The sequence below is a fragment of the Drosophila gunungcola genome, unplaced genomic scaffold (genome assembly GCF_025200985.1).
Source record: "Drosophila gunungcola strain Sukarami unplaced genomic scaffold, Dgunungcola_SK_2 000001F, whole genome shotgun sequence".
NCBI lineage: Eukaryota > Metazoa > Arthropoda > Insecta > Diptera > Drosophilidae > Drosophila > Drosophila gunungcola.
This window is the reverse complement of record NW_026453197.1, coordinates 13,205,023-13,761,232: the sequence shown is the minus strand read 5'-3', so window position 1 is coordinate 13,761,232 and position 556,210 is coordinate 13,205,023. Positions and strand designations below refer to the sequence as shown.

General features: G+C 40.5%; 67 protein-coding genes, 2 long non-coding RNA genes and 1 other non-coding gene across 116 annotated transcripts; 38 read left to right on the top strand and 32 right to left on the bottom strand.

Moving 5' to 3' along the window:
- Nucleotides 1-16,839: 16,839 nt before the first annotated feature.
- On the bottom strand, nt 16,840-19,272 carry LOC128261399 (zinc finger CCCH domain-containing protein 13). The gene has a single exon (XM_052995077.1). The coding sequence runs from the start codon at nt 19,175-19,177 to the stop codon at nt 16,889-16,891; it is 2,289 nt and encodes a 762-aa protein (XP_052851037.1). The 5' UTR covers nt 19,178-19,272; the 3' UTR covers nt 16,840-16,888.
- A 42,000-nt stretch (nt 19,273-61,272) lies between these two features.
- On the bottom strand, nt 61,273-63,164 carry LOC128261426 (uncharacterized). Of its 2 annotated transcripts, none has more exons than XM_052995120.1 (4): nt 62,857-63,164; nt 62,161-62,589; nt 61,564-61,851; nt 61,273-61,465 (listed from the first exon to the last, which is right to left on the bottom strand). In XM_052995120.1, the coding sequence occupies exons 1-4, from the start codon at nt 62,936-62,938 to the stop codon at nt 61,314-61,316; spliced, it is 951 nt and encodes a 316-aa protein (XP_052851080.1). In that variant the 5' UTR covers nt 62,939-63,164; the 3' UTR covers nt 61,273-61,313. The 2 variants fall into 2 exon arrangements, with proteins under 2 accessions (XP_052851080.1, XP_052851079.1); XM_052995119.1 differs by having other exon boundaries at nt 62,161-62,615; nt 62,857-63,163.
- Nucleotides 63,165-63,485: 321 nt separating this feature from the next.
- Nucleotides 63,486-64,846, top strand: LOC128261435 (uncharacterized). Its single transcript, XM_052995133.1, has 4 exons — nt 63,486-63,725; nt 63,782-64,236; nt 64,299-64,586; nt 64,648-64,846. Exons 1-4 carry the CDS (start codon nt 63,613-63,615, stop codon nt 64,785-64,787), a joined length of 996 nt encoding a protein of 331 aa, XP_052851093.1. The 5' UTR covers nt 63,486-63,612; the 3' UTR covers nt 64,788-64,846.
- A 42,937-nt stretch (nt 64,847-107,783) lies between these two features.
- On the bottom strand, nt 107,784-120,979 carry LOC128261262 (tyrosine-protein kinase Dnt). The gene is made up of 4 exons (XM_052994857.1): nt 120,298-120,979; nt 109,057-110,224; nt 108,475-108,771; nt 107,784-108,396 (listed from the first exon to the last, which is right to left on the bottom strand). Exons 1-4 carry the CDS (start codon nt 120,467-120,469, stop codon nt 108,285-108,287), a joined length of 1,749 nt encoding a protein of 582 aa, XP_052850817.1. The 5' UTR covers nt 120,470-120,979; the 3' UTR covers nt 107,784-108,284.
- Nucleotides 120,980-121,935: 956 nt separating this feature from the next.
- Nucleotides 121,936-124,071, top strand: LOC128261263 (uncharacterized). The gene is made up of 2 exons (XM_052994859.1): nt 121,936-122,269; nt 123,077-124,071. The coding sequence occupies exons 1-2, from the start codon at nt 121,973-121,975 to the stop codon at nt 123,449-123,451; spliced, it is 672 nt and encodes a 223-aa protein (XP_052850819.1). The 5' UTR covers nt 121,936-121,972; the 3' UTR covers nt 123,452-124,071.
- A 503-nt stretch (nt 124,072-124,574) lies between these two features.
- On the top strand, nt 124,575-128,115 carry LOC128261264 (uncharacterized). 4 transcript variants are annotated; one of them, XM_052994861.1, is made up of 7 exons: nt 124,575-124,768; nt 125,236-125,484; nt 126,245-126,334; nt 126,398-126,569; nt 126,632-126,696; nt 126,750-126,809; nt 127,100-128,115. In XM_052994861.1, the coding sequence occupies exons 4-7, from the start codon at nt 126,479-126,481 to the stop codon at nt 127,481-127,483; spliced, it is 600 nt and encodes a 199-aa protein (XP_052850821.1). In that variant the 5' UTR covers nt 124,575-124,768; nt 125,236-125,484; nt 126,245-126,334; nt 126,398-126,478; the 3' UTR covers nt 127,484-128,115. The 4 variants fall into 4 exon arrangements, with proteins under 4 accessions (XP_052850821.1, XP_052850822.1, XP_052850823.1 ...); XM_052994862.1 differs by having other exon boundaries at nt 126,245-126,359; nt 126,439-126,569; XM_052994863.1 differs by lacking the exon at nt 126,245-126,334 and having other exon boundaries at nt 124,577-124,768.
- A 5,790-nt stretch (nt 128,116-133,905) lies between these two features.
- On the top strand, nt 133,906-135,618 carry LOC128261400 (parkin coregulated gene protein homolog). 2 transcript variants are annotated; one of them, XM_052995078.1, is made up of 4 exons: nt 133,906-134,188; nt 134,346-134,437; nt 134,500-134,879; nt 135,197-135,618. In XM_052995078.1, the coding sequence occupies exons 1-4, from the start codon at nt 134,102-134,104 to the stop codon at nt 135,451-135,453; spliced, it is 816 nt and encodes a 271-aa protein (XP_052851038.1). In that variant the 5' UTR covers nt 133,906-134,101; the 3' UTR covers nt 135,454-135,618. The 2 variants fall into 2 exon arrangements, with proteins under 2 accessions (XP_052851038.1, XP_052851039.1); XM_052995079.1 differs by having other exon boundaries at nt 133,909-134,188; nt 134,367-134,437.
- A 9,867-nt stretch (nt 135,619-145,485) lies between these two features.
- On the top strand, nt 145,486-148,565 carry LOC128261765 (uncharacterized). Its single transcript, XM_052995620.1, has 4 exons — nt 145,486-145,695; nt 146,746-147,045; nt 147,165-147,302; nt 147,990-148,565. The coding sequence occupies exons 1-4, from the start codon at nt 145,611-145,613 to the stop codon at nt 148,472-148,474; spliced, it is 1,008 nt and encodes a 335-aa protein (XP_052851580.1). The 5' UTR covers nt 145,486-145,610; the 3' UTR covers nt 148,475-148,565.
- Nucleotides 148,566-148,972: 407 nt separating this feature from the next.
- On the bottom strand, nt 148,973-152,068 carry LOC128261764 (fibroin heavy chain). Of its 2 annotated transcripts, XM_052995618.1 has the most exons (5): nt 151,936-152,055; nt 151,331-151,343; nt 151,220-151,246; nt 149,336-150,821; nt 148,973-149,246 (listed from the first exon to the last, which is right to left on the bottom strand). In XM_052995618.1, the coding sequence occupies exons 1-5, from the start codon at nt 151,982-151,984 to the stop codon at nt 149,094-149,096; spliced, it is 1,728 nt and encodes a 575-aa protein (XP_052851578.1). In that variant the 5' UTR covers nt 151,985-152,055; the 3' UTR covers nt 148,973-149,093. The 2 variants fall into 2 exon arrangements, with proteins under 2 accessions (XP_052851578.1, XP_052851579.1); XM_052995619.1 differs by lacking the exon at nt 151,220-151,246 and having other exon boundaries at nt 151,936-152,068.
- An 888-nt stretch (nt 152,069-152,956) lies between these two features.
- Nucleotides 152,957-156,589, bottom strand: LOC128261964 (keratin, type II cytoskeletal 1). 6 transcript variants are annotated; one of them, XM_052995945.1, is made up of 7 exons: nt 156,071-156,085; nt 155,568-155,636; nt 154,942-155,050; nt 154,392-154,671; nt 154,221-154,295; nt 153,933-154,131; nt 152,957-153,541 (listed from the first exon to the last, which is right to left on the bottom strand). In XM_052995945.1, the coding sequence occupies exons 3-7, from the start codon at nt 155,000-155,002 to the stop codon at nt 153,323-153,325; spliced, it is 834 nt and encodes a 277-aa protein (XP_052851905.1). In that variant the 5' UTR covers nt 155,003-155,050; nt 155,568-155,636; nt 156,071-156,085; the 3' UTR covers nt 152,957-153,322. The 6 variants fall into 6 exon arrangements, with proteins under 6 accessions (XP_052851905.1, XP_052851903.1, XP_052851904.1 ...); XM_052995943.1 differs by lacking the exons at nt 155,568-155,636; nt 156,071-156,085 and adding an exon at nt 156,429-156,589; XM_052995944.1 differs by lacking the exons at nt 155,568-155,636; nt 156,071-156,085 and adding an exon at nt 156,452-156,575.
- Nucleotides 156,590-157,225: 636 nt separating this feature from the next.
- Nucleotides 157,226-166,127, bottom strand: LOC128261760 (peroxisomal acyl-coenzyme A oxidase 3). Of its 5 annotated transcripts, none has more exons than XM_052995610.1 (6): nt 165,960-166,127; nt 160,451-160,605; nt 159,289-160,212; nt 158,734-158,859; nt 158,333-158,678; nt 157,226-158,078 (listed from the first exon to the last, which is right to left on the bottom strand). In XM_052995610.1, the coding sequence occupies exons 2-6, from the start codon at nt 160,583-160,585 to the stop codon at nt 157,528-157,530; spliced, it is 2,082 nt and encodes a 693-aa protein (XP_052851570.1). In that variant the 5' UTR covers nt 160,586-160,605; nt 165,960-166,127; the 3' UTR covers nt 157,226-157,527. The 5 variants fall into 5 exon arrangements, with proteins under 5 accessions (XP_052851570.1, XP_052851571.1, XP_052851572.1 ...); XM_052995611.1 differs by having other exon boundaries at nt 165,964-166,127; XM_052995612.1 differs by having other exon boundaries at nt 165,972-166,127.
- Nucleotides 161,304-163,172, top strand: LOC128261762 (uncharacterized). The gene is made up of 3 exons (XM_052995616.1): nt 161,304-162,220; nt 162,344-162,539; nt 162,599-163,172. Exons 1-3 carry the CDS (start codon nt 161,434-161,436, stop codon nt 163,089-163,091), a joined length of 1,476 nt encoding a protein of 491 aa, XP_052851576.1. The 5' UTR covers nt 161,304-161,433; the 3' UTR covers nt 163,092-163,172.
- Nucleotides 166,128-167,320: 1,193 nt separating the features above from the next.
- Nucleotides 167,321-193,765, bottom strand: LOC128263144 (paxillin). 9 transcript variants are annotated; one of them, XM_052997873.1, is made up of 9 exons: nt 190,644-190,958; nt 187,295-187,502; nt 177,748-177,920; nt 177,488-177,683; nt 176,848-176,989; nt 176,686-176,777; nt 176,468-176,613; nt 170,971-171,678; nt 167,321-167,902 (listed from the first exon to the last, which is right to left on the bottom strand). In XM_052997873.1, the coding sequence occupies exons 2-9, from the start codon at nt 187,377-187,379 to the stop codon at nt 167,636-167,638; spliced, it is 1,809 nt and encodes a 602-aa protein (XP_052853833.1). In that variant the 5' UTR covers nt 187,380-187,502; nt 190,644-190,958; the 3' UTR covers nt 167,321-167,635. The 9 variants fall into 9 exon arrangements, with proteins under 9 accessions (XP_052853833.1, XP_052853835.1, XP_052853832.1 ...); XM_052997875.1 differs by having other exon boundaries at nt 187,295-187,410; XM_052997872.1 differs by lacking the exons at nt 187,295-187,502; nt 190,644-190,958 and adding exons at nt 178,900-179,086; nt 181,771-181,864.
- On the top strand, nt 184,285-185,098 carry LOC128263149 (C-type lectin 37Da). The gene is made up of 2 exons (XM_052997888.1): nt 184,285-184,430; nt 184,501-185,098. Exons 1-2 carry the CDS (start codon nt 184,340-184,342, stop codon nt 184,968-184,970), a joined length of 561 nt encoding a protein of 186 aa, XP_052853848.1. The 5' UTR covers nt 184,285-184,339; the 3' UTR covers nt 184,971-185,098.
- LOC128263148 (C-type lectin 37Da) lies at nt 185,217-186,032 on the top strand. The gene is made up of 2 exons (XM_052997887.1): nt 185,217-185,369; nt 185,422-186,032. Exons 1-2 carry the CDS (start codon nt 185,279-185,281, stop codon nt 185,889-185,891), a joined length of 561 nt encoding a protein of 186 aa, XP_052853847.1. The 5' UTR covers nt 185,217-185,278; the 3' UTR covers nt 185,892-186,032.
- On the top strand, nt 186,180-187,122 carry LOC128263150 (C-type lectin 37Db). The gene is made up of 3 exons (XM_052997889.1): nt 186,180-186,291; nt 186,564-186,663; nt 186,716-187,122. Exons 2-3 carry the CDS (start codon nt 186,588-186,590, stop codon nt 187,087-187,089), a joined length of 450 nt encoding a protein of 149 aa, XP_052853849.1. The 5' UTR covers nt 186,180-186,291; nt 186,564-186,587; the 3' UTR covers nt 187,090-187,122.
- Nucleotides 191,527-196,809, top strand: LOC128263146 (alkaline phosphatase). 2 transcript variants are annotated; one of them, XM_052997882.1, is made up of 2 exons: nt 191,527-191,668; nt 194,553-196,809. In XM_052997882.1, the coding sequence occupies exon 2, from the start codon at nt 194,592-194,594 to the stop codon at nt 196,395-196,397; it is 1,806 nt and encodes a 601-aa protein (XP_052853842.1). In that variant the 5' UTR covers nt 191,527-191,668; nt 194,553-194,591; the 3' UTR covers nt 196,398-196,809. The 2 variants fall into 2 exon arrangements, with proteins under 2 accessions (XP_052853842.1, XP_052853843.1); XM_052997883.1 differs by lacking the exon at nt 191,527-191,668 and adding an exon at nt 194,102-194,155.
- On the top strand, nt 191,528-197,587 carry LOC128263147 (uncharacterized). Of its 3 annotated transcripts, none has more exons than XM_052997885.1 (2): nt 191,528-191,668; nt 196,844-197,587. In XM_052997885.1, the coding sequence occupies exon 2, from the start codon at nt 196,850-196,852 to the stop codon at nt 197,570-197,572; it is 723 nt and encodes a 240-aa protein (XP_052853845.1). In that variant the 5' UTR covers nt 191,528-191,668; nt 196,844-196,849; the 3' UTR covers nt 197,573-197,587. The 3 variants fall into 3 exon arrangements, with proteins under 3 accessions (XP_052853845.1, XP_052853844.1, XP_052853846.1); XM_052997884.1 differs by lacking the exon at nt 191,528-191,668 and adding an exon at nt 193,885-194,088; XM_052997886.1 differs by lacking the exon at nt 191,528-191,668 and adding an exon at nt 194,134-194,155.
- Nucleotides 197,588-198,226: 639 nt separating this feature from the next.
- On the top strand, nt 198,227-200,088 carry LOC128262384 (RNA-splicing ligase RtcB homolog). The gene is made up of 2 exons (XM_052996590.1): nt 198,227-199,622; nt 199,779-200,088. The coding sequence occupies exons 1-2, from the start codon at nt 198,330-198,332 to the stop codon at nt 200,004-200,006; spliced, it is 1,521 nt and encodes a 506-aa protein (XP_052852550.1). The 5' UTR covers nt 198,227-198,329; the 3' UTR covers nt 200,007-200,088.
- Nucleotides 200,089-200,684: 596 nt separating this feature from the next.
- LOC128261242 (ras-related protein Rab-9B) lies at nt 200,685-204,562 on the top strand. The gene is made up of 3 exons (XM_052994834.1): nt 200,685-201,185; nt 203,066-203,260; nt 203,713-204,562. Exons 1-3 carry the CDS (start codon nt 200,994-200,996, stop codon nt 204,085-204,087), a joined length of 762 nt encoding a protein of 253 aa, XP_052850794.1. The 5' UTR covers nt 200,685-200,993; the 3' UTR covers nt 204,088-204,562.
- A 174-nt stretch (nt 204,563-204,736) lies between these two features.
- LOC128261240 (alpha-tocopherol transfer protein-like) lies at nt 204,737-213,171 on the bottom strand. 5 transcript variants are annotated; one of them, XM_052994832.1, is made up of 6 exons: nt 213,058-213,171; nt 211,846-211,950; nt 207,431-207,610; nt 206,300-206,394; nt 206,080-206,233; nt 204,737-205,508 (listed from the first exon to the last, which is right to left on the bottom strand). In XM_052994832.1, exons 3-6 carry the CDS (start codon nt 207,597-207,599, stop codon nt 205,021-205,023), a joined length of 906 nt encoding a protein of 301 aa, XP_052850792.1. In that variant the 5' UTR covers nt 207,600-207,610; nt 211,846-211,950; nt 213,058-213,171; the 3' UTR covers nt 204,737-205,020. The 5 variants fall into 5 exon arrangements, with proteins under 5 accessions (XP_052850792.1, XP_052850791.1, XP_052850789.1 ...); XM_052994831.1 differs by lacking the exons at nt 211,846-211,950; nt 213,058-213,171 and adding exons at nt 207,795-207,939; nt 208,677-208,780; XM_052994829.1 differs by lacking the exons at nt 211,846-211,950; nt 213,058-213,171 and adding exons at nt 207,795-207,939; nt 208,622-208,774.
- LOC128261243 (uncharacterized) lies at nt 211,010-211,527 on the top strand. Its single transcript, XR_008268245.1, has 3 exons — nt 211,010-211,099; nt 211,160-211,328; nt 211,389-211,527. It is a non-coding gene; the product is annotated as an uncharacterized LOC128261243 (long non-coding RNA).
- A 405-nt stretch (nt 213,172-213,576) lies between the features above and the next one.
- On the bottom strand, nt 213,577-215,540 carry LOC128261241 (heparin sulfate O-sulfotransferase). The gene is made up of 5 exons (XM_052994833.1): nt 215,261-215,540; nt 214,885-215,203; nt 214,689-214,827; nt 214,410-214,630; nt 213,577-214,319 (listed from the first exon to the last, which is right to left on the bottom strand). The coding sequence occupies exons 1-5, from the start codon at nt 215,385-215,387 to the stop codon at nt 214,166-214,168; spliced, it is 960 nt and encodes a 319-aa protein (XP_052850793.1). The 5' UTR covers nt 215,388-215,540; the 3' UTR covers nt 213,577-214,165.
- Nucleotides 215,541-215,981: 441 nt separating this feature from the next.
- Nucleotides 215,982-218,246, top strand: LOC128262257 (ran GTPase-activating protein). Its single transcript, XM_052996419.1, has 5 exons — nt 215,982-216,232; nt 216,294-216,975; nt 217,040-217,535; nt 217,600-217,776; nt 217,837-218,246. The coding sequence occupies exons 1-5, from the start codon at nt 216,127-216,129 to the stop codon at nt 218,164-218,166; spliced, it is 1,791 nt and encodes a 596-aa protein (XP_052852379.1). The 5' UTR covers nt 215,982-216,126; the 3' UTR covers nt 218,167-218,246.
- Nucleotides 218,247-218,526: 280 nt separating this feature from the next.
- LOC128261440 (DNA topoisomerase 2) lies at nt 218,527-224,754 on the bottom strand. Its single transcript, XM_052995140.1, is given in 6 exon segments — nt 218,527-219,248; nt 219,395-222,291; nt 222,294-222,404; nt 222,465-222,888; nt 222,947-223,534; nt 224,510-224,754. Coding segments are annotated over 5 exon segments (4,353 nt in total). The 5' UTR covers nt 223,511-223,534; nt 224,510-224,754; the 3' UTR covers nt 218,527-218,891.
- Nucleotides 224,755-226,408: 1,654 nt separating this feature from the next.
- LOC128262477 (alpha-tocopherol transfer protein) lies at nt 226,409-229,984 on the top strand. 2 transcript variants are annotated; one of them, XM_052996755.1, is made up of 6 exons: nt 226,409-226,568; nt 228,243-228,402; nt 228,469-228,563; nt 228,900-229,244; nt 229,318-229,496; nt 229,560-229,984. In XM_052996755.1, exons 2-6 carry the CDS (start codon nt 228,267-228,269, stop codon nt 229,675-229,677), a joined length of 873 nt encoding a protein of 290 aa, XP_052852715.1. In that variant the 5' UTR covers nt 226,409-226,568; nt 228,243-228,266; the 3' UTR covers nt 229,678-229,984. The 2 variants fall into 2 exon arrangements, with proteins under 2 accessions (XP_052852715.1, XP_052852714.1); XM_052996754.1 differs by lacking the exon at nt 226,409-226,568 and adding an exon at nt 227,861-228,010.
- Nucleotides 229,985-237,534: 7,550 nt separating this feature from the next.
- On the top strand, nt 237,535-241,302 carry LOC128262486 (transcription factor Maf). Its single transcript, XM_052996766.1, has one exon. It carries the CDS (start codon nt 238,062-238,064, stop codon nt 239,661-239,663), a length of 1,602 nt encoding a protein of 533 aa, XP_052852726.1. The 5' UTR covers nt 237,535-238,061; the 3' UTR covers nt 239,664-241,302.
- Nucleotides 241,303-258,932: 17,630 nt separating this feature from the next.
- LOC128262514 (acyl-coenzyme A diphosphatase NUDT19) lies at nt 258,933-260,841 on the bottom strand. Its single transcript, XM_052996819.1, has 6 exons — nt 260,635-260,841; nt 260,330-260,574; nt 260,002-260,259; nt 259,689-259,770; nt 259,426-259,633; nt 258,933-259,365 (listed from the first exon to the last, which is right to left on the bottom strand). The coding sequence occupies exons 1-6, from the start codon at nt 260,722-260,724 to the stop codon at nt 259,163-259,165; spliced, it is 1,086 nt and encodes a 361-aa protein (XP_052852779.1). The 5' UTR covers nt 260,725-260,841; the 3' UTR covers nt 258,933-259,162.
- A 123-nt stretch (nt 260,842-260,964) lies between these two features.
- Nucleotides 260,965-262,644, top strand: LOC128261541 (uncharacterized). Its single transcript, XM_052995282.1, has one exon. The coding sequence runs from the start codon at nt 261,136-261,138 to the stop codon at nt 262,495-262,497; it is 1,362 nt and encodes a 453-aa protein (XP_052851242.1). The 5' UTR covers nt 260,965-261,135; the 3' UTR covers nt 262,498-262,644.
- Nucleotides 262,645-264,433: 1,789 nt separating this feature from the next.
- On the top strand, nt 264,434-265,597 carry LOC128261545 (uncharacterized). Its single transcript, XM_052995287.1, has 2 exons — nt 264,434-265,293; nt 265,354-265,597. Exons 1-2 carry the CDS (start codon nt 264,440-264,442, stop codon nt 265,454-265,456), a joined length of 957 nt encoding a protein of 318 aa, XP_052851247.1. The 5' UTR covers nt 264,434-264,439; the 3' UTR covers nt 265,457-265,597.
- A 101-nt stretch (nt 265,598-265,698) lies between these two features.
- Nucleotides 265,699-267,686, bottom strand: LOC128261544 (acyl-coenzyme A diphosphatase NUDT19). The gene is made up of 5 exons (XM_052995286.1): nt 267,548-267,686; nt 266,955-267,141; nt 266,683-266,897; nt 266,277-266,619; nt 265,699-266,157 (listed from the first exon to the last, which is right to left on the bottom strand). Exons 2-5 carry the CDS (start codon nt 267,048-267,050, stop codon nt 265,753-265,755), a joined length of 1,059 nt encoding a protein of 352 aa, XP_052851246.1. The 5' UTR covers nt 267,051-267,141; nt 267,548-267,686; the 3' UTR covers nt 265,699-265,752.
- LOC128261543 (acyl-coenzyme A diphosphatase NUDT19) lies at nt 267,312-268,555 on the top strand. The gene is made up of 2 exons (XM_052995285.1): nt 267,312-267,502; nt 267,560-268,555. The coding sequence occupies exons 1-2, from the start codon at nt 267,416-267,418 to the stop codon at nt 268,553-268,555; spliced, it is 1,083 nt and encodes a 360-aa protein (XP_052851245.1). The 5' UTR covers nt 267,312-267,415.
- Nucleotides 268,401-269,898, bottom strand: LOC128261542 (cytoplasmic tRNA 2-thiolation protein 2). Of its 2 annotated transcripts, XM_052995284.1 has the most exons (2): nt 268,617-269,898; nt 268,401-268,540 (listed from the first exon to the last, which is right to left on the bottom strand). In XM_052995284.1, the coding sequence occupies exons 1-2, from the start codon at nt 269,818-269,820 to the stop codon at nt 268,530-268,532; spliced, it is 1,215 nt and encodes a 404-aa protein (XP_052851244.1). In that variant the 5' UTR covers nt 269,821-269,898; the 3' UTR covers nt 268,401-268,529. The 2 variants fall into 2 exon arrangements, with proteins under 2 accessions (XP_052851244.1, XP_052851243.1); XM_052995283.1 differs by lacking the exon at nt 268,401-268,540 and having other exon boundaries at nt 268,571-269,898.
- Nucleotides 269,899-270,361: 463 nt separating this feature from the next.
- LOC128261482 (zinc finger protein swm) lies at nt 270,362-275,145 on the top strand. Of its 2 annotated transcripts, none has more exons than XM_052995205.1 (6): nt 270,362-270,484; nt 270,802-271,078; nt 271,145-271,610; nt 271,670-273,979; nt 274,094-274,222; nt 274,289-275,145. In XM_052995205.1, the coding sequence occupies exons 2-6, from the start codon at nt 271,020-271,022 to the stop codon at nt 274,511-274,513; spliced, it is 3,189 nt and encodes a 1,062-aa protein (XP_052851165.1). In that variant the 5' UTR covers nt 270,362-270,484; nt 270,802-271,019; the 3' UTR covers nt 274,514-275,145. The 2 variants fall into 2 exon arrangements, with proteins under 2 accessions (XP_052851165.1, XP_052851164.1); XM_052995204.1 differs by having other exon boundaries at nt 271,667-273,979.
- A 219-nt stretch (nt 275,146-275,364) lies between these two features.
- On the top strand, nt 275,365-279,641 carry LOC128261188 (DNA topoisomerase 3-alpha). The gene is made up of 5 exons (XM_052994739.1): nt 275,365-275,558; nt 275,620-276,253; nt 276,314-276,775; nt 276,845-279,154; nt 279,213-279,641. The coding sequence occupies exons 1-5, from the start codon at nt 275,403-275,405 to the stop codon at nt 279,383-279,385; spliced, it is 3,735 nt and encodes a 1,244-aa protein (XP_052850699.1). The 5' UTR covers nt 275,365-275,402; the 3' UTR covers nt 279,386-279,641.
- A 45-nt stretch (nt 279,642-279,686) lies between these two features.
- On the bottom strand, nt 279,687-285,884 carry LOC128261187 (rho guanine nucleotide exchange factor 18). 2 transcript variants are annotated; one of them, XM_052994737.1, is made up of 3 exons: nt 285,496-285,884; nt 284,640-285,406; nt 279,687-283,766 (listed from the first exon to the last, which is right to left on the bottom strand). In XM_052994737.1, the coding sequence occupies exons 2-3, from the start codon at nt 285,340-285,342 to the stop codon at nt 280,513-280,515; spliced, it is 3,957 nt and encodes a 1,318-aa protein (XP_052850697.1). In that variant the 5' UTR covers nt 285,343-285,406; nt 285,496-285,884; the 3' UTR covers nt 279,687-280,512. The 2 variants fall into 2 exon arrangements, with proteins under 2 accessions (XP_052850697.1, XP_052850698.1); XM_052994738.1 differs by having other exon boundaries at nt 284,640-285,402.
- A 265-nt stretch (nt 285,885-286,149) lies between these two features.
- Nucleotides 286,150-295,990, bottom strand: LOC128261770 (protein lev-9). 4 transcript variants are annotated; one of them, XM_052995624.1, is made up of 17 exons: nt 295,692-295,990; nt 294,981-295,280; nt 294,105-294,284; nt 293,847-294,038; nt 293,608-293,784; nt 292,776-292,958; nt 291,419-292,215; nt 291,156-291,363; nt 289,600-290,612; nt 289,177-289,284; nt 288,797-289,116; nt 288,597-288,742; nt 288,331-288,445; nt 288,023-288,141; nt 287,806-287,965; nt 286,349-287,322; nt 286,150-286,282 (listed from the first exon to the last, which is right to left on the bottom strand). In XM_052995624.1, exons 1-16 carry the CDS (start codon nt 295,741-295,743, stop codon nt 286,368-286,370), a joined length of 5,025 nt encoding a protein of 1,674 aa, XP_052851584.1. In that variant the 5' UTR covers nt 295,744-295,990; the 3' UTR covers nt 286,150-286,282; nt 286,349-286,367. The 4 variants fall into 4 exon arrangements, with proteins under 4 accessions (XP_052851584.1, XP_052851583.1, XP_052851585.1 ...); XM_052995623.1 differs by having other exon boundaries at nt 286,150-287,322; XM_052995625.1 differs by lacking the exons at nt 292,776-292,958; nt 293,608-293,784; nt 293,847-294,038; ... (1 more) ...; nt 294,981-295,280; nt 295,692-295,990 and adding an exon at nt 292,333-292,416 and having other exon boundaries at nt 286,150-287,322.
- Nucleotides 295,991-296,836: 846 nt separating this feature from the next.
- On the top strand, nt 296,837-305,380 carry LOC128261306 (uncharacterized). Of its 2 annotated transcripts, none has more exons than XM_052994928.1 (10): nt 296,837-297,247; nt 298,688-298,808; nt 298,871-299,070; nt 299,642-300,908; nt 301,441-301,546; nt 301,612-302,444; nt 303,052-303,787; nt 304,186-304,376; nt 304,436-304,911; nt 304,973-305,380. In XM_052994928.1, the coding sequence occupies exons 2-10, from the start codon at nt 298,738-298,740 to the stop codon at nt 305,191-305,193; spliced, it is 4,101 nt and encodes a 1,366-aa protein (XP_052850888.1). In that variant the 5' UTR covers nt 296,837-297,247; nt 298,688-298,737; the 3' UTR covers nt 305,194-305,380. The 2 variants fall into 2 exon arrangements, with proteins under 2 accessions (XP_052850888.1, XP_052850889.1); XM_052994929.1 differs by lacking the exon at nt 296,837-297,247 and adding an exon at nt 297,260-298,322.
- A 2-nt stretch (nt 305,381-305,382) lies between these two features.
- Nucleotides 305,383-306,317, bottom strand: LOC128261307 (dolichol-phosphate mannosyltransferase subunit 1). Its single transcript, XM_052994930.1, has 3 exons — nt 306,145-306,317; nt 305,876-306,086; nt 305,383-305,817 (listed from the first exon to the last, which is right to left on the bottom strand). Exons 1-3 carry the CDS (start codon nt 306,246-306,248, stop codon nt 305,407-305,409), a joined length of 726 nt encoding a protein of 241 aa, XP_052850890.1. The 5' UTR covers nt 306,249-306,317; the 3' UTR covers nt 305,383-305,406.
- Nucleotides 306,318-306,659: 342 nt separating this feature from the next.
- Nucleotides 306,660-314,195, top strand: LOC128261736 (centrosomal protein of 104 kDa). 2 transcript variants are annotated; one of them, XM_052995571.1, is made up of 8 exons: nt 306,660-306,851; nt 308,925-309,092; nt 309,589-310,678; nt 311,406-311,520; nt 311,764-312,779; nt 313,401-313,546; nt 313,605-313,706; nt 313,766-314,195. In XM_052995571.1, the coding sequence occupies exons 1-8, from the start codon at nt 306,812-306,814 to the stop codon at nt 313,906-313,908; spliced, it is 2,820 nt and encodes a 939-aa protein (XP_052851531.1). In that variant the 5' UTR covers nt 306,660-306,811; the 3' UTR covers nt 313,909-314,195. The 2 variants fall into 2 exon arrangements, with proteins under 2 accessions (XP_052851531.1, XP_052851530.1); XM_052995570.1 differs by having other exon boundaries at nt 311,382-311,520.
- On the bottom strand, nt 306,870-308,446 carry LOC128261737 (uncharacterized). Its single transcript, XM_052995572.1, has 3 exons — nt 308,117-308,446; nt 307,803-307,995; nt 306,870-307,735 (listed from the first exon to the last, which is right to left on the bottom strand). Exons 1-3 carry the CDS (start codon nt 308,279-308,281, stop codon nt 307,407-307,409), a joined length of 687 nt encoding a protein of 228 aa, XP_052851532.1. The 5' UTR covers nt 308,282-308,446; the 3' UTR covers nt 306,870-307,406.
- A 575-nt stretch (nt 314,196-314,770) lies between the features above and the next one.
- LOC128263379 (ethanolaminephosphotransferase 1) lies at nt 314,771-318,794 on the top strand. Its single transcript, XM_052998405.1, has 5 exons — nt 314,771-315,182; nt 315,519-315,587; nt 315,671-316,293; nt 316,355-316,535; nt 317,555-318,794. The coding sequence occupies exons 1-5, from the start codon at nt 315,105-315,107 to the stop codon at nt 317,888-317,890; spliced, it is 1,287 nt and encodes a 428-aa protein (XP_052854365.1). The 5' UTR covers nt 314,771-315,104; the 3' UTR covers nt 317,891-318,794.
- LOC128263393 (uncharacterized) lies at nt 316,626-317,491 on the top strand. The gene has a single exon (XM_052998425.1). It carries the CDS (start codon nt 316,965-316,967, stop codon nt 317,403-317,405), a length of 441 nt encoding a protein of 146 aa, XP_052854385.1. The 5' UTR covers nt 316,626-316,964; the 3' UTR covers nt 317,406-317,491.
- A 1,719-nt stretch (nt 318,795-320,513) lies between the features above and the next one.
- LOC128263380 (uncharacterized) lies at nt 320,514-321,885 on the top strand. The gene has a single exon (XM_052998407.1). The coding sequence runs from the start codon at nt 320,596-320,598 to the stop codon at nt 321,757-321,759; it is 1,164 nt and encodes a 387-aa protein (XP_052854367.1). The 5' UTR covers nt 320,514-320,595; the 3' UTR covers nt 321,760-321,885.
- Nucleotides 321,886-323,329: 1,444 nt separating this feature from the next.
- LOC128263391 (uncharacterized) lies at nt 323,330-324,133 on the top strand. The gene is made up of 3 exons (XM_052998423.1): nt 323,330-323,694; nt 323,750-323,927; nt 323,994-324,133. The coding sequence occupies exons 1-3, from the start codon at nt 323,394-323,396 to the stop codon at nt 324,046-324,048; spliced, it is 534 nt and encodes a 177-aa protein (XP_052854383.1). The 5' UTR covers nt 323,330-323,393; the 3' UTR covers nt 324,049-324,133.
- A 369-nt stretch (nt 324,134-324,502) lies between these two features.
- On the top strand, nt 324,503-327,745 carry LOC128263375 (protein ref(2)P). Its single transcript, XM_052998402.1, has 3 exons — nt 324,503-325,026; nt 325,759-327,300; nt 327,358-327,745. The coding sequence occupies exons 1-3, from the start codon at nt 324,846-324,848 to the stop codon at nt 327,501-327,503; spliced, it is 1,869 nt and encodes a 622-aa protein (XP_052854362.1). The 5' UTR covers nt 324,503-324,845; the 3' UTR covers nt 327,504-327,745.
- Nucleotides 327,737-329,885, bottom strand: LOC128263386 (uncharacterized). Its single transcript, XM_052998414.1, has 3 exons — nt 329,255-329,885; nt 328,436-328,658; nt 327,737-328,374 (listed from the first exon to the last, which is right to left on the bottom strand). Exons 1-3 carry the CDS (start codon nt 329,426-329,428, stop codon nt 328,043-328,045), a joined length of 729 nt encoding a protein of 242 aa, XP_052854374.1. The 5' UTR covers nt 329,429-329,885; the 3' UTR covers nt 327,737-328,042.
- Nucleotides 329,886-332,796: 2,911 nt separating this feature from the next.
- On the top strand, nt 332,797-340,791 carry LOC128263373 (alpha-2-macroglobulin). Its single transcript, XM_052998400.1, is given in 8 exon segments — nt 332,797-333,046; nt 334,844-335,578; nt 335,640-336,066; nt 336,137-336,474; nt 337,288-337,841; nt 338,282-340,287; nt 340,289-340,423; nt 340,487-340,791. Coding segments are annotated over 8 exon segments (4,518 nt in total). The 5' UTR covers nt 332,797-332,963; the 3' UTR covers nt 340,727-340,791.
- A 2,349-nt stretch (nt 340,792-343,140) lies between these two features.
- LOC128263389 (uncharacterized) lies at nt 343,141-344,252 on the top strand. Its single transcript, XM_052998421.1, has one exon. It carries the CDS (start codon nt 343,387-343,389, stop codon nt 344,053-344,055), a length of 669 nt encoding a protein of 222 aa, XP_052854381.1. The 5' UTR covers nt 343,141-343,386; the 3' UTR covers nt 344,056-344,252.
- Nucleotides 344,253-345,012: 760 nt separating this feature from the next.
- LOC128263383 (transmembrane reductase CYB561D2) lies at nt 345,013-347,114 on the top strand. The gene is made up of 3 exons (XM_052998411.1): nt 345,013-345,618; nt 345,687-345,879; nt 346,419-347,114. The coding sequence occupies exons 1-3, from the start codon at nt 345,313-345,315 to the stop codon at nt 346,727-346,729; spliced, it is 810 nt and encodes a 269-aa protein (XP_052854371.1). The 5' UTR covers nt 345,013-345,312; the 3' UTR covers nt 346,730-347,114.
- A 326-nt stretch (nt 347,115-347,440) lies between these two features.
- Nucleotides 347,441-357,205, bottom strand: LOC128263388 (protein spitz). Of its 5 annotated transcripts, none has more exons than XM_052998416.1 (3): nt 357,067-357,205; nt 351,371-351,561; nt 347,441-348,782 (listed from the first exon to the last, which is right to left on the bottom strand). In XM_052998416.1, exon 3 carries the CDS (start codon nt 348,540-348,542, stop codon nt 347,832-347,834), a length of 711 nt encoding a protein of 236 aa, XP_052854376.1. In that variant the 5' UTR covers nt 348,543-348,782; nt 351,371-351,561; nt 357,067-357,205; the 3' UTR covers nt 347,441-347,831. The 5 variants fall into 5 exon arrangements, with proteins under 5 accessions (XP_052854376.1, XP_052854375.1, XP_052854377.1 ...); XM_052998415.1 differs by lacking the exon at nt 357,067-357,205 and adding an exon at nt 352,260-352,366; XM_052998417.1 differs by lacking the exon at nt 357,067-357,205 and adding an exon at nt 352,264-352,282.
- Nucleotides 357,206-357,649: 444 nt separating this feature from the next.
- Nucleotides 357,650-359,081, top strand: LOC128263382 (uncharacterized). The gene is made up of 2 exons (XM_052998409.1): nt 357,650-357,939; nt 357,995-359,081. The coding sequence occupies exons 1-2, from the start codon at nt 357,763-357,765 to the stop codon at nt 358,967-358,969; spliced, it is 1,152 nt and encodes a 383-aa protein (XP_052854369.1). The 5' UTR covers nt 357,650-357,762; the 3' UTR covers nt 358,970-359,081.
- A 150-nt stretch (nt 359,082-359,231) lies between these two features.
- On the bottom strand, nt 359,232-360,775 carry LOC128263390 (phosphomevalonate kinase). The gene is made up of 2 exons (XM_052998422.1): nt 360,466-360,775; nt 359,232-359,941 (listed from the first exon to the last, which is right to left on the bottom strand). The coding sequence occupies exons 1-2, from the start codon at nt 360,537-360,539 to the stop codon at nt 359,446-359,448; spliced, it is 570 nt and encodes a 189-aa protein (XP_052854382.1). The 5' UTR covers nt 360,540-360,775; the 3' UTR covers nt 359,232-359,445.
- A 286-nt stretch (nt 360,776-361,061) lies between these two features.
- Nucleotides 361,062-363,360, bottom strand: LOC128263378 (E3 ubiquitin-protein ligase Hakai). Its single transcript, XM_052998404.1, has 3 exons — nt 362,882-363,360; nt 361,863-362,362; nt 361,062-361,796 (listed from the first exon to the last, which is right to left on the bottom strand). The coding sequence occupies exons 1-3, from the start codon at nt 363,237-363,239 to the stop codon at nt 361,281-361,283; spliced, it is 1,374 nt and encodes a 457-aa protein (XP_052854364.1). The 5' UTR covers nt 363,240-363,360; the 3' UTR covers nt 361,062-361,280.
- A 447-nt stretch (nt 363,361-363,807) lies between these two features.
- LOC128263385 (proliferating cell nuclear antigen 2) lies at nt 363,808-375,812 on the bottom strand. Of its 2 annotated transcripts, XM_052998413.1 has the most exons (3): nt 375,287-375,812; nt 364,709-364,856; nt 363,808-364,636 (listed from the first exon to the last, which is right to left on the bottom strand). In XM_052998413.1, the coding sequence occupies exons 2-3, from the start codon at nt 364,814-364,816 to the stop codon at nt 363,977-363,979; spliced, it is 768 nt and encodes a 255-aa protein (XP_052854373.1). In that variant the 5' UTR covers nt 364,817-364,856; nt 375,287-375,812; the 3' UTR covers nt 363,808-363,976. The 2 variants fall into 2 exon arrangements, with proteins under 2 accessions (XP_052854373.1, XP_052854372.1); XM_052998412.1 differs by lacking the exon at nt 375,287-375,812 and having other exon boundaries at nt 363,809-364,636; nt 364,709-364,893.
- On the top strand, nt 365,169-367,216 carry LOC128263507 (zinc finger protein weckle; the record flags this gene model as incomplete). The annotated part of the gene is made up of 3 exons (XM_052998586.1): nt 365,169-365,516; nt 365,584-366,857; nt 366,914-367,216. Coding segments are annotated over 3 exons (1,848 nt in total), but the record flags the coding sequence as incomplete, so codon positions are not given.
- Nucleotides 368,145-491,031, top strand: LOC128263372 (tyrosine-protein phosphatase Lar). The gene is given in 21 exon segments (XM_052998399.1): nt 368,145-368,437; nt 383,937-384,011; nt 394,909-395,189; nt 427,255-427,296; nt 428,281-428,412; nt 428,508-428,669; nt 455,922-456,101; nt 467,256-467,492; nt 467,551-467,697; nt 468,281-468,565; nt 472,436-472,536; nt 473,654-473,846; nt 475,027-475,177; nt 475,261-475,397; nt 477,640-477,936; nt 484,096-484,235; nt 484,781-485,128; nt 485,130-488,123; nt 488,523-488,633; nt 488,697-489,002; nt 489,074-491,031. Coding segments are annotated over 19 exon segments (6,129 nt in total). The 5' UTR covers nt 368,145-368,437; nt 383,937-384,011; nt 394,909-395,092; the 3' UTR covers nt 489,143-491,031.
- Nucleotides 383,745-389,022, bottom strand: LOC128263394 (uncharacterized). Its single transcript, XR_008268438.1, has 3 exons — nt 388,249-389,022; nt 387,146-387,238; nt 383,745-383,838 (listed from the first exon to the last, which is right to left on the bottom strand). It is a non-coding gene; the product is annotated as an uncharacterized LOC128263394 (long non-coding RNA).
- On the bottom strand, nt 465,375-466,704 carry LOC128263351 (protein screw). Its single transcript, XM_052998378.1, has one exon. The coding sequence runs from the start codon at nt 466,702-466,704 to the stop codon at nt 465,529-465,531; it is 1,176 nt and encodes a 391-aa protein (XP_052854338.1). The 3' UTR covers nt 465,375-465,528.
- Nucleotides 491,032-491,406: 375 nt separating the features above from the next.
- Nucleotides 491,407-494,975, bottom strand: LOC128263374 (uncharacterized). Its single transcript, XM_052998401.1, has 7 exons — nt 494,808-494,975; nt 494,545-494,666; nt 493,777-493,989; nt 493,238-493,721; nt 492,359-493,180; nt 491,876-492,285; nt 491,407-491,817 (listed from the first exon to the last, which is right to left on the bottom strand). The coding sequence occupies exons 1-7, from the start codon at nt 494,908-494,910 to the stop codon at nt 491,488-491,490; spliced, it is 2,484 nt and encodes an 827-aa protein (XP_052854361.1). The 5' UTR covers nt 494,911-494,975; the 3' UTR covers nt 491,407-491,487.
- Nucleotides 494,976-495,043: 68 nt separating this feature from the next.
- On the top strand, nt 495,044-496,195 carry LOC128263392 (uncharacterized). Its single transcript, XM_052998424.1, has 3 exons — nt 495,044-495,214; nt 495,283-495,590; nt 495,650-496,195. Exons 1-3 carry the CDS (start codon nt 495,142-495,144, stop codon nt 495,737-495,739), a joined length of 471 nt encoding a protein of 156 aa, XP_052854384.1. The 5' UTR covers nt 495,044-495,141; the 3' UTR covers nt 495,740-496,195.
- Nucleotides 496,196-497,428: 1,233 nt separating this feature from the next.
- LOC128263371 (uncharacterized) lies at nt 497,429-514,267 on the bottom strand. Its single transcript, XM_052998398.1, is given in 10 exon segments — nt 497,429-498,278; nt 499,588-504,949; nt 504,951-505,589; nt 506,126-508,626; nt 509,102-510,190; nt 510,732-511,005; nt 511,066-511,395; nt 511,454-511,599; nt 513,233-513,545; nt 513,547-514,267. Coding segments are annotated over 10 exon segments (11,436 nt in total). The 5' UTR covers nt 513,901-514,267; the 3' UTR covers nt 497,429-497,850.
- A 387-nt stretch (nt 514,268-514,654) lies between these two features.
- LOC128263381 (GTP-binding protein 10 homolog) lies at nt 514,655-516,040 on the bottom strand. Its single transcript, XM_052998408.1, has 3 exons — nt 515,956-516,040; nt 515,367-515,889; nt 514,655-515,308 (listed from the first exon to the last, which is right to left on the bottom strand). The coding sequence occupies exons 1-3, from the start codon at nt 515,995-515,997 to the stop codon at nt 514,722-514,724; spliced, it is 1,152 nt and encodes a 383-aa protein (XP_052854368.1). The 5' UTR covers nt 515,998-516,040; the 3' UTR covers nt 514,655-514,721.
- Nucleotides 515,953-518,523, top strand: LOC128263377 (tRNA-dihydrouridine(47) synthase [NAD(P)(+)]-like). Its single transcript, XM_052998403.1, has 5 exons — nt 515,953-516,067; nt 516,141-516,437; nt 516,496-516,643; nt 516,699-516,999; nt 517,066-518,523. The coding sequence occupies exons 2-5, from the start codon at nt 516,406-516,408 to the stop codon at nt 518,418-518,420; spliced, it is 1,836 nt and encodes a 611-aa protein (XP_052854363.1). The 5' UTR covers nt 515,953-516,067; nt 516,141-516,405; the 3' UTR covers nt 518,421-518,523.
- A 251-nt stretch (nt 518,524-518,774) lies between these two features.
- On the bottom strand, nt 518,775-518,970 carry LOC128263576 (U2 spliceosomal RNA). The gene has a single exon (XR_008268444.1). It is a non-coding gene; the product is annotated as a U2 spliceosomal RNA (small nuclear RNA).
- A 146-nt stretch (nt 518,971-519,116) lies between these two features.
- LOC128262473 (fructose-1,6-bisphosphatase 1) lies at nt 519,117-521,924 on the bottom strand. 2 transcript variants are annotated; one of them, XM_052996750.1, is made up of 4 exons: nt 521,836-521,917; nt 521,166-521,224; nt 520,189-520,532; nt 519,117-519,830 (listed from the first exon to the last, which is right to left on the bottom strand). In XM_052996750.1, the coding sequence occupies exons 2-4, from the start codon at nt 521,185-521,187 to the stop codon at nt 519,165-519,167; spliced, it is 1,032 nt and encodes a 343-aa protein (XP_052852710.1). In that variant the 5' UTR covers nt 521,188-521,224; nt 521,836-521,917; the 3' UTR covers nt 519,117-519,164. The 2 variants fall into 2 exon arrangements, with proteins under 2 accessions (XP_052852710.1, XP_052852711.1); XM_052996751.1 differs by lacking the exon at nt 521,166-521,224 and having other exon boundaries at nt 521,836-521,924.
- A 1,683-nt stretch (nt 521,925-523,607) lies between these two features.
- On the bottom strand, nt 523,608-527,504 carry LOC128261354 (brain-specific homeobox protein). Its single transcript, XM_052995016.1, has 4 exons — nt 526,913-527,504; nt 525,947-526,215; nt 525,133-525,435; nt 523,608-524,395 (listed from the first exon to the last, which is right to left on the bottom strand). The coding sequence occupies exons 1-4, from the start codon at nt 527,380-527,382 to the stop codon at nt 524,121-524,123; spliced, it is 1,317 nt and encodes a 438-aa protein (XP_052850976.1). The 5' UTR covers nt 527,383-527,504; the 3' UTR covers nt 523,608-524,120.
- A 5,894-nt stretch (nt 527,505-533,398) lies between these two features.
- Nucleotides 533,399-551,285, bottom strand: LOC128261182 (GTPase-activating protein CdGAPr). Of its 2 annotated transcripts, XM_052994730.1 has the most exons (8): nt 551,115-551,285; nt 550,667-550,736; nt 541,176-541,587; nt 539,834-541,107; nt 537,658-539,310; nt 537,286-537,595; nt 535,240-537,197; nt 533,399-535,182 (listed from the first exon to the last, which is right to left on the bottom strand). In XM_052994730.1, exons 3-8 carry the CDS (start codon nt 541,545-541,547, stop codon nt 535,104-535,106), a joined length of 5,646 nt encoding a protein of 1,881 aa, XP_052850690.1. In that variant the 5' UTR covers nt 541,548-541,587; nt 550,667-550,736; nt 551,115-551,285; the 3' UTR covers nt 533,399-535,103. The 2 variants fall into 2 exon arrangements, with proteins under 2 accessions (XP_052850690.1, XP_052850689.1); XM_052994729.1 differs by lacking the exon at nt 550,667-550,736.
- Nucleotides 551,286-551,642: 357 nt separating this feature from the next.
- On the top strand, nt 551,643-552,321 carry LOC128261931 (RNA-binding motif protein, X-linked 2). Its single transcript, XM_052995881.1, has 2 exons — nt 551,643-551,936; nt 551,991-552,321. The coding sequence occupies exons 1-2, from the start codon at nt 551,712-551,714 to the stop codon at nt 552,231-552,233; spliced, it is 468 nt and encodes a 155-aa protein (XP_052851841.1). The 5' UTR covers nt 551,643-551,711; the 3' UTR covers nt 552,234-552,321.
- A 93-nt stretch (nt 552,322-552,414) lies between these two features.
- LOC128261930 (uncharacterized) lies at nt 552,415-555,649 on the bottom strand. Its single transcript, XM_052995880.1, is given in 5 exon segments — nt 552,415-552,787; nt 552,844-553,022; nt 554,197-554,666; nt 555,356-555,499; nt 555,501-555,649. Coding segments are annotated over 5 exon segments (1,092 nt in total). The 5' UTR covers nt 555,552-555,649; the 3' UTR covers nt 552,415-552,539.
- Nucleotides 555,650-556,210: the final 561 nt, after the last annotated feature.

Sequence of the window (556,210 nt, the reverse complement as noted above, 5' to 3'; positions counted from 1 at the left end):
ACCATTAAATGTATAAACCCTCCTTGTTAAAGAGTAAGATATACACAACTCTTAAATATTTAACAACTTGATGAACTTGCCAACAAAATTTCAGAGTCGACTTCTCACAGCGTAAGACCTTCAAGAGCCAACGAAGCGTGGCTTAGATGCGGATGAATTCCAGACAAATTCCAAGCGATTACCATGGAATCATGCACTGAGCTTGTGCCGCCTGGAGTGGAGGACAGGAGGTGCTCCGCCCAGTGTCGTGCCTGCGATTCCTAGAGAAAAAAAAGAGCGCCACACACGCCCTCTGAAATGCTATACGGCATAATTGCGACACTCGGAGGTGGGACCAGACCGATCCGATCCGACCAGACAACGATAGTGACAATTAACAGTGGCTAACTCTACTGCGGCATTCCGGGAATCTCTGGCCCGCCCGGTTATCCCCTGGTATATCTGTCAGCTGCTGTCGATGGTAATTTGAAACGTGAAACCGCAAAATCCAATTCCCAGACAAGAGTTCTTTGTTTCTCGGGGTTTTTTTTATTGCTGTCTTTTCGCCTTTTGCATTTTTTTTTATTTGCTCGTCTGGGAATCGCCGTCAAGTCCTCGTTCCCTGTTCCCCGTTCCTCCATTTGGAAATCCACGATATGCGAGGGCGGTTGGGAGAGTTTAGGTTGCTTTCCACACTTCATTGATTTGCCGAGTTGCTTACAAGTGCATTTAGACAATCAATTAATCGACTGCAGTGTCCCATGGTGCCATTGAGGAGCTAAGCCGAGAGAGTGTCCAACTTGATTTATGATATCGAGTGACAGTCGACCGAGGTCCGCACATATTTCGAATGCCTCGATCCCGCAGTAATGTCATTAAGTTGGTATTGGGAAGTCCTACAAGTGAGGGATCAGTGTTGCAGGGGACATGTTTGGGAAACTCAAGCTCACCAGTGCGCAAACTTTATTTGGCTGTAATACGAATTTAACAGCCGATTATAGCGATATAATTGAAGACGTGAGCATTTGTGGGGCTTTAAGGGACTGTGGGATATAAGCCGGTAAATTAAGCCAAGTGGCCCCAAAAGCTGATATGGTGTTTGTTTAAATAAAATTAGAGGCAAATTGAAGCCAAACTATTCCATTTTTTTTTTCCAAGTTTCTTATTTGATATTTAAATCGATATAATATTAAGCCGAATGTTAATGATAATAAATCATGCAATATTTATTATCTGGCTACATGTGCCTTTAATGAACTTCTTTTGAAGTCATCATTACCAGCATAGCCAAACCAATCTCATTCGTAAATCACTTTAATGGCGTGCATAAAATCTCCCTGCCTCTCACTCATTTCCATCTCGAAACCAGATACCTCCGACACCGCAACACCCCTAATACATTAAATGCAACATTTATTACTTCATCTGGCAAAGAGCTCATGCAACAGCAACAATTGCAAATTACACCTGAGCTGATACACCAGGCAAAATAATCTAAATCGAATAAATTTTACCCATTAAATATATCCGTTTAATTTTATTTGATTTAAATTATTTTGTCTGGAGCGTCAGCTTTGCAATTGTTGTTACTTATTTAATTGACAAAAAAAACCGTTTGTTTAAAATCAGTATCTAAAATAAGCAAATTAAAATAATGAATTAAAAAGTTTTAATATATCACAAATTAGTAAGTTTAATTTATACTAATTTGATGAACATTACCAAATTATAATTGTATAAAAGGAACAAGCAAAAGAATTGCAAATAAAAGACTTTTGTAGGCGATCAAAAACTAAAAAAAAAATAATAATAAATATAAAAATATTTAAATAAAAAGACATCTGGTAAAATCATAACATAAAGATTCTTTGGCCAGTTTTGATCTTTAAAAAAATGCAATTTAAAGCCAAGCGGTACGTTCTTTATCAAGTGCTCTGCATACCCGTCGACCCATCTCGTACCGCCTATAAAAACTTTTCAGTTTACGTTGTTTGTGTCAATGCAACTGGTGGCTCAGGTGTGTGGGTGTGTGTGTGTATGTGTGGATGCTGGGGCGCCACCTGGCGGACGCCTGGCCAAGCGCAACACCATAAAAGTTCGCAACGGTAAATTTCATAGCGTCAGCGGTTCAACCAATGTAGAAAAAAGGCGAGGGGAAGTCCCCATCTCGAAGTCGCGTTGCCATTGAAACCACAGAAGCCATTTTTGCATTTGGTAGCACATTCCATGGGGCCCATTGTATGGCCATTGTTGCTTTTTTGTTGCCTTTGCTGGGGCATATTTACCTTTTAGCTTGTTTCGGGTATGCGATTCGGCACGGGCCACTATACCATTTCCTCTTTTTATTTCGTACAACTTTTTTCGGGTGCGGGAGGTGCCTTGAACAAATTTGCAGCGAGCTAGAAACTTTTGCACAATTCACTTAACTTTCTGGGCAGCAGCCGCAAGTTCGCAGAACGAATCCTGGCTCGTTTCCCGTTCCATTTGTCCTCCAAAGATGACTTTAGCGGCAGCGGCAGCAGCAGCAGCAGCTCCACAATAGATCATTTTTGCTGGATGCCTGGAGTTGGGGGGGTCGAATCTGCATAAAGTTCCCACAAGTTGGATCGGGACAGCGACGAGGTGGAAGCGTGCAAATATTTTCAACTCGAATGCATTTAGTTGTGAAACTTACTTCAATTATTTTATTTGTCAGTTGAGCTCTAACCTATTAACATTCCGCTGGCAAATTGAATGTTGAACTCGGAATTTGAATCCATTCAAAGGCCAATAAATCGCAATCGAAGTTTTGGATTACGAGTAAGAGAAATGGAAAGTTTATATTTTAGTTGTGAAAGTTAACTTATGCAAGAATGCTTTAAATTTATGATATGTAAAAACTTTGTGTAACGGAATTTTAGTATAACTAGACCTAAATATATCGAAACTATTTAAGAAATTGTTTAAAATTTCACATGTTTGGATTTTTTTACATAAAAAAATCTTAGAAAACTAAGTTGCCTTATTTTTGTATATATATTACGAAAAACTTAACATAAGTCTAGATAATGAAAATGAATGAAAAATAATGTACCATTTTTCAAAACTAATCAAATCGGAGACAGGAAATATATAAATGTCAATCTCAAGAGCTTAAACTGGAGCAGCTGCAGCTGAAGAAGTTCTCAAATAACAGATGTGGAAGACTTCTGCGACAAATCATAAGCTTCATTAGGCTTTTGCAATTAAGCATTATACAATGCGGCTTCTGCTCATGTCCGATTCTGTTTTTTTTTTTTTGAGGTCTGAACTTCATTAGAAAGACAAACCGAAAAAAGACGAAATTATTATTAATGTCTTTTCCACTTGTGCCCCCGCCAAGAGTGCATCACATTATTTCAATTAAACTCATCAGTGCCGGCGGTCTCTCTCGACTGCAATTAACAAAGCGATGTCTGCACTTGACTCCGGTCTAGAAAATCGGAGTGGGAGTTGGGCACGGACTCCAGAGTGGAGGTTGCACTCCGTGCGGGTGTGGGTCACATAAATATAATGTGTGGAATAATGCTGGCGGCACTTTGCTAAGTGCACACAAAAACTTTAGACTTCAAATTTTCAGATTATTTTTACCGAAATACAACATTTTAAAGAAGTTTTTGTTATTTTAAAAACAATTGTATAAAATTTGCATGTCGAATTTAGCATGCATTCTATTTTCAATTAATTTAACTTTCAATTTTTAAATAAATCTCTATAAATTATCTACAATTATTACCGATTTTTATTGATATTGAAATTTTGCTTAAGAACTAAAAGAAAAATACTATATTTTAATATACTATAAATGTTATAGCTTAAGCTTAAAGTGTTTTAATTTTTTTCGGTGCACTTGAAAAGATTGAGCCGCAGGGAAGCAAAAGAAAGTTCCATCAATTTTCAAGTTGCTTATCAGGGAAACGCTAAAAATAATTTCCCCACAATTTGCAGGGGGAGTCTCATAAAGCAGAGGCTCAGGCGACATTTTATGGCAGAGAAAAGTTCAACCCGTAAAAATTTATTTGGTGGAACGCGAATAGCTTCCTAGCCTTCCTTTTAAGGAACCTCTTAAGCTCGTTGCATGTTGCATGTTGCATGTTGCTGGCGGGACAGGATGTGGAAGACATATGCATGGGGCGAGGATATAGCCGGATAGCGGAAAACGCTGGCAAAGCTGAGCCGGAACTCAACGGTTCCGGCCGCATAAGATTACCCAGTAAAATATTGTAAATTTTGCATGAGAGTCCAGCTGAGTGCCAAACCCGAAAAGAGAGGGTAAAGTTTTAGCGAGACGGTGAAGATTAGATAGAGGAAAGTGTGAGGGCCATAAATGATTTAATGATAAATATAAAATATTTTTGTGTCAAAAATTAAACAACATTGTTGAAATTCAACAAATAATAATAATACATAAAAAGGGTTATATCAAAATTTATAAAAACCTTTCATGGCCTAAACCAATTTAAAAAATTTGTATAATAGGTAAGTATTGGCAAGCTTTTAAAAATCGAAACCTTTTCTTTATATTTATCTATTTATTTTATTTAATTTTTTACTAATCACTTTAAATATTAATATGAAAACTAACATTTTATATTTATTTGTGTTGAGATAGACAGAAATGTATATTTATAATTGACTTTTAAGACAAAATCGTAATGCCAAAATAATATTCAGATAATTGTGAAATGTGCATTTCCTGGCCGAGGCCATTCAATTTAATTTCCTCCAGCTCCACTTCATTGTCAGCCACTCGGTTATCTCTATTAATGGATCTTGACTGTGGCACTCCTCTTGGCAACTGAGTGTGTTTGTGGCAGTGGCAACAATTCTGGGGCGACAATACAGTCAACAATTACGAATATGAATTTTTGAAAGCGACAGCAGCAGCGCGGCTTTCATCTCTCCACGGGCATTTGGCAGTGAAGAAAAAAGGATGGCGTGTTGGATGGTTGGATGTGTGTGGCTGGTCAGCACAGCTGCTACTTCTGGCCATCTCTGTCTGTTCTTCTCCTGCTCCATTTTTCGACGCCATTGCCATTGCCACTGCCACTGCGACTTCCGTTTCCGTACAGTTTCCGGACTCTCTTTTTTCCTGTGCCCGGGCAACAGCTGCGTTGACTTTGAAGTGCTGGAAAACGAGAGCTAACGGGGAAAACGGCAGCGCCTGGGGGAAAACTGCAACCCCTTGACCAATGTCAATTGAGTGAAATTTACATACATACGAAAAAAAAAAACACTGTAAATTCCTTGCCATTTGTGCGTGTGGCGCTGGGAAATTTATGGCAAGTTTACGGCCTACATTCCCGCGCCTTGCCGCATAAAATGTGGCACATTCCCAGACGATGGGGATAGTAAAGGATACAAAGAGATGTACCCGTATATATGTGAGTACAAAGGGAGAGGCAGAAGGTCGTTCAACTGGTTTTTGGCTGCCGGCGGCAACCTACTTCCGGTTTGTCGGACGCCATTTTGTTGCTGACGCGAGTTTAAACAATAAATTGTATAATTAAATTGGCGCAAAAAACAGGAATAATAGTCGCGGATGGAATGCACTGCATGGGAGGGTCAGCAAAGTTGAAAGTTAATTGAAACGTTGTGTAAATAAATATTTAATCTTTATTATGCAATAAATTTAAATACATTTATTGCACTTCACCCACATGTGGCATCGCAAGCGAGCGAACGAACAGCGTTCTGAGTTTTATTTATATTTACATTAAATAATTAATAATTACATCAACTTTTATGTAATTGCTTATTACGGCCAGCCATTGTTTTAATGTAAATAATGAGCAAATAATGAGCGGAGCACAAGTGCCAAAAGCTCTAGAGATGTGGCCGATTAAGTGATTGTTTCGAGAACTTTTCATGCAAATTGTCTGCCGCTGGCAAGCTATGAATTTTAATGTACTGTTCATTATTTTACAAAATTTAAAGGCGGAAGAACTACAAAATATGTATAATAAACGCATGAATTATTTTGTTATTTATTTTATTTTCTAAAATCATATGTTGCAATTAAGCAATTAAAGTTTGATTAAAACGTTTTGATAATTTTCAAGTTGTTTGCTTGGATAAATGCATCGAGGAATCGAGAAAAGATTGAAGTTTAATTTAAATAGTTATCTGTCTGTAAAATTATAATCAAAATTTTTATCATTTTGGGTTGAATTGAATTTAAATAAATTGTGTAATTGTGCATTAAACGCAAATATTTTGCTAAAGTGGGATGTTCTTTTGAATGGGAGATGACAACCTAACATTCAACCAACTGAACTAATCACATGCGATTTCTGTTTCGCCAATTCTTTTCCACATGCTGCAGTTCTGCAATTTGGTGAGACTGGGTTTCTTTGACTAACTGGAGGCGAGTGGCGCCTCTTGAGTGTTTAATATGCTACGTCTGGCGCTTTTGAGCGTTGTTCGCTGTCGAAAATGTCGGGACGTCACCATCACTATCCCCATCATCATCACCATCTTCGTCGTTTCTTTGAGCTGCCTTTTGAGTGTCGGGGCGCGTGTCAAAGCGCAAACAAAGCTCCAAGCGTCCAAGTCGCACCCATCTTCCAGAGTTTTCCAGAATCCTCCATTTCCCTTCCTGATGAATGCAAATGCATTTTTGCAAGGGAAAAAATAAAAGGCAAGTTGAGTAGTCGACTGACAGACACCCCATTCTCTGCGAAAAACCTTGGAGTTACCAATTCTTGCAAGTTCATAAATAATTCATGAAATAAATTATATCCTATAACATATTTTAAAATTAATTTGGACTGCATTTCAATAAGATTTTGTAACACCCTTCTTTTACCGAAAGACTGTTTGATTTGACCACAAAAGTAACTAAAATATATTTAGGCAAGGGAAGTTTCAGCTTAGTCCAAAGACCAAGTGACCAACCACAAATAAATATAGTTTAGAAAAATTAGCCCGCTGGGTATCAAAAGCCTGATCGAATTATCTGGCCAAAAGAGGCATACTTATCAGCAATGCAGCTATCCAGAACTGGTAATCCTTTGATGCCTCTGCCGGCTGAGGCACTTGACATAATTCCAAAGTGTTTGCCGCTTTAATGCGTTATGTTAATTAGTTTGCGGGTTGTTTGGCATCGCCTGCTGTTGCACTCGAGTGCCATTCACACACATATACACACTCGTCTCCGCACAGACAACACCCGTTAATGGGTCAATAGTTTCTGATAACCAACAGTCAACGCCAAATGCCAGCCTACAGTCCTTTTGCATAATTCATGCCCCCCCCCCCCCCCCCCCAAAAAAAGCAACCGGCGCACCAACGCCACAACAAAAAGTTTTTGTTTCGGGCCAAAAGTCATTTCAGTGGAAATTTGATTTCCCGCGCGGCACAACCAGCTCTCGATGGCAGTTGGCACCAACAATGAAACACCCGACAAAGGATGCAGGCTCAGGCCCAACTACGAGCACATAAAAACGTATTAAGCATATTATCTAGGCAGGCACAGACGCCTGCCAGACTTTGGATTTGCTGGTTCTTGACATCGCCCGGAATGGAAGCCCAAAAACGGTGGGCGGATGCAGGAGGATGGCTCCTCGTCTAATGAAACTTCAGATTTTTGGCTTTGTGTTCGTTATGGAAATGAGCCAGTCAAACCAGCCAGGAGCAGGCTCTACGCAGGTGCACTAGGAAAAAATTAGCTAATATTAATCTAGCAACTAATGATTAATAATGATTAATGATTAATTTGTAACACCCAAAAACATAGTTATTAACGTTGATTAAATTTCTCCAATTTGTAATTTTAACTAACCTAACTCAAAGAACTCGTATATTTTTTGCAGTGCACCTGCTAAGACACAGACATGGCCATATGCTAGCACCACACACATGTGGGCGTTTGTAGGTATCAGCGTTTGTGCCTGGGTGTGCGCTCGAAACAATGTTGTCAACAACAGCCGACGCAGAGCAAGGGCTAAAACGAAAGGGCAACAGTGCGTATGAGTGTCATCATCAGCATTGATTTGGGGAAGCCTTTGAACAGGTACGAGAGTGGAACGATCAAAGCTTGTTATTTAAATCGGCTTAAAGCCTTATACAGGTGTTTATGGGATACGTTCGAAAAATTACGCATATTAATTTGCTTTAAAAGACATCTTTGAAAATCTAAACGAAATTTGTTTTAGTTTTGTTAAAATTTATAAGAGTTTTATAATTATCATTGATATAAGAAACCTATAAAGACCCTTCTGCAAAAGCTATAATAATCTTTAACCAATTGCGGATTATAATTAACAGACTTTGATACATTACAAAGGCAGATATTAATTACTCAATGAAATAAATATTTCAAATGGAATATCGAATTATTTAACCGAGCCATAAATCAAGGTTTTTCCCATGGCCAAGCCATTAATCTATTTCGGCGTTTGCAAATTGCTGACTGTATTGCGAACTGCGCGAGCTGCGGAACATTAATTGATTTCGAACACAATACTCATGGTTGAAGTGGATTTCGAAATCGATACGATTCGTTACAATTACCGAAGGATGGAGCTCGTGGTTCGCTGAGAGGTGCGAAACAAACCCAAAGTAAACCCAATTAGCGACAGATTAAATCGGATTAATTTTCATTTAACGCATGAATCAAAAACAGGCTGACAGTCACTGCCAAAAGCACGATTGTCCCTGCTCCCAATGCCTCTCACCCAACTCCAAAAACCCCTCTATCCCTCACTGCCATTATGGTCCTGCCCTTTTGGCGTGCTCCCCTGGCTCGCTTTTTGTTCACGCATTTCATTTTTTCTCCTGTTTTTCGCACCCTGTACTCGAAACTGGTAAGGGTATATTGTATTGCGTATAATATTCTAATGAAGTTTCCCTTTAAGAAGAAATAATTGGTAATAAATTATGTTTAATGCCTTAACTATGATAAAATCACTTCTTTTTCATCAAGAAAATGCTGTTCAGAAACTCAAAATATGTATTTAAATCTTGTTAGGTATTCATTAGTTCTAAGACTCAAACTTTTGGTTTTTTTTCCGCTGCATTGCTTTGTTTTCCACCGATTTGACCCCCGCAAACACCAACGATGAGTGGGAAAAACCTGTTGGCTTGCGTATGGTTGGGTTGCTCTGGGGTTTTTTGGCTGGCTGGGGGTTTGTTTCAAGAGGCACAATCGAGTGCGGCTTTAAACACGCCGAAAAACACACAAACACATGAAATATGCATGGAAAATTGAATTTCCTTCGGTCTGATATTTTTTGGGGGATGGATGGCACAGCAAAGGCAAACATCGAATGGTGCGAACAATTTGATTTATGCGCATTTGCCGCAATTTGTTGTGTAAATAGAAAAGAAGTCAGCATTTTAATTAATTTTCTGGCCAGGATCCTCTACTTCTCCCCGCCAGCTCCTCTTGTTGTTCCTCTTGCTGTTTCCTCCATTTCTTGCCATCGTCATTTCCTTTTTGTGACTGCCCCAATTAGATGGCAAAAAATTGCTGCAATTTTCCACATTTGAGGCGATGCCTGGTCCAGGCACTTTTTCCAACTCAGCTCCTGTCAGCTCCACTTGAGTTCGGGCCCAGTTTAGTAGTAGTTTTCCTCCTCGCAGTTTCTCCCACTCTATTGACCAGACTAATTGCTAACAAAGTGTCAACAGTTTGTGGGAAAAGCCATGGAAAAAGTGGAGGGTTGAGGCGCCGTCTTAATTGCAAACGTTTATGATTTAGTTAAATAACAATTAGATGCAGTTGCTCATGTTGGATGCCAGGCAATTGAATGTAGAGACTGTCAGAAAAGAAAAGAGAAAGGCCACAAAAAGAGCTTGAAGATGAATATGCCAAGTAGAAGCGGAAGATACTTCCATATCACAAAGACATTTGACAAGAAATTAAGTCAAAGACCCAAAATATATAAAAAATGCATCATTTTGAATACCTACATTTTTAAGAATAAATAATAATTATGGGTTATTTTGTTGTAAAAATTAAATAAATTTATTTAAAGATTTTCTTTGAATGATGATTTTGCTGCTAGCATTAAACAGACTGAAAAAGATTTCGCAGCAATTCTGCTTCCCTGCTTTAGAAGGCTTCTAGCCACTCCACCGCAACACCTAACACAGCCATTAGAGACTTCTGATTTCCAATCATTGCCATATCTCCTGCCTGAAAACCTATCCACCTGCTGCCTAATCCGTTGCCTCATGTTTATGCATATGAAACTACTCGGAAAATGCATATCCCAGATGCCCAGACGAGAGTGGAGGCCTCAGACAGCTTCAATTTGCCACAAAAACACATTGGCAACATTTTAATGAATGTTGCAGACTCCGCTGCCGTAGACAAACAATGGGAAAAGGGCTTCGAGCCGGCTTTCAAAATGCTCGACAAACATTGGCCCGAGCGATAAAAGTAAGTAAAAAGGATGTGGAAAAGGTGCCCGAGCCCGCCATCGCCATCGCCGCTCGTTGGATGCAATTTGTGCAAATATTGTGGCAAGCTGGCGGCAGGAAAAGAGGCGGAAACAGATCCAACTGCAGCACTCTGAGTCGAGACTACACGGCGAAACAGCAGGGATATGAAATCTTAAGTCGCTAAGGACTTTTATTTATGCTAACAATTTTTAAACTTTTTATTGTATTAAAAAATTGTAAGCTTCTTAAGATTAATTCATTCAACCCATGTGTCAAAAAAGTTGTACTTGTTCTTGAAGTGATTTTCTAGCGTGCTTATATTTTTTAATTCAACTTATTATAAATTAATATTTTAGAACTATTAAGAAATTTATTTAAATAAATTAACTACTTTAAATCGATTTACAAACTTGTAAGATTATAAGTGCATAAACGTTTTTTAATCTCTTATGTTTTGAGATTTAAATTTTAATACTTAACCTATATGTATATTGATTTAAAAAAGCTGCTAGAAAAACAGACAGGTATTGTTATTTCAAAAATGTTTAACCCGTTTAGGAAATTGTATTTTTTATTTAAGATCACGTTTTAAAGCTTAGTGCATGCCTAGGCGTAGGAATTTTTGCATGCGGCGCATGGCTGCATTTTTTGGGCTTACCAGGGAGTGGGAACACGATGAGTTGTGGTGAACTGGGGGAGAAGGACGAGACTGCACTGCATGTAGGCGAGAGTTGCTGACTCCGAGTGCCTGGGAGCCTGAGGAGGAGCATGAGGTTCAGGCCGAGTCGACGGCATGATAAACGTGCTGCCAATAAATTACACTGCGTCAAGGCAAGGGCTCCTGCTTCCTGGATTCTGGATCCTGGATCCTGGATCCCAGCTCCTGCTTTCTGGCTCCTGGCGGAGAGGAGCACCGGAGCCGAAGTTGCTGCACATTTTGGCTGCCTTACCATTTAAAATTTACTACAATTTTCTTTTGGCTTTCACGTGCGCACCCCGCTCATACGGTAAACAATTTGAATGCTTTGGCAGGCAGGACACGTAGACGAGGAGCAGCCAGGATGCTTCAGCAGGCGAACCACTGACTGGGGATGTCTCTTTTCCCCCAGAAACTATCTCGGCTATGGCGATTGCAGAGTGACACGAACGAACTGGGGATCGCTTTGATTAGCTGGCTTTACTCACGACTACCCCAATAAAGTTATCAAAAATATTATCAAATATTATCAAAATAGTTTCTACTCTATCAAAAGGGACATATTTAATTATTTATGCATTACATTTTCAGTTAAAACTTAACATTTTTATTTGTTTCTGTCACATGAACTTTTCTACTTTTTCTCTAGTTAATTTGAATAAATGTAATATAACGTGGTAACGTGGTTAATTTAGTTACGAATTAACTAGCTATACTCATATTATAAATCAAAGGCACTTAAATGTAAACATCTGAGTTCAGAAAGAATGAAAACTTAAGGAAAATCTAAGCCATTTAAATTTCTTGATATTATTTCATAATTTTTAACAAAATCATTTAAACTCCAAACAAGTAAGGCATTTGTTACATTTTCATCAACAACACTAAAAGAACCATTCGAAGGAGCAGATAAAGAAATATTGAGCTTCGACCCTTTCCAAAGCAGTGATTGATTGCAGAACAAGACTAATCAAGGACGAATGAATATTTTAAAAATCCCTTTCACGCTCCCTTTTTAATATTGATAGCTCAACAGTTTCCCACGTTGTCTGGCTCTAATCGGAGCGTGCTGGGTTCCTGGGCCCCGGTGCCCTCATCTCTACCCACAGAAGCTTAAGCTGGTCCCTTAGTTGGGGGGAAGCCTCTTCCCTTCCTGACGATCCCCTCAAGTGCAGCAACAGGACAATCGTAGCGTAAAAAGTTTGCTCTTTGTTCCCGTAACCCTAACTATGCTTACTCAATCCGCTGCCCCACCATCGTTTGCAGCCATTTGCAATGCAAACACTGTTGGGAAAAAAGGAGAAGCAGGACCTCTTTTCTCCTACACATAGATGCTGGGCACGCATCTAACGTTGTGTAATATGCTCTGCGATTTATGTTTGCACTAAGCCGAAGTACACGGGGAATGGGGGCAGCCATTCGCATACTGAGCAAGACCCAAAACCCAGAACTGAAAGAACATAAATTGAAATGTTCTTAGCAGAAAAAATATTGAAATCATATTTGGGGCAAGTGCAGGGCCACGGAACAGACACACTTGACTTTAGACTGCAAACTCCGTGTCGGGTGGAATTCAGCTTCAAGTGGTCCAACCTCCCCTCACACAAACATCACACAACTCACAAATGACAAACATCGTGAGGACTTCAGTAAAAAAAATGAGGCATGTGAAAATGCGACTACGAAATACCGTTTAGGTAAGTAATTATTTTCCCTTTAAAAAATAATAGTTTTAGACACAATGAATAATTATTTATTTAATGAAATTATAATTACAATAAATAAGGCAGTCAAAAATCTAGTCACTACAAGCTTATAACGCTTTTAATCATAAGGTAAGATTAGATTATTGTAAGACTGTAGATTACAAAATGTAGAAAAGAACATAAATATAGTAAAAAGATAGATTTTAAATTGACTAAAGGGCATAACCTTGACTAAAGGGTATACAAAAATTGAAAATCACATAGGGAATAACCTTTTTTTTTACTAGCAGAAGGATTAACAAGATATGCGCATATACCCTTAAGCAACTTCTAATGGATGTGAAAAGAAAATATGAAATGAAATTCGAAAAAATTCGAACAGAAGATTCCTTTTTTTTTCGTTTACACTACCAAGTAAAAATGGGAAAGCCGGAACTTAGATAAAGCTATGACTTCCAGAACAATGGAGTTTAATAGAAGAATCAAGACACGCCTTTGAGTACAAAAGTACAAGAAGTCAATTCAATTGTCTGTCAGCCGCATATAAAATCGTTTTATGTATATTTTGGCTACTTTTATTTCTACACTCTACGCTCCATTTTATGGCTTAATACAATTTTTATGTTTTGGCCAATTTTGAAGAGTCAACTGCGGCATCTAAGGAGCAGCACTGGCATGATGGGACACGCTGGCAATAAAAAGCCAAAACACTTGCCGAAAATTGGGCACCTTGTTGTGTGGGGGGGTTTGGTGGTAGGGAGTGTCAACTGTGTCTTTCAATCTTCCCTCTTTCCTGGACCCCTCACCTGTTTGTGCGAGGATATAAAATGGTTTTATGTGCGGGTCTGGGCCCAATTTAATGCTAATCGCCATCGTCATACGTTGCAAGCGCTCGTAAAAGGCACTTCAACTTCATTCTTATTATTAGCGCTATTTAAGAGAGTAAACTGTGGGAAAAGTTTTTGAGGAAATCTCGAGGGAAAGCCCATTTCAATAAAATAAAATTAGCTGTAAGCAATTTTCAGTTTTATTGTTGATTTAAAATTATTTCGTTTATGATCATTGGTAACAAAGGTTAAAAAGCAAAACAATAACGTTTTATTTTATATAAAAATGTCCATATGCTAACAAATGCTATGAAGTAGTTTTTCATAATTGTTATTATTATTATTATAATTATGATAAAATGAAAATAAATTAAATTTCAGTGTTTTATAATTACACTATTTCTTGAGAGTAATTATGTACTGAATTAATGAATTAATTAATGAATATAATTATGATAAAAAGGAAATAAATTAAATTTCAGTGTTTTATAATTACACTATTTCTTGAGAGTTATTATGTACTGAATTAATGCTCTATGAGATTTTCACAACAGTTTTGAAATGTTATACCATTATGTACACACTTAATAAATATTGAACCATTGCTCTAGCTTTGCAATTGCGTTTTGATAAGACCAAACTACCTACAGCAATTATTTGGTAAGCTTAAATCAAAACCCCGGAATTATTAGCACACAAATAAACAAGGTTTGAATTTCATAATTGCATTAACATTAATGTGTAGATTGCCGCAAACAATACAGGCCATAGATCCAAGTATCTTTACTAACTGAAATTTGCTCCTGGGCCCGAACAATAGGAAATTGGTTAAGTTAGGTGGGTGGAAAAGCCAGGACTTAAGGCGGAGGGCAAGTAAGCATGGGAATTAGTGTTCATTAATTAAGCAAACATAAATATATACGAAAATGTGCAGTAGTTTAATCAGACTAGAGGCTTGAACGTATGCGTAATCCTGTTTATTGGTTATCTTCTACCATTTCGCAATGCGTTTTATCATTCAAACTGCACTAACAAATTTCCTATTGTCAGCATAAATTAGGATTTAAGCATATAACTACTGATTGTGTGGAGTAGTTTCGTGGGCCTAACTAGGCTTTTGTTTGGGCCATCTTCATTTTCATGAAAGCGACTCTCATCCAAGAAGGTAAATGCATATTTATTTGCTCATTATTGAGGATGGCTTATTGGATTCGAGAATTAATACCACACTTATGTAGATTCTAAGCTTTTTGACTGGGCAGCTACACATGTCTTAAAATATAGAAGGTGGACTTTTATTGTGCATTATAAAATCAAAATTTCTGTTGTTCAAATAATTTGTGTGTGTTTAAGACTGATTGTAACGGAAAATATATTGGTTTATGTTGATATCTTGTATATATTATAAATTTAATTACGCAAGTTTGGTTTCCATAAAAAATTAATTTTCAGCAGCTAAAACAACTGAAATATATGAACTTAGTAAAGTTTTACCTTACGATTAAGTGCTACTAGCAATCTCTTAACATGTGTGTGCCATGGGGGAATCTTTGCCAATCTTAAAGCTGATATTTATTCACCGACGACAGCCAAGGAGGTTGTACTAATTGCTCTTCTAGGAGCCACTCCCTAAACTTATCAATATGCATGACGAACATTTTGACAAGATTTTTAGAGCTCGTCATTTGCATGTTACATACTTAATTGTTTTCCCATTACCGGCAGCCTACTGACTGCCAGAGCTTCATTAGCACCAAAGCACATGAGGAGCACCCCCTCCCTTCCACTCTTGACTTTACCACCGCTGGAAGTCAGAACGATTAATGTCAACTTGCTTAATAGCATTCCTTTTGCCATGCCTCAACACGAAAAGCGGCTCACCGAACTTAAAGCCTTCTCCCCCACTTTTCGCCGCCTCCATGAGATGGAAAATTAACCGCCCCCCCACCCCCTCACATCCCTTTTTGGGCCAAACTGCAGGCTCAACATGTCATGTCACTTTTGCGGATGGGCGGGAAGCTGCGGTTGTTCGCGTGATGAATTACACGCTCGCCGAAGGACACGATGATGAAGTGCCTGTCATTCGAAGGCTGAAAGAATGCCCAACTGTTCGTCCGTCCGTCCGTCCGACCTTCCTTCCTTCCGTCCATCTGTCCGTCCGGCAGTCTGTCAGTCCCCCAGTCTGTCAGCTTGTCAGTTCGTCAAGCCACGCTTGGCAGCTGCTCGTATTGTTGTAAGTCATTTGCATAGAGCGTCTTCCGCATAATTTATCGACACTTGAGCAAAACTTTAATTACTCCCCATGCCTGAGGAGCAAAACATTTTTTGCCTAGTAATGTGGCAGGGGGTAAAAATTTTTGAGGGGAGAAGATTTCCACCATGTGAATTTTCGCATATGGGGGGGGGGAATTCTCCAAAAGCCTGTGTTCTTTGTCTGCGAAATTCAATGCGTGTTTCCAGCATATCCTTTGGCCATACATAGCACACATATTGCAACGGATTTGGTAAGGGGATTCGGGTGGTTTATGAAAGCTGACTGTGGACTTTTCCCCCCCAACTTTCCCTGCTACTGACTCCCGCCTAATGGCCTTTAATTGAGCGCTGGGAAAATGTTCAAGTGTTTGCGGCTGTTGAAAAATTTTTGGGAAATTCGATATTGAAAATAAAGTGGCTGTAATGCCCGGCTTGGCCAGATTCAGCCAAGCCTCGGGTATTGCTTAAGGTTTTTGTGTTTTTGTGTTTGAGTTTGCCGCTCAGGATTTGTGTGCAGAGTGGCAGAATGTGTTTTGTGTCATAAGTGTTTTGTACTTGCAGAATTATGGCTGAGTGGGCTAATGTTGCGGCTTGGGAAGTTAGTCATTTGAAATTGTTCAATCATTTCATTCTCGATGAGATCATAAATAGATAACTTGGCAGGGTTCGTTTTGATTGTAATTTTTCAAATATGAATGGAAAAAAATGTTTATGATGTATTGCGATTTGCAATAAAAGATAAAATATGTGAATTTCTCCTTTTTTTCTTATTCATAAAACCTTTTTTTGGGCATTAATTTTATAAACTCATCATTCTAAGTTAAGAAACCTAATTAAAAGTTAATTTATTGGGATAAAATTAATTAAGGTTTTTAAATTAATTTATATTATTAAGAGATTAACACCGATACTGATTCAAAGTGAATGATTTAATGAATTATAAAAAATACATACATGACTTATTGTCGGTCCAAAAAAAAAACCTAAAACACGGTGAAAGAAATACACTCCGATTTAATTTAAGGCAATATGCAATCGCACATCCGCTGGCAGACGCGCCTGCGCAGATTTTCGAGGCAGTGCAGCGGTCCGGCGTAATTCTGTTGATCCTTGGCGCCGGAGAGCAGCTTCTGCAGCTCCTGTACGGCTGCAAGGCAGTCGCAGTGCTTGGCGAGACGGGGATTGCGGCACAGGAAGTTGTCGCAGCAGATGGGATCGCATTTGTGGGGGGGTGCTCGGTACTCCTCCTCGCAACATCGATTCCGGATATATTCCCGGTGGCACATTTGGCGATAGTAGGCACGCTGCTGGCGCCTCTGCTCCTGCCGCCTCATATCCCGCATGAAGGGAGCCTCCGGTTCATCGCGGCGATCCTGGAAGTGGCAGATCCTACACTCGCAACTCGGCCGCGGACACGGTTTGCAGGACTTCCTGCGCTTGCCCGCATCCTCTTTGTTGCACTTATACCTTTTCCTGCGTTTGGGCGGTACGATTAACTGGTCTTTCGGTACCTCAGGCTCCAACGTTTCCAAGTATCCTGCTGGAACATCGGTTTCACCTGTGGCACTTTCATCGCTGGGATTTTGGGGCTCGTTCGCCCACGGCAAATTTGGTATCATACTTGGCCTTCCTTTCTCGGACTCCGTTGGCGGTTTTGGTTGTTGGTTTTTCTTTTTATCCAATTTATCCTCTTTTCCTTTGTCTTTATCTATTTCTTCATATAGTTTCTCGTCTATATCCTTCTCTTCACCTATGTCTTTGTCGTTTTCATGATGTTTGTCTTCCTCTTCCTTTGTCCCTCTGTCTTTGTCTTTGTCTTTCTCTTTCTCTTTTTCATTTTCTTTCTCTTTCTCTTTCTCTTTTTCATTTTTCTTCTCTTTCTCTTTGCCTTTGTATTCCTCTTTGTATTTGTCTTTCTCTTTGTCTTTCTCTATGTATTTGTCTGTGTCTTTTTCTTTCTCTTTGTCTTTGTCTCTATCTGTATCTTTATATATATCCATGTCTTTATCCTTATTCTTTTCTTTATCTTTGTCTTCGCCTTCATCTGTATCCTTATCTTTATTTTTGTCTTCATCTGTAACCTTATCTTTATTTTTGTGTTTAGTTTTATCCTTATCTTTGAGTGTGTCTTTTTTGTTATCTCTATTTTTTTCGTTTTCCTTGCCTACGTCTCCATTATTATTATTGCGATCTTCTTTATCATTTTCCTCACCAGTGATTTCATCTCCATTTCCATTTTCATTTCCGGTTCCGGTTTTATCTTCGCCATTCGGTTTACCATCATCACCGGAAGGTGGTCCTGGCTTAAAACCATCACCATTGCCTCCATGTCCATCAGCACCTCCCTGATTGTCATTTTCCTTTGGTTTCTTGGGCTTGCAACAATCCTCGTAGATCTTGCAAAGTGGATCTGGCGAAGATTGTGGCTCAAAGCACTTTAAAAACCTCTTGTACAACTCATCGTAATCCTTGGGCTCGGGGCTCTTCTGCTCCTTTTGTCTTTGGAGCCATTCCCTGAATTCTTTGTTTAAGGGACGTGGATCCAGTTTGTATTTGGCCCATTCATACTGAGTCCAAACATTTCTAGCTTCGCCACAGTCCATGGGACAAAACCAGTGGCGTGGACGCTCATTATGTGGTTTCTTGTTGGGCTTAGGATCCGTTTTGAGGGCTTGATTCCTGGAGATCACTTCCTCCATTCGGCGGTTTATCGCAAAGGAAACATGTGGATCTGTAGGACCATTACAATAAAATGTCTCTAAAGCTTTTCGCGGATCCAGCTGCAGTTGAACATGGGGCATCTGTTGCAGCTGCGATTGCAAGGCCTGGCGATTGAGAACGAAGGGCTTGCAAATCTGAGGGCTTGGGATAATACTTGAAAGTGGCGATTGTATATTTCTGGGACGGTGCCGCCGGGAGACGCCACCGCTGACCTTGGCCAGACAGGACGAAATCAGCCGGTTGAACACCACCGATTCGGGCTGGTGGGTGGGCGAGCCGATGCCATAGAAGCCCAACGTGTCCTTGTGTGGAATCTGCTGCCAAGCGAGCAGCACGTTGTCCTTGACCATGTCGAAGGCTCGCCCACGGCCATCAGCCTCGACGGAGCTGGCCAACCAGCCGTTGGCCCTGTCCTTGGTGGGGTCGAAATGTGAATCCATCGTTCGGATCGAGGGATATGCGTCCACCTTTTGGAAGCGACCGCGCCTGGTGCCTTCGCAGGGTATGGAAATGGAGTTTTGGATGCATGGCGGTAGATGATGCTCCTGACCAGCGGAGCGTCGCCGCCGTAACGTTCTCCTGCTCATTTCCGAATAGATCGGAAAGGACCACTCTTAATTTTCTTTCACTTTTCAATTTTGTTCTGTTTTACATCTGTGTGGCAAACGGCCAGAGTTCTGTGGAAATGAGAGCTAAAGCTAAGACTAACCGATGACCCCATCTGGCCGTGGATTATTGGATGCAAATTTAAGCAACTTAATCCAAATATTGTGTAGGGAACTGGGAGTTGTGGTGATTTCCTAGACAATGTAAAAATATATTATTTATTTAAATAATTTAAAAAAAATGTACTAATGGAACTGTAAGATCGGCCATTTTATTTTATTTACTTTATAACAATGTCAGTCGACATAAAAAATTGTATACAAAATTTAAAGAATATAAATATATAAAGACCTAATAGGCATAAACAGCATTTTTCATTTCGTTAGAGTGTTTTATCAAATTGTGTACACATCTTCAAATTAAGTCAAACAGCAGTTAAATTTGTGTTTCTGAATTTCTGAATTTTGTTTTATGGAACTTGGCATATGTTAGTAACTAAATAAAGCTTCTGAAATATGGCAAAAATCAAGGAATTGAAACCTAATCGGTGTCAGTTTTAAAAAACGTTCATCAACATTCAGAGGATGTAATGCTCTAGCCTTTCGTCCATCCAAATGAACTTCAATTAAAGTTAGCACACATTAGTTTGCTGTCCCAGATTCAGGCCACAATGCTCCCCCAATCGAGCCATGTGTAGCCATACAATTTCCTGCCCATTGCCACATAAATTCGCACACGAAAGAGCCTGACAAGGCTGTGCTATTTATGGAGCAGTTCCTGTTCGGCCAAAAAAGGGAAAAATACTAGAGGAACAAAAAGCCAAACTCAGCTGCTTTTAGTGCTGGTGGTTGGATGTGAGCGAAGTACATACACAGAGGGGCATAAATCCAAAATTGTCTTTTGTCGCATAAATATTTTACTTGGGCCTTTAGAGCGTCCTGGCGAACGGAGAAGCAGCAGCAGCAGCAGCCAGGACATAGACAATAGGACAAGCTGGCTGGAATAGGACATGAAACGACATTATTTCTTATTATTAGAACAGCGCAAATAAATGAGACTCGGAAGGCAGAAGGATGTCCCCCCGATGGCACTTTGTTTGCCCTGCCAGCACCGCAATTCCCACATGTCTGTCTTCATAAATGCTTTATCTCCGGCCAGCACACACACGGAGGCTCAGTGTGTGGGCTTTTGTAATTATGTGCATATAATAAAGTTGACCTAAATAAAAAAATAAGCGCCGACTTTAGCGCGTTAAATAAAAGCCAATGCCTGAATATACACACACAGCTCACAGTGGATAATAAAATGGGGATATTGCCATAAGTACAATAGTCATATTGTGTTGATGTTGTTCCTGGCCAGGCAGTTCATTAAATGATAAGCCATCGACATTTTGGACAAACAATTGGGGGATCAGGCGATGCAATTTCAGACCAGTCGAGAAACAATCACTGGTAATTGGGGCATTTCCAAGGGGGCGCGTGCTGAAGAGCAACATGTAAATAATCATAATTGATGAAGGAGTTGAGTGAGTTGAGGAATTTACGTTCAATCTATGCCCGCGTATATCTGCAAAGAGACATGTTCCCTTTGCAAATTTATTGCTCAATATTTTAGACCACCGCATTGTCGTGCGGCAAAAATAAATTCATAAATTCAGCATTAAATGGCAGAGCTCGCATATGTTCACTGTGCGCTCGCGAATTGGATTCTTTTTGTGCTGAATCTGCTTCGGCGTTATCCATTAAATGCGATGAATCAACTGTTGGCCACCATAAACAATCTTTGACTCAGTTGCCGCCTTTCCTTGGCCTGCCGCTGCTCATAAAACGTCAGACGTCGGATGGCAAGCGGAAATTTATGCTCGCCATTTTGCCGAGGACATGTTTGTATTCTGTGTGCCAGGCGTATGCGTGTGCGTATATTTGACTTCCTGTTGATGTGCAAGATGGTCGACAAAAGAGTGCCGGCCACAAAAGTGCCGGGAAGGTTCTCAAGCCGCTTAATATTAAATTTGTTCCCAAAAAAATATGCTGAAAACTGAATTTAAATCAATTTAACGTAACACATAAAAATAAACAAAATCCTTTCCTCATTTTAGAAATATTTCGAAGAAAACCAGTTCAAAGCAATGTGATTTCCAATAATAACAGAAAAAAAATCGAAAAATCTAGGAATTTTAAGCAACATTTCCTTACATTTGATCAATTTTTCAATTTCATCATTCCTATAGGATTTTTCCTTAGTTCTAAAACGCGCCAATGCACTTTTTTGGTGACAAGCTATTTGCATTTTAGTACAATATCTGGTGTTCTTTTCGAGTGCAGTCAAAGGGATTTCCATTTGTCGATGCACATTTCACAAAAATGTGGCCAATAAAAATGGCAACTGCTGGTGGGGAACATCAAAGTCAGGGATGACAAAAAACAAAGCCTGAATCAGATGAAGAAAATATTACGAAAAAATCGTAAGACAGAAGAAGACAAGATAATTGATTGTTTGATTCAATCGCAAAGTCAAATACTTTTTTTTCGAAGCTGGTACAAAATGGTTTTTGGATGATTGCGTAAGCGACAAAGGGAACGCATCGAGCATTGTAAATTGGTTACAAATTCTGATTAGAAGCGCCAGCAAAACAGACAGAGGTAAAACAAGGCCAAAAAGGAATAAATACTGGAAAGAAGACAAATTGGGCGTCACTTGCCCGGTGGGTGTGGCAGTTGTACAAATTGAATTGTATTCGGTTCGAGGGCATTGATAAGACAAAGCAATCAGTCAGCCAGTCAGTCAGTCAGGAAGTTTGAAAACTGGCCAACAGTAAAGGCAAAATTTGAAGTGAGTGTGTAAAACAAATGTTGGCAGCCATCGAAGGATGATATAATTGGTAAAGTGATCGATTTGATGTGTGAAATGAATTATTTGGTATGGCCAAAAATGAGATTGAAGATCATTTGCAGATTAAATTGACTTACTACTACTTAATATATCTGAAATGTTTTACGAAGAATGTTTAGATATAAATGTATTAATATTATTGATTAGCTTTTAAATCAAGCAAACCCAGCTTTTAACATTTGATCTAAATAATAAATAATAGTTGCTTAACGCACTTGCAAGTGCAACTTAACTCATTTTTCAGCTCGTTTGAGCAGCACAATTCATTCACACAATTGGGTCCATCCCCAAACATTTCTTCTGGACGCCCCGAAAGCAATTCGAACTGAAACCACATTTGCATTACATTTCATCATTTTGCCAATTTTGAGTTCTCAATCAATTTGCCGCAAAAAGTATTCGTTCATTCGCAATTTTGCATTTGCCAATTACAGTATAGCTGATTGGATTGTTGCCAATCTTTTTCCGATTGTTTTTCCTCATTTTTTCCGCATCACATGCATGTGCGATGAGTATGTAAAGTGTCTGTTCAGTCCTTCGACGGCATTCCAGGGCAACTCAATTAAATCGAGCTGCAATCATATTCACCTGCATCCGTTTCCGCTTCATGCTCCACATTGTTGCAGTTCCCCACGGCTGCCGGGGAATGTATCTTTAAAATTCGAATTCATATTACAGATTACAAATTCGCAGCATGTTTGTCATTCCACCGTTGCTGCCAATTTTCGGTTGTTTTATTTATTTTTTCTGGATATCCCCCGCCCGTGGTGATTTCGTTTTTTTCTTTTTTTTCCAGCCCGGCCATTTTTAATTGCGTGGCATTGTTGCTGGCTTTGTTGGCTGTTCTTTATATACATATAGATTTCGTTCCGCCGACAGACCGATGTTTGTGTACGGAGGGGAGCGCTGTCCTTTATTTGATTTCAGTTTCATTTCGAAAATTTGTAATGCGCCTCGTGTAGCGACGGGTCCTGTTCCGTGCCTGTTCCGCTGTCTGCCCGCCGAAGGATAATGAAACTATGCGCTTGTCGCCATTCCGTTTGTTCTGCCCGCCCACCCAGCCTCCCACTGCGAAATCGCTCCAAAGTACGTCCTCGACTTGAACAACGCAGCATGGACAAGTGATTGGCACCAGGCGGATGCTCCTTAAATCCGGGTCCCACTGTACGTGGTTTTCGCTTTCGGCCACGCTGTCATCATCATCAGGATCTGACAGAGCAGCTGGTTTGGGTTTTAGTCGGCTGCCAGTCCCATTCTCAGTTCCAGTCCCAGTTCCAGTCCCATCACTGCTGTGCTCCGTCTGTGGCATTTCAATTTCAATTTTAATGCCAGCCACAAAAAGGCGCAAATAAAACGTACGAAATCATTATTTCTCACTATTTGCTCAAGGTGCACCACTGCCAGCAGGGAACTTTTCGGGGATTCGAAGGTTGAGCATGTATCAAGGGATTATCAAAAAATCGAGAGAAATTCGGTTCACCGAGTTCCACATTACAGGAACATAAACTTGTAAGTGGTTTTTGGAGCAGAGCATGTCTGTTTGTTAAAAGTTTAGCTTATAAAATATATAACCACATGAACGTAGACACAAAATGGGTTTTTAAATATTTAAAACATTTCGGTTAACCTAAGCCTGAAAAAATCTATGTTTTTTCTGTGCAAAAGCTAAAAAAAATAACACATTTGAAGTAATCGTCAAAAGTTCGAATGTCATACATCGTTGAATTCGTCTAAAAATGTCCAATAAAATGGCATTCACAGTTAAAAATATTTGATTTTTTCAAATATTTAGATGCACCAAATTAAACGGTATGCGAAAATTTATCATAAAACTGATTGTTAAAAATCGACCACATTTATTATTTTCTTCAAAGTTTAAAATAATATACTCGGATCGAAACGGTCTTAAATAATCTAAACAATAATGATCAAATCTTTCAACCATTTATTTGTAAACAATAATTTATTATTGTTTGATGACAACGATATTTTTGAATTTCCAGCAATTAAAAATAAATTATTACTATATTAATTTCCAAAATTTAAAAATTAATAGTTTTATTAGTCAATGTTTTCCATTGCTATTGATTGCCCAAAATCAATTTAATATTTATGAAGCTAGAATGTTTGGATACGCGTCATGGATTAATGCCGAGCCTCATTTATAAAAATGTCACAACAAATTGTCTTTCTAAAGATGGGGGAAAATTGGTGAGAACATCCATAGGGGGCGGTACATTGGCCGGAAAATGGAATTCAATGGAGCATAGGGCAGTGATCGAGCGATTCGAGTGATCTCAAGCTGTGACTCCGTTGAAAACTTGAAAGGGGGAATATTATTTGTTTATTTAATGAGGCGAGGTATAAGGAATTTTTCAACTGTGATTTACAGAGGCGCAATAGTTTATCAAACTTTTTGAATATATGACGTATTTTATATATATATAAAATGATTTCATTTTGGGAAAACGTTAAATGCCATTTAAAAACATTGCGCATACGAGGCGTTGAACTCAAAACATTTTCGACATTTTCCCAACTGACAATTCGATTAAGTTTTGGCATAATTGTTCCTGTGAGTGGAACAATTATCAGAATATTAAATCGGTTTTTATCGTTGGCCAACTATCAGCGTATTAAAATGTCAATTAAGTTGAACATTTCTTCCTGTTCCTGTTCTACCCACCAAACCCGTCGCTCAGTTTCCTGTTTGCCTTCAGGTGCACTTGAATTAATGCGCAACATTTTGTGGGTGATTTATTTGTTTGGTTTCGATTTTTATTTGATTTTCTGAATCGACGTGTTTGTTATTTGCTAAAGAACTTTCAGTTGTTCTTGTTTAGTGGCAAAAAATAAATACAAATTTAATGACATTTGCACCATGACACAAAATTTTATCTCGCCGAAATATCAAATAATATTTGCTACATTGAAACTGATTCAAATTTTGTCATGCGACGTGTGATTAAATCTCCGTGATGTGAATAAAAAATAAATATCATTTTGCGAAAATCAACAGCCATTGTGACTGACCGCAAAATCAATTTCAATTGTCAACAAAGTCAAAACAGGATGAAAACCATACAAAAAGCAACCGAAAAAAGGAGGAAAACAAGAAACCAAGCCGAGCAGGAAAAATCATAATATAACTTTTAGCAACATGCCAGCACAACAATAAGAAAGGAACTTTGCCGTCGGCAGTCGAACAACGCCAGGAGTAGAAAAAAATAAATTCCAGAAAAACTTTGCCACTCTTTTTGCGACTTAAGAATCAGCTAGCTGAGCACTGGCCAAGGACTCGCAGGCGATTGGGATTGGAATTGGGGTTGGGATTGTGATTGGGGCAGGATGGCCAGGACAGGTTGGCCAGGAATTGCTGGCTGGGATTGGGGCAGTGCGTGCCCTAAAGTTTTTGCGGTTTTTTGTCCAGACAGCAATGCAGACGGAAATGGAGATGGAGATGCAGACGTAGACAAAGTCGTGCCGGGCAACTAATGAAGCCGTTCTCGGGCAAACTTTAAAGCCAGCTTAGGGCCACCTGAATCTTGGGGAATCTCCAATTTCCACACTTTAATACCATGATATTTGCTTAGGTTTTTTTTTTGTAGCAGGAAGGATATACATTACCTTCAAACGATTTACAAATGATTTAATATCTAAAGCTAATGGTTATAAACTGTTGATTAACCTCATATGAAAGTTAAAACTCATATTTAGAATAAGCAATCAAATCACACAAGAATATCTGTATTTGCTTTTTGAATTTTCTGCTGTAATTGCTTTAACTAATTTAATTTTATCCCGTGATTTAATTAAAATTGAAATGAATGTCAAATATTTCTGAAATTTAATTAATTTGTATGCAAACAAATGTGACACACTTTTTGCTACTTTAAATGAGCGTATATTGAAATGATTATTATTATTAAATATAATACATTGAGAGGAGAAATCATTCATTAATTCAATCATAGGAAATATGGTTTAAAAAATATATTTTCCTTAAATATTCAGGAATTATTTTTCTGCTGCTTTTGTTCAAATATTCTGCGCTTTGCTACACAAACTTTTAAGTCTATAAAATCAAGTGCATTTATTTTGCATACTCTGCTGGCTAGGCTTTCAAAAGTTATACACTTAAAATAAAATACAAAACTGCTTGTGTGTGTGAATCAGACGAAAATTGTGACCCAAACATCCGGTGCAAAATATTTATTTGAGCAACAGGAAGAAAGTTGAAAAACACGGCACGGCGGAGACTGGAGACTGGAGCAGGCGGTTTTCTACAGCGGAAATTGATTTCGCTTTGAGCGCAGAATAAGGAGCAGTACTGGCACCTACCCAAAAAGGGCCAAAGGACACAACGCACATTTCCTGCGACAAATTTGCCAGGCGAAAAGGTTGCGGACAAAGTGGAAGTGGAGAGGACACAAGGGGGCTGCTTTTAAACGAACTTTGACTTCTTGTTTGGTACTCAATTTATGGGTCTATCGAGTTTGCTACTATTCCGTTGCCTCCCCTCCCTTCGTGTGCCTGCAGAAAGTTAACTAAAAGCTCACATAAACAAGGCTTTGCCTTCAATTTTTAATAGCCGCACATAGTATTTACTTCTCGATCAATAAATCGATATGTCATAAGCATTTGCGGACAAAATGAACCTGCTAAGTGAATACAAAAAAATTGGACAGACCAAAATTCACGTACTATTTTGCAATCGTCGGACGGCATTTTATTCGATATTAAAATTTATGCGCAGGTCAAGTCCACACATTCTCATGAAACCCATGTCCTGCTGCCAGGACATGCCGTTGCTGCTGCTGCTGTTTTTGCTGTCCAAATATTTATATTCATTGTGTCAGAGTGTTAAAGCGATAAAATGCAGTGTAAATACAAAGCAGCTAACCCAATTCACCCGCACTCCCGCTCCCGCTCACTCCCCGCATCCTTTGAGGTCCGTCTGGTCCTTTTGTATGATTAGTTTCGGGGGCGCTGCCACGCCTACGGGTTTTGGGTCTCGGGCTGTTGACCACAGCAACCATTCGAATTATTCATGCATTTAATTTTTGTGTAATTTGCAGCAGAATTTCGGGTAACTAGCAGAGCAAAGCCAACGAAACCGAAATGTTTCGTCCTTACAAGGATTTCATCCTGGATATGGCCCAATCTGTGTTTTTTGGGCGGTGGCCCCGGCTCGGATTTGTGGGCGGTGTGGATGATTTGGGTGGAATTGGCCAGTGAAAGTGTTTGTGGGTCTGACCAAAGGCTGCAAATGCTTTGCCTTCTGCGGCAAATGTTCGAGATGGAAGTGTGCTTTTCCACGCATACAGCATCTGTGGAAATCCAAACCAATATTAATAGAAATACCATTAGATGTGGTTACAGTGGCATTCAGGTATTCAAATGTTGTTCTTGTCTATAGTGTGAAATATGTTTGGTTTTATAAAGCCATTTGTTGCATTCATTTACTACGGTCACTAACATTTCTTTTACTACTAAATTAACTTAATGTTTTTTTTTTTTTGGCAGATGGTAATTTTAGTTATATAAGCATGACTGTATTTATCTATTCCAATAAACAGAAAACACACAAAAATACAGGCCCCTTATCCGTTGCTTTTGTATACAAAAATTTAATTGTTTATTTAAAAACTTACATATTCATTTATTCATGCAAACTGTGTTTTTTCTTCACAGTATTTGTATGTATAGATTTAACTGTTTTGTAATATTTGCGTTTTTGACGTGGTGAATTTTACAATTTTTTTTAATCCAATGCACAGCTATTAAATTAAATGAATAATTTACAACTAATTGTCAGTTGGCTTTTTAAAGCGTTTTTTTTCAACTAGCACAAGCTTTTGCGCCCAACCGTCAAAATCACCATAAGAAAGCTTAATTTGTTTTGTGTTTCGTGACATTGCTTAAATACCTCCCTCGCCCAGTTCAAATAAACCAACCCACGACTAATCAGCGGGACAACTACAGCAAATAGCTTAATTTGTAAGCCTTTCGATGGAATGACAGCTACGTGCAGGTGAACTAATTAAACCAACCACGACCACGATTAAAGTAGCAAAAGTCGCACAACCGGGAAGAGGGCGTCGGGGAAGAGTGAACGTAAACCAAATCCGAATCAGGGTGAGAATCAGAAACCAGATCCTAAACCAACCAGGCTGCCAAAGCTCTTCTCACATTAATTATTTTTGCATCACAAATATTGCGTTTTCAATAGAGACGACCAGAGTTTGCAGCAGTTATGATAATTTACCATGGCCAGAATTACCACCTCAGCAAGACCGCTACACTTAGAAAAATAGCAAATACTATTATCATTATTATAAAATGGCATTAAAATTTAGAAAATGTTGTCCATGTTTTGGATTAAAGTTCAACATCTAAATGTTCGATATTTAGATTTCGAAGAGTGCTTGCTTGTTGGTTTTAATATCCATTAGAAAAAAAAGAATTCGCCACTGCTGCTAGGTATTTTAAACTATAAAACTATTTGTAAATTTCAGAAAATTTCCTCTGTGCATCAGGTTGAGGTGAGCAGTGAGCAGAAAGCTTGTGACTGGGTAACTAAGAGCAGTAAGTACCTGCTGCCGGTACTACAAGTAATTTCCTTAATGATGTTGCACCGCTGTGGCATTATCTTGTTTGTAGCCCTGGTCGCCCATTCTCGGATGATAATTTATGCAAAATATATGTGAGTGGAGACCGAAATATCCCCTCGCCCTCCACAGATCCCCTTGCCACGTTGGCTACCTCATGTGCATGATATGCATAAAGTTTCGCCCGTTCCATCTTCGTCTGAGAGTTGCATGCCAACTTTTGCCAGCCCGCCCAGCTCACCTGAGTTGATGTTTTGGCCCGGCCAGATAGGGGGCTCTAACCCGGCTTGTTTCTAGTGTCTGTGTGGTCCAATTTACACGATTTCACTTTGGCAACTCCCCAGCAGCAGAAGCAGCAGAAGCAGCAGAAGCAGCAGCACCGGCATCGTTGATTCCAATGCCTCAAACGGGAAACCCCCCATATTTATGGTTAGCTAGTTGGTACGTTCTCCGCACTGTGAATTAACTAATGACCAAGTTTGCAGCATGGACAGGTAACCGAGAAGCTATCTTTGGTCTGGTATTCTTCACCTGACCATCCGCTTCCCATCACGAGTAATTAATTTGCTAAATACACAGCTGATGTTTGAAAAATTAGCACATAAGCCGGGGGTATATTTATCCAATCGACAATGATCTTCTTCAACTATGTTGTTTCTTCAATGTGAAAGTCGGGAGGCCTTGCTTAACAACATTTCATTTAAAAACTTAAAAATGAATACGTGTGTACATGCCAATTTTAAAACAGATACAGGTAATAACATTTATTTATTTAATAAGAACCTATTATATTATTTTATCTTTATTAATTTTAAAACAGACAGGAAATATATGTTTTTTTTAAAGGCTTGAAAAGTTAAATATTTTGCTTTGTTCATTAAATTAATTTTTCAGGTTCTCAAACATTATACTTTCAATATATTATTTTGTAAATTTCAAATCTTCCGGATAAGTACTTGTTTGTATGAAGATTTTTAGATGGTTAATAATCAATCAGGCCTGTATTCAGAAAATTATAAATTGCTTGATTGTAAATGCTGTTGAATTTTAACAGAAATGGTCAATTATTAAAATAAAATTAAGTTTTTACAAATTGTTACATTACATTTTTTGGCTTCCCTTGGTTTAATTGTCCTTAGTGCCAGGCGCATTACCCAAACTCCTGGCTCTCGAGCACTCAGTCCTCTCACGCATCCATTATCGCTGAGCACTTTACAAGTGTTTAACGTCTAATTAAGTGGCTGCCGTGGTAGTGGATGTTGTAGTTGTAGTCGCAGTTGCAGTTGCAGTAGAAGTGCAAGTAGTTGTAGCTGGCGCCGAAGTTTGTTTGCCATGGCACTTTGGCCGAGCAGCTCGAGCAGCGCGTTTTTAATTAAGTTTTTGACACTTGCATTTGGCGCCTCAGCATCGGGAATAGGGGCGGGGGGCGTGTCATCGTCCTGTCTTTAATGGAATCCAAGCTTGGCATCTGGAGTGCTTTTATTCCTAATGCAGTTTGAAGCGATTGAAGGCGAGAGTTGAAGAACTGTTCAGATTAGCTGAATGATACGCGATTAGAGGATGTTTTAATAAGAGCCTTGGCTGAATTTATTGATAGGATTCTAAGTGGCAGGAACTAATCGTGGGGAATGATAATTTGAGTAGGAAAATACTCTTAACCAAATTTAAATTGCTTTTTAATAAAACAACATAAAAGACAAAGAGAGTTTAACGTAAAAAGCTTTTAAAAGCATAGACAAAAATGTCTGTGGTTCTGAGCTGTCTCTACTAAATTAAATTGTTTTTCCTTTTATGCAGAATTCGATTTAAGTTTTTTATTTTTTCTCCCACAAAAGGACTTACCTTTTCCTCTTTGATCAACACCTTTGACTTTGCCGCCAAACTCTTCAGATTCGACTGCACTCCACCTCGCAGCTCTTAACCCACATCGACCCCGTAAAGGATGCACAAAGTCACGACGAACTTTTCTGAATTTCATCCTTTGTGCTTGCTTCTCGGCCTTTGACAATTTTCGCTTTTGGTGTTTTTACAAGTTGCATAAAATAAATTAAAAACTGCTTTTGGCTGGATTTGCATGTTTGCCATTCGCTCGCAAATGAGCGAAAGTCAGCCAAAAACTCTCCACCGAGCTCCTTGGGAATTGCCTTTGATGTACAGTTGGCAGGATAACCTCGAGGGAGGAGTTGGCACCTTCTTGGCATATTTCATAAATATAAACACGGACGACAGGTGATGGGATGGCTGTGTGCCTCTGACATCAGAGGCGTCAAACTGACGTAAGAGGGGGTTTTGAAGGTACTTCTGCCAGTGTCAACAAAGGGTTAAAATATGCGGCCGTAGCCTTGTCCGGGGCTTGCCTGTCATTGCATTTAATTTCCGGCAGCCGGATGATGGTAATGGCAACGCCATCGACACATCCCCAACAGAAACCGAAACGCAGGCGCCCAAAATTGAAATTCCTTGGGCTTGAAAACTGGGTCACAATTGTCGAAAAACGAGCCGAGAAAGACCAAGAAAGTTCCATCCTCGCCTTGGTATTTATGTGACATTTTTATAGCGAACATTTGCTCCTCCGTAGGACCCCGACTTCCAAAAACTCGCCCTATACAATATCAATGGGCGAGTGGGGATAGGAATTCTCCAGCCATCGATTCCCCATTCTCCGCTTTCCTCTCGGGGGGCCTTGGCATCTCCCTGACATTTTTATGTTTTATTGTTTGAGTTTGTCTTTCATTCTTTCGTTTCGTTTCGTTTCGGTTCGTTTCGGGTCTCAGCGACTCTAGAAATATTTGAATATTAAAGTGATTTAGTGGCCAGCTGAGAAATGGTGAAAAATCATTGGAAAGGTGAAAATACAAGCTCTCTTCTAGCTCCCCAAAAGAATAACACGCTCCGTCTCGCACCATGTAATCCATAAAACGTTTTAATTAATGACAACAATATGTGGCGTTGCAGCGGCAACATTTAAAGATCCGACCCCTGACATTGGACGGAGTAAGGAATCGACATTCGTCTGCGATTTAGGTGTCTCCGCTTCGCATTTTCCTTACTCCACTCCAAAATTATTCGAACGGAACATGAAACGGGCGTTCACTGTTTGTCGGTGTGGCTTTTGTCGTTCGCGACGCAGTCGTTTATAATGTCAATGAGTTATGTTCGACATTGCGTGGGTGTTGAAATGGTAAACCGAATTGAGCATAAACTGGAAGACTGCTTCATGGCCACGACACTTCCGCGATTGAGTCAATTAAGTTGTAAAAGAAAATTAAAGCACATGTTTGCTGTGCTTTGTGTGGAAATTTAAAGAAGGAGTAGTCTACCAATGAAGTTATTTGTAAAAGCTATATACTTACTTGGACTTGTCTCAATAACAACTTTAAAATTCCATTCAAATAAAAGGCTTACAGCTTTAAAATGTTTACAAACTAAAAGAATACAAAATTCATCAAAGTTGGAAACTTCAGCCATGGTTTAATTCAAACAAAACTGAAATCTGACTCTGTGCTGTATTTTGTTTATCGGCTTACTCAAAAGCAAACATTTTTGTTGTTTATTTCAATTTTGAGCCATTTGCCCAGCATCCAAATGAAAGGCGTGACAAATTGACATATCGATTTGCATGTTTCGCATACCTAACCATCCCTGACCCAAGGATTCGCCCAGCTAGCTACTCCACCACTGTGTTGAGATGACAGGCCGAATGAGAAGGGTTGCGAATCCAATGCCACAATCCATGGAGTTCCTTTCAGTTGCAAGGCGATCAATTTCAATCAATCAACTTCTACTGGGCTGCCCTCACATCAAAGTCTGAGCGAACGGTGGGTGGAGAGTGGCCACTTAGGCATCGCAATCCCTCAATTCATATTCCGCACTGTATACGCCAAAGTGTGCCATATCTGGGCAAAGTTTACACAAATAATTTGTGTTTATTTTGACGGCTACAGGGCGACGCTTCTGGCCCAACGAGCCCATCCTTTTGGCCCAAAGTCCTTCCTCGGCTCCTATTTCACAAGCTGTGAAAGCAGCTGTGCCGTTTCTCACGCGGCACTTAAATGAGGACTTCCCGAATCGGGAGCTCGGGGACTCGAGGACCAAGGACTCCTGATTATGCAAAGGAACGTGGCGCGCATCAGGCAATAGAGTGCTCGGAGAGCTGCTCTTGTAATGCGGCCACGCGGCGTATGCGTAATGGCAGAGTTAAAGCCTTAAATCAGAGTGCCGGGGGAATCGAAGATTTTGCTCACTGCCCACGAACTTTGAGCACCACTCGAATGGCCAGCCAATTAGCAGGATTCGGGCATGGCCGAGTGGCAAACATAATTTTGCCTCTAACCGCAGGCGAAACCGGCCAAATCGAATGGAATGGAATGGAATGGATGTCGGATGTCAGATGTCCCGGCAACGTATCCAATGGTCGTCTTGCGGCTAGCAACCACCCACTGACCAGCCACAGAAACCATATCGAGCACTCTGCCCCCAAGGATCTCTCTCCGCTCATCGATATCAAGTTATTAACGGCTAATGAAAAGATAGCGAGTACAGTCGCGGATGGGGCAAAAAAAGTTATCAGCGGCTCAAGTGGCAACTTAATTTGCTAAACAATTTCCGCTTGCAGGAGTCGCCCTCGATAAATAGGTCGCCCGTTGAAGTACCCTATCAATATGAAGACTTGTGAACTAGAAAGTCTGAACAGGGCTTTGGCTTTGATTGCACAAATAAGACTTACAAGCTGCAAAAACCATAATAAGAAGCAGATAAACAAACGGTTCCGAATTGAAATAAAAATCTCTAACCTACATGGATACAAGGGTTTCGAAATTATATTTTTAAAAAGAAATATTGATAAACATTTATGAATGAATTACTACTGAGAGGAATTTATAATTCCTTAAAAATAAATAATAGTTATAAGTTTTAAGCTATTTTTATTTTAAATATTTGATAACAAAACCCCATATAAAAATTCGATTTTATGATGGCCAAAAGAAGATTCGCCATCGTAGAGTATCTGCCAGTGAGTGCCAGTGACATAAGTTGCCTAGCAGCCGCTGAAGTCAGCTTCCGGCCACCCAACTTCCATCCAGCCATTACCATACCTCCTCCGACCCCCGGGAAAAATCCCCAGTAGTAGTTCTTTCTCCTCGCTGTCATCAGCGCCGACTTTCGGCGCTTTTCTGCTCGTTTTGTCACGGGATTTAAATGCAAATTTCTGTCGACATCGACGCACTAAATGCGACTTGCAAATTAATGAAATGAACCTTTAACTTGAGTTTAACTTGGCGCCATTTTAGCCGTCGAGATAAGGCGCCACCAGCAGCAGCAGCTTTAGCAAAAACACCAAAAACAACAACAACAACAATAGTAACATGGCCAGGCTAAGAAGGCTAACAGCAATTGGGGCATAAACAGCAGCAACAGCAACAATTTTGAACTGTGAAAATGGCGCCCAAGTTTAAACAAAGTTGATTATGCATGCATTAGGTTTCCCCAACAAAAGTACAGAAAATTTGGCAACGCTCATTTCGTAGCCACGCCCCCAGCCACGCCCACGCCCGCAAGAACACCCACCGCCTCCCCGTCCCCAAAGCACCGCAGAATTTTGACTTTTGCATTTTGTTGCGCAATTTCGGGGCGAAAGTTCAAGTTGTCTGTTCTGAGGGGGTGTGCTGCTGGCTTGTTTCTGCGGCACAGAGCTTTGGATGATGGTGTGGTTGGTCCCCGTAGTTTATAGGGCGAAGGAATGTGGGGGGCACTCTGGTAAGTTTCCGGTCTAATATTCGTTAGCCCCTGATATATAAGGAGGCGAAAATGTTTTATGGTCATGAAGTGCGAAAGTGGAAAATATGAAAAACATTTTGAATGGCATAAGTTATGGCCAATGGCCATTGGTTATGGCCATTTGCTTAAAATGTTTAGTATTCAGCAAGTTGTAGTGCGACCAAGATGGACAGACCGAGCTCAAGGAATAACTTATTGCGGGCAAGCGCTTTCGAACGGATTTATGAAAGTGGATTGCATAAAACACATCTAATTGGAAAGGAAAGCCAAAAAAGGGAATACTAATGTATTTTTTCGATTGGGTGTGAGGTCTCTTTAGCATAATAAAAGGAAATGGAATGTAATACTAATACCCAAGTAATGGTTTTGGGATGGGATAAGGAAATATATTAAAGTAAAAGACAATAAGGTAGATAAGAAATCTTATTTTTTCGATTTTTTTGTTGACAAGGCTAAAAAAATAATTCTTAATAATTGTATTTAACATTTTAATCAAATACATCTTATACACTTATAAATATTTATATATTTTATTTAACACATTTTTAAAATGTAAGGCTTAAATAATTTGTCTTTAAAATTCAAATGCGTTAATCATAGCCAAGATCAAATGTATTAGATTGTACGGCTCAATCCGCCTGACCTAATAAAACAGAATTTAAAGCGATTGTTGAAAAGCCCCTCAATCTCCTCACTAAGCCGGCAGAGTTAATTGTGTCCTTCTTGCGGCGGCAACTCAACTTAATCGAGGGCATAGCTTATGGCAAGTGTTCCGCCAACTAAGCTTTGCTCCTGGCCATCTCTGGCTCTATTAGCAGCCTCAATTTAGAATGCTGCCAGCGGGAAATAATTGCTTTGGCACACGCGCGGCCTCCCACGCCCACAAAACCCCGCCCCGTCCCCCTCCTCCTCTCCCTTCACCCCACCAGACCACAGCCACCCACTCGACCTCGCCCACATTGTGACCCGAAAAAGTTGCTCCACTGCCAAATATATAAATGGCGAAGCATTTAAAATTTGCGCAACTTTTGCGCTCCGATGCTTTAACTTTTGACACCTACGATGGGCAAATAGCCCGACCTCGAAAAGCGGAATCCCAGACCGGAACTGATGGCCGCCCCCGGGCCGAGAGGTCGTCCTTTCCCCCAAACCCCTCAGCCCCCCTAGCACACCCCCCAGGAAGCAATGAATTCATTCATTTGTTTACTCGTTCAAGTGGCAACTTCATTTTGTAAACACTTTCGTTTACATACAACTTTTGGCCCTACAAAAAAAAAAAAAAAAAACTCAGCGAAATAAAACCTGCAACCGACGAAAGGGATGGCTATGGCATAGCAAAAAAGGGGTTTTGCTGGGTGGAGGTTGTGTAAGGGGGTTGGGGTTGTGTAAGGCAGCCCACAAGTTACATATCCCTTAACACACAAAGTCGACCGTCGACCACTGCCACGATGAAGAGGGCTGCAGGGGGCTCTAGGACCCACAACTCACAACCAGGGCGTCGACTTCGACAATGCACAGTGTCCTGCGAGATAACACCAAAAAACCTGCTGATAAGTTATCCTGCTTTTTATTGTAAAAGCACCTAGTAAATTATACACCTTACATTTATTTAATTCAAATAAGTTCGATTGAGACTTAGAGTTCTGGAAAAATAATTTAATAATTAATTTTTAAGATAATTTTCATGTTCAACTTACAATCAATAGTAAACCATGTCAAGCAAGTACTTCAAAGTTATCACTCTTAATATTAAATCATTTGGGTGTGTCAAAAAAATTTGTATTCATTTGATTGAATGGGAAATTCGTTAACCAAGTCAAGTGTTCTTAAGACGTGTTGAAAAAAATGTATTGGGTAAAATAGGAGCCATGCTAATGCAAAAATTAACAACAAAGCAAAATAAGACTTGTCGCTCAAGTAGCAAATATTTAAAGCCATTAATGTCAAATAATTCGATTTTACTCAATTTCAAAAGCGAAGTGAATTTATAAAAATACAACTTGCTGGCTTGCCTTTTAATGTTTTAGCCTCATGTGAATTTAAATATAAAAGCACTCAAGAAATATTAAAATGTTTTGAATCAAAAAGTACAAACGAAATTCAGAGCTCAGAAATTTAAGCGAAATTAGGTCAAGTCGCAGCGCAGTTCTCTACTAAAATAATCTCATAACATGTACTTTATTTCGATAATATTCTGCCACAGTGCCCCACCGAAATTCGTTGCCTTCTGCGGTTCTCCATCTACTTTGCTATTCAGCCCCAAAAACTCAACCTCAACCCCTTGGGTTCCTTGTAGGTGCGTGGCGTTTCACAGCTTCGCTCGGCAGCTTTTGGAGAAAGTTTTGTGTTTTACTTTTAGTTTGTGGCTTTCCTGGTTTTATCTTCAACTTAATAAAATGCCGTCAACAGTTTTAAATGCAAATGTGGCAGCTGCAACGCGTGCGCACGCATTTTGGCATGCCAGGCTCTATCTCTATTTCTATCTCTACTTTCCCACTTAGTGCAAATGATTATGCGCTTTGCTCGCCACGAGTCTTTAAGGAGCACAGAAGTCGCAGTCCTGCGACTTGGCTCGCCGGGAATGTGTCCCCAAGGCGACTTTAAGAAATTTTATCAATTTCCCTTTGCAAGTTTGGCTGTGCAGCTCGCAAAGTTTCAGAAGTGTGTCTCAAAGTTGGGGGACAGAAATAGTTTGGGGCCGACTACGCGTCTCGTACCCCTAATACATGTTTTTAGTTAAGCATTAGTTGTTGCTCCTGTCATTGTTTGCTAGTTTCGGTTGCCGGAAGGTCAAGCCCAGGCTTTTAGCTGGCTCCTTGGCGGAATGTTCCCGGAATGCCCTTTTATTCTCCGGCTGCAAGGGAATTAGAGAAATGTTCACAGTTTGTGCCAGTTAATGAGCTGGAAATGTAAACTTTCAAATGTTTTAACTGTTGCGCTGCGAATGTTTTCAAACTTTCAGGGCATCTCGGATTAGGTTGAATGGTGAGCAGCAGAAACTTTAATGAGATTGCCGGATAAATCCCAGTTGTGTGGAAAATTTCTGTACTCAATTGTACAGCAAAATAACAGTGCAGATTAAAATGTAAGCTCAGAAAAGTTTATACTATAAACTGTATGAGTTTGAAATATGAATTCGGCAGATTTGTTCAGAGCAAAGGCAGACTTAGCAGAAATATATGAACAATGGACATGGAAAGAAATTTGAATTAAATTTAAGCAACTTAAAACAAAGAAGTTGTATTAAATATAAGAATAATTTAAGAACTCTACAGAACTAACATTAAAGTAACAAACTAATATACTACTACAAATCTATATATGTAATAACAAAACAATAAACATTAAAGTTAAAAAAATGCTAAATCAATGATGATTGTTACTCATCAACCCACATTTCAATAAAATAAAAGATTTCATTCCCACTCCATCTCCAATAGGGAAATACAAAGGGCAATCATGCTGGCTTCATTTGGCTAAACAATCCAATTATATTTCGAGAGCCAGAAAAACAATAACAGAAATTTCTTAAAAGTGTCAAAGCAATCAACAAAAAAATGCTGAAAAAGTTTATGGAAACTTTTATGACACGTACACACACCAAAACGAAGGACGCAGCCAGGGTCACAATGGGGCGAAGCCCACTCGGAACAAGCACTTCTAATTAGTGGGGGGAGTGGCAACAAGAAGCGCACAAATTTATGGTAATAATTTAACAAACAAGAACACAAGCCTAGCTCACTGCAGGGCGAGCAAAAAAAAAGAAGAGAAAGGCAAGAGACAGGACGGAGAAATTATTTAAATATAAACAATAACAAGGAAAAACAGTACGAAATACGTTCGCATATAAAGTAATTAAAAAGTTTCCTCAACATTTATGGCATTCGTATATTTATTTAAATCTCTTTCGGGGGCGTCAAAAAGGGAACAACAAACAGAACTTCTGAACTCAGCTCGAGAGTGAAATTCAATTATGAGAAAAGATTTTTATGTTTTTTCCCCTCTTGTTTACTTTTTTCTTCCTGAAAGGGTGGGTTAATTTCGGTAGATAAGGTTAATCAAGAACGCCCGGTTTTAAGCTTAATTGGCAGCCATCAAAGGGGAGATAATCCTGGACTATAAATATAAGTAACGTAAAAGAGAACAAAAGTCATATATGAAGAGCTGCGGAATAGCGAATTAGGTCACCTGCCTTTGTGCATAATTATAGGGACCACGTGGCGTATGCTTAATCTGGCTAAAAGTGCACTTAAAAATCATTCACGTTCGCATTTGCATCTGCATTAGCCCTTCTCCCGCACATTTACTCCTCTTTTCCCACTTTGTTGCCAACTAACGAATCTATATAACAAAAGAGGAACACAGCAAAAATAATAGCAGAAAACCCAACAAAGGCATACGGAAAAACTACGACTTAAACTAAAATATAGCACATAAAAAGCGGAACTGTGTTAGTCGTGCAAAAATCTCTTAGCTGGGCAGGGAAACATGGAACGAAAAATAGAAATGCTAAAAACAATGAGTCAAATTTGTTCTGAAAACGAGCTTAAAACGAGCTAAAAGCAGCATTTCCGCTTGGCTTGACTTCCACGGCTCCACGGCTTCACTGCTGCTCTGCGATGACGAGGATGGTGATGATGATGATGATGATGCCCGGTCTGGAGCTCGGACTGCTCTGCTTTGCTCTGGTCTGGTCTGGTCTGGTCTGGTCTGGTCTGGTCCATTGTGGGCCGACAATTGCCAACTGCAAGTAACTCAAACAATGGGGGCGCCAAAGAATGGCAAAAGCACGGCAGAAGCCAGCTGCTTGTTGCATTTAAAAGCCCCGCCAAATGGGGTTTACTTTATGGATAATAAGTTAATTCGCTTGTAAATAACTTGGTCAAAGAGTTTGGCCAGCTTGCAAGCTGAAAGCGTACACAAGTAGGCTGTGGATGAGCGAAAGTGCTTTCAGGTAAGGTGCATTGTTTTGGGTGATACTTTGGATTAGCGTTTAGAGGGAGAAAACGTTTGATGTTAGAGACAGCCCTAAAAATTTTATGATGAGTTACCTTTCATTTACGTTTTGGAGTAACCTTAAATTAATTAAGAACAAATAGAAATCACTATAGTTTTAAAATCACTTAAAGTTGAGTCTAAAATAAATAATAATAAAACATTATTGTATTTTTTTAAATGACTTTTTATATGTTTTCGAAACTGCAGTGGTATTAAGGGTTAGTACAAAAACATAATTCCAATTCTTAACATTAACAATTTACCAAAATTAGCCACTCAAATGGCATCACAGCCACATCAAACCCATTTTTCACCAAATCAGAACGAAACGAGAGAACCGATTTGCATTTCAAATGAAACTGGTCATAGAACCATTTTGCAGTGGGAATTGCATTCAAGGCGGGTGGTGTGAAATTGCACCGCAACCAAGACTCTTACTCTCATTTAGCCCGTAAAAGCCTTGCCTTTGATATCCGAACCCTTTTTTCTTTTCCCTCGCTCTGCGTCTGCATAACTAATGATTGCAGCTGGTCCACCGGCACCATTCGCCTTCTAATTTGTATCCCAAAAGCATAATTCCAAATTTAAATTGCAGCAGCGTTAATGCAATTGCCCGAGTGCTTAGTTAAAAGCAAAACCAGCAGCATCATCAGCCCCAAATTCCATTCTACGAATTTTCAATTCAAAATTTCGCATAATTTTACCAAATGTTTATTTATGAAATTTTGTCGCGACAAACAAAATGATTGCTGAAGCCCCAGCCGGCAATGTTATCGCACCATTTTTGGCTATTAACGCCTAGAATTTGAGTGTCGGAGGTGTTCTAGCTGAAAGCAAATGCAAATGAACCAACTGTTTAAATATCAGATGGTAATTTCTGCCCAACTCTCCCAGCCAAGTTTGCTGTTGGCTAATTGAATTTCAACGAAATGTATTTTCGAAAATTTTGCCGAACACTTTTTGTGTCGAACTAAGAGAGGTTGAATCGTTTTAAAGTCAAAATACTTCTTGCTAATTAATTGAGTTATTTTCACAGCCCATTTTAATGCTGCAAACTCTGCATAAAAATTAATGCGTTTATATATATGCATGCGTTAAACGAAAAACGTTATATATTTGATCAAAAAATGTCAATTAAATGACACTTTAATATTAAATTCATAAACGGCAACATATCGTATGAGTGCGGGTGCGTGTGCGTGTGCCTTTGCATGTGTTTGTGGCATACATTGCCACATAAATTATTTAACATAAAATGGGGACGAGATGAAAGTTTTGCAATTTGCATGCCACGCCTTCCCACATACACACACCACCATCCGCCGCCCACAGTTCTATAGATGCGCATAAATATAATGAAATTAAATTAAATGCATACGTTGCGCATACGCCACGTTAACTGTTGCTTCTCGTAGCAACGGAGAGTTGGTAGTAAACGTGTTAACGACCTCCCTGGCAATAAGTTCCTGCCTGCTTGCCTTTTTGCCTTTGCCTTTGCTTTTGCCTTTTCGCATTTTTGGTTGCGTTGCAATTTCATAAAAATTAAATAGAAACACATTTCTGCGGCAAAAGGGAGTTGAGGATGTTGAACGGAAACGGGCGAAGCTGGGCGTAAGTCTGTAGCATGGGCGTGGCTGCAGCGTAGCTGCTCGCTGCCTGCCCGAAATTATGTACTTAATAACAGCTTCAACAACTTTGCTTTATGCGATGGCATTTATGAAAATGCAAAACCCCTTTTCAGCTGCTCTTTGTGCCGGAGCACTTGAAAAGTGCCAGTTTTCCATTGCACCCACGTGAGCCGTAGTCGGAGCTATACTCGGAGTCGGAGTCGTAGCCGTAGCTCCTCCATTTTTTACGGGGGGCTAGAGCGGAATAAGTTTAATGCATTGTGCCGCGTCGTTGAACGTGGGGGACCTGGTGGCATAGTACTGCATCACGTGGGGAGCTATACCTGCTCGTTATTGAAATTTAAGTGGCTCACTTGGCAGAAAGTTCAGGTCAGAAATTTAATCAATTCAAATACGCTTCTTGTTTTAAATTGAAAAATTGTATATTGGCAATTGTATAGCCTCAAACTTCATCCCGGTAGAATTAAATCATGATATTCCATAGTTTTAGTCAAAAAACTGCAATTTAAGCTCATGTTTTCGAGGTCGCCAATTTTATCATTTTTTATTAAAAGGTACCATCATCATTTTTATCGAAAATTTACCCCAAACAAAATTTTTGAGCTGTGAATGCCAGTTTGTTGGAAATTTTATGACGAGTTCAACGAGGCATGACATTCTAACATTAAACCATTATTTTTCATAGTTTTGATCCAAAAACTGCAATTTAAGCTCATATTTTTGAGGTCCCCGATTTTAGCATTTTTTATAAGGGGTACCATCATAATTTTTATCAAAAATTTACCCAAAACAAAATTTTTGAGCTGTGAATGCCAGTTTGTTGGAAATTTTATGACGAGTTCAACGAGGTATGACATTCTAAAATTAATCCATTATTTTCCATAGTTTTGATCCAAAAACTTAAATTTAAGCTCATATTTTTGAGGTCCCCGATTTTAGCATTTTTTATAAGGGGTACCATCATCATTTTTTTCGAAATTTGATCCAACCCAAAATTTTTGAGCTGTGAATGCCAATTTGTTGGAAATTTTATGACGAGTTCAACGAGGTATGACATTCTAAAATTAAACCTTTATTTTCCATAGTTTTGATCAAAAAACTGCAATTTTAACTCATATTTTCGAGGTCGCCGATTTTAGCATTTTTTATAAGGGGTACCATCATCATTTTTTTCGAAATTTGATCCAACCCAAAATTTTTGAACTGTGAATGCCAGTTTGTTGGAAATTTTATGACGAATTCAACGAGGTATGGCATTCTAACATTGAACCATTATATTCCATAGTTTCGATCAAAAAACTGCAATTTAAACTCATTTTTTAGAGGACGCCAATTTTAGCATTTTTTATAAATTTTTTTCGAAATTTGATCCAACCCAAAATTTTTGAGCTGTGAATGCCAAATTGTTGGAAATTTTATGACGAGTTCAACGAGGTATGACATTCTAAAATTAATCCATTATTTTCCATAGTTTTGATCCAAAAACTTAAATTTAAGCTCATATTTTTGAGGTCCCCGATTTTAGCATTTTTTATAAGGGGTACCATCATCATTTTTTTCGAAATTTGATCCAACCCAAAATTTTTGAACTGTGAATGCCAGTTTGTTGGAAATTTTATGACGAATTCAACGAGGTATGGCATTCTAACATTGAACCATTATATTCCATAGTTTTGATTAAAAAACTGCAATTTTAACTCATATTTTCGAGGTCGCCGATTTAAGCATTTTTTATAAGGGGTACCATCATCATTTTTATCGAAAATTTACCCAAAACAAAATTTTTGAGCTGTGAATGCCAGTTTGTTGGAAATTTTATGACGAGTTCAACGAGGTATGACATTCTAAAATTAATCCATTATTTTCCATAGTTTTGATCCAAAAACTTAAATTTAAGCTCATATTTTTGAGGTCCCCGATTTTAGCATTTTTTATAAGGGGTACCATCATCATTTTTTTCAAAATTTGATCCAACCCAAATTTTTGAGCTGTGAATGCCAATTTGTTGGAAATTTTATGACGAGTTCAACGAGGTATGACATTCTAAAATTAAACCTTTATTTTCCATAGTTTTGATCAAAAAACTGCAATTTTAACTCATATTTTCGAGGTCGCCGATTTTAGCATTTTTTATAAGGGGTACCATCATCATTTTTTTCGAAATTTGATCCAACCCAAAATTTTTGAACTGTGAATGCCAGTTTGTTGGAAATTTTATGACGAATTCAACGAGGTATGGCATTCTAACATTGAACCATTATATTCCATAGTTTCGATCAAAAAACTGCAATTTAAACTCATTTTTTAGAGGACGCCAATTTTAGCATTTTTTATAAATTTTTTTCGAAATTTGATCCAACCCAAAATTTTTGAGCTGTGAATGCCAAATTGTTGGAAATTTTATGACGAGTTCAACGAGGTATGACATTCTAAAATGAAACCTTTATTTTCCATAGTTTTGATCAAAAAACTGCAATTTTAACTCATATTTTCGAGGTCGCCGATTTTAGCATTTTTTATAAGGGGTACCATCATCATTTTTATCGAAATTTGATCCAACCCAAAATTTTTGAACTGTGAATGCCAGTTTGTTGGAAATTTTATGACGAATTCAACGAGGTATGGCATTCTAACATTGAACCATTATATTCCATAGTTTCGGTCAAAAAACTGCAATTTAAACTCATTTTTTAGAGGACGCCAATTTTAGCATTTTTTATAAGGGGTACCATCATCATTTTAATCGAAAATTTACCCAAAACAAAATTTTTGAGCTGTGAATGCCAGTTTGTTGGAAATTTTATGACGAGTTCAGCGAGGTATGACATTCTAACATTAAACCTTTATATTCCATAGTTTTGATCAATTTTAACTCATATTTTCGAGGTCGCCGATTTTAGCATTTTTTATAAGGGGTACCATCATCATTTTTATCGAAAATTTACCCAAAACAAAATTTTGAGCTGTGAATGCCAATTTGTTGGAAATTTTATGACGAGTTCAACGAGGTATGACATTCTAAAATTAAACCTTTATTTTCCATAGTTTTGATCAAAAAACTGCAATTTTAACTCATATTTTCGAGGTCGCCGATTTTAGCATTTTTTATAAGGGGTACCATCATCATTTTTTTCGAAATTTGATCCAACCCAAAATTTTTGAACTGTGAATGCCACTTTGTTGGAAATTTTATGACGAATTCAACGAGGTATGGCATTCTAACATTGAACCATTATATTCCATAGTTTTGATTAAAAAACTGCAATTTTAACTCATATATTCGAGGTCGCCGATTTAAGCATTTTTTATCGAAAATTTACCCAAAACAAAATTTTTGAGCTGTGAATGCCAGTTTGTTGGAAATTTTATGACGAGTTCAGCGAGGTATGACATTCTAACATTAAACCTTTATATTCCATAGTTTTGATCAATTTTAACTCATATTTTCGAGGTCGCCGATTTAAGCATTTTTTATAAGGGGTACCATCATCATTTTTATCGAAAATTTACCCAAAACAAAATTTTTGAGCTGTGAATGCCAATTTGTTGGAAATTTTATGACGAGTTCAACGAGGTAAGACATTCTAACATTAAACCTTTATTTTCCATAGTTTTGATCAATTTTAACTTATATTTTCGTGGTCGCCGATTTTAGCATTTTTTATAAGGGGTACCATCATCATTTTTATCGAAAATTTACCCAAAACAAAATTTTTGAGCTGTGAATGCCAATTTGTTGGAAATTTTATGACGAGTTCAACGAGGTATGACATTCTAACATTAAACCTTTATTTTCCATAGTTTTGATCAATTTTAACTCATATTTTCGAGGTCGCCGATTTTAGCATTTTTTATAAGGGGTACCATCATCATTTTTTTCGAAATTTGATCCAACCCAAAAGTTTTGAACTGTGAATGCCAGTTTGTTGGAAATTTTATGACGAATTCAACGAGGTATGGCATTCCAACATTGAACCATTATATTCTATAGTTTCGATCAAAAAACTGCAATTTAAACTCATTTTTTAGAGGACGCCGATTAAAGCATTTTTTATATGGGGGAACCATCATCATTTTTATCGAAAATTTACCCAAAACAAAATTTTAGCATTTTTTATAAGGGGTACCATCATCATTTTTTTCGAAATTTGATCCAACCCAAAAGTTTTGAACTGTGAATGCCAGTTTGTTGGAAATTTTATGACGAGTTCAACGAGGTATGACATTCTAACATTAAACCTTTATTTTCCATAGTTTTGATCAAAAAACTGCAATTTTAACTCATATTTTTGAGGTTTCCAATTTTAGCATTTTTAAAATAATGTTTTTATTAAAGCTGTGGATTTGATATTTATGTAAACCTTAGATCCTTTGTCGAACCAAATGTAAGTCTTAAATAATTATAAATTAATTATTACAGCTTACAAGTTACAAGTTTTTGAGTAACACATACCCCTTAAAGTAAACTGAAGATAATAGAATTTGAGCAATAAAATGAATTAACAAATCATTAGTTCAGTGCTTTTGGCAGACACTCCTTTATTAATGCGCTGACTACAACAGGGAATAGTTGTTCGGAATTTCTCCGGCTCTTGTATAATTAATATAAAATTACATTCTCAGCCAACATTCCGGCATGCATGTATAGTATGTATGGCCTCTAATGAGTTCAAAAGCCAAATGCTGTGAGTCGAGCCCAAAGGATTGCTGTGCAGCCTGCCTGCAAAGAATCCCCACATATGAAGACATTCATTTGCATTAATTGATGTCAAATTGTTTCGCCTGAATGCCAAGAACTCGATTGCGCAGACCCAAACTCCCATTCAGTGGAAAATGCGATTCTCCCCAGGCATTTAAGCCAAACGGCAGACCATGGTCAATTGTTCGGGACAAAAGGCGAATCGGGGGCATTTCCTCCCCCCCTCCCCCTCTTCCAAATTCGCTCACGTCCCGAAGCTCAATGGGCCGCAAACTCATTGGAAATTATTTGTACGTCAAATGGCCAGCCATTCGATTCCTCATCTGCTGGATCTGGATGCTAATGCCAGATGTTTGCCACATTAACTCGATTGGCCGGAGTCCAAGGCCCAATTGTCGGACGCATAATTACCAGGCGATGAACGTGAGTCCTGGGCCATGGAAACTAAACTAAAGACGAGACAATTTGCTCGAGGTTTACCCCTGAATGTCTTCATTTCCACAGTCCTTCCACAACCCTTCTTTTTGTGGCTCTCGATAGACGGAGGGCATGGGAGTGGGACAATCCAACGATTTCCTGCGGACTTCCGGCAGACAAATCCAGAGTTTGGTTCGTTGGCTGGGTTTTTCATGCTTGTTTCTGCCCAAAGTTTTTCGCATAGAACCCCATCCATCCATCTATCCATCTATCTATCCATCTAGTGTCTGGGTGGAATTTTCTTGTTTACGAGCAAATAGTTGTTGTTATTTTAAGTTTTATTTTGTTGTTCCATGGGGCTCTCGAGCAGCCATAAACTTTGAGGCACTCTCCTCGCACCAAAAGCGGAAATTAAGTTTTCAGTTGCTTCGTCTTGAACCCGCTTGTCGACTCGACTTCTTAGCCAGGGCGATAAGTGCGATTTTTGACGATTTCGTATCGTTCTGATGAAGGACCCGAACCGGGGCAAAGCAAAGCAACTTCTTCTCCTGGCCATTTCATGTGGCATTTATTGTGCAAACAACGCGGCAAAGAGGAAAAAGTTGTGGCCTGCTTGAGACATCAACTTGGTCATTCTCCATGCAGCTCCGATTGAGCTGCCCCATCAAGTCCAAGTCCGAGTCCTGCTCGTGCTTTTCTTTCTGCCAGAACATCTTTGTGTAACTTTAATGATTCGAGCGCACTGCGACTGAACTTGAAACTAACTTTGAAGTCCGCCACTACTCAGTGGCAACAGTAAACACAATTTGTAGTAGAGTTGTAGCGGCAAACTGCTCACTTGCCGACTTTTGAGCTGCCAACGGGCCAACAGGCCAACAGGCCTTTCACTGGCCAGTGGCTTGGCTCTTAATTAATCACAGCAAATCAAAGCACAAAGGTGTGCGTGTACTCGGCTGGAGTTGAATCTGATGAGCAGAAAGATAAAAATGCAGAATGCATGGCTTGCAAACCAGCACTGAGTGTTTTGCGATTCCCAGCTTAAAGGGCTTACAAAATTTTCAAGAAAAAAGTAGAAAAATTTAAGGTATTCGCACCCCCTGGAATTATTATATTAGATTTTATTATTTTTAACTTATATTTGGCATTGTTTTGTAAGGCGAATTTAAATATAAAACCTCACAAATATAAAACTTGTATTAAATAAAAGTAAATCAATTTAGTAGAATTAATTAATAGTACCAAAACAGGTAGATTAACTAAAGGTTTCATAGATGATCTGAGTTTGTCTGTAAAAATTTACTTTAAGAACCAAATAAAAACTGAAGAATCGTCCTGTTTTTATTTTGTCTCTTTAAGCTTGTCTCAACATCCGTAACTCATCGTCCAAGGACCTTTAATATACGATGAGAGCACTTCCTTCGTTTTGATTGTTGGCCATTTACATTTGCTTAATGTGGCTCGAATGCTGAATGGCGGCGCTAATGGAGTTACCAATGAGAATGCCAAATGAAGACCTTATCGCTTTGTGCGGAGGGTCGATGGTCGCGGGGCCAGCATCTGTCCATTAAAACGATGCCGGCGATGGGCCATTAATTACGCCATGCTCCGGTGGCCAGGGGAATCGGAGCCACCAGATCCGCCAGATCCTGGTTTTCCAGCACCCCCAGTTTGGTGGACCAGTTTCGGACGCAACCGGGGGGCACTACAAATTGGCCTCCCGGCTGTGGCGGCATTCCCATGTCTGCAATTGCATTAAATGCGCAAATATTTTTCCGTTTTCCAGCTGCCGATTTTTATTCAATTTAACAATTTTATTTGATTTGGCCGCCACCGCCTTTTTTGCATTTGTTTCAGCTGATACGGTTTTTTTTTTTGGTGCCACCATCGCGTCAGCAGTTTGTGTGATTTTCGGTGGAGATTGGGTATAGGGTTTTGGGTTTTTGGGAGAGACCGGTGGAACCGGCAAACGTTGTCAATGGCTACACGCGTGAACAAGAATTCGGTAGCTGATTTGTTGATAGACGGAATCTCCCCACTGTCACTGACGTTGCCGTCAGCTAGTCCACCCACAAGCACCCAACCACCCACCGCCCATTGTCAGCGCCATTTACACGCTTCAGTGGGCTCGGGAAAAGCAAGCCTAGAAAAGGAAAACTTTCACACAAAGCGGAAAATTCTATCTGCCAACGGGTCTGAGCATGCAAAAAGCAATGCGAACAGGAAACTAAATGCAGGACTACCGCCATGGACATGTGAATATTGGGGACAAGAACAGACGAGAAGCCTACCAAATTGGTTACGAAGTTATTATACCCATTTCTCAAACGAAGAATATTTATATCATCAAAAAATTACATTTTGTAGGAGCAATTTCTCCATTGAATTTTTTTATTAAAAAATACATATACATATTAAAAAAAATAAATATAAATTTAATTGAAATTTTCCTAATCCAGCTGTGAATTTGAAAAACTCACGATAAAAACCATATACTTTTCGAATTGAGGGAACCAAACAAAAAAATTGAACGCGGGCCGTGTAGATGGCAGGCAAATTGTCGTTCGTTACGTATTTTATGATATTTTTCCTTTGGCTCGCAGACAGATAGACTGACATACAGACCGCCGAATAGAAGAAGTGATTTTATTTTGCTGACTGTCGTCGTAACTGAAATTGCCTACTGCTAACTGCGGATGCTACTGTCGACGGCAGAAGTAAAATGCGGATGCCGCAAGCCCAGTGGGAAATTTGATGAAGCTAAGAAAAAAGTTCTGGAAGAAGAAAGTCACAGAGTTTTTCAAAACTTATATGTATTAACTCATTAGCTTTTCCGTTTTTCAACGATTTTAACTATCCCCTATAGAGAAAAATAAATTAAGACTATTTTTTATTTGGCTGTCGATCTCCATTAGGCCCCTTTATTTGTAAGGCTCAATGTTTTCCTTGTTCCTTTGTTTCTATTCACTGTTATTGACAAAACCACAAAGAAAACTAAAGGCAAATAATAATATAAGATTGGCATAAAACCTAGCAACAACTCAGAGATAAAAAAGGGGCAGGAAATATAATTTATGTTTTTGTCAATTTCTTAAGCTGGTCTGCATATCTGCCAAGATGCCAGGTCCGGAAACCCGGCGAGCCCAAGGATAAAAAAGGGAATCGAGGGGTCCAGGTCCATATATATAACTATGTCGCTTTTTGCATCAGCGCAAATTCAATTTGTTTTGGGCATATCAAAATGTTTTTCGTAGGGCTTTGTCGGGTTTTTGGTTATGTTTTTTTTTCGACGCTGGGCTTATTCGGTTGTGGGCTCGGGGTTTTTTCCTGGCATTGGTGTCCGTGTCCTAAACGGTCGAATTCAAATTGAATTTATTCGCAGCGAATTTTCATCGCACGCAAAGCAAAATGTGCACCATCCGTAGCCGAAAATGCTACGAAAATAATTCGGTTTGATTTTATTTGCATTGCTTTGATGGTTTTAAGCGGTGCACCGAAAGTTTTTGCATCTGTCCATTTGAATTAAATCATCAGTTGGTATTGCGACAGGATTGTTACGTTTGTGCAGGATTTATAATGCGCCTAATGTTGGGAAAATTTCAAATTTTCAGCACGAGCAGTTACATTTGATTGTACCTATATTTTGCGACTATTGAAATAATTAGATTAAAGCCGCTGCAAGTTTTAAAAATTTGTAAATAACGACCATAAACTGTTTCAATAATGTTTTCTTAACAAAAAGAAAGAAACGTGTTTAATTTGTTCTTGGCTTAGTTCTTTAAGAGTTTCATTTATCAAAAACTGCATATCTTTGGAGAAGTTGTTTCTAATTAAACAAGCACGCACTTAAATATTTTTTTAGTCGACATCTCGTAAACACTTCATCCATCAGTCAGGCACACATATCATATTTCAGAATAGAAAACCCCATGCAGTTGGGAACCCCTTCGCTGGGTGAACAGGCTTTGGCTCATGTCTTTATGGGCCATGAAAACAGACAGGAACATCTGCTGCTTCGCTCTAGGAGGAGAGCTGTAAAAACCTATTAGGAGTCTAAAAATTATTTACGATTTGCCGCCGCGTAATTTACGAGTCTGTCGAACCGGACCAGAAATGAACTCGCAACCGCTTCACGAACGTTTTATGGTGCGGCATTCAAAGTTAAACTACGCTCTCAAAAAAGACGCGGCTAATTGAAATATATTTTTATACGTTTATGTGCCGCAAGCACGTTGGCCGCTCAAGGATCAGCGGCAAGGACACTGAGGATTGGGTTGGGGGGTTCGGGTAATGTGTCACCAGAGGGTGACTAACGTTGAAAGTCCTCGCACTTGGGCTTGTTATTTTTTGTTACCTCACCATATGGCAGTTGAGTTTTACGATACTACGGCAACCCATTTGGCCACCCCCTTCGCTTCGCAAAAAAGTTGTCCTCTAATTTATGCGTCTCGTCCTTGCCCAATTTGTGAGGAAAGGAGGAAAAGCAACATCTCAAGTTTCTGCAAGTTTTTACTGCCCTGAAAGGGCTTCATTAACAGGATGCGCGTCAAAAAAGGACCTGTTTGGGGAAAAAAGATGGACGAGCTGGCAAGGAAAAACTAGCGTTTCCTCTAGCTCCCCTGCATATGAGCAACGACCCAATTTTATGATTAGTTGGACTGTCTTGCGGAGAAGTCTCGACCGTCATTTATTTCGAAAACCTTTTTGCATATTTCGCCATTTTGTAGCCGTCTGAATTTTACATTTCGAGTGTCCCTAGCCGGGACGAAGGCCATTAATCAAATCTACGACCATTTTTATGATGCATTTTTAATTCAATTTAGCTGGACTCAAAATCAGGGATGGGTGCGGACTCCGAAGGATCCCCGCTAATGGCTTCACAATGCGGCGCTGGAGGCGTGGCACTTAATCGAATTTACCATGTTGTTGACGCGAGCGAAAGTCCGCCGCGCTTTTACTTACTTTCTGTCAATATTTGATTTGGCCTTTCTCACATTTACAGAGGCGCCAGCGGCAACAGCAATTAAAGTTTGGACCGAGAAGGGCAGGGAGACTGCCTTTTGACGGCTCCCGTGATGGATTTTCAATGGAGCAGTAGGACAAACAGTTCCTCCTCTGCAGTTGTTGCCCCAGGTAAACTCAATTTTCACTCCAATTTCTCACAATTTGTGTGCGAAAAGAAAACAGTCATTTAATTTTAATTCCAATCGCTTTATAATACCATGGGGATATATGAGAAAAAACCCAACACAAAGTGTCCCCAGCAGCTCATTTGGCTGGGTTACACATGAGCCCGCCCCACGGAGCCCAGACAAAGCTGATTTTTCAGCCAAAACTCAATTTATTTTGGTAATAAGACAGCATAATGAGGGTCATTTGACATAAATGATGGTGCCCCAAGAAAAGGCACCAGGGGTCTGGTGGGAATATGTTTGAGAGTCCTTTAAGTTTCCTGTATTTGTCAGCTTAGATTGACAAATTTTTCATGTAACCACCCAAATCAATTTTCCCAGTATGGAAAGGTCACTGATATTAATGGAAAAGTGGTCGTTTATTTATTTATTTTGGTTTCTGCGATTGTATATGGGTCTTAAATAGGATTTGCATCGTTTTTAAAGAATTAAATTAAATAAATTAAATTATAGAACGGGAAAGATTTTCATCCACCTCCTGATGATTATTGATTTTTAAATACGACTCAGTCCACTTTAAGTTCGTAAAGTTAATGTTTGCCCTCCAAATATAATCAGCTACTTGAACAGATGTGCAGTCAAGCAAACGACCTCCCCAATCAGTCCATTTCGACTGAGAGGCCCTTTCTTCTTCTTTTGCTGCTGTAAAATATTACGCATACGCCACGCCCGCATGCCACGCCCAATCGTAGACAACGTCTATCATACCATTCGCCAATTTTCGTTCAAATAAAATCAGCGAAAAGGACGAAAAGAGGAGCCATTTTGTGGGTGGCTCGAAAGGAGGGTACAAAGAAAAACGGGCGAGAATTTCAACATCAATGGAAAATGCGCAATAAAAAGCGTCTATAAAAATCGGCTATGCCCACACAATATTGCAATACGGATGCCCGTAGACTACGTGGACCGTCATCGGGATCTGATACTCACTGTGGCCACGGATGATTTCATGGGGGAGAACAAAAAAACCGGAGCCGTAAATGGCGCACTTCGTTTAATTTTTAATTCCGTACGGCATTATCCTTGATTTATTTTATGGACGCCATCGTCAACGGTGTATATTCAACAATTATGATCCCGGGCAGTGGGTGCATTGGGCAAAAAATCACAGCAGCTGAGGCAAAAACTGAAGAGAAACAGGAACAAAAAGCACGTGTGTAATGAAAAGCCAACGCTTAAATCCGTGCTCCAGGCCATAGGGATCGTTAGCCATTTTAATTTTTTCCCCTTTTTTTGCCTTTCGTATTTGCTTATAGCGCATTTGTGGCCATGTCTGATTAACTGTAAATTCAATTTTTCCAACCGAATCTCTCCTTAATGGAAACGATTCGATTGGCAATTCACTATTACACTCCCTGGCACTGAGCTTTAATTTATTTTTTTATTTTAAAAAATTAACCAATTGATATTATGAGAAATATTAAAAGCAGACCAGCAGAAGTCGAAACTGGTAATATCATAAGTAAATTTGCGCAGCAAATTAACGCCAAATATTTATACATTGAACTCTGAATTTACCAAACTGCCACTGGCTATGGCCACTGATTGGCTCGGTTTTCTTGCTGAGCTGTAATATCATTAAGCGGAAAAAATAATACGGGTAAAGCGTTGGTTAAATTAATTGAAAGTAAGCACTTTTTTTTTTAATTTTAAAAGCAGCAGGCTCTTTAAGCTTTTCCCCTAACTTTGCCATCGTGAGAACCGCCGACTTAAGAGTTTCTAGCATCGTTAGCAGAAAACTTGTATAATTTCTTGGCGAAAAACTTTCACTGGCGCCGGCAATTTACCGTCAATTTACAAAATTCGATAAATTGGATGGCGTCACCTCAGTAGGGCAGCATCCTCAAATTCAACTCACTCCTGTTCAAATTGCCCCTTATCGATCCCAATTGCCGCAGGAAAGGGCCGCCAAGGTGAGCCCATGAAATTTCTGACTCGATAAGCGGCATGAAAAGCGAAGTGCCAAAGGATGGGGGAAAATTAAAATTTCCTCGCGTCGCCCCAGGATGCTTTGAAGTTCTGGCGAGGAATAGATAAGGCAGACAAAGGCTGCTGCTGCTGCCAACAATCCATTCGCGCCGATTACACAGCAACCGCAATTTCACAGCCCGGCAAAAAGGGGGAAAGCCAGAGAATGTCTTTTGTATGCGCAGTTGCATTTTAAAATTGTTCAATCATAATTAATGCAAGTTTGCAATTAAAAGCATTGCATTCAAATTATGTTGATGATGATGGCCGCCTGGCATGGTGCACGTGGTCGGGGGCGGCACATAACCGGACGCAGTCCATGCAAACGAGCCAGCTGTGAACAGAAGAGACATTCAGGGACCAGTGGCGTCGTAAAAAAGGACCCACGAGTGGGGAATCCTTGTATGCAGCAAATAAACCTATTATTTTAAGAAAAAAGCAACAAACTGAATAAAAAAAAATTAAAAAAGAAATATCCAATCTCTTCACATCCTTTTTTTAATCCCCAACTCTTACATCAAAAGTATTTTTATTATTTTATAAAGAATACTCCTTGGGCAATGTGTATGTCTATACGAATATAAATTAATTATGACAGGCAATTAAAGCTCTGACAAAGTAATTCCAATTAAAAGGGAATAAATAAAATTGAAAATTTGTTTCCCAAGTTGCAGAATTCTCCAGGACTCACCGCCCCTGGACTGTTGCATTATTGGCCGTGCGGTCGGATGCTGCGCCTTTTGTTCGCCTCTCTATATTGCATAGTATAGCAACTACGACGAGCCACTAGAGCAACAACAGGAACCACTACAACAACTGTATTGCATTTGCAGGAGCAATATGAGCCGACAGCATTTCCTTTTTATGATGGCCGCATTTTAATTGAAACTGTTTTTGCAAATTTATGAAGCGCATAACTTTAAATGGCACTAAAGTTAATTTCAATGCGGCTGCCTCAGACAAAAGGTCCGGCTACATATACATACATATACACTTGCATCTACACATATATACGTGCAAGGGCGGTGGCTGGGTAAAGTGGGCATGGCTGTGGCTTTCTCCCTTGCACACACAGATCCAAAATGAACAGTACGGGAAGTGTACTTACTGGCCGACAAAAGCTTAATGTTATGCATCAGAGCGCAGGAGACACGAAACCATGAGAAGTTCGTAGAAGGGCTCAATTCTGAGGTTGTGGCTTCGAAACGGTGTCAATATGCAATCAGAGTTCAGTGACCCAATCAGGGGCATTTGAGTAGTTAAAATAAATTGCCTGTAAGTGTCAGTGATCAGTGGTTCCAAAATGAATTAAAGGACTTAACAACTGCTGCATAATGGTAAACAGCGATGCGACAGGCACAATAATGAACAATATATAATGAGTGCCGACTATTATTGCGGCAAAAATTAATGAATTTAAATGCAATTTTTATCGATGTAAAATTCATAATTACGCTGCCATTGTCAATGCACTTATTGCCTTACTTCACAGCATGTCCGACAACACGACAACAACTACAAATTTATCAACAAATTATTTATGAAGTGTTTACAAAGTGCGGGGTGGTGGTGGCTGTTTGACTGGATGGCTGCATGGATGGATAAATGGATGGGCTGGTCCACTTCCTGTTGCCCAAACCACCTTCCACTCAATTAGCAATCCCATTTAAGCTCACTGACCCAGAAGAGCGAAATGCAACTGACAGTTGATAAGCAATATACACATAACATATATATATATATATATATAGCCATAGCTATCCCCATCGACTCCGCTTATCGCGCACAGCCACAGCAAATTGGCCTAAATGATAGCGCTTGTTGGCGGGAAACAGAAATCAATTCGAAATATTGAAAATTTCAAATGCCGCTTCATCAGCCGCAGAGGCACTTAGTCCGATCCACACAAATTTATAGCATCCGCCTACTGTGCCAAGCCCCCCGTCTAATTACCGTAATGAGTTTTGCGATTTGTGTATTTGCGGAATTTTCTTTTTTGTTCGCCAAACTGGGGGAACTGCAGAACTTATGTTCATGGTTCCAAATTTGAAATTTATGAGCCAACGCCAGCAAACTTTTTGCCCACCATCTACCATCTGCCAAAGAAGAGTGGATTCAGCTTCAGCCTCACAACTTTTACTTAATGGGAAAGTGAATATTAAATTGGCGACTGATGAGTAGACCTACGGTATCAGGGTTTGCTTCGCTTTAAAGTTTTTATTAGTTCAAAAAAATGTATACATAATACTAATTTAAAACGTCAGTATACAAAATTCGATTGCCCTTGAAAAAAAAATATTTAAATACTTATAAATTGAAATAACAGGCAATAAGGATATAGAGGGTAAACAACAGCTCATCAGAGCTCTCAAATCGAATCCTATTTTAATTAATCTCCTCTTAAGTTTGATTTACAGAGTGACTTGGAAACTTCAGACATTTCAACAGAGCCCTGCTCATGGGCAATTACAAGGGAAAGCCACAGCCAGTGGCAGAGCTACTTAATGGCCACCGGCCCTTCGTCGTCCAAACTATTTTCCAATTATGCACAGCTTCCGCCGCTGGACACACACCTTTGTCAAGGCCTCAATTTCACCGCCCTTTGGCTTATCGCAGTGCCCACATCAAAGTCGTGGGGTCTGTGGTCTGTCTAAAGTGTCAGCAGGATATCATCTCCAGCAGCGGTGGCTCCTCAAGTGCCATGGAATTGGAATTGGGATTGGGCGTGTGGATGGGTGGTTGGTCGTTGCGACATGGAAGGGGCTTATAATGCGTGTCGATAATATTGACAGGGTGTAACTTTGATTGCCACGCCCACTCGCCCAATCAAGAGTACCTGTGGAAGCTGTCGTGTGACTAATTGCCGTTTAACGACCAATCTGTCCAAGAAGTTTTGATCTGTAGCTGGACATTTGGGCAATTTGCAAGCACATAATAATTGCCATTTTTGATGAGATGCTATATAAGACCTAAAAAGTATCCTTGCTGTAAACTTTGAGATTGTAAAAGTATAACTTAAAAGTAATTGCCAATTTAGTTTGGCGGGGCTTTACCCTAAAACTGAGTGGAAATGTTATGGAAAAATCCTGGCATTTAAGCTTGCATGTTAGGTTAACATTGTTAAAACCAACTTGAGAACAACGCGCCTTAAAGCAACCTTCGTTGCTGGCCCGCCCTGCTCCAAGTGGGATTAGGACTTGTTGTCTGCGAACCCCCAGTGCATTTTGCTGGAAATAAAATGCACAGACACCAAATTAATTTCCTGTGGCTAGCACCAGTGGGGAAAGGCCACAATGGTCGGACAACACTGCGTATGTGTAATGCGTCTCTTGTTGCTCGCTCACCTAGGCCATGGTGAACAATATACAGCAGTGGCGTAATTAAATTCACCCATTGTTGGATCTTGGAGATAGAGCACTGGCCGTAGTCCGGACTGAGCCGAACTAAGCCGATTGGGTGGTGGCTGTCTTAGGCGACTGCAACATGGCGTATACGCAACGAGTGACTAAAATAATAGCATTAGCCGCCGCAGTAGCTGATTTTTATGCAACATTTTAATTAACTGCAAAGTCGTTGCCAAGATAAGGCCACTGCAATATTAAGGTCTTGCCTTCACGAGGGTTTCCATTAGCCACGAAAGTGGTTCAACCCGCCTTTATGCCAGCAATTGACAAACTTATTAAAAGTTTAACTTTATTCCACTGTTGGCAATACATCAATACATCATCCGAAACATGGTTCATTTGCTTGGGCGAAAGGAAAACTGCGAAAAGTCACAGCACATTAACTTGAACTATGACAAACTTTTGACTTTGACAAAGATGCCAGCAACCGAAAATCCACCCGGCATCGCATCATCTTTCTTGGGGAAGAGCCCGAAAAGAGCAGAGCTGTTCCGCAGGCGAGACTTTGCCAGCCAAAGTTTTTCAAAGCTATTTTTGACTGCGGTCAACTAAACACACACAAAGTATACGGACCCAAAAGGGCCAGGGGTGGGCAAACCCCAAACAAAACTGTCGCCAAAGACGAACTTCATCTTGATGCGGTCGGATTCAATTAGATGTTGCCAGACCGAAACCGAAAAGGAAACCTTAACCGAGACCAAGCCTCGATTCACATTTTGAAGTTATTCTTGGGCGGCAGGAAGATTGCGACTGAAGAAAAACCCACGAATACCCTTGTATGTTTATCGTGACAGTTGAGTTAATAAAAAAAAGTTTCAGATTAAGGTCGCCTTGAGAAATGTTACTTAAACAATATTTTTGTTATATATTAAATATTAGTTATTGCAATTAGATTTTTAAGTAATTGTCACTATAATAAACTTAAAGATCATACCATTGAACTAAGCATACCTTTGCATAAACAAATAAAGTGTATATTTATAATTTTTCATAAATATTTTAAATTTTTAACGTGCTTAAAATTACAATTAACAAATAACAGGATATTTAAAAAAGTAAATTGTTATATTTTCTAACCTTTCTGTTGATCTGTTAAATTGTTTTAGTAAAAATGTTAAATTTATGTCAGAGATCTTTTTTAAAATTTTAAAAATCAATAGCAATTAACAGTATATGTTTAAAAGTAAATTTAAAATATATTTTCAAACTTTCTTTAGTAGAAACCAAAAGTTCTTAAACATATCTTTCTTTTATGAAAGATAGACTTTTTGTTATTATTTATTTACCCAAGTTAGAGTATATGGCAGCACGTAGTTCATAAAAGTCAAGTCCACGTAGTTTGATTAGAAGGCGTTTCTAGCTCTGTGAACCGGGACGGCTGACTTAGACATCGGTCAGTTTAGTGTAGGAAGAAGGAAAAAACGCCCAAATTACATCCTGGGCTGTGTGGCGACGGCTACTGTGCATTTTACATTTTGCATTTTGCATTTTGCCCATTTGCATTTGCGTGGCCGGTGCGGTGCCATGAAAACTGGCCGGAGGCGACGTCATCGTCATCGACATCGACATCGCCTTCGTGGCGCATTATTAAAGATGTATGGCTTGAAATATTCAATCAAGTTGGCGGAGGGCGGAAGGGGTTGTGGCGGGGGCGGATATAGAGCCACAAAATTGGCAGCGCCATCGTCGGTGTGTTGATTTATGCAACATTGACGTTGACGCTGCAAAGTCACATTTGGTTGTTGGTCGAGAGCTGTTTTGGGCCGGGCTTTAACTCTCCTAGTCGGGTTGGGCTTGGTCCGGTCTGCTTTGGTCTGGGTTTGGGCCACATAAGCAAATATTTTGTGGCTACCATGCTTGCTGCTATATTGTGTATGGCGCATACACACATGTGTCTATACGTCCTGCAGGCATTCAATTATATTGCATGTTGTATGTTGTTTGTGGGCTGGCTCACAGGAGCCCAAGTCGAATGGCTATTTTCAGTCTCGCGCCACAAGGAGAAGGACTGGACCTGGACCCAAAGACTTTCCCAATGTCACCATGTGCCTATGTGTGTGCCAGTTAATTTGTTATTCAAATTTGTGTGTTATATATTGTTATTACAATGAAAATTGTTGCTGCCCCTGTTGAACTGGTCAGGAGTTTAGTTTACTTGTTCTGGCCTACGGGCACTGTAAAGGTTGCACCGACTTGGCGTCCAGGGTCAATAGTTTCGGTTGGCATTGCGGTGGCCCCTCTTTTATGATCATCGATTTGATGGTTTCCGAGCTGAATTATTTATTATCTTAAACTAGCCTTTCTTTTATTAAAGTGAGTCTTTTGATCTGGTAGTACTTGGGTCTTAAATATAAATGTTTTATGTCTTATGAATGGACTTCGAAATAAACAAATATTAGAAGTAAGCTTTATCGCTAGAAGTCAAATGTTTAGAATATGGTTTTATATGGTTTTTTACAAATATTAAACACGAAAAAGTAAAGCAAAACATTTTATTACTATGAGTTTGTCTTTTAATTTTATTTATATTTGTTGATATTGCTTACATTACTATTAGCAAGATTATTATGTTTACCTTTTTTTATTTACATTAATAATTTCTCATTAGCAAACAAATAGTATATTTAAAAATAATTTACGCATAAATTTACCCAGAGTCTAATAACATATAGTACAATTTATTTTTGACTTTGTTTGCAGATTACTAAGTAACATTCATATGTTTTTTAATGATTTGTTTGAAAATCATTATTCCATCGCATTAATCTTTGAATATTCTCCAAAAATGCTTATCTTAATTTATTTGTCATGCATTAAAGCAACAATTAAACCCATTAATTAGCTCCTCGGTCAAGTGGAGCCCCGGCTCCCCATTGTCCCATTCATTCACCTTGACACCTGGGTAAAAAACCCGACCCGAGGGGAAACCCTAGAAAAGTTTAAGGGCCAACAACTATCAAGGATTAAGGCTTTACCGTCTGGTCAAGCGTCTGGCGGGTTTCTCCTGCTTCGGACCTGATTCATAGGGTTTGGTATTGGGTCTGTTGGTTGTCTAGTCCGGTAGACCCCGGGGGGAATAGGAATATGCGACGGCTAAGCGGATTAATTCACTGACGTGCTGCTCAATGGGGAAACGGGTAAGGCAAATTGAAAAATAGAAAAAAAGAAAGAAATAGAAACGAGCAACGTGCAACGAAATCCAATCATAATTATAGAGTCCAACGCCTCGAGTCGATGAAATTTACACAACAAAAGGTGTCCGCGACATTTTCAGCTGTCAGCATTAATTAAAATGTTTCCATACATCAACTGCGGCCGAGTTCTTACACTTTTTCGGTACCCCAATCGAAAGACCAGCCAGAGCGGAAATGTCTTTGGAGAACGGGTATCCGAAACACGACTAGAAGCATAAAGATGTCAAAGACCCACGGAGTTGGGGCCCAAAAAATATCTTCCAGATCGCATGTTTCTGGAAAACTTACAATTTATTTCTGGCCGCAGGGCATTTATCAATCCGATAATTTGTGGTGTTGAGTTTTTGCCTCTTAAATTGAGCTTGTTAATATTTGCAACTCACAACATTATTTTAAAAGCTATTAAAAGTACTCTTATGTTTTTGTTGCTTGTGTTTAATTTAAATGCTCCTAAAAAAAAACCTGTGCTATAAATATTTGTCATACATTTTAACATATTTGATTTAAACACGTGCTGACTGCATTCGGGCATTAAAGTTGCATTTCTGCCAAAGTGTTAAACTGTAGCTCTTCTTGTGCATTTGTTCACAGAGTGGAGGTCGTTGTGTCAAGAGTTGGACAGGTTAAACGACGAGTCGAGACTCCTGTCAATAAATAATTGAAAATCAGAGCCGTCGGCAGAATCGTTGACCAGTGTTTTTTTTTGTCAACGTTCCTTTTCGGTGGTAATTAAAAAAGTTTTTGCCAACTGAAAAATAGAAAGAAATTGCCAATTGACCAGGGCGTTCTATTTTTTTTTTTTTTTTTGGACCGGCTAATTGTCATGCAGCGAACAGAGAACGAGGAACATTTTCCCGGGCTGACGTAATTAAAAAGCCGTCAAGCGAAGTTGGCGCAGTTAGCGCTAAATGTCCAATTGATGCACAGACTCTGGTGCTTAAGCACTTCTCTCTCATCCCGCCAGCAGCTCTCTAATTAAATAAGCCAGTGTCACATTTGTCTTGAGTGTCCGACAATTTGGTGACTTATGATGACTGCAGAGCCAGGACGGATCCACTTTTGGACCCTGCACGCGGACCAAAGCATTGAGCAAGATTTATGAGGTAAAAGCAATTAGAAAGTGGCATTAACAACCGAATGCAGAGCGTAGACCAATTAATAACTGCTACAAGCTGCAGAAGCAGCAATAACAAAATAAAAATAACAAAAAAAAATATAAAAATGTTAGCTTAACTAAAAACAGAATACTTAATTTAAATTTAAATTTTTTGAATATTTTTATTGGTGTAAATTGTTTGTAAGCTTTCATTTAAATACTTTGAATTTTTTCACAGGACTAGCAGAAGGTTACATCTCTAACTTCTTCCAATTTTACTGCGGGATCGGATGATTCGACCTCCTTCAGAACACCAGTCAATATCTCCACTTCGTTTTTAATGGAATCCAACAGTTTTACCAAGTCACCGCGAGCAGAAGACGAAGGTATATCTTTGGAAAATAAACTAAATTAGTATAAATCATTGATAAAAAAAAACTCAAAAATACTTATTAATTTTTTAAGTAAATCAAATAATTTTGGTACCCACCTCGACGACGACAAAGAATGCGGTGAAGGTTGGTAATCGCATCTATTGTACGTTCCTTGTCCATATAAGAGTTGTTTATTGCATCCTTGGTGCTCGCTAGGATCTTCTCCCACCTGAGACACTGAACCCTGGACTCGTTGTAGGATCGTTCAAGCCTGGCTAGATCATTTTTGAGACCTAAAACAGTCAAAGCCGCTTCATTGGTAATCTGTACCATACGCTGCCGCATACTCTCAATCTCAAGCAGTTTTTGATGCTCCAGCTTGTTGATCTCCACTTGAGCCAGCACTATATTGAAAATAGTTCAGAGGAACATGATTACATATTGTAAAATTATAATTTATTTATATTATAAAATAATTGGACAACTTTATTATGGATAACTATTTCTGATAAGCGCTAGTTCATGTTTAAATAATAGAAAACTTTTTGCGTATAGAACTTATATTAATAACCTAAAAGACCTGGCTTTTTAATAATAATAATAATAATACCCCTTGTTTTTTTTTAGTTAAGGAACAACATCCTAATTGTTGTTAATTACGAAACCAGTTGATTTCTGATCATTAAGTCTTTAATACTAGAAATATAGCTTACTAAGTGCATCACAGCGGTCTATGCAGTCCTTGGGGGACACGAATATGCTGGATACCTTCACCACCTCGTCGAGCACCTTCTCGTAGGGCTGGAACTCTTGGACGGTGGCCTTGAGAGCCTCACGAAAGGCCTTCAGCTCGCCGATCTCCTCCTTGAAGCTCTCAATGCCCTCGCCGAGTTCCTTGTGGTAGAGGGTCTCTCCTTGGGCGGTCTTCTCGGCCGCTCGCTTCTTTTCCGCGCAGTCCTTGATGAAGCTGTTCACCTCGATGAAGCGCCGCCTCAGCCGCTCCTGGATCTTGTACATGTTCCGCACCCTGGTAGAGTTCACCTTCGACTGCCGCTTGGCGCTGGTTAGCATCTCTTCCTGCAACTTGAGCATAGCCTCATGTTCACGAAGATTGTTCACGAAAATCAACTCGATGGAGTCGCCTGCGGAGTCCGAGTTGGGCGGTATACTAAATAAAAAAGATTTTGGAACTATTTAACTCATGCAAGTAAAACTGCCATTCAAGCCATAATTATATAAAATGTTTAAGATAATTAATCCAATTACTTAAATCAGTCCTCAATTGTTTTATAAAATCTTTAGTTATTTTTAAATTATCTTTTGACGATGACCATTTTATTCGCTATGTTTGACCAAGACAATCCTAAGCTTGGACACTTTTCTTTCAGTGCACGAACAAAGTTACTCACACAAAGAATTTGTTCTGCTGCTTCGAACTGATATAGTCGCCCACCGCATCCTCGGGCCGCAGGTCCAGATTTCCCAGGACATCGAGCTTCTTGGTGGGCTTCACACGTGGCATCTTGGATCCCTTGACCGGAAACAAAAGCTTGGAGTGTAAGTTTGGCTTAGTTTTTTTTTTCTTTTTGTTTTTTTTTTTGCTTTGGTTACCGCGGAACTGCGGAGTGTGCTTTTTGTAGCTGTGTGTGCTTTGTTTACTTTTCGTATTGGGTTATTGTTTTGTAATAACAATTAACAAGACCTACTTGGAACATGATTTTTATTTGGGTGACATAAAAGAAACAATGGTTGCCAGGAGGTTTTCTGGTAACCTTGGCAATGGTTTTATAAGTAGGGGAAAACCAAAAGAAATATGTTTATTTGTTGCGAGGGTAACTGTTAACTGCATTAAATATATCGATAATTTTTGTAAGTTATTAAATTAAAAATCAGTTTTTAACTTAAATTTAAGTCTCAATTAGAAAGTTATGTGTTCATTAGTTAAGCAATAGTTGAAGCCTTTTTCATTTTTATTTGTTATTTTCTTTTTGGAAGCGGTCTTGCATTCCTAGAATAAAATTTAAAAACTTTAAATCATTTACTTTGCTGCCTGCTCTCAGACATCCAGTTTAACTCTGAATCAATTCGACACAACATTGCCTAACATATACTCATAAATATTTACCCAGAAATATTTTAAAAAGATTTATTTAAAAAAAACAAAGATGCCGCGACGCAAGCCAACCATAAAGACCGATGTGATCGGCGACTTGGACCTCAACCCAGAGGTGGCCATCGATGACTATCGCGTTTCCCGCCAGCAGGATCAGTTTTTCGTGTAAGCGAAGTGAAGGTCATAAAATCAGTCAAATTGATTAAATCGGTATGCAACAGAAAACCACCCAATTGGGATTCGGCTGGGGACACCATCGAAATGCTGTACATAGCCAATCTGCGGGAGTACGATGCCATGAAGGATGTCCAGAGAACGCTGCTGAAGGATGCTAAACGCCAGACGGCGTTGAATGTGCAGCGCATCCGTAAGATGTACAAAATCCAGGAGCGCCTGCGCAAACGCTTCGTCGAAGTGAATGGTTTTATCAAGGACTGTGCGGACAAGAAGCGCAGTGCCGACAAGTCCATTCGCGAGGAGTCCGTGCTCCACGAGGAGGTCATCAGGGAGATAGAAGGCTTCAAGACCGCCATTGCCGAGCTGGGCACTTTTCGCACCGCCCTCAAGGCCACAGTGGCCCAGTTTCAGCCCTACGAGAGGGTTCTGGAGGAGGTGGTCAGGGTGTCCGATATCTTTGTCTCGCCCAAGGACTGCATTGACCGCTGCGATGCTTTGAGTGGGTTTCCCATATATTTTCTTTTGATTTTTATAGGCCTACTAATGACCTCCTATTTGCAGTGCTCGCCCAGGTGGAGATTAATCAACTCGAGAGTCAGAAGCTCAACGAGATCGAGGAGATGCGCCAACGTATGGTTCAGGTCACCAGCGAGGCGGCTCTAACTGTTCTGGGTCTCAAAAACGATCTGGCCCGGTTGGACCGATCGTATGTCAGTTCGCGAGCCACTTGCCTCAAGTGGGAGAAGATATTGAGCACCTGCAAGGACACCACCTCGAACTACAATCTCGACAAGGAGCGTATGTTCGATGGTATCCAGGTCCTGTACCGCCTACTTTGCAAGCGCCGCGGTGAGACCTGAAAGTCCTTTCATTCCATTCATACTCGATCCTTAGACCCTCTTTTCCACAGACATTGTGCCCAGCTTTCACAGCTATGAGATCGATCACATCCTGAGCTTCGTCATGCGCGAAATCAGTCTGCTATCGTCGGTACTCCAGGAACTGGAGGCCACCAAAGGCGATAAAGTCGGGGCAGGACGATTGTGCTAACTGAAATTGAGATAATTTTTTTTAGGAATGTATGAATAAAATGTTTTAGATGCCTTTAATCATGAACTAAGGTTTTGTAATCATAAATTTTAATTAACTACAAGGATCTAAAATATAAAAAATACTAAGAGCATTTAAAACACCTTAAGCTTGAAAGCGACTTAAAAAGGTTTTAAAAACTCAAACCTCAAAACGGAATAATAAAAGAATAAAATGTACGACTTGATTTATGGGTTCCAAGTCGTATGGATTTTTATCAGGAGCCCAGGAGTACCCACAATCGCTTTGGGTGGCTTCATGGCCAACAACTTTAATGGGCTCAAGCACCTTCTGCTTTATGGCTGCCATAACAATTGTCTAACCCTAAAACCTTGCCAGCCACCCAACCAAAAAAAAAAAATAAGAAAACCCACAACATTCGGATGAGCTTTGTTGTTGCCTAAGCCCAAAAGAAAATCAAATGAAATTCGATAAAAAGGTAATGCATTTGAAGGCAGAGATACTGGGCTGGGGCTGGGAAACTTTCAAGTGGCACTCGAACTTCAAATCAGGGGAGGGAACAAACCGATGGGCAGGAAAATAAAGTTGGCAAATCGAATCTGCGACATCTTTCCATTCAATTGCCAATTGGATTCTATGGCCCAGGGATAATCTAACTTAAGCACAGATAATTCTTTTATGCGAACATTTTGATTTCTGTCCTCGCATTTACAACAACGTTGGTCGAATGGAACTAGCAACTAATTTTGTACCAAAGAACCGTTGCCACGCCCCCGCCTCTGCCCCCATGTACGCCCACACCGGATACGAAGCGAAGGCGTGGCACTTGTCTCTTATTCAATTTGCTTTATTTGATTTGCGATTTTTGCTGATATCAGCTGGAAAAGAAACTCCCGAGAGGACAGTCGCAGCTAGACCTAGGCTAAAAATCAAATCAAATGGAAAGCAAAATAAAATGCAGGGACATTTATTTCGAGCCAAAACAAAAAATAAAAAAAATGTAGCAGAAGAAATCAAACTAGTTGGGTAAAATAAACATTTGGTTTATTTAAATGGACCGTATGGTCGTCCCACAAGTTGCCTTAGCCCCCGGCGGCTTTTTATATTTGGGACTCGGCTTTTGAGGACCTCCAGCCTCATCGATAGCAATTACATTAAATTGTTCAGCGGAACGTCTGCCTCTTAGGCAAATCGTGTAAGCACTTAAGATTTTTCGCCTGCCATTTAAATAATTGAAAAATGCATGGCACTCTCCTTTTGGCTTGAGTTATTGTAGTGCTTTGGCATTAAAATGAATGTTTTAGGGAAATCAGCAGCCATCTCCGAATTTATTCATCCGAGCTCCCATTTCATTGTGTCCTGTCCGTATGAACAATAAAGCCTAATGGCATTCTCAGCTAATCCCTTAATTGCATTACAATTAACTGTCTGCGAATTAAATAATATTGCCAGCAATGCGGTGTAGGTGAATCGGGGCAACGTAAATTGCGTGGGTGGTTTGAAACGTGTTGGTGTTTAAGTAGAGCTTTTTAATTGATTCAAACAGTTTCTGACCCTAAATCCTTTGAACTTTCAAAATAATTTGGTGGGTCAGAATGCCAGAACATTATGTTAGCTAGAATTTTCGTATAAAATGTGTGAACGTCTTTTTATGTGTAAAATTCTGCAAACATTATTTGTTCAATTAAGACAAAAATAGGTTGTAATATTTTAAGAACATTATCCCATTATCTCTATATCCATTTGATTTATTTATTAACTATTTAAGCAGTTTAAATATTATATAATTTATAAAAACTTTTAACTTGGTCAATAAAACTTAATAAAAATTAGTTTTCTTAAATTTTTCTCTAATATATAGGACAAAGAAAAACAAACATGTCGATTAATAATATTTTGGATATGCAAATAAAATAACATATAGAATTGATTAAAATGAATAAATTTGTATACAAACTTATTGAATATTTTTATAATTATTTAAGTATTGCCAAACAAATTTTTTATATTACCTACATATATATTGCAAGAACATTTAGGTTAATAATATTCTGTAAACACTGAGGACATCCATCAGTCAGCAGTTCTATTCTATCTATTCAAACTTAGAACTACCTTTCCACCTCCGCAATTATCCTCTTCGAAAGTTCTGCAGCATCTTGGCGCTTTTGCTGCCATTTGCTTTTTTCCCGCTTACTAGACGAAACACTTAATTTAACTTTACAAGTTCTTAATGTGACGGCCAGACAGAAAAGTTGGGACACAAGAAGGCGAGAAGGGCCGTCCAATTGTATGGGACACTGGCGACAAATAGCAATTAGAGAAACAATGCCTGGCCAAACGACTGCAAAGCCAAAGGGAAGCAGACAAAATAGGCGCAATTAAAGGACACTTTTGCGAAGGACATCTTAAAGTCGGTTTAAAGTTGGCATATCCGGGCGGTAAGTGCAATAAATGTCAAGCGATTACCCGGACAACAAAGGCAGGCTCGGCAATCAGAAGAGCAGCCAGCAACCAGAAGCCAGCAGCTTGATTAATACTATAACACATGATTTATTATGCCTGTCAATCGACGGAGGTGAAGTCCCATTATGAAAGCTCGCTTCAGAGATTGAAATTGGAATCGTTCCCGGAGTTGGATTTACTGGTGGAGCCGTCTCGAGCAACGGGGCCTGTGATAAGATGGCAAATCGGCTTATGCCCTGGCACAACAACAATCGGCATCATCAATTCACTTGGCGACATTAATATCCCCTCGGCAAAGGGACGGATCCCAAAGCTGTCGTCTGACATTTGTGACACCTGCATTGATTTGTCTTCCTTTTTTGTACCCAGTTGCCATGCAATCCAAGGGTATGATGATTAAGGAAGTGTAAGTGTAACAGGCAAAACTTTATTTATACTATCCAATTATATATGCATTTTATATTTCCTAATGCAAGGAAATAAAACGTTTATCAGTAACTCTATAACCGAATAAGTAAAATTGTAATTTGTCATAACTTGTTTGGATTGGTTATCTGAGCAATCTTTTTTGACAATTTGTCACAATATTATTTTTTTCTTTTCATTCTAAGTATGGCAAGATTTAATGTCTTTTAATAATAATGTTCGATTTGGTAAACTAAATCATAGTTAAAATTCAATTCTGTCAAAAGCAAAAATATTTTAAATTTATCTTAGGATGTATTTACTTGCAACAAATTTAATTAACACAAGATTCAATTTAATTTTTTGTAATAAGGATGTAACTAAAAATTTAACTATTTTTTTAAACAAATCTTTTTGAAGTTCATCTTTTTTAGAGGGTGTATTTGATTCGAATTTCTCCCCCCGCATGCCATATTCTGTCATTGGACATTGTGGGCGGAGATGAATACCACCTGCCGCCCCCAACTCGCTTGACTGAGTACCTTTCATGTCATACAAATGCCTTTTTTATGCGCTAATGTTGCTGCGGCTTCTGGTAACTTAAAGTTACCGGAACACCACCCACCCACCACCCCCTCAATGGGAGCCATTAGGAGCGGGTTCTAATGGCCCGACGACAAGGAGCTGCAATTAGAGCACACTCAAGCTGGGAAGTCAACTACCCGAACGAGATGAGGCCGAAGGACTTTTCCTACCTCGCATAGTTGATAATTTATTCATTTGCCGGCTGGAACGACAACATTTATGGACCTTTGTGTTTGCCGAAAGTTAACCACACACACATGCCGAGACGAGGCTACGGCTACATAGCAACCCTTGATGGCTTCATTAGAGTCCCGCCGGCTGAGATGGCGAAACAACCAACCCCGCGTGGGTAACAAATCGAATGGTATTGAAGATTTTTAATTTCACTTGATTGGGCGTCAAAATCAACGGCTTAAATAGTTGTGCAAAAATATGTGTTAAACATCTGCGGCATTGTTCCTTAAGTCCCTAGTCGAACCCCATTGTTATCAGACCCTCGCTTAAGCCTCAACAATTTTCCAGCCCATTGTTCGATTTTAAAGACTCTCCGGCACAACTGCTGGGAAAATTGAAAACGGATGCCGAATTGGAATTGTAAATTTTACACTTATCCAAGCGGCATTTGTTCGCTTTTTATTGAGCCGAATTGTGTGTGCTCCGCATATGTCCATGTGTGATTCTGATTGTGTGCCCTCTGCTCCTTGATTACAATTTGCATAAAAATATCGTTCAGATTGAGGGCCACGAGAATTATGTTGCACATTTATGGGCCCCGCCAAATCAAGCCTTTAAGGAAGCGAACTCTTGTCTTTTATCGTTTTCCTTTTGTTATCCTGACGGAAGAGTTGGGGTCCACAAGGTAGTTTCCTCGAAAGGGTTTAGGATGGATGACAGCAGAAATTTATTACGCCTAATGATTGTCAGATGTGGGTTAGGCTGTTCCCACCAACGGTTTTGGGGTGGAAAAGTCTCAACTGCGAATCAAATTTGGGGGTAAGCCAGTGAAATCGTTTTATTTACATCGAATGAAATGTTGCATATCTTACTTTATACAAAATACGTTGACACCTTATTGATTCTGGTTTTTAAATAAAGCTTTAAGTGATTATATTTCCAAAAATTAGAAAGTATAATGATTTAACTCGACATCCATATTGAACTTATAGTTTATTACTTGTAGTGCTTGGATGCAAAATAAAGAAATATTAATCATAATAATACAAAAAAGAATAATAATTCTGTGTCCCAACAGTCCTGATACATAAAAGATAAACTTTAGTAATATTAATTTGGTCAAATAATTTTAAATGGCTTTATTAGTAAAGATAATATTATTATAAGTAGGCATCGTAAATAATGTAAATTATTGACAATACTTGTACCCAAAGAACATTTCGAAAGAGTACAACTCTTAAATTATTTATAAACAAACACTTAAGTTCCCTCAGCCAAATTATTAAAGGTTTATTTCTTACCCCGCCAAAAAATACCTGTTCATCCTGCTTCCATTACTTTGAGTCTAGGCCACAATCTTCCTAGACAGGCGCCACAGCAAAACCCAGAGCTCCTCGGCTGCCCACCCCCTCAAACAATCCTGCCACCATCTTTCGTGGCGTGTAAATATTTATAAATATTGACAGCTTAAAGTGAAGTTTATAAGTGACACGAGGCAGACAGAGCACCCCTCCGCAAGCAGGAAAAAGGAAGCTTTTTAGGTAACATCAACAACAACACTTGTGGTCAAACTTGAAAGCCTCTTTGATGGTTTTGCTCCTCCGGTTTCGATTCCTGGGGTTTGGGTAATGAAGTTCGCCACTCGAGGCTGTCAGAAGTGCGTGCGATAGGGATGGATGGGCGGATAGATAGAGGGTCGGTGACTTGGTGAAAATATTGACAAAGCAATTTGCCTGTCAGACAATTAAGTGCTTAATTGTATGAATGTGTGGCCAGTGGAGGGGGCTAGATATATATGTATATAAATATATATAGTATGTAACGAGGGGTGGCAGCGTCTGAAGACCGGAAGTTGCTTAGGTTTAAATCTGGCACACCCCCACCATCCTCTGGATGATAAACCAATCCAAAGTGACGTGGGATTTATGAGACAGATTCTGTTCTATCTCCAGACAAGTGAAGCAATAATCACAGAGCCATAAATCTCGAGTGCCCTCAGTGGCAAAACGAGTGCCAGCAGAGGCGGTAATTTTTAATATAATTCAGCCAGATATGGCCGGAATGTCGAGCGAACGACCGACCGACAGACCCTTCCTGACACTTTGTCACAAAGCGAAACAACGTCGAGTGCTATGCAAAAATACTTGGTATATATCAAGTGTATTATGGCAGGCGGGGGCAGGATCAGGATCAGGATTCGGATTTGAGCCACTGGAAGTGTCCGGGCTCAAGGACCCAGATTTGCATACACCCCGAGTTGGAGATGGAGAAATTTGTACTGGCAGATAAGCAAAGTGTGGCAGTGAAAGTGGGCAGTGCACAGTACACAGTACAGAGTGCACTCAGTTTAACTGGCCCTAAGTGGACTGCATCGCGTGGCCAGATAGCTGCATTAGAAGCCATCAGAACGCCATTCAACTGGGGCCACAGAAAAGTGTAATCAAGTCGAAAGTCTTACAAAAAAGTAAGCAAACTGGGTCAGGCAAATAAAAAGTGAGCCGAGCTGAGCTGAGGCATCCTCGCATGTGATTCAAGCATTCACGGAGCTCTTTCATTCAAATTTCCTTCTCGCTTTACAAATTGTCGCCATTTACCGATGTTGAGCACCCAAAGGTCCTTCGCAGAAAGTCAACCTGGATAAATATGCTCTCACATTTACATCTGCTCGATTCAACTACCTGGTGATTTATGTTCTGCAATTGACATGAGATTCTTCGGTTGTCAGTTCGTCAGCAAGCTCCCTCTTTAAGTCAGGTATCTTTAAGGTAACTCACGCGAACCCTCTAACCCAAAGAGCTCAGACCGCAGAAACCACAAGCATTGCATAGAGCAGGTCATTCCAAAAACTTAATTACCGCCTGGTCAGCAGCTACTTATTGGGGGAGTTGAATATAGTAAGTGGCGGAACTGGGGATTCGTAGACATGATTGGCCCCTTCACACCTCATAAAGAGCCACTCACACTGGCACTGGCAAAGTGACCACAATAATAAACGCAATTTTAGCAGAAATCCAATTATGTGCCGAGGCATATGAGCCGAGACGTCTCCTCACGAAAGTTTTCCATTGGGCGAAACTAGAAATTAACAAAACTTTTGCATAATGAAGTGGCAATGCCCTCATAAATTAATGAAAATCGTAAGTATCTAAGGTATAAAAATACGAAACAGCAATTCATATTCATGGCTGCTGTATTATATATTTAAAGTAAAAGCTTTTAATATTGTAAATTCAAACTCTTAAATTATTGAATTTCAATTGCAGAAAAGGCATACCTGTTTTTGAAATATACTGCTATGCCAGTTTTCAAAAATTGATTTCTACAAAACCATAGGAACATTATCATAAGTGAATTTTAATTTAATTATTTATATCTAAAGTATACATATTTTAAAAGGAGATTCTTCTCGTATTACCATCAGTTTTTCTAATTTACTGGATTTTAAATTATAATTATTTAATTTTATGGTTTTTTTTGCATCACAGTAGTCACAGTAGTAGTTGCTTAAGGAAATCCAGGAACTCCTTCGTAGAGTGTCCTATCTACGACCGGTCAACAACTTTCCCCAGTCCCCGAAGCAACAGCGTCATTGATGTAGACTCCGATGGCAATGACGATGAGTATTATAACCACGATAGTGAGTGGATAGTTTGGCCATTCTCCTCGACTGTCTGGCATTTATTGCGTTCTCCGATAAAAATTGCAATTATTTAGCCAAAACGTTCGGAGTGTAAGCAGGAGTGTAAGTAAGTCGAAGACTTTCGAAGGAGGCTGACTTGGCAGAGTGGACAACATGACAAAGTCGTCTGTAATTTATTTCCACTTGGCCTGTGTTTACTTAGCCCCGGCCAAAGAGATGAACTGGAGAGGAGGGGCTCAGCAGAGCAAACAGGCAGGCAGCAGGAGCAGCAATTTCGGGATTGTCATTGATGTGGCCGGAGGACATGGATGGATGATCGGACACGGTTTGAGATGTGACATCCATGTGGGCGTCCCCTGGAACTGCGCCTAATGAAGTGCATGCAAATCTCTTGATGTGAGCACCGGCGCCTTATAATGAGTCCAAGCTTGTGGCTGAAAGGTGTGGCATCTGGGCCCAAGTTTCAATGCAGCCCAGCTCACTTCGGTTGCTTGGAAAGTGCAGTGCTGAGTGTTCAACTTTGCCACTTCAAAAGTAACCAACAGGCAGTTTTACTCTTCCTCTCCTATTTCCAACCATTCTTTTTGCACAAACACTGAGGAAAAGTATTAAGATCATTTAACAAACCAATTTTTAAATGCAGATTTGTAGAGACTAAAGCCACAAGACTTTAAGATATACGACTTCTGAATGGGATGTCTATAAGAAAAGTTATGAAATTATCACTGCAGCCTTTTGCCCACATAAAAATTACAAAAAGTCGACCCGAAATTACAAACCAAGTTTTAAACGCAGATTTTTAGAGCACTAAGCCACAATACTTTAAAGATATGCTATTTTGAAATCGGATATTTGCAAGAAAAGTTATGCAATTAAAACTGTAGGTTTTTACAATGATGTTTTTCGGAAATAAATTAAGGAGTTATGTCAAAAACTTAAAAAACCAATAGTTTCAAAACAAAATTTAAATGCAAATTTTTTGAGGCTTAAGCCACAAGACTATGAAGATATAACAACTTTGAAATCGGATGCGTGAAAGAAAAGTTATGGAATTAAAACTGCAGGTTTTTGGTCACTTTTCTGCAAAGACGATTTTTTCGGAGATTTAGAAAGGGGTTACATTATAAAAATGACAAAAAATCGACCCAAAATTACAAACCAATTTTTAAACGAAGAGTTTTAGAGACTGAAGCACCAATACTTTAAAGATATGCCATTTAGAAATCGGATGTTTGCAAAAAAAGATATGGAATTAAAACTGCAGGTTTTTGGTACCTTTTTTACAGTGATGTTTTTCGGAATTTAGTTAAGGAGTAATGTCGTTAAGATATCAACCCAAACTTTCAAAACAAAATTTAAATGCAAATTTTTAGAGGCTAAAGCCAGAAGACTTTAAAGATATACTACTTTAAAATCGGATGCGTGAAAGAAAAGTTATGGATTTAAAACTGCAGGTTTTTGGTCACTTTTCTGCAAAGACGATTTTTTCGGAGATTTAGAAAGGGGTTACATCATAAAAATGACAAAAAATCGACCCAAAATTACAAACCAATTTTTAAACGAAGAGTTTTAGAGACTGAAGCACCAATACTTTAAAGATAAGCCATTTTGAAATCGGATGTTTGCAAAAAAAGATATGGAATTAAAACTGCAGTTTTTTGGTACCAGTTTTACAATGACTTTTTTCTGAAATTAATTAAGAAGATATGTCAAAAAATAAAAAAAGACAATATTTTAATACAAAATTTTAATGCAAATTTTTAGAGGCTTAAGCCACAAAACTTTTAAGATATACCACTTTTAAATCGGATACCGGAATGAAAAGTTATGGATTTAGAACTGCAGGTTTTTTGTCACTTTTCTGCAAAGACGATTTTTTCGAAGAATTACTAAGGGGTTACATCATAAAAATGACAAAAATTCGACCCGAAATTACAAACCAATTTTTTAAACGCAGAGTTTTAGAGACTGAAGCCCCAATACTTTAAAGATATGCCACTAAGAAATCGGATGCTTAAAAGAAAAGTTATGGAATTAAAACTGCAGATTTTTGGTACCAGTTTACAATCACTTTTTTCGGAAATTAATTAAGAAAATATGTCAAATATAAAAAAAAGACAATATTTTAATACAAAATTTAAATGCAAATTTTAAGAGGCTAAAGCCAAAAGACTTTAAAGATATACTACTTTAAAATCGGGTGCGTGAAAGAAAAGTTATGGATTTAAAACTGCAGGTTTTTGGTCATTTTTCTGCAAAGACGATTTTTTCGGAAATTTAGAAAGGGGTTACATCATAAAAATGACAAAAAATCGACCCGAAATTTCAAACCAAGTCTTAAACGCAGATTTTTAGAGCACTAAGCCACAAGACTTTAAAGACATACCACTTAGAAATCGGATGCTTAAAAGAAAAGTTCTTGAATTAACACTGTAGGTTTGTGGTCACTTTTCTGGAATTACATTTTTCGAAACATGATTAAGGAGTTATATCGTAAAAATAACATATTCAAAATATAAAAAATCGGATATCTATAAGAAAAGTTATAAAATTATAGCTGCACTTAAGCCAAGACTTTAAAGATATACCACTTCAAAATCGGATGCCTGAAAGCAAAGTTATGGAATTATCAATGCAGCTTTTTGGCCACTTTTCTGGAATTCTATTTTGCGGAAATTGATTGAGAAGTTTTATCGTAAAAACAAGTCAAAATTAAAAAAAAAAATTTTAATGTAGATTTTTAGTGACCTAAGCCACCACACCACAGTATTCTTAACTGTCTTAAACTAATTTTGTTGAAGTGTATTTGGCTTTGCCAATGTGCTGGCGTTTGCCGTTTTGATGTTGATAAATGATGTTGCATTTTCATTTACGAAATTTGTTGCCAAAGAAAAGTCACTGATTGACTAACACGATGAGGAGCCGTAGATCTGGGGAGCTGAAGGCAGACAAGTGGCTGCTTGTCAGCAAAGCGTTTAGTGGCAAGATACACACTGCCGGGGCAGAGCCAGCTCGAGATCTTCGGTGGCTGGCGAATCAATTATGCCACAGACACCAGTTGCAGTTGCAGTTCTTCCAGCCCAGAAAGCCACTTCTGCGGCAGAGACAAAGGCAAGCAAATCGGGTGGCAGGGTTCTTCTGGTGGCAGCTGCTAATGCAAAAAGTTTTCCAACTCCTGATGCCTGAATGCAGTTTGGATGGGGATTGGTTGGTGTGGCGCCGTCTTTGGCTAAGTAAACACAGGTGAGCTGGGCGAATCTCCTTGAAAAGTCTGTTTATGGTAGTTGGTCATGACTGAATCCATCTAAAGTGGGTGGAGTAGGAGTGCCGCACCTGATCTCGCATAGTTTGCCTACTTTTAAAGCAAATAATTGACTTTAGAATCGATAAGATTAAACTTTGGGAATGGTAACGCATAATTGAATTGATTATGCAAGATGAAATACCTTATTAATTTTAAAAGTTGGCACAATTTTGTTTCTACTACTATGTCAAATTTTATTTATCCAATAAAAAATGTATATAAATGTTTAGTTAAAAGCTATCGATTGCATTCTAAGCCAAATCAATTAATTTCCAGCTCAAGTTTTCAATTCACAGAGTGTATATTGTCTGATAGCAAATATTGGGTTGAAGACTCCTTAATTAAGGAGACAAAACACGGGTTAGCTAACAAGTACCATCCAGAGTATTGAGTATCCTTTATTCGAAGTCTCCTGAACGGCGATGTTTGTTTGTCGTTGTCTTCCAACGACAAGTGCCTGATATCCAAGCCAAAGGTGTTTGCTAAGAGTAGCCTAATGAAGTGACAGAAAAGGGACCGAACCGAACTCATTGAAATTGAAAAACTCATTAAAAGCCGGCAAATAGGTAAGCGGGTGGTGGGGGGAGGGGGAGGGTTAAGGGCAAAGGGCAAATCCTGGCCCAGGACTAAATAAATGTTAAAACGCAGCGAAGAAGTGTTAAAATATTCACCAACTTTGTAACTCTTTTTAACGAGCAATGCGTTGGCGGAGAGTGGGCGTGGCAACTAAAATAAACACATTTAAAGCGAAACTTTATGCACAGCCAAACTCATTTGCATGTTAAATATTTCACCCACCCGAAAGTGGGCGGAAGTTGGGCGGATGGAAGGCCCAGTAGTAACCGGAAAATTGTCTCGGAACTTCACACTTTAAAATGGTGGCGACGAAGCAATTGGAAAAAATGCCCGGAAAACGTGAATGCTTTACGAAAATTTTAATTAAAATTCGCCAAGACGAAAGCGAGTGCGTAACCTAGCTGGCGAACGGGGGGCGTGGCGGCCAACGCCCCTTCCTAAAAGTGGGCGTTTGTGGAAATTTCAATTAAATGCGCACATGCCAAAAAAGGGCAACTAAACCAAGACCAAAACAAATTGGAAGGTCGTGTTTAGGGGCCAATGTTTTAGATACTCTTTCGAACCAAACGATTGTTTGGTATTTTGAGAAAAGAGCCATACCATTACAAATAAAGCCCTTACAATTATAAATAAGTCTCTGATAATATCATGTAATCAATCATCTGAGCACCTGTCGTCATTCTTATAGAATTTTTTTCCGTGTAAGGGTTTATTTATGGTAATAAATATTTAATCAAAATGGTTTACTTAAATTTGCATCACCCCTTTCCTAGGGCATCATCATTTGAACTGGAATGGCGGAACTTCGGTTCCAGTAAGCGATATAGATAAACACTTGAGCATGGCAAAAAGGATTTGGGGATTCGACTTGGGTGTCTAAGCTGCTTTCGCGCGAGGGCGTGGCATGAAATGGAAATCAGGCAGCGCTTTAAGCCATCGCCACACTTGGCTAGGGTGTACTTGGGCGGGTTAAAAGGGGGTCTTGAGGGGCTAGATAGGGGCCCCAGCCAAGAGCTGGCTGCAATGCAAGTCTGCTGTCTACTTTACGTGTGCCCAGGACAACTGACGGTGTCGCGTTGAGGGCGTCGTCAACAGATATGTTCATTTGGCCGATTTTGTTCCACATGCAACTTGTATTTTAAGAATTTGATTAAATTTAATTCTGATTAAGTTTTTATTTATTCAAATTAAGTGGTAACCAGGAAAACCATGGTTAAAAAACTTTTAAGCTTATCTCAATATGTGTTTTATTAAGCGAACTTTTTAAATTTTCCCGACTGTGCAAAATTATGGGCAACAAGATAAAACGTAACACAAGTATAGGTAATTTATATCGTAGACATACAATTACGCTCATTTAATCTGAAACCAATAAATAACTAGTATTTATATACAAATGTTTAAATTATAAAACAAAAATATTATTTTAGTAGTTTTTGATTATGTGGGTATTGAAAATAAAACAGTTTTTTAACACGTTATTTTAATTGTGTTTAAAAAAAAAACTTGGGGCTCTAATATGTCATTTGCTCTAAAACTTAAGGCGCTTTTTATTTTATTTACTGAATACGTAGTTTTAATAATTCCAGATTTTGTCAATTTCTTGCTTGTAGCATTTTTTAAGATTCCCCCTGGCATCACTGCTCGTCAGGGCCTTGACTTTTGAATCCTGACTCTGACTGGCACTGCGAATGGAACTGCGGCAGCTGGCAGTCAAGCAGTCGAGGCGGCCACTTGACAATGCTCGAGTGTTCCGCTGGCGTGTTTAAGATTAAAGCGTTGCGTCTTGCAACAAAAGTTGCAGTGACAATGGGCGACTACGACTGCGACGACGGTTACAAGTGGGCCCCAGGCACCAGGTCCCAGGCCCCATGCCCAGGCCCCAAGTCCGGATACGGGTCCGGGCCCGGAAAAGGAATCCGCCACCCCCACGCCGTCCCTGGAAGGAAACTGCTTGAAAAAGAATGGCAGGCGGAATTGCAATGTCAGTGTCTCCAGCGAGCGGGCAAAAAGAGCTGCACAATGTTGCCACGATGCCCCTGATGAGGGGGTGTTTAGTGGGTGGTTCGTTGGGTAAGTGCGTGGCCTTGTCCTTGCTCATCCAGCTGGCGATGAGGGGAAAGGCCCCTCGGCCGTCCCCAGCCGGGAAATGTCAGACATAAGTCATTTAAGATAGTGGCTAAGGATTTGATCGCACTACTGGTGCTGATTTCATACAATTCAGAATCAATTTGTGAATTTATATTTAACAATTTGTTTTAAATTTATTTATATCTTACGATTATCTTATTTAGTCTTAAATAAAACTAATATACAATGTAATTTTTTATAAGCCCGCTTTTTTTCAGGTTTTCCAGGACTAGATCCTGATTGGTATTTCTATTTTAAAACATCAAAAACATTTAGTTGATTTTATTGGCACTGATGTACATTTTTTAATTATAAATTCATATTCATATAAAATTTTACACTTAGTTTTATAAACCCTAATCTAACTTATATAAAACTTAATTATTGTTTTGTAAGATGGTTAGCGAAGTTAATGTAAACATCAAATCAACAACCAGAGATTTTATGCTTCATAAAATTCCTTAATTCGTTATTTAGTGTCATGTTTTGTTTTTATACCCTTGCAGAGGGTATTATAATTTCAGTCAGAAGTTTGCAACGCAGTGAAGGAGACGTTTCCGACCCTATAAAGTATATATATTCTTGATCAGCATCACTAGTAGAGTCGTTCTAGCCATGTCCGTCTGTCCGTCTGTCCGTCTGTCCGTCCGTTTATATGCAAACTAGTCTCTCAGTTTTAAAGCTATCTGCATGAAACTTTCCCAAAAGTTGTCTTTCTATTGCAGGTAGTATATAAGTCGGAACGAGCCGGATCGGACGACTATAGCATATAGCTCCCATAGGAACAATCGGAAAAATAAATGAAAAAAAATTATAACTTTGCTGTTTTTTAATTTTTTGTTTAGTTCTTCGACATATAGTAATGGTAAAATATTTCCGATTTACGGTTTAAATTTCATCAAAATCGGACGACTATAGCATATAGCTCCCATAGGAACAATCGGAAAAATAAATGAAAAAAAATTATAACTTTGCTGTTTTTTAATTTTTTGTTTAGTTCTTCAAGATATAGTAATGGTTTAATATTTCAGAATTACGGTTTTAATTTCATCAAAATCGGACGACTATAGCATATAGCTCCCATAGGAACAATCGGAAAAATAAATGAAAAAAAATTATAACTTTTCTGTTTTTTAATTTTTTGTTTAGTTCTTCGACATATAGCAATGTTTAATTATTTCAGAATTATGGTATAAATTTTATCAAAATCGGACGTCTATAGCATATAGCTCCCATAGAAATAATAAAAATATATAAAATAACTATCTAATAATTGAGCTGCAAATCATCATAGTTTCAATGTTTTTTTTTAGCACATACTCAAGTAAATCATAATTTAAATGTTTTCAAAAGTATTTAATTAATGCAATAGCTGCAAGGGTATATGAACTTCGGCTTGCCGAAGTTTGCTTTCCTTCTTGTTGTTTCTCAAACATCTCATGTGCATATCGTCACTTCCCAATCACATCTATAATTTGGGGGCCACATCTTTGGCACGTTTCGATTCATTAGATTCGTGACATTTGTCGTTTGATTTCACCCGAGCAATAACTTGGTCGACCGACCCCCCTTCCTCCAAATTCCCCTCTCTGGGATCCACTGAATACACACTCATTCAAGCATTCATTCACCATTCACACGCATGCCTTACCCCGGCCATCTCCACCCATCGTTTTTGGATTGCAGTGAAAACGCATTGTGGTCGAAATTGTTAACAAAATGTCAAACGGAAACGACGATGCCGCCGATGACAACAGCGGTAACCAACACATAAGCAACAGCAGCAACAGCAACACCAGCAACAGCAGCAACATCAAGCTGCAATATCAACGGCGCTGCCCAATAAAACTTCAATAGCCAGCGAAGCCAACGAGTGATTTTTACGCAGTCCGGAGAGTGGGGGAAAATCTGGGGAAAATCAGGGGGAAAACTCCCGGGAAAGGGGTTAATGTGGGCGCTGGGGTGGGGGCGGCTACAAGCCGACTGATTGTGCGGTTGTTGTTACAATTGCCGGCGTTCTTGTTGCTGTTGCTGTTGTTGCAGCTCGCACGTGATGAGTGCAATAATGTAGGCGGGGGTGGGGGCGTGGTCGGGACCTGTGGGCATGGCCGGAGGTTGGAAAAAAGGAAGGGGGAAGTGGATGGGGGAGGGGGCAAAGTCGTCGGTGATTTGGCAATCAAAGTGATTAGCGAGGAAGTGATTGGGCTGGGGCGCAACGATGATGGCAACCAGTTCGGTTGAGTTACCGGGAATAATACGTTCTGTGGAATTTTAAGTAAAAGTGATTGGATATAAAAAATAAATTGAATACAAAGGACCCCAAACGAAGTTCCTCGAAGTTACAAGGCAAGGTTAAACTTGAAAGCAACATTCCTTTTAAGATTCGCTATTTCGCAGTTCAAAACATAATTATATTTTGTATACAAAAAAAGTAATTACTAAAAATTTTTAAAAAGCAGGTATTCATAAATATTTCATATGTTGAAAATTTTTAATATAAATAATGCAAACAGTAAAAACATTAACATATATTTTAGATATATATTATATTTTAATTATTAAGTTTAATTGTAATATTTGTTTTTATCTTATTTGCTTTTTGTTCATTATGTGACTTGAAGACTGAAGATTATGGAATTCGTTTTTTAATATATTTTTTTTTCAATTCCCAGTAATGTTCGTAACTCTAACCAATTAAAGGTAGTCACAGTGCCTCTTTCCTGTGATCCGCTGCTCATATCTAATCCACTCGAAACTACCAACTGATTCAGCTGTGCGACACCTTTACACCGTCTGCATTCGTGGCTTAATTCAGGGCAATAGTGTACGAGTACGAGTTATTTGTTGGCATTGCCGTTGTGTTGCTGTTGCAGTGCTCTTAATTTCGGGTTTCAGTGAACAGGGCACGTATCTGCCGCTGCGATGTAATTATGGAGCGCACATGTGTTTGCCTGATTAGGCGATAGGTGGGCGTGGCCGCGATTTGTATGCAGCCCCTAAAGTTTCAGCTGGAAGAGGGGACTTGTATTTTTTGGTGTTGTTTGGCTGCGTGACCGGGATTTGAAGCGACATTTGACTTACAATTAAATGCGAATATATACAACTGATTATCGAATTTGTCGCGAATTTGTGGGTCCAGTGTTGGTGTTCCCCCACCCCAGAAGGTGGGAAAACTGCAATTGTTGTGGTCAGGTGCTAAAAGTGCTGTTAACTTCACGTCTGAGGTATGCAGTTGAATGGTACAATTGAAATTAATGAGGGGCTACAATACCGAAGGAAGGGTAAACAATAGGTGCTGAAATTTAAGTTGCATTTAACTTAATTAATTGAATTAGTATGTGGAATAAATTAAGCGAGTTTACGGTTTCCAACAATAGTTCAAATTAGAACAATTAGATTACACCACCATTTGATAAAAACAAGAGAGCACAAAGAATAAAAATCTACAAAATCTAATCAGGTTGGCTAAAATGGTAACCTTTCGAAGTAAATGGTTATTTTTTATTAAATATTTTTTAAAGCCAGAAGAAACTGATAAAGGAAAAAAATCTAAATTGTAAAACTATGTAAATAACCGTGTTTAATTGCGGTGCATCCACATAATATCAGTTCCTTAAGCCATATTTAAACTGACCAACTGATTAAATGCTTTAAATGAGGTGCTTATGAGGGTATATTATTTTAAATATTTATCTATAAAATGTATCTGTAACTGTATATGTACTTGGCAAAAGCAATTTTTTCAATCTGATGTTTAAAGGGATAATCTGGATTATTATTCCAAGCTTACTGACTTGGCCGACATCCTTCTCCTTCGATCCGCGATGCGTGAAGTCCCCAGTGTCAAACTCATTTACAACTACAGACTACCTGACTCAACATCCAACTTAAGCCCCCTGCTCTCCACATTCCCCTTAGCCCATCAAGAACACAATTTGTGTATGCTGCTCAACTAACGAGATGGGAGGTATGCTTTTCAGCCCTTCCCCCTGCGAAATGCAAACCAATTTGCGGCAAGTGACTCGGTTGCCATCGTGACACATGCCGCGGACATGAGCTCTGCCTCCCCACGAACACTTAAAAAAGTGTTGTTAGGCCATAATTGGCAGAAAATAAAGCAAAAGGGGATATTGCTATTTTATTTTGTCAAGTCAACTTCCACACTTTAAAAAATATAGTGCTAACCATGGGATATACAAAATTAAATAAAATAAAATACGGTTTTCTCTAGTTTTATGTATATTACTTCTTAAAGTCCCCAAATAATAGAAGATAATAAATAGAGTATGATTAATAAATTAATAAGCATACAAAAATAACAGTTTTCGTAAAAAGCTGGTATCTTGAAGGCCAACCTTCATTGTAATCTTATGTATATTTAAATTTTAAACTTTGTACTGTGCATTTAATGGTGCACTAGACTTTTAAATCAGTTTTCTACTAACTAAGTAAGATAATTCAAAATTTTCCTAAACGCTTTTTTTATAGAATTTTCAAGGCATTATTATACAACATTTTTTTCCTGCACATCTTATCATTTATGTTGTATATTTTGTGTTTTGTAAGCTTTTCTTCAAGGGCTTATCCCTTTTAACCGATTAAAATTTGTTGAGTGTACTTTTCGCGACTCCCGACTCTCGGCCTCCGACTCGAATGATGTATTGCTTCCGAATATGATGACGAGGCGCGTTAAGGAGAAAAGGGCCAAGGGCTTCCGGGCGGGAGGGCAGAAAAATCTGGGCTGAAATCTGGCTACGTTGGGGAAAACGGCGACCAGCAGTCGCCGCCGCTGACGTCAGTCGTGTCATGGGCCACGCTCGAAATTTATTGCCACAGTTGTTAAGTACGAAATGCGTCGTAATTAGTTGCAACTTGAGTTATTTGTGCAACAATGCAGCCGAAGGGGGGCGACAGGGGCGGGTGAGGCGGCGGCAGAAGCCCTAATGAGGCTCTCCCCATTCGCACATTAGACACGTACGTCTCTGTTTCGCCTTCGCTTACATTTTAAAATGCATAAATTTGAGTTTGCCATAAATTTCATGGTCCGTCGTCGTCGTCTTGGCCATTCGCGGCATGCCCAATGAGCGAACTGCAGAACGACAATGCCCAATCGCAGACTTAAGCCCGTCCTTCCGCGATTTATCAGGAAATTGTTTATTATATTGTAGGGGGGAAGGGCAGAAAGAGCTTTTTTTATGTGCACCCCATCAACGAGAAAAACGCATGGTTTATGGCACTGAATCACCACCTCCCTTTCGGGCGTGGGAAAGTGCCATACCCATGGCCATTGCAATTGCAAACGGCCAGCGATGACTATGATTCTGATTTATGCTGCAGATTGGCGCGATATAAACGTGCCAGCGACGGGACAAGATGGAAAGTGGAGCCTGGTCATGGGGTGACGATGGCCTCCGAATCGGAATGTTGGACAATGATAAACTTCCCAGCACACTCTGCAGTCATTGGATGTTTCTAGTAAATCCACATATACAGAACTCCATTAAAATATCACTTTTTAATGAGATGTGCTATTACTACATAGTAAACAGTAAATTAAGAAAAAAAATAAATACAAAAAACAAAAGGTTAAACTCATAATTACCCATTTTTTTTTTTACAATTATTATAAAAACTTGAAATCAAAACACACCATGTGCTTACATACAGAAACTTGTTGTCGGCTTATAATTAATTGAAAAGCTTGACAGCTACGACACACTTGTTCAAATTCGCTTTATAAAAAATATATATGTGTTTTTCTTTTATACGAAAATGTTATCAATGTGTTAGCTAATAAGCCTGTTTATTTTCGTATAAAAGAAAAAAACATTATATTATTAAATTCGCAGAATATGTATTTTAAAAAATGCTTATTATTTCTTTTATTTAACAAATTATAAATTTCATTGTTCTTTTTATTTAATAATTTATAATAGTGTTCAAATTACCATTAACAAGTTATTTCCAAGGGAAAACGTTTCACAAAAATTGGAAAAAAACATAAATACAAGAAACTCTTTTCTGGCGTCTTCCCAGATATCTGTAATTTGATCCCCCGCTCCAAGTGCCAGCTAATGTTTACTGAACTCCCCACCGGGAGGGACCAAAATAGAGCAGCTGGCCCCACCCATCCGGATACTCCCACGCCAAACGCCCCCGGATCTGAGCCTGCTGCTGCTGTGTGTGGGCCACCCATGAACCCGCCAAGTATTTGTCATAAATGATTTCCACGTCGCAACGAAAACACAACAACGGACGTACGGACGGACGGACTTGCATGCGGATCCCGTTTCCACAGACATCCTTGTGCGACACGGAGGAGTCTGTTCCAATTATCCCCCGCTCGAATATCAAATTAAGTGCCCAATGCTATGACAGTTTTAATGTCTTTAGCATCATAAAAGCCGTGAGGCCATAAAAGGGGTGGAGCAGCATGCCGCAGAGCAGGGAAAAAACTCATAAAGAGAATAACACGGACATTTGTATAAACTGATTTAACGGAATGGCGGGTGGGGGGCCACTAGCAACTGAAACTAACCACAACAATTGGGGAAATCCAACGCCATAGCCCCGGAATTTATCTATGTCGGGGGACAAAAGATGACACGGAAATTCCTTTAAAATATTCATTTTTACTTCACCACGGGTGGGAAATAATTGTTCATAAATAGGCAAAAAATGCGGTTGGGAACTCTCAGCCCAAAACCCAGAGGGATTCTGGATGGGATCTCCAACAGCTGCTGGTAATTAATGTCTGGCCGCGTTCAATGCACTGGATAATCACGCGGCTGGGGCCACAACTCTTTTTCCCAAAATCTCGGCAAATAAATCTCCGCCGAGGGTGGAACGGAGTTATTCCTCCTTAGACTCAATATAAATGATAGTCCTGGTTCGCAGGAGCTGCGATTTGTCGGCTTTTGGATGCGAGTCTGCGAAAGGATTCTGCTTCCACTAAAGGAAAAACTTTAATTGACTCAAGTCAAAATATTACAAAGAAAGATAAAGCTTTGGGGATTCTGTTTGTCCAGCTGGGTAAACTCCTTGGGATTGGTTTATGTTTGAAAAATTTTGATTAAAGAAAAAAGTGTTTTCCGTCCATCTAAAATAAAATAAAATTTTTAATGTTAAACATACTTAAGACAAAAAAATTTTAATTTAAACAGTAGTGAAAATGATTAGTGCAAATAATTTTTAAGAATTGCATTTAAAAAAATTAAAAAAATAGAATATATTTATAAGTAGAATATCTCTTACGAACCGCACTTCTAAACTGAGTTAACTTCATTGCAAATTTGCTATATTTAGCCACTAGTCAAAGAATAATCCTTCGTGGGTGCACACAACAAGGCCCCTGCCCCCCCAGCAAAACCAATTCTCCCATTTTTGCCCACAGATGCAATGACGATGTTGTGTCCGCTTTAACTAAGTTCTTTGTCAATTTTACGGCCCGGGTCCATCCATTCCATTGGGCATTATGTGTTTCAGGGGCGGGGATTCGAGGGTCGGGGAAACCGCTCTCTATTCGCACTAAAGCCGCGATACAATAAACCAACCGTCCCACCAGACACGCATATTGAGCAATCAAAGCCAACTGTGGCCCAGCCTCAGATTCAGCATATGCATTGAAAAAAAAATATAAAAGACAAATATATGAAATACCTTAAACATTTAAACAAAAATTGCAATATTACGTTTTCCAATTTTTGTTTCTTTTTGATAACATTATAATGTTGTATAACATATCATTTTATATTAATTGTATTTACAATATAAGATTGGAGCAGTAGTTATTAAACTAATTTTAATTAATTTACTTTTATTTGTTATATAGAACAAAGGAAAATAAATATTTTGCAGTACGTTTAATCAAAATATTTATTTTAAGTGTACTACATGCCGGGTGTCCCCGATACTTCCCTTTGACCAGCTTCTCCACCGGCTCCACCACGCTCCTCTTCTAATTGCATGTAGTTGGTTCGTTTGCATTGTCGCTTCTCGTACGCTCCATCAGCTCCCACTGCCCCGCCCCCTTTCATTCCTCCGCCCCCTTTTATATCAGCTCTCTCCTGTTTCACGCTTTTGAGTTGTTTTACATTTTTAATTGAATTTTCGCCATAGTTTGCATTCTTTTGCGGCACTTGATGCTCTTATAGTTGCAGCTCCAGTTGCTCTACCCAGCCCATTCTCTTTTTGCTTAACGCTTTTTCCATAAGAATTTACACTTATTCATTAGTTGCAACATGCAACAGCTGCGGCGATGTATAATAAAATTTGATTTCATTATTCGAGACAATTCATTAGGCGAGCCAGATACGCTTTAATTGAGTTTGGAGCGCAGATGCAAAAAATTGTCATTGCAAATGGCGAATATTGTTTTCTAGGGGATACCTAAAATGACTATAACAGTTGATTGCACACACAGATTCTTATTGAATTCTTAATTACATAAAAAATTAAATTTCACATAAACAACATTTTTGATGTTAATCATAAACTCTTTCTGCAGTTTAAAATATTGTTTTTTACATTGTTTTTCTTTCTACTCCAAAAAATATTTACTTGTTGAGTTTAAAATGTTTAAACTCAACAAAGTCATTTTTATTACAAAATATTTCTATGAAATACAGCTACAATTTAGTTAATAATTGTTTTTTTGTAAGCGTTTTACTATTTTTGTTTAACATTTGGTCACCATCACAAGTTCTAAAAGATAAAAATATATAAAGCTGACATGTAAATATTTGTAGATATGTTTTACAATAGAGCTAAAAAAAGTTCAATGATACTTGTCTCGTATATAAATGGAGTTTTTGATTTCAAACGATGTAAAGTGAAACATTTTTTATTGTAAATATTTTATTTCGTAATTACAGTTACCTCCCCCAGGCATTTCCGTTTACATCCTTCCACATTCCTGAGGCGCAGATGTTGCCCAGCCATTGGGTCCCTACACCATGGGATCATTCTTCCTGTCACCTACTTAACATACAAACGGAAGATTCCCATTTTTCCCATCATAAAATTCTTGTTTGTTGCCGGTCCCGTGGGGTCAAGAAATGGAAATGAGGAAAAGACAGGAGGAAAACGGGTCTTGCTTTTTTTTAACAGCCACTTTAAAATGAATTCCTACTCGGGTACTTAGGTATTCGAAAATATGTGGCCCATAAAAACATAAACAGAACATAACCGAAAAGATGTACAGAAATGGCACAAGTGAAATGCGAGTTGATGAGTCCTGCCCCCAAAAGGGAACACAGTGCACATCTGCATATTATTAATGACCGGTAATTACCTAGGCGGAGTCTGAGGTGGAGACTCCTCGATTTAGAGGTTCGTGTTTTGGGGGTGTTCCTGAGAAATGGCGCACATCACCTCCTCCTCATGCGCCCCATGCAATTTCCCGGCTAATGACTGGCCATCCCAACCAGAAAGTACTGAGTACTGAGAAAACCCAAGGATACCCAAGGGGAAGTGAAGAAAGTACAAAATCTGGCCCCAAAAAAGTTTCCGCCTGTCGAGTGATTCATGTGTTTATAAACTGCTCGCTTCTGCGTATTCTTTCACCCACAAAAAATAGCTAGAAAAATAAATAAAAACTTCAACAAATATAAATTAAAATAAACAAATTAAGAATAGTTCTTCGACTGCAAGTTGCTGACGTTTTTATGGTTCAATTAAAGTGCGTGTTCGAAAAACCTCTCTGGTGGAAATGTGAAACGAATTCCCTTCTCGTGGCAGCTGATGAAAAATACCACAAAAAAATCCCCATCCCGTTCGTTTTATTCAGCTCAACCCATTCGCTGGTGTATGAGAGGAGTCTCCGGCGCTCCGCAAGTTTCACGTTTAAAAATAATATTGATCTTCATTGGAATGAAGTGTTAATAAAATATTTTTCTTTAGCCTTCGGCTGCGGAAGAACGCCCTTCGATTCATTTTTAATATGAAATTTTCGTAATTCCTTCATCAAAAGTGGAAAGAAAAACAAAAAGAGAAAATAATTTTTTCGTTCAATTATCATGACGGTTTTACGATGCCTTAATGTTGAAATTATGTCCCGCATCGGGCAGTTGGGGATGTCGGTCATAAAAAAATTATAGTTTATATATGTCCGATGATGATATGATGACGTTGTCCCCAAGTAGCGCTGACATGTTTAAATTCAGTCAAGATTTACAATTTACAAGACAATGTATAGACAAGCTAATTTTACGACCGTCAGGGATAGTTATTTCATACAAAATGTTTTTATGGAAGGTTCATTACCCTTTTCCTATAACATTAAATTGTTAAATGCCATAATAAGCGAAGTGTTTTGGAATACTAAATATTGTAGATGTACATTTACCCAATAAAACTTTGAAAATAAAATTGAAAGAAAGATTATTGAAATTGTAATGTATTTTTAATGTAGCATTAACGATTATTTCTTATTAGAATACAATATTAATGCAGGTTGGGTACATATATTAAATTAATGTTTTCAATGTTTTGTCTTGATTATATATCACATTACCTGATTAAAATCTAAAGATGCTAGATAAAAAAAATGTTATCGTAGCATTGAATATAATTATGCAGAAAGGGAAATCAACAGGCGATATGGAAAATAGAAAGCGAGTTGAAATAAGATAAGGATTGGATTGCAACATACGCTTCTGATCCAAGCTAATGCTGGGCTCAACTATAACACTTCAGGGAAACCTGAGACCATAAAGCCCCCATATCGCTTTTCATCTCACCTAAACAAGCCATAAACCAAATGACAAACGATGCCACATAAATTTTCCTACTACCCGCCGCCCGACTTTTCAGGGAAACTTATCAAAACATTTAGATAGAATAAACGCCTGACAATAAAAAAAGCGACAAGATGAAGAGAGAGGAAAGCTCCAAATAGGAATACACAGAGATAATCAAGCGGCACGATAAACAACGGCGATAAAAAATGAATGCGGAACAACTTTCTTAATGAGCTGCCAAAGGCGGTCAGTCCTCCATCCAATTTTTCCCAAATCGAACTACTCGGCGGGGCCCAAGCTGGAATGAAAAACTAAATCAAATTTGAATAAGAAATGGGCCCCTGTGAGAAGTCGTTTTGATTGGATGACAACAACCCGGGGCACTGTGATCAAGTGATTTCGGCTTTTGGGGAATGAAACCCCCCTCGCCATCCCCAAATAACTTCTAATCTTCGATGATCTGTAGGCGGCTGCTGTGCGGCCATAAAACGTTTACCCCGAGGTCTCAAGAGGGGTGGTGGAGTGCAGTCCCAGCCCAAACTGGGTCGATTGGATAAAGAAATCGTAATTAATTAAATTTATGCGACATGTTTACAGTTTTCTCATTGCCTGGCCCTGCACAAATTTACATAATTTTCCATGCCCTCTCTGTGGGACCAGAATCAAAGTCAAATGTTGCGCCTATTTGTGGGTCGTAAAACGAACTAGTTCGCTTTGATTTCAAATGTTAACAATGGATTTGATGGAGATACACTTTAGAATGGGATTAGCTGGATAATACTATTGGGATCTAACCTGGAATTGATGCTTTAATTATGTATGATATTCAAAGGGCAGGAGTTCTAAACTAAAGCACAATCTTTTTACAGTCTCAATTAAGGCTTTTAAAAATATGGAAAAAGTTGATTAAAGAATTAAATTTTATGTTTGACTGTTTTGACGTGTGATATTTTAATTAGGGATTTATGAACATAAACACTTTTAGATTTTTTAAAGCCACACAATTATGTAATAGATTAGAATTCAAAACAAAAACGTGCCTGAAATGCATATTTATACGCTCCTGTCAAACAAACACATTTCTTATTTCATTTTTAACATATTTAGTAAAACAAAAAAAAAGGATAAAATACCTGAAGCATTTTGGGAAACCTCCTCTCTCATTTCATACTACCACAAGTGTTTATTTAGCCCTCAAACCAAAACTTTTTTTGCTACTCGCTTTACACACGATACTTTGGGTTTCTACTCACAGCCATCAATTACTTTAAATTTGACAAGAGTCGCCTCCATAATTCAGTAAGCCAAAAAGGGCCCCAAGTCAGCGGAATGCATCAATTCAGCGACCGCTGGACGTATTGCTCTGCAGGTAGCCAAAATCCCGAGCCCCAACCAATCCAGTCCAGACCAGTCCAGTCAGTCCAGTCAGTCCAGTCAGTCGGGCAAAAAGCCATTGGGCGGCTCCAGCCTGAATTATTAATTCCTTCGGTCCGCTTGGCCGTCTGCACTGCAGGTGATTTTGCTAACAAGACCGCTGTGGATTCCGATGGGGTCATCGATGATGGGAGTTCGGACTGGGGCAACGCACAAAGGGGAAAAACAAATACGATGGGGGCAATAAATTCCCATTTAAAGGTGGCTTTCTTCGATACCGACTCTGGCTGATTAGAATGCTCATGAGTTATGGAATGGAATGGGTTTTGAAATTCGAAAATATATGTATAAATGTACATATATATGGCTGGAAGAGGTTGCTTGTATAATGAAAGCTTAAACTAAAGAGTTTTACTAATACAATACAATATGATTGTGTTATATTTCATATATTACTCAAAATTATAAATTAAATGTATTTAGATGTCGGTTGAATGATCGAAGCTTAAACATAAGGCTTTCATTAATCCAATATATATAATCTCCCTATCTCAATATATATAAACCCTTAATTATATGTTCACCTTGAAGTTATTTCCGCCACTCCCTTATATACAGTTCTCAACTTCTTTTAATCGGCAATTAAGATTTCCTTTGTGATCATAGGTCACGCCTCTTTTCAGGCCCTCAAGTCCCAGCTGAATGGGAAATGGTGACTGGTGATTTTTCACACATCTGCCGAGGGTTTACTGTAGATCCCACCCTATATTCCCCGGCTCCCGCTCCCATTCCGTCAAATCAAGAGATGTGACAAATGAACTGTCAAAATAATGCCAGCGACGAAAGGGAATGACGACACATATGTTGGCACTGTTTCGGGAGGAGTCTCTGCTGGATCTGTCTGTGAATATGGAACTGAATAAAAGACTGCATCTGGGTGCGGCTTGATCTCGTTTTGGTGGCCCAACTATCAAGTGCTGACAGCTGACTAAGCCGCAGGCAGCAGACAGTTTTATTGTCCTTTCCTGTCGGTAATTTGTAAGAACAACAAATGAGCAAGCCCCACTTTGTATTCCGACTACGAGATAATATCCAATGAGATTAAAAACAAATGCATTTCTGCAATTGCAAAGTTATTTAATTTATGAAAATAAGTTAAGCTACAAACAAAGATTTATAGATGTTTTTTTTTTATTATTTAACAAAATTAAAGTAAAATGAATTTAAAAGATGATATATAAAATTATATACAGAAGCCAATTTTTTGTATTTACCAATGGGAACCGATTATAAATAAATAAAAAAAAAAAAACGATAACTGTATTCACAAGATCATGGCAAGAACATTTTTACAGAAGCCCATTTTTTCCTTGCTACTGATGGCAACCGATTATGGAATTAACTCGAGCGGTTTATAAAACACTTAATAAGGTGCTTCCTGGCTAAGTGAAAATCACTGGGTGCAGAGCTCCAGATTGGGATCGCTTAATCGATAGCCCAAGTACAAGCTCGTTAAGAACACGAAGCAAACAAAGATCAACTGGCGGACAGTCAAAACAAGAACCAAGATGGAAATCGGGATGAAGATGGAGTTGGAGATGGAGATGGAGATGGAGCTGGGCTTGGAGGTGAGGCTGGAGTTGGAAGCGAAGACGGAGTGAAAGACTAACGATGCCCGATGTTTATCGCGCCTTCGGCCAAGTCGAGAAATCGGCCAGACAAGGTGCGGAGAGAAAGGGTTCATTATGGCCGGTCTTTATGGCCAGAACCCTCGGCAGGCAGGGCACGTACGAATGCGAACCCGAGACCCTAGAAAGGGTCTTCAGAACTCACAGCTCTCCCCGCTGCGAGCTGTTATTTATCGTGTTTTATTTTTTTTGTTATGCTGCAAAGCCAGATTGCCCTGTTGTGATAATAATGCAAGACATTGGCCGAGCCAGAGAGCAATCAATTAAAAGGGCAGCCCTTCACCTTCACATAGCAAAAAGTTATTTGGAAGCGTTGGTATCCATGCGGTAATAAAGCAATTCTTAGGAGAGCAAAAGCAGCGATTTCGGGTCAGAGATTACGATTTGTGTGCGTTCTCCTTATCTCCAGGTTGCAAGTAGAGCAGGCTGAGGTCCTCAGCTCGACTGCTGATAAGAGTTTGGACGAAATGCCGTGATTTATGGCCAGGTGCAACAATCATTGTCCCGAATCACGTATCGATAACTGCCTTGTTTCAATACATCCAGAGCATTGAAAAAACTGAATTTGAACACTTTTTTTAGTTAAAAAAAAGTTTTGAATCGTTAGCATCACATTCAAAAATGAGTATTTCTCTGCTACTTCAATAGTATTTATATAATTTATATATCTTAAATTTTATCAAGACAAAAATTTAAAATAAATGGATTTTTAACTTGAAATTTAAACGTTTGTTCAATACGAAGGGTGAAGGGTCTTTAACTCAATGTAACTCAATGTAATAGAAAGTTGACAACATTATATTTAAATGTAACCATTATTCATTCTTTGAATATTGTTTATATTTTATCAAATCAGGTTTTACTTCCTCAACGACAAAGGCCGCTCGCGTAATTATGCAAATTACCTTTGGACGGTTTATCATAAACGCGTAGAGTTGACATTAATCATTTAAACGGTTTTTGGTTAAATGTGAGAATCTTTTCGTAAACTGTCTTTACGGTGGTGGTGACTGGCGCCAACTGACAGTTTTTTCTTTGATTTGATTTATTGTCGTGTATGTGTTTATGTGGAAAATATTGTAGAAATGATTTATAATCCCTATCTGGGCATGCTGATCGTGTAAGGGTCATGAGATAGCCAAGGGAGATATCCAGTAAAAAAACAGTAAAGAAGGAAAGGGAAACCAGGTAGTTAGACCACTTCCATATGCCGTTTAACCCGAGAAAACCTTTCAAAAAACTAGTAAAAATAGTAAGACTGTGTATATATGCATCTCACAAACTTTCACGGCATACGCCCCAAAGGCTCGAACGTGGAGCATATTTCTCTCTTTCTCTGTGGTCTGCGATTATCAATTAAATGGGCTATGGGCTATGGGCGGGGGTGAATGTGTGTCAAAGTTCAGGCATTGGAAACGTGCAGGCCGCAAAAATCCACAGGCCAACAAGGACCATGGTGGGCTTCGTGGGGAAGGGGGAGGGGGCCCGACTAGCTAAGGCCGGCACCCACACTCCCCAGACGCCCCTCCTCCGCCACCCGATGACAAGTACTGTGAGTTATGGCCCTGGCAAGCAAATAATTGCGAAATTACATTTCCCTCGCCTTCTTCCGACGGCCTTTTGTGACTTGCATTGAACTTTACACTAAGCTACAAAACAAACTATTCAAAAATAAATTTTTTTAGAAAGAGGTTAAACCAATATATCAGCATAACTAGTCAAGATTAATATTATTTAAACTAAAGGCATATTGAGTGTGAAGTAAGAAAAATCAGTTTTTTTCAAAAGCATGTACAAAATTGTATAATTTTAGATCAAATTAATGCAAATTAAATTAAAATTAAATCATCAGTATTAATCACTTATGTTGTGCGTTGCACAAAGTAAGAAATACCTTTAAAAGTCAAAAAATATTATAGATATGTATATTTTAAGATAAGGATACTTTTCCAAAAATATTTTGGCGAGGCTCATGTTTATTATATCATGTAAGATGTAGAAATTTGTTACTGAAATGTTTCTAAAAACAATTTTCGGTCCTTGGTTGACCAGTGTCATTCTTTGGGTCGTCTTTTTGGTCAGTTCGATATGAAAATGCCTACAAATTGTTGCTGCCATTGTTGCCGAATGGACAGTCAACTAACCAGCCGGCAATCATCTGTTGGGCGGCGGAAAAGTCGAAGGCAGGATGGCATGCCTTCAACATAAATTTCCATTAGATTGCAGCAAGTTGCATGTGGCATGAAAGTTTCGCCGCAGCCACAGGAAATATCTTTCGCCAGCCGCAAATAATTCTCCACGTTTGCGTTCGCACTTTGACATCTGGCTCGGCTCGGGTCGAGTTGTTTGAGGCCGGGGAAATGTGGGGGAGTGCCTGGAATTGGGGGTCTTCGGGGTCTGCGATGCACTCTCTGGGGGGATATTATAATATTTGTCTCTTTGTTGACATTAAAATGCAATTTATGCAGCGTCATTATTATCAAACTTTGAGTTGTGCCTGGGATGGCAAGTCGGAGTGTGTGTGGGCAGAACCTGGACCCGGCACTCATGTCCTGTGCCTGCTCCCACACTCAAAAAAATGTATAGCCCATTTCAAATTAAATCTGTAAACTTAAAGCTAAAGTTTCGTTTAGACTATACTCTTAAAGAGTCTTCTTATTCATTCATTTTAAAACATCGCCCCAAATGTCGTATAACATTTCAGCTTATTTTGAATTTTAGTTTTCGTTTGAATTTAGTTTAAAATTATTTCCTTTTATTTTCCAACTCCATACTAATATTTAACCTTTCCAAAAATGAGTCCCATAAAAATCTTTTTAAAGTATACTTAACAAAAATGTCTATACAATTGTTTTTCCGTGTAAAACTGAAAATGCAACTTTGTGCATTTTTATGCGGCAGTTATTCGACTTTATCGTGTGTGCTGACACGAAACATTTTTGCATTTTACTTAATGCCCGTTTAAAGCGGGAGGTTTCCCCGAAAGATGTACACTGTGTGTCCGTGTTGCCGAGATGCATTCCTTGAAGACAACCTCCAGCTGCTAACCGCAAAGCCGTGTTCTGCGTCGAAAAGGACCCGAATTTATGGTATTCCTGGGCGTGGCCCCGACACTGATTGCCTCTCAGCGGGACTGACAGCCAGAAAATTGAAAAATATACACAATACACACACTGTAGATTCGAAAAATATTTGGAAAGAGGCGTGCCTGTCAGCCCGAAGAAAAAGTGTCACGCTGCCTTTATGAAAGGTCACGACTGGGAAATGGGAAGTGGAAAATTGGTTTGTTTTCCACTCAGGTAGAATCGAATACGGACGAGGACACTGAGCCGCCAAGGTGATTAGGTCAAGACATAGTGTTTGTCTCTGCGCAGCGTGAAAATTGGATTAGACAGGGCTTAATTGAGGTCAAGCGGTGGGTTAAGTGGAAAATTGAGTACTCAAAATGGATCAAGTTGGTAAACGGCTTTGCCGCAGTGACAATCAAAACTTTTAATGCAACTCTGCAGGAAAAATTGTTGAACGAAAATACAAAAAAATTGTGAAACAGCCGGCAATCGCAGTTGATTAAGGCAAGGCAGCACAAAAACTGCAATTGCCCAACACCGCAAACAATAAATTCAGCACACAGAATGGGTAGACCCAACAACTAAGCGCCGCAAAAGTTTAGCCAACAATAATTTCGAGTTAACTTTGACACTTGCAACTGCAACTGCAACTGGAACTGAAAATGGAAGTGGAAGTGGAACTGGGCTTCGACCGAGCAGACCTCCTGCCAGGAGGCTGGCTTACTGCAAATGCAGTTGTCATAATTTTGCATTTCCCCCACCAGACGACGACGACGACTGCCCAGCAATTTGTCCGATCTACCGACGGCCTGCTGTGACTTCTGCCAAAGTTGTGTGTTTGGGTCTTTTGTGTTTTTCGCAGGCGGTGGTGCCGTGATGAGGGGTGGGGGCGAAGAACAAGCTTATTGTCGGGTGACAGGACAACAGAACCACTATTCTCCGGTCGACGGCACCGTAGGTGCCAATGCACAGGGGTCTGCCATCGGACATCTTGCCTGCAGGTGCCGCAACTGCACAGAGAAAATTGTAATATTTCCATTATAGCTTTATAAATTTAGGTCAAGCCTCGATGGCCAATTTCAACCTTTCATTCCCATTTTCTTTTACATTTTAATCCTTAAAATTATTTTGATAAAAATAACATTTGACAGCTCAAAACAAAGTAGTCTTTTTACTTTTCACCAAAAAAAATCAACTAACTAAGGTAATAGTTATGTGAAATACATTGAAATGTTTATGTTAATTGCTGGAATAACAACTAGAAGAAGTTCAAATTGTAATGATAACTATTGATATTTTAACAGCTTCGAAATGATGTCAATTTTTTTCTGAGTGCGATTCCAGATGCTGTGTCCACTTTTCAGCTAAGCCTTGAGCTCATTACGTGTCGGCTTATGTGGACCCAATAAAAGTGGGTCAAATCATAGCGTGACTGGCAGCCACTAAATGGCCAAGCAGGCCAAACATCGGGAGTTGGGAGCTGAGAGATTTTGGGTGCATCGCGACCCCCAGTGGGGACATAAATCCTTACGCTGCAGTTGAAAAACAATTTTCCCCGGGTATGCTAAACATCTGTCCGCGGGGGGAAAGTTGGCCAAGGGGATGGGCGAAAACAGGGACACGTTTAAGCTGACAAACGATGCCCGAGCGTCTGTCCAGACTCAGACTCAGACTCAGATTTGGAATCAGATTCATACTCGTATCCAGAGACGCCAGCGTTGCTCGTAATTATGAGGATGATGATGAGCCGGCCCCAACTGCAGTGTCATGTCTGCTGGGGCGGGGCTGCCGGGGGGCGTGGCATGTCACTGGGCGTACATCGTCCAAAACACTGGGCGAAAACACTCTGTGGGTTTAAGGAAACAAAAATAAAACCTTAACTACATACCAAAAGGTTAGTAAATTTTAAGAAATAAAACATATTTGAAATTTTCTTTAAGACCAGAAAGTATTTATAATTTTTTTTCCAGTGCCTATTTATAACCGCCTTGTCAGAAATGACTAGGCATATTCTCAGCTTCAGACAACTTCTTTTGTTTACCCCATGACTATGAAGTTCGGATATAGGTAAAATTTACATTTTATAATTTTAAGTATTAAATATTTAGGCTAGAACTTGAAAACAAAATTATATGCTTTTTGCGTTTAGAATTTTTGTAATTCCTTATTTTATTCAAACAACAAGAACTGGAATTTAAAACAGTAGATTGATTAGTTGCAACTAAGCATTCTTTGGGGTATCTTAAAGTCCACTTACTGGATTACAACGTTGTCACTGCCATTTTTTTTTTGTGTGTCGCCCATAGCTTGAGGTTGCTGGCGGGCAGCAACTGCGACATGTTGCTGATGCTGATGCAGCAACTACAGCAACTGCAGCAGGCGGAGAAGCTGCAACAGCAGCCACGGCAGCAAAATGCAAACAAGTATGTCAAAAATCTGCATGTCTGCCACCACTTGCTGTCCGCCGCCCCGCCAGCAAATGCAAGGGGGGAGGGGCAAGGGGACAGCGACAACGGGCGACACGAAATCGCCTTTTTAATTTATTGCACAAGTGCTTTAAAAGCCAAGGCAGCAACAACCCACGGCTCCTCCCACTCCCGTTTGGGCTCCATTTCGATGCCGCTGGCCTTAAGCAGCAGGAGGTAGAAAAAAATATGACTCGCTTGGTTATTAAATTACAACAACGGGGCTGCGACTCACACTGAGACTCACAGAGACACCAAAAATGATTCGAAAGAAAAATGAAGATGAAGGAGTTACGAGGAGGATGAGGAGCAGGAGGAGCAGGAGGCAGCCAAGATTTCATGTCTCCTCATTTCCACTGAAATTATTTGCATAAGTAACGCGATACGCGGCGCAAACAAGCAGCCTCTAAATACTCAAAGACCGGATGGGATGCCTCCCAAACACGATCGTTTGGGCCCAAATGCCAACGAGGCAATGCGTCATGCACGCAGCATGCCTTTTACTCTCCCCAAGGAGGAGGTTTCACTGCCAGGAGGCGGATCGCCTGTTCAACTTTTTAAGGAGGTGCCGACAAGCCCACGCAATCCATCGTCTTTAAGGTGCTTAAGTAGTCGCCAGTACTGCCTGACCCCTTGTGAGGTCCTAATCAGGGTTCGGTTTGAGCGAAGACCAAACAAAAGACCCAGATTAAAATCGGCTGAAGGATTGAATGTGAATGGCAGCATTTAAAAAGCCATTCAATGCAAAAGCACCTCAGGCAAGTACTTATTTATGAGAAAATTACATTTAAATAGCTAAATATGCTTAAGAGGATTATGCCCCAAAGGCAATTAAAATTCTGTTGAAATTTAGCTTAATGTAGAAAAGAATAGGTTTAAAGTTTTTCAGTTAATACTAAAGCCCAAAATGGTTTTGTTAGCCAATTTTCTGCGTCTACTCACCATTAAGATAGCCTACTCGAAAATAATCCAATGCAGAATGCTTTTATTTTGCGCCATTCAATGAACTGAAACTGACTCAATGGGTCAGTGGCATCAACGTGCATTTTCCGCCCATAGTTCACCCATATTTCCGCAGCCTCTATTCAAGGCTTTTCAATGTTGCCGGATAAACACGGAACAAAATTGTTTTCCTTCATTTCAATTTGTGCTGCAATCGCAGTGGCTGTGTTTGCAACAATTTGCTCTAGATTTTAATCGGCTGCGGAAATGTCTCTGGCGACTTATCATAATTAAAAATCACCAAGTTCACCCACCCAAAAAGCTTCTCGCGTCTGCCGGACAGTGTCACGAACTGCAAAAACTATGCGCATAATTTCAGCCTCCCTATGTAAATGGCCGTCTATATATGTGGCCGTTACTATATAGCCTTACACTATATGTGGCCCGCATGGTGAGGCCGAGCGGTTTTCTGGCCCAAACTGACAGCCAACTGACAGAAATTGATTAAAAAGGAGAGAGAAGGCGCAGAATAGAAGGAGTTTCGTGGGGTTTTGCAGTAGGCAGTAGGCAGAAGGCAATAGGCAGCACAGACGACGAACGGAATACCAAATTGAAGAGTTGCCGCACATAGATTTCCCCATTTTCCAGCTCTCTGTGTGGGACTTTCCTCAATGCAAATGAAGCAGCAGCAACGTGGGTAGCACATCCAGAGTAGACAAATAAAAAAAACTTTTGCATGACCAAATATAAGATTTACATTTATGCCCGCCTTGACTTTGATTTGATTTAAGTTCAGTATGTGCGCTGGCACTAAGGGAAAAACAACACTTGGGAATAAGTTAGCTGAAGTTCTTAGAGGCGACTTCTTTCCCAAGCAGAAAACTACATTAAAAGAAAACTTTAAGTGCCATTGAATGGCTACACATTCATTCATTTACCAAAAGGGCAATTGTGCACAATTTTTGCTTAAATTTATATATATTGTTTTGAAATAAATTGGCACTTATGTTCAAAGACAGCCTGGTTAAACATTTTAATGGATACATTTTTCGTGAGTATCAGAATCTTTTTAATACAACCAAACATTTTAATTGCTTTGTAAGTTTTAACACATTTTAATTTTTTATTTCATTCTAAAAATTGTAGAAGTTTCAAACAAAAAAAAACTAATTTGCACACCCGAGATTTTACGCATAGTGTAATAGTGTGTGACATTTCAAAATCGCCTTGACCCCCTCCGATTTGTGCCCATCTCGCAATGCGACTGAGAACCCATTCGAAGCCAAGTGTTGAGCGTTGTCAACTAATTTGCATGCAAATGCCAACGCGTTGCACCTGCAACATGAACATGGGCATTAGCATAAGGCCATTCAGGAGACGATAGAATAGAGAGGATTGGGCATTGGACGCAATTCGATTTGATTCGATTCGAGAATCATGCAATCAGAGGCAAATGCTAATCAATAGGCCACACGAGTGCCAATGATTATTTTGCCATAAAACTCAGTTAGTTCTCGTGATTTCTGGGATTGCAAATTCCGAAATTTCAATAGCATTTTGGGGTGGTCCGCCTGACCCGAACGGGCCTTCTTAGTTCTGGGCTTGGGCCAAGTTTGCATACGGAATTAGTTTGCCATGTTTGGCTGCCTGTGTGCTCCTCGAAATGGGTGGCCTGGCTTGGCCAAAGCTAATGCTAAATAAGCCACAACCACAGCCACGCCCCGCCGCCGCCCACTTCTTGGAGCAGCTGCAACAGGGATGAAAACGCATGCGGATGAGAAAAAGAAAAACTTTACAACCATAAAGGAAAACTAGCTGAAGACTTCAACTACAAACTCTTGTCATTTTTTTTAATGCTAGTTATTTTTTCTATTTATTATATTTCCGTTGGCAGTGCAGCAAATTTTTACAGTTCCTTTCCTATATATACTACCCACTATATCTCCTTTATCCTACCTTTTTTTTTTAATATGTTCAGCAAACTTGGGCAAATTTTATTCCCCCTTAGACAATTTTCCACGCTGCCATAAAGACTCAAAAGTTTGTGCAATGTGCGCGGTTTATTTCCGCTGCAAAATACCTTGGATTTGCTGCTGTCCCGAAGAAAGGGGGCGGCGGGGGCCAAGGGAGCCAAAGGGGCGTGGCAGGTCGGCGGTCGGAAAGTGGCTGGCTGGTCGTGTGGACCGCATCTGTTGACGTCTGATGTTGTCGGCCGCTTTTGTCAACACTTTCGCCGTTGATGGCTGACAGGTGTATATGGTATTCTACTCTAGATACAGTGCGTTTCATTACCAAAAAAAAGAATTGCGAAATTGAGGGCAGAACTAAATAGTAAATAAATAAATATACGAAATTCGCTGAACAAAACAAAAATGTGAATTAAATGCTAAGACCATACATAAATTATTATAATAATACTATGCTATAATTATTTGATAAAAATTTAGCAAATTGCTTTTTCAGGAAAATAACAAGTAAAGATTTTGTCATTTATTGTGAAAACTAAGAGCTTGGTAAAAAGAAACAAAATTTTCATATCCTTTTAATGATGTTTTAGTAGTTTCTCAGGTTCTGCAATAAGATTTTCTGTATTTATATTTCTAGGGGCCGTCCACCTTATAATTTTGCAACGCACTGTACTCATAAATATAAAAGTCTGTATAGTAAGAATTTGTGCTCAAACCAGGATGGAAGGATCTGTGGCTTGGAGTATTCTTTTTCAGCTATTTTTTCTGCACACAGCTAATACTGTTGAGATGCGAAGTCAAAGATGTTTCAAGTTACTGAGTTGACAAATAAGGTGCTTTAGCGGCAAGCTGGTTATGATTTAAATAGAATGCTTTATTGTCGTAGATTATTTAGTTGTGTGTCTAGCGAAGTGAAATATAAGATAAGTGGATAATATAACAATAATAGCAGGTATATACGAAAATGTAATACCAATAACAAAATATTTATGTGACTGCATATACAAATTTTTTGTTTTTCGTTTTAGTCCTGAGAAAAAAAGTTTTTAAACAAGTTGTATAAATTGTAGCTCGAAATTTTACTCAACCATTACTCAATTGAAAACGAGCATTTCGTTTAAATGCTCATGTGAAGAATTTCATTGTTAATTCTTTTATTAATTAGATTAATTTAACAACACCCTCTAATACATAATTAATTGAGAATTTTCACCTTCCTATTTTGGCAGGCATTCGAAAACATTTCCAGTTGTTAAACTCTTCAACACATTTTAGAAATCTCTTCTTGGATGGAGAAGTGGGTATGTCAGAGGGGTTTTTCCATATTCCCATTAATTTATCAAATCGAACAAATGAAAAGTTGGTCGTTCCAGCCACGGATCTGATAATAATAATCAACATTAATCAGTTGGCTTGAAGAGGTTCCGTCTGGGAGATTATCGGTAAATGAATTGCGTCTAAGCTGGGGTCTCTGTCAACGGGAGCTGCATCATCATCATCATCATCATCATCATTTTCATCATCATCATCATCAGACTTGATTATGGCTAACGATTTTTTCGAGGCTCGTCTGGGTTTGTTTACCTTTTGGGCCTAATTGATTACGCCCAGAACCCACGGCTTCCCTAAATCGAATCGAAGGGGTAACCCTTTAACCCTTTTTCTGATGGTAGCGATAAACGATGGTCCTTAATTCTCTAGAGAAAATATCCACTCTTTCCCCAGCTCCCCTGTGATTATTTCAGCTGCGATTTGAATCGCTTTCTATTGGCATTCGATGTTTTCTACCCGTACCTATTTCATATTTTGTATTTCCATATTTATTTAAATTTTAATATTGAATGCATATTTCTATTTGCTTAGGGAATTAGTTTTGTCTCCGTCGTATTTTCTTTCAAGATTATAATCGAAGTCTATTTATGCGAACAGAGTTAGAGGAATTGGATTTTGTTTTGAACTAGGGTGGAAATTGTCAACTCAATTGCTTTTCGGACTTATTTCGGTTTTGTTTATTCAGTCAGCATCCGTGGCTCGGTTGAAGCCCGGCCAATGGTCCGATCCGAGCTGAACTGCCACTACCCGTCTAATTCCTATAAACGGTTCCACTCATCCACGGCTTGACCCACTGAGCAGCCCAAAACAAACACATAAATCACCAGAGAGACAAAGCAAAGAAAATAAACCAGAGAAAAAACCAGAACTCAAGCCAAAATTTAAAAGCAATCTGGGATACGAAATCCTCCTCTGTGAGTGTGTGTCCATTTTGTGTGTGTGGCCTTTGGCCAATTTTCTTATTAAAAACAACAGAGAGCCGAAAAATGTTTACCAAACACAATTCCGGCAAATCCTCAGTGTCCCCGGCCACAGGACTCTCCTCGTCCTGTCCCAAAAAAACTGTAAATAGAGCGCGGCGGCCAGTGAAAGTGCGCACAAACGGACAAACGGACAAACGTACAGACGGACAGCAAGGACACCAAATCCCTGGCACCACATGCTGAGAGCCCCTAACTCCAACCCTAAATCCGGATGAGGCTGCAGCCGAGTCGGAGCGGAGTCCATCCGAAACGAGGAAAAAGAGAGCTAAGGCCATTAAAACGAGCCCCGGAGTGGAACTAGAAAAATGGCAACCTGGAACAGTTTTTACCCATTTCATTGTTTGTTTTATACCCCGCACAGTTAAGGGGTATAGTATGTTGTGTGTGCAGTCAAAACCATGGCTGGCAATATATTTAAAACAGCATGTTTACACAACTTTGATTTGTGTTTGGTCCCTATCGATAATTGATGGCCGGCAAATAACAAAAGGTTTTTAAAATAATAATAACGAAGCAAATGCAAAGTACATATTTGCAATTTTCGTGAAATGTTTTTTTTTTTTAACACAATAGATTGTGTTAAACTCCAAACTTAAAAATTTAATTGCATCAATTTCGCATCTCTTTTATAAGCCGAAGCCCAATTTCTTTCCACGTGTTTCCAAGTTATTTGGTTACTCAAACCATGACTTTCACTTTGGGCTGCCTTCATTTAGTTCGGGACATATAAACATTTGGACAAGGATTGATTAGTGGCCGCTCTCCTGGCTGAGACAGTCCAAATTGCCATCCGCCCCAAATCGAAATCTTTAATCGAAACTTTAATACCCCGACTTGGGCCGCCACTTGCCGCCCTGCGCAAACAACAACTAACAGCACAAACATCAATCAAGCCTCGAGTTTGGTCTCCTCTTTTCTTTATTTTGTTCCTGGGCGCTTGTATTTTTGTCAACTTCTTTTCGGGGAAGTGTGGGAGGACATCGTCTTGAGCATTCGCATTTCTTTGGCATCTGCACACAACCCACTTCCTCCGGCCCCGGCTCCGAATCCCACTTCCACTTACCTCACGGCTCCGGCTCCGGCTCCCACATGATTTACTACAACATTTCCTGTGGCCGCTTTCCGTGCCACCAGTCCCCTGCTCCTTTTTCTGGTAGCTGCCATGTTTGACTTGATTTCGTCTAAATTGAGTTCAGTATCAACAGAAAATACTTCCGTTTCCTATGCTCTTCCCTTTGCTGTTGTGTACCTTTGCCTGATTTTCCAGCAGCAGTGCACAAAGAAAAATTTGTAATCCTTTAATCTGTTTAACTTTAAAATAAATGAACTTCTTTGTTCGTAAATTCAACATTGCAACGAAATTAAAGATTTATTTAAACTAGCTAGCGATCTATTATTTTTCCTTTTTCTGTAGGTAGTTTTTAAAGTTCAATTATGTTCACATAACCATCTGTGTTTAATACTTATAACTGAATTTCGTACAACATTAAAAAAGAAAAATTGAACAATTGTCGAGATAAGAAGAAATTAGTCTTTAAATAACCCTCAGAAGAAAAAAAGTTACAATACCTTTCAAAAACTTACCATAAAATAAATGAATCCAAGTTTTTTTCGGTGCAGCAGTAACACAGGGAAAAAATTAACTTTCCACTAGAAACTTTCTCTCGTAGTTTTCGGTGTCGTTGGGTGTTTACCTTGGCAGCAACTCGTCTTCGTCTTCGTCTGTGTCCTGAATTCTGCGTCCTGGCTGCAGGGTCCTGTATCCTGGCACCTTCCTCAACGTCGTGGTGTTTGTCTTATTTTGAATGTTTTTTATGTTCAATTTGTTTCAATTTAATGTTGTTCTTGCCAAAGGATCAGGCTCGGTGCCAGTGCCAGTGCCTGGCTGCATTGCACTTTACATGAATTGGCAATGTGTGTGCACCTCATATGATAAATGGCATTAAAGGATTTGCGTGAATAACTCAGTTAGGACTTACCTTTTTTTTATCTGTCAAATAGTTGGCAAAGACCTTGCAATCCAAACAAAATGTGCAATCGAATATGTTTCTATTGAATGAAGTTAGAAATTGTGTTTTCCCAGTACGGATTACCAAGAAAATTTGAAAACTGTCATTTAAGAAAATGTTTAGACGACTAAAAGTGGCATGAGTTACTCTATTGCTTTGTAAATTACTGAGCATATTTACAACAGAATATTCTTGGTAGTTCCCATTAAAAGGGTATTTGTTGTTTCCTATTTCATATAAACAATGAGGCAGTAAATGTAAATGACATACATTATTTTATGAATTTTTCTCTCGACACTTTTCAGCTGTGAGTCCCCCACTGTTACCTGCTGTCTTCCAATTAAAACCAATTCAAAAATGTTTTGGCTTTTTATTTATTTTTCTGTTTGTTCGATTCTGTGGAATTGCGGCGCCAATGAACTAAATGGGCCAACTCGTTTACTCATAACAACAATTTTACTTGTTAGCAATTGGTTTGTAAAAATATGGGAAACTCAATGGGAATTTTCTCCTATGGACTCCGTTATTGGTCTTTTGACCAAAACCCAAATTTATGCGTCTACTTCCAATGAAACATTAAAATTCCATTAGCGGAAGCGAGGCACATAAATTTTGTACCCCTACTCCCCTAAAAAACAGCGGGGGAATTGGATTTCCCCAAACGAATGCCAGCTTATCAACAAACGCGCAGAAATTATGCATTTTGTTTAGCTTTAATTGCAGCTCAGTGTATTTATTTAGTGCTCCAGCCATCGAGGGGGGAGTCCAGCAGCGATAATCGAAAATAATTTATAGAAAATAAATATTTCCTCACAATGGGCCGCCCTAGACGATGAGAAACTTGAACTTCCATTTTCCTCGCAGATCGTTTTTTTATAAGGGGTACTTAAGGAATTCTAGGGTTTATTAGGATTTTGAAGTAACTCGTTAATTTTCATTGAATATGATAAAATGTCATTAAAAAAATAGACAAAATAAATAACCTAAGATAATATTAATTGTTTTGCGGTAACTGTGACCTCTAAGCTAAATTATGAAAAGTGGGTATCTTCCAGTCGAAGCCATCGACATATTTCCTCAGACTTTAGCTGGATTTTCTCCCAACAATTTTCCTCGCATTGCCCCATTGTTGATGTTTATTTAAGTTGTCATTAGAATGGTGCAAAGCAACGGCAGCACCACTGGCAATCCGTGGCAGTTTGGCCATATAAACTTTTTAAATTATCACCGACGCGCAGTCGGGTATCGAGTGCGGGTGGTAGGGTTACCTCCTATGGTTGGGATGGAAAATGGGGGGGAAATAGGGGGCGCGGCTGCCACTTGAGTCAGACGCGGATGTACATGGAAATCGCATGGCCATGTGAAATGGAAATGGTGGCACCACCAGTCAGTCTCCCCCCCTTCCCGACTGTTTAGTATCCCCTTTTCATATTCCTGGGAAATGTTCGAAAAGTACATCGGCATTGATGAGGTGGGGCTGGGTTGGGAACACTCCCTCTTCGCTGAATGAAATCAATGTTGGTGGGACTAGTCTTGCGATGGCGCCCCAACAGAAGCCGGAAATGCAAGTCAGTATTTTGCTTATTGTCTGGGTAGCTTGTTTACAGGGGGAGAAAGAGTGATGGGAGGAAGAGCAGAATTTAGCATGTACAGGGATCGGAAATGATCGCTTTAAGGCCTCAAAGCTACTGCTATGATGAATAAAATAACATTTTATTACTTACTAGTGCTATGAATTTTAAATAGTATTTTTAGATCATAATAGAACTGGTAGGAACAACTTTTAACTTAATTTTTTATTTATTAAACACATAAGTAATAAAATATATTTTTCTCAGAGTAAGTTAAATATTGTAACACATGAGCTTTACAAAATATAAAAACCCTAATAAATGGCAAAATAAAAATAAAATTTTTAATTTAAATAAATAGTAAAATTAGCGAGCTAATAAAGGCTAATTTTGTGCCAGAGGCAACAGTGTTTAAATGGCTTGTGTATTCACTTAGTGGCCGTAAGTGCTGTTTTCTTAGCGCCATCCACATAAAATAGTTAACTAGTTGACCAACGACTCCGATGCGAACGTCTTCACCTGTCGTCAAACAGCTTGGCCACCCGCAGTTTGCTTTGGTCCCTCGACTGCAGTTCGACATGCCACATTATCAACTAATAAGTATAAACAAACTATGCGCTTAAGTACACTGTTTGCGTTTCGTGGGGCTCGTATTCGTAATGCCCTGTTGTTCCGTTCGGGGAATATATATTAGCAGCAATGACGACAAGCCAAACAACAACAGCAATAGCAATAGCAACAGCAATAGCAACAGCAATAGCAACAGCAACAGGCAACAGCAGCAAGTTTAAAGCCGCTTAAGGCTATAACCAGGAATGCCAAGGCAAACGGAGCAGGTCAAGTCGCACAAACACGAGGATTACCACCAGGAGGCGGCAGCAGGTGCTAAGGATAAAGGAAGTTGATGCTGGTAACACAATGGCCAAAACGCCAAAGCAAAAGCAAAAGGCGATTCTGTCAAAATATTTACGATATGTCGTCGTCGTAGTCGTTTCTCTTGGCAATGGCTTCCAAAGTGTAGGTAACACCCACGCCCACGAACACAAACACAAATACAAACACAATAGCCGAAGGACGCAGGACGCAGGACACGTGTAGCACATGCTATTTGTGGGCCAGCACCAGGATATATATTTCCGAGCTCATCTACGCTGCCAAGGACACTCCCAAACACACACACACACACACACCCACACACAGAGATAGCAAGGTGGAGAGGCGAAAAAAAAAATTGATTCATCTTCCAGGGTCTCTGGGAAAATTCTTTTTATCCCTACTTCTCACTTGAACCCAAAAACATTGTCATGTAAAATTAAAATTTATGGCTAATTTGTGTGCGTGAACGTAACTTTGTTGCCTGTCCTTTTCCTTCGGTGCTCTCGAGTAGGAAAGCCGTAAATTTCCTTCATTTGCCTGGGCGATTTTCACCGGAAAAGTGTGTGGGAGACAGTCCCTAAGCCCCGACCTCAAGTTCCAAGGACGAGGAGGGCGTGACTTGTGCTGGAAAGGAACCCTTCAGAAAACGGTGATAAAACCTTAACGACGAAACCATAAAATCGGATAAAAACAAATTGGTAATTTCTGGAATTGTTTTGGCATATACATATGAGTGTATATATACGTGTATATATTTGTATATCATGTTTTAATCTCTCATATAAACGGTAAAGTGTCAAAAATGCTAAACATACAACATGTATTATATGCATCATAAATATGTATGTGTAATCTTATGCGTTTAACTAACCCTATTGATAAATATCACTATATTTGATTTCGGCTTTCGTTTTAGCTAGTTTTGATGGATTGAAAAGAGAACTGTGCAAACTGAACTATTTCATCTATGTGGTGAGAGTCAAGTGTATCGTAGAGTAATCTTAGAGATAAGTATCAAAAGAACTGAATATGTTAACTATATGTACAGATGAAGGGCCTGCCTGGGCAAGGCTAAACATTCGATTTGGCAAATCTCGTTATAAGATAGTAGAGTAGGCTACAGGACTTTGTTTAACTAAGGTTAAATCGCTGGGTCTCTTCAAAAGAGCCGATCGCCTCTCGCCCCTCGGATGATTCGATGTCCTAGACATAGCGCGTGATTTGTGAATAGAATTCCGAAAGACAAGACTGCAGCTGGGCAAAGGTCGGTCGCTCGCCAGGTAAAAGGGCCCAACAATAGGCCATGATCGTAAACCTTTAATGAGAAGACAAAAGAACGGCCATTGAATTAGTAAGACAGGCGGTTAAGATCTCTATCAACTCGAATACTCACAGTTCATCGGGGCAGTTGAAGGGCTGGGCCAGCCGATAGCCATCCTTCAGGTAGTGTTCCATCTCGAAGGGATCCACCTCGGCATAGGGTTGCTTAGCGGAAGTGCACAGCTCCCACATCAGCACCCCAAAAGCCCACGAGTCGCTGGCCTCGGAGAACTGTTTGTGCTGCAGTGCCTCCAGGGACATCCACTTCACAGGCCTATTCTCGCTGTCCCCCAGGCAGTTGTAGTCCGAGGGGAACAGGTCCCTGGACAGGGAGCTATCAGACAGCTTCACCCGCAGCTGATCGTCAATGCTAAAAGGGAAAATCGTATAGATAATGATTAGATTTTTATGATTTATTTACTTATCTGTTTTTTAAATTGATTTTAAGCTTGGGGTAATAAAAAATGAATACCCTTACAAAGATTTATTTAACCAAAATTAAATTGAATAGAATACAATGCTAATTTCAACAATTTAATTATTTGTCTAAACAAAAATATGTCTCTAATATTTGTTAATAATTTCTTTATCATTAAAAACCTACTTAATACGTAAAAAAAATGAATTCATATTTTATATTGTCGCTTCTACTTACACACAGTTCCTGGTGGCAATATCCTTGTGCACCACACCATGGCTGTGCAGATGATCCAAGGCCATGGACAGTTGCGAGGCCATCATGACAATTTGGATGGTGGTAACTGTGCGAGCACAGGCCGGATCCAGAAGGAATAGCTTCAGATTGCGGGTATTATTCAGGGCGGGATAGAGGACAAATGGAGTGGTGTGATCCTCGATGGAAACGCCCAGAACAGAGAGAATTCCGGGATGAGAAGCACCGTACAGCAGCATGCCCTCCTGGAGAAGCAACAGCACCTGCATTTGGCTGGCATGCTGGGCCACCGTTTTGACCAGCACATCCTGGTTGTCGTTGTAGGTGCCGCGGTAAACCCTCCCAAAGGTTCCCTCCTGCAGAAGACTGGAGAGTCGTACGCGGCAGCGCTCTACGGTTAACTCGGAAATACGGCGGTGCAGCTCCTCCGGATGTTGCTGCTCCACGGATACGGGGACTTTGCGTGGCAGCGAGGAACCATGAATCGGGGCTATAATCGATGGCGTCATGTAGGCCGCCGAGCCCATGGAAGACTGGCAAGGCGGATGGGTGTTCAGTCTCTGGAAACTCGACGTCCTCATGGGCTGTCCGCCGTGCTGATGATGCTGCCTCTTGTTGGCTGCCCCTTTGACACAGTAGGCTATCATCAGAAGCAGGCACACGGAGCCCATGGCCACGGATACACCCACCACCAGGGTGATCAGTCCGGTGGGTGGCAGCATCACGGTCTCCAGCAGCTGGGGATCGTCTACATCCTCCTCCGTCCATCCCTCGGCACTGTCACTCACCAGGCAGATCTTCTTGCGCCGAAACACCAGGTGAGTCACATTGTTAAGCGATCGATTCAGCACCACTTCCAGACTAACAGTCACGTCCACCTCCGCTGCCTTCAGTCCGCTGCACTTGAGGGCAATGGCCCAGGTTTGGATGCTGGTGGGGATCTCCCCGCTGTGTGACACATTGATCGCCGGCCGGGGCAGCACCTCCTGATCGGAGCTGACCACATTGATGCTGTAGGGCAGGCCACGCCCCGCCAGCGACTGCCAGGTAAAACTAATGTCCTTGACATTTGCCGGCACGGGAACAATAAAGTTCAGGGCGTAGTTATTTATGTGACCCTCGCGAACATAGTACACCTCAGCAGAGACACCTGAAAAATGAAAAAAAAAATTGATTTAATAAAAATAATGCAGTAATTGGGAGTTATCATGATATATTTAAAACTGGGTGTATTCCTTTTACACTTCTTAAAGTGGTTGACTTAAGTTAAAATATTAATTAAATACATTTAATATTTACTCCTCTATAAACTAAGAACGTGCACTTTTCATATACTCTCAAAGAACATTCCCATCACCCATGCTAGTTGATAAAACAAACTCATCCACTACTTTGCATGTAAATCTCTCTGAATGCACTCAGAGCAATGAGTTTTCCTAGAGGCTTGTTTGCTCAGCCCGATCCATCAGCAGACAGTCGCCGACAACATTTTATATAAATAAACACGGGCAAATGCTCGAGTTAAGGGAATTCCCTGGAAACTATTTTCGAGATTATCATCAGTTGTATCTGTATCTACGGAGCCCGCTTGGAAATCTATGTAGAACAGCACAGCACGAACTGGATTTAGGGAGAAACGGCAATGGAACAGCGATCTGAGGTTGGCAAAACAAGAACAGGGTAAAGACAAACAAACTGAGCCATGTCCGAGATTTGTTCCCTTTACTTCGATTGCCTGTCTGGCTGATTGCGGTTTGACCCAGGTCGATTCGAGTTAATGAAGCATGTTCGGTAGTGTTTTCTTATTTACTTATTTTTTTGTTTTTCCCTTTTTTCAGAGATGTCTGGCCGCGATTGCCAACTCATTTGGTTTGTTATGACGTCTTATGCTAATGATAATGATGCAAGCAGGTAGTTTATAGTTCTCATTGTACGTCCAACAAAAACATTTTCCTGGACCACACAAATCGAAATTTAAGTAAGTCACATTGATCAACAATGACGCGCAGTCGGTGCCCAAATTTCAGCTGCCACTTACGTGCACCACCAAGTGCATTCAACTTTCCCCCAAATAAAAATCGTACAAGTAAGTACGAGAAGCGGCGGCAGCCTTTGGCAAGCTGTGGCCCAGGAAATAATTTACGAAAATCGCTGGAACACCCGAGGAACGTGGGGCGCACTTCCTTTGACAACTGGCAATAACAATAAAAATCAGCGAGCTTGTAGGTAGACAGAGAGGCCCAGACATCGCCCTAGACGAGTAAGTAGATATGGTCGAAGGCGAAGCCAATGACGAAGGCAGACCCGGCAAATGGCTCAACTGGGTGGCGTATAAATTGTGTCAGACATGCGGGTATATATATGCACTCTTCAAAATAAAATTACTAGTTGAAAAACTACAATTATTTTAAGTCCATCGTGATAGCATTTAATTTGAACGATAGTTAGTTTTAATCGCTGTCAAGAATATTTCTTCTAAAATATTATTTTTGTAAACATATGCCTGAGTAAAAAAAGTTTAAAATCTAAAACAAAAAAGTAGATTAAATTCCTTGTAAAAATATCATATTAAAATATAAAAAATATAGTGTGCCCTGTTTTATAGCTAGTTATATTTACTCCAGCAGTTTTACATTTTTCCCTCAGTGCATATACACTTGGGCCTTGCTGACTTTTCTCCCCAATGGGCCCGCCTTGGCGACTTCCTCTGCAATGTGCAACATGTTGCACGTTGCTGTTGCTGAGTTGCTGCGGCAACGACAAATTCCTCGGCAGCATTTTAAAAATAGCGCCCATGACTTAATCAAATGCAACGCGTCCTGTCCCCGTCACAATTTGCCTCCAGGCAGCTTTTCAGCCTCAGACACGCTTCCATTGACCCTTTTCACCGGGGCCGAAAGATGTTGTCCCGGCCAAGAGTCGTCACTTGGGCTAGGAGTTCACAGGTTCATGTGAAAGTTGCCGCTCTATTGCATTTTCATAAGGTGCAAGGGGCTGGGATCTGGGATGGATACTGGGATGGGATTGTCGAGGGCCGCGTCTTGAAGTGGATTCGTTGTCGTCTACCTCATGTCACGAGCAAATGTCACTTGCATGCGCCCAACGCGGGTCGGCTCTTGAACTTTTTTAACCTTTTTGTGCTCGTATTATCCGCCATGTTCATAACTGGCTGGTTTATCCAATGCACTGCGAGAAAATCGCATAGATATCTATATCTACAATTTTTAATTTTGTGTAATTTTTATTGCAATTAAAGAAAATACATTCTTTTACACAACAATAAAATATAAAATCAAGACTTATTAATCTTAGAATTAAAAAAAAAAGTCTCTACCATCAGAAATGTTATATAATTATTTAAATTATCTCTAATTTTGTGCATATCTTAGCTATCTTGTTTTAGTACGAACTTGAGATTATTAAAAGCATATTTAAATTTCTTTAAACATGTTAATTGAGGAATTTCTTCACTATAGAATTCCATCGATTGGCTGTGATATCGATGCTATTTTTTCACCGTGTGGGCGTGCATGCGATGTGGAGCTGCAAAAAGTGGTGGTGGTAGCGGCGGCGTCGAGAGTCTCCCCATATCGTATGTCGAATTTTTCGGAGCGTGCAGTCATGATGCTGTCGTTGCTAGTATTTTTTGCAACTTTTTAATAGCTTGCTACTGCTCCGAGTCACAGTCGTGACCATTGTTACACCGCTGCCAAGGAGCGGATGGGGCATCCACATAGAACTGCCGAAACGACTGGCCGGAGACACTCGTACACCAAGCTAAAAAAATAAAAAAAAAAAACCAAAAAAACGGAAAAAATGTCTACGGTACGGTTTCCATTTTCATGTAATTAGCGTTGCAATTCGTGAAGTGCTTTCCGCTGTGCCGATTTCCTATGCTGATTTTTCCCAACCCAAAACAAAGACCAGCAAAAAATTAGAGTTTTCACTGAGATCACTCCTTGGGGTCAGCGGTTTGGCAGTGGCCATCTCATAACTTGGACTCTTTTTTGGGCAGGGAGTGGTGGATGGGTGTGGGAAGCCATCTGAGTGGGGTTTTTCAAAAGGCCAAAGGCTGGAGGTATTTGTTTTGCAAATTAGCTTCATGGGGTTAACGATGCCATTTTTAGAAATGCAAAATGTGGTTTTTATTCGAGTTCAATGAGGTTTTCCGTTTACTTGTTGCAATGTAAACGTATCAGTCAGAAATCGATTGCTTAATTATTTAAATTACATTTTCTGGTCAATTTAAGGGCTCAATTTAGGGTTTCATAAAATTTTCCAACATAAAAAAATAGGAATTTATATTAAAACTTAACACTCCAGCCTTTTATTTTCTTTATAAACTTCGGAATTGGGTATTTCGAAAGATAAATTGAGGGCATTTCGAATAAAGATCCCTGATGTTTATAAATGAACCGTAAGTGATGGGTAATTCATGAAAACTAGTGCCACAGCAACACCTTCGATTTGCTGTCGTATTCCTTCATCAACTCCAAGGCTTCGGCTTCGTTTGCCATTATCTCCATTTGACAAATATCCCAGGCTCAGCTTGTGACTACAAGCAATTTTGCTTAAGCAAACAGACTGGTACGTGGGGCAGATGGACAACCCTCTGCCGAGGTCTTTGGGCATCTCTTGCGTCTTTTATCTTGTCCAATCCTCCCAGGCAAACAAAATTGCAATAGATGATAAATGATGGCACAGCGACTCCATCTGCACCGTAACCGCATTGAACCTTTGCAGCCTCCGACTCTGCGCAACTCCATCCAGCCCCAGCCAGCCAGTCGGCCAAGCCAATATTGCGGGCTTCGGTTTCCCCCCATCTAATGGCTAATATGTCACTTTGGCTGCATTGGCTTGAAATCTGCTCCGGGTCTTTTGTGCAGTTTGTGGCCAAATCGAAAAATAAATAAAACAAATGATCGGCGCCTGCCGGGAACCGCCTTCAACGAACCCACCCCTCTGAAGTAACCCCCAAAGCCCCAATCCCTCCTCATCCTGGTTTATCACGCACAACAATCTCGCTTACAAGCTCTGGGCACCACCCCCAAAACGAACGCCCACCACATGTCAACATTTAACATGTTTTTGAGCCATGTCTCCAAACGGCACACCACCTCCTCCTGGAAAACCACCTCCTCCCTCCCACTCGCATCCGTATCTTTGTGTGAATCGTTTCTTAGTTGCCTCACGTCGTTATGATAAATGATGCTGCTCCTTTTGTTTTGCCTAATATTTTTTTTCCTACTTGGTTTGCTTGCCTTTTTTCGGGCCGCGGGCTAAACGTTCGTTCTCGTTTCTCATTTTCGGCTTTTGATTGTAACAAATTTGTGCCAGCAAAATTAGCCATCTCTTTAGGGCAAAATCTCTGCCAAGTCGAAACGATTTGGCACAGTTCACGCTTAGATTTTGTTTTCCCTTTTCGGATTCTCTCCAAAAATTAGCTCAAATTAATCATTCAAATTACAAGAGTTGACGTTTTTTCAAGGCACTTGGCCAGCTGACAAAAAAATTTTAAACGTCTTTGACCGGCCGGCTTATTGTAATATCCAGAATCAATAGTAATTAACCTTAATCGTTATTCATTTTTTGTCAGTTTTCTGTTGTCTTGCGAGTGTTGACTTGTGAGGAAAGAGGACAGCCTCCTAAAAGTATATATATATATATATAAATGATGCGGGTCAAGAGTGATGGTGCTTGAAGATAATTGAGCTTGGAGTGGCTGCAGCTGCCAAGCTATAAAGTTTCGATAAGACAAAGTTTTTGAAGAATACAAAAGTATATAGGAGGAATATAAATGACACAAGACAATATGCACTAAACAATGTCAAACGGAGAAGTACAATACTCTCAAAGCAGAATACAAATTTACTTTAAATATTTTAACTGTATGCAGCTTTAGGGCGCATGAATCAGATAAAAATCTCTGGAGATTCGCATCTTGCAGATGCCACACTATCTGCCAGTTAGCAAAGCCATCTATACTAATACTTCAGAGCGTATCACGAGTTTTCCTATTGCGGGAATGTCAGCAAAATCGTGTTAGCAGCACATAATACATCTCACGGATTGCCGTACTATGCCTAGTTAGCGATGCATCTGGATGGTGCAGGCATACAAGCCAACTGCTTGTTTTTATAGCCATTCCGCTCCACCGCCCACTCCGATGGGTATTATTCGCCATCCCTTCGATACTTTCCATGTAACTTTCTGCAACGGAAAACTCCCACAGCGCATAACCCAAATAAACACCGAACAACTCAATAAACACAATACAGCGACAGCAAAAGACCAGATGCACGCACTGCATCTGCATCTTTGCAGTTGCCCAAAGCTGCCACGCCCCTTTTCGCAGCGCCCACATGTCACAGTGACATGGAAATAAACTCGGTTGCTGCGTTAACTACACACAGAGAAAATGAGTAGAGTTTTAAAAAGAGTTGGCATGAAAACTAAACAAATGTGCTGCTTATAAATACATTTTATTCAAACTTACGAATTTAATAACTAACCAAAGGAGATCCTCCAATCGAAAATTAGTAAACTCTTAATGATTTTCCTAAAGAATCAATTGATTTAATTCGATTCTCATTATTTTTAGTTTAACTAATAAAAGAAAAGCACAGATAACCTTTTAACCCCCCTTTCACTTGCTTTTTTCTCGGTGCAGAGAGAAAAGACGCGCTTCATTGATGGCGCTTGTTGTTGTTTAAAGTAAATATGATTACTCGTTTTTTGCCATACTATGCTTGCATATTGAGCATGCATGTATGCACACATTGTAAAGGGAGCACAAGCCGGGCAAACAATGGCTGATATTTATTATTGACATTCGCCCCACACCCCTCAACGTAGCCGTGCATCTGGCAGCCCCCGGCGGGGTTATCAGAGTTGTCAGTTGCCAGTGATAACCACAGTTGCAGTCGGAGTCAGCCCCTCAGTAAGCCTTTGACGAGCATCGATCCCCACTGCCACTCCAGTCAGCGTTTATTTGCCGCCAAAGTATTGCAGTCGCATTTATTGCCTGCAATCGGTTTATGCGATTTTCATTTGTTTAAATGCCGTTTTTTGTCTATAGTTTCGATGGTAATGGAAATGGCTTTAAGCCCGGGCTTAGCCAAGTTTATGGCGGTTTACAGTCACCAGACATATGAACCCATAAAATAAGTATGCAAATGGCCCTGAGCCTCCCATCTGGCTCTGTCTGTGCTGTAGTCCACAAACCGCGCCTAATCAAATCGCAGTTCCCAATGTCAAAACACGTCGCCGGGTAATGCGACACTCTGCTATCAAAAAATCGTAATGAAATCGGAGAGTTGAGATCTTGTTTGGTTTTGGGGGGACTTTATGACCCGCCAAGTGCCCATCAATTCGAAATCGATAGCCCTACGAGGCCGCACGATCTTTGATCGCATTAAAAATAGATTGAAAATAAAATCGAAATATTGATCCCAATGCCCAGACACGATCTTTTGGGACTGGCCCATAAGTCACGTACGAACAGATATATATCTGTGATGGTCGTGGACCAAAGAAAGTTGGTGCGGAAGTGATCACAGATCACAGAACAACGTGATAAACTGAGGTCGAATTCGATAATAAATTTAATAAAGGCAGAGATTCGTTATACACAGGTAGATAAAAATCAGGTGAGAACCTGACTGGACGATTGTTAAATATGGCTTTGAAAGTAATATGCAAACGATTAGTTTTGTTATGGTTTAAAAAAGTTATTACATGCATTAACGATAAATAAGACACAGAAAATCGATAAAGTAAACTAAATCGATTAGGTTCACTTGAAGTTTATTTTACGATCAGAATCTTTAACTAGCTCAGATGTCTTAAAATTTATGCTCACATTAAAAAGGAAAGGCCTTTCAGTCAAATCAAAAATCGCTGCATTTAAACTATATGAAAATCAATGTTCAGCTACGAAACTAAATACATTTTAAACTTTAAGATGTGTTGCTCTGGATCAAGAGTTTTCCGGTTAACACAGTTTATTGTCCCCTTTCGCGATCACTAATTGAACAGATAAGATCTGCAGACGGAGACAGCTGTGTCAACTCCTTCGGATAGCACTTTTTACGATCTGTCAGGTGAGCTGTTAACGCTAGCACATCGTATAGCAAAAACTGGCACGACCTGGTCCATAAACATTCCCCTCCCTCACTATTTTTTGCTTTCGCGAGGGGGACAGCTTCATTAGCTAATGGCCACTTCATTATGTGTGGCTGGAGAGCCCAGCGAAAGGCGAGACTGGACAATAAATTGCCAAACACCAATTAAAATATAGATCATGCCTGCTGATCATATCCAGCAAGTAGCAAGCTAACGCAAAACCGTTAGCAGAGGGGAGTGTTGGGGTGGTGGGACGGAGGGCATAATGTCTGTGAGGATCGGTGGCGTTTCTCGGAAGGCTTTTAGCACGACCAGATGAAAACGGCCTGCTCGTTCACAATTATCGGCTGGCAAGATCTTGGAAAGGCAGCCAAGAACAAGCCATAAACCGGAGAAGCGCACAAATGTCTCTACTTGGCCGGGGGAAAACAAAACACCACGACGAGATACTCGTACAAAAATATATGTGTATGAAAAAACAAGCCGGCAGGAGAAGTAAACGAGATACATGCCTGGCTTGTTACCGCCATCCGACAGATACAACAGCTTTAGCTTCGGTTAGGTGCTAAAAGTTGCCACAGTAGCGCGTCGTGTGTATCTTCAAGATACTCGTACCTTGGCAGCTTGTTTGCGTTGTAAGCCGCTTAGCCGCGGCTCACTTCAAATAACAAAAGCCATCAATATGTTTCCCGATACCTAGGCAAATATGAAAATATTTAAATTGGCCTAAACAAAAGCCAAACACGCTTCGGCCCGCGAGCTCTCAATTCATTTAGCACAGTTGGTGGTAAATTTAACACATCCATCGTTGCGTTTTCCCCAATATTCCGAGTGTCTTCGACTTCATAGCGGCTAATTTATGGCCCAAAGCGGCTGCCAATCGATCATTTGCGGGGGGGCGTGCCGATTTTAGCACATTCTTCGGTTCAAGAGTGTGAAAATCGTGCCGAAGCCGTTGGCAAAGCCTCTAATCTCTGCATTTCCCATTTCAGTTTTAATTGCCGCTTCATTAGCAGACAAAAAGAAACAGTAAAATTAAATCAAAGCACCCAAAAATGGACGCCATAAAAAGCTGGAAAAATTCCGAATCGTCAATAAAATGCCATAAAACGTACAGAAAGAGGGAAAACTACGAAAACTGTAGCAGGGAGGGCAATAAAATTAAATTTAAATAATGTACTTTTGGCTATTTAAAATGTAGCGCGTGTCACAGCAGCAAAAAAGTCGTTAAACTTTTTTGGGTGCTCTCATCATTGTGATGGGTTATTTCTGTGGAATATGATTGGAATCGAAATGGGAATAAAGTTGGAAAACGTATGATGGGATGATTTGATCGTGGGCCCAGCCCATTCTGTCTGGATCGTATTTCATATGACTGTCAGATGCCAGGGACTTTATGACTCAAACTTTTTAGCATTGAACTTTGCCGGGACCCCTGCGGGGATGATAAAAAAAATAAAAAAGGAGCTGAACTGAAATGTGATCATCGACCAGCTATAAATTACGCGTAAATGCAAATGAAATTTATTTAAGCCGCCAACTTTGGCTAAAGACCGCGCCAGGAACTCCTCACCACCTAAACCCCTTTTTGCGCACACAAATCAAATGCAAATTATGCAGCTTAATTGATTTATGGCCCACGGAGTGAGGAGTACAAAGCATTTGCGCATTTCTTTATGGCCGTATATATCCTACGCAAGTCTGTGAAACTTTTCGACTTTGTCTTAATTACCCCAAAGCTAAATGTGTGTGTGTATACAATTTGCAACGTTTTAATGGGGGAAGTACAGCCCACAAGACTCCAGGCATATTCTGCATACTTGATTTCACGCCCCCGAAATCGCAAATCCGAAATGCATACGCAAAATTATGCGCATCGTCATCGTCGTCAGCGAATCGGCACCCACACATGGTTGGAAAAAGATAAAGAAAACTTCGATTTAACAAGGCGCGTTGCATGCCAAAGTTTGGAGCTGCAGAAAACTCAACTAAAGTGGGCAGACTTGTCATGCTAAATACTGCCAAAATTACAGTGAGCCCTCCGAGTGGGAAAGGAATTGGCGCACAGTGGGATGTTACACTTTTGCATTTCAACTTTTATCTTATAGAACATTATATCTTAGATTGGAATTTTTCATGAAATTCCAATTGTTGTTACAGGGTAAAAAAAAAGGTTTAGCTCAAGATATTATTGTATTTGTCTGTAATTTAATAAACGTTACTGGTATCGATTAACTGCAGTTCAACTCGAAGTCTCTATATGTCGAAGAATTCAGACTCACAGGGAATTTGAAACTTTTGTTTTGGCTGTGCACTTGTGTAGCTCGTAGAATATACATATACAATATATGGAATGCACCCCACTGTGCATTCTTCCGCCCCTCACAGCTGATGAGGCCCACTAGCGCCCCCCATGCTCTTCTTCGTGTTCTCTATGCTCCTTCTCGCAGTCACGTTTGCGTTGTTGTTTTTTTGCCTTTGCTGTTGTCTCCTTTGCGTTGTCATCTCGTTTGCATGTTCCTCCCGCTCTTTCTCTTTCTACCTCTTCTCATCCCCTTTTTTTGTTTTTGGGGAGCCAAGGAATTTCAGTTCCAAGAAATATTCAAAAATATTCCCGACCATGGGGATAAATTGAATGCAGCATGTAGATTTTCAGACTTTGCTGTTGTCTTTATTTTTTGGCGTGTCTGCTGCTTCCTCTTCTTCATCTTTTTTTTTTGTTTTTGGTTTTTTACGAAGCGTAAAATTTCCTAACGAAGCAAACGAAAGTTGGTTGTTTTTGTTGTGGGCGGTTTGTTTGTTTGTTTTACTGTTTAACAACACCTGCGACATGCGCAAGAAAGAGAGAGAGATTGCGGGTGGGAGCCAAGAAGAGAGGCGATAGAGCGAGGGCATCTAAATTAAGCCAAAAGCAAACAAATAAACATAATTTCTTAAAGGAAGTGCGCTTTTTTCAATGAAATGAAAACTTAAAGCTGTCTTTTTAATTAGTTTACACAAATTGTTCATATTTTGTTTATTTTAAAGAGAAACCGAGAGTCAGTTAATTGGAGAGAAATCAATAACAAAGGGGCGCAACACAAATTATTGTCAACTCACCTAGTAAACGCATAACTTCCACGGGATTTAGGAAAACATTCAAATGTCCCGCCACTTCGCTGCCCGAGCGCAGGTGCAGCGCTGCCAGCGTCAGCAGAGATAGCAGCCACATTTTCCGGCTCATTTTCACGACATTTTTTGCAGCTTGATGGCATTTAATTGCGGACTCCATTGGATTTTCTGTAATTTTCGCCAATCTTTTGCACTTTTACCACTCACAGCAATTCGTAAACAATCTTATGGCGAACGACCAGCACAAAAGCAAGTAGAAAATTGAGGGTGGGAGAGAGAGAAGGCGCGAGTGCGACGGCGTCGTTTTAGCACCAAAAAAAGAGCGAAAACATTGTTTTACAGCTAAAATTACAACCAAATCGGTATTAGTTACAACACATTGTTTACTAATTCGCGTACTTTTATTTCTTAGTGCGGTTTTTACGCTTTTCTTTCAGATTTTCACTGGTTTTCACAACGGAGCGACGCACGTATTTCTTCGCGGCATGGAATTTTTTTTCGAACAGAGAGACTTGTGAAGAGGCATAGATATATAGCCTGTCGAACATTTTCTCTGCCCGCGTCGCTCGACGGCGACGTTCGATTCAAACAAGTATTGCAACTAGCTGCAATACAAGACCGTTGTTTACAATACTTAAACCGGTTTTGGTCTCACGTTTTTCTTGTTATGTTTATTTTTAAAGATTTTAAATAAAATGTTACTTAAGAAAACTATATCTCAGTCGGCATAGATAATTTTTTTAACCATTTATTTAAATCCAATAAAAACATATAGTAAATTTATCCTTTTCACCTTATTTAAAAGCTAATATATCGTTGTTCTGCTTACATAAATATTAGTATTTTTTGTATTAAACGAAATCATTTTAAAGTAATTTAATTTAAAGAGATAAATTACCAACATTCAAAATCGTAAACTTATCAATTATCTATGGATGCTCGAGCCGACGATTTGCAACTAATTGTTCGAAGCGAGTTCGATGTATGATGCTCGCTCTCTCTCAATCATCGGCTTAGCCGAATGAGCAGATTAAAGCAAACTGCCAGAAGGGCAATACGCCACCTGGCGGCGGTTGCGTGCAAACAGCCGCGGCATACACACACGAAATGTTCAAAGAAAGAGACATTTCGATATAACAGTTGGATCAGGGGAAAATTGTGTATTCCAGTCTTCAAATTGGGGGCGAAAAAAAAATGAAAAAAGATACGTTGCATGTGAATATGTTCGGTGTGGATCCCAAACTATGTTGCAAGTAGGATTTGCCCCATTAGCATAGGGATATCTAAGGAATGTATCACACATACCCATGGACATGACAATTTAGGTCCAGAAGATCCCTATTTGTACAGAAGTTTTTACAACTTGAACTTTAACGATGTGCATAATTTTATTACAATTATTTATGAAATTACCATTTAACATTTGTATACCTATTAAGAATTATTCATAAAAATAACCAGAATATTATTTACTTGTTATAATATTCAAAGTAATTAAAAGGATGTGACTAATAGCACATTCCAAAGAGGAATTAAATTTTAAAACTTTCTGACACATTTTTTTTAACCGATTTACATACTGTTTTTAAAATATAATAAGTGTGACTGATAATTTCGAACCTTTAGAGCTTTTATTGGTCGTGATCTTGAACTAGTTCAGCGAATGGCCCTATCAGCGAAGCAAAAAAGCCAAAACAAGCGCTTTACTGATAACACCCCGCTCACAACGATAGCGCATGGCGATAACGCCGTGCTTTTAAACTGCCGGCAGTTTTATTTCAGCACAATGCCGAATCGCCCGAAGCGGAAGAAAGATCGCTGCAATTTAGTTCAGTATATCCTGGCATTTTCCCTATGCCTCCTTTTTCTGCCAATTCCAGTCGATGGAATGCGATGCCGGATTCCGTACGAGAGAGTCCGGGAAAACTACTGCTACTTTGTGGCCGACGAAGAACCGCTGGTGAGTCAATAACGCGGCTATCTATCCACACAGAGCCCAATATAAGGTCTGTAGTCAAAAATAAAAAACAGCGTAATATTATACAAAATGTATATTTTATAAATCAATGTTTTGTTTCTTTAACAATAATGTGAACTCTGTTATGTCTCATAAGTTGAGTTTAATCTCATTCTTTTAATTAACAGCAGTTGTTGGACGGAAGACTCGCTACAGCTGGAAAACATTTCACAGGGGTGTTCTGAATTTTATTTTCGAACGTTTTACTTAAGTCGATTTGAGTTTTGATCAGCTATATGGATTTATCATCTATCTATTTTCATACAAATTATGCTAGTCAGTTCAATTCTTTTTAAATATTTTTCCAAAAACCAACCCAATTTCAACAATTTTAAAAATAGAATCTGTAAACACGTTTATAAATTATAAACATGCTATCTTTAAAATCCTCTATGTTATTTACCCTAATAAGATTAAAAGAAACCATAAATGGTAGATACCATAAAAAGGGCTTGATTTTGGAGATGGTACATGGATTATAGACAAATTAAATAAAAAAACTTATTTAGCAAATACCAAAAGTTATGATTCACTTAAATATTCCAAACAAACTATATTTAAAGTGCATAATTCATTTTAAATGCAGATAAACCACCTCTCCAAAATGTAATTTATATGAGGTAACACTACCATAGGAAATGTTGTTTTCAGCTATTTTAAAAGCTGCCAAGTTGTTTAGCGGTTACGAAGTTAATGTAAATACTTAACAAATTGTACTATGAGACTATATCCCTCCAATCTGATCCCCAGCACACATCGTTCCACAACTTCTGCTACCAGGACAAGCGCACTTCGCGGGTCTGCCTGGACAGTGACGAGGAGATGCGGTTTCTGGCCCAGCACCTCTACGAGATGGGCTACCCGAATGGGACCCAGTTCTGGAGTGCCGGCCACCGGTGGCCAGGGGACAACCGCTTCTACTGGAACTACTTCGGAAGAGCCCGCCCACTGGTCTACACGAACTGGGCGCCGGACGAGCCCACTCCCGAAATGGGACGCAATTGCCTGATCCTCACGTTGCAAGGTGGCGAACTGATGATGAGCAGCGAATCCTGCTATAAGCGAGCTGTCGACATCTGTGAACAGACGCTGAATGGCACCGATTCGCTTTCCATTATGCACTGATCGCCAGATATTCCTCAACATATCTACAAATGTACCTACACATACATATCTCGAATTTTTCTGATTTTTAATTTCAAAAAGAGGTTCTAAAATAATAATAAAACAAGAAAGGAAGCAACCTTCGGCAAGCCGAAGTTTATATACCCTTGCAGCTATTGCAAAAATTTAATATTCTTGAAAACATTAAAATTATGATTAACTTGCGTATATGTTTAAAAACAATGATGTATTTTTATTGTTTCCATAGGAGCTATATGATATAGTCGTCCGATTTTAATGAAATTAAAACCGTAATTTTGATTTTACTATATGTCGAATAAATAAAAAAAATTAAAAAACAGCAAAGTTATAATTATTTTTTATTTATATTTCCGATTCTTCCTATGGGAGCTATATGCTATATATACTTTATAGGGTCGAAAAAAGTCTCCTTCACTGCGTTGCAAACTTGTGACTGAAATTATAATACCCGGGTATAAAGATATTGTAATTTGAAGGAGTAAATTTAATACTTAAGCTGGTTGAAATTGTGTTACTGATATCGCAGCTAGCCGCACTTGCTGCGGTGATGGCTTTCGACTTACCTTTCGAAATGCAATAAACTTTTTATCAGAACAGAACTTGACAATTGTTATCAATAAGGGGTTGTTAACTCGTAACTGTGTACCAACGTCATAAGTGTGAAAGAAGTAAAAAGTTATGAAGTGTTTCTCAATAAGTTGCTTTACCCTCTATCTAGTTTTATTTTAAGCCTTAAAATCTAAAAAGTTCAGTAGAAAATTTTACGTGTTTTTAATACAAAAGAGATTGCAATATATAGTCAATAAAAAAAAGTTGAAAATGTTACACATTTCCTGAATATTTCAAATATAATAATAGCACCCTTGCCGTCATGCCTAAGAATAAAAGCGGACAACGGACAAATTATATATATAAACTCACAAATTGATGCTAATCAGAAATTTATATACATTACAGGTTCCGAAACGACTCCTTTATTAAATTTGGACCAAATTTTAATACCCTCTGCAAGGGAATATAAAAATAAAGTACTATACAAAAAATATATACATTTTTATATGTACATATCAAATGTGGTTGCAATCACTTTTTGTAGCCGATAATTCAGAGTACTGGTCATTGTAAACATCACTTTTGCGCGGCACTTTAGTTGGTTTTGCGTTGGCATCTGAACAACATTTCAATATGCGAACAGAATTATTTTTCGCTCTTTTCCTGTGGGTTTCTGGCTGTCGAAGTGAGCCTTTGTTTGATCGGATCGGCAATGGCTATTACTATATTGGCAATGAAAAGACTGTAAGTTACGATCGAAACAAAAATTAGCCTTATAATGTGGTTTTAATAATTATTTATGTTAGTATAGACCTTACTATTATTTTCCGAAATAATGTGTTCTGTTCCTTATCAGTTATATAAAGTAAAAGCTACTATTTCTAAAAACAAACATGTCTGTCAAGTATAAAATATTTCAATTAACTAATTGTAAAAGATCCTAAACAAAAAACTATTTCACTTTTATAAGATTTTTGTTCGTTTTTATAATATTAAAATTTTAAAAAGTTTCAAAAAATTACGTAATCTTCTCAGAATATTATATTAATTCAGCTGACTCTTGAGTTATTATTATTTAAATTATTCCATATTGACTCCACATATATTTCTAGTTCATCGCGAATTTATCAATTTGAAATTACAAATAAAATATACATTTCAGGGGACTTTTGTTCAAAGTAAATAAAATATTCCTTTGAATTTCACCTCAGGCGGGGCATTACTTTGACTGGTTCATCGCGAGGCAAGATTGCTGGCGCAGAACGTCAACACTGGTGTCCGTGGAGACGAGGGAGGAGCTGAGGAGCCTGGAGCAATATATCGTGTCTAGGGGCTTTCCCGATGGCAGCACTTTCGCCACCTCGGGCCATAGTTTCAACAGCGCGATACCCTTTTCCTGGGAGGGAGTGGATGAGCCGCTGACCTTCACCAATTGGCTGCCTGGCACTCGACAAGAGGAGGTAAGAAGCTATCTCAGCCTGGAACTGGCCAATTCCTCGCTGTACATGCGACCAGCTTTCGGCCACGATGACTACTATATCTGCGAATACAAACTTTCCATTGGGGTACTTTGGCTTTCCCTGGAACCCAAGACCAGAGGTATCATTGTCGTAGTTATGTTTATTTTGAGCTTCTGGATATTATGGCTTATCTACAAATGGAAAGTGCCTAATTTCTCAGGGCAACACGCAGCGGACAAGGTTAAACTCATGTCGCTAAGTGTTTAACTCAATGTGAAACAAATCAAATCGGAAATCAAACAATAACAAATGTGACTAATTAATATCAAACTAGGACCACAACAGTTCAATAAAATTTTAGCCAGTTAAAAGTTTCTTGTAAAATTAAAAGACATCACATTTTGATATCAAATAAGTAAAACAACTTTTGTGATATAAATTAAATTATAGATTTTATCCATTAAATTATTATAATAAAAAAAAAAGAAAGGAAGATTAATCCAGAAGAACTAAGTTCATACGCCCATATAAGAAAAAAGTAAATAAATTAAATTTGTATTATATTTTATTTTTGTATGTTGTATTTATATTTCATAATATTTTCCTAGCGCAAAGTATTTGTTATGTATCAAATAAAAAAATACTCTTTTTAAATGGTTATGGTTACCAAACCAGATATGATAAAAAAGAATATTGTTATTTTTTTTTATAAATTTACAAAAATAAACACCATAGTTGATTTTAAAACTGTTTTTCGCAGATATTTATATAAACATTAAGTTGGTTTCTACGGCAGCAATATGATCTGTATACTTTAGACTTTAGGAAAAGTCTGTCAGTACAATACCAAGTAATTTTTCAAACTGAATACCCGGGTAAGTCGCCAAATGTTTAGTCTCAAATTTCTTTTCAGAAAGTTATATTTCCCTTCGGGTCTATAAATCATGAAAACAGCAGTCGTGAAGCTTTAGTTCATTGAGAGCCACTGGTGAAAATGAGTACGCTTGACAAATCCTTTGTGGGTCTAACGGGCTTACTGCTCCTCACGGCCGGATACATTTATATCTTTAAGGACAGCTGGCAACGTGAGCTTGAAAAGAGATTTTTCCAAAACTAAAGATAATTTGTATGCACCTAACAAATTTAGCTCTCTGCTCTAAACCTTTTGTGAAGATTGGAGAACGCTGTTACTTCTTTTCCTCCAACAAGGCGGTATGTAATAAATGAGATTTAAGTGCTTTGCTTTTTTCATACTTTCGTTGAAGCCCTCCTATGAATACTACAGAATGGTCTATAAGGATCGCGAACTCAGCGTTCCTGTTATAGTAAGTAAATTCACAGAAATAACAAAAAAAAAATTCGATTTACTTGTAATCAAAAATTATGTTTTAAATTTAATAAGAAAATGTTATACTCATAACACAAATGCTAACAGCTTTTGTTTGGTTTTTAAATACACAATCAAGGCCAGTACAATTTTAACTATTATTTTGTAGACTATGGGAAATACGTTTTATTCCGGTGCTCACAAAATTTAAAATTCTCCAACCGTTTTTGTTGTTTATTGTTCTCTGTGTGCATTATTTATCCGTTTTTATTGTGGGACCCATTTCAGATGGACTGGATGCACGCGAACTTTGGATGTGAGATGATTGACCCGCAGTCTCGGCTGGTGACTGTTCGCAGTTTTCAGGAAATGCGACTCATATCCGACTTTATGCGATATGGGGCCCACGCCCAGACACATTCCGTTTTCTGGAGCGGTGGACATCGGGGAAGATTGTCGGATCCGAAGGATGTCGATCATGGAACCTTGGTCGACTTCTACTGGCACCAGGATCCCCACCCGATGAACTTCACCAATTTTTTGGCCACAGAGCCATCGCCCCGCAAGTTTGCGAATGGCTTCTGTGTCTATTTGGAGTTTACGGGGGAGGAGCTGCTGATGGGTGTCGAAAAATGTGACAGAAAAATAGCATTTGTCTGCGAACTGAACTGATAGTAAGAATTATAAATTTTTTTTCCTCTCTTTTAAAAAAACTTCTCTTCTATGCTCTTTTAGAGCATAAACAATAAAAAAATTATCAAATTCATAAGCAAAGTTCAAACTGATTTGAGTTACGAACGGAATATATAGGTCTAGGTCAAATGCATCTTAAAAATAAATTGAAAGCTGATTATGATTATTGGTTTCTCATAGAAGTTGTTGTTTTTGTATATTTATCGCTTTTTTAGTTTCCTTATTTTTTATTTTTTATAACAATGATTTATTTTTAATCTGTATTTTATTGAACTCTGCTTTGTTAACGTGTTGTTCAACGTAAAACATATATACTTAAGATGATTACACGTAACGTCTAGATTCAAAGATTAACACTCAAGAAAGAACAAAGAACTATTATATATTGCAATTAGCACATTCCATTTTTATTTACAATTATTATATAAGCAATCAAGCATTTTTAATTTTTTTTTTAATTCTATATAGTTCTTGCTTATGCCAGCAAGTTTCCTGCGGTTTTGATAAACTATTATCAAAACGAAAAAAGAACACAAAGCGAAGCAAAAATCGGTGCCCACTTACTGTTTGTTTTATAAAAAAGCTAAATATTAAACAGATAACTTTTTATTTTCGTTTTTGTAAGTCAGTACATTATTATATATATTATTTTTTATAATAGTATTAGTACAAGTACTATTACTAGTACTGATTAGATAGGCACCTGCGGCAATAAATTCCCGTAGGCACTTTATCTGCTTTAACTTGTTTCCGCTGTTCGATGCAATTTATACCATAATCAAACAAGTACTTAATTTAATAACTCAACATTCCGCCACGGCTCATTCCCCGCAGCCATGAAAGTGTCTGCAGTTTTTGGCATGTACATGTAATACAAATAAATTTCGACTAAACGCTTTCAAACAGTCACAGACAATGCGTCGTCGCGTCGTCTGGAGGTGGAAAAGGGAAACGGAATGGGAATGGGAATGGGAATGGGAGGGGGATTCCCAGACCGGAAGTGACGACAGCACAACAGCAATGGCTGCGCTGCTGCCATCCAGCTGCAAAATGGCTACATTCTGGCCAGGATGGCTGCGGCAATTAACTCAAATTGATAATGACAACGGAAAAGTTGTAGTAGGCAACCTGAAGTGTCGGGATTTTGGTCGGAGTGTGGGCGTTGCTTTATGGGCGGGGCAAATCGGTGACGTGATTTCATTTAGAGTGCATCCCAAACGGCGACACATTTCGACACGTCCTTAGACATCGCCCTTTGGCATAATTAAAACGAAATAATTTTCGACAAGTTTGGTTTGCTTCTACTTCGTTTTTTTGCTTGCCCTTAACTTGGCTTACTCATCGACTCGAGGCACGTAGATTGAGTCTGTCATATGGCAATATACAGTGCTCCTGAGGCTCCTCTTCAGGATGCTAGAATAACACTTACAAAAAAAAAAACTGGCGACAAAAGGCTTATACAATTATATAATTAAAATTTGAATAAAAAATAAAGAGCAAACAAATTCTAAACTGTAAAATAAATATGTATAATGTATGTTTTAAATTACCTTGTAGTTAATTTGAAACAAATTCAAATTAAAAGTAAACTTATTAAATATACTTAAAAGTAAGGTATACTAAATAAATTATCAATTTAAACATGTTAAAAACGCAATTTAAAAAGAGAATTGCAAAAATGATTCAAGACAAGAAGAACAGTATTACGATTTTCTAAAGATTTTATTAAAACAATTAACTCTCTTTTTTCCAGTGAAGTTCAACTCTCTCCCCGGTAACGTTCATGTTGGAATTTTTATTTAATTTGCTTCTGCTGTCGTGGGGTTTTAGCCTCTCCGACTTTGTTGTTTTCGGAGTTTGCTGCATTGTTTGAAATTAATTTCACTTGACGTACATTGAACCATCAGAAGGGCGGCCCAAGGCCCCCGATACGCATTTTTCCCACCGAAGTCCCTGTCTTTGCCAAACGATGTGTGCGTGCCGTTGTCAATGCCGCTTAGCACTGCATAAGTTTAAGGACATTCCAGGAGGAGGGCGATAAACGCCGGATTGGCATTGGCGTAGCAGCGAAGTTGGCAAGTCAAACTCTGTTGAGGATGGCTGAAATGCTGGCTCGAATGCACTGCACTGCACTGCACTGCACTGCACTTGGCAATCGGTTGCCAAATCAACGCGCTAATCATGTTGGCAGCTGGCAGCAATAGCAATGCATTTTCCAGCTAACTGACGGACGGAGTGATGTCAACAGTTCGTCCCCGTCCATCCAAGTCCTGTGGTACCTAGTTTTTCTGGCCAGCCTCAGGCTCTTCGAGTCCTGGCTTCCCATTTTTTTTGTTCTTTCCAGCCAGGCGGTTTCGAGTCGAGGTTCGGGTTCGGGCCAGCTGACAGCAACAGCTAACTTATGGGGCCCAGGCAGAGAGTCAAATGCACAGAGCCAGTGGCCATATCCACGTCCCGGAATCCATCCGCGCTTCTTGTCATTAATCACTGACAATAATGAACTTCCGCCGCTTCCAGAATGCAGGGCGACTACTGTTGATCTGGGCAAATGCACTCGGAAAACATTTTCCTCATTTTTTTGGGGTGTGTTCTTAAACCAATAGCTGTTAGTATATGGGTCCTTCTATAGCAACCCGGCAATCCTCCATTTTTATTTTATTTTTAACGAACAATGCAAAGCTGATTTTTCGACACTTTACTAATAACACAAAATGTGAGGATTTTTTTATAAAACGGTGGAATTGTTTAACATAAAAAACTATTATGTTAAAACTATTATAAATATCTTTTTGTTGCCCAAATATTTTTTCTTTAAACCTGCAAAAGGAATTCTTAAAGAAATTTGTTTATTTTTCTCTTACAAGGAGTGGATTATTTTTGACATAAAATATATAAGATGTTTGCTCTTTCACCCTAAACTAAATAGTAAAACCCTTTACATATAAATTAGTTTTAAATTTGTTGACATAAACTTATTACCTATGTTTTTATTTAGGATATTTATTTGTATTGTTTTAGCTTTAGATATATATATTTTTTTTTGCAAGTGCATTGTTGTCATTAGCGCAATGTTGCAGAATTTATCGTGTGACTTGTGAGAGATAGGATGGGGCCGAAAGTCTAACCCAGTCCGGTCTAGACACTCCGGACTGACCTCTCACTCGGTTCGCAGGATTGTTTGTTTTTGTATCTCCATTTCTTGTGATTTTTATCGCTTCGATTTACGACTCATAAAAATGTTAGAATACAGAGCGAGACTTTTATCTGTCTGCATGGGATGTGGATTTGAATGTGGATGTGGATGTGGATGTGGATGTGCTGGAACTATACTAGAATCTCTGGCCCTTTGCCTTCGGTGGTGGCCATTTTTATGCTTGACTGCTCTTGTGATCCGGCCTGCAGTCAGCAGTCAGCAGTTAGCAGTTAGATGCTCATATGGACCCCGTCTCAAAGTTGTTGATTTTTATGGGATTTTGGCGATGCAGAAATTATTCTTAGGCTGCCAGAAGCGCAATTGAGCCACATAAACACAGTGAAAGGCATTATAAGTTGGAATTGAAATTGAAGTTTGAACTCTGAATGGTTGCAAATGAAAAGAAATGGCAGACAAATACTTTAAGTACCAAAACACTATTTTAATGTGTAGCTGCTTTGCTGAAATATACCATTTCCCCAGTTTTTGACGGTTTTTCTTTATATTTTGTCGGTATATTTTTCAATTACTGGAGCGAGTTTAAAATAGAAAACTATTTTTTGTTCAATTTCTTGTTGTTCTACATTTTTTAAGCTCCCATAATATACCCATTATTTTTGCTATACCCTAATCCTTTTTAGTTTTCCCATTTTATCGCTGATCTCCTTTCGATACAATTTATTCGCCACTTGAAGCGAGTTAGCAGCAATTTTGCTACCAATCTGAAGTACCAACATCCTGCATTTGACAGTTATTAGATTAACACCTAACGGCCATCGGGACGGAGCTGTAGCTGAAGCTCTTTATTCCTGACACGAGACAGACAACGGATACTCGATTACTCTCCCTGTCGTTCTGACCAGGCCATGTTGCACGAAATTGGACAAACAATAAAGCGCTCAAAATGTATGCGAACATAAAATCTCGGCCGGACTGTAGGAGTATAGTGGTATAGACCGTAGACCGGGCTAAAACAAAAGGCCAAAACCCTGTTGGCCATGTTCGGGATGGAGGGTATGGGCATGGCTGAAAACAGCATACAGGCGATGTCAATTTCAGACAAACAAGCCAACGAAAGTAGATATATGTGAGCGCGTGCATATTGATATATGGCCAGGATATTGATATATATGTATATGGCTTATATGACATTCAAGATGGGCTTGGGCTTGGGCTTGGGCTTGGGCTTGGGCTTGGGCACCACTCCCCCCTCCACTCCACCCAATTGTCCATTTTCGAGCAGCACATAAAAAGTGGGAGTGAGTGCCAGTTGAAAGCTGTCAGTGGCTGTTTAGATTTACGTGCCGCACTGCAGCCATGTCAGCTGAATGGCCATCGCCACCCACAAGTCCCCATCCCCCCTCCCAGAATTGCACTTTGTAACAATGCAAAAACAACCAGACATATCCACCCCCTCAACCCGTCCAAAGCACACACACACACACACACACACACACACAGACACACACACACCCTCTCTGATGCCCGTTGTCATCGCTCTGACTTTTTGTTAATGAAAGTGTCAGCTAGACAAACGTACCCCAAACCCACGGACTCACCTCACCGACGGTTCACCTCACCTAAAACCCCTTTCAAAAACCCCCGGCCTTTTGTCCACTTTGTGTGCCCCATAGCTCTGCGTGAAATACTTCCCATTTTGGGTCCAATAAATTATGATCCGGCTGATTTGCGTTGTGGCCATTGTAAAAAGCCCTCGCTGCCAGTGCGAATTTGCGAGCTGTCGTCTGGCCGACGGTGTCTTTTGTTTTGATTTTCCATTCAGTGGTCGCCTAATGGGTAAAATTTATTAATTATTTAGCAATTGATAAATTGCCTACTTTGGAGCGGAAATCGTATGAAATCGAGCTGAGAGGGGAAGTTCAACGATGCCTGGCTGAGATAACGATTTTCATTTAATTTTGAGTTATTTAACTTCTTGGTTAATGGCTTACAAATATTCACATAATGATGTTTTAGGATAAGCTAAGAGCTAAGGTTACTGATCTTTTTGTGACACTTTTTGGGAGCTCTGATTATAAGCGCATTAAAACCCTTTTGCTACCCATATTTGAATTATATTTATTTTCGGTAGGGGAAATTTCCAAAATGACCGTTCGACTTTTTACTTCTTACAAAATTAAAAAATACATATTTAAAGCTAAAATTTTTTTTCCTTTTGTTGCTATTTACAAAACTAAATAAAATAGTTATAGTTAGTAATTTGGTTTTTGAAAATTTGTCAAGAACACTTCTTTGAAAGAAATTTAGCGACCTACAATGAGAGTAATAAACAAGTGCCGCGTTAACTAATATGCATTCTATTTGATAATTCCCAACTATTTTCACACATTTGCTAATTCCTCCAGTTGGACCCATCATAATTCCATGGAGAAATGCTAAGCAATTAGCGAGGAAGTCAGAGGTCTGTCCTTATGCTCCATAATCCTAAATGCCTTTAACTCAATTTACATGCCAGAAAGCGACAGAAGCTAAGCCGAGGCAAATCTAGGCAAAGTTGGGGGAGGCAAAAGGGATCTCGACATTATTAAAACGGATAAATCGCGACGTGCAACGATGTGTTGGGCGAAAGTGAAAAGCTGTGCGTGGGTAATTAAAAACAGGAGCTGCAAAAGCAAAAGACGGAAAGCTGGAGAACAGAGTCGGATAAGGACAGTCAAGTAATTCGCATGTTGGATTTTAATTAATTCAGGGCACCGGCAACAAGAAGCGCAATGGAGATAGGTCGACTTGGGTATCTGGGTCTCGTTTTTCCACCGTTTTAAGTAGGTTACTGCCGTGGGTTTGGGGAATTGGGGGTTTCGAAACTGGAAGTGGGGGCTCCACTGTAGACGCCTTAATTGGCGGGCGTTACAAAATATTTACCGTTACATTTACCGCTCAAAAACTGGGGGGAGTCGGGAAATGGGAAATGGGAAATGGGAAAAGATGATAAAGTGCGCAAATGTTTGCACTTTCCCTTTATGACTATTTAGATATGCCAACACACTTTGAGGTGTGAAAGTGCGAGGGGTGACGACACCCCAAAATTATTCGGTTTCACGGATGGGGGCGACTGTTGACGTCTTGATAAGAATGTCTATAAATATTTACCAACATATACGTGTAATTTATTTACACTTTATTTCTTTCTTTTTTACAATTTGGCTATGAGCAAACTGGGTCCATTCTGTCAGCCCATTTTCGATTTACCAAAATTGATATGCTTTGATTGGCATTTTTATCCAGTAGCCCATTCAAAAAACATCCGTGAATATTTTCTACAACAATAACAAAAAATCTAGTCCACGAGACTCACTTAACATTGAATGCTTCGAAGCTTGGGCACACAACATTAGTTTTGTACTTTTATTTTCCAGTTGTAAGTGGTTTTAGTTCTACTGACCATGTGTTCCAAAACCAATGAACGTGCAACGCGACTTCATGAACCGGGAAGGGTATGCCGGGAACTACTGTATCTCAGATCAAAGGTGGTAAGTTAATAATAACAATAATAAATCTAATTTTTGATAGAAATATTAAGCCTTAAAATAGTCAGTTCTTATATAAAGTTATTATGATTAATCTCTTTCGGTAACACAATTAATCGGCAAAGGTTTTAATTAACTATTTTTTTTTTTATTTATTAAGGTTTATTTATTTGATTTTCAGCCCGTACGAGAAGTACCTGCCTTTACCTTTCAGGCACTGCAGCCCAACACGGTGGTAAAGCCACCTCCAAAGTAAATTGAAATAACTTACAGAATTAAGTGAAAAATGATTGATTGCAACCGTTGATCCACAGGATTGACATTTTCAAACGGAAGCCCGTGAAGGAGACCGTCTTCAAGATCTATTTCAACCGCGGGGACATCCCGTGCGTGATGTCCGGCCGGAGCAGCAAACAGGATCCCACCAAGGAGCGACCGGTGAAGTGGCACTGTGTGCCGGAGAATCTCGACTACTGCTACTACTTGCCCATCTTCGTGGATGGACTGGCGGACATGGACTACGACACTCGGTTGCTGGCCGTCAACGGGGCCATCGATCTCATCATGAGGTCCCCCAAAAAGGTGCTCCCAGTGCTCCCCAAGTTGATCCTGCCACTGAAAAGGGCCTTTCAGACGCGAGACAAGCGGATTATCATCTCCGCCCTTCAAGTCATTCAGCTGATGGTCCGATTGGGTGAGTTATTTGACCTCGCAGTCTTAGGATCTAAGTTGTTGATCATTACATTAAGATTATTGTGTTAAGACTCTGGGTGGCAAAGATTTTTGTAAGCTTTTGATTTAAATTGTAGTACTTTTACTACTTCAATATGAATTACTTAAGTACCCATAATTTTGTCTTTTTAAATGGCAGAAGTAAGCATTTTCGAGCTATAGGGTAAATACTAAGCAAATCTGCTTTGTGTATGGTGTTCACACAGTTAGAAAAACTGATAATTTGGATAGGAAATTAAGTTAATTAAAATCCACTATATGTTTTAATCAAATCCTCAGGTCCCTGTGTGGGTCAGGCTCTGGTGCCCTTTTACCGCCAATTGCTGGCCGTTTGCAACCTTTACAAGAACATCAACGTGAATCTGGGCGAGGGAATCGATCCGGATCGCAACTGTCGTATCGGTGACGTCATCGAGGACACCCTAAAGTTGCTGGAGTACTGCGGAGGTCCCAATGCCTTTATCAACATCAAGTATATGGTTCCCACCTACGAGAGCAGCGTCTTCCCCAGATGCGAAGCTCCAGTGCCCCGATAATCCTGAGATCTCCGCTTTCCAGTTCGCCATTTTTCAGTTAACGTTTCAGTTAACGGACATTCGCGATAGAGTTTAAACTGCAAAATTGAAGTTTGTGAACCTTCAAATCGGGGATAAGTAAAAGCCAAATTTTTGCACTAATTTGGCAAGGTAAACAGTTGAAAACCCTTGCATTATTATGACTACATATTGTTTTTTTTTTTTTATTTTCTACATTTAAAAAGTTTAAACGCTATTCCTGCTTAACTAATTTCGTCAAGTGTAGAAAAACATGAAGTGCAATATTGATTGATGTTCGTATTCACATTTATTTCTCATACATTTATTTATCAAAACGTTATTACTGGCCATTCACAACTATGACTATGATTTTTCCTTGTAGGAAATTTTTCATTAAAAGGAACGAAGTAAAGAATTTATATGTTGAGAATAACGATGACACATCTCCATATCACTTCATTTAAAGACATATTTTAGGTTTATGGTCATGTTCTCAATTTTACCCCCCAATTCCAAACTTAAACCTTCATGTAAATGTTTCCACCTTAACTATATTTCCGTGTAGGCCTTTTTGCCTAAAGGAATTGTCTTGTTCGATTGCACTTACCCCGTACTTGTGTCAACGACTTGCCACCCCAAACCCCCAGGAATACCGCCATCTGTTAGACAGCCAAGTGATAAATGCCTAATTAATTTTTAATTTTCGAAAACGCAGAAAAAACGTTCAGGGGGAAAGACAAACAAAAGCAGACGCTGCAATATATATTTTTATGCTTTCTGTTTCTGGCCAATAGAAGAGGCCGTGCCATAAATAAAAAGCTCATTACAATAAATCATAAAGTGAAAATTGTTCAATTCGCTCTGGCTCTTTTAATGGAATATCCGTGTAGCGAGTGTCGAGTGTCTGGGATGGCAGTATTTGTCTAAGGATGCATGTTTGGGAGAGGGTGGAATCGCTATACTATACTATCCTGTCTGGGTATGTCCTCCTCCTCCTCCTCCTCCTCCTGCCAAGGCCCTTATCTCTGGCTTAAATCAACCGAACGGGCCATACACTTTTGACTTTTGAGCGCCACTCCACGCTGCTCTGTTGAAAATCGAAGGATGGGCTCACTCTAAATTTAATTTACCTAAATTGCTTGGGGTGGATGTGGTTTCCAGACCTCCGCCATCGCACTCACTTGCCATTTCGAAATTGCTCATTGCGCTTTTCGGCGTAATTAAGGACGACCCTCCAGAAATTTTCAAAAACAAATCTTGTTATCAACGGGCACCAACACGAAACAGTTGCTCCTGTTCAGTTTCTGGCTAGGCTGTTGGTCACTACGCCTACACTCGGCACATTTAACTGCCTGAATTCATCCGAATTGGCCGACACGGTGAGACTTTTTTTTTCTTTAAAATATTGCTTGATATTTGCAAGAAAAATGTTCAGCAAATTAGAAATACATTTAAAAACAAACTGAAATATTGCTCCATTTTATATTTTTATTAATTTACAAATTAAATATAAATTAAAGTCACAAATAGTTAAAAGCAAAGTTTAATCTTAAGAAATAGAAATTTTTATTAGACCTAAAAAAATTATACTAAAAATGAATCTTACTGTTCTCAATTCTCAAATATTAATAAATTTTTGTCTATTATTTAACATTAATAATTGAAATTGTATTGATTTTAAGCTATGAGAGGATATCAATATTTTAAATTTATATTAATTTAATATTTATATAATTCATTCCAAAATTTTCACTGTTATTCATTCCAAAATTTGCAAAACATACCATTTTAGTCAAAATAAAGGTAAAACATGCAATCACTCATAAACAAGCCCTAAAAATGGTGATCAGAAAATGTTGTTAGGGCTTTAAACAAATAAGTTGATTCGACGTGCCTAAAATCTTAATCGTTTGGTAATAATTGGGTATTCCCAGAAGATATGTATTGTAATTTTTCGAGTGTAGTCTGGAATGGGATGGTGGTTTTGATGGTCTCTGACCTGCTGACAGGGTCTGGGACCCCCGCCTCGGCTCGTTGGCCGGTTGGCTGGTTGGCTGGTTGATTGTGGTGCGTAGATAAAAACCTGCCAAGTGTTGCAACTCAATTTGCCCCCCAAGCCAGGCCAAACCAAACCACACCCCATCTGGAAGTCACCCCTCGTTTGGGCTAACTTCGCATCGTTCCAGCACACAAGTTCTTAATTCACTTTTTGGTGGCGCGTGTTTTTTTTTTTTGGCCCGCTTGAATCTATTTCTGAATTTCTTTTTTTCAATCTCCTGTTGACGGTAAATCAAACAGTCCCCCTGGGTGCAGCGTCACTTGACGACCCTCCCGTTTGGCTAAATTGCATTTACTTGCTGCGAATTTTCCATTTCATTGTGATGCTGCCGGATTCAAAATGCTGTTAAAACGTTTTGACATTTTATACGCACATCTCGAAGAGTATTTTATATTGCGTCGGAAGATTTTGGACTTGTCTCCTTAGTGACAGGGGTGGAAGTGGCCAAAAAGGGTTCACAACAGGGCGGCAAAACTTTGATTTAGATGCTTAATCCTCTCAAATGATTATAATCGGAATTGAAATTTAATGAGATGCCTAACCTTGTTTAAAAATGGAGAGGAAAATTGGTTTATTGATCTGTAGACTATGAAAACCTTTTATTTTTACTACCAATTTTGGGATTATATCGAGCAGTACTAGATGTAAAATACCTAAAGTCACAATGTGAATAACTAAATAAAGTTTTTTAAAAGTACTACAATGTATTGATGGATTGTCTATTAGAATTCCCTGTTTTTCTCTATTATAATCTCCCTTAAACTGCCATCCGCCCTGCAATTGAGCTACCGCCCCTTGGCACCTTATCCAAATGTGATATCAATTTTTGGTGAGCTACCGGAATATTCCCTCCTCGATGCCGTCGAGTCGCCCACTCTTTCGGCTTCTCCAATGCCCAGAAGGGCTTTTCCGTCACACCCAAACTGGCGTAAAGGGAGCAGTAGTCACATGCAGGACTTCCCCATTAAGTCCTGCCCATGTCGACGAGTGTATATGCTGTGGCCGGTGGGTTGGAAATTGCTTTAATACCCCGGAAATTGCAGGAGAGTTGCATAAATTGACACGCAACGCCCCGTGGGCGCAATCCCATCCAATCCAGTGTAATGAGTGTTTCAGACTCTTCCCCACTCTGCCCCCAATATTTATCGATTGGGGTTGAGACGAGAATCCCCACTTCTAGTGCAAGTATTGAAAACAAAGTAAAGCCCAGTGAGAAACTGTCATGTAAATCACTAATTAAACTGAGATCATCACTCAATTTAGACGATTTAAGATGCCTTTTTATACCAGTAAGCGATTGATATTTATATAAACAGCGTTTATTCTTATAGTTATTGTGTTTGTTGATATTCAAGTTCAAAATATTATGAAGAAATAACTAGTTGCTCAAACAGAAAGTTAATCACTCAGTGCAGTATCGTAGGTTTATTCATTTCAATGAAGAAATTATAAATACCTATTTAGCGATCCATCGTTTAAAATAATAAGTATTGTCCTATTTTGCACCAATAATAAACCCCATAATTTAAAGGCGGCGATTTAAAAAAGTAATGTAACCTGACACCGTTTAAGCTCCTCACTAGAAGATAGAATGAAAATTGGAGCTGGCCAACGAGATCCAAGCTCCGGATTTAATGCCGAACCTTCTTGATCTGCAAATGGCATTCGCTGTTGCCCAACTGTGTTTGGCAAATTTCACAGTTCAGTTTAACACACTGCCAGGGAGAAGGCCACTAGGCTGGCCAGAAATTCTAAACTCTAAGTACCGACATTGTGGAAGCACTTATATAATAGTTCTTATCAAGTATAAGGAGCGGTTTTGTTTGACTTTAGCGTTCTACCTCCCACATTTTGGGCAGTCAGCTTATGTCCACGGACCGCGTTTTTGTGATCGAGGCTTTTTGGCCAGACACAAAGAGCCATTGTGGACCCTGAGCCCCGCCAATCCGTTTGTCCATTTGTGCAATCCGCACTTAGCCGGTCACGACCAGACATAAAGAGTCTGAATCTGCCCTATCGGGCGCAGATGGTCGCATTTTCACGAACCACGTGCGTTTCGTGGAAGCTGCCCGGAAGCGAATCGAAATTATCACCAATTTGCAGTCATCGAAATCCAATTATGGGGCGTGTGTGAGTCCGGGTCCAGATCCGTTTGTAACCCGAAAAAGTGGAGGTCCAGGTCCTCGAATCCTCTGCAGCCAAGTGTGCCATATGCTGGCTGCGAGATACCCAAAAGTGCAGCTCAAATCGGAATAGAAATGGGTGCAGCAACACTGTGCAACAAAATATTGGGAACATAAGTAGATAGAGCATCAGGTAAAACTGTCTGCCATCTATGATGAATTATAATGTTATTATTACTCGTCAAAATTTAAGAATATAATTAACACATAATAATACAAATAAACTATGTAAATTATTATTAATTTTTTCTAGCAATTTTAACGGAAAATATGTTAATAAACAAAGTCCTGTCTATAATCAAGATGAGAATCGAATAATTTTATATGCACATCCCAATGTTAAAAAGACATTTTCTTAATTACATAAAAAAATTAGCTTGACTGCAATATTAATTATTTATATTTTGGTACTTTAATTATAAAATGCTTGTATTTACAAAAATGTAATACTCTTGGCTACTTTTTTAAATACTTAATAATATAAGAGGTTCCAATTAAAGCTGACAAACAACTAAATTATAAAGAAAATGAATTTAATTTTAATGCAGAAATTATGTAGGTTTTAGAGCTACGTTTGTACTTTGTTGCCGAGTGTAATCGGATTAGGCTGGCTGCAGATTCCTGGCCATTTGGAGGGAAGTACAACAAAAAAACATAATTTGCGAGAATTGTCACACGACACGGTCGGGGCACTTTGTACTGACTTATTTGCAATTTGCGAAATGGAAGTGGTAGCAAAAGAGGATGAAGGTCACAGGGCGTGGGGTTGGGGTTGGTGTTGGTATTGGTGTTGGTGGTGCTGCTGTTATGGCCAAGTGGAATTCGGCAGACGGGACACTAAATCATGCATGTCAAGTCGAGTAGTTGTGCCGCTTGCAGCTCTATCGAACTCATCATAATCGCCAATGCGAATACGCATCATTATCGACTGCATTTTCCCTGGGGACGGGGGTTGACATTCCCCCCCCCCCCCCCCCCGAAATTACACACCCTCCTAAGTTTTTCGCTTAGTTCCGGCATGCGACAGATGCATCAGACGTGCAGACTTCCGGGGTCTGAGTTCTGGGGTTTGTGGTTCAACCGCAAGAGGGTCTTCAAAGTGCCACCCTATTTCGCCGCCCCCCCTTTCGCTGTCACTGCTCATTGTCAGCTAAGTGTTGGGGAGGGGGTGGCCTTGGGGGGAGGAGAGTGGGTGGAGCGGACGGTCAACAAGCCACAACGGCAGCGACAGCCCTCGAAACAGCACTGAACATTTCCATTTTCAAGGGCCTTAAACCAACTTTTTTGCACTCAAGCAACCTGCCAGATTACGTCGATGTGGGAAGATGGCCATAAAAAATCCTTGCATGCACAGTGGGTCACTAATCTGACTAAATGTCAATTGAGTTTCTTTTAAAGTTCCAAATGATGTATATATTATTTGATCTGGGTTTTACCAACACATATATTTCTTAAAAACCGTATTTTAGAATAGTTTATTTTCTATTTAAGCGTGAAAAACATTATATATTAATTGTAAGGGCAGTCATAAAATACATAATTTATTCTTAGCCTACTTTCTATTGTAGCGTGAATAGTATAAAGTGTTATTTATAAAGACAGTTATAAAATACTTTTTATTTATTCGTTATCTTCGTACCAGCCTTACCTATTTAATTCGTAAATTACTAATGCTTAAAATTTGAAAAATTAGAATCGCTTTTTACTATTGTTACAGATAAACATCACTAATTTTCATGTTACATTTTTCACGGTTTTTTTAATTCGAGGTTAGCCACTGTGGTTGCCATCCACCGATAGAGCACCACCGCATCAGCAGCACCAGGAGAATCGGGAGCAGCGATGGCGGTGGCGACACAACAAAGGACACATAGATGATAAGACGATGGCAAAGGCAAAGGCAAAGGCCGCCGGCTTCCGTTGCTTCCGCTGCATCTACACTTAGGATAAAAAAGTACTCAAAAAAATACAAAATTTGACAAAATATTTCAAATAACATAAAAAATATTTTACTATGAGGAAGATTTGTCTAAAATAAAAGCAAAATGTTTAAAATATAAATACGACTAATGGACAGATATATTTATTTAGAAATTGTAAAATTTTCAAAGTGCATGGAAATGTTGTGAGTTAGGGGAAGGAGGCTGATAGTGAAGAGGGGGGTGGAAAATGATTTCCACTTCGGCCAAAGGCAGCCGACACCCGCCAACAATAAAAGCAAATTCAATGCGTTTTGTGATAATTTCGCACTACACGAGAAACGATAAACCCAGGCAGCCAGAGAAAGGAAAACCAGACGAAGGGGAAAGAGCAAATGCTAAAGCCGTAAACGAGCAAATAATAAAAATTTTATATACAGCCAAAAGAGAAAAAAAAAATAATAATAATAATACTGCGCGATGTAGAAATACATGAGTGTGAATAGTCAATGAGGGTCGGAAGTGCGGATACGGAAGTGGAAGTGGATCGCTGGGATCGCAGGGGGGATGAGGAGGGGTGCTGTTCGGTGGGTGATGTTCCAGCAAGGTGTCGAATTGCCCGCCGTTGGAATGGGTGGTGGTGATGGCCTTTCCTCGAGTGGTTGCAAATCAAACGGCAACAATCAAAAAATTTCACTACCCGGGTGGGTGCAAATTTAGTTATTGTCCTGGGTCCTGAGTCCCGAGTCGCAAGACCAGAATCCTTTGGGACTGCTTCGGCCATAATTTAATTCGACTGGCCCATTATTTCATTAGTTCAAGGATGGCCCCCCGAAATGGTCTGGAAAATAAGATATGGAATGAGAAATGGCTGTAATATTGTATAAACTGCAAATGGCAGCTAGACGCATAAATTAGTAAATTTCGATTTTGATTTTGCCAGTTTAATTGTTTGCAAAACCGGTCCGGTCCTTGTCGGGAGCCCAAACAATAGTAATTGTCTTTGGTTAGGCAAACATGTTGTATCTTTGTATCTGCATCTGTTAGATAGGTGTTCGTTCGGCCTTCTGTCGGCCATATTACATATATTTTGTGTAATTAACATTTATGGACAAAGAATCTAATGTATTCGAGTCACACACACAACTCCGCTTGGATACCCCCGAAAATTATCAAAGTGAGTATATCAAAAATCCAATTTCCATTCGCAGCCCAGCCCAAAAGTATGCCTTTGTCCGAATGGGCTTCGAAGCCCCATTCCCTAACAGATATTTGAGTTTAAAAACTTTTTCTGGTCTTGAAGTGCCCATAGAATTATGCAAGCAACTCGCTGGAAACGCACTTGAACTTCTCCGCCGTCCGTCCAGTGCAGCACAAATGCATAGAAACAATGAGAATTAAGTTGATGTAAGCAAATGCAAAACTTTATGCAAATCGCCGGCCAACACACAACAACGCACAACGGCAGCAGCAGCAGCAGCAGCAGCAGCATTGGCAAGAAGCTGTCAGTCAGAAGTGGTCGAGAGCAGAGCCCAAATCGGGAACTGATTCTGGCCCGGATTGGACCCACCGAGATGGAGTCAACAAGCACTGAATTAAACCAGTCAGAGGGCTGAGAAAAAATGATTAAGGCAACTAGTTACCTTTTAGCTTACTTCCGTAGCGGACCGTTCAAAAAAACATTACCATTGTATCGCAATTTAAACTTAAAAGTAACTGAAGAATTTATCACTTAAGGCTGTTCAAATATTTAAAACTTTTAATATTGCACTTATTATTTATTTATAGTTTATTAAAATATACATGTATATGTTAAACATTATTTTGTAATTTGTTTGCTGTTAAAACATTTTAAATTTTGTGCATTGAACCAAAATATTTAAATCATAAAATGTATTAAAAAACAATATAATTGATATAAAAATTATAAATGAATTACTATATAGCAAATGAAAAAATTTTATTGTAATATGTTATAAACAAAATAAACAGATTCTTTTAATTTTTTCTGTTTTACGAAAGTCAAGATTTTTGCTAAGCATTTAATTTTCATTTTTAAAATCCATTATTAAAATATTATTAAATTTGTCTCTATATGGAGTAGAATTAGAACATGAGGGGATTATTAAATTGTAATAAGGCATTGTCTTTGACAGCAATATACCCCAGAATATCTTGAGATTCTAGACCACTCATACCTAATACCTTGCAATAAAAAGGTTGACAACGAAATCCATCTGTTTAATGGTTTCGGGACATCCCATTGTCCGAACCCACCCACTTTTACTTGATATGTGCCCTGCCCCACGTGTCCACATGTATGCCCGTCTAATCCCCGAGATTACAAAAGCCTGCTTGAGCGACCCAACAGCAGCAGTGAGGGGCAAAACTATTACGCTTGATAAATTCGAGATTAAAGTGCATTTGCAGACGGGCCAGGATCTGTTGGCCGGGCCCAAAAGGGCATACAATTTATGGCCATACATTTGCAGGATTTCATTCCTTCTTTCGTTTTCTTTGGCAAGCCAAAGGACGTCCTTTTAATTATCACACGTAATGACAGCCGCCAAATGCAATTGCTAATTAATTGCCGGAAACCAACTCCAGTGCGATGATGCGGGGGTGGAATTTATGGCTTATACATTTGTTTGGCCCGACATTATTATTCCAACATGTGCGGTTATGGGGAGATCTAGATCCATCTAATGCAATTTCGCCTTCTCGAACAAGTGGTTGATTCGGGGGCGTTGCTTGACAAATGAGAAAATACTTCATTAGTGCACCACTATCCGGCTTAGGGGAGGAAAAACAATGCAGCCCAAGATACCAATAAGAAAGTCCCCAAAATAAAACTTCGAATAGAACGCAATTTATTTTCAGAGCCAACTTGAACTTGAGATGCGATGAACTTCGTATTCGAGTTTTTCGTTGGGCTAATGACGATAATCGCTTGGTGGCTAGGCTGTCAAAATTGCCGCAGAATATAATTGCCAACTGGCCATAGAGAAGCGCTCGACGTCCCATGATTAACGATGAGAGCATTATGAAAAAGCCCAAAACAAAACACAGAATGGAGAACACACAAAAAACAAGTGACGAGCTCGATACAATGGAATCTCCAAGATACAACGGAAACCACATCGAAACAATCACAAAAGATGCTAGCCAACCGATTAGGTCCAATTACTGGAACGGGGGTACGGGGCCCTGATCTACGCATAACGCTCAGGTGCAATAGACCCCGCCCACGAATGCATCTGAAACAACAGCAGCGGCAACAACTCACTTCAAGATCTTATCCGCAAAGCTCTAACAAGCCGTCAACAACAGAAGCACACTAAGACAAAATGATTACTAAATTTAATATTGGTATAACCTTGTTTTAACAAATTATAAAAGTTTTTTAAGAAACATTTAAAAATTTATAGTGAAATGAAAAAGTTTGAAAGAAGCTACTGCCGACTAAAATTCATTTTCCATACAATGCATACAAAATTTAACAATATATGAATCTTTAAGTTATCTAAGATATTTTCCTAATATAATGTTTATAATGTTCAGAATGATACATTGATATTGACTGTATCGGTATTGCATAAAATGATTATGATTTCATTAGAACCATCAAAGCTAAATCAATTATCTTTTGCCTAGCCAAAAAAAACTTTATTAATCAATATAAAAAAATAGAATATATGTAATTAATTAAAAATTCGTTACACATTTTTTCACTGTGCACAAAAACATCCACAGTATTACTAACTTAAGTAGCATTAAAAACAAAAGCAACTTTTTTCTACTCTCCAGCTTTGCCAGTTAATTTTAATGAATCTCCGTAGATATTCGAAATCAGCTTGGTCGTTTTGCCTGGCTTAGTTGTTTGTCGGCGGTTTTCAAGTGCGCACACGAGACGCGCTCCATTCTCGAGATCTGTTTGAGAAACTCCTAAGGAAATACCCATTAGAACACTCGCTTTTTGTACTTTTGTACGGCAAAATGCTGTCAACAACGAGCTCTTTCACCGCCCATCTATTGTTTTTATTTTTTGGTGGCCTGCTGCTAACTCATCACTGTGTCCAAGGTTGTTCAGAGTTATTGGTCGACAATCAATCACGCGGCGGGCGAAAGAAGTTCCTCCATGAGTCAGCTGGAATTTTCGGGAATAGATGTGATTTCGTGTCACTCAATTGAAGGGAAATTCCAGTAATGGGGGAACTACTATACAGTATCAAGCAATCAAATCAGTTTGAAGGAGATAAAGCTTATGGGCGAGGGCATTACTATTTTAATTTGGCAATTCCAAAAAAAATTATAAATTAATCACAAAACTTCTAACTTCTAAACTTCTAAATCGGCTCTTAAATCGTAGTGAAAATCATCTTACACATTAAAGAAGTAGATAAGGTATTGATTATGTTTTAACAAATTATTTGTAGACTTTTGAAGACATAAGTTAAAAGTTAATCAAGTTTTTGAGTATACAAATAAAACTTTAAAAAACAATAATTGAAACGCCTTAGAGATTGAAAAACTTCGATTTACTTCAAAGTTGTCAATAAGGACTTAATTAAAATTAAAACCCAAGTAATTCCCTTTGCAAATCCAAGGGCTTATCTATTTAAACTTAAAAAAAAAACCATATTTCACCCCAAAAGTATGCCAATCAATGATGGGCTTACCGCAGAATTAACAGAACAATCCGCAGTGATTGCAAGCACTAGTATCTGGGCAGGGCGAAGTCGACCCTTTGCCTCCCTAATTGGTAGTCACTCCCACAGCGAAATCCCATTCTGATTGCGACTAATCCCATAATTGTGGCTGGGGCCGTGCATATTCAAGTGCAACCTCAAATCGGTCAGTAGAAGCTCAAGCTCCAGATTAGTTCAGTTGGTTGAATCGCCGCCGAGCGGTGCATATCCATAAATAAGTCAGCGTGTGCTAATTGCGTCCACTTATATGGACCCACCGATCCGCTCACGCTCCAATTCGTCCGATTAAAGTCCGGATTGGGATTGGGGTATGGGGTGGCGGTGGCGGTGGCGGTGTTTCGAAGTGTTTGCATAACTTTAATTAAATTTCTGGTAAATCTAATTTCCATGCTAAACCGAAAACAAACAACGTTGGCAACCAGGTCAGGCGAGTAAAGTGTCCTCCAAGTTGGATTTCGATGAGAGCGATGGCGTCAACAATCAGACCGTATTACCCGGTCAGTCGGGACAGGGACAGGGACAGGGACAGGGACAGTTGGGCGGAACTGGGATGACTGGCAGCTACGACCCAGGAACTGGGCGAAGTTTAAGCGGACAAGGAGGAGGAGGAGCAGGAGGTTCTAGTAATTCCGGAGGGGGAACGAGCAGCGGGGGAAATCGACCCAAGATCCATGGAGTTCGGGTCACCGTCGATACGGGCGATGGACAGCAGCAAACGAAAGGTAATTAAATTCCCTCACACCCCAGCTGCGAAATGCAAAACACGAAAAAAAAAAAAAAAAGAAATACTAACAAACTCAATTCCCCTTGGCGTTGAATGAAATACAAAAAATATATAAAGAGTCCAAGGAGAGCGTGGAAATTACGGATTTGGGCAAGCACAAGAAGCGTGTGGGCATCCACACGGACATCACGTTCGAGATAACCTCCGATCCGGATGGAAACGAGACCAGTTCCGCTCAGCAGCAGGGCGACAAGGGTGAGTAGTCATTTCATTTGATTTCACTTTTTCTCTTGCAACAAAATAAATAATGGGTCAAACAATTGGGGATTAAATGTGTCACGAGAAATTACTTCTAAAACCTTATACTCACCAAAAAACTGCAAAGGGTGAATAACAAACAACCAGTGCCTTATCAGTCAATCTTATTTTTTAAAAATAGACTTTGCTTTTAAGCAAAGTGCTTTGCTTTTTTAAGGCAGCCCACTCTTTTGAATGACTACACATTAATAAATTAAAAACATAATAACTACTTAATTTTGCTCTGATATGATGCACAAATGTTTTTGAACAAATATAAGCAATGTTGTATTTTTGTAGTGTTATGATTCTTAAATCGAAAACACAAAGAAATGGCTAGAGAATATTTTTTTCATTTAAAATTTGTTTATTTTCTATGTGAGTACAAGGCTTAAAATAAAAGTAACTATTTAAAAAGAAATTCAAGACAATTATTAAATGATGAAAATAATTTTAAATAATTGGTAAAAATATTTCAAAATATACTTGAAACGAAAATATTAATTTTGTTTTTAAAAAATAGTTCGAGGTTCGGATGAAATATATAATTTATATAAGGCATTCAAACTAATTAATACTTGGCTGATCAATATGATTTTCATATATTTTAATATTGATTTGTTATCCCCAAACCCCCGAAAACAGAGGACGCTAGTGTTCCCATCTACAAGGGTCGTGGTGGCAGCGACCCAAAGCATAAGAGCCGCAAGCCATACGATCCCAAATCCCAGTGGAACCCGAACTTCTCCGGCGAGCAGCGTGGCTACCAGGGCACCAATCGAGGTGGCTATCAGGGCTCCAATCGCGGTGACTACTATCCGCAATATTATCCGGAGAGCGTCTACACCGGAGGAAGTTCCGATGCAGGCAGCATCTACAGGAGCGGGAACGGGAATGCAGAGACTTGGACGCACTACGTTCCAGTTTGGACCACGGAGCGGGTGCCGCAGGAGCAAGGTCAGATTTACCGACGACCCAGCTGGAAGCCCTGCTACTGCATGTCCTCCGCGGATTTCAGGCGCCGTCGGGACAGCAAAGCCAGAAGTGAGCCGGGGGATCAGCATAAGGAGGTCATCAACAGCGGTGTCGTCCAGGTGGTGGACGGCAAACTGGAGAGACCCTTCTCATGAGCCCCTACTAACACTGTAGCTTCTCCTGTTTTAGCTTTAAACTATTTACCATTGGTTTTTCTTTCAATAAATGTGTCGTTTTAGTTTTTTATTTGTGTTCATTTCTTTGATGTTTAATTTAACTAAAGTGACTTCATTTCATTTGTTTTCACGAACAACGTTTTAAAAGATTTAAATAACACTAATAGACAAAAAAAAAACATCCAAGACTAACAAAGCTAATGATATTAAATAGATCTAGCCTGTAGATTACTAATTCCAGACTGCTGTTATTCAGCCACTTTAATGCCTAGCCATAAAACTCCATGTGTGAGTTGAAATTAATTTTACTAAGATAATTTTTCTCACTTTCAAAGATTTTGTCGTCCAGGTAATAAAAATAATTATTTCTAAAGAGTTTTCAGAAGATTGTGATTAATCTACCTATTTAAAATGTGCAAGCTTGTATTTTGATCTTTAAGGAGTTTTCCATGTCCCAAAATCGTAAAAGAAAAGATGAAATCTGACAACAATTCATTTTACTTTCACATTTTTTTACAAACAACATTTGGAGTTGATTAAATTTACTCCCTAAGAACACGAACGGTTTCTAGTTTTGGATGCGTGTCGGTGTCGCTGTTTACGAGTGAACACTGTGGGTGCCGAACTTGCCGTTGTCATCGACGGAAGCAGTGGCCGCATGGTAGCCGGTCTTCTTGCCGTTGATGTCAACGCTTTCGCTCTCGCCGGTGGCCAGATCCTTGTAGTTGTTCACATGGCCAGCGGAATCGAACTGAAATTGAAGAAAACATTTTTTTTATTTTTGTTGTATGTTTGAAATGATCTGTTCTGTCAGAAAATTTAAATCAAGACTCAACTCACCGCTGACTGGGAAGACCACTTGGACTGTTTCTCCCACTGCTTGGTCTGGTAGCCACTGCCGGAATTACCGGCTGCGGCTCCGAATCCGGCGCCAAAGTTGTTCGATCCGGCCAACTGCTGTCCGTTTGTTAGACCCGCGCTGAGTCCGAGTCCGAAGTTCTGCTGGCCTCCCAGCAGAGAGCCACCGAGCAGGGATCCACTTTGGCTGCCACCCAGCAAGGATCCAGCCGACAGTCCGGAGTTGAAGGAACTGGCAGAGTTTAAAGCAGAATTCTGGGAGGTGGCGGAGTTGAAACCGAAGCCGGATTGGAAGGCGTTGTTGTACCCGGCATGTGAGCCGGCGTTGTAGCCACTGTTCACTTGCGCCTGGTTGACCGAGGACAGGCCGGAGGAGCCCGCCTGCTGGAGTGCGCCCTGACGAGCCTGGTTGAGCAGCTGATTCAGTTGACTGTTCTGCTGGAAGTTCACGCCCGAGGCGAGTCCAGTGCTGAGGGCCGAGTTCTGGCCGAAAGAGCTGCCAAATTGCGTATTGAAAGCGGAGTTGCTGCCAAAAGTGGAGGCGGCATTGCTGCCGAAAGTGGAGGCGGCATTACCACCAAAAGTGGAGGCGGCATTGGTTTTCGATCCATAGGTCAAGCTGGCGGATGGCTGCATCACCTGCGGTGCGCTGGCGGTGGTGACCACCTTTCGCGAGTAATAGTGCGAGGTTTCAACTGGCGTCTGCACAACTACCGGGCGTGGTTGCTCGACAATCCGCTCCTCATGATGAACAAACCGCTGCGAGGAGCCGGGAACTGTGTAAGAGACCACCTGCTGTGGAGCTCCGACCGTGACCTTCTCTTGCCTGTAGTACTCGGAAGTAGATGGGGCACTTTGAACTCCGGCGACCAGTCGGCCAACGGTGACCACCGAGTTGGAGTCACCAAAGTCGACCTTGTTGCCGGCATCGGCGTTCTCGGCGAACTCCACATTGCTGCCCACTTGGTGGGCGGCGGTGCTGCCGAAGTTGGAGGCGGCGCTGGACTGGAAGGCGGCGTTGGTGGAAAAGGAGGAGCCGAAAGAGGCGGCATTCTGCGCACCAAAGGAGGCAGCATTCTGGGCACCAAAGGAGCCAGCATTCTGGGTACCGAAAGAGCCAGCACTCTGGGTACCAAAACCAGAGCCAAAGGAGGAGCCACTGTTTACGCCAAAGGAGCCACCACCAGTTGCGCCAACAACTCCAACTCCAGCACCACCAACACCAGCTTCAGCACCCAAGGTCTCAGCGGCACCACCTAAGCCACCAGCTCCTTCGGCGGATTCAGTGGCACCCACAGAGTCGTAGGAGTTCTCCAGTTTTCCCAAGGAGCCATCAACCTGGCCAGAGGCTCCGCCGTAGCCACCTCCAAAGCCACCACCTCCATAGCCACCACTTCCGTAGCCACCGCTTCCGTAGCCAGAGTTTCTGCGTGCCTGTTCCACCGCCTGCTGATGGGCACTGTTGTGGCTAAAGATTAAAACAATAAACTTAATACAAAATATTCAACAGAAGATAAATATGGACTGGGTCTTAAAACGATCTCTAAAATCAAAAATCGTGTTATACGCAATAAATTAAATTTTAAGATAAATAAATCAAGTTTCTTAAAGTTTCAAATCTTAAACACCATGGAAAATAAATTTTTAAATTTATTTACTTCTTCTTTACAAAACATAATGTAACAGTTAAATTAAATAACATTGATTTTAGAAAGCTTTTTACCCAGTTATTTTTAAAAAAATATTCTTAAACACTCAATTTAGTTTTAATTTAAATTTTGAAGTGTCATGTCAGCCAATGGGGGAAATTTCATTTTTTTTAATTAAAAAAAGAAAGATCTTCAACATTTGCCACACGGCACTTACCGAGATTGAAAACTATCACGTTTGGGTCTAAAATATTTTAAAAAAATTGTGAAACAGAAAACTTAAACATTATTTAGGATCAGGAGTGAGAAGTTTTTAACCTAAATTTACCTTTCCTGGAAATCTGTAAAGATAAAAAATTGAACCTGATTAGATTTTCTATATATGATTATATGAATATAATATATGGTATAAATAAATATCGTTGTACAAAAATTTCAAGTAAATTTAGTACTGTTATAAAAACGCAATTTAAGCTTATTAACAATAAATAGTTTTTATTTAAATCTAAGTTGAAAAGGATCTATACACTTTTTTTCCGAATATTGTGTTACAAATGTATTTGTATACATATATTTAAAAATATATTCATGAAATTAAAATTAAAAACTAATTATTCCCATGTAGCTTTAAAATTTTACATAATTTAAGGGGTAATGGATTCGTTGAATATCCCTCGCTTTTCAAACGAAAAACAAACCCTTTAATATAATTTACAAACTCTTATCGCCGCACGCGCCACAGTTTCAGAATATTACACAATTTTCAACGAGTTGTTGTGTAAATATTTCATTCAGGGAAATTCCGTTGATGATGTTGATTAAACTAAAATTCATCGTAGCTGATAAGCAGCCACAAGAAAAAGGATCTAACTATATACACTTTACTTTCATTTGAAGTTTTTAAAAATATTTAATTTTGAAATGGTTCACTACCTCCATAGACCACACCCAAGCAAAGGGCCAAAATCAGCAACTTATTCATTTTATTTTACTTTTCTCCGGAAAAACGTTCGACACTCGCGATTGAAATTCTACTAATGCAATCGAGCGAGCGGAGCCGCGCTTTAAAGCCTCAGACATCGGTGAAAATTTGATAAGGGGCACATATAACTCAGACTTGAACCGATTGATTCTTGACCTAGAGAGGATGCCACTGTGGGCCGCGGAACTGATAGCGCCACATATGTACACTTCGAATTGGAGCTCGCAATTGGTGCAGAAAGCCGAGTGATGAAAGTTAATTTCGACATCATCGCCCTATATAGAATATTTTTATGTTCATCTTTGAGAATCGGTATATAGTTGCCATGTTCGACTGTGAGCATTATCTCTCCAGCGATTGCTTATACATACAAAAACATGTTTATAGGTAGAAGACGATTGTAATGAGCTCACATTGAACTTAGAAAAATGGTGATCAAGGTGAAGGAATACATAGAAAACCTTGAGCTCTAATTCGTATTCAGGAAGTACTAATTTCCCTTTCCGATTATAAAAATAAAGTCGTGTTATGTTATGTTATTTTGTAAACAAAATTGCGATCGACATACTTACAACAGTGATCAAAATAATGGGTCTAGCAACTAAAAATAACATTTGAATGCAAAAAGTCACATTTTATGAAAGAATCTTTCTTATAGATTCTAACAGTTTTAATTACAATATTTGTTTGAGTTTCTATTATTAAAAATTGACTGGTATTTAAAGTTTAAGGAACCAAACCTAATGTAAGTTTAAACAGTTGCAAAGTATTCTCAATTCACTAAATTCAAGATCTTAGCTCCGGTTTCGCTCAACCTCCAATAAAGAATACGATCTTGAAGTTTAGCCATTTTATATTGAATCAAATGTGCCGAGAATTTCAACTTGAGATAGATCACTTCCTGTCACCTTTGATACGCTCATCCATCCAATAAAAAACGAAAACATTAAAGCAAAATAAATAAAAATAATCTTTAAAAGTGTCATTCAAAAATATATTTAATTACGTATACTCGACTTATTTGTATACCTAATAAATTGCAAAAATTATATGCTACACAAATTATATGCCAGCAGCAACGACAAAATCAAGGGCGAAATATAAATACATAAAATTAACATATTTTGTTTGTCTATGCGAGCGAGGGAGAGGTAAACTTTCTAATTAAAGAAAGCTTCGCTTTAGAAACGCCACCGATAAGAAAGTCCGCGAATATACAATAAAATACACGTATATTTATATATATATTTTTTTTATACAAATTAAATGGGATTGGTTTGCTTTTGTCAGACCGGAGTAAATGTTGGCCAAGCCACCAGAAAGTCTCCACCGATCTCCCTAAGAGTGCACCGAGTACGAGGTGACCTTTCCGTTGTCGTTGACCGTGGTCTGGGCCCCACGTCGGCTGGTTCCATCTCCGTTACTGTGGCTGTACGACGACACCGAGACACCCTTGTAGCCACCACCACCACCACCTCCTCCGGAGCTGCTGGAACTGGAGTGTGAGGATCCACCGCCGCTTCCGCCTCCAAAACGGTTCACTATGTTGGGGGAGGCCTGCAAATAAGAAAATTTGATTAGTTAAATCTAGTCATTTGATTAAGTACGAATCAACAAGCTATGTTCTATTATATAGATATTTTCATTACTATAATTATTTAATTTTTGGTTTTTCAAAGGTTGCACATAAGGATACACAATTATATTTCATGTGATGTATTTGCAATATATAAACGGCCTCCAAAAATGTTTACAATCTTGGAAGAGGCTTGAAGATAACGATTTTGTATTACTTAATTAATTTAGTTTAGTATGAACTGTATATAAGCTACGTAATAGATCAAGTCTGTTCATTATAAATTAGTGCCAAACGGAGTTTCGATAAATTATTTCTCTCTAATCCAATTTGAAACTATTTTTTTCTAAAACTAACAATCGAATGCCTTACGGGATTGGCTGGGTTGATGTAGGCCGTTTGGCGATAGCCATTGGGTCCAATGGATCCCGAAGCGGCGGCATAGCTGGGTGCATAGCGATGTGAGTTATAGGAAGATCCAGACCCGGATCCTGATCCACCCCTATACCGATTCTGGCGCACCAAATTGTCATGATAAGCCTGCTGGGCGGCGATCTGCTGCTGGATGCGACTGCGAAGAAAAAGAACATAGATTAGCATATCGTAAATTAAGAAACCGACATTTTTGGAATTAGTTAAGCACTAGCTAATGGTAATTACTCATCGTTGTCGTCGACTAGAGAGGCATCCGCAGATGCATAAGCATTGCCAGCCGTGGCCAGACCCGTTATAGCTCTACAAGAACAGATAGGATTGAAGCGTTAGGTTAACCCTTAGCCCGCCTTATGACTACCCAGCAACCCCGAGACAATATCGATGCTCAATGCTCACTGTTGGTTGGCGTAGTTCTGGGCCAGGATGTGGTTCGTCAGCTGCTGGTGGAAAAGATACGGATCGATGATGCCAAAGTTGGGCGAGTTACCATAGTCGTCATCGTAGTCGTAGTAGCCACCACCTCCACCACCAGTACCCACATAGCTGCTATGACCCACGCCTCCGCCGCCGCTGTTGTAGGATCCCGTGTAGCCTCCGGCTCCACCTCCACTGCTGGCATATCCTCCCGCATATCCTCCGGCGTACGCACGTCTCCTGCGGGGCGGCACACGGTCAGCTGAAAATTGAAAATTAATTAATCAATATTTGTAACACGATTTAAAAATATTTTAGAATGATATCCATTACTTAGAAGACCTTAAAAAACTTTAGCTACATGTGTGGTATTTACGAAATTATTTACTTGCTAAATAATTTTAAAAGTGTATTAAAAAGTTATTAAAGTTTTTTGTACGTTTTTGTTGTTTGTAATTCTATAACTTTCACAAAATAGATCTTTATTTTCGTTTAATAATTCAGGAAATAACATATTTATAAGTTCACTTACCCCCGGATGATTCTTGATTCAGAGCACTCATCACCACACAAATAAGCAGAAGCTTCCACATCTTATTTATCTGGCATCTGCGTATGCAAAATTCGTTTGGAGTTTAAGGCTGTGGGTGTAAAAAATAAAACAAAGGAATCATTAAAAACTGGTTCTAAAATTAGTGTAAATAGAACTTGTTTTTTGCCCAGCGATGCATATTTTAGACCCAAATTAATGTGAGTTTTGGAAGACTACAGCGGAAATGGATATACATGGATCGCAAGATGACTTTGTCTTATGAAAGATCAGATCTCTGAAGTTTGCCCAGTATCATCTGCTAATGACTGTGACCAGCTGCTCATTGTTTCCCGATACTTTCGCAGCCATTGTCATTAGCCGGCCCCAGGGCTGAGAATCCATAAATCCGCTTGCATAAGCCGGTAATCTGAGCGGGGAGCAAATGCACGGGGCATGCACTCCCCTCAATCGATTCTTGGATGGATGCGGATATGCCTTTCAGAGGGTCATTGGCTTCACACTGCACCCCCGCTTAACTAGCAACGATGTTCTCATAGCCCATAGCCCGCAATTACAGCCATTTCATACACATTTTACTGGCCCGGCCCACAACTAATTGCCCTTACACGATTTTTCAATAATGGATTGACGAAAAGAAATCACGGGGAGGAAGGCACGGCCAGCCAAATCGAAAACTGAAAACAGAAAACAGAAAACCCCAAAATGTAAATTAATGGATACCCATATGACTCTGTATATTATTATTGACTCAATTCGTTTGTTCGGCTGCCAAAAGGGGGAAAGAGATGACCAAACCGGTTCTCACTAATTTGTTCAGAGTTTAGAAATTGATATTGAATGTTTTTGTTTCAGTATTTTGTTTTATTTTTTCCCTTTCGGCCGCCTTCTGTATATATTTTTTGGTGCGCCATTTATATTCCAATTTGTTAACGCTTTTGTTTCTCATTTTTTACAGAAGTTTATCAAGTTGCCTTTAAGAGCAGGGGGATTTTTTTGTATTTAGCAATTGAGGTGTTCTAATTGAATGACTTTTGAGCTAAGCAACCGGTCTGAATTTTCTTCTTATTCTTTTTTATATAAATAAATATAAATATTAATAATTAACAACTTTTTGCGCGGATCGGTTGAAACAAAGGAACTCGACTGAGGAGCACTGCCGATGATCGAACGCGTTTTGTTTTTATTTTGTCCCTGACTTTGATGATCACCGAACTGTTTCGAGCTCTCTCATACAACATCGTTAAAATCTCGGCGATAAGGTAGCCTAACATTGAACACTTAGTACCGCGCCACATACACTCCCAAATACGGAACCAAAACTGCGCAACAAATTGGCAAAACTATCGATGTTATAATGCCGAGAATGCCGGGAGAGGCTACTCTTTCTATATAGTCTGTATAGGGTATTCCCAAAAGAGTTCTCAGTTCACAGATAGAGATACAGAAACACAGCGAGCACGACTCACTTGATTTGTTTATGATTCTTAACGATTCTTGACCAGTTTTTTGGTTTTTGTTCTCGGGTTCGAATTCTGATTCTCTCTCGTACGCCGCGATCTTCTTCACAGGGCGACAACTGGGCAACGTCTGACTCGGAACAGGTGGGTCCAGGTCCTCTTATAAACGATCCGACACCTGTGGATTCAACCGACGACTGCGATGACAGCGGCTAGAGAGTCGCAACGCTTACCGAATCACTCGCCTCGGGGATTTAATATAAAAGGGAGGTTCGCTGGCAGAATAATTATTAAAAAAAAACCTAGTTTCGTTTCTTTTTTTTTTATGGAAAGTGCTACTTTGTGTAAAATCTTTAAGAATAGGGTTGGTTGTGGTGTTATTACCATCAACAAAAGGTATATTCTAAGTACTTGGTATGGAGTACAGGTCCAAATAATCAAAAAAAAATTAGCAGTTTCTTATTCCAAACAAAAAAAAATTATCTGTTAATATGTGAGATTGCTCTCTCATTATTTATTTTAAAACTTGTCCGTTAATGCTTTTATTACCTTTTATCCTTTACACCATTACAAACAACTTAACAAGAAATTCATACCTAAACAATCAACAAAATGAATTAAGTGTTCATTTAGCATCATTTGTTAATTTCATTACAGAAAAAATTAAATAGGTTTCTTTTTTAAAATAAATGACCAGCCCAAATAACTAAATTCTATATGATTCAATATTAAACAGGTATCAGATAAAATGTTAGTTTTAGAAATCAAACCCATCATCTGAAATCTAATGTTACAACCATTTAAAATACATTTTTTGATTTATTGTTTATTTAACACGCTTTTGTATATTTTTATTTAACTCGTTTAAACGTAAACTAGTAACAGATTTGATCTTAAAATACTCGAATGTTTGTTATAGTTGGTATATGATAGAAAACGTTAACTAGGATTGATGAGAATGTGATTTGCCATAATACCTGATTACCAAATGAGGCAACAATAATTACATTTCAACTTGGTGTGCTTTGTTTCGCCAGCCAAAAGCTCAAATTTCCTAGTCAGGCACTGGTCGTCATCCTCGTCTCCTGCGAAAACTAGGTGGGAATGCTCAAAGTTTCGACTGAGCCTGAGGTAGAATGACGTCCCGCCACCAGGAGGGTCGCTGGAAGGCCCCCTCATTGGTCATAAATTCGTTTTGCAAATTCTCATAGAGCAGACCATCTGCCCGGGCGATCACCGAGTTCAGTGCGAAATCGGGTGGCGAAATGGCATCCGCTATGCTCACAGCCAGATCTTTTAGTTTCAGGCAACTTTCCAACAGCAGGTGACGCACTGCAGCCGAGAAATCCCGTCCAGCCGCGAATCCACCCACATAGAAGGTGGTCATGTGCTTCTCCAGCAACCACATGGCATAGACATCGAACAACAGGCGGAGCACCGAGGCATATGGGGCCTCCACTTTCAGCTTACTAACATGATCCACATAGCGCGTCAGTGCATAGTACTCGGCATAAGCCAACGATAGTTCCCGGGCTCCGGCTACTTGCGAGTTGTTCCTGGCCTCAAATCGACTGCATCCCGCTGCCAACTGACCCTCGATCTGAGCCGTGGTCTGGGCCATCAGGTGGCAGAGGAGCCACTCATAGCACCTGAGAGAAACTGCAAGGAAACAAATTCTTTAGTTATATAAATTCAATAGAGCAAATTTATACATTTTAAAAATTCTACAAATATGACCTAAAAACAAAAAAAATATTACTATTTTGTGGAATGAAAATTTTCTACATTAAATAACACCCAAAATAAAATATTTATGTTTGCTTATTAATAATTTTTTTTTTAGAAATTCGGTTACTCAAAAAAAGGTAGAAGGACTTCTCGTTTATGTCAGATTGCGTAACTAAACCACTCACATTGCCAGCTGGACATAGGAGTCTTCTGCACCAAAGAGGCGTAATTGAGGGCCAGCAGCTCCTTTCGGTGCTCCAGAAATTTCACACTACCGATGGGCGTCTCCAGCTGAGTGGCACTCCACTGGCGCAGTAGCCAATTGGAGGCCTGTTGGCCCAGGACATTGTTATCGCCCTCGTAGGTGCACAGGGGATCGTGATCGGTGCGCATCTGACCGAGCTTAGCCGCTGCCAGGTAGCCATGTCCTCCGCAGGCCTCACGGGCTTCCTGAATGGCATCCCGAGCTGCCCAGGTGATCAAAGGCTTCGACGAGGAGATCAACGCATGGATCTCCGCAGCATTTTGGGTCTAAACAATAATTTATATTAGATTTAAAAATGGAAAAAAGTCTAAGACAACTCACCAAAATATCAAAACCATTGGAATCCGCCTGAGAACGGGCTATGATTTCCATATACGTGATTGTCAGCTCTTCAGTGGCGATTTTCTGAACACAGGCAGCAGCCAAATAGGGGAAAATGCGATATTGCTATGGAGAAAATGTACTTAAATTAGTATTCAAGAGCCAGAAGTATGTTTAAGAATTCAACACGATATTCATGTAACAAGGTCTTGCTTAAAAAAACATTAGACCTATCAATTATTTACTGATCTCAATTGTAACTTTGTTTTGTTATGTAAAATACATGCTTCATATAAAATGTGTTTGGACTTTTCACTGATTTACGAGTATGAAAACCTACTGATATATGTAAATTCCAAAAATTAAATTAGATACTTAAGAAAACATACAACCTTTAAATGTTTTTTTAAAATAATTTATACGTGTTTTTAAAAAGTATACATTTTTAGAATTGACTGACTGAAATTGACTTTTTAAGCTTGAACATTTTGCAAAGTTAAATGCTTAAGTTCTTTTAGTTACTACCTTAAGTGCACTGCTCCAGAATTTACTTACATGCAGTTGGTACTCCAGGATGGCCATCTCCTCGCCTTGTCGTTCGGGGCCAAATTGCTTGCGAACGGCGGCATAGCGAACTGCGATCACAGCGGCACTGCAAAGGGTATTGGCCGACTCCTGCATGATGCCAATGCGACCGGCGGAGAAGCTTTCGAGTGCCGCTCCAAGGACCTTTCCGGGTTCAGTAAACACACTCTCGTACACTCCCTCCGGCGTTACGTCACTGGTGCGATTGAGGAGATTGTCGCGGGGAATTCGGTAGTTGGTGAAGACCACGAACCCATTGTCGATGCCATTCAGGCCACACTTCTCGCCAATATCGCCCACAAGGACTCCCGGATACGAGAGCAGTGTCTTGGGATCACGAATGGGAATCAGAAAGCCATGGAGTCCGTGATTTTCTCCATCCGCTGTGTACAGATTGGCGAAAGTCATGGCCACCGTGGCCGTTTTACCCAGATTTCCCACCCAACATTTGGCCGCCTCGAAGTCCGGTGTATTGATCACAAACTCCTGGGTACTGGGATCATAGGTGGCCGTCGTCCGGATGCTCTTCGTATTGCTGCCATGCGATAGCTCCGTGATGGCCAGACAGGTGATCACTTCCCGATTCCAGGCCGCCTCGATATATTTCGTGTGCTTCTCGGTGCCCATTGCACGGATGGCATTGTTGAACAGGCCCACGCCCAAGGCGATCTTCACCGACAAACTGGGTGAGTAGCAAGCCAGCGCCTCGTTGATGTACATCAAGTACTTGGTCTTGGCCGAGAAGCTCAGTTGCTCGACCTCCTTGGGCACCAGATCCAGGTGCTTCATCCGATTCACCTGCATGGCGCACAGGCGCTTCTGCTCGTCCATGGGCAGCGTGCGGGAGGGGTGGGCAAAGAGGGGGTCATTCTCCAAACGGCGCCACACTTTGTACTGCAAATAAAGGGGGGGGCATGAGTGGGAGCTATCTTTTATTGATATTACAGAGAATATGCATTTCGGGGCTTCCAAGAAATATCTTTCAATTACTACACAGGAATTCATAAAACTTAAATTTGGTAAAATACCATAATATTTATATTTATATGTATTATTGACTCTAGAGCCTTGACAATGTAAGACCTCAAAAACACATTTCTCTTCACTTTATAAGAGAAAACGATTCACTTACCTTAATGCGCAATCCCTGCTCCTTTTCGAATATCAATCGCAGTCGCTTCCAGTCAAAATTAGCCCTCTTTCTATAAACGGCTAATGGTCCGCCGCTGGGAAGATCAGGAATAAAGCTCGTGTCCCCGCTGGTCATTGCGTAATTTTGTTTGATTTCTATGGAGGTAAGGAAGTGATCAATTCAATGGAGTGCAGTGAAGCTGTTGTCAATGGAGAGGCCGAATGCGATCTAAAACCAATGCTTAATGGCCCAAACCGACCAGACAATATACCCAATATATATTGTACTACAAGTGGAGCACTCGAACACATTATCTGCAAGCGTGCAATCAAATGAAGCCGTAGAAAGGAAAACCTCAAGAGGTGTTGGTTTTGGAGTCATTTAACCACTGCTAAACAGTTTTGCAGCCACTGTTCTCAGCTAGCTCAGACGGAAAACAGTCACCTCAAAACTTCCCAGACTTTTAGCGCAGTTTCGAACCACAGTAGGAATAGTCGAATAGACGTACATTTAAAAAACCAAAATGAGAACAGATACAAAATTAGTATCCAATTATATGAAATAAATGCATGTGTCAACAAAAAATATAGTACATTTTAGTGCCAGATAGTTTTGATAAAACACAAATTAGTAATACTTTCGTATAGGTTAGGGACAACGTTGATGTAGTTTTCTTAATTTAGAATAGGAATAGTTTTGAATGTATTTATATTTAAAATGTGTGGCTAAAATCATGCAAAGGTCATATTGAAATCTTGGTTTCGCTTTTCTTTACTTTTTTTTATGATTTAAAACTTTTGTTTTGCTTTTGCAAAATTAACACAAGGGTTTAACATAAAAAACGTTGAGGGTAATAAAATTACAAAAGCAACTGTCAACCCTTTTGTTCTAGTCTTCCTACATTTATTTCTTACCAGAATTGTCACTACAAAAAAATTGAAACCCCAGCATAGCAATTCCCTTTGGAAAACACTAATCAGATCATGTCAATTCATTGGCAAAATGAGGTGGTGCGAATTACGCGCCAGGTTAAGCGAAATCTTCCCCACCGAAACTTTCGGGAGATCAACTTCGATCGCGAGTCGATTCGGGAGGGAATCACCCCACTGACATATGATGAGGCGCGCCGGATTAAGGGTCCTGTTTTTGAGGCCCTAGAGGACGAGTTGCGCCGGAAGGGATGCACCATGCTGCCCGAGTTCCTGCACTGCCTGGCCACCAAGGAGAATGCTCTCTTCGAGAGCCTTAATATTCGGGAACGACTCTCGGACGACTCGGAGTTGCTCTACGCAATGGTGGATCGACTTCGGGATGCCGAACTGGCCGTTTGCCTGAACAAGCACCGCGGGCTCAAGCAGTGTTTCGCCCTGTTCTTCGAGACCATGCAGCTGCTGGAGCCGTATCGCCAGAAATACGCATACGCCCTGGTAGCCCTGAACGAGCACATCATCTCGCTGTGCCACAAAATCGAGGGTCAGGAACGGGAGGCCGCCGAGTCCATCTCCCGGATCTACTACACCTACGCCCTGTATCTGGTCAACACGGGCCAGCGCGACTCGGCCATTAAATACCTACAGATCGCCATGGATCTGGTGCGGGGCCACGTGTGGACCGCCGAAATGGGCATGCCCGCCGGCAGCCTCACGCTCCACGAACTGGTGGCCCAGAATCTGGCCAGGCAACTCCTCATCCAGGGCAAGGCCATTGTGCGCCAGCATCCCGAGGATGCGGTGGCCATGGCACGACGGGCCACCGTCCTTATAGCGGAAAGTGAGTACTATTGACGGGCCAAACACAAAAAACCTTTTTAAAAAGTTTTACCAAAGCATTGCAATTTTTGTATTCATTGTATTAATGTATGGCTAATATAATTGACCATCTTAACCCTTTTAGTTGGTAGGGAAAAGAACATGGAAATCTTTTGTGACACCTTTTTGGAGCGCGCCTACTTCCTGATGGAGATCGGAAACTATAACTCGGCACAGCAGTGTCTGGACCAGATTCGCACCCAAATCCTGGCCTGCACCGAGTACCGTTTTGTCAAGCTCAACATTAAATACTATATGTTTCAGGGTCAATGCTCCGAGATGTAAGTAGCTTACATTCTTCGAGATCTTCAATGTTAAATAACTATTTATTAATACAAAGTTTTGAGCACGTGGAAAAGGCCATTTCGTGTTACAAGCGGGCTCTTCGTTTGTCGCGCCTTTACACCCATCGAGATCTGGAGGCCGAAATCCTTTTACACTTGGGAAAAATCTTCGCCAAGGACACTCAGATGACGAGCATCGCAAAGAAGTGCTATGAACACGCCAAAAGCATTTACGTGGACTTCAACGATCAGCATAGCCGCAAGATGGCCAATTATTTGCAGGCCAAGTTAATGGCTGACGAGATAACACCGCTTTATATGGCCATGTTGAAATCATCCACTACAAGATACTGTGCCTTTTTCAATCTGCGCCAATGGAAAAACCGCTGTCGTCCGTTTTGGAAGAAACTGGGCGATGAGATCATTAAACAGGAGACGGAAAGCATCTACTGCCTGCTGGACGAGGAGAAGGAGGATCCTGGTCACGATGTGGCCCTTTACGATGATGTCGATCTCAAGACATTCAAGCTGGCGGAGGGCGACATCTAAATATACACTACTTCCTTCCAAGCTGAGAAAATTTAATTGTTTATTGCTCAAGATGGTTAATAAAATTGGTTCGGCAAGTAATTGATCTCAATTGGGAAATATCTTTATGAGGGTGGGAATAGAAAATCAATCAGTTTTATTCTCTTTCATGGTCTGATTAGTTGGATCCAAAAAATCTTTGCGTTTATATTAGTTCGATAGGTGAACTTTGTTTTGTTCATTTCTAAAGAAAGATTTTCACATACACTAAAGCATTTCTTAACAAATATAATATGTTTACTATCTGACAAATATTTTTATTGCACGTTTCCGAGAAATGTTTAGCAATCGTCAGCGTTTTGGAATCCCCTCGTTGAAGTGCTACCACAATCGCCCTGAGTATATAAATATATCGAAGATAATCAAATCTTGAAAGGAAAGCATGCATTTATTGACACTCGATATCTGAGGTATCATGCATTTAAACCGCATTGCAAGGCTATCTTTGAGTTATAAATAGAGTTACGTGAACTGAAGACCACCCGGTCATTAAAGTACTGAGAATCACCGAACACGAATCGATCAACCAACAACATTAAAAAGGCAGAATACCACCGATAAGGGTAATCTACATATAATTAATTAGATTTCTAGTGGCATACATTTCAATACATTTCAATAAAAATCAAAATTCGATTACTGATGGCTATCTTATCTTTTTGTGTTTAATTATTCGTCAAATACTCTTTCAAGGGTTCTAAGAAATCGCGAAAAATACGATAAGCGCATAATTGGTCATTAATATTGATAGCATTCAAACGAATCTGGTGAAAAAGAGAATATTTTTAACTTGAATCATTTTCTAACTACAAAAACTCATGTTTCGTTTTCAAGCATTGCTAAAAGCAACAGCAAACGGTCGATTCGGTGTCACCCATCGGCTAATTATAACAATTAGCAATAATTATACCCGTGAACCCCCAGTCGCAGTGATAAGTTCTTATTGTCTAGGTTCGGGAAGTTTTCGTTGGCGAAATCGTCGGGCAATCGACCATAAACTGGTTTTTATGGATTTCTCAGAATGGTTACTGCTACACTTAATTAGCACGACTCAATTCGCAATCTCAGATATGTACTCGTACCCAAGAGTGCGACACAATCTGTACTCCATGAGTTATCACGAGGAAGCCAAGCTCCACTCGAAATTGTTTGCTTGCACTCGACTGTTTAGAAGACCAATGTAGATGGCTTGAAAAGTAAATAAATTAGAATTTGAAGCGGAAATATAAGTCAAGAACTTAAAGAAGGGGCGTATGGATGTGTCATCAGAGAGAGAGAAAATAAATAAAACAGCATAAATCCTAACAAAAATAAGGTATAATGAAAAAAAAAAACCTAAAACTGATAAGTACAATAGTTTAAGCAGCACTGAACAGCTGGCCGGCCAAGTGGCAAAAAAACATTTGGCTTACGTGATAAGCCCGCTCGAAATTTGCGGCCAGGTGAGGATGTAATGAGCACAGCCCATTAGAACGCCCAATCGATGTTGCGTGCCGGTGAAAATTGTCCCAATTTGTTGACCGACCACCGACCACCACCCTACTGTGAGTCAACCTTGAATATGAAAATAGCCGGAGGTTTATTTTTATACTCTCCCCTTTTTATTATTATCAATCAATTTGAAGCCAAATGACGAACAAGCAAATTTTTCAAATGAATTACAATGCAATTTTCAGTGGCTAATTTCACTTTTATTTACACACACCCCAGACAAATTAGCGCACAATCAACACTCTGGCACAAAAGGGCCCTCAATTGTGGCCACATCAAGCCCAATTGAGGCTGATATCATGGTCAAGGTACAGTGAAAAGTTACGTTAGCAGAAAAAACATTCTGACAGCTCAAAACTTTTCACTGAACTTCAAACACTTTATTACATGCTACTGAATTAAGGTAGCAGTCATAATAATTTTACTTGATTGACTGTTGAGTGAGCAAAAACAAAATGAAATTACTTTCATGCATTCAACTCAAAACAAATTTGTTTTCAGGAAATTCACTAATATCTTTTTATTGTAGGTCCCACAGCTTTAGAAAGTATTCCCAATACGATTTTTGAAAACCCAGTTATTATATTTGCACTTTAATAATTGAAGCACTCTCGACTATATTTTATCAAACTATACGGAATATAATTGTGACAGATTAAATCTTAATAACATGGTCTAGATGAATGATCGTTTTTACAGTTCGTGATAACAATAACCTTTTTTATTGCCGGAAATTTGTTGATGTGATTTTTAGATCAAACTGATTAGTTTTAAAGACAATTAGTAACTGGTGAAATATGATTTTTAAAAGGTTTTTGGGGCATTATTGGATTAGTACAGTTTGAAAACTGTTTCAGTTTAGCAACAATGCTTAAGAATTTTAAAAACTTTTAAGTAACAGTTAACTGTTTATGATTAAATTAATATTATTTTCTTGGTTATATTAAAATATTTCCTCTTAAAGCTTTCACTGTACGAAAAACACACCCTGTTTGCGATTTGTTTGGCTAAGGACTCGGGTTCGGTTTCAGTATCGGGCTCATATTACATCATCGCGAAAACAACAAGTTGGTAGAAACGGCACTGTTTTTTGGGCCCAGATGGCGGGAGAGAGAAAAGTCATAGGAGTCGGAGTCAAAAACTCTGGTTTTGGACCACGTGAGAGATGCTCTCGTTGCAACTGTATGCGAAACACCAACCTGTGGCTCTTCTCTGCGTCCCGCCCTTTTTTCTTATCTCTTTCGATGGAATTTTGCTATGATTATAACCGAAAATTGAAAACTCTGAACCGGCTGAGCTCACAAAATGATGGCAATTAAACAAAAATCATATACATACACACCCACGCACCCGGAATTATAAAGAGCTTCGAGAACAACAACAGCAACCGGCACACGACCGCGAGAAATTCGGAGAATCGGGGAGCGGAGAATCAGAGAATTTGGATCGGGGAAACCACGAACCGACACGGCCAACTGTTGGGAAGTGAATGAGCTGAGCAGAGCGAGAATAACGCCGCCTGATTCATAAAAGTATGGGAACTCTACGGTCTTTCATAGGGGCGAGTCCCGCACGCACACAGAAAAAAAAGAAAAAAACAGATGGATATCGAAATTTGCAGGTTAAATAAACATTTACATTCATATAAAAAATGTAGTGCGAGAACAATTCTACAGTAAGCCTCTGCATTGTTAATGAACAAATATTTTTCAATTTATATATGTTTTATGAAAACAACTCTTATATTTATTTGTTTCAATTAAATTTAAATTGTATACTTTCAAAATAGTAGCAAAGTATATTGTTAATTTGCTTGCATTTTTAGAATTTCAATTTTTAATATCACAAAAGAATGTACAAAATCATATAAAACTGAAATTTTTCTGGTATAATCATATCATAACGCTTTTCTGTCTGTGTTCTCGGTTTTCTCTCTCTCTCTTTTGGGGATGTACAATGAAAGGTGGGCGGGGAGTGGAGGCGGGGTGTGGGGACTGGGTCGATGAGAGCTGGCCACGCTTCTTCCTCTTCTTCCTATTCTGCCTCAATGTCAAGAGACTATTGTCAGAGCGAGAAGGCAACAGTGTATTTGTTAACCGGCCGGCATCGTTTTACATCTGTGTGGGTGAGTATTTTGTATCCGTATCCAAAAGATTCGAAAAGAGAGTCAGATGCGAAGATGTTGGTGAATTGTTGCGCAAACAAGATACAGAAAGCAAAAACTAAGCCCGGGTTCGAGACTCGGCTAAGAAACTTATCACAGCAGTCCTTGGCCTTGAAAAATTAATTTTATAATTTGCGTAACAGCATTTACACTGGTGAAAAAAATTGGGTCAACATTTTCCAGTTTTAGGAAAGAACCTACATTGTTTAATGTTGTACCGCATAAGCTTATCAGATATTTCATAAATTTCACAATAATACTAAGCAGCTATGTGCAGTTTTCTTTTTATTATATTTCGCTTAACTTTTCATCCTCTTAAGGTTTTTAAAAATGGTTTTCTCCCATTATTGTATTATATTTAAACAATCAACGTTACTAGTAAAGTGATAAAATGTTTCTGTTTTGCAAATTAAAAAATTAATATTTGCTGCCTGTAAGTATACCCTATAATATGTCACATATTCACTTAGTTTGCTCACCAAGCTTTTGATAGAAGCCTACCCATTCCTTGAGGTAGGCAATTAAAAATCGCATATTTTGGCTTTCTCATATATATTTATTTATCATTCTGCGGTCTTTTTCTTTTCGAACGATTAGCAATATCAAAGTGACCAACATAATTGATTAGGATTAGTGTCTGCTAATTGATTACGATTGCATTCTATTATCGTATCCTGCTCGAATGGCGTTAATTAAATTACTAAATTGACTCGGTTATACAAAGCACAGATGCACGGTAAATAGGTGTGTGTGTCTAGGGTGTGTATGGGTCTAGTGCGTGTGGGATAGGGTTCGTAAATCGTATAAAAAACAGTATTATATCCATAACTAGGGTTTGGCAGCTGCGAATTTAACCGAATATCTTGGCGAAGCAGGTGTGGCAGTACGGCTTGTCCTTCTGCTCCTTGAAAGTGCCCTTGTTCAATTGCTTGAGGCAGAAGGCGCAGACAAAGTGTTCCGGGTGGAATTTCTTGAACATGGCCGTGATGCAGCGTCCGGTGATGGGTTTCGAGCACCCGGCGCACAGCGATCCTCGCTTGGCATGGTAGTGCGTCTCACAGTACGGTAGTCCCTCGTGATCGAAGAACGATCCTCCCTGGAAGGGCTGTCGGCAGTCCTGCAATCGGGAAAATATAAAAAGATTTTATAGTATCTTGAAGATAAATTGTTATAACATTATATATTCAGTTTTTAAGCCTCTCTTATATTATTATATTATGAATCAGGTTAAATTTTTAATCTTTAAAATATTTTAAATTCGCAATCGAAAATAGCCTAATTAACAGAAAGAAAGCAATAAAAAATGTTAAATTCTTAATCCAGGAAAACGACTGGTAAACAACAAACAAATATAATCTTTAGGACCTTGAATTGTTTTGATGATTAATAAAACTTGACTAATAATTGAAAAATCAAATTTAGTTCTTTGCAAAGTGGACTTCTTAGAAACGCAGTATACAACTAGAAATTGTTACTGCGTATTAAGATTAAAACTAAACCGTCTGCACTAGATGTACATTTTGAAAATATATGATAGATACAAGGATGATGTATTGTGGGCCAAATGGTCGTGCAGTCCGCGTCGCAGGCTAATTACGACCATAAATTAGTTGCCATATAGCATGACGGACCAGCAAACCAGCAAACCGATCGAGAGACGACAACATAATATTTGATGTGCAAAATTTTATGCCTGGCCTGAAAAACCTAATTAGAATTTTGTCAAACCAAAAGTGTCGAATGGGTCACTAGATACCCTGGCCCCACTGTGCACAGTGTCAGGCTAATTGGAAAACAAAGATTGTACATTTCAAAAAACAAGATTTGAGGAAATTTAAATATGATAAATATATGAAAGAACAGTGGCCAAGACATTTGTTTCATTCTGTTTTTTTTTTTTTTGCTTTTGTTTGGAAAAACATTTCGGGAGCAGCAAGAACAGCAACAATTGTCTTAAGACAATAACATTTTGCGCACGCTTTTGGCCAGTTTCCAAATGAAGGGGAATGGAAAAAAGTGAGGGGGGGCAGAGGACAATATCATCCAACCGGCAACAGCAATCGAAACATGGAGCAAAAGAATCATTGAGACCGTGATATCTGTGGGGGAAAAACTATTTTCGTTTTTCACCACCACGTACAAATCAATCATTCCATAAACAACAGGTGCAATAATTTCCCTCGAAAACATTTCATAAAATGTTCTTTGTTGAACATATGAAAGGAAACTCATAAGTGGGGCACACAGCAACAAAAATTAAACCAAATAATCAATAACGATATGAACTAAAAATAAACCAAATATATATGGCACGAAATTTGCTTCAGTCAATGGAGAATTTCAATTATGTGTTTTATATATTTAAATAATGATTGCAGTTTTTGGCCTTCTATTTTTGGCTAGCCAATTCCGCGAACTGGTTAAGTCCACTTGACTAAGATTGACGAATATATTTAAATTTAGTTAAAACAATCAATTCAATTAACACCCTGGGATGCCCATTAAAGTCGAGCAATAAACAGTGCGAATCTTACGTCCATTATAGACAGATATATAGACAAGTACTATGCGGAGCACATAAATGCCGACTAGAACGTCAGCAACGAAAATAGTCTCAGTTGGTAAAAATGATTGCTTTCGCTAATCGAAAATCTAATCCACAATATTGTAATTTGTTTATCAACCGGAACAACAGCAACAAGAACACAAAACTGTGGGAGTGGGGGTGTTTTCGTGTGGGTGTGTGGGTTGGGTCGACATCTATAGCATCGGACACATGTGTCAAGGCCAGCATGCTGACACTGACCTTGACACGAGGTCTGATTGGCTATCTTTGGGTGGGTGGATGCCGCCCGAAGGTCGCCGCCACCTTGAAAAGATACAAAAACACTTTTCATCTTTTCATATTATCCATTTCCCATTTTCTGTTCTTGTTGATTGTTGGTTGTATGTTTTTCTTTTTAATGTGTAATTATTAAAATTTTATTTACAAAAACAAATTACAATATTGTTGGTCATTTTCATAAATGATTTTAAATTTAAAAAGTACCTATTAACTTAAGCCTACAAAAATTGCATAGAAAAAGTTCAACAAGTCGGGTTTTCAGGGGCAAAGGGGGCAAAAAGACCATCATAGAGGGCTGGTTTTTGGGGATCTCAATACTCATTTTCCCCAGCGGCACCTGCCCCCAAAAGGAGCGGGCCAGCTGGGCGAGTGAACAAAAAGGGATTAAAAGGGGGTTTCAATTGCTGTTGCCAGTGCCGATGTTGCTGTTGCTGCTGCTGGTACTACTGCTGTATATGTTGCCGCTGTGTTTTGTTGTGTTGTGTTGTGTTGCTCCTAGACCCGCAACGAAAATAGCCCAAGACGGACGGCGGGCAGCTGTTTCGGCCGCCGACTTCTTCATGACGCTGATAATAAAAAAAAGTGGCACGCAACTAGATACAAAAATGTATCTAAAGCCGCTGCCACCGGGTTCTATTTTCGTTTGGCTGCTGAACTTCAGCAACAAGTTTTGGTGGTGTTGTTGCTGCTGCTGCTGCTGCTGCTGCTTTTGCTGTTACTGTTGGATCTCCTCTACTCCTCCTCATCGACGCCCACGCACTCTGGACAGACGGGCTTGCCCTCCATGGCATAGAAGGACTTGCCGCGCACGGCCTTCTTGCAATCCTAAAGTACAAATGTGATCGGGTTGAGCGATTAAAAAGTGCACACCCTTTACCAATTATGCGAGGGGGCAATGCAAAAGGGGATTTCTTAGTCACAAAGGGTTTTAAAATATTTTTGTCCAGCTTTCTATATAATTGGATATGTTAAATTGCATGCTTTCAAGTTTCTTTGAAGTCAAGAAAGGTATTTTCTTTTCTAGAAAAAGTTAGTTAATAAATGTTGCACGAATGAAAATTATTAAGTTTAGACAAGAAGTTGTCAACTGACTCATTTAAATTGAACAATCAATCTCAGGCCATTTTCATGGATTTTTTGTATATATATTTTCATTAAGTTTTCGATAATGAAAATATAGATTTATGAAATCCAAATAAAATGATTTTAATATAGTTTCAAGAAATCCATATAAAATGACCTTTTGAGTATGGATTTAAATGTGTTAGTGCTAAGTCGGCTAACTTCTGGGATAAAAGTAGATAGCATTAATTAAGGACTGATGTAGCAAGAAAACCTACCCTGCAGACAAAGCAGTCCGGATGCCACTGCGAGTTCAGCGCCGAGATGTAGTTCTCCATGATGGCCCGGTTGCAGCCGTTGCACTTCGGGGCGAACATCTCGAAGTAGTCGTTGCGGCAGTAGGGCTTGCCGTCGCGCTCATGGAATCCCTCCTCGCCGAACTGCTGGCCGCACTGGGCGCAGAAGAAGTGCTCCGTGTGCCAGGTCTTGTCCAGGGCGGTGACGCACTTGTCCAAAATGGCACCGTTGCAGTAGGCGCAGCGCGGGCTGAACAGATTGTGGTAGTCCGGCTCGCAGTAGGGGAAGCCGTCGCGCTCGAAGAAGTTGCGTGTGCCCAACTCCTGGCTGCAGTGGTTGCACGTGAAGTGCTCCGGATGCCATGTCTTGCCCAGGGCGGTGATCACCTGGCCAACGATGGGCTTCTCGCAGGCATTGCAGCAGCCCTTCTGCACGGTATTGACTCCTTGGCGACTCATGTTCGCTTGCAAATTGCCAAGCATAGAATCCAACTGATCCTCGCGACTGTCCTCGACGATGGTCGTCTCCTCGATCGTCTGGGTGAGATGGGCCTGCTGGCTGCCCTTGTTCGGTCTGGCGTAGTCGGTTACCGTCTGGTGCTGCACTGTCGACGAGTGCTGTTGCGGATGACTGCCGTTTCCGTTTCCGATTCCGATTCCGTTTCCAATGCCGTTCGTTCCGTTGCTAACCTGCGAATGGATAAGTATCCCAATTAATACAATTAATACGATACGATCCTTGGGGATCCTGCGGCGGTGGTCTTACGTCGATGTGCCTCACTCGACTGAATCAAAAGTTGTGCGAGCGCTAGCACAAAAACTTTTGCTTTTAGCCGTCGCTGCCACCAAGAAAAAATAAAATCAAAATATCAAAAATAATGTTTCTCTTCCTCTTCGCACAGATTCTCCTGCCCAAAACTATATAGCCGAGTATCTGTATGTGTATTTGCATTTGTATCTGTATCTGTAAGTGTAACTGTGTGTATGTGGACCTCGTTGCGCACGACGCTCTCCTCATATGCAAAGCATTTTCCTTCTACTTCTACGTTGACGTAGTTTTCGTTCATTGCCAAAAATACGAAAGAAAAGTCTTTGGTGGTAGGAAGAGAGTGGGCGGCCGCGGGGATTCACCCCTGCGTGTGCGTGTGTGTGTGTGTGTGTGTGTGGATCTTGTCTGTCGAGTCTCCATTTCAATATTCAATTTTTCTTTCATAAACTTTGCGTTTTCATTGGGCGTGCTCGGGTTCTGCCTGCTTTTCAGCCTAACTAAGTAGACGCCTAATTGAGCGTCCGCCGCTTTCAGCAAGTGGAGGATCAGGACTGTAAATGGGGCCTTCTTCACACGGTAGCTATTTTATTTTAAATGTTTTCTAAAAACAATCATTTATATGACAGTGAGGATAGACAAATATTGCAATTTCGTTGTCTAATTAAATTAATTGGTTTACCAATTAAATTATCTTCACACGCTAGCTATTTATTTTGCATGTATTGTAAAAACATTATATTTTTATAACAGTTAAGATAGACAATTATTCCAATTTTTATTGTCTCATTAAGTGTTAACAGGATAATTAATTGAAATGTTGAAATAAATAAATAAATTAATCATTTTATTATTAAGATTTTAAGGAATGCCAATAAGCTTGACAAAATGGTCTTAACAAACGATAACATTAATGGTTCATAGGTGATTAAGTGTACATAATATTATTAATTCTGGGACATGATATTATAAATGTAATAAATGCAAATCTCTTGTTCTAAGGTAACATGGTAAATAATAATTTCACAAATCTCGAAACAAAGTCTTAATGCTATGAACATTAAACATCATAGAACTTTTAGTCAATTGTTTACCCTTGCAGAGGGTATTACAAAATTGGTCAGAAGTCTGTCTGTTTCTATACCGTTTGCGAGCTTTCCGATCGGACGACTATATCTTGTAGCTGACATAGGAACAATTGGGTAAAATTAAATCATATTTGGTGGTTTTTTTTAAGATCTATTTCGCCCACCCTCACTATCAAAGCTCCGCTCCTGTTTCCGCTGCCGCACCAATTGCCATTGGCTTTAGCGTTGGCGGGGTTTTCTTATTCTAATATTTTCATTGGCTATTTTAAGACCCAAATCGTACACAACCGCTGAAACCGTCGCTTGGCGTTGAGTATAAAAATGAACGTCGACCGGCTGGTCAACAGGATTTCCCCATAAAAAGCGCATGAGCATGTTTGGCACACGCTTCCAGTCGTGGCCAATAAATCGGGAAAAGCGGGGAATGGGTGAAAATTTGGGGGATTATAAAATTGTGGGACAGGAAGCAGGCACCGAGGAAATCTCGATCAATGAATGTGTGTCGGGCGGAGGGAGAAATGGGCGGTAAATGCGAATGCGAATGCGAATGCGGTTTTGAACGCCAGATGATGGCAATGAAAGCGCAAACAAAAATATAGAAAATATACCAGACACACTAAAACACCCATAGCCGAATGGATAGATCGCTTGGGTTATAGAAATGAAAATGAAAGAAAATAGAATAAAAAACGCTTTCGAAAATAGCCATGCAAATGATTTGCAATGAAAAACTATAGCAAAAGCGGCGCTGTGGAAAACGCGTTGACAAGTGGGAGGGGGTGTGTGTGTTTGGAGGTGGGGGTGGAGGTGGAGGTGGGCGGGCGACTAACTGTCCGTTTGTTCTTGACTGTGTGGGTAGGAAAAGCGCCGGGAAAATCATACGTGCCGTGTGCAATATTGTTTATATCCGAATATATATTTGTATTTCACTTTTTTTCTACGCCTTCCACATATATAGACAAAAAAAAAAGAGGCTAAGGGGCTAAGAGGCTTTTCTATTTAATTTTCATATTTATCATATCAACAAAAGTCACGGACACGCCTTGCCACACCCCTTTGCCCCCTCAGGCGGCTGGCAGAAAACTGAAAATGATATTAAATAATTAACAAGCCCCGACCTCTCAAATGTGTATACTTTGTGTATGCACGCCTGCCATTCGTCAATGACATTGAATTGCAATTTACTCAAAGTCTGAAGAATTCATTCACCCCTTCCCACTTCAGTGTGTGCTGATTATGGCGCAATGGCCATTGAGTCGATTGCCAACAAAATAAAAGAAATGTGCAAAAATATTTTTCACTTAGTAATTAATTAATAATTAATGCAAGCCGAATACCTCGGCGACAAACTGACAATTCGCGGCATTCCCTGCTGACATCTTGCAATATTTGTGCAAAAGAAGGTCGAATAGCTATTTTATTTTATACATTAAACATTAAACATAACCATTTTCAAGTCAATTGCATTTTTTTAACATTAAAAATTTTAATAGAAATAATAAAACCTGTTGAAAATTCATATTTCAACTGAAATGATACTAACTGTCACATCAAGAAGTATAATTAAATAAAAGATATTGCCAATAAATTAGTTGAACTAAGAACAAAAAAATGTATTTATTTATCTGCTTATTTATCTGTCAAAAAGGTTTTAAAAACATTTTAAGGTAAAATTAGCATATAGATACAAAAATAAAGTTTATTGCATTAATTAATAATGCAAAAAAAAAATGATCAGTTGAAAAACTGCAAGAAAGGCATTTTACCAAATTATAGACTATTAATAAACCGCATTCCTTAGCCTTCACTTAAATTTATCGTTCCGTTCCAATCCAATGATTGATGCGTTCCATTAACTGAATGAGCTAAGGACGGTCGATTTAAGGAAAAATTTCTCCAGCCTTGACCCAAATTCATTTTAGAAAAAAGAAAAGGAGCAGACGGGCTGCAGTATATTAAATAAGGTCATAAAAAGCAAACTGAAAAGTAGCATAAAAAGACCAAATAAAATGCAAAAGACATCTGCTAAAATACATCATTTAAATAGGCGCTCTGTGTTCAAGATGTCAGAAAGTTCTAAAAACAAATGTCGGACATGTGAGTGGAAGAGAAATTGAGGCACCGCCATAAAAGAAAAACAGGCTAATCCAAATGAACGGAAACAATATTTTTTTTTGGATATATTCTAAGGAGATGTGCAGTGCATGAATAATTAAATACATTTTTTGTTTACTAGATTGCCGCCCAAACTGATGGATGGCCTAATAGGGTGCGGATTGAATTTAAAATAAATTTGCGTATATGTAAACGGTGATCTGGGAAAGAACTTTAAATGTTTTGGCGCCGTGTGCAATAAATCGTGTGACAGCAGCCATCATAATCAGACTTCATTAGCCTAATCAATTTATGTGGCCCATTAAAGTATACCCAATATCATCCACCTTCGGGCTGCGTTGGCAGATGTCAAAGTCAAGATCTATTCGGTTGGTCTGCTACTTTTCTAAGGGATCGTCAATGGGCATGGGCCGGGGATCTATGGATCGGCGGTGTCATTAGGTTCGCTCGGTTGCCCTGCGTCAGGCGATTTGCCATGATATATCTGCTCATTTTATGGTTATTATTACAAAACACAATCTAACCGAGAAATGGCATGTCGCTTGCTAAAAATATACAAAAACGTAGGAGAGAAGCAGGAGGATGTGGTGGCATTAAATAGGAAGCCGAAGCCTTTGGCCAAATGCAAATTGTTTTGACGCTGTTCAAAGTGAGCGCATCCCTTCGACAGGTGAAAAAGTGAAAACATTTGCGCTGCTTACAACAAAGTTTCTGCAAATATTATGTATTGTAGTGGACTTGAGAAAAGATTTGTGGAGAACAGGCTTTAATGATATTTTGCAGACTGATGTTTTTTTGAAAATAGAATTTTAATGACAAAAAAAAAATACAATTTAAAAGCTAAAATAACTATACTATATACATATATAGAACTATACCAAAAACAAAATTGCATAAACTGCAATAGAGATATTCTATTATTGATTTCCGGCAAACAATAACAATGTAAGGGCCCGTGTAGAGTTTCGACTAAAGTTTTTTCCCAAAATGTATGTAGGTAAAACCTTTTTCAGAACGTTATCCAATCTGCACTCCACTACATTTTTATCAGTTAGTCATAACAGATAATTTGGCGGTAAGGTCATTAAAAAATTTGTTCGGGTTATCTGCTGCCATTCATTGTCTCTGTGGATAACGTCTTTGGTTTCTTTGTAGTTTATCTTTATTTGATATGTAACTAATAGCCTTCAGTATGATGCTTAAAAGTATTATATGTTAAAATTTTTTTTTCTCCAAAATGTGTCTTATTTCTTTAAAGTCAGTCTTTAGTCAAAATTTGTTTGTATTTTTTTGTGTGGATTACCTTTTTAGTCATTTTTATTTGCACTATCATATTTACGTTTTAAACGTATCTTTTAACTTTTAAATCTTTTAAATCATTGGTCATAACAAAAGTACGCATGTATATAAAGTTTCTATGTCAGAAATTGGACATTTGGAAAACTTCCGACTATATTTCTGACTATAACAACTCAATGGCTGGAGAAAACCAACATTAGTAATAACTAACCTTAAAGTCGGAAAGCGACGCCATGAGGTCGTCCAGTTCCTTGGTGGCCTGCGACGTATAAGCCTGATGCACCTGTTGACCCGGAACAGCATGATTGGGTGTATACGAATCTTTCTGGTGCACAATCTGTTCCTCCACCGTGCCAACTGCAAATTCAAAAACCAAAATAGATTAGTAAAGATTAAGCCGAGTAGATATTAGGGTAAGCTGGTAAATACCTGGACCATCGGGACCCGAGAGCTTCTCCGTTTTCGTTTCACGCACAGTGATGGTGACATGGCGTCCCGGCGTCGGTGATTTGTGTGCAGATCTTTTAAAGATACAAATAAAGATTCAAAATTAATCCCTGTGTCTGAAGGTGTATTTCATTTTGTGCTTACCCATTAGGCACGGCATAGATGTGAGCATTGTCTAGTTCATTCAGCAGGCTGTCCATTGTGGGACGCTCCTCCACGGTGGCATAGCTATTAATCGTATTGTATTTCGAGACTGGAGTGCTGTAGTTGACCGGTACATCAACATCTGAGGAGAGCAGACAAAATAAAATTAATATACGGAAAGTAAAATAGAAAGAGCTTAGCTACATGTAACCAAAGCATTTCCAATTCAGTAATGCCTCTAAGAACAACAAACAGCTTATACGGTTTTTACGATTTTAAATTTTGAAAAGTAATACAAACGATGAATTCTGTTGCAATTGGGTATCAGTTACCAGCCACGGGGCATTCTGTAAACGTTTTGTGGAAACTAACAGATAGAAAACGACTCTTTTTGATATTTAACTGTGAAATGTTTTTGTTTGTGTGTAGTAAATCGCTCAAGTTCGACATGCAATAAACCTTGTACACTGAGAATTCAATAAAAAAAAATAGAAAACGGAACTGTTTTGCAAATAATCAGAATTTGAAATTTACTGTTGAGCTTGTAAAACATAAACCATATTTGAGTTATGAAGACATCTAGCCATAAAACAAATTGTACACGTATTTTTCTCTCTAATAGAACTATAATTTCCCTCACCCTTTTTATCCGCCCCATTGTAGCGAGCATTCTGCAGATCCTGCAGCAAGGAGTCCAGTTCTGAGAGTCCTGTGTTTCCCGGTGCCGCTTGACGGGGCAGGGATCCCTGGTTGGCGTAGCCTGGAATCGTCGAGGAGCCATTGAAGTCCTGTCCTGCCGTTGGCGAGCGCGTCTCTACGCTATAGTGCTCTTGATACTAAACAAATAAATACAATTTAGTAAGCATTGATTGTTAAACACAAAAAACAATATCCACTCACCACCTGAGGCTGGGCCTTGCCCCTGAGACTTCCATAACCTGGAGTGTTGTCCACAAACTGCTGTGGTTGCTGATGCTGCAAAGGTTGATGCTTGGGCTGGACAGTTCCATATTGCGGCTGAGGATGTTGCGGTTGACCTGGCACACTGTTTTGCAGATCGGCTAGAAGAGCATCTATAAAACAAAATGATAATAAGAACATTAGAACTTGAACAAGTCGTCTTAATTTTAGAATAAACATTTTTCATTATTTTACATTAAAAAACATCTTATATTTAAAAATGTAGCAATTGTTTTGATAAACAAGACATTTTTTCTATCTGGACAACTCAACCTCTAAAAATTGTTTTGTTCTTTTTAAATGAGCAATTTCCAAATATAAGCTTTTGTTTCAACGCTATTGTTAAATTATATGGTATATTTTCGTAGCTACCCAGATTGTCGTAATCCCCATAGTTAGCCATAGCACTTTTTCTTCCGGTCTGTCTCAGGTATTTTCTCTTTAAATTTTAATCTCGAAGCACCTGTTACTGCACCTCTGACGCATAGTCCGTTGTTAACTAAACGGAGATCCCATTCCGTTGCCATTTACCTTCGCTTGCTGGCACATATCACACAACAAAAGTTTCTGATAACACTTTGTTTGTTTTCTTTTGTGTTGGGCGATATGGCACAATACCTAAAATTACTTCTTAGGTCTTATTTCTGGTTTGTGTCTAAGGTAACTGATATTGGAGAAGAGTACGAAAGCTTGTTTTGAAGTGATAAGAAGCTTAGTGTTCAATAGGATGTACAATTTGTTATCCAAGGCGGAAGAAAATATCAAAGTTACACTACAGAAAAAAATTGGTTGAAAAAACGAATTCACAAATAAATCAATGCAATTAAATATAGCACGAAAAAAAATTCGTAAGGGTTATACTGTTTACTGAGTATGTGAATTATAATTGTAAACAAATTGTTAGGAGTTTTAACAATTGCTTAGCACCAGTTAAATAAAAAAGAAAACAACATAAAAATTAATATAACTATTTGAAAATACACCTGCAGCCGCACTTGAACTTGACCCGAAGCCGCCTTCGAAAAATGCCTTCAAAGACACTATTAACCCTATAATGCCCACGCACCACTTGCTCCCATTGAACAAACTTACCCAAACGTCTCTCAAATTCGCCCACTTTAAAGCAATCGCTAAGAGGCGAACTGTGGAACGACGATGATATCAGTTTTGAAGACATTTCGCGCACTAAATTTGGCCAGAACCGATGGTATCGAAATGTTTCGTTTGATTGTCACTCGGTTGCCGTTGCGTTATGCAAAATTTCGATTTGTCTGGACCACTATAAACGGTAGTTTAGTTAAATATTTTTTTGTACCGGCACAGCAACAACAACAACATTTAAACCGAAAGTTCAGTTGCCAACTGACCAAATGAAAGCACCGAAAACTCAATCAACTCGGGGCCAAACAAAGTCAGGCCAAAAAGACACCCACACTGCAGCCCAAAACTAGCCAAACACAGAGGGTGATTATATAGAAATGTAGGTATATAGGTATGATAGCGGGTGAGCGGGGGACCTAACATCTACACACAATTTTTGATTCAGTTTAGGTGGGACGAAGTTGTCGAACGGGCTAAAAATCGCACCAAGTCAAGAAATATAGCATCTACACGATGCCATAATATCTGCCAGTGTGTTAGTGTTTTTATAATGTACCTCTTATAGTCAACATATTTGATCAAATTAATGTTGTTTGCATTCTTTTTGCTTATAATTCAGCTAAGAGCTATAGGGGACGGGGAAGTGGCTAAATAAACATGATAATAGCGCTGAACAAAGCGAGAAAAAGGTAGAAAAGTTTTAGAAAAGAGTTCTCACAGAGAAATGTTTTGACTATTGAATTATTTAAAAAATAAATTAAATTATTACTTGGTTAAAAAAGCATAAAAAAAAATTACAGGGAAACAAAAAATATATTATATTATTATATTATATTGGTATTTGGTTCACTTAATAATAGCGCATGAGTAAAGCGAGAAAAATGTCGATAAGATGGAGAAAATACTTCTCACAGAGAAAAACATTTTAATATTATTAAAGGGAAACGAAAATATATGATTTATAAATTCACATAAATAAAATTGAACGTGATAATTTGGTTTAAAATAGTTAAAGTTTCCAAAATAATAATTATGAACAATGCTTTGTTATACAAATATTTATATTCTGGATAACAGACTTTGTTTATTTTAATTTAAAAGTAATGTTTTTTATAAATTGTTTTTCCCGTGCATTAAACATTAGATTGAGTGTGCTTAAAGTAACTTTGAGCTTGCCGAAAGTATCTATTGGATGTCTTGTATCATCAGCTGTCATATAATCGCAATCAACGCCATTTGTTTGACCCACCCACAACAACAATAATCACTAAAACAGCAGGAAGACATGATAGCATGCGATTAAGCTATAAGGCCAGAAAATAAATCAAACAACATTTGAACATTTCAACCGAAAGTTCAAAAGTCTGGGGGAAGTGTAGGAAAAAGGCACACCTGTAACTGGGCCAATGCCAAAAGTCTAGAACATCGAGTGGAAACTCAAATATAGCACTCACATTGAGTTATATAAAGGAAAATAAGGTGTGACGCGATTCATACGTTTTGGCAAGCGGATTCATAATAAGAACGTATAAAAATCATCAAAAAGGCATAGGAGGAACGATGCTCGATTTTATATTCGAAAACATTCTGCATTATTGGGCTACAAAATAAGCCAAATTATTTCGCAATATTTTTAAAAATAGTCCCAAACTGAGAGATCGAACATGTGGTTGACTGACGAGAAAATCATTCGAACCACCATATGTGGGGTCTGTACTCCCATTTCCATGAATTCTCCGGTTGGGGAAAGACAGGCGCAGGGGGATCATCTATAAATAGGACAGGGCAGGGTTATCAGAACGTCACGCTTCAATGGGTCAACGTCTAAAGAAGAGCCGACAAAAAAGATGAACGGGATTTTTAAATTTATGATGCCGAAACGGAAATAAATTCTTTAAATCTCATTCACACACAAACAAATGTGAAAAAACTGTTTTAAAAAGGATTTAGTTTGTTATGATAGCAGTTGGTTGAAACTAATATAAAAATGTTTATTTTAGATCTTATCATAAGATTTATATCATAGCTAAGTTTCAAACTTATGTACAAATATGGTTTGCTACCTTTATTTAAGTACGGATAACTGGGGGTAAGACTTAGTTTTAATTTTAAAAATATATCAAAACTTTTTATTGTGATTTTTTTAAAAGAAAATCTTAATGTTTATCTAGAAACAATATTAAGTATTTTTCCTGTGTACAATAAATGTGTTTTTAGATCAATCGCTATAGAACACCCTTATTTTTTCCATGTTTGAGTGTACCGTTAGGGGTCTCTGAATTTCTCTCTGTGTGTGAAAATATGTTCAATAACCAACTTTATTGCCAGCCCGAGGGGATATTTCATTAAAAAGACATTTCAAACATTAGTTTCGTAGAATGCAATTGGCAGAAGCATGTGGCTTGATTAAAATGCAATTAAAATCAATTAAAATATCCGGCAACTGACTGTTTTTCTTTTTCTCAAGGCGGAGTTACACTCAAAACTCGGTTTTCAGTTAACTGGTAAAGTGGGTGTAGGAGTGAGAGGAAGGGAGGCAACTGCACATGACAGCTGTTGAAATTTTGCAATGACAACTGAATGCAACGAAGGAGCGAACGGGAGGTGAGATGGAAAGAGCGTGGGTGAGAGCCACTCGCGAATTGTTTTTATTTTTGCTCTCCACTTTGCACTCTCTGTGTTGTTGTTGACATTGTTACATATTAATGTTGTTTTTGGCTTTGTTTGGATCGCTTCGGGAGCACTTTCGATTTTCATTTTGGCGGCTTGTTTGCGGCTTTTATTGTTGATATTGCTGATCGATTGCGGCTGCCTTAATTAAATTCCCGCACACACGCACACACCCGCGCAAAGATCTCTCACATTCGAGGCGGCAGCAGCAGCAGCACAGCACAAAAATTATTTTCGCTCGGCAAAATCTTAAAAGCAACTGAACAAGACGCTCGACAACAAATGCCGTCGAAGCTGCGCGCACTCAACCGCCCAGCTCACTCAACTCACAGCATAGCCACTCACTCGAATTTGAAATCGAAAATGAGTGCAACTCATGCGCTCGGTTGCAAAACATTTACAGCTGGAGCCACAAACAGCAGAGCAATGCACTCAGACGAAAAAAAAATATAGTTCCTTTGATATAGGACTAATGGACTAAAAAAGAGTTGTTTTTTGTTTTTAGCCCAGATAAGTTTTTGTAGTTAAAAAAATATAATCTAAAGATTTAGTTCTGTATAATTTTTAGTTTTATAAAAATGACACCTTTAAAAGAAGAAAATATACTGGTCAAACGCGTAGGGTTAATTTACTTAGAATTTATACAAATATTTTTCTGAGTATAGGTGTTGAGTAATTATGTCCATTTGTTGTTGCGTGGGCGAGTGTCACATAGCTGGTGGCGCCACCTGGCGTCCGCCTTTCGCAATCCCCTTTCCACTCAATTCCCGAGAGTGTTGCCTTTTTGTTTGCTGAATGAATGAATCACTTGACTTTGAAATAAAAACTAAAATTAGTATTACAGCAACAACAGCAACATATAGCCACAAATTGCTATGGCTTTTGTTCAGAATTAAGTGTTTTGTTTTATTCTTTTTGTTTTGTGTCGCTTTGGTGGTGATGATTTTGCTCAATTGATTTTTCGGTTTAAAAGGTGAACAATTTGAGTTCTTCCACCATAGGAATTCAACAATATAAGAGATTATCTATTAGAAAAAAAAATAATAAACAGATGGCCCCAACCTGTGGCAATTCAAAGCTATAAAAACGGGTTCTGCTTTATCGATATGCTTTTATCAATGTTGTATATCTTTTTATAGTTGGTCCAACCCAACTTCCTCACTATCTGTAAAGCCCACTTTATGAGATCAACCGCCAATGAAATCAATCAAACGAATTTCATATGCCTTGAGGTGATCACCTCGGCAATTAGAATATCTTGCGTAATGCCAACCTAAACAGGTGTATACATCCACTATTAAAGCTACCAGACAAAACTGTAGGTCAGAAGTAGATGTTTATAGATGTTTATGATTTATATCTGATTTAACACTACTCATCCATTCGTTTAAGACAAACTCTAAATTTCTTTAGGTTTTTGAAATGTTTCCTAATCTTATCACTACGAAAAGCACGTTATTCACTAATCCACTTGGATATAGCCCAGTGTTTGTTGCCAAAGTGTCGTGTCTGGCAATAAATAGAACACACATTCGATTGGAAACCACTGACGCCCACCAACGATACTTGGATCGGCTGGTGTCTCAATGGGAACAATGATCTAATGATCTAATGAATGAAACGCGTAGTAAGGTCAGCGACTACCAGTCTATAGATTGTAAAGCGAATCCCACACCGCAAGACTCGACTGACTGAAGCTTACCGATTTTCATGTCAATTTGACTGACTGTTTGCTCTCCGATCACTTATTAAACAAAATCCGATGAAGACCGCACAACGTCAAAATGCAAACTGAACGGGTAATATTCAAATCGTTTGCTGACAACTGGAGACTATGTTGCGAGTGCAATCAAAGGTGTTAGTCTGTGTGCAATTAACATTACTCCCAGCAGTTGTAAACAAACACGCTGGGCAAATACACTTCAAAATACGGCGAGAAAATTTCTCATAATAATGTGCATTATCACTATATAAAATTTGGAATTTCGAAATCTTGTGCTATATAATTTTTGTATAAATTATTATTGATTTATTCCTCATTCAAATTTTAACTATGTTAATTTTGTCATGTTAATTTACTCTTAATAACAAACATTTTTTCTGAGTGTATTGACAGATAGACAGTAAAAATGCTTAGGGCAAGCATGTTTTAAAAAAGGGAAAACACTTTACTTGCTATGCATTTGTGTACACTATTTTTGTGATTGCATCATCTGCTGTGTTTGTGGTGCAATTTGTTTACATTTACTTTAATGATGATTTCTTATGATGCCTTAAGATTTGAAATAGTCTTTTGTAATTCAATGTACGATTTTCGGAGTTCAAGCAGATTTAAAAGTCACTGCCGAAAAGACAGCTACTCCTAAGAAACTTGTTCTTTGAAACCATTTCCTAAAAGTATACTATACTCTTAAAGATGAACTAATTACAAAAGTCTATACGCAGACAAAATTGTTGTTGCATTCAATCAAAATATTTTTTTTTATTTAAATAAAATGCATTTTGCTTAGAATTATTGTTAATTTTGTGTTAATTTTTGCAAAATATTTATTTACTTATTTTTTTACTTATTTTTAAGGACCGAAAACCTTGGCATTGACATACCCCTTTAATTTAAACATGGAGCACAAAGCCAAACGAAAATAGGTAGAAGCAGAATTAAATATATGCCGCAAAAATTAGCAATGTTAATCAATATTCAAAGGGGCTTCACTGTCAATAAAACCTTTGAGCCTGTAATTGTCAATCAGTGAATACCGAAATGTTAAGGTGTACGGTTTTAGTTCTTATATTGCTGACCATTGCAAAAATTGGTTGGACTCGCGAAAAGTTCACCATACAACTAAACGAAGGTAAATAAATATAAGTTAGAAAATCAGAAAGTTAAAATTATTTGATTCAAAATTTGATTTGTTTTGGCAGGCAATGCCGTTGGTGCTGTTCTCAAGGCGGAACCCTTTGTAAAAATCTACGATGGATACTACTTCTTTGGAAGGGAGTCCCTCAACTGGTACGCAGCCTACGAAAAATGCCGTGAATTGGATTCCGAACTAGTGACGTTTGAAACAGACCAGGAGTTCGATGTTGTTGCCGCTTATTTAATGGCAAACGAATCGCGGGAGAACTATTGGACATCTGGCAATGACCTGGCCCAAACTGGGCAGCACAAATGGTTTTCTAGTGGCCAGCGAATAAGTACTCTCAGGTGGGCCGTCAATCAGCCCGATAATGCCGGTCAGAGGGAGCACTGCATCCATTTGGGATACATATACGGTGACTCCAAGAAATTTGAATTGAACGATCGTCCCTGCTCCCAGGATGGCAACAGTTTGTTCAAATATATTTGCGAGGCTCCCAAGTTGGAAACCATATCCATTGTGGTGTGGAAGTAAATATATGAAGTTTTCTTTTCAGAATATTTTTGAATGTACTTAAAAAATACGTAAAAAAGAACGCATCTTTGTATATTATCAGAACAAAATAAAATTTTGTTTAAAAAAATAAAAAACACACAAAAAGAGAGGACTTTATCAGTGGTGTCGAACCAAAAACAAAAAATAGCATCAAATTAAAGTCCATGACATGGATCTTCTAATTTTAGCATTTCAATTAAGCTGTACATTCAATTATTACCAGCTTAGATAACAGAGAACGTATAAATAAGCACAAAGTATCCCCAAACAAAACAGTTTGCAACACAATGCTGAAGAAAATCGTAGAACTTATTTTGTTCCTGGCTTATTTGAGTCTTGGATGGGCAAACGTAAAATATACCACTATTGTGACTCCAGGTAAGTGACCAAATTATAATATATTTAATACTGCATTTAACAATACATTAAGGGAACCCAAACAATGTGTCTATCAACTCGAGTCCCTTCACCAAGATCAACGATGGCTACTATTACTTTGGACAGGACAAGGTGAATTGGTATACAGGCTATGAGAACTGCCGCAAGTTGGGATCCGAACTGGTGACATTCGAAACCAACGAGGAGTTTGATGCCGTGGCTGCGTACCTAAAAAGCAAGGGAGAACGCACGGAGTACTGGACATCTGGCAATGACTTGGGTAAAACAGGGACCCACAATTGGTTTACCAATGCTCAGCCCATAACCATAAAGCGGTGGGCCCCCAACCAACCCGACAATGCCGGCGGAAGGGAACATTGCATTCACCTGGGCTACATATACGGATACTCCACGGACATCCAACTTAACGATCGTCCCTGCAATAATGATAATAACAGCTTGTTTAAGTATGTTTGTGAGGCTCCAGCTCAAGAAACTATATCTATTGTTGTTTGGAAGTAGTGGTTTACAAGTCTATGTCATGTCTATTTTACTCACTTTTTGTTGTACACATTGTTTAAACGTTCTTATGCTGTAAAAAAAGGCTACCAAAGAATAGCTCAAGTTAAAATTGATAATTAAAATTTTCGTCCCATTCGCACATTTTATTGAGCTGATAATTTGTTATCTTTTTAACTGAAGCCGGTTGCTTTTATTTTTTTTACGACACTTAAAGTGTAAATTGTAAAACAAATACATTTTCACAAGCACTGATAAAGAAAAGGTTTAAGTAGATCTTTGACTATTCCAATTTAGTTAGTTGACAGCAAAATGTTGAAGAATTTGGTTCAGTTTCATTTCCTTGTCGTCCGTTTTTAACGGGGGTTTTCCTACAGTAAATACTTTACCAAAACTTCAAATAATGAGTAAATAAAAATTAATTTTGAAAATGACACATAACATTTTTTATATGGTACCATTTTTTTAAATTGTAATTAAAGTTTTTCATCTGTTTTCATGCCTATTTTATTTTTTATCGAATCAGAGAGTCACCGGAAAATCAAAGTTTGTTCTCCGGTTTTCTCAAGTTAAATTTGTAAACTAGTGCTATTAAGAATGGTAGTCATATCTTTAAAAAACATTATCAGTATTTGTTATCTGTGAGCCTCAAGCAATTTCTGTTTTATTTGTCAGTTGCTAATTGAAACTTGTAGAAACATGTTTAGAGTGCTCCTGACTTGTCTGATTTTATGGAATGTCCTTTTTTTAAAGGCCTCTCCCGTGGGTAATCAAAGTAAGTTTTGTATTTATAACTACAACAATATTATAAACAAATATTTTAATAGACATTATAGAGGTCAATGGAAAGCATTACTACATTTCGTTGGCCAAATCGAACTGGTTTGAGGCAACAAATCGCTGCCGTCAAAGAGGTGGATTCCTGGTGAACTTGGAAAGCAGAGAGGAGCTAGAGCATCTCACCCCTCACCTACACCCAGCCTACAGCTACTGGGTATCCATCAATGACCTTGGAGTTCGGGGCGTATACGCATCGGAGGCCACTGGTCTAGAGGCTCCTTTTCTTAATTGGTCTGCCGGACAGCCGGACAACAGCAATGGCAACGATCGGTGCGTGGAGCTCTGGCTATCAACAAGTTCCTTTCAAATGAACGACCTCTCCTGCCAAAATTCTCTTAGTTTTATTTGTCAAATAAACTAGAAAAAATAAAGGTCGAAATTAACTACATGAAAATGCCTTGATTTCTAATTTAATTAAATAATTTTTTTGATCAGATATATATATAAGGATCAATTTGATTTATTTATTTAATTTATTTATATTTTTTATATTTTTTTTTTTAAAGAGTCGATGTTGCAGGAACTTTTCTTCGTATTTTTCCAATATTTCCATTTGGAGTACTTACAGCCTGGTAGAATGCCCTTGCTACGAGCTGTTCGATAAGGTTGACGAGCTCCGGGATCGATTTTGCCGTACATTGTTCTATCCATGGTTTCCAACGAGATTCACTTGTTTTGTTCACTGATTTGATTGAAACGTTAATGATTAATCAAGGAACTGTTTAGTGACATTTTTTATTCTCAAAATTTTCAGGTTTTGTTGATGTTGTTGCACTGCGACCGGCAAAAATCGGATTCATTTGAATTATTTATAAGCGCATTTATATTTTTGGTCTTTCGGGGCTCGACGACGGATTTGTCGTTTTTGTTTGCGTTGAGTTAGCCTGTCACAGTGAATGTTGTAGTTGTCGTTGTCGATGTTGTCGTTGTCTTTGCCCGTCTATCAGAGCTTTACCCCAGTCCACCGCCATCGAAAAAAAAACTAGTTCCCTTGCCCCCAGTGGAAGTCCAAGTGATTTGATGATGGAAATTGTTGTCTGGGGAGTGTTTTGTGCATTCGAAATTCGCTATTAATTGACTGGGACTGACAAAATACCGCATTAGAAGATTAAAGGGATATGGTGAAGAGTGACAGATCGGTAATCTTAGGAAAATTATGCAATTTGCTTGAAGAATATTTATAGATATATGCTAGAAAAGTAAACAAAATCCATCATCCTCATATTTAAAAATGTGTTTGTGTTAGGAACGCTACAAAAAAACACAGAAAAAGAGTGATCACCAAAACGATGTTTCAATCAAAGTGATATAAAGATCAAATGTCATCCACAAGATCGATAAATTAGATTTGAGGCCATCACCATAGTCCGGCAAAAACAAAATATCCAAAATATCATTTACTCAGACTCCCTAATCCAAAGTGAGTGGGTGGATCTCAATAGATGATCTATGCAAGTAACAAAATTTATGATGGTCTCTAGATTTAGTTGAGCCAAACGATCTATAAAGACAGATTTATGGAATCATAAAAATACCCAAATGAACATGCAGGCCATATTTTACATTTGTTTCAAACAAATAACGACACATTGGAAAAAGGTAAAAAATAATAAACATAAATTACCCAAACTAAAAACAATGCGAACCGGCCCAAAACACTAAAACAGGGGAGGGAACGGGGAATCAAGGTTGCCAAATTACGTCAACACCATGATCGCCAACTAAAAATAACCAAAAAGAAAATAAAATAAAAAAGGAAAAAAGCATTTCTAGCAAATCAAAGGCGACGGACGTTTCGTCGTCTAATGAACGGAGATCTGAACTGGGAAAATGGGGAAAATTAATTGAAAATACTGCGAGAGATTTCCGCAGAGCGTTGCCAAAAGAAAAGCCAACAAAAAAAAAAAGAAAAACTGTGAAGCCAGTGAAAATCTCACTTTCGTTCCAGGTCTTCGTTAAAGAAAATCTATTTCCCTCCACACCTGAGGCATTACTCAGTCTATTTAGGATGACGTCGGGCCAAAAATTGTGGGCAATTGTTTTCGGCTCCGTCTTCCATCTATATTTAAAAGTCAAAGGCACGATTTTGTTTCTTTCGCAGGAAATTCCAAGCGATCTACCGTCGGCCGATCGCCACGATCTCAATATAAATATTTTATTAGTAAGTAGATAAAATGTGTGTGAATGCGAGTGTTGACCTTGCTGAAGGCGCTAAGGTGAAAACGCAATGCGTGGCCAGAAAAAAAAGAGCAATCGAAAGGCAACCAAGCCCAGCGAAAATTCATGTGGGTGATATTGATCCCAATGGGCGATCTCTCTTTCGGTTAGTGGCCTTTTGGCCAGGTCTTGCAATAAACTTGGGCAATTTATGCCGCTGTAAAATGTATTTTTCACATTCACCTACTGTAAGAGGGCGGGAAAAAATGACGGTGTATCGCCCACTGACTTCTGGGGTATTTGCGGTCATGATAAGATAAAGGGTTTATTGGGAAGTGGCCTACACAATGATCAAATTATGTTTGAGTAGATTAAAGTCTTTTCTCGTATTAAAAATGGGAATCTTTTGATTAGTTTAATTAAAGCTGGATTGCCTATATTGATTTGATGAAAGCAATAAGAATTTTTTGAAGGCAAACTAACAATTTTGAACTTGTATATAGTACTTCTCAATGAATTGGTTTTACATTTTATTGGAGTAAAAATCCTTGCTTTAAGGCTTTTGAATGGCTTTTTCTTAAAAATCTGAATGTATGTGAAACTTTATTACCCAACAATTCTCTGACAACAATTAACGATTTCGAAATTCTATCAAAGATCGGAGGAGCCCCACTCATCTTTCTCGAGCAATCGAAACAACACACTCTAATTGAAATTTTATGACTAGGCGATAAGAATCAGCTTGTTGAGTATACTAGAAACAGGGAGCAAACTGTAGAGGGACTTGCTGAACAATCGAAATCCAAACTTAAACCGAGCGATGAACTCATTGCACAACGACAAAGGTGGGGAGAATCTAGAGGTGCTAAGTAGATGGGCTCTAAAAACGGGCTTCAAGTTTGCCAAACAGAAATGAAAAAGGAAGGGGAAAAGGCGGGAAATAATCCAGAGATCAGTGATCGGTAGATATATTTGCGGTTTCAGATCGCATTGCGAGGGACAAAGACAGCAGCTGTCTGGTCGTAAACAAATGGCAGCCACTGACCGTATCTGAGAGATAAAAAGATGTTGGGGTGAAAAAACGAAAACGAAAGCGATTCTCATAAGTGCAGAACTCACAACAAAATGTATATTTGTGAGCACTATGTCAGCCGAGTTTACATCATTTTCCAGCATTTCCATTTGCTGTCGTAACTCGAGATACTTTTACGTGGAAGGGGAAGGAAGTGGCCCCCCCATTAATGCACTTGGCTTTAAACGATGGAAATATGTGGAAAATGTCATAATTTTAATAGATTAAGTGGGCACAATTTAATTGCTTTTGTTGTTTGTTGTTATAGTTTTGGATATTTCGAGCATTTTCCTCCAGAAAAAATTAACAAAACTTATTTCCAACTCAACGCCCACGATTTTAATCCGTTTGGCGGCCCCGAGGCGAAAATTAATGGGGCTAACCAAAATTCTATGCTCTGCCAGATCAAGGCAAATAAGTCATATATTTGAATGTCTTGTCCGTTGATAATTAGTTCCATAATTAGTGGGAATGCTAATGAAATTGAAATGTTTTTCGAACAACTTGCCGAAAAGATTTGCCAAGAATTAGTGAAATCTTAAGGCGAGTGACACGGATCCATTAATCTTGGCAAGTTCTCTATTTCATATTTATCTAGCTGCTACTGGCATTCCTGCTTTATCGTTTATCTCAGTGCTTAGCTGTCTCTGATGTTTGTCAACTTTTTTGCCGTTGATTTTTCTTACACTCGAAGTAAACAATTTCCCACGCTTCAACCTGCCACAATATCACTAGCACAGTTCCACTGATTTTTCATCAACTTTTTCCCGCTTTAGTTCTCCGTTGAGCACTTGATTGATTGCCTTTTGTTTTGGTTTGGTTTGGCTTTGTTTATTGTATTTTCCCCCGTGTTATCTGTGCACTTTTACCTGCCCTTTGGCAGTGTGTGTTGTCACATATTTTGTTTATAATTTCACTGGCGAAGGAGAACGTAGGAAGCGCAGATGGGAGACCGAAAGACCAAAACACCGAGAGACCTCTGAAAACACACGCGCTGCGCTCGCTTCTCAGTAAAAGCGTCGAAATCGACTGAAATCCAAAGGGGACCCAATGCTCGGGCTCCAATAGATGATGGGCTCTACGGCTCTCCTAGTCGCTCATAAAGAGCGGAGAACGCGAGAGCCCCAGTGTTTGAGAACTGGTAAACAAACTGCACTCAGAAAAATATCTCCTTACCCTAATCAAATTTATTAAATATATATCTGATTGCTATACTTGGAAAATTTCTATATGGGAAATATTTTAATTATTCGAAGAACATAGAAAACAAATTTGATCATTACAAACAATTTTGTTCATTTTTTGTGGAAACTTCTTTGCACTACAAAATAATACATGTAAAAATCTTTAAGAGATATTTTTTTAAGTGCAAACTATTATAAACTTATTATGGAAACAATCCCTTTTTTGGTCCAGTTTGTTTTTTTTTTTTGAGTGTCAAATGAGCATGTGAGAGAGAGAGAGAGGGAGAGGAAGAGCATTAGCAGCGTGTTCGCTATAAAGTCGCATTTCATTTGCTTTTGGAGTGACTTTTCATTTGGCTTTGCGGCCTGCGGCGGAGCATCTCGACCGCAAGTGGGAGGCATAAGGAAAAGGAAACCAGAGCGGACAAAAATATTGTCGCCAGTTTAGAGCTTTCCTTTGGGTGTGTGAACAGTGGGCCAGTTGCCAATTAAATCGACCTTTTCCTTGGTGCAAATATATAAGAAACGTGAGTAAAAACAAGTAAAATCAATACATTTTGTGTTTTTATTTCGAAATTTCGTAGTAAACAGGCTAGCATTAATTCAATTTGATGGCAAACTAAAAAATTGTATGTCTAGGAATGTAGATAAAACATAAACAAAACTTTAAATTTTTGATTAGCAATCAAGACGAAAAATCGTTATTGAAGGGAAGCATTTCTAGTAGCTTTAAATATTTTCAAATAATATTTCCAAAGACCCTCAAGAACCAGACAAAACCGATCTCGACAGATCACCTCGTCACTGCAGTTACAGTGCGCACACGCAACACGAACAGAAGACATCGCGTGTCGAGTGGGCGATGAAGTGGGCGCGCACTCACTAATGGCTGTAAAGCAAAATTGATGCAATTGAAGCCGGTAAATAAGATCAAGATGAAGATGAAGCTGAAGTTGAAGTCCCAACTTCCTGAGCGATCTCATTGACAATTACAGTGGAACTTTTTAAGCTATAAGTTAAGATGGGAATATTTCGATTTGAGCAAAGTAAAGAAATAGTAAAACCATTTAATAGAGTTAACTTTTGGTGATACCTTTGATCCTTTGGTATATTAGCAAACGATCGGCTACCGGTTAAAGTAATTGTGTTTTAAAGCCTGTTCTTTGTCTAAGGTTTAATTTGACATTTTATATGGTTAGACATACTAATAAATTTATTTAGAATTATTGGTGGACAGTAGACCACTGTGCGTAGGTGGAGTGTCAGTCAGCTGGAATTTTTAGAGAGTGTTTTTAACTTGGCCTTTACTTTACTCATTTCTCAAGAATGTCTGAGCAGAAATAATAAGATTACACACATATTCACTTGGAGAGTTGGCTGCAATTCCATGAGCTGGGTCTTCTTTTATTGTGGCTTTATCAAAAAACACATTCAAAAGAACAAGCAGAGAGACTGTAAACATCGAAGAATTGTGTCATAAAGAAAATAAAGTAAGGGGACAGATACACTTTTATTTCGCTGATGGTGACTAAAAGAGCGCTTTGTGGCAGTGGAAGAAAACAAATAAAGCTGCCGGGCAAATCAGCTCGCTCTCTCAGATCATTCACTAAAAGTCCAAGGGTTTCGAACTTGGAGTTGAAATCAACCACACCCTCATCGCAGTGGGATAGTGAATGATCTCACGCTGGAAGTGCGGGCCTTGATGTTTTTATGTTCGATTTCCAGGAATTTGGATAAATCATAAAAGTGCAAGGAATGCAAATCAGGTTAAACGTAGCGTGCTATAGTGTGTGTAAGGCAGTGGTCAAATTGCTAAATTCATTCTTGTATATGTATGTACATTTATTCATATGTACGGGTTAGCGATAAGACGTGCACTCATCCAGAATTAAACCTCACGTAACACAACCATTTTTAATCGTGATTAATGCTTGTATGCTAATGATAAGCATTTCGAAATACAGTAAATATTTGTCACTTCATCTTAGAAAAACCTTTTTAAAAGCAAAGTTATTAAAATTAAAATATTTACCAAAATTGTGGTGTTTTTGTTACCAGACGCTAAATTCTTAAGATATATGTTTGTATTTCTTAAATAAACAGAGGTGAATAATGAGTCAGTTACCGCTCCCATTTTGTAAATTAAACTCTAAGCAAACATTGTTCATTAGTAATACTCAAAATTTCCAAAGCTAATCTTAACCAATCTTCACTGTACTAATATAATTATTCATCCGTGAGATTTCCGACTTTCGGTGTCGCCACCTAGCGGCCAATGTCAAAGTCCCCCGCATCAACATAATTAACTCCAATTAACTCAAATTAACGACTGGCCTTGAAGTCGGAGTCGGAGCACTATCTTTGTGGCTTTTGCCTACGTCACACTTTTTATGTTGCGGAATTCTCCCAGTTAAGGAAGTATTATCTTTTCGCTGGGGAAAAGTGGCACTCACCCAAATCATCCATGACGTTGTTTTTGTTTCGCTCTGCTGTTGTGTTGGTGTATGTATTTTCCGCTTCTCTCCAATTGGAATGCTTAGTTTATTGGATATATTTGGCACAGACACACGCGTTTTTAATTGATGCTGATTGAAAACGAAGAGCACAAATCCACGCAAACACTTTTTTCGCCCGCGACTCGAAAAGCGTGGAGTTTCAATCGAGACTAAATTTTAAGCTGTTGCCAGCGGTCGAATGGCGAGTATTGGTGGATTTCGCCGCGAGTCGGAGACGAGTTTTATAAATGAATCACTTTAATTTTGGAGCGGCGACGGCGGTAATAAACAATACAAAAAAAAAAACATTGAAGCACGTACACGTACACGGAAACACGCACACACCCACACTTGGGCAACGCCAGAGAGCCAAAACAGCTGTTTGCCTATCGATAGATGGTATCGGTATCGTTGGACCTATCGGTCGAAAATACCAAACAAGAATCCAGTTGGTAAATTTAAATAAAATACTCATAATTTAAACGTTGATAAGGCTAGATCACTTTAAAAATAGACTAGGTTGGCAAATCATTAAATTTTCTTATAGTTACTTTGTTTAAGACGGTAATAAGTCAATTAGTAACAAAAATCGATTGTGTTTAGTGAACTGAAATTACATGTGATGTGAATACTATTATTGGCTATTAAATTTTTATTATCTACAAAATCTTGTAAATAATACGCTTAAATTTAAATTTACCTTATTTTTATCAACACATTTTTATATTTGTTTTAGGCATTACAAACAATTCTAGAACGAAGCAAAACTTTTGTAGCTAACGGGTAGCCATTATTTAAACCCAACAGATAAATACCCAACATCAATACCAATTACGTCTTTCTGTCTATAAATTGCCTTTTATCTGTGGTAAACAATGATTAGTTAACAATCTGCCCATATATCTCGCATTTTCAGTCTGTGTAAAGATTAGGCCGATCTAGACGTGATTGCGAAATGGAAAAGAGAAGTGAAGCGCCGATAAAAAGCACAAAGTTTCGCAAGCTGAGCGATGTGGACATGATGGAGGTGCAGCTGAATAGTTTGGAGGAGCCCAGATCCAAGGATGGTGTGGAAAATGGCAGCTTTCAAGGAGCCGACGGGTCGGCTCACAGCGCAAATAGTCCGGTGCAACAATCCAAGTGGTTCAGATCCCGACTCTTTATCATATCCGTGGTCTTCTCGGCCCTCTTAATGACAGCCATGTGTATTGGCTTTGTGGTGCACTACGGAATGGCCGGCGATGTGGGCGACATGGATGAGGTGACCTATTGGCCCGTTAATCTGCCCAGGGAACAGCAGGAGTGGTACGACCAAGGAATAGACGAACTAAAGAAGGCCGTTTCCCGGGAATTCAATCGTCGTCGAGCCAAGAACGTGATACTCTTCGTGGGCGATGGCATGGGACCGAACACCGTGACAGCAGCTCGGATATATGGATTCAAGGAGGAGGGACTCCTCAGTTGGGAACGCTTCCCGGACATGGGACTGCTGAAGACGTATTGTGCCGACAAGCAGGTTCCGGACTCCTTCTCCACGGCTACGGCCCTTTTTGGCGGCGTCAAGGTCAACTACGAAACGGGCGGCGTGGACGCGAATGTGCCGCTGGGAAACTGTGCCGCCTCGTTGCAGGAGGACCATCATGTCCAGACGATCCTCAAGTGGGCCCAGGTGGACGGCATGCGAACGGGATTCGTGACCACCACCCGGGTAACTCACGCCACTCCGGCTGCCCTCTATGCCCATGTGCCGGATCGTCGGTGGGAGTGTGAGACCGGAATGAAAGCTGAGGACCGGGATCAGGGCTGCATGGATATAGCGCGTCAGCTGATCGAACAGCCTACGGGTCAGAAAATCAACGTTATCATGGGCGGTGGTCGTCAGATGCTGGTGTCCAATGTCACCGACTCACCCAGCGATCCCTTGGACACTTGGGCCAGTAAATCAGCGGACGGACGGGATCTCATCCAGGATTGGAGGCGCAAAAAAGAGGATGAGGGTGTCTCACATGCCGTCGTACAAAACAATCGTGAGCTATGGAATCTCAATGGTCAGGACACTGACTATCTACTGGGCATTTTCGCCAATGGACACCTTATGTACGATCATGAACGGGATCGCAGTGAATCTGGCATGCCTTCGTTGTCCAATATGACCCTTAAAGCGCTGGAGGTTCTGGGCAACAGCGATAAGGGATTCCTACTCGTGGTGGAAGCTGGCCTAATCGATCAAGCCCATCATCGGGGACATGCACGCAAGGCACTTCATGAGGTTCTCCAGCTTAATGCGGCCGTGGAGTCCACTCTATCCTTCCTCAAATCCACAGATCGTTTGGACGAAACCCTGGTTATTGTCACGGCCGATCATTCGCACAGTCTGACCATCAATGGCCACCCGGAAAGGGGATCCAGTATCTTGGGTTTTGCGGGAAAATCAAAGACAGAGCAAACGCCCTACACCACGCTGACTTATGGCACCAGCTATCAAGGATTTCAGGTGGATCCTGTCACCCAAAACCGTAGAGATCCAACGGAAGACAATACATCCGATTGGGAATACACCCAGCAGGCAGCAATAAATACAGACGAAAATCTACATGGCGGATCGGATGTCACCATTCACGCAAATGGTGCCATGTCCTACCTTTTCCACGGCGTCCATGAACAGAGCTATGTAGCACACGCCATATCCTACGCTCTGAGGATCGGGCGGTTCCGGGATAGTTCCATTGCCGAAACACTGGCTGGGCTAACGCCTATATAGCTATTACAACTATTACTCCACTTATACTCAGAAATATTCAGAAATTTATATAGGAAAACAAATGTTGCCAAGCCAATAATTAGAGCTATGGTTATGCCTAGAACTAGAACAGAATTTTAGACTAAGTGAAGCGATATATAGTTGGATACAGGCTTAAATGCCTGATTAATATAAATAGCAGTGGATGCTAAAGAATTTTATAAATTAATAATATTTACCTAATCCGATAAAGTAAGGTAACCCAATGCTAAAAATCTTTCCATTCTTTAATTTGTGTAGGCAGTTAAACCTGTAAGAGAATTCACTATCTCAATCGCCAAAATGAGAATTACTTTAGAAGCCAACTGAGCGTGATCTTAAAGGCTTGTGTTTTTTAAAAATAAATCCTAATACATTGTGTTTACTTATTAAACGTGGTTGTTTTTTTTTTTTAATTTATTTTTTAGTTCAAAATGGACTTGCTGCAGCTGAACGATGATTGCTTGGATCTAATATTTAGTTACCTAAAATTCGATGAATTACTGCCGCTCTACAATGAATTTCAATGTTTTGAGGGGGCCATCGAAAGACAACTGCATCGATTTAGGGATCTCAGGTTTAGCATGAGACAACCACCAGTTTTTCACGAGGATCTAATGATCAAACTGGGTCGCCACCTGAACAGTCTGCACATTAACGTGGGCTACTCCACCAAGGATGAAGATGTCCTGCGATATTTGAACCCTCTATGCCAAGGAGCCGCCGAGAGTCGCCGAATGAAAGCCCTAAAATTGGACCACGCCAAGTGGTCATTTGATATATTTAGTGCCGTGGATAAAGTGGTTCCATCGCTGTTATTTTTGGACATGCGTCACTGCGATGTGCGCGATTACCAGATAGCACAGCTCTTGGAATCGGCAGATAAGTTAGAGGCACTCGCCCTACTCCATGTGAACAATCAGACGGGAGATTCCTATCTGGAGCCCAAAATACTCAACAGGTTGCCATCGCTAAAACTTATCCATATCACAATTATAGGGCCTGTGCCATTTGCCCCTGAAGATCTGGCCCAGCAATGCCCAAATCTGAGTTTCCTTATCAGTGACCTAATCAATAGCAATTTTAAGATTTATGGCCCGCCTGCTAATATTCAGAACTATTATAAGAACTACAATGACTATTTTAAGATACCTTGAGGAGTCATGAATTTTTCAAAATACGATCTCGATGGAAATGGTTCTTGAATTTTGTCATTACACTTTAAAATGCATTTAAAACAAAGCTTTAAAATTGAATTCTTTTATTATATGTTAATTTTTTTTATAAAAATATTTGTTTAACAGATAAAATTAATAAAAAACCGGAAATAAATTTTCATGCAAGAATATTTTAATACTTTATACTTGTTATACTCACGGAGTGAAATAAATTTTTAATGCGGATGTGAATTGCTGGGTAGAGGAGTTAAATTATTACTTAAATCTGGGAGACGAATGGAAATATTTAAATTTAAAGTACCTAAACAACCAAAGAAGTACTCAGATGCCAATTTTAGGCAGCCTTATTCTCTTATTTTTGAAGTGCAAATTTGAAATAGCGGGTTTGTGGTGACAATCTTATAAATATTGTAATAGTTCAGAACATTTTAAAACCGCATACATTTTTTTTAAATATAAATGGTTTATAAATGGTTTTCAATGCAAATCTTTTTCATTAAATAGATTTTAAATTTAAAGAAGTACAAAAATTGGGCTTATAATACATTAACGGTTCATTTGAAATGAGAATGGTGTGAAAAGTATATTTTTGGGAACCAGTCGGTATTTTTTGTTACTCTTCCTTGGTCACACTGCATCTCCATTTCATGCCGGCAAGCAATGCTAAAGTTGACGAAATAGCGACCTTATAAATAGCAATCGATTAGCTGGCAAAGTAAATCCCCGCAAGATCAGGATGGTGGTGCGGCCGTACAACGATGAGCTCAAGTACCTGGAGAAGGTGAGCGACCACTGCTGGCGGATCAAGAAGGGCTTCCAGCCAAACATGAACGTGGAGGGGTGCTTCTACGTGAACAGTCGCCTGGAGCGCTTGATGCTGGAGGAGCTGAAGAACTCCTGCCGTCCGGGTGCTGTGGGTGGCTTTCTGCCGGGCGTGAAACAGATAGCCAATGTGGCTGCCCTGCCGGGCATCGTGGGTCGGTCCATTGGACTGCCGGACATTCATTCCGGCTATGGATTCGCCATTGGCAATATGGCCGCCTTCGATATGGACGATCCCCTGTCCGTCGTAAGTCCCGGCGGCGTGGGCTTCGACATCAACTGTGGCGTCCGTCTGCTGCGCACCAATCTGTACGAGAAGGACGTGCAGCCGGTGAAGGAGCAACTGGCCCAGTCACTGTTCGATCACATCCCCGTGGGCGTCGGCTCCAAGGGCATCATCCCGATGAATGCCCGCGATCTGGAGGAGGCCCTCGAGATGGGCATGGACTGGTCGCTGCGGGAGGGCTATGTCTGGGCCGAGGACAAGGAGCACTGCGAGGAGTACGGTCGAATGCTGAATGCCGATCCCGCCAAGGTGAGCATGCGGGCCAAGAAGCGCGGTCTGCCGCAGTTGGGCACCCTGGGTGCGGGCAATCATTACGCAGAGATCCAGGTGGTGGACGAGATCTACGACAAGTGGAGTGCCTCCAAAATGGGCATCGAGGAGACGGGCCAGGTGGTGGTGATGATTCACTCGGGCAGCCGAGGCTTCGGCCACCAGGTGGCCACCGATGCCCTCGTGCAGATGGAGAAGGCCATGAAGCGGGACAAGATCGAGACCAATGACCGACAGCTGGCCTGCGCCAGGATCAATTCGGTAGAGGGTCAGGATTACCTGAAGGCCATGGCAGCGGCCGCGAACTTCGCCTGGGTCAATCGCAGCTCCATGACATTCCTCACCCGCCAGGCCTTCGCCAAGCTGTTCAACACCACACCGGATGATCTGGACATGCATGTCATCTACGATGTCTCCCACAACATTGCCAAGGTGGAGAACCACATGGTGGACGGCAAGGAGCGCAAGCTGCTGGTCCACCGCAAGGGCTCCACGCGCGCCTTTCCCCCACATCATCCTCTCATCCCGGTGGACTACCAGCTCACGGGACAGCCCGTCCTGGTGGGTGGCACCATGGGCACCTGCAGCTACGTTCTGACCGGAACGGAGCAGGGCATGCATGAGACCTTCGGCAGCACCTGCCACGGAGCGGTGAGTTTTCATTAGTTTGTTTTAAAAATACCTAAATAATAGCACAAATTTTTAAGTAATTTTAGTTCTGTGAGTCATTATTATTATTGATAAAAAACGAATATTAAGTAATTAAAATGAATATATGTGAACTAATGACTCATTTATGATATTTAGGGTCGCGCCTTATCGCGTGCCAAATCCCGCCGTAATCTGGACTACAAGGAGGTGCTGGACAAGCTGGATCAGATGGGCATTGCCATTCGCGTGGCCTCGCCCAAATTGGTCATGGAGGAGGCCCCTGAATCCTACAAGGACGTCACCGATGTCGTGGACACCTGTCACGCTGCGGGCATAAGCAAAAAGTGCATCAAAATGCGACCTATTGCGGTTATCAAGGGCTGATCTTAAAATGCGACCTATGGCGGTTATCAAGGGCTGATCTTATTTATTTTTGTGATTAAATCAATAAAGATTTATAATTATATTACATGTTCCTTTAATGGGTAAGTGTCATTTATGTCATTTTGTATTTTACAAGAGTTTTATATGTGTGGTTGTGGTTGTTGAAAATCTGCTCAATTCTGTTGAGCAGGGTTTTCTTTAAAGAAAAATTATACAAATCTGACAATAAAATACTTTATTTAAAACGTAACTTTAAAAATTATTCTATATTTTCGCAAATATCTATGTTTTTCTATATATGATCCAAAAGTTATGGTTTAGAAACTAAACTAACAACTAAAGTTACTCTTCCAAATCAATTGCTTTGACCAACGTTGTTTTACTCAACTTTTTTAGACAAATGTTTAGCATTCTTTATTAGACTACAAATTATGAGATAGAAAGATTTTTATTTTTTTAAAAGAGTGGTCTACGCTTGAAATGTATAGATTTCCCTATGTTTCCCTTACAATATAAATGGTAATGCTAATTTCCTTCGCGTATTTAGGTTTATTTAAACTAATATGCTTACTATAATGTAATATATAATAAGGTAAGAGATAATGGTCACTCTAAATCGGGGCTCTGTTAGCGGCAGTGTTATCCCCCAAAAGCCCGCATGTTGTGCCATAAGCACCGGTCTGTTAGTTGTCAGCTGACAGCCCCTTCAATTGGACCTGCTGCTCCACGGCGCGGACTTCTATTGAGCCCCGCATTCAAAATCGTTGTAGAAAAAACTGTTAGTTTTTTTTTTTTTTTTTGTAAAGTACACGACAGATTGTAATTGAAAAAGTGCAAGTAAATCGATCGAGAGTCGTGGGCTTAATTTCAAAAGAAGAGTAATTGCAAAAATCGGCAGTTATTTTGTAGTTGCGCAGTAGTGAAAAACCGAAGAAATCTACTCACTGTTGCCGGGCTCAATTGTAAGAATAAACAAACACAGTCAATATGACAAACATGCGGCCACCGCAGAAATCCAAGTTGCTGAAGGTTGTCATATTGGGCGACGGGGGGGTTGGAAAGTCCGCCCTCCTCACCCGCTTCGTCTCGAATCGCTACGAGGAAAACAATTTCCACACCATCGGTGTGGAGTTTATGAACAAGGATATAGTCGTCGATGGAGAGCGCTTTACATTGCAGGTTACTTACTAGAAACTATTACCAAAGTAAATACCATAACTCAGTAAAAATAGTTACGTTCATTTTTCGGGCCGTAGAACTTTTGCAATTTGTAGAGCAAATGCAACAGTTGAGCAAGATAACGACAAGCCAAGCGTATTTCCTTTGCGTGTAAAACCCAATCTTCCCCCTCGTCTACTTTTGGCCCCACGATCTAATCCACCAGCATATTGTTTAAACACTTAAAAACTGAACAACGATCAGGCTTTGTTTTTCCCTCCCTATCATTTGTTGAACAGTGGTCAAATAAAACTTAAACAAGCTGAAAGACATATTTTTAAAATTTGTTTTATAAAATACCTGGTAATTTCTTAAAAAGTATAATTGTAAGTAATATTTAATATAAAGGACAATTTTAATTTTTTCAAAATAATAACCTTATTGGTATTGTAAGTAAGAAAAAAAGGTACCACAAATATATTTATAAAATAAAAATAAACTTTCTGATGAGGTGTGTTTTGAATTTAAAAAATATTGAGTTTTTATTCTATTTAGTAATTTTATCAAATAGTTTAATATTCCAATCCGTAGATTTATGAAAGTTATTATCAAAAAAGACACTATAAAAATTAACATTTTTAAACCGCATTTTATGTAATCTAAGTTAAATCCTACAATTTCCCACTGTACCTGTACCTTTGTATATTTATATCCGTATCTCCTCCATCTGCCCCCATGCCCACACACACATATAGGCATTAAATTTCTACTCAATTAACGTAGAGCTTGGCATTGCGAAAAAAAAAAAAAACAAAAAACCAAAATAATAACAATAATGACAGTTCCCTCTATTTGCTAACAAAGTGGAGACTTTGTTTTATTCGCCGCCGCAGTTTTTGTTCTCAATCTCATCTGTTTTGGAATTGTTTTTCATTAATGCTTGTCGCTTGTCTTCTAAATTATCGAAACCATAACAAAATATTGTTCACAGTTCACCAAGCTCGGCAACTTATAAATATTCAAGCGCGTTTCAGTGAGTAAGCAAAGTGCAGCCAAGGTGGCGCGAATCGGAATAATGATTCTAATTAAACCAGCCGATTTTACCGGGTATAGAAAAAGCAGGAATGCAGATTGTTGGATGATTAATCCCAGAGGAATTTCGCATATTTTGAAGCCAGATTTGTCCAAAATGGAAGAACCTGGAAAATAAATGTATTAGTTCATGGTTCGCTAAGCCGCATAAGAACTCGCAGAAAAGTACACTTCCCCGGCTTCTCTGCAGCGAAAAAAATTGAAATCACTCTGGTGTTTTTTATACTGTCTATATTTTCATGTTACCATGGAAGCACTAACAATTTAAAAAGGTCAGATTACTAATGGTTTTCGAGGTCAAAATGTACATACATACCCTTGTTGGGGGTGATAACAATATTTCTAGTGGTTTAGAAATTCATTTATTAAATAGTAAAATGGGGTTTTAAACTATTCCTAAAAAATGCTTTATAAAATAACTTAAACATAGCTTAAAAACTATAAATACTTAAATGTGTAAAATGTTAAATATATAGTTAAGGTATTTAAAATCTTTAATTACTAGTAGAAAGCAGATCCAATGATTTATTTTTGAGTAATTTGCTTATCACCGCCACTTTTTTATCAGTTGGCTGCTCTAACTACCTTTAAAACTAAATATTTGTTTGGCTCACAAGGGACACAATGGTGTAGTGTAAGTGAGTCAGACATACAAAAATCAGCCCAATTTTGTACACTTGCAATGTTTCGCAGCTAGTTCTGTTTTAAATCGAATGCAAATTTCAATAGACCGCTGATTGAATCGTCAATTCAATCAAAGTTAATTGTCGCCTTTGTCTGATTGTATATAATTTTCCCATACTTCACAGATATGGGATACGGCCGGTCAGGAGCGATTTCGGGCGTTGCGCACACCTTTCTATAGGGGATCGGACATCTGCCTGCTCTGCTACGCCCTCGACGATCGGGACAGCTTGAAGGGATTGACTCTGTGGCGCAACGAGTTCCTCAACTATGCAGACGTGGACCAGGACAAGTTTCCCTTTATTGTGGTGGGAAATAAGGTATGCACTTCTGAGAATATTTTATGGTTTGGAATTGATAATTCCAGTGTATACGTTTAATTTATTGCATTTTAAGACAATTCAGTTATGCATTATTGCTATAATAAACAATTACTTGTAATGATTAAGCTTTATTTTAGTTTTAAACTTTTAACTGGGTATTATAAAATGTAGTTTCTAGTATAAATATTTATTTGCGACCATTAAGAGTATATTTAAAAAAATATATTAATTGAAGTAGGTTGAAAAAGGCTAATGCAACACTGGTTTTCTTGTGAATCAAAAATGATTCTTTTGAGCGAATCTGCAATGTATACAGCTTTTAATACTTATTTAAGTTATAGAAGCTTCGAGTCTTGAATTGATATTAATTCCATTGCCAACAAACATCTTATTTAGAATCTTGTTCAAATTAAATTAAATTAAAATTGAATTCGTTTTCCCCGTTTCAGAACGACCTTCCGGCGCAGAAGCGGCAGGTGAACTTTGAAGTAGTGCAGCAATGGTGTGCCGAGCAGAAGATCGCCTGCCACATTGAAACCTCCTCGAAGGCGGCCACCAATGTGACGGAAGCCTTCGTCCTTGGCCTTCGCCAGTGGCGGCACATGGAGTGCGTGGCGGAGGCGGAGCTGCGCCAGCAGGGCGACACCATTGACCTAACGCGCCCCATTCGCCTCGTGCAGCGACGCATCTGTTGCACAGGCGGAGGTGGAGGTGGAGGTGGAGGGCAGGATAAGGATGCGGATGGCGATGGCGATGATGCCGCCATGCGAAGTGCGGGCAACAAAATGTTCGCCAAGGCGCCAGCCACCAATTATAGGCTATGAGCAGACAGACAGACTGGAGCTGTCAGGGAACTTACGCTTAATTTAACCACTTGCCCCACCGGGTTGACCTTCAGAGCTTTGCATTCCGCGGGGGGGGGAAAGTGTCCCAGACCAAAAAGTAATCAATTGATGTTGCTTACATATAAAGCGATTATCCTGAAGCTGATGATATTCTAAAGAAACGATGTTTTTAAACGAACTACTTAAGAGCGAACGGCTTAGATAACATTAGCTTTATAAGGCATATTTTTGCCATGAATAAAAAAAAACTAGGAAGTTCGAAAACTTGAAAGAATCTAATATGAATACTAAATTATTACTTTTATATGTATCGTCAAAATAGGTCTTATGTAAGACATGTTTTCATTTCGATCCGAATAAGAAGTTTCATTTGTAAAAATATTAATTTAAACGAATATATTAAAACTGTTTAATAGTCAAAGCAAGTGTCCTTTAAAAAACAAACAAGCTTTTGGTGTCTTATAGAGGATAAAAAAAAAATTATACCAGATTTATACAAAACAAAAACAAAAAAAGTCTAAAAAAAAATATATTTAATTGATGGCAAAATTTCAGAGTGCCTTAAATGTAGTTATCTGAAAATTGAAAACCCATTATTAAATGACCGCAAAGAATATGAAAATGTGCATCATGTCTATACGAAAGTGTGTTTATATTTCAACAATTTGTTTTAAAATGAACAATAGTAACATGGTATAAATAGGCTTACCCCGGATTAAATATAATTGGTAGGTATAACACTTTCTCTGGATGCGATCGAGGCTCCGATTCTGATTAAGACTAAGGCAATTTCTAGGCGCTATTCACTAAGAGGACAAGCGTATGACAGATCGAGTGCTTAACTATAACGTGTGCTTAAAATTGGGACTTGGGGAAGTAAATTACATATCACTTGCAGCTGCTGGCCACAGATCACTTCTTCTTGTAGCCATACGAGTTGATGGTGTCGAACTCGGAGTCGCACTTGAGGAGCAACTGGTACCACTGGTCACCGTCGATCCGGCTGGCCTCCCGGAATCCCCCATATTCGGCTGGCAGGCACTTGGGCGACATGTACTTGTGCAGGGACTCGCGATCGGTGCCATGGAATATGATCCGGCTGCGCAGCTTCTCCTTCAAGAAGGGCTTGAACAGGGCGAACACCACCTGGAAGATCTTCGGCTGGTTCACAATGTGTATGGCCTTGATCCTCAATGGCACCGAATCCTGCAGCCAGTCCACAATACGCTTGGCGAACGGCGGCGTAAACTGCCAGGTTTGCTGCAGACTGAGACCATCCATGTCGAAGATCACCACGGCACCGCAGATCTGCGTTTCTGGCTCCAGCATGGCCGCCTCCAGGAAGAGAACGGCCCCCTTGAACACCTCATCCAGGGTCACCTGCTTGTGCTTCCAGCGTTCTATAATCGAAGATTAAATTAGATTAGTCAGGGATCTGTTAAGTTGTTTTGCCAGAAATCTCGAAAAAAGGGGTTTAAAATTGGTTAAGCCTGCTTTAAACATATTAATAATGCCGAAATGCTTAATTGATGAACACTAAATATAAAAATCAGCATTTTTTATAATTTACGTTGAAACCCATTATTATAAAAATCAATAAAAACAATTTTTATTAAATATCTTTTAGACGAAAAATTCCACAAAAGGTATTCCCTTTAAATATTGGCTAATTATAGCTTTTCTAATGTGATCTTAGAAATATATTAATCTATAAAAATCAACTTTGAGACAACACCAATTATTATAAAAATAATCAAAACAACAAAATTTAGTCCTTCAAATATTGACTGAAAAAAAAAATAGCATTAATCATTTAATCCACAAAATTTAATTTTTTTAATGTGAGATCAGAAATATGAACAAATATAAATCTATAACTTTGCACATCAAATTGTGTCATTAATGAAACCAGTTTTCTCTAGAAACCTGTGATTAATCGGATTAAATATATAGTTTTCTTTGAGTACTTACTGCCCAGTTCCAGAACCAGGATGCGACGCCCACATTGATCTCGGTTGGGGAAGACGGTGAGTATGTTGTGCTTAAAAATGTTTGCCTCGTTCGAAGGCTTCAGGTTGTTGTACACATCAGCGTGTTTCACCTTGAAGGAGTAGTAGCGTTTGATCTGTTTAAGGTTAAATATAAAATTATTATGTAAATGTAATTGTTTTTTTTTTAAATCAAAGCTTACCAAATCGCGAGCACTCTCCGGATAATACTTGCAGGGCCTCAGATATCTAATGAGCCACTCCTCGTTTCCCTTGGGATAGTGCAAATCCGTCTCCGCTGAAATTGAATTAATAGATGAATCAACCACACCTTCAGTATCATAAATGCTTTTCTAAAAACCCACATTTAAATTAAGCTGATCGGTTGTACAGAAGCAATTAAAAGCGAATGTTTTTTTGCTATATGATTGAGTTATGCAATATAAACCTCTCAAGGGTGTGCTAGTTTTACCCCTTAACTTGCTATTAGTGACACGAAATCGTAAACTAATAATATAGAATTGAAGGTTCAGATATTGTAAAAAATTATGGCAAACACATTACTTGGGTTCATCTCCAAAGGCAATTAATTTTTTATTTAGTAAAAAGAACCTGCAAAAGTATATACTTAATATTCAGTATTACTTTTTACTTCTAACATGAGAAATAATAAATTGAAATCAGAAACCGGATTGTATAAACATTAAAATGACAAGACCTGTTGAAATATCAGTACTAGAAGATTAAATCAGAAAAAAATATTCAATAAAAATGTCATATATGTACTTATAAATTGTTTTTAATATTTTAAACTCCGATCTTAGCTTATTTTCGAGAGGTTACAATTGTAAATTATCGGGTTATATATATGCAAAATCAAAATCGCTGTTGAATATTGCGGTTTTGCCGGCAATCATTTCAAAGTGGAAACACCTGAATAATTAATATAAAATTTGTGTTTTTTAATCAAATTCGCCTGTGCTTGTTAAAATAATAATCAAGTGATTCAAGTAAGCAACAGGTTTCATTTATACAATTAACTTTAAAACGAGCGATATCTAAATAAATATTGCATTATTGATATTTTCATTGTCAAGTTGTGATTTAATATAATTTTTTTAGTTATCCTTCTGGTTTTCTTGATCTAATTTAAAGATCGAAGCAATATTTATCATTTACAAACTATACAGATTGAAAAAAATATATTTTAGAAAATATATATATATATTTTATATTAAAGAACGAGAAATTTAGTTCTTTGAAAAAGAATATTTGATTTAATAAATCCTGTTATAATCTAAATTAAATGGAAACCATTCCTGGTGATTACTTACCCTCCAGGAGACGGGCCAGCTCCTTGGCGGCCTCCTTCTGGCGCTCGGGGGTTTCCCGCAGCTCCTTGATGGCCACCTCCTTGCCCTGGGCCGTGGGCTCGCCCAGCTCGAACTGGAGCGTATAGTCGCCCAGCTGGAGTGTGGGCAGTTGGTCGATATCCGACAGCATTGTGGGCACTCCTGGAAGGAAAGATGCTATTACTTAGATGCTATTAGCGGCAGCTCCTGCACTTTGAGCTTGTGCGACTGGTTTGTTCACTAAACGCACTTGGAACTTCGGCTCCAACTAAATAACTTAAGCTAACTGACAACAATCGCCAATTAGTTGTCCATATAATGACGGCAGTACTTCACAATTACTTACTCATTTTGCAAATTGTTGTTGCTCTCTGTGCTCAAATGAAATTATTCTGTGATAATTTGCAGTTTTTTTCTAAGCGTTTCGCTGTTTTAAAATTTGCAATCTTAAGTTTCAGTTTGCCTAATGACAAAATCACAAATTTTGCATGCTATTTATAGGAAAGAGGGAAGATTAATTAATGAGACAAGTGACTCGGAACCTGCTCAAGGGAGAAACTGCATTGATTTTCTAGACTTCTCCACCGATCGATAGCAATATTGATCACCTGGCCAACCTTCACCTTGACATTCGCAAACTTATAACGGAAGACGAAGCGAGAGAATTTGCATTTTTGCAAAAGATAACGATTATCATGGCTAATGCAATTTTTGCAGAGATGAAACATAGATTTTTAGAAACCTTGAACTCAATTCTCGACACTCTTGACACGTTCTACTTGAGCAAAAGTCTAGTTAAGCTTGTTTTTTAATTACAAAACTAGTACCCAGGGTCTGTGAGTATATTATAAAGCAGTCAGAAATTAGCGCTATAGATTTCCCATCTTGCTGCTGCCTAATGAAATCAAATCAGAAATTAGCGCCATAAATTTTCCATCTTGTTGCGCAGCTCCAAATGAATTGAAAACAAAAGACTTGGAAATTAGCATGCGAAGAGTTGACATTGAAATTGTCTACCAAATTCGATTAGATGGGCCAGGTGATATGCTACAGATCTCGGCTATTTTCGCATTCATAAGTGTTTTATTTTGTTTCAAATATTAATGTTTTGGCCATGCAGCTGGCTGGGAAAATACGATATCTTAAATAGTACACACGGATCACAACACAAACCGAAACTTGTTTGGGCTAAATGGCTAATGGTAATGGCTAATAGTTAGTGGCTAACAGTTATCCGCGAAGACGGTCGAAAAACCAGCTGGGAGATACGCGTGCAACGGAGCCGAAAGCCCAGATGAAACTGTTGCGGCCAAAAGCGCGAGTCTCAGATTTTATGCCAGGCCAAGAATCGAAACTGGATTTTTTTTTGGAAGAGAGCGCTCAGAGAGTGGGTGTAGCCGAGCGATGCGCTTCGAGTGGCGAGTGTTGCCAAAACAGATTAATTTCTGATATTAGTTAGAAAACATAAAACATAAATAATTTATTTAATTTTTCTAAATTATTAAGTATTCAACTTTTTTCTTTGATAATTACAAAAGGACGTATATTTTTTGACAAGCGGCAGTAACTGTATGTACTAAATCCCAAATTTCCCAAATCTTGAAAAATTTTACAGATTTTAACTTTTACTAAGACCTATTTAATTTAATAATAATATATTGATTTAAAACAATTTTTTTTTTATAAATAGGTATATGTCTAACTATAATTTACATATATTAGTTAAATCAAAGTAAAACAAAAAATCACCATTAAAAAGTTTATATTTTACCTGTACAACACTATATAAATCTGAACTTGAGCATGACGTTCACGTGTGTCGACCTGAGAGGTGAGGTGTGAGTTTGTGGAGTTTACCTCGAGAGAGAGCTTAATCTGGGTGCATCGTCATTGGGAAATGATGCCACCTGAAGCCGGTTTCAGTTTCGCTTTCAACCTCAACACTTTCTGAGCTTTGCCTAATTTATTCGGGTTTTCTTCGAGTGTAATTGTTCAGAGTACAGGGCGGTCGAAAATCCATCGGCCTATAGGCATTTCCTACGGCGACCCTGAAACTCCGCGCTGCGCTATCCGGTTTCAATGCTGCCCAGCTCTACGCCAATTAATGCTTACACCTGTTCGACAAAGTTACACTTGGGGTCATGTCAATATAGCATTGTCAATTAAAGTTTTTGGGACTTTCCCAATGCAGTCACTTAAAATTTATTGTCAATTTATTCTACTTAAAAAGAAAAATTGACGAAACCAGTTTTTTTGATTACCTTCATGCTTTTTTTATGTTCTATAACTCGTTTTTTTTGCCAAATATATATGGAATAAAGATGAAATTAAATTGTTTTTAATTTTAAAGAAAATAAAGAACACAAAAATCTAACAAATGATTTAAAAAAAAAACGTTAAACTTAAATAGTTATACTGAGGTACAACGATCAAAATTTCTTTAAAATTGTCACTTTAATAACCAACAGATATTTCAAAGCCTGTTGAAAGTTTTTTTTTTCAAATTGAGATATACAATTAAGAAAAGTAAAATAGATAGTTATTGATTAGAAAAATGTAAAAAGTAGTGTTAAAAAACAGTCATTATATTAATAATCAGGTCAGAAGCTACACGATTACCCATGTACTTTTATTTTTGAAAAGTATTAATAGTTTATGTCCTATTTTTGTAGCGCCAATTGTACATCTGTCGGGCATATTTGGTATAATTAACACGTCTCAAAGCCCAGCACCCAGTGTCTTGTGGACAGAAAATGTTTCGCCCGGTTTTGGACAAATCGGTTCAAACGCACGATCGCACGTGCGAAGACTTCGGCCATTCATGGTTTTACGCTTCGTTAAATATATTTATACTCTCGATTTCATTTGGGGCCAGTTTTGGACTATTTGTCTATTTTTAATATCGAACTTGAGGCGACTGCTGACGAAAACTGAGTGCTATAAACCGGCGACAACGGCGGCTTGAAAAAAAGCTATACCTGAAAAAAGCATGTAATATGACTAATTCTGGGGTTAAGACCCCTTTGCAATGTCAGCCTACGCCCTTCGGTTTCGTGCAGAAAGTGAAAAACCCTACATGAGAAACTTGATTTTGAAAACCTGACAATGGCAAGGGCAAATCCAATGTACAAAGTGCTTTGACCTTACTCTTAAGAAAAAATGTACAAGTAAACATTACTAAAAACTGGGAAAAGTAAAGTTACATGAAAACCTGTCTTTAATATTTGGCTAACTTACAGTTACAGTAAATTTAGTTCTTTAAAGGCAAAATTAAATAGTAATGAACTGAACTCAAACAAAACTAATTAAATTTAAAAAACTTATTAAGATGGTAGTAGTAGTACTTATATTTTATAACTAAATATTAGGTTTAAATTTGTTTCAATTTTTGCCAATTTTAATATTAGGCATATCCAAAATATAAATAAACTCTAGTTTTTCTTTAAATACACAACATTTTTTTCTGTTAATTAATGTAAGAAAGCAAATCTTTTTATTTAATAAAAACAAATAATATTAATATAATTTATATAATTTGTAAAAAAGTTTACAGTGTATGACCTTAGCTGTAAGCATGCGCATTATATACGCCTACGCTTTGCCTTTAAACTTTGCTGCTCTAGTGCAGATAATTTTAATGAAATGTTTCAAGTATTTTTTAATTTATATGTGTATATATAGATATATGTATATTTATTATATATATTGCAGCGAGCTTGTACTGTTCCTCACCAATGCGGTTACATTTTATCGGAAAAGAGGGCGCCGCCTCAGAGGGCAGGCAACTCATCGCAGATGCAGCGGTCAACATTGCCATGACGATGCAATCAAAAACACGGTACAACTACACAAAAAATCAGCTGAACACGATAAGTTAAAGGTATTGCACATGCAAATACCAACGCAAATAAATTAATATTTTTTTTTGTAATTTGTTCAGGCCGGGAGCATCGGATCGAAGGCACAGTAAATGGGTCAATGTCGGCGAGTTACTGAACTTTACTTGAAATTCTCGACCGACGAACGCAAAAAAGGAATACTTGCAAAAATAATGAGGAAAAGGCAATGCGAAAAATACAGCCAGTCAGTGATGGCCACTGTTATACAGTCACAACTCTGTACATCACACCACTATTCATGTATATAGATAAAAATAAAATCCTTTTAATTTTCAAAAGGCATCCTAATTATTTTTTTTTTATATTTTTTAATTGCTTATCAGCTCATTTGTTTCTTGTACTTTTGGTTCAGGCAAAAAAAAAAGTAAAATAAAAAATTTCCGGACTAAAAAAACATCTATGAAATCCAGGTTTTATAAATTCAAATAACAGAAAATTCTAAAGTTCGACAGTGGCGTCGCACAAAAATTAACAAAATTGTAATTAACATTTACCAACCTTAGTTAAATCAGCTAATCCAAAGGTATATGTGTGTTCAGCTTTGAAATCCTTTTTGGGCCCTCTTTTGACAGTGATATAGTGAGCTTGGATCGCGTTTAGAGACTGAAAATATAGAGCTGCTTGTCAAATCGTTTTATAGTTGCCCCTTTTATGTGCACTGCGCTCATTACACATATAACAAAGTTATCAAGAAATGTATGTCGGTCGGAATAGTCGGGCATTTAAAAAAGGCCAACGCGATTTAATAGGTCATTATAAGCGAACAGAGTCGAGTTAAAGAGCGTTAAAAGATCACGTCGCGAATTGCCTATGGTCATCTTTGTTTATATATTTTTTTTTTTTTTTTGGTTTCTTTGCTTTACTTTACTTATTAAAGTTTAAAACTTTTCTGTTAACTCAGCATAAATTTTATGCTTTTTCCATGGTTTTAAGCACTGTTAAAAAATTAAGTTAAGTAGCCCGATTCTCACAGTGTAGTGCACTTAATCGATTCTCTATAGCAGTTAACATTATTAAATATAATGTTTTAAGTAAATACACTGAAATCCAAATTATTCTTATAATGCTCTTTTTAAAATCGTTAATTTTAAAACAATTTAGTTGTTGGGAATGTTTAAAAAACTTTTTACCATATTGTCCTAGAACAAATAAAACTGATTTATTTTTTAGTTTAATTTCACTTTATCGTTTCCAAGGCAAAACATTTATCATTTTTTGTTTGATTAAAATGTGCATAGACTCAAGCGTTTGCAAATTGTTCACTTTATTTTTAGCAATAAGTGTAATTAAAATGCAGAATTTTTCACGAAGTAGTTAATTTTTGAATTGGCATTTTCACTGGGTTATTTTTCGGAGAAATTCTCTTGGAAACACTTGCGAAAAGTACACTTCCTGTATTTATTCTAGAACGTAAACCGAGGTACTTTATATAGTTTTTCACACATTTAAACTTTGTTTCGTGATAAAATTTCATTCTGTAAACAAAGGTTTTTTAAGAGTTTTTGAGCCACATTTCACAACTTTTATATAAGGATTTATCGGGGGGATATATATTCCTACGCCTTTGCACAGTGTACCGCTGTTAATCTTCTGATTGTTACGCGACTTGGACGTAATTAGACTTGAACTTTTGAACGCAACGTACACAACTAGTTTAAAGACTAATCGCCACTGTGACTGAGTAAAAAACTTGTTTTAAATCTCTCTTACAAGTCGTGAATGTGGTCAGCTTTGCAGGTAGTTAATACTTGGGTTATCACTCTTTTTCGACAACAATGATTTTCTGGCAGGCAGTAGCTACTTTCGACTTGCGTGTCCGCGTTCCACGATCAAGTGATCAACTGACGGGGGCTGTGGGTAAAGCGAACTCATTTGCTTTTAGTTTCAAGCGCGGGCAATTAATTAAGTATTTCGCCGCTGCCTGCCGTCGTTTCCAAATGTATTTCAATTTCATTTTCTTGCACTTGCTTGAGCCCATTCTGCGTGTCGGATAGTCATTGCGTCCAATCGCCAGACAGTCACCTTCGCCCATGGAGCTAGAGCCACTGCTACGTCAGGCTTTAAAGTCCGGCGGATTTTCGTTGGACAGTCAATTGCAATTAGCTTAGACAAAGTACAGCATGCTGAAAGTTAAAAGTAACCCACTGATGGCATTAATCAATTCTCAATTCGAACACGCAATCCCAACGACAGCTGTTGATACGCACTACGCTTGGTATAGACAGACAATTATTAACTATTTACATGCATTTAATTTGAATGTCAAATTCAGATTTTGAGCTTAGCCTATGACAGTTACAATTAATGAGAGTCGTTTACGTATGAATACACTTATAAGTTCTACAAAATCGATCTATGGCCTAGATTCTTCCATTCATTCCATTGTATTGTCGAGTATAAAAAAGTACATTTGACTAAACGAAGAGATATTGTGCAGACAATTGTTGCTAGATATTGCTCACGATGAACTACAAAGGCGTTCACGGTTGTTTTACAGGGTCAAAGCTTAGACTAAATATAAAAGTTTCGATTATTAATATGTCAACGATATTCACTGCTAAAGTCTTTAGTAGCGCTTAAGTGTACGAATTAGTTACTCTTAAGTACAGATCAAATCTAAGTGGGAGAATTACGTATTTACAATACAATAATCGGCGTCTCCTGGCAGACGTTTAGACCACTGGAGTCGGCCGAATTCTTGTTCTGCGACTCCGTCGCCGTCTCGGCAATCATTTGGGACGAATCTTCTCGTACATAAACTTTTGCACGTGCTTGTTATCAGGCTGCATAAGCTTCTTCTTGTTGAATTCGAACTGGGTCAGCGCAAACTCGTACAATCGTTTTCCATTTGCCAGATTTTAGTCTTTTGTATAGCTCTTATTGTCGATTCGCTCGGCGGCAGCTTGGATGAAGTCACACGCAGATGAGATTTGTTTGAGTTATGATAGTGCTCACGAAAGCCATGGAAAATTCTGTTAAAGAAAGCATGAAAGTTAGTGTTCGCAGGAAAGCACATTGAAAGTACATCTTAATCTGGGCTGTGCACAATGTTTAGTGCTCACCTGGGCAGTGACCTCTCCAGCAGATCCACAAACTCGTACATCTGCTCGGTGACTCCGACTAGGAAGTATTCGTTGACTAGATTACGCTTGGCCTGGTCCAAGGCCCAACTGCTGCCGGGTTCCCAGCACTCGGCGGCGTGGCCACAGAAGAAGGGTATCTGCAGCCACATGTTTTTGGGATCACAGTCGGGTTGTTTCTGCACCACGCACTCGTCGAAGGTCTGCGGATATGGTGAGGAATGCTGGGTTTATATAATCGAATACTTTTTATATACTAACAATTTTATTGCCCGCCTTCTTGCGCACTAAATTCGGTCGGTAGTTGTCCCCAAAGCGTAGAAAGTAATAGTAGGAGACCAGTCTGTCCAGAGGCTTGCGCACCAGATTTATATAGATGGGCTTGTGGGCGATTTGGAACCTGAGAATTAGGAATGCTACTAAGATGGGATCTGCCGGATTAAGTTAATCTACTTACTTTGCAAAGTCCAGGAACGCCATGTGGCCGTGATACAGTGCTGGCTTCATCTCGTGCCACCTGGAAACGTTGCGCACGAATTGAATTTGGTTGGGAAGCGAGAGGACGTGCATATTGGCAGTCACATTGATGTGCAGCACATGGAATTTGTTCAGCTTGCACAGGTCGTAGGCGATGTTAACGAAACTGGTGGATCCTGTCTTCGGCACGCGATTGTACAGCACCACCAGGTGCTCCTCGTAGTCAAAGTCATCGGCGGAAGATGAGGCATGCTGATCGGGGCTCAAGGATTCACCCAGCTTAGACAGCGGCTTGAAGGCTGTGTATTATGAAAGGAATAAATAGATGCGCATATTGTGTCCAGGGCTTTACTTACCGCGTTCCAAGCGAATCTCCGACCAGAGCAACCAGTAACCAGCGCAGGTGAGCACGCACAGGGCTATTAAAATCAGCCAGTGGGTGGGTCGCAGCACAATCCACATCTTGAGCAGTTTCCTAATCATGCCTAGCGTTGGTTTGCTCTACTGGTCGGCACTGCAGCTCATTTCAAGTAATTACTCACTCAGCATAATTTCATGCCGTTTTGCTTGTTTTTTTCTGCATTCAACTCGGTGCAGTGTTGGTCAGGGCTGGACAGCAGCTGCTCGGCAGTGTTGCAAGACGGCCAAATGAAACTGTCGGAATGTGCAGCTGCAGCAGAGATGAGCAATTGGCTATAGGAGGGAGGTGCAAAAAATAGCTTTAAGGTCCAAAATTTTTAAGGACTAACTGTTTTGAAAAACACATATTGCTGCTTTTATTTTGTTAAATGTTATAAATTAAACATACTTTAAAAAACGAAAATAAAAATAATAAAATCTTCAGAATTTATATGGCAACTTTTCTTTAAGGTGCCGCAGAAGAAACTTGCTCTTAAAAATAAACTCTCAGCTAGATCGCCCACATATGAACTGAAATCATTATAAAATTAAAGAGAGCTTACAATTCAGTGTGAAGCTGGACCATAAAAACCTTTGAATTGATCTCTATTTAAAAATTAAAGCTAGATACTTAGCGGAACTCTGACAGCTTGTTGCACTTTGAGCATCTCTGACGTGATAAGTGTGACCATTGATGCCAAACAATGCCAAGATTCTAGCGCCCATTTTTTGCGAGGTTAAAATAAATTTGGCAAGCCGGCTGCAACTGCAAAGTACAGTGCCAGTAGTTAATTTAATAAATTGAGTACAAATTAAACTTACCATGTCCATGTCCAACTTCAACTTCGCCAGCATGGCGGCCCAACTTGGCCAGGAGCAGGGCGTTTCGTTCCAGGACAAGGCGCTCACCTGGGACACAGCTGCCGATGGTGAGTAAAAATGCCGCTTTTCGCCCTCTTTAAATAGTGGCTACATCACGGCTCTTTATAGTCCAGGACGTGGTGGATGCCCTCAACAAACAGACCACGGTGCACTACCTCAATCTGGACGGGAATACGCTGGGCGTGGAGGCGGCCAAGGCGATTGGCGAGGCTCTAAAGCGTCATCCCGAGTTCCGCAAGGCGCTGTGGAAGAATCTCTTCACGCGTCGCCTCAAATCGGAGATTCCGGAGGCACTGAAGCACCTGGGAGCAGCACTCAATGTGGCGGGGGCCAAGCTAACGGTCCTGGATCTCAGCGACAATGCCTTGGGACCGAATGGCATGCGGGGATTGGAGGAGTTCCTGCGATCGCCCGCCTGCTATTCCCTGCAGGAACTGCTCCTTTATAATTGTGGCCTGGGACCCGAAGGCGGCAGCATGCTGTCCAAGGCCCTCATCGATCTGCATGCCAACGCCAAGAAGGCCGGATCCCCGCTGCAGTTGCGCGTCTTTGTGGGTGGACGTAATCGTCTCGAGAATGCAGGCGCCAAGTCCCTGGCCAAAGCTTTTTCAACTCTCAAGACCTTTGAGGAGATTGTCCTGCTGCAAAACTCCATTTACTTCGACGGCGTCGAGGCCCTGGCGGAATCCTTCAAGGAGAATCCGCATCTACGGGTATTGAACATGAACGATAACACCCTGCGGTCCAATGGAGCGGAAAAGATAGCCGAAGTTCTGCCATTCGTTCCTTTGTAAGTATCTCTTTTTTAAGGATAGGCTATGGATTTGCTTATTAATGACTGGTTATCTTTGCAGGCTCCGGGAATTCAACTTTGGCGACTGCCTGATCCGCACAAATGGCGCCTACCACTTTGGTGAGGCTCTGGAGAACTCCAACGATCAACTGGAGGTGGTCGACTTGGGTTTCAATGAAATCAACAGCGATGGCGGCATGGTCTTGGTGAACGCCATGCGAAACAAGCCCAAGCTGCGCTTCCTTAGCCTCGATGGCAATTACTTTGGTCACGAGGGCGTCGATCAGATAATCAAAGAAATGGCCAAGTTACCAAATGCTGCCGCGCTGCAACCGTTCGAGGAAATCCTCTCCGAGGACGAGGACGAGGAGGCATCTGGGGAGGAGGATGAAGCTGAGGGCCAAGAAGATGATTATGATGACGATGATGAGGAGGAGGAGTACGACCAGCATGAGCATGCCAACGACACCACTGAAGAGGCCGACGAAGACGACGAGGAATATGGCACGCTTGCCGAGGAGACCGCCTATGTCACCACCAATGCCTACACGACCAAGGTGAGTGTGCATTAGTTACTTACATTACGTTAAACAGAATTTAAATTCAAATTCGATTTTACAGCTCTTTAACGACTCGGTCAACTCGAAAGCCGGTGATACTTTTGCAGTCGCCAACAAGACAATCAGCCAGAAGTGCACGCCCGAGGAGTTCTGCCTGAGCCAAACACCCTGCTCCCAGCAACAGTTTGAGTCTCTGGATCCGGACAACAAGCTCCAAGCCCTGCAGTTCATTGTCAACGTAGGTTATTGGGTATTACACTTGAGATGAGGTAATTCAACTGATATTGTTTTTCAATAGCAATTCACCGGCGACAACCATTTGCTGCTGCTCGTCTTCACTACCTTGAAGTGCGCGCATTTGTCGCAATCCTCGAAAGCTGCCTTGGATCTGGCCGTCTCGCTGTACCAGGCCACCTTCGACTACGCACTTAAAACGAAGCAGGAGACCCGTGTACTCAACTATGTCCTGATGCAGCTGCGCCTGCTGCGCTGCGAGGAGCCATTTACGTCGGACTACGATGTCAAGAGCTGCCGGTTCGCACTACGCGAGGCGCTCAAGCAGCCGAAGTTCGCCAACGACAACATAAAGAATTCCTTTAAGACTTTCCTCGATGGGGTGGATGTGTAAACCATGCAGAAGAAGAGATTATTTATATTTCCTACGTTCCAATATACTGCATCATTGGTGAATAAAATATATTATTCATATTCTGTTCTTTTAAAATTGAGTGGACATAACGGGGATGTACATGAGTTTTACTCGAAAAGTACTCGACTATAAGGGCGGAATAGAATTGTAGTAGCCACCTATAATTTTATTAGTTACTACCTAAATAAGAGCGTTCGAAACTATAAAACCCTATCTCAAAACATATCCACAAGTTTCAAATAACAGAAAAGAAACTATACATTCATTTGCACAATACCAAACTTAATTTTAATTAAATTATTTTCATTCCGCCCAAAAAACAAACAAACGCTTTAAATATTCATAGGGTAAAATTGATTTATTTACATGAAGAACTGTTGAGACTACAAACTACGTTTATGAAACACGATAATACACCGATATTTTGTTGGTGACTTGCTGTTGGTGACTTAACTTGCTGTTCTGAACACACAGAATCAGCTACAGTGAACGAATGTCGCGAAGTTATCTGCTTAAGTTAAATTAAAACACGGAAAATAAAACATTGAAACTTCGAGGATGCTTATGAAATTATAAACTATCGTAGCGATGAAAGTACTTCCCCGAGGTTCCGGATTCCGATAATGCTGATTCCCAGACGTTGATTTGCTTGTAAAATACTCATGCCAATATTAGGCCAATATGTTTTAAGCCAACCCAGTTTCTCATCCCTGGAAATCGGAATCATCATCATCATCATCAAGATCAAGATCGACATCATCATCGCTTTCGATGATCACGCGCTTCCTCTTTGGCGGCGCTTTCTTTTTCGCTCCTCCGCTGCTCTCCTCATCTCGGCCACGTTTGACTGGACGCTTGATGGGGGAATCATCGCCATCATCTTCGGGACTGGAATCATCACCGGATCCCACATTGCCACCGCCTTCCTCGTCATCGGAAAGCAGCAAACTATAGTCGATCTTCTTGCTGGCCGCCCGTCGTCCAGGACGTTCAGCACGAGGAGCAACATCAACCTCAACCTCTTCCACATCATCGTCGCTCTCGTCGTTGGATTTTTTGGACTATAAGACAAAAAACAAAATAAAATTGTTTATTTAAAAGATATATACGATTATATAGGTATACGAAAGTATATGTACGCAATCAAACAAGTGCATATATATTTATATAATAAAAAAATATATATATTAAATTTTAAGACTCTTACCTTGGCCTTACTGAAATCAAGCTTAGCTTGCTTGAGCCCACCTCCATTCTCCTTCTTTTGTCGCGGCTTTTTCTCGGCCGGCTCCTTCTTGACAGCTACCTTCTTGGCCTTGGGCGCGGTCTTTTTGCCGCCCTCGATCATGGCATCAAACTCGTCCACCTCCTCCTCGCCAGCATCGGGATCGGCTTTCACCTGCTTGGCCTTTGGCTCCTTCTTCACCTTTTCACCCTTTGGCAACTTGGCAGCCTGAGCCAATTTGATGGACTGGGCCATCTTCTTAAGTATCTCGTCGGTGACCTTGAACTCGATATGCTCTCCTTCGGGATCCGGATAGATGTCGCTAGTGCCCTGTGCCGCTACCTTGGCCTTCCTGCCCTTCGATGGGACAGCCTTCTGGCTCTTCAGCGATTTGGATGTCTTCAGATTGATGCCCTGCTCCTCGAGGCGTTCCTTCTCCTCCACCTCATCCAGCTTCGCCTCCAGTACATCCAAATCGTCCAACCAGAGCAGCTCCGGAGTCTTTTTGAGGAGATCCGCCAGTTCGGCGAGCTTGGCATCGCGCTGCTTGAGCAGCTCGTTCTTCCTCTCTTCGGTCAACATCCACATGGACATGCCGAGAAGGTAGTCGAACTTCTTGACATCCGTTAGCTTCTTGAAAGCCTTCTCAGGATCAACATCCTTCTCCTTTTTAACCTTTGCACTGCTGCTGGGAGCCGCCCCCTCCTCCTCGTCGTCGTCGTCTGGTGCCTCAGCATCCTCCATCTTGATGCGGCGCTGCCACTCCTTGACGGGATCGGGACGGTAGCCACGCTTTAGCAGCTCATCGCACATGGCCTTGCGCTGCTTGTTCTCCACGACCAGCGTCTTCTCGCACTTCTCGAGGATAAAACGCGCCTGGTCGCTTAGCCGATCGGACTGCGCTGTCAGTTGGCCCACCAAAAAGTCCTTTCTGCGCGCGTAGTACTCTAGCCGCAGCTTGTAAAACTCTTTGAGGATATCGATAGAGGTGGGGAAGCGTCGTAGGCAATTGTTTTGGTCAAAAGCGTGCATCTGGTTGGTGGACAGCGTCGTGGTAAGTTTAAACACCCGATAGAAGCCACCATCCTCGGCTTGAATGCGTTCAAACTCGCCACTTGCGAAGGAAACAACAAAGCGAACGGTGGTGTCCGTATGATACTCCCTGTAGTCGGACACAATGGCCTTCACCTTATCGGTGCCGTTTGATAGAGCCTCCAGCACGTTTTCCTTATAGTTCTGCGTCCAAACACCCACAGGAAGTTCGGTGATTTCCACCCGGTTGCCTGGCAGGATTTGGATGTTTCCCGTCTGAACATACCGACCATCCGATACATACTCCATGCAACCTTTAAAGTTCTTGTACCAAGGATGCATCACCTTCGGCTCTTCTCCGTTGATCATGGCTCTCAAGTTGCGCATTACCTCGCGGGGGTTGTGATTCGCTATCTTGGTGGACCACCCAGTTCCGATACCCTCGGCGCCGTTGATTAGGACCATCGGTATGATGGGCAAGTACCACAAGGGCTCGATTTTCTGGCCATCGTCCACCTGGTACTCCAGCAGCGGATCGTCCAAGGGATGGTAGATCAGTCGCGTCAGAGGAGACATCAACGTGAAAATGTAACGAGCGCTGGCGCAATCCTTGCCGCCCGTCAAGCGAGTACCGAACTGACCGCGTGGCTCCAGCAGATTGATGTTGTTTGCGCCCACAAAGTTCTGGGCCAAATTCACGATGGTCATCTGCAACGAGACCTCGCCGTGGTGGTAGGCCGACATCTCTGCCACCGAACCGGATAGCTGGGCGACCTTCACCTCACGCTTGTCGTTCCTCTTGAAGCAGGTGAACATCACCTTACGCTGGCCCGGCTTCAGCCCATCGACCAGACTGGGAATAGAGCGCTCGTTGTCCGCATTGGAGAACAGAATCAACTCCAGGTTGATGAAGTCTGCATACGAAATGTACTTCGTTCCCTTGGCGTAGAGATAGCGCTCGGGCAGACCCAGCTCCTTGCGCCGCTTCACCTCGTCCATGTGGTTGGTGAGCCAGACCTTCCTAGACTCGATGTGCTTCCTTGAGAATGCCATCACGATGCTCTCATCGTCCACCGAGCCGTCGTACTTGAAGAGGATGCGATGGCGCTCCATGTCCTGGAAGTACTCCTTCGCCTCCTTGGAGGTCGAAGTACCCAAACCCTTGTAGTACTTTATATTGTAGGTGTGGTGGTTGGCCGTATCGTTCTTCCACTCCTCGAACTCGGGCAGTGAGTAGAACGAGAGCTCCTCGTTCTTTTTGGATGCTTTCACAATCGGCGTGATGAACTCCTCCAGGAAGGGCAATCGCAGCAGTTCTGGCCAATTGGTGTGAATAAAGTTGATCAGCAGACCCTTGATGTGGGAACCGTCCTGATCCTGATCTGTCATGATCATCAGTCTGCCGTAGCGCAGTGTCTTCAGATCATCTTCGTTGAGATACTTCTTCTTGTACTGCAACCCAATGATCTTGCACAAGTTGTTGATCTCGGCATTCTCCGAAAGTTGCTTAAAATTAGCCTCGCGCACATTGAGAAGTTTACCCCTGAGCGGGAACACTCCATAGAAGTTGCGACCGATGACGCCCAGACCAGAGACCGCCAAAGACTTGGCTGAATCTCCCTCAGTGAGGATGAGGGTGCAGTTGATCGAGTTTTTGCCACCGGCCTCGTTAGCGTCCTCCAGCTTGGGAATGCCCTTAATTTTGCTCGACTTGCGACCGCCCGTCTTGGCAATATCGTTTTGGGCCTTGAATTTGGCCCACGCTAGCACAGACTCCACGATGCCCGATTTGGACACGTTCGTGATGAACTTCTCGGAAAGAGTGCACTTGGAGCCAAACCCTTTTGCTGCAACGTCATGTTTTCCTTGGTCTGCGAGTCGAACGTTGGATTTTCAATCAGACAGTTGACGAAAACCCACAGATGATTTCGCACCTGGAAGGGCTTGATGTTGATGCCGCCTAAAAGCGATTGCAAAATATTAGTAAAAGAACGTAGTTATTAAATCCCTTAAAACCCACCTTTGTTCTTTTTCTTCAGCACATCGATCAGCTGCTTAATAATACTGTCCACCACATGGTCCACATGCCGACCGCCTTTGTAGGTGCATATCGAGTTGACGAACGAGACCTGCTGGAAGCCGCGGTCCGAAGGACAGCAGGCCACCTCCCACCGCTCGTTGGCTACCTCGTGCACGATCTTAATGGGTGGACCACAGTCCTCGTCCGTGCTCTTGACGTGCAGATCAATGTAGTCCTTGAAGTTCCTCACCGTCAGCTTGGTGCCGTTGAGAAAGACGGACACGCCCTTGGATGAAGCAGCCACGTCGTAGGCGCGTCGCGACATCAACGCCACAATGTCTTCATCGAGGCGTTCCATCTTAAACTTGGCCAAATCGGGACTGAAGGTGATGCGGGTAAAATCTGTGCCCATAAAGTCCTTGATCTGTGGGTTTATCAATTATTAGATGATGTTTTGGAACAGGACTTTGGCATTTAGTTACCTTCGCATCCGATGCCTTTTGCATGTTGTCGCCCCAGGTCTGCTTGAAGCTCCTCTTGTACTCCTTCGTGGCGGTCTCCACGGTGAAGCTGGTGGAGAAGATGTTGCAGAGTTTCGCTCCGTAGCCGTTCCTGCCGCCAGTGACCTTCTTCTCGTCATCGTTGTAGTTCGAGGAGGTCAGCAGGTGGCCGAAGATCATCGTGGGCACGTACATCTTTTGCTCCTTGTGCATGGTGACGGGAATACCCTGACCGTTGTTCCACACGGACACCACATTTCGCTCAGGATCAATGTCCACCTTGATGGTGTTCATGCTCTTGTCGCGCTGCTTGTTGTCCGCCGCATTCACAAGGATCTCATCGAAGATCTTGTACAGGCCGGGCACGAATGAGATCTCCTTCTGCACCATCCGGTTTTGCGTGGCGTCGTACACCCACATCAGCTCCTTGGTGAACTCCACGGACCCAATGTACGAATCCGGGCGCAGCAGGATGTGCTCCAGCTGCGACTTCTTCTGGTACATCTGCTCGATGGACATGGCCGATGCCTTGCTGCCGTTCTCCATGATGCCGCTGTGCTTTTGCTGGATCTTTAAAATGTCCAAAAAAATATTTGTTTATTTAGTGAAGCGACTGTACACAGAACTATTCCCAGCTACAGCCTTAGGCGCTGCTATTAATCACTTCGCTCTATACATACGTCTGTCTTTTTTGTCAGAAAAAACAGAAACAGAAAACTGTAGAGCGTGTTAGTTATCACATTCACGGAATGAAAATATTTCAATTATATTTTTTATGATTAATGATTTCTTTAAATACATTTAAAGGCAGTTTTAAAAATTTCTTAAACAATTTACTAAAGTAAGATAAGATCAGGTTTAATAAATATTAGGTTTTTTGCAATGGAAGTAGTCCTACAACTTTTTTGGGCCCTCTCTACATCGACTTCGCATAGAATCACCCTTAATGACGACACACTGTACTCACGGCGACAGCAAAATAAAAAACAAGCGCGCGCGCGCGCACTTAGTGCAATATATGGCCAGACAAACCCTGGAAGGGGACTACGCCAAAGGGGAATATGTTAGGTACGGCTGACTGAAACTAATTATAGTTGTTTTTAAACCAATTCAAATTAGACTAATAAAATTGTTAAGAAAACCATTGCACCCGCGGGCATTACTGTACTGGGAACAGATTTTCAGCAAATTTGGCGGCAACTCTGCGATTGGCGTGCGTCTGTATGTGTGCGTTAGTGCGTGTGTTATTGCCATTTGCCGGTAATTGATAAAATTACAAATTTATTTTTAGGTTGTACAACAATTTTCACTTTAATAAAAATTATTTTAAAGCCGCAACTGAGCGTGGCTTGGCTTGCGGCACGTGGAAAGAATTTTTTGCACATTTGAATTGTGCTCTCTATACCGGTAGCGCCATTTTTAATTTGCAAACGACGCCGCCGGAAAATTGCGAAATTTATTGTTCTACGAGACCGTTCCAAGCATTTATCCTTTTATTTCGGTCTGTCCCAATATTAATCACATTAGATGTTATTTCCTTCTTACCTGATTAAAAAGTTGCAGAGGTTTTGCAGTTATTTTTTGCTGCCGCCGACAATCAAAGCGCAGCCAAGTTTGTTGTTGCAGGCGAAAAACGAGGCGACGCACTACAATTTTTAATATGTATGTGCGTCCTCGCGTCTACTGCCTTTCGGAAAAACTGGTACAGATCGCGGCAAACTATTAAAATGCACACATTTATCCACTTTTCGTAAACCGACAACAAAAAAGTGAATTGACTCTCAGTGTGGCTGCGATGAAGTCGGAGGAATATACCGCCCGGCTCTCAAAAATACCAATTAATACCATTTTTATATAGAAAAAAATACCATAAATATATCTGGGGTATTCCCTGAAATTTTAACGGCATTTTGCCAGCTGTTTCAGAAAAATTCAAATTTTCAATATCTCCGCAATTTGAGAAGACACAGAATTGCAATTTAATTTTAATAAAACTATATAAATATACTACTGATAATGACATTCATATACAGTAACAAAAATAAAAAATAAATGAACCTATTCACATATAAACCACATGAAAATAGGATTCAAATAAATAAACGTATGCAATTCAGCTAGTGCTTAACCTTTTACTCCGGATACCCAAAACCGATAAGTCTTTTTCTAAAAAAAAAGCATTTTTATAACCAAATTTATGAAATTTTTATATCAAATCATTAAAAATGTTTTTATAAATGGTTTTTATTTTTACCTGCAAATAAAATTGTACTAAGATTTTTTTACATTTTCACATACATACATATGTATATAGCTACAGTTTATATAAATTATATCTCCAATTAAAGCTAATCAGCTAAAAAACAATGTTAATAATAAGGATAAAATTACAAAAATTTGTACAATTACAATCTGCACAGTTGAAATGCAGATTGCTTTTCAATTAACCACCTGGTTGTATGAATTTTTCAAAGCCATTTGCTTAGGTGCCCAGAGCCAAGACCATGGTTAAAAGCGAACTGGTTTTTTCTGCTGTATACTGACCTTGCCCAACAAGACGTCATAAAGGGGCAGGAACACTCCCCATCCCGTTGCGATTTTCACTGCAAAACAGAAACAAGTTTTAAAAGGTAAACGTTTTGTTTAAAAATAATATTCTGGATATCCGATCTTTGCGTGGGGCCAGTAAGAACCCTTCTGGCTGTGACGTCACCGAAGCTCATTGAACTTATCCAGCATCAAATCTTGTCCAGAAATATTCTCTTATCCACAAACAATGTAGTTTCTTGTTTGACAAGCATCAGTTGAGATCACGTTATACGTGAAGTGCAGTTTGTACCCTATTTAGTTGGGGAATTTTTGGCTGACATATAGAAAATATCTTACGGGGAAAAATTGAATGCATTCCCATTGGTTATTCCCAATTAAATCATTTTTATAAAAGTTTTAGCCACTTGTCTAACAAATTTGATTAAGATTTTCGAGGTAGAGAATCCAACCATAATGTTCTAAATATTAATAATTAAAAATGATCATCATAAATAATTCATATTATTTTTATTAGTACTCATTATTTTAAAATAAAAAAAAAAAGGATCATATGAATCAAATGCAACAAAAAAAACAAAAAAAAATATTAATGTATTTATTTGAGATTATACCAAAAACATCTCTTTTCTAATTTCATTACCTACATTAAATGTTGATTATTCTAATGAATAATTAATAAAAAAAATCATATGAACAAAAGTATATGAAATATACCTTTAAGACAAAAAATATTAACCCCAGTCTGCCTTCAAGGGTGTTTTCAGTTTCAGATCGTTGAATTAGCTCTCCCCATTCTGATGCTGGTTTTTTATTCTCCCATACTGGTTTGTGGTCATTACGGCTGCACTTTTTCTCATCTTTTTTCATTGAGAGTTCTGGCTCGTAAAAAGTTTTGTTCTAAACGATCCGCAGCTCAGTTTCAACGCAAACTTCTGCGATGCCACTTGTGTCAGCTGTGTGCGATCTTTGTTAAGCCGGGTTCCCCGTATTTCGATGTGAAAAACCGTGACCAGAAACAATAGCCACCCAACTCGGATCGTAGCATTATTACCTGGTAATGAAAGTGGAGACCCCGAACTAATGGGGTGATAAACCAGGTGTTGGCAGACAGGCGGGGCATTGAAAAAGTTGTTTATTATCAAAATCACTAATTGGGCCTAAGTCAACAATTCTTGTGATTAACTCCAATTGTATGGAGACAATTAACCACAACAATAGCGAGTTCATTAACATTTGAACCGAAGTAGTGCCGCATTGGAGTTTTGACATTGCAAATGGTTACCACCCTCGGAAACGCCTAGTACCGTGTAATTAGTCGGAATTCGTTTGAATACTATTAAATATTGACCCAGGCACTTTGCACGGCCCACCACGTGCGATATTTCTGTGCACTGCACTTTGAGATTGCGGTGGCATCATCATTATCTGCTAAAAACGTATATAGTACACATGTAGGTGTCGAAGTCACAACATTGCAGCGGCGGACCCCAAGCGACCTGATTAGCCATTGAATCGATTAGAATACCGACCCGCTTATCACGGATCCAATACAAGGGGGCGAGGCTGGGTTTTTAAGGGATAGGATCGGAATCGGGGATCGGGGATCCCGGCCAAGGGCGAGACACATATTACACTTTGCAACAGAACAGTATAAGTTGTAAAGCAATACATTAATTTAGTAATATATTTAGTTGAGGTTTCCAGCGTTAGTTTATAATTCAGCATCGAATTTGTTCACAGTTGTTCATAGGGTAAACATATAATTATTTCTCAGTAATTTTGCTTTAAACACACTCAAATGTCTACTGAATCATAAGACCTTTTTCATAATAATAATTATTTATGGTTAGCAAACAAGATAAGCATTTTGGTTTCAATTAAAATTGAATTATAATAACACAAAAATAAAATTAAGTTTAACGAAATATTCATAACTTGAATATGATTTGAAAGTCAATTTGGAAATTTGAAATTTTTTAGCAATTAACAATCAAAATCATAAGATTTATACACTTAAAAACAAATTGGATTTATTTGCAATTTTTTTCTTAAAGCTTGAAACCTATTTAGCTGATATAATAATATGCGATATATATAAAGATTCACGAATGAAATCGATCAATAATCATTATGTGGTGATTATCGAAATGCTCCTATTACCTAAAACCCATTTAAATGATTTTAAAACTACGCAATTGAATTGTTTTTAATATATTCCTTTAAATTATTTGCCTCCCTGATTAACAGCGGGCTTAACTAAAAATAACTTGATTTCTGCGACATACTGTTATCGGCCGATTAGCTGTCTCCCTCCCGCTATCGCGGAGCTCTGTCATGTTCATTGCTGTTCGGTTTCTACTTAATATTTAATGGTGGCATACATGTGTAACGACAAACAGCATTTTGCATGGGACTGGGAACATTTGGCCGGATTCTGATTCCGTTCGGGGGCTCAGTTGCACACTTGAAGTCGAGCGGATCGCAACTAATCAAATGGTAACAGGAAAGACACCCATCAATAGTTAATAGAATTTATAAGTGTCAATCAGGGGAAAATGTTGCTAACAATGAGACTTGCGGAGGTCGTGCACAATCATAATCGTTTTTCACAACCGGTGCTTTGTTTATTCTAAGCTTTTTTATTGCTGGTGCGAAACGCATGTGAAAATAGTTTAGCGGTACACTTGATAGCCACATTATGTATAACGTTTGGGTTATGCATTTTTAGACGACCAGCAGTGGATCCCTCAACATGCCCACCATCGAGCACAAGCTGAATATCACCGAGGAGGAGGTCCCGGAGCACATTCGTCGACTTGCCGAGGAGCAGGGCGAGTGTCCCAGTTCCAAAGACAAGATTATCGAACAATTCCGCAGCTACATATTAGGTTGGTATAGTATCCCTCTTTTGATGGGAGATTTTCTGGAATTAAATTTAAATAAAAACTTTGCAGAACACAATGATTGCCAACCACACAGAAATGATGCGAAACATTTGGAGAAATTTCTGAGAGCCCGCTACTGGAAAATAGAGAACAGCTACAGATTGGTATGCTATATCTTTATAAACAATTCTATTTTTTTTTGTAAGTACAAATACTTTAAATTTACTGCTTTCAATATGTGGTCTTATTTTAAAAATTAAAAGAATTTGTTTTGTTTTTGGAACACTATATATTTATTTTAGACAAAGAAAACTTGCAAAAGTTTTAGGTACTTAAAACTTTTAAAAATACTTCTTCTAGTTTTTTAAAAATGTTTTTAATAGAATTTTGAAATTATAATTGTAGGTTTCTCATTATAGAGACTTCTTAAATAAAAAAATATATTTTGTTTACTTAATTTTCATTTATTAAAAACAATAAATAACTTGTTTCTCTTTCAGCTCTGCAGCTATTACAAATTTCGGGAGCACAACAAAAGCTACTACGAGAAGGTTCGTCCTCTGGAGCTGCGCCACATTGGACAGTCGAACATCCTGACAGTGACGCCCTATCGGGACCAACATGGCCACCGTATACTCATCTACCGATTTGGTCTGTGGCGACCCAATCGCGTGACCATCGACGATATATTCCGGGCCACCATTGTCCTGCAGGAGCTGGGCAGCTTGGAGCCCATCTCACAGATCGTGGGCGGAGTGGGAATCTTCGACCTGCAGGATCTGGGCCTGGAACATATACTCCACCTGAGTCCCAGTGTGGCACAAAAGATGATTGCCCTGCTGGTGGTAAGTGTGGCAATATAGAAACTCATATAAATTTCAGTTAATACAAAATGTAATCGATCTTTTGCCTTAACAGACCTCTATGCCTATTAGGACATCCGCCCTCCATATCGTTAACCAGAATTGGGTCTTCAATGCGGCATTCAAGATATTTAAGCCTTTCCTCAATTCCGCCATGAAAGAAAAACTTTACATCCATGGCAGTGATATGACATCCCTGCATAAACACATCAATCCAGAACATCTGCCCAAGCGGTGAGTATAGAAGTATTTCTTTATAAATCTTACAATTTTGTTAATTTTATTACACCTTTTCAGCTATGGGGGATTGCATGAGGATTACTCTTATACGCTCTGGCTGGACATGCTGAAGGAGCAATGTTCGGGTAATGGTGTCCAAAAGGATATGGAACAATTGGGTTTCATCTTTGACTAGTTTTCGAGCTAGGTTTATTTTGATATACCTATTTGCTTATGCTCCACTAGGCACTGATTTTACAAATTAAATGTAAAATTAATAACGTTGAACTCTTATGGAAATTAAACATTTCTGTAATGTTACGCAATAATACAAAAAAAAAAAAATGGCACAAAAGTAGGATATATTTTAAAAATTAAAAAAATTCAAATTAAACCCTAAATTTAATTTTATTTTCGGGTAAGTTAAACGGTTTCAACCATTTCTTAAAAAGAAAAACTTGACTTCCAATCGATGATATAATAAAACTTTTATCTAATTCAGATTTTAAATCTTTACTTGATTAAGGCAAATGCCTGATTTGATATTTCCTATCCTCCAATTCCATACCCTATTTGAGGTTAGGTCGCAACCATTTGAGGTTTGAAACATATAAATTATAATGCTTCGCACATTTGCCGGCCACATCAATGACCGATGACGACCGAGCTCGGGGCAATAATAATTTGGTCCTAACCGAATCAAATGGCCCACAACGAGCCCCCAGAAGCTTTGTTTCGGTCAAGAAGCATATCATCTTGGTCCTTCCAATTTTATGCGATTCGTATGCAAAGTGTGCTAGGTGCCAGAGCGAGACAACTAGCCACACTGCCATTCTCCGTTATGGTAATTGAGTGTTGGACAACGCATAAAATGCAGTCGGCGGCCATAAATATGTTTGCACTCGTCCTGCGACCGGATGTGAGCGAGAGGGGGGTGATAGACCAAAAGAGAGGAAAGGGAGAGGACAGTGGAGATTCCTCCATTTGACCGTTACGAATATGTTTGATATTTTTTATTGAATCCCTTTGTCTCAGCATCATCCCCCGTCCTCCGGAAGTCGTTGCCGTCTGTACGGCTCACAAAAAAAGACGGTAAAGAACAGAACTTGGAAATGTAAAAATGGGAGTAACAATTTCGACCATGAGGTACTCTACAGTAAATATATTTTATAGAAAGTTAAAAATCTGAAAGCCATTAAATGTGTTGAGTTTTAAGGAGTTTTAAGTTTGTGTAACCCTAATATGAGTTGAGTATTAATTATAATTAATTAATTATAATTATTAATCAGTAATTTTTTTTCGTACATCTTATTTATTTATTTAAGGTTCGCCAATTGATTATTATAAAATGCTTTAGAAAACAAATTTTAAACCGAGTGTAAACACAATATATTTTGTAGTTTTTAGCTTCTTGTTCAAAAGTAGTGGGTAATTGAATACAAGTTTGGGGTCCTTTTGGGATTATATGTCAATGGCATCTGGAACTCCTTTGGCAGGGTATCCAATGCTTCGCTACGATCCCCGCTTTCCTCTTCTGTGGCCTTGCTTTGCCCTTTGGTCAACGATAGTGAAATTGATTTTGCTTCTACCGGGGGTCTAGGTTGACTATAATGTCAGATTGGGAAGGGGGGAGGGGAGAGGGGGTAGGTCCATAATCTGTGTGCGTGCTGGACATCTGTGTGGGTGCGTATAAAAGGCAGCGACATTTGTGCGATTAAAGCGACAAGATTAAAAAATTTATTGCGCAAATATTTATGGGGGACAGTAACACAGTGGCAGTCAGAACGGAAAAAACATTCAGACAAAAAACACATATCGCATAGCCTACATTTGGGAGGCACGACCGCTGCGCGTTATTAGTTGGCTTTTGGCATTTGGTATTTGGTATTTGGCTTCTGGCCTCTGGCAACACGTGTGTGAGTCGAAACCAAACTGGACATAATTTATGGCTTGCAAACTGAATTTATTCGAATTTTATTGAAAAACAAAGAAGGCGGACAGAAGGGGCAAAGGATTCGCCTTCTCCAACATGTGGCGCAATCCCATACTCATACATTTGCAGAAACTGACTAAACGAACTGGATTTCATTTTGGGTTCGATAGTATTTAAAATTGAGAATTATCTGTTTGTCCACCTGCCAACAAATCTTTTAATAAATACCAACTCTATTTAATTCAAATAATAACTAGATTATATTTTTATGATTTTAGCAAATCTCTTCGTGTTAATTTAAAAATAGCTTATAGAATATGATCTTAAAAATAATAATATCCCTTCATAATATAAACGAATTTTCTTTTTTTTACTCAAAAAAGTCTTAAATATTAATTAGTTTCTCATATAAACAAAGTTTGCATTACCATTTAACTTTAACTAATACCTTTATATAGCCAAATCAGATCCTAACTGATAAGTTTATAACTATTCAATAGCCTTCTAAATTGAAACCTTTTCTTTTTTTTAAGTTTTAGTTCCTCAATAAAGCTATAATCAGCCTTACTATCAGTCTATTAATTCAATTTACTTTAAACTTCAACCAGTGAATTATTATTCTGTGGACATATAATAGTAATCCCTTTAAGAACATCCTCATTTCGTTCTCAGTTACAACTAACTTGCCAAATTGGCCATATTATACAGACGACACATTTGGGGGCGTTTCCCCGGCTGTCAACTGTCACCGATGGCAGTGTCAAACTGACAGTCGTTGACATCCGGTGACAGTGTACCTGACCTTCAATTTTTCCTTTGGCCGTAAAAGGGGTGGGTGGGTGGTGGTGTTATTGCAACCCTAAACGGATAATTGCTTCCTAATGAGCAGGAAGGGTGACCCCGACCAAAACAACCCCTTACTCACACCCTTTGGGTTTCGTTTTCTTATCAACGAGCGCAGTTTATCATTCGGCGATTGGCAGGCAGATCCAAAGCTAAAAGCAAAACAATCGAAACAAATAAATTATGTCCAGCGATTTGTAAACAAACATCAACTGGTCTAAACGGGGGTCAATATCCCCTTGCCAGCAGCGAAATTGCGGTTGTTGGGGGGTATTTCCATAAATAAGGACCGGGGCAGAATAATTGAAATATTTGCTGTCAATTTGTTGACTCCGGAAGACGACGATTCTGGGCCTGGGGCGAAGGTGTAAGCCGTATAAATGGTGGATCGTTATGGCCCTGTTGCCACAGACACCGATTATCACAGGTCCTGCCGCAGGACGAAGCCTGTTTGCTCAGCGAAGGACCAGCCAAGTGATAAATGGCTGCGACATTTGTTTTCCTTGCACTACCGATTGGCAACTGTGTCTGCCAATGCATTATTTCGAATCAAGTGATATTTAAACATTAAGAATGAAGGCCTTTCTTATTAGTTAATCACTGGGTTAAGCTCTTTACTTCAGGATCGTCTCTAAATTAAGTCTGTTATCTGTGAAATTAGCTTTTCTTATTTAGAAATAATATAAATTATATTTTTTTTCATATTATTATAGACCAAAAATTTTAAGGTATTAATACATGTTTATATTCTATATAAATTTGACATAAATAATAGTTTGAGGTCTGAGAATACCCAAATATTAAGAAAACCAATAAGAAAAATTATGTTGCAGTTTTAGCTGTTAATTTTATAAATTAATCGTGTATTTGTTTAAGTCTATTTATGAAAAAAACATAGATTTCAGAGCCTTAAACTCAAACTAAAATTGGTGCAAAATGATTAAAATAAAGTGAAATACAAATTTGCTGCTCTTGTTCTCTGACTCCTTTTCACAAGTCATTAAACCCGTCGTTTTGAAATAGGGGCAAAAATCGTGTAAAAATTCATTGCCTAGCACACAGGCGACCCCCAATCGAGTTGCACTCCCGCTGATTTTGTGCATTGAGACATGTGGACAAAAAAATGAGGACGGTGGCTTTTCACTGGGGTACAGAAGGTAAATTGACATGAACATGTCAACGTTTTTTTCTTTATTTTTCAAAATCGATTTTCTGTAGATTTACCAGAAATTGTTTGTGATAAAACACGACTTTACTTCGTGCTTTAAGTGCACTTCAAGCGATGATCTGGAGGGGTTTTTGGGGGGATGTACTGCCACTGCCGGGTACAATCAATCACATCACCACATGCCAGAATGGCGACCACGATTGAGCGCCTTTTTTTCCCCGTAAGTTGTAATGCTGCCTAATCCGGCGTAATAAACATTGTCAAATGCGTTCACTCGATGCGGGAGGAAATGATTATTGACATCTACATACACATCATCATCCTCATCGCCAACAATTGAAATGCAATTGAAAGGAATCGCGTACAAATATTTGCACTCGGATTCAGTTGACAATGGGAGCCCTTCGAAATGGATGCAAATGAGCAGATATAAAGACGGTAGATGTTGGTTTCGTAATACGACGGCTTAATACCAGCGATTTCGGTTTCATGATTTATTTGATAGTAGTTAGTAGTGCTAACTAATTTAAAAATCATGACTTTGTGGATTACTATAGTAACTAAAACGATTTAAAATAACTATTAATTCTAAAACAGCTACTATTTTGCAATTAAAAAGTTTTTAAAATCGTTAAATCTTAAAACATTAAATTGTTGTTATTAAGAATAATTTCAAATTAATTCTTATTTCTTATAAACAATCTCTTAAAAATGAAATATAAATTTATTAAAAATGAAAATAATCTGAAAATGTCAAATTTCGATATTTTAAAGCTTAAGAGTTATAACCAGGGGTTTTGATTTATTGCTTAGCGAAATTGTAGGGGTCTCATCGTATTTTTATTATGAACTTGAATCCTGTAACACCCTTTTATGCCATGTGACTAGCTTTTTTCCAGCTAAATCGTTGCATACTTTGAGTCATGGGGGCTAAGTGCAAATAAGAAATAAGAGATTCGAAAAAGTTTGCCAACACGTGTCTGAAACAACGAACTCCAGCCGACTGAATCTTCTCGAGTTGGTTATTAAAATATTTTTAATTGGCCGCAGATAAATATTGACACACCTTTAACCCTTTTTAATATGCTTAAGTGCTGCTCCTTCCTGACCATCTATCTCTTTTTCCTGTTGGTTTTCTGTCCGGTTTTCTGGTTAATCCCCCTCAAACCCGCGCATCGCTGGAAATCAGCACAGACAACCAAATGGAGCATACAGAGGATAATTCGATTGTGTTCAATTTAATTTTGACAAGCTTCAATGAAGCCCAGTCCTCCCCCTCCTTTGCATTTCCCACCCACAGCGCTTGATTTGATTTTGTTTTATGTTTTTCCTGCTGGCAGAGAGGCCAAGGAGAATCCTGTTTTATGCCTCCATCCGCCCCTTTCGCAATTCCCTGCGACACAACAATTGCGTGGAGAATGGGTGTGCCAGGGGATGCCGAGCGCTGTGGATGGGGGTTACGGCTACGAAGCCCAAGCCCAGTTGTCGCAGCAAGTGGAGCAAAGTTTTTGTGGTCACTTTTGTGGCTCACAAGCTAACCAAATACGAGAATAGTTCTCTGGGGGAAATAGTTCATTGAAATGTTCTACTAGAGAATAGAAGGATTAGGATCGATTGAAAACTAAAAGGTTAAAAAAAAGTCTAAAAATTTAAATAAGTATGGAAAAAGTAATGAAGCACATAGTTATAATATTTAAATGTGTAAAGGTTCATTTATCAAGGGAAAATTCTCAAGTTCTCCGCTAAGGCAACACAAAAATTGGCTGATAATAAGAACATAAGAAAAAATTACTCATTTGATTGGTTTTTGTTTTAAAATTATGGCATTCAAATTTGCTGTAATGTAAAAATGTAATTTGACAATATTTTTTACTGTCAAAATTTTCATTTAAATTATGAATTGCTATATTGATAGGTACATTTAATTTAATTACATTAATACCTTTGCTTAATCATACCTATATTTTAATGGCTTCTAATATTGAAGAATTGTATAGCTTAAACAGACTTAAGGGAAAGTATATAATTTTTTTTTATATATGGTGAATTTAATTATTCCAGATCTTCATTTGTCCATATCAGAGACACTAGAAGTTAAATACAGAACCAAACTTGTTTAAGAGTTTGTATATTTGGAATGCTTATTGGCAATACTAGCCCATATTCCGTTCTCCCACTTCTGCCGACCCAGAACTTGTTGCACAAACAAAGGAGGAGCCCCTCAATTTCTGCTCATATCTCACAACAATATTACATCAGAGAAATCTGTTTGGCCAAAGAAGCCAAAACATTTGCTCAAAACACCAAAAAAAAAAGAGGCCAAATTAAAGTAAAACAAAAGAATCGCATGTCCAAGATGGGTTTTTGGAGGTTGGTAAGGTCTCTGCGTCCATTTTTTGCTGGCTCAGCAACAAAATGCACCTGTGCACCATGGAATCCTTTGGCCAAAAGCAAACACACATACCATATAGAAAAGTGGGGACTGTATTATATACGAGCCAAAACAAATCGAGCGACTTATCTCGGCTAAAACATCTCCCATTGACTTATGCACTGGAAAATGGAACAGTGGATGTGGATGTTCCCGGTTGTGTGTGCCTGTGCGACCCACTCCTGCGGATAAATACTTATATATGTGTAGATATATCCATCTCCATCTCCGACTTCTTATAGCGATGGCCAGCCAAATGAGACTGGAAATCGGCGAATGGAGCTATGTAGGAATTTTCGTGGTAGTTGCTCATAAATATTCAGACACTAACACACTTAAAAATGGGGAGAGCGCCACAAAAACACAGATACACACACACAACGGACAAATGGGCGGAGCCGACGACAGCATAAGGTGTGTCTGTGTGTCTATGTGTGCCATTTTTTATGCGCTCCATGGCAATTCAAAACGCCTACTTCAAGAGCTCTGCCAAAATGAAACGAACTGAACGGCAGTGGCAGCAACAACAAATGCGGAGATTCCACCACCAGAGTTGAAACCCCAGAGCATAGATTTGAACTCCTGCACAATGGCGCAATCGCCCATTCAATGCATGTAAAAAATAAGAATGTATTTAACATATTTAACATGGTAAAACGGCAGCAAAACCAAAATTTTAAACTTGATTTACTTGATAATTTTTTTCAAAACGAATTCCAGAGGTCCTTTAGTTTTTTTTAAGATCTATGCTGATGTTTTAAAATACAAAAACATTTTTAAGGTCAAATTCCATATGTTGCATTAGTTCACTTAATTTAATTTGATAATTTTAAATTTTCAATTGGAAGATTACATTTTTACTAAACATGTTTAAATTATTACAGTTCCTTTGCTCTATCCCCCACCATATTGAAGCTCATCTTATTTTTCTCTTTACGTTTTTGAACGTAACCTGTTTTTATAATTTCCTTCAATTTGTTAATACGTCAATACGTTGATGCGTTTTAAAAAATATCAAAACAACAACACAATTTTTCTTAACATCAATGTTGATATTTTTGACAATAAAGAATCCGTGACATTGAAATGTATCTTTCAGTTACAAAAGTATCTTTGAGATAAAAAAGTATCTTGCAGACACAAATTCATTTCTCAAATGTTTCTCTTAAAATTTATGTTTTCATGGTATTTTAGTGGCTTTTCGAATTTATTTACGGTAATTTTTAGCTTCTTGTCCCACTGTGCAGTGCATCGAGTCTACAAAGCTTTCCCGGCTTGACTTTTGTTGTTGTGCGCGAGAACCGGCAAAAGCAACAAGAACAAGAACAACATTGCGAAAGGGTGCCTGGCTCTCCGCTCTCCTTCTCTCTCTCTCCCTCTCTCGCCGACAAGTGCTTTCCCTTCCCTTCCACTGGCCACCGCCACTTCCATCATTCCACCGCTAGTTTCATTTCCAGCAGGAGCCCTCGGAGCAAAAAGCCAGCAGCGAATGGCGTTCGAGCTCGGTTTGCACTGTTGTTGTGTTGGTCGGCTTTTTTGGCTTTATGGGAATAGGTGTGTGAGTGTGGGCATGGGTAAGTGCGCGCGTCGCTGCCATTCTAACAGCTAACAGTTAACATCCAGTTCAGGGAGCAGAGCGTCCAGAGCAGAGCTTCCAGACCAGAGCCACCCCCCAGTCAGTGTCAGTCCGGCAGAAGTAAAACCCGGATCCGGAGCTCAGTCGCCACCGTTAACTCTTTCAAATTGGACGCGAAAAGCGCGTTCGCGAAATTAGTGAGCGAGTTAGAGAGAGAGCGAGCTTATAAAGAAAGCCCCAAAGTGCGGAAAGTGATCGCTAAATTAAAATATACTGTTACATTTTAAATTTAAAAAAAAAACATATTATAAAAGCATAAAAATACACTGGTAAAGATAGAATTTCTCATCGAGTTTCTTGGATAACACGACCAACAAATCAAAGAAATCTTGAAAAATAACCATTTTATCAAGAAATATCCTACTCAAATAATAATTTGTATAGTAAGCTCATAATAAACCCAAAAGAAAATTAAAATCGGAAGCGAAGGCTACAAGCACCTGTGCCCCAGTTCCGTAATCGTAGTCCCCGATCGCGTAGTTGACCTTCGAGACCACCCACCACCCACTACGGCAACTCCCTTGCATGTGAGACCCGTAAACGACCCTCTCCGGTCCCTGGTCGATCCAATGAAAATGGAGGATCCCACCATAAACGACACGTACGTGCAGGAGTTCGATCTGCACCACCTGGAGGTGGGCGTTAATGGAGCTGGCCAGGCACACGGTGGCTCTGGCGCCCAAGTGACCACCATTGGTCATGTGAAGCGCGAGGATCACAGTCCGCCGCAACCGGTGGCCGTCAAATGGACGACGATCCACGGAGAGCCGACAAATCCGGAGGATGAGCCGGAATCGCTGCCCCTTTCCGGACCAGAGCCCGCCGGCGCCGTGGAGGTCTCCCCCTCGCCGCACATCAAGCTGAGGTCCTTCTCCGGCCACCACCAGTGGCACATGGACGAACGGCGCCTGCAACCGCTGTCGCCGCCGCCGGAGCAATATGGTCCGCTGCCTGGACAGGCCATTCTGGTGAACACGTCCTCGGGAGCGGCGGCCGCCGGAGTTCCGGGCGGAGTGCCCTCAACGCCGCCGGAAACGCCGCCCGTGGTGGGTTCGCCCACGGGCAGCAGCAGCTGTCCGGCCCAGACCTATGCCCACCACTATGCCCGTACTCCAGGCAGTTCCGTATCCGCATCCGCATCCGCCGCTGCCGCCGCCGTTGCTGCCTCCGCCGGAGCAGCCTCGGTGAGTGCCGGCCTGAGCCACGACATGATGTGGCTGACCAACTCCATACGGGCGGAGCAACAGCCGCTGGACCTGCGACCCCTGGCCTATCCCGGATCCCAGGAGGAGGCGGAGGAGTGGGACAGGCAGCGGGACTACGCCCTGCAGGCGGCGGCGGCTCACCACCATCATCACGGTCAGCCGCTGATGCAGGCCCAGCATCATCCACACGGACACGGAGGTCATCCACACCCCCACCCACACCCACATCCGCATCCGCATCCGCACCAGGTGGTGCTGCAGCAGGGCAAATATCCGCACCACCATCACCACCATTTCCACAACCTGGAACTGACGCCCATCAATATGCACTCGAATTCGTACGGCAGTGGTGCCCCCGGATCCCTCACGCCCACCTGTCTGCCCCAAGTGCCCAGCAATGGGAGTGGCAGCAGCGGAGGAGGCGGCAGCGGCGGCGGTGGCGGTGGGAGTGGCAGTGGAGGTCCTGGCAGCGTGGGCGGCGGATCCTGCGTGATCACACGCGCTGCACTGCAGCCATGCCGCCCACTCTCCGCCAGCTCGACCAGATCCTCGAACAACATGTCGCCTCGGACCTGTTCGGGTGCCTACAGCAATGCCACGCTGGAGGATTGCCTCAACGACGACATGCTGACCACGTTGACGGTGCGGGAGCTGAACAAACGCCTGCACGGCTGCCCACGCGAGGAGGTGGTGCGTCTGAAGCAGAAGAGGCGCACCCTGAAGAACCGCGGCTATGCCCAGAACTGCCGCTCCAAGCGACTCCATCAGCGCCACGAGCTGGAGAAGGCCAACCGGGTGCTCAACCAGGATCTGCACCGCCTGAAGCTGGAGTACTCGAGGGTGTGCCAGGAGCGAGACGCCCTCATGCAGCGCCTGCAGCGGGTGGGCACCGGAAATGGCGGCGGAGGAGGTGGTGCTGGAGCCGCCGGCGGCGACAGCCAGAGCTCGCCGGAGTTCTACCTATGACGCCAACTGGCGGTGGCCAGCGGCTCCTCCGCATCCTCAGCATCCGCCACGCAGCAGCACCAGCAGCACCATCATCTCCATCATCGGGGTCCGCAATGGAATCCCCAGCAGCTGGTCAACTAAGTTAAAAGCATTCCGGGTGTAAGGTAGTCCCCCAAAAGAGTTTGATTCCAGAGGTTTTCCCTAGACATAATTTAAAGTAAATCAATACAATTCCAAGAATGATTTTCGAATAGTTTGTTAAAGAGCTTAGGATCGATCCTCTCAAAATAATGATTTTCAGTAAATTCGTTATAGGGTTTTCACAATGGGATAAATACCTTTTCATTGAAAAGATGTGTATGTTCAAAGTTTAAGTGTATCCCCAAAAAAAATTTGATTTTTATGTTATACGTTCACGATAGTTTATATGAAATTTTTTTTATAAGTTTCTTAAAGTTGTCTTTGTATTGTTAACAAAAAAAATAGGTGTAATTTCAAGAACTTTTATTTTTCATTTCATATTTTGATTTTAAGAGCAAGGCATCCCATTAACACCACTGTTGATATTTATTCATGCGACGCAGCTATGTTAAAATCATCTTTGAATAGTTCATTACATTAAGAAAACATTAAATTTCATGCTACTACCCATATGCATTCTCTCGTTAATTTAAAAAAAAATTATTAATAATTTCTGCAGAACTAAACGCTTTTCAGGGAATTTGGTTGACCCTTTTACCAAAAAATATAAGGCATTTTTTGAGGGGGTTTTCTAGCGTTCAATTCACTTGTACTTTGATTGCGACAATAAATTCCGATTAAATATCAGTTTGATAACTTCGAAAGTGATCGATTGAGATTGAAATAGATAGGGCGAATTGAGAGGAAGAGAGAGTGCATATTCGGATGGAACTTTTGCTGATTATCAGTCTGACTAAGGCAAAGATCGATTATAAATAAAATTAATTCGAGCTCGTATGTATAAAGGACAAACATTGTATAAATTAAAAAGGAACAAAAAAAAAAAAGTATATTAAAACTAGCAGCTTCTGATTAACAATCGCTACATTATTACAAATTACGAGTTAGTAACACACGCTTATTTGTTGATTAGTTCTAGCCTTAGTTTCTCTACTAGTATTAAGCGACAGCAGAAGCGAATAATAATATCATAGATGCGATAGTTGTTCTTAGAGGCCGTGTTTCCGTTTCCGTTTTAGCCACGCCCCCAACTCCTCCCCTTCAGTAAGCAATAAAATATCTAAAACTAAAGGTTGTATTACGTTTAAATACCGCAAACTTAAAGAACCACACTCGACGATGATGTTGTATAAATTGAAACTGAAACGAAACGATGAGCAAAACTCAACTGGAGTAAACTAAACAAACAAGTCCTATACAATGTAATAATAACTGAGAACGATAATGGAAAATGTAAATACACCCATAAACTTACTTATAAAAAGGCGATTCTGTACATTTTAAGAATTTTTGAACGGATTCAAATTTCTGTCTGTGTGAGCCTAGAAGAAAAACACGAATACTGAATACAACAAATTTAAGATAAACTAATAACTAAAAACAATTGTGAGTAGTTGATAAGTGTGCATAAAACAATTTAGTAATAAATAAAACTAATTTAAAGCATAAACTGAAATTTAATTCTTTTTATTTTATTCTATTGGTAATTTTCTTTTCAGCAAATTTTTTTGAACGGTATAAAAAATTATTACAGTTCATAAAAGTACTAAATAAATAATGTTTAATGACAATGTCAGCTAATAATCTCCCTGTTAGTTATCGTAGATTATAATTACCTAAAAATTCCTCAATCGATAAGACTCAGTGTGTTTAGTCGAACATTTTCAGGTATCAAGACTCTTCTCTGCAACTGAGACCGTATAAATTGAACGACAATTTTAATTAGCTTATTCATGTTTTTTTTTCCTAAAATATATGGTCAGGCTAGTTTTTTGAAACATATTTCCAAAATGTTATGCAATTAGAAATATCTAAGATATTTTAGATTTAAATTCCGTTTCTTACAGTCGAGTAATTGGGTTTTAAACATAAATCTTAAATTCAGTAAAAATATGAAAGCGTACCCTATTTTAAACAAATCAGCAGATCAATTTTTGTAGAATTTGTTAGGCTACTAAAATTAATGATAATGGTTTTGTCATTACAAGTGTGTCTCTGCATTGCATTTTGCTTCAGACCATATGACAAATTTAGCTGCACTCAGAGCATCTATGTTTTCGAAACTACTGGGTAAATCTCAATTTTCGTCATAGATGGGATCTGAATCCGTTGATTTCCGAGAAGTCCATTTGCTGTGTGGTCTGGCGGCATGGATAAATGGGCTTCCAGCGACGACGACGACCACCGCGGGCAACAGTTTAAGAATCAAAATAAACATCTCGATCCCTCCGAGGCCTCGGATAATTCTGTCAACAAACTTTGGTCGCGTAACGGCGCATGCAGGAGCGATCGAAAAATTGAAGTTGGATCTGAGCTGCAGCATTGGATTACAATTGCCAACATGGAGATCAACATCTGAGGCAATCGCAATCTGCTGGACTTTAAACAAGAAAAGGAGGGGTGAATTGGATCAAGGCGGCGTAATTCGGCAATGAGACGGAGTCCATATCTCTAAATTCATATACGCCTTGCGCTGTAAATGTTCATTGACAAAATATTAGGTCTTCAAGCTTGTTTGTTTTCTTTCCCAATTTGATTTTTCTCTTTTTCAGTATCAACTGTGGCGGTCTTTTCAGATTTTGGTCTTGAATTTATTATTTTAATTTTGATTATATGGATTTCCTGCTCCCTACCAAGAACTCGGAGCTCCTCCTCGACAAAATCGGTCGTCTTTGGAGTTTTTGTAACCAGACGAAAGCACTCCATAGACGGATTGCGCAAGAAATTTTGTGGAAATTTGGGTTTTTTTTTGTGTTGGCCCCCAATCAAGACGATCGCCATCAAGTGGCCATTTTAATTTGTTTTCCTTTGCCCTTTTTATTTATTTTTTTTCTAGCTTAATTCTCGACCAGCAGGAAGTGTCAAATTTCGATTTCTTGCGCATGCAATAAAAAATGTTGGAAAAAAACTATAGCCGAAATTGGAAAAGGCCGACACACTGACGCAAAAAGACTTTAATTCTTTAAAAAAATTTAATTTTAATAAAATTCAATGTGCAAGATATATATAGGTATATAGTTTTAATAAACAGAGAATCATTTTGCTAGGTACTTGTGAATACATATGTATACTGTATGTAGATTTTTTGCCTACGTTTTATTCGCCCTTCTTGTCTGGGTGGAGCAAACCAATATTCTTTTACAATATTTCACTTTCGTTGATCGCACACTTAGACTTTTTGGCTCACAACCAATCCGATGGCAATTTCCACTTCGAATCCTCTCGAGGTCTGCGACATTTTGGGATTCAGTTTCAAGTGCAGATTAAACAATAATTATGAAATTCTGATGCAAATCGCTGGCGACCGAAAGTCTCCTTGTCCCCGGCTCCATTCCCCGACTTCTTTTGCAATATTTTGAGCCGCAGGCCAGACACGAGTGAAATCCGGAATACAGGCAACGCTTGAAGTGGATGTCAGGAGTGGACAAGTTGGGGGAGTGGAAGCGTTGAGGGCCCGGCTTCTTGTCAAATGAAATTTATAGACACGGCAATGACAATCGGTAAATTGTCATGGCCATGGGGCTAAGTTCAGCCTGGGCATAATCAGTGCTTAGGGGCAGGTCCCAAACCAAAACCATCTCGGACAACTGGGATGATTGTCAACATTATTATGGTTCACACACACACCGTTTGATTATGCTGCGCGTTCGGGGCACTCTTTTTATGCCTGCACTGCGACGTGTGACGGCTTTGATGAGACATGCACTGCGAAAAATGTATTGACATTATAAGAAATATCTGATTTAAGTGGTCAAATTAAAATAACATTATAGGAATGTCTTAATGCTATCTCTGACTTTTGAGGTTAGCAAATACCATTTAGTGTCTACAAAAATCTCAAATATAATAACAAAAAATATTTTTACTTTTAATGCTTTTAAGCTCTGTAGAAATATTTTTTTATAAGGGATCTTAAAACAATATTGATTTTTATGGAAAATAATGCGGAAGAGAAACCCGATTTCTTTGAGTGTAGCGATGGGATCGGATGGTGTGGGATGGGGAGTTTCCTTTCAGCATGTCTGGCTAGCGGGGTGGTGCGTTTTTTCGTTTTTCGTTTTTTATGATGCTCCTCGAGTGGTCGAGGATGAGCCGCCGTCAAGCGACACGCTTAAGTGGCTCGCATACGCCCCACCCCTCCCTTTTGGCTTGTCTTAATTCAATCGATAGTTCACACATGTAATCGCATGGCCGGATGATTGGGGGGCTTCCTTCTGCATTCTACTTTTACTCTGAGCCTTTCTCTGGGTTTGCATGCCAAACACGTAGCGTTGACATTGAACGGGCTGGAATGGGGTCTGTTTTGTTCCTATTTTGCCATCTGACTTTAACCTTAAATCGTTAACACATTAGTTTCCAGCAGTTGCCGCGTCACTCTACTCATTAGCTTAATGAAGAGCGGCCGCCAAAGTCCTTCAGAAGCTCATTAGCTGTCGCTTCGTTTGGTCCTCGAAAGTTTTTCACCAAAATATGCTCGTAAATCTCGTGTTGGCAGCATCGAAAAAGGGAAATTTATCGCGTCAAGGGACAAGTGCCAAAAAGTTTTTGACCAAAAGCCTATCAATCATTGGTGTGCATGGGTATAAATTGGGCGTAAACGTCTTTAAAAGATAAAAGCACTAAGCTAAACTATATTCTTAAATAAAGCAGTTTTTAAGGTTTAAATTCTAGAAGCAAAGAAAATTCTCAAAAATCAAGAGTTGTAACTCTGTTTTAGGAATATTTTACTTTGTTAACAAATTAAATAAAACATGGGTTTATATTTTAAATGGCTTTTTAAAAGAAACATTTGTGTTTCAAATTATAAGAACTAATTTATGGGTATATAATTTGCTTAGAACTTTTCATAACTATTTTTTAGTAAATATTTTCAGAGAATCTAAAACACATTTTTAGTCTATAGCATACGCCGTTTTTACGACCCATGGTAATCGGCAAAATTTAATCTCTTCATCTGTCACCTCCTTTCCTCACAGGATTCTTACCATTTCTAATCTGTGGGCTGGCATCTTGTTCGAGTCTAAAAGTCCTTCCTTTCCATCGCCGAATCCGCTCTGCTCATCCCCATGAAACCATGAGTCCATTGTCTTGCGTTTTTTATTGATGGGCTCTGCCTTGAATGTTTTTTACGACTTCACCCCGGCCGCTTGGTGAATGGTCAGTGTCGGTTCAGTGTCATTCCCTTTCCCTTCCCATCCCCAGTTTCAATCCTGTCCAGAGTCATCCGTACATCCTTGGCCATGCAGCTCCATTGGGCGTCCCCAAGGCGATTGTCATCCTTGGACTTCCGTTTGCAATGTATCTTTATCGTTTTATACCGCTTCCGTGGACTCCCAGGACTTGGACTCCTTCGGCGTCGCATAATTTCCGTAATGACCAATGATATAAATGGAACTCATTTGCCAGTCCCCGCGTCTTGTGCTCCGCAGTTGTATTGATGCGCTGCCGTAAATCGCTTTGCACCCCCTTCCCCGCAAATTACAAGTTTTCCTGGTCCTTCCATGTCCACGAACGACTCGGACTCCTTTAACGTTTGTAATAATAAATTAAATCACATTTCGGATTTCTTTTTTCTTAGATACCCTTACTAAGTGTTACTAGATTAAAGAGAAGTTTATGAGTTAAACTAATTAAAGACATTTTTCAATAAAATAAATTTTAAACTGCAAATTTGTTGCTAATTAACTGGTTATTTATTAGATTTTTCTTTATTTCTAATTTAAGTTCATTCTATGTGTAACAAAACAGCAAAAAAGGGGAAAATATTGTTATAATATAAAGATTTTTCAGTTATAAACATCTTGTTAAGATATTTAACTAAAAAGGTAGACAGCTTTAATAGAAGAATTTATTATATAAATATTATAACTTTATCAAAGAGTGTATTAATTTATTAACATTATAATATTAATAAGGAAAAGAACTTGAACCTTAGAGTACTTAACCAAAATGAAAAGAAATAAATAAATTCTTATAAATATTTAGTAAATATGTATTATTAAATTTTCTTTATGATACTTATAAGGAAAGGAACTTCAGGTTATTTAACCAAAATCAAGAAATTTTTATTGTAATATTTTTGTCAATTTAATCAGCAATGGTTTAAGTGTTAATAAAGAATAAATATTAATATTAATATTTTTATATACATACAATGCTATAATTTAATATAGAAAGAGAACTTGAAGCTTCGGCATAAGCATACATAATCTCTGGTTTTTTAGGGCGCTTGGTGTGCGTCCATGTGTGTGGGCCCCTGCATGATGTCGCTCCGGTTCATTGGCTGTGGCCCATAAAAGGAGGCAAAGTGGAGGAGGACCAAGCCGTAGCATAAAGCATATGAAGACATTTGCCTTCGCCTTCGACTCCGGGCCATTACAAATTGGTTGAATTTGATTTTGGCCCAAAAAAAGCGAGCTGCGATGTCCACTGTTCGGATGGTTTTGGTCGCTTTTGGGTTGGGTCTTATGTTGGGAGGTGGGCGAAACTATTCTGGGGCAACCTTCGACGAGCGTTGGGTTTAGCAGAAGGTTGAACCAGTTGGCGAATGCCCCGCCGTCGCCGCCAAAGCCTCAATCTAGATCCGAGAAGCAAGAACCAGGTAGTGCTGGCGACACAGGTGCATCCAAATTGTTTTTGCCTCCATTTATTTTGTTGCTCTTTTCGCTTTTCATTTCGTTGTATTATATTCTTTTTGGATTATTGTTTTTACTGCGCTCGGAGCTGGGTGTTTTCTTTCCGCCAACTCGGCAGTTTTATATTGTTGTTATTTTTTTATTTTTGAGTGGCTTATGCAAAGAGACAAACAAAAAAATGCAATCGCTAAAAGCTAGATGAGTAATGAGTACACTTGTACATGGCTTAAGATCGGATATGCATATTTATACTATGCCAGAGCCATGTATAATATAATGACAATGAGGTTCCAGGAATCTCGAACGGAATGTTGCAGATAACCCAAAGTTTCGTTGATAAGAATGTTTTGAGTCTATGCCGTCACATAATAAGTTTTCTTGGAAAAGTATCAACGAAAATGTTTCAGGTTAACCAAAAATATTTGGAATTTTAGACAAAAGTTTTATTTTTTCTAAATGTTTTTTTTTCCAAACCTAGACATGCATTCAACGTTCTTAAAATAATTTTCTGATTATTTGTAGACTCTCAGTTACCTCGAAAAGTGTACAACAACCGTGGGAACATAAACAACGGCTTTCCTCACGTTCCAATTGCTATATAAATATTTAAAAGAATAAGTGAAATCCCAAGACATTGCACAACTCCGACAAGTGCAATTAGAGCTTTGGTGATCATCAATTAGGGTTCTGAATTCGAGTGGGGAATATTTTGATATCGTGTGTAGGTCTTCATTTACTCACATAATTTTTGATGAATACTCAATATATGGTTTAGTGTTTGATTTGATTATCGGGATGTCTTATCACCAAATATTATATCACAGTTAATAATATTTATGTGTAATGTTAATGCTTAAATAAAGGATTGAAGTCTGTTTATAGAATATGAGTGCGTGATTAAATGCAGCCATGAATTGTAACAAAATTCAATTGAAGTATGATCCCGCCACGATTACTATTAATCATTGATAGATCATCCGTGACAGCTTCTAGATTTCCCTGAGACTAATTTACTCACGAAAAAATATCACCTCAGACTTTCATCGATTATTGCTGATAGGAAATAAAGGCGAAATAAAAAATACCGGAGATTGCAACACGAGGCGTTTGGGGGGAGGGGACTTTCAATGAGCTCGTGTCAGCACTTTGAGGTCGACACTGTCGGTCGATGAACCCCAGGCGAAAAACTAAACAAAAAAAAAAAAAAGAAAACTAAACAAAAATAACAACAATCGTGAAAAAAATGATTGCCCTAGCGAAATAGCGATTTCAAGTCGAGCTCTTTCTCTGCCAAAAGACTACAACAAATTGCACGCGCAACTTGCGCTCATAATGAGGTTACAAAACAATTTATATATTTTTTTAATAAATCAATTTGCGTTTTTCGCCAACATATTGTTATCAGAGCAAGCAACTTAAAAGAACAAAAAAAAAACTGATTGAAACAAAAAACTTTTGCGCAAAAATTAAAGTGCTGAATTTGCGATAAAGTCGAGGAAGAATAAAAAAAAAAACTGAATCGATTGCAGGGATCAGCATTCCGTCATTTCGCCGCTTAATTTATTTATTGTTGTCGTCGACGGCTGTAAATGCAATTTGATGATTTAATTAATATTGAATTACACTGCCATTAAGAGCGGCTCGATAATTATACAGTCTGCAGCAGAGCAATTGCATTGAAGGACTGGGAAGCAGCTATAATGTTTCGGGTGGGACTGTACCTGGTGGCTGGCAAGTGCCCTTTAATTTATGCCATGGCAAATATTTAGCCAACAAACATACACAACTTCTGGGGTCAGGACCAGGCTTATTAATTAAGAGACCCGCAGACTCAGACGCACACAGTTTCCCCTGTGTCCTCCATGTCCTTTGGCCCTTTGGAAATCGGGAAATCATAAAAGCGTTAAATCGAAATGCTGCCAGGATGACTACTTCCTGTTTCTGTTTCTGTCGCTGGTTGTGTCCTGTCTGCCTCGCTCCTTGTACCCGGCTCTCCTTTATTAACACGCATATCAATTCATTTTGATTGTAATTTATGCCGTAGCCAATCGCCGCATATCGCTCACATCCACGCCCCCACCACCATTCCGACCGGGGTAATAAAATTATTGTTTATAAATGGATGGAAAGCGGTGGCGGCTGCTGTTAAAAGCCACACACAGTCAGTGGAGGAAAGTAAGTCACTTGCGGATTTCGATTTTCTGCTAGTTTTGTTTAGTGGCGCGTGATCTTGAAAAGGAAATGGAATACCATCTTTAGCATATATTTCCTTCAAGTTCTCAAGATCTCGCTAGCACTATTTATCTCCTCAATTTGAGGCTGTCTAAGCTCACAGTATTTAAATAAACGAAATTCTAAAAATAAATAATTCTATCTGTTTTATACTTTTCCACGAATACAATATACATTTGTACTCTACACAGTAATATTTAAAAAACTCATGTGATACAAATCTATGTTATTTTTGGTTTTTATTTTTTTAGTGCAGTTTTGTATTTTTATATAGAGTTTTTATTTTTAAAACACACTTTTTGAGAAGTTTTGTTTACATTTACAGTATCTACTTTTGTTTACGAAGTTTTAATGATATACACTAAAGTTGGCCCTGGAAGGATGGGAATCGTGAAATAAATCAAATTCTCCCCTTGAAGCATCCATTACGGGTCTTGGAGGTACAAGCTCTCTTCGTTGATCGGGTCTTTGAGGTACATACCCTCTTCGTAGATCGTGAATTAAATCAAATTGTCCCCTTGGAATTGAAAGCCAGGGTCTAGGAGGACCAGGAATGCCATAATATCCATCCGGAATGCCATTTTTGCCATCAATTCCCCTCATGCGTGGAGGGCCAGGAACAGCGAAAAATCTCATCTCTTTTAATTTGTCTAGCTCGGTTAAAATTTTTTCCATTTTTGCATACATTTCGTGTTTGAATTGTTCAAATTCTTTTATGTCCACCTAAGTAAAATAAGAGATAAATTGGTTATTTGTCCAACGTATTTGATTACTCTAGTTTACACAATGAAGTTAACAGAAACCAAAAGATATAATTAAAAAAGCAAAAACGCATCAGAAGAATCGCCCGCAAAAATTGCAACTTTAAAACTGTTTATTTTAACTATATTTACTTTTTTATAACCATTGGAAGCGTGCAACAAAATAAAGAAACAAGAGATCGCAAGTAATTTCTGCATTGTTAAAAAACGATCTGAACTGAATCTTAGGCAACCGAAAACTGAAACAAATTGAGCAATCGTTGAGGGGCTTTTAGCGTAAATCTCGTTCAATACTTCTTATCGCCTCCGCCTCTTGCTGTCAAAGATTACAGTATTTAAATCAACGAAATTTGATATAACACTTATATATAATATAAACAAATTCCGAGAAAGTTTTAAATGAGCTGTCCATAAATATTCTCGATTACTGGAAAACGGTGTTTTTATTTGGAGCTGCTAATTTTTGTACATTATTTTAACAAATCTTCAAATTCAAGGCTTTTTTATTTTTGTACATTATTTAAACAAATCTTCAAAATCATGGCTGTTTTTATAAAGCTACAAATATAAAATTTCAACAATTATGTGACCGAAATATTTGTAATGCATACTCTCATTTATTTAGTGCAGCATTTTATAACAACAATTTATTTGTTTGTGTAGTATTTTATGTACATTATTCACAGTTGGAGAACTTGACCATGACCGCGCTGCACGCTCAGCAATCAACCTAATTGAGCTGCTCCAATGGCCAACTTCTCCCCCTTCAATACCGCCCTAAAGTCAAACCCAAACCCAAACCCAAATCGAAGCCCAAACCCACACCCAAAACCAAACCAAAAGCGATACCGTTCTAAATCAAAAGACAAACGTCGACAAATGACCCGGCGCAGTGAATAAATGAATAGAAGTAAGTCGGCAACTCGCCATGAATGTATTCGGTAACAATTCATTAAGCAAATAGAAATGTGCGCTAAACGCATTAAGAGATTAGCACACATCGAGCAGGAACAACAATGTCGAAACCATCGATAAGCCGAGAATCCAGAACTGGGCAGCGTAATGACCCTCATTTGCTTTGTAGCTTGGTGAATCGGGCTCTGGCCCATTTTGGTTTCGGGCCAAATTTGGTTGCCGGCCAAAGGAGACTTCTCACATGTGGTTTCAGCACTCAAAATTGGACTTCGTGTGTGAAAAGGTGAAATCACTGTTGCTTCTGTTGGCTTGTTAAGTGCTCATTGTTTCGCCAACAATGTTGACATACACCCTTTTTGAAAGCCACATGTGCACTCATACTCATATGTGTAGTATGAGTATGAGTATAAGTATGATGATGATGTGCTGACTGCCAATGTCTCGATGGCGAATGCAAAGCGGAAGTTGCCAGTTTAAAATCACTTAAGTGCAATTTCTGGTTTTCAAATTGCACATTTTCGGGTGGTTGGCGGTTGGTGGTTGATGATCCTTTGGACACACAATTTTAAATCTAACGCAAACAAGGTCTAATAGACACAGTATTATTTTATCATTGTAAGTAAAAGTAAAACAGGAATAAATAAGAAAACTCATATTTTGAATTTCATTTAATTTTGTTTGCTGTCATCAAAATTATTATTCATTTGAAACATATTAGTTTAAAATCCTTGCTTCATTGCTGGCAAAAGAAAAAAAGGAAAAGGTATGAGTGATGATGATTCTTTAATAAAAAATCAACATTTTAAGTTTCAAGTTAAAGACATCAAGATAATGCAAAACATGGAGATTTATGCTATCGGAACATGGAAATGTGAGAAATGTGTAAATTGAATAGGAAATCTAAAATCACTCTAAGCACGCCGAATTAAATTATGAATTTCATACTTCCCAATCAGTTTTCCGGCCAACCTGCCAAGGAAGTGACCCACATTGAATCCTTAACTCAAGGCGACCAAACATCACGTACCGCCTTCCACTCCTGTTTCTGCTGTTCGACTCGAATTGTCGCTATCCTTTTCATCAAATCTCTCCTTGTCCACAGCCCCCGCTCCCTTTTCTTATCCTTTACGCTTGTCCGTTGGTCATGTGATAAACGTTTATGATTATTTTTATGTTTCATCCGCTCGAGTCTCGACTCGACTTTGGCTTGCCAATTTGACGCTGATATATACAGGGACTTGATTTAGTTTAAATAGCGCTGAGGGAACTGGAGAAGCAGACACAGGTCCACTCAGAAAAATTACAATATGAATTCGAGAAGAATTCTTTGGGTTTTTAGAAATATGAAAATTATTTGGTTAAAATCAATGTGCTACTAAAATACTTTAGCATGCCAAGAAACAATATAGTTGTTAAGAAATAAACAACAAGAATTCTGCTGTTTAGTGCTAACTAAAAAATTGAATACTAAATTAAGATTGTATTCTTTACTTTGCTTCCTTTGATTTTAAATTTATATATATCTTATGCCTCTCTTTCAGAACTTTATTAATTAAATTGCTTATTGTTTAGCTAAACATATTTATTTCGATTTAGGAACTATTTTCTAAATAAAATTAATGCATGCATACATTTTGGTCAGTTGTACATTTTCAGTGTACGAACATCTCCCGGAAAATGCAATTTATGTGTTTTGGGGAAGGGCATCACACAAAAAAAAAAAAGAAAAAGAATTTGTAGAAGCGAGTCACACGTGACTGCAGTGAAGGTTGCTTTCGCCACCCACCGCCCCCCTGCCCTTTTACCGCCCACATGTGTGAACAAATATTTTTTAGAGGGTGTCCGCCCTTTATGCGGGTCCTTTCTGGTGTCCTTCCTGGTGTCCTTTCTGGTGTCCAGCCCCGGCTACGTGTCATTTGTGCTATCTGGTCGAGCAAATCTTCCGCCACCGCTCTGCGCTCTTGGAAGCTGTGGTCTCCGGCACAATTTCCATAATCGTTGGTTAAACAAGACCGCTCACACATGCCTGGTCAAGCTGACCGCAGTTTATGCCCAGGGTTTTACGGCCATGGGAGCCGGAGCCCTAAGTCCAAACCGAATCCCTTTTGTGGACCTTGTTTGAATTATGCTTTTACATATTTTTATTCACTTAACACAAAAGGGGTGCAAGTGCTATGTGTGTGGAAAGGTGCCCCCCTGGTTTAATCAAATTATGGCTTATCTCTCGGATGGTGTCGCCATGGCGGAGGTCAAAACGCAAATAGCCATAAACATGAAGATTAAATCCCCATTGACCAGATCCCGTCACCCACATGGCTTCCTGGGTGACCTTGTTTCTTCCGGGATTTTTATTAGGTCTAAACCCTTTAATGGTGTCCACAATGTAGCCCATATTTGCATATTAATCTCCTGACTCCGGGTAATTAAAAGTCTAGTTTTATGGATTGTTTATGCATGGCAAAGATCTGCAACAATGAATCGATGCTAAATATTTGACCAACATGTTTGAACTGGGATTTTATTAAGTTTATTTTCTAGCATACTTATGGGAGTTGACACAGATGAAACCGTAATAAAAACCAAAACTTAAATTAATGCCTTTTTAAGGGTTATTTAAGTTTAGCGAATCTTTCTTTTCTTATTGATTAAATACATATTTTGGTTTTCAAAACATATAATGTCTTTAAATCAAATAACATTTGCAAGATATTTAAAAGAGCCTCTTTAAAATTAAGGACTTCGGTCCCAATCCAAGGGCAAACAATTTAAAGAGCAATTGAGGACAATACTTTAACATCTTTTCCAAATGTACCCCCAAAATGAGCCACAAGAAATCCATAAATATCGACTCGGATTCATTGGAGCAGTCGATGTAGAAAGAACCAGCATCACAGCAGTCAAACAACCGGCATCATTTCATGCTCAATTCAAATGTTGTTCAATCTCATTCAAACAATTTGTATCGTAGTTTTATTACCACAATAAAACGTATTAAGCAGCTCGCCCTTTCCTGCAAGCTTCAAAAAGGATACAATGAAGTCAGAATCGAGAAAAGGGGGCGTGCCCTTACTGGTATGTGTGTGTTCGCCTTTTAAATTGGTTGAATTTCCGCACGAATTAAATTTTTTTGCTGCCAAGTGAAGGAGCGAAAAATATTTCACGCTTCGACAGATTGACGATTGGAGGGGAGGGAAAATAGGGTAAGCCGTATTATAGAGTCCTTTCCGGAATATTTCACACTTTGCCCGTACAAATCAGCGACACGTGGCAAGTGCCATATAATTTATAACAGCGAACAAAAAAAAGGGCAAAGGAGACCCCAAAAATGTCGGTGGGTGTCGAATTTGAGACGCTCAATCTGCTCTAGAATTTTTCAACATTTTTCCACCGGACGAAACTTTAAACTTTTTGCCGTAGTCGTTTTTTTGTGTGAGACTTTCCACTGAAGCGGCTAACTCATTTGGCTTAAAATTGTATTATCCTCATTCACCAGCAAATGGTAAATTAATATTTCTCTTTGTGTCATTTTACAGAATATTGTTGTAATTTTCTTTCGAGTGCCTCAAAGAAGCGATATCTTCAATCAAATTTTCGTTGGCTTTCACGCTGGGACTGTTCCTTTCACTTGGCCAGACCTTTGTTACCATCTATCCGTACATATGTCTGATTCATATCTAAATCTATTACAATTCATATTTATATGCCAAGCACACAGATATCCACCCTCCCCTACTGAAAATTTTGATTTAACATGGAGGGAAAACAGTGCGATGCGCAGGGATAAGTTCGTACCGCTAGTTCTTTTAGTTTTTTAGATTACATCTAAATTGTGGTTTGATGGAATTCGTAAGCGGAGACTACAAGCAAATATTTTTATGATTTAAAATAAATAAATATGGAGCATGGTTCACAGTTCTGATGGGTTATTCTTCTGTAATCTTTAACTCTGCTTACAGAATTTCCATAGAAAAATAAAACTTGGCTTTAATAAAAATAACTGATCAGTTAATAAGATATTTAGAATAAGTTGATCAAAAATTGTTTTAAGGTTGTGGTTATTAATAAATCAGGTAAAACATATTTATAGAATGATCTTTTCCAGTTCCTTTGTTTATCAACCAATTAAATAACTAATAAAGCAAATTTGTCACAGCAGTGCAAAGATTTAAAAAAAACTATACTTAGCGCTATGACTGGCACTGTCCGCTTCCGGGTTAAGTCAAGTGTTAAAGAGTTTTTTGAGAGACATCTTCATCTCGTTTGGCCTTGTCTGGTGTCGCAATTTCTTTTTGGTCTTGCTACCCCTTTTATGATCGCCCATTCGTTTCGCCGTTTCTGCTTAGCCTAATATCCAAATAAACATACTTTATCCGTTATTGCCGTCAAATTTATGGTTTCTTAAATGGACTGACTTCCGGAATGGAAATATGAGACGGTGGCTGCGATTTCGATAAGGGTCGTTGGGGTTCCTTTGCTGGAGTTTCGTTTAATCTATTGGTCAATTGTTCGACAGCTGGTAAAGTTTATTGGGTGGAGCGATAAGTCAAAGGAGAAACTTTTCTTTGAAGTTGAGGGAATTTGAATGTGTATTCACTCGATGTGCAGTGCATTGCCAATTGCAATTAAAACAATGTTACAAGGTCACTGGTTTTTTTTTGCACAGATAACAGAAAAATGCAAAAAGTGGCGCCGCTAATAAAATTGCTAATTTTGCACATGTACCGAAATGCAACGCTATATAGTATACCTATATATACATATACATGTCTGCATATATATGTATGTGAATTGCAATTGAAATCGGTGAAAACATAATGCCATACACCTACCCCAATGCAGGCAAATACAACAAAAACCAGAACTGCAACACCAGGAAAAGCTTAATTTTCCAGCGGGATCTTTGCGCAGGTCCGAGACTGGAAAATGAATTACGTAGTGTCCTCCAAAAAGGAGGGGAATCCCCTCCCCCCAATACGCGTATCTGTGTATGTGTGCCTTTTGTAATGGTGGCTGTTGTTTAGGTGTGAACTCTGCAAAAGAGAGAGAGAGAGAGTAAAGTTGTATAGGTGAGAGAGAGAGAGAGAGCAAGGACTAAATAGAAATTAACGGTAACAACAACAAACCTATTGGAGCAAGCACATAATTCATATTTTACCAGCAACGCCCACGCCCACTCTGCGCATGTGTGTGTGTGTGTGTGCACAGTTGGGGCTGTGTATGTGTGTGTGCAGGTGCTTTTCAATTATCTTTGCTGAAATGTTAAATAAATACAAAAGTACATACATAAACGTCTTTTCATTTACCTACCTTTGCACATAAAGAGGTTCGTGCATATGTTCCCATGTATTTACAGTGCTAATTGTGATGAATTCCAGCTACCTTATGTCAACAAATTATTAAAAAGTTTGCACATTAAGTTTATCATAGGTTTCAAGACACTTATCTGTCTGGAAAATCTAATCTATTCTAAGTACAATCATGTATACTAACCACTTTATTACCTTAACTTTGTTTTAGCTTGGGAGCTAATAAACAATTTTAAAATATCGTAAGATCATATTATTTCTATAAATTTTAAAGGACTATAGCTAAATTCAAAAATAAAGTTAAAAAACAAAGACTTGACACTTGGCCTACACGGCGGATGAGTTATGTATGTAAAAGTTTTCAGCTAGTTAAGTAAAAAAATATATATTTGCTTGATCAGCATTTATAAACTCTGTTGTCTTACACTAACGTAAGTTCATCATGTGATATGATAATTGGTTAAGGGTTATACTGAATTTGTCATATTAATCCTTATTAGCTTAATTTTTTAAGTCAAGGTCTTAAATTTTGTACGAAATTTAATCTTGGAAAATATTTAAGACGCTGGCTATGCTTTTTGCTCTATGTTAAAATATTTATTGTAGGTGACTGTATTTTTCCATTTTTAAATCATTAGAGTGATTTGTCTTTTGATTATCTGAGCATTAGTTTAGTTTATTAACTTTACCTTTGAGTAAAATACCTACATACGAAAGTGTGGGGGCAAAATAAAGACATCATTAGAAGATCATGTAGTGCATTAGTCGAACTGTCGTCGCCACACCCCACCCTACATGTGTGATTCCCCAGGACCCCAGCCGCACCCATTCCACTCCGGGAGGCAGCCGCAATTGCCATTATGTTGAACACGCAAGTCAATTGATGCAATTTGTCCGACCAGCCGGAGAGCGTTCCTCCGGGCCAGGGGCAATTTCCCCAGTGACAATCTGACATGCCGTAACAGGTTCACGGTCTGACGAATAGTGGGTGGTGCCCTGCGGGGGTGCAGGGGCTCCATAAAGTGGGCGAGAGGGGGTGAAACCGAACGACCGACTCTCATCAACAGTTAGCAGCTTCTGCTGGTGATTTAAGGGTTGCCAGCCAGCCGGTTCGCCCTTAAATGAATTGCGGCGATTTATTGCGGTAATACTCATTTAGCGGACCTGCCCCGAGGGGTGAAAAAAAAAATAAAGATTGGAAGGAGGACAAACTACGAAATACCCAGTACTCTTGAGAATTTTTAAGAATTGGTTGCGTTTGGCTAAAAGCTACCTTTAGAAGAAGCGAATATGGATAATTTCTTGATCAAAAAATATAAAATTGATTAAGATATATAGAAAAGTAAAGATGTTACAAAAGTGAATACAATTTTTTAATAAGTACTTATTGCTTATGCCACTTCCCAGTTAAAGCCAAATAACGAATTTATCAAGTAAATGTAAACAAAAGCTTAGTCTTCCAAATTCTTTGAAAATTCTATAGATTTCTGCCACCAACAACAGATTTTGTATCCAACTGAAATGAAAATCGTTACAGATTTATAACAGATTTCGAATACTTATTTTACCTAGGGTACAACATACCCAACCACCGTATTACAGGGTATTGAAAACCGACTCAAGTCGAGTTGAGTGCAAACAATGCTCACAATAAAAATAAATCTCTCCGGAACAAGTGTGTGTTTTGTTACACCCGTGGGAAGTCCGGGCGAGAAGTTGTCAATTACTTGCGAATCGATCTGGCCAAATTCTGTTTTGGCATTCATGTCACCGCCAGGTGACCAGGACATCCTCATATAATCGCTCTAATTGGGCGCTTTCGCAGAAGACATGCCGAGAAAAGTACGTGATATGCATTTCCACCTTTCGAGGCAATTAATAGGCAAGCCAATTCCAAATTCCATCCAATCGGTGGCCACGTAAATCAGCATTATGTCGTGGGGGGGCAATGCAAATGAGCTCTAAATTCAATTACAGGCCTTGTCTTCTTCGTTTTCGTAAGTCCTCGACCTCATTCCAGCATAAATCAAGAGTCCTGGCTGTTTGGTCCTGAGATGCTAATTTACCCGGGTCCCGAAATGTCTTAGTAGATGCTAAGCGGCTTTGCCGCTCATAACTCACCCGGACACTTTGTCACATTATGCATTTTAATTTAATGTGTAATTTATGGGCGGATTTGTCGACCTTCCCGCCTGCGATGTCTGTTAATTAGAAAGTCAGTTTGGAACAGTGATGTCTATAAATTATTTAAAATTAAGCCTTTGGGATGAGTTAATTTTTATAAAATATAAATATTAAATAAAACAAAGCCTCGTTGGATATGAATATTTTAATTGTTCAAATCAAATACTTCACTTTAGTTAGTGTAAGTAAAAGTCATTCATTTTTATTCAGGGTGCCAAACTTTTGCCATTATTTATTTCTATTTGAAAACCCTAAAAAGTTCTAAGACATTATAAAATTTTTTAAAATATAAAAGTACAATTTGATGTATTTCCCTTCCTCAAAAAGCATTTTCCGACAACTCTGCTATCACTCCTTTACTCCTGATGCGTGGGAGTACTCGTTGCTCTATCATGATACATGGGGAGTACTCTATTAATTACACTCCATAATGGTTACTTCCGCTGGGCCACATAATAGCATAATTAATCGATATTAAATGAACAGCAGCGGAACAATAAACGCCGGAAGCCAGCCACAAAAGGTTAAATTAAACGAAGTAATTGTTACACAGCCTCAGCCATCGAAAATCGACCCCCCTCTCGCCGTTTGGCAATCCCTGAGGAGGGTTGTCCTGACTGGGTCCTTTACAATGCATAATAAACAGTCGAGCGGGCACGGAGCAAACAAAAGTGGGGAAACGAAGCTCGTTGAGATTTTGATTTTTAAACGACCCATCGGGTGGTGGAATTGCAGACTGTGGTTGGGATTGAAAAGACAAGGCTGTAAAGCGCACAAAGTCACACGGCAGGTGGCGTTGAGCATTCAGGGGGAGTGGGTGGGGATCTCAGCTCACAAAGTGATTTAAATGCATTTCTAATGGGATGAAATTATATACTGTCTGAGCTTGTGGTCCTCCCCCTCTTTCTGTGCCAAGCCCATTTCCACTCTGATTTGCGGTTTCAAGGGGAGGACATGAATATGCATGGGATTGCGCTTTTGATGTGCTAGCCATCAAAAAGGCATAAGGCAAAAAAGGGGCACCTCTTCATCTTAAGCTAAGTTACGACCAACTTTAACTTAAACTGTAAATTTTTAAATTAAAATTTCTCTCTTAAAATAATACTTAATGTCCTTTGGGGACAGCGTTTTTGATAATTTGATGGCCGGCTAAAGCCGCTTAGAATAATTTCAAAACAACAATTTGTGATTGTCCCATTTCTGGGGTAACACTTAGCATCTTATCAGAGCTTACCAGCCGAGGTCACCACTCGCGTCGATGGCCGGCCGGCTACGGAATGTGATTACAGCTTTTGGCGCTCCTGATGAAATTTCAGCGGTTTTAAGTGTCCATTGGGTGGAGGAATATTCAACTCCATGTTCCGAATTGATGGTCCATAGGTATAGCGATGCAAATGCTTTGAACGGGCTCGAAACTCTTCTTCTGATCCAGGAAAACTGATGATTTTGTTGACGAGGTGCGAGTCTGGCACATAGAAATCATCACCTAAGGACAGAGTTTATTAAATATCCCGACATATACTAATTAAATAATCCTGCGACATACCTGGCAGAACAAAAACCATAGATCCCTGACAGTCATAGCCTACTGGCAAATACATAGTGGTGCCCAATCCGCTGCGTTGGACGGCAAAGTCCTGCAAGCTCTGGTACTCCTTGATTCCCATTAGGCGCGACAGTTCGTAAACTTGTGGGGGCAAAAACCAAACTTCACCGAGATCGGCCAGTTGCAGCAGTTCTTTCGGTGTCAGCCACTTGTAAAATAAATACAATATTATTTTAATGGCGTTATGGGAAAGTAAAACTCACCAGCGTCTCCTTCACCTCGGATGGTTCCTCCAGAAGTTTTGGCTGTTTGTCTACAAAAGCCATGAAGAAAACCGTTTCGTAGCTAAAGACATTTTAAAAATAAACTGTCATTAAAAATATGATTTAAAGATATGTAAACCAAAACAAATTAATTAAATTAAACAATTAATAGAAACTAAATTTTATAATAGCGTATTCAATTTGGATAACTTTTAAATTATTTATGACAAGAATATAGCTCTGATTTTTATAATTAGACTTTAGGAGAGCTAATATTTTGTAAAAGTATTTTAATACTCACTCTGATACCTACCCCTTGCGCATGAATCCCGGACTCGCCCAGGCGGACCACTCGTGCAGGGCCCACAAATCCGGCACCACGTTTAGCTCCCGGCAGAGATTCAGGAACTCGCTGGGTTTGTCGTGAACCCGTCGCTGCCACGCCTCCAGATCGGGCACATCCTGGACACAGATGACTGCACCGAAGTCCAGCTGACTCCGGCTGCGGCACAGCAGCAGACCCACCTCCTCAAAGCACTCCCTCACGGCGGTGAGTCGCAGTGTAATCTCCCTGAGAAGACAAAGGTCAAAGATTAAACTCCTAATCTGGACGATGTGGCAACCACAAACTTTGGACTCACCGCGACCAAATGCTAGAGCGCTTGAAGAATCGATCATAGCAGCCGGTGCCCTGGGGCGCCAGGATGACAGGCCGATCATCGCGGATGATTACCAGGCGACGCAGTGCCTCCTGCGGGACACCAAACTCCTCCAGGTACTGCAGCCAGGCCACGCTCTCATCGGCCGCGGTATCTAGTAGTCCACCTGGAAACACTGTCTGGTTGACCATCATGGCCGTGTTATCACTGCGTTTGAGCATCAGTAACTGAAACATCAAAGGAAATAATATTTTATTGCCATTTTTGATGAAGGTCCCTTAACTCACCTTGTAATCCTCGCTTTTGTCGGCATCTCGGGTCACCAAAATCACACTGGCCGAGGTCCGCCACTTGGGCGGGGAAGCAGTTTGGCTCATGTCTGCTTTTATTTCACGTAATACTTGGATTAAGTATTTAAGTCCACTCAAATCAAATTGTTGCTTTTCTCCCTCCAATCAGCTGATTGCCTTGTGCCTATCGATAGCGATAACGACTCCTGGCCTAGGAAGTGTTGATGTTTTGCTCCCTCCAACCAGCTGATTGCCCTGTACCTATCGATAACGATAATGGCTCCTCCAGGAAATGATCGAATGTTTGTAATTTGAATTCGTGCCAAATTAAAGCTTTTACCTTTTGGCCAGATTAAGCTACAAATGAAGAACTGGAGCATGCTTTACTAGAAGAACACAAAACCCAAATAGATTAGCTGCTCCCACACGTGTTCGCAAACATATTTAACCGCTGCCCTTGGTCAACAGAAGACACTTGCACTTGGTGTTTCCACTCGAATGCAACTTGCAGTTGAAATGAAAGTTTTCATCGCGATCTTGTTTCTGGGCTTGTGCTTCGGCGGTAACAAAGCGCAGAAGGAGGAGAGCATCTCTGATCTCCTGAAGGATAATTCCAAGGGCTTGCAGGCGGCCAATGTGCTTCTGGACAGGATTGCAAAAGTTGGCGAGGAGGCACAGGCTGGCTTGGCGGACCAAAAGGAGGCTCTCAAAGCCTTGGCCATCGTCGATGGTCTGCTGGCTAAACTGACAATCGCCCTGGAGGCGAGTTCGCAGAATCTGGTGGCCACCTTGTTGAACATCTCCAAGCAGGGCGAAGAGTATGGTCATCGCACAGATGCGCAGCTCCTGGAACTGGCCCGCCTGCAAGAGGCCACCAAGCAGCTCCTCAACGTGCTGGAAGCCAAATTGGATGCCTACCAGAAGCATGTGCTGCAAAGTTCCCGCAGCATTGACAGGAGCATCGATGGACTGGCCAAACTGATCACCAGGACTGTGCTGCCCCAGATCAATGGCCTGAAATGCTCCTTCGACAGCCTGGAGACATCCCAGATCAACGTGGAGGTGGAGCTAAAGAATTTGGCTGGAGTCAAAGAGCTCAGCGAGGACTCTAATCGCAAACTAAACGTGCTGGAGCAGCAGTTGAAGCAGCTTAATCGAACCCAGGAACTGCGCCTAGACACCCTGATCGGTGCAGTGCAGCATTCGCAGCCACTTAATCCCTGGAAACTGGAGGCAGCCCTGCGTGAACTGATCATCTCCCAGAAACGCATCGAACTGGATTTGGATCAGTGCAGCCGACAATCGCCCCATCAACAATACGGCCACCATGATGAGCCCCATGGGCATGGGCCCAGCTATGGAGTTGAAGCTCAGGAGCCTCACCAAACTCAGGCTCCGGAGCCCAAGCACAACCATCAGAGCTCCAGTGCCGTGTCCTGGCGGGAGTCACTGCCCTGGGAGACTGCCTCACCATACCAATCCGCTACAGTTCCCTATCACCAGCATTGGAAGCCAGCGCCTGCCTATGGACCCACCTCCAAGCCCAAGCCAAAGCCATATCCCAGGGGAGGACACTCTGCTCCGCCATCCCATGGACCTTCGCCGCCAGCCCACCAGTCTCCTATTCCTGTGCCTCCTGTAGAATTCCATCCCGAACCTAGTCACCAGCAATCCCAGCACAAATTCGAGCAAAAACCGCAACCTAACCACCAGCAATCACACAATCCACAACCATTCCATGAGCAATCCTTCAAGCCACAATCTTACCAGGAGCAATCCTATAAGCAACCCGAACCCATTCAGCAAGGAGAATCTTACGGGATTTGGTACGGAGACGGTTCACTGCCCCAAGGATACTGATGCTGGTATAGAAACCGTACCCGATAAATCTTTTAGAAACACATTCATAGAAAATTGTAATCACTATTTTATTCAACTTTATAAAAATCAATAAATAATATTTTTAAGGTAAATCGATTTATCATAAAAATTTCAATCGTCCCGAAATTACAAATCAATTTTTAAATGCAGAATTTTTGGAGCACTAAGCCACAAGACTTTAAAGACATACCACTTAGAAATCGGATGCTTAAAAGAAAAGTTATTGAATTAACACTGTAGGTTTGTGGTCACTTTTCTGGATATATATTTTTCGGAATATGATTAAGGAGTTACATTGTAAAAATCACATTTCAAAATAAAATTTAAATGCAAAGTTTTAGAGACTTAAGCCACAAGACTTTAAAGATATACCACTTAGAAATCGGATGTCTGAAAGCAAAGTTATGGACTTAGAACTGCAGGTTTTTGGTCACTTTTCTGCACAGACGATTTTTTCGCAAATTAAGAAAGGGGTTACATCGTAAAAATTACAAAAAATCGACCCGAAATTACAAACTAAGTTTTAAACGCAGATTTTTAGAGCACTAAGCTACAAGACTTTAAAGACATACCACTTCGAGATCGGATGCTTAAAAGAAAAGTTATAGAATTAAGAGTGAAGGTTTTGGTCACTTTTCTGGAATTCTATTTTTGGGAAATTGATTAAGGAGTTATATTGTAAAAATAAGAATTAAACATTTCAAAACAAAATTTAAATGCAAAGTTTTAGAGACCTAAGCCACAAAACTTTTAAGATATACCACTTAGAAATCGGATGCTTAAAAGAAAAGTTATTGAATTAACACTGTAGGTTTGTTGTCACTTTTCTGGAATTATATTTTTCGGATTATGATTAAGAAGTTATATCGTAAAAATAACATTTCAAAAATTCAAAACAAAATTTAATTGCAGAGTTTTAGAGACTTAAGCCACAAGACTTTAAAGACATACCACTTAGAAATCGGATGCCTGAAAGCAAAGTTATGGACTTAGAACTGCAGGTTTTTGGTAACTTTTCTGCAAAGACGATGTTTTCGGAAGTTAAGAAAGGGGTTACATCATAAAAATTTCAAAAAATCGACCCGAAATTACAAACCAATTTTTAAATGCAGATTTGTAGAGACTAAAGCCACAAGACTTTAAAGATATACCACTTCAGAATGGGATGTCTGTAAGAAAAGTTATATAATTGTAATTGCAGCTTTTTGGCCACTTTTCTGCAGTGTCATTTTTCAGAAATTTAGAAATTTTTCATAAAAAATTCAAAAAATCGTCCCGAAATTACAAACCAAGTTTTAAATGCAGGTTTTTAGAGATTTAAGCCACAAGACTTTAAAGATATACAACTTCAAAATCGGATGTCTATGAGAAAAGTTATCTATATATCTATATAGCAGTTATCATCGCAATGTAGACCTATTTTCTCAATGAATTTGGACAAGAAACAGGTGGGCACGTTTTCCGTTGGTATCGTTGCTACCGTTTACATATAAAAAACCAGGTCAATCTCTACCCCATGGGAAGAGTTTACAAACAAAGAAGAATTTTGAGACGTGCCAATCTCCGGATTTTCTTTAAGTTCGTTAAAAAGTCGATGAACTAAAAATTATTTAGTAAAACAACATGAAACATGGTTCGTTTGTGGTTTGTTTTTAGCCATCAGATAGTGATAGTGACCAAACATTTGTTCGCAACTATCTTTTAAGCCACACGAAGAAGTTGATTTGTTTGCAGGGAAATAAACATTTTCAGATTAGAGAAGCGTTTGCAGCTGCACCCACTTAAGTACAAGTGGGTGGTTCCTGGACTGATAGAACTTGACCCAGTCTGAGACACGTTTTGGGCCCTAAGTTGGGCTACTTAAGGTGTGGCTTAGATCGACAGAAGACACACAGCGGTGGACGTTCGACAGAGAAGCACTATGAGAACAAAACTGATTTTGTTAACGATCTGCATTTATTTTTGCATTGCTTCAGCAGAGGATCGGAATTCCAGTGCCGAAATCCGTGGGGATGTGATAAAGCTACTAAAGGGCACTGAGAAGCTAATCGTTGGTGTGGAGGAAGTGAAGAGGGTGCAAAAGGGCATCGAGGAAAAGTTCAAGCATCAGCGGGATGAGATCGAGCTCATTGCCGTACTTGAGCTTGCCGTAGCCAAACTGGAGGAAAAAGTTATTGGTAGCTCCCAGGCAACTGCCTCCGGTGTGGCCAATTTGTCGGCCATTGTCGGGGCAACGCAGAAACAAAATGAACAGGCCATTAGGAACCTGACCAAGGTGGAGCTGGATATCAGGGGTGCCCTAGATAAGCTGGCTGCCAACCAGACCAAATATGAGAAGGATCTGGATTCGGTGATCTCATCCGTCAATGCAAATCTAACTGGGATCCAGCAGGTGCTGGGGCAGGCTGTCATCGGAAAGCTCATTGTGCTGGACAACAAGGCTAAGATTCTCCAGCAGCAGCAGCACAGCATCGTTGGTCAGGTTGGATACCTGGAGCAACTGAAGGTCCTGACGGATCGTGCCAATCGTAAGGTGAACCAACTGGAATGGGGTCTAGCCATACTTAATCGCACCCAGTCCGAGAGCCTCAATAGCATCGAAAACACTTTCCATGGAGTGCAGGTGGCATCCTCTCATATTGATCACAAACTTGGTGTCCTGCTAGACAACCAAAAAAGCATTGAAACGACACTGCAGGGCTGGAAGCGCAAAAATCCCCCAAATCCTAAACCCCACGAGGTCTGGACCCATCCGGAACACAAGCTCGGTTACCAGTGAGTTTTAAAGACGAAATTTGGAATCGGTTATTTTAATTACTCCTTTCTCCTTTTAAGATCAAGGCCAGAGCAAAAACCTGAAGTCGAAAACAGATACGCTACCGAAGAGGAAGCTGAATACCTATATAAGCTCTGGTACGGTGAAGGTCAGCAGGAGTAGCCTGGTCGCTCCTATCAAAAAACCCTAGAAAATGTTATTAAACTTCTTAGACTTCTTACTTTTATAAAACCCTTTTCTGTAGCTCCTTTCTAACTTTCCCAAATATATAAACATTAAATAAAAAAAACAACTAATAGTTAACTATTTCTCTTGACAAAGTAGTATATAACAAATCGAACAAAAATCGTTCATCAAGTTAAAAAGAGACATTTCAAACCAATTAAAAAATAAACCATTTTAGTTATAATTTTAAAACTAGATAAATGCACATAATATCAAGGCAACTGATTTCGCCTCTATAGCTTGGTAGGGTCTAGGGGATGAACTTGACCATCCTCCCGGTCAAAGTTAATGAGCAGCTGCGACTGATGCTGGTTCCAGTGCTCTGATCTATGTAGTTTGTCATTACCTTGCGAACGAAACTCCTCGACTGTCAAGCCAGTCTCTATTTTGTCGCTACTAGCATCCGGATCGGCGGGATAGGCCTCGTCTCCAGGCAAGAGGTGGACAGTTCCATTTTTGCACTTGTACATCACAGGATGAATCAGACCAAGGCCTTTGACCTCACGCTCTGCGGCGAATTGTCGAAGACTTTCCAAGGAGGAGAAGTTGAGGCAGCGGGAAAGCTCGTAGAATTGAGGAGGCGGCAACCAGAGCTCCTTTCTCAGGCACGCTTGAAGGTAATCTAATGGGGAGCGCCACTGCAAAGATAGATAGGTAAATATAGGAGTTTTGCCTTTTGCATACTTGGCTCACCGTTATAAAAAGCGCCATAAATGTCAAGGTAATAGTTATAAGTTTAAAAAAAGAGTATACTTACCGCACAGTCCTTGACCTCGTTGGGTTCGATGTGAACGCTGGGTTCGTGCTCCAGGGCGGTCATATAGAAGGCAGTCTCAAACCGTTTCTTGAAGGTGGACGGTGTGCGCCAGGCTGACCACTCGTGGAGTGCCCACACGTCCGGAAACACCTCCAGTTCCTTGCAGAGCTCCAAGAACTGACTAGCATCATTGTGGACTATGTGCTGCCAATGGACGCCGTCGAACTGCTCATGGAACTTGGCGTAGCCACTGGTGGAGGTTAATGATTTGCTATCCCTACACAGCAGGATGCCCAGCTCCTCAAAGGTCTCGCGTATGGCAGTTAGACGCAGGGACAGGGATCTGCAAAAAGTTTAAAACGGAGTCACAAGGATACTTGGCTAGGTAAACATTTTAGTTGCATACGGATCTAACGCTTCCTTATCCGCTTTGATCTCAAATATCTCTGGCCGTGGGCCTTTCACGTGGCCCACATCCCTCAGCTTGGCGGCACTGATTTCGTTTCGCCGAAAGTGATCCAACCAGGCGGGCGAACTGTCTGTGGCATCGCAAACTCCGCCCGGAAAGACCGAGGACTCCGGCATGAAACTGGACTTTTGCGTTCGCGTGAGGAGCAGGGCCTAAACGTACAATTCACTATGTTAATATGGTTATTTTATAGATGAAGTGAAACTCACATTGTAGTCGAAGGAATTCGCAGCTTTTGCTTTTGAGTCCTTGGCCAGCAGGATCAGGCTGGAGGAGGAACGGATTTTGGGCAAAAGCTTCGACATCGTTGTTTAGGTAACACGACGATATCGATTGCATTGCCGGTATTATCGATAACTCGACAGCTGTTGTTTACACTTTTTATGTACCTCCTACCTGTTGAATACAAGGGTATATTGTTTTAGTTGAAAAGTATTCAAAACGGTTAATCAATAAAATTAGAAAAAAAAAATTAAACCTTTAAAAATCATTAATTTTCATTCCAAGATTTATAATAGATATTATATATATTTTTTTATAATAAAAAACAAGGTATTTAATAGTCGTATCCCACAACTTACTGATTAAAGTTGTTCTTATTGGTTTGAAAGTCAAGATCAAAGGTTTGTGGCAGTGGAGCAGTGACTTTTTTGGCAGTGGACTATAAACTATGGGGGCCGCTACTCGATCTTACAGACCTTCAGCTAGCCTTATATTGGCTGCCAAAGAGGATTCTTTAAAGGATTATGACTACAGAGTGGGTAATTATTATCTATTTACGAAATAAAAATAACTATTTTACCTTTCACCAAAGTTACTTTTGATCAAGCGAACTGAGGGTACTTCTTATGCATTAAATCATTGCGTTTTTCCTGGCGGCGTTTTCGATCCCCGAGAGGATGAATCTCCCGAATGGATCACATATATCAAGTCCTTTGGAGTGACCGATGAGCAGTTAATAAAGCTGAGTCACAATCAGGATACTCCCAGACCTGCATTTCTGTGCGGCAGAGAAAACTTTTCGAGGGACATCGCATTGCGACTGACTGCGCTCAGGGAAACCTTTGAGGAGGTGGGCATTCTGATCTGCACCAAGCCGGATAGCTTGAAAAATTGGGATTCTAAATCCGGACATCCTCGGACTTGGCTTTTAGAGCCAAGCGATCGTTCTGAGTGGCAGCATAGAGTTCACAACAATGCATCACAGTTTCTGGAGTTGTGCAGGCACCTCAATGTCATTCCCAACCTTTGGTCTCTTCAGGAGTGGTCCGTTTGGAGGACAGCAGCCACAGCCAATCGTAAATATGACACGGTTTACTATGTCACTACGCTGGATGAGCAGGTCAATGAGGTGAGTCTCCTCTTGGAACCTCACGAAGTGGCCTCAGCCCATTGGATGAGTCCGGCGAAAGCCTGGTCAAGCTCCCAGGACGGCACCATTTGGCTTCCTTTCATGCTGCTGTACGACATCGCGCGTCTGATGAATCTGCATAGCTGGCAGGAGCTTCTTAACTTTGCCCGTCAACGGAGCAAACGAGGAGGCACAATGGTACAGCCCGTTTACTATCGCTGCGATGACTGCATGTTTGGAGTGCTTCCTGGGGATGAACTGTATCCCAAGGAGCCCGGCACTTGCACACAAACCATCATCTTGCCGGGATCGGTGAACGAACATCATAGAAGGGCCAAGCAATACAATCGCTATATAGTCTACGATTTCCACCGGGTCGTGCTGGCCTCCAACGTCCCGCCCTGCGATGGTCATCTGCCACTGCTGCCGATCGTTAACACAACGCTAGCAAAATTGTAGTTAAAAAAGTTGAAGTAGTTGTAAAAAAATATATATTTTCTGATTGACTACAACAATTTACCACTCTTGAGCTCTGCCTGTATGCCGCGGCAGGCGTGGCACAGCCCATCCTGCGCCTCCAACCGCCGCTTTGCCAAAGCTTCGAGGTCATCTCCGTTCTTGTACAGACCTACGCCGGCCTCTGACACGGATCTGGAGTACTCGATGGCCAGCAGAGTGTCGGAGAGGTCGGAATCCATAGCAGACTGACATTGGACACACGTTGCCTGCTCTGGATGGGCATTGACAGCTATTTTGTCGCCAGTTCGGAACACTGTGGACACGGTGGAAGCGTAATTCTTCTGCAGGTTAGCCACAAAGGCCGACGTGAGGTTCTGTAAGCTGGCAGTCTGTCCTCTCTCCTGGCCATATCGGGAGCCACTTTGCAGCAGAGGTTTTAATCGCTGGGCATGAACATAGAATTGAATCTCCTGCTCGTTAAGATCTTTGAGGGGTCGCAGCAATTTGACATCGCCCGCCAGCCGATCGTCCAGGAGAGCCACGTCCATGGCGGCACTGCCACCACGACCCAGGGCTATTGCAGTCAAGAGTTGGGTGGCCAAATCCACACTTATACTGGGCTCAAAGACATGACTGCATTGCAGCTTCTCTGCCACCGAGGCAATGAGGTTCTTGCGCTGCTGCTGCAGGAAATCCTGACGAGCTGTTAGGCTGCGCAGCCTCTCGAGTTTCTCCACCAGCTCGCTGGTTTCTTTGGGGGAAGGACTGTACTCCTTGATCCGCTGCAAAGAGCTGGACAAGGCACCCAGCTCAATTACATGAAACTCAAAAGGTGCATATTGGTCGGACAAAGCCTTGATTGCTTCCATGTCCACAGGATAACGGCCCAGCACTTGTTGATCGTCCACGTAGACCACACGTGCATTGCAGTGCAGTCGTTTGAACGTGTTTTGCGTTTGGGCAAAGTGTAGCATGTCCAGGAGCACCAAGGACTCTGCGGAGCCGTCAAGCACCAGGAGCACCTCGGCGTTTCGTGGCAGGATCTTGGCTGCGCCCAGAGCAGCCCGGAACTTGTGCCTTGCATATGCTAGGAAGCAGTCACGACACTCCGCCGTCCGGAAGTTCAGTTTGTAGAGTTCGCTTGAAGTTACTCCACATTTGTTGCAATCTCCAGGGCTGAGGACGATTCCCAAGGGCAGGGATTCCGCCACCATGGCATGGGCGGCCCCCTCGTCACCAAAATCATCTTCGCCAATGCTGCACATGGCAATTATTTACGCCCAATCGGAGAAAAGCGAATTTCACAGATAAACGAAATTACCAGGGACGGAATCGATTTAAATACTATCGTAACAATCTAGCCTTTTTCAAGCCAAATGTTTTTGTTTGATACGGGAGAGCCTCCAAAACTTGTAGGCTTGAAACGCCTTTCTAATATCAAGATCCAATTTTGGGTTTGTAAATATTTTAGCATAATTTAACATTGTTTTATTTTGAAGATTTCAAAAATAAAAAATACAAACCCCTATAATAGATAAAATGATACTCGATTTATGTTTTCGACAACTGTTTTTAATTTTATAAATACTATATTATTGTTAACAAGATCAAAAATTTAAGAAAACTTTAGAATTATTTAAGATGGAATAAATAAAATAAAGTACATATATGAATTCAAATAATATATAATTTTTTTATTAATAGTCAAGGTTTTCTTTTAGCTACTTTTAGCATTCGATAGTTGACAGCACTGGTTCGAGGGCATACTCCACGGCTATCGATTATTCTGCCGATATATCGAGTACGCAGCCTAGACTCGTCAAGAAGCAACCTTGCAACAGGAAAAGTGCAGTGAAAATTACAAAAATAACTGTTTAAACTTAAATTTGTTGTACAAATATTATTCATAAGTTATATTTAAGGCTTGAGGTATGTGCCATAAGTGTTTGCGTGGGGAAAAGTGTCCCAAAAATCCATTAAATTTGGGCGCAAAAAACTGGGTGCTGCTGGGGTGTATGTATGTGAGTGCCTGCGTGTCTGTGTGCGTGTGTGTGTGTATGTGCGTTTGGCTGTGTGTGTGCGTCGTGCTCGTACGCAAGCAAAAAGTATCGGGTAGCAAAATCGAGAAACTTTCTTATTGACGATAGCCGAGCGAGAAGAAGAAGCAGCTCAGCGCTGACATTTAATTGAAAGGCAGGAAAAAAATCGACGAAAAGTGAAATAAACGCAGAAATCTCATATTTCAGAGGATCAAGCAGAAGCAAACACGTTAATCGGAACTCAAGAGTGCCCCAAATCTCGGTAGAAACGTCGCCTGAGCGGCAGAGGTCATCTTAAAAATACATTTTCGGGCGTGTGTGCCCCCCGAGCACGATTAACCCCCCACCCAGATTAGCCCAGACCAACGCAAGTAGCCCCCAACCAAAAAGAGAAACACCAACCAGTAGCAACAGCCCGCCTCAGCATGATACTGGAGAATTCGGACAAGCTCAAGGATTGGTTGAGTGTGGTCCTGGAGCCACTGTAAGTTCTGGCCTGCTCCTTTGGAATACCAAGGCAATCCTCTAATTAAAAAATCACCCCTTACAGCTGCGATGCAGACTCTTCGGCCTTGGCGCGCTATGTCATCGCGCTGCTCAAGAAGGACAAATCGGATAAGGACCTCAAGCGGATCATGATCGAGCAGCTGGATGTCTTTCTGTCCGAGGAGACGACGCGCTTCGTGGAGCGCCTCTTCGATGCCATTGCCAGCGAGGAGTACCTGACGGTGCCTGCCGCCCCCCTGATAGCGGCCTCCAGTGCCTCCGCCGCTGAGCTGGATCTCGACCAGGAACTGGCCCTGGCCATTGATGGGGCCCAGGACGATATCGAGGCCGTGCTGGCCGCCGACTCCCCGCCACCGGCACCTAAAGACAATGTGATAACCCCAGATAGCAATCAGGTCAAGCTAGAGCAGGCCAGCCACGATGCCAGGGAAGCCGAGGCGCTGGCCTTCATTAGCCAGGATGCCGGCATTGCCTCGCATACCTCTACAGATGCCAAGCCAGCCTTCGATGTGAGTCTTGCTTGTCCCCCACTGCTAGAACCTGTTCTTATTTCCCCATTTTCCAGCAGCACAAAACCAAAGAGTCCCACAATCCACAGTCCGCCTCCAACTACCAACACCACCATGTGCGCAGTGCCAGTCCACCGGGCAGAAGCAGTGGCGTCAGCGGGACTGGAGGAGGAGGAGGAGTCGGCGGAGCGGGTCTGACGGCGGGCTATGCTGACAAGGAAAACCAGCCACGCGAAAGTCGTCGACGACGCGCATCTCTGCGGTCCCGATCTCGCTCCCGGTCACGTTCCAACGAGCGCGCCTTTCGGCGCTCAAGGTCCCGCGACCGGCGAGTGAACGAACGTGAGAAAACCCAACGCCAGTTCCGAAACAAATCCCCGCCTGGTTCCCAGACCGACAATCGGCACCATGGCCGGCGAAACTTTGATCGTCGGCGCATCGGTGGTAATGCTGATGAACGTCCCCGATTTGGTAACAACAAGAGCCGGCGGTCACACAGCCGATCCATGTCGCCTGACCGAAACGCACGGCGCAACCAGAGTTCCCCGGAGCGACTACAGGCAGCCCAGGCCAATCAGGCTCCCGCTCCAGTAGCAGCGCCTACGCCCGTGGAGCATCCGGCTGCACATCCTCGCCAGCGCTGCCGGGACTTTGACGAGAAGGGCTACTGTGTCAGGGGCGAGACGTGCCCCTGGGACCACGGCATCAACCCGGTGGTGTTCGAGGGCATTAACAACTCGGCCCTGATGATGTCCATGCGAGAGTACAATCCGGATGCGCCCGAGATATGGGCGAGAGGCGGAGGACCACCGCCAGGAGCTGGACAGGGACCAGTTCCCCCGCCAACGCAGCCAGGTCAGACCACTATTAATCCGTTCAGCGGTAATGTGCGACCCAGCACGCTGATGAGCGGATCTGGGCCCAATCCGATGGGCGTTCCCAATCCCGCTGACTACGCGCGCAACCCCGGCGCACCGCCGCAACCCGCCATGATGCCATTCCCTTTCAATCCCACTGCGGTGACCACACCGCTGCAGCGCCAACTGATTCCCATACCGGTGGTCGATGGCGCTCCGTCGGGCGGCGTGGCTGAGGTTGGTAAGCGGCGCTTCGAGCTGGAAGATACGGTGGCCATTGCGGATGTGCCCACCAAACGAAAGGTGCCAATCAACAGTCGCCTTGGCCCGCGGGTTAATCCCAACATGCAGCAACACAACAGCTCGTTGGAGCTGAGGAAAGTGCCGCGAGGATTGAACACCATTGCCCATTTGAACAACCACTTTGCCAAGTTTGGCAAGATCGTCAATATTCAGGTGTCGTACGAGGGCGATCCAGAGGCAGCTATTGTGACGTTCTCCACCCATGCGGAAGCGAATGTGGCCTACAGGAGCACGGAGGCGGTGCTAAATAATAGATTCATCAAGGTCTTCTGGCACAACGACAGCAGCGGAGCGGACGTGGGACAGATGAACCAGATGGGCGGCGGTGGAGGAGGCGCTGGCCGGAAAAACGCTAGCCAGTACCATCTGCACAACGTTCCCGCCGTACCCACGCCCAATGCAGATAGTGCCAAGATCAGCAACGCCAATCCTCTGACCGAGGCGGGGGCGGGCAACATTGGCACACCGGCGGCAGAGCAGGCCAGCACAGCGGCTCCCGCCTCCATGCGTCTCAAGTTGAACACGACGCCAGCGGGCGGGGCGGCTGGAGCAGGTGCTGGTGGAGCCGCAGCAGGTCGTCCCATGAATCCGGCTGCCAATGCCGCCAGCATACGCAAGAAGCAGGAAGAGCAGCAAAAGGCAGTGCACCTGTTGGCCAACGGGCTGCGCAAACGCAAACAGGAATTGCTCCAGAGCTACATGAAGCAGATGAAGACAGCACTGGAATTGGTGGAGCGAATGGACCAGCAGGATGCCCAGAGGGCCCCCACCCTGCAAACAATCAAAGTGCTGCAGATGACAATCGACAAGCTACGCAAGGAAATCCAGGCCGAGCAGGATCAGCTTCAGGCGCAGATCCAGCAGCAACAGCAGCATCAGCAGCCGCCCGTCAAAAAGACCAAGGAGCAGCAGAAGAAGGAGCTGCTGGACATGGAGCTGGAGCTGATTGCCCAGCAGCAGGAGGGCAACGACACCACGGCCATACAGAAGCGACTGGAGGAGCTGCAGCGCAATCTAGGCGTCGGCGGAGGACCAGCCGCGAACAACAGCAAGTCGGCCCACTTTGCGGCAGCTTCCGGGGCAGCCGGTGGAGGACGCAAGCGTCCGAATCTGCCGGAGGGACCCACGCGCGTCGATAGGCGACCAAAGGCTATTGTGGTCACTGGCTTTGCGGCCGAAGAGGCTGACTTTGTCCTGGGGCACTTTAAGGTGAGTTATCCGCAGATATTGGTTGATTCAATCTCATATTGTTTAGCTTTACAGACTTAAATCTATTATTGAGTATAAGTGATTAACAAACAATTATTCTGCTGTATTTCACAGAACTTTGGCGAGATTTCCAAGCATGATGTAGACCGTGAGATTCCACAGTTAATACTCTCCTATGCGACCCGCCTCAATGCCGAACAAGCCGTGCTCCGGGGCAAAATGTACAAAGACAAGCGCCTGCAGGTGAGTGGAACACAAATAATGCCTTCCGCATAAGGCATTTTAGTAATTGTCGATATGCCACCTCAGATTTCGTGGGCGCCCGTGGTGACACCCGCACCGGTTCCGATGGCGGCACCGGCTGAGAAGACCAACACACCAGCTGCCATGGCCGCCAGCCTAGAGAACCCCAAACAGTTGATCCAGTCCGTCAGCGAGAGCGAGAGTCTGTTGGGCAGCGACACGCTGCCGGAGCTACGTTTGGAGGATGAGGAGGAGGACGAGGAGTCCGAGGATCGTTCCTGGCGTCGTTGATGCACTGCCCTGCGCTGCTGAGGCGGCCGGGGAAGCTCCGAGTGGCTCACAAGTGTTAGGAAACCCTTAACATGTATTTGTTGTTATTCTATATCTAATTGCGGAGTGTGCGGCAGTGCCGGAAAAAGAGGAGGATCACAACGAAGCACTCTGCACACTTTCGGCATAATTAAACGCTCTAAATATTACTAATATTTTACTGAACATAAGTTATGAATCGCATACAAATACGAATGAGTTTAGCTAGGCCTAAGTCCGAATTAACAACACTGAAAACTACAACTTCAAAAGCGAAATGCAACCAACTCCACGGCTCGATGCGAAACGGCGCCAGGCTAAAAACATTGGTTAAAGATCGTGAACTACCTTTGTATTTACACATTTTTCACTCTATCCTTTTCTTACATACAAATATATATATATGCAGATATATAATTGTTAAGATTTTATGTTGAGTTAAAACGATAAAACACTAAAAGAAACAAAAAAATTGCAAAAGAAAAAGTCTTCAAAAACAAGCGCAATGAAAAGAAAAAGAAAAAAATCGTAGCAACGTGAATGCAAAACAGCAAGTTATATAGAGAGATATAATAAATAAAATAAATAGTTTCGTATTTCAGGAGAAATAAAAAGTGTTTTTTGGGTGGGATAGAGGAATTATTTTAAAATCTAAAATTTATTATCATTCAGAAGATGAGAGTTGAATGCACATTTTGGAAAATCCCTCTTTTTCTACGGTGCAACCAGCATCAATTTATTCAGAGGGAAATAGTCGCGTTGCCAACTAATACAACACAATAATATAACCAATCGATACATTTATCGATATTTCATCTTTACGTATGGCGCGACTAGATGTTTGTTTTTTTTTTGTTGCGAATTTCTTTGAATGATAGCTGCCTTAAAATGTTTTCGCCCCGTTCTTGCCGCACACAGATTGTTCTGCGCTAATCCCGGCAAGGAGATGAAGTTCCTCAACGTGGCGGAGAAGAACGATGCCGCTAAAACGATTGCCGGCTTGCTTTCCAATGGCGCCGCTCGGAGGGTATGGAATTTAACCAGAAATGTAGGATAAAACCATAACTTTCATGATTCCACGCCCACAGCGTGAGGGCTACTCAGTGTACAACAAAGTGTATGACTTCGAGGCACCTGTGCGCGGTCAGAATGCCAAAATGGTGATGACCTCCGTATCCGGTCACCTGATGCAACTGGAGTTCATGGTGTCCTTCAAGAACTGGCGAACAGTGGATCCAAGCGCCCTGTTCGATGCTCCGGTGAAGAAGACCGTGGGCGGGGACTACGAGCCTATCAAACGGACTTTGGAGCGGGAGGTGCGCGGCTGCCAGGGATTGATTGTGTGGACGGATTGCGATCGCGAGGGTGAAAACATAGGCTACGAAATCATCAACGTGTGCCGGGCCATTAAGCCAAACCTCACGGTCTACCGCGCCAGTTTCTCGGAGATCACCTCGGTGGCGGTGCGACGGGCACTCCAACAACTGGGCCAGCCGGACAAGAGGCAGAGCGATGCGGTGGATGTGCGCACGGAACTGGATCTACGCACGGGAGCCGCCATCACACGGTTCCAGACCATGCGCCTGCAGCGACTGTTTCCCGAGAAGATCGCCGACAAGCTCATCTCGTACGGTAGCTGTCAAATTCCCACCCTAGGATTTGTTGCCGAGCGCTACAAGGAGGTGGAGGCCTTTGTTTCGGAGCCCTTTTGGAAGATTAAGGGTAAGAAGGAGGGGATTACCAATTGAAGGGTTAAGGTAAACACTTTATATTCCCTTGTAGTTCTGCACACCATTGATGACCTTACGGTGGAGTTCAATTGGGCCCGAAACCGTCTCTTCGACAAGGAAGCCTGTGAGAACCACCTGCTACTCTGCCTGGCCGAGCCAGCGCCTCGGGCGCTTGTCGAGAGCGTTACGGTGAAGCCCAAACACAAATGGCGACCCACTCCACTGGACACCGTAGAAATGGAAAAGCTCGGCTCAAGGAAACTCAAGCTTTCGGCCAAGGAGACGATGACCATTGCGGAGAAACTGTATAGCAAGGGTTTCATCAGCTATCCGCGCACGGAAACCAATCAGTTCTCCAAGGAGTTTGAGCTGGCGCCACTTGTTGAGATGCAAACGGGTCACCGCGACTGGGGAGCCTTTGCTCAGCGCGTAGTGGAGTGGGGCCCAAATCCCCGCAACGGCAATAAGTCGGATCAGGCGCATCCCCCCATTCATCCCACTAAGATGGCGGACAGTGAGTGAATTTTTTACTTTCTCTTGCACTGCAAGGTCTTAATTGCTAATTTGCTAATTTCTCCTGCAGATTTGCAGGGAAACGAGGCTCGAGTCTACGAACTAGTAGTCCGACATTTCCTCGCCTGCGTCAGCAAGGATGCCGTTGGCTCCGAAACCCTTGTCCACATTGACATTGCCGGCGAGAAGTTCACGGCCAGCGGTTTGGTCATTCATGAGCGCAACTACCTGGACGTTTATGTGTATGACAAGTGGAGCGCCAAGCAGATCCATCACTATGAGAACGGGCAGCGCTTCGAGCCCAGTGAGGTGTCTCTCCACGAAGGAGCCACCACGGCCCCGCCCTTGCTGACCGAAGCGGATCTGATTGCACTCATGGAGAAGCACGGAATCGGCACGGATGCCACACACGCTGAGCACATAAACACGATAAAGGAGCGTGGCTATATCGGGGTGCTGGACAAGGGCTTCTTGGTGCCTGGCGTCATAGGAATGGGTCTTTATGAGGGCTACGATGCCATGGAACTGGCTCTGGCCAAGCCCATGCTGCGGGCGGAGTTTGAATCGGACCTGAAACTAATTTGCCAGGGACAGAAAGATCCAAAGGCTGTGCTCACCGAACAGATAGCCAAGTACAAACAGTCCTACCGCCAGATCACCGAGAAGATCACCGCCATGGATGCCAAGATAGCGGCTCGCATCAATGAGACGCCTGCTGCTGCTGATCCTTCGGGATCAGATGCTAACGGCCAGAGCCAAGCCACATTGCAGACGCTCTTCCAGTGCCCAAAGTGCGATCAGGCACCGCTCGCGCTGAAGGCCAAGAAGAACCAGCAAGGCTGGTTCATAGGCTGCACCAACTTTCCCGACTGCAAGAACGTGGTCTGGATCCCAGCCGAATGCAAGGATGTGTCCGTGCTGGACGAGTGTTGTCCCACCTGCGGAGCTGGCCACCGAATGCTAAAGTTCCGCCTGAGCACGCCCTACTATCGCGGAGTGTTTAACTCGCCACACGGCTGGTACAAGACCTGCCTGCCCTGCGATAATCTCTTTCGCACCACCTTCAACATCAACTTGGATTCGGTGAAGAGAGTGGGCGGCATTGTGGGCGAGGCGAGAGGTGGAGGCTGGGGTCCTGGGCCAGGACCAGGAGGAGGTGGTGGCGGCTCAGGAGGAGGAGGTGGTGGCGGTTCTGGAGGAGGAAGCGGTGGCGGTTCAGGTGGAGGAGGTACCGGCTCTGGAGGATGGGGCAGTGGCGGAGGTCTTGGAAATCCCTCAGCACCAAAGGGCAATAAACCTGGCAACGGACCGAAAAAACCAGCAGCCAAGAAACCACCAAGTGAACCCAAGCCGAAAAAGGCTCCGAAGGCCACTGCCAAAAAAGACCCAAGCAGCAAATCTTCGGGCAGCATTCGCAGCTTCTTTACCAGTGCAGCCTCTACAAATTCACCCAACAGCGCAATGGATGGATTCTTCGATAGTAATGATGGCTTTGAAGAAGCCATGTTGGCTGCGGCCGACTCCGTGGAATCAGACAAAGCCCAATCGAGAACTTCCAACATGGTGCCACTGGATGATGACATTGCAGCCGCCTTTGCTGCGGACGATGATGCTGAGTTTGAGGCTTTGGTGAACGGAGGAAATACCCAGGGTAGCTTCCATCAGGACGAAAACTTGGACATGAGTCTTTCGGAATGGATGCACGAGCAGGACAGAGCAGAGGAGAGGCCCATGACGTGGGGAAGTCGGGGACGGACAGCTTTTGTCTCAGCTTGTCCCACTCCTCCCCCGAAACCAGCAGCTAAAAGAGCCAGGTGGGACAATGACGAATGGGATACTCCACCCACATCATCTGGCGAGCCGGAAACAGTGCTGTGCTCCGGATGCCAGCAGCCAGCTCGCCAGCGCACCGTGCGTAAGGATGGACCCAACCAGGGCAGGCACTTCTACAAGTGCCCCAAATCGGATGAGTGCAACTTCTTTCAGTGGGCCGATGAGCCAGCATCATCCTCATCGAGGAGCGGTACTTCGTTTGGCAGTGCTGCCCAGACTGCAACCAGTACCTCCTCTTGGGGCAGCAATCGCGTGGCCACCCTGCCCAGCATTCAACAGAACCGCTCCCAGCATGGCCAATCGTCCATGCGATCCAACTCCAGCAGCACTGTCACCATAACTCAGACGAAAACGAAAAAGCAGGAGAGGAACGCCAAGACCTCGAATCCAGACGATGGCGAGGAGGTGATGTGCACCTGCGGTCAAGTGGCAAGCAGGCTGACCGTGCGGAAGGACGGACCCAATCAGGGAAGACCATTTTTCTCCTGTCCCACAAGGGAAAAGTCCTGCGGCTTCTTTAAATGGGGCGATGAAGACCAAAATCAAGGTGAGATTGGTTCAGAATATCATGAAAATGTCACTTAAATATATAATATTTTTGCCAGGTGCCAGCAGCAGTTCCAGTTCTGCTTGGGGATCATCTAATCGGAATGCAGCCGGACGCAGTCAACCCACTGCTGCCACAACCGATGGACCAAAATCCCGTCGCTGTGGTCTCTGTCGTCAGGAGGGACACACCAGAAACAAGTGTCCGCGCAAGAATGACTTTGATATGTAGTCGCAGTACAAACCAAGTGCCACAGAAAAGATTTTTAAGGAACATACAGATATGTATTTTTATGTACATTGTATATAACGTTATTAATACAGTTGTTTTTTAAAAAGTATATTGAGTTTGGCAGAAAGCTGTAAAAAATTAATTTTAAAATATTTTCATTTTTATTTTAAACCAATATGATGTTAAGTTTCCACATTTTGAGATGATTTTGTTAAACCCGCAACAGAAAATAAACATTTGTCAACTGAATATCAAATTATATATTACCTCATTCCCATTAAATTTGATACAAAACCACTAGTTTTTATAATTTTAAACATTTATTGGAGCGAGCTTAAATTATTGCATAGATGAGAAGGATTAGGATCAGTTTCAAGTGTCCTCCCAATTTAAAAACACTTACAGTGAGGAACGAAAATGTTAAATACAAACAGTTATTTAAACGTATGTACAACGTGTATAAACTACACAGCAAAAAGCTTGTATAATGTTATTAAGTCGCAGCTTGAAAATCAAAGAAACAGGTTCAAAATGAAATGTCATTATTCGCGATTACATATATATATATAAACATATATATTGGGTATACAAGTGCCTTAATCTAATTTGGATAAACGCTTCACACATATCGTTTTGGCTATATCATAAATATTTAATAGGTTTCTTTTATTGGAAGAAGTAAAATTCGTTAGAAAACATTCAATTCTTATTGTATTTTGTTTTTCTCATTTGTCTGAAGTTAAATTCCTTTAAAATATATATAAATAATTGTAAATAAATAATTGTTTAAAATAAATTACTGAACAGTTTGAGATGCATTGGATTGGTAGCGAGTCTGTGAAAAATACCATTAAGTACAGTACGTTTGCTTAAGTTAGGGATAAAAATATAAAGATAAATATATGCGATGTTGAGCCTAAATGGGGCAGTATGAAAATATGCATTGTAAAGAGTCTGGAATGCTTTAGGTATAGTTCAACAGGTAATTCCTGTTTTTGATGTTTCCAAAAGTTTCAGGTCTGCGGCTTTGTTTTAGCAAAGAGAGGATCGGAATGGAATGGGAAACCGGACCAGCTTGGTTTCAAATGGTTCAACATTTAGATTTCAACTTCCGGCGTGAACTGGCGTCAGAAGTAGATCTCCTCCTCCTCGGGCTTGGCTCGAGGCGCTGTGCCAGTGGCAACTGGCATTGCCGTCCTTGCCAATCCCGTCCTGCTGCTCGTCGGCGTCCGTGAATAGTGAACGGCGGCGGCGGATTCTGTCCGTGACACTAAGGCCGGAGTGGGAGTATGAGTGGCCGTGGCCGTTGTCGTTGTTTGCTGAATGATCGCCGGCGAGCTGCCTGTTCGCGAGTGCTGCGGCACAATGCCCGTGGGCGTCGTTGTACAGTTGGAGGGCGTGGCCATGCGCCGGTCAGCCAACTTGAAGGGGAACATCTGCTGCACACTGGCCGCCGAGGTGTAGGGCGTCGGGGAGGCGCTATTAAAGCTGGCGGACTTGTCCACGCGGGAGCTGGAACTGCCAACGGACGAGAGCGAGGAGAGCTTCATGGGCAGCTTCTGCTTGACCAAGGTGGCGTTGGCTTTGGGTGCATTGTTGGCACTGAGCAGGTGCACCGGCGGTGTCTTGCAGCTGGAGGGGCCGCTCAGCCACTTCTCCTTGCGTCGGTCCACGGTGCCGGCCACGCTGGGCGTGCTGCTGCTGCTGCCCGCCACTCCACTCAGTCCATTGTCCGTCTCATGGTTGTCGTCCAGCATGAGAGCATGCGGCGGCGGATGATTGCTGGTAACGACTGGGGGCAGCGGAGTGCTGGGCGAGAGCAACAGGCCCTGGCTGGAAAGCAGTTCCATCTTGCGGTACAGCTGTTCGCGCTGCTGACGCACATCCTCCTGCTCGGCCTTGATCTGCTGTTGCAGCTGCAGCTGCTGGGCCCGCAGCTCGGCCAGCTCCTCCTGCTGCTGCTTCTGCTGGCGCTGCCAGGCCGTCTTCTCCTCCTGCTGCTTGTCCTGCAGGTTGCGCAACTCCTCCAGCTGATCCTTGTGCGTGTACGCACTGGAGCGGGGACTCTCCCGGTAGAGGGCCAGCTGCAGTTGCAGGCTGTGGATGGTGGTCATCTGCTGCGAGATGATGCAGAGCAGCGTCTGCAGATGGTGCGACACCTGCAGCACGGCATAGTTATTCTCCAGCGGCTGCTCGGCCACCGAACTGGCTCCGCTCTTGGGCTCCCGCTTCTCCTCCAGCTCCTGGAGTCGTGGCGTGAGTACCAACTTGGAGGCCAGCTTGCCGCGTTTCTCGTCGAAGCCGGCAAAGGTCTCCGCCCGCTTGGGCAGCGTGGGCGAGGCGTACTGCTCGCTCTGCTTCTCGCCCACGCTGCTGAGGGTTCTGGACACCGGCAGACCCGTGGCCGCCGAGTAGATGGTGGACGCCAGCTGGCTGATGTCCTGCACCGTGTTGAGCACCCGGCGCCACAGCTCAGCCGTGTCGCAGTCGGCGCTAACGAGATCCTTGTAGGAGCCGAAGGCGGCCAGAAAGTTGGCCGCACTGCCATTCGAACTGGCGCCGGGCACATCTCCAAAGGGCTGCTGCTCCTTGAGCAGATTGAGCTGCAGCATCAGCTTCTCCTCCAGCAGCAGGGCCTGTTCGATGTCCTTCTGCCGCATCTTCTCGATGGTCTCCCGCTTGTTGACGCCAATGCGCAGCTTCTCCTCGGCCGTCAGGTCCTCCGCCTCGATGATGTCCGTGGCCGGGCAGTCGAGCACGGCCTGTCGGATGGTCTGGATCCAGGTGTTCTTGTCCTTGGGCGTCTGCACCTTCAGCTCGTACATCTCGGGGAAGTCCGGATTGGAGCTGATGATGTATATGCCACGCGACTCGGTGCCCGCCTTTTCGCGGATGAGCAGCTTCTGGAGCGGCACGACTCCCGCCTTGTGCTCCGGCGTAAAGAATGAGTACTTGTTGTGGCCAGAGTTCTCGCTGAGAAAGCACAGGCAGTCGGTGAGCACAACGACCAGGACGAGCTGTGTCTTGGCCCTGCCCTGCATTAGCGTGGCCAATCCATCAAACTTCAGACGCCGTCGCGACTCCACGCCAAGTTCGAACTTGCGAAACGGTTTGTTCTTGAAGATGGCAAACGATTTGGCATCCACGCGACCATAGATCTCCAGCTGGCGTTCGCGCAACTCCTTCTCCGCCACACACGCGTCCACATCGACCAGCAGCGACTTCACCAAATTGAGGGCATGCTGCAGCTTGTCCGTCTCCAGCTTGTTGTCCCTGGCGCTCTTCAGCAGCGGCTCGATCAGCAGGGGATATTTGGTGAGGCGCTGCGTCACAAACAAGATGCACTCGGGTATGCCCTTCTTCTTGAGCAACGGATTCTGCAGACAGTGCTTGTACCACTCGGCGAAGCTCGGCTCGGTCAGGCAGAGCTTGAACTGATCCAGGGCGCTGCGGTGGTTGGCGCAGAACTCGCCGTAGGCCAAGCGCAGGCACTGGGCCTGCTCCAGCGAGAAGAAGTTGAGCAGGATGTCGGCAATGCTGTCCACCATGGGCTGTTCGCGCTGCTTGAGCCGCAGTTGCCGCAGGAAGCAGGTGTGCATGTCGGTGAGCTGCTGCAGGCGCGGAAACATGCTGTTCAGGTTGAGCGATGGAAAGTGCCGCTCCAGACTCTCCACGAACACCTTCTGCATGACGATCAGGGTCTGGCAGTGGTGCTTTTCGGTCATGATGAACTCATAGATGTGCTCCTGCCGCTTGATTTGCAGCTCCTTGAGCGTCTTGAGCAACTCCCTGGGCACATTGGGAGTCCAGGAGTCGTGCTCCTTGAGCACGATGCCCAGTGTGGGATCGGCGCCCAAATCCTGCGCCTCAATGAGCGGCTCGTTGAGGAACTGCAGTTCGGAACGTATCAGCGGCTGATCCTCTGGGTTGCTGTACGCACTGGCATCCGGCCCGTCGTAAAAGTCCTGGCCCGCCGCCATCTTCTTCACCTTGCACTCCAGGTGGTGCTCCTTGATCTGCGCCAGTGTTATGGCCGCTCCGCACACGTCACAAGCACTGAGTTGTCCGCCCACCAAAGACTTCGTCTTCGCCTTGGGCTTCTTCTTGCGGAAGAAGAGGGAACCGCGCTTGGGACGCTTCTCTACGTTGTCGTAGACCTCGATCTTTGCGTGGGCCCGCAGCAGACTTTGGTTCTCATCCTCGCTGTCCGTGAGGTGGCGGGCGATCGCCTTGATGTCCTCCTTGGCGATGATCGAGCTTGTCGATATGCTCTTCTGCAGCGGTATCCGGCTGATAATTTCCGTGGCCAGGCTGCGTTTCGCTGCAATCCTCTCAAAGTCACGGGCCAGCTCCGCCTCGTTTAGGGAGTGGGTGGAAATACCTGGAGCGACGGAAGTTAGAGACTCTGTTAGCAATTACTAATCGTTGGGGTTTCTATTCGCATGGTCGGAGCTACCAATGCCGAAGTTCTACAGGTGCTCCCAGATAAGGGGCTTTTGAGGAATTTCTTATCAAAATCGAAACTAACTTGGTAACAGCCCCTACACTTTGGTTCAGAGGCATATCTATTTCAAGAAAACCATTGGTAGTGGTTACTTTTTGAATGATTATCTTATATTAATATGGATCTATTGAAATCAAGTCTGTCATGCACTATTTAATTTAGTTCTTCTACAAAACCCGTTAATAAAATTATGTAGGGGATTTGCAATACCTCTGAGGTATGGAACAAATATTTTCAGATTTTATAATTACTTTTTCACCTATATAGCTCTCATAAAAAACCAACCCACCAGGGGTATAAAGATAACAAACAGCTACAGTACTATTTCAAATTGGTTATTTCATTCATTGCAGGCTAACATTCCACTTAAACCTTTTTACTTATTTTTAAACAAACGATTTCGATCAAAAATGTCGGGAGTGTATCTGGTAAGTTTTCCGATTCGGAGAATTAGATTATTTAGCTTGGTTATACATTTTACAATTTTCGATCATTAAAAAATATATGGCAACTATAACTGAAGTTTTATAAAAAAATCAGCAATGTTCCAAAAATGTAGCTTTCTACATTTCTAATTTATTTCTAGATTTCTTTTTGTAATTATACAGACAGGATTTGTATAACCTTAGAGATGATAGTTGATATTGTAGATCCTATTTTTAAACTAATCTAGTAGGCATCAAAATATCTAAACTACCGGCTAACCCACTAGTAAAACCCACCAACACATCCTTAGCGTACGATATTTACCTCCAGTGCTGTTTCTGGCCGACCTTCGTCGCTGTTCGGTGACACGGATGGTCTCCTGCTCCTCGCTGTCCAGGCTGGACAGACTCACGCTCTTGTTGGTGCAGTCGCCCCCGGCACTGGTGTCGTCCACCGCTGTCCAGGACTTCCTGCGATCCGTGTGCAGGAGCAGGCACTGCTGCGGCGCCGTCGACGTCCACATGGCGTAGTTGGCGCCACCGGAAACGGGTCCCGTTCCCGCGCCCGTGAGATCGGGCAGCGAGGTGCTCAATATAGCTGCGCTGAGCAGGCCATGATTAACCAAGTTGCCATCCTGCACGTGCTGGCTGGCGGAGGAGGAGTTCTTCATTTGGACGACCGTTTCCCGGATATTTTGCAGCTGGCTGAGTGTGTCCTCAAAGATGTTGAGGTACTTGGAGGCCACGGCCGGACTGTGTGGCGTTACATTGATGGTGGGTATCATGTTGTTGTTTATAACGCTGGCAGGAGTGGATGTGGGAGCGGGAACAGGAGCAGGAGGAGCTGCAGCGGGCGCAGGAGCGGGAGCAGGTGCGTTTATCACGGGTATGCAGTAGTTCTGACTTTCGATGGAGGCACTCCGGGTGGCAGAGCCACCATTGACCAACGCTTCCGAGGATTCGCAGCAGTTGGAGTTCAGGAAATCGGTGACCACATCATTGTCGCTATCATCGCCCGTGTTGTCCATAATAGGGCTACCGATTTTCTTTGACCGAAATCCCTTTGTTTAGCTGGCTATTTTTTACAGCTGGCTGCCTAGAAAAAGAAAGTTTTAGTATACAACGCACACACACGCGGCCACAGCGGTATACGTATGTATGTATAGCACTTGTGTATGCACTTGCCTCTTTGCTATTTATTGATTTTCCCGCCACCCCCCGAAAACACCTTGTTGCGCGGGTTAAATTGTTGCGCCTTTTTTGAAGGACGTCACTTGTCCTTGCACCAACAACAACAACAACTACAACATCCGAGCAGTAAAAACAGCAGCGACAACAACAACACACAGCAGCTAAAGTGGCAACAACAACAGCAACAGCAGTGCGTGGGCGACAGGTAAATAGCAATTTAGAACGTTAATTAAATAAAAACTAAACTGCGGGCGGGGAGAGAGCACTTTCCGTTGCACTTAATCGATAAAAACTAAAAAGAATCTTAAGCTAGTGAGATTTTTGCCAGCGTTTTAAAATTTAAATGCGATTTGGGTAGTGCTGGAATGTTTATACGATACTATCGCTGGTTCTACAAATTTGGCAACATCGATGTTTTCCCCTGCAAGCATCGATTACTTTGACTGAACCACTAAGCGTATTAATCGAATAGCATCGGTCAGTGGTGTAAAGTGCAAGTGAACCTGCGGCACTGATCAACACTGTTTTATATTTGAATTTGAATTTAAATATCTATAGTTTCTATGACAAAGTTTCGGTTACTATTAGTTTGTAATGTTTTTGTTTAAAATTTTCAAAAGACGCTATGAAAACCAACCCGTTAATATGTTTATTCGACGAACATTTATTAATAGTAAAATGATGGCCTTGCGATACAGTACAGGGCTACAGTTTCGTTACAGTTACATTTAAATCGCAATAATGTCGTTATTAGTTAGTAAACGCGTGACTGTGCGCCTGGAATGTGCATTAGTTAGTAGGTAATATGTATTATTATCACTCTGGTGCCGATCTCGTCATCACCTCACGGAGCGGAGTCACTCTAGCCCATGCTGGTGGACAGGTGCTTGCCGGAGGCCGTACTTCCCGATCCTCCTCCTCCGCCGGCGGGACCCTCGTTGGTCACGCACGTGGGTATGGCACTCGACCACTTGCCGTTCTTGAGGCACTTGAGCACCTTGGAGCCGCGCAGATCCAGGCCAGCATCGCAGGTGAAGGTAATGCTCTCGCCGATGGCGTAGTAAAACTTGACGGAGGACATGCGACCGCTGATGACGGTGCCGGGATAGGAGCAGGCCTGCACGCACTTGGGCAGGCCGCCCGACCAGCGCCCGTTATCCTGGCAGGCAATGATCGGCTGGCCCTGCATCATGTACTCCGGGTTGCAATTGAACTGGACCACATCGCCGGCACGGTAAGGTGCCGAGCCCTGGGCGTAACCGTTTTGCGGCGCCCCCGGATTGTCGCACTGCACCTCGACGCAGGTGGGCAGCGGGGCCGACCACTCGCCCGTCGGATTGCAGATGGCTTCCGCCGGGCCTCGCAGCCCGTATCCGGATGAGCACGAGAAGGCCGCCCGACCGCCCACCTCGCGCGACAGCACGGAGACTCGCGGCGAGCTAGCATTGCCGCCCATCCCCAGCGGGATGTCGCCGCACTCGACGCTCTCGCAAACCGGCAACGGAGCGCTCCAATTGCCACTCGGCATGCAGAACAGCTCCGAGGCGCCAATCAGGGAGTTCCCGTTCGCGCAGGACATCAGCGCCCGCGTGCTCAGCTTCGTATCGTTGGTGTTCACGATCAGGCCGCGCCGCATCGGTATCTCCGGGCAGTTGATCGCCCGCACCACCACCTCCACGGCGTGCTCGTGCCGGGCCGGGGTCATGCACGAGTAGAAGCCGCTGTCGTCGCTGGCCGCGTCCACGATGCTCAGGCGGTACTCCAGCGTCGAGTCGCGGCCCTCGTCCGCCTCCGTCACCCAGCCCTCCGTGTAGTTCCTGCAAGGTCACGGGGATTTGTTAGAGGGTTTTAATTCAAGACAGACAATATAGCCCTATATAGGTATATCCCTTAAGAAACACGTTGTAGATTCTACACCCTGTTTCTTTATGTATTTGAGACTTTTCAATTTTAACCCAAAATATAAATCACTTTTTCTTATAGCTTCTCAAATCCTGACTTTGCTGATCTATCACATTGCTAATATAAATTTCTTTTTTAAAATGTATGTTGCAGTGCCAATACATAGGTTTCAATAGCAGCCTTTTTGCATTAGCCAAATAAAAACTTTTCCTATTAATAAAACAGCAATTGGTCCTTAATTATTATTAATATATATAACTGCAAGAATTAGTCTATGAAATCGATAATTAGGGCAGAAGTAATTTTTAAACATACCCCTTGCTGAAATTAATTAGTCAGTAAATGAAAAATGACAAGTTTTAAACCTCATTCAGTGTACCCAACTACCCGATACCCACTTGTGCGTGTGACTGACGTTCCACTTGGGATTTCCGAAGCGCCGCATCCACAGGCACTCCATGTGCAGAGTGGTTCCCGGATAGACGATCAGTTTGCCATCGTTGCTCTGGGCAATGGGTCCGTTCTGGTGGCGGAACAGGATGGTAGGGGCCTTCTCCACTGTAAATCGAATTGGATAAGATTAACCAACAACAGCTTCAAATGTAAACTACCCACTGGCATAGTCGTTTTCCTGATTGAGGCCGGAGCACACGGGCTTGGTGTTGGTCCACTCCGAGTGGATGCAGGTCCTCTCGTGGCTGCCCGTCATCGAAAACTTGCCAATGTCCATACATCTAAAATATATTATTGGAAAAAATGTAGGTTCTTTTAAAATATATAACATAGATTTATTGTATTTTATGTTCATTTAATTAGTCATTATGCAATTTAAAAAAATTAGGATTTATGTTTGAAAAATATTTTAGTCTTTAAAAAAATTAGGAATTGGTAAATAATTTAAATCGAAAATGTTGAAAACTCACCTGGATATGATTGTGGCTCCTGGGGGAAAGTCTACAACGTCTTCACGGATCTCCAGGTCGTTATAAAAACTAACCACATTTGCTTCGTTGTTTCTGAACACACAAGTTCCGTTCTCTAAAAAGGCATGGTATATTAAGAAATTGTTATAACATGTTTTTCTCATATTATTGGTTCCTAAACAACATTCAGAATGCTTGACTTGCTTTGAGTTTAAAGTGCCTTTGAAAATTAGGTTTTCAGCTTAGGAAAACCTCTTGTAACTCACCGCAATTGTAGGATCGTCCTATCCACAGTCCATTGTCGCAGATGATTCGCCATGTCTGTCGATCTCCGGCCGCATTGGGGATGCAATTGAAGAAGATCTCCGTGCCGCTCTCGTAGGCGCCATCAAGCTCTGGATGCTCGGCATTCCTTCGGGGATCAGAGGACTATTAAGCAGCCATGCCAGGACAAACCATAACTCACTTATAGACCAGGGCGCCATCCGTTAGCATGGGGGGACCGCACATCTTCATGTCGTCGTGCTCATCCGTGCTGTTGTCGTGGTGGTCGTGATCGTGCTCGTTGTCCAGTTCGTTGTGCTCCACCACCTTGGGATGCGGCGTGGGCGTGGCATGCTCCAGCTCTTCGCGTGATTTCCTCAGTCCGGACTCACAGGGGACACTGGGCGGGGTGAGGACGCCCTTGTGGCAGGACATCTCTATGGGATTGGCGTTGGTGGAGAGTTCACAGCGAACGCTGACACTGCTGCCATGGCCAATGGTCAATCCCGCCCGATAGCCACCCTGAAATATGGTTAAATTGCGCTCTTAGATTGAAAAGATTGTTGGATAAGTGATCCTTACATCGTAGATTAGTCCTGGAATATTGGGCAATGTGCAGGGCACCGATGTGCACTCGGAGAAGGCGTTCACCGACCAGGATCCATGGGCACAGCGCAGCTGAGCCGAGCCCTGGAAATTAAAGAGGAAAAATTAATAAAGAAATTTTATTTAAATATTTTTAATAAAATATTAGGCTTGCACAATTTAAAAAAAAATTAGGATATGCATTTGGTTTTATTTATTTAATCTTTAAAATTAAAGATTTTCTTGTATAATAACTTTGAAAAAAAAAATTTAATTTAAGGCGGACTGCAAGTACACTCTGCATTTAAAAAGAAAGTTGAAAATAAAACGCAATTGAGATGCGATGTAATCTGATGGTAGATACTTTGAAATGATCTCTACAAAATCTAATTATCTTTTTAAAATATTTAATTTACCCACCTGAATGTTGAACCCATCCTCGCACTCCAGGGTGATGAACTCGTTGGACTGGATCTCCTCGTAGGTGGAAAGCGGGGTCAGCGATGGCTTGTCGCTCAGCTGTTTGGTGTGGGGCTCCACCTTGTAGTACTGGCCATGCTCCACGGCGGGCACCAAGCACGGAGCGGACAGGCACTTGGGCGTCTCCGGCTTCCAGATGCCCCTGATGCAGCGCGCCGTGACATTATCGCCCTTGATGTTCAACTTGAAGCCGGCATTGCACTCCAGATGCAGCATGATGCCCACGGCATTCCTGCCCGGCACCTTGCCCGGCCGCAATGTGGTCACATTGCCGAAGGAGTCCCAGTCGAGATCCTCGCAGGGTCCACGTAGCCGTTTGCCACTGCCCCCCTTTCCAGCCGCCTCTCCTCCGTCGCTTGTGTCCACTTCCGCCTCCGGAATGGTGGCTCCCGATGGCGGAGGTGCCTGTCCAATGCTGGAACTCCGTTTGCGCCGCCGACGAACGATCTGCGATCTCAACTGATCCATATAGGATCTGCTGGAGTTCAGGTGGAAGCTGCGCGAGGAAACCGGTGGTGAGCCATTGGACAACAGATCATCTTTAAGAGGGCGACCCAGATGAGCCACTTGACTCCTCGATGCCTGATTGATATTGGGCAGGTGCACCACTCCAACTCCACCTCCAACTCCTGATCCAATGCCACCACCACTGGCTCCCAGATAATTGTTGCCGCTCTCCAATTCCCTGAAGTGGCCCCGCATCATCGCCTGTCCTCCATCGTGGCCATTGAGGTTGTTACCCACTCGACCCACTGCATCCTGGGCGTGCAGCTTCTGGTAGAGCTGATCTCGTCCCAGCATCTTCTTGACGTATCGCTCATAACGCTCTTTGAGCTTCTGGAAATACTTGGACACCAGGTCGTCCTCCGAGGGCTGTGGATGCGGTTTCGGATTCGGATGGGGACTGGCATGGCGCTTCACCCGGTGCAACGACTTCTCGGCGGGATTCGTAACTGAAAGGTAATAATCTATTAATAAAGAAACATATGGTATCGGAAAAATAATTATCTGGCTATTGAATCCATCGTTTAATATTTGTAATTGAACTACAAATAAAATAACAATGTTAATTAATTGCAGGATTAATTGTTAAAATATTTGAGTTATTGTAGAAAATATGCCATAAATTTATATTTAATTTTTAAAATAAAAGCGAAAGATATAAAAATTAATGATGAAATACTTTGATTTACAACGTGTTTTTACCAGATACTTTAAATAAACTTAAACAAATGGAATTTGCTCAAATCAAAATCTCTTTTGAGAACGATTGATTTTAAAAACATTCTGTAAATATCATTAAATGTTAATACTTGTAGACTAAACTTGGTTCTGGTGTTAATATTTTCCGAATTTTGAATGGTTTTTAAAAGGGTTTACTCAAGCTAAAGGTGTTTTAATTTTCAGCTACAATTAGGATAAAAGAATCTTCGGGGGCAATAGAATGTTTCCATAATTTTAAGTTTGTTGGCAACTTATAGTTCGTATTTACTTACCCCTATTAATGTAGTTCTGATTTTCGACCAGCTGCCTTTGAAGCTGTCGCTGGCGTTGCAGGAGATACATGGATCTCAGCTGGCGGATCTCCAGAGAGCGACGTCGGCGGCGATTCCAGCGCAGACGGGGATGCTGCCCCAGGAGGCACTGCGGCAGATCCAGAGGACGCCACTTGCCGCCCACACAGGTGGCACCGGGGGGTCCGACCTAAACAGAAACCATTTAGTAATTATAAGAATAAAATACCCTTAATTTAAGGCACCTCCAAGACATATCCCTTGTCGCAATCGTACATGATCTGCTTGTTGTTGACGATCTTCTTCACATAGGGTCGGTAGTCGTAGAGTCCCATGTTGCCCACGAGGAGCACCTTGCCATTGGGAATGTAGCCGGGAAAGGAGCAGAAGACCTCGTCGCACTTGGGAGTCTCTCCGGTCCAGTTGCCAAAGGAGCAGGTGAGCACATAGTCATGGGGATCGGTCACATCCTTGCCCTCGGGACTGACCAGCTTGAAGCCATCCTTGCACTTGAACCGCGCCTTCATGCCGTGCTCCGTCTTGGGGGCCATCACCATGCCGTGCTTGGGTGGACGCGGCATGCTCTTGCACCTGGCGGGCACACAGCGCGGAATGATGCTCCAGGTGCCATTGTTGCAGGTGGGCGGACTGAGCAGCGACACCGGAAACTCGTAGTTCTCATCGCACTTGACCTCCAGTGCCGTCCCATGCTTCACCTTCTCCACGCCGCCAATGCTCTGCGTTTGGCTGGGCGACTGGGTGGTGGTCGTCGGCGGATGGACGATGGTCGTCCCGTTCTCATCCGTGGTTATCTCAATGGGGTACACATTGCCCTGCGATATGGTGGGCACCACACACGGCGCCAGGCACTCGGGCAGTGCGTTTCGCCACCTTCCATCGATCTGGCACACGCTCGAGCCCAGTCCATTGATCATCATCTCCGGCTGGCAGCGGAATATGATGCTGGCCCCCAGTCCAGTGCCCGCCTCGATGTTCTCTATCCACCCATTGTACAGCACTCCCGGATGGCCGCAGTTTATCTCTGTTTAATAGGTTAAGGGTTTCATTAGCGTAAATGCAGTGGGTAATAGAATTAGTCTTAAAAAATTGTTATAACACTTTTTTAAACTACAAAAAAACTTTAATTTCTAAATCTTACAATCAACTTTAATTTAGATCCGAATGTGGCATCCATACAAATTCCAATCGAACTTTGTTGAAAGAAATTTCTGACACACTCCTCCATATGTGATTTGTTATTTTAATTTTCTCAAATTAGCATGATTTCTTATACTTAAGATGATTTCTTATAACTTAAGTGAAAAATAGCGATTTGGATTTTGTATCAGTCTCAATTTTTCTGGGTGCATTTGAATCTTTCAGCCCATTAACTCTATGTTTAAAGTTTTCTCTATTTAATGCTTGGGATTTTCTAAAGTTTTTAGGGTTAAATTCCTGAATTTCTCAAATTTATTATTAAGACCCTTCGATTTTAATTTAGATTGGAACTAGCTAGTAAGGGTTTTCTGTGACTTTTGGCTTTTATATGTATAATGGAGTCCATCAAGTGGAAAACACTGAATGAAGTGGATGTGGACTTACCCTTGCAGGTGGGCAGTGTGCCGCTCCACTTGCGATCCGCTCCGCAGCGACTGGAGCTCTCGCCCATCAGGGTGTATCCGTATCGGCACTCGTAGCTGACCACCGAGTTGTAGGCCAGGGTGGTGTAGGTGGCCTTGCCATTTTTGGGATTCTCCGGCGTGGGACACACCACCGAGGTGACCACTGTTCAGGAAGTGGACACATAGCAGGTTAGCAATAGAGCTAAAGATACGATTACGGATAGGGATACGGGTACGTTAAAAGTTACCACAAATCTTTGAAAGCCGCACGCGATTGATCCACCAAATAAAACAACTTTTACGTATCGGTTTCGATTTAATTAAATTTCTTCTTTTTTTTGTTTGTTTTTTGCTCAAGATTTGCGGTAACTTTTATTTATTCATTCAACATTAATAGGCCAACAACAACGACAACAAGGTATGGCATAAACAATTTGAACAATCTGTTGTAACGCTAGATCAAATCAGAGTTGGAGATAGATTTAGATAACGATTTGGAGGAAGAGAAGTGTGTGTGTGTGGTCAAGGGGATCGGAGAACTCCGAGTGGAGAACTTGAGAGTCCTGACCAAAAAGTACGCCTTAACACATATGCATATAGTTTATGGTTTTTGGATATTTTTGGGGATCTTTGCCAACATTGCCAGCTCCAAGGAGTCGGAAACGGGACGCAACAGGGGGGGCGGGGGCCGCTTCGCCTAGGACAACGACGCTTGGGTGGTGGTTACATTTGCGCTATCCGCTTTAAAGTCAAAGGTCAGAGGGCGAGAGGTCAGAGAGGCGGTTCCAAAGTGGCGCCAGCGCAATACTCACAGACACAGGTGGGCAGCTCCTTGGGCGTCCACGACCCATCCGACTGGCAGTAGCGCTCATGTTTGCCCACCAGCTCGTATCCGGTGCCGCAGTTGTAGGTGATCTTGCAGCCGTAGGTGTAGCACTCGCCGGCATGCCAGCCGTAGGCCGGATCCGGTGGCTGGCCACATGATCGAGCTGAAATCGTTTCGTTTTTATTGTATCAAAGAGGATTCTTTGCCTCACATTGCATCACTCACGTTCGCACTGGATGTCCGGTCCATACCAACTGGCCAGGTTGTCGATGGCCAGGCACTTGGCCCGCGGAAATCCATTGGTCACATAGCCGGTGTGACAATGATACTGCACCGTGGAGTCCAGGTCGAAGGTTTCCTGCTCCGGCAGCGCCGAATTCCGGGCATGCTCTATCTGCGGCGGCTTCAGGCAGTAAACTATTAGTTATGGGTTAAAAAGGTTATATTTTATTTGTTCGTTTTGGCTTGGCTCATATCACTCACTGTTCTGCTTGCAGGCTGGCTCGGCACCGGCCCAATTGCCATCCGCCTGGCAAAGACGACTCTGCAGACCCACCACATGGTAGCCATGGGGACAGGCATACGAGGCACGGGCTCCAAAGTGGCGTCCTCCAACCGTGACCTGGCCCAAACTGGGCTGCGCTAGCTCCGGACATTCGCGATCTATGGAAATAAATATTACATTTAAAGCCCTTTTTCATGCTTACAATGTACACTTAGTTCAGCAAATGAATTTAAAAATGGAGAAATTAAATTAGTCATTTTATTTTTACTCCCTGAAAGCGATTAATATCTTCCATTCTATCTTTAAAATCTATATCTTCTGAGTAAACATTGATCATCTTTTAAATATATTATTTTTGTATTTTTAAAGCCATTTGAAAGGAATACAATTGCATTTGATTGATTTAATTTTATACAAATCAATTAAAAGATAAAAAAACATGAGCTTTAACTTTTTTAAACATGTTAATTTGGTATAAAACAATTTATAATTTTTTGTTTCTTTCAAGTGTACACAGCAAATTTTTATTGGCTTAGTTTCAGATAATTTGTAATTAATCAATTAAATTATCATTGCAAATTCGTAAAAACAATCTAGCAACAAAATTGTATAGTTATATTATTTTTGCGGCTATAATAAGTAGCTTAATATTTTTGGTACCTCATAATAATACATTTATTAATGTTATGAGTCAAAAAAAAGTTTTAAGTGTGTAAGCCAAATATTCATTTTAGTGTTTTGATTTTAAGATAATCCTTTTCATTTGTGTAGTGAAAAAGGAATTATTTCTGATGCCTAAGAGCAATGTTTTTTATAAATGTTGTATTTTATGTAGTGCACATATAATATATCACCTGGTTTGATGCATGAGTTGCCGCAGACACCGTCGCACAAGCACTTTTTCTTCTTGCTCTTGCAGTCCTCGTCGGAGGAGCACTTCCTCAAGCACTTCTGGCCCAGAAGGGTGGCCTGCTCCTCATCCCGCGGGCACTCGGTGGAGGGCGAGTTACGGGGATTCTTGTAGACACGTCCATCGTCATCGGATTCGAGGGAGTCATCGTCCTCCTCCCAGTCGTCGTCGTCATCATCCTGCTGCGGAATCTCCGAGGTGGTCTGGATGCTGGTGCTCATCGTGCTGGTGGGCACCGAAGTCACTGCAAGGATAAATAAATCACAGCTGTGTCAGTCATCTGGGAAAATACAAGTCCTGCCCCCAATAAAAAAAAAATCCACCCCTCAACGAGACTTCTGTTTTGGTTCCGGATTCGCATTCGCATTCGCATTGGCGTTTGTTTTGCTCCGCCTCGCGTGCTGGCAAAAACATTGACCTATTTCCCCCGATGCCTGGTCCAGATGTCTGATGGCTCGGTCCCAGACTCTGTTGGAGTCTGCGCACTGACCACCGTCTTATATAATCCAGCAGCATATACATTTTTCATCTTGGCAATTTCGACAATTGCCAAAATTTTAAAACTACTTATCCTTCTTAATGTTTGCCATATGTGGTTGAAGGGCTCAAGTTTTCAGTATCAGTTATCATTTAGGGTTTTATGTTACTTATTGACCTTTGTAGACCAGAATGGTGGTCACCAAACACTGCAGCAGCAGACGATTCATTTTGATTTGAAGTTTTAGTGGGTTTTCCCTCCTTTGATTTGTCTCTTTTTTGCCGAATCGGCCTTGGCTCTATAGCATTTTAGCTTTTGCAATTTGTTATTCCTCTGCGTTGCCAATTTTTTGTTGGTAACTTTTCCGACAATTTCGGTGACTTGAAACTGCTCACTTTGAGGCAAAGAAACGAAATGCAGCAACGCCAGCTGCTTTCCTCCTTTTCCGCTCTGTTTTTCTGACAGATCAACCCAATTTGACAGCTCTCGATGGTGGTTGGTCTTTTTAACGGAAAATGAGAACGTAAGGAAAATTTCGGAAATATATGTTTACACTTTTAAATCTTAGCATACTTATTGGGGCCTTTATTGACATCACAACAGAGTTTATTTTAAAATTTTTATTTTATTAAAGCCTTTGAAAAAAAGACTTACTTGTATTGGAAATTTAGAATGTAGTTCAACGAAATAAAAAAAAATTTATTATAAATTTACAACAAACAATTTAAACTACCATAGCATACATGTTGACCTAAATAATAGCCAGAACAATATCCTCATATACTGGCCTATTCTTAAATTCATGAAAATTTGTATAGTCACCTAAAGAAGATTTTAAACTTTAAAGCAATACATAAAAAAGGTAAGAAATCCAACATTAAAAAGCAAATCAACTAAGAGTATCAAAAAAAAAAATCTTTAACCAAATTGTAATTAAATTTAAATGATGTTTCGGCTGAAATGGAGTTAATGGTGAAACTCGTTTGGAAGTAATTTTGGTGGCAATCCAAAATTTGTTATAGGGACCTTTTTCTAGTATTGTTTTTTTTTATATATATTTTTTAAAGCTAAATTAAAATAAATAAATTTTTATGGTTGTCGCTTACACCTGAAGCGCCTTTATAAATGGTATAGGTATATTTTGACCTGCAAAAAACCGTTTATTCCACCATACCGCCCAAAGGTAATTGGCGGCATGACCGATGGGGCCAATTCGAACGGATTGCAGCCCTCGTCTGGCTGGGGAGCTTCGAGAGCGGATGGCCGGAAAAGCTCCGGAGCTTTCCGCTGTACGCACTCGCTGGCGACCGATTTTCCAACGGATTCAGAACTCAGAACAGAACCAGAAGCAGTGAAAACGCAGAGCGCCGAGCACGACGACGGTGGCCCAAGGAAAAACTAGCAAAAGCGCGCACTGCCATCAAAAAAAAAAAAGAAAATTTTGAAAAAAAAGACAGAGAATCGAGCGGAAAAACGCGAAAGACCCAATACGAACAAACGCACTCGAAAGATACACTTTTCGGACGAAATGTCTTCGCGGCGTGTGTGTAACAAACATTTTGATTAGGCAATTAATTGAGCAAAGTGCAAGTGCAGTGGGTGGAAAATGTTTTAGACTCGGTGCGCCAGATTACGGGGGTATAGGGTTCGGGTTCGGGTTCGGGTTTGGGTTCGGAAGCGGGAGCGGGAGCGGCGGGTTTTCGGGGGCGCATGTGAAAAGCGCGTAAAGAAAAGTAAGTGACGGACGTCGGACGGGAATTTGTGTATTAAAATAAATCAAATAACCAACTAAACGCTGTATACACACCGCATCGAATGAGTGCGCTCCAAATGGCATCGGCGAAAAGAGAAATATAAATATGCGAACGAAAGATATACACAGATTCACACGGTTGTCTTTGACAAATTAATTGATATTGAACCATTTCGAAATTCCGCTGCGACAAAATGTCGAACTAACAGATTCAAAAGCATATATTCTGTGTATATAGGGGGGATTTATTTTTAGCCCACTTTCCACCCCCCTTCCACAACCCTCAATCCTGTCCTGCAGAAAGAAATTCAAATCGTTTGCGAAAGACAAATGCTGTGTGTATTGTGGGTCGAGTGATCGAAAATATTTTGATATCCAATAAATACCCAAATTGGGGGAATGGGACTTAAGCATCCCATCTATGTGATATACTTGTATATATGCTTGCGCGTCAACAATTTTCAAGCGTGTACACAAAAATCCAGCCAAGCGCATTGCCCGCAATAAATCCGAGACGAGACCCAGACCCAGACCCACCATCCACCACCCATTCTGCACCTTCCTCCTACCACCACCCACAACCACCCATCACCCATCACCCACCACCCACTTGGGCCAGTTCACTCGACCATTTGATTAACGCCAATGCCAATTCAACGCAGAAAATCTCTATAAAAAGTTCCCGCAGAGAGCATGCGTTCGCTTTCCTTCGCTTCTTCAGAGAGCTTTCCTCTCTTTCCTCTCATTCCTCACTCTCTATCCTCTCCACCAGCCGCCACTCTCTCTCTCTCTCTCTCTGGCCGCCATCGCCCCGTCTCGCTCGCACGCATGATGTGCTCGATGTCCTGGCCCCAAAGCACTTTGTTTTTGTCATTGACCTGTTGTGAAGAAAAACTATACATATGTATATGGGGCAGTTCATCAACTATTTACGACCATGATTACGGAACAATTACACAAAATTAAGTGCTCCATATCGCTAAAGGGGAAACATCTTTGTAAAAGGACCTTAATTCGCAGCTGTATAGATTTCAAGAGGCCCTTAATCGATAAGGGTATGAGATTCCCTGCAACAGCTGTGATGTTCCCACTGTATTCTTTTCTTTGCCAAATAACGAAACGGTTATTTAGAAGTTTGTAATATAGAGTTTTTTTTAAACACTGGAATTCATTAACAATTTATGAATATTATCCACAATTTTAAAAAAATTATTTTAAGCGAAAAAAAACTATCCCTATATCTAATAAACAAAATGGAAACCAAGAAATTTATTGAAGAACTTAATTAACGTAATATAAAATTGTTGAGGAAGTGTTGCCAAAGAAGTATTCATTTCAAATCGGTTTAATTGGTTGTTCGTTTGTTTTCCAGTTTGCTTTACTTTTTTTAATATGATTCCACCACCACCATTCATTGCAGGACATCAATAGTCAATTGTAATTTAAAGAGTAGGGAATCGAAAGACCGCAATGGGCAACGTGTGCAGCTCTGGCCAGAAGAAAAAGAAGGACAAGGACAGTGCCTCCGAAAAGTCAGACGAGTAAGTGGTTATGCCCCTGGCAGGGATTCGCTGGAGGAAACTGATTTTGGTGGCGTTTACAGCTCGCCTCCGTACCTGGAGGCGGAACAGAAGGACACCCTGATCTCCACCGACTCGAATGCTGGCGACGAGAAGCGTGCTCCCTTGGCGGCCGTGGAGGCGCTCCCGGAGGTGACTCCGGTGCCAGAGGCCAATGGCAATCAGCCGCAGAAGCAGCAGCCACCGACAATTCCGGGCAAAGCCACCGGGGGAGCAGACAAGGGTAAGTCAGATATCTAGAATATTTAACACCTAAAAGAAATATAACTAAAATAGCAAAATACGCTTATTCCCACTTATTTTTTAAATTCATACTTATTCAAGGTTTAATTTGTTTCTTCAGCTTTACCTTAGACTTTTTTTTGATCGATATGAATAATTGCTCTTCAAGCGAAAACTAATTCATTGAAACCGCTATGAATATAATGATTGAAGTTTATATATATAATATTTGATGTTTCACTTTTTAAGTCAGTGAAAATATCCTAAACTGATTGAGACACCTAAATTTATAGTTGATTGATTTTTGAATTTTTAAGTTTGCGAATTCTGCATCTCAAGCTTAGGATTATTTTTGATCGATTTAAACAGTTTGAAAATTAACCAAAATTCAGTGAAGCAGCTACAAAAATTAAAATATTTCATAATGATCCCTCATTATGTGTTACATTTTCCTAACTACGCGAATTCTTCAGATTAAGTCTTGCTAAACCAAATTTACAATACTGGTTCGAAATTATAATTCTTCAATCTATTAACAACTTATCCTTTTTCTGTCCTTTTTTTTTGAACAGATTCAAATAGCACCACACCGCAGGGGGCGCAGGCGCCCAGTGACGTGGCGAATGCCAATCCCGGAGCCGGAAACCTGAGCGTGCTGCAGGGCAAGCCGCCGCCCGGCCGCAAGATCGAGCGGGACAAGAAGATAGTGGTCTACATACTGGCGGACAACAGCACCGAGTACAAGAAGCACAAGCGCGTGGTCCACAGCCTGTACAAACACTTCAAGAGCAAGTGCCAAAGCCGCGGCTTCGACTTCATCATCGCCGATGTGCACGACAGCGAGCCGGAGACGGAGCCGGGCAATGGGAATGCCCGGAAGGATTTCTCGCGGCTGCAGGAGGTGAAGCGCTGGACACAGACGCCGCTGGAGGCGCAGGGCGGGCACGAGGAGGCGGCCAATTGCCTGTGCGAGATCACACGTCACTCGGCCGGCGCGTATGTGGTGCCGGTACTCTTCCTGGGCGCCACCCTGGGCACTCCGATGCTGCCGCTGACCATCGAGAGCCAGGACTTCACCTCGGTGCTGGGCACGGCCAGCGAGTCGGAGCGCCTGCTGCTGGAGAAATGGTACACCATTGACAACTCGTACCAGCCGATGTGCCATCGGCTCCATGCCCAGCAGGTGGACCCGTACTCTGGCCAGGCCAACGGCGAGCTGAACGAGCTGCTGGCCGTCCTGCTGCGCCTCTTCTCCGACGATGTCAAGGACTCGTATCTGACCACCGTGGTGGAGCAGGAGATCAACAACACGGTGCTGATCAGCCAGGAGCTGGCCAAGCGCTGCATCTGGATCCAGACGGGCAGCCAGGTGGCCCGGCCGTCGGAGAATGCCAGCCAGCTGGAGCTGGAGGTGCAGCGCAGGATCAGCCATGTCTATGCCGGACTGAAGAGCCAGTTGAGCGAGAAGAACCTCATCCGGCTGCTGCCCACGATGAGCATTTTGGACGAGGAGCTGTCGGCGGTCATTGAGAGCCTGCTGGACAAGGCGCTGGCCGGGATCTTTGAGGAGCACCAGCAGAAGAGCAGCATCCCCTACAACACGCTGGGCGTGGACCGGGTGCTGCTCGAGGAGCTGCGCCTCGTGGGCCACTACTCGAAGCTGCTGGCCCAGAACTCGGCCAACTTTGACATCATGAACGATGTGAAGCGCTACATCCGGGACAGCACCGCCCAACCGCTGGTCGTTTCCGGCGCCCGGGGCAGCGGCAAGAGCGTCCTGGTCTCCAAGATCATGGAGAACGTGCACCGCTGGAAGCCGGATGCCCAGCTCATACTGAGGTATGCTTTGATTAATTATTTATAGTATCCTAGGGCTATCAGTACAAAATAATTATCAATAGTCACAATATACTTATGTGTGAGGAAACCGACCCCCAAAAGGTGCCAGAAATTATTGTCTGTTTAAAGATTTCTTAATGTAATTCAATCATTTATCTCTGTTTCTCATTGACTGGCTTGATATTTATAGATTTTCCTATTTAAGTCTGCAACTTATCAATAGATTAGATTGCTACTAATATGCATATGTACATTCAGAGCTAATTGAACATATTTTTATCTTAATTGAAGTGTTTTTATCTTTAATGATGTTCATTGGTAAAATTGCTTTAAACAGTAGGAAATTCCCCTTTGTTTCTTTAAGGTTAAAAATGTATTTAAAACAAAAGAATAAAGTTACATGATGTTTTCTTTTATGTTGATAAAGCTTCCATCGGAATCGAAATCTTTGCAATATTATTACAATATTCCTCGAACCTATTCAATTTGTAACTTTGTAATTAATGAAATATGTTTTCCTTACCCCCACCAGATATGCCAATCTCAGTGCCCGCTCCTCGGATCTCACCTCATTGCTGGGCTCAATGGCCAACCAGATGTCGGTCCTGGAGACGGGTCATCAATGCCAAGTGCCTCACGTAAGGAAGACACTGTTTAGCCAATGCCAGAGAGCTTATGTTAATGTGTCCTTTCCCAAATTCAGACTCTTGAGGCCTATGCCCGTGTGATTCGGGAGATACTCGACCGACAGCAGCGCTTCTTTGTGCTGATCATCGACGGCGTGGACGAACTGCAGCGGGATGAGCTGCTCGACTGGCTACCCCAGCAGCTGGGCAGTGCCAAATTGATCCTCACCATCAGCGAGCTGGCGGAGGAGGGCGAGGATGTGGACGGAACAGAGGCTGGGGCTGGAGATGGGCCTGGAGACTCCTTTGATATGCTCGCCGCGCTGGCGCAATTGGGCATACCACAGCGGTGCTTCCTGCGGCTGCGTCAGTTCACGGAGCGCCAGTGGCACGACATCCTCAGTTCCGGCGGCGGTGACTTCTACGCGGCCAACGGGGCACTCAAGCTGCCGGACGAGTGGAAGACGCTGCACGGCAAGACGCCCTACCACGCCAAGTCGCTGTGGTGGCTGGCCTGGCTGGGGCATGTGGCCCAGCCGATCAGCGAGATCGGGGACATCTCCGGCCGGATACTGCAGGTGCTCGAGTCCAAGTTCGCCGCCGATCAGGTGGAACTGCTGCTGCTGATCGTCCGGCTGTCGCCGTGGGGCATCCGCGAGAGCGACTGCCTCGGGGTGTTCCAGAAAATGACCCAACTGGAGGCGCAGGTCGCCTTCAAGGTCTGGTCCAAGTTCTGCTGGCTGATGGGACCAATGCTCTTAGGTCTTAAGAATATTAGGATAGCGGACAGGAGCTTTGGACGCGCCGTCCTGGCGAGGTATGCGCAGAAGCAGTGGCTGGTACATGAAGCGCTGCGGGACTACTTCGACCGGCAGGACAGCGAGTTCAAGGGTAGCCAGGGTGCCAACACGTGAGTCTCCTCTCTATGATCTGATTAAAACAAAATCACTAGAAATAATGTCGTTAATAATCCAATTAGGTCTTCTTAGGCATTCTTACAAATGACCATTTAAGCAGATGTATTTTTATACGCCTTTAAACAATTTATTTAGATCACAAATCTGTACTGATATCAAATTCTAAAACAATTTTAAAACAATTTATTTTATACTTTAACGTCTGTTTCAATACCTAAGACCGCGAATTCTTCAGCTTTAACTTTTCACGTATAAATTGACATTTAAACTATTAAATTAACAGGCTATGGAATTTTATTTTTAAATAACTCAAATTTAGGCGCTTATTGGAAGAGGCAAAAAATACATAGCTAATGTGGCTTTTAATATATTTAAAAATATTTGAAGCTTACAAAATTGCTTTGCAACTATGTTATAGGTATTTGCTCATTTAAAACTAATTTAAATAATTCCCTTTAACAAGAATAGAAGAAGGCTTTTTAAATTGTAAATTCCATCTCAAAAAATATTACAAAATAATAATAATATTTTAAAATAATATCATAGCAAATAATACCCTTTTTTTAAATATTAAATTCCACAATCTTTACGTTCCCACAGCTACAATTACCAAAAGTACTTAAAACTGCCTTATCATCACTTCTGTGCCGTAATCGAGGACAAGCCGGCGCCGCACAAGATCGACATACTCTTCAACTGCTTTTACTTTACGGACCTGCAGTGGATCGCCAACAAGGTGCACGCCACGGGACCGGAGCACCTGCTCCACGACATCCTGCAGGCGGAGTGGCTGGCCAAGTCCGGCGGCGACGGCTGCTCCACCGGCTACGTGCACATCCATTTGCTGAAGCAATTCCTCGAGCAGTATCTGCACGAGCTGAGCTACGACGGCCAGCAGTTCTACACGCTGATGAAGTACTACCTGAAGACGCGCTTCAGGGAGTCGCCGGAGCTGAAGGACGACGAGAAGATACGCTCGTGGTGGGAGTACACCAACGAGCTGGAGTTTGCCTTCCTTGAGATTCTGAACGCTGATCTGGATGCGGAGAATGGCAATCAGGGGCAGGAGAAGCCGTCGGAGGAGAATGCTCCAACCGCGATCCCCGTAAAGGGCTACGACGTCCTGATGAACCTGCCCCAGTCCGGCTGCTATGTGGCCTCCATGTGCACGGAGCGAGCTGAGATCTGCATCTGGGATGTGAAGAACTGCTGCCGCATCCGGGAGCTGCAGGGCATCCAGCAGCCGACGGCGATGTGTCCGGTGGGCAACTATGAGGCAGCAGTTCTATGCCGTCGCGAGATTCGAGTCATCAATCTGGACGAGGGAAAGTTCAAGGTGAGTGATAGTTAAATTGGAAAATAAATAGAAAGTAATTAGAAAGCGTGAACACAAGAAATTTAACTTAAACAAATTAAACAAAATTTAATATAGCGCTACCACAGAAATCACTAGGGTTTTGAAATTACCTGCAAAGGTGTCTAAAAGTATGCTGTAAAAATAAATTGGGACTATTCGAAACGAATTCATCGGACTTTTCGACTCAAAATATATTGTAGCATACTTTCAGACATTTTACGAGTGATTTTAAAACATATTTTAGTGCTTTACTGTAAAAGTCGAACGATTTTTTATATTATATATAATATTAATATTTTATATGAGGCCCCTAAGTTTTTGTTTATGTAAAAATAATCATAAAATCATACCAATATAAAATTTCCTTCGAATTCCAGGTCACACTCAAAGGCGTAATGAACCAAAAGATGCCGTACTTCGGTCTGCACGATCAGAACCACTTGGTTTGCCTGTCCCGCAACCGGATGTATGTGAACTTGATGAATCTGGAGTCTGGCGACTGTGTTACCACCTTCAAGGCAGGCGAGGATCGCTTCCTCAACTCGCTTTTGGTCTCTGGAGATGGACGGTAACTAACCGAAAACATAGCAAATTGAAGGAGTTCCTTAGTTTTTGTTTGGCTTCCAGGATATTGGTGTGCGGCGATGAGACCCAGAAGCCCTTTCCACTGCTCGTCTGGCATTTGTCGCAGCGCAAGCTGCTCTATGACCTCCGAATCCCCCACCACGACTTCCTCACCTCCCTGTCGGCCATCACACACGAGGGTTCCTACGTCTGCGTGGTGGCCAAGGAGCTGAACGAGCCGACGACGCCCAACTTCATTGTGGTGTACGACCTGCAGAGCGGTACCCTGTTCAAGAAGTGGAAGCCCACCTGCAACACCGTCAGCCTGGCCATTTCCCAGGTAAATGCCTGCGTCATCGCCGGCTTGGAGGATGCCAAGATACTGATCTGGGATCTGGTTACGGGCAACTGCAAGAGCACCCTGATCGGCCACAATGCTCCGGTGACGTTCTTGAAGCTGGATCCGCTGGGCAAGGTGCTGCTCTCCTACGATAAAGAAGGACGTGACTCGGCCGTCCGCATGTGGGAGTTGAACTCGGGTAAGCCCTATAGTCTCCGTCTTCTTTTGACCAAAAATAGCTTAACAATTCTCTCCTGCAGCCAAATCCCTGGCCGTGTTCAAGCCGCCGGCGCAGGTGAGCACCTGTGAGATCCTGCCCAACGGAGCCTTCGTGGTGCTGGCCCTCAAGGATCGCAACTCCCTGCTGACCCTGGCCTTGAAGAACTACGCCGGCGGATCGGGCGACGCCCTGGACGATGATTGCGGCACTCTGTACGGCAATCCGGACAACCAGCACAAAGTTTTCGACTTGAGTAATTAAATCAATTAACGCTAGTTATCATTATTCAAATTATAAATGAAATCTACCGGGGGGAACTCTGGAATTATTATAAATATGGCAAACAAATTTCTCATGCATAATTCATTAGATGTATGTAAAATTCTTTGAGCAAATCTTACCAAATGTACAAAGCAAAGGAAATCCAAAGAAAATTAAAATTTAAAAATCTACTCAGTTGATGGTGGGTGTTCTTTATGTGGTTGCAAACAGATACAGCAGGTTCTTGGCAAACTGGATGATCTCGGTGCCGCCGAGCTTGGAAGTGCCATAGATGCGATCCACGAAGGTGATGGGCACCTCGGCAATGGTATAGCCGTGCTGTCTGGCCCGCACCAGCATCTCCATTTGGAAGACATAGCCCTTGGACACGCAACTGGCAATGCATTTCTCCAGGACTTCCTTCTTGTAGAGCCGGAAGGAGCCGGTCAGATCGCTGGCATCCGGACGCAGAAGCACTTGAGACAGAAAGTTGGCGCCACGCGAGATGAGCTTGCGCTTGAAGTCCCAACCAAAGACGCCTCCATTACCGGCATACCGAGTGCCGGATACAATATCGTAGTCTCCCTCCTCCTGCAGCTTGATGAACTCGGGTATAAACTTAGGCTGTAGCGGTTTTAATACACATTAGTTTCGTTAAATTCAATCTGTTATCTCTGCTCACATGGTGACTCAAATCCGCATCAATGATAATAATGAAGTCCCCGGTGGCATGTTTAATGCCATGTATGTAGGCCGTGCCCAGTCCCAATTTGGAGCCCCGCGGTCTCAAGACAATCCTATCCTCACCGTAAATCTTCTGCAGATCCTTGGCCACATCCAACGTTCCATCCGGACTGCCGTCATCAATAACAATCACCTCATATTCCAAACCGCTGCAACGGGAAGAACTTTAAATGACTGTTTTAACGCTTTAAAGAAGCCGCTGCTCACCTGGCCTTCATGTATTTCACAATAAGCCATATTATAATGGGCAAATTGTCCTTCTCGTTGTAGGTGGGCAGCAGTATACTATATTTATGGGCATTTGTTGGCATGGCTATATTTTTTTTCCAAACCGTGTAAATAATTCTAATGCCAATTAGAGAAGTGTTGGAAAGTGTAAAATGTAAAACAGCTGTTGGTGAATAGATTTCATTAATCGATAACATCCGCCTAGTTGGCAACGCGAGCTCTGCGATAGAGGTTCGATAAACATCGATGTTGCAGACGTTTGAAACAAAATTTGTGTTTTAACAAAACTTGTATCCATACTTGTTTAAATGTTCTTGCTTAAAAATATGAGCTTTTCCACAACAGTAGAACAGTCATTAGCCAGTCTGACTGAATACCCTTCCCGACTTGCACAAAGATGCAGGGACGCAACATAAAGTTCTACTAAACCCTTAACTTTCTACAAAACGGAATAGTTGAAAATCGGCAGCCCCGCCAAACATCGATGAAACCGATGTTTTCAAAACATCGATGATTCTCCACCTCTATTTTGTATAGGAATTTCCTGTAATTTTGTGGCAGTTTAGTTCGCTTAATCAAATTGTGGTCTTTATGTGCGGGTTAGCCAGAGATTTAGGCATAGTTGTGCGCTTTTGACGTCTTCAACATGGCCAAGAAAATACCATTCAACGTGGTGTTCGCCTCAGGTAAACAATTGTTGGGGGATTTTCAAACGCAAAACAGCAAATAGACTTTATTTGCTTGCCATAGTTTGCTTATTTGTTTTCTTTATTTTATGTTTTCCTTACGTTTGTAATTATATTTTTAGTTGCGTCTGGAGTTGGCCAAAGGCACCAGTTTTTCTACCTCCCATACTCCTTTTGAGCTCCACTGCACTTGAGAAATCGATAAAACACGCATACGCCTAGTGCGCCAGGACGTTGGAATTTAAAATGGAATGTCGCTGCTCTTTTACCCGCAGCTAATCTGTTGACAATATTCAGATTTTAAATTCTATTAGCAGCTAAATCAATTTTCTACAGTCTCGGCCAATTTACCACGGGCTAAAACCACTGCAACCGCAATGACCATAATATTTCATTATAATATTGACAGATTGCCGGTTGTCGACTCTTTCTGCGTCTGCATATGCAATTAGAGCGGCGGCCAGAAGTTTCAATTTGGCTAGGCGCCAAGCTTTTTATTTTTGTACTAGGACCTGACACTTTCCGGTTAGCCTCCGTGGCCTCAACCAGAATCGCTTATTGGGCCTGCTCTGCCTTTTTCTTGGACCTGTATTTAAGCTTAGTCAGGAGCGACGACACTGGGGAAATCATGGTTAGCACATAGACCAACGCAGTGATCAGCATCATGCCGGGAATGAAGTCATTGTCCACAAACTTGGTGAAGAATTTCGAGGAGTAGCCCAGATAGATGGCACCCATGCCCAGGCTAAAGGTGATTAAACCAAATAGGTTGTGGCGGAAACGCAGCTCCGAAGGGGGAAACATCTTCAGGGCGAACTTGGGCTGGAAATAGTTGACAAAGCCGCCCACTATGCTGGCCGCACAGCCAAAGGCAGCTGCTCCACCTAGAAAATGCCAGTTTTATTAGTTAACTCGAAGCATAGGCACCTAGAAACTCAATTAGATACTCACCCACTCGGCCGTGCCAGGTGTTAAAGTGCACTTCCTTGCTGGAGAACTTGCCCAGGGCGCCCAACAGGACCATGGAGCCACCCACAATTTGGAGGATTGCGTGGAAACGCGACTTGTTGCGATGCGACAGCCAGCGGGTGAGCGGATTGACTTTGGAGTGTGACATCATGGCCTGCGCAATTAGGACGTGGAACTGTTGAATAAAGAGAAAGCCTTTTAAATTTAAATGCTTCGATAAGATAACAAGTGTCCCTTATCCGGGTCAATCTAACACTATTGATTATGTGGCCGAATGCTTATCGCAATGTACTCACACCAATGCCTGTCATGAACATGTGCATGGCCGTGTCCTTGAACTCCAGACTGCGGGCCAGGACGAAAAAGAAGGCGGCCACTAGGAAGATCAGCATGTGATTTACGCTGTTTAGCAGGCTTTGGATTTGCAGCCAGGCCGTGGCTCCCGTATAACCTTCCGGCATTTTTCGTTGTTTTCGTTTCTTTTTTTTAATCGTCTTTAAGTCAGTTATTTATGCTATCAGATGCCGTAGTTAAATTGTACTATCTCAGATACAGGGCACGGTGCGAGCAGCTGAGTGACGACTAAACTAGCACATAAAGCTCGCCATCGCTTAAATACAAAACAGAGAACGTGGAACCTGGAGATAGAGATAGAGATAGAGAGAAAGAGAGATAAACATGTGAGACATGGCTGTACAGCTGTGGTCAAAATAACAGCTCTAGCTAACTACTTTTAACAATCGTCTTGGAGCTCTTACTCCAAAATAAATAAGATATTTTTAAATTTTTCATGTATCAGGCTTGAAAACTCTTTTTTCAAAAGTTTTTAAATTAAAAATTTAATTTTTAGAAAGAAATGACTTATAATTTGTACACCATTTTTAATTGATCATAATTTTGTAAAACATTGTTAAACTATTTTGTTTGGCGCGGATCTGTAAAAGAGCTTTAAGTACGAAAGAGAAGTGAGAAAGAGAATGAGGGGAACATTTTAGCTGAGAATGCGAAAAAAGAGTCCACATAAGAGTGTTTTTATCACCTGTCCGCTTATTTTATTACCCAGTGCCAAGTAATGATGACTTGATCACTTTATGTGCTTTTCAGATGAGGATGTCAACTTTCCGGCCAGCGAGCTTAACAATCACGGACCCACTGTTCACGGCTGGCGGAGTGCTCCGGACGGCGGGCTCGACTCGCATGACATTATCCTCCGTTTTCAGCAGCCGGCCAAGATCTATCGGATACAGCTTCTGGCCCACCAGTATCTTATACGTAAGTGAATCCCCTTTTAAGCTGGAATGTGCTGAAAGAACATAAAGGAAAATATTAAAAATATTAACTTGGGAATAAAATATGCACATATTTGAATATTTTATCTTGCCAGGATAAAAGTTTCTTTGGTCGAATTAACCAACTGTACCGTAAATTTAATGTAAAGATCTATGGCACTGTTTTAACTGCACATTTTTGGTTGAACTTACTGGAAAATGCTAATCATGTTATATTTATTAAGTTATTTTTTGGTAAATCCAACTCTCAGCTCTCGGGTATTTAAAATGGGTTGAACTTTAAATTTTCTATGTAAAAGATTAAAAATTTCAGTTTTAAATGTTGAATTTGGACCTGATTTAATGAATTCAAAATCAAAATTTAGTGCATAAAAATGAATATAGTAAGAGTTAAAGCACAATTCCTCTTTTTGACAAGTAGTTTAGCTGACTGCGATCCTAATAATATTCCAATTTAATATTTCCATATTCTTCCACAGCTGAGAAAGTGGAGCTCTGGCTGCACTACTCGCCCAAATCCCTGCCCAGCACTCCATCCTCGCAGTACTTTGACTTCCTGGGCTTCGTTGCCTTGGCGGACAATGCGAACACCAACTACAAGTCGCGGGAGCTGCAGAGCGTCACCGTGTGTCCCCGGCGAGGCACCCACCTCAAGTTGCGTCTAATTGGCGTGCAGGGCAACGACTACAATGGCACTGGTCAGATCTCCCTGCTGGCTGTGAATGTCCTGGGCGAGGATCTCGAAGTGGGGCCAACTAATGGCAATGGAGAGGAGCACTTGGTCAGCGAGGCCCCACCGCTGGACACGGCCACCGGGGAACTGGCCCTGGCCTCGATCTGCGACGACCTGCTCTTCTCCATGTACGTGGAGGAGTCGATTGTGCAGTCCATCCGGGAGTTGGAGCAGCGCAAGGTATTGGCCGTCAATGCCGAACGGTTTGAGTATGCCCGCAAACTGAAACTCTGCATGACCGCTCTGAGGAGCGCCGGCGAGCGTTTGGGACGCTATGCGCTGGCCAAGCGGCAGGCTGTCCAGCAGGAGGACTTCACCACGGCCAGGTTGCGCAAGGAGCAGATCGAGATGTACAGGGCGGCCGTGCTGCGCCAATTGCAGGTGCAGCAGCTGCTGGAACCGCAGGGCGTGGCACTCGGCACCAATGACCAGAGCTGTGAGATCTATGCGGGCGGTAAGCCCAGTCTGCCGGCCGCTCCGAGTCTCCAGGATGTGGCCCAGGCCCTGGCAGAAGCCACCTTCAGTCCCAAGAGCCTGACGAGTCTCAGTTTGGACGACAAGTCCTCCACGGATGGCTCGCAGGGACAGCCTGGTAATGATAGTGTGGTGGCCACTCCTGCTCCCGCCCCTGCGCCCACCTCCCTGCAGGCCACGCCCACTCCCTCGCTGGGCGGCTGGCGCAAGTCCCACGATGAGCTGCCCCAGTCGCCGCGTCTGCCCTCCCGACATAGTTCACCCATGTCCAGTCGCCAGGGATCGCTGCGCAGGCGAAACAAGAGCGTTCCGCGCAACTCCTACGAGGATTACGAGGAGCGGGCCATTCCCACTCTGCGACAGTGAGTACCAAGTGTAGAGTGCGGCGTATTCGTTGTCTAGTTGTCTGTCAAATAGGTAAACAATTGTGGAATAGTAATTAATTACTTTTTGTTTACACAGCTGTCGATTACAGTGTTGCATGACGACACGTTTTTCGTAGTCTTAGTTTGAATGTTTGTCAACACTAGCGAAAGATCAACAGTAACGGTCCGATTTTTTTAAATTTTAAATTATTTCTTAGAACACATATACAAAATTTATTTTGACGTCATTTAGCCTCGTCTGGAAAAGAGTTTTTTATGTTGTCATAGAATTTACTATAAAATCGGTATTTAAAAGTAAAAAATATAATATTTTGTAAGACTTTTTGCTAAAAATTGATAAGGAGTAATTAAAAAATGACATATTTTTTAGCTTATTAATAAAGGAAAAAAATTATTTATTTTTTCTTTTGTGAATAATAGTTTGGGTGATGTTTTCAGGAATTTTCTCAACATTGCTTAAAGAGTATTTACATGTTTACTTAAAACTAGCAACGATTCTGGGTTAAGATGAAGTATAAACTATATTTTAATTTAAAATACATTAAGCTTCGGTAGCCGAAGCAAGCCATCATTTCCTGTTGATTTATCTTTAATTGTACTTACTTTTCTACTCCTAAATATTGTAACCGCATCCGTAAACGTTGCCATTTCAATACCACAAAACACAACCTGCTCTCAGTTCAAATACTAATGAATTTTTAAGGGAGTGCCAAGGCAACGCGCTTTTGGAAGCGGATCCTAACCGGGGACGTTCGCGTTTGAACGACCGCGAACGCCGCCAGGCAGCCCTACCCATCCTGGTCTTCGGCAGTGAGTTGGTGAGTCCTTTAAAATATATTATGCTAAGAACTATAGTTAGTTTCATTAATACTAGAAAATTTTTTGGATCCCTTAAAAGATAGTTTTTTACAAAGTCCTTGAATATTTATTCCTAACCAAACCGCAAATTCTTGAGATCTTCCTTATCTTATTCGTGTAAAAAAATTAAGCCTAAAAATTTTAATTAATTTTTAAAAAGTATTTTTTATAGTTTTTTCTAACTTTCTCCTTTTATTCTCCAGGTGGAGCAGTTCTATTCACGTCAATTTCAGGATCGAGAGGATGGCTTGCTGCGCCTGCGCACCTTTCTCAAAGAGCACGACCTGGAGGACGTTTCGGGCAACGAGCATGCCGCCAGTCCCAACAAAGTGGCCCGCAGCGCAGCCCTGCTCCTCCATCGCGCAGTGAGGGACGCCGTTTACTCCGTGTTCGGCCAGGCCACGGAAACGGTGCGCATGCTGTTCCTGGAGTACGTGCCCGGTCGAGTTTCGCCCAACGAGGTGGCTCGCTGTGTGGACCGCCTGCTGCCCGAACTGCTGGCCAAATCCGGTGATCCATCGGCTCGACTGCACACCCTGGCCCAGCACACGATCCTCAGTATCGCCGCGTGTCCGGAGGTGGCGGAGCAGCACCTGGTTGCCCCGGCACTATCGCGAAGCGTTGGATCTGGAACCCACCAGCGACTGGCCATGAGCCGGCTGCAGATGTTGGAGCAACTGGTGCACACACAGGGCATCAGCACGGACAAGCATAGTGGGCTCACCTGCAGGGCACTCTCCGAGTGCGGCTGCTCCGGCATCCATCATCCGGCAGAGCCTGTGCGAAAGGTGGCCGAACGCATCCTGCTGCTCGTCTACAAGGTTAATCCTCGCCTGGTGCGCAAACAACTGCCTCCAGATGACGACATCACGCGCCGCAATCTCCTCTACCGCCAACTCTTCACCGAGTTTGACAAATTGGACTTGGATCGCAAGCAGGAGCTGCTGGAGGCCAACAAATACGGCGGCGGTCATAGCTCAGGGGATGCGGCCACTCCGCCGGCGGACAAGGCGTCAACCAGCTCGGATGCTTCTCGGCTGATGACCAGCCGGAGTGGACATGGTCTGGGCCCAGTGGCCAGCTCCAACAACGGATACGCGAGTTGCAATGGAAAACAGCAGTACAATGAGCAGCTAAAGCGCTCCATGCTGTCCGTATCCAACTCGCGCAAGGGATCCGCTTCCAACTCGGAGTCCAATGAAGATAACTCACCTAAAATGTGAGTAGTTTAAAATCAACAATAATAAAACTTTATAATTTAAACATTTGTTTTGTTAGGATTAATATTTCACTATTTAGTCAATTAAAAAAAATTCGTTCTTGTGAAAAAATTTGTTGAGTTAAATACGATAAATAATATGTAATGTGGCTCCTGGGACTTATTTTGATTTCCCCCCCATTATATTATTAGGTAAAGCTGCCCCAAAGATAGCTGTAAACTAATTTAGAAAATTTAGAAAGAAAAATATTAAAAAGATAAGTATTCATTACCGCCTTCAGGATAAAATGGGCTACGACTTTTAAAGTATTTCTAGCTGTCAGATAAAGTTATTTTTTAAATCCATTTATTAATTTGTGCACATTTACCTTTTTTTTATTTTATTTAAATTTAATGTAATATTTAAGTTACATACAAGTTTTTAAATTCAGAGTAAAGTTTAGTAACTACTTGTTAAAATAACATTTTTAGGGCTTAAAACTTTGGGTATTGACAATTTAAAATTTTTGTTTAAAATCAATTTACAAAATTTACAAATGTAATATTCCCTTTCGTTTTTAAGAAATTTGGGCTATACATTTTTAATGAGCTTTGTTTATATTTGTATGTACATTTTTATAGACGTTGCCCCTTCTGCGACTGGTCGTGTGTTGGCAGTGACGCCAGCCAGTTGGACCGACACTACTGGAAGGCCTGTCCGTTCCTCACCAAGTGCCCACAATGCAGTCAAGTGCTGGAGGTAGCCGCCCTCAACTACCACCTGACTAGTGAGCATTAAGGATCCTTGCATTATTTAGTATAATAAATGTAATTGTCATTTCACAGCGGAATGTGATGCCAAGGAGAGCTATGTGGTCTGTGCCCGCTGCACTGAATCCGTGCACAAGCAGCTCTACGAGTTGCACCAGATGGAGGACTATTGTCGGGGTAGATATTGTGATCTACCTTTCAAAGCTATGTATATATAATTTTAAACTTCTCTCTAGAACTGAAAACGGGAGCTGCCCGATGTCCTTTGTGTCATGACGATGTGCATCTGCCCCAGGATGGCGGCTGGAAATTACACCTTCTCAGCGCCGGCGGTTGTCCCGGGAATATACGCAAGAAGAATCTCAAAAAGTCAAATTAGGAACCGTAAAATTAACCGATCTATTGGCATGCGTAGCGAATTTATTAGGGCAACTATACTAGTCAGGAAGCATACTGAAAAGAGCTAACTAATTGCATCTGCAGTAGTTTATTAATTAAATTTTGTTTCACACTCCCCACATTTAATTAGGAAACATTTTGTTAAGCGAATTAGTTAGACTTATTTATACATACATATGTGCATTCTTTTGTATTTTTTGTAAACAATGTGATTTGTTAACTGTAACGCGAATTTTTCGAAACGTCCTTACAATAAATAAAGCCCATCCATACAGTTTTAAACATAAATTTATATTTTTATTATTAAAGTAACATTATTTTCTTCTCTCCTGCAATTTACAGCACATTTACATGCGGAGCTCAAATTCGTTAATAAATTTTTAATTGCTTTGCATATATGGCATGTGCAACACAATTGCATGATTGATTAAAAATTAATGGTGTTATATATGAACAAATGTGGTCAAAGGAATAGTAGAACTGCAGCTCATGGCGTTAGAAGTGTGTTTTTCATTTACTTTTCAAAAATCAACATCAATTAAAAAGTAAAAAATAAAAAAATCTACTTTTTTAGCTATCCCAATTAATTCTTTTTGAAATTTGGTAAGGATTTTAGAATAGAAAGAACCAACTAATTTTATTAAGATATTTTTAAAGCTTAGAAAACAACGCTATACTTTTCTTCATTCTTTGTTGTGCAAAGATCTTAATCACGACTAGTGGAATAACTAAAGGGAAACACAAACAAATTGTTTTCAAAATTATATTTGGCGGCAGAACTATTTTCGTGGTCACAGCTGTGCGGCTGCAGTGTTGGAAAACATCCCCACTCTAGCGCGTCAGTGTTGGTCGGTGTGCGTGGTGAGAGCGTGAAAAAAACAGCCGGCAGCAGCGGCGGCAACAGCAGCGGCAGAAAAGAAATAGTTTTCGCAATAAAAATAAACGCCAGCGATAGCTGAAAGTCGTGCCCTGCATTTTCGCTTCGAGTTCGGTTTACGTTCAGTTTCAGTCATCATGTTTTGATTTGGCCATCCAGTTAATTAACGTTCGGAAGCGTTCAGGCGTTGCGTTTATCAAAAAACCCCCGCCTCCCATCGCGTGTTTTTCCGTTTAGATTAAAAAATACTTCAAAAACCCGATTTCGACTTGTAGCCCCGCAAAAACATCAATTACAAAATGCAAAAGCTATTCAGGCGATTGATGGACACCCAATACCTGACGCCGGCCCATATCAATGGATTCGACAACTACAAGGTGGGCAAAAAAGGATCTAAAAGAAGGATATATGTACATATGTACCGCGGCGGCTGTACCTTCCTTCAAGAGGGGGTGACCTTCTTAATGCCAAAGAAAACCAAAACCCAAAACCAAAACCAGTTCTCGGTATTCCCGTACTTGTTTTCAATTAAAATTCTTTTTATAGAAAGCCAGCAGCGGAACCCAGACAAAGCGAAATAAAGCAAGAAAAGAAAAGAAAGCCAAAGCCATTGAAATAGTCGTTAAACGGATGAGTTTCCCCCTCTTTAATCATATAAATTTTTACTTACAACCGCAGAATTGCCTCCGTTAATCAGAAATTTCTACTTACAGTACAGTGCCATCGACACTTCCCCGCTGAGTCAGTATGTGATGCATCCCTTTTGGAATTGGCTAGTCAAGGTAGATTATATCATGCAAAAATCAATACTCATATGGGGGCAATCCACTAATCAACCCAACCACCCACCTACCACCCATTGCAGTTCTTCCCGCGCTGGTTTGCGCCCAACCTGATGACCTTCCTGGGCTTCCTGTTCGGCGCCATGAACCTGGTGCTGCTGTCATACTATGACTGGAACTTTGAGGCCAGTTCCGGGGAGGAGGGCTCCACGCCCATTCCCTCGTGGGTCTGGCTCTGCACGGGAGTCAACATATTTTTGGCCTACACGCTGGACGGTATCGATGGCAAGCAGGCGCGAAGGATTGGATTGTCTGGTCCGCTGGGGGAGCTCTTCGACCACGGACTGGATTCATACACGGCCATGCTGATTCCGACCTGCCTGTATAGTATTTTCGGCCGGAGCCGGGTGTACTCGGTGCGGCCCATGAGGATGTACTACGTCTGCCTGACGGTCTACTTCAACTTCTTCGTCTCGCACTGGGAGAAGTACAATACGGGCATATTGTACCTGCCCTGGGGCTATGACCTCAGCATGTGGGGCAGCACGGCCATGTACCTGGTCACCTGGTGGATGGGCTTTGAGCGCTGGAAGTTCGAGCTGCCGCTGGGATCCTACGGCACCCTGCCCTTGGGCAATGTTATGGAGGCTGTGCTGCATGTCAGTGCCATGGCCAATCTTCCCCTAGTCATCATTAATGTGTACAAGTAGGTCTTAAATTTAAATTTTGGTTAGTTCCCTTTTTTTTTAACTGCCTTCAATTTTTAGCTCCTATGCGCATCGCACTGGACGCATGCTGTCCTTTTGGGAGGCCATTAGGCCCATGTGGCCGTTCCTCACCTTCTTCGTCATCCTGCTGGTCTGGCCATATGTCTCGCCGAACGACATCATGGAAAAGGATCCGCGCGCCATATTCATGCTGAGCGGAACCATCTTCTCCAATGTCAGCGTAAGTACTTTAAATGAGTGGCATAAATATTAAGCTTAATCTATATGATATGATTATCAATTTTAAACAGTGTCATATATTTTTTAAAACATGACTATTTTAGAATTCTCTCAATCTCATTTTTGTGAAAAAAAACAATAAGTTTTTAGATAATTTGTCATTCTTATTTTTTTTTAATTCGACAGATTGGTTTAAAATTTTGTATTGTATTGCTAACAAAAAATGTAATCAGTCATCATGCTGTTCCACTCCACTTATCAAACTGTGTCGCGTGTTGGTTGAATCATATTCAATCTAGATAAGAGGCGGGTGTGTCTACATCTTTTTTCCGGCCCCTTGGCTCGGACTTTACTGCCAAACAGCCGCAAACAACATTTAATGAGTCATATTTTAATGTGATAAAACGCACACGAGGAAAAACAGTTCGAAATGCCACCCTTTTGTTGTGGTGGTCGGCGCTGTGCCAAGGATTTGGAGTTGGAAAAGTCGAACGAAGGCGGCCGCGAATCACTGAAGGATACCATATACACGACAGCCTCGGAATATGAGCGTCCATTGTCCCTGAAGTTTTATGCCCGTCACGACTGGCCGTATTTTAACTGCACGAGTCAGGAGGTGCGTGGCATTCGCGAGAAGCTCGACCCGGCGTCGCTGCAAAATGAGCGGAAAATAGCTAGCCATGATGAGGGAGTGGAGGAAAAGTTCGAGATGAAACATGGCACGCCGCAACCGGTGACGGTCAACCAGATCTACGGCTGGTATTCGGACAGGGCCTACCGCTATCTGAAACGAGACCGCGGCACTTTCGTATTCCCCCACGAGAACGATCCAATGATTGAGCAAATTTTGAGAAACAAACTCAAACGCTAGACCATTTTGCTGTTCAATTCTTTAAGATTCCAAGTTATTACAAATTTAAGTCAGCTTAGATCAAATATAATTCCAGCAGCTATAAATAGATGGCTTTAAATGGGTTTAGAACAAACTAATTAATTATTTATTTCAAATTTATATTTCAGTGCCGGCTGATTGTCTCCCAAATGTCCGTGACGAGATGCGAAGCGTGGCACTGGCAAACGCCCATGTTCGTCATGTCCTTCCTAGTCAGCCTGTGGCTGCCTCTGCTGGAGAGGCCCTTGCTGTACATGCTCCTCATAGTGACCACCTTGAGTCACTGGCAGTACGGAGCCAGTGTGGTTAACCAGATGTGCGAGCACTTCAACCGGGTCTGCTTCACTGTTCACAAACGAGTGCCTCAGGAGGAGATGCTGTCCAAGGGGAAGACTCTGCTGGCAGAAAAGATCGGCCAGCCAGAGAAACAACAACACGAGGAGTTGTTGAAGAAAAAGGATTAGGGCATCGGATTGCGCGATTTTTTATTTAGCTGCGAGTTGATTTGCAAGTTTTCTGTACATCGTGGAGGCTGTTTAGTTAAACAATTCTTGTGAGATTATGTATAATTTGTCTTAGTTAGAATATACTTAAAATGGACATTATCCTAGTGCTACAGTTATATTGAAGCTTGTTTCGGCTTTTTCCCAATGACTATTTATGTAATGCTCTCTTCCAATGATAATTCTTAAACTCTAGGGCTTAATCCCAACTTGACGTTATTGAATTCAAACTCTATTGACCCACAGTAGATCAATTATACAAGTAAGCATGACAAGTGATCTGATCTGCTGCTTAGATATCAAATAAGTATTAGTTGATAGGTTTATAGTGGCGGCCAGACAAGTTTCAGTCCATAAACTCAATTATGCAAGAACAGAACAGTTTATAACTTATTCTAGCCTTTAGATTTCTAATTGTATTGCAAAGGTTACGCATAATCCTCAAAACAATCCTATAAAGACAACGCTCGCTTCCGCTGACCTTAAATTAGCAACCGATAATTCAATGTTTTATATTCGTCTAGACATAATCGAATTCCATGCGCTATGCTTTATTTATTTCCATTGTATTACTTTTAACTGCTCGGCAAAAGCAAATACACATACACACGGTAGCATCGTTTTTAACTAAAATAACCGCAAAGACCTCTAATTATCAAAACACATAAACAAAATCATTATTTTTAAAACAAATCCCAATGTCATTGAACTGTAATGTGTGACGTCGTCCATAGCGCCACTGCACGCTTTATTTTGTATGAAATCTATTCATGTATCCGCCAGAATCCCGGGCTTCCTCGCCCCTCACATTTTGTAAAACACAAGACAGTATACAAATAAAACAAAATATTTTGAAATGCTCAAACCGAGTTTTAAGATGAGATCGTCATTTGATTTATGACTACCCGCTGACCCCTTTTATCGAGATTACAGATCATAAGTAACCTTTTTGCCTGCTTAACAAAACATTTGTAGACCATGATGACAGCTGAAAGTCCTCAGTCACACATAAATTTTAAAATCAGATTAAATTAAAAAAAAACAAATTCCAAGTAGGTAAAGTGAATGGGAATTTCATTTCATAAAGGTATGAGAAAGGTTTTTAAAAGTATTTTTAGCAAGGAATGTTAAAGGACATCGGGGTATAACAACATTGATGAAAAAATGGAATTGAAATGGAAAAATAAATGTCCGCCTATTGAATTACAATTTTTTTTATTAAATTAAAATACAATGCATAGTATTGAACTATTTGAACAATAGATATTTAAATAAACTATCTATGATTATAAATAGGGATTATTCTTGGCTACAATCTTCAAAACAAATTTTATCTTTGCCCTTATTCATTACCTTAATATCCATAAACATACATATTCTAGAATTCGGCTGCTGTTGGCCTAATCTTATGGTCAGAATCTGTAAAACTTTATTTATGACCGCACCTGTGAGTACATAAATGCTGCACCTATGTTTGGCGAAGGCACAAATCATTTTAATAGAACCCTCATGATCGGATTTATATCGTTTGCTCAGGTGACAGCGGGCACTGAGGCACTGAGACACTGAGACTGGGATGCGTACGTGATGTGGCTGTTAGCCCAGTCAATGGGGGAACAAAGCGCTTCCTCATTAGCTAATTGGCGTGAAAATCGACTGCGAGCTCCACTGTGCCGGACGATGGGAACCGCGGTGACAGCGGTTCCTCCTCCTCCACCACCGCCACACCCCGCCTAACGGCTGGGCAATATCAATAAACGGAGATGGACACCGGCTACCAAGTCACGCCGTCGAAATGGGCACGGCCGAACAAAAGAGACGGTCAGAAAGTAAGTGGCATAAATAAAAGCAAAACCAGAACGAGAACCGAGCATCGAGAAGAGCGAAGAAAGCCGCAGCAGCAGAGGAGTTACACTCAACGAAAAGTTTATATATTAAAGGTAACTGTTTGGCCTTTGATCATAAGACTTTTTAAAACATCTGATAGTAACAAAACAAAAATGTTTTAATTATTCCGAATATTAACAAAGGGTATATCATAATAGTTATTTAAATTTTTTTTTGCTGATCAAAAATACTCTTTTTTAAAAAAAAAATTTTAAATTGCCTAAAAAAGGTTTTATTTTTTAAAACCTTTTAGATTGATATTAAATTTGACCTTTACGGTTCACTGATCTCAACACAAAACGAACTTTATACATCAAAGCAATATATGATTTGATATTGTCAATAAAGCATGTTCGATAAATAGAGACTTCCATTGATAAAAAAGTGTAATTTAAATTAACAAATAATATATTGTCGATTTTTTTAACAATTTTAAAATATATAACAAATGAAATCTTTTTTAAAACTATGCATTTTATTGAGGCATGCGTTTCTTTTCACATTTTTGGGGTTAATACTTTTTACTATTTATCAAGCCTTGATAAATATGGATAATAATAATAATGGATTGTGGGTACTCAAGTAATTAAAGATAAAGAACCGGTAGTACTTATTAATATTTTTCTCAGTGCACCGACGACGCCAGCGCCAGAATATGAAAGTTGCGCCTGCGCCGACATCGGAACTCTCCCGTCGGACTGGGAATCAGTTGCGAGGCAGAAGCGCGCGAGTCAAGAACGCCGAGCGGAGCAACCTATCTGATATCAACCAAAGGAGAGATGGCCTGGAAGACTTTCACGCTACTGCCGCTACTACTGGCGGCCACTCTGGCCAATCCCATGGGCTCCACAACGGAGCTATCTACCCCACCGGCTCTTAGTTCCGAGCAGACCCATGCCCATGCCCAGACGCAGATCATCAAGGAGGAGCACTTTCCGGCCATGGCTCCGCCGCAGGCCATCGAGTCCAGCGGATCCAGTGGCCAACCCATAGCACTGCAACCTCCTCTGCCCTCCTCCAGCGGAGATGAGGATGCACTGCGTCGGCGTACCGTCACCTACGATCAGCGACAGGAGGGGCAGTACAATATACGCGCTGATCTCGAGAACTTTATGATCCTGCTGATTCCGCCCGGACCGCAGGAGGGGATCAGCCTGCTGGAACTGCTGGGCCGTGGTAACACCAAGGGCCCTGGAGCCCTCAAGCGCAAACACCCGTTGAGGAGCAACTCACTGAAGTCCTTCTACCAGAAGAGCCACCTCCAGAAGCTGCAACAACAGCAGCAGCAGCAGCAGAACCATCACCAATCCTCGCCAGCGCTGCCCCTGCCGGAATTCATTGAGGGACGCTCGCCCTATCACGTGGACATCTCGGCCAGCGATCCCGAGCAGGCGCAGCGTCTGCAGCGCCAGCAGGTGGACGTACTGCCTCCCCAATTGATACCCATGCCGCAGCTGATCAAACCCTATCACTTGGAGGCCGAACCGGAGCTGATCCAGGCCCTGCCCCCCGTTTCCGCCAGCAGCAGCAGTGGCTCCAATCTGCTCGAGAGCTACAACCATCCGGGATCGCAATACTTTCGCAGTTCCCGCGCGCTGAGGGGCGATAGTTACCTGGATACCAATCGTCTGACTGGCGGCGACTTCGCCAGTCCGCGCTCCATCAGTGCTCCCATTTACCGCAGCGATCTTGGAGGCGTCGCCAATGGCCAGTACCCACCCATAGATGCCCCCACCTATTTCGCCGATCAGTCACGCTCCTGGCAGCTGGACGAGGAGCCCACCAGGGCACAGGCCCTGGAGCCGGAGATCGTTAGCTTCGACCTGCTGGCCGACGACGACCTGGCCGAGTCGCGGACCCTCCTCCGGGACGGACTGGCACGCTGTGCCCGCGGCGAGCGGCGGGACAGCTACGGAGCCTGCCGCCAGATCGAGGGCTACTAAAGAGGAGTAAGGGAGAACCGCCAGACTGCCAGCCTAAATGTTAGTTTCATACTTTGCACACTCTAGAATTAAGCCGACGAAAAACGTCTTACCAATAAATACAAAATCTTAATCGCCACTGAAAAATTGATCGTTAATTAGAAAGCTGAACGTGATCTTAACTCACAATGGGTAATCATTAATAATGTTATTATTTAAAACTAATATGTATAAGGTTGCTTATATCTGAAACTTACATTACCCATAATTCAAGTGTTTATTATTTAACACCATTTAAAATTTATTACTACCCATTATTCAAATCTTTATTATTTATTAATAATTTTTTTAGTTAAGCTTACATTTTATGTTTTTAGTACTATGCCTGCTAATCACAATTTAGATGTTTACCTTAGGCTAATAGCGGAAGTTAGCACTAGAACTAACGGTTCGACTGTGCATGACTATGATGCGCTGAAGGATGAGGCTGAGATCTTGACAGCCAGGGGCCAGAAAACGGCAATCACTAACCAGAGACAAAGGCCAGCTGCTCCATAATTTGCAATATGCAATTTTTTCTAGGCCAAAACCAGTTTGCAGGTGGGCGCAACCAAAGGCGACTAACTGCCAGCTCCAGCTCCAGCTCCAGCACCAGCCTCTTCCTGTGGTCAAGTCATTGAACCTGCGCCCAGAACTGCACCCAGACTAGATAGCTAAAAGAGTCAACAGATCTCGGACGCACATATACTATATACTATATACTACATACTAGATATTATATATTGCAAGCGGGGCAATTAGTATAGTCATGAAGATTTCCTATTTCTTTTGGGCTTAGCCTGAATCGAGGTTATTGGGTTACCATTTTTTGAAATCACGCGTCATTTCTTGAAGTCACCGAAGGTGGCACATCTTTAAAACGCCAGAAAATATTTATTTGTTTATTTACATGGAAGGAAGAGAACTTGCCCTAAAACTCACACTTTTTTATGATGTTTTTTTATTAGAAAATATTTTAAAAGTTCGAATATTCGTTAAGAATGGTAGTAATTTTTTTAATTAAAAATGTTTGTTTTGATAAGAATTCAATGAACACATGAGTATATTAGTTTATATTATTTTGTTATTAAAATTTATAACCAACATTAACCTTGAGTTTTAAACTTCGATCTATGGACTAAATTAATCACAATTAAAAATGTTGTAATTTTGAAATGGGTACTATGAACAAACCTTACAAATGATGTTTTAAAAATTATCAATAGTATTTTACAAAAATGTTTCCCATCTATTATTACATGGATTTTCTGTTTTTAAATTTTGTATTTTTGTAGAGATAATGGAGATGTGGAATCGGAGACAACCAGCCACAGATCTGCTCCACAGATAGTTCCTCCCGAATGGAAATGCTTTCTTATATGGCTGCGAGGAAGCATTAAAAATGCTGGGAGCCGAAGATGATTCCCACAGCTCCCTGGCAATGCGGAAGTCTTTGGGCTTGGGTTGGCGGCCATTGAACTGTGTCCAGAAATCGGGTTTTCTTGGTCTTCTTCTGGTGCAGAAGTGGGCTCGTTTTTAGTGCGGCTGAGAACCTAAAATCATTCACCGTACGCCTTTGGAGCACATCGGTCCTGTCCATTTTTTGCTGGGGGAAAATGTGCAAGTTCACCAACCGGCTGTTTGTATTTGCCCTGCTATTGCCGGCATTTGGCAAACTTCTGGCCCAACCAGTTGGTGGAAAGATCAGGCCGGGGAATTCAAGGAACGTGGTCAGCGACCTGCTAGAGGTTCTGTATGATGACTACTCCGACAATGGTTTCCAGCGGGAGGACATTCTCTACGATCAGAGGCAGAAGGGCACTGAGAACTATCAGCTAAAAGTGGATGGGGTCGTCATCGGCTTGGCCCCACAAATGGGTTCCAACTGGCTGCACACAATGGCTGAATATTATTTAAGTAAGTACTAAAAAAAAGTATACAAAACTCCTTTATAAAGTGTCATTCTCATCAGGTGAAATGATGTTGCGCCAATCTACTCCAGAACCAGATACAAACCAATTGTACGAAAAGGATCCAGGTACAGATACGGAATCTGGAGCCGTAGAGGGCGTTACTAAAATTCCAGAGCAGTCAAAAAATGACTTGGAAAGCAGACAACATCAAATTATAGCTCCTCATAACTCCAGTCGGTTAGTTGTGTAAAATATTGTAAGTGTTTGGCAATTAATTCTAATTATTATACTATACTCTTCCAGGACTCCATCTCAACTGTTCCAGTTGCTAAAGATGCTAAAAACTTCAAAGGCCTGAGATTGTATATTTAGAAAATATGTCAAACAATAAGTTGTAAGTTTTTGGATTACATATTCAAAATAAAAACTGCTTCAAATTTAAATATCCGTTGGTCGTAATAGCAGGTTTCCACGGCTATGGTATTTTTTTTTTAGTTTACTTTCCACTTCTGAAAGAAGTGGAAACAAAAACAAACAAAACAAAAAATAGGTTTTGTTCAGTAAATAGTTATCATATTTGCTAGTCTGTGTATAACTAACAGTAGTTATCACACAATTAACTTATTATTTCCCAATTATCAAGATTCTCATTTCTAGTTATATATACAAATTCAAAAAATGTGCATTTGCAGCAAAGTGTGAACATCATTGGTTTAGTAATAAAAAATACCAAAAGTGGTGACTTCCCTTAATCACGGATACAAAAGGCATAAAAATATTCACACTTATCGATAACCAAAATATTATTATTCTTTGTCAAAGACCAGCTTTGGCATTACTACACAATTTTAGGGATAGATCAACTTGTACGGTTTAGCAGTTAGGACCGTGATTTGCAATATTTGCAGAGCCTCAACGTTTCAAGAACATTCCAGTGACTAGTTTTGAATGGTATATAAACCTGCCGCCGCTCAGCTGCACTTGTATACACAATCGAACGCCCAAACAACTACGACGCAGTAGTCCACAGAGCTCCAAAATTTTTGCTATTCTGTCACATAAATTCACTGCAACAAGTCAAACAAGAAATAAAACGCGTCGGCACAAACTACAGAATCAATTAAATTCAACGAAACTAAAGAGAATATTGCGAAAATGCCTGAGAAGTTGCTGAAAATCACATACCAGGGCGCCGCAGTTGCTGGACCCCAAAAGAAAATAAATGCATATTTACGTATGCCCTCCCAGAATTACACCATATTGCGTCGCGAAATCGAGCTGTATCTTTTCCTGGAACGTCAGCTTCCCAAATGCGATTTTAGGACCTTCTGGATCGGTGAGTTTGACAAACAACTGTTAATGGGGCTGAATGTTAGACAATTTGATTCGGGTCTCAAAAATTGCAACATTGTCTTACATATATGTAAACACATATGTATGTGTGTACATATAACTGCATCCGACAAAGTAGTGCTGACGATTTGGCTTTGAAATCTATTTTGTTCGCGTTAAAAAATAGCCAAATTCACTTGTAAGGGGGTTACCCTAGTATTACTGTATTTCAGGCTTATCAATTACAAAAGTATGTTAGAATTTCTATGGTGATTTAAAATGCTGAATCAAAGTTGTAAATTAAAAAAAAAATGGTCAACTCAAAATGTATTTGTTCCTAAAAATTAATTTTAAAGTATGGTATATGGTCTTTTCAAGATTAAATGATTTGTTACATTTTTTAAAAGTTATTAACTGCACAAACAAAAAATGTACAAATGATTAAATGTTTTTTTATAAAGAAGATATTTTATAAAATTATTTTATTAAAACCTATATTAAATAGTAACTTGTGAAAACAGATACAAAAAAACAAAAATTGCATGGAAAGCAACTTCTTTATAACCATTTCATAAAAAATTAAAACAGATTGGTAATGCCTATAAATCCGCAACTATAGCGAATTTGTCTAGCTAGTTCTCTCTGTGATTCACCTTTAAAAAACCTATGATAACAAAAGCAAACCTACAATGACTCATGATTATTGTTGCCTTCGTTTCTTTTTCGACATTTTCAGATACGGACAACGATGAAATCGAAATTGTCAACCAAAACGACTATGAGATTTTCCTGGCCAAGTGCGAGGCCAATATGCATGTGCAGGTGGCTCCATTGGTGACCGTTGAGGAGGAAACGAAGGTCTCCAAGCAGCAGGAATCGTCGACTAACGCTGGCGCTCCATCCGCCGACGATCCGAGCAATTTCACCATCCACGACTCCGTTGAGTGCGATGGCTGCGGCTTGGCCCCAATAGTTGGCTTCCGCTACAAGTGCATCCAGTGCAGCAACTATGATCTTTGCCAGAAATGCGAGGCAGCCCACAAGCATCCCGAGCACATGATGGTGCGCATGCCGACCAACAATGGACCCACTATGGTGGATGCCTGGCTTACCGGACCGAATCCATGGAGCGGACGCCGTTGTGGCCGCCGCTCCAGGGGTCACTGCCCCTTCCAGGAGACCACCCAGTCCGCTCCGGCTCCCGAGATCTCCAGGGACAGTCGCCGCGAGCGTCGTCACTCCCGTCGCCACGGCGGTGTCTTGTCCCAGTTTGTGGAGATGATGACCAATTTGCCGCTGAACGAGACAACGGGCACCGCGCCGACTGAACCGGAGAAGCCCAAGGCTGCAGAGCCATCACCAAGTGCTCCGCAAGCTGAGCCCACTGTTACCGCTCAAAAGGCAGCCGAAACTGAGGCCAAGCCAACTGAACCGAAGAAGATTAACATTACGCCAACTTCGACTCCTCCCACGGAGGATCCAGTTACTGCTCCACGCTCCTCGGAGCCCACTACTCCAGTGATTAACCTGGAGAGTCTTTCCCAGATGGTGCCACCCGAATACATGCGCGCTGGCATCGAAATCCTAAACAATTTCAGCGAAATGTTTGCCAAGATGATCGATCCCACTGAGGCGGGTGATTCGGGAATTTTTGCTCCCCCAATGACTTCCACCAGCGAGGCCAAGAAACCAGAGGAAAAGGCCCAATCCAGTGGCCAGTCGGCGGCTTCTTCAGCCAGCCAGTCTGCTGCTCCTTCAGCTGCTCCTTCAGCTGCTACCTCAGTTGCTCCCTCAGTTGTTCCTTCGGCTAATCCTTCGAATGCCCCATCTGCTAGCCACTCAAAAACTTCCTCGATTTCTGGATCTATTTCTGATGCTCCCCTTGAGACGGAGCCATTGATTCCCAAGCCAACTGAAGCTGCACAAGTGTCGGTGACCAACAACGAGGAGGACAGACGTCGCTCGGACAGCTTGGACCAGGATTGGCAGGTTATCGACAACGCTTACTCAGCGAACAACACCAACCTGATCAATCTGGAGTCGACCAATCCCACCGCTGCTCCTGAGCAGCCAGTGCGTGATTTTGGTCAGCTGGGCGAACTCCTGCGTCAGCACATCAACGAGGAGGCTCGCGTGGAGCAGGCTACGGCCAACACCCAGACCTCCCAGGTGGATACCGTCAGTACGGCGACCTCGACCACATCGGTGGCCACCAGCAGCATCGGCACCTCACCAGCGGCCCCCGAGGAAAAGCGCAGCGTGCCCGTCTACCACACTGGTAAGTTGGCAAAAGAATCCTTCCGAGCTTCCCATTAATTATTCCTCTGTTTTTTAGATGAACGCATTAATGCCTCGATCCATGCCATGATGGCCATGGGTTTCAGCAACGAGGGCGCCTGGCTCACCCAGCTACTGGAATCAGTGCAGGGCAATATTCCAGCCGCTCTGGACATTATGCATGTCTCGCAGAACCGCAACTAAATATGCTTATGTAATAACCACATATCTATTATGTATCTTCAATGTGTATAGCCCCCAATGAAAAGGGGATTTTATTTTATCGTATCAGTTTAGTTTGTAACTTTTTTGTTTTTCTGTGGTGATTGATTAATCTCGTTGCCAAAGAAAAAAAGTGAAAATGTATGTATTTTATGTTTTAAATAATCAACATAATGTTATTCATGAATACGTGAATTTACAATAAAGGCACAAAGTGAAAATGATTCTTGGTTCTTGTATTTATTGATAAGGTGGTCAAGTAGACATGGAAAACTTAAACCTTCACTAACTAGATAACAAAATTTTTATACTATTTAAATCGCTTGCGAACTTTATATAAACAAAATTCACAATTCACAATAAAAATGTATTTCTTGTTGGGGGTACTTATCATTTCCGAATTAACTATTTGAGAGCTATTAATATATCTACAATACTTTCTCGCGGAATTGGTTGCCTCCCCAAAAACGCCCTGATGTGTTGATTTTCCAGAGTAATAAGACTCGCTCATTGCTATATCCTCAAAGATCCTCTCTTGCTTCTGCTGCTTCCGATCCAATAAAATAATTTGTCGCCCAACCAGCAATATCTCGTACAAATCTCCGAAATTCGTAATTTGCAGTCGTAATTGTAGCGATGAATGTGAAGAACTTGAAGAGCTTCTGTTGATGCGGCTTCCACTGTCGCCGGCCGAATCCGGTGTTGTAGCCGAACATTTGCGAGACCATTAGAGCTAGGAATCCAGCCAGTCCGAAGAATCGATGGAGCGTTTTCAAGGTGAAGCCCCCGCTGATGAAATACAGCGGAAGACCGCTGAGAACGCTGCCCAGCAGAAGAGCACAGCCAACAATACCTGGAGGAGATGGAGGAATAAATTATCATTAATTTTGGAAATAGGAAACCGACAAACCCACCATAGAAGCCGTGGTTGGTCTTGAAGTGTCGCACGGTAGCATTGGGATCTTCGCGTTTGCGCTCCAGCTTCTGCCACGTCTTGATGCCGATCCCGCCGACTCCAACCAGGAATGCCAACAGACCCAGGACAGCATGGAGACGGTTCAGGTTCAAAGGACCCAACCAGGACTCCAAATATGTGCTATTTCGCACCAAAAGCGCCTCGCCCATGAAGAACACAAACTGTGGAGGAGGTATAAAGACAATCTTAGATTATTTTTGTAACAGGGGTTTTTTTTTAACAAGAAAGGAGTTTGTAATTTGATCAAATTATGAACTCTTTTCTTGTTTAAAAAAATTCCATGTTTACAAACAAAGTCGTATGGCTAGCATCTGTGTAAAACTTGAAAATGGTCAGTTTTATAAATTACCATTAAAATTCTATTCAAAAGTAATGGAGCTTATAACCATTTTTTCTGAAGCAGTTATTATTGTATTCAAAAGTAATGGGGCTTATAACGAATTTTTCTGAAGGAGTAATTGGATAACCGATTTAAACAAATTTTAACAAAATGTATAAGTAAAAATATACTCAATTGTTTAATCACAAAGCTTGAACAACTGACACACTATTTAACATAGAAACAAATGGAGAAACGAAGACTGTAAAGCAGAAAGAGAATATATCAACCTTGTAGTTAAAATTAAATTATAATATTGTAATAGTAATAGTTTGTGATAAACTGAAACCTTTAACTTTCTTTTTTTGTATATGGATCATAGAAATGTTTTATATTCTGCGTATATATCTGATCACGGATATAAATTGGAGTACTCACGGCGATTGTGCAGTAGAAGGCATGTCCGGCGGTGTGTACCAACTTGAGCACCAGACACTTGTAAACAATGGCTGCGGTGATCCCCGCCAGAAGAACGTGCGAGATCAGGGTGCAGAAGCCGAAGTAGAACCCTCCATAGGATCCTTGGCCTTGTAATTCGGCGGCACTTGTCATTATGGATATTACGGAAAAATCCCTTATCTGCTACGTGAGATGCGCACGTAAAACCGATAAGCTAGATGGACACCTTAAACCGATCGCGACCGCTCGATGCGAGTGTTAGAACGCTTTTGATGCTTTGACATAATGGAACAGCTGGAAAAAAACGATCGAAAGCTCGCAATTCACTCACTCTCTCTCTCTCTCCTTGGAGAATTCTGCCAGTGTGTTTCGAAAAAAATCACAAAATCAAACTTTGAAAGGCAGTGGTGCGCAGCGTTGGCAAAAGGTGATTCAGCGGATTGCCCCGTTCACGTGTCTTTACCTTGGCGCGGGAAAGGCGGCAGTAGCCACAGGTGGTATTAATTGGCATTGCTCTCCGGCGATTATTGTTATTTTTGGAGCATTCTAAAACCAGTTTGTTTAATTGGCCCTGCCAAGTGTCCGGAATTAATTATGCACTTTACCATGAGTGATTCCCAAAAATCGAGTCATGAATATTAAAATGTCCTAAAAAAGGGAAATATGTTTATTTTTAATTTAATTTAATTTTCACAGAGATCAAAAGGTCTATGACATCCTTCTTAAAGAACGTATACAAGAATATAATATCTTTTGAATTATATGTATCTATCAAGTTCAGACTATATTGTACTTACTTTTACTTTTTTTTACTTTTGTACTTATTTTTAAATTATTTCAAAATTGAAGTGATTTATATTTTGTTTGTATATAAAGGAACATTTTTTTTATTTTTTTAGTATTTTAAGATTTAGGTTTAGGTCCACCCTAAACTGTTAGCTATGATGATTGATGTTGTGAAATTACCGACAAAAGCAATGTCCGATGAATAAACGGCTTAAAGCGGAGCGAAGAGAAATAGATAAGGAGCGAGGAATGTTTACATGGGGAAACCCAACAGCAACACTATGCTACACAGATCTTACCTTCTATGAATGTCGGTTACTTATTGCACAATTCAATATATTCAGTTGTTCGATTAAGATGGACAAATTGTAAAAGCTGCGAATAGGCATCCATGTCGTATGAGTAATTTTTTTGCTAATTTAGAGTTCGAGTTTTACCCTACTCTATGTGTTTATACAATTTTCTACTTTTTATAGATAGTAATTCAAATCTTGATTGAATGGCTAGAATAGAATTATTTATAAAATGCCCGGTATTTTGATATGCGCTGAAACTAATCGCATAATACGAGCACTTGTAAAGTTTCCTAGCTCTCCAATTCCTAGAATGCTAGACAAACATATTTTTTGTTGCAAAATATTGCAACTGGCATTCGAGTCGTATTAGTAATTTAAAATGATATATTTTATTTTAATGTAAACAAATGTTTATTTTGAACCCTGCTGGAAATCTTTGTTACGTGTTCAAATACAGTACTAATGAATGTAAGTGGAACAAGCAAACCCTAGAATGCTTTCCGACTCTTTGTATGCGCTGCTATGTTTATATGTGTTTTAAATCAATGATAACATAAAAAATATAATAATACAGCTGTGTAAAAATAATGCCGACATTCAAGGCACGACATATTTAAGACTAACAGAGACTCAATTTAATCTGTTGTTGTAAGATACATATGAATATAGCATGAAGTTTTAAAATCATTCCACTTTAGGTTTCTGGGATCTAATTTAAGTGTAAACATTTCATAGATATGATAACCTTTCTGCTGTGCAAAATTACAGGGTATAAGTGGGAAATACACAGCTCAAGGGAGGGCCAACATGGAATCACCAAGCTAAACCGGATTTAGTTTGGCCCATTCATGGAAATTTTATACAATAATAATTATTAATTTGTAGTTCTATGAAGTCAATAATCACATGGAAAATATAATAAACCAGCTGTGTAAAAATACTGCCGCCATTCAAGGCACGACATATTTAAGACTAACAGAGAATCAATTTAATCTGTTGTTGGTAGGACATTAATATAGCATGGAGTTTTAAAATCATTTCACTTCAGATTTCTGGGAAATGTCGATATGACAATCTTTCTGCTGTGCAAATTACAGGGTATAACTGGGAAATACACATCCAACGGGGAATCACCAAGCTAAACTGGATTTAGTTTGGCAAATCTCTGTTATATATGTATATACCCACGTCAATTTCTCTCTGGTCTTAGTCATTTCTATACTACATATGTACCCGGTTTCATTTGCAGTCCCATGTGAAATACTGGCAAGTGACGTCATTCTTGAGCAAGAGCGAGAGAGCCAAAAAATAGCGTCCCACTGAGGTAAGGGACCAAAACAACAACAGCTGACTCAGATAGAGAGAGAGAGAATTTTGCTATATATAACGACCAGTCAGTCGCGCAAAGTATTCCAATGCAAACGCCAGTTTTGTTGGCACTGCTAATCAACAAGTCCACCGAAAATATATAACCCAACCCCTTATTGACACCCAAAAACATTAACATTATTTTCAATAACAAACATTGGGATTTTACGCGAGAACACTTTCTGTGCTTCTACAAAAAAAAGTATAATTTGGGTTTTCCAAATTAGCTCAGCTCATGTACGTAAATCATTTAAATATCCGAAAAATTAAAATCTTAAATTTCCATGGAAAGCACGAACGACAATTATTAGTGACAACTAAAGTGTTAATTATTGAAAAACCCCAGAGGAAATATAAACAAAGGCAGCTATAATTTGACAATTGCATGACCATAGTTCTGTGACAAATACCTAAAACATCATTCATGTAAGAATCAGATAAGTCAGGGTACAGTACCTTTTATCTGTTGTTCCATACAAGTTCAATTTTTCACGCTACATTTCTATTTGTAGATATGGTGAAATTATTAACTAATTAATGCTTTTTAAAAATTATTCTACAGCCCAAACACTTTAAAATAATAATGTTAGAAAACTTTTAAGGTTGATTTATACAGGTAATCATTTTTTTTAAATTTTTTTTTATTTCTTTTAACATTTTTCTTCATATTGGTTTGATGTCGTATTTCATAACATCTAGAAACAAAATTTGACTTGCAATTAGCATACAGTGTACAGCATTAAAAACAAACTTAAGATCATTTTCGATTCGAATTATGAATGATATTTTTTGGCAGTGCTAGCCTATGTTAATACATACCAATATTGATATTCGAGTGGCGATTGCCGGCTTTTATTGTGGTCAGTGTTATTGTTTTGTTTTTGTTTGCTCAACTCGTCATCATCGATTTCAGTGCCCACACATAAGCGAGTATATACCCACACTAGCTCCCAGTATTATTTATTTATAATTTTTATCAGTGTTTTTTTTTTTTTTACGACTCGCACGACTCAGTCGAGCTCGGCTTCCTTTGGCCGGCTTTGGATTGAGGGGTCTTGAAGCTATATCAAATCCGTGGGGCATCCAGCCGAACCAGTCCCAGCTCGACTCTGAGCCCCGACGGTTGTAGCCGCGCTAGCCATAATTTCCGCAACACTCGGTGCCAGAACTAATATTATTTCATTTTATTTGTATTTACCTCCGTTTCCCGCCCCTTTCTGACCACCAACGCAAACAAAATGCGTCGCGCAGACGCTTTTGCTGTCACGGTTTGTGCGATTTTGGCCCTGCTGCAGATGATGGAACCGGTAAAGGCTGAGGGGTAAGTCCCAATTCACAATATACTATACGGCCAGAATGATAGTAATTAGATCGCAGAAACATAAAGCTATAGCACAATTAATATTCTTAAGAGGTCGAGTTCCCTATAAAACGTAACATTTGTAACACTAATAGGTTTAATTAATTAAAAAATAATTTCGAAATGGTGTAACTATGAATTAAGTAAATATAAATTGATTTTAAATACATTCTATTAAACCCCATAACATCTTCCAAATTTGTATACGTAAAACCACCAACTGTATTGATGTTGGTTTCTGTTTTATTTAATTAAATATGCATATACGCTTATAGGGCCGTTTTTAAATGAGCTTCAAGGTAATTATATTGTATTGTGAATATTTTCCCTTTTTATACGTTCACTCATATATTAGTATAATTTTGTAGTTCATCTTGATTGCCCTTCGCGTAGTACAGGAACGTTTTCTGATCTTTGTGAACAGTTCAATTCATTTAAAATGAAACTAAATATTTGTTTATTTGTTAAACAAATTCTTAGAAATTTAAAATCATTTCCGAAGGTCAATATTTGTTTTGCCAAATTTTATAACGTAAATTGATTACGTGTTCTTTTCAACATCTCAAAATTGAATTTAGGGTTAGTTCGACCTGTTCTGCTGATTGAATCTCAGTAAGCCATTTGCATATAGATTATTACATTGTATAATTAAACAAGTGAACGCGCCACATCTTTTGTTTGTCTTAATAGTTTTGTTGATGAGTACATCATTAAATTATGACACGATCTCAAATTAGTTTTTTTTTTACAGTTAATTAGCATTAATTATAAAGAAACACAAACGTTGATTATTGAACACAATTAAAAATTTTGAAAAGTTAGAATAATCTAAAAACAATTTGACTGTGCGAAATGTAGGAAACAAGGTAAGCCATAAAAAACAATATGATGATGATCAAGTTAACAACATCGGTGTACGTGATCGAGGACTGTAAGTGCGAGAAAAATGGCTGATCGTAATAAACTTGGATTATATAATCACTAAGCCGGTTTCAAATTTTTCTGAAGCAGATCAGGTTCCCGGAATCTTTACCGTTATCTCCAGGGCTATTATAAATGCATGTATAAACACATATGTATACATATTTATGTATAATTGATTGCCATAGAACAGAAAAAATCCAAAATACATTAACCTTAACAGCATTTTTAAGTGCCGAGGGAACTGATAAAGATGAGGTTAAAGGCGAGTCCCGCACAAACATTTCAAATTTATAAGTTCCATTTGGTATCAATTTGCCTTGAGATTAAAGCAAATTAACTTGATTTCTCAATATTCAAGTTTGGGTAATTGAATTACAGTTTCAATATAGACAAAATCATCTTCATTTATGCAGAAAGTCTCCTTTGAACGAGAAAATTAAACTCAATGTTTTATGTAATGAAACTTTTTTTTGTTAAAGTGTTCTTAAAATATAATTACGTTTTTTAAGTTTAACCATTTAAAATAGTTAAGATTAAAAGCTTAAAATTTATGGTTTTATGTTACATCGACAAAATTAGCTATGACTTTAAGCCGTGTATTTTTTAAGGTTAAATTGGTGCTCTAGAATTTTAGGCACGTTTTCAAATTTGGTCGACCTCTATCATTTATGTTAGGTAATCAAATCCTTATACTCTGGAGGATTTTGCCGATTTAATTTTGAAATGCTGTCTAAAGAATGTTTTCATTACGATTTAAATATTGTATGTTAGGATTAACTTGTTAAATATATAAATATAAGTAACAATTGATTTACTTTGATGATTCTGTTTTAGTAAATATACCATTGTGGGTCCCGGAACCATCCACTCCCATCGAGACTACAATGTGGCCGTTGCCGTTCACCAGACCAATGAGCCGGTCACCATGAAGGTTGGCATCACCGGGCCCTCCTACAACGAAACCCAGACCGTGGAGCTGGCCAAGTCCGATGAGTACAAGCAGATCACCTTCAAACTGCCTCCATTGGCGTCGGGTGTCTATAATCTGACGGCCGAGGGTGTCAAGGGTCTGGAGTTCAAGAACTCCACCAAACTGAACTGGGAGAACTTCAAGCCGTACATCAAAATCCAGACCGACAAGGGCAAGTACAAGCCCGGCGATACGATCAACTATCGTGTGATCTTCCTCAACGAGAACTTGCTGCCGGAAACGGCCGCGGATGAGGTGGTCGTTTGGTTCGAGGACTCCAAACGGAACCGCATCAAGCAGGAGAAGCACATCAAGACCACCGGTGGCGTGTACACCGGAAAACTCGAGCTCTCCGAGTTCGCCACCTTGGGCACTTGGTCCCTTCAAGTGCAGAATGGCGATGAGGAGTCCAGTAGAGGCGGCATCAACGGTGGTCGTCGAAGAATTATTGGAGGATTCGGCCCCACCTGGCGTCGGTCGGATGAACGGGTCAGCTTCGAGGTGGAGAAGTATGTGCTGCCCAAGTACTCGGTCAAAATGGAGGCCACCAACCAGGTGTCAGTGAGAGATGGCGAATTGAACGTGGTCCTGAAGGCCAAGTGAGTAAAACCCATAGATCAGTAATGCCATATGATGCTAATATCAATATCATTCCCTTAGTTACACTTATGGCAAGCCCGTGAATGGCAAGGTTCTGGTCAATGTACGCCTGGATGAGACGAGCGTGTGGGAGAATGTCGATGGCAAGACCGTGCGCAAGGACTATCCCGGCCACTCTGTAATTGGCACCGCCGACATGGTCGCTGGCAAGGCCAAGTTGACCATGGACCTGAAGGAGTTCGCCAGCTATATGCCGCACAAGTACTCCACTTCGTATGCCCAGATTACGGCCACCGTCGAGGAGGACTTCACCGGCGTGAAACTCAACGAGACGGGCGGTGTCCAACTGTATCCCTATCGCTATGAGATGTCCTGCACGGACTATAGCACCTGCTTTTCCTTCAAGCCCGACAAGGAGCACGAAATCGTCTTCAAAATAACCCTGGTCGATGGTACACTGCTCACGGACACCAAGTCTGTGGTGAAGGTGGGCGCTTACAATCTTGGCAATTCTTCATCAATTTTATAATTAATATTTACAAAATTTCCAATCAAAGGCCAAGTTCACTGAGGGAATTCGTCGTAATTATGGTTTTTACGGCTATGGAAACAAACCGGAGGAGCCACCACTGCCTAAGATTGAGAACAAAACTTTCGTGTTCGAGAGCCATTTGAATGAGTCCAGCCTGGCGCCTTTCAAGGTGACTCTACCCGATCTGCCGGACTTGGCCAACTTCACCCGCTATTATCAAATTGAGCTGGAGTTTGTCGACGAGAAGCGCGAACTCTACACCACCTATCCCTATAGGGAGCCGAAGAAGATTGAAAACCCCGAGGACGAGGAGGAAAAGGAGTGGTTCAAGGCCGAAGTGCAAAGGCCCAAAGACACATGGAGGTTAGTAAAAGTAAAAGTAAAACAACAAAAAATTATATGTTTTACTTATATTAAATATATTACGTAATTAAATCATGTCCTCGAGCTTAGCAAAAGCAAGAGATAACGCTAGTAGTCGAGCTTCCCGACTCATAGATAACTTAGTATTTCACCTACAAAACAATCGAAGTCTAGGTGGCGCCATCTGTCGAAATGCATAGCCAACACCAGGAGCTAAGAGCGTGCAGCACCCCCCACCCCCCGCTTACAGTTCTGCATTTTTTCTCTCTCTCTCTCTCTCTCTCTCTCTCTCATATACTAGCCGCGGCAGAGCAACGGCCGATCAGGGGCAGAGCAGCGGCAGAGGGACGGCATAGGCACCATAAATTCTAAAATAATAGCTTGATTTTACGCACACACAGAACCCCTGCGTTCTAACATGTCTCAAAGTGACAGTACACACTTTTTCAATTTGTTGGCGCGAACTTAGAATCTAAACTTTTTTTTAGTATTCATAGCATTTTATAAAATTGAATAAATGCCATTTTTTTCACATTTTTCTGTAAATATTCACAGAAAATAATGAACAAGAATATACTTGTTTGCATAAAATTTAGAATCAATTGGGTTTTGATACTTGTCGTACCACTTTGATATGTTTAAATGCAAATTATTGTTTTCTAATATCAATTTTACATTGCTGTTTTCTGTGTACCAAAAATTTGAAAACTTAATTTTGTCCACTGTCATCCATTGCCGGTTGCAATAAAACTAATCACATTTGAGCTTAAGCGTTGAATAAATTTTACAAACTACAATTTGTATTTATTACAGCCTAAAGATCGGCCAGGAGTATCAGGTGACCCTCAACTCTAGTCGTCCGCTGAAATACTTTGTGTACAACATTGTGGGACGCGGAAACATTCTGGAAACGAAACGAGTGGAGTTGGAAGAGCCCAAGAAAACCGTCAATGTGACATTGAAGCCCACCTTCCTAACCTCTCCCCATGGTCGTGTGTACTTCTACTACGTGGATGAGACTGGCGAATTTCGGTATGCCGAGGAAACCTTTAGCGTGGATGTGGAGCTGCAGAACAAGATCGAAATCAAGGCGCCCGAGGAGGTGAAGCCGGGTGCCGATGTCGAGCTGGAGATCAAAACGCCGCCAAAGTCCTTCGTTGGTCTTTTGGCCGTCGATCAGAGTGTGCTCCTGCTGGGCAACAACAACGACTTGAAGAAGGACTCCTTCAACTGGCGTCTGAATGGCTACGACACCTCCACTCCTTGGCAGGGTGGCTACTCCTACTTCCCCGGAGAGCGCACCGGTGTCGTCACGATGACCAACGCCAACTTCTTCTACAATCGCACCGCTCCACTCTCCCAACTATGTAAGTACAATATACTCCAAGTAAATCTAACAACTAAATAAAAAATCATCTAAAAGAGTTCTTACTTTATTTGAGTATTAGGTAATTTAGAGATGATTGCCTAATAAAATACCTTTTTTTTTAAACTAGGCAAAATAAGACCAATTTTTAGGTACCTATGTAGTTATATAAAAAAACAATTTTTTTGTTTGCCATTTCTCGAGAATTTTAAGTCTTGCCTCGAACCTTTTCCTTTTAAAGTTAGGATGTCCTTTGTGTGAAAATCATAGTTTTGATAAAATTAGACAATTGAATAATACTCAAATTAGAAGATCTTTATTGCATTTAAAAGTAATAATATAATATCACTTTCAATTAGAGTTGGTTAGGAAAGTCAAATTTAAGAAATATGATTACCTGGAGAACAAATACTAAATATGTTTTTTAAAACCATTTGCCAGACGCCTTTGGAGCTGCTGGAGCTGTTGGAGCTGGAGGTAGTTTCGCCATGAGGAAAACCGCGGTGGTACAAGATAGCCCGATGTCACACTCAACAACCGCAATGATGGGAGCAGCTGCTCCCCAAGCCGTTGAATTTGCCGAGTCAGGACCTGCAACGCCTGCAGTGCGAAAGAACTTTGCGGAGACGTGGATTTTCGCCGACATTGAGAGCACAGAGGAGGAGGTATTCAAGTGGATTAAGACCATACCCGATACGATTACCAACTGGGTGGTCACCGGCTTCTCGCTGCATCCGCTGAAGGGATTGGGCATCACGGATGAACAGGTCGACATTAAGACCTTCCAGCCGTTCTTCGTCTCCGTCCGACTGCCATACTCCGTGAAACGCGGCGAGGTGATCAATGTGCCGGCATTGGTCTTCAACTATCTGCCCAAGAAACTGGACGTGGAACTGACCCTGGACAACGAGGATGCTGAGTACGACTTTGTGGATGCCTCCAATGAGGTCATCGGTGACCAGAAGCGTTCGCAGAAAATCCGAGTGGGTGCCAACGAAGCGGCTGGTGCCTCATTCCTCATCCGGCCCAAGGTCATTGGCAATATATTGCTCAAATTCACGGCCATTTCACCACTGGCCGGCGATGCTGTGCACAGGGCGCTGAAGGTAATCCCCGAGGGTACCACCCAGTACCAGAACAGGGCATTCTTTGTCAATCTGAAGGATACGGGCGAGTTCAAGAACACCTTTGAGCTGGAAGTGCCGGCGGAGGTGGTTCCCGATTCGGAGCGTGTGGAATTCGGACTGGTGGGTGATCTACTGGGACCAGTGGTCAAGAATCTGGAGAATCTAATCCGATTGCCCAGCGGTTGCGGTGAGCAGACCATGTCCAAGCTGGTGCCCAACTACCTGGTCAGGGATTACCTGAAGAGCATCAAGAAACTGACGCCCGCCCTGGACACTCGCATCAAGCGGAACCTGCAGGAGGGCTATCAGAATATGTTGCAATATCGCCACGACGATGGCAGCTTCAGTTCCTTTGGACCGTACAAGTGGCGGCAGGAGGACCCGGAACGCAATGGCTCCACCTGGCTGACCGCCTATGTCCTGCGTTCGTTTAGCAAGATCAAGGACATCGTTGATCTGGATGAACAGCTTTTGGCCAAGGGCTATGAGTTCCTGCTCACTCGCCAGGCCGAAAATGGCAGTTTCACGGAATTGGGCGATGTTTTCTACGGCTCGCAGAGATCTCTGCTGACCCTTACGGCCAACTCGCTGCTGGCCTTGCTGGAGGAGGAGAAGCCCAACCAGGCGGCCATTGACAAGGCGGTGGCCTATCTGGGCTCCAACACCGCCGAATCCGTCGAGCTGTTGCCCAAGTCCATAGCCATCTATGCGTTGCAAAGGGCCAAGGCCCCACAAGCTGCCAAACAGGTGGCCGCCCTTAAATCGCTGGCCAAGCACGAGGATGATCGCACTTGGTGGACCGAGGATCTGGAGAAGCTGTACAAATCGAAGAACTGCCCACGCTGGTGGTGTTGGGTGTGGAGTCAGGATGTGGAGATCACCTCGTACGCACTGCTCTCGCTTTTGGAATCCGAGCAGGAGACGGCCGATACGGTGCTGAACACGGTTCGCTGGCTGGTGGCCCAGCGTAATAGCTTCGGAGGATTCGCCTCCAGCCAGGACACTGTGGTGGGTCTCACCGCCCTCATCAAGTTCGCCGAGAAGTCGGGCTACGAGGCGGCCAAGTGGGAGGTGACCGTTTCCAACAAGGGCAAGCGCGAGAAGACTGAGAAGCTGACCACATCGGAGGAGAACGATCTGTTGCTCCAGACGGTGGAATTCCCGCAGGGCACCAAATCGCTGGAGTTCAAGGCCAAGGGCACTGGCGCAGCTCTCGTCCAGATAAGCTACCAGTACAATGTGGTGGAGAAGGAGCCGAAGCCCAGTTTCAAGGTTGAGGCCACTGTTATACCCGGAGCATCGCCAGCCAAACTGGAGTTGAACTGTTTGCGTGGACTTCGTGGAGGAGGGCAAGTCCAAGGAATCCAACATGGCCATTCTGGAGGTGTCCCTGCCCTCGGGCTACACCGCCGATCAGGATAGCTTCAAGGACATCCGTGATATTGCTCGTGTCAGAGTGAGTTGATTACTAGTTAACTACCAGCTTTTTAAACTAACAATTGATTTCATTATTTCCCAGTTGGTGGAGACCAAGAACGGTGACTCTGTGGTGGTTGTCTACTTCGAGAATCTGGCCAAGAACGAAAACAAATGCATTCCCGTCCAGGCCTACAGGACCCATGCGGTGGCCAACCAGAAACCGTCCTCTGTGATCCTCTACGACTACTATGACACGAACAAGAAGGCCACCGAGTACTACTCCATCGAGTCGAAGCTCTGCGACATTTGCGAGGGAGACGAGTGCAAGAGCAAGTGCTAAAGTATTCAAACCAAACAATACCTTCTCTTCTAAAATCAAATAAAATATTGTGATTATAATGTACACATCTACTGCATTTTAAATAATTTCAAGGGAATTCACCATAGTATTTAAGAGACAAACTAAAATCTTATGTTAGTCAGCTTTTTGTAATTTACAACCAAGCTCATCTTAGGAGCCTTAAATGCGTTCTATTTTAGAACATTAATTTACCTCAAACAATATCTATAAAATCCTTATTTTTTTTGGTCACGTCTTCAGCGAATTCAATATATTCTTAAAAGCGAACCTTTCTAAAAACCTCTCTTTATTATCACATATTTGTTGAAAATACTGGTTATGTTTTTTTTTTTTTTAATTTTTATTTTTGTTTAATTTTAAGTTTTGCTTTTTGAAAAAAGTTTGTGTTTACTTTCCAAAAATACTAGAGTTTAACAGGAAATCGACTAGAAAAGACTCAAAAGTAAAAACATCTCTTAATGAGGTAAAAAAGTCGTGACGATCGCAACATGCAAAATTTATTTTTAAAATTTTGGTGACGAAAAATGATAAGGCATTCGACTAAATAAATACACTTTTATAATAACTCCGGCGGAGTACCTAAACAAGTTTTAAAAATATATAGTTAAGTTCAAATACAACGGGTATTAAAAGACCACTTCAAAAAGGCTGGCTTTCCGGAGGCCAAAGACACAAAGCTGCCCTTTTCTTTATGGTCGTTGGAGCCTAAGAAGTAGTGCCTGATATCATTAATTTTAGTGGTAATATCGATTAGCTCCTCTTTGTCTTTGATCGAGGCGACATTTGGCGACAGGTACTGGCAGCATTTGTCCAATTTTGAGAAAATTCCCGCTCGATGTAAAAATACCTTGAGCCTATTGTTGTATTTTCATGGAGTGGCTAAGGGTGAGGGGTAGGTCGACATTAAAATATGTATATTAATTTGTAATAACCCTTAACAAAACCTAAAGGTACAACAACTATTTCAATCAATTTAGTTTTTTCTTATTTAAGTTTCATAAGTTCAGCGTGAACAGTTTAAGCTTCCAGGGAAAATCCTTTCTATGCGGCTATATCTTTGAAAATTTAACTTTGCTATTTACTGAAATAACTTAAAAAATAAAATAAAAATTAAAAAGTCCTTTTGTTTTACTTAGTTTTGTGGCAAGGACATTAAATAATTCCTTGTCCAAACTATAGGATATTAAGGTACAACAGTGTTTTATCGTTAGTTAAATTAAAAAAAAAAATAAAATAAAAATAAAAAAAATAAAAATAAAAAAATAAAATAAAAATATATATATTTTTTGCTTGCGATTATCTATATAATCTTTATTATATTATTACTTTACTCTCTCCACAGTTAGTGGAGACCAAGGATGAGGAATCCGTGGTGGTTGTCTACTTCGAAAGTCTGGCCAAGAATGAAAGCAAATGCATTCCGATCGACGCATATTAAACATTTGTGGTGAGCAAATTGAAACCGTCCACAGTGGTTATCTACGATTTTTATGGCACAAAGGCTACCGAATATTTTGAATTCCAAAAAGGAGCTTTGTGGCTTGTGAGACACTTAAAGTCCCAGTATCGATTGCTAAGCCTCGTAAATTAAGCCATGTCATTTCAATCTGGCCGCAGCGGATCTAATCGCCCGCCTTTTTATAGAACTACTTCAAGTTTAATCCAATATACTTTAATAACCCTCAATGTCAGATCGTAGATAAGAAACTGCCGAGTCGCCAATTGATATTTGTAAACATGGTGTGCTATTTGATTTCATTAAAAATTAATGGCTTATCTTAACGCAATTTTTAAAGCGTGTGGGTGGTTGAAAAATGTTTTGTGGGTTTTTTGATTGGACGAATTCAAACAATTTTTGTCTGCCCAGACCCTTGTCCCGATGACACAGAATGAGATGTGTGTTTTTGAAGTGTAGGTATGCTTGTTGTGGTATGTTTGTTGTGGTAACCTTTATCTGGTACGTGCGATTTTGCATGTCGATAAGGCGGTGCTGACTTGCAATCGAACTGAAATACCTGTGTGTATATGTCAATAAGTGGCACAAAGTGGAGGAGTAGTCGAGCTAGAAGAGTGTAGTTAATATTAATAACCCCTTTAAATTTAGACCCCTGGCTCATATCGTTTTCGGGGAATGGGCAACGTGAGCGCTAGCATTCCCAAATGGTAATCCTTCCTACTTGTGCTTTAAAAGCCCCGACATCAATGACTGAATGAATGAACGAATGAATGGATGGATGGCGATATGGGTGATTAGATCGTTTGGCCATCGATAATGAGAACGTGAACGTGCAACGGCCCACTCAATAACCTTGTATAATCCTTTGAGTCGAATGCATTAACTTGGGTACCCAAAATGTTGCTGATAACCCGATAGCAAACAAATAGTCTGCCAGTCTAGTGAAAGTCACAAAGCCATGCTGAAGGCAATAAAAACCTCAGTCGCATATAGTTCATTGTAATAACTAATGCAAAACGGTTCGATATTTGAAAGGCTGTTTGCTTTAGAACAAAATCCTTTTGCAGGATATTGGACATTAATAAACGAAACGTATCCTGTTCAAAATAGTAATCTTAATTCAAGATTTAGTTTAGTTTAAATTACATTTTTGGCGAATTTAGAAGAAGAACGTTGTGTTACAATGAGTGACGAAAAATTCAAACCGACTTCAGTCCTCCAGCACATTGAAGCGGCACTGTATGTGATCAACCAGCTGTGCATAGGATTCGTGACCATTTGGGTTAGCTGGACCTGTTTGCGAATGGACCTCTCGGGTATTCGGCTGCACGCCTGGCTGGTGACCTTTGGATTTGTTTTCCTCATGGCCGAGGGCATGATGTGCTTCTACGATGGCAGTTGGCTGACACTTCGCTATTCGCGGAAATACAAGACTGCCTTCCACGTGGTCCTTCAGATTCTAGGCGGCGGCATGGGTGTGGCTGGATGCTTAATCCAGTTGATACGTGACCAGTGGACAATTAGTGTAACAATCCATGCCCGCTTGGGTTTTGCCGCCTTCGTCCTGTGCCTCATCTCGTTGCTCAGTGGTGTGGCCGCCTTCCTGGCCAGAACCTTCAGTCGTGCAGTCCCGCCGCTGATCAACAAGACCTTTCATGTGGTCCTCAGCTTTGCCGCATTCGTGATCGCGATGATGGCTCAGTTTTATGGTTATACGCAAACTGGAATTTTTCGAGGTCAGGGGCAGGACTTCGTCGTCCTCATGCAGGTCGTCACTATGGTCCTAATGGTCATAACCAGCATTGGAGCGATGAAATCTCTCTACCAGAAATTTGGCAGCTTGGCCAGCTAGAAACGTTTGGCCAAATCCTGTACAAACTGCATTAAGAATTTATTTATGGTTCAAAGTTATTTAGTTCCATAACAAACTTGTACCAAAGATGTATTTTATATTTTAGGCTAAGAGAACAACAAATAAAACGACTGCAAGTTAATTACTATTAAAAAAATGCTATTTTAAAATGTTACTTTAAGAAATTCTTTTTAATAAATGCTCAGCAATAAAAACCCTATGTATATCGTGTTTCTTCTTTAAATGGAACAAAAAGGCTATTCAAAGTAGGAAAAATTTACAAAAATATTTTTTTTATAAAAATATTATGTTATATACGTTTGATGATTTCTTAAATCTCAATAATCTGGGGCTGTAGAGCATAAACCATCTATAGAATAGCCTTACAAAAACTTTAAACAAATAAATAAAAACTCTAAAAGAGAATCACAAAAAAAAGTTATTCGTAAAGAAAAAGATAATTTCTGTAGAACACCGCAACCTATGCAACGATTCGTAGCATAGAATAAATTCTATAAAACTATAGCATTCTTTTTTCGTTTAATGTATAAATGAAAAATAAATGTCTAAGAACCGTTCTTCTATATTAACTGTGATTTTTAAACTAAGCAGGCCATACTTTAAAACCGTTCTGAAATGTTTTCCCATATACTCATACATATATATTTTTATATATTATATTTATTTATCAACCAATAAATTTATAGCCAGATTTTATATATTTAAATTAGCTATATTGCCAACACTGTTGGATTAAAAAAAAAGCCGGAAAGTTAAGTGTTGTTAAGTGCATTCAATAATTGCGCGCTATCGGAAGTTTAAAAAGAGCCACGCAATTGAAGGTCTATTTGCGGTTTTGTAAGCACTTTAATAGCTTCCCAAAGCGTAAGCCGATATGAATAGGAATAAAAGAATAATCATTTTGTGGTCTAGACCGGTGATCGTGTAGGCTTCGGCAGTCGCCCCATAAACATTCACGCAGATGGTTTAACTAACTACTAACAAAGTTCAATGGGCGTATCGGTCGCACATTAAACACTTTTAATTGCTATCGTAGATGGAGCACACGCCCGGTTTTGCCCAATAGTACTAGTACGTCAATAAAAAGTTTGTGCCAATTAGTCTGTGAATATTGGCAAGCAGTATTATCAGTCGACAATTGTATAAATGTTAACACGAAAATAACATTATTTCAAAGTACTGATAAAAGCCGCCAGGCGCAAAAAAAAAAAAAAAAAAGAAAAAAGGGAAACTGCAATGTCCGAGAATCAGCAGCCAGTGGTTAGTCGTACCCAGCCAGTCGTCGACTACGGCAGCACATTCCGGACGGATTCGCAGCGCCGACCCACATTTATTCCGATCGAATCTCCGCGACGTTATTCAAAAATGGCCCACAGTTCGCTGTCTGGCCATGAGGCCCAGAATCGCCTACAGAGATTGGAGTACTTTCTAAATGTTGTGAACCAGATGTGCATTGGATTTATCACCATCTATATATCATATTTGACCCTGCGAACTGGATTATCCGGCACTGGACTGCACGCCTGGCTGGTAACCATTGGGGTAAATATATCAATATCATCTCCCATTATCATCTCGCAATCGGACACTAAAGATCCTGTTCATCACAGTTCTCATTCTTTATGGCCGAAGGAGTTATGGTTCACTACGGTGGAAATGTCTTGACCAACGGATATAAACGCCAAACGAAGACCACAATACATTGGGTACTTCTCACACTGGGGGGCGGTTGTGGGGCCTCTGGAGCCCTTATCAAAATGATTCAGAAGGGGTTTCTGCTCCATTCGACACATGGGAAGCTGGGTAAGTAAAAAGAGACAAAAAGTGCAAATACAACTTTGACATAAATGTTGTACCCTAGTCGAAAATATATGGCTTTCATTTTAAGTTAATGAAAACATAACAAACGTTTCACTTCTAAAATCAACCTATCAACATAAAAATATATTTTTTGGTGCAATTTGTCCAAATAAAAGAAAATATATATAGTATAATCTATGATATAGTATGATGATGTGTATTAAATTGATTTTAATAATTTTTACTGCTTACAAAAATCACTTATGTACACACCAGTAATTCCTCTATAACTATTATCTTTTTTGCTCTTTTCTATCTCTAATTATTCCGTTTTATATTTGCAATGTCAATAGTAAACAAAATGTTATAAATAATTTTATACTGACTTATTAATTGCAAAGCAATTAGTATTATCTTCAAAAGTTTCATAATCAATTGATTCTTCTGTACGCCCATTGATATTTCGAAGTGTAATAAATGGCCCTGCTATTATTTATATCACTTGTCAGACACTGAGTAATCTATGTGTTAATCATTTACAGGGATGACCGCTTTTATACTATGCATTCTGGCCATGTCCTCCGGCTTGGCTGCACTTTTCTCCGCTCGTGTGAAGAAGCTGATTACACCATTATTGAACAAGACATTTCACAACTTGCTTGGATTTGCTTGTTTTGTGATCGCACTGGTGACCCAGTATTATGGCTACCAGACGGGATACTTTAAGAGCCGCAGTGAATCAGACTTCCAAATCCTGATGAAGTGCCTCACACTCATATCTCTGGTCCTTTCAAGCTACGGACCCATGAAGGCACTCTATCAAAAGTTCAAAAATATATCCCAACAGTTTTAAGTAGGAGAATCAGACTTAGCTTTTCGAATGTAAATAGAAAAATATATTTTAAATTTGTTAATATCTTAGAATCTTTTGGTTTTCATTCGATTTTTTCTCTGACCTGTCTAACAATTTGTAGCTATTCTTATCGGTCAGTCAGTTGGGAGTACATTTAATTTATGGACCCCATAAACATGAGTAAATACTTTGTCAATGCACCATTAGTGACTGGGAAATGCCGGTGTAGTATCTAGCGGTTTGACATTCACACTGTCACCGTCTGAAAGTCCCCTTACAAAAAAAAAACCCCCATTTGATTGACGGTTGATAAAGGCTGATTATGTCAAATACAGTATTGTGAATACGCTCCGTCATTTGATTATAGCCTATCTTCAAGCTGTTTGATTAGCTATAAATCAAGTAGTTTGATTTTAAATAGGTCCTAATAACATTAAATATTAACTTTCTGCCCAAAATTTTATTTTTATTTGGTTGTCTTGAAAATAAATAATAAAAATCAAATCGGATTATTGTTTAATTTTCCACATGCCACATGCTTAAACTAATTTATCCTATTTTTATTTAATTTTGGGAAACACTTGCTACCACCTGAAATTCTGCAACCAAGCTAGGTTTTTATCTGATCATAACTGATAGTAGAGATCCTTGATAAGCCTTTAAAAAAAATAGCTATAAACCAGTCCCTTTAAAAAAAAAAAAACGGTTGAATTATGCATGGTGCAGTTTCGTATGTTTATTTAGAAAATTTATATGATTTTTTCTTAAAACTCTCTCGCAATAAATAATACTTGGCGCGTGTTTCGCGTTTGTGTGTGATACGCATATCAATATCAGTTAGCAATAAAAATAAATAGCTAGCATAAGGTATTAAAATTCATAGTCAATTTTCGGTAATACAAGGCTGGTTTGGCTAGTTTTAACCATTTTTCTGGGTGAAGACTTTCGGTAAACGAAGGTTCAGATCTCTAGATAGGGTTGTGTGGACAGTAATTGAGTTTACATTTAGCACTCGGTAAATAGGTATTATCATCTATCGACTTAAGCCCAATGAAACTTGATGGGCAAGGCATATTCGAGTTCCCTGTACTTTTCGCTCTCCTCACAGCTTGTTACTGCGTCGAACGGCAAAGGACATCAGCGCATGCTCCAGCCGCATGTGATAGGGAAGCTTGCGCTCCAGGATGACTGGCTCATCATCGCCGTCCAGACAGCACTGATTCCGGCAGCACTCGCACTGCCCATCATCATCATCGTATTCCTGCTGCAGTTCCTGCTCCAACTCGAAGGCCTTCTTGGCAGCACGCTGCTCGAAGCGCAGATAAAAGGCCAGGCAGACAAACAGCATAAATACCAGGGCACACATGGCTCCACTCGCAATGCTCGCCTTTTCCAGCATGGGACGTGGTCGCTTGGGCAGATACGTGTTGTCGATCTCCTTGTATTCGCATCGCTGGCCCATAAAACCAATGGCGCACTCGCAGCTATAAACCGGCAGATCGGCAATCTTCACCGCGAAGCAGTGGGCATCGTTCAGGCAGTACCAGGCATCGAAGGTCTCCGGACATTTGTACGTGGGGAATGTGATATTTGGTCGCGGAGTGGTCGTCGTGGTGGTGCGCATTGTGGTGCTACTTGTGGCCGGAGCCTGTGTGGGCGGCAAGGCTGTGCCGGACATGGACGAGGAGATCGAGGAGCGCGGCTTGGGCACAGTACGGCTGGAGCAGGCATCGATGTGCGACGGATATGCCAGGCAGGCGATCAACAACAGGGCAGTCGTCAGCCCTTGCTGTCCACTCATTTTGGAATGCATTAGAAATTACAGCTTTAATCTATAGCTTTTTGGATATCTGCTCTCGTTTTTGGCTCGCAATGTTTGGTTGTTTAAAAGCTTAAAAATACTAAAACTAGTAACTATCACAATAATAAATTAGAATATTGGTTGGTGTCCGCTGCATGGGCGTCGTCAGATCTCTTTGGAATTGGTTTTCTCTATATTTATATATATGCTGCTGGTGGAACGTAAACGTTGAGTTAGGGGAGTTGTGTGTATCTGTGAGAAAGATAAAACGGCATTAGTGGCAAAGTATTATCTTGGTACCATCGAGGGTATTTAACTCTAAAACTGTGTACTCAACAAAAGGGGAAAAATCAAACTGCATAAAAAATCATAAATATATATATATATATAAATGTATTTATAAAATGCAATCAAAAATCTGTATGTATTTATGAACTATTATGTTACAATCAGAAAATTTTACATAGGTTTCCGAATTTTGTTTTTTTATTTTTTAACACAACCAATTCACTTTTTGTTTTCAAATCCGATTTATGTTGTTTCCCGTTGATTATCCTAGCTCATCAAAGCTGGCTGTGATATGCGTTGGGTATCCATATCACAACCACTTGATGAGGCTTAGATAATCAACATCGTACGGATGAAGCATCGCTATTGCAAATATTTATGAATGGGATTAGTAAGAGTATTCCACCGGATGTGTGTTTGGCCCTAAATCAGACATGGAAATCCAGTTTTAGCCATTTTTCGGTGCTGTGACATGCATTTTTCCCTTCAGTCCTTCCAAATTTTGACCTCTGTCCGCCGCGCATTTCTTTGCCGATTGCATTTCACTACAAATATAGATCTGAGGTGGGCATGTTTTGTGACGGATATGTTTCAAGCGTGTGAATTATGTGGCGGGGGGAGTATTATCATGATTGATGTACGATACATTACGCTAAGCTCATCAAAGCTGGCTGTGATATGCCGGGCAAAGCGGAAATGCATTTCACAACCACTTTGTGAGCCCAGCATGAATGCGCCAATATAGTTTGTTGATTGAGGTTTCAGGATATTTGACTGCGGGATTTTATAATTTTCAATTTCGATTCTTATGCTTATGTAATGATAAAAACAAAATTATACACATGTAATCTTTAAGCGATATAATTTCACATCTTCTTTTTACTTTTTAATATTTGTACTTATTTATCAGATGGTGATTTTTAATTTTAAATGGTTTATTTTAATTTTTAATTTGGGTTTTTTTGTTTGAGCATCGCGTCGCTCCTCAAAGCTGGCTGTGATATGAATAGGCATAAAAAGGCAAACATTTCACAACCACTTTGAAGAATGACACAATTCTCCTGCTTCGATTCGATGAGAGTGCCGAGATTCTGATTCAGATTGAGACTCATCTTCTTCTCGGGTCTTTTTAAACGTTCTCACGGCCACGGGCTGGCTTTAAGTCTTGTATTTCATTTTGCAGCCACGGCACAATAAACAAATATAAAAAAATACGAAAATAAATGCGACGCCGACTACAACAACACGATGATCATAATGAAGATCGTGACGACAATTATGATGATGATGAGGCTAGCGATAATACACAAATATGAATTGACATGAATGGCGACAACGCGCAAGTGAATGGAGCAATTTTCGTACATTTCTACGTGATAGGCTGGCCATCATTTCAATAACAATAAAAGTCAACAGGCACACACACACACACACACACAACATCCAAGAACAACACAGAAAAGGGCGTCCCGGGCAAAAAGCAATGCACCCTAAATTATAATTTTAATGTAAACATCATTTTGGCGCCAGCCTTTGGCAATTTGACGCCAAATTTGTTATTATTTTTTTTAATGTTCAGAATTGAAATTGATAAGCAAAAATGCATACATATGTATCAAAAGAGACAACGAAAGAGGATCGAATTGCCAATGGGAAAGAAAGCTAGCTTTGGCTAACTGGAAGTTTATATACTTCTAACAGGTAAAACACAAGTTAATGATTTAATTAGAATACTAGATTAACATGGATTTTAATAAAAGTATTTTGGACTACATAAATATAACTTTCTGCTGATATAGTATATAATATATGACTTTGTCAATTGATATAATATAAATCAATTTGATATTAAAGTAAAACAAAAAAACTTAAATTAAACAATTTTTAAACAAATATTTACGACCTGCAAGCATACATACATTTTCACTACGTATCCTGATAAAAAAAAAAAACAAACACACAATTAGGTAAAAAAAAATCAATACAGTGCACACTATCGGTTTTAATTAGTTGACCATTCCAAGCGCCCACTGTAATGCAGTGGAAAAACAGTTATTGGATTGAGTGTGGGGACTTATTTATATATGTATGGAAGTATTAGAATGCTTTTACTGTTAGGAATTGCTGCACTCTCTCCCCTGCCTTTCTCGCTCACAATCGGCAGCACCGGGCAGCTTATTAAAATTTCCGTTATAAAAATTAAATCCGCCGCCGCTCTTATGTACATGTGTACATGTGATTTGTGTTTGTGTTTGCGAGAGGAAGTGGAAGTAAGGTAATGTGCGCAAAAATCAAGTTGAATAGCCATATAAAATGCGCTGAACTTGCGAGCGTGTAGGTCAAGATCAGTGGCGGCACTTCATACAATTCGGTACCAAAGCAATTGAGACGCAAGTTCGATGATCTTTTGGTAAATATAAATTATGGGAAATGAGCCAACACAAACTCAATAATAACAACAGCAACATACAAGCTCCACAATAATTACAACAAGAACAACAGTAACATACAACTATTTAAGTATGTGGTCGACAAATAGTGTGCATACATACATGACAACAACAACACCCGCTAATAAAAATACTGTTGTGGCTGCTGCTTCTTCTTCTGCGTCTTTTACAACTTCTTTGGCGAGCCAGTTGTTGCTGTAATTTTCATGTTGCCTTGCTCTCTTTCATTCTTGGGCGTCGCTGCACGAGTTCGTTGGCTCTTTCCGAGTCTGTATGTGTGTGTGTTTAGAAAACTGTAAGAAAAGCAGAGTGTGTGAAAAATATGGTTTAAGTAAAAATTCCTACACAGGAACAACAACTCGCTCTCTCTTTTCTCAGCTTGCAGTTTAAAAAAAAAATGTACCGGTTTTTATGTTTTGCGGTTGCAAAAAGCTCCTAAAACAAGTCCTACAAGTTTTATTTCAAGAGAGTGAAGAGAAGAAGAGGGCAAAAAGGCGTGAGAGCGGAAAGAAGGCATATTTAGCAGAGACAACAACCTTTTGAGGTGTGTTGCGTATACGTGCATATTCTCAGCACCGACGCTCTTTCTCTCTCGGTCACTCTTCCTGTCCCACTCATACTCCATGCCTTTCAAGGGGGATAAATTATGTATGTATGTACCACCTTCCCTAAGTGTGTGTGTGCGCGGGAATGTTGTGAGGAATTCTAAGAATTTTGCACAAACGACGGTCGAAAACCAAACAAAAATTTTAAGAGTATAGAAAATACTTTATGCGTCGTTATGCGCAAAGCGTTAAGCAGTCAAAAACGAAATACATATCGCACCAACACAAACACAGTCAGGGTAAAAATGACGCAAAAGATGGGGAAATAAAAGACAGAGCGCGTGGGTAGGCGTTGACAACTCTTTTTTTGTTTTTCCAATACCCAAGCGGAATTAACCGCAAGTCACAAAAACACGCAATGATTATGCTTTGATTTCACAAATTACCAACTGTTTGCATTTAAATTTGGACAACATTAGTGCAAAACGCCATCGAAAGTACCCGCGCACACGAAGAGACACAACCGCTCCGCAAAAGACTCAAAAACCGAATGCCGAACAACAACAAAATTAGTTCTAAAGATGGACGTGTTTTAGCTGAGCGAGCTGCAGAAGAGCGAGTCTCTCCTGGAGAGAGCGAACAAGAGCGAGTGAGCCTCTCGACTAAAAATGCGGCATAATAACAACAATGTGGCGAGCGGCTTTGGAGCTGTTGTTGTATGAAGTTTTGTACCCGTTACTCCGATAATTAAACGGGTATATTTACTGTTGTGGAATTTCTAATATTTTCAGTATTTCAAAAAACATCACAAATACTTTGCACTTTTAATTATTTCTTAGTCCCACGTATATTTTACAGCGATTTTAAAAATACAACGTTTTTTTTTAAACTTCAAACGTACTTAGTTTTCAAAAAGTGCAGTCAACACTGGGTATACAGCTGGTTTCGGACCCAAAAAAGATATGTTTGGTTATACTATTTTATATTTCAATAGGTCTTTTTTAATTGGTATTTAGAAAATATTCTTTACAAGGTAGGCACTAGTTACAAAAGAGGGGTATCTCTTACTCAGGACACCAGAGACCTCAGCATGACTTCTTGTTTTGTTTTTGTTTTGGTGTTGCCAGAAGATTTCGCACAATGTTTGTATGTACATATTTAGTATGTATGTATGTATGTAGGTTCAACATGTTATTGACACGACGCCGCCGACGCCGTCGGTTTAAGTTTGGCGGAGCTAAAAGCACACAAACAAGAAGCGACGCAGAGCGGTGGTATAAAAACCGCCGAGAGCGAGGGGGCGTGGCGCGGGCGCAAGGGCGGGGCAGGTAGCCGGCCAAACGGGACGAACAGGATGAAACCCAGACGAGTTCAAGCCAACTGCAGATTTCATGGAACTGGCCGAAGGTTGAGGATGCGCAGGCGCGCAAGTAAACAACATTCCATTCCTCGGGAAATTTCTTTCTTGTCGCTCGAGAAGCGCGCCAAAAATAAAGCCCCGCTAAAGTTGGCCAGCATCGTTGTTGCCAGACCTGTTCGGTTTTGAATTTGACTTTAAGCAATTTAACGCCCTCTTAAAATTGGAGTACCACACACACAGTCTTAGATTTTACCATAAAAACTTAAAATTGCAGAACTCTTTGTTTGCAGTTTGCAGTTCATATGTAAATAAGAGATTTATTTTTAATCATGGTGGATCTGACAAAGGTTTATTAAGGGTATATATTTTTTTTTAAATTAAAGATGCAATTTCAGGATAAATAGTTTCTTATCGGCTAAATAGTTAAAGATTCCGAGGTTTAGTAGTCTTAATATTAAAGCCACACGATTCGGGCTCTAGCAAAAATTATGTATTTTCGGAATTCTTTTGTGCAGATGCCGATTCGAGTTATGGAAGTTCAACTGTATGTATGAAAGCAGCACAACTACTCGTTTCCGGTGGGTAGTCAGTCCGTAATGTGGGCCGCCGACACTATTCCAAAGCCAATTGACGTCACAAACGACACACAACAGCAACAACCTGACACAACGTTTTCTGGGTTACAACAGCTCACGGATGTCGGAATGCTTCAAAAACAAAAAAAAAAAACAAAAAAAAGAAACCAAGAGTCACCGATTGGGGCACGTTGATTTAGGAGAGTTTTGGCTAATCAATCGGCGGGGCACTCGAATGTCACAGGTTCAACTGTACAATGAACAATACCCAGATATGACGACGGGAAAAGGGATGGGCGAAATGTTAATGGATTGCCCTAGGACCTGCCCTCATTCCGTTTGCCATCTTTGTCGCTTCGCTTTTGCACTTCTGTGCATTCCCCCATTTCCATTTAGTCGTGCTTCTCCGCCACCTTCTTTTCTTGCCCCTTTTTGCGGTGTTCTGTTGCTTGTGTTGATGTTACAATTGTTGCACTTGTTGTGTGCGGTTTAGGACATTGAACCACAGCCGACAGAAATGCAGAACTGCACGCAACTGAATGGCAAGTGTACAGCTGTGGTCAAAGAATTAGCAATGCATACGCACGTAGGGTTTCCCTACTACAACAATTTAAACATGGCTTCCTTTTAAATAATTTTTAAGTTCCTAAAATATCGTCTGTGAAACTTACTCTTTAAGTTTTAACGTACGAGATTCCTTTTAGTGATTCCTCTTATTGCAATCACAATAAAATGGTTCTACCTTACTGTTTTTCGTTTACGTAGCTGGTATCAATATTAAAATATTTATACATATGTACATATGTAAAATTATTTAAAAATTGACAGTTACTAACATTTTGATAGGCATCGTGGTGTAGTTGTATGAACATTTAGAAAACCATTTTGAGCGCTTACCAATAAAAATCAATAAGCATTATAATCAAATATACATATGTACATATGTATAAATCGAATCGCCGGCTAAAATGATGACGAAAAAAGGTCATGATGGGGAATTTTTCGCCAATTGTTGGTGGGTCGAATAGTCTGGGTCGCGAGACGTCTGACTAGACAACATGCAAATAGTAACGGTAATCATTAGACACACACATTCGCATTCTTATTTTATTTGCATGTACTCTCTCTTTTGCTCGCTCCCTCTCTCTCTCTTTTTGTCTCCCAATTTTCTATGCTGAGTTCGACGGCCTTCTTACGTAAAATCAACAACAACGCTCTGCGGTATTTCTCTTCTAATAAGCGGGTGCTTGTAGGTGGGGGGGTGGTGGGATATGCACTCGCCACAGTGTTGCCATATCGAGCGAGACATCAAACCCGTTTTCACTGTTTTGACTCCATTACATATACATGTATGAGTGAGTGTCTTTGCAACTGTACAAGAACAATAAGTATGTATGAACCACAGGCAGCATAAAAGCAACAACACACGGCGCAGACGCCAAGCAAACCGCTCCCCCTCTCTCACTCAATATTTGTCTGTCTGTCTGGAACGTCTCTTTATGTATGCTTTGGGTGTGCATGTGTATGTGAGCAATTTTTATTTTTCTGAATGTAAAGGAAGTGGCACGTACTGTACTACTCAAACTCACCGCTGCTGCCAACAACAACAACAAGAGCAGTGACAGCCGGATCAGGCCGGGAATTCGAAATTGGAAATGTGGAATGAGAGCGGAGCGCGTCGCATTTGCGTTCCAATTCCGCGTCGTTCCCAAGCACAGTGGTTGCGAAAAGTGAAATGCAATGAAACTGAGTTCGTACATGATCGTGGGCAGAAGATACGGATAAGAGCGAAAGTAGACGGATTTCCGTTTTGCGAGGGTGAACAAACGGGTATATATACATAAAATGGTTTTACAGGGTCCGCTCCAAATAGTGAACCAATAAAAAGTAATTTTCTAATAATAGTAATACTATGCTCTTCTATGGTTGATTCTTGATGCCATTACATTTATATTGTTAGTAGTTTTTGAGTTGTTTGGCAACAAAATAAATAAAATAAAACATAATTTATAAATATGTCTCTCAGTTGTAATTACTTTTTTGTCTTTGAGAAACTAATAGAACATTTGTAATTTGTTAAGAATAATAAAGGGGCTATCAATCGATCCATTGTGCAGATTGAAGAGCGGAATAAGAGGAGAAAGGAAGAGAGCCTGCTGGTTTGAGTCTCTGCTGTGCGGCAGACAGACAAGACGCCATGCGTACGGTAGAGCGTGGAGGAGGATGGAGGGGAGTGTGCCGCAATATTATAAACAGGAAATGGAATTTACCCACACGGATGCAGCAGCCCCGTCTGTCTGTGAATTGGACGCCGTGCTTAATTGACAACTGAGCAGAAAAGAGAGGGAAAAGAGCGAAAGAGAACGGGCGAGCGCTTACAAAGTTGATTGAAATAAATAGTGTGCGAAAGCTATAGACAAGTGTATCTGTGTGTGTTAAGACCGCTCGTGGAATGTGTGAAAAACGCGGCCAATGACGGCAATCAAACGACGAGGAGCAAGAATGTTGAACGCTGGAATGCGGCTGGAAAGAAGTTTCTGTAAATAGAAATTAAAAGGAGGGGGAGAGGAGAGTCTTTTGCACCTGCCACGCCCAGCTGTCCCTGGAAACTATTAACATGTTGCACAATTGCAACGAGTCCTACGTACATACACACGCACACAGAGGCGCAAATGCAGATGGCGACGAATATAGCGTGTGTAGTTTTTTCTCGGAAATGAGCAATGAATGAAATTCGGCTGTTTTCAGCGTGTACTCACACACACACAAATACTTTTGCAATTTAGAGCAAGAGAGAAAGTCTGCACGACATGCGCTCTGACGTTTGTGTGTATACAATTTGTTTACTTTTTTGCGCTACAATTGGCAAATAAAACAATAGCGCACTTTTATAGAGCATTTTAGCGTACTAACCTACATTAATGGGTCACCAAACAAGCAAAAGGCGTTCAATAGTCAATAATATATAAAAATTAATAAAAAATGTCGGCAAAAAAAAACAGGCAAAGCGTAACTGTATTGCGCGCTAGTGTGTAAAAAGGAGACAGGCATAGAAAAAAATACACATATACACACAGGAGAATTTATTGCTGCTTGCGGCGCCCACACATACAAACTCAGTACAGCTACTGCGTAAATTCAATAAAAATAGTTTTCTGGAATAAAAAAAAAGGGTTTCCTGTCTTCATTTCCCAAATTTTATTCACTCCAAGTACACAGTCACTAATTTTATCTGACGCACACACGTATATATGTTGGCTACGATTTAAGCTTAGTTTTACAGAATGTACGCAGTTTTCCTTTAGGCAGTTCACTTACTTTGGGTTTAGCTTCGTTTGATGCACTTTTTTGGCCGGTTTTCATGCCATTTTCTTTCTTTTTTTAAAAACTGAGAAAGTACAATTCGCTCTGTCGCGTAGAGGCGGAAAAACGTCGATTAGAGTGGAGAAACATCGATGGCAACATCTATGTCATCGATGATTTCAAAACATCGGTTGCATTGACCTTTAGCGAATATGGAATATTTAAAATCTATCGAGTATGATTTATTTGCTCATTTTGTTTGAAAATTCTTTATCAGTAATTTTATTTTTTATTGTTTTTGTTTATATTTGTTACATTCTGATTATAACTCTGAAAAATATATATATAATATTAATGTCGTAATGAATATTAATAGACACATATATTTATATATTTATCAATTTATTTTATCAACTTATTTCTACAAGTCTAAGCCTCCAATTAAAAGCTAGCACTTAATAATTTCTTTTTTTACTATTTTTATATCACAATTAGTTTTGAACTCTTAATTTTTGAACACAGTCAAATTAGGCTTTAAAGTAGCTAGTCTGGCACTAGCAACACTGCTTCCATTCCAGCCTTCCATTCTTCCGGTCTGGCAACTCCACACGACGCCATTTCAAAACAAATGCGCGGCAACGAATTTTATTTCACACCGAAACCGAAACATTGAGTGAAAAGTCGTAAAGGGAGGCAGATAATCAAACAAAAATGGGAGCAAAAGCAACGAAAATGGAGGGCGAATATCTGCCGGATACGCCGACACTTAACAAAATGCGCCTGGCCAGCGAAAAACAGGAAAATGTGGAAATGACGACGCCGACTAGAGAGCAAAACAACGCTTTGCTAGATCCTCGATCTCCAAATGGCTGTCGTACGCCTTTAAATGTGAGTTGTTTTGTGATTTCTTTGTTTATTGGGGTTTTTAATGAGTGGGGTGTAGTTTGTGCAGTCAGGACAGCAAAAACCGCGGCCTGAGGAGGCTGAGGAGCAGGTGGCCACCAGCGAGAATGCCTTTGCAATGCTACGGAAACGATTGCTCAAAGGCTTTTCGCTCAATGATCCACGTTCTCCACAACTAAATCGCACTCCTTTGGTTCTGGACGAGGTGCGCTCCCTCAATCTGGACGACACCTTTGCCGATCTCTTCGTGGACACCAGGGCTGGCTCCGCCCAACGAGCAATGCCTGCTACTCCTCCCCAAGTGGATTTGGAGCAGAGCTGCGATAGCTTTGGCACACCACCGTCTGGTGTCCACAACAATAGTTCCCTGGAGATTGTTTCACTGCCCTTCGACGAGGAGGAGACCCTGCCGTGCGAGCATCAGCTGCTGCAGAAACGGGACCAAGATGCGGTCAAGATGGAGACTCCTCCGCCTGCACAGCAGCTCCACAGTGATCCCCGTTCGCCCAGCATGGGCGTCGATCGCACACCCATCATCTTCTGCGACGACGAGGAGGAGGAAGCTCGCGAGGCCCAGATGCTGGAGCACATCCTGGAAACTCTGACCCTGAATCTAAGCACTGGCAGCAGTCTGGCCTCCTTCGCCCCTGGCGAGGAACAGCCATCGACAGCTTTGCCGGCCAACAAGCATTTGGAGCGCGTGCGTTTGGGTCACAAGCGAAGGGTTCCGCCGCGCAAACCCGCCAGGGCCAACAAGCCAAAGATCTATGTCGATCAGGAGGAGGAGGACGAGCAGTCGCCAGTGGCAGTGGGATCCATCACGCCCAAGTCGAACAGTACACCCCTGTCCGCTCAGAAGCGTACCCCACTCAGCTGTGTCAAGAATAAGCCGCATCTGCGTTCGCGTTCCGTGGAAAAGGATCTTAGGAAGACACAGAATCCTCCAGTGCAGAGCTTCAATGATCAGTTGCGGCTGATTTCCGGCGGCGAGGTCCTAAACGGACCCATTTACTAACCTAGTTTAGTAGTTAACAATTGCCCACCTAAAACCCACCAAATCATTTTGCATCCCAGCATATTCATCTTTATACATATTTCAATAAATCATTTTATTAGTTTGAGTTCAAGTATTTTACCTTTTTAATTAGCATTTCTTTGAAACTTCATTCAACAAATAATGATTTATTTGCAAGGGATATTCATAAAAATTGTAAATGTTTGAAGTGATTTCTTCCGACCCTGTAATCGCAGTGTTTTATATACAATTTCTACATATACAAGGTTTAATTTAATTTTATTAAAACTGCCACACAATCTGCACTTAGTCATAAGAGTATTTTATATAAAAACTATTTGGTTGAGTGTAATATTGCATTATCTAAGTTTTTTGTGAGGACCAGTTTCAATTTCACTGTGACCCGGAATACATTCTTTATCAAAAATACATGTGTGCAAAAGCAAAAACCTCGATTTGAGTAATAAGTTAGAGCTTTAGTGATACTGTAGCTGCAGTTTGTCGAGCAGATGATCAATGGCCTCCTGGTCCAGCACCTCGTCGTTGGCCAGCACGCAGTCGAAGCCATCGGTCAGATCATCCAGATCGCACTCCGATGGCACGTCGTCGATTCCAGCGGTGAAGGTCCAACCTCGTGCGGATCGCGTCTCCGGACGAGAGGTAAGTCGCAGGGTAACGACCCTCTCCGTTCCGTATGTTTCCCGGAACCACTTGATGTCGTTCTTGCGCCGCACATCGCTGACCAGGATGTAGGGCGTCTGCTGGCGGCTCAAGGCCTCCTCCATCGCCACGCGACAAAAGTAGCCATAGTCCTGGGCCCGCACCTCGTCACTCCACACTATCATGTCGCGGCGATACTTCTCCTTGTAGGGACCATCGCTGAGCAGGGCATCCAGGTCCAGCTGCAGCTTGCGGGCCCACTCCGACTTGATCGGCTCCGAGATTCGAACGATCCGCGATCGGGAGCCCAATCTGAAAATTAAAGGTTATTGAATGTTGCGTTTATATTCATAAAACTAACTATCTAGAAGAGGTATCTCCACGTTGAAAGAGTGCTTAATTTTTTAGAAATAGTATTTTTCAAAATAAAAAGTATTTTTAAACTTAAATAACAATTTTATTTATTTTTATTTGTGTATATTTAGCTTTTCATGAAACAGAGATATTCTACCATATATTTATACAAAAGATTAGCTTGCAAATTATTTCTTGATATACAATTACGAAATAAACAATAATATTAGTATGAAGGGCATGCTTTTCATGCTTTATTTTTATTCCAGAAAGTTTAAATATTGTACAAGAATCGAAATACTTTTACTTAAATAAAGAACAATGCTTGCTTAACACGTTTAGTTAGGCAGAAAGGCCCTACAACTTATAATTTGAAAGCATTTGTATTGACATTTTGACACCAATTAACTCGATAAAATGGTGTTCTCTTTGGTAGCTTTGAGATAACATGGTATTACGAAAGGAGTTTCCTGCCAATTTACCTTTTCTGCAACCTCTCGGAAATGTAATCCTTGCCGCACTTTCGCTTTCCACTAATCAGCACGATTTTCATCATGTTTCGTATGGCCAACTTTCACTTTTTTTTCGTTCGCTCGTTATTTAGAAGTCCGCTGCCTCTGCTTCTGCCCTCGATATTGTGGGTTCTTCGTAGAGCTCATCAGATATTGTGTTTTCCCTGGCCTTCGACTTGTGCCGTATTTATATTGTATTGTATTTATGCAAATGTTTCGTTCAACAACTACGTTCGGCTTCAGATTTGTTTACCTTTTGTATTTCACTGGAAAGAACAGCCAGCTGGAGAGTTAATCGGTATCGTAGGCACATCGATTGTAAGTTAATCGAGCGGGCTTTTTGAAAGTGCCACAGATTTCATCAATTAAGTTCTTTTCAAATTAAAAACGCTATAAAATTATTGCTTTATATTTTAATTCGTAAAGTATTGTACGTGATCAAATTATTTAAGTTTTACGATTTAATATTTAGCAAATCTTTATTAGATTTTGAATACGCTTAAGTTCTTGTCTAAAAAGAAACACGATAAACACTTTTGATACCCATAATTATTTACTTATTCAAATCACTTGTCAATTCTTTATTTATATATCCTGTCAATGAATTAAGATAAAGTAAAAGCTGATGTTTACATTTCTCGGGTTTGTCTAACCCAGTAAAGTATTTTAATAATTTCCTTCTTAACATACATGTAGTTCACTTAATTAAAAGCCGTGCCTGCGTAAAAATCACCTGCCCTTGTAGACTTGCGTGTGCATTTTCGGATTGCCCCCTGGTCCGCCCCTTATCTGTAGTATTGCGATTGCTGCCAGTTGCCACTCGAGCCACCCACTGACGTCTCGGCAGAGCCACCGACCTGGGAGCCTGGGCCAATGCCGGTGGAATTTGGACCAGCCGACGGTCCGGTGGTCGCCACAACCGGAGCCCCCGATCCTCCAGCCGCACTGCCGAAGGAGGCGAGCACACTGCTGTAGTAGGAGGCATCGGCCACACACTCGGACTGATGGGGCGGACCCTTCTTGAGGCTGTGGTGCAGCGAGGCCTTGCCCTGGTGGCAGTCCTGCGCGTTGGCATTGTTGATCCTGGCCAAATTGGCCAGCGTGAGCGTGGAGTGGCCATGGATGGCGTTTTGGACGGATCCGGCGGATCCTGGTGGCGGTATGCTACCGATGCTACCGATGCTACCGATGCCACCTCCGACCGCGGCCAGTGGTCGGGACAGGGGACGGGCAATGGAGGCGGAGACGGAGGCGGGGGCAGAGGACGAGATGGCGGATACGGGGACAGACGACTCGGAGAGCTGCAAGGGGCAAGCGGGTTTTTATAGACAGGACAGCTTAGTTTAGGAGCCATAGCTACCACTCGCCTTGCGCTGCTTGTGCAACTCCAGGCCAAGAGCGACGCCGCCCAGATCCGACATCTTGGGCTGCTCCGCCATGGACGCCAGCTGTGGCAGTGGCTGCACATGTCTGTGATTGATGTGCGCCTGCAGGTCCCTCTGCGAAAGGTAGGTACGCCGGCACCCCGAGCTTCCGTACCGACTGCCGCCGTGGGTGCACATGAACACGGTGCCCAAGCCGCTCTGCTCCACGCGTAGCACCTTGTCCGTGCACCGCGGACAGCTTTTGATGGGCTCCGAGCGGGCGCACTTGAGGCAGAAGACGTGCTTGCAGGGTATCATTCGGCCGTAGACAAGGATCGGCTTGTCGCACTGATCGCAGCAGTGGATCATTGGGTTGAGCACCTTTTCGCCGATCAGGCTCACCTTGTGGCTCCACTTCAGGCGCAGCATTGGCTCCGGAGGTCCGCGTGACAATGTGGTGAAGGTGGGCGCCTCCAGCTGTGATATGTCCGCCTCCATGTCAACTGCAAAAGCGAGAGATAAGTTGAAAATTCCTTGGGATGCAACATGAGGAATTGATTGAGGCAAAGAAATACGTCGTTACACTCTCGTTAGTTATAACAAAATCTTATAAAACAAAAAACATATGTATTTATAAAACCTTTGTTAAATCGAAACTATGCGTACTTAACTGTTTCTATCCAATTTTAGTTATACTGTGGTAGCTTAACATTATCTTAATGTGACAATTTATAAGGAGACAAATCTGATTTCTACCAAAAGCGGACTATGCTAATTTTCATAATGGGAGTCCTTGTTAACTATACGATGGAGTAATTAAAATAAATAAATCATGGATGATCAGAGTAAGTCCGCATCTTTGCCTAACTTAAATCTGATATTAAGAAAGTGAAGGAGGCATAGATGGAGTGCAATCCTCCTTCTTGTTAACTATCCGAAGGAGTAATTAGAGAGCACTGATCAGAGTTAGTCTTCCGATCTTTGGCCATTCAATTCGATTGGAAAAACCTAATGAATCTCACTTGTTTGGCTGAGGACAGGCGGCGGCACCTGCTGCAGGACCTGTGGCTGTGGCGTTGGTGGCGTCATCTCCTCGGTGGCGGCGATCGTACCCTGTGCTCCTTGTGGCGGCTCTTCCAGTGGGGGTACCGCTTCCACTTCGGCCTCCTTGTCCAGATCCTGCAACACCGAATCCTCGGATGGCTCCAACCGGACGGGACTGTCCTCCAGGGTGGCACCACTGCTAACAAGCAGGGCTGAATCGGCGATACTGGTGTCGTCGATTTTCTTGCCACGACCGCGTCCCCGTCCTCGACCTCTCCCGCGGGCTCTGGTGCCACGCCCACGTCCACGACCACGCTTCCCTTCCTCCGTGTCCATGGTTCAGTCGTAATCCCCTGGGTTTTCTAGCCGATTTATGCGTTTTTCGGTTTTTGTTTAGCTCCGCATTTGCGCCCGGGCAGGGTTGTCAGCTCTACTTGCAGCAGCACGGTTTTAGTTTAGGATGACCATCCATCCGCTAATAACACTGAATGTTACAAAGTGGCAACGCTGGTCAGAATCAAATTTGGTTTAAAATATTTTACTTCATTAATTTATTTTTTATTCATAACAAAAACTTAAAATTAATAAAATTAATATATTAATTTTAAACTAAGACTGGTAGTTTTAAAATATTTGTTTTTGTTTTAAATGATTTTTAATTAAAATAATTGGGTGAACTTAATAAATATATTGAGGAACGATGGCAGCTGAACTCTTCTTTCATAAAAGAATGTAGCAACAAAGGAAACCCACTTTTTATTTTAAAGACTTTTTGTTTATTCGTTAGTAGTTAGTATGGCTTAGATATAATATTAGTTTATTGCACTTCTTACTTATAAAAGAAATGCTTAGTTCTCATAAAATTTTTTTTGATTGACATCAACTACATAAGGGGAAAGTGAAACCGATTTTATTTTATTTTCGTATTTTTTTTATTTAGTATGATGCTATATTCGTCATTATTCGTCATTATTTAAATAACGTATTACGTATTAGGAGATATTTGACTCTTTGGTTTGTTTAGAAATTGCGTTAAAAATAGTTAAAGTAAAAATGATTTATCTTTAAGTCAGTTACGAGTCGGCATCATCCACCTTGGGGGCGAGGTAGTATCGGATGTAGCCAAAGTCCTCGATAGGATATTCGACCAGTAGCGGAACCTCGGCGGCCAGGCAGATCTTCACGCGATCCGACAGGGGAGTGGCCTTGGTGAAGGTGTTCAGGTACCGCCCGGCGAAGGTCTGGGTTAATGGGTCCTTCACCTCGATGCTCACATCCATTTTGCTGCCCTCGGTCAGTTGGATATTGGCCGAACCCAAATCTCCGTTGGCCGAGAACTTAATGCCCTGTTTGGTGCAGGCGATCGTTAGGGATTCACTGAACATGCTCATGTCCCGGCAGATGCGGGCAAGCTCCGTTGAAGGCAGTTGAACGATGCAGGAGTAGTCCGTATCTGGAATTCCCAAGTGATCCTGGTCCAGATTCAGCAGTTTTAGTTCGTAGTCCGCTGAGCGCCCTTTGCCATCCGATTCGAAACTCAGCAAGATCTTGTCCGGTTTGTCGATGGCTTTAATTGTGACAGTATCGTCGCCATTGGCGCACTTGAGCACCTTGGCCAGGGATTTAAGGTCCAGTCCCAAGGAGACGTTGCGATCACAGCGGAATTTCTCAAAGCAATCCGATTGTAGGCTCAGAGCGACCAGTGACACATGCGAATTGTCCATTGACTGGAGCTGTTATCAAAAATTGGCACTCTTAAAAGTTTGGATTATACTGTAGGCGGAGGAGAAAACACTCCACTTCACCTGCAATCCAGAATCGCTGCAATCCAGCGTTCCCTGGGCAATTATCTCTTTCAGAGCATCGATGATCTTCTTCAGCAGCAAAGTCTGACCTAAACGCGCCTCCAGCATATTTCAAAAAGTAACAATCGCAATCCCGTTAATTTCACAACTGGAAATAAACATTCTAAGCTTAGTCAGCTGTTTCGCACCCGTATCAAAGTTGCCAGATTGTCCAAATCTAGTTTAAGCTTAATAGGGGCATTCCTGATTTGGAGTTTAACAGACCAGAACATTTTTTATTTAATTCTGATATTTAAATAAATTTTTCCAAATATATTTACCCAAATATTTATATTTGTTGTAGTATTAAATGTATATACCATAATTTAAATTTAAAAAAAACCTATGCGTAGTTTTGGGTGTTTTTTGGTAAAATATAATTTTAAGCATAGAAATCAGAAAAAGATCTTGAGCTGTTTCCCTTTTGGGACATCTGGCAACACAATCAAATAAAGTTCCGGGTTGGAGTGGAACCAATCCATTTAGTTACAAGTTCCAGTTCGGATTCAGCCATGTCCAATATGTTTACGCTGCACGACCATTTATTTATAACCAATTGCTAAGCTCTGCGATGGACACCGCCCAGTTGGAGCACGCTCCACCCGCAGATCCCGGTCCCAGCCGTAATCGTATGTGGCATATGTGGTGTCGCCTGTGTGCCAAAGACGACCTGGAGGGCAATAAAAATGTGTTCCTCAAAAACGAAGACTCCGGCGAGGCATTCTCCTTGGAACTGGCCACCGCCATTGGCAAGTACTTCTGGGTGAATGTGAGTGGGCCCTGGAACCTTGTTGGAAAATCCGGTTAACCATTGCTTTCTATTTTTCCCAATCCAGATAACACGGGGTGAGGAACTGCCGGAGATGATTTGCACTGAGTGCCTGTCGCTGGTCACCTCGCTGGTGAATTTCTCGGAGCGGATCACCCGGGTGCAGAAGCTCTACTGCATCCTGCAAAGCACGTCCAGTCAGGAGGACATAGATCTACACGAGCTGCGCTCAAAATTTGGTTTGCTGGACGAGGAGACTTTGACAGAGGTCCACTATGTGGATAGGAAGCCAAAACTGGACGTGGAGGTGGACTTCCTACCAGAGGAGTTGGAGAACCCATTAACGCCGGAGGGAAAGCTGAAGCAGGATCAGACTGACGAGGAACCAGAGCAGGAAGAGCCGGTTGACCAGGATCCAGACTACGAAGCCGACGAAGACGCCGTGCTACTAAAGCTTTGCGATGCTTATGGCATCCAGGACGACAACTCCTCCAGTGGCAGCTTGAGTGACTCCTCGCCAAGGCAAGAAAAAGCTGGAAAGGGGGCATCCGACTCCGACAAAAGACACCAGTGCAGCGAGTGTTTGCGTAACTATGCCACCGCCAGGACCCTGCAACGTCACCTACGGCAGGATCATGGCAAGATTGAGCAGTCATCGGATCAGTTTCAATGTCCAGATTGCCCCAAAAAGTTCCGGCTTCACTATCAGCTGGAGCGGCACAGGAACTGGCACGTGCCCCTGCCCAAGCGAAAGCAATATGCCTGCAATAGTTGCGACAAGAAGTTCGCCACCAGTGCGTCCGCCCAGCAGCACGAACAGTATATGCACCTGGATGAGCGGCCGAGGCCGGTGATTTGCGAACAGTGCGGCGTGGGTGTCCATTCGATGAGCGCGCTCAAGGAGCATGTCCTTAAGCACACAGACTATGCGCCCTTCGATTGTGAGGTGTGCAAGAAGTGCTTCAAGTCGGCCAATCGATTGAAACGCCACAAGGACACGCACGATCCGCACAAGTACATCTGCCCGGAGTGCGGCATGCAGCTGAATTCGCGGACCACTCTGAATCGCCATCGGCTGGTGCACACGGATCAAATGCAGCACAAATGCGACTACTGTGGCCGGGAGTTCAAGCGGGCCAAGGCCCTCAAGAACCACCTCATCCTGCACACTGGCTTAAAGCCGTACTCCTGCGACTTTTGTGATCGCACCTTTGCCAATGGCTCTAACTGTCGCACGCACAAGAAGAAATCGCATCCCGAGGAGCTGGCCGCTCAGGAGGCGGCGGGCGGTGGCAAGTCCCATAACCGAAATATTCCCAAGCTGGAGGCGCTCAAGGCGTTGTAAGTAAACTCTGAAAAAAATTACGTTTTCCTAGTTATATCTTTACTATTTTTAGCACCAAAAACAAGGACAACCTTTCGCCGGTGGCCACCAAACAAAGCGGTTGTTTCGCCTTCGGAAAGAAACCCAAGCAATCCATCAAGGATGCTGCCAGTCTCCCGCCTGCTTCGAATCCCACTCCCCCTCAAGACGCCCAGCCAGAACCAGCGCCAAATCCTTCAGCTTCGGCCATACCCACGATAGACAATATATACAATCACATCATGATTGACTACCGCTGAGGACTACTAGCCTTTAGGCTAGAGTGATTCTTAACTTATAAGTTTCATTGAAATTCAAAATCTGTTTACTTGCTACTAGTAGCACAAATTTTTATTTTGAAGTTTAAAAATGTTATTTTAAAAAATGTATAAAAAATAGTTGTTTTTTTTGTTTTGGAACAAATACAAAGTGACTTCAAATCTGTTGATGTTTTGATTATTTATATAGAAACCGCAGAAACAGAGTAATGATTTGTGGCAAAGGTATTTTGATTTCTATAAAATTAAAAATATTTAAACTAGCCATGTATTCGAGAACTAAATTGACGGAGCGCGGAAAACGGTTTTAAATGGACCCGGCGATTGGCGCATGTGCCTTGGGGTTTGGAGTCAGAATCTTTGGCACAGACAAGTCACCCCCATTTATCCTGGTATAAGGGAATTTAGTTCAGTTGACAGCGTGCGCCTACCTCGTGTCCTGCTCTTCATTAATATTTCCTAAAACATTTTCGCCCAAATCGAGTGAATTAAATCGTTGAAGATGTGTGAAAAACCATAGGATATTCCTCAATCTAAAAATGGAAAAATTGGGCTATAAGCAAAGTGAAATGAAAGTGTGAGGAACACTTTACTCAGATGTGAGAGCCGAAAAATCAAAAAAATCGATTTATCCCCCAATAAAAACAAAGTGAATTAAGTGGCCAAAAGCGCCCGATGAATTTCAAATAAACCCACTGTGCTTTAAAACGTTTAATTTGTGCGTTAAAAACTGTAGGCTTTAAAACCGAAAAAAGTCGTTAAATTCAATATAAATTGAAATAAGTAAAGAGAATAAATCAAAAGAGCAGGCGGAGCAGCTGACATAAAAAAAAACTGAACAAAATTATTAATAAACAAATCAAAAGTGTAAGTAATTTTTAAACGAAAATTATTTAAATAAAATATTAAGTTTAAATAAATTTAAAGTGACTGTACAGCCCTGGTTTTCACAGCTGTTTCTTTTCCGCCGCATCCCTGGTTTTCGGTTTTCGGAATCAGTTCGCTCGCGAACAACACGATAGAACAACAAAAATTTCATTTGGCTGCGCGAAATTACTCAAAAAATCATTGTTTTTAGTATGCTGGGATATAATTAAATGTGTGACAAGATAGCTTCGGCTAACGAAATATTAAAGAGTGACTGTTTTTAAAATCGGCCTTTGTTTTACCACCGTTTTTGTCGGCGTTTTTCCCACTTGTTTTTTACGCACACTACTACTTATCGGCCTGTATGTGTGAGTGATGTGAGTGTTTGTGTGAATAAAAAAATCGATTCTGTTGTAAGTTTTTGCCATTAATTAACTCCGCTACAAATTTAATAAATCTTTTTGAATCGATGGATATGTGTAACATGTCTGTTGGGTTGACCAAACCCCAGACATCATAGAAATCTCGTTATGCTGGTCGGTTGTTGCTGTTTATAAAGCCAAACCAGTCCTAAAAAAGTGGCGTGGGCGGACTTGAAGTTTGCCATCGGAGACAAAGTCCCAAAGTTGCCACAAAGTTGAGCATAGTATCTGTAATCCGACGACGCAACAGTGCATTCTAAAATCGGTGCAGCAAGCTCGGTTTAATTTACCGTGCAGCCCGGAATTGGAGTTTAATTGTGCGTTCTATGAAATCCTATTGGATGTTATGAGTTTTTTAAGATCAAGGCTCTTAAAAAGTACAAAGATGTAACCCAAGGATAAAAACATACATTTCGAAATCGATGCTGTTAATTTATTTGTTCTTAAAACCCCTCGCTCTAATTACTTAAACCAATCAAAACTCATACTAATCAATGATATCTAATTGGATCAAAACCTAAATCCAGATAAACTTACTCTACCGATTCAAAACAAAAAAAAAGTTTTTTATTTTTTTTATTTTCTCCCCTTTCAATGTTAGCCAAAGATAATGCAGTGTTTTAAAGAAATTAAAGTTTTAAAATATTAAATATTTCTGTAAAAAAAACACTGATATCGGTTTTACCTCATTTGACCCCTGAAGACGAGAAAAGTCTTGTTATAACTTATGTTTTATAAAACCTATATGGAAATCGACACTATTTTAACATTTAACATGTAATGAGATTCAAAGACTCCTTGCTAGACTTTGTTGTGATTCATGAGCCTTAATCCGGGAAACCTACTAAGAAATGGTTAAACTATTTAAAAATGTTTAATTCACTACCGAATTCTTCTTGAGAATAAGGATTAGAACGTGGAGCTCTTGCAAACTAGAAGATCCAAACAAAAGTTTATGTGGCAGCAAAAAAGAGAAGCCGCAAACCGCACTATCTTTTTGGCTTGACCCAAATTGCAGCTGCAACCTCTGAACTTCCTCCTGTGGCCTTTGCTTTGTCTTTGTTCCCTAAACTTCATTGTCCTTCTGTGTCGCGGTTGCTTTCCCACTTCAGAATCTTACTTCTCACTTCGTTTTTTTCTTCGATTTTTTTTTATCATTTAATGTGCGGCAAGTTAATTGCCGAAAGAACTTTGCCGAGCTGTTGCTGCTGTCGCCTTTTATCTGTGGCAAGTTTTTAAAGTACCTCACCCCGCCCCGGCTCATTTTAGCCAGGACGAAATTAAAAATTCGCCCGCCGGCCTCATTAGTTGGCAATTATGGCCCATTGGACCCACCAGGCCAAATGGCTTGTCAAAGTAAGAATTTCCTTATTGAAATTGTTTTGCCCTGCGGCCTTAAGGCTGAAGATTCTCCAGTTCTTTGGTTATCAATAGGTCTGCCATTTTTTTCCCCCATGCCAGACTGCAAATGCTCATTTCCTCCCGCTTAAATGACTTTTCATTTCTATTTGACGGAGGCGGCATTTTAATTAGATGTTTTTAGCTGAATACACACGACACCCGATACGCCCTAGTGAGGAAAAGTCCTGGTTGCTTGGGACGGGATGCATTCGCCTTGGAAAAGTTTGCAGTTTTCCGTTAGGGTTGGCTCTGAGTCCATTGACCAGGCTAGGCATCCCCTTAATCCTAGTTCAAATCGGGGGTGGAAGGCAATTGATTTCAGAGGGGTTTCTAATATTATATTGCATCCTAGTGCTCCCTGGGTGAAAAAAAGATTGCAATTTTCGAATGTTACCAAAATCACATATTATCATATAGAAAACGTTTAATCGTTGACAAGTTCACTAATAATTTTTTTTTTTTAATTTAACGTATAAATATTGAATTGTTCTTGTTACAAACTTTTAAATTTCCCGTCCAGTTGGGCTTGAGTAAAAGCCTAATGTATATAAGCTCGTTTCAATCTTAAACATTTTATATACAAATAACAAATGTTATCTTTAAGTTTGTTTTTTTTTGTTTTTGTTGATTGTTGTCATAAAAATGTATTCCTTGTTTGACCTTCTGGTTTGACTTTATCATAACTGTCACTACGATAAATGGTGAATAAAACTTACATTAAACAATGAGGGCTTATCTAATTAGGTCAACTTGTGAAAAATTAAAAGAATTTACAAAAAAATTACAGCAAAAAAAAAATCGAAGAGTATTATCTGTAGTTAATTTATTACTTATTACACTTAGGAAATAAATTTAATTTTATTTAAATATGATGCTTACATGATAGTTACCTGTTTAACGTGTTTCTCATGAGCTTTATTTCCGATATTCTTTTATGACATATTCTTATCTACATGCAAATCTTTAAAGTGCATTTCTTATCTTAATTGAATGTTCTTTATTCATGTCAGCTGCTCAGCTGGCGCTTCAATAAAAGTTGCCTTGTGGTAGTCTTCTGCCCCATATCAACACTCATAAAATGGAAAAAACTCTTGCCAGACGCAGCCAACTAGCTTCATATCTTGGCCGTTAGTCAATTTTATTTGTTATCTATGTCTTTCCATGGCTGGCTTATTTGGCTCTTGAATACCGCCGACGCAAAATGCTGAAATATAATCCACTTGGCATACGCATGGCTAAAGAGCCTTTCTTCATTCATTCATTCACATATTGATAAGCTTTGGTCAACTTTGTGTCATGGTTTTCGGCCATGACACAAAATGTTTATTTTAGTGATCTGAAGTAATGAATGTAAGGTTTTTAGAAGTGTTTACTTATAGGAGATACATTACTCTTGAAATTATGTGCAACATCATATAAATAATTATATTGTATTTACTGACGGTACTTCTCAACGAGTTCCACGTAAATATTTTTTTAAAGGAAATTTCTAAATGTTGGTCCTTATTTTTTATGGGTTAAACATTTGTTTCCCAAAAAAAATTTTATATGTAAAAAATTGTTAAAAGTAAGATATATCTAATAATGTATAGTAAATAAAAAACAGAAAAAGCATTATCAGCACATTTACTTAATTTGTAAATAATTTAAACTAATTTAAACGAATTAAATTTAAAATGGTAAACGGAGATGGAAATGATTCTACTTTACTTTACATTTGACTTTACATTGATTTTTAACATTTCGGTAGGCTGTTAAGTGCAATGTTGTTATACTTTGTTAGATTTCTATGTTTTATTCGTTCTATAAAATTTGAGTAAAACCTGTAAGCTGTAAATCTTTTTTAAAAGCTTTTAGTTCAATGTGTAGACTTTAAGATATAACAGATTTTCTGTTCTAAAAAAAATACAGGACTAAGTTGAAAATCCAAAAATATAACTGATGTACTGTATAAAAGCACTTGATATCCAAAAATATAACTGATGTACTGTATAAAAGTACTTGTTATCCAAAAATATAACTGATGTACTGTATAAAAGTACTTGTTCTATTTTTCATTGAATAATGAACCCTTGTAACTTTTGGAATATAACAAACTTTCTTCACAAGATTTTCAGGACTGTGTCTAAATTTAGAAATATAACTGATTTTCTGTGTAAAAGTATCAAGTTTTAAGTGTCTACATATTATTTCGTGTCTTGTACGTAACATTTAACTTTGAGCCGTGTAATTGTTTTGTAGATTTTTCCGTATACACTGTAGAACATCTGCATTGTGTCTAAATCTCGAAATATATTTAGTTTTTTTTAAATATTCATATACAACTATGTTAAAGCAGTCTGGCTGAATTAAAACATGTTATTCTATTTACAACTATAATTGCAAATGTTTATATTGTCTGTATTTCATATAACTAACACAGAAATAAACCATATTTAGTTATACATATATATAGTAGCAAATCTTTAATAAAACATTCGGAACAATAGAACACTAAAAAATAGAACAGATTTTTGTTTAAAAGCATTCTCATTTTTAGTTATACATTTTAGGTAGCAAAGGTTTTATATAACATTTGAAAGTAAACTAAGAAATATAACAGATTGTTGTTTAAAAGTTTTCTCATAGAAATAAACCATTTTTAAGTTATATATTTTTAGTAGCTAAGCTTCTATTTGACATTCGTAGCAAAAATAAACTATGAAATATAACAGATTTTTGTTATAAAGTATTCTCATAAATTTTATATTTTCTTTGTTTATTATAGTGCTATAAAATTTCTACTTGTATAACAGTGAAAAGCCCACCCCTCTTTTTAGACAAATGAAATGAACAACCCCATTAAAGTGAATTTGGCACCCCTGTTTGTGTTTACTTCTACTATAAAGCACCCCCGACTATTATAATGAATAAAGAGATTTCCCCTACACTTATACCAATAGAATTTGAGATGGTCTCCTTGCTCACTCAGCTGCGAAGATAATGAACGAGTTAAAAGTGCATATTCCCCTATTTGAAATCCTCAGAGTGCCTTGCTTTGCCAAGGCTTCTGCGGAATAGCAAAAAACTAGTGGCACGCATATAAATTGCACGTTATTACCCGGTGCAACTGAAACTGTAGAGTTGGACAGACATTGCATCCCTTGACGGTCACATTTTTTGCAAGCATTTTTTTTTTTGCATTTCACACTAACAGAAAAATAAGCAACCCATGCAAAATGAGTAAAAAAAAGCAAAGCTTTTACTTTAATTAAATGCGTGCGTGTTGGGAGAGTCCCAATTTAGATTTTCTCTGACTTTGTTCTATATCCCCCAGATGTTGGTGCCTTGATTAACGGCAGCGCTCCTTTCCGATGCTCCTTGCTCCCCGATGATTTTGCATAGCGCACTTTTATGCTGATTGAGTGCGGCTTATCTGCATTGCCATACGCCATATGCTATATGCTATTTGCTATATGCGGGAGTTCGGTAAGCCGGCCTGAGTTATGACATAACTCATCCGATGGTCGTTTATGTCAATTGTAAGCAAATCAGCGCTGGGGCATTATCCATAAAAATATGGAGACCGTATATAAGAAAGTAACCGCAGCGAAAACCGAGACAAATGTCATTATTAAAATGGGCATAAAAATAACAAATGACATCTCGGCGAATGTAGTGCGAGGGTGGATTGGTGACTCTTTAAAAATAATAAATGTTATTTATTTTTGAATTTAAAAACTTCACAATTAATACATTTTGAAAAACCGAGTTGACAAACTAGGTACTAGATTGGTATTGTAAAACTTACTGTTTAGAGTTTAAAAATGAAAATGCTTTTAAGTTCTGGATATAGTTTAAGGCATAAAATATTTGTTCCAACATAAATATTACAATATTTACAATATTTTTATCAAAGAAACTAACTGCATCTCTTAAATTTAAAATCGGTATCTTTTAAAATAAAGTTGGAGTTAGTAAAAAAACAGTTCTATGAAAATGAATTCAAGTAATTTTTGCATTAAAGCTGCAAAAATAACGCATTCAAACAAAATGCAGTTCATATTTAAATTCCTATTGCCCTCAGTTATTTTAAACAAACCAAGGCTAGACATCAAAAACTTTTAAGCTCTGAATTTAAGCAATAACAAATGCTATTTTGTTATCATCCCTCGCATGTTGATGGTCAGACGCATCCTTTAAGCAATAAAATACCAAGCTAAAAGCCCTTCAAAATGACACAGAGAGTGGTTTGTTGTTATTGTTGGCTGGTACGGCGGCTGCTTCTGTATGGAGCAAGTGCTATAAATTTGAAGTATTAAAACAGATATCGAATGGATTATTTTTAATATATGACCAACCATATATTCGAGAGCAGACATTCCGTACAAAACCCGTAGACGCAAAGCCGGCCATCGAAAAACTGCAGCCTGTGGCAGAGGCGAAAGCCCATTGATGCTGGTGCAGCCAAGGCGAGCCGAATCGCAATTAGCCCGCTGGTGCAAGTGCCTCCCACAGAGAGAACACTGCCCACACCGCCCACGCCGCCCACACCGTTCACACCCACATATCCTTATCCTAGTCGAGTGTTGCTACAAATTGCCATCAGCAGCATCCTCGCCCTCAGTTCCACCGACACCACCAACTTCCTCGTCCTCATCCTCATCCTCATCCTCATCCGCATTAGCATTGCCAACTCTCGAAGCATCACAGCTGGCATTTTCCGCTGCGTAATCCTTTTATTAATCCCCTTGGCTTGGTCTAAAATCCTTTACACTGCTGTTGGCACTTTTGCAAATCATGAAAAAGAAACCGCAAGCTTAAGAAAAATATGTAGTACCAGTGCAGCCTGTGGGCTCGACTATTTTATGCGCAGGCTTTGCAACTTAAGCGATTATTCGCAAAGAGGATATATTTAATTTCTTTCAATAACTGATGAAGAAGGTATTGTCTTATCCCATGAGCTTTATCATGATTAAATCGACTTATAGCCGGTTAAAAACGGTTTATATACTCCTATTTAGGCCAGAATTCATGTTCTCCAAAAAGGTGTCAAGCTAAAAATACTTCTTGGATTTAAGTACATACCAAGTCATTACTACAGTATTTTGTGCTTTTAAATTTCTAGTGATCCTCAATATTGATCAAATACATAAATACTGTAAGAATTAATTTTTTAAGAATGGTTTGGCTTAAAGACATTAAAACTGCAAGTACTAATTAGCCAAAAGATTTTATTGACTGACAATAGATACATCCTTGCCCCAACTACTCTTGATACCCTTTGATAATTCTAAGATAATAATTAGCAAACCTACGCAGAACTCCTTGGCCGCTTGTCTTAAGCTTCGTGGCTAAATTCTCAAAAATTCGCTGCAATGTTTAGCGAATATTAAAAATTAATTGGCCAAGGGTATATATCCTTAACAGCAGCAGTGCACCATTCCCCAATGCCCTTACCTCTTTTTGCCCAAACAGCGTGGAATATTTATGGGCGCCGTGTAATTTGTGTTGATTATTTTGCCTTGTTTGTTGTTACTGCTGAGTGGAGCAGCTGCTGGTCCCGGCCAAGTGCTAAAAAGTATTACGCATTTCTTGGCGTATGGTTTTTTAATAAAGCGAATTAATCAGGACCCAGGACCTCGACGGTAACAGCAAAAGCTGTTGAGACTTCGGGTTTCATTCTCCGACCAGCAGCCGCCTTTTTCATTTTGCGAGTTGTCCTGTCCGCAGCGAGCGGGTAAAGCGCGCTCAACATTAAAAATTCAAAATGCACTTAACGAAGCATAACGCGTAAACCGATAGCCAAGTTGGGCTAGGGTGACCGGAATATAGGGTGTTGTCCCTTTTTAATGCTATTGGCAAAAGGTGCTACGTGAGCGTCTTTTGAGGGGATCACAACAGGCAGAGAAGGCCTAGAACACGAATATTTAACACTCTAAAAGTTAATTGGAAAAGACAAATTAGTCAATAATTCTTGTCAGATCGTTGATATTTTAATTGTTTAATTTCTTCTTTAGAAAACAAAATTCATTTAAAACAGTTTCTGCCTTTTTTACGGTAAACCTCCAATTCCATTGGCAAATCCGTGATAATTCTTATTTATACACTGATTAGTCATGGTCAATAGTGTAAAATAGTCTTTTCAGAACTTAATTTTCAAAATAAGATAAATTATACATTTTATTTAGAAACCATAAACATAAGCAGAAACACCATGTTAGGGCATATTTGAGTCCACACTAGCCTGTCCATCAACATCTCCATTTTGTCAAATATATTGTAAAATCTTTTTGAGTTGGTGGCACTTTATCAACATTAGCGTTTCTTGTTGCCTTTTTTTAAGCGTTTTGTGTTGCCGTTCTGCTGCTTTTTTCACGCACCACGCGCAAAGGGGTTTGGGCCAGGCTAATTCAATTAGCTTGACTTTGCCACTTAAGCTTTGCCTTTTAATAACAAGCAGACGGTTAAGTACTTTACTTTGCGCCCAGGCAGTCGGGCAGTCAGGGGGATGCCACCCGAATACATTTAAGTTGAATGTGCGGGAAAAGGCAACAACAGCGAAAAGTGAAAATTAAACAATTTAGTGCTTATAACCTATCGGTTAAATCAAGGCTTGGTCATAAATCATGGGCAAAAATGTACCGAACATGACTGGGATGATGGAAAGTGTGTTAAATGTCAATAAAAGGAAGGCCGGCTCCTGCTGAGTATAATTGTCAGAGTCAACATGCCGTATGCGTAATAAATGTCATTAGTTGCCTCTGTGTGTACTTGTATGTGTGTTTGAGAGCATGCTAAGTGGGCGTCATATTCCATTTGCTTGTGCAATTGCACATAAATCAAATAAACAACTCAATTGAAATGTTAGAGCACTAATTTCATAATTATATTGTCATAGCCATTATCCTCCATACATCCATTGTATCCTGGCAAAGTATGTCTCTCTGTGTGTGTGTGTGTGTGTGTGTGTGGGTGTGTGCGCGGGAGTGAGGTAAATAAAACAAACAAACAAAGGCGCTGCATACTTTTCTGGGCATCGTCCGCCACGTTTCAACCTTCAGCTTAATGAGTAAATCGTAAACTAATTGCAAGATAATTAATTTTAATTATTTGTATATTTTACTTGTATTCCTTGGCCGGCCCCTCCCTTGCCCGAAGTGGCATAATCAGGCTGGGCCAAAAAACGGAACCAACGGAACCAACGGAACCATTAAAAGCACATTAGCTTGTTAAGCGATGGTTCACCTCTTCTCCTTCGTCTTTGCCGCCGCCAAAAATATCGTCCGGGAATAACAAGGCAGGCTAACACACGTGCAACTTTCTCCTCTGTTTGTTGTCCTTGCCTTGTTCATACATCATTATCATTAAAGCGTTAAATTGTTCTGTTGTCTTAGTATGTGTATAATGTATAAATTGCTTTGGGAACCGGCGAGTGTGAGTGTGTTTGTTGGAGTTTCGGAAATTTCACGTTCAACTGAAACTCTCATAATTTAGTTTGATGATTTGGGCGCTTATAATTGTGGGTTTTAGTAGATGGTATCGTGTTCTTAATACAGCGTCACGGGATTTCAAAGCGAATGATGTTTTTGATTATGGGTTTGGCTTTGGATTACCAAATAATGGTTGCCTCATTATTTTCTGATTGTTAATTTCTTGAGCTTTATTATATGAATATCTGCCACTTTTTGATTCCCATTTAAATTAAAAAAAAAAAAAGTAATTGTATAGATTACTCTATGCAAACATTCTGTATTTGAACCGAAAAAGTTGCCTAAAGGTGGCTGAATAATATGAAACTATATAAATAGTTTATAATTAATTTCGTCTAGCAATGGATGTTTTAATGGCCATATTCAAATTAAGATTAATAACTAGGACCTCTTGCTATTCTAGTATATTTTCAAAGTTTTTATTTTTTAAAACTATGGTGGCTTAAACTTCACAACATTTTTAAAACAATAAAGCCTTATAGTGTAATCTTTCAAGACTAGTATTGACCTAATTTATTTTTGGTTTTACTAAAAGAGGCATCAAAACTCTTGTTCGGGAGAACTTGGAAAGATCTCGCTGCTATATGCTCGATTTCACCCGCAATGTTTGGGGGAAAAAGAAAAATTAAGCCGCACGAAGAAAAAAAAGCGAAACTTTCTTGTTACGTTTGTAATTTTTCTTGTCATTCGGTGGCACATTTCCTCCCTTTCAGATGTTGTTGATGTACAGTTACAAGTTTTCGTATATATGCGCCATACTTTGTACATGTCAGCATTAAATATTCATGATGCAGTCGGTGGACGAGCGACAGGCAGTGGGGATTGGGGAAAAGCATAACGTAACATCTTCATACGCAGGAAAGACGGCTACACTTTTATGCCTAAAACATTTCGTCTGCAAAATGTTTGTATTAGTTTATTTACCGTTACACGCTCAGTTACGGCTAACACACACACACACAAACACACACACTCATAGGCAGATAGAGTCATTTGGCACTGCCATTAATGTAGCCGCTAAGTGGCTATGTCATGGTAGGCTGGTCCAACTCCCCAATATATCTAGGCATATATATATATATATAAAAAGTAAAAAAAAAAAAAATGAACCACTGAAGGCTGGCAAGAAGGCCCCAAAGATTTCCGGCTAAAAAGGGTGCGTGCCTTCTGCTAACTGGGGAGAGATGATGGCAGAGTAGGCGGTCTATGCATATTTCATAAGCAATTACTAAGCAGACCCAGCAAAAGCTCGTTGGCGGCTTTTAGTCATTTGTCGTTCCGTTGAGTTAACAACGCAAAAAGTATATATAATATAAAAAAAATAAGAAACAAACAACAGCCAAAAAATTAAATCGCCACTCGTCCAACTGAATTGGCGCAGATGACAAGAAGTGCTCAAAAGTGAGGCACATAATTTATGATTTTATTTTATGACAGCACACACACACGCACACTCAGCCCTCATAGTCACCCTCTTCGCATTGTTTTTCATGCTTTTGTTTTAGCCTTTTTAAGTCATTGCTTCCTATTATTTTGTTATTAAATTACACCAAATTGCTTTGACTTCAGGACGCGTGTGTGTGTGTGTGGGTGAGAGACCTTTCAAAGTTCAAAGCGATTGACAGCCTCCTCTCAAATTCCATCCCATTAAATGCTGATTTTGTCGTATTACATTTGATGTGATGATTCTTTATTATTAATTTTTGGTTTTTTTTTGGTTTTGGACGTTTCTTCGTAATGGATAATAAATTGTGGTTCCACTCTCATTAAAATGAATTACCTGTGAAAATAAATAACATTTATGTAACAGAATATCTGGTGTTTTGAAAGAAGATTTGAAAATCAAATAGTATCATAATAAAAATAGCAAGAGATTTTTCAACTAACTTGGTTAAAAGCTAACAAATCATTAGGCAAAAATATAAAATTAATTTAAATTTTAAACTTGAATTTATTTTCCTTTACGAATTTTAGAACAATTTTTTAATCATTATTTTTACAAAACTGTGGGAATCTTATATATTTAATAAGTTTTGTTAGAAGTATATGTATTTCTATAAGTATTTACCTTAAAATTAAATTGTACTTAACTAATGGTAATTTAAAGTCCTTGTAGCGTCCTTCGATCTTGATTGATTTGCTACAACGTCCACCAATCGTCCTCTTCGACTGTCCGGCCATCCCGAATAAACTCGTGTACACATTGTACTATGCCATCAAGAGGCCCAGCAACACATTGCCAAATTACGACTTGATTATCTCGCCTAGCCATCGCTTAACAAAAGGCAACAATTATCTTAATGCCAGGTGCAAGAAATTAATGTCCTGTAAGCACATTTCAACACAATATAACTAACGAAGACTGGGACTATGACTGCGACTATGGCTGCGACTATGAGTATAACGATGTCATCGCACTTAATCTCCGATAAAGGCGTGCGTCCTTTGTCCCCCTTTCATAGGCAGAGAAGAGCAGCAAGTGAACAACAAAATATAGATTAGAGAAAAGGTAGCGACAAATCGTAGCCTGCCAGTGGAACCAGGACATGCCTTCGAATGCCTCAAACCCATTACTGAAACTCCTCGTGGTCCTTTTCTCTGTTCTTTTTTGTTTTTTTTTTTTTTTTGCTACCTTTCTACGCTTCGTTGTCGTTGGGTGTCATCTATTTGTATTTTTATGTGCTTACTGTCAACGAAATAATTGACTAACATTGTGTTTGCAGGGGTTAGCTGTGAGTGGTCCGAGTCGACCGGCCAGGTGGGTAGCCGTTGACATCTTAAGTGAAAGGAAGAGTAAGTGTCAGGATACCGGAAATGTTTTAACTTATATTCAGCTAGAAGAGAGGATGGTACTCCATATACGGTGAATAAAGTAGAGCAGTCAATTTTAATGAGTAAAAATGGTACTTCAATTAAATATCGGATTCATGGCTACAAAAGCACGGTCTGACAAAAACTTTATTAAAAAAAGGACAACAAAAATACATTATTAAAACATTTATGCACCATCAATAGACTCACAATGATGACAACATAGTACATTGTTGCTAAAAAATTAAAATTAACAACTAGATCACAGAACTGATTATTTAAAAGCAACTAGAAAGTCATAGAATCTTTTGGAGTTCGTTCTAGTTTTATTTAAATTTATATACAATAGTTAAAAGCTGGTTGACCCAAGTTTACTTATGTGATTATCTTGTATGCTTAGTAAGGACTAAAAAAACTTCTAAATAGTCGTTTGCCACAGCCTTCCTTTTTTTTGTAGCTTATTATTTGGTACACAATATTTGTTTCGCTCTTTTTATAGCTTAAACGCGGGCATACTCTTAGCTTAATGCGTTTCCAATGCATTGAGCCACAGCAATATACAACAGAAATCGGTGAAACTTTTACGAGTTTACCAGTGAAGTCCACCTGTTCAGCATACAAAACTAGGAGGCATTTTCCCTTTGACTACACCCTATCATATACATATACATATACATATACCTATCCATACTACCGGCAATATTTGGTGCGTGGGGAAACCAATTTCCTTGGCGTAGCACTTACTGCTATTTTGGTAATATGACCATTTTATGACTCACGCATGTGTAGGCGTTTGGCAGCCAAAGGAAGGTGCTAAAGCTAAACACGTACTACAGGATGGGGCAGCCTTCAACGCTGGAGAGTAGGCAGATGAAATATGTGCACAGCAGCAGCACCTGCTTTTTTTTTTAATGAAACAATCTCTGCAAATATGATATTTTGTATGCAAACATGCAAAATATTGTTGCGGGCCCCAAGAAAAATAAGAAAAAAAAAAAAGGTAGAAAAGCGCACTCGTCGTAAAAATAAATAAGCCTGGGCCCATGCTGAGCCACGTTGGAGGGTTGGAAACGATGGGCTACCTGCGTCTTACGTAAGAAAATAAATAAACAAATATTTGAGTTGACAATAAGCTGCGCCAAGAGAGTAAAATATACTGTACCCTCCAGAAAATTATTTTTTCGGGAATTTCAAGAGATTAACAAACGTTTAAAAGTGTACTCCATTAAGATAGCGAAAAAATGTAATAAAAAAATGTTTAATATAGTAATAAGTTATCGTTTATATTATTCGGCGAAATCGATTTTACTGATGCCACTTAGTCAAATCATAAGTCAAGTGGGCCAGACTCAAGCACTTAAAGTCAAAAGATTCACATTTTTAATACATCAAACCTTTGAGTTTAAAAAGCGTAAATTGTCAGCTGAATTCTAAATAAGAACCCATTTATGTATATATATACATGTGCATGTGGGTTTTTGTCAATTTTATTTACCACCAACCCCCAAAAAAAAACCTTGTTACTTCGTGTGCCGGCACTCAATACTCGTTTGAGATATTGTATATCAATAATTCAATATTTATTTTCATTTTTGTCGCAATTTTCGGTTTCTTATTTTGCAGCTCAGATGAAATTCGTAACGAGGAAATTTAATCTTTTTTCACGTTGCTTTTTTTGTATCTTCACCTCTTGGCATTTCACTTCCTTGTTCTCATCTCTGTTTTTTCCCCAAAAAAAAATATACGGCAATGTTTTTTGTTTTCGTGGAAGGAGGCGAAAACCCAATTAGTTGACGATGACGACGTTGATGCTGGCATTTGACATCACAGTAAACGAAACTGACTGACTGACTAGACCTTTTTGCACCAAACACCAATTGAGATATCCACTTCAAATTGTATTTAAAAAATAAATAAAATGGTGGTCATCTATATGTTTGATTCGCTCAGGTTTCCGTTTCTGGTAACTGATAATCAAATCAAAATATAATGGTGCACAAAAGTAGATTGACTTTCTATTTATTTATAACTAGGTTTAAGGTTTTTTATTGTCGATTTTCGAGTGGGAAGTTGTTACGTTTTGTGATCAAAGTGTAGGTTGGTATAAAAGTCAGAATCTTAGGATAAAATAAAATTTGCACTCCTTCAATTGTCGCTTATTTTAGAATTTAAACTACAACTCTGATTAATTTTATTTCAAAAAGTATTTATTGAATCAGTATCAGTTTCAAATTAAGTAAAATGGCATAAACATTATTTTTGCCATCCTTAAAACTTTGCATTGCGCTTATCGGGTTTAGCACTCTGTCGTCTATCTGCCGCCCACAAATCCATATGGAATGTCGAACATTGCAGTCCGCCTTATGGCCACCCCACTAATTACAATTTTGTGCCCTGATATTTCTCAGGCTTTTCTCTTTGGTCATTTGCACACTTTACATGGCTCCGTCTTGTAGTCCCAGCGGAGGACGACATTTGTCTGGTTGTCCACCAATGTGTCCTGCAGCCATATTATACCGCCCAACGTTTCCGTTTCCTCCTTGGCTACCAGACCAGCTCAGCCCAGCCCGCTTTTCCAACAAAGCTGTCAACAAATTAACTGTGACGCTTATGGGGAAAGCGAAGCGGACATATGGGTGGGGTCTATAATGGGGGGACGGGGGGATGGAGAGAAGACTGTTTTCAGGACGATTGGGCTCGACATGCTTGGCATGTTTTGTTGCCCAGTTTTAGGCGAGAATATGTGTCGTAAATTTACCCCCACATTTCCCAAAGGGACCAAAGTGCCAGCTGCTTTTGGCCACAAATATTGAACAATTAGCTCAGCTCATAGCAAACATTTACTGGTGATTTAAATTTTTCTCCCCCATTCTGTCCACCGGGGAGTTCTTTAAATGCCTCTCAATCTATCTCATTTAGAGACCCTTTCATTGGGTCTTAAAGAGCATTTGCAATTCTACGTTATTTTTTGGGTGTTGGCAATTGCTGGGTCTTATAAACGATATATTCCTTTTTTATTTAAATAATTCTTGTACGTGTGGTAATGATGCCGACACGTGACAAGGCGACAACTGGGGAGTAAAAAATGCTGCAGACAGAGCGTAAAGTAGACAAAAGGCGCTGAAACCAGATATATATTTTTGGGCAATATTTATTATGCCAGCCTGCAAAGGTGTATAAATTTGCATGAGAAACTGCTGCTGGGGAGAAAGAAACTCAGAAACGGTGTCTGTGTATGTTTGAGATTCTCAAGCAGGAGAAGAGCACTGCATAAACAAATAAACAAACAATACATAAATTTTTGAGACCAACATGAAGTGAAGGTGGGCATCTTGTGTCGAGCACGTTCTCCTCCTTTTTTCCATTCCATACCTTGATGCCTGACAATGTTCCTGGCTTTTCGATTTTGTCCTGCTGAGCTCCTTGACTATTGTCCCTGTTCTTGCGGTTTTGCCGTGGCTTGACATTGGCTTTGATAACAATAATAATCATAATAATAAGAGCCTATAATAACAATCATTTTGTGACCCCTAAATGGAATACACCTTGGCTCAGGCCCAACCCCCTTCCATTAAAGAACACAATTCAGGTTATTTTTATAGACTGTATATTTTATTTTATTTCTTCTACAAAATTGCATTATTTATGGCAATATTTATATTTATCACAGTGTTGAAAGGCCATACATCAATGTCGTCTTGGAGATATCTGCAATAAAGAGGGAATGAAAATACGTATATAAAATTAGAACAAATGTTTATTCACACTTAATAAAATATATTTTTTTGTATTTCTTTTATTTATAGGTGATGTTAATAAAGCGAAAACTTCTGTAGCACCGAGAGAACAGAGAAATATAAAATATGGTTATGTTTCAAAACGTGAGTATTATAACATTAATAATGCAGGTACTTATATTTAAAGAACTCTAATTATATCATGTATAAAACTGAGAGATATGCAGTAGCTTAAGAATATACAAAAAACATCAGTAAGAATTAGACAACAAAAAAATTATTTTATATTTCAGAATTCGAAAGAAGCTACTATAAAGGGCTTATTTTAAAGTTTTTTAATAATCAATTAAAACAAATAGCAGCTTTTATTGTTTCTTTATAAATAATTTGACTGTGTAGAACTATAAAATGCTGTTTGCCAAATAACAAAATATGGATGAGCCGTTGGCCGTCTGTTAAAAATGTTATTGCCGTCTTGGAATATATGTAATCAATACAATTGATTTAACTTGATTTAAAGTGTAAAGAAAAAAACAATTATAAAATTCTTACAGCCTTTTTGAGAATTGTGTCACACATAAATAAATAAAACACCCATTATTATTTAGATTTTGTGCAAACAATATAAAACCAGAAAAACATATTTCAACTTTGTTTCATTTTTAAACAATAGTGAAAAGTTTGAGAGCTACAAAATAAATTTAAACTATTGAGGTAGGTGTTTTTAAAAAAATTAAAGAAATTTTTGTGTTATTTTTTAGGTTGTATTCTATTTTTTAAATAATATGTAATAATTTTTTTTATTCAATAGAGTTTTTTCAACGTTTTTTCTTAGCTTTAATAGCCTTTTGTTCAAATCATAAATTGCTTTTGCAATTCACTTTTAAAAGTAAAATAGTAATGAGTTTAATTAATCTGTAAATTTAAAAAATTCGTTTCAAAATGAAACATTTATTTATTATTACAAAAATAACTTTCCCTATTCGTTTTTGAGGAGGGTTATTCATATTGGATTATTGGTAAAAATTTTATCAAGTGGCCAGCAAAAAATTTGTAGTAAACATTATAATTTTTTCACATTAGTCATGCAAAAGTTTTTCAGTTGGCTATCACATTTCCATCTCTTGCTCATTTGTCGGGGCTTGTCAAATCCGGTCAACAACTTAGCTCACTCTGAGCTCAACCCAAGGGGTTTATTTTCTAGTGTCCCTCTTTTTTTCGATTATCAATTCGCATACGTGCCAAGGCATGCTTGAGAAAGCTTTTCAAGTGTCTAGACTTCTGACAACTATGGATTGAATGCAGCCAACAGTTGCCTAAGAATATTTGCCTTTCGCTCAAAGGACCCTAGGAATGTGTTGGGGTTATTTGGAGCTGCTCCGTAAAGGACGAGATATCCTGGCTTAATTACTGCGTTTGGTAGGAGGGGAAGGCCTCCAATCGAACTGATTTGATTGTGGGCCGGCTCGTTTAATGCAATATTCCCATAAAGAAGCCTTTTGTGTGTGGGGGCGAATGCGGGCCCTTTGAAAAACTTTGTAAACCGGTCAGGGATATCCTTGTCATACAGCACACACACAAAAGCAACAAATTAAACTGTTCCTATTTGCAAATGAATTGTGCGTGGCGTAATTTCGCAGAAAACTTTCTAAGGGATAAGGCAGGATCGATGTGATGGTTTGCGCAAGGCACACACGTACCTTCCGCTTGAAATAAAATAAGTAGTATAATACAGAAGGCAACTTCTCTGGCACCGAAATTGAAATGAAAGAAAAGGATTCTTGGGCGAAACAAAAAAAAATCTTTGTATCTCTGCTGATATCTCTTTGTGCGTGTCCTTCTGTGTGTGTTTGTGTGTGTAAGTCCTGGTGTCCTGGCCGAAGAAACTTTTTGTGAGGGCCCGGGCCCGGTCCTGGGTCCTTTCTGGCGTTTCATACGCTCAATTGCTGGTGGTTAGCCGAGCCCGGCTGCGTGTTCTGGTCGACAGTCAATTGAAAATGAAATTGGTAAAAGTTGGCAGAAACAGAACCAAAAACTCGAGCCACCGCCTCGATGTGTGTGGCATCGGGGCATCTGTTCTTTTGAGATGTCGACGGGGGGCAGACAGAGTGGGAGTTACGTGCGGACAAGCATGCATAATGAGCCCCACGATCCTTTCACCTGGATGCGGGTTACCTTTGCAAATTAATACTAAAGAGACGCGTAAAAGTATGCAACGCCAAGTAGCAAGCTGCTACGTGCCTGCTGCAGGGTGTCCTTCTTACACCGAACTTGTGTTTTATGAATACTTTTCCCTACTTAACTCTTTGATCGTAAACCAAAAAAAAAACAAATGTACGAAAGTTGCTTTGTTTGGCGCATATTTCATCAATGAACACGTCCTCATGTTGTTGGGAATTTTTATAGATTCCCCTTTTGAGTGCATTTGCTTGTTGCGTTACCCTCTATTCTGCTTGCTTTGTCATTTTTTACGATTTATCGGCGAACAGTTTGGCTCGCCAACACTTTGTGACATATTGTTGAAGACTAAGTTGGGTGCAGAAAAGACAAGGTTTTTCCTTCCCAAAGGGATTTGCAAGAAAACGTTTTAGAGTGAACAAAGTGTGTAGTTCGCCACAGATAATTGAAAAACGCTCTAAATCCGTGTTTCTTTTTAAGGTTTGATGTGTACTTTGTCACGGTAAAAAGAATAAAAAATGTTTGTGTTCAAAGCGAAGCATTATTTTTTAAGAGAAATTGCAAACAAAGATTTTCACAGCAGAAAAAAAGTAGAAGCTTAGAAAACACTTGTGTGTTTGAATTTGCATTTTTATTTGCATTTAAAGCGGAACTGATATAAAAAACTGTTTAAGGCACACTTTTCAATTCTGTAATTAAATTAAATAATGATTTGTCAAGTATTTATTTAACGCCGAAAAACAATTTTTTTTATTGAATTTTTATTGAAAATTGAAAAAGTTGTAACTATATTTGTGGAATTGGTCAATGTTATGTGGCATTAACCTCATGATTATAAATTATTTTTCAAATTGCGTAAATCGCGAAAATGTTTAGCCCCGCTTAAAATAACACATGTCGATCAAAAAAAAATATTTGAGTTATGTTGCCTGTCAATTGGAACATCTAAGTTTCGATGTGAAATTTTTGTAAAATAATACATGTCAATAAAAAAAAAGTAATTGAGTTATCTGGCCTGTCGATTGGGACATCTAAATTTCGATGTGAAATAATATACAAAGTGTACAATAAATTCGTAAAATTAGATCAAATATACTTACTTTTTATACAAAATCCAGAAGCTTATAGATAAATAATTCAGTCATTGAAGTATTAAACTCTACCTCGAATTGTTATCCCTATTATGCTGACATCTGAAAGATAGAAAAAAAATGTTTGGCTTAAAAAGAATTCAAAGTTGTCAATGTGGTATAAATTGCGAAAATATAAATTATTCTTCATTTCTGATTTCTGTGGAGAATTTTGTCAATGCTAATACTGTTTGCTTTTACATTTTCCTAATTTTGTTTGCCATTGATAGCGGAGACATTTTTTTCTGTTTGCAATTCAAAGTTTTTAGGTTCGAAATGGGATACAAATAAAATATATATTTTTTCTGTTTTATCTTTTACCGAATATTTATGCAAATGAATTTGACATCGAACATTCTCATCTGGAATTTCATTTTAGTTTTTGCTGCATATTTTCCAAGCGAATATGTATGAACATGCCGATTGGGCTGGCAAAGTTGTTAATCCTAATAAATGGTGATATGGTAATTGTTTTTCAATAGTAAAAAACAAACAATAGGTTGGCCCGAAAATTTAAAGTCGTTTTTTGTTGTTTTAAAATTTTTGCCAGCCAAAAGTAAATTCAAATGTCAAATGTCTATTTCGTTTGTGAGTTTCTAATTTTGTAACTAACTAAATATCCGTTTAATCTCAGATGTTAAAAATAAATTTCTGAACAGAGGTTAACTTATAAGTTTTACATTTTAAAAAAACAATATATGGTAAAGAGATTGACAAACAACCTAATTTCGCGGTTTCAAGAAGAATTTATGTGTTATTTATGTGGCACTTAAACAAATTAATCAGTTCGATTTTTATGTTTATCACTCTCTAATTGCATTTATTGTACTGTAGCAATTTTACGGACAGTCCCGCAGCCCCTTTATTTTTGTGGCATTATTAGCAAACGCACTCGCATACAAAAGAAATCGCACATAAAAATTTATTACGCCACGGCCACCACTCCGAACACCTCCCCCATTGTTCCACGTTAAAGCCGAATAAAAACAAATAAAAATACAAGGGGGCGCGAATGTAACGAAAAAAAAAAACAAAAAAGAAAAGTAATAATATCTTTGTGGCGGGATACTCACATGAGCAACAAATGCAGTTCATCGGCAGATCCTCCACTTTCTTGGCCTTTTGTTTGGGCATTTTCCGAGTTTTTCCCACGGCGGCTGTGTCGTTTACATATCGTTTCGTTTTTGGCCCTCTTCTCCATTTTCTGGGCCACGTTGCGCTGTCTAAACGATTTACGACACTTTTGCCAACTGCCTGACGCACACATTTGCAATATTGTTTGTTTGTAAGTTTGTGTGCGGGGGCGAGTGTATGTGATATTAGCATTAAACAAACGCACACACAAACATACACAGGAGTTAACTTGGCCAAGAGGCAACACAAAAATGCCACACACGTTCGTTTTTATTATGTTAAATGTCTCCTGGGGCCTTGAACATCAGCATCGGCAAGTTGTTTCCATCTGTTTAGGTCTCCTTTGTCCTTTGTCCTTTCTCCTTTATCTTTTCTCCTTTTCTTGGCTTTTGCCAACTGTCACTTGGCTTGGCACATTTCACATTCACTTAGACGGCAGGATTAAAGCAGCAGCGCGCCAAAAAGTAAGCCACCCAGCAAAATTAGCACACGACAATTGGTTCTCGTATTTTTGGGATCTGCTCTGGTTCGGTTTTCCTGCGAATTGTCCTGTTCGATGCGTCCTTTCAGTCGATTTCAGCTTACTGCCCGCCGCTCCAGATGAAACTGACGACTGGCGAACGACGGTCAAAGTCAATGGCGGGTTTTTCGTGCACGCGATTCGTTTTTCACCTTCGTCGGTGAGTTCGGCTGTGTTAAAAACGAACATTTCCGATTTATCATCGTTGAAAGCTCATTTTCAAACTCATCGAACTCTCTTCGAGTGCGTCCTTGCTGGGAAAGACTGAGCTGCTCTTAGCTCATCATAAACTGTTCTCTTTGGTCTCACGTACCTGCTGGAATTGCTCCAAATCCGATTTTGAGTTGAGTAATGAGACAAAAGCCCCTGTTAAGTTTGAGTCTTTTAAATGAGTTAACAGATCTCATGATAGCCATTTCTCTTAAGGTCTGCAAAAAACGAGTCGATTATCCCAGCTAAAATGACTCAAATTTTTATTTTGAGTTGTGTCTAACGAGATAAAACTGAGTGATTAAATGTATTTTAAAATTCAAGAGAATTTTCCTGGGCACTCCAGTGTTAACTCAATGTTAAGGAAGGCATTTTATTATAGATTGGTCTCTTTAATCAGTTATTTATATTGCAAAAGCTCTAAATTAAATCTAAAAAATCTGTCAAAATTATTAATAATTTTAAAAGTTTTTTCTATTTAGTGTCTGTATTTTTAAATACTAAATACTATTGTTTGAGATAAATATATTAGCTGGAATTGACAGAGCTTCTACAGACAGAGCTGTACATCTTACATAAAAACACTCCAATTTTTATGCTCTTAACCTTTTTTCCGAGTGGGTAAGGAAACTCAGCTATGCTCCGTGCGAAACTTTCTTTTTGAGTGGATGGCACTATCCAATTTTTCTCTTTCAACGCTCACACGTTCGGCAGGCGATTTTGCTCGGTTTTTTTGCTCTCTCGGGAAATCCACCACACTGGACTCGGTCGGCGCATCCTCGTGCTCGCCAAAGGACACTTCGGGTCGAGTGGCGACACACAAACGCACACACTTGACTCGAGAAAAAACACGAGCACGGCGGCTCCGAGCCTTGGCCAATCGTAAAAGTTTTGTACGTATTTAGTACAATTTCGGGATTTGGCAGGATGTAACGAACGTGTAAGAAACAGAGCGCGTCCTACTCACCGTGTGCGATAATCAACAACAAGCGACGCGACAACTAATTATATATTTATATATTTAAAAAAAATCGCTAAAAATTTAACAAATCGTTTGAAGCCACTTTCAAGTGATATAACGAAATATACGGATATATAATGAAATAGCAAAGAGAAAATCTATTGAAATACGCCGGCACAAGTGATTTTAGTCAAGTTAAGCAAAAACCAAATCGTCGAAGTCTTCGGCTTGCCTCGGTTCTACAACGCTCCCCCCGCCCCCTTTGTTGTACTCGTATGTGTACTTGTTTTTGTGAGCGTGTTTTGCCGCAAGCCGGTTAAAATTTTTCTGTAATTACACCACCCACAAGTTGGGCTAAAATTCCCGTGAAACATAATTAACGAAGAACAACTGAAGCCGACGATACAATTACCTTGGCAGAAAAATCGGTAAAATCTAAAGAAGAAAATTATCAAAGTCAGAGCCTTTGTGTGTGTGTTTGTGTTTTGTGTTTGTGTTTGTGTGTTGACCTGGATGGATGGCTTTATTTTTTGTATAAATAAAGATAAAGTCCTTATCGCTTGGACCAGCTAATAAGTAACGCCAATCTTGTCTCTTTCTCGAGATGGAGATTGAAACGATTGCAGAGGGAGGAAAATCTTTTTTATTTCGGGGTCCTCCCCATCTTTTCTTCAGTAATAGTGTCGTTTCCTTTATTTGTCCTTTTATGTTTACCTTTTTTTTTTTTGTTGTTCCCTCGTTTCGTCGTGGCTTGGTTTAGTTTGCTCGCACACAATTGAAAATTCAATTGATTTACAAAATGAAGTTTACTGGTCGGGATCGACAGATACTTTTTATCTATTTTCATTTGCAGTTTTACGAGCAGCTAACATTTTTTTTTTGCCTTACTGCCTTTGGCCATACTTGGTTTTGGCTTAAAGCAAAACCGTTGGCAATTTTTCACAGTTCTTCTTTTGCGATTGGAAGGGCCTTGGGGGCCATCTGCAGTTTGGTGCGAAAATAACGCTGCGTCCTAGAAGGATTGTTGTGGCTGATGTTTTCGTTGGTTTCCGATTCGTGTGTGCCGAGTGTGTGTTTGTGATTGGAGCGGCCTAAAATCGTTTTAGGACCAGCTGCGAAGTGATTTTCAGCAACCAAAAAAAAAAAAAAAAAAGGACTGCAGTGTGTGCGGAAAGTGGGCTCTGCAGATTGACATAGTTATGTTCCCAGCGAGTAATGGGAAATCCTTGGCAAGAGCTCAAGAAAATTTAAGATTTCTTTTGGGCTGACCTCACAAGTGATAAACCCGTTTTTATATTTTATTTAAAGCGCACTGGCAAATTGATGTTAGACTTAAAGCTCATTAATTTCATTTTAATTTATAAACTAAGTGATTCCTTGAAACAGTAAAACGGCTCAGAATTTTTTATTAAAATAAATGTTTGTACGATAATGTCAAAGAATTGGATAATAATCAAACCTTTTTTAGTTTGCTAGCATAAAGCAACAAAGTTTTTTTTTAAACGCTTAGAAGCCAGAAATATTAGATAAACTGAATAGCTTTCTTTGAAGTCTTATGATTGTGCTATCCGATCAAAAAATTTATTGTTTAAAAAACGCAAACTATACAGCAATCAGTTTATTACTGAATAGTAAAATTCTTTGTGTATAATTGTAAACTAATAAAGCTCATTGAAGTTTTAATGTAAATGCTTCCTTAATGCTTGCTAAAGTGCTTTTGGATATAAAGTAATACTTTTTAATTTACCTTAACTTTGTGAATTCGTTTTAAAATGTTCACATTAAGGATAAACTCAAAGCCTAAAAATAGTATTATACAGCTTAACGTAACATGCCTTTCACTTCTTGCCTTAAGAAACTTTCCACGTTTTGGTGTCAAGTGTTTTTATTAGAACTGAAAGCCAGGAAGAAGAAAAAAAATTGCAGGCTAAGGCAGGGATGTACCAATTTTCTTTTCACTCAAGTTTTCAGTCAAACGTGAAAAAGGGTTCGTTACAAAACCCGTTTTCCTGTGCCATAGTAATATAATGCGCACACGCCATGCATAATGAATACCCGATATAGTCTGCATATTTAAAGAGGGCTTTTGTGGTGACCAGAAATCATAAGATCTTGTTGTCAACAGCTAAAACATTTGAAGCCACAGACAAATTTATGGCTACCATTAACCTAATTGAAACGATATCGGTTGATATATCATTCGAAGCCTAATACATATGTGTTACGGGGCTAATTGGGTGCTGTGAGATTACAGGGCAATTTGTTTATTATATTAAAATATTGATGGTTATTGTTGATCTAAAAATAGATCGAATTACTGATAAATGGGGAGCTCAATAATGATAATAGAAAAATGGTGAAACTAAATCCACTCCCTTGAGCTTTATGAGTCTGAGCTAAAAACACAATTTCAAAGTACCCTCTTCTGTCTGTTCAAATAGCGTTTTACCAAACGTTCGTCATGGCGTGGCTGAGCTATATAAAAGTATATATATATATATAAATATATAGACGGCTGATCGGCCACGCCCACGCTTTCACTGGTTGTTGCTGTTGTTGACGTTTACAATTTGGTGTTGAAAACTTCAACCGACAATTGGGTAATACTTGCGATGATGGCGTTGGTTGGATGACTGCAGCAATCCTGCATTAAGTACCCGCCTGTATGTCGGTGTGTGAGCGACGATGGGGTTTTGCAACAAAGAAATTTTAATTTATATAGAATGAGTTGGGGGCGTTGGGAAGGTAGTACCTTTCGGTCCCTCAGCAGTCGTCAACATTCCGGTGTTCGTGTGCTGTTCTGTGCTGTTCTGTGCTGTGCTCACAGTGCACTCACTCACTCACTCACTCACTTACTTACTCGCACATGCACACCAAAAAAAAATCCAATTATTTTAAAACTTTTGACAACTGCAACAACAACCAAGCGATGCGATGCGATGCGAGGCTATGAAAACAATAAGAAAACTGACTGCCAGCCAGTGGCAACAAAAACAATATATAGGAGAAAGTCGAAAGTCCGCAAAAAATCAAGCAGAAAAGAGTGTGAGAATGGTTGAAAAGGGTTGCCAACCATTATAACTTCACTTGAAAAGTTTAATTGATTTTTACAAGTGCATGTATATGTATGTATGTGGATGGATGAATGTATGACAAGGGATTTTGTGGGGGTCAGCCTACATACTACCTGCAGTCGTGGTATTTTCAGCTTTTTCCAGCTTTTTTCGTTCAGCTAAGTGGGTCTATAACTTGGTGTAAACAAAGTAGATTCCGGGGGTAGAAAAGAAATCAAAAGCAGTATTGCCTCATGAACTGAGGTGCAAATTTGTTAGGCTCTTCCAATTGGTTTGGTTTGGTTTTATTTTCATTTTTTTTTTTTTTTCTCTTCTGGCTCTTTCAATTCTTGCCTGACTTTTGGGTTTTTCTTTTGGCTGCTAAACCTGACTTTTTAATTGCTGCTGAGTGTGCTCCTGTTACTGTAATTATTGGGTTTGCCTTTGAGGGATTTGCTTTTAGGTGATTGCCTTAATGAGTGCTTCACGTTAGGCAAAGAACTTGGAACCGATGCAATTTACCGTGATTAACTTTATTCACAATGGAGCATTTAACTGAATTTCTTTCCTAACATTTCAAAAGTACAAATTCCGTAATTTAGTTTTTGATTTCGCAGCCAATTAAGATGACATCTCAAATTAGGTTTTCCAGTATTTAGGATTCAGAGTAGTTGGTACGAAATTTGATTTGATGTTGAGTTTACTACTATGAAAAATGTATTTATTTGCAATACTCAAACAAACAATTTCGTCGAAAAGAGAGTTTTAAGTATTTGATTTAAGCATTTATAAATTTCAACTCATTTTTCTTTTAAAATTGTTTAGTTGGTCACAAACAAATTGTTAAAATGAGATAGATTTTGATTTTAAGTTAAACTATACCTGCAACAACATAAATTAGGAAACAAAAGAATTCGTGATCGGCTTTTGACGAAACCCAGAAGATTATTGTTTTTAAATGTTAAAGCACCTTAAATTATTCTCGAATGTATTTATTTTTGTTTTATTTAGGCATTTATATAGGCAAAAATATATTTGTTGTTGAATTTTGCTAGCTAAACGATTCCAACGGATTTTCACTTTTTCCTTTCGCCACAAAACCACACACAAAGGTCTCTGACAATTTAAGCCAGGTCGACTGACTTTTATCCTTAACAATGGTTTTTTCCTCTTTCTCCCCTTTTTTCTGTGTGTCCTGTTTTTTTGCAGGATCCAACCGGCAAACAGCATTGAATCACAACAGAAAAAGAATAAATAAATCAATAAGACAAAAGAATAAACTGCATATCTCAGATTATATTTTAGATATAAATGATATAAATATAAGAGTTCTTTAAGTATTAAGTTCAAGCTTAGGCAGGTAAATGTATTTGGTCAGATAAGTAACAACAGCTTCCCTCCACATGGTAACCATAAAATTGATGGCGATATCATCGCAACGACGACTGTTATAAACTTGGCGTTTGGAACTACTACAAAATGTCGACAACAATCAATATGTGTGATCAACAACGACAACAAATTTTACAACTGAATGCGACGTGACGGCAACAATTGCAAATATTTATAACGCATACGACATGTTGCTATCATGCCAATAATGATGATGACATCGCATTTACTAACACACCTTGTAATATCCGATGATTTTCGGCTTGCGAAAATGTATTTAACGAACGATTGAAACACTTGATGTTTGACTACGACTACAAAACAATATAAAATCAATTACAAAACCCACACACGCACCCTTGACACAAACACACCTACCAAAACCTTATAAAACAAAAAACACCTACTTTGAACAAATTGCTTGTGTTGATTTTTCCTATCGTCTTTGCATTGGCACCTGCAGCGAAAGCTAAAGTGCCATTTGGCGAGTGAGTGAGTAAGTCCGTCAGCCGAAGAGTAAGTCTGACAGCGACATAGCCTGTACTGTGTAAATAAAAGCATTTAAAGTTATTAACCTTTGTTGTTGCTATTTGATATCATCGACTGTCGACCCCTCCCGATTTCCGACGAATAAATATATCGAAATAATGGGTCTGCAGATGACAGCAGCCAGTCCAATTGCAGCTTCCAGCCTTTTAGTGTTGTTCTTGCTCACCTGGACGCCCACAATCGTCGATGCTGCCCGTAAGTATTAGCATAAGAAACAACGCTTAAAAACAAAGAAGAACTTTTTTAAGTACTTGACATTTTTTTTGCGGTATTTATGCCGCCACATTACACGCAAGTTAGGCTAAGTTTACGTTAAGTTCGCTCTTAATTTTGAACATTCTAGCCAGTGAGTTCAACTTTCAAGTGGAGTTGAGTTTACTTGGATTTCAGCTAAAGTTCGTTCGGCTTAAGTGCTAAATTTTACTTGAACGAGCATAATATTTATAAACTCAAGCATGCGAAAAATAAAGAAAGAAATTTTAATCAGTTGAAGCTCAAATTAGCAAAATCCAAAACCGGGCAACAAACTTTATTATTTATAATTAAAAGAAAGGGAGTAAGACGCCGATAGTTGCTGCACAGTTTTCTTAAGTAAGAAAAAAAATTTCCAAAGAGATTTTCAGTTTAGTAAAACTATGACAATTTATACAAATATATATATATATATATATATTAAAACAAAAATAAAAAAAGAAAAATGAATATTTCCGATTTCCCTTGAAAGCTCTGCCTAGAATTTCGAATATTCATACTAATTAGTGATCACAGAATTGTAGTTTTTGCCCTTGCATACATTTTGAATTCAATTACCTAAGCCACCTAAGTCCAATCCGCCCCCACTGAAGCCATTTTCGTCACTTAAGAGAAAGGAAAAACAAATAACAATCAAAGTGTTGACATTTCAGAATTGCAGTCAAATGTGCCTCATATTTTGCGCCAAGGCCTTTTGTGGAAGTGTCGAGGCTGACTTCTGCCTCCTGGCGCTATCCACTCGCCGTGGCACTTACCTTTCATAGACGCTTCATTTCATTTTTGAGGGAGGGAGGGGGAAAATGGGGAAATGGGAAACGGGAATGGGAATGGGAAACGGGAGCGGGAACGGGGGTACGTGAAGCGATAAACAAGCTGCAGGGGACAGAGTCAGAAAAACAGGCAACACAAACATTGCACATCCTGATGTATTTTCTGGTTTTGTTGCCTTTTTATTTTTTGTCGTTACTGGAGCTGCTGCTGCTGCTGCTGTTGCTGCTTTTGCCTGGTTAGCCTGCAGTTTGCAGTTTGTCGCACCTCTTTTTGTGTATGTGGCATTAAATTGAAATTTATGCGGCACTTTGCCGCGTGAAATGTTTGTACAACTCGTTGCGGGTTGCGGCTTGCTGGTGTTTTTTTTTTTTTTTTCTTTTTTTGGTTTCAGTGTGCTCCCCTTTTTGTTTTTCTGCCGAAGCTCTTCGGGCGTTGACAGACCGACAAACTGTTGGACAGCATTGCAGGGGAAAGTATCTAAAAACATATGCAAAACTGTTTGCTGTTTGCCATGTAAATGGTTTTTGGCCGCCCCATCATTCTAGCCCACTACCACTTTTTTTCCGGCCCTTCCGTCCGCCCACTTTTAGCCAGCTAATTTGTCGTTTGTTGGAAATTATGACACAAAAGCCCCGCTCGGCAATTGCCGACTTAACTCCACTGGCGCGCTCTGTCCAGCTCCAGTACCGAAATATATTTCACGCAAAGGGAACTGATTTCACTTTTGGTTTTTGCAACAAGTTTTAATTAATTTGCCGCAACTCCAGGCTCCAATGCTCCAATCTCTTGCTTTCCTTTCATTCCACTCATCAGCGGCAAAAAAAAAAAAAAATGAAATAAAGGAGGAAAAAGTTGATGCTACGATAATTTGAAAAGTTTTCGTTTAGACAGCGAGCGAGAGCACGAAAAAAAAAAAATTAGAAAAACAAAAATGGGAATGTGGGACAGCAAATTTCAGGGCGGCGGCCTGGGAAAATCGCTTCCTGATTTAGAGGCGAACGGCACTAAACTATATGTGCGTACACCCATATGCTATATGCTATATTAAGCCGCAAATAAATGCCAAGCCATAATTAACATATAGCAAAAGTTTTCCCTCCAAAAGCCGCAAGTTAAACTACGCGAGGGCGGAAAAGTGTCTGGATGAAATATGGTTAAAGTCGATTTGCGCTCGTGTTTGCTCTTGTGGGGAAAAGTAATCCGAAATTGATAACTTTCGGCTTGATGGAGTTCGCCAAGCGAATGGTAATTAAACAGTGGACGTGAGAATAATCGGTGGGGTAAGGGAATTCCAAGGCAGGCAATCACAAATCAATTCCAAAAGTTTTCCTATGGCTATATGATTTTGGTGACTTTTTATCTTTCGGTTTATTTTAAGTATTAATTAATAAAATTATAAACGTTTTTTTTAAAACTAAAGAATTTGCTGTTCAACAAAAATTACTAGGGTTTTAAAAGAATTCATTCCTTCGCAATGAAACTATCAAACTTCTGGATTAAAAACAAATTGTATTTAATATGTTGCATACCTTTAGAGTTTTTTTTTTATTATTTCAAATAATTAAGATTTTCTTTGATTCCAAGCTGAAAAGTGTTAGGCAGTATAGAAGTAAAGATTTAAGGAAAGCAGACCTAGATCAATAAAAGTCAGAACGCCTATAAATTGCTTCTTTTCTGGCAGTTGGGCAAATGGCAAATGGGCTAAAGAAAATGCGCGTGCAACTGGCTAATGCCGAATATCATTATATTAGCAAACATCCCATATAGAAATACTCACGATTCGCATATATCTGAGTTGTTCAACAATAATAATGTCCTGACATTTATCACATTTTTTTTTTTCGCCGGACAAGTGACCAGCTAAAGTGGCTCTAAAATTTCAGTGCGCAAATGAGTGGAGGCCCCACCTCCCACTTAGTGGGTTACAAAAAATATAAGAAGAGCGGCGGAAGAAAAGACGGAATGAAAGAAAGATAAATATATGTTGGCAACAACAAAGAGCACAGCGCCATAAATCTAAATAACAAATTTTTACGAGAAGCGAGACCATAAATAAGATGTTTGTTGCGGCCTAGCGAAAAATAGTGTGGACCTCTGAGGGGGGAATCCCGCAATGGTTTTGGACCATTCCACATTTCCCATTTCCCAGAGGTTGTCTCTGGCCAAGCGGCAACAATTCACGAGAGTTCTGTTAATTTAATATTATTACTTTTCATTACAACAAGGCCTTCTCTTCCTTCGTTTTTCGCCGAAATGGCTGTTAGTTTTTTTTATTTATTTATATATTTTGTGGGCAAGGGCAAAAGTAGGCTGCCCCAAAATGTCAACACATTAATGTGAGTGGAGTCGGCCGTCTTGAGATAAATCAACATTTATCTGCGACCATTGCTGACAATTGAAAATGACCATCTATATCTTTGGGCTAATTATGGCCTATTAAAATGGCCAAATGTATTTTTGGCAAAAAGCCCATATTTATCAATGTTGAAAAGAAAACCAATGTTGAAATGTTAATAGAAATTCCTAACAATGTTGATGCTTTCTTATTATCTTATAATGTTGCCAAGGCATCTGGGCAATTAAACAAAGTTTTAATTTATTAAGAAAACCCCTTCTTAAAATATGGAACTGGTTTGAAGATTTTACTAAAATGTCTAATAAAATGTTGATTCCAAAATAAGTAAACATTCTTGTTATAATAACTTCCAATGCTTAAATTAGATACCTCAAAAAACCTTAAAGTAACATTTTATGCAAATACTTGCATTCCCCGTTTAACTTTCTAAATGACAGTTTTGTATTTTTTTTTTTTACCGTTTTCGGTGGCCAGTTTAATTAGAAAAAATGTTAATTTAATGCTTGGCTGAACTCGTACTTGACTTGTTGGGGGTGAATCGGTGTGTTTTCGGTGAATTTGGCACTTGTCCATTTGGTTTTACAAGCGTTTGCTGACGCCGGAAAGTGTGCCACCAACACCCACGGCCATGAATACTTCTACAGATAGCTACAGTCACAACACGATGACAATTGTTTGCCCATATGTCCCAGTCATATTTTCGACAAGCCGCAAAAAAAGTGAAATAACATAAAAACAAAAAGAAAAACAAAAACAAAAAAAAGAGCCACAGAGGGCAGTGAAAAACTGAACATTTTGCCGCGAACACTTTTCATGTAAATGGCGAAAAATAAAAGTTAACCGGCCGAGGAGTGTGTGCTAAATGATTCATGAGTCATGTGTGGACCCAGCACGGAGATTGAAGACTGTGAGTGTGGACGAGAATATGTTTGCCGTGGCCAGAAAAGTGCTTAACTCGTAATTTTTGTTAGCGCTACGTGCAAATAAGGCCACTGAGGCCGCACGGCTTTCCGCGCTTTTCCGCGCTTTCTACCCTTTCTACCCTTTCTACCCTTTCTACACATTCTACCCTTTCTCCATTTCTCCGCAGTTCAGTGGGCTTTCTGCTGCTGCGTTTTTCTTCTATTCTCTCCCACACCAACAATTTGAGTGCATTTTATTGTAGCTGTGTGTGCTGGCTGCGCATGAATATTGCAGCTGATGAGCCCCTGAGCAACGGCAAAAAGGGTCAAAACTTTTAATTAATGTTTATGGCTGCACTGCGCTACCGAGTGACTCGCAAGCCTTTTAAGTTAAATTTATAAAACAATTTTTTCCCGCTCGTTTCGTTTCGTTTCGTCTTCGTCTTCGTCTTGGCTTCTTGGCCTAAGACAACAGACTTTGTTAAATTTTAATTAATATTTTTCGGGAAATTTTCCCATGTGACTCAAACCAATTTAATCGATTAGGGAGTTTGAGTTGAATAAATGAAATATTCAAGGCACACTTTCAAGGGTGCCGATGGCGGCGTAAAAAAAAGTTTTTTTTTATTATTTATTCTACTGATATAGTATATTGGGGGTGTATGTATAAAGTAATAACTTTTAGAGTAATAATAATTTGAATTTTTTAGTAGCTTAAAGCTATAATTGTATAGAGCTGTGATTAAAGTAATGGTAATGGGGTATGTTAAGAATGTATATGTTATAAATTTGAAAAAAAAAAGTTTATAAAAAGCGTATTAAATTATAAAGGAAGTTTACTTACAAAAATGAAGAATTTAAGTTTTTGAAAATGTACGTTTTGTTCAACTAACATGAAATGGTTTTCAAAGCAGTTTATTTAAAAGGAAAATATACATTTCGCTAAAAGAAACAAATCGTAGTTTAGCCTTGTTAATAAATAACATTTGCGAGTTAGCACTTTAAGGATATTTGTAGCACAGTTATAGGTGAACAATCGTTCCGGTAGCAATCTAAACTCATCTCTTTCTACTTTACCATATTTGGCCTAGACATGCGTGTGGTTTCCCTTAATTTTGTGTTGTTCATTTTTTTTTTTTTTTTTTTGGACTTTCTTTCCGCACGCAGGGGAATAATTACAAAATTTATGAGCACGACAAGGGGCGTGGCTGGGCTAATAATTGTCAATGCGGGGGTGGAGGTTGTGTTTTGGGTGAGGTTGGAGCTCATAAAACTGAAGTAGTTGTAGTTATGGCTGTTATTGTTGCTGACGCTGTTTGCTGGCTGATTTGCATGTTGTTCGTTTCATTTTGGGGTTTGGTTTGGTTTGGTTTTGGTTTCGCTTTATTTTTTTTTTTTTTTTTTTTTTTTGTGGGGCACACGCCAAGGGGTTAAACCGGCACGGCACGCGCTGAAAAATCTAGAATTTTGTTTGGGTTTTTGTTTCCTTACCTTACTCTTTTTTTTTTTTTGGCTTTAATATAATGTGCATTTTAATGTCATTATTTCTGCGTCGCTTTCAGGTGGAAACGAACGGGTAAGCAAGAGTTGGGGGAAAAGCCACCAATGCAAATTGTGAGCATGAAAGACCAAAACAAATTATACCAACGTAGAGAGAGAAAGCGGACAATGTTGGGGTAAAAGTGAGCTATTTTTGTGTGGCACATAAAAACGGCAGCAACAAGGGCACCACAACCACCTTGCCACACTTTCGTTCTCCTTTTCAGTCAGACAAAGCAACAGCATTGTCGCTTTTGTGTTGCATAGTTGACATTGTTGGATTTCCACAAAAGGTGTAGCCAAGTCGAGCATGCCAAAGGATGGGATGGGATGAAATGGTATAGGATGGTATAGGATGGTATAGGATGGGGTGATTGGGATGGTGGGATGGTCGGTTCGGTTGGTTGGGACCACAAGGCACATACTCACATACCAGCTGACACACCGGGTTTTACATTTGATTTGGTTTCGCCTTAGTGCGATATTTGTTTTACACACACACACACAGATACACACACACACAAACCCACCCAGAACTGAAGAGGCAGCGCTACAAAAATACCAAGTCAAGGCAAGAAGATGTCCTTTGTCCTGCTGTCCACCTGTTGTCATGTGCGTAGCTCTGAGAATTTGCATTCCAGAGGGGACTCATCGTGGGCTTTGGAAATTCCGTGGAGAGTGGGTCACCTAAATTGGATTTGAAATACAAATTTAATAAATAATACCTTAAAAAGTTTTCTTCGTTTTAGCGGAGCTTAAAACAAGTAAACAGAGAACTTGTCATCTTTCATTTAAGGCGCTTAGTTAGTTTTGTAAATATTTAATGTAATGGTGATACTACTAATTATTTACAAAAATAATATATAGGTTATTTTTATTTTTTAGCATTCATACCAAAGAAAATAAAACGAATAAAATTAAATTGGACAATAATTTTTAGAAATATAATTTAATCTAGATGAATTCAATATCTTTAAGTTATTTGAAAGCGAACAATAATTGTTTTGAGCTAGTTCATCTGATCGAATCTTTCTGCCATTGCCAATACATAATCCCAATACCACTGCCATATCCCCTTGTGGCTAAGCCCCTGTTTGCGCATATATGTGCATTCAACTGCAGCTACAACAAAGCCGTTGGACAATTGCGACAGTTCATCTTCACACCTCATTGCTCTGGAAAGGTGGTTCAAAGAGCCGAAATGGGAGGGAAAAAAAAGCAGAGAAAAGGAACCACTACGGGAAGGACTTACCTCCTTCGTGTCCACTTGCAGAACGTATAAAAACGCTTGCATAGTTTGTTTTTAGTGGCGTTTTCCTTCATTCCGCTTTTCTTTATGCGTTTTTCTGTGCTGTTTTTGCTAAAGCTAAACCAATAAACTTGATAGGGTATGGGCAAAATTTAAAAAATATACTTTGTCTTTTGTGGAAACGAAGCGAAAAAAGACTATCATACATTTTTTGTGAAAGAACGCTGTGCTTTTATGTAGATTTCATTTTCTATTAAAAAGGATTATGATTAATGATATATTCCCCGGAAATGTTAAACTTTATGTGATTTGGAAGTCTGCTCGATTTCAGACAAAATCTTCAACCAATATACTCTCACCTCAATCTTTCGCTTTGACACCCCCGTACACTTTGAGTTAACTACTTTGGGGAGAAGCGTTTTTAAGTTTTCTTCGTTTTCTTTTTTCACACTGCGCCAGCCATGCGAAGTTTTCAATTGTTAAAACTTTGCACTTGAGCGATTTTTGTGTAGCATATTTTTTGGCATATTTGCGCGCTTGTATGTACCAAGCACTTTGCAAAGAAAACTTTTCAATGTGGTAAACACACGCGCAGCACACATGCAGAACTATTAAAAGCCAACAGCAGCAGCCGAGAGTAAAATGCATAAATAATGTAGACAAGGGGGAAAAAATGAAAGAGAAAAGCCGCAGGGAAGAAGGAAAATATTTATTTCTTCAAGCCAAGAAACCGAAGATGCAATACGCTTGAGACAAGAATTTAACAACATATTGGCTGTCAATTAGACATTTATTGAATCCAACTGGGGAAATTGAATTACAAAATATTTTTAATATGTGGGTGTGTTTAAATTTGAATGACCGGAATAATTTATACAAAATTGAAAGTCATTTTTTGAGCACAACTAAGAAACTTTAATTACAAAATGTTTTCCCATATGAAGCAAAATTGCATTACAGAAAATCAATAAACAATATTCCTGAAAATTCATTTGAGAAATTTGAGGAATTCACAATTGCTTACTATTTCTTTATATATTACGTTGAATATGAGACAAGAATTTAATAAAATATTGGTTCTCAATTGGGCATTTAATAAAACCAAACTGAAATATAATGCTATCAAAAATTTTCTAGTTTTGTAAAAACCAATAAATATCAAATATATTGCGAATGTGTTTTTTTGTAGTAACTTTGTAAATTTTGTGAAACAACCTTTAAGAAATTTGAATAGTTGATAGTTTTGTCTTTTCTTTCGTGTGTTATTTTTTTCCAGCACATTATGGAAAACTTTCTACTAGAGCGCGCTGATAAAGCTCTCCATCTCAGGGAATATATAGCAAGTATATATATTATATATATATATATATATATATAGTAGTGGGTGGTCGTCTAACTCAGCACTAACAAGCGGAGGAGCTTACTCTGGTACTCTTGGCCAAATGGCGTGGCTGGGTGGTGCGTGTTTGCAGCGCGTTTTGAGTTACCTTTTGGCCAAGTTGTTCGCTGTCATGTTACGGCAATTTTACGCCCTTGCCATTTCAGGGGCATTTCGGCGACAAGAGACAGACAAAACGCGGAGGTGGTGGTTGGTTGGTTGGTTGGGTGCTTGGTTGCTTGGGAAAGAAGCAGAAGTTGAAGCCCAGAGAACGAGCGAAATGTCAAAGCATTAGAGACATTTTTCATATTCCAGCGGCACTGCCAACGCCTTAACTTATGCAGCGAAACTTTAAAGCCGTGGCCAAAATGGCGTACATCGTTGCATTTTCCTGCTACAGACTATGCTACTCCTTTCCTTCCTTTGTTGGAATTTACCGAGCTGCAGTTGCAGAAATTGATGCTCGCTTTTTTTTTTTTTTTTTTTTTTTTGATGTAGCAACCACTAGCACTATCGCCATCACCACCGACATCCCACACACACACACACACACACACACATAACCACTGAAATTGGTGGCCAGCGTAAGCACTTTTGCATTTTTAGCTGAAGCAGCTGGTGAGCTGGTTGGTAGGCGCAACATTTAGCCATTCGCCCTCAAACCCATCGCCCTATGTAAATATGCAGGCCGAAAATGTAGGAAAAGTAGAGAAACCCATAGCCATTGAGTGCACTAATTTCAAATTATGCCGAGGTAGGCAAATATGCGCACATTTTGCGAGGAAAGATGGGTGATGGGTATGGCGAATGGCGAATGAATTGGTTTCGACTTTCGCCAGGGAAACATTTTTAAAGAGTCTGAGTTTAGTCATTTTTTGGGCTGCTCCCCAGGGCACAGAAAGGTGGTCATGAATGAGTCATAAATAAGTGTGCAAGCTTAAGTTGATTTGGGGTCTCTTAAATGCCAGACATTAGTTAATAAAGGGACACACCCTCGCAAGCATTGCAAATTTTATGAATTTAAAAATTCTTTAAAGGGAAAATAATAAAATATATGCAAACTTAGTGCTGAGCTTTTGGTTTTACGTGGTCATATAAGTCCCAAATTAAAAACCATTCCGTTTTTGAACATGCCAAGTGTAAAGCTTATTATTGCTTTCCTTCAACTCTCCATGTTTGCCATAAAATCCTCGTTAACCCCATATTTCCGCTCATTATATTCAACTAACTGGAATATAACTGAGCCCCCCACGCGGCGTTCATGTTGAGCAGAAGCCCGGCGTATTAACAAACCTAATCAGGACTCCGCAAAGGACGTCATTCATTCAATTATAAAGGAAAGCAAAAGCGCTGGAGGAGGAGCTTACTTAAAAGGCATCGTTGCTTTTGGCCAAGTGTCAATAGCAAAAAGTGGCTCAAACCAAGATGACTAATTACAAGACTTGTCAGCGCAAAAAAGCGAGACCGAGAACGATTCAGAGCAGAAAGTAGAAAAGGCAACAATGCAAGTCAATTAAAGGCGTTGTCGATGGCAAAACACACGACAGACAGTTCAAAAACGAAGGCAAAGGATGAAAAACTTCGGGCCAATGTGTTAAATAGTTAAAGGGCTTAATCCTTGGCTGGCGCCTTTAAGAATTAGCAACTTAAAGATCGAGAGATAAATGCATAAAACATAGTGAATGTAAGGCCGAGGGAGACGAGAAATCAAAGCCAAAACGCAGGCAGACGGCAACAGAAGCAGTTACAACTGTCAGCTAAAATGTAGCCACGTTAAGTAAAACGGACTTAAAGTTTTAACAAGCTCTCATCCAAGTGCCCGGGAAGATGAGAGGGTACCCATGTTTTCGCCTCCTAAGCCCCTTTTTCCTCCTTTTTTTTTGTTTCTTTTTTTTTCCAAGAGGAGCAGCCAACAAATGCTACAAGGCAATGGAGACGAAGTGTTGCTTTTTGCTATTTACTTATTTTGTTTGCATTTACTTAAATCGGATGAAGGGATTTGCTGCTTAGAGCGCGACAAACTTCGCAATCTCAGAGGCAGCAGATTGGCTTCGTTTTAAAATGAACCTCTTGCATTTTTCGTTAAGCGAAACGTGCAAAATTCCAAAACCAACGTATTTCCCTGCGTTTGGTGATCATTGACCATTGTGTAACATATAAATCCAATAAACTGCCGCACCATTATTCCCATCATCATCATCATCATCATCATCATCATCTGTCGCCTGGCAACCTTCTCGAGAAAATCGGATCGCTCACCAGCTTAAAATAACAAAAGAAACGAATAACCAAACAACAAATCACCAAAGCGGCTTCCCCGTTCTCTTCCTTATTTGTTAAATCCTTTTTATGTAAATAAATTCTCAAGTCCATTTCCAACATATTTATGCGCCATTTTACACACTACGTCAATGACCCGAGAAAAAAAAACCCCAACAGAAAGTAAAAAGGAGACGACCCACAAAAAAGAATCTGTGTGTAGACATTTCGTTTTGTAAATCCCATTAAGAAAAATTTCGTTTCAAAATAAGAAAAATGAGCTTTCGCCGCATTAGAAAAGAAATAATCAAAGGCCAAACAACAACGGAGGCAAAAAAGGGGAAACTCGAAGGTAAATTTACTGTTGACATTTCATTTTGTTCATGGAATTTGCATGTCGTTTGCTACCCCGACTTTGATAGGATAAGGGAACCAAGAATTAACTTCAGTCCGTTACGGCTTTTTGTTGTTTCAAAGTGTCGAAAATGAAGTGTTGCTTGGGTCAAGAAACAAGTGTTGGGCGGATTAAATTCGGAGACCTTACAGGCAGCAATATAAACGGCAGAAATCCAAATGAAGCCGACTTTCGATTTGTGATTGTTGGTCATATCACAGGATTTTCCTATTATGTGTTTCAATTCTGAAACTGATTATATAGAATATAGTTACAAAGGATATACTGTAATATTTGATATTTAATAAGACCATAGTTTAAAATCGTTTCTTTTGATTGCCACGTATAATAAGGTAGCTTCAAAAATATATATGTTTTATTTTGGGATAACTAAATGTACTCGAGCTTAACAAATTCTTTTTGGCATATTTTATACAATAAGTAATGTGTCATTATCCCAAAATTCTAATATAATATAAACCAAGCCAGCTTCAAAATTAAGGTTTTCAGCATTATTTTATTAAATATTAAAAAATTTGCCTTCATAAATAAACAACTTCCATTAGCAAAGAAACAGCAGAAGAACTTTTTATCCCTTTACTTCAAAATAATATTTCAAACTATCCCAGAGTCTGATTTATGTGCCAGCGAAACCCCTTTCCACAGAACTTAACCCTTTTTGCGCTATTTATAATGCTCCTTTGCTGCGGCTAATTGAAAGCTCTATTCGACGCTGACCTTTTGGCTTTCCGAGAACCAACTCTAGCTCTTATCAGTTACGAAATGGAAATTAATATTTAATGTTCTCGCATTTTTGCCTTTTTCGCTTCTATTTTTTTTTTTTTTGCCCCTGTTGTGGTTCCGGTTTCCTTTCTATCCGCAGGCGAGGTTTAAGCTTTGAAATGTTAGACGCTGCTTAAGCCTCATTAATAGATAATGCAGCGCATATTTAGAGATGAATACCCAAGTTTGGAAGAAGACAGGTACTGTTTCGGTTGCCCCGACTTCGCTTTGCTTGTTTTCAATAAAATTCAGCTGATCAATGCGAAAGCATTGATAAGCCCGAAGAAAGTTTCGACTTTGCAGCGCACAAAAATTTGTTTTTGAACCGTAAACTTTTCTTTGGTTGCGCTTAAACGCAGACAGGAAAAACTTTTGTGGGCAACAACAAAAAAACGAAAAAAAAAAAAAAGGAAAAGTTTTTAACTGGTTCGCATGGGCCTTCTGGGTTGGTACTTGTTGCCTCCGAAAGTGTTGAAGGAGATGGTGGATGGTGGAGTAGCATCTGCTAAGACAAACATAAATTAGATGCCATTGTCCAATGGAAACGGCCACAGAACCCGCAAACTTTGGCCCTCTAATGATGCCACATTCAGACGGTCGGCATCGGCATCGGCATCGCCATTGGCATCGGCGTCGGCGGTATAAATTAGCCAAAAGCCATTTCCCGCTAGGTGGCTTCAACTCAAATTAAATGTTAATTTCATGCCATCATAATCACCAGTGCCGTCGTCCTTAGTCGTTGTCGTGGTCGCCACACATGACCTCATTAAGGCCAAAACCGTTGGAACAGCATTGTTGCTCCATCGTCGTCGTCCTTTCGACATATATACACTCGTATATATATATATATATATAAATATAATAAAAGGGCCAGGGTCCGAAAACCACATCCACAAGCCCACAAATATACAAACAATTGGGTGGCATAGCGTCGCGTCGCGTCGCATCGCATCGCCCTCTCCAAATAAACTGTAAAAATGTTTACCGACAATTTTCTACACAATTTTATATCCCGCAAGACTCCTCGGATTTGGATTCGGTCTCGGTCTTTTCCCGACTTTTTGTTTTCGCCTGGAATTTCAGCAAATTAGGGTGCGCATGAGGTCATATTAATGTGGTTAATTACAATAATTAGAAATTTAATTAAGGTGTGTGTGAGCGTAAGGCTCGCTGCGTCCACTCAAATCGAATTTACATGTTAAAGCGCTGTTAAAAATGTGCAGAAAAGCAAGGGAAAATTATATGCCATATATATTCGTAAACCGTATAAATACGAAATAATTATGTAAGTATTGTTGTTGTGACAGGCGGTTAGTGGAGTGGTGGAGGAATTAAGCGGCAAAAAGGCTAACTGCTCAGTTGGTTTTCGACATTGTTGGAGTTTAGTTAGTCATGTGGTACTAACAGAGTTGTTGTGGTAAACGAATTGTAACCAAAATTATGCAAACACGGCAACCTTAATAAATGATAGACATTAATTTAAGATACTTTTGTGTTGGTAGCAATGTGAGAGTATGTATTAAATTAATTTCATTAAATTGGTGCAATAAATATTGTTTTGTTTTCACAGTTTTTACCTGAAAACACACACAATTCCAACATCAATTTGGTCTAATCTAAATACAGTAAAGATCACTACCCTTCAATTATATCTGGCCTAAAAGGCGCACATGGTTGTTAAGCCACCGCAACCAGAACCGAAACCCCCTCGAAATCCGGAAGGAAGGAAACGGTCTGGTGTTTACGAGGGGTAGACCAGTTTATGACCCTTGGCCAATCCACATGGCCTCCGCATGCCGGGGCTCTAGGAACCAAAAATTTGAACTTAGCGCGCCAGAAATGTGCGTTTAATTAGAGCTTTTACGTGTCATTGATTTGCCATACACACGCATTCCACCAGTCATGTACGTATTTGATGTACAATTTGATTTATTGCCTTCGGTGTTGATTTAATAACTTTGAATGCTGGAGAAAGGCGTGCAATCATGAAGAAAGCATACTATAACTTTATTTGGAAATTTGACTTCACATTTTTTGTTCACTGTTTGAAGAAGTGCAACTATTTAATAATAAAGCCTCTATAATTAAGTTCTTCCATGTTATTACAAGTATTTGTATTATTACATATTTCAATTACTTGTAAATTTAGAAGGGACAGTAGTCCTTCAAAAATAAAAGAGTCTGACTAACTAATACAACATATTCTGTCAACTCCTTTAAAATAGTACTTAAATATTTAAGTAACAAATGCCTTACAAACAGTCTATGCTAGCAAGCTTATATAACTCTGATGGTACAAATCGCTTTCATAGCCTCTAACATCAGGTTAAGGCTGCGATTGTTAACTTCACTTGGCTTGTGCGCCGGTAAGCCAGCCGTTCTTGACTTCAGAAAATCTCAGAACCGAGCAGGATTCTCACATTTTATTTAGTTTATTATGTAATGAATATTTGCAAATCTCGCCGACTGCAGCGTGGAAGGGGGGTGGTCGCGGGAGGGCGGGAAAGGGGCGGAGAGGCAGGGAGGCAGGGGAGGCGCACATAGCTGAAGACTTGAAGTAGATTTAATTTGCGTATGAAAAATTCCTTTTGCAGTGGCAGTAGTGGAAGCAGCAGCAATTCCCCAAACGAGTTAGCTCTAGAGTTCCAGGCTGCTACTTTCTCCTTGCTCCTCGCTCCTTTCTCCCTCTTTCTTTCTGTATGTGTATGTGTATGTGTATGTGTATGTGTACGTGTGTCTTTCTCCCGTTGCCTGTGTTTGTGTTTGTTTGTGCGCAGTTGTTTAGAGGATATGCATAAGAATGCCTTGCATTTCCGTTTCAGTTTAATGCGAATGTGTTGGTGAGCTTTATTTTCAGCGCTTGTTTTTCGCAAACAGTGATTTCCTATTTGCCCCCTCCCCGACTTTTCCCCCCATTTCCCATTTTCTCCACTTTTCCCCAATCCCAATCGCAATCCCATTCCCATACCCGTTGCTTCACCCTTTTGGGCGGCAAAAGTGGAATTGCTCCGAGTTTATTTTATGCTTTGAGCAAAGTTTCGTTGCATATTTTAAGGCAGTTTTGCCGGCTGCAGTTATGTATGTACTAGCTGGGGCAAAACAAAACAAAAAAAAAAATCCAACGAGAACAAAAACAATCAACTGCGATTTGTTGTGGAGAAATTGCAGAATTATGCAAAAGTCAGGCGGCCACCTTCCTAACCCCGCTTCAGAAAGCATATTTTCCGTGCTTGGCAAGCGTTTGTCAGCCAGTCAGACAGATAGACCCACCGCCAGACAAGATAGTTCAGGCATTTGAAATAATTTGATGTTTTCATATTTATTAAATTCCACCCGCCGCTGCCTCCATTGACCGACCTTTGGCAAACAACAAAGTGCCAGCAAATCAATTACAAAGCACACTCGACATTCCCACTCACAATGGAAGTGTTTTATATACATATGTATACTGCATACTGTATACTGGCTAGAATCCCTCGAAGTTCGGTGTCCGTAGTTCCGTTTCGTTTCGTTTCGTTCGGTTCGGTTCAGTTTGGTTGAGTTTGCATGTTTGATGCCTATCTTTAATTAGAACGGCGCTAGAATTGATGACGGGCCAAGTCAGCGGCTCGTTTTGTTGAATGAGGAGAGCCTGCCTCTATCACCGGGTAATTACCTGACAGGAAATGCAAATCTAGCCAAAGGATACGATTATTTTTCTTTCACATCCACACTCGATCGCCCCCTTCCTGCGGAAAGAAGGCGTGTCTGTCTGGCCCGAGCGTGTGTTGGTGTTGGTGCCGCATACCCATTTTAAATAAAAGTTTCGACAGCTTGGCACAAATTTGTAACGAAAAGGGATTTTCCGAACGGCCTGTCTCGGTCTCATCATAATCAGCGATGGCTGTCGAGCAGCTGCTGCTGCTGCCGCTGCTCACTTCTCTTTGGGTCACAAAAACGGCAACATGTCAACCTCAAAAACCGCAAAACTTGGCAAATAAGTTTCTTTTTTTCAGCCTTTTTGGGTGAAATACCGGAAAAGCGGCCCGTTGACTGCTTCTTCGATTGAAAATCAACTTTCACACGCACGCCCAGGCTCACACATGTGTGTGTTGATTTGACGCCCCAAATGAAGTTGCACAGTGTCCTTAAAAGTCGAAGATAAGGTTTATTATTATTATACGACCGATCACTAATTTATTAACACGTCTTGGATAAAGGAAATTTCAATAAGTTTTATTAACATAATTTTTGTAGCTCTAAACTAATCTTGTTTAACTTTTAAATGTAGTCAATACCTTACTTCTGTTGATCAAAATATTTGGAAAAGCTCTAAAACTAAGAAAACATATGAATTTTGCAGATTAAAATCTATTTTAACACCATAAGTTCAGAAAAATTATTATTTTATTTTTTCAAAGAATATATACATAAATACATTTAAATTTCCAGTTAAAAAAAAAAATATATTTTTTTTGTTATAATTTTTTAATGGTACCTTTTTAGAGAAATTTAATATATTTGCTGTATATGTTTAGCTTGGGATACACTTTTTGTGATTATATTAATTGCCTTGGAATCGCAAATTACCGAACGAAAAATAATAAAAAAAACCTTTTAAACTTATAAATTATCATATAATTATCCCACTGTATATGGGATTTAATCCAAACAAATATTGTGTTTCCTTTCGCTTCGAAGGGAATCTGTACCCAGGCGTTATTTTCAATTTAGCTGTTGATAAGCATAAAAATCACTGGGTTTTCGCTTTAAATTTTTATGTAAACAAGCCGGGGCACACGCGCGCACACCCCAGACTACACACACCCATAATCTCGCAGTATCCTGAAGCCGCTTGCCACATGCTCTCACCCACTATTGAAGCAGTCACTTCAATGTCAAGCTCCAGCGAGTTCCTCTTGCCACCAGGATGATGATGATTCTCATCAGCATATCAATGGCTGGGCCCCAAAAAGTGTGCTATGATTTTTTACCCATTTTAATTACGCAGCGTCTGTCGCGTCCTTGTTGGTCCTGTTTATGTTGCTGCTGCTGCTGCTGCTGCTGCTGTTGAGCAGCATTTCTAATTTTACGCTAGACGAATTTTATATGACTGAATTATGTTGTATGAACCATGGCCAAGTGAACTGCCCGTTAATAATTTGTTGGAGAAAAATAGAAAATAAGGGAAAACGAAAAACTTTAAACGATTGTAGCTAGGTTTTTTTTTTTTTTTTTGTTAGCTTTGGCTTTTTTAATTAAGCCACGGACGGCTTTAAACGTGGCCCAAAATCAAAGTTGTCTACAGCAGTTCCTTCAAGTAACATCAGCCCGGCATCACTTGCATACCAAATCCAAATCCAGAGTTCCCCGAATTTATGCTAAGCATATGCTTACGATGGGTCGAAATAAGCGGGGAAAGGACGTGGGCCATGTCCTGGTAATGACAAGGGCTCGCTCAACTTGGGGACGCACGGATACGCAGCCATCCAAAAAGGACAACAAGCTTTATTAATGTTTTATGTGCATTGTGTGCCGCATACTAAATAGCAAAGTCCTATGAAAAAAAACTCCACGGAAAGCGAGAAAGCGTTCCGCCCGTTACTCTGACAATGTCAATTGAAAAATCTCATCCATGGACTGGCCCTGAAAAACAGAGACTGGCATGAGGGTCAGTCAATAAGCAGGCGAAGGCAAACTAATTAGTTCCAATGAGCAAACAAAATGGGCACCATTCAGCGCTAATAGCAGTAATTGAGGGGTATTCGAAGGTATTTGACGCCAGGCAAAATACAAAAAATGGTAATTTCGAATATTTATTTTAAGCTTAAAACAACGGCTTTAAATTTCAAATTTAAACAAAATTATTTATAAGTATTCTTTGATTTTGCTTATACTAAAAAAAATGAAATAAATTAAGTGATTTTTTAATTATTAAAAAATATTTGAAAGTCATTTAAAAATATTTAAAAAAGCTTTTTCATTGATTGTGATCCAAAACCTCTTTATATTTTTTTCCGGTAAATAAATGGAATTCGAAGGGGTATCAATGTCACCATTCGCGTGACAATTTGCCTTAATTTTTTGCGGAAACACCTGGCAAGAACAATGAAAATGCATCGCCATGGTGAAATGGGGAGATAGCGAGAAGGGAAGACCGCAAAGCATTTTTAATTAAACAGGCGTGCGCGCGGCTACGAACACGGGGAAAACGAAGAAGAATCCGCCAAGAATGGAAAAGCTTCGACCATAAAATAAATCCACGCCAAAAGTATGCAACAAAAGTTTGCAATTAAAATTCAAATAACATGCAGGACGAGAAAAAGCGAAGAAGATTTTGAGGAGACTGCTGGGTCTGTTAGGTGGGTGGATGGAGTACAAACAACTCAATGTGTTAAAAGGCGGCAGACAATTCTTAGAAAACCGCCAAACCCCGTGCCATCAACAACCGAGACATATGTGCCATGAATCACACAGGCACACCCAAACATACACACACACACACACACATGAAATGTAATAAAGCTTTGCGCTATGCTCTCGTCCTTTTTCATACTGTTGCTCCTACCCCGCAAAATCCAGCAGCCGGTTACGCAATTCCATATCATGTTACCCACGCGTTGTGCACTTTGGCGGTTCGCGGGGATGTACTTTATATGTGTGCGAACATCGGGACCTTCCCCCTTGGCAAACATCATCATATTATTCATTATTACGACAGTTGTTGTCACAATTAAAACAATAACAAAAACAATAACAAAAAACAATAACAAAAACAAAAGTCGTAAGTTTACATGGTAATTAAATATTTTAATATGCCCGTGTGCGGCTGAGAACGGAGAATGGCGAACTCCACGCCATTTAGCACTCAACTTGGCTCCCATTGGAGGCTTCGCAGTTTGGTTTTTGGTCTCGGTCTTGGTTTTTGGTTTTTGCTGCTGGTTCTGGTTCTGGTTTTTGGCGACTGTTTTTCGGTGGAAATGAAGAGATCCCACTGGTGGCGGTGGTTGAAATTGCCAACAGCTTGCCAAGTCTGCAGAACGCAACAAATTGTCAGCCATTGTGTGTATGTTACACACATTTCGAAGCTCCGTACACTTAAACAAAGCGTTAAGAGGCTTTTGTACTTTTGTCATGTTATCTCTGCAAAGAAATAATTAATAACGAGGCCAGCAACCAGAATCTGTTTGTCTGCAAATTTTAAAAATACTTTCCCGAACTTTCTTAAAGTGAAGACATTATTGAATAAATTATAAATGAAGACAGGGGCAAACGAGGAAATAATAAATTACATTTTTTTACAACAAATTTGGTACCATAATAACACTTTTAAAATTAACATTTTGAATATAGAATAATGAAGAAAACATATACAAATGTGCTGTTCAAAAGTAACTTTATTGCTTTAAAATGTTCACAATAATTATAGTAAATAAGAAGAATGTTTAAAGACTTCAACTTTTCCTCAGTGTAATTTTAATTTTCTAATTGTGAAAGTTGTGCGTATCCCCACACCTTCGCACATTTTCACCACACACACAGTCAACCACTTGAACACTCATCATCCTTTAGCTTCGCTTGTCATCGTATGAGTGATTTCCATTCTATCCCAACTGTTGCTCAACTTTATTGCTGAAGGGAGTGCATGAGTTGGTGGTTGGAATGGCGGTAGTTCGCTATGCATTTAATTACAACTTTATTTAAATATTTTCTGCGTCATGTCGCACTGTCAACATTTCCGCCTGATGTTGTGCCTTCAGCAAGCGCTTAAACTTAATTTCCTCCAGTTCTTTTCATCGGTTTGGCATTAATTAATTCAATTGAACGCTGTGTCTGTCATTTCCGTTTATTTTTCTCTTGGCGTCTTCGTTTTAATCTGATTTGAGCATGACGCACTTTGGCTGGCATTATTGAATTTAAAAAACTTATGCGATATTGCTTATTTCGGTTAAATAAGACAATTCATTCAATTTGTGGCCACTAAATCAACCATAATAATAACCACAACAAATGGTCGAACAGAACACAACGGAACAGAGCAGAGCAGAACAAAAAAGCTTAACGAAATAAAGGAAAGTAGAGGGAAAACACCAACCAAGCCGCAAATTCAACGCCCAATTTTTGCCGCGCTGCTGCTTCCGTTGTCAATAACAATTTACGGGATAAGAAACAGGACGATGCGAAGGACAATAATCGAAAACAGCAGCAGTAGCAGCCGGTCAGTAGAAAATATATTTCCTTTCCGTTCCGTTCCCTTCTTTTTTTTTTTTTTTTTTTTGGTTTTGTGTTCCTCTAATATTAATAATCCGGCCATACGCAACGGACCGCCGCAGTTCGCAGGACCTTTGAGGACTCCGGGCCCAAAAGCGATCAGCCATCTCTAGTCGGGGCCAACAAATGAGTTTGGACAGGAGTAAGAAGGCGGGGGCGGTGCTCCTAATATGTCACTGTTGGTGCCAATAACAATAATAAGCAGCAAAACAAAGCCTAAAAGCTGCCAACCATAAATTCACTTGGCACTTGGAGGCTGGGGGCGGGTAGGCGTGGACGTAGACGTTGACAATGCCAGGATGGCTTGCAGGATACGAAAAGGAACACTCCGCCGAGTGGATTGTTGTAGACCCCAAACCCTGGGCCAATTTGTGCTAAAAATTTATGAAAAGTTCAATTTATTGTGCAACATTATTTCAGCACATAGTTGCTTCTCAGAGGGCGGGGATTTTTGCTGCCTTTTGAATAGCCCCAGAAATATTTGGCAAGGGGGCTATTAATTTAAAATCCATAACCCATAAATGATGGCAGAAATTACGCTTGAAAGAAATATTTCCTTCTGTTTCCAGTATATATTATACTTTCTTTACCCTTAAGATCAATCACTTATAGGGTAAACATCAAGTCAACAATATATATACACCGATTTTCTTGTGTTCCTGGCACTTTAGCTATATTTTATATTTTATTTAAAAACTTTCTGCATTTTACTTGTGAATTACTCACACATGAAAGAAATGTTGGCATATCAATTTTTATGCCATACGCATATGTATTATTTTAGCATTTACATACGAGTAGAAGTATACGCCACGAGTGTATGTGTGTGTGTGTGTGGTGTATGCGAGTTTTGTGTGTTAGGTAACATATGCCATAAATTGCCTGAAGTGCTCTACCGACTTTCTCAGCTTTCTCATATTTTCAGCTCCCTTCCTGCCTTTCTTCCCATTTTTCAAGTGGCGAACAAATGCCTTGGCATTATTGAAATTTCTTGTTTTTTTCTTTGTTGCTTTGTTTTTACTTCTTGTTGTTTATGCGGGCCAGACAATAACCCTCTCTGCGTCGCATCAATTTTACATCAATCCATATCGAACTGTTTGGATGGGTTTCTTGTTGCTTGGCGTTAGAGTAAGTTGATTTGCATATTTTTGGTATTTTTACTCTGTTTGTTCTCGATTCTTTCACAACATTAGCAAACGCATTTCGACTTTGCGGTCCGCCCATTGCCCAAAAGTTCACTTTTTCTGACTTTCACTGCGGAGTGCAGATGAAAAAGTCAAATTTTACGAAATTTATGGGGTAGTTTGTCGTACAAAGCATGTTGTGTTCTTGTGTATGCTTGTGCCATTTTTAGGTAATTTGGGTAATTTTTCATAAGCTGGCATTCAAAACTACGCAGAATTTGTGTATTTTATATGATATTGCACCGAATTGTGGCATTTGTTGTTTATTTTGTATGTCTACTTAAACATTTGATTTGCTGTTTTAATACCCATTATTTAAATTTCTCTTTTAAATAATATTTTTGATTTAAAATAATATTTGTGTATATATCAAAGCACAATAAACCATTTAAGTTAATTTTACCGAATTTTAAATCATTTTTGTAGGTTTTTCAAATGAAAATATGAATAAATCTATTAAAATACCTTGTTTATAGTTATTTGGATTTTAAAATGTTGTGCACCTGTTACTGTTAATGCCCTTAGAGGATTGATATTTTCATGCATACCTAATTGTTATATTTTCTGAAACGAATTTTCTGGCAACAAATTAATTAGCTAAGCTTTGTTGTCATATTGTAGCTTCATTAATTAAAACCAAACCAAGGCAACGTTAAACCCGAGCGAAAAACGCAAACCAAAACCTTGATCCCCAGATTTGCTCTAGGCATAGATAATGAATAATGAAATCATGAAAGTCATCACGTGGGATGGATAATTTTTTGCTCATTCCGTTTAGGTAGATTTGGATCAGGCAAGCGTTTTGTCAAAAAGTTAAGTTGTGCATTTTGCTGGCCAATAAGCAAAATTATTTTACATGATTCAGCATGTATTGTAAAAGTAAAAGTAATTATTAGTAAAAGCAGCACTATCATCCTGAACACGTATAGAGAGTCATCACATGGCTTACAAAACGGAAGAGATTCCTTTATCTGTTCGCGAGAGGTAACCGCAGGATTTTCAGTGATGCAAATTGATGACTTTTGATGCTGTACATGGATTATGAGTGTGCATATTACCTGAAATTTTGGTTTTTATTTACTTGTGTCATTGTATTGTATTTGCTTATAATTACTTTTACTGGAGTCTTTACTATCCTCATTTTGGATAACCAGATAAATATGATTTTAGTTAATAAATGTATTTATTTATTTTATAAATTGTGTGCTGTAGTTATTAAATGAGTCAGGTAAAATAAAGTTTTTAATATAAAATTATCTATGTATATTATCGAATTTAAATCAACCGTTGTAATAAGTAAATTATTTGATTTTTGTGGTTTCTATCCTTTATACACATTACTAAAAGCTTCAGTAACATTTGATTTTAAAATAAATATGTTTTATATATATAAAATATTTTTGATTATTTGCTACCTTAAAATCCTAGTTCTTCAAGTTTGGCCTGTAAATTACACAAATGCTTTAATTTACAAATTAGGATTTAAGCTTTAAGTGTTGATGATAGGGGCTGTGAAAGAAAATGATTGGTTAGTAAAAACATAAATTCTTAACAGCAATTTCCAGGATACTGCCATGCGTTGACTTATTGATTTACTTGTCTGTGCCGTGAGTGTCGCTGTACTTTCTTTTATCCGCAACTTTTGCCGCTGTTACCTTATTGCGCTTTCACTTGACCATGTTCCTGTCACATCATCATTGTCCAGGTTTACTTTGGAATTGCTCCTCATCGTCGTCGTCGTCGTTGTCGTCGTTGTCGTCGTTGTCGTCGTAGTTGTTCCTCCCCAGTGGTTAGATAACCAGGAGACGTTGGGTGGGAGGCAAGGGCAAAGGCAATGGCAAAGGCAAAGAAAAAGGCGGAGGCGTGAGCAAACCCGGTGACAATGCGCGCACATGACCCCTTTTGCTTGACCTCACTTATCTTACTTAGTGGTTTAGTGCGCCCGGTGCTCATGGCCGGTTTTAGTCTGGTTTGGGTTGGTTTGGTTCGGTTTGGTCAAAGACAAAAGCCGTAGCTCCCATTGATGCCCCCGCATCCCTGGCACTTTTTGATATTTATGTCGCCAGCTGTTAGCATTAGTGGACTGGCTTTTAGGGCCAGCAAATGTTGGGTGCAGTACGAGTATGTGGTGTTTTGTGGCAAAATGTGGACACAGTTCGGCCACATTTTGTTGCTCTTACCGTTACTGTTACCGTTTTTGTTATTGTTGTTATGGCCGTTCGCGCATTAGGCTTTGGGGCCACAAAAGCTTAGGCTTTCCCTTCTTATGGAAGAGTTTTTGCGGCTGCCCAATATCCATTCCATCCCCATCTGCTTTTTTTTGATTTTTTTTTTACCCCTCCACCGCCAACGACAACTGATGTGTGTGCGGGCAATAAACTTGTCGCTTGTTATTATCGTCTTAATCGTCTCCGACTCGATCTTTTTTTTGGGACATTAATGTATATATTCTTTTTTTTTTTTGGTGGTCTTCTTTTATGTACTACTCCCCGGCCCTGGTCGTAATTGCCTGTCGTTGCAACAGTTGGGCAGAGCATGAAAATTGATGAAACTTTCAGTAAGCACTCCGTGAACTTAGCGCTACTTGCTAACTTCTGGCTTCTGGACGACCTGCGGTGCTGGTTTCGCTCCATGAATTTACATAAACCCTTAGACTGGAGAACATTTATCAAATTTTGTCAGTACATACACATTTTCGCGACAACATTTTGTGGTTATGCTCTTACAGACATTTAAAAAGTCTGTAAGTCTTAAGAAAAAATTCTTTGGAAGGCTTTTGGAAATATATTTTAAATATTATAATTTAGATTATGTATAAGAAAAAGGCTCTAAGTGGTATATTTGACAATATATGTACTTTTACCTTACTCAATTCATGGAGTACATGCAAACGAAGAGTATTCAAACTTCTTTGTTTTGTCTTTGAATGTTTATTTTTTTAAATAATGCGTTTAGGGCCACGTGACAAAGTTCTGAAACACAAATGCCTACACAGTTCCCTTTCCTCCATTTCCTTGCATAATCTCGACGCGTCGCGACATTTGCTGCATAATAATAAACAAAAGCCAAAGACTCTAGACGGGCGGGCAGAAAAAAGTCAGCGACAGGCAGCGATTTGAGAAACAATAAAACAAGGACTAGCCGAGGATGGAGAGTGGTGTGGTGTGGGGGTACATACTTCCATCCTGGGGAGGTTTTCACCATGGCCAGGATGAAACAAAGGGCCAAAAGAGGCAATGCATACTTTACGGCTACATGACTGTAGGCTTAGCGACAAAACATTTATGCTTTGTTGGATTTTGTAAAGGAAACCCGGGACCTGACGGGATTGTCTCCGCCGTCTGGTAGTTTCGCCAAGTTCAGCTCAGGCGGCGTTAGATGAGGCTACATATTAATTCTCAGCTCAAAGGTTAAGGTGAGATGGCAGATAAAGAAGTTTGCCGCTGGATTGGGAACCAGCATGGTATTAGGTTTATAAATGGCAAAAGGCAATTGGGTGGGGGGACGTTCACAAGATTGAGCCGAATGTTAAATGTGCTAGTTGGGTACCAAGGCATGTTACCTGGAGAAAACGATTTTTCCTTCTGGATAATGAAAATTTGCATTTTTACTTTGATTAAAAAGAAAGATAAGATATTATTTTTCAACAGCTCTATCGCTTTATCAAGGCTGCGGAGAAAATTCCTCTAAAAATTACTCTGACTAGAATGACACAAAAAGAAAAAAGCAAAAATCAATTAAAAGGTTTTGATAAAAAGAAGATACAAACTGGTTTTCAATTAGAAATATTTTGAACCCGAAATATTTTATTATTTTTTGTATATTTATTGACTATGGGGGTAAAAGAGTCTTTATTTTATAAATTTGTTCTTAGGATATTTTGAAATCTTTCTAGTCAAGCAATAAAAGAAAACAAGATGGGAACAGGCTAAAACATATTGACATACTTCCTCACAACTTATGATTCCCGTCTCGTATTCAGAATCCTCTGTTGAACTTGAGAGCTTCTTATTGAAATACATGGAATTCATTTTAGTTTCTCAACTTGACACCGGCTTAGCCGTGTGTTTTTCAAAGAAGTTTCGCCAAGTGGCGACTGCCAGGAGTGTTTGTCAGAGTAATTTCGTGCTATTTATCAAGGTATGACAATGCGGATTTCGCAAGCATTTAAAATGCCAGCAAATCTCAAACTTCAGATTTGTGCCTCACGTTTGCCCACGTGTAGGGCTGTGGGGCTGCCTTAAAAGCAGTTCGCCTTGGGCTTACTTTGCATTGTTTTCGTTAAGAGCCCGAGACTTAAGTGTGGCTGGCTGTTGTGCCGCACATTTGGCTGCCAGCCATTCTTGACTGTTGCCTACTTATGGGCGCTGGCGTTGGCGCTGCCGCCGCCTTAATGCGTGTGTTGAACCAACATCAACCAAGTGGTAGTCAAGTTTTTCGACTAGCCATTGGGACATCTGGCCGGCGGCTCTTTTGGCAGCTTATAAATAACGCAAATTAAACAAAACAGCAAAAATGTGAAAAAGAAACTTTGTGGCTGGCAGGAAACTTTTTCGTCCATCATGATCAACATCAATATGTATATGTATGTATATGTTCGTTTGTAGGTGTCTCTACCAGAGAATGTATATACTCAATATAATTTCTATCAAAAGTTGAAACTAATGAAAGCCAAAAGCCATGCTAATAATAATAAAACTTTGTCCTGCACTCCTCTGGCCAAACTTTTTGCATTGTCCCTGTCGCTCTTACCTCACCTCACCTCACCTCACCTCACCTCAACTTAACTCACAGACACAGACCCAGAAACTGGCAATGGCACAGGCTCACCGAAACATTTGGTTGACACTTAGGCTTTAGTTCGGTTTTGTGATTGCTCGCTCAGGCAGTAGATACACCATCCTATATGCATCTAATACATTTCATAAATATTATGGCAAGCTCAATAAAATATCAAAGCTTGCTTACTAGGGCATCTACGTGCGTAAAATGAAAGCAAAGCACAGAGCACTTTTAATGACTATTGGATGCTCTTTGCGGTAAATTATAGTAAATATTGGGTATTTTGATTTATGAAAATTATGGTAATAAAATATGCATACATTAAAATTAATCACAAAAAAAAACATGTTATTTATGTGTTTGAACTAATAAACTTTTAAATCTGTACTAGAAAAACTACAAAAGTTGTACTTCTTTAAACCAAAATTTAATTTATAATAATGCCATAAATATATTCAAATCTTTTTTAAATAATTTTAGTATTATTGTCTTTTAAAATGTGTTTAACAATTGTTTCAAATCGATTTCAGTTGTATTACTAATTTGAATATTTATTAAAAAAAATTCATACAATAGCTGATATGCCTACAGAGTAAACGTTCCCAAAATCTCCTTCAATTTGGGGATTTATTGTGGCTTTGGTGATTTTGGTTTTTCTCCTGGCAATTTGGCAAGTGCCCGGGACAGTTTATGAAATTGCCAGGTTGTCTGCAGAACATTCCTTTTTTCTTGTCATCATCATTGTCCTTCTTGTTCCTGCCGTTGTTGTTTGTTTTTTTTTTTTGTTGCTGTCGTTTGTTGCCTGGTCGCTAGCAATCATAAATTGCTAGGCCTACTCGCCAAGAATATCGCAGGATTTCGTGAAAGTTGAGAGGACTGAAATCAAACTAGAACGAGCATCATACCACCAAACACGTGTGTTGCGTCTCATAAAGTTTGCGGCATTTTAAGCTGCCCCAGCTTACTAGGTAATCCCGCATAGAAATAATGAGTGCTGCCATGTGTCCGAACGTATTCGGATTGCTTTCCTTTTCCTTTTCCTTCCTTTCCTTTTCTTTAAAAAAACACCCAGATAGATTGTAGCGTTTTGGGTCCGGAGCAAAAAACAACAAAAACAAATCCCCATTTAATAGAGTAGGCGTGAGGGCATTGAGAAATTCCACCATTAAATATGCTGTGGTCTATGAAATTCTGTCTCTCCACAGAAGCTCGAATAGTTTTCACAAAACCACATCCCAGTCATGTTAACTTTGCCATGTCCTGGATGCGCCATGCCTTCAGGCGAAGGATTCTCTCTCTATTCGACCCTCTTCGCACGTGTTGACAATTTTTTGGCCACAACTTTACATTAGGCTAGAAGCAAAAACTAATTATATTAAAATGTCATGGAAAATTGTTCGTACATATATATAATTTTTTTTGTTCTTGCTGTTGGCGCAGGCATTGGTCAAAATTTGCTTGTCGGGATTTTCAGTTTGGCCAGCCAGTTGGTTAGATTATACAGTTTAATTCAAACACAAACGTGTGAGTTTGCCAAGTCATTTTTGGCACAGCAACTGGAGATGTGGCTACGAGTTATGGGCTAAAAGTTGCTGCCGAAACTTTGCTAAGCCTTTTAATGGATATTTAAATGAAGAGGTAAGTGGGTCAGGCCGGAAAATATTGAAAAACCAATCAACACAAAGTCGATAAAAAGCTTGCAAACGAAATGGTCGGTATTTTTACTAATTGACAATCCATAAATGTTTGATGCTTCAGTTGTTATGGCCCAGTTAACTTTTGCTGATATCGAAACCAAATTGAAGTAATAATTTACTTGAATATCGGGTTTTGGGCTTGATTTGACAGCTGACAGCTGGTTGAACTACCTTTTTCAATAAAGTTCTCGAAAGGGTTGTTTACTGAAATTTGTATATAAGTATAATCATCTTGAAACCTTGCCCTTTAAATTATACACTTTTTAACACCTTTACATCAATGTCAGCTTGTACAAAGTTCTTTTATACTATATAGACTACACTTTGGAAAACATTTATTGATTAAGTAATGGAAAACAATACTTCTTCAATGTTTTAAGATAATTCGTTAAGTTAGAAAAGGTTTTGTAGTTGGCAAAGTTATTTTAAAAAAAATTATTTACTTAAGAAATATAATAATTACTTTCAATTTTCAATTGGTTCTTAAAATTTTCTGTGCATTAACAGCAAGTAACACGCTTCTAATTTTGATTAATGGCATCAATGTCGACCTTTTGGCCCGCATCATTTATATGCCTGACTGACCGAGTAGGCCTTTCTAAAACTTTATCCCGAAAGTTTTCTATTTTGTTGTTATCGATGCCATGATGAATAGCCCTGTGCGATTCGGTTGACACTTTGTCGAATCGCTGGCAGAGCTTTTCCGAAGTCCGAGAAATATACGTTCGCTATAGCAATTTAATTAAAATTTTCAACTGCATACTTTTGCAAGGAGTTGGTCATAATCGCTGGCTGCCTTCCTTTCCTTCGGTGTTTCTCAACTGGCGTAAAGTTTATTTTTATTACTCTTTCAAGTAACATTAAAATTTAGTTGCATACGCAACAGCTCAGAGGAAGAGGCGGACGTTTGGCTATAAAAATCCTCCAGTGTAAAACTATGCTGCGCTTTTATAAGAATTTTATTTGTAGCATCCCCAAGGAGGTGGAGGAGGTGCATGGCACACTCTGTTCTTTAGACTCAGCAGATTTAGCAATGCTCTACCAAAGTTGCCGCATTAAAAATGCAACACGAGGGTCGTGGGTCGCAGGTTGAGGGTCGGGAGTCGAGCTTGGTTGGTTGTGCCAAACACACAGAGTTGCAATTTGCCCATTGGAATCGGGGAGGGGCAATGTGCCCCCACCAGGGCAGGCAGGGTGGTAAATGCAATGAATCGTTAAATTTAGCATCGTATTTCAATGCAATTCAGTAGAACGAAATGGAACGATACGAAACGAAACGAAAGCGCTTCTGATGCTGACAGGTGAATTGCAGCTGTCAGTCAGTGGAAACAACCCGCTTGGCTCATCTTCTCTTAGCATTCGTTTCGAAGGCATCTTTTTCCTATTTTTAGCCTTGCTGCTTGCCAAATGATTTGTCCCCAACATGCCCACACTTATATACGGACCTATAGAGCCGGGCAAGCAGCTTAGCAGCTCATCCTTCCTATGCAGCAGCATCTTATGACTACTATTTGCAAGAGGGGAAGCATTTCCATTACTATACACAAACCTGAACCCCTTTCGCTCATAAAACGTTACCATTTCCCACTCGCACTCGCACTTTGCACTTATTAAAAAGTCGTACACTTGATGTGGGGTTAAATTCTGGCCCCAAGCATAAATTTGCCAGAATGTAGCAGGCCTAACTTTGAAGTTTTTCCCTAACTAGGCCTGTGGCCATAAAACCCAGATGCATACTTTACGATTCTCTCCAGCATATGCTGATTTTCTATATATGCACACATTCACATGCCGGCTGAAGTTGAGATTGAGGCATATTCCCTTTTTTTTTGCCCCGTGAATGCCACACGGGGTCAATTTTTATGAGCATTTTGGCATATTGGAAAATGGGGCCAAAAGTTATGGGTATAATTTAAAGGGGGGAAAAATGAAAACGAATCCAGCGGTGGCGCCCAAAGGGAAAGACTTATCATGCATTTGGCGTATGTTAAGCAAAGGTATTTGCAAATATATTGGTCTGGAATTTTACTGAATCTTAAAGCTAGGTAGGCAGGTATTTTCTTAAATTGAAAAAATATTAAAATATCAGCTTTGATAATTGAATATTTTTAAACATAATCTGATAGCTCCCATCAATATAATTGGTTTCGCATACAAGTTTATTTTAATTTTACAAAAAGTCTATTCAGCTTGTTAATTTGAGTTTCAACTTCAAATGCTTGAGTGGAAATAAAATATAAATAATCAATATTCAAAATGCAGTATGCATACACATTGTAAATACGTATTGTAGATTTTAATAAATTAAAAGGATCCTCTTGAATGAAATTAATTTAAGTAAAACCACCTTGTTGGCTATTTGCCTTAAATTCCAAAAATTCCATTTAGTTCTATACTTTTTGCCTATCATCCGCCTATCATCACTTGACCTTCTAACATTTTCATCTATCAATTTACACTTTCACCCATTCTCAATTTGTCTGACCCTATGTTTTTTTTTAGTTCTATTTAACTACGCCCCTGATTGGGCAAAAAGCTTATAGAATATTTTTCATAAAATCAATTCGAATTTTCTATTTCATGTGGACTGGCTTTTTTTCACCTATTTTTTTGTACAGGCCATAGTAAAAATGTTAGTATTAATTTCCATATAAATTGCTTGAATGCTTGTAGTGGTATTTGTGTACATGTGTGCGAATGAGTGTGCCAGTGAGGGTTTAGTGTGTGTTTGTGTGTGTGTGTGTGAGAGTGTATCTATAACTGCACATTTCAAAAGCTCAAATCAATTTGCACATATCAACAACGAAATTGTTTGCTCAGTGTGGACTGCGTTGCGTTGAGTTGCCAGTGCTTCAGTTTTCAGTTTTCCACCCGGACGTGCGAAATGAAATATCAGCAAAAAGTTGCACGCGAGCGAGCAATACTTGGCTGCATTTCAGATTCCTTGATTTTCGCTCCCCTCAAAATGCCTTTGGCTATGTATCTATGTAATCTACAATTCATTTCATTTGCTATGCCTTTAATCTTAAAAACAAGCATTGAAACCACGAAAGTATCAGCCACGAATAGCACAAACATAATTAAATTTATTCAAATTTTATCTCTGTATTTTCGCCTAAAAACCAACAACGAGCGGTGTTGGCAATCCGGCAAATAAACAGAAATCCCTGTTTTATGGCCTTAATGATACGCTTTTTATGAGTCGGCACGGAAGTGTCTTGAACGTCTGTCTTTCTGTACATGTTTCTCTTTTTTTTTTTTTTGAGCATTTGCCATTGCCTTCATTGCCATTGCCATGCCATCAAATTGTTTAAGCAAACATAAAACTTTACAAATGCGAGAAAAAAATATTTACTGAGAATTTGCGTTTGCCTCTGAAGTTGGCAGAGCGTTGGTGCAAAGAAGTGCTCATTACAGCCACAAAAACCAATATGCTTATTGCTGATTCGCTGGAAGCTCAGCCATGGCCATAAAAACTGTTAACGTAAGCGTAAAATGCTTTCAAGTGCTTCGCAAATCTAGCAAACCCACGCTGGCAAATCATCTTGTGGGGTGGTAAGGCGTATCATTCTTTTTCCCTTTCGTCTTTTATAATGAGCAGAATCCACAATTGTTGTAGGTGGCAACTTTATTTTTTCCTTTTTACCATGTTTTTGCTCCCTGCAAGCTAACTTTTCTTAATTTGCTGCCCAATGAAAATGATTAGTATACAAAGCAAGAAATGATAAATCATTTAAAATTAATTGATTTAAATATATTCGTAAAATTTCAACTACTTTTTGTATACTGCCTTAACCTATTGCACTGTCACATGGCTTGGTCAGAAAACTTGTCCGACCAAAGTTGAGCAGAGAAAGTTTTGTAAATGATACAGACTGACTATCCCGCAGCAACAGCAAATTTGCTTCTATTATGGCCAGGCATCGCAAACCAAAATAGTCTGCCCACAAAAGCGGTAGCCAAAGGATGCTTGCCTTGTGGAGAACTTTAAATTATTTAGAATACTTTTACAATGTACGGTGCACAATGTCCCCGAGTTTTTGAGCCCCTTTTTGTGGAGAAGACAGCTGCCAAATGTTATTTTTCTTCTACTAAGTTGCAAGTGCATTTCCTGATTGACTGACTATTAAACTCGAAACGATAGTTTTCAAGTATATATGTAGAAATTATTTATATAGAATTTGTTAGAACAAATCTGTTCAATAAGTTTAAGTAGAAAATACAATAAGACAGTTTTATGTATTTGCTAAAATATGTATATTTTCTTACACAGCTAAGATAGTTTTAAGTATGTAAAATCTTACAAATTTTATGTCTCAGTTTCATTAAATTAAATATATAAATCAAATAAAATATAACCAAAGATCAAATAATAAATAATTCGCGTTTATCGGAAACAAATTTGTCGTCGTTCTCGTGCGCGTTTCGTAACGTCATTACTAACCGGTCTGATGCCCATTACAGATGCAAATTATTCGGATATACCATATATTCAATATCTCACACGTAAGTCTGGCTGCGGCCTTAGGTTCTCTCTTGCTCTTGCTCAACCATTTAAATGTCGCGTTTTATATTTAATTTCAATCAAAAACTGATGCAAAAAAGAGCGAGAAAGAGAATGAAAATCATAAATCCAATTGATATGTTGGGTAAACTACTTTACGACAGGAGCGAATTTCTGACAGAAGGCAGGACATGGCCTCTGTTGGTGATGCTGCTGCTGATGCTATTGCAGCATGCAGCATGCAACATGCACATGACAATATTTTTGCTGGTTGTTTAACGTTTCGTGATTTTTGCCAGATTTTTAATGCCACACATCTGTTTTCCCTGCCGCCGCCTGTCTTCCCTATTTCCACAATCCCGGTGTCCTGGTGTCCTGGTATCCTTTTTGGCACACTCACACATCGGCGAGGCACGTTCGCTGAGGGTGAGTGTGTGTGGGCAAACAACATGCGGCGTTGTATTGACAGCATATTGTGACAAATATGTAAAAAGAATATACGTAAAACACTCACAGTCAGGAACGAGTAAAAAGCGAAATATACTAAATAATGGAAATGCATTCGAGTTCTTCAGCAGCAGCTTTAAAACGACTGGTGCCTACTTAATGCTCTTATCAAAAAAAAAAAATAATAAATGTATATATATTTCTTGGACATAAGAACTCCATAAGAAAAAAAAAACCGAAAAATGCGAACTCTTTGTTGATGGACTTATCAATGCAAACGTAAATATATTTCTTGGACATGTCAGCTTCTTTATTTTGTAAATTTTCTTTTTCCGAAATAAAACCGAATATTAAAAACTATGTGTTCAAAAGGATTACCGCCCCCAGATAAGCAAGGGAATTTGGTCGGGAAACTCAGCATATGTGGCATCAAAAACAGCGCTTGAAACTTTAAACTTATAAGCCTTTGCCTTTGAAGAGCGTTTTTTAAGCCCAGTTAGTAACCCATGTTTGGCATGTTCTTTTACGACCCTCCACAGATCCGCCGGAGATCATCAGGAAGCCGCAGAATCAGGGCGTTCGAGTGGGCGGCGTTGCCAGTTACTATTGTGCGGCCCGCGGTGATCCGCCACCATCGATAGTGTGGCGCAAGAATGGCAAAAAAGTTTCGGGTAAGTTTCTGCCACGACGACGAAGGGAAGCCGCCCTCCCAACTGCTCTCCCAAAACCCTTTCCTAAATGAGTCTCCTGATTTTGCGTTTTGCAGGAACCCAGTCTCGTTACACGGTGCTGGAGCAGCCCGGCGGGATTTCCATACTCCGGATTGAGCCCGTGCGGGCGGGACGCGACGATGCTCCCTACGAATGTGTGGCTGAGAACGGGGTGGGCGATGCCGTTTCCGCAGATGCAACTTTAACCATCTATGAAGGTAAGTGCCATGCCGTCATCGGCATCATCGTGTGCAGTTATTTATGGCTGTCGAGTGCAGCTTCCTAATTGAACCCCACTCGATGGCAGATGCACTGGGCGAAAATTTGAATGGCCGAAAACGAACAGGAAATTTCTTCTTGGAATCTCTTACAAATAAAAAAAACACACTTGCAAAATAAAGGGGAATTTTTAGCTGGCAATTTTTAGAAAATTAATTTTCAATTTTTTGATTTAACTGATTTGTCGAAAATGTTTGTTTCTCTTTATAAGAAGTTTGTAATTAAAATTACAATAAAGTCATAAAAGGCAACCAGAATTTAAAAATCTGAAAAACAAAAACAAACCAAAAAAAATTCATAAATAAATATTTTTATGCATATCATTATAATGTAATACTGGGATTTACTTGATAAAAACCCTTTTATTTTTGTAAAACAATGCGATATAGTGCTGAATTTTTGTTAATACATTTTTTTGTAAGGCTAAAAATGGTTGGAAACTAAATTAATATTCATAAGAGTTGAACAAAGTTTAGCTAAATGTTTTTTTTAATGTTTTTCAAAAACAAAGTTTGTATTACCCATCTAAATGAATACTTTTATTTTCCGGTATAAGAAGAAAAGAGTCGTGATAGAGCGACACAAAAAGTTTCGTTTAGTATGCGTCGCAATGTAAACTACGTTCATACATTGATTTTGAATTAAAACTGGGCAAAGAACTTGGCGTAAATGGTAAACTTTTGCGGAGCAGAAACCACCAGTTCCCCAAGGGTGGAAAGGCGGTGGAAAGTTATTTGCCAGCTTGTTTGTGTGGCTTAAATTACTTGCCAAAATTTACTTTTGCTTATTTACAACTGTGCAAAGGATAAAGTTTTTGCTCTCTAAGCCTAATCAAGTCTGTGCTGGGCGGATGGGCTTGGATGGCCAGGCAATTGAACTAATTTGCTTAAACTGAGAGCAGACCAAGTATTTATCCATTCTGCCCCCTTTTTCTCTCACTCTTTTCGTTCCCAAATTATAAACAGCAAAAAGTTCAATAACAAAAATTGTACTCCCTAATGGGACTTGAACGTGGGGAAAGGGAGAAGTTTTAACTTTTAATGAGATTAAAGCAGCAAATTATTTGGTAAATCAACTCCAATACAAAATACATATTGATCGATGGTCTCTGGATGGTTGAGTTTATTAGAAGTGAATTCAAATTCTTGGTATATTAATAAAGTGCGGTCTTGGCTTATAAAATAATCAAAGTCGTTCAATGTTTTTAAGTTGATTATGCGGCTAGTAAACTACTTTACCTTGGCCTGCCTTTTGAGTCTTGTGCAAAACTTTTACCTTCATTACACGCATGGTTTTTAGTCCTCGCTAAACTACACTAATTACTTCCCCTCCATTCGCATTCGAGTCCATCAGCGAGCGTTACAACCTGCCACAAATCAAATGCACACCAATTACGTGGCGCCAGAGTGCACAGAGAGCATAATCAACTGGCATAATTAACAACTAAAAATGCAAACGTTGCCACTAGCCGCATTGAAAGACCAAGTGAGGGACCGGGATAGAGACATTGTGGGACAGGGAGAGGTATAGCGGGTCAGAGCGGGTATCAACACAAAAATATGCTCCTGTTTTTTTCCTCGTTCACCTGGCCTCCGTGCAATTTTCACACATTTTGCGGTTCCCTTTGGCGGCCTCATAAACAACCAACAAACAACTGGCCAAAGCCCAAACAACAACAATAATAAACAAGCTAAAATAGCTGGCAGACAGTAGTAAATTATAAGTTGGGTCTGTATAACTCCTAGACTCGGGTATAAAGTAGTGCACATTACTCATACGCCGCGTACATAAATTTTCCACCCAGCCTTCGGGTACGTAATTATTTTCCGTTTACAAAATGTCTGCCAAACACCTGGAAGTCATCAGTGTAGCTTGTGGGTGCGATTATGGTTGAAAATATGGTGGTGGATAATAAACAGATATCCCTCCAAAAAATATGCTAAGAAATTTTGTGTTCTACAACTTAAAACCGAAATTTATTACCCCTTTTTCTCAGTACCCCATGTTTTTTGCTTTGGCATTTAATTAAAATTTTTGCATGTAGTGTCAAGAGCAAAACATTCATCCAGAGATTCAGCTGAATACATGACCGCCATCCGCAGATAACAAAGTCTCACAGTAGACTGACCAACCAACAAAAAGATGGGAAAAATGCTCGACTTAATAGCAAAATAATAATGCAGCCAGCAAATGGAAGACAGCATTATAATAAATACACTAATACCGAAAACATAGAGTGGTAGTGCGGGCAGGGGGGGAAGAAAAAGAACTTATCGCTTGCTATAAATTTAGTCAAAGCGTGCGGAGAACAGAAGCAATCAGCCAACAAATTGTAAACAGTAAATTTCAGCAGTCAGCAGCGAAACGGGGCGGTGAGTTGTCCAAAAGACCGGGCCACATTAGCACTAAATCGCAACGACTAACGCAGTCAGTTGGTTAAGCGTTTCGGGCATAAATATACACGCAAAATGGAGAAGGATGCTGCGGAGTCACGCCTCCGGTGTGGAGATTTATCCGCACAAAACTAATCTTTATTTCGATATTTGCATAAAAAACAAACATGTCAAAAAATATATGTATATAAAGAGCGTGAAACTGCTTCTCCAGGTTTTTTTTTTTGTTTCATTTTTCCACCCTTTTTTTTAAGGGGGAGTGCATAAAGCTGCAAAGGCAAACAGGAGGGGGATTTACAGCCACCGCCCCCTTTTTTAGATATTGCTAGTGGCAGGTGAGGAGACAGAGTCACGTTACTTCCAGGTGTTGCAGGTGTTGCAGCTGCAATCTATCCAAAAACCCAGCCCGTGTGGGTGTGTCAGCTCGTCGGCTTTTGTGGCAAGGAGTTTCAGGATACACACACTCACACACACACACACGCATACGCGCTGTGGCAAGTGTTTTTGATCTCGCGCTGCTTTAGTCTGTTGAGAATTTTGATTAAAAATGCTTTCACGTGAAACTCAAACGTGCCCCAGCGCAACTCCTCTGCATATGTGGGCGCCTTTATTGGCATTCGGGATGGCGTTTATTTTTCCACGCTTTTCTCCCGATGTGTGTGAACATTTTTACATTGAGATTTATCACGCAAAAAAAAAACAAACAAAAAAAAACTAAAAAGAGTTATGCATACATATAAGCGCGTGAATGGTGAAACAAAGGTAGAAAAAGTTATGCGAACAAAAAGTCAAAAATGTATAGACTTGCCACATGGCACTGTTACTTTTTAAATGCGAATATTAATTGCCAGTGTTTGGCGTTTCATTATCTATTCTAATTAACTAAATGCCTTATTTTAAGTCTGTTCTTTAAAGGTTAAAAAAGAGTTCAAAGCTATAAAGAGTAGTAGGTTATTGAATAACTATATAAAATAGTGGTACATAAAAAACTGATTTCTCAGTGACAAACCTTAAAAAGTTAATTTGTTAATTTGCAGTGAAATGTTATACTTTGTTCCATGTAGGTTTTTTATTTTGCTCTATTACAATGATAAATTTAAATAGATTTTATACATTTTCGAGCAAATTATATATAAAACTACAACGATTTTAAACACACAACAAATGTATGCAACCTCTTTGTACTTTATTAAACTGTTAAGCATTTAATTATTTTGTGGGAAAACCCTTTCCATTTATTTGCAGAATATTTGTAGCTTCCGTTGGCGTTGTCTAGACGGGCAAGCCAGCTAATGAAAGCCGCTTGCCGCCTGCCTGGCTGAAAATTGCAATAAAATCATCTGAAAGCCAATCTACTTGGCCGCAGAGCGGCAAACCCAAAACAATTTGCTTTTAAATTTGCCTGCCAAAAAAAAAGAACATTTTAGCACCTCAAACAGCTAGCAATCTAGCCTTTTTTGGTGGCTGGTCGCTTCCTGGGCAATCCCTGGGCAAAAACAATATGCCGTCGACGTGGAGGCGCAAATAAATTTCATTAATTGCCAGCCAAAAAGGAGACTGCGATGGCATCGTCGTTCTAGCGTTTCGCAGTTGGGGGCCGGGCGCATTCATTAATCTCACTTTATAGTAATAAGCGGCTTTGCTGGTTACGGTTTGGTTTTTTTGGATGCAGGAAGGGAAGTCCGAGCTGGTGGACCATTATTTTGGTCTTGATTAAAACGCTGGACTGAACTGGGGGAAACTAGCCCGCACTTGTTGCAAAGTCAAATGGCATGTCCTGGGCATTGGGGAAAACTTCGTCCTTGGCTAGATCCCGCTGTGCTGCTCACATAGACAAACATTGACAATACACTGGGCGCATTTAACTGGCCAACGGCATTGGCCACATCCTCGGCCAGGAGTCCTCATCCTCGTCCTCGTCCTAGTCCTCATCCCTTACCCAGTCCTGCACCGCTTCCTTGGCCCTCAGCACCGTTTGCGGTTTGCCTAAAAAGTCATATTAATAATGAAAATTCCACAGTAGCGAAAAGTTTAAATGGGCGAAATTTGCTGCGGAGAAGAGCCGGCTACTTTCAGCCCTGCAGCAATGCAGCTGTGGCACCAAGCTGTGCCCGGAATAAGGATCCTGGACAGCCATACAATGAAGTGTGTGTGTTGCAAAGTTATTGGGCTTATAGCTGTTTATATTTAATTTATGACAAAAGTGCTCAACTTAAAGCCAAAACTGCTGCAAGACCGGCGAAAAAAGTGCCCACAATAGCCACTCAGCCAACGTACATTATTGAAAAGTTGGAGTTGTTAAACTTGCCTAGCTCGTGCCAATACTCAAACTTCAATAGCTTATTTGCGATAAATTTATGAGTCAATGCTTTGTTCGATTTAAGGATTAATTTTAAATCTCTAGATTTTCATAACCAAAAGCAAATTATAATAAACTTCAAATACTTAAGTAACTTTTAGCACAGCAATGATTTTGAAATTACTAACAATGTCGTAAAAAAAACTCGGTAAATGTAAATTTTTGTCACTTCATCTCCATGAATTTTCATTTTTATTATGGTCATAATTTAACATGGCAACCACCAACGATTTTGAATAAATTATTCCGTAATAGTGCAACTAAACACAGCTCGCTGCTTTTCAAATCTAAACCAATTAAATGCACATCTCGCTCACTCGCATTTCACTTAATATGATTTGTGCTGCCGAAAAGCCATAAAGTGCCGGTCTAAATTGCGAAATATTTCAAAAAACTTGCGACCATACATATATGCACATATACATATATAAACGGCAATTGCCGAGTTGCGTGTGAGCGAATTGCTCACGAAAATATCAAAAGTCGTCGTCTTAAATTGGGTAACTTGCTGGCTGCCTTTTGAAATAGAATGCAGCAGAAAATTCACTCCAAGGTATATTGCAAGTTTGATGGAATAGTCACAATAGTTGGTTGAAATGAAAAATGAAGCCCCTGGTTACAAGTGAATCGAAAAGGCTTAGAACGCAAAGGTTTTATTGTATTTGGCGATTAGCCAAGTTAGTCTGAATAATACATGAAGCCGTGGTGACGAGAGGAATATATTTTATATCATCTAAATCGGATTTCCGTTTCCTCAAGGCTGCACTCGATTTTTCCCTCTAACCCCAATATACACATTTTATTATGCCGGAAAATGCATTTGAAATTCATCAGTGGAAATAGGTAGCAGACCTAGATAGATACCCACACATGGCAGTTCGCTTTTGCATCAATATATATATAGTTGATATATCTTAATATATATATATATATCTTTTCCTGCTCCGCCTTCAATCAACCCACTTTTGGTTCTCTCGGCTGCCAAGTAAGTGCAAGTCAGTCGCCGCCTCTTTTTCCCATTCGCCATCTCAATTTTTTTCGGTATTAAAGTTTCAGACGTAATGACGTTAAATAAAATTGGAAGCGACTTAAAAAAATTGAACTTTTATTGGCTTCCCGAAAAAAGTAAAACGAAAATAAATATGAAAAGTGAAATTGCTTGCTTTTGCACAGTAAAGAATATTTTACATGCAATATAGTTATATTCTCTACTCATATCAATTTGCTTTAAGATGTCAGTCAATCATAACAATGGCTTTGTGAAGCAGATCGTTGAAAGCTCAGCAATAAAAGCTGATGTTGAGCTAACATTTTTGACGCTATGCAGTTGTATTATATTCCTGAAAAGTTTAAGTTGAGACTAAAACAAATTATTAGTAAGATAATAAAACCAAATTTTATATACATTTTAAGGCATTTGTACATGAAAGGTATACCAGAAAATATTTATTTTAACTTTAAAATTTATCACACATACGTACCGTTGCCGTTGATTGAATAGTTTATTTTTATCTAGATAAAAGCGCTTAGTTTTATTTTTAGCCTAGAAAATGTATGTACCATTTCTTCATATTTTGACTTTTATATGACATTTATTTTTTCAGTTTTAGAACATGTATATTGGTTTTTATCAGGCTTTTAAGCCATATAAACTTTTACTCATGAATAGGCAGCTAACGTTTGACATTAGAATATTAAAAAAACATGGCAGTTTGTCGAATTTTACCTCAATAAAATATATTTGGTTTTAGATGGTTTTGTTTATCAAGTATAAGTTTCCGCCGTTGTGTATTGTGAAAATATCTAAACCAACACAAAAATGGAAGCCACATTCAACTTAATTAATTCCCTCCTGCTGCTAAGCTCTGTTCAACTGGGAGTTTCTTTGTAAAACTTGAATATGCCACCACAAACACACTCGGGGAGCGAATTTCGCCGTGCTCACCCAGCCATTCATACGTAATTTGAGCTTCTATAAGCAGGCACTGTTTGTTTATTATTCTACTCCCCGACAAAAAACTGAATAAAATAACAGGGAATAAGTTTTTTAAAGCGTGCAGAGCTGTCTTTTGTAGTTCCATGTCGGCTTTAGTTTTTGCTGCTTTGTTTAGGAAATGCATTGTGCAGCAACTGGGGATTTTACAGCGGCCACAGAAAAGCCAGCCAACAATGATGGAGAAGATGTCAAGCGGTTATATTTTGGGCTGCTAAATAATAAATGCACTTGCCCGCCACTCGAACATTTCTGGGAAATGGAAAATTCCGTTGCTCTCGTGAAATATATTTTACACTTCAACAGTTGAAATGCCTACAACTTAATCAACCGTTTTTCATGATGTGAAGTTCGTTTGCCTTGCAGGCAATTTAGGAGGCGGAGGGGGTTGTCATTTTGCCACACACTCACACACACACACAGACACACACACGCAAAACACCTTGACGTGATCCTGACACGACTTGACATACGATGCCACTTACGATATGTCTTTGTTTCCCTTCCGTTTGCTTTATTTCCCCTCTCGTCCTGGTTTTGTTTATTTGTTTGTTCTTGTTTGCCCTGCCTTTTGATATCTCAACTTTTGGGCGCGTGGCTTTGGCGACACTTAGCGCATTGTAAATCGAGGCAATCGTCCTGTGTTTGTATGTTTTGTTATCGTTGTTATAGCACAGACAGACAAGGACCTTCGACGTGTCACAGCACCAGTTCGGCCGATGTCATCCCCCAAAAATGTTGTTTATTTATTTATTTTTTTCATTACATGTGTAACAAAGTTTTGCATTTGCTTTGAGCATGTCACACATTAAACAAAACAAAAAATCTTGAAAAAATTTGAAACATGTGAAATTTTTCCAAACCCCTTTCCACTTTTATTTTTGGCTTCCTGTTTGTTTGTTTTCGTTTTCGTTTTTTTTATTTATTTGCAGCATACGCAGAAAAAGTTTTTACTTATCTGTCATGTGGAGTTGGGTTAAGAATGGCGGGATTGGGGATTGGAAGGAGGTCAGCCTTTGTCAGGCATTTGACATGTGGCATAAATCGCGTAAAACAATTGTAAACGAGTGCAGAGTGGTTGCGGGTGGCTTCCAATTTCCCTGTGTTGGATTTCACCAAAAATTGCGAATCGGGAGTTGAAAAATTATTTCGGCTTGTCAGGATGTTAAAGATCCGGCAATAAGTCAGTGGGATGAAGTGGGGGTGCCTAGGAAATTCTTTACGTTGATATATTATCCCCTGTTAGAGCTGTAGGCTTTCACATATCCTGTATTTTAATGCCAGCACACATTGACAGTAGAGTCTTAATTAATAATTGGATTTCTCCAGGAAATATACAATTTTTTTCAAGGAAAATGTGGTCAATATTTGCATCCCTTATTTGGGCAAATTTTCCTCGCTTTTTTTGGCTTATCAGCTTTTTAGCGCTTTATCTTCATTGAGCACCCAAAAAAAAAAAAGCTTCTTGCCTCAGTCCATAAACATTGTGTTTAACCTAATACCAGAAAATGTCTTATTTGACACTTTTTTCGGACATTTCATCTCATAGTTTATCACTTACTCTTGCCGCTCAAATAATTTTTAGCTTAGCTCAACCGTTTCCTCGACCTTTTTGCCGCCACCCTCACAAAATGCTCAATGAGCCATGCAAAAAGGCGTCAAATGCCCTTTGACACTGACCACCAAGCAGAACAAAAAAAAAAGTAAAAAAAAAGGGTCGAGAAAAAGCAGTTGACCGCGTTTCCAGAGGTCGAGACCTATCTAAATGTCACTAGCTTATCACATATGAAATATCACATAAACTAACGCAAAATGTCAAACTTGCAGCCAAGTCAAAAGGGTTTGAGTTAAGCCCGTGGGGAAATGGCTTCTGCTTTGACTTGTATGATTTACGATGGCCTATCAAAATGGCAAGGCACAAAGATATTCTAACGCTTCTTTATTTATTTTTTAATGCAAAAGCGGTTGTTAAAAGTTAATCAGTTACTGCCGATGTTGTTGCTGTTCTTGGGTTGCGATGAAAAATGGTTTCGGTGAGTGACTGACATTTCATTAAAAAACCAGAGAAGGGCCAAAATCTCGAGAGGTATTCTGGCAATGCCAGCACTTACACAGTCAATTGCACAAATCTGGCCAAGTTCGGGGCCCATTCGTTGCTCGATTATAATTTAATCTAGTGTGGTATGTGCGACACGACGACTCGCTGACTCTGGAACGTGATGCCGCGCAAACATTACCATTTTTCACATCGTTTTCCTGCCCGCCAACGAAAGAAAAACAAAACATGAAAAAATATATATATAATGATACTATGTAAAGGACCGAGGCGAAATAGAAGTGTCTGTCATTTTTATAAACAACATTCTCCGAGTATGCAAAAGCGTGCCCGAGAAGCAGAGCAACATCTGTGTATGTCATTGTCACCGTACACACACACACAGCACAACACAGCAACTTGAAATATGTGGCAACAATTTTGTAGTATCATAACACTGCGTTCTTTCGGGGCACCGGCACCCCAACCGATAAATCTGCCTCAGCGTAATTAAAGTAATTGCAAATGGAATTTCTTCTAGTGTCGCTTGAAGGCGCCGATTAAGCCATTTATGCCAGGGCAGCGGAAAAATGTTAAGCACTTTCCTTTTGCAAAAGGACGAAGGAACGACGGAACGAGGGGACCCTCTACTGAACTTGAATTTGTGTGCGACGGGCTAATTAAAGCACTTTGGTTAAGGGTAAACATCAGCAAACGGAAATACGTAGTGGAATTTGGTTGCTCAGCTGCAAATGATGATGTTGAACCGGCTTTACTGGTTGGGCCAAAGTCAAGTCAGCAAAAATGTGTGTGAATTGTGGACTAAAGAGGCTTTTCTTTGGACCATGAAAATGAGGCTTACACATGAAAATGCAATAAAAAAATGTGCAGACTTAAAATTTTATTTTTGCGATATGTAACTATTTTTAATCAAGCTTCGATGCTCTTAATTGTGACTTTAATGGTTGAGAGGCTGGTAATTTTCAGCTGCCAATTCTATGGTCTGTAAGCTTTTAACCCATATTGGCAAAAACGACTTTTCCAAAACAAGTTCTTTGCTTAGCAGCAGGAATATAACTTGTAAAAGTTTTTGACTATGATATAAGCAAAATTTAATTTTAATTTATCGCAATTAAACTTAAACGTTGTTATTCTTTAATTCTGTATTTTATGCACAGCACATCAAAATATATTTTATTATTACAATGTGTTGCCCAGAATTCAATGATTTACGAGTTTGCTTCTCTCTAGAAATTTTAATGTCTTTTTTTATATTCCACGGTAGCGGGCTTTTCAAGATTCATTGGCATTCCTTTTTCGGGTTGAAATGTGTATAATAATGTATTAAAATTTTTTTATGAAAAACTAAACTTAATAAAATAAAAGTTTAATTTTAAAAACTTTCAAAAGGACAAACTTGTTAAGTTGCTTAGCTTTAAATTTATATTTAGAAGTAATAAAATGCTAAAGACAGTTGTTCAGTAAGCTGGGTACTTTATTTGAAAAACGGCGTTTAAAATTCTTCCGCTCATTATAAAATGCAGTGCACAACATTAACCGCATTTGGTGGTGGTGGTGGTGGTGGTGGTGCTAGTGCCAGCAAGTGTGGGGTACCTCCAGGCCACATTGTACCACCAGGTCAGCCACCCAGTGTGCTTTTTCATAATTTTCCGCACACAATGAACATTACTAGCCTTGAGCCAGTTGAACCCGGCGCTCTGCCACATATGTACGGCTGCATTTGCCTTTGGATAGTGGCTGAAACGCAGGGAACCCGGCCAAAAACCCCCCTTCATCGACACCATCAGCCATCTTTTGCTCACAATTAACCTCAAAAATGAGTTTCCATTAAAAATGGCCCGGAGTCATCGATGTTGTTGGCCATGTGTGTCGCTGCATTGTTGCTGTCTGGGATCGCCATGGCCCTCCACAAATTGTGGCTGCAACACAACGCCAGAAACTTTACGACAGCGCCACGTGACGTATGTTCGAGCTGTCAGTTGTGTTTAATGTTCTGCATAGTTTTTCTTTTCCATTTTCTTTTCGTTTCCCTTACATTATTTTCTTTCTTCTTTCTTGGTATCCTCTTTGCCACTTTTACAGCGTTATCTATTGAAGAGAATGCGCAACTTTGCGATTTAAAAATAAAGACTATTGTTTATGCTTTAAAAACAAATCAGGTTTTTAAATAAGAGCTTATCTTAGGCTATGATTATAATTTTAAAAACTATAGCCAACATTTTAAGCAATATTAAATAAAAAAGTATTCCGACTAATTATTGCATCACAGACTTTTTTTAAGAAGTGTAATCAGGGAATTTGTTATTTTAATATTAGAAACTTAAACTACAAACCTTCTGAAAACTTTGTTATACCGAAAAGCAATTTTTGAAGCATCTGACATGATCATCTTTTGAGATTTTACTAAAATCTCTAAAAGTGTTTGAGAAATGCAATCGGATTATATAAGACCTAGCAAAAGAAACTTTTCCGCTTTAAATTTGTATACGACAGCTGCACATCTCCACATGCAATAAATGTCCAACACATTAATAATTCCAACTTCATTTGATTTGAAATGGACTTTGGAAAAACAATTAGAAACTTGATCTTACTAATTGCTTGAACATTAATACCAATACTATTGATTCAAGTCCACCCACTAAAGGACGTGCCACGATTGGAAGGACTTGGATGGTCTCTGGTGGCCACGTTTTATTGCAAAACAAAGTCTTGACCACTTTGAAATTGAATTTTAAATTAATAAACGTTGCGGTTGCATCAAGAATTACAAATTTATATGCATCGTCCCTCTTCGTTGTTCTCGCTCGGGAGAGTTCCTGCCGCGTTCCAGGCATTGTGGCCAAATCTATGCACATTTTTTGTTAGCCGTGGTGCCCCCCAATCTCCGCACCTGGGTCCTTCAGCCTTTTCCATCTTGATTTTGTTGCCTCTTGTGCGCATACCCTGTAGCCACAGGTATGCATATATGCAACGGGGAATTGCCTGATTAAATATCTTTTGCAAATTGGTATGTACAACGAAGAGCCATAAAAAATTGCCTGTTCATGTCTTTATTCATCTTTAAAAAATTGAATTTACCATGAATTATTTTCTTTTAATAAAGTACAAAGAAAAATGTAAGCTTTTAAAATAAATTTGATTGACAAATCTAAAAGGATTTTGTTTTTAATGGTTTTTTTTTATGTTTTTTATTTGCATAAGAAATATTTAAAATTTTCAGCAGTTTCCTGAGTCTGCTGTTCATATAATTAAATTTTTTTATTTCAAATAACATTTAAAAAATTCATTTTATGGTCACGCCTAAAAGGGTATTATATGACTCCAGTGAGGACTCCACAGACGTTTTTTCCGCATATAAATCTTGGTTTAGCCGACTGCTCTTTCTTACCGCCCCATGCCACCCAACTTTTTTTGTTTTGTAGCAGTAGGTCCTGCCTTTTGGCTAGCTGCTTGTATTTTTTATATCGTTTAGTTCCCTTTTCACTGCTTCCTTTCCTCTTCTGCGAATTAATTCTTTTTCTTTTGCTTTCTGTTCTATTTGCCTCTTTGTTGGCATGTTTTGCTTTTGTGGTTTTAATTCTATTTTCGCTATAAATTGTTTCGGTACGCTAACATTTTACAAGGCGCCAAGCGTCGAGAGCGCCGTGTGGCGTTTCACAGTTGGCTGCTGTCCGTATCCTGTGCCCGCGTATCCGTGGCTGCATCCGTGTCCATGTCCTGGCATGCAACTAATTACATTTGCATATCTATGGCAGAAGTGGAAATGCGGCTCACCGATATATTTCTGGCCTAAAATCCGGCAGAACTCCCACACCCACACCTACACCCACACCCACACAAGTAAATCCTAAAAGCTAAATCGCCGTGAATAAGTATTCGCGCACTGCCCAATGGGCAAGCATTCCCAACGTCAGCGCCACTCTGTCGCCGCAATCAGCATAATTATAAACTTCTTTGCTAAGTTATATGGATTTGCTTTATGAGCAAATAACAAGTCCAACTGAGACGGGAGACGACAACTAAAAAACTTGTACTACAACCACTGCTCCCCGGCGAAAGCAATTATGGATGCACTTGTTGTTTGATCATAAGGCAACTCTCGAGCAACTCAACTCAACTCAACTTAACTCAAGCTCATCTCCATTTGCAGCTGGTTTCTGCCTCTGTCATTCGGACACGCCCACACGCACGAGTGCTTCTGCTTTTGCAGATATTTATAAAAGTCCTTCTGCGTTAATTATGAGCTAATTAATAAGAGAGCTCCTCTCTGTTTGACTATTTATCCTTATTGGCGAGATTTTTTTAATTAAATGTCGGACGTTTCCTTCGCCCTTGCCATTATTTATTATCAAATATTTTCCAATGAAATGCTTTGGTTTATTGATTAATTTACTTAAATAAACCAACACTTTAAAAGAACTTAAAATTGAAAGAAATAATCTCTAACCGTTAAATTGTTTAAAAGGAATTATTTAAATAAATGATCAAAATTATTTGATTTTATCTATTACACATGTTTTTTTTTTTTACAAAATATGGTTGGATAATTAAAAGGCAGGACTAATTACGCATTTTAGTAATCTATCAAGACTTATATCCTGAAAAAAAGCCATTTAGAAAGCTCTAAAGAAAATCACATAAATTATTTACTCTGGATTTAATATGCGCATGCATGATTAAAGAAATGTATTTTTTTATATATGTTTTTTGTTTGTATTTTTTTGCCATCGCGTGCGCTATAACTTTAATCCTGTATATAAATGCATTCAATAAACACATAATTAAATTCCCAATAAAATTATTTGGACATAAATTTAAGCTGCACTAACCAGAATGCCAACGTTTCTTTTATGGATAGTTCAATGGCAGTTTTGACTTATCCTTGGCACATATTCAATCAATCTATTAAATATGTTTTTTGTATGCTTCATAAATTATTTAATGTGGTTTTGAAATGCCACATGCATAATTTTCATAAGCAATTAAACATTAAACAACATTTTTTGTCCTCGATTGAAGTGTTTGAAAGTAAATGAAAGGTGAATACTGTTCCGATGTAGACAAGATTCCCAATGAACGTATCAAGATCTATTATTTGTAATTAATTTGCCTTTACAGCTCTTGCAGCCATCAGCGAGTAAAGGTAAATTGATTAAATGAGTTGCACACATGCGTACACATACCTAAAAGGATACGCTTGTGAGCAAACATATATAATTAATAAACAAGCCGAACCGCACATAGCTGGCATATGTTGTTTGTTGGCTTGCAAACAGGAAGCAAAGCCCATTTCCCCAAACTCTTGGGTTCCGAGTATCGCGATGTGTGTCCACAGTCATTTCCCCTGACATATGCGTCCGAAAACGGGCACAAAATTAATAAAGCTAAAAGCATGCTACCAATAATGTTTACAAATTTAATTATGTAAATGTCTGGCCAGAAAAACAAACCAGAAACAAAAAAAAAAAAAAAATAAACGAAAGGATTCAGCAGAAACAGGAAAAATGTTAATAGATGTCAAATACAAATTGAAACGCAAACGCAGGAAAAACATTTAAACATATGCAGGGTGAAAAATTCAGAATAAATATATTAAATGAAGCGCTTGGTTAACTTGCAAAAAGAGGGCATGCAACGTGAATACTATAAGAACGGGAAGACCTATTGCTGGTAACTGAAAATATTCGACTCGCATATGAAATTAATTAAATTTCATTTTTTACGCTGTCAGTTGAACATAAAATGTCCTTTGGTTTATGGTCGCTACCTTCACTATAGTGCCAGGATTCAGTTCAGACCCCATTTTCTGGTTCACTCTTGTTGATTCTCCTGCACGGCGAACGTTTTTATGGTCCTGTATTCATTTCTTGTTTTTGGTTGTTTGTTTTTTAAATACGTATGTGTTCGTTTGCATTTATGCATTTCCGTTTGGTTATTAGTTTTTGTACGGCATTTCCGGAATTTTTATGCGCCATATGCGACGCTCTCTGGTTTCGTCTGTGTATGTATATGTGTATGGTAGTCGTGGCAGGGATTTTGGTGTACATTATTCCTGTTATTGTTATGGCATTACTGTCTTCATTAAAGTGCCAACAGTTAATTAAAGCTAACAGCCAACGAAATTAAAGTTGGAAATAAATAAGAAAAATAACCTCTCCCACCGTTTCTATGACTGATGTTAATGTACAGACTCTAAAAGACTCCTGTGAAATCCCTGCACGAGCATTATCACGGGATAAAAGTGCAAACATTTCACTGCATTTGTGGACTTTTGTGCGTTGTAATAATTTTTTATGCACCATGTCAGCGGAGCACTATGCACAGCTTGCAGCAGCGCAACTGCTGTCATATGTCAAAGTGCAAAAGGTAGTTGCCATTATTTTTACCTCAGACGCCATTCCAATTCCCCCACTCCGGACAACATTGTGCTTTTTATGGGCATATTTGCAATAAATAATATATGGTATACATATACATACACGCCGGATGCCCAACCAGAGTGCCAGTGGCAGTGCCATCCAAATGGGAAGGCAGAGGCACTCAATTATATGTGTGCGGTGTCCAACGTTTATTGCGAAATGTAATTATGCAACTTAATGCAAGTTCATTTCAATGTTTAACATTCCATTTACATATGAAAGATTTAATGCCGAGTAGCTCCCCCCGGAAAAAAAAAATTCAAAAATGCCAATGAATTGAAATTGCAAATGCAGCACACAACACCACTCACACACACAAACACACGCACACTCACACACACTTTTGAGGGCAAGAAAGGAGCGGAAAGTGGACAACTACTGTAACAAAGAGCCAATTAAAGGGCTAACAATGTGGGGGCCGGCAGAGAAGAAAAGTTTTTTAATTATAAGTTTAAATTCAAAAACATTTAAGCTGCCCCTGGCTGTGTGTGTGCGTGTGTACGTGTGGCTGTGAATGCGCATAAAAGTCTGTTTGTTGCCCCATAAAAGTATGCTATAAAATTCTGAACGCACTCACACGCGGATATGCAATTGTAGTTGTGGCCTGTAGATGTAGCTATAGTTGTAGTTGCGCTTAATGGCCGGCATTGTTAATTGCGTAGCATAAATCTGTGCAGCAGTCGTCGCACATCTTGTTTCCCCATATACTTTATTTATATTTTATAACCCACGGCTCACACTACTACTGCCAATTGACCGACCGACCACCTTTGACAGCGATAAAACGGAAACCTTTTTCGTCCTTTCCTCGTTTTTTTTTGTTTTTTATTTCATTCTGTGTTGTGTTATTTCAACAACAACAAAGCAGACAGATGAACAAATGCACGGGAGCAACAGTAGCCTGTTACATGTAATTAATTTCAAATTATTTATACATGAACGCCCAGACAGTGAATATAGCAGCAATGGCACTATCAGCATCCTGCTAACAAAAATAATGCAAAAGAAATACATCTATTGTAGCAGCAGCCTGCGGTGTTTATGTGTCTCAATTAAATAGCTTGCTTTAAACGGTAGCAAAACAGTAAATAAACACAATATCAATAGGGAAAAAGGTTAAAAAAGGAAAACTATTTGACTGAGGAAGTATTTTTGCAATCTGGTGAAGTTTAATTAAACATTTTTCGGTAAAAATGAAAAGCTGTATTATATTTTAGTGGCTTACCTTTTATTTTCATTGAGACCATGACCCAATAAAAAAGTACTTAAAAAAACATCTGTTTAAAAATATTATATTTAATTACATTAAAAATTTGATAGCGAAGGAATTTTAACATAATTTTATATTAACATAGAACAGAGTATGTACATTTTATATATTTATTCTATTTTATTTGTTTTGTTTACTTTGAGTGGACTTGCAAAATTGTTATTTATTATTTATTACTTTTTAAGTATTTTTTTTTGGTTGTTATTTGTTATTGTTTTCCTAATTTTTTTTTTTTAATTTTTGCTCAGTATATAAGTACAAACAACTTTCCGGTTGACCTTATTTGAAGCCAGTAATATGATGCCCCTTTTCGCCACCGAGGGCATTAGGCCAGCCATAACTGGCTTGGTCAGTTAAAGCCGCGATTCCTTTCGGCCCTGTGTTGTATTTGGTATTTATTTGTTAACTGGTTTAATGACGCCTCCCGTTGCTCATAAAATGCTTGCCACGCACTTTAAGCCGCAATTGTTATTCTTTGTGTTTGGGCACACGGACATTACGGACACCACGTTCATGTACGACGTATCTGTTTGGGTGTGCGTAAATCATAGCCTTTTGGCTTCAGCCGTTAAACTGGGCAGTATTAACTGTCGGCCGGATGCGTGAATGGCCGAATGGCCATCCTTTGACCCCACTCGCTTCGCCCTTCCCCCTTCCCCCGTCACCCACCTTCTCTTCCCTCATATTTGGCAACATTTGGCAGCAGCTGCGTTTCAATAAGCACATAATTGAATTCTGATCATAAATTTGCATTATGGCCAGAGCTTCGCTGGGTTTCTGATGGCTTTCAGCTTTGGTTTTGGTTTTCCTGCCTGATTTTTATATGTACCGCCTGCATGCGAAGGCGCTTTGGGCATGAGTAAAACCTGGATCGGTTAGTCGGGGGAGCAGGTGGTTTATGTTATAATTTTACCCAAAACGCACATTTGCCAATTGGCCCGGGGTTTTTGGAGGGAGGCTTCTCCAGCAGATAGTCGTAAAAACAGGCCGCATGTAAATATTTGAGGAATCGCCACTAAATGAGATGAAAATATAAAAAGTGGGATGGTTACAATGTGCTTTATGGCTATAATTTCAGAAGAAAAGAGTTTTACTAAATCAAAAATAAAATTAAACTGCATTTTGGTCTCTCTGAAGGTTTTCAATTAGCTCCTCTACATTATATAAACATTAATCGTTGTCCCTTAATTTTTTAACTTTTTATTGATTATTTTTAAAGTTAATTTTAAATCAATTTATTGTCAATAACATTTGTATCCACTTACAATTAACACGGCAATAACATATTATGTTCATTATTTGCGGACAGCTACAATGTGTAATTCATATAATGTAGTTAATTGATTTCATAATTTTATTATTGACATTATTCAGAAAAATAAACAAATATTCTGCAACAAATAGTTTAAAACTCTTCTTTGTATCTATCAAATTATCAAAGTAATTTCAAGTGGAAAGTTTCAAAAGACTTTTACTTCCTTCAATTATTTACTAAAGCCACTTCCCCATAAATAAGTTGTTTCATTCATTTTACGTACATTTAAGAAACAATAAAATCCACTCTTCGCCGACACATACAAATTATACCAATGGCTGTCATAGTTGGCCTCGATCTGTAGTCAATTACGAATGATATGCAAAATATTTATTTAAATGCTGGCCACATCTGCTGTGTTCTCAATAAACACAATCTCGGGCAATCCACTTGAGGTTTCCGGGGAATTTTTGCTTAAGTTCTCTAATTGCTGATGGCGGGGAGGGGAGGGTAGGGCAGATCGAATCCATTGGGGAGCCTTGTCGTAGATTGAACATTGATTGTTTTCAATACCGCACAACAAAAGCGCCTGTCAAAAATTAATCACTTACACTTAGTACACAAAAACAGAGGCACACACACACACACAGACAAACAGCCACACCATATCGTCTGTGTATATGTAGTATGTATATACCATATGGACTTATAGACAATGCCTCGCTACACGCATTTATAATTGAATTTGGCTTTTGTTTTTGCTGCTGCTTCTGCTGCTGCTGCTATTGTGTCTGTGTCTGTGTCTGTGTCTGTCCAAGTTGGCATGTTGTCGGCAATCGATGGCTCGTCCTGGCAACTGGCAGGCGCCTGAAAGCACGCAATTTATTTTCATTTCTCTAATAGACTTATTTAGACAGAAGGTGGTGGTGGTTGGGAATAAGAGAATTTCCCGCCGCCGTGTGTGTGTGCGCGAATCGTGATAAATTATTTGTAATTTATTAATTTATTTATTAATTTCCCCGTCTCCTTTATGGCTATTTGTTTGTTCTGCCTGCTGGCGTCGCTGTTTTTGTTGTTTGCAAGGCTGAACGGCGCGTGATCTATGACGGCAAGTGGGTCAAAGGTACATAAATGTACCCCCCTTTTCATTGGCATCAAATCAACAATAAATCGAGAGGAGTGCACTTGAAATTTAGTGAAATACAAAACCATTCTGCATTTACGATATCGATTTAACCTTAGTGTATTCTGTTTACTCCCAGTATACTCATTTTTTCCAGCACATTCCTATTCTTTTTTCGATTTCCATAAAACTTTCTCCAATTTGAGCTGGCAAATCATTAGTGAGGACTATTAAAGAAAGCTAGAAGGTGAGGTGTTTATGTGTCTCGCTGTCTAAATATAACAGCTTTCCTTGATTCTCGCCTTATTTTTATTGCATACCAGTTGGCGTTTAATGGTCAACACGCATGCCAGCCAAAGCGTCTTGTGTTCGTTTCGGTTGTCAACTTGTGTTGACAATACAAATGGATATCCAATGATTTATTATCGCATTAAAGCGCATTAGAGATGGCCAAGGGGAGACAAGTGCAGGGGTCTGCTGCAGAGAAAATCGGCTAGGTCCGCATACCTCCCAGGCATTTTCGCCGTCATCGTCATCGTCATCCTTTCCTTCTCGTCGCTTTCGTTCCATTTTATTTTTTTTTTTCGTTTATTTCGCCTTGCAGTCTTACTGCGCATTCTGTGGAAATGCATAAAAATGAGTCATAAGTTTAAAAATTTATAAAATGCGCCAGCCAGCCCATAACTGCAAAGAAAGACCAGTGGCAGGAAAGTAGAAAACCAGCAGCAGTAATAGTAACTGGTCGGCAGGCGGGGCCGCATTATCAAACGTCTACTAAAAGAAAAAATTAAATTAAATTGCGAAATGCAGAACGAAAGAGAGAGTCAGTGGCATTTGAGGCGAACGACGGGATGAGTCGGCAGACGTATGTTAAAATAGACTTCGATAGTCATGGCCTGGACAGAGAAATTGAAACTCTGGCTCACTTCAATCCACTTCGCTCGGCAGCTCACTATCTCATCGCTGTGCACTGTGGAAAAATGTATTTTTAACGAAATCTCGATTTGAGATCAATTCGCTTTGAAATCTATATCATTTGATAAATAAACTGCAAATACAAAAGTCGAAATGATAAAAACTAACTCAAAACTGGCCCTTAAAAGTGCGAATAAAATTTTTTGTAAAGAAATAACTTCAAAAGGCGTCTAAAAGTATGCAACAAACAAATAGCTTTGTCTTTCGGAATGAATCGTACATTATTTCGGACTTAAATTATAATGTTGCATACTTTTAGACACTTTTTTTTATAATACTTAAAATTATGACCAAACTTAACGCCTTTTTAATAAACATTTCTTGAACCGCCATTCGTTTGTGTTCTTCTAGGACTCCATTTCCTAGATTATATTCAAGTTTTAACTTTATCTTTGCCTCAGTGGTAGCCGTCTTAGGAGTTGAGTCGATTCGGCTATCTACAAGGGCCGAAGGACAGCAAGGACACAAGCACCTAGCTCCGAGTACAACATCGTAATGCAAACTTAATAAGATGTACGCTGTGCATGTCGTCTGTCAGTGGATACACATGCAGCCATCAGACGGAACTGACAGTTAGACAAACAGACAAGCCATCCAAGTCCGTCAGTTTGTCAGACGGAGAGGACATCGCATCCTTTTTCGATCTCCTCCATCTCTTCTGTACGGACACTCTGGCCCCTGGCATGAATCGACAAATGGTTGCGAGCGTTTTACAGTTTTCATATATGTACATTATTCCCATATATATCCGTAATAAGCAAACATTTTAAGTTTCGACCTAAAGTGCAGTTGGTTTTATATGGGTGTTGGTTTCGATGCAGGGCGCCGAATGATCAGTTTACTCTAAAGTGCTTACAAAGGTTAAAAAACCTTTGTATTTTCTTATGTTGAACCTAATGCTTTCGCACTCAAAAGAATCTGTCGATATAACTTATATTAATCAAAACACTTACATCTAAGTTTCAATGCTAGACATTGAAATCATTAGAACTTTAAAGTAATTTACAGTCTGCTTCCAAATCTACAGAATACTGAAAGATGTTATTATAATTAAACGAGGTTTTCCCATCTACCATCTACCATCGACCATCCACTTCACTTAAACTCATCTCATTGTTGTAGGACTGCTGTGTGGCATCAGTTCGTCAACTGCTATTATCTATTAACTGCCATCATGGCTGCCAGCTTCAACTCGAAGGACCCTCGAAGGCGGCGAGCCTCGGAAACCCAAGAGCTCATCCGCATCATCTTCTCGGGCGTGACTGCATCTGAGCCGGAGTCGCTTTATGAGTGGGCCTAGAAGCGACAGCAATTAGGGAAACGTCGGCCCCTTCATTACGCTGATCAATGGGGCTCCTAGATGTCACTTAAAGACAGTCCGAGTCGCACACTCAGCCATATAGCCACACAGTCACACAGCCACACAATCACACAGCCACATGGCACATGCGAATCCGGAAACAGGAAGTGTTGACTGGCCACAAATTTGCCAACGTCTTGGGCATGAAACTTCCTCTTGTTGCTTTGGGTTCCATTTCATTTTTTTACTTCATTTTTTTTTTATTCTTTGTTGAAGCCGCTGGCACTTGCGGCTTTATTGTTGGCATTGTCTAACATCTTTAGCCAGTTGTCTTTTTTTTTGTTTTCTGTACCCGGCCTGCCACTAAAAAACGGTTATTTACTCTGCCAGAGGCTCTTCAGCTTTGGCTCATCCTGTCGCACACTTTTCACTTCCTTTGGATGTTTTGGATGTGTAGCGCCCGTAGACCCCATTTTATCCCCCTCGGTGGTTCTGTGAGAGTGTGTCGTCTACTTAACACAATAAACACTCAATTTTCGAGCATGTTTTGTTTGGGATTTTGCCTTAACTATAGCTGGAAACTTTGCTTAGAAGCCCGCAACTGTTTGCTCAGTCGGTGAGGAACTTTCTGGTTGTCTTTAGCTATGGAGCTGCAGCTCTGCGGCCTATAAATATATATACCAAGATTGTCAATTGTGGTTGGCACCGCTTCTCCCTTGGTTTTGATTTGTTTTCAATTGCTTGGCTTGCTCAGAAGGAGAAAAGTTTGCCGAGAATAATCCGAAATAAGTTGACACCAAGTTTGATTTGCTTTGGATTGCTTGATTTGGCTTTTGTCTTTTCTTGTTCATTGAATTTCTCAACCAAGAGAATCTTAAGACATAATTTTATTTCCTAAAAGAGAAAACAAAAATGTATGGCTTTTATTAAATACTAATTATTAAATTTGAAGCTTCTTGGAAAGTTTTTTAAATTACTCATTGTTATTTTAGATTTTCGAATTTATATTAATAAATTGACCAAATAGCTTCAGAAGCTTATAATGAAAAACATAATTTGTAAAACATATACAAATTCTAGCAAACAATGCATTTGCTGTGCTAAACAATTTATCAGTTATTCTATGCTTAAAGGGCTATCAAAATATATCAACTTTATTTTGCTACAATTTAATCATATTTTCAACTCTTTTGCCATGACAGTTCACACTTTTTGTCATTCAGGCTGGGGTCTAAATTTTCCGGTTTTGCGGCTTCTGCTGACCAATAGAAAATGGTATTTTAACTAGCCTCGGGCAAAGAGGCTCCCCAGAAATCCTGGGACAGACGACGACGACGTCGACCACGACGACCCACCGCTTGGCCACAACATTCCTTATCAATCTTAAAAATGCATGAATAATTAAAATATGCAAATTTATGCTTTGTGACAAGTCGTCGTTTTGTGCCGCTGTGTGTGTGACACCGACTCGTCCGTCGTCGGTGACTTTAAAGCCAGAAAGTGAAGTTTTCTTAAAGCACTTGGCTCGGAACTGTTTGCCCATGCCCAACACCTTCTTTGAGTGACATTCATCCAGCGTCCACCTTTTCTTGCTTAATCCCCTATAAACACCCCTATAAACAACATATTTTCCATCTCTTTGACCATATACAAAAGATGGGAAAAACACAAAATTTTGTGTGCTGCGCTGTTGTGTGCTGCGTTGTGTGTGAGGTAGAAAACACGGTGTGAAAATGCGCCTTTTGAAATGGACTCGATAAGGCAAAAACCTGAATCCAAATCCCGGCGGATTCATCCATTCATTCATCGTCGCGGGGGTCAGTGGCACCTAAAAAGCAGACGAGATGCAAATACAGCCCTTTGTGCCGGCTAATGATGTTTATCGTTTCCAAGACATACACCACGTTACGTACTCCATATGAAAGGAACCCATGAGCTCCTTTCGTTCGTTTTTTATTAGCTAATTCATTAAAATCTGTCGCCGAGATTAACAAGGTGGTGGCTGCCGTCTAGTCAGCCTTTATGTTCTTCAGCAGCGATCCCCCCTCCTCCCCCAACTTCGAAATTATTCATCCATTTAGCCTTGTACATTTTCACACTCAGACGACAGCTTAATTGAAATGCATGAAAATGTCACACGAATTCGATGATGATGGTGATGCTGGTTCTGCTGGTTCTGCTGCTGCTTTTAGCTTTTTAATAAATCCCCTCCCGTCTGCTTTTCTGCCTGCCTTCATCAGTTTTTGGCCACGCACTGCCGCCTCTCACATACTATACATGCTGCTTCTGCTGCTGCTTCTGCTGCTGCTGCTGTCCAACCATGCGTTCTATATTTTTTGGGCCAGGGGCATTCTGGGGCAACACAGTTTTGCCTCTGCTCGGGCTCTCCACTCTAATGCTGTAAATTAAGTGTTGGCCAGCTTTTCACTGGCATTTTACCCAAAAATTTCCGTTCGCACATGGCGGCTAACAACGAACACTGAACGGCAGCTTCAGTGTTAAGTGTGAACTGTTGTTGTGGATATTTTTGGGTGGCACTTGTCGTCAGTTTGCGAGAACAGGCTGTGCAATTTTTGTCACATAATAAAAGGTTTTCAAAGTGTCGCATGAAATTGCATTATAACCTGTCGAAAACCGGGCTATATATTCTGAATTTGTGTTGGCATAACGTGCTAATCAAATATAAAGCCTATAAGAGGTGTCATTATACCCTTGCAGAGGGTATTATAATTTCAGTCAGAAGTTTGCAACGCAGTGAAGGAGACGTTTCCGACCCTATAAAGTATATATATTCTTGATCAGCATCACTAGTAGAGTCGATCTAGCCATGTCCGTCTGTCCGTCTGTCCGTCTGTCCGTCTGTCCGTCCGTTTATATGCAAACTAGTCTCTCAGTTTTAAAGCTATCTGCATGAAACTTTCCCAAAAGTTGTCTTTCTATTGCAGGTAGTATATAAGTCGGAACGAGCCGGATCGGACGACTATAGCATATAGCTCCCATAGGAACAATCGGAAAAATAAATGAAAAAAAATTATAACTTTTCTGTTTTTTATTTTTTTGTTTAGTTCTTCGACATTTAGTAATGGTTAAATATTTCCGATTTACGGATTAAATTTCATCAAAGTCGGACGACTATATCATATAGCTCTCATAGGAACAATCGGAAAAATAAATGAAAAAAATTATAACTTTTCTGTTTTTTAATTTTTTGTTTAGTTCTTCGACATATAGCAATGGTTAAATATTTCAGAATTATGGTTTAAATTTTATCAAAATCGGACGTCTATATCATATAGCTCCCTTAGAAATAATAAAAATATATAAAATAACTATGAAATAATTGAGCTGCAAATCATCATAGCTTCAATGTTTTTAAACATATACGAAAGTAAATCATAATTTTAATGTTTTCAAAAATGTTTAATTCTTGCAATAGCTGCAAGGGTATATGAACTTCGGCTTGCCGAAGTTTGCTTTCTTTCTTGTTAACTTTAAATTCGATTGTTTATTTTGTTATCTACTTGTATGAATAAATCGTAATAATGTTTGATAATCTTATAAGTGCTTAAGTCTGCTAAAATGTTTGCTAATGCACATCCTGTGCAAGTTTCTTTTATTTTATCAGTTTAATAATGAATCAACAACTTAAGTTCTGATACTTTCATTTACTTAAATAGCTATATAAAATATATTTATTTAATATAACTTTATTTATCTCTCGAAAATTGGTGAAACTAAACTATTTCAAAAGTGGTCCTTCTGTTATTTGGAAAACCATTAGAAAAAAGACGTTAGCTTGTCCCAAAATTGATAAAACTCCGATTGGCTTTTTGAAGTTCTATCATATGCAAACATTCGGCATTCTTCTCTCAACCATTGGCAAAACTGAACTATTTCGACAGAGGATTTATTCCTTTGGTTCTTTTTTTTTTTGTTCCTTTGGTGTGCGCTTAGTCGGAGTTTTGTCGCCGTATGCAGTCATGCATATTTGTTTGTCAAACAGAATGCACTTTTCTACATTGTTTAATAGGAATGTTGAAGTTTTATTTGTTAATTTTGGCCCAGTTTCATTATTTTCCATTTGCGCCTTTATTTTTTTTTTCTTTCTGTGCTCTTGTGTTTGTTTCGTTATGCATTTGCGAGGAAGTGACACTGCAATAATAAATAAAGCAACGAAACAAACGGCGCTACGGGAAAACAGAAAGGGTGATGTGAAAATGACTGAAAATGGCTGCAGACAATATGGGATAAAGGGCTGAAAGGAGGAAGGACATTGGGGCACGATGTGTGGATGATGGTGATGATGACGGCAACGTCAAATGTCAACATCAATGCGCCGCCGTTGTTTATTCTTTTTGCAACTGTAGTTTTGCATTTTATGCCTTTGAGCAAAGCATATACATATACATATTCACAGGCAACCGCATTTTTCGTCTCTGTGTTAAAATTTTAATTTCACGCTGAAAAACACAAAAACACACACACACAGAGACCCCGAATCCTGCATCAGGATTGCAGTGAAAGCTCCGAACAACTAAGTGAGAGGCAAGACATTCTGGCAGGATATTCAGGGAATGCAGTGGAGCCAAGGGACGCAGCAGTTAACAGAGACAGGCCAGAGCAAAAAACAACCGACTGCAACTAACTTCTGGGTGCCCGTTTATTGTGGATTCTGTCGCTGTTAAATGTTTCAGTAAATGCCAAAAAAACTGGCTTAGAAAAGTCAAAAGGGGCAGCATCAACCGCCTTATACCCTTTTCAAAAAAATTATACTTTTTATTTTGAGAAGACTTAGAAATCATTTTCTCAATATTTCATATATATTGTTTTTAAATAAATGTAATTTGCATTTCTAATAATTAAGTTTTACCTGGTCAACTATTAGATTTATAAGTTCCACTTTAATAACCCCAGTATCCCATTATTAAACCATTCTTTAGAGATTTCAATTTCAGATGACATAAAAAACATTTTTTCATGTTTCAGAGACTCTTTTAATAACATTGAGATGCAATTTTTGATTATAGTTTGATTGCCAATTGACTAAAATATTTTATGACCTGAGTAATTATGACCTTGAGACAAAGTCAGTCTTGAATTCCTTTTATGAATACAAATTTTAGAAAGAAAGCAAAACCAATTAGGCCAAAACTCTTTCGCGTAGAGTAAGTGGGCAGATGGAATGCAATGGCAGCAGCTGCCCGGCAACGATGGCAGTTGGAATCATCCGCATTCGCATCCGCTTGCTCCTCATCTGCATCTGCATCTGCATCCACATCCTGATCCCCATCCTCATCCTCATCCTCATCCTCATCCTCATCCTCATCCTGTGTGGCCCCTCCTCCGTGCTCCGTTTTTGCCAATTGCCATGGCCGCCGACGGATTTAATTGGAAAATGTAAATGAGCTTTGTTCATTTGAAAGATGCAGTTGGGAGGGCAGATGACAGTCGCAGCCGGGGCCACTTGACAGCCACCGCGAGAGAGTTTTCTTTAAGCTTGTCGCAAAAAAGCGACAAAAATAAAATGAAATAAAATAAAATAAAAATGGGTTTTTACAAAAAGAGGGTATGGAAGTGAAAGAAACAGAACAGAACTGAACTGAACTGAAATTCCCTTAAAGCTGGCTAGCTGGCTGCAACAAAGGAAATGTCAACTAGAGTAGGGGTAAATGCTGACCTCACACACTTACTTATATGCATATACTGCGTGTGTGCGGGTGTGGGGGTGTGGGAAAGCCATTGTTTGACTTACAAAATGGCGTAGAAAGCGCCAACAAAAGCAACTGACGACGCAGCCAAGCTTTCACACACAAAAAAAATATATTTAAAAAAATGGAAAACGGCAACTTCCGTATATATAAAAGAGTCGTGTAAAACAATGCTTTGCGTGTGTGTGTGTGTGTAACGCCATATTGTTTGTCCAAAACTCCTAGACCCCCTGAATCGCCTTAAAACTGGCATATGAACATTTTTCGCTCGCTACTTGTATTTCGCAACATAATAATTTTTAACCCTTTGTTATTCGCGACTTTCTCTCCGTTGCAGGCGATAAAACACCCGCAGGCTTTCCGGTTATAACGCAGGGTCCAGGCACTCGCGTCATTGAAGTGGGTCACACGGTCCTCATGACATGCAGAGCCATCGGCAATCCGACGCCAAACATTTACTGGATTAAGAATCAGACAAAGGTTGATATGACCAATCCGCGCTACTCACTTAAAGACGGTAAGTACAACTCAGTAAGTTTGTTTTTATAGAGAATAGTTTAACTTAAGTAATAATATCAAACAGATATTTCAAAAGAAATCGACTTTATTATCGTAAATCCATAAATAACAATACATTTTTAATATATTAAAAGCCTTTGATGCATTTAAATTAATATTAAATTACTTTACAAAAATTGTATTGTTTGCTCTTTAAACTTGAGATGGCTATCTAAGCCATAGAAAGTCAGTATATACGTAGACTTTTATTATCTTCCATCTGCTATACATTATGTTACATTATGTCCGCTCGGCAGCTTCGATGGCAAAAAGACTTCATTTATTAAAATTCTAGACCCAGACTGTGTCCGTTACCTTTTTGAGCGGGTTCCATCTTTATTATTTTTATTTTTTTTTTTGCAGCTGCTTTTTTTCCTTACGCTCATTTGAATTTCTTAGGAGTTTACTTACGGTTCGACGCACTTTGTGTCGCAAGTTTTTGGGCGCTTAGTTAACGTTTGACTTTTGTCAGGCATCAGCATGAGGCAACCTACTCAACCTACTACGTCGCTCACCTGAGCAAAGTTTGTCCTTTGAATTGCAGGTCGGGGCGGGGGAGACCTTTTCCAGCTTTCAGAAAACTTTACGAATGTCAACAAAATTTGGACGGGTCCTTTAATCAGGCGTCGGCAGCATTGGCAGCATTTGATAATTATATGTTCAATGTCAAGTCGCATCGTTAGCGAACGCCGAACGCCGAACGCCGATCTGTATCTGTGTCACATCAAACGGGTCAAAGTGGGCTCAAAACTAACACAAAAGCTGCCACCTGCAGGGGCCAGGGCCGCTGGTCATTAGAGGCTCAAATATTGACATTAATATTGACATTAATATGCATTAAAGATTGCCTTTTAAAACGACATCAATAATGGTCACGTTGACAACCGAATCAGTGGGGGCGGCGGTGTGAGCCATCCGCCTAGCCGGGCCTTAACAATTGGAACGTGTTGGGCATGGCAAGAAAACAACAACAATAACAACAACAACAACAACGACGACGTTAACAAAAACATTACTCGATGTCCTCGCTGGTCCTGGGGATCCTGGAATCGGCCTATGGAGCCGCAATGCTAATGAAATGGTCGCTTACGCGTAATGACAGCCTGCCAAACAATTGAGTGGGCTCCATTAAATGTCCTTCGCATGCAGCCACTGACTTTCAAATGCCCTGAGATTAACTAGGGTTCTTTTTTTTTAATGGTATATGCTGTTCAAAGGACATGTTCAAAAAGATTATCTCCGACGGAGATAAAAAAGGTCTGTACACTTTAATATGAGTGTTCGAGGATGGCATTAATTTCGTAAAGTGCATGCCCTTTAATGAGTAAGCTTTTTGTAAATGTTGAGATGCCTATTTAATTGTAAAGTTTCGTTATACAAATACAACAAAATATAATCCTTTATTTGAACTCCAAAAGGGCATCCAAAAATAAAAAAGAATAATGTTAAGAAGTAAATGTAATTGAATATGTTTTTAATAAATATAAACAAAATTCAGAAATTGTAATTCAGGAAAATAAGGCTTCAAGAACTTAACATTGTGTTATTTAATCGCATAATAAATATTTCAAAAAAACATCCAATAAAAGGAACTCAGTTTTCAAAGAACTAAATACGCATTATTCTCACCGACAAAGTATTTCCTATAAAAATGAACTAACTTTTCAAATGGCTTCCATTACACCATTCAAGCAAAATAGATTGGTTTAGCTTTCTCCCGGACTCCTCTTATTTGCAACACTTTTCAAATGCTAACCAAACTATCCATCGCCTTTTGTTGGCCTACAGCGATGCAAATTAAAAACTGTTACATGTATTTCCCCAAGGTGGAATTATTTTTACCGCTTCAACGATGAGACTTCATGCAAACATAGTCCGGGCTTATTTGTTGGATTCTGTTCTGTTCTGTTCTTTTTTTTTTTTTTTTGCTCGCTTTTCACGGATATGGAGGTCGACTAATTTAGCGCAACACGAACCAAAGTGGCCCCCGTCCGTGTTCGCTTATGGAGAACGAAGAAGATGGAGAAGGTTTTTGCGGGTTAAATTAGTTTTACGTGGGCCGGCGAGTAACTTTCTTTTTTTTTTATCCCTCAAAAGGTGAGGAATGGTCAGGGGAGGGGGAAGCGGGAAGTGGGGAGTGGAGGTCCGACCAGACTGGCACCATCTTTGCCGCGTTAAACGAAACGTAAAAGTATTTCCGCCAGCTAAATATCCTTTTGGGTGCCCTTAACGCCCAAACCCCCTCCATCACTCCGTTTTGCCTTAAAGCGCGCTTTAAATTTATGAAAGTAAATAATTCGCCTGAGGTGAGGTTTTTGGACGGGTTTGCTCTATTGTGGGAGATCCTGGGACCTGGGTCTGCATTCCCAATGACGCCAAACCGAGTGGCGAGAATATATATATATATATATATATAAATATATATAGATGTATAATTCGCATAATAAGTTATGCAAGTCATGTGCCGTTTTATTCAATTAGCACTTTATGGTCCTTTATTGTACGCCTTACGCCCGCTCCTTTTTCCCCAGAGCGCGTTGATTTTTCGGTTATACGGCCGCCGCCTGCTAATTAGAGCCTGCAGGGACTTTACTCTCGAGGTGGGCGGTGGATAGAGGGGGCGCGGTCCTCAGTGGAGGGTGGGGGATGGGGGGTACGTGAGTTATCAAATGAAAAGTAACTCGGCGGCAGTCGTACTTCATTTTGTTCGCGCCATAATTAAATTAGAACTTTATTATTTTAATAAAACCGTTTCGAGCGCCCAAAGGACCTTATGGCGACGTAAACCCCATTCCTTTGTCGGGGACTCAATCGCCTTAGCTGGATGCATTAATGTGATTATTATACACTCCTCTTTACTACTAGCCTTTGGGTAAGTCGGAATTTCTCTAAGAAATACAAAAGAATAGCCACAAGAAGGGTCATTAAATATACCAAATTATATTCAGAAACTGTAGCAACTTTTTACAAAGACTTTTTTCTCACCAAGCATCATATTTCTTAAATAGTTTAACAAGGCTATACTTGTTTTTCTTAATAATTTGTATTAATCGGTCTTCAAAAATACTTAATTGTTTAACACTGCCAAAAAATATACCTCTCAATTGACATAAAAAATTACTGTCAAGCTAAATTAAAATTTAAATAATAATTATATATTTTTTACCAAAAAAAAGCATAATTAAAATTATCTGCCAGGCTTATAACAACGACATGTTCTCAAAGGCATACATTTCTTCTTCTGTATTCCCCGAATTATTACATTTCTTGAGACTTTAATATTTTCCACTTCAGCGTAAGGCAAATGACAGCGGTCGCACTTCAATGCACAAATACATTTATAAATAATTTATTTAAAATTACCTCGTGGGTCATTTTCATACTCTTTGGCAGTTGGTAGTTAATTTAGTCCTTCGAGCTGAGACCGGGCCAAAGGGTAGGCTTCCAATAGAACGAATCGGGCAACGAACAGCGACAATATTATTGAGTATTATACCTTTATTTTTATTTCGCCAAATAGTCCCTCAGGGCTTTTGTTCAATAAAAAGCATAACGGAAGGAATAAAAAAAATAACCTTTGCCGTAGTGACCACGGGTTTTCCCTGTTTTCCTTACTGTTTTTCTTCTTTTTTTATTTTTTTTTTCTGAAAAGGTTCTGGCGCAGCGTCTGGGGAAATTACTTTCTCGGGGTTGGAATACTCATTGGCAAAAGGGAAAGGAGTAACAGAAAAATGTTGGGCTTTTTCAAATATCATAATTTGGCTTTTAAGCAAAAGAGGCTTATCAGAAATTGGTTTCGCCAGAGCCAATTGTCTTAATGGGTTGTGTGTGAGCAGATGAACTCAACTGAATGGAAGTGTCAACGAAGGGTCTGTCAGGGAGCAATTTCGACGATAATGGTTTCCTTTGCTTGAGCAGGTGCAATAGCAATTGTACTTGACAGAATTGAATGCGTATTTTGGGTATGGATAGTTGATTTCAAATGTCCTTCGTTTAAAGAACTTTAAGATTAGGGTTTTGTGTATATATAAAAAATATATTCCTTTTTATCGTAAGCCTTTTAGACACAATATTTTGACTCAAGCTAGTCTATAATAATTTCAAACTTATAATCTGCTTAAAATAATTTCTCTACTTAACGTTTAAGTGAATATAAAGAATCACAATTTGTGAGATATAAGCAGAACATGATTATAAAAGCCCAGTTAAAATTAAACACAACTTTCCTCAAGTGGATACTTACGTTTTAACTAGCTGAATATTGAGTTGGATTGCTGGCTGGATTGCCGGGGCGTAAAACAACGAATAGAGGCCATATAACTCAGGGGGTTAACCTTTATGTTTAAAACTTAAAAGCAACTCCGACCCGTTTGGCTCGAATATTGGCCGTCGAGAGCTCAGCTTGCAACATCGTCTTACGTTTTTTTATATGACATTTTTATGCCTTCCTTTGTTCGAAACTTACACGTGGCACACTCCGCTATTCCCCGGCTCTCCTCAAACAAAGGAGCAGCAGCTGCGACGAGCTGATGGCCCCCCGACCTGCGACCTGGTCTCCAACTCTTTAATTGCTGGGCTCCATCATTACAATCGCCTTGCCACTTGACGTGACCAACCTGTGGGGCAAGAGGAACACTGGGTACTGGGTCTGCACGCAATTATTTACTTGAGCCGTAAAACTGTAGTTAAGACAAGTCAACTTGAAAGCATTTCGGGAAAAGTTTAATGCTTAAATTATGAGCTTCTCCTTGTCACTTGCTGCTGCTCGAAAGAGTTGACAGTCACTTTTGTTGAAAATGAGACAGTAATTGCCAAAATGTGCATGACTAGAACGGCTTTCTCCCAGCGGGGGGCATGTCCTTTCTCTCCCCTCTCCCCTCAATTTTCCCTCTCCTCGAGTATTTTGAGGGGAGTGGAGGTGGTCAGTTGGGTTTCTTCTTTTTTGGGTTGACGATAAGTCGTCGTCACTTGCATTACCAAAATTGAAACTTTGCACACTTTTATGCGAACGAACTTGGGCGGTGGCGGCACAGGAGAAGAAAGCCAGTCAGCCAGCCAGTCGCCCCATAAATGTCACTTTGTAACGACGACAACGAGGACTACTTAAATTAAAGCATAATTAAATTAATAATCCCATTTGGGCGTGCAGCCAAGCGTTTGAAGCTGAAGCCAAAGTCGAGAAAGCCAAAGCCTTGGCAACCAATGTGTCAGAGTGTGCGTTTCGTGGCGCTTTGTACTACAAGTGTGTGTGTGTGTGCGTGTGTGTGTATGTGCGAGCGGCGGAAGTTGCAGAATACGAAAATGACTGCACTAGCGGAAGTGCAGCCGTGTGGCGTGCCACATGTGTGCCACGTCCAAAGTATCCCGCAACCAATGTCTTGTCACATAAATATGTGGAAGAATTGCTTGGGGCGCTAGTTTGGGTTCTCCAGGGCCCGTTACTTTGGTTTCTTAATAGCTTATGACTTCTCCAACTCGGGATTTTGAATTGAAAAGTATTTAAACTTTTTATTTTATGGCAGTCTACAGACAAAACCCTAAAAAGTAAAAAAAAAAAAGTGAAAAAAAAAAACATTAGGGCACCATTTCCAGTTGAGCTCGTCTAAAATAGTCTATATCTTAAACCTGGGCAATATAATTTTTGGCTCATTCTCGCGAAAACATTATGTTTGGAATAAGCTAAAATTCATAAATTATTTTGGACATATTATTTCTGGGAAACACACCAAAGAATTCATACCTTTTCTAAAAGACTTACAGATATTGACTTAAAAAATAAAAAAGATTCTCAAGTAAATTCTCGATCTGTTACCCTTAAAAATAAAAGATTAATTTTTATCGATTTAAATTGAACCTTTTAGCAATGGGATTTCTTTTAAAAAATATATAACAATATAATTTTTATAAACATTTCTTTTTTGTTCAGTAAGGAAAATTATGATATCCTCATTAAATTTCTAACTTAACTGTATTGGACAAGCAATAAGTTAACCTTAAACTGAAGATAGTCCTGAGAAGCTTTAAGTCGGTAAGTTATTTGGGTGGCAAATCCTTTCGCTTAAACAACTTTTTCACCTGTTCACCGGCCGAAGCCGAACTCTTTCGCTAGTCAGCAGCCTGTCCATTTGTTTATATTTCTTTTTTATGACCCTTGAAAGAATTTTTAATTTTCATAAGAGTAGCACACGCACGCAGGGTGAGACAGGGCCAAAAAAACACGGGGACTGGCATGGAATGGAAAGACTTACATTCGGGACACAGACGAGCGCCCAGATGTATGCTAGCTTAATTTTTATTGCTACAGCCATCCTGCACGCAAAGTGTGCGGCTTACGTTAATGTTTTCGGCAGAAGGTTGCCTGGAGTTTTAATGAAACTTGCCTTCATAAATTTTAATCAACGTTCTCCGCAGACGTTGTCTTTTTTTTTTTTCTTTTTTAATATTTTTTTAAATTTTTTTAGAGCTTTACCTGGCATAATGTCAGCATTGGATGAAGGTGAAAAAATATTGGTTTGGACCGCTGAACTACACATGTCAGCTTAAACGAAAGTGGTCGATTATTTATAAAAGTAGCAACATTTAATGGTTGTTTGAATGGTTCAACGGTTGCTAAACAATGGGCCAGACGCCGGGGGGAATTCCCGGCTACACAGGAAGTGCAACAAGCGTAATAAATGTTCAGCCATACAGGCCAAATAGTATGCAATAAATTTCGCAACAATCAACTTTGATGCATGTTGTAGGTGAACGGCAGCAGAGTAGCAAAAATAAAAGCACAAAGCGTCCTTTTTCACTAGCGAAAACAAAACATAAATGCAATGGCGGTGCACTAAAAACCACACAGCAATCTACACAGCATATACATCACTTTAAGTCCGTTTATTTTTTATTTCCCCGACTATTTTGTGTATCAAACGCAAAATAACAACTAAAATAAAACGGAAAGGTACATAAAATAGACACAATAAACATGACTTTAGTGCGAGCCAAGCGATTTTTTCCAAATTTAGCGCTGCTGGTTATATTTTGTTCGATATTCGCATGCCAGAAGCGTAGGTTAAGATCATTTTTTGTGGGGGCCAGCATTCAAATCAATTTATTCAGATTTACTTTCATGTTACTGGCTAAAGTGTAGCTGAAGCCCCTTAAAAATCATTAAAATGTCCAAATTAATTAAGTAGTTTTTGAAAATAGTGAAAAACTCTTCAATATATTACAACTAAAGTAGTTTTAAATTTGTAATAATTATAAGCATTATTTAATGCAATTTGGTTGTACCCCACATTGAAAGCCTCTGGTCACAATTATTTTTTATTGTTTTTCAATAACAAGGGTCATTAAAATGATTCACTCAACTGTGGCAGAACTCTTATATTTGTTTATTGCCACGGTTTATTTATTTTTCTTTTGGAACAGCATAACCTTTCATCAAGATATATTCACTGCATATGCAATATCAATATGTAACATTTATTTTATAGCTCATTGAGCAGATAAACAATGTAACAATTATATTTAAAAATACTTGGTGGGTATTTGTTTGAATAAGTATAAGTATAAAATTTAGTATATATTTTGAATATAAACTTAAAATTCTTACGTCACTCAATTTAAAATCAATAAAATTATAATTGCAAAAAAAAAATCTGTTTAAAGAAACATAAATGAAATAAAATTAAATTTCATTTGATGACTCTCCACAATATTAAGTCCACTATCATATTAAACGAAAATACGATTTTGTAATTTAAGCTTTCCGCTTAAGCCTGATCAAAACTGCTTGTATATGCACAAAATGCAGCAATAAATAATTAAACGATAATATTGCGTATGAAAAACTCTTTTTTTGTAAATTAATTGTCATATTTCATGCAGATTTAAAATTTGCTTACCTACTATGTGTATATGGTATATGGACACAGACACACGGGTCTGTGTGTATACTGAATTGAGGTTGTTGATTAATTGTATGGGAAAGAAAATTGAATATCGAAACTCGAATGTGATTAATTTCGCACAAACGCACACAGTAACATGACGATATCATAGTTTTTGCGTTTAAACGCTTAGAAATGCAAACGCTGTTAACAAATTTAACATGCTTCATTAAAAATGGTAATATGATCAAAAAAGCATAAAATAAATTTGCAAAATAAATTATAAACCAACTAAAACAAATCATTGGCTCTCAACTATGTCGCTCTAAATTATCGCGTGAAATAATAGTTATTGGTCAATTAAAAAGCGCAATAACAGACATATTTGAGCCATAACTTTATGGTTTCAGCCAGAGCAAAAATGCCAATGGCTATTAAACAAATTTTTGGTGCCTGGAATATATATTCATAACTGTTGATTTAAAAGCCACTGGCTTTTAGGAGGGGCAACCACGTGAAGAGAAGTGAATTTTGATTACGTAAATTTTCTTATTGTCTACTCATCGCCGTCTCGTGCATCATTGTTTATTAGTCATATAAATATAATGTCAAAGTGAGGGCGGTTTATGGCTTTCTCTCCTACCAACCTCCAGTTTTTCCCCCGTATTTGTCATTCACATTAGCGTAATATTCCGGAAAAGCAAGCGTCGATATTTAATAGATGCCTGTGTGTGCCTTTTCTCGTTGGTGAAGAGATTGCAACATTTTTTTTTTGGGGGCTGGAGACTTGTCGTAAAATTTATATGGCTTTTAAAATCATATAAAAAGTGTTAATTTTCCATGTGTTGCTTCACTGGCAGCAGTGCAGCAGCATCCACATCCTGAAGTGGAGTGGATGGATTCCGTACATAAAAGCAAGGTGAATTGAGAATTTTTTATGGGGCAATGAGGATAATGTGGGTTGCCTATTAAAGTGATGTGAGATAAACAAACATCATTTGACTTTCAAATTTATTGATAAATCTAAGATCTTACGACTCTGTTACGGTTAAACCCATGCCCCCATAACCCAAAGGCACCATAAAAGGGCGTAAAACGTCAAGGTTTTGCTAAATAAACATAAAAGTTTGTATACTTCCCAAAATTTAAATAAGGCAAGCTTATAAGTACTCTCAAGCTTAAAAACTATTTGGGTCTTATAAGATGTTTTCATGACAATGCTTAAGTATATTTTTCGATTTGGTTGGCTTAAAAGGCTCTTTATCTATAGGATAGGTTTATGGAATCCAGACTCTTTTTGTATATGCATAGATTTTTTTGGCTTAAAAGTATCTTTAAAATTCCGTTTACTCCCAGTATTTCTTAATAAAACATTAACATGTTTAATTTATAATAAAATAACATCTTGTATTCTTTTAGAAAATGTTTTTATTTACATCTAAAATATTTGTATTTACATTGAATCCTATTTCCATTTAAAACTATAGTGAGAATTAATTATAATGTTATTTAATGGCAACCACACTCCTTGGCCACTGCCTTTTGGTACTTGGTCAGGTCGATGATGTCCTCGTTGAGGTACCTCAATATGGTGATGGCTCCCAAAACAGTGGGCACACAGCAGGGCTTGGGCAGATGCGGCTGCTTCAGGTGCATCAGCGTTTGGACAATGGCATGGTTGGTGGCATTCATTTTGGTGCCCAGCGGGAAGTTGCAGCCGCCGCCGCAGAAATATGCCTCGAACTTTTTGGGTGCAATCACCCAGTTGTGCATCTGCAGCTCCTTAAAGTTCACAGTGAAATTGAGTCGCTCGCAGGATTGAGGTGGCCTGTATAAATCCACGGGTGGCGGCGGCGGCGGAGGTGGTTGTGTGTAACCACCTGCCCGGCGTTTTTCCAAATCCCTCTTGAAACGAAGCTTCTGTATTTTGACCAAGAGCTCGGGCCCATTAAAATAGCCCACGATGAAGGGTTCCAAGTTGGAGCGACTGGCCTGAGGAGCCACCAATCCGGCTCCAAAGGTGCTCAGCTGGAAGTCGCCTATCGAGATCCTCAGCTCATTGCGACGTGGCAAACCCCTGTTGGCTAACCACATTCTCAGAGTTTCGGTCAAATTGAACTCTAGCCAGCCACGCTGACTGGAGGTGGTGTTCACGGAGCCCAGGATGCGATAGGAGTACTCCTGCCGGTTGTCCAATTTTCTGTACACAGAAACCGTGATGTTCTCTCTCCTTTCCACCAAACTAGGCTGTTTGTATATCCTGAGCATGGCCTGCACCAAACTCAAATCCACTGGAACATCGTTGGTATTAAAGGTTACGTGCATATCCAGTTCGTTAGCCGTTTCCTCGGGCTTTGCTCGACTCGAAAAGGTCAGGATGCTATTGCAACTGGCAATCTCTTGTCGATCCTCGTTGGAAATCAGGATGTCATCGTCCAGCGAGCGTTTATGACGCCGATGCAGGACCTCTTTGGGTTCCTGGTCCTCGCTAATCTCATTGTACACCTCCAGCAGGAATTTCGACGCAGAATTGTGCAGATTGGGCTCCGCCTGTCGTCGCGGTCGGTCACCCAAATCCAGGATGTCAATCATCTCCATTTGTTCGTTTAACGGTCGTTTCTGATATACTGGCATCTCAATGTGACTATTGGTGGTTACATAAGTGGTGCCACCAACAAAATGCATAAAGCTTGTCACTATAAACAGAGTAAACATTTTTGGGTTGTTTTCTCGACAAGACTTGGGTTTGTACTGATTGCCTTTTTCAAGGAACTGTGTGTTATATTGCAGATCAGGTAGTGTTATAACTTAAAACATAATGCTAGTCCCTGCGCGCAGATGTACTCAAAGGGTTAAACCATGAAACCAATTGGCTGGATTTTAGGTAGGCACACTCCTACTCTCAGGTATAAACTTAAAAACTTGCAGCTGTTTCATGTAATTGTTTTTAGGGTATACCATCAATAAGCTTAGGTATAGGCAATAAATAGGTACGGAGAAAGTGTCAAACCATTCACTTAAAAGTTGTGTCAAATAATCCATCTCTTTATATGTGGAAAATAATGTTTTAATAGTTATTTATTAATTTATGATAAGGTTTTCATTTTCAAAGATATACTTTTGATGAATAGTGAATTAAATACAAATAAGAAAAACTAAAATTAGTTTTGGTGTAAAGAAAATATGCATTAAATAGTACAACATTTTAATAAACTCTTGCCGTTTTTATATTTCAGGCTTCCTGCAAATCGAAAACAGTCGCGAAGAGGATCAAGGCAAATACGAGTGTGTGGCCGAGAATTCAATTGGGACGGAGCACTCGAAAGCTACCAATTTGTATGTGAAAGTCCGTCGTGTTCCGCCAACTTTCTCCCGGCCACCAGAGTCGATCAGTGAGGTGATGTTGGGCTCCAATCTGAATCTTTCCTGCATTGCCGTCGGCTCACCCATGCCACATGTCAAGTGGATGAAGGGTATGAAAAGGTCTATACTCAACTATCTGGCCCATCGTTAATCAATGTTTTTGTTTAGGCTTTGAAGATCTAACACCCGAGAATGAAATGCCAATCGGCCGCAATGTCCTGCACCTGATTAATATTCAAGAGAGCGCAAACTACACTTGCATAGCAGCCTCTACACTAGGACAAATCGATTCCGTTTCGGTGGTTAAAGTGCAGTGTAAGTGAACTGGGAGTAAATATACAAAATAAAATAAACGAAAATTTGTAATTCATAAGAATATAAGCTTTATGAATTATGAACACATGGTTTAATTATAATGTTTTTATTATATATAAATGGTTAAATGCAAAATTCTTCGTTTTTAATTATAACAATGATACCGCGAATTTAGTTATATTATGTGCGTCAAACGTATGGTTTTTCCTTGACAGCTAAACTAAAGTAACGTAACTGAAAAAATATATTTTAGCAGATTAGTGAGTAAAATAAAAAAAAAGCATCTTAAAAAACGCTTTTTTTAAACAATATGAAAATTTTAAAGTATGCTCCAATAAAAGGTAAATATTAATATAAATATTTATCAATAGTTTATAGAGCAAAACAACTTAAAATCATTTTGTTTTTACAATATGACAATTTATAAGTATCTGTCACATTAAAGATTTGGAATTTCGAAATATAATAACAAAAAATATAACTTATGATCTATTAAATGGTGAATAAGCCTTTCTCTTAATTTCTCTCTATTTTTGCGGCTTAAGATCAATAAATATATCTATCTTTCTATATCCTTGAACAGCTCTGCCCACCGCACCCACCGATGTGCAAATCTCGGAGGTGACCGCCACTTCGGTGCGTCTGGAGTGGTCGTACAAGGGTCCGGAGGATTTGCAGTACTACGTGATCCAGTACAAGCCGAAGAACGCGAACCAGGCCTTCAGCGAGATAAGCGGCATCATCACCATGTACTATGTGGTCCGTGCCTTGAGTCCCTACACCGAGTACGAGTTCTACGTGATAGCCGTGAACAATATTGGACGTGGACCGCCATCTGCTCCGGCGACATGTACCACCGGTGAGACAAGTGAGTATCTTCGCGGATGGGCTGCTGCCCACTCTCCCTTTGGAGGACATATTAACTAACTGCCCCCGTTTATCCCGTTCGCTGTCTTTCACATGCTGCACAAAAGGATTTTTAACCAATTTCGTTTTGAAATTTAGTCTAGCACTCTTAGATCCGTTTTTATTTGCTTTGCTCCATTATGTCGGCAATCGTACTAACCCTTCTTGAAATGTCTATTTGTCCTTTCTCTCTGCTCACTCGCTATCCTCCTTCTCAGGCGATTTCTCATTCGGTGGCACAAGTAAGTATCCTTGGCAAACAAAATTTTATGGTTGGCCAAAAAATTGCCAAAACAATTTCAATAACAATTGTTGAGCTGCACAAAATCCGACCAAAAAAAAAAAAAAAAAGAAAACATAATGTAATGTAAGGGTACAAAGCAAAAAAAATAAGTAGTAAGGAAAGCGGAATAACAAGTAGCTAGATGAAATCAAAGGTAAATGCAATGTTAAAAAATCGTTGCATACGCAGCTGCGATCCACAAACCACGAGTCCTGGCGATATCCTGACGTATGTGAGTGGGTGGTGGGTGGTTTTTGGGGATGGGTATGGTTATGGGTATGGGGATGGGTATGACTATGGGGATATCCTCCCCGAACATCCCATAAAGTTCGCATTGTTATGCGTTCGTTTCGATGCGGATGGTTGTATTTGGGTGCATGCAACGCTGTTTTAGTCCTCGCAATTCCAGCGTAAGCATGTGCTTGTCTGACAAGAATTTCCGGTTACTTCTGCCCTTTCTGTGCCCTTTCATGGCTTATGCGATACGTAAGAGTTCCTTACTCATTAACTTTACCAAATTCAATACTCAACCATTTCAGAAAATAAATCATTTTCATTTATTTGACCAATTTGTATCTCAATCAGGTAAACTAAATCTCAATTAAAAACTAACTTAATGTCTCCATTAATATTAAAAACAATTTTTAAAAAGGCAAGCTGATAATTAAAATGTATTTTGTTTTTTTTAACCAAAATAAACTTAAATGGTATTCGTTATTAAAGCGAAAATGGCTTTGTAGGGTATTTCTTAAATCATATAAGACTTTTTACGTACGAAAAGGAGCAGCTGCAGTTGCAGTTTTTACTAGCAGATCCAGGAGCGTGTCGTACAAAAGTTGAAAACTTTTATTGCCGCAATTATGCTTATCGCTTGCCCAATATCGTTTCGAAATAATATTTCGATAGCAACGTTTATGGGCGGTTCAAGTTGGAAGTTGGAAGTTGGGCTCCTGAGCCCGCATTCTGGCATCAGCAGGTCAAAAGAATGCTTAACACGTGTCACTGGCTTAGGTAGCAGCTGGGCCAAGTGGATAATCCGCAGCTTTCTTTATGGCCAGTAACATTACACTACAAAGGATATGAGTACATTAACGGAATGGGTAGGGAAATTCAAGGTGATGCCATCTCACACACCTGTGCTCAAATACAGCACCACATTTGGGTTACTTAATAGATTGTTAAAGTATACTGAATTTAATTTTATTAAATATTTCATATTTTCTTTAAGTTTCTTTCAAGTATTTGGAAAAAAAGAAAATATATATATATATATACATATACATATACGGTAAAACGGTACAATATGAAAGTAAAATTTGGGTTACTTAATAGATTCTATTTAATAAAATCTTTCAATTTCTATTCACTTTCTGAGTTGCACTAATAAAAACATTATTTAAACATTTTTGATTGCCTGCCTTACCTGCTTTAATAACAAAATGTATATTTTAGTCTCCTATTTATTGCATCCCTAAAGTAAAGGCATTTTCCAGTTATTCTGAACATTAGAAATTAAAATAGATTCTGCAAACAGCCTTTGAATTATACTACCTCATTACTAAATGTATAGAATTGTATCATAATTCAGTATTAAAATGATTTCTCTCACCAAGCATTGGCTATTTCTTAGTTGTTTCAAATGCCAACACAACAGAGTAGTTAATTAGTAAAATAAGCTTCTGCTGCATTTGGCAAGCAAACACACTCATTAATGTTTGTGAAAGCGTTTGAGGGCAGATACTGTTTTTGCGGGGCAGCAGTGATCAAAGGCACCATTTAAAGTGTGTGGACCGGGACCACAATTGGGGCTGGACTGGGTCGCCTTGAACGAGTCTTCAGCACATCCTTTCGTCAAGTAATCAGATATATGGCCTGCACATGCTCCTGCCTCGAATCCTTTGGCTGTGAGGGGTTGAATTTTGAGGGGGCCACGATTTAATGCCATGTGCTGGTACTGGTAGTGGTGCTGGTGCTGGTGCTGGTGCTATAAGGAGTAGGCGTGTGCGCAGGCATGCAAGGATACATATTAATGGAGCGTATCCGTATGTAATGTATATGCCCTTAAATGCAGCTTACGTGATGCTGATGCTCCTCCACACACAGCATTCATATGAACACATACAGAGAACGGGCGGCTAAGAGGAAATTTTTGCCAGAATCTATCGGTAAATCGGTGTGTGCGAGCTGCATGCAAATCTTGGCTATAACAAGCAATGGACCAGGCCAACACACACACACACACACACACATACACACACAGACACACAATTTCACTTCCACTTACACTTCCACTTGGGAAACAGATGAGATGACTGCGATATAAATTGTGGATAAAACTGCTGCTGCTGCACCGTTTGTGGATATTGCAGTAGAAATTGTGAGAAATTGGAATTTATTGATTGGCCATTAACAAATCGGTTTACGAATCGGTTACACACGCCATCTCACACATAAGGAAAATTGAGTGATAGAGGCCTTCCACTAATTGCAATTCATGATGCTGTGTGGGGCAATGGTTGAATTCCGCCGATGATTCTGCGGCTGACACTGCGTAGCAGTTGACCGACACTGAGATTTTTGAATCGTGCAAATTCATGGCAGAAAATTGCATGACGAATAGCGCTAGGAAATCATTTGTGGCGCGGGCACACAAAAATCAGTTTATAAATGCAAAATTCTCACTATAACAGCCGCCGCGTCATAACAATTTTCTCAATTTTCCCGCAAATGCACAGAGGCTCTATGCCTCCTTCCCTCCTGCTCCAAATCCTGCTGACCTCCACATCCACCATGAAACGACATGAAATACGCATCTCCAGCTGCAGCAGAAGCAGAAGCAGAAGCTAAAACAGCAGCCAACCGTTCATGGGTAAAACAAATTGTGATGGATGGGTATTGTTTGCTTTGCAAAACATTTGCGCAGCCCTAATGCCATGGACTATAGTATATCCACCCGCAACATTTTCGCCTCATGGCTTCACTCTAGTTTCTCGATAATGGCATTTGTTTGTCATTCTCTGCATTTCTGCAACCTAAAATCATTTAACAAAATTGCATATTTATGAATTGCTGTGTGCCGGTCTGGGCAGCATATTTTAAAATCATTAAATATTGATAGTGAGCAGCAAATATAATTAATAACAAACAGATAAATACATTTTGGGCATATTACAAATAGACATCTTATTGTATAAATTATTGCACGTTTTGTAGAAACAATCAATATGAACAGAACATTTGACCAAATTTTAGACATGAAGATTTTGTGTTAAAATAATTTTAAACACGAATGTTCGACTGTTTACAAAGAGTGATTGTGTTTAATTAGAATAAGTACCCTCTCGAACCAAACATACCGGTCATAATAACCCCAATTGTCTGGAATCTCTAGACCGGTAACAAATGATTCTTCATTAGAGCAATACATTTTCGAAATTCGTTTAGGCAGCCAAATCTCTACTGTGCAAGTGGCCAACCCAACTAGCCGACCCCTTTTGCCAAGACAATGCTAATATTATCCATTTACCCTCTTTACCTCTTTGCCTGCAGAAATGGAAAGTGCACCACGTAATGTTCAAGTGCGCACGCTGAGCTCGTCCACCATGGTTATTACTTGGGAACCACCAGAGACGCCCAATGGACAAGTGACCGTAAGTACCTAGCATCAAGTGCGCATATTAAACGATAAGATCCGGACTCCGGACACAGAGAGACCGGGTAGCCGATACCCGAAGCCCGGAGTCCCCCAAAAACCGGAGCCCAACCAACGCACTTTGTCACGTCAGTCGAAGGGGAAATTGGCAAAATGCCTTTAGCCATGTTTCGGGCACGATGGCCAAAACGATGGCCAACGATGGCCAACGTTCGTATGCAAATGCTAGACACCTGTCCACAGGTCTCAATTCCGGGTCGGCAATCGTTGTGGTCGCCGGCGGGGCAGGCCAAGTTTGCCGGGGCCAAAATCCTTATGGGCTCACAAATCTCTGGCTCCGGCCAGCAGCAATATATCATTTTCGGTTTATCAGTTAATGAAAGCTGAAAATCGGATTTGGTTTTCAGATTTCAAATAGCCTTCATATTGCAGCTCTGATTTAAGCCAGTACAAATGTGACTTAAAAGTACATTCTGAATCTATATTCTTACCAAAAGGTAGAGTTACTACATCCAACAAGACTGGTTTTATTAATAACAAATAAGGAAAATCATATAACTGCAAAAAAAAGTATAACGAATTTCAAATACAATTTTTTATGTTAAAGTCATTTTCGGATATTGAAAGTTGTAAATATTTTGTTTAGTTATATAAAACAGATACACTATTTTATAATAAACCATAGTCTTTTATTAAAGATATTTGTATGAACAACCAAAATATACATATATGGTACTTCTAAATTCTATTTTCTTTACTTTTACTAAATCCAAGGCCCATTTTTCACAATTTTTATTCGTATTTATTTTTATTTCAAAAAGTTATAAACCTTGCCTCATTTTTCTTACCAATTTATAACAGTTCATTAAATTAGGCCAAAATTAAAATTAGAACTTTACAAATTCTTTACCACGTTTTACTTATAAGAGTACATAAATGAAGTCATAAAGTGCTTTGGTAACTTGTCATAAAACAAAGCCAAATCAAATTTAGTTTTCTGTTTTATTGACTTGTCTTGCCCTTTACCATTTATATAATATTTGAATAAGGAGCTGTGCCAACAATTTTCGTATGACTTAACCAACTCAATTTGCTCTTTGTGTCGGTGAAAACAGGGCTACAAGGTGTACTACACGACCAATTCGAATCAACCGGAGGCCTCTTGGAACTCACAGATGGTCGACAATAGCGAGCTGACCACAGTTTCGGAGCTGACGCCCCATGCCATCTACACGGTCCGGGTTCAGGCCTACACCTCGATGGGAGCCGGTCCCATGTCCACGCCGGTCCAAGTGAAGGCCCAGCAAGGTAAGCTAAGCCAAATTGATTGGGCAATCAGCTGCAATTAGGCCCATCTATGTATGGCCACAAGCACACGCACACGCACACGCACACGTTGCATTTTGAATTGGTCACATTTTGCAATTTAATTGCTCAACTCAATCGGCCCCACATAGATCACACCAATTATTTAATTATAATACAAAATGTCTGGCGAAACGTGTGTCCGTTCAATGAAATATTTATCTCCCTGCGACACACAAAACATAACACACAAATATAAACTTCGACTGCACTTGTGGGCATGTCCGGCAGTTATTCATTAACTTGCTGGAAATCATTGCATTGGATATTCGATATTGGATGCAAATGCATTTAACCGAGTGTATTTTAGGCTCTTAAGTGGCGGGCGTGGCCGGCCAGTAGACAGCTGACTTGCTGCCATTGTGGCCATCTTAAGCAGCTTAAGCTGCAACAATAACTAAGCAAACAGGGACTCAACTTTGAACTGCGCAGACTTATTACTTGGGGTTATGTAAACTACAAAATGTCCACATACATTTGGGTCAGACGTGACTCTTATTTTGCGGCCAAAATGGCTTTAACCAATTGAACTGTTTGGTATAGCTCTTTAAGCCAATAACTAACACAACCACTTGGCAGGCAACCGCCGAAAAATGTTTTCGGTTGATATGCATTATACCGTAAAAACTTCAAAGCGATGACAGGTTCTTCTTCGGTTTCCCTGGGGAGCAAAAATAATTGGAAAATTGATAATCATTCTCTCTCTCCGGGTTTTCCCATCTGGTTGTTGTGGTTAGCGCTAAAAAATTCAAACATTGATGAAATGGGGAATGGAATGGCTGACTAGATGGGCACATCTCAATCAATTTCATGCAAAAACCAAATATGAATTCAAAATGCTGATGCAGCGATTGCTGTGCGTGTGTCACCTCATCAATATCATGCAGCATTCTGAATTGGCAACCGAAACGCAATCGCTATCGGCTGGATCCATCGGCATACGAACAATACAAATGCCCACATTGATTTGTTTGTATTTTATTTAATTTCCGTAATTTCCGTTTCATTATTACCAAACCGAAAACCAAATGCAATTCCCAACCGGCAAAAACACAACCCCAAAAACCCCAAACTTGCGAAACCTGCGAAAAATGGAATATGAAATACGGATATGTCTACAAAGGTGTGCCATCGCAACCGAGCAATTTCCGGGCAACCGATATCGGTGAGACCGCAGTCACACTGCAATGGACCAAGCCGACGCATTCCAGCGAGAATATCGTTCATTACGAGCTCTACTGGAATGACACATACGCCAATCTGGTCCATCACAAGTGAGTTTCTGGAGTGTACCTCCTCCCCCAAGATTTCCCAAATTCGAAACTAAACATTTCATTTTTTTTTTTTTTTTGTACAGGCGCATTTCGAACTCGGAGGCATATACTCTGGATGGCCTGTATCCCGATACGCTCTACTATATCTGGCTGGCGGCAAGGTCACAACGAGGCGAGGGGGCCACCACTCCGCAAATTCCGGTTCGCACCAAGCAATATGGTAAGTTGGCCAATCCGCCGCTGAAATCCATAACTCTTTAAGTTAGCTCAAAAAGCCGTAGTCGTACAAGTTTCCATAGGCTTAAGTACAACGAAAAACTGATTGATTTTAATACAAATTCACATATACTATATACTATATATATATATATATATATATATGATATATTAACCCTGATACATGAACATGTGTCTATAAACATGTAGTTGATTATTCAGTAACCCAAACCATAAAAGTGTCTGAGTGCGAGATTACATTTCATTGAGTTGTGCCTTCGTGGAAACAGGTAAAGTGTGAGTGAATGTTATGAATAATTGATATCGGATGTGTGCTCCCGGTGTGCAGTGAATTTTATGCACTTACCCACTTCTTAACTATACATAACTATTCCTACATATATATATATATCTATATTGTTTGACTTGTGATTGTTCTGGTTCCTTGCAAGTTAGCCTTAAGCTTTAGTTGCTTAGTTTATATATTCTATTATTGAAATAGAAAAACTTTCTATTAGTTAGTTAATTACACTGACTACAGACGAATATATACATAGCTTACACATAAATATACTTTTACATACATAGCAAATAAGACACTTAGCAGTACAAAAATAATACATATTAAATATATTTATAAACTAGAGTTTAACAGATTGCAGAATGCATTAAATGTACTGTAAATGTAAATTTTATAGTATACTACCTCAAAATCAAATGAATCCGTTCATATTTATATGTAATTCAAAAATCTAAATTATTTTCAATACTTTGTACTAAATGTTGCGTTGCAATCTGTTCGACTAATCCAATTACAGACCAAAACTCACTGAACAATAGCTATCAGTCCACAATTCACATCACACACAGGATTAAACCATAAACATCAAACGCAACCAAACAACATTTCCAAACCAAGAACACCTTTTTAGTTTGAGTTCAAAAGCAAATTGCACGACAATGTAATGCAAAATATAAAGGGGGAAAAAAAAAACTTAACTATTACGGAATGAATATTTGAATTGATGTGTTTTGCAATGCTCGATTATATTGCATTTATCATTTGTGGCTCTGTGAGTGTTAAATCATGTAAATTATGCCCAAACAATTTCCAACTTTAGACCACTATTTAAGTGCTAAAATTCCTAATGCACTTTGCACACTGCACTCTGCACCAAAAGCACTGAGACCACAAAACCAAAAACCGAAAATTCCTTAACTTTTCTCACTCTTTCTCTGCCTCTGTCTCTGTCTTTGTCTGCATCAGTGTCTAGAAAATTGATTTTGAATGATATTTTAATAGACCGGCGCGAAGACAAATGCCGGAAGTGCAAAGTTCATGGCAGTGGCATAAATATCACTTTTGGTTTCCATATTTGCACGTTTTCCATATTCGCATAATTAAAATGTAGATGGTTGGTTGTCTGTGGCTCAGACGTTTGCAATAAAGACAAGCCACAAAGTTATTTTGAAACTGTTTTTAGTTAAGAGTTTGCATTGTCTGCTTAATTTAGTGAAAATTCCTAGTTTCCTAATTAGTTTGCATTCCCATTTAGATAGACCACTTTTATTGTTAAGTTCAATTTGTAACACAGCGCTAGTCTGCCTTTAATATTTTACGCACTTTCAGTATCATTCAGTTTTGTAGTTTATTAATTTCAATTCGTCTCTATATGTATTAAAGTTTGCCCAATTCCCATGGTTTATGCAAATGAATGCCATTTCGTGTGTATGTAAATGTTGTGTGAATGTGTAGTAGTTAACCTTTTTTGTTATCGTTTTTTTTCTAAGCTAAGCATGCTTCTCCACCCAGTAGATAGTTGGAAAAAATTTTCAGCTCAAAAAGTCGTTACCAAAAAATATGCACAAATTATTGACGAACGCAAAAAGGAGTCAACATTATTTGCATAAACCATTGGATCTATGTCTTGATATTTGAATTTATTTTGATATATTTTTATGCCTATATAAACCATGTTATTCGATTTGATTTTAATATTATTTTGCTTTTATGGCTTTTTCGTTTCATGTTATCCATTTAATTTTGGTTTGAAATTTTTTGTATTCTCTGCGCTAATTGCTGAACGCTATGAAAAAAAAAAAAAACAATCCAACTCTCTTTCATATCCAAAAACCATGGCTATGCATCAACAACAACAACAAAAAAAAACCAAACCAAAAAAAAAAAAAAAAAAAAAAAAATCAATGCACACACAAATACGTTCCGTTCCCATCTATGTAATTAGTACCAGGTGCTCCGCCACGAAATATCACCGCCATAGCCAGCAGCTCGACGACGATATCGCTGAACTGGCTGCCGCCGCCCGTCGAGCGTTCGAACGGTCGCATCATTTACTATAAGGTCTTCTTCGTGGAGGTGGGTCGCGAAGACGACGAGGCCACCACAATGACCCTCAATATGACCAGCATTGTGCTGGACGAGCTGAAGCGCTGGACAGAGTACAAAATCTGGGTGCTCGCCGGCACATCCGTCGGCGATGGGCCGCGATCTCATCCCATCATTTTGCGCACCCAAGAGGATGGTATGTATGCCCATAACGATCTTACCTATGCGTAAGTCCTATCAACATTTTTCGTTTACCCTATTATTTACTTACTTACTTACTATTTTACTTCTTCATTTTACACTCATCCTAAGTTATGTTTTAGTCATTTATTTTCTTATCTCGTTACCAATCCCCAGAAAAATAAAAGATACCAACCTGAAACTAATCGAACGTATTTTGTACAATTTTTGAATTTTGATATCGGGAGCATTCACCACAGGAGCGGCTAAGCACTATGGAGCGTTATCTGATATATATCGAGATTTCAATATATATATATATATATTTTTTGTCAACCAAATTTCATTTACTTAAATGCATAACCAATTAGCTGAAAAAAAAGCCTTTTGAAAACAGCTAATATTTTCATTTGTAGTTTAGTTAAACATTATAATTTCAAAATTAAAAGTACTTCCGAGGTCAGATCAATCCTATTTTTTTTGCAAATTTCAATTGTTAATATTACAATTAAAAGTGAATATTTATATGCCTCCCAGGCTGCTAACAGTTTGATCTTATATCTTATCTGTTGTCTCTTCTTTTTCAACTGGTCTGATATTCTCTTCATATTTCATAAAGAATAGTTATTCCTATTTGGGATCGCTAGGGATCCGTTGATTATGGGTTTTTAATGTTAAGAGAAAGATATTTGAACTCTCTTACCACCTACCATATATTTTTTTTAATTATAGTTATATTTTACTTTATAACTTATGTTACATTATTAGTTACAAAAATTCGTTTGTAAAATGAAATTTTAAAGCGTATACAAAATTTTCTCATTGGCACTATGAAATTGCATATTTTTTGGCGCAATTTTTGACTACTTTTTTGCACAAAATCTCTTATGAAAAATGAAATATCTCTTTTTAGAAGAACTCCTATGTATTGTGTACTATATGCAAGCAAAAATATTTTTGTTCTTTTTACTTCTTGACTCGCAATCGTCTCGAGAAATGCACAAAACCAAGATATATCTCTAAATATAAATAAAGAATACAATTTTATAAACAAATATTTTTGAATATAATGCATCAATTGTTTGTGGTAATTTGTATAGCACCAAAAAAAAAAAAACGCCATGAACTCAATGTAATCTTTTTGTATTTTTGGCCTTTTCATATAGTTTTTGTAAGCACAACCTATACAACAACAACAATCTAAATTCCCAAAACTAATACACAAATTTGATTTTAGGTTGTTTGCATTAAATATATTTTATTTAATTATTTGCATAATTAAATGTATGCAATTATAAATGTAAACATACCCATTCCGACCTAAACAGGGGCAATAACCATAATAACCCCGTTCCTGAACCCAATAAATTTCCCGCACATTTTTATTTGGATTTCAAATGCTTACCCAGGGCAAATAGCGCAAAATGTTTCGCTCTATTTATTTATTATTTTTTTTTTTTCCTCAGTTGCGCGCCCACCTGCAAACATACTTTTTGCCAATACATCTACATGTGTGATATTTACATAAATGCATACATACTTAATAACGTTTACAAAAGCTCGGTGTGCTATAATTTTTGAGCCCCCCCACCCAGCTGCAGCACTTACCTTACCCTATCTGTTTGGTTTTTGGCACACGGTTTTTGCACTTTTGTCACCAGTGAAGCTCCACACATCCCACCTCGAACACGAATGCCTCATATACAACCCGCACTGTCGCACGTTTTTAAATAGATTTTTGTTTTTTGTTTACTGCTATGCAAATAACGAAGCCGAGCACAGCAAATGACAAATCCTTAAATTGATTTCTGCACAAAATTAACCGAATTTTTTTTTATTTACGCACATAATTTTGTATATTTTGTGTTGTTGACCCATTTTATTAAGTTTTATTTGCAATCACCTGCATGTTTGCACAGTTAACACATTTGCATATTTGCACTTTTCATTGCGGTCCCTCCCCTGTAGCGTTTTTGTCCGATTGAAAATGGTTTTGTCGCCGTGAATAACTGATCAGTATTTTCATTTCACAGATACATAACTTAAGTTAAACCTTATTAATTGGGATATATCCTCACCTAACTGCATTTTACAATATTAAATTGAGTTTTTGTTTTATATTTGACTCAGTCAAATGATTTATTTTAAAGTGATTTATATTTTCGTACTCACCTCATGGATATCATTCAACAAAAGAAACCCATATACATATATACACACGATGTCTTAACCTTCCTTCATTTGCTTGTTAGCTGTTTACTTGCTTGTTCAACAGAAAACAGTTTTCCTTATAAAGTACCTACTCAATTTGTGTGTTTTAAGAGCTCAACACCATCTGAGTGTGGTGGCCCATTCACTTCATTTTATTTCGGCTAAGCACTGTAAATTAAATGTACTTATTGTTAAGCACCTTAGTGTACGTCTCACTCGCTCTGTCTCTTTGTGACACGCTCCTGGCATCTTTTAGCTCACTCTAGATGGTATAATAAGCTTAGCATTAAGTCTGCAGCACCGATAGCACCGATAGCACCGATAGCACCGCACCTTATGCACAGGCACTCACACAATGTCAATCAGAAAGACACGTAAATGAGTGAATGTTTTTTGCAGAACGTTTACTACAATCACATGCAGGGCTGCACAGAGAAAAAATATCATCAGTTGGTATATTTATATATGGATCTCAAAATACTAAAGCTCGGAAAATATGCCTTAAACAGCTATAATTGATATGGGTTAATCACAACATTATATAACACAATATTAATATAAAAAAGGACGAATATGAGTTTAAAAAGTAAAATATAAAATTGCCAGGTATTTCTATCGTTAACCCTTAGTAAACTAAAATCACACAAATCGCTAAAAAGAATAAGATATTTTATATCCTCAAAATCAAAAGACATAATTATCGCATATTGTCGGGGTGTATATTTTCTCTCTGTGTATGACCTAGCAGCAGCAAGAACAGCACCTGAGCACCGCACTGCCATTGAGCTATCTGTGACTGACTTGAATTTCGTTTTAATTGTACTCAATTTGGCATAACCAGAGGCAAACGGCCACATATCTCAAACCGAACTCACCTACCTTCAGTTTCCTCCTGTCACACTTGTAGCCAGCGGCTCACAAGCTGCAGTAGAAGCATCTGGACCAGTATTAAAGGGTCAGCACAAGGTAGTACTCTCTGTACATGCAACTCGATTTGCCATTTTATCATTTTCTTTTTATACTAATTTTTATTATACTATACTCAGTACCAGGAAGGATGATTAGGTGTGTTGTGTTTGTTAAAAGTATTTAACAAAGACAAAGAGAACGTTTCAAGTATATATTTTTGATTGCCACCAACAAACATTCTTATCAAAACAAAAGTAAAGTAAAAATGTAATTTCAGTCGTCTTTATTTCTAAATGATCACATTGATCTATTTGCAAACCTCAAAATTCTGTAGCATCTAAATCTTGTAAGAAATGGAGTTCTAGCCTAAAGATAAAACCTATATCTTGCACCCACATACCGAGTTTTAGATATCTATTGAAGCAAAACAACGATCTTACTTTCGTTCGTTGTATAAGTATGCAATGACTTTTTAGAAAGTACTGGGTATTCAACGGTCGACACACTCGACTGCATTATTATTTCTTTCCGTTCCTTTTTCTACTAATTTTTGTGTTTCGTATGTTGCGAGCGTATTTCGTTATGATGTGATGCGCTTGTTAGCTGGCACAGCACAAACGCAAATGCATTCCACCTGTCTAAAGCTGGGCACTTGCTTTTCAATCCGCCCCAGCCTGGGAGTCCGGGAGATTCGTTTGGCAAGCAGATTCCCCTTTGTGCACACAGACAGTCGCACTCTCGCACACGTCCTGCTCACGTTTTATATACACCGAAAAATAAAACATACACAAAAATAATAAAAAGAAAAAAGTTAAAAAATGAGCACCTCGAGCATTGGAAGCTTAGCACGCGCTCCTTGCTTCGTTTGTTCCATTCAGCACAGAAAAAGAAGCACTGCGAATAAAAAAAAAAAAAAAAGAAATATAAAATAGAGAACACTTCTACGGTAGCATTTTAATTATTTTATATTTTTAGTGCACTGATGTGTGTGTGTGTGTGTTTTTGTGTGTTTGTGTGCATAGGTATCTCACCTGGTGTGAATGGAGGTGCGGCGACAAAAAATATGAGACAAAAATACAGCATTTGACCCCTTCCATCTGCTTTCGGCTGCAAAAGTTAACCAGATGAGCAGCTGCCAAGCTGCAGGACACTAATGAAGCATAATTTAACATTTTTGAGCCGTCAGTTGCATTTGAATAATTTGTATTATGCATTTATTTAACATTTTTAATGAACCCAAACGCAATGATTGAATGCAAGGAACGTCCAGGCAGCGAATCGCTGTCTAAAAAATGAGTGCTATATGGCTATATGTAAGAAATTATAAAATAAATTCATCTCCAGCGCTTTACAAGTTTCCCACATCGCCTGACCTACGATTAATGAGTTTCTTACTACAAAATTTAACAAAAATGTATTAGTTAATATTGGAGAGCTGTTAAGCACTTTATAAATTCATTGACCAACCAGACTAATTAGTTAGTAAATAATTAAAATGTCTTATAAGGTATTCCTAAGATCTATAAATAAATTTAGGTAAGTTACTTATAGCATTTAGACTAATAAATATTAAATAAATTTTAGTTTATTTTAATTGGGTGTTCTAGATCTACAAACTACCACATAATTGTATAAATAAATTTAAAGTGTTATTAAAAATATCAACAACACTGTACAGTATCAAAGCGGTGTGCCAACAAATATGTAGATTTTGTATCATCTTTTCCATCTTTAGTTGTTCAACTTTCCTTTTCTGGATTTTAACTATTTTTGTGCACTAGTAACCCTTTTTGGAACTGTATACTGTAAACTAAATACCTATATTTTATATCTTTTTTCACATACTATAAAAACAAAATCAAATAACTTTGCTTGGCCACTCGCACCTTGCACCAATTGCTCTGTTTCGTGCACCTTTTTTTGAATGCAAATCAAAATGGAAAAAACAAAAAAAAAAACCAAAAAAACAAAAAAACATAAACCAAAATCTTTTTGAAACTTTTTTGATGTGAATACGAAATTATTGCGAAATTTGATTTTTGAACGCAACCTTTAATGGATGGTGGTTTACATATATATAATACAAATAAAACATTTTAAAACTATTTAGAGAAAAAGAGTGAGTATATTTAATGGTTGACTATGTATTATGTTTAAGAATGCCCTATAGCAACATACTATCTATACTATACTATAATTTACATCTCTGTTTCTATACCTATACTCTTTTTCCCACAATATATTTTTGAATTGGTCGTAAAATATCGACCAATAACTAAAAGAATCAAATCTCTTTTGTTTTTTGATATGTTTCTCTATTTCGACATTTTTTGAAAATCTCACCAAAACATTTAAGAGGTCGGCAAGGATTTTTGATGCTCTTGAAAAAGCAGCATACGTGTTTAGAAAATATATATATATATAAACTAATTTTTGATTTACCAATGTATGTTTTTTGCACACAACCAAGTAACAAATTTTTGAATGCTTACATGTTTGATTTTTGCTAAGTGAAACGAGATGGACATCGAAATCAAAGTGTTTTACGATAGCCAAACTTTTTTGTGTACTTTTTTGTCACCATACTCCTTAAGTACTGGTCTATACTATACTATTTTACTATAGCAAGGTATAAACTGCACCTCCTATTAATTAATTTGAGCACCAATTGAGCAACCCCTTCCATATACCAACTACATACCTATATAGCACCTAAGCAGCACTTTGTTGTTCGGTTCCTTCACATTTATTTTTGATTTGAATCTGTTTTTGTCTGTGATGTGGTGATGGCATTGACTTGGAACTAGGTTTGTTCTGGTTCTGTACTACCAACATATATACTCTTCTATATATGTATTACTCTACTCCTAGGGTCTAAGCACTTAGAACTAGTTGCCTAGTTTTCTGTCTGTATACTTAAGATTTAAAAACATGTAATACATCGTTAAGTAAGTTAGTGTTAAGTTAAGCTACCTTTATAATACGAAACTCCAGTTGTTTTCGCCCCTGTGAGTACCACCCCTCTAATCTCGTTTATCTTCGTCGTCGCCTTTAGTGCCCGGCGATCCGCAAGATGTTAAGGCCACGCCCTTGAACTCCACATCGATCCATGTCAGTTGGAAGCCACCACTCGAAAAGGACCGCAATGGCATCATCCGTGGCTATCACATACATGCCCAGGAATTGCGCGACGAGGTGAGTTGGCAGGGCTCTTAACCGGAAAAGGAAAACATCTATTTAATTACGAAGATATTCGACACTCTAATTTCTTTATTATAAAAACAGATATATTTGGAAACTACTAAAAGCTATTTTCAAAAAGGGGATCTTGTTAATCCCTAAAACTAAAAAGCTATTTCAAAAAGGTGTATCAGATTGAAGAGCTTCAAAATAATTGCATATTCCATAACCCAAATTTAGTAAAGACACCTGTTTTATATTGATGACTGAATTGGAATTTATCAACTAATTAAATAAACTTTAAATTAAAGTGATTAGTTAAGTAATTATTAAATTAATTTTATTTGATTTTAATTTTGGTTTTCATTATCAAAGTTTATTTAAATCACTTTTTATTATAAACTACAAATTTTTTTAAAACTATATTCAATAACTGATTTAATAGGTCTAAATTAAATGGGTTTTCATAAATTTCCACTAATCAACAAACCTGATTTATTGTATGCTTTGGTTTTGAAAGTATGATTGATGATTTTTGATCAAATGATTTTTCCGACCAGGGCAAGGGATTCCTCAACGAACCCTTCAAGTTCGATGTGGTGGACACGCTGGAGTTCAATGTGACGGGTCTGCAGCCGGACACCAAGTACTCCATCCAGGTGGCGGCATTGACGCGCAAGGGCGACGGCGACCGCAGTGCGGCGATAGTGGTGAAAACGCCGGGTGGCGTGCCCGTCCGGCCCACGGTGAGTCTGAAGATCATGGAGCGGGAGCCGATCGTGTCCATCGAACTGGAGTGGGAGCGTCCGGCGCAGACGTATGGTGAACTGCGTGGCTATCGACTGCGCTGGGGCGTCAAGGATCAGTCGCTCAAGGAGGAGATGCTGTCGGGACCGCAGATGACGAAGAAAACGCTTCGACAATTTGGAACGTGGCGTGGAGTACGAATTCCGGGTGGCGGGCAGCAATCATATCGGTATTGGCCAGGAGACGGTGAAAATATTCCAAACGCCGGAGGGAACACCCGGTGGACCGCCCGCCAACATCACCATCCGCTTCCAAACTCCCGATGTGCTGTGCGTGACCTGGGATCCACCGACCAGGGAGCACCGCAATGGCCTGATCACCCGCTATGACGTGCAGTTCCACAAGAAAATCGATCATGGACTTGGGTCCGAGCGAAATATGACGCTTCGCAAGGCGGTGTTCACGAATCTGGAGGAGAACACCGAGTACATATTCCGGGTGAGGGCGTATACCAAACAGGGCGCGGGACCCTTTAGCGAGAAGTTGATTGTGGAGACGGAGCGGGATATGGGACGGGCACCGATGTCCCTGCAGGCGGAGGCCACATCCGAACAGACGGCGGAGATCTGGTGGGAACCGGTCACCAGTCGTGGCAAACTGCTGGGCTACAAGATATTCTACACCATGACGGCTGTGGAGGATCTGGACGATTGGCAGACGAAAACGGTGGGACTCACGGAATCCGCCGATCTGGTGAATCTCGAGAAGTTTGCCCAATATGCCGTGGCCATTGCGGCGCGATTCAAGAACGGACTGGGACGTCTTAGCGAGAAGGTAACGGTGCGCATCAAGCCGGAGGATGTGCCCCTCAATCTGCGCGCCCACGATGTCAGCACCCATTCGATGACCCTCAGCTGGTCGCCACCCATCCGCCTCACGCCCGTCAACTACAAGATCAGCTTCGATGCCATGAAGGTGTTTGTGGACTCGCAGGGCTTCTCGCAGACTCAGATCGTGCCCAAGCGCGAGATCATCCTCAAGCACTATGTGAAGACGCACACGATCAACGAGCTGAGCCCATTTACCACGTACAATGTGAATGTGAGTGCCATCCCGTCAGACTATTCCTATCGTCCGCCCACCAAAATCACGGTCACCACCCAAATGGCCGCACCGCAGCCCATGGTCAAGCCGGATTTCTACGGCGTGGTCACTGGCGAAGAGATTCTGGTGATACTGCCGCAGGCCTCCGAGGAGTATGGACCCATCTCGCACTACTATCTGGTGGTGGTGCCGGAGGACAAGTCCAATCTGCACAAGATTCCCGATCAGTTCCTCACCGATGATCTGCTGCCGGGACGGAATAAGCCAGAGCGTCCCAATGCACCCTATATTGCAGCCAAGTTCCCGCAGCGTTCGATACCGTTCACTTTCCATTTGGGATCAGGCGATGACTATCATAACTTTACGAACCGCAAGCTGGAGCGGGAGAAGCGCTACCGCATCTTTGTGCGGGCCGTGGTGGACACGCCGCAGAAGCATCTCTATACCTCCAGTCCCTTCTCCGAGTTTCTTTCGCTGGACATGAGGGAGGCGCCGCCGGGCGAACGGCCCCACCGACCCGATCCCAACTGGCCGTCGGAGCCGGAGGTGTCGGTCAATCGCAACAAGGACGAGCCCGAGATCATGTGGCTGGTGCTGCTCCTCATGGTGTCCACCTTCATCGTGTCCACTGCCCTGATCGTCCTGTGTGTGGTCAAGCGACGTCGCCAGCCGTGCAAGACGCCCGATCAGGCAGCAGTCACACGTCCACTGATGGCCGCCGACTTGGGTGCGGGACCCACGCCCAGCGATCCCGTGGATATGCGGCGCCTGAACTTCCAGACGCCCGGAATGATCTCACACCCGCCCATACCCATTTCGGAGTTTGCCAACCACATCGAACGGCTGAAGTCGAACGACAATCAGAAATTCTCGCAGGAGTACGAGAGCATCGAGCCGGGACAGCAGTTCACGTGGGACAACTCCAACATGGAGCACAACAAGTCGAAGAATCGCTATGCCAATGTGACCGCCTACGATCACTCGCGGGTGCAGCTGCCGCCGGCGGAGGGCGTGGCCGGGTCGGACTACATCAATGCCAACTACTGCGACGGCTATCGGAAGCACAATGCGTACGTGGCCACCCAGGGACCGCTGCAGGAGACGTTCGTGGACTTCTGGCGCATGTGCTGGGAGCTGAAGACGGCCACCATTGTGATGATGACGCGGCTGGAGGAGCGGACGCGCATCAAGTGCGACCAGTACTGGCCGACGCGCGGCACGGAGACGTACGGCCAGATCTTTGTGACCATCACGGAGACACAGGAGCTGGCCACGTACAGCATTCGAACGTTCCAGCTGTGCCGGCAGGGATTCAACGATCGCCGCGAGATCAAGCAGCTGCAGTTCACCGCCTGGCCGGATCACGGTGTGCCCGATCATCCGGCTCCGTTCCTGCAGTTCCTGCGACGCTGTCGCGCCCTCACGCCGCCGGAATCGGGACCCGTGATCGTTCACTGCTCGGCGGGAGTGGGTCGCACCGGTTGCTACATTGTGATCGATTCGATGCTGGAGCGCATGAAGCACGAGAAGATCATCGATATCTATGGGCATGTGACATGCCTGCGGGCGCAGCGCAACTATATGGTGCAGACGGAGGACCAGTACATCTTCATCCATGACGCCATCCTGGAGGCCATCATCTGCGGCCTGACGGAGGTGCCGGCCCGCAATCTGCATACGCACCTGCAGAAGCTACTGATCACGGAGCCCGGTGAGAGCATCTCCGGCATGGAGGTGGAGTTCAAGAAGCTGTCCAACGTCAAGATGGACTCGTCCAAGTTCGTGACGGCCAATCTGCCGTGCAACAAGCATAAGAACCGCCTGGTTCACATTTTGCCGTACGAGTCGAGTCGCGTCTTCCTCACCCCCATCCATGGCATCGAGGGCAGCGACTATGTCAACGCCAGCTTCATCGACGGCTATCGCTACCGCTCCGCCTACATCGCCGCCCAGGGTCCCGTCCAGGATGCCGCCGAGGACTTCTGGCGCATGCTCTGGGAGCACAACTCCACCATTGTGGTCATGCTGACCAAGCTCAAGGAAATGGGCAGGGTAAGCCATCTCCTACTCCTCCTTTACTTGTACGGTTCATGTACAAATTGGGATTGATTTAATATATTTCATTTATAGGTATATAGGTAAGGCTATAGTATCTTCATTTACGGGGGATTACCCCAGCCTGTACCTTTGAAATTAAAAACAATTTATTTTTTTTAATTTATACTCTATATATAAATTAAATCAATTTATAAAGATATGAGCATTGAAAGAAAAGAATCCGCAAACTTAAAAAAAAGTTTTAGTATCTTTCTATATAAAATATATATTAGCTTAGCTATTTTTTCTCTGCATAGTAACTTGGGGTAATTTCTTCAAAAGCATACACTTACTGTAGAAAAAGAAGGGATCTCTAAGCTCAGCTTCATTACAACCGCTGCTTTTCTTTCGCAGGAGAAATGCTTTCAGTACTGGCCTCATGAGCGATCTGTGCGCTATCAGTATTATGTGGTGGATCCCATTGCCGAGTACAACATGCCGCAGTACAAGCTGCGTGAATTCAAGGTGAGCTCACAGCAAACACAATGAGGTTAAGCCCAAAACTAATTAAATATTCTATGTGCTTAGGTCACTGATGCTCGAGATGGCTCCTCGCGCACAGTGCGGCAGTTCCAGTTCATCGATTGGCCGGAGCAGGGGGTGCCCAAGTCGGGCGAGGGCTTCATCGACTTCATCGGACAGGTGCACAAGACCAAGGAGCAGTTTGGCCAGGATGGACCCATCACCGTGCACTGTTCGGCGGGCGTGGGGCGATCGGGTGTCTTCATCACCCTGAGCATCGTGCTCGAGCGGATGCAGTACGAGGGAGTCCTGGATGTCTTCCAGACGGTGCGCATTCTGCGCTCCCAGCGACCGGCTATGGTGCAAACCGAGGTGAGTTTTGGCATCGCCCACTTTTAATGTTTGTAAATATTTAATAATTTTTTCTTTTTCCACTACGATAGGATCAATACCACTTCTGCTATCGCGCTGCATTGGAGTACTTGGGCTCATTCGACAACTATGCGAACTGAGAGCTCTAGATGCATACTTATTTCGAACTCTACGCATAATACGCATTTACGATATACACGGATATCATAACTCTCAAGTATTATAGCCAGCTACTGCCCACACTTACTTAATACGCCCATACTTATATACGTGGATATGTTTAGTTGATAAGCGCACCTCCCCGCCCGCAGAATATGTTACCATTACGATACTTTCGGGGCCTCGTCGGTCTTTCACTGCGTTTGATTTTAATAAGAATGTAAACTAAAAAAGACTGTTACACGTTTAATTATCAGAAATTGATATATCAGCCCATATATGTACACTTCTATATGTGCATCGCGTGTGTGTTTGCTCGCTAAACGACGGAGGAAGTCAATCAACTTGTTGTTCGTGGAACTGCCGCCAGAATGGCCATAGATGGGGCGGACCACTGGAAACCGATACATATTTGAACTAAGGACTTGGTAGCTATTAGTCTTAACGCCTAAATCGAATCTCGAACGGAAGGTTGGGGTCGCAAGTAGCAGGAGGCCGGCCAGTTGAATTAAATCGCGATCTTCTGGCGAATTGGCAGCTATGTAAATCCAATCTCCAATATACATATATATTATAAACACAATCAATCAAATACAGCTATGTTAATCAGTTTTTATGCCTAGGTTATTGGAAACCAGTATAAACAATCCGTGCAATTAGTCAAAAGTCTTGCATAGTGCATATTAAATAGGGCAGCTAGTTTCTAAATTAAGTTTTCAAACACGACTTAAGTTTTGATCTCCCCCAAACAAGATGACGAACTTGAAGGACTGATCTTGGCAGCTAACAGTTCTACTTTCTAAGTTCTAATTTTTTTTAAAGGATAAGAGTCGCGGACGTAACTTCCAGCTAAGCAGCTTATTAAAACTTTAACCTCATTCCCACGAATTTTTGTTCAGTTCCCCAGTACATTCCTGTATATACCACAGTCGATACCCAGATGCCCAAGCTAGCCACGTATGTACTTGTATGTGTAATTTAGATCGAAAAGCTAAACAATTATTGTACCTAAGGTGTATGAAAGGCATAGATAATAACCAAGCGATCAGATTAGAATGATAACTGTAGATATGTACTGTAGCATATAATTTTTACCATAAATACCATTAAATAACGATTATAGGAGACATTGGCAATAGGTCTTAAGGTACATAATAATGTATATAACTGATAAGCTGTTTTGCAGAACGTTTAAATTCGGCCTCGTATTTATGCATAAATATATATATAAATATATAACAAACAAGTTAGCAAGCAAAAGCGTAAAAGCAAACACTAAATTAATAGCTGAAACACATGTTAAACAACAATAGTCATATGTAAACTAAATATTTATATGGAATAAAAGTATTTGTTATAACAACTTTAGCGCGTTGCCCCAGCCAATTGGATCGGAAGTGTTAGGAAGTAGTAAATTTTGCGGCGATGTTGGCCGGCTGGGCATGTTTGGAATTAAACGAGAGATACAAAATTAAACTATAGAGCTAGCAACAATAGATGTCTAGATAAAGGTAACCCCGCAAAGTGTTGCAATCGTATTAAACCATAACATATAAATCAATTGAAAAGTACGAGTATATTGTATATTACACAAATTTGTCGGCTTGTCAAATTTTGTTAAAATAAAAATTGTTTTATATGTTTTACCCAATAGAAAGATATAACATTTTTAAAGGTAACATAATAACACAGACGACAAGCAAACATTATAATGATTATAATATCAAGCAAAAGATGAGCGTATGTATTTCGCATTAATGTATGAGTAAGAGTAACATATTATGTTTAAAATTCCATACAAATAATATATCATTTTCAAAAAACTGAAAAATCAAATGACAAGAAATAATAAAAGATGAAATACAAACAACTAGCGCTGATTTTATTTATTGCCGACATTTATATGCGACCAACATTTATATCACTATTGACGGCAGTTCATAAGAGCTACGCAACTCGGAGCCGTAATTTTGAAACATGGAAACATGGAAAATATACAAAGAGGGCAATTCTTCCAGATTATTTAGTTGACTGATAAGAGATGCTCTGAAAATTTTATAAACATCACATTAGTCAGTGTCTTCTTGTAAACAGTTTTATTTAGATGTGCGTGGGCTTTGTTCAAACATAAATGAATTCTTAGAAATCAGCGATTATTCATGATAATAAGTGTGTCTTATGGATCAATATCCCTAACCTTTACGTAATTTAATTCTGATCGTATTTTCAAAAAATACAAAATATATCATTGTTGGGCCATTCTAATGATTAAACAATTAATAAAGTAATGATAATAATGGTCAATAAATCAAGCATAACAATTTGTTTAGACGCTAGCAACTTCTGCTGGGGATGAGTCCGTCTGATTGCGCTGTGACAAAATGTTGAGCGGATCCTCACTGCGTAGGTAGCCATTGTGTTCTGGGTGATGTTCGAAAACCACCTCCCCCCTGATGACCCTTACCCGGGGGCCGTGGGCTCGCGCTGTAAATTTGACCTGGCCGCAGGTGTCCGGCCGGAGGCGTCGATGGGCACGTAATCCGCTGACAACTACAAAGTATTTATCGCATCCATAGCATTTATAACGCTTCATCCCAATATGACGCGACAGATGAGAAATTAGAGTTTCCCGGTGAGTAAAATCCAATGAACAGACCTGCAAGGCGAAATAAAAATTATATAATTGTGTTTATGTGTTAGTTTCAAATGCTTACCTTGCATTTAAAGGGTTTCTCGCCGGTGTGACGACGGTGGTGCACTCGCACCTGCCCAGGAGTTCGAAAGCGCTTATCACAATAGTTGCACTTATGCGGCAACTCCCCCGTGTGAATTGACTTGTGGATGCGTAGGGCTCCAAAAGTGGTAAATACTTTGGAGCACTCTGTGCACTGGTACTCTGTGCCTTTCGATTGATTCTTCTTCCTTGAGCCAGTTGATTTATCATTGGTTTTCTTTGGAGCTAATAAATCATCACAAATATTTAAAAGTGCGGATGCCTGATCTGTAAGGGGAGCAATACCATTTGGCAGAAATGGCAATTTATCAACATTTTCAAGGACTGGAGCATGTTCTGGTATTTCTAGCTTAGATTCTACAAGCGTTTCCAATGAATCCTGTGAGAGTACTAAGAAAAAGAAAATTTGAAAGATAAGAATATATTTATATATATATTTTTTTCAATATTTCCCACAACTTACTTTTGTATGGCATTAAGATCAGTTTCAGACTGTTGAACTTTTCCTGGCTTAAATCATGCTTTGTAGTGCAGTGAGTACGAAGTGCACAGAGCTTCTCAAAAGATCGCTTGCATTGCGGACAAGTCCACATAAAACGATAAAGTGGATGCTTGGCCTGCAGCTCCTTCGCCACAATTAAAGACATTGGACTGATAATCAGTTCAACGGGCTTTGGTGCCTCCACGGAAGCAATCGATGGAGGTGGCACTGGGGCAGCCTCCTTGATCTTGGAAGTTTGCAGCACTGTTCCCGGCAGAGGCAACGTCTTTTCTATAGAACGAATTTTATTGCGAATTTCTGAAATGATCTTCATAGATTCGGGCCTGCTTTCCGATTTGTTGAACGCGTCACTGAGGAAGCAGGACCGATTGTGGGTCTGTGCCGGCAGCACAGAAACAGGAGTGGGAATGGATGCATCCATCGAACTAACTTTGGTTATACTTATGGCCTGCGGAATCTTAAGGGCACTGGTTGACTTTTCCACCCCACTTACACCAATTGTAAGGGATTCCTTTAAGGCAGCTGGAGCTTGGGCTGAAAGCTTAAAGGCAGCCGAAGCTGGATCTGGCATCTTGAAGATTTTTGTGTTTACCGGCAACTTAATGACCATGCAGTTGCTGGGCAATACTTTCAGTATATTTGCTGCGATGGGCGTCTTTCTTAGTGCCACCGTGTCTTGACTAGGATTCTGCAGAACCCTTCTGTTGTCAGCCATCACTGAGAGAGAATTTGTCTCGTTTAAGGGCGTAACATTTGAAGTTGGCCGATCATTCCAATTCACACCTGCCAAAAAGGAATATTGATAAATACAAATATCAAATTAAATTTGAAAATGCTTACTTTTTAAATCCGTCTGGAATTTGTTGGAGCTTAAAGCAGGCAAGCGCAGCTTGCTCCTGAGCGGAGTGGGTATGGTTGTCCAGTTAGTACCATTATTGTAGGACTGCTCCTCAGGTTCCTCCTTAATGCTAACTTTTGGAATTTCCTCGTCCTCCGGTTCGAGTTTAACGCTGATTGAAGGATTCTTTTCAAATAGCTTTCGTACTCCGTCCTCGGAACTGAGCGACTCCCCTTTGATTTGTACATCGCACAGCGACTCTGCAGAAACTGGTGTACTGACTGCCACTAGCTCTGCCTTGTAGGCTAATCCCGCCATGTACTGCACCTGCCCGCAGACGTACTGGTCGTCCTTCCAATGCTGATTAAGGCTCTGGTAGGACTCAAAGTGACGACGACAAATGGCACAAACAAAACGATACACATAAATGTGCCTTTGCATATGGCTGGCCAGACAATCCGCGTCCCTGGCCAAGTAATCACAGACCTGAAAATAGCTTTTTAGTACCTTTATAAAAATAATTATAGTCATAATAGCTTACCCTACAGCAGAAAACATGTCCTGGCTGTGAGTGCTGGCGATATTCGTGCTCGAGGATTTGCTCTAGGGTGTCCAGCCAAATGCCACATCCCAGGCGACAGAAATGCCGGTTCATTTCATGATTGACTTGGTGGCCCGAGATCTCAAATTGATTTTCAAGCACGTAGTGACAAATGTGGCACTTTTTTGGCGTTTTGTTCTCCTCCAAAGAGACCTGTAATTGTAATGAAAGGCAAAATCTAAACTATTTTTGATCTGTACAAGTTTGCTTAATATAGTTAGTTTTAAATTTTAAATTATGAATTAAAAATAACCAACCCAAAAGAAATTTATAAAATAATTATCAGGAATTTTAACAATATGGTTTTAGTTACCTATCATATACTTGACTTTAATACTTGTTTCTTTTAATATCTAGTTCATAAGTAATAGCAACAATTGTTACCCTCTTTTTGAATTCCCTTTCCTTGCAGTCGTATAAAAAAACATCTTGATTTACACATTTATTTGCAATAATCTTTTACAACTTTGAATATTCCCTCCTATCTAATCGTATTTTTATAGAACTGCGTATGTAAACATATAGAAGAACGCGATTGAGAAGGATTTGATTGAGCAAAAGTGGTGAAATGATTATAAACAATTTGTACATATGTACATAGAGGTCTCAATTTTCAGAATCACCCATTCGTCAGAATCAAAAACTTATCTCGAAATTATACCGATCCTCCTCGCTCTTGTGTGGGCGTGCTTTTTAGGTTATATTTACCTGTTGCGGATCGAGTCCGAGGCTGGCGATGAATCTGCGCTCGTCCTCCGATTCCGGGCGGTCCCTGACCGGCAAGGTTATCATGTTGGAACCTTCTTCAAGGATTTTCAACGTATCACATGCTGTAGTTTTGCGAAAATTAGTACAAATTAAAAGTTAACGGTATAGTGCGTAATAGAACAGCGACACCCATACTTGCGCACCCAGCTGCACACACACACTCACACATACCCATGTGAGCGGAGAGCAAATTGCAAGCTTACCGCTTAGAATGTCGATGGCACTGTCCTGCAAATCGTCCTGCGGCTGCAACTTGACCTCATCCACTTCCATTTCCTCCTTGACCAAAGCGAGATCCACGCGCATTTCTCCGTTTTTGAGGATGCATGCAACAAATATACCGCTGCGATCCGTTCGCTGATCTATTTGGCTATCGATAGTTGACAGCGTTGCCGGACCCCGCGAAGCGACTATCGCTTAAAGTACACATATCGATAGGCGAGCGAAGCCACCACCACTAACAGTAAAAGGCAAAAAAAAAAACAGTGAAGTAAACAAAACCGAATCCTTTGAGGAAATCAGCGCAAATCTTAAGATATGAGCAATAGCGAGGACTCGCAGCAGTATCTGAACGACATGCTGGTCAAGGAGGAGGACGAGGCCTCCGGTGGTGAGTGGGAATTCAACTACGCACCGGAAATTTGCATACAAATTACTCTGATTTCACCCCCTCCGCAGACGAATCGGACAAACAGGATGGAGGGATTATGCTGCGGGAACAGGACCGCTTCCTGCCCATCTGCAACATCATCAAGATCATGAAGGTTCCGGTGCCGCAGAACGGCAAGATTGCCAAGGACGCGCGGGAGTGCATCCAGGAGTGCGTCTCCGAGTTCATATCCTTCATCAGCAGCGAGGCCATCGAACGCAGCGTGGCCGAGAATCGCAAGACGGTCAACGGGGACGACCTGCTGGTGGCCTTCAGCAATCTGGGATTCGACAACTACGTGGAGCCACTGTCCATCTACCTGCAAAAGTACCGAGAGGTATGCGAGCCCACCTTCCAACACCATCAGCTCTAATCCAAGCCCCCGTTCCATTACAGTCAAACAAATCGGATCGCAATCTCTTTTTGGACGCCGGCTATCCACATAACGAAGACGGATCTTCCGCGAACGAGGCGGGAAAGCAGTAGCCCCAGGCTCGCCAGCATTGGCAGTTCATCTTTCCAACATAGTTCTGGCGTTAAGTAAGATTCTTTTTTTACCTCCCCTTACCAGCTTTTAAAGTATAATATCTAAATGCCCTCCTTTTTATAAATATTTGTTTAATCTTTACATCATCTTAGAATATTTTGGAACAAGGTTAGAAAATTAGGTTTTAAGTAAACACTTTCCCGCCAAAACTATCAATTAGTTTTTAAGTAATATATAAATCATCTTTTTTTACAAATTGCAATTCAGATACTGTAAGCACTCGCTGTTTTTGCACTCCACCCAACATTTAGTCAAACTCAAGTTATAAGGTATACATATTTGTAATATTAATGGATAATGTGACAGATACGTAATAAGAAAAATTACCCATAATATAACCAAAAATATTCAAATCAGATATCACTTTTCAGTGTTCATAACAATACTTTTGAAAATTTTAACATTTATTTCTTATAAGCTATTTTTTACTGCCCTCGGAAACCGGGACGGCAGTTTCCTAAGCCTCCTGGCTATCCACTCACTTTCGTTTAACGTTCCCAACAAGAGAGGCCTCAGATTGAGCGAGGGCTTGACGCCCTTTCTCACCCTGGATCCCTGAAAACAATCGTAATCGAAGTGGAGACTGCAGATGCGAAAGATGCGCCAGAACTCCCTGGGAATTTTCACCTGGGTGTTGTGTGGCCACATGTTAGCGTCATCCTCGGAGTCGGGGAGCTTATGAAGCCGGAAAGTTCTGGTGACGTCCTTGAAGGTTATCAGGCAGTCCGGAACGAGGCAGCGGTTGGTACTGTATGTCTTCCGCTCGGGGAGGGTCACCTCGTCTTCCTTCTCAGGGCAGATCCCTTGGGACACTTCGAGAACAACATCAAGGGACTGATCTTTAGGCTGCCCATCGGCAGAAAGGTTTTGCAGCCTTGAACGGAGCACCTGAATTCTCGCAGGCGCTTCTTGTTTCGGGCATCCTTGTAACTCTCATCCAGAATTTGATCGGTGTCATGTTTTGGGAAGCTCTTAACACTGTGCTCGTACAGAACGATGAAGTGCAGCGGGCAAAGCTGTGGCCTATCCGATGGCTCCTCAATGCTCATGTGGCTCAGCCAGACTTTGCGCAGCTCGACCATCCTGGGTAGGTCGTAACACACTATTATATGCCGCTCCACACATCCCGGATAGCAGCAATCGAGTTTGTTCTTTCTGTTGTACGACCGATGGTGCCTTGCCGCTTTGCCCAGGACATCGAAGTTGGTGAGGAAGAGGTCCCGATGGGAGTGGCCAAGTTTCAGGGTGGGCATCGCGCCCAAGCGCACACGATTTGCATTAAAACTTGTAAAGAAACAAGTCTCGAAGTGCTCATCGCACACCCTCTTGCCCTTCATGTCCTCGTGGGTGACATCTAGGCGGATGTTGTGATGTGATAAACACTTACAAAACCCGCTACTTTTTAAATGGAATATTTAATTTTTAAAGCGATGTATGTCAAAATGGAATATATTAAGAAGAGAAACTTAACCGTTTGTAGAATTCATCATCAAACTCAAATTCTTTTTAAATTAACAAAAAAAGAATGATTTTGAAAAACATTTAGTTGTTCTTTGATTTTCAGAGCCTATCTCCCCAAAATAAAAGCTTTATGTTTTATTATGATTAACTCTCTTCAATTCACTTAGTTTCGTTTTCATTAATATGTATATTTAGAAAAACACCATCTATTATTGGTTCATCTTCTACAGGTCTACACATATACGCTCAAGGATATTACATAATACGTATGTATCTATAGTTTATATATATATATATATATGTATATATGTATATGTATCATGGAAACTAAAACACATTTCTTTCACAGTTAAAGTACGATGTATAAAAAGTAAAAACAAAAACTTAAGGAACATTGTGTGTGTTGTTTGTTTCTTTGTATGGCATTCTATCCTAAAGCCACTTACGAGTAAATAACGCATTAAAATCACCGGTAGAGACTACATGGTAAAACTAGAAGACGTGATGTGGCATTGGTACAATAAATGTACAAAAAGGTCTATAAAATGGGGCAGCTAAAACTAGGCTAAAATGATTCCTTGTGGGTGGCCTAAACCAGCAGCATGTCGTCGCTGTCCAGGGGCTCGTCCTTGATCCGATTGCCGGTCGTAGGACCAGTGGCATAGTCGCTGAGGAATATGTTCGTGTCGTCGTGGCCCAGATGCCGCGTGGGAATCGCTCCCGGACGCAGCTCATCCGACTGGGCAAAGCAATGCGACTCGAAGTGACGACGGCAGATGTGCTTGGAGTGGTCCCACTTGGGTATGGCCTCGATCTTGAGATTGTAGCACCACTTGGCGCGCTGATTGCGCTGCTCCGGAAAGTCCAGCATCGGCAGCTGAACGTTGTCCACGCCGCAGACAACGCAGCTAACCGTCTTGTCGGTGGGCAGGTGGACCGAGCAGATGTGTTTGCCCCGGTACCGCTGCGTATCCGTGAGCCTCAGGGCTTGGCACCACTGCCTAAGCAGCGTGGGATCTAGAAAAAATAAAAGATTTATTGAGTTAAAAAAAATTTAAGTAAAAAAAAAAACTTTACAAGTGAAAAAAAAAGTTTCTTGATTTTTTATGGCATATTAGAAAACGCGATTATTATACCCTTGCAGAGGGTATTATAATTTCAGTCAGAAGTTTGCAACGCAGTGAAGGAGACGTTTCCGACCCTATAAAGTATATATATTCTTGATCAGCATCACTAGTAGAGTCGATCTAGCCATGTCCGTCTGTCCGTCTGTCCGTCCGTTTATATGCAAACTAGTCTCTCAGTTTTAAAGCTATCTGCATGAAACTTTCCCAAAAGTTGTCTTTCTATTGCAGGTAGTATATAAGTCGGAACGAGCCGGATCGGACGACTATAGCATATAGCTCCCATAGGAACAATCGGAAAAATAAATGAAAAAAAATTATAACTTTTCTGTTTTTTATTTTTTTGTTTAGTTCTTCGACATTTAGTAATGGTTAAATATTTCCGATTTACGGATTAAATTTCATCAAAGTCGGACGACTATATCATATAGCTCTCATAGGAACAATCGGAAAAATAAATGAAAAAAATTATAACTTTTCTGTTTTTTAATTTTTTGTTTAGTTCTTCGACATATAGCAATGGTTAAATATTTCAGAATTATGGTTTAAATTTTATCAAAATCGGACGTCTATATCATATAGCTCCCTTAGAAATAATAAAAATATATAAAATAACTATCAAATAATTGAGCTGCAAATCATCATAGCTTCAATGTTTTTAAACATATACGAAAGTAAATCATAATTTTAATGTTTTCAAAAATGTTTAATTCTTGCAATAGCTGCAAGGGTATATGAACTTCGGCTTGCCGAAGTTTGCTTTCTTTCTTGTTTTTTTCTAATATCTTTTATAAAAATAAAAAGTCTTTATTATTTTGATTATACAAATTCAAAATAAAAATATAAATATGTTTTAAACTAATGATGATATTATACAAATCTTTCAAAAATTGAAGTACAAAGGTAACAAAAAAATGTTTTTTAAATTTGTTTGATAAAAATTAAAATTAAGAGTTATTACTCCAAGTTTTGTTATTAAACTTGACCAACAAAACTTATTTTTCGATTTATAACAATATATATTAAAAATAGGAAAATAAGTTTTATTTTATAATAAAACTTGATAAATAACTTTCTTTTGATTTTTATTATGCAAATTGAAAAACATGTTTTTATTTTCAATTTTATTTTAAAAGTAAAACAGATTTCATCATGTTTTTTTTAATAATCCAAGTTTCTCTTGCAAAAGGTGTTTCACTTACCACTGGGAAACTTGTGCAGCTTGACGTTTCCATTATGATGGCAGTCGGCCATGCAGCAGGTGGCCACGGGGACGGGAGGATCTGGTTTCCTCTTGACAGCAGCCGGCGCTCCCTGGGCATTCAAATGGCGGGTGGGAATGGCGTTGCGCATGAGGCGCCGCACCCCAATCAGCTCCGGCTCGAAGTGGCGGCTGCAGATGAGACGAGTGTTGCGCTGGGACTCCTTGAAGACCATGCCCGTGGCCTGCTCCCAGTTGCGGATGGAGGTGCGGTTGTTGGGCAGCCGGAAGAGCTTGATGCCGTCACCGCGGAAGGCACGGCAGTAGGGCAGGCAGCACTGCTTGACCTTCCAGGGCGGAACCTGGCCCGGAGGCCAGGGATCCAGCTTGGAACGCCTCTCCCGCTTGACGCGAACCTCTGGCTCCAAGTCCTCGTCGCACTCATCCTCCTCCACCTCCTCCTCCTCCTCGTCTTCCTCGTCCTCCTGCAGGCCATCCTCGTCGCCATTCTCGTCGCCTTCGCTGCCCGCCTCGCTGCGATCGGTGGAAAGTTCCCGGCATTGCTCGTTGGTGAAGATCTTGGCGGGCACATTGTCGCCCAGTTCCAGAGTGGGCACCGCCCACGGGCGCAGCTTCCTCAGGCTGATGCAGTGCGGTTCGAAGTGCACGCTGCAGATCATGAACTTCCAGGGCCGCCGCTCGTCGTAGCGGATGCGGAGGTTGTGCGACCAGCGCTCCTGCTGGCGCCTCGACTTGGGGAACTTGTAGATGTGCACGCCGTGCTGGGATCTCTGCCGCTGGCAATGGCTCAGCGAGCACTTGTCGTAGCCGGACTTCACCTGGTTGTAGTAGACCTTCTCCTGCTTCACGGGCAGGCGTAGCTGGCTCTTCCAGTGCGACTGGCTAAAGGGCATCTCCACCTCCTCCTGGTCCTCGTGCAGCTGCAGTTCAGGCTCTAGGAACAGCATGGAGGAGTCCTCGTCCTCCTCCCTTTCCTCCTTGATCTGCAGGGCACTGGGCTCCCGATCCACTCCCGATCGCTTGTCCAGCCGCAAGTTGATGGCCTCGAAGTCGTTGTCGAAGAGGTCGGCGGGAGCCTTGGTGCCCAGCTTCAAAGTGGGCACACTGCCGTGCACCAGTCGCATGTTGACCAGGCACACCGGATGGAAGTGGGCACTGCAGATGCGGTAGCGCCAGCGGTAGTAGGGATCGAACGGCACCTGCGTGTTGTGCTGCCACTTGAGGCACATGTCCTCGGAGTGGGGAAACTTGTGCAGCGTCATGTTCTCGGTGGTCAGGTGATTCGTGCAGCCCTCAATCTGGCAAAACTTGCTGGACTTGCGGGGAGGAGCCGGTGGCGGCAGGCACAGATTGGTCGGCGGCTCGTGGTCCTCCTCCGACTGGAGATCTGCCGACAAGGGTGGCGGCTCCTCGGCCTCCTGCAAGGCAAACTCATTGTCGTACAGCCTGTCCGGTCTGTTGGGCCCCAAAAGGAGCGTGGGCATCGCACCCTTCTTGATCCTGGCACTCTGGAAGCACTCCTGGTCGAAATGGTAGCTGCAGATGCGATAGCGCCACCAGAACTTCTCGTCCATGTCGACCTGGGTGTTGTGCATCCATTTCTGGGCGGCCTCCGAGGAGGCGGGGAACTTGTGCAGCTTGATTGTCCCGTCCACATCCTCCACGGTCACCTGGCATCCCTCGACGGCACAGTGGTTGGCATTGTACTGATTTCGAGTGCCGGCGGACTGGTAGTTGGCATGCTCGGTGGTGTCCACTTTCTCGTAGCTGTCCATGCGCTCGACGTGACCCACCTCCAGCAGCACCTCGAGGGCCTGCATCTCCGACTCCTCCTCCTCCTCCTCGGACTCCACGTGCTCCATCCTCACAATGGGCTCCAACAGGGAGTCACCCTCTTCCAGCTCCAGCAGCTCATCCTCCCCCTCCTCCACGATGGCCTCTGGTTCCTGGCTCAGTTTGGCCGTCATCTCCAGCCACTCCTCCTTGCTGGGTATCTGGTGCACTGGCTCCGCCGGCAAGTGGAGAGTGGGAACGCTCCAGGGGTGCAGCCGCCTGTCGTCGAACGAGCATTGTGGCTCAAAGTGATTGCGGCACACCTTGAGCATGTACTGTTGCTGCTGCTCGGTGATCTCCAGCTGGCCATTGTCAACCCACATCTTCAGGATGTCCCGCCGTTGCGGCAATCCGTGCAGGAGAACCTTGTCCCGGGGCCGGATCATGTCGCAACCCCTGACGGCACAGCTCACGATCTTGACGCGCCTGTTGCTCCTGGCAGAGTGATAGTTATCCTCGAGCAGGCGATCTGGAACATGCTCCGGGAAACTTTTCACACTGAGCTCATACAGGATGACAAAGTGCAGCGGACAGAGCATGGCCACACCGCACGCATCCCCCTCTTCGGTGTCCAAGTGACGCAGCCAAGCTGCGCGAAGGTTCTCCTCCTGGGGCAGGTTGAACGACAAGTTCTTGGACAGCTCCTTGCACTCGGGATAACAGCAGACGGCCTCCGTCACCTGGGCACGCTTAGAAAGCTTCAAGCTCTTGCCCAGACTTTGCTTGTCCGTCTGGAAAATGTCCGGTGAGTCATGCCCCAGCTCCAGAGTGGGCATTGCTCCGAAGATCAATCCACTTTTGTCGAATAGGGAGCCCTCGAAGTGGCTACTGCACACTTTCAGCCTGCCTAGCTGCTCCTTGGCCACTTTCAGTCGGAGATTGTACATCCATTTGTCGGCCAGGGCCCATACTTTGGGGAATCCACTGAGCGGAGTGTCTCCCGGCTGCCAAATACGCCCGCATCCGGGGGCACAGCACACCTCCGGTTTGTTTTGCCAGAGGCTTTCGGGATTGGGCAACATCTCCGCCTCTTGGTCGTGACCCAGGTGGAGGGTGGGCAGAGCTCCCGGGCGCAGTCCCTTGTAGGCACCAAAGCAAAAGGACTCAAAGTGACGCTCGCAGATGAACTGATCCCCCTGAACGAGGTCCACGGGGCTGATCTTCAGGTTGTTGCTCCACGCATCCAGCTGAGCCGCAGTCTTCGGCACCTTGTAGTAGCGCAGCCGTTCGCCACCCGCCTCCTTCGCACATCCCGCCACCAGGCAGTGCCTCTCAATGTCATCCCTGCTCAACTCCAGCGTGGGCACGGATCCCTCAATCAGATCCAAAGTGTTGGGTTCGAAGCAAGCCGGAGCAAAGTGCGACTGGCACACCCTGAAGCCATGACTGCTGGCCTGCATGGAGCGATGTCGGCATGCTGCCGCCCACTTCCGTATCGTTGCCATGTCCTTGGGATACTCATAGAGCCGTACGCCATTGCCCTCGGCCTGGAAGCAAGTCAGCACGGAGCAGTAGCGCTCCCGGATGAACGACATCGCCTGCTCCGTCTCCTGGCTGTCGGCAATGTTACCGTTGTGCCTGGCATTGGGGATCACGTGCCCGTCGTGGCCCAGTTTCAGGGTGGGCTCTGCCCAGCTGCGGAGCTGCTTCTTGCAGATGGCATCGGGTTCGAAGTGGGCCTGGCACACATAGAGCTCGAGGGGATCCACCAGGCGAGGCTGCTGCTGCGTGTTCACCAGCCAACGCAGCAGGGCCTGCTCTTCGGTGGGAAAGCGGTAGAGCCTCACTTGACTGTTCCCAAACTGTCCGCAGGTGGGAATGCAGCATATCCTGGTCCTGCCGCGCGGACTGGGACTCGCACTGGCGCACGGGCTGCCCAGCGAGGCGAGGTCTGTCTTAATCCTCAGCGGCGTCAGCCTGGAGTTGCTATTGGGCGTTTCACTGCGTGATTCCTGCCTGGGATTCGGGTGAATCTTATCCTCATGATTGAGATGCAAGGTGGGTATGGCCCAAGCTTTCGGGAAATCCGCCTCCAAGCACGATGGCTCAAAGTGCAGCAGACAGATGCGATAGCTCTTGTGCCTCGAGCGTTCGTAAGCCATTTTGGTGTTATGCAGCCACTTGAAAAGCTTCACCTCCTCTTCTGGCAGCGGAATAAGCTGAAGACTCTGCGTGTTTTTGGAGGAGCAGCCGGGCACAGCGCATTTGAGTTCGTCAAAGGTAAACTGCAGCTCATCCAAATCCTTTGCAGACAGAACCTTTGGCAAGTCCACATTCTCATGAAGTTCCATAAAGTGGGCACCACATAGTAAACCCTCGTTGCTGGGAGGTAGCTTCAGGTAGGACATCCAGTCCGCTCTTATGACCATGTTGCCAGGCAAATCCACAAAGCAATCCGCTAAAGAACTCATGCAGTCGGTCACCAAACAAGAACCAGTGTTTCTGTAAATGTTGCAACTGCCTTGGTGCAGCTTTAAAGTGGGCACTGCCTGCTCCGTGGGCTTTCCATTTTGCACAAACTGCGCCTCAAAGTGCTCCAGGCAAACGCGAATCTTGCTGGGAACAGTGTCCATGGGTAGTTGAAGGTTGTGCTGCCACTTTCTTAGAAGAGTTTGCTCCTCGGGCATTGGAAGTAACTGGCTAACGTCCTCGTTGGCACAGGTGCTGATGCAACACCTTTCCGGCTTACTCTCCCTCTGATTCTTCGTTGGAGTCTTCGCCTCCGTCTTCGCCTCCGTCTTCGGCTCCGTCTTTATCTCCCTCTCCATCTGCATCTCCAGCTTGATCTCCCGCTCTATCTGCATCTCCATCTTGAGCCTCCGCATCATCTGGACCTCCATCGAGCTCCACTTGCCGGGGCGAATGTCCGGCGGCTCTGTTAGCTTCCTCTTGCGGCAGTGTTTCAGGCTCCAAAGCCGAAAAACCGACTGCTGTGCCGGTGACTGCTCCCGATCCAGATCCACGCCATTGCACGAGTACCTGAGTGGCTCATCGTGGCCAACATTGAGAGTGGGCACTGCGTTCTGCTTGAGCTTGCGGGTGCCGAGCACCTCCGACTGGAAGTGCTCGATGCACACCCGGCCGATGCAGTCGTCCGGATCCAGGTGGAGATTGGCGCACCACTTGAGCAGCAGCTGGCGGTCCTTGGGAAACCCAAAGGTGCTGAGCAGGTGGAAGGCAGTGCGCTCCTTTCTGCAGTGCTTCAGGCAGCAAATGGGCGTCACATTGTTGGCGGGCTTTTCGCGACGCAGCGGTGCGATCAGTGGAGGAGGAGTGGGTGGCATGTCCGGCAGGAAGTGGTCCAACTCCTCCTCTTCCTCCAACTCGTCTCGATCCTCCTCCTCCTCCTCCGCTTCGTCATCGGATGGATGCTCGGCAAAGGTCTCGACCAGTTCAAGGGGATCGAAATAGTGTTCGTCTTTCTCGTCCTCATCCCCGTTGTCCTGGTCGTGGTGGTGCTCCTCCTCAGCCTGCCCGTCTTCCTCCTCCTCCTCCGCCTTCCTCCGCCTCGTCGATTGGCTCCCTTTTGGGCTTCAGTCGCGGCAGCTCCGAGCTGCCCTCCTCGTCCTCGTTTAGTCCCACCTTGATAGCCTCATTGTCGTAGATCAAGCCCTCATCGTGGCCCAGCTTCAACGTGGGCACCGCTCCCGTCTTCAGCTTCAGCTTGCCCCGCACTTGGGCCTCAAAGTGATCCGCACAGATGCGGCCGCGGCACTGATCCGGCGCCAGTCGCAGATTCGCCCGCCATTTCTCGAGCAGATCCTCGCTTCTGGGATACCGATAGGTGCGCAGATCGTTGTCGATGCTCCGCCGCTTGCGACAGTGGCCGAGGGCACAGGTGGGCGTGAAGAAGCCGGGTATGTTCTTGGGATTCTCGTAGATCGGCTGCTCCCGGTGGCCCAGCTGCTGGGTGGGCATGGCCCAGCTCCTCAGCTGCTTGCCGTCGATGCAGCGCCTGTTGAAGTGGGCACTGCACACCCGCGTCGACCGGTCCACCTCGTCGGGCTCCAGGCGCAGATTGTGGCGCCACTTGAGGTGCTGCTGCTTGCCCGTGGGAAAGGGAAAGAGCCGAGCTCCGTGCTCCAGACGACTGCGTCCACAGCTGTGCACACAACACTTCAGCTCGGACACTGTTCTCTTGAACTTCACCTGTAATCCAAAGCAGGGAATTTTGTAGAATGTTTTCAAAATTACAATTGCGGTCTAAATAATGGTAGTTTTTTTGAGCTTATGAAGCAACTTTTGAATTTTATTTTTTTTATATTTTCGTGAAGCTAATACTATAAACTGAATTTGAAAAATTAAAAATTCACATTTATTATAGGTAGAATATAAAATAAAATTGTTTTTTAATTTTTAATTTTAATTTTTAAATTTTTATAATATAAATTTTAAAGAATAAGTAAGTTATTAAACATTTTTTTTCACTACAATGTGCAGTTTTAAGTTTATTTTCTTAAATTGTTATAGAATCATTTACCACAGTATATTGAAAAATGAATTTTAAGGAAATGGATATAAATATCAAAGGATATTTAAGCCTCATTTTGTTTGTTGGTAAGTAAGCATTATGATAGATTTAAGTAAAAGTTGTTGTAAGCCTTAAGGGGATGTTTTTGTTGCACTTTACATCTTTCCAGTACTATTATTTTTACCGCTGCTGTACACGTAAGAGAGGAACTCACCTGTCTGGTAATGGAATCCCTGACAGCAGGCATGTTCGTCACATCTGGCTTAACATCTTCCGGCTCGGACAGTTCCTGCTTGATGCTTATCCCACCCGATTCCTCCTGAACCCTCCGCTGGCGACCAAAGAGATTGCTCTGCAACTCGGCCGGATTCACCTGGAACAGATCCTCCGTTTCGTCGTGGCCCAGCTCGAGGGTGGGAATCGATCCGATATTGAGTCGTGTCTTGCCAATGCAGATGTCCTCGAAGTGGGCGTTGCAGATCTTGTAGCGCTCGCGCTCCAGGAAGCTAAGGTGCTCCAGCCGCAGGTTGTGCTGCCAGCGCTGGAAGAGCTGCGGGTCCTTGGGGAAGCTGTTCATCTGCACCTCGTCGAAGCGACGCGTCTTGCCGCAGGTGGGCACGATGCACTTGAACACCGGATCCACGTAGCGGTCCTCCGGCTTGGGATTCGATATCAGCTCGATCTGGGCGTCGTCATGGCCCAGCTCCTGGGTGGGAATGGCCCACTTGTACAGGTGCTTGGGCCCGATGCAGTCCGCCTCGAAGTGCTTGTTGCAGATGCGCACTCCGGTGCAGTCGACGGGATTCATCTTGAGGTTGTTGCACCACTTCCACAGCATGTCGTCGTCGTCGGTGGGGAAGCGGAAGAGTCGCACCTCGGCCTGCTCCTTGGACGACTCGCAGCCCTCCACCACGCAGTGCTCGTCGGCAAAGGCCTGCGCCTCGTTAGGATAAATGTCCTCGTCGTCGTGGCCCAGCTCCAGTGTGGGAATGGCGCCAGCGCTCAGCCGGCGGCCGTTGAACGAGTGCGTCTCAAAGTGGCGCGAGCAAACCCGGTACTGGGCCCGCATCGCTGCCCGCGGACGCGTCTTGATGTTGTGCATCCACTTGCGCAGCTGCGTGGGACTGTGGGGCAGCCGGAAGAGCTGGACGCCCTGCGCCCGCGTCTTGCGGCAACTCTCCACGATGCAGACGCGCTGCAGGCACAGCTTGCTGGCCTTCAGCTTGGCCGGATTCTGGTAGATCTTCAGGCCGGGCGGCGAGTTGAGGTCCAACGTGGGCACCGCCAGCGGCACCGGACACTTCTTGCTCAGCACATGCGGCTCAAAGTGGGCCGAGCAGAGCCGCCGCTGGGCACTGCCCACCATGGGCACCTGCAGGTTGTGCGCCCACTTGGCCAGCGTGGAGCGATTGAGCTTGGGGAAGCGGTACAGCTGGACGTTGTGCAGCGCCCGCACCTTGCGGCAGTGCGGCAGACAGCACCTGGGCACCCAAGTGGGCTTCACGGAGGCCGGCAGCTTGGTCTTCGCATGGGTTCGCCGCTTGTACAGCATCGAGTGCTCCGGATTCTCGTAGAGATTCTCTATGTTGCCGGCCAGATTGAGAGTGGGTATGGCCCACGGCCGCATTCGCTTGCCAATGCAGTGGGCCTCGAAGTGGAGATTACAGATCCGCAGGCTGGTCAGTTGGGCGGCCTCCGTCTGCAGGTTGTGCGCCCATTTGGCCAGCACCGAGGCCTCCTCCGGCGGCCGGTACAGCTTGATGTCGTCCACGCTGGGGTTCCTCTTGCAGCTCTCCACACAGCACTCGCCCTGCTCCTCGCCGTTGTTGGGTGCAGTGGGTCGGGCATAGAACTCGGCCACCTGTTGCGGCGTGGGCAGCGGATAGGGGATGTTCTCGTGGCCCAGGATTAGCGTGGGCACCGCCCACTTTTCCAGCCTCTTGTTGCGCAGACACCGATCCTCGAAGTGCACCTCGCAGATGGCGTCGTTGAAGAGCTTACTGCCATCGGGCACGGGCCGCTGGAGATTGCCACACCACTTGGTCAGCAGCGAGACGTTGCTCGGGAAGCGATGCAGGTTGGCATGATCCCTGTCCCGATTCCGCTTGCACACGGCCACGCAGCACGTTTCCCGGATGTTGAGCTTCTTGATCACGTCCGGATTGCGGTGAATGTCGTCGTCATCGTGGCCCAACTGCAGGGTGGGCACCGCAAACGGACGCATACAGCCGCCGATGCAGTAGGGCTCGAAGTGCAGGCTGCAGATTCGCATGCCCTTGTGCATCTTCTCCTCGGGTATCTTCAGGTTGTGGCACCACTTGCGCATTTGCTCCGGCCGCCGTGGGATCGTGTGGAATGTGATGTTCTCGTTGTTGTGCCTCTTGCTCTCACAACTGGGCACGCAGCAGATGTCCATGCTGTCGCTGGCATTCAGCGCCGAGGATCCGCCGGCACCCATGGCCAGATAGGAGGCGTTCATGTCCGCATCCACGTAATGGGAGGTGGCCGAACTGGCCGACGACGACGTGGAGGCCGCCGAGTGGCGCTGGTAGGATTTGCTGTGCAGCTGCTGCTGCAGCGAGTGCTGCGAGGTGAGATGTTGCGACTGTTGGTGCTGCTGGATGCCACTGGAGGAGGCCGTCGGTGGCGGCCACAGCTCGTTCTCGTAGATGTTGAAGGTGTCGGTGTGGCCCAAGTGGAGCGTTGGAACCGCTCCTGAAATAAAGAAATCCATTATAGATATACATAAACATAAGTGCAATTATTGCACAGGTACACAGCCAAAAAAACCACAAACCATTTGTACTTTACCATGCTCCAAATTTAAAAAGTCATGGTAATATATAAAATGTTATTGCGTTCGCCAAAACAAAGGCAATTAATTTGTTAACCTGAATTTATAACAAGAGGTTGATTTTTTTTTTAAACTGAAGACAAAATAATAGAATTTCATAAATTAAATAAATCAGAGATTTTAATTTTATGGAGTTTTTCAAAGACTTTTTTATAATGCGGTTTTAAGCGTACTTTACAGTAAAACAAATAAATAACACTAAAAATGTCGCCAAACATCGTGTTTTTATATATTTAGAACATCAGTTTGCACTACCCAATTACAATTATAAGTACGATTGGTTCGTGGAATATCAAAAAGTTATATTTTATGTTGCTGTGTCATTTACAAGCTCACCTGGTGATAGTTTCCTCAGACCCAACGCCTCCTTGATAAAGTGGGCACTGCATATCTTGTGATTCTTTCCGCGATACACACCCGGATCCAGGCGGAGATTGTAGCACCAGCGTCGCAGGAGCACCTCATCCCTGGGAAATCGATAGAGCGACATATTGAAGTCAGAGGATCGGCTCCGGCGGCAGAAGTTTAGGCAGCAGCGCTTCTCCTCCACATAGAGATTCTTGGGGTTGTCGTGGATCTTGCCGTATTGGGCACCCAGATGCAGGGTGGGCACCGCCCACGGCTTCAGCCGGAACTTGCCGATGCAGCGCTCCTCGAAGTGGCGGCTGCAGAAGTGACGCGGCTCCTTGGCCTGCACCGGCAGTCGGGCGTTCTGGCACCACTTGATCAGGCTCTTGATGTCCTTGGGAAAGTTGTAGAACTTCAGGTTGCTCTCGCCCCGCTGGCTGGTGCAGTGCGGCATGCTGCAGCGGGCCACCTCGCCGGTGGTGAAGGTGTTGGTCAGCTCCCGGTTCTGGTAGAGATTGGCCACGTCGTCGTGGCCCAGGTTGAACGTGGGCACGGCCCAGTAGCACAGCGAGTACCGGTTGATGCAGCGCTTCGGGAAGTGCATACTACAGATGCGGAAATTGGCGTAGCTGGCGGCGGGTATGTGGAACATCTTGAGGTTGTGCAGCCACTGGTTGAGGTACTTCTCGTCCTTGGGGAACGTGAAGAACTGCAGCGTGGGGCTGGTGCTCTTCCGCACTCCGCACAGCGGCACACAGCACACTGCGTCCTCGGAGTCGTCCAGCGTGGATGAGTGGGCCTGCGGTCCGGCGATGGCTCCGCCGTGAATCGAGCCATCACTGCCGTAGGCATTGTTGTAGCTGCTGTCCTGAACGCTGTAGGATGACTCGCTGGTCGAGTTGCTATAGCTGCGCTCCAGCTTCACATTCACATTCACCTCGTTCTTCAGCGCGGATGCGGCAAACATGGCCGCTCCATCGGCATTTGCCTGCCGCTGCTGCAGCAGGGAACTTAGCGCAGCCGTGGCCGGCAAGGAAGAGCCGGATGGGTTCGCCTTGTGATGCGGGCCGGAGGGCACTAAAATAAGAGAAAAATAACTCTTTAGATAAGTTTATAGCTTTGAGTACTTAAAGGGTAATGTATTTCCGATCATTATATATGTTTATTCCTTAGAATGCATGTTTTTTCATTTCATGCAAATACTTTTTAGCTAAAATATAGTTAATCATCATTATAGTTTATAAAGCTAATGGGGTTGCCATAGCAACTATCGTTAACTAACTATCTATCATTAGTGGTGTAATAACTTTAATATGAAATTATTTAAGCGTTTATAATGCACAATTCAATATACATGGGTACCCGCACTTTAGAGGTCAAGAATACAAAACATTATTCTTGTAGAGGTAATGGGGTTATCTTTTGGAAAAAAATCTATTTGAGTTTTTATTTTGGGAATTAAAGAAAATTTCTTGTGACAATTGGATTTGGTATTGGCTTACGAATAAGCTTTGTTTATGAACTCTATATGAAGTTAAATCAAATATGCTTATGGCATTAAAAAAAACTATTGATATCAAACATATAATTTATGGGTCTTCTTCCCCTCTAAACTTACTTTCCATAGTCGCCATGTGGCAGTCTTGCAGCTTGTAGTTCGTCTGGTTTTGGTGCTGCGACTGCGACTGCGTTTGCGGTTGGGAAGCTGAGGATGACTGTCCGCCCGTGTAGTACTTGCCACAGAAGTACGGTGCCGCCAGGCGGTGCTCGTGGAGCTCGAGGGCTGTCTGGTACCATAACCGGCAGATGGGACAGTCGAAGCGCTGCTGGAACTTGTGTTGGGGAAGGTGGGCATATAGCTGCTCTCGGTTGGCGAAGGTCACCGAGCACATCTGCAAAACAGAAGATCAATGAAACACGATTCGGGGGTTCCATTAAATCAAGCTTCTTACGTTGCAGACAAAGCTATCGTATTCGTGCTGCATGTACTCGTGCGCCTCGCACTCGGCGATCGTATCGAAGTGCTTGCCACAGTACTTGTGGCAGAAGAACCTGTCGGCCCGGTGATGGTGCTTGTGCCGCTGCAGCTCTTCGGTGGTCATAAAGGACATGGGGCAAGTGCTGCACTTGAAGTCGTACTCCTGGATCCCGCAGTTGCTCTCGGCCACGTGCCGCAGATAGGTTTGCTTCTTGAAGAAGACCTCTTTGCAGCGCTGGCAGATGGGCAGACTTTCGGCGCTGCGATCCAACTGCTGTTTCCGGCGCAGAAAGCTGTTGGTATTCTGAAATGGAGATATGGTCATAAGTTGATTTGTTTGCCAAGTAGACCTAAACACTTACCCTTCCGTAGGACTCATCCTTGACGGTCAACTCCACCTTGGGACTCAGCATGTCCTCGCTGAATTCGCTGAACTTGCTAAAGTCGGCAAAGGGCGTATTGTCGTCTATATAGTTTGACTTGTAGGAATGTTCATCAATGGGTTCCGCTGTAAAAATAATTATTTATTATTATTTATTGCACGAGTTATTTCTGGAAGGGTAAAATTCGACAGAAAAGAGTTCTACGAACAGTAATTTCAAACTCTTTCGAAATAAAAGAGCCTAGAATTGATTTCTAAACATAATATTTGTAGTAATTGTAACTGCAGTTCTCTTATTTATAATAATTACTTGATTATATAATTTTGGTCAACCTTGTCTTACACAAATACAAAATTAACTGTTCCGGAAAACTCTGCGCAGATGAAAAATTCTGTACCCATTGTTTGTTTCTATGGTTTCGAATTGTATTTTGAACTCCCCTTTGGCGGTTGATAAGAATGTATTGTGCCCACACAAAATTGATAGATAACAGAGTGCTCTTGCAGACAAACAGATATTTATTCTATTTACATTATTTATGGCCTACCAACTTGGCCTTTGAACATTTTAACTAAATAGAATAGTTTTAAAAACATATGCTTATGTGATTACTTTAAAAAACAATAGATAAGAGACTTGTACATATATATATTTTCTATTTAAAAACAAATATATCAGATGTGTAATAGTTATAATAATATCATTACTATGTATTTTGTGCGTACCTAATAATATTTGATTTACTCTCTTGATTCCGCCCCACCCACACGCCCATTAAATTGACAGTGCCGGGAGTTCGGGGCGGAACCAATAAATTTTAGGTTAGTCTATGGGAGCACGTTACATAAGATGCGACTTGGAAGACAGTTCCCATTTCGTGCCCCACAACCCGTACAACCCCAATAACAACAACAACCCATTCCGAAAACCCAAAGAGGGAGATGATATGCACACTTATTGGGTTTGGGTTATATGTACATATGTATGCGTATGCGTACGAATCGAACTGAACTGAACTGAACTGAATAGGTTACGCCGGTAGTATAAAGCATCTATCCGAGTATACATTTGCTAAATGGATACATACGTACATACATACAAATGTACATATAGACAGGCAAACGTACTTTCGCACATACCGAGCGACGCGCAAACAGAACAGTACAGAACAGAACAGAATTGTCCGGTACGGAACCGAACCGAACGGGGGGCAGAGATAGAGATACAGAGCCGTAGGTTGACGAGACGAGCAACAGAACCGAATCTGAATCCGAATCCGAATCCCAATCCGAAAACCAACCGAACGAAACAAACGCCAAACCTCAGCGAAACTCAACAAACGTTTTATTGATTCGACGCCAAAACGGAGCTGAAATTACGCTACTTATAGGAAAATGGCCCCATGTAAGTTTGTATCTGTTTCAATGGCGAAAATGGATTTTGCGCTTAAGTTTTCGGTATTGCCCTAGCTTATTTAAAAGGGATTTTTACATTCTTAACTTAATTTAACGGATTATCATAGGTTTAGTTAAGTATTTGCGTTCGTATCATGGAAAATTAATTTTGCCTTCATAATTTATCGTACATATTCCAATTAATTACATTTATTATTATAGTATTTATTTTTCTCTAGGTATACACAAAAAAACTCATTATTTCCCTGACTTTTTAAAGGGAGTACTTCTGTTTTTAATTTAATTATTTAATAATGGTGTGTATTAGGTATTCAATTTATATTTATAATAGTTTATAACTCACATTTTATTAATATTTCTGGCGCTGGGGGCGGGGCCATGGGATTGGGCGGCTGCTGGAAGGCCTCCAGCGGTTCGCTTTTGATATAAGGGTAGCTGCCGGTCATGATATCGTGGCCCATATAGGACCGCTGCGGGTTCAGATGCTGCGGAAGTTGTTGATGTTGTTGTTGCTGCTGTTGTTGTTGTTGTTGTTGTTGTTGCTGCTGCTGTTGTTGTTGTTGTTGTTGTTGTTGGTACTGCAGCAGTTGGTTGTGGGCATATGCCACTGTGTTGGCCCCAAGGCCGTAGCTCGGGCCACCACCCACCCACACCCACGCCCACCGCCGCCCCACTGACATTGAGGCCACCGCCAGCGGCGCCATAATACCCCTGCGTGCCACCACTAACAACCCCCCCCGGCACCCCTGATCCACCATAGCCACCACCCATGAGGATGTTGTTGTTGGTGGCGGCCTTGCAGGGGGTGGGATGGGCGGTGGCGAAGGCCGAATGGTGTGTGGGGTAGGAAGCAACATGTGAGTACCAATTGGCGTGCTGCTGCTGCTGCTGCTGCTGTTGCGACTGCTGCTGTTGCGGCAGCTGCTGCTGCTGCTGCAGGGACATGGGCGTCGCAGGGGGCGGGTAGTGGTGGTAGTGGGGATGGGCGTGATGGGGGTGTTGTTGTGACATCGCGGACGGTTTGTTGCTTGTTTATCCTGTCCCTCCAATCGCCTATCGCCTTTTTTGTGACGCTTTTTCTTGGATATCCTGCAGCCAAGTTAGGGGCGCGTTTGCTCTCTTTTTCGCAAGCTTTTGGCGTCTTTTATATACCAGTTTTTCATCGGCCCTCGTCTGTGTGTATGTATCGAACTGGCATTGTTGCTATTGTCCTTTGGCATTGGCATTTTACAACTGCGGATGCACTTCACACATGGCACTCTGCAACTGCTCTGCAATTGCTAATCTTGATGGCTCTGGGCGGGCGTTGGATTTTGACCATTTTTCGCGATTTTTTGGCAACTGAGCGCGCGACGAACGAAACGTCCAGCGACACACAACAACAAATTGTTTGTGGAGCGCACTTAGCGATGGGGTTAGCCCGGTTATCGATAACAGACCTGAAGGTGATATCGATAAGGGAGCTTTACTATCAAAAGAGGAGCTTTCGGTACATTTTTAAAATTTTAAAGGATACTTATTTAAAAAGCATTTCTATCTATTATTTCTAAATAAAGCAGATCGTGATTTTTTTTTTACTTTAAACACTTATTTCAATATTGATTTATTGATAGAACGAATGATTTATAGTAGTGATTGTAGTCTTTTAGCTAGTGGCTAATATTTAGACCCTGGTCTAATATTTAAATACAACATTTCATTAAATAAAATATATTCCAATAAACCATTAACTGAAGTAAACACAAACAAATTTTGAAGTTCATAGCACTTTAAATCTTAATTTCTTCATATCGGACACAATTAAACATAAACAAATTTATTTACACTTAGAACTAGGTAATTTTGGGACCCACCAGGCCCACACGCTGTCTTAGCTGATCCTTGATCTGCACCTCATCCGCCAGAAACTGTTTCTCAGCCAATCGCACCAGCGTTCGCCTCAGCTGCGACTTCACTTGGATGACCTTTGTGGAGTTTATGGCCGATATGGGCACAATACTCTCGAACTTCAGGACCTGTTTCGGACGCAGTTCCTCGGGACATTGTGCCAATCCGCTTCCGAGGTCGCTGATCACCGGCTTGACTTTGGTTAGGATCTCGTGGGCACCCTCCCGATCCATTTTGTTCAGCAGCAGGACACTGGGCTTCTCCAGCAGCGCTGGATCGTAGAGCTCCAATTCCTTGTTTAGCGCATATATGTTGGCTAAACAATCGCGATGCGGATGCCGGGGGCTCAACTGGAACCCGAATATATCCACCATGAAGACTAGCAGGCGGGTGCGTTCGATGTGCTTGAGGAACTTGTGGCCCATGCCGAAGTTGGCGTGAGCTCCCTCAATGAGACCGGGAAGATCGGCCACAGTGATGGAGCGCAGATCACTATACTCGATGGTTCCGATCTGGGGCCGGATGGTGGTAACTAAAGTTAATTGTAAGATGACATTAATATGTACAAATATCTATGAATCATCACTCACAGGGATATGCCGCAATCTTGGGCTTGGCATTGGAAACGGCCTTGAGAAGCGTGCTCTTGCCCGCATTGGGGAATCCCACTAGGCCCACGTCCGCTATGAGCTTCAGGTCCAGATTCACAGTGCGGTTCTCTCCGGGACGCCCCAGGAAATTGGTGGCCGTGCATCCGCCAGTGCCTCCGCCCGCCACAATGCAGGTGGCCTCGTTCTCGTCCAGATCGGCGATGAGCTTCTGACGGTCGTCGTACACCTGGACACCCACCGGCACCTCGATCCTCTGATCGACACCACGGCGTCCAAAAATGCTAGCCTTGCTGCTGTCCTCGCCGCTGGAGGCGGCCACCCGCTTGTCCTTCAATCCCTGGATAACCTTCCTGAGGGTTAGACCCTCCTTGGCCACCAAGTAGACGCAGCCGCCTTGTCCACCGACTCCTCCGTACTTCGGCAACCCATTGCCACCATGCCCGCCGCGAACCGCCAGACGCAGGGTGTCCAGGAAGCTGGGCCGGAAGTGGGCACGACCGGGCTAAACATTGAACAAAAATGAGTATCCTATTTTTGAACTAGATTTCTAGATGTATTCTATTCTCACAGATTTGCTGGATTTTAACAAGAATTTAAACAGCTGCACCATCGCACGGCGGCATTATACAACAGTGATGAGCGCTCCAACTAACAGTGACTGGTTCACGGTGACCATAAAGGTAAATATATCGATTCATTTTATGTATTTTATTATAACCACCGTATTTTATTATAACCACTGCGAAAGCGTAGCACATTCGTTTGTATATACAAATTGAATAAAACAGTAAGAAGTTTACAACGCAGAATTTATATATACATATGTATGCATAGGCGATCCAATATCCGTCCCTCCGTTTTTTACAATGAACGCGCCCAGTGACTTTAAAACTATCGATGACTCCTCCGTTTTATCGAGAGCTTGTTCATACGACTTAAACCAGCTGATTGATGAAAACAATGACGAAGAAGAAGAACAAGCAGACGCAGACCAACACGTGCGATTGTTTATTGTGAAATGGAACCGGGTATTTGCTATATAAAACCAGAGTATGTACCCTTATTTTGCCAAATACTGGTATGTAAACTTACTTTATATATCCTGCAGATATCTGGTGACTGAAGCCAATAGCAGCAGTGATGCTATTAACACCGAAAACGGCGAAACCAACAAAAGAAAACGCGAAGATGGCGAAGCTGAAGCCGGCGGAAAAAAGAAATGGGACAAAAAGGAGCGCAAGCGTGGACAGAACAAGGCTAGTTAATAATAATTGCTATTTTGACATATTAATAATAAGTTTTAACCCACAGAATCGACCAGTTTTCAAGGACGAACGCTATTCGCATCTGTGTCACTCGCTGATCGATGGAACCGGTGGAGAACCGTGTTCCCTGGCCAACTGTCGCTATGTCCACGATCTGGATGCTTTTCTGGCCGCCAAGGGCGAGGATCTGGGTTCCGAGTGCTACGTGTACACAACCAAGGGATATTGTGCCCGCGGTGTGAGTTGTCGGTTCGCCAAGGCGCACACGAATGACCAGGGCAGAAACCTCAAAAGGGAGGACTACGACGAGAAGGCTCCTCCAACCACATTCAATGGCGTTAGTTCAGGTAAGATACCCAAATAACTATACCTATAATAAGCATCTTTAACTAAATTAATTATTTCTTTCCTAGAACTTCAGGTGCGCCTGCGAAAGCATGAGTATGATTTTAGTCGCAGCAAGGAGCTCATCAAAATGGCAGAGAAGCTACGAGATGCTCGAAAGCAAAAAGAGCAAAAGGAGAAGGACGCAAAACAGGAGGAGAAGCAACCCAATGAGACCAGCGAAAAAATGGAGACGGAACAAAAGACGGATACGGATTCCAAGGAACCTGTCACACAGGATTGTTCAATAGTAGCAATTGAAACACCCACTGGATGTGCAATTAATGATTCACCTGTCGGCAGGGATGCTGATCAAAAGCCAGCCGTTGATTTTCGCGAGAAACTCGTGCTGTCACCGCTGACCACGTTGGGCAACTTGCCCTTCCGGCGGATTTGCAAGGAGTTCGGTGCGGATATCACCTGTGGCGAGATGGCCTGTGCCCAGCCCCTGCTGAAGGGCATGGGTCAGGAGTGGGCTCTGACCAAGCGCCACCAGAGCGAGGATGTCTTCGGGGTCCAGCTGTGCGGAAATAATCCCAATATGATTAACCAGGCGGCGCAGGTTATTCACGAGACGGCCCAGGTCGATTTCATCGATCTCAATATTGGCTGCCCCATAGATCTGATCTACCAGCAGGGCGGAGGCAGCGCCCTGATGCGACGAACCAACATCTTGGAGCTGACCGTGCGCAGCTGTGCCTCGTTATCCGATCGCCTGCCGTTCACCGTAAAGATGCGCACCGGCATCTATGCGGACAAGAGTGTGGCGCACGAGCTCCTGCCACTTGTCGAGGAATGGGGCGCCTCGGCGGTGACCCTGCACGGGCGATCCAGGGAGCAGCGCTACACCAAGCACGCCAATTGGTCCTACATCGAGGAGTGTGCCGCCAAGGCCAAGCGGATGCCGGTGATCGGAAACGGGGATATTCTCAGCTACGAGGACTACGTGGAGCGAAGAACGCTGGCACCGCACGTCAGCTCCGTGATGATTGGACGCGGAGCGCTAATAAAACCCTGGATATTCCAGGAGATCAAGGAGAAGCAGGCCTGGTCTCCTTCTTCGGGACAGCGCTATGAGATGTTGCAAAAGTTCTGCAACTATGGCCTGGAACACTGGGGCTCGGACACCAAGGGTGTGGAGACCACGCGACGCTTCCTCCTCGAGTGGCAGTCTTTCCTGTACCGCTACATACCCGAAGCGCTGCAGACGGATCCCCCTCAAAAGATCAACGCTCGGCCGCAGAAATACCGGGGACGCGACGAAATGGAAACCCTCTTGAGTTCCGGCAACTCCGCGGACTGGGTGAAGCTCAGCGAATCGTTGCTGGGTCCGGTGCCAGATGGCTTCAGCTTTGTGCCCAAACACAAGGCGAATGCCTTTTAAAACCCTGTTGTACATAATTTTGTATGTTTTAAAACTATGATGAAATTAAAAACATCAATATTGTTAAGAATCATTAAAAGATTAAAATTGATCAAAAATAATATGCGACTTTTTAAACTGATAAATTGTTTGCTTGCCTTACCTGCAAATAGTGAACAGTACTTTAAAAAACGGTCAAGGTGTTCAATATTAAAAAAGGGCTGGAGAAAACAGTAACATTGTACAATTTAGGTCATCAGGCCAAATTCGACGACGTAAACGGGAAAGAGGCTTAAAAGAGCTAGATTTTGAAAATGTGATATTGATATTTATATAGAGGACGTAGTTGATAAGAAAATATGTTGAAATGTATTTTTAAGTTGGGCTAAAATCCCGGCGGTACTGCAATACCGGGCCAACCCGCGACAGAGGTGGAGCAAGCCCCTAGCACTCCGTCTGATTCCAAAAATCAGTTTAACATTTGTTGTCCTCCAATGGAGGAACTATCAGATGTTAAGCTGATAAGAACAGATACTACACTTTGATCTTAGCCATAAGGCCGAGAAGCGATAACCAAACTAGCCCTAAGCACAGCACTTCATTGAAATGCAGCTAGAACGGTTTGGGAATTATTTGGTAAAATAGGTAACAGTTTCTACCAACATTTCTGTGCATACTTTAAGGGGGCAGGACGAAAGGGGAATTCTTATTTCTTAGTAAAAAATAGAAAGTTTCTTTATTGATAAATTACACAAATTACAAAAATCACTTCAAGTAGCTGAGCGCCTCCTCCACATCGGCCTTGGAACCCAGGAAGATGGGACTGCGTTCGTGAATCTTCTGGGGCACAATGTCCAAAATGCTGATTTTTCCATCGCTGGCCAATCCGCCAGCCTGGATCATCAGATAGGCCATCGGATTGCACTCGTACAGCAGGCGAAGTTTGCCATTTGGAGCCGACTTGGTGGCCGGGTAGATGAAGATACCGCCGTACTTGATGGTGCGATGGACATCAGCGACCATGGAACCCACGTACCTGGCTCCGTACGGCTTGCCCTTGCTGGGATCCTTCTTGGCCGCAATGTAGTTGAACACGCCCGCCTCCCAGTCGCTGGCATAGCCCTCGTTGATCGAGTAGATCTTGCCCTTCTCCGGCACCCGCATATTGGGATCGGTCAGGATGAACTCTCCGATGGCCGGATCGTAGGTGAAGCCATTTACTCCGGATCCCAGGCCCAAGACAATCGCCGTCGCCGAGCCGTAGAGCGCATATCCGGCAGCCACCAACTGATTACCCGGCTGCAGTGCATCCTCGACGGTGGGCGGACCATCGCTCTTCTTGCGGTATATGGCGAAGATCGAACCGATCGACACCAGACAGTCTATGTTGGAGGATCCGTCCAGCGGATCGAAACACACAATGTATTTGCCCTGAAAGGGTAAACAATATTAAGCACTGTTTAAAATATACGTTATATAAAACGTTCTTTCAATTAATGTAATGATATGAATATGTGTATTAGTTAAAATAATACTATTGATTGGCAAGTCTCTCTGTAATAAAAATCAGGATGCCAAAACTTGGAATTTTCAATGTAACAACATTGTTTTACTTAGATTTTCCCCAAAAGCTTAAAAAAACAGGAAAGTTTGAAGGGAAACTCTTAGTTGGTGTAATTAACACCTGTATAGCAAATTCCATAACGATTGGATTCGTATTAAAGTCAGAATATACTTTAAACAAAAGCATCATTGATATTTTGTAGATTATAAATTATGTAAATTTTACCTGTTTCTCCACTTCCACCTCGATCACTTTCTCGTTCTCCTCGGAAACCATCAGGCAGGTTGTGTAGGAGGATTTCAGCATGTTGATGAACAGTTCGTTGGAGAGCACATCCAGTTTCTTCACTTCCTCACCCTGGACATTCACGTCACCGGCGATTCCATGGAGCTTGGCGATTCCTGCCTTCCGGACTGCCGAGGCAGTCGCCTTGATCGCCGTCTGGATGCAGTTGAGCAGCTGGGACAGATCTCCGGTGGCGTTCCTAAACTTACGCTGCTCCTGCAACACGAAACGCGTCAGCGTCATCGCATTGGAATCAAAAGCTGGCCCCTGCTGGCTCATTTTGGCTATTAAAACATTTTTAATGAAATATATTAAATGGGGAGTTATCTTCGGCATTATACGGACTAGGATTAACATATGGGTTAGGAATTAGTTAAAAAATAACAAATATATTTAACATAGTTTGTGTTAAGAAATACTACCTAATCAGTATAATTTTTTGTCAAATTTACAAAGTTGAAAAGATTGCTGAAAAGCTATACAAAATCATTTAAAATGAAATTTTAAAAAATGATTTTAATTTGGAATTGTTTTATTTTCCTTTCTCGATAAAACTAACCTTAAACATTTTAAGGCAACATTTGCTCTTTAAATTAATCGTTTTTGTTAATATAAATATTGTTTATTTATTTATTTTATTATTTTACATAAAAATACATAAATATCGTTATTATGTACAGGAAAGGATTTTAGAAGGAATTAAAACAAAAGGAATTGTGCGGTGCAGTTATCGGTACAATTTTGGGCTTAGCAACAGGTTATAAATATTTCTGGGCAGAGAAACAAGTTTGGGCGCATTGCAAATTGGGGAAGGTGCAGGCGGGTTTTAAATAGTGTGAATTGGAAAAAATAATATTATAAACGAAAGGAGCTAGGCAACATTTAAGGAGCAGGAAGCAGAAGGCAACTTCACTTACAATCACCGTTACTGGCCGCCATTATTGGTTATATGAACGCTTTCTAAATGATGCGGTTCCTGTGGGGATCCATCAAAATAAAAACAATTACCAATTATATAGTACCAGGGGTCTGTGTGTCTTCCTATGGGAAGGTCAAATGAGTGACCCTCTGACGAGTCTTTCTGCCGACCACTATCTCTACTGGTTTTTTTTTTTTTGGGGGGCTTGTTGCATAAAAAATCACTATCAAAAACTTGTCACTCTGAATATGCGTGTTTGTTTTTTGTGTGGTTGTGTGGTTATTGGTTGTTGTTTTGTTTTTGACTAGCTGATAACCTGTTTGTTCTACAAATGTATCATGGACAAAATATATAGAACCGGAACCGCAAAATAATATTTCTGCCGGTCGATTTATACATGGACACGTGCCCCCTTATTTATTTTTGGAACGTCTCCGAGTAGCGACCGATTAGCTGAATATATTGTATGTATGTATATACCAACGCATAGAGTATAAGCAAACACAGAGTATCTATAGAGAAATATATCTAATGTATGTCTTCCTTGTAGTTTATCTATATCAAACAAAATTAAATGACTTTCAGACTTGTCCTTAACACTATTATGACCCTCAACATTTGTGTAGCTTCAAAGAACTCAAGAGCTACCGCAATGCACTTTCACTTACAACAAAACGGGGAAAGACTGGCAAACAAAACAACGATCCGCGGTCGACGGATGAACTAAAGAGACTGTTGGCTTTAGTCCACATCCACGGCCACGACGACAGCGGAAAAAAAGGCAGCGAAACGTCACTGTTTGCCACGCCCTTTCACAGAGTATATACACTTTGTCGATCAGGCTAGCATCTCACCCTAACACCCAATCCTTTTTAATTCTGTAAACATTAATATTTAAGGAACAAAATGTGAAATCTTATTCCTTCACTACATACAAATATAAATGATAACATAAATATAACTTACGAGTAAATAAGTCTAAATATTTCAGTGAGTAGGGTATTCGAAACTCGGTCACTTTTTGTCTCTTACTTTTTGTTTTGTTTTCAACGACTGATAGCATGTAAATAACATACATACACAGAAAAAGTATATAGAAGAGAGTGTCGAAGTAAAAGAGAGTGCAAATGGGGAGCATAAACTGAAGACATATGGTTTGAAAAAATGAAGAGGGAGTCAAAAACAGATTAATATAAGAGAGTAAAGCAGCTGGGAGCAAACCATTTTTTATTTGTGTAAAATACTTAAATCCATTTTGTAAATTTAAAGTACCTGTTCTTAATGTTTTTAAAATTCCTTTATAGATATAGATGAGTTGTTGTTTTTCTTTCGTACAATAAGTGTAACAATTTAATAGAGCCCTCGAGTCTAAGCATTAAATGGATCTAAGGTACTAAGTGGAAAGTGTGATTTTTATTACCAACACATTCTAATCGAGGGAGGCTCGCCTCCAGCAGTTTGTTTTCTATTGACCTTATCAATTATAAGATAAGCCTTAAAGTAAGTAAGTAAAGTAAAGTATTAAAGTATGTACATATTTATTCGTTTAGAAAACACCAAAGGCCGAATGGACTATGCCTTGTCATTGCTTCGACCTCAGACTGTATTTTATTTGATGGCAATCTCCCGACTTTTAGTTAATTTTCGTCCGATTAGAGTGTGTCTACCAATTTGAGCATAAAACAAATCACACAAACAAATTCATATATATTTTATAGAAGTATATGTTTATAAGATTGTACTTACATTGTTATTCATTTCAAAACAGATTTGGGAATAGTTTTTGCACTTTGCTTCCATTACGTCAATAAACGATTTTACAGTAGGAAATGTAGTGATTGGTAAACCTGAAATAAGATTAGTACACTTAATTAATATAAATTAACAGAACTAGTAGAAGTTAAAGTTTATGTAGTTAAGAAGCAAGTATTGAAGGGAAAATGTTTTTGAGAAGGTTTTTGTTTCTAAGAATGAATGATTTCTAACAATTTTAGTAAGAAATTAAATTTTTATTTTATGAAATTAAATAACATATTTTTTACACCTTCAAGTAGTAATTTTTTTAAGTTGCCATTCCTGTTAACACATAATTACCAATCAATTTGTAACATTTAACTCCCACACTTGACAATGAGTTTCTCACTAAAATGGCTCGCTGAAAACCCGCAATTATTTTTCCATTGTTAAGTGCATTTCCATCCTCATCCACATCCACATCCACATCTACATCCACCCCAATTCAATCCAATCTTTTCCCAATTCCGCCCACTCACGGGCACTTGGACATGCGCAGAGGGCGTGGCAGTCAGCCAAACGTCAACCCCATGCTGAAATGCCCCTGATGTTTAACCATATTAGTTGCTACTTTATGCTCTCAATTGGATTTGATTGCCCAGCAAGGATGGAAGAATTCCCCCAACCAACTAAAACTTTTCGGGTGTTCACATATGTAATTCTGCTCGGTTCTGTTTATTGTAAGCACTATATTCTGGATAAGAAATCGAGCGGTTAGGGAACTAAAATATCTTAAAATGGAAGTTCTCGAATACAATCACTAAATTTGATTAGATTTAAGATTTGATACATGACTAGAATGCAGCTCGTTAGTATTTACACAGTATTTCGTTTCAATTTTAAAATTTGGGGAAATACAACTACAATTTTATCATACTTTTGTTTTAAGACTATATAAAATTTGTCTTTTCAGATTTAAGTACATTTTAAAGAATCAAGATTGATGGTCTCAGTTAAAAACAAATATCGTACAATGGCTCTGCTTAATTACACTTTAAAGAGAGCCTATTTTAAAGAGTTATCTTTTTTTTTTTAAATCTTAAACTATGTAACTTAAAGTATATTAAACAAATTTTATAACTATCGGTTGTATTTCCCCAATTAAAATACCGAAAACATTACTAATTTAAGATCAAGGCTCTAATCCCAATAGCACTATCTATGTTAACTGGTAGAGTTTGGCATCCCCCACGATGTCCACGTCGCTGGAGTTGTCCTCATCGGCGCTATCCGCCTCCAGATCGGAGTAGTCGTCCGTGGAGTATCCTTGCTGCATGAGGCACATCTGCAGTTGCTGCTGCTCACTTGTAGGCTGAGTGGGCGTGCCCCCGGATCCGGACCCGGAGCTGAGCTTGGCGTGCTTGGAGTCGCCGGAGGAGGAGGTGGCCTCGCCCGGCTGCTTGCCCAGTTCGCTGCGTGAGAAGTCAACGGGCTCTGCGGCATGGAAGAGTCAAAGAAATTTCCACAACATTTAGAACTAATTTGATTTGTGGAGAAACTTGAGCAAAACTTTTTGCAACTCAAAGAAGGCAGCTAAAAGCCAAAAGGTCTTATTGAAAGTCGAAAAGTTCCACAAAGAAACTACTCACACTTGTCTGTTTAACTATTTTGAAGTGACTTAGGTTTTAGAGCTTTCTCAACTTATTTAAAAGTCGCAGACAAATTCTGTTCAAGATTCTTGAAATGAGTTTTATTTCTTATTTGAATAAAAGCTTGTAAAAATTTCATAATTCAGAGAGATAAGACTTTATCAACCAAAAATTTAATGTTTTGTAAGATTAATTTTCTAAATAATTTACTAAAGACTAAATAAATCAAAATTCGGACAGCATTGTGTACATAATTAGTTTTTAATAGATGGCTAAAACAATTTTCACTACAGTTCTAGAAAAAAAAAAAAATTTCCTTTGCTTGCACTGACATTCCATTTATTGTATTTATTTATGTAAATAAAATTGCTGAGGAGGCAAGAAAAACTTATTATAATTTTCATACATATCTCTCGTATGGTAGTATTTATACATTAGGCCAGTGATTTATATCTTTTTTTAAAGTTGTTAGTAACAAATTACGACTTTTAGTTTGAGTCCTGCCACTAAAGTTTAAATTCTTTTGATCCCAATCGCACATGAACACTTACTGAATTATCTTTGGTCACTAAATAGACTCACCATTGGTATTGTCACGCCGGCGCAGCTGCTTTTTGTGCTTCATGCGTCGGTTCTGGAACCAGGTCTTCACCTGGGTTTCGCTGAGTCCCAGTGCCGTGGCCAGTTCCACTCGCTCTGGTGTGGAGAGGTATCGCTGTCCCTCGAACCGCTTTTCCAGGCCGGACAATTGCGGATCGCTGAACACCGTACGGGCCTTCCTTCGGCGGCAGTGACGCAGGGCATTCACGCCCATTCCCAATCCGAGGGCCAGTTCCGGAACACAACCAGGTGCCCCAAAGAAGGGCGCTCCCCCGAAAAGGCTGGCTAAAAGGTCGGATGCCGAAATTCGTTAACTTTGTTATAGTTTACAGAAATGGAAACTTTCGGTGTTGATTGCCATTCACACTAACTCTAGATTTTATTTAGTTTCCCTTTAAAATATGGTATGCAGTCAAAAACCTTATGCCTTGCTCTTTTGTTCATAAAACACAAAAAAATGTTAAGGAAACAAATTGAAATAGAAATTTCTGCCTTTAGGAATCCTTATTTTAAACTAAACATTACTTTTATGTCAATTATAAGGCGTTTTGGTTGATCAAATTGTTATTATCGTTTGATTTGAAATAAAATTTGAACAGATAATAATTATCACGTATACGCCACGTAGTCCATGTGCATTAATTTTATAAATTCAATGAGTAAGCTTAGGATGTTAAGGCTTTTTATTTGCATATTGATCGCAAAGTTATAAACTCTTAATGTACTTGGCTGGCAGAAAAGTTTAACATGGTAGGCACATAATTTTATCTTATCATAATACCAAAACAACACGCACCTTGTGATAGAAAATAGGGATCCACGGACTTGTATGTGCCCGACGACGGAGACAGATAGCCGAGGGTCATTTGGAGAAAGCCGTGATCGGTGTACGGCGCATTTGGGTATAAGACTCCATTGGATCCACCAGCTCCTCCACTCAGTGGCGGCGGAGGAGGTGGCTGAGGCGCTGGCACTGGCGGATGCTGTCCTGCCGCAGATCCCAATTGCTGAGAATTCTGATCACCGCTGTAGTGGGAAGCTCCCGGTCGTGAATGGTGAGTAGAACTAGAAATCGATGGGCATCGAATTTGATTTTTATTTAAGGAAATGTTTGTTTATGAATTTATACTACTAGAAAATGCTAAACTTTTGAAACCTATCAAGTTTATCAGTAGTTGATTGTTCAGTAAGTATATATAAATCGTTTGCAACTTAGTCTTGGCTTTATTGAAGTTTCTATAAATATCGAAATCTTAGCACAAAATTATGGCATTTGTTGGACTAATACTCTTAAAAATGTAACGTTTTTTGTAATATTTCATACAAGTATTGCCACAGCCAAAAAAAGTATTAAATAAGTATTAAAATAAAACTGGTGTGATTCAAAAATTATTATTTTATTACAGTGTTAGACTTTTCGGTATATAAATTAAACTAAAAAAAACCAAAATAATACTTATACTTTACTACTGTTACACTTGTTAAAACTAAACTTTTTTATGGTTGCAACAATCCTAACACTTAACCTAAAGTTAGGCGACGGCAAAATGTTAAGGCTTCACGTTCATTAAACAATTCAATACAACTTGTCTATAATTGTAATTTCCATTTTTTTAAAAGTTATTTCACTTAATCGCTTAGGTGAGAAATGTAGATTTAATTTTAGATAAATATATAAATATAATGTTTTAAATTGAGTCAATAATATTTCACTATTTATGTGTTTATGCATTTTGCAAAACAAAGTATTATAGCAACCAACCGTTGGGTGTTGTGCAAGGACTTGGCATAATCCTCGCTGCCATATCCCGACGCTGCCTGATTGCCGCGCGTTGTTGCCGTCGCGGATGCGGAGGCGGATGCGGATGCCGGCGGATGTGATTGCGGCGGATGATGCGAATGATGCGACGGATGTTTCTGTGAATTATTGTCGTGGTGGGCAAAGCTGCTCCTGGCACTTTTCATCGCGTTTTTGTTGCTCTTTTGCACTGGATAGTTACTGGTATTACCGGTGATACCAGTGCTGGGATTATTGTTATTATTATTATTATTATTATTGCTGGCACTATTTAAATTTTGAAACAATATATGCTCGATGGAGAACGGCGTTTTTGTGGTCAGCATTGTGGTGGCACCACTGGCCATCGCCATCGCCGCCTTGCTGTGCGTGGGCGTGGTGGCATGAGCATGTGCGTCCGCAGGACTCAAGCTGGCCTCATTAAGCATTGCCATTTGGCTGGTTGCGACGGATGGGGGCGAAGGTGGCGTTTGAAGGATATATGCCAGGATATATGTATATGCGTTTGCGTATGTCCTTGGTCGCCGCGCGCGCGTTTATGTTGTTTGCTCGTTGACGGTCGCGTTGAGTTTGCGGCAATCACCGCACATCAACCAGCAAATTGCTCTAAACGAGCTGCCAGCAGACATGTGCGAGCGAGCTAGCGCTATAGTCCTGCATCCTGGCAGCACGAACAAAAAAAAAAAGAAGAAGGCAGAAACCCCTTCCCAACTTGCGCCACCCCCCCCTTCAATCCAGTTGCAGTTGGCTGCCGTTTTGCGGTGCCCGCTTAGAGCGGCAATTCGAGGGAATCCCCGGCCGTGTAATATATGGAGAACACACCCCCTGGATTTGAATGCGCATACGGTTGTCCTGCTTTCTCGCTTAATTTTAGCAGTCCCCTTTCCCCCCATCCACCACACAGGATATTTCTCTGCTGGCATCCGCTGGACCTCCGGTTATCCGAATCCCGAATCCCCTCCACCCCCCACCACCCCTGGCAAACAAAAAAAAAATTAGTTAAATTGACCTTTGTTAACCGCAAATAAGTTGCACAACTATGCGTCCTTGCTCTGCCGCCATTTTGTTGAGCCATCGCATTGCCACCCATTTGGGCGCCCTCTTATCATAATTAACGTGTCATGGCCGCCATTGTTGTCTGTCTGGCTGATGATGTGCATGCATTAAATGCCACAATTATTATAATTGAATTAAACAATCGATTCTGCTGCTGCCGCGTGGGTGGCAAAAGGAGCTGCTGCTGCGAGACAGGATAATTGCTAGGTGGAGCCAAACGCAACTGTACCTCCCGTTGGGTTTGGGTTGACATATTCTCCCGTTTCTCGCATTGATATATCATTTCCCCGCGCTGCGGGTAATTCAATCAGTGTCCAACATAGCAGTACACCACCCACACAAGAGGACCCCCCCCCACCCCCACCATTACCACCACCCGAAAAGAGGGCGTGAGTCCTTCGCTTCTAACCACCAATCAGCGTGGAGCTTGCCAAGGGGTTGCTTTCGCCAGTATATTTGTCCTTCTTCGTCCCGTTTCCACGAGGAGAGGGGAATGCCTAACTAGAGAGCAGGAAGGCAGACAATAACGGGACGTCAGTGAGCGAGAAAGAGCATGACGAGGATGCGACCATAAAGCAAGACAAATTTGCTCGTTTTATTAATAAAATAAGTCACGCAAACTAAGTCGAACATCATTATTAGGTTAAAGCCCTAAAACGGGCGCATTAGGATGGCGTTCGAGCGATCGAAGGAGAAGTTGGTGGGGGGGGTGTGGGACATGCCGCCCCTGGAGTCAAAATGTCTCTGCTTCTCTAATGAATTTAAATCACTTATATTTTTTGAGACTTAATTACTGGTAACTGGGTGCTTGGCTTTGTTAATAATACTACTTTTTGGCATACTAAAATACAGCATTCCTATGCTTTAGATAAAGTACTAAATATGATATTTTTAAATTAAAAATTTCCTTAAAACAAGAGGTTTAAAATAGGTACTTTTAATATATTTTTAAAATTAAAAAAACATGGCACAAAAAAAATTTTTTTTTTAATATTTTTTATTTTTGTAATTTTAAAAGTTCAACATAGTCATGGTTATGGTTATGGGAATATTTTCTTAATATTGAGCAACGTATTGTTAAGGAAACATAAAAAAAAATCATATACATACATATATACCATATTTCAAATGTTAGGTAGTAAGAAAAAATTAAAAAAATATATGTTATTTTGTGTTTTTTGGGTGTAGGAAATAAGGGGCTCGAAAATCGTACAGAGTAATTTTGAGCTTTTGGTGCTGACTCATTAATGATCCGGACAAAGAATGGACAAGTGGAGTCTGTCAACTGGCGCACTTAGCAACTGAGATGAACACTCCTTAGCTCATCTCACCTGGCTGAAAGCACTTAAATTGCTGCTCCACCTCCACAGGCCCATCCATTCAACTGGGCTTCAGTGCGTTGTCATCCATTGTTAGCCCGCTGACATGAACGTGCCAAAGAGCGTTTGTAAAAAAAATACGAATATCATTTTTTTTAAACTTTTTTAATGTCTTTTCTGGAATGTTTATTGATTATCTGCTAACTCGAAAATATATTCCCATGGCCAAGTCTGCCAGCCGATCATATTTTTAGACCATCATTTAGTCTACTTAATTTCCATTGTTGCACGTGTCCCGTCATTTGGGCTAAGCCTAATTTTTATAATAATAAAAATGCGACTATGTCCCGGGCATCGAATTGCCAGCCACTTTGCGGTTGAGTCCTCAGGAGGGTGCGCTTCCTTGGGGCAATTACAGCATTTTGTGTCAGTTTGCCTGGCAAATCCTTTTGTATTGTCGACATCGACGTCTTCTCCTTGCTGTTGTTTTCTTTTTTTTGTGTTAGCATAATTCCCTGAAATCAAAGCTGAAGTGTGTCACCGATCAGGTTACATAAGCCATAGGTCGTGGCTGTTTTTGGAATAGGGGGTGAAATGTCGGCGGCACATCTCGTCAGATCCTTTCTCCGCATTTAAGTTTGATTCTCGGTAAATTAACTTTTGATACAAGCAACACAAACTTGTACATCCTTGCGGGTCCTTTGTCCTTGATAGCAGGGTTCAGAGCAGGAGCTCAAGTGGCTACATCCTCAGTGACTGACACTTCCTTTACATTGGTCCTTTTTCTTATGGTAAACCATCAATTTAATGCAAATTGTTTTTTTAAATAATATGAAATTTTAATTATAGTGCATTTTCTACATCTTTTAGGATCTACCGATTTATAGGAGGTCATTACAGTCCGTTTTTAAAAATTTACACGCGTTTTAAGGGCAGAAAACAAGTTTTTTTAACGAATGGTAAAGCAATTTAAAAATAAGAAATTTGTCTAAGATATATTGTAAAAATTAAGAGTATTTTCTAGACAAAGTCAATATAATAGATTAAGCTAAGGCTTCCATTAGTTAAATCGGTAAACGATGCAGAAAATATTTACTTAATATGTGTCCGGTTCTTTCTTAAACCATTTTTTATTTAACTGTTCTTCCCAAAAACACCCTTCTTTCAACTACCAACAAAATGGCTATTCGGCTGCATTTAAATAACAAATATGTTCGAAAATTGTGGCGTTACGCCCATCCATAAGTGCCATATCCGGAAATGTTGGGCACGAACAACTACCTCATTTTGTAGCGCTTGGTTGTTCAGTAAATTTTACGATAATTGCGCGGGATAAATTCAATTAAATAGCACACTACATGGCCGTAGAGGCCAACAACTGTATCAAAATAACAGCAATGCTGCCCCCGTCGGCTGATAAAATCAAAAAAATGCCAGCAAATTACAAACTGCCCTTCGACGAATCATCGTGTGCACATATTTCGATGTAATTTAATATGTGGCACGCGTTTGAAAACTTTTGCCTTGCCTGTTTGCACTCTCATAGCTTGGCACGTATTTTCCTTATCCATATTTTTTTTACTTTGAATTTTTCGCTGTTTGTTGGTCTGTTGGCTGGGAAAGGACTTGAAGGACTTGTGATTCCGGGTTCATCTACAATTGTTGCCAATGAGAGCAATTGTGTGCCGCAAGGGGTGAAGGAATGGCGCACAAGTGGAGGGAGGTGCCGGGATAATTGCATTTGTTAGTGCTCTAATTGTCAGGGCGGCGGACTAATTCGAGGACGAGGGGCAGGACGAAAAGGTTACTGGGCCTAGGATCACAACAAGAGACTTTTAATAAGCAGCCGACCGCCCCAAAGACCAGGCGTTAACAAAACCAGCAACTGGGAATTCGAATACCCTCGAGGGAGGAAATAGTGGGTGTTCTAACGATCCTAACTCAGTGATTTCGAGATTTTACCCGTTTCAGAACCTACAATTATTGCCTTAATAGTAATAATGCATTTGACAAACGGAAAGTAATGAGGTGCTTAAATATTTGAAAGCAAATGACGGGTGAACAAAGGCGAAAATTTATGAGATACGAAAATAACATAGCTTTGGTCAATAATTATATAAAATCAAGTGCTGTGAAAGTATGCTTCTAAAAAGCACCTCACAGCAAAAAATAAATATTAAATAAATTATTAATATAAATAATAAAATATTTTGATTACAATTTTTTGTAACAAGTCATAGATTTTTAAATTAAATGACTTGATACTATATAAATACAATTTTTACAAGATGGAACAAAATTGTAATAACATTTATTAGGCTTGCCTTATCAATGGCAGTGATTTATTATCGCCTGCTCTAATCTGCCAGCATCTTTTTAAGGGAAAATATATTTCGACCGTGCCCAAGAGCGAGAAGCTGAAGAGGAGAAGTCATCTGATGATTTGGCCCCGTGGAGAGGCTTGTTATGTTTATTCTAAAATAATTGCCAGCACGTGCCCTATCAGCGTCAATCAACCCAAACAGACAGCCAGAGCAGAGCAAAAAAAAAAGTAAAAGAAAAAATAAGATGTAAAACATCAGAGGCGAGGAGGCATTCCATGTGCAAAACGTTTTCGCACTTATGCACATCATTTAGTGCGTTCACCGCTGTGAGCCCGCATCGAAGGATGTGTTGTGTGTGTGTGTGTATGTCCTTTGGTGGTGGCTCTGCAGCCGCGTTAAGTAGCCGGCTAACAACAACTGATGCGGCGATAAGACATCCCATATCGCTACCCTCTCAACCCGTCACACTTCTGACCTGCTGCGCGTCTCTATGGAAATTTAATCAAATTAATTTTCTCACGTGCTCTTTTCTGCTGCCGCCCAGCAGGTTCAAAAAACGAAAGCAAAGGACAAAGCTTATGGCTAATAAAATTATGGACTTGTCATTTAACTATGGGTGGTACAACGCCTCCTTTGTGAACATATTTTTAGTCGACGATGGGCGAAAGAAAAGATCAGCGGGAATTTGCTGGCTTTTGTTCATATTACAATCAGTTGATTGTGTAAAAGCTAATAAATGAATAACATGAATATTTATTTACCTTAAAGATGTGCCCTAGAAAATAAAAGGGTTTAAGGTGGAGCCATCTAACGAAAACTTACATTTATGCTTCTAAAAAAAAAGTTTTAATTGGAAGATTTGTGTAAGAGTCAATTTTTTAATGAAATAAACATATATAAAAAAAATATATATATATACATAAATATAGGGTCGGAAACGCTGGCTATAATTTAAATTACACAAAACCACAAAAAAAATCTACAATAAACTGAAACGAGCTGTGGTCAAATTAAAACGATAATATACTAACCGCAAACGATAAAAATGTCTGTAATTAATATTTATATTCTTGTTTTATTTAAATCCGTTTAAGAAGTATGTAGTATAGTATGTAAAGATAGTCCTAACTATACCCTCCTATCGCTCTTTCTGATAATTTTAATTATGCATTTCCACAAATCAGCAAAAAGCGCATTAACCAAAACAAACTGCGGTCAAGTTAAAACGATAATATACCGATTGCAAACAACAAAATTATTTGTATTTAATATTATTGTTTTATTTAAATGCGTTATAGTAGTATGTTGTTGTTTTATTCATGTCGTTATGTTATGGCTTATAAAAATGTTAATGTAAATTGTGAACTCATCGCACGACTTTCCATCTTATGTTCTTTTTTTTATGTTCCATTTCATTTTAATGGTTGATTGATCTTTGCTCTATTAAATATAAGATTTTTATGCAGTTTGTAAGTATTTATTTGTATATAAATGATTTTGCTTGTAATTGCTGTCGCAAGCGTTGCCTAAATTTTTTTCTTCTCCTTTGCCATTTTGTTGGTTCAGTCATTATGAAATACAATTGTTTATAACTATATTGGGGGTTTCTTTTGTTTTTATCAAAATATATCAAATGCTAACTTATGTTTTAAAGCTTTCTATTTAGTTATTGTATTACAATTCTGTTAATCTCCGTTAATGCATCCATTTTGTAGTTTCTGTTGTCCTTCGTCATTAAAAATTTTGATAAGTTGAATATAAACGTTTTGGCAGCTGCTCTGGAGTAATTTAAAAGATTGATTATTTTCTGATTAATTTTTCAAACTAATGTCTTCTTTTTATAGTATCAAATTTATCTATTAGTCAAATCTAAGCACTAGCCACACGTAAAAATTCTTTATTTAGTTATGCACCAAACGTGCCATTTATTGGTCATAATGGTAGTGTATTGTAAAAATATGCTTGCTGTGTACGCGCTTAATGACTTCCAAGTTCATGTATTTATAAAATAAAATTACAAATCTAATTAATTTTTAAAGAGGAAAAGCAAAATCATAAATATTTCGACCAAATTAAAGTTGTATTTGCCCTTAAATATGGTTACAAATTCATTCAGCACATTTCCAGCCATATATGTCTAGATTTCAGGAATATATATCCGCCTGGGTTTCAATAGGCTTTCTGAAATATACAAAATTATTCAAATTCCGTCGAATCAAACCTATTGAATTACTTTCAATAATAAATGTAAGCTTTAGTACATGCGTTTTAGCCCTAAATAGTAGATAACCGTTCTGTTCACTGCATTTTAATATATAAAATATTCAGTTATTCTTTTATAGCGAACTGATTACCAGTTAGTGTAAAGGTATTAATATATATATATTTATAGACAACCATTTCTATTTGTTCTTTAGTTTTACTACTCTCAATTTAAATGTTATTATTTGTAAAGAAAATATATTTGTGATTTCAGTTTCTAGGATTGTAGAAAACTAACCATATTAACTCTTTTGATTCTGACACATAAGCGGCACTTCAAACATGTAAGATGAGTTTTGTATAAGCTTCCTGGAAGTCTAGTTTTCAATCGACAATTCGCTTAAGTCGCGTACACAGACTTTTCAAATCTTCAGTTATGCATATAGTTTCCATAGGCAAAAGGTTATAAGCAAAGCCAACCAGTATATACAAAAATTGGTTGAAGATCGAGTACTTTTGAGTGACAATGCAATTGAGTTTATTGTTTTAAAAAATATATATAAATTAATCGTATAATAATTAACTTAGGACAACTTACTCAAAGTTGTTGCAAATGCAAATTAATTTTAAATTAAGAAAACGATTCTTTCCGATACACGCGCGTCACATTTTAGTAGGTAAACAAGAAAATAAAAACAGTCGAAACACAAATCACGCAAAAAACAAACCAAAATTAAATTCAAAAAGATACAATTCACTGTTTTCTCATTTAAGGTTAAACGAATGAAACTTAACACCTATGTAAAGAAATGCCTGAAATGCAATAACAATGTGCATTGTTCAGGTTCGAGGGAATTGCGGGGTGTGATGAGGATGGTCTTTTAGTTAAACTCTCTTCATGCTTCTTCAAAACAAAATTGAATTTTGCATATGATTCAAGGCGCAAAGCGTCGTCATTATGATTATCATCAGTAATCAGTTATCAGTAATCAGTAATCAGTAATCAGTATCATTATAAATGTTGCAAACGAGCGCGGCTTTGTAAATCTGAATGTCTTTGGAGCCGCTTGCGCCGTTTATGTATATCAAGAACACTTTTTCGAGAATTTGGATGCGCTTAAGTGAATGTCTAAAAACTAAATAAAATATATATGCTCTTATATGCACATATATGCTGCTGCTCCAGTACTGTGATTATATTGTAGGTAGCGGTCTCATTATTTCGATGTAATTAGTTGCTAATGTTGCCTTAGCCTATTGGTTTTGTGAACGAGATTCGAACATAGCTGTCACATCGCGTATTGAGAATTGTGGTGAGATCTTTTCTCTGTTGCTGCAAGAGAGAAAAGGTTAGTTAAGTTATACAAAAGGTTTGGGCATATGCACTTACTTAGTGCCCGCATTGCTCTCGGCCAACGAGTTGCGCTGCAAACGCTCGCGCGGCATCGGCTGGCCACGTTCGAACTTATTCGCTGGCGCCTTGCTGGTGCTGGTACTGGTGATGGTGCTGGTGCCATATTTCTGGGCCGCCGTCTTGACGCTGAGCAGCGAGGTGGCGGTTATTCCACCATGGACCTGAACTCCTCCACCATTGCTGGTATCACAATTTTGATTCTTCTCGTCCGAAATGCGGCGCACCCGCTGCTGACCCAGCTGACCGAGCTGACCGAGTTGCTCCTGTCCATTGCCCTGGCCGTGGCCCATGTGGAGGGTGCTCTCCGAGCCACCGCCAGCCACGCGGGTCAACTGCTTCAGATTCATGTCCATGTCCTTCTGCAGGGCGTGCATGTCGCCGCGCGACTTCGACTTGATGCGCAGCGATTCGGCGGCCTGGAAGTTGTCCTCCGCATTGAGTTCGGTGCGCGAGCGAGACTTTAGCGTGTCGCCGTAGTACTTCTGCGTCAGCTGCTGACGCCGCTCCTCCTTGATCTTGTCGATGCGTTCGCGGTCCAGGATCACCCCAGTCAGCACGCTCTTGCGTCCCGCCGGAGGCAGGAACTGATTGGGCATGTGGTTCTGCTGGATCAGCGAAATGCGATTCTCGGTGGTGGGCGTTGTGGGCGTGATGGGGTCCGGTTCGCCGCCGCGCTTCTGGCAGATCTCCTCGGTGATGCTCATGCCTGGCAAACGCTTGGGGGGATTCAGGGTCTTGGGTCGCGTAAAGTCAAAGCTCTTGCGCCGGCTGTTCACCTCTGAGGACGACGACGACGCCATCACCTCGGGCAGCTTGCCCGCCGCAGACAGATCTTGTAGCTGCTTGCCCCCGAACTCGCGGACAAAGGCGTTCTCGTCCAGCGAACGCGTTATCTTCTGGGCACTGCTGCTCAGTTTCTTCAGCGGCACGGGTGCGGGCATTGCCTTGGGCACGCTCAGCTCATTGGGCTTCTTCATGGAGCCGCCGCGCACCGAGAAATCGAAATTGGGCAGCTGCTCCACCGGCGAGCTCTCGAACTTGTTGGCCAACTCCTTGACACTGAACGAGGGCGACTTGCTGGGTGACGACTGCTCGTGCTCCATGTTGTCCGGCAAACTGTCTAGACTATCGAGTTCGATTCTATCACTGCCGCTTGGCTTCTGTTCATCTGCGTTGAGTTTCATCTCCTCGCCACGTAGATTTTCGTAAACTGTTTTCGGTTTGCGCAGCTCGATGTTTTCGTACAGCAACTGCGACTCTTCTTCATCCTCCGGCTCCTGATCCTCCTCCTGCTGCTGCTGCTGCAGCTCCTGGTGCTCCTGATGCTCCTGGTGCTCCTGTTCCAGCTGCAGCAGTTGCTGGGTCATCTCCGCGGCCTTAAAGGCACCTCCATCCTGCTGCTCCTCCTCGGCGATCTGTTTCAGGCTGGATCGCTCGTGCATCATTTGATTGACCTCGGTGACCGAGTTGCGGAACAGCTTCACCTGCTCGTAGACAATGTTCTCATCGAAGTTGGTCTCCAGCAGTACCGCCGCCGGTTTCTTCTCCTTCTCCGGCGACTTGTATGTGATGCTAATGGTGGACTTGATCGGGCTGGTGGCCACCATCTTGACGGGGGTCTGCTCGAAGTCCTCGTACACCGGCGAACTGTCGTCGGTGGCCAGCAGGGAGTGCATGCTCAGTTGCCGCTGCAGGTGCTGGTAGCCAAACTCACTGGGCGTCACCGACTGACTAGTGTTGTCCGTGAAGTTGGAGTTGTTGGGCGAGGAGCACATGGCCGCCGCCGCCGCTGCCTGCAGTTGATCCTTCACCGGCAGCGTGGCGGCTCGATTCGCCGGCTGTGGCAAGCGCGGCTGCAGTGGCTGCAGATCCAGGGATAGCTCCCGTTTTATGGCATTCATATCACGGTGCTCAGCCTCCTGGCGGTTGTTGAACTGCAATGGTAATGGGAATGGGAATGGGAAGGTCAACTCTAGTTCAGTTTTGGGTTTCCTTTTTTTTTTTTTTGAGGTATGTACTTACATGTTGCCCCAGACTCTCGTGCGAACTGCCCAGGTAGCTGCTGGCCGCATCCAGACCCAAGAGCAGCTGCTGCTGCATGTTGGACGAGACGCCGGACACGCCGGACATGGCCGAGGTCAGCATTAGGGGCTCCATGTCGTACTGGGGAGTGTTGACCGCCGAACTGTTCTCCGAACTTTCGGTGTCGCACAGCAGCAGTGAGTAACGAGGACTGCGGGCGGGAGTTGTGGGCGTGGGCACGGCCAGCTTGGTCTGGCCATCTTCCAGCAGTTCCACTCGTGGTTTCCTCAGAACAGCGGTATTGTTGGTACTAGAAGTGAATAAACATTATGTTATTGTACTGAAAAGACATATCTTTTCATCTATACTCACTGCACTGATCTGGGAGCGGCTGGCTCCTGCTTCTGTCCCGGCTGCGTGAAGGTGCCCTGGTAGCTGAAACGCTCCTTGGCCGCTTGCTGCTCCTTCCGCTTGGCCCCCAGCTGCACCGACGGATAACTGTAGCGGGTCAAGGAGGTGGAGCCACCACCACCAGGTGCCGTTGTCGTTGGCGAAATCTGAGATTGGGCCGCCCGCGCCGGCTTTGGCGGCGGATGCACTTCAACGCTGGCGAACTGCTGCTGTGTGGTGGGCACATTCTCCGGAGTGCCGCAGTCAATGAACTGAATGTCACACAGCTGATCCTCCAGCTTGTAGCGCTTGCAGCAGTTCTCTGCTCCAGCGGATTCGTGGCCACAGGCGGCGGCGGAGGAGGTGGATGAGGCAGCAGCAGCTGGAGCCGCTGAAGAAGGTGGCGCCGGCATGGTCCTGGCCGCACTGGGAGACAGGAGATTGAGGCGTGGCTGCTTCTTGGGACTCGGATTAACGCTGTTCGTCTGGCTGGAGAATTCCTCCGGTCGGGCGCGCATTATGCGACGCGTGGCACATCCGGAGGCAGGCGGCACATTCTCCTTGCCGACGCGCGGCGAGCTGACCAGCGACTCGCTCTCCGAGAAGATGCGCATCTCGGGCTCCTCGCGGTCGAAATTGAGACCCAGCTCGGAGAGCTCCCGCGACGGACAGGTGGTCATGTGACCCCGTTGCGGCGACTGCAGCAGATCGAAGTAGGAGTCGTGCGAGACGCTCCGCGAGTGGCCCACCGTGCGTAGGCTATCGATCGAATTGGAGCGTATGCACAGGTCCATCGGCTTCGGATCGCGTTCGTTGCTCGTCGTCTCCAGCAGCTCAATGGACTTGGGCTTGTCGCCCTTGGTCAGTTCCTTGCTGGCATGCGCATGCGAGGCCTGCACAAAGCTGACCCGCGATGCCACCGAGTCCTTGGCATCCGCGGTGTTCTTCTGGCCAGGATCGGGGTTACCCTGACGCTGACTGCGGGTGAATATCGACTTCCAGGACGGTGTCTTGTCCGGTTTACGCTTCTGCCAGCTGCGTGGTGCCGATAGCACCGTGTGGTATTTATCCGGCAAGCTGGACGGACCACCGCCCACTTCGATGTAGGAGCCAATGTTCGAGGCGGCATTGCTGCTCGCACTGGTCAGCATGCTGATGGGCAGCGATTGCTTGAGATCGCCGCCCTCGACCCGCGAATGTCGCTCCTGCGCCTCCTCCAAACTGATCAACTTGGCGCCACCGGTGCTCAGGCTCTTGGGACGCTCCACCATGCCCAACGATTGATCCTGCTCCCGCTGTTCCACCAGCAGACTTTCACAATCGGTGAGTGACTCCAAGCGCAGTTCTCCACCAGCATTGGCAGCAGCGGCGGCAGCAGCAGCACTTGTCACCATGCTGTGGCGAGACGGATGATCCTCCAGAGCATCGAAGATGTTATGGCAATTCCGTATCAGGTACTCGGTGACCACTGCCTGCACGCCCACTCCCCTCAGGGCAGCCACGCCCCCCGACTCGAGGGCGGGCGAACGTAGAAGATTGGGCGCCCACACAATGGCCAGGTTCTTGTCCGTCATGCCAGTGCGTTCGTGGTGCTGCGACACCTTGTACAGATGCTCGGAAAGGTATTTGAGGGTTCTGCAAAGCAAGAAAAAGAATGTTTATTTTTGTAATTAAATATTTAATGTAATTCAATTAAAATTCCATGCAATTCAATGAAAAAATAACCATTTACTTTAATATTACCACCATCACGTTTTCAATTTCACAAGCAAATTGACTTTTGGTTGGCATTCAGCTAAAAGGAATTTCTGAATTTATTGTTATTGTATTTTAATTTATTTAACTTCAATTCAATTAAGTTTTTTTTGTATGTACGAAAAACTATTTAAACAATTTTGTTCCTTTATAAATGAATATTCTGATACATCACAGATAAATCAATGTATATCAGATAGCTATTTCCTCTTAATTTATTAAATTTCAATTGATTTAAGTTTTTTGTTATGTACGAAAAGTCATTTAAACAGTTTCGTTCATTTACAAATAAATATTCTGGTACATTACATAGAAACCAATGTATATCAGTTAGCTATTTACTCTTATAATCGACTCAATAAAATGAAATAAGTGTCAAATTAAAGATTTTCACATTACTAACCGATAGTGCGGAGGTGGCAGCTTGAGCACCGTCTCCTTCATGAGTCGCAGTCGCTCGTCCGCCTCGTCGGCCTTCACTTGGATGGCCTCCACGAAGTTGTCGTACAGCTGGTAGGTGCACAGGGGATTGGGAAGCTCACGGAAGTACATCTTGAGCAGCGAGCTGACCGCATGGATGTCCTGCTTCATCTCGGGATTGCCCAAATCGGGGACCCGCTCCTCGTCGAAGGCGCGTCTCAGTCGCTGGATGTTCGAGGTGATGCCAGAGAGCCGATAGATGCCGTCGATGACGCCATAGTTCTCGATGAACTCCGCGCAGGAGCGCAGTACCATGGGTATGTCCTGGCCACTGTTCAGCAGGTGCTCGGACAGGTCACAGTTAAAGACGCGCTCGCGGTAGATGCCGCTCTGTTTGAGGCGACGACGTGATGGTCGCGACAAGATGAAGGAACGGAAGAAGGCGATCAGCTTGCCGTGCTTGCGCAGCACCGGCTTTGTGGGCGACGCATCCAGGTGGCCGACGAGCGGAGCCGGCATGGGAAAATTCCGGGGCACCTTGTCGCCGATGGTGGCCACACAGGATTGGGGGAAGAAGCCCACCTCGTAGAGGGACTTCTGCAGGTGCGACTTCTTGCCGCGCCACCACACGGACTCCGCCGGACTGGGCATATCGATCACGGAGATCATGTCGCCCACCTCGATGTTGATCTCATCGGGAGCCTGTGCCTGGTAGCGCCTCACTCCGTAGGCAGCGCCCACCGCCGGCGTGTTGATAGTCCGCTGGGTCTCGCCATCCGCCAGAGGCAGTCGCCTGCCCTTATTGTCCAGCTGCAGCCAGGTGAGAATGGTGCCGCAGGTCAGCGAATCGGAGGCGATCTTCGAGAAGCGCTCCAGGTACTTGGCCACCGCATATTCCACATCCGACTCGCTGGGCAACTCGGCCGCCAGCTCCTCCATGTTGCGCAGCCCACTGATCTTGCGGTCGTACACGCACCGGTGGAGCATCTCGTCCAGCAGCTGCATGTTCTCGAAACTGCGCTTGATCAGGAACGGTTCGCAGCGCTGCGGGCACACGCGGATGATGAACCAGCAGCTCTCCGGCGAGAAGCTGCGCAGCGAACTGTGCGGCAGATCGCCGCCGATCGACTGGGAGGCAATGCTGCTGCCCATGTGCTCCGACTTGTCGTCCAAAAGCTGCACGGACAGCGGACCCAGCTGGACCCGTTCATAGTGGAAGTGGGCGCATTCCTCCAGCTTGGGAAATCGACAGGATTTCTAATGATACAAAATAAGGTTTGGGTTATAATTTGAACAATTCTAAAGTGAAAATGTAGACTACTCACGCTGTTCAGCGGCTGCACGGCCATGTGTCGACTGGGCTTTGGAGGCGGCACCATGCCCTGAACGGGCGGACTGCAGCTGGACTCTGTGGAGGCATTGGAGATTTGTGATGTGTTCATGGAGGCGAACATGTCCTGGTAGCTCAGCCCGGGCAAACTGTCGGCGGGCACAATTTTGAAGTTCAACTGCGCACTGATCGCCGCCGCCGGTGCATCCATTTCGAACTGCAGTGGCGCCTGAATGTCCTTCTCAGTGCTGGCAGTGAGGCAGCCAGTGGCGCCGCCATTCACTCCGGCACCACCCTCCGTCGAGGCCAAAGCATGGGAGTGGGAGTGCAGCTGGGCTGCCAGGGATGTGCTGACCTTGTCCGACATGATGGGCACTCGATGGTCACTCTACGCCAGTTGCAAACATCTGAAAGAAGCGAAAGAATGTGCTTTATGGTTAAGGCCTTCACGAGTAGTAAAAACCCATCACAAATAACAAAGGCTATGCAAAGGCTAAAAGTCTTCCCACAGTTCTTCCATTCACAAGGTCCCATCATTATTATTCTGTTCTCAAGCCTTTCGTTTTCATTTGCATAAACCACTTACGGACTTTATTTAGTCAATATTAAAGTTGGTAAATTGCATACATCATTATAAGAATATATACCTGCAATTTGGCAAACCCATCTATTAATAAAAATTAAACTAAAAACTCTACTCTTGAACTCCTTTCTAACTTGTTATCAACTTGTTCTTAGAATCTTGGCGTTCTCATTCGCGAATCTAGAGCTTAAATCCGGAACGCAGACAGTAGCCAGTAATTCACTTTCGTCTGATCCAATTCCAGCGTAGAAAAGGCCACCCCAAATTGAGTGCAGTTTAAGTCAAAGTACCCCCCAAAGGCCAAATTAAACATTCAGGCCTCGTTTATTGGCGTTTACTTTCTAATGGCACGCGCGATCTTTTCATCACCAACCAAGCGACCTGGAGTCTCGCCAGGCCAAAATGTTCTACTTTCGAGCAAAATAAAAAAAGGGGGTAAACTCTTTCCTTGTCTTGGCGCTGGAATAAATAAGGTCACTGGCTCAGACATGCGGCAGGATGTGGCACATGTTGGGGTTTGGCTCAGCTCGACTCGCCTCGCCTCGGCTCCATAAATATATACAATAAATATTTATAAAGTTCAAACCAGTTGGGGGACTCGAATTGGGAATGGAGTTGAGAATGAGAATGAGAATGGGATTCGCAGATTGCGATTCGAAATGGATGCAACTGGGGGAGATGTGGATGTCGATGTGGATGTGGACGAAGCTGGATGCCTAGCGGTGGTTCTGATTTACAGGCGACACGAAATGCAATCGCCGCCAGGCTGGAGCATTTAAACTTTCATAAATTAAGCGAACACAGCGGACAACTTTTGGCCGAAGCGAAACCATTTGAGCGGTACGCAAACGGGTTTTTCCACTCGCCTAGGAAAAAGTCCAGTCCGGTGAGGCCGTCCATCACTTGCAGCCGTAGCGCAACAAAACTATTAAAAATTGTTAACGCTAACGGTCTCAAAATGCAGCCACATAAAGAAAGATCAAAACGACAAAACTGACAGAAATGCAAAGTGTGCATATAAAATCGGGTAAAACAAAATATAAAATCAAACGGCAACGACCTGGGAATGAAAAAAATAAAAAAACGAATAACAAAAGATCAAAACGATGTCATCAAATTGATCTTGTAATCGACGGCTACCCAATAATGGTTGAATAAATGAATGAATGTGATAATGCGCAATCTACCGCTTTCTCAACGTGTTCTTATAATTTAATTAAGGTTCGTATTGTTAAATTTGTTGTTCTCCCATCATTAATATTTAAAGAATTCTGTGTAGTCAGCACGTTCTTGAGATATAAACCATGTGCTTTATATCTTTCCAAATAACAAAATGGACAGTCTGATATTCATTTCTAGCAGATTCCTTTTTAAGTATTTCCTGTAATAAAATATTTTGTGTTCTTTTTAATGACTTGATTAGCACTTTGAAATTAAAGCTTATAATCAACATTTTATCCGAGCTAAACTTTAATTTTAGCTGTGGCCTACAAATATAAACGCTCATATATTTTGCAATTGAAAATTTTAATGATTGTGAGATTTAAATTAACATACATAATTAAGCAGATGATGATTGCTTTGAATCTCATAACATTTATGCAGAAATGCAACATATTCAATTTTCTTGATTGCCCATTGCACTTTGGCCAAAAACGAACCCAATGAAGACATTTTCCCATCGGTTTGTTTGGCCGGCTCACTTTCTCCAATCAATTGAACACAACATTGTCTATGTCCGGAGTGTGTGAGAGCACCGGCAGAGCAAACATTTCAATCGGCTTTGGCTTTGCAAGAGGCTAATTTAATGCTATGAAATAACTTAATGTTGGACAATAGTTAATGGCTTTTTAATGGCAGGTTTCAGGCTCCATTTTCCACTTCAGCTTGGTCTGCTTGGTCTGCCTGGTCTGTTTTTTTTTTCCCCCACAGCCGACTTGACTTCTCGGGTTTGACCCAATTGACTCTTGCAGCGAGAAACCGAAAGCTAAACATGACAATGATCTATAAAAAACAAGACTGGCATCGTAAGTGCGTGAGTCCGAGAGACTAACTAGACGTACATGTACGTATTTAATAAGCTGAATAAAAGTTGCCTGTCTAGGCCGCTGTGTTGTTTGTGCTAATTTATGGCCCAAAGTGGGTCACTCACTCACTGGTTTCTAGAGCGAGCAATTGCAGCGAATGATGTCGGTTGTCGGCCATAAAAGACTTACGAGGCTGCAAATGCATGCATAATGTGCTTAAACCTAGTTGCTGACTGAGACTGCCAGTCGGTAGGTAGTCCGTCCGTCCGTCTGTTCGACATTCATTCATTCATTCACTCAGCCAGTCAGTCAGTCAGTCAGTCAGTTAGTCTGTTAGTCACTCACTCACTTCAGCCGGCAAGTGCTAAACAATGCTGGTGTGCATCTAAATGAGACGGATACGCCGCCGGACAATTAAATAGATCCGCGCCAGTTTATCTTGGGAAATGCCAGGAATCTGGACTTAAATATCACACTTTATGACAGGATATAGAATATCCCAAGCATTCTAAACCAAACTAGTTTTAGATGGAATGAGTTTTGAACACATCTCTACAAAAAACTAAATTAATTGATTTTAGGAATAATTGGCTTAAAGTTAGGAAGTCATAACCTAAAACGACTCCCATAAACTTCGTTTTAGGCCATGTTTTCCTAAATTTTGTATGGAATTCTCAAATTTAAGGCAATTTTGTTCTTAAATTAAGGCAATTTATTTAAATAAATACACTAATCTTTAAGACAATATGTTTAATTCAGTCGATTAAGCCCTGACTCACATGAAACTGTAGCTATAAGCATTATTATTGGCCTTGGCAGATCCGTATTATATAACCTAATTATATATCCAGACGGGACCAAGTCAAATGAAAGCAATTTCGTCACAGACACATAGACAAACAGACAGACAGAGTGACTAATGGGCTAACATGAAGTCATTAAACTGGCCAATTGAAGCCAGCGCTCCTATAAACTATGCAGCATGAACAAATTGCAGCCCAAGGCTGCTCCGGTTGCTGTATGGTATATGTTATATGGTATATGCTGCTGACTGCTGGCTGCCGTTAATCTGTTGAACAGAGCAGTATCAATCTGCGCCCCAGTTGACAGCTAGCCGTGGCACTTGTGCTTTTGGAAATCTGATCAGTTTGGCTCGCTTGGCTGACTCATATCATATGGTGGATTGGCTTTCAAGCCAGCCAGCGACATCTACACTCGTTTTTTAGAGAGCCCTTTGTGGGGAGTGCTCCCTGAATCGATACCACAACCCCACATTCGACTGACTGACTCATAAAACAGCAAACAAAATACAAAACTGTGGACCCAGCATGTGAGAAATGCAATTAGTCTAACCGGCATATTAGTCAACGCTCGTGGTTCGGACCGCCCAAGTCCGTTATATTATTTTTACCAGAGCGACGGGCCAAACTTTATACTCCCATGGCCGGCTTAATTGTCGAGCGAGCGAGCTTTCAACTTCCGTTCACACAATTATGGACTGTAGCACACACAAATGCAAAGTACTCACAATGTAGCAGGTGTCACAGAAAGGAGAAAAACTTGGAATGCATGCCATTTGAATACACTCATTTTATGCAATTATATTTACATTAAGGTACATTCAATTCCCAATGCCAATAAAGTATTTAATATATATTTTGGTACATAAAACTGCCAAAAATAAAGTTAAAGTTTCCTCATTAAAATGTTATATCCAAATATCAAATCTGATATGGTTAAAAAATATATAAAAAAAACATCTGCTAATTGGTCATGCACGGTTTCAGTCTCATTCGCACATGAGTATGAGTATTTATTATAAGTAGGATTGCATAACAATCGAAATGTAACAACAGCAAATTTCTAAAAGTTACTTTACAAACAGCCCATTAAAATGCCATTGTTAGGGCATTAAAAAAAGACCATCAGATATAATAAAAAAAGATGGGAAAGCAAAAGGGTAGAAAAGAAAAGCGAAATCGTTCAATTCCGCTGCCCATGTAAATTTTCTACTTTGACATTTGTGCAGAATTTCGCCGGCGCTTCACCTGCCCCCCCCCGAACTCATCCCAATCTCCCCCAGCGGACCATAAAACCTAGCCTAATGTCATTTAACGTTGTCGACAAACAGGTACACATAAACACACACACACACACACACACACAACGACACTCCGAACGACCAGACTTTATATTTTTTTAATGGAAGTGAAAGTTTTGCGCGCATCAACAAAAATATATACATTCGTATACGAATATACAAAACTAAAAAGCCAAACACACGCGGCCGGCAATATCCAAATATTTTTTCTTTACGTTGTCTTAGGCTCGTGGCGCCGGCATGGCAAATTTTCAAAAAAATAAACAAAGCCAAAAAAAAAATATATATATATGTGTCGTACAATAAAAATCACATTAACAAATATGCGAAGCAGCTGCTGGAAGAAAGCGCACTGGCCAAATATTTAGAAACAAATGTCGGACGAGTGGCAGAGGCAGAGATACAGACACAGACAAAAGCAATATAATTTAATTATTATTCATTTCTGTCCCAGCGCTACCGACTGAGTGGCCGTGCATATGAATTGTTCAATAAAGTGTTGAATTTCAATTAGACAAACGGCAATAACAAACGGGGGCAATTGGCACAAGCGCTGAAATTCATAAACAAAAACGAAAATATACACAAAATAACACCCTCCATATGAAACTTGTTCATATTAATAGAAGATTGCTGTTCTATGAATTGCTGGGCATATAAGGCTGTTCAGGGTTGATCTTCGCTTGCCTGCAAAATCCTTTGTAGGAATTTGGTATTTCAAAGAGCTATTCTTGAAAATCTATTCCTGTAGTGAAGCGAAAAATAGTTTAGAATGGACAGCAATGCCAACGAATTGCTTAAGGTTTCGATATGCTAAAAATAAGGCGAATAAAACCAGCTCCCGTTTTAAAGAAATAACTTGTAAAAACAAATGTTAAATAATAGTGAATTTATATTTATTTATTCAAAAAATATTCCAAAAATGCGCACATTTAAAATAAACGAGCTCAATTTATATTCTTTTATTGATGTATGTTTTATTCATCGTTATTGAAAGTCTGCTCACAATGGGATCAATATATCTTCATATGGGCGTTTGATATTTGCGGGGGCGTTCGTTAGAAAAATCTTGAAACCTAAAAGAATCTGCTATCCAAATTTGGTGCCTCCTCTTTTGGGTTACAATAAGTACAGGTAAGTGTAGAAATCGGCAAAGTTGTCTATCAATAAATCACACATGTTGAATTAAAATTATTCGAGCTCCAATTATTCAAACACAGCAACATTCCATTCATTCTAATTGCGCAGGTGATTCATGGCTAAATTATATATATTTTTTTAAACATGATTCTGTGTCACATTGGTGAGTCACAAAAAAGAACGAAGGGACTTTCTCTCTTATCTGAGTCTAGGGGGTTAATAGGTAGATATGGAAAAACCAAAAAAAAATAACCAAAATCGACCAAAAAATTATTATGAAAAACATACGTTTTCAAATTCTTCGAAATTCTAGTAATCACTAACAGTTTTAATGATTGTCGAAGTCTTATCAGCAGGTATTCATACTCACATGTAAATGAAACTTAGAATCAAGTGATCAAACACAATATTTGATATACTATATCACCAATGGAAAAACACACTTATTATTTGACCAATGAAGTCAATATAAGATTAAGCATTTATATTTGCTTAGTTTTGAGATGTTATACAGGTGACGTTCTTTGACAAAAGAAATTAACAATTCTTAGCGCATTTTGTATTCGACTCAGCTGATCAAGCAAACAGAGACCACATTTCAGACATTTTGATGGTTTTTGTTTCATCTGACTTAGCACTAACAACCATAACACATCAGCAACAACAAAAGCCTCAGCGACTTGTCAGTTTTAATTGAAATCAATTGAGCTCAATTATTTGATACGCATATGAAACACAACATCAGCAGTAGCAGCTACAAAAGCCCGCCAACCCAAAAATTCTTATACTCTGTGTGTGGGTTTGGCATTTTCCCCGCATATATAGCCGCAAAAGCTTGGGGGGTGTGTCCATCGCCCAATATGGAGCGTTTAAAAAGAATTTTTTACATAAATGTAAGCAAAAACAAAATGCGAATATAAAACGACGACGATGACGATGGCGGCGGCATGAACAGGTGTAAACAGCAATAAGATACAAGGTAAAAAGTGTAAAGTAGCGAATTTTCTGTTGAAATGTTTTGTGTTTCTGCTATTGTAAGCTGTTTACATTATTTTACATAGTAATTTAAGAGTTGTTAAATGCCTAGGTACAATTATTAAAAAGTCAGGAATCTATTTATGTTACTGCAATTATATTTTATAAAAGAAGTAGTTATCTATTTCATAAAGAACTACTAATATAGAAAACTGGTAGCAAAGTTCAAGTTACAGAGGTTCCAAATCAAACAAATCTGATACCAATAAGGTTCGCTTTACGTATCTCAGTGATTCAATGCCCTGCATTCTAGTGTAGTTGAGCAAAGGCCCCAATCCAGATGTTGTCAACCGAGTGAATGCAACCCCCATAGATAAAAAGGGTTTCTTCGAAGGTAGTATGAAGTATGGAAAGGGGAATCCGGGGGACTGGCAGATGTGGGCAGTGTGCAGTGTGGAATGGGTTGGTCGGCGGCGAGTTAAACGTTCCCCAACGGAATTAGTGTGAGCTCGCCGTCCGTTTGAGCGGATGTTTGAGTTGAGTGCACAGCTACCGAGGCGCAACGAAATTAATCGAACTCGGAATCGGGCTCTCGCCCAGGGGCAGCTACATAGCTCGGTTATGCTCCTGCACATGTAGCCATATAGCCGCACAGAAACAAAAAAAGGCAACGAATAAACATATAGTAGATGTATCTGGCCAACTTGACACGTTTTCTGCAACAGGCGGTCGCGGCGCAGTCAACTTTGCTCTCGTCACTCGAAATGTGCCATAATCGTGCGCAGTCGCGGCGCGAATCTTTCCCAGAGACGTGAGCCACATAATAACCGCAGTAGGAGCCGTACATACATATGCATGTACGGCGCACCAGTACATATCTGTACATATCTCGTAATAACAATAACGAGAAAGCTTGCCTGCACAAGGCCCCCGCACACAACGGCCACAATGAGTCAACAACATGAACCCAAAATGCTCTCATAGAATAGATATAATTCAAATTATGGGAGGAACTCAAGGATGGGCAAGGGATGGTTATGACTTATAACATAACAGTTTTAACCTATCTTTAAAGATACGATAGATAAAAGCTGTTGTTTTTCAAGCATTATATTCAGTTGCCGTTTATTTTACACTGTGCTATTAAGAATAATGAAAACCTTTACAAGTAAACCCTAAGAAATTTATTCTATTTTAAGAATCTAATCTTATCTATGTTATTCTTATATATTTCTTATATAAGAAAAAATTTGCTTTAAAATTTAAGCTACCTATATTTTTTAGCTACAGCTGTAATAAAAACCAAAACCCTCTTTCAAAATTAACTAATTTAAAGCTGAGTAAACTAAACTTTTAGTATAAGCTATAAAACTGTTATAGAAAAGCTAACATAAAATCCGCCTTAACAATTAGTCTACGGCTAAAAATATATGTTAACTGATTTTCTTCTGTCCCTCCTTAACACTTAATTCTTTTAGCGCACTGCTTCTCTCCTTTCACAAAAACTTTTAGCTTCGCAAAAGGGTATGAAGAAAAGTAAATGTGGCCGGCAAGCGAAAAAAATGAAAGGCCAGGAGTTGGGTTTTTTTGGAAAGTAACAGAGCAGGCCGAAATATCAGTCAGTAAGGCAGAGTGGGCGGAAAGGGAGGGAGGGGCTTGTGGGCCAGGAGCAGGAGAGAGCGAGATTCGCAGAGACACTGGCGAGAGTTCAATGTCAACTGTGTGGGCACCGCCACGAAAACTTTTTTACGACCGCTTCCGCTTTAAAAAAAATACATACAACTGGATATGTGTAAGCCCGCAACTAAAGCACGACCACACCTAAACATTAAAAACAAGCAAAGAAAAGTACATATTTCCTTCTTTTGCGTGGACAAAAACAAAAAGGCAAACATACCATACAGTGGCGGTCAATAATAAGTTCTGATTTCGAACAAACCTTTTATTAAAAGATTGAAAGATATATCTATGCAATAATAGTTTCAAATTGGAAAGTGCATAGAACAAATCTTATTGTATGAAAATAAAACCAATAAAATGATCTAATGTTTTGAAACGTCATACCAAAATGGCAAAAAAAAGTGGTTGGGAAATCCCTATAGGGTTGAAAGTTGTTTTTAGGAATTTTACAAATTCCCTCTAGGGTTGAAAGTTGCTTTGAAGGAATTTGTTTTTCTGGTATTCTCTGAAGCTCATTTCTATAATTTTAAGTGTAGTATGCAGTCAAGCAAATAAACAAACGATATGAAAATAAAATTATTCTTGATATTCTAAAGGGAACAACTAGTTAAGAGTAAAGTTTCAAAGTTATTACTATGGGTTCAAAATCCACGTTCTCTGGGGTTGAAGTTGTAAGACAAAAGAAAACAACTTTAAAGGAATGCTTTTGTTCGCTCTTCTCGCATTATCAAGGACCCTAAAAACAAGATACCTTAACGGAAGACCATTACTATTATTTTGACTGCAGCTGTACGAAGGAGAGGCATTGCCAATGGGGTGGAATGTGAATGTGTTAAGGAAAAACAGACAGATAGACAGACAGACATATGGTGGAGTTGTCTCAGGTGAGTGTGTGTGTGTGTGTGTTGTGTGAGCGGCTGGCACAGGGTGACAAAAATCTAGTGTGAAACGGACGTATCGCACTTATGACTTTTACATACCAACTATTCCAATAGCAAGGCGCAGGCATAGTTGAGTGTGCCAGACAGAGAGCGAAAAACACTCAGCTTCCTTCGCAAAAATAAAGACAAAAAGAAAATAGTCGGGGCGTTATTCGCTGTTATTCGGCACAGAACGCGTCTTGAATGATGATGGGAAAAATGATAAAACAATGGCTTTGGCACGATTAAAAGACCCAAAGACGCCAAACGGTTTTTTTTTCTGGTCTTTTTCAGCAAGCAGTAGCAGCAGCGGTAGCTATTATTTATTATTTTTGTTGCTGCCGCACAATACACTGACACACATTTTTAAATAGAGAAGAGATACTTTTTTTCAGCATATCTTTTTTCTTTTGCACGCACACGAACATGCACCCGGACATAGACACACGCACAAACGCACATACACAGACGGTGGCTATGTAATCCAAATTTTCGCATTCGTACACACCTTATTTATTTCGAATAGATCACTGGCCGAGCTATCGTGGTAATATTACAACATTTTTCACTGTCCCACTGCACAAATAACTGGGTTCCGCAGCCTTTTACAATGACAACAAATGTGCGGCGCAGCGAGGTGGAGACATCGACATCCAGTGTTGCCAGACGTAGAAACTGGTTAGCACCTAAATAATCTTGACCAACCTTGATTTCGCCCTAAAAAATCCAAAAGTTTAAAATCACATTTAATTTCAAAAAAGATTAGGCGGAAAAATAAATTTCTATTTTCTTAAATTTTATATTTGATGTGACTTTTGCAATTGTATGTTACAGAACGAAATACACTCTTTTACTGTTCTGTTTCGCCACTTATCTCTAATAATCCTAAAAACTGAAAGGGACAAAGCGAGCTAATAAAGGTTTCTAAAAATGCATCTTCGAAAGTATTCTTGTAATTATATGCATAAAACAAAGCAATGAATTATAAAAAAAAAACTTAACTTATCTTTCTCTTCCAAAAAACATTTTTGGTATTTTTTATTGAACCACGAGCGGTCACTCTTCTACCAAACAAACAAAAATCTTAATTGAATTTATTTGCGAAATGAATCCGCTGACAAACATGAAAAATGTGCTCAAGCTGAGCGAACATGAGCTGCAACATGGAGGGAAAAAGAGCTGGCATGATATGTACCGGGACTCAGCCTGGATATTCGTTGCCGGTTTTCCGTACACTCTTTCCGAGGGAGACTTGATCTGCGTGTTTTCCCAGTACGGCGAGGTGGTCAACATTAATCTGATTCGGGACTCCAAAACGGGGAAATCTAAGGTAATTTCTTACTATATATAATGGATACTATAATAGTTATGTCGTGTCATTTAGGGCTTCTGTTTCCTGTGCTACGAGGACCAGAGATCCACAGTTCTGGCAGTCGACAACCTGAATGGCATCAAGATCATCGACAGAACCCTACGAGTGGATCATGTGGCGGACTACAAGCCGCCCAAGGAAAACGAGAAGATGGACGAGGAGACCCTTCGTCTTTATATGGAAGGTTGTGCCCCGAAACCTCAAATTCAACACATAAAGACTGAGAAAACAAAAGACACCAAGAAGTACAGGTAACAAAGAAGCCTTTTAAGGCTTTTATAGATTTAAATTAAGTTTATCAATACCGTAAAAAACTTAATAAACAGAATTGTTAAACTTTGCATTTTAAAAGTAATTAAATTTTTAATTAAAATTGAAGTCACATACAAGAAAAACGATTTAAGAATTAACACAACAACAATTTAAGCCAATTTCCATTTCAAAGATACTTTATTTATTCTAAAGCTAAAACATAATTTATTTGTATCTTAAATCTATTGAAAATCGACTGTAAAGGCTTGAAATTGAATTTCTCAATTGGCAGAATGGTTTTGCCAGCATTCATTCATCATCAGCGCTTGCGAATGAGTCACTATCATCATCCTCATCATCATTCTGATCCTCCAACTCTTTTAGAATCCTTCTCTTATAGCGCTCGTAGGCGCTGCCCCTTTCCCGCTCCGCATTATAAAAGTCCACATCGTCCACAAATGAGTCTTCTTGGGTGTCAATCGTATGGACATAGGGATCGTGGTAGGTGGCATAGTCTTCATCATCGCTGGTGCTGGCAAACTCATCCTCGTCGTCATCTTAAAGTACATTTATAAATGCAATCAAGTAAGAATACATATTGCAAAGTACTTACCGAGCATAAACTTGTTCATTTGCCGGCACAATTCCTCATCGGAACCCATGCCGCCCGCTTCTTCGTCGTCCGGGTAATCATTCGTAAAGTAGTTCTCCTGATTCGAGTCCTCCGAATCGTAGTCCTCATCCTGATCATTGTAGCAATCCTCAAGCACAATCTCACCCACAGGAATCACTCTGTGGAAAAGGCGATATAATTAATTGGTTTATTTGGGAGCTTTGATCGAGTAGCACTTTGAAATTGAAACACAGCAAAGTTTGTCATGTATTTTAGTCCATTTCTTTATTCAGTTTACTTTCGATTTCGGGCAACGCTAGACCCCAACAAAAATAAAGCAAATTAAACTAAAACTATGCACTTAATTAGACTTCAGCACTATGGTTCTTTTCAGAATGAAATAAAAAACCAAAAAGTCAACTGACAACTAGCGAAAAATAAATGAAAAATACTCAGTTTTAGAATATGCGGGGTGTGTTTGTGTGCGTGTGAAGCTAAAAGCTAATTAGATCTAGAAACTTATGATAATGAGACATTTGCCTAAAACGCGAAGCCGATTTATCAAACAAGGTATAATAAAAACTATTACTTTAAATTCGAATTTAATAGAATACTTAGAAATACTAATTTTTATTTAAAGACTTTGGCAAGCAGGAATTATGAAAACTTTACATGTTTATAGTACAATTTGATGATTATTATTTTAACATTGGAATAATGGAATAACATATTTTTAATTATATTGTACAGAATCTCACAAACACAGTTTTGTTAGCAGGTGTAAATGTTCGTTTCAGATTTTAATAGGAAATAGTTTTCAGCAACATCAATGGTTGATTCAGCACAGTATCGTTATAATCATGCCGTGTTTGTAGTGTTTAGGCATTTGTCATATGCTGATGTTAATGAACTATTCGTGATGTGTGATGCCAGTTGCAGTCCTTTTTTTATTGTCGTGGGTGGGGTGTTGGGTGTCATCACACTTCTTTAATGCCTGGGCTTTGTCTCTCTGTCTCTCAGATTCAGATTTTTGTCATGTTTACCAGTAGCAGTTGTTGTAGTAATTAAACGGATAATACAACCTTATGGAGAACGAATCGTATTATTGAACTATATTCAGTGATTGCAATTATGTCTAGATGATTTAGATTAGGGGGTAATATGCAAATGAGACCTGGCCCGAGGACTACGAATACAGACATACGCACACCCACACAGATACGCTAGCACCGACACACAGACACACCGCTTACATATATGTATGCCATAAAAATATATGTGTATATAGTAATCGGTTACATATAGTAATTGGTAAGGCTCAACGTTTTCTGTGGCTCAATATGTATGACAAACCTTAGATAGTTGTCATCCATCATATCGACATAGGCCGCCTGCATCTCGTTCTCGGGAACATATAGATCGTAAACATAACCCACATCGGAATCGGCGGGCTGTTGCTGATCATGGCTGGTTTCTATATCCAGCTGTCGATCTTGAACTGTGGCATTTTCCGATCCCGATTGCTGTTGCTGCTGCTGTGATTCAATGTCCACTATGGTTATGTGACGTTTGCTGGGCTGTGGCTCCTGGTTCTGATCCTCCGAGCATGTCGCTTCGTTGGCATTCTCCTCGAGGGTACTGCGCAGGCAGTTTACCACCCGGAAGCGCTGCTCTCGGGCATTCTGCTGGGCCTCCTGGCGCTGGCGATCCCGCCGCAGGGCACTGGCAATGGCCGCATCATTGGAGCGCTGCTGTTGCACCAGCTCACGGGCCGTGGTTTTGTTCAGTCTGGCAGCCGCGAATTGTCGAGTGGCACAATCGTCCTGGGGAGAAAAACGAAATCCAAAGTTGGATAACCAAAATAAGGTCTATATTTTATCTTTACCTCTTGCCTTGCAATAAACTTACAATGAATTATAGTTTAACTAGCTCGTAACCTTGGGTCACCCCGAATATGTAACATTCTCATTAACCAGGTCTAGTTAAGGCAAACTTTTATTAAAATTTATTAAATTGTATGTCTAGCCTCGCCAGAGCGATAAACATACAATATTATTATTAAAATCGATCTAACGTGGTATACAGCTGACAAAGTCCAGAACTTTATACATCGATTTTAAAGATAAGAATTTGATAAATGCTGATTGTTTTTATCAGAGTTTTGTTTGAGCTAAAGAAAATAAAATGTAACTAAGAGTTAGTACTGCTTTAAGAGGTTTAAAGTTAGAACAATGATGGTTATAGTACTTTTATAGGATGCTTACGAGTTAAAGATAAGTTAGTTAATTTGGAAGACATCGCCATAATCTTTTTAAGAGGAATACAAAAATACCGACTTAGTAATCTAACAAGAACTGTTTACTTTTTGAAAAAGTGCATTGAACTATGCAAATGAGCTATTCGATTTTTTTAAATTTTGGAGGAGTTTTAAGAGGGTTACAGGAAATGATTTATTCATAAAAAGGATTGAACCGCGTGGCAAATCAAAGGATACTGGTTCCCGATTTCTCACCTGCTTTTCCAGCGTGCCGGCAAACTTGAGCACGGTGGTCAGCTCGTCTTTGTCTGATGCCGCCACTCCCGCCACTGCTCCCGCATCCTCCAGAGAATTCTCATCGTTTTGGAGGCGCCTCCGCTTGCCGTTTAGCACAAAGGCCTGTGTGGGGTTCCTCGTCGATGCGCCGCTTTATACGCACAACCGCAGGCATTTTGATTTAATCGGCAAATAGGTAAAACAATTCAGGGCGAAGCAATTCGATTAGACCAAAAATGTGATGGACGCGCAGAGTGACCGTTTCGGGCGTGCCAAAAAATAACCTGGCAGATTACCATCATTAATAAATAGAGGTGGGATAAGATGCGATGAATTTTATATCGTTATTTAGATTTAAAAACTTTTGATTCAAATATTTAGATTGAAATATAGATTTCGCTGGTCACAGTTTTTAAAATCAATTTTAGAATGGGCAATTAACTAATTTTTTAAAATCGGTGCTAGGTCAAAGCCTATTATTTATCTTTAAGCAAAAATAATGAAAAACTTACAATATATAGATATCGGCTACCTATAGTAATTGGTAAGGCACAAGAAATAGAAAACAATATATATTTTGCTCATTTAATAAGCCTTAAAAAATTGTATAATACAACCATATTGGACAATCAATAAAATTCCGAAAATCTTAAAGCACTTCCATGTTGCAAAACACTTCTTTTGTTAAAAAGTATAAAATTATATTGTTTCTATGTGAGCAAAAATGTACTACAGTTTGCTATTTATAAAGCAAAAATGAAGTTTCTTTAATTTTGTTATTTCATAGTTAAGAATACGGAATACCTCTAGTGCTTTTGTTTATGTAAATTCCTG

What these genes read in the sequence shown, in the direction of transcription:
- LOC128261399 (XM_052995077.1), bottom strand. Translation starts at nt 19,177, where the DNA reads ATGAGCAGGAGAACGTTACGGCGGCGACGCTCCGCTGGTCAGGAGCAT.
- LOC128261426 (XM_052995119.1), bottom strand. Translation starts at nt 62,969, where the DNA reads ATGCCACGTGTGAAGCCCACCAAGAAGCTCGATGTCCTGGGAAATCTG. An exon ending in AGACCGCTGTGATGCACTTA is followed by an intron (nt 61,852 to 62,160) that starts GTAAGCTATATT and finishes TTTTCAATATAG; the next exon opens with TGCTGGCTCAAGTGGAGATC. An exon ending in CATTCTTTGTCGTCGTCGAG is followed by an intron (nt 61,466 to 61,563) that starts GTGGGTACCAAA and finishes TATTTTCCAAAG; the next exon opens with ATATACCTTCGTCTTCTGCT.
- LOC128261435 (XM_052995133.1), top strand. Translation starts at nt 63,613, where the DNA reads ATGCCGCGACGCAAGCCAACCATAAAGACCGATGTGATCGGCGACTTG. An exon ending in CAGCAGGATCAGTTTTTCGT is followed by an intron (nt 63,726 to 63,781) that starts GTAAGCGAAGTG and finishes GGTATGCAACAG; the next exon opens with AAAACCACCCAATTGGGATT. An exon ending in TGACCGCTGCGATGCTTTGA is followed by an intron (nt 64,237 to 64,298) that starts GTGGGTTTCCCA and finishes TCCTATTTGCAG; the next exon opens with TGCTCGCCCAGGTGGAGATT.
- LOC128261262 (XM_052994857.1), bottom strand. Translation starts at nt 120,469, where the DNA reads ATGGAGTCCGCAATTAAATGCCATCAAGCTGCAAAAAATGTCGTGAAA. An exon ending in ATTGCCACCAGGAACTGTGT is followed by an intron (nt 108,772 to 109,056) that starts GTAAGTAGAAGC and finishes TTTCCCTTTTAG; the next exon opens with CATTGACGATCAGCTGCGGG. An exon ending in TTCAACTGCCCCGATGAACT is followed by an intron (nt 108,397 to 108,474) that starts GTGAGTATTCGA and finishes TTCTCATTAAAG; the next exon opens with GTTTACGATCATGGCCTATT.
- LOC128261263 (XM_052994859.1), top strand. Translation starts at nt 121,973, where the DNA reads ATGGCCCTATCAGCGAAGCAAAAAAGCCAAAACAAGCGCTTTACTGAT. An exon ending in TGGCCGACGAAGAACCGCTG is followed by an intron (nt 122,270 to 123,076) that starts GTGAGTCAATAA and finishes TCTGATCCCCAG; the next exon opens with CACACATCGTTCCACAACTT.
- LOC128261264 (XM_052994860.1), top strand. Translation starts at nt 124,658, where the DNA reads ATGCGAACAGAATTATTTTTCGCTCTTTTCCTGTGGGTTTCTGGCTGT. An exon ending in ATATTGGCAATGAAAAGACT is followed by an intron (nt 124,769 to 125,235) that starts GTAAGTTACGAT and finishes ATTTCACCTCAG; the next exon opens with GCGGGGCATTACTTTGACTG.
- LOC128261400 (XM_052995078.1), top strand. Translation starts at nt 134,102, where the DNA reads ATGTGTTCCAAAACCAATGAACGTGCAACGCGACTTCATGAACCGGGA. An exon ending in GTGGTAAAGCCACCTCCAAA is followed by an intron (nt 134,438 to 134,499) that starts GTAAATTGAAAT and finishes GTTGATCCACAG; the next exon opens with GATTGACATTTTCAAACGGA. An exon ending in TCAGCTGATGGTCCGATTGG is followed by an intron (nt 134,880 to 135,196) that starts GTGAGTTATTTG and finishes TCAAATCCTCAG; the next exon opens with GTCCCTGTGTGGGTCAGGCT.
- LOC128261765 (XM_052995620.1), top strand. Translation starts at nt 145,611, where the DNA reads ATGCTGTCAACAACGAGCTCTTTCACCGCCCATCTATTGTTTTTATTT. An exon ending in TGGACAGCAGCAAACGAAAG is followed by an intron (nt 147,046 to 147,164) that starts GTAATTAAATTC and finishes AAATATATAAAG; the next exon opens with AGTCCAAGGAGAGCGTGGAA. An exon ending in TCAGCAGCAGGGCGACAAGG is followed by an intron (nt 147,303 to 147,989) that starts GTGAGTAGTCAT and finishes CCCCGAAAACAG; the next exon opens with AGGACGCTAGTGTTCCCATC.
- LOC128261764 (XM_052995618.1), bottom strand. Translation starts at nt 151,984, where the DNA reads ATGAATAAGTTGCTGATTTTGGCCCTTTGCTTGGGTGTGGTCTATGGA. An exon ending in CGTGATAGTTTTCAATCTCG is followed by an intron (nt 150,822 to 151,219) that starts GTAAGTGCCGTG and finishes TTTAATCTTTAG; the next exon opens with CCACAACAGTGCCCATCAGC. An exon ending in AGTGGTCTTCCCAGTCAGCG is followed by an intron (nt 149,247 to 149,335) that starts GTGAGTTGAGTC and finishes CTTCAATTTCAG; the next exon opens with TTCGATTCCGCTGGCCATGT.
- LOC128261964 (XM_052995943.1), bottom strand. Translation starts at nt 155,002, where the DNA reads ATGTGGAAGCTTCTGCTTATTTGTGTGGTGATGAGTGCTCTGAATCAA. An exon ending in GAATCAAGAATCATCCGGGG is followed by an intron (nt 154,672 to 154,941) that starts GTAAGTGAACTT and finishes TTCAATTTTCAG; the next exon opens with CTGACCGTGTGCCGCCCCGC. An exon ending in ACATCAACCCAGCCAATCCC is followed by an intron (nt 153,542 to 153,932) that starts GTAAGGCATTCG and finishes TCTTATTTGCAG; the next exon opens with GCCTCCCCCAACATAGTGAA.
- LOC128261760 (XM_052995610.1), bottom strand. Translation starts at nt 160,585, where the DNA reads ATGACCAGCGGGGACACGAGCTTTATTCCTGATCTTCCCAGCGGCGGA. An exon ending in AGCAGGGATTGCGCATTAAG is followed by an intron (nt 160,213 to 160,450) that starts GTAAGTGAATCG and finishes CTTTATTTGCAG; the next exon opens with TACAAAGTGTGGCGCCGTTT. An exon ending in TCCTATGTCCAGCTGGCAAT is followed by an intron (nt 158,079 to 158,332) that starts GTGAGTGGTTTA and finishes GTTTCCTTGCAG; the next exon opens with TTTCTCTCAGGTGCTATGAG.
- LOC128261762 (XM_052995616.1), top strand. Translation starts at nt 161,434, where the DNA reads ATGTCAATTCATTGGCAAAATGAGGTGGTGCGAATTACGCGCCAGGTT. An exon ending in CACCGTCCTTATAGCGGAAA is followed by an intron (nt 162,221 to 162,343) that starts GTGAGTACTATT and finishes TAACCCTTTTAG; the next exon opens with TTGGTAGGGAAAAGAACATG. An exon ending in CAGGGTCAATGCTCCGAGAT is followed by an intron (nt 162,540 to 162,598) that starts GTAAGTAGCTTA and finishes ATTAATACAAAG; the next exon opens with TTTTGAGCACGTGGAAAAGG.
- LOC128263149 (XM_052997888.1), top strand. Translation starts at nt 184,340, where the DNA reads ATGTTAAGGTGTACGGTTTTAGTTCTTATATTGCTGACCATTGCAAAA. An exon ending in CACCATACAACTAAACGAAG is followed by an intron (nt 184,431 to 184,500) that starts GTAAATAAATAT and finishes TTGTTTTGGCAG; the next exon opens with GCAATGCCGTTGGTGCTGTT.
- LOC128263148 (XM_052997887.1), top strand. Translation starts at nt 185,279, where the DNA reads ATGCTGAAGAAAATCGTAGAACTTATTTTGTTCCTGGCTTATTTGAGT. An exon ending in TACCACTATTGTGACTCCAG is followed by an intron (nt 185,370 to 185,421) that starts GTAAGTGACCAA and finishes CAATACATTAAG; the next exon opens with GGAACCCAAACAATGTGTCT.
- LOC128263150 (XM_052997889.1), top strand. Translation starts at nt 186,588, where the DNA reads ATGTTTAGAGTGCTCCTGACTTGTCTGATTTTATGGAATGTCCTTTTT. An exon ending in CTCTCCCGTGGGTAATCAAA is followed by an intron (nt 186,664 to 186,715) that starts GTAAGTTTTGTA and finishes ATATTTTAATAG; the next exon opens with ACATTATAGAGGTCAATGGA.
- LOC128263144 (XM_052997873.1), bottom strand. Translation starts at nt 187,379, where the DNA reads ATGGATAGAACAATGTACGGCAAAATCGATCCCGGAGCTCGTCAACCT. An exon ending in ATCTATGCCGTGCCTAATGG is followed by an intron (nt 176,778 to 176,847) that starts GTAAGCACAAAA and finishes TATCTTTAAAAG; the next exon opens with ATCTGCACACAAATCACCGA. An exon ending in CTCGGGTCCCGATGGTCCAG is followed by an intron (nt 176,614 to 176,685) that starts GTATTTACCAGC and finishes TTGAATTTGCAG; the next exon opens with TTGGCACGGTGGAGGAACAG.
- LOC128263147 (XM_052997884.1), top strand. Translation starts at nt 193,885, where the DNA reads ATGAATCACTTTAATTTTGGAGCGGCGACGGCGGTAATAAACAATACA. An exon ending in ACCAAACAAGAATCCAGTTG is followed by an intron (nt 194,089 to 196,843) that starts GTAAATTTAAAT and finishes TTTATTTTTTAG; the next exon opens with TTCAAAATGGACTTGCTGCA.
- LOC128263146 (XM_052997882.1), top strand. Translation starts at nt 194,592, where the DNA reads ATGGAAAAGAGAAGTGAAGCGCCGATAAAAAGCACAAAGTTTCGCAAG.
- LOC128262384 (XM_052996590.1), top strand. Translation starts at nt 198,330, where the DNA reads ATGGTGGTGCGGCCGTACAACGATGAGCTCAAGTACCTGGAGAAGGTG. An exon ending in GCAGCACCTGCCACGGAGCG is followed by an intron (nt 199,623 to 199,778) that starts GTGAGTTTTCAT and finishes TATGATATTTAG; the next exon opens with GGTCGCGCCTTATCGCGTGC.
- LOC128261242 (XM_052994834.1), top strand. Translation starts at nt 200,994, where the DNA reads ATGACAAACATGCGGCCACCGCAGAAATCCAAGTTGCTGAAGGTTGTC. An exon ending in GAGAGCGCTTTACATTGCAG is followed by an intron (nt 201,186 to 203,065) that starts GTTACTTACTAG and finishes CATACTTCACAG; the next exon opens with ATATGGGATACGGCCGGTCA. An exon ending in TTATTGTGGTGGGAAATAAG is followed by an intron (nt 203,261 to 203,712) that starts GTATGCACTTCT and finishes TCCCCGTTTCAG; the next exon opens with AACGACCTTCCGGCGCAGAA.
- LOC128261240 (XM_052994828.1), bottom strand. Translation starts at nt 211,265, where the DNA reads ATGGCAATGTTGACCGCTGCATCTGCGATGAGTTGCCTGCCCTCTGAG. An exon ending in GATAAAATGTAACCGCATTG is followed by an intron (nt 207,611 to 211,180) that starts GTGAGGAACAGT and finishes CTTTCCTTCCAG; the next exon opens with GAGTGCCCACAATGCTGTCG. An exon ending in CCTGGTTCTGGAACTGGGCA is followed by an intron (nt 205,509 to 206,079) that starts GTAAGTACTCAA and finishes CTTCGATTATAG; the next exon opens with AACGCTGGAAGCACAAGCAG.
- LOC128261241 (XM_052994833.1), bottom strand. Translation starts at nt 215,387, where the DNA reads ATGATTAGGAAACTGCTCAAGATGTGGATTGTGCTGCGACCCACCCAC. An exon ending in GGAGATTCGCTTGGAACGCG is followed by an intron (nt 215,204 to 215,260) that starts GTAAGTAAAGCC and finishes CATAATACACAG; the next exon opens with CCTTCAAGCCGCTGTCTAAG. An exon ending in CTGGAGAGGTCACTGCCCAG is followed by an intron (nt 214,320 to 214,409) that starts GTGAGCACTAAA and finishes TTTCTTTAACAG; the next exon opens with AATTTTCCATGGCTTTCGTG.
- LOC128262257 (XM_052996419.1), top strand. Translation starts at nt 216,127, where the DNA reads ATGTCCATGTCCAACTTCAACTTCGCCAGCATGGCGGCCCAACTTGGC. An exon ending in GTTCTGCCATTCGTTCCTTT is followed by an intron (nt 216,976 to 217,039) that starts GTAAGTATCTCT and finishes TTATCTTTGCAG; the next exon opens with GCTCCGGGAATTCAACTTTG. An exon ending in CCAATGCCTACACGACCAAG is followed by an intron (nt 217,536 to 217,599) that starts GTGAGTGTGCAT and finishes TCGATTTTACAG; the next exon opens with CTCTTTAACGACTCGGTCAA.
- LOC128262477 (XM_052996754.1), top strand. An exon ending in ATTCCGCAGCTACATATTAG is followed by an intron (nt 228,403 to 228,468) that starts GTTGGTATAGTA and finishes AAAACTTTGCAG; the next exon opens with AACACAATGATTGCCAACCA. An exon ending in AGATGATTGCCCTGCTGGTG is followed by an intron (nt 229,245 to 229,317) that starts GTAAGTGTGGCA and finishes TTGCCTTAACAG; the next exon opens with ACCTCTATGCCTATTAGGAC.
- LOC128262486 (XM_052996766.1), top strand. Translation starts at nt 238,062, where the DNA reads ATGAAAATGGAGGATCCCACCATAAACGACACGTACGTGCAGGAGTTC.
- LOC128262514 (XM_052996819.1), bottom strand. Translation starts at nt 260,724, where the DNA reads ATGAGCCAAACTGCTTCCCCGCCCAAGTGGCGGACCTCGGCCAGTGTG. An exon ending in CGCTCTAGCATTTGGTCGCG is followed by an intron (nt 260,260 to 260,329) that starts GTGAGTCCAAAG and finishes TTGTCTTCTCAG; the next exon opens with GGAGATTACACTGCGACTCA. An exon ending in CCGAGGTGAAGGAGACGCTG is followed by an intron (nt 259,634 to 259,688) that starts GTGAGTTTTACT and finishes TTATTTTACAAG; the next exon opens with TGGCTGACACCGAAAGAACT.
- LOC128261541 (XM_052995282.1), top strand. Translation starts at nt 261,136, where the DNA reads ATGCAACTTGCAGTTGAAATGAAAGTTTTCATCGCGATCTTGTTTCTG.
- LOC128261545 (XM_052995287.1), top strand. Translation starts at nt 264,440, where the DNA reads ATGAGAACAAAACTGATTTTGTTAACGATCTGCATTTATTTTTGCATT. An exon ending in GAACACAAGCTCGGTTACCA is followed by an intron (nt 265,294 to 265,353) that starts GTGAGTTTTAAA and finishes TCTCCTTTTAAG; the next exon opens with ATCAAGGCCAGAGCAAAAAC.
- LOC128261544 (XM_052995286.1), bottom strand. Translation starts at nt 267,050, where the DNA reads ATGTCGAAGCTTTTGCCCAAAATCCGTTCCTCCTCCAGCCTGATCCTG. An exon ending in CGAATTCCTTCGACTACAAT is followed by an intron (nt 266,898 to 266,954) that starts GTGAGTTTCACT and finishes TTGTACGTTTAG; the next exon opens with GCCCTGCTCCTCACGCGAAC. An exon ending in ACGAGGTCAAGGACTGTGCG is followed by an intron (nt 266,158 to 266,276) that starts GTAAGTATACTC and finishes CTATCTTTGCAG; the next exon opens with TGGCGCTCCCCATTAGATTA.
- LOC128261543 (XM_052995285.1), top strand. Translation starts at nt 267,416, where the DNA reads ATGGGGGCCGCTACTCGATCTTACAGACCTTCAGCTAGCCTTATATTG. An exon ending in TAAAGGATTATGACTACAGA is followed by an intron (nt 267,503 to 267,559) that starts GTGGGTAATTAT and finishes CTTTCACCAAAG; the next exon opens with TTACTTTTGATCAAGCGAAC.
- LOC128261542 (XM_052995283.1), bottom strand. Translation starts at nt 269,820, where the DNA reads ATGTGCAGCATTGGCGAAGATGATTTTGGTGACGAGGGGGCCGCCCAT.
- LOC128261482 (XM_052995204.1), top strand. Translation starts at nt 271,020, where the DNA reads ATGATACTGGAGAATTCGGACAAGCTCAAGGATTGGTTGAGTGTGGTC. An exon ending in ATGCCAAGCCAGCCTTCGAT is followed by an intron (nt 271,611 to 271,666) that starts GTGAGTCTTGCT and finishes CCCATTTTCCAG; the next exon opens with CAGCACAAAACCAAAGAGTC. An exon ending in ACAAAGACAAGCGCCTGCAG is followed by an intron (nt 274,223 to 274,288) that starts GTGAGTGGAACA and finishes ATGCCACCTCAG; the next exon opens with ATTTCGTGGGCGCCCGTGGT.
- LOC128261188 (XM_052994739.1), top strand. Translation starts at nt 275,403, where the DNA reads ATGATAGCTGCCTTAAAATGTTTTCGCCCCGTTCTTGCCGCACACAGA. An exon ending in CCAATGGCGCCGCTCGGAGG is followed by an intron (nt 275,559 to 275,619) that starts GTATGGAATTTA and finishes CCACGCCCACAG; the next exon opens with CGTGAGGGCTACTCAGTGTA. An exon ending in GCCCTTTTGGAAGATTAAGG is followed by an intron (nt 276,254 to 276,313) that starts GTAAGAAGGAGG and finishes ATTCCCTTGTAG; the next exon opens with TTCTGCACACCATTGATGAC.
- LOC128261187 (XM_052994737.1), bottom strand. Translation starts at nt 285,342, where the DNA reads ATGGACAACACGGGCGATGATAGCGACAATGATGTGGTCACCGATTTC. An exon ending in GGCCAGAAACAGCACTGGAG is followed by an intron (nt 283,767 to 284,639) that starts GTAAATATCGTA and finishes CCGTCGCTCCAG; the next exon opens with GTATTTCCACCCACTCCCTA.
- LOC128261770 (XM_052995623.1), bottom strand. Translation starts at nt 295,743, where the DNA reads ATGAATCGTCTGCTGCTGCAGTGTTTGGTGACCACCATTCTGGTCTAC. An exon ending in CAACTCATGCATCAAACCAG is followed by an intron (nt 294,285 to 294,980) that starts GTGATATATTAT and finishes TTATTTCCATAG; the next exon opens with ATCGCGAATGTCCGGAGCTA. An exon ending in CACACTGCCCACCTGCAAGG is followed by an intron (nt 292,216 to 292,775) that starts GTAAGTCCACAT and finishes CCTATTAAACAG; the next exon opens with AGATAAACTGCGGCCATCCG.
- LOC128261306 (XM_052994928.1), top strand. Translation starts at nt 298,738, where the DNA reads ATGGGCAACGTGTGCAGCTCTGGCCAGAAGAAAAAGAAGGACAAGGAC. An exon ending in CACCGGGGGAGCAGACAAGG is followed by an intron (nt 299,071 to 299,641) that starts GTAAGTCAGATA and finishes TTTTTTGAACAG; the next exon opens with ATTCAAATAGCACCACACCG. An exon ending in ATCAATGCCAAGTGCCTCAC is followed by an intron (nt 301,547 to 301,611) that starts GTAAGGAAGACA and finishes TCCCAAATTCAG; the next exon opens with ACTCTTGAGGCCTATGCCCG.
- LOC128261307 (XM_052994930.1), bottom strand. Translation starts at nt 306,248, where the DNA reads ATGCCAACAAATGCCCATAAATATAGTATACTGCTGCCCACCTACAAC. An exon ending in GTGAAATACATGAAGGCCAG is followed by an intron (nt 306,087 to 306,144) that starts GTGAGCAGCGGC and finishes TTCCCGTTGCAG; the next exon opens with CGGTTTGGAATATGAGGTGA. An exon ending in ATGCGGATTTGAGTCACCAT is followed by an intron (nt 305,818 to 305,875) that starts GTGAGCAGAGAT and finishes AAACCGCTACAG; the next exon opens with CCTAAGTTTATACCCGAGTT.
- LOC128261736 (XM_052995570.1), top strand. Translation starts at nt 306,812, where the DNA reads ATGGCCAAGAAAATACCATTCAACGTGGTGTTCGCCTCAG. An exon ending in GAAGATAACTCACCTAAAAT is followed by an intron (nt 312,780 to 313,400) that starts GTGAGTAGTTTA and finishes ACATTTTTATAG; the next exon opens with ACGTTGCCCCTTCTGCGACT. An exon ending in CCTCAACTACCACCTGACTA is followed by an intron (nt 313,547 to 313,604) that starts GTGAGCATTAAG and finishes GTCATTTCACAG; the next exon opens with CGGAATGTGATGCCAAGGAG.
- LOC128261737 (XM_052995572.1), bottom strand. Translation starts at nt 308,281, where the DNA reads ATGCCGGAAGGTTATACGGGAGCCACGGCCTGGCTGCAAATCCAAAGC. An exon ending in TGTTCATGACAGGCATTGGT is followed by an intron (nt 307,996 to 308,116) that starts GTGAGTACATTG and finishes TTTATTCAACAG; the next exon opens with TTCCACGTCCTAATTGCGCA. An exon ending in CACCTGGCACGGCCGAGTGG is followed by an intron (nt 307,736 to 307,802) that starts GTGAGTATCTAA and finishes GGCATTTTCTAG; the next exon opens with GTGGAGCAGCTGCCTTTGGC.
- LOC128263379 (XM_052998405.1), top strand. Translation starts at nt 315,105, where the DNA reads ATGCAAAAGCTATTCAGGCGATTGATGGACACCCAATACCTGACGCCG. An exon ending in GTCATCATTAATGTGTACAA is followed by an intron (nt 316,294 to 316,354) that starts GTAGGTCTTAAA and finishes TTCAATTTTTAG; the next exon opens with CTCCTATGCGCATCGCACTG. An exon ending in CCATCTTCTCCAATGTCAGC is followed by an intron (nt 316,536 to 317,554) that starts GTAAGTACTTTA and finishes TTTATATTTCAG; the next exon opens with TGCCGGCTGATTGTCTCCCA.
- LOC128263393 (XM_052998425.1), top strand. Translation starts at nt 316,965, where the DNA reads ATGCCACCCTTTTGTTGTGGTGGTCGGCGCTGTGCCAAGGATTTGGAG.
- LOC128263380 (XM_052998407.1), top strand. Translation starts at nt 320,596, where the DNA reads ATGGCCTGGAAGACTTTCACGCTACTGCCGCTACTACTGGCGGCCACT.
- LOC128263391 (XM_052998423.1), top strand. Translation starts at nt 323,394, where the DNA reads ATGTGCAAGTTCACCAACCGGCTGTTTGTATTTGCCCTGCTATTGCCG. An exon ending in AATGGCTGAATATTATTTAA is followed by an intron (nt 323,695 to 323,749) that starts GTAAGTACTAAA and finishes CATTCTCATCAG; the next exon opens with GTGAAATGATGTTGCGCCAA. An exon ending in GCTCCTCATAACTCCAGTCG is followed by an intron (nt 323,928 to 323,993) that starts GTTAGTTGTGTA and finishes ATACTCTTCCAG; the next exon opens with GACTCCATCTCAACTGTTCC.
- LOC128263375 (XM_052998402.1), top strand. Translation starts at nt 324,846, where the DNA reads ATGCCTGAGAAGTTGCTGAAAATCACATACCAGGGCGCCGCAGTTGCT. An exon ending in TTTTAGGACCTTCTGGATCG is followed by an intron (nt 325,027 to 325,758) that starts GTGAGTTTGACA and finishes CGACATTTTCAG; the next exon opens with ATACGGACAACGATGAAATC. An exon ending in CGTGCCCGTCTACCACACTG is followed by an intron (nt 327,301 to 327,357) that starts GTAAGTTGGCAA and finishes TCTGTTTTTTAG; the next exon opens with ATGAACGCATTAATGCCTCG.
- LOC128263386 (XM_052998414.1), bottom strand. Translation starts at nt 329,428, where the DNA reads ATGACAAGTGCCGCCGAATTACAAGGCCAAGGATCCTATGGAGGGTTC. An exon ending in CCTTCTACTGCACAATCGCC is followed by an intron (nt 328,659 to 329,254) that starts GTGAGTACTCCA and finishes CCTCCTCCACAG; the next exon opens with TTTGTGTTCTTCATGGGCGA. An exon ending in GACCAACCACGGCTTCTATG is followed by an intron (nt 328,375 to 328,435) that starts GTGGGTTTGTCG and finishes CATCTCCTCCAG; the next exon opens with GTATTGTTGGCTGTGCTCTT.
- LOC128263389 (XM_052998421.1), top strand. Translation starts at nt 343,387, where the DNA reads ATGAGTGACGAAAAATTCAAACCGACTTCAGTCCTCCAGCACATTGAA.
- LOC128263383 (XM_052998411.1), top strand. Translation starts at nt 345,313, where the DNA reads ATGTCCGAGAATCAGCAGCCAGTGGTTAGTCGTACCCAGCCAGTCGTC. An exon ending in CCTGGCTGGTAACCATTGGG is followed by an intron (nt 345,619 to 345,686) that starts GTAAATATATCA and finishes TGTTCATCACAG; the next exon opens with TTCTCATTCTTTATGGCCGA. An exon ending in TTCGACACATGGGAAGCTGG is followed by an intron (nt 345,880 to 346,418) that starts GTAAGTAAAAAG and finishes AATCATTTACAG; the next exon opens with GGATGACCGCTTTTATACTA.
- LOC128263388 (XM_052998416.1), bottom strand. Translation starts at nt 348,542, where the DNA reads ATGCATTCCAAAATGAGTGGACAGCAAGGGCTGACGACTGCCCTGTTG.
- LOC128263382 (XM_052998409.1), top strand. Translation starts at nt 357,763, where the DNA reads ATGGGAGCAAAAGCAACGAAAATGGAGGGCGAATATCTGCCGGATACG. An exon ending in GCTGTCGTACGCCTTTAAAT is followed by an intron (nt 357,940 to 357,994) that starts GTGAGTTGTTTT and finishes AGTGGGGTGTAG; the next exon opens with TTTGTGCAGTCAGGACAGCA.
- LOC128263390 (XM_052998422.1), bottom strand. Translation starts at nt 360,539, where the DNA reads ATGATGAAAATCGTGCTGATTAGTGGAAAGCGAAAGTGCGGCAAGGAT. An exon ending in TCCGAGAGGTTGCAGAAAAG is followed by an intron (nt 359,942 to 360,465) that starts GTAAATTGGCAG and finishes TTTAATTTTCAG; the next exon opens with ATTGGGCTCCCGATCGCGGA.
- LOC128263378 (XM_052998404.1), bottom strand. Translation starts at nt 363,239, where the DNA reads ATGGACACGGAGGAAGGGAAGCGTGGTCGTGGACGTGGGCGTGGCACC. An exon ending in GCCTGTCCTCAGCCAAACAA is followed by an intron (nt 362,363 to 362,881) that starts GTGAGATTCATT and finishes TCGCTTTTGCAG; the next exon opens with TTGACATGGAGGCGGACATA. An exon ending in AGTTGCACAAGCAGCGCAAG is followed by an intron (nt 361,797 to 361,862) that starts GCGAGTGGTAGC and finishes TGCCCCTTGCAG; the next exon opens with CTCTCCGAGTCGTCTGTCCC.
- LOC128263385 (XM_052998413.1), bottom strand. Translation starts at nt 364,816, where the DNA reads ATGCTGGAGGCGCGTTTAGGTCAGACTTTGCTGCTGAAGAAGATCATC. An exon ending in GCAGCGATTCTGGATTGCAG is followed by an intron (nt 364,637 to 364,708) that starts GTGAAGTGGAGT and finishes TTTTGATAACAG; the next exon opens with CTCCAGTCAATGGACAATTC.
- LOC128263351 (XM_052998378.1), bottom strand. Translation starts at nt 466,704, where the DNA reads ATGCATTTTGTTGGTGGCACCACTTATGTAACCACCAATAGTCACATT.
- LOC128263374 (XM_052998401.1), bottom strand. Translation starts at nt 494,910, where the DNA reads ATGCGCGTGGATCTCGCTTTGGTCAAGGAGGAAATGGAAGTGGATGAG. An exon ending in TCGGACTCGATCCGCAACAG is followed by an intron (nt 493,990 to 494,544) that starts GTAAATATAACC and finishes TTACAATTACAG; the next exon opens with GTCTCTTTGGAGGAGAACAA. An exon ending in AGAAACCCTTTAAATGCAAG is followed by an intron (nt 491,818 to 491,875) that starts GTAAGCATTTGA and finishes TTCGCCTTGCAG; the next exon opens with GTCTGTTCATTGGATTTTAC.
- LOC128263392 (XM_052998424.1), top strand. Translation starts at nt 495,142, where the DNA reads ATGAGCAATAGCGAGGACTCGCAGCAGTATCTGAACGACATGCTGGTC. An exon ending in GGAGGACGAGGCCTCCGGTG is followed by an intron (nt 495,215 to 495,282) that starts GTGAGTGGGAAT and finishes CCCCCTCCGCAG; the next exon opens with ACGAATCGGACAAACAGGAT. An exon ending in ACCTGCAAAAGTACCGAGAG is followed by an intron (nt 495,591 to 495,649) that starts GTATGCGAGCCC and finishes GTTCCATTACAG; the next exon opens with TCAAACAAATCGGATCGCAA.
- LOC128263381 (XM_052998408.1), bottom strand. Translation starts at nt 515,997, where the DNA reads ATGGTGCAGCTGTTTAAATTCTTGTTAAAATCCAGCAAATCT. An exon ending in TGTTAAAATCCAGCAAATCT is followed by an intron (nt 515,890 to 515,955) that starts GTGAGAATAGAA and finishes TTCAATGTTTAG; the next exon opens with CCCGGTCGTGCCCACTTCCG. An exon ending in CAAGATTGCGGCATATCCCT is followed by an intron (nt 515,309 to 515,366) that starts GTGAGTGATGAT and finishes AATTAACTTTAG; the next exon opens with TTACCACCATCCGGCCCCAG.
- LOC128263377 (XM_052998403.1), top strand. Translation starts at nt 516,406, where the DNA reads ATGGAACCGGGTATTTGCTATATAAAACCAGA. An exon ending in ATTTGCTATATAAAACCAGA is followed by an intron (nt 516,438 to 516,495) that starts GTATGTACCCTT and finishes TATATCCTGCAG; the next exon opens with ATATCTGGTGACTGAAGCCA. An exon ending in ATTCAATGGCGTTAGTTCAG is followed by an intron (nt 517,000 to 517,065) that starts GTAAGATACCCA and finishes TTTCTTTCCTAG; the next exon opens with AACTTCAGGTGCGCCTGCGA.
- LOC128262473 (XM_052996750.1), bottom strand. Translation starts at nt 521,187, where the DNA reads ATGGCGGCCAGTAACGGTGATT. An exon ending in GGCGGCCAGTAACGGTGATT is followed by an intron (nt 520,533 to 521,165) that starts GTAAGTGAAGTT and finishes ATGTTTTAATAG; the next exon opens with CCAAAATGAGCCAGCAGGGG. An exon ending in AGGTGGAAGTGGAGAAACAG is followed by an intron (nt 519,831 to 520,188) that starts GTAAAATTTACA and finishes TTACCCTTTCAG; the next exon opens with GGCAAATACATTGTGTGTTT.
- LOC128261354 (XM_052995016.1), bottom strand. Translation starts at nt 527,382, where the DNA reads ATGGCAATGCTTAATGAGGCCAGCTTGAGTCCTGCGGACGCACATGCT. An exon ending in TCCTTGCACAACACCCAACG is followed by an intron (nt 526,216 to 526,912) that starts GTTGGTTGCTAT and finishes ATCGATTTCTAG; the next exon opens with TTCTACTCACCATTCACGAC. An exon ending in CCGGCGTGACAATACCAATG is followed by an intron (nt 524,396 to 525,132) that starts GTGAGTCTATTT and finishes TCCATGCCGCAG; the next exon opens with AGCCCGTTGACTTCTCACGC.
- LOC128261182 (XM_052994730.1), bottom strand. Translation starts at nt 541,547, where the DNA reads ATGTCGGACAAGGTCAGCACATCCCTGGCAGCCCAGCTGCACTCCCAC. An exon ending in GCCGCTCCCAGATCAGTGCA is followed by an intron (nt 537,596 to 537,657) that starts GTGAGTATAGAT and finishes ATTCACTTCTAG; the next exon opens with TACCAACAATACCGCTGTTC. An exon ending in GAGAGCAATGCGGGCACTAA is followed by an intron (nt 535,183 to 535,239) that starts GTAAGTGCATAT and finishes TCTCTCTTGCAG; the next exon opens with CAACAGAGAAAAGATCTCAC.
- LOC128261931 (XM_052995881.1), top strand. Translation starts at nt 551,712, where the DNA reads ATGAATCCGCTGACAAACATGAAAAATGTGCTCAAGCTGAGCGAACAT. An exon ending in CCAAAACGGGGAAATCTAAG is followed by an intron (nt 551,937 to 551,990) that starts GTAATTTCTTAC and finishes CGTGTCATTTAG; the next exon opens with GGCTTCTGTTTCCTGTGCTA.